The sequence below is a fragment of the Lithobates pipiens genome, unplaced genomic scaffold (assembly GCF_037356315.1).
Source record: "Lithobates pipiens isolate NorthernLeopardFrog02 unplaced genomic scaffold, aLitPip1_a1.2 Scaffold_3, whole genome shotgun sequence".
Classification (NCBI taxonomy): Eukaryota; Metazoa; Chordata; class Amphibia; order Anura; family Ranidae; genus Lithobates; species Lithobates pipiens.
The window spans coordinates 178,620,824-179,197,539 of NW_027507790.1; the positions used below are offsets into that span (position 1 = coordinate 178,620,824).

Here is a 576,716-nt window from a genome sequence, read left to right on the forward strand (position 1 = left end):
AGACCCGCTTCATGGAATTTGAGCTGGGCACATATATCTGCAGTGTTTTGTTATCTCTCTGCAAAGCCCTATGTCCTGTAGCTGTCTTGGTTCTTCTGTTATCAGCCTGATAACTTCTGACAAGTTCTCCGTCACATATGGTAAATCAACTCTCTTGGCTGTATGCCCAGGCTTTACTGCAGTATTGAACAGGAAGAGAAAATCTCCTAACACGATCTGAACTTTCTAAACAGTATATTAAGCTGGATACAGCAGATATACATGTAAAACTTATGTAGGGACATTTGTTTCATCCCTATGTATCATCTGAGGCTGTTCACTTCACTGGGTATACAGTATGTGAGGGTTTACATCCACTTTAAGCTTGGAATCAATGTGCCCAATCCAATGTTCTGATCATATGTATCCAACTATTGTGAAGGAAATAGCATATTCCATTCCATAAATTGTTTCTGGGTTCCATTTTTCTTTAGAGTTTCAGTAATAACAGATTAATGTAGACTTCGAGACTCTGGTTCAGTCCACAAAGGGAAGGTCATGTGTTAAATGAACAATTACAATTATACCGTATATAACTAATAAGCAACAATTAACATTGGCTTGTGTACTACAATGCAATGAAGGAGATCAAGCTAAGAAAAACCAATGTCCTCTCTAGTTCCCAACCTATGGTAGGTGTGGGAAAAGGGGGGTTGGGATGTGAGTCAATATAATCGCTCAAATACATCAGAGGAAAAGGCTAGGTGTCACAGATCATCTGCGGAGCGGTGTCTTACCTTTACTGCTGTGGGTCAGCTGCTGACACCTGTTGTTCTTCTAGCTTGTGTTCAGCTCTGCTGCACTCTGCAGCTATGGGTGTCGCCGGCTCCACCTGTTGCTTAATTATATCATTCCCTCCTGCTACTTCCTGCCCAGCCCCCATGTGCTTTTCTATTTAAATTCCTTCCAGATCAGCTTCTGGTTGCTTGAGCAACGCTTGTTTCTGAGCCCCCTTCTTGTAACCTGCTTTAACTTGACCTTACGTGAACTGATCTCTTGTGTACTGACTCAGCTTGTCCTGATTACGTTGTCTGCAGCCCGCCCTGACCTTGTCTCGCTATCCAACTCTCCTTTGCTCCATCCACCCTTGTCTGACTGTGTCTTCTGGTACTTCCCTAGCGAGCAGGGTGAACCCGGGGGTCAGCACGCAGCTAAGCCCAAACCCTCGTGAGGGGGTCCCTGGCAGAATACAGGCTGGCCCTTAGACTCCACACCCTGGGGGATCCCGTGTCACCTGCTCACCTGTGGGCTCACTGTAGTAGTACCGAGACATTAAGGAGCAGACATTAGGGAGCAGAATTCGCAGCAGTTGAGGGATTATTAAAACACATTGCCCAGAATCCATTTTTACTCTTTATCGAACGAGTATTTAACCTATCAATTTAAAATAAGACGCTAATGTAATCACAGCATGAAGTACAAAATTGGTCCTACATACCACTGCTATTCCAAACCTTCAATCAGATACTTTGTGCCTTATGCCATGTGACGGAACTGTACAGCACCCAGCTTGAGTGCTTCCGTCAGCATACCTTCATTCAGTCTGGACATAGATATTATAGCTGAATATTGCATAGCATACAAGACTTGCTGAAAATAGCTTGTGTGAGAACTGGAGCTGTTTATTGAAAATACACACAATTTATATACTACACATTCAGGTGAGGCTGATCACATTATCCTATGCAAAAGAAATGGTATACAGGAATATAATCATAACTAAGAGACAGCCAAAATAAACAGTAAAGCTACTTAACCACTTGCCGCCCGCCCTATAGGCAATTGACGGTGGCAAAGTGGTTGCATAATCCTGATCGGACGTCATATGACATGATCAGGAGTATGAGCCGCTGCGCGCCCCCGGGGCGATCGTTGTTGCGGGGTGTCAGTCTGACACCCTGCAACTACGATCTCGGTAAAGAGTCTCCGATGGAGACTCTTTACCACGTGATCAGCCGTGTCCAATCACGGCTGATCACAGTGTAAATAGGAAGAGCCGGTGATCGGCTTTTCCTCACTCGCGTCTGTCAGATCGGCTCGGCTGCTCCTCTGACAGGAGGGGGTCTGTGCTGATCGATTATCAGCACAGCCCCCCCGAGGATGCCGACACTGGACCACCAGGGACGCCACCAGACCACCAGGGATGCCCAGCAAAAGGTAATCCTCCCTAGACCACCAGGGATGCCAGTCAGTGCCACAATGGATGCCAATCAGTGCCCATAATGGATGCCAATCAGTGCCCACAATGGGCATCACTGATTGGTATGCATTATTGTTTGGCACTGATTGGCATCCATTAGTACAGTATAACAATACAATGCCGCCTATCAGTGCCCACCTGTGCCGCCTATCAGTGCCCATCCGTGCCACCTATCAGTGCCCACACATGCCCATCTGTGCCGCCTATCCATGCCCATCTGTGCCGCCTATCAATGCCCATCTGTGCCACCCATCCATGCCCATCTGTGCCGCCCATCCATGCCAATACGTGTCAATTTGTGCCACCTATCAGTGCCCATCAGTGTCGCCTATCAGTGCCACATATCAGTGTCCATCAATGCCACCTCATCAGTGCCACTTCATTGGTGCCACATCATTGGTGCCTATCAGTGCCGCCTTATCAGTGCCCATCAGTGTAGCCCCATCAGTGCCCATCAGTGAAGGAGAAAACGTACTTATTTACAAAGTTTTGAAACTGAAACAAAAAAACATATATATTTTTTTAAATTTCGGTATTTTTTTATTTGTAGCGCAAAAAATAAAAACCGTGATCAAATACCACCAAAAGAAAGCTCTATGTGTGGGAAACAAATGATAAAAATTTCATTTGGGTACCATGTAGCATGACTGCGCAATTGTCATTCAAAATGCGACAGCGCTGAAAGCTCAAAATTGGTCTGGGCAGGAAGGTGTTTAAGTGCCCTGTATTGAAGTGTATTGAAGTGGTTAAACAACTAGCCACCTAGATGACTCAGTGATCACTCAGACTATTCGGCACCAAACCCACCATCCTAAATACAAAGTACTATACACAGTATTATTGTAAGGGCTTGACAGGAATAGCCAAAGGATAATCAAGGTAAAGCCGCAGTCAGGGATTCCAAAAGTCAGAATAACGATAAACAAAGCCAGGGTCTGAAGCCGGGGTCAGTCTTGGAACACCGGAATCCTGCAACAGAAGACAGGAACCCAAGAACACTTGGCAAACATGACAAAATGAACCACCAAAGCCCTCAGAGTGAGACAGGGTTTTTATGCTAAACTAGACATGGCTGGAAAGCAGGCTGAATAGAACTGAGGTGTGGCTCAGAGGTAAAGAAACAGGAGCAACAACTGACAGTCATCAGTTCAATACCACCCAGAGTCATTTGGGGCACGACCACGCCTGGCCGTCTAAAAGGCATGATAGCGACCATGACAATTATAAGCATAAACATCCCACAATGGTTCGATAACAAGGTACAGTGGTCACAATATCAATCACCTCTACAAGAGATGATCAGACAGACAGAAACAATAGGTAATTTAATTAGCACAATTAATAATGGATGAAAGACACTTAGGTGGCACACTATAGGAGAGACCTACTTACAATAAACCCATTATAGCAGGAGACCCCAGACAGGTGGCTTGAGCTGATGATATTAACATCTGCTTTGGGTCTCACACTGTGAAGTAGTCATTGTTGGTAATGGGGCATCTAGGCCCTAAACATGGATCCCAGACCTAGATTTCCAGAGTCTGTGTGTTTTGGGGAGACATGAACTTGAATCAGAAACAAGACCATAAAGAAAAAAGTGGGCAAGTGGGACTTTAAATTAAGCATGTCAATTGAAAATAAAAATAATGAATACATGTGAGTAGATAAAATTATTTAGATTTAATTTATAGTCACTATCCTCTAGGGGTAGTCCATGATCTGAATGCAAACAATAATAATACAGTAATATAAATACAGATATAAAATTAATATATTTTCATAATAATGAGAGAATCTGGAGTACATACAAATCAATGGAGATACATGAATGCAATTCATATCAGGAATACACAAATTACCAATCAAAATCATAAAATCATATGAATGAATACAAACTCTATAGGATAAAGTTGATATTATCAAGGATTAAAATAAGCTTAATTGGGCATCCTTAGTTTGAGAACCCCGATGCGTTTCTTGGCTTCTTGCCAGTCATCAGGGGTGGGATGTATATTTTTACTAAAAAGGCAAATGAATATGACAAGTATTAATATATGTGGAACCTCAGTTAAATAGAGAGAGTATCAAATTGATCCACTTGATTGAAAAAAAAATGACTTACAATATAGCCCAAAAATTGGGCAGAACTTCCAGCAATGGGATAATATCAACTTTGCCCTATAGAGTTTGTACTCATTCATGTAATTTTATTTGATTTTGATTGGTAATTTATGTATTCCTGATATGAATTGCATTCATGTATATCCATTGATTGGTCTGTACTTCAGATTCTCTGATTATTATTATGAAAATATATTAATTTTATATCTGTATTTATACTACTGTATTATTATTGTATGCATTCAGATCATGGACTACCCCTAGGGGTTATTGACTATAAATTAAATCTAAATCATTTTATCTACTCACATGTATTCATTATTTATATTTTCAATTGACAGGTTTAATTTAAAGTCCCACTTGCCCATTTTTTTCATTATACAAATTTCCCTGGGATGGGATGGAAGAATGCCATTGCTACTTGATACTGCAGCAGGTCATTCCTCTCAAATCACAGAAACAAGACCACTCAAAGTGTCCCACAGGCATATACCTCCCAAAGAATAGTGTTCCCTTAAAAGCCATGGCCCATAGTAAGTGTGTAGGAGGCCACTCTGCAGTCCCCTCCAAAGCCCCTGTCCTGGCTGGGTCTATCACATGCCACATTATATTACTAGTTCCTGGCTGATTTCTCTGTAACATTTGTTAATCCTAATTTTGTATGTGTGACATGTACACTGAAAAAACAACAACATTGTACATATATCTGATTTGTTCTGCTGAAATTTGACTTTGCTGTAGAAATAGGAAAGAAATCAAGAAATACCCATATGACTCATAACTTGGTATTGTACCAGTGGCGGGCAGCGATGATAAATTACTCCTGTCATAATGAATAAAATCACAAGCCTCTGAAATATGACTCACGGTCATTGATTGTTTCTAGGAAAGAGTACTATCCGTTCTGGAGAATGCATATAAGCACTATTAATATTATCATATACTGTGATGTATGGCAAGGAAGGATGACTCAGCATTATCACTTCATTCATAAGCAGAGCTAAAGAAGGAGATCTCTAAATATTAGCAAATTCTATCCAGCATTGAGCCAGCGAATGATAAAATGAGTTAACCACCTGTTTACTGTTCACCTAAACCTCCTCCTGCCCAGACCAATTTTAAGCTTTTAGTGCTGTCACTCTTTAAACAACAATTGCATGGTCATACAACACTATACCCAAATGAATTTTTTACCACAAATAGAGCTTTCTTTTGGTGGTATTTGATTACCTCTGTTTTTCTTATGTTGTGTTAAAAAAATCAAAGACCGAAATAAAAAAAAAATACAAAACCGTTTTATATTTTGTTAATACATTTTGCAAACAGGTCATTTTGTCTCCTTCATTGATGTACACTGATGAGGCTGCATTGATGGGTACTGATAGGCTGCACTGATGGGCACTGATAAGGCAGCTTTGATGAGCACTAATAGGCGTCACTAATATGCACTGATGTGCACTAATAGGCATCACTAATGGGCGCTGATGAGGTGGCACTGATGGGTGACACTGCTGGATGGTGGTCTCAGGTCTGAGGGATGGCCTGTAATTCACAGTGCCCTGGATGTCGACATGCCGGTGGTCTCTGGTCAGAGGAGGCCTGTGATGCTGCACAGTGCTGGATAGTGATCTCAGGTCTGAGGGATGGCCTTTAATACACAGTGACCTGGATACCAGTGCCAGTGGACAGAGGAGGCCTGTAATGCTGCACAGTGTTGGATGGTGGTCTGAGGGATGGCCTGTAATCCACAGTGCCCTGAATGCCACTGCCAGTGGTCAAAGGAGGCCTGCAATGCACAGGTGCATACACTGTACTTGGTATGGTTGGACGATGGTCTGACGGGAGGCCTCAGGCCCGCTGTGCTGTAATTTAATCCATACCTCCCAACATTTTGAGATGGGAATGAGGGAAACCTACAGCATAGGATGACACATATGTTGGAGTCTGATGTAGCTGCACACCCCGATACAAAATGTATGAAAAAAAGTGGAGAATTCCCCGTGGGGTTTTTTAGCAGCAAAAAATTATGGATCCAAGAAATTTGTAAAAATTATTGTAGTGGATGACATTTGCGATCAAATGTCACACTCATTGTAAATTTAGTATTTGCTTCAGGACACTAAGGTTCTGAGGGTTAATTGTGTAGGTAGACCTCAACACCAGTCTGGCTAGGCTATGCTTGGAAGTTCTGCCTTGTCATGTGAACGGTGAGGTGCACATGACAGGCTAGAACCAAGTCTGCTTGGATGTTTGGGTATGGCCCTCTCAGAGCCAATCAGCGGGAGTGCCAGGGCCCGCTGAGGAGTCTGGGAGGGGTACTTAAACAGGTGTGGGTCACGTGTTTGGGGTTCCGGAGCTGTTTGAGAGACCCATGTGGTCTGTTCTGGTTCCAAAACTGGGGTAGCCCCGCGGGGGTCCCGGTCACGGGGTGTTCGACATCACGCAGCATGTTCCTGTCAGTGGCCCCTGATAGACCTGTCTGGTCTGGGGTAGGGATTCATCAGTCTCGGAACTGGCTGATCTGAGGTGCAGTAACTGAGGGAGGATTGAAAGTGTCTGGGTGTGCTCTCGGCTTGGAGGGACACCGCAGCTCGTGGAGGTGACTGGGGGAGGATTTTTCGGAAGAGGGCCGGCTGGTGGCATCCTGAGAAGTGCCTGGTTACTGAGTTGAGAAGAACATTGACGAATTCACACTTTTCCAGTACCATAGAGGAATCGGGAAACGTTCCAGGTACGGTGGAAAAAGCTTCCTGTTCACCTTCAGTTGATTGTTCATGTTTGAGTCAACGTGCTGACTGCCATGATCTCTGGCTAGAGATCTGTTCAGCCTTGAAGTACCCAGCTGCGAGTGGCTACTCTCTGGGTGGACATAGAGACGTTGTTAGACCTGCAGTTTGAGGTACCTGAGTTCTTCACCCATGTCCTCTGTTCCCTAAGAGACTGTGTTTGTGAAAGTTCTACTGCAAAATAAAACCTTTTGAAAGGACTTTATCTGTGTCAGTGTACAAGTCGTTGGGTATCAACCCTGGGAACCCCTAGACGCGGAAGAGCAGGCCAAGAGAAGGTAACCAGTAAGCCCATAAAGTCAAGGCCGCACAGCAAAGGTTGTGGCCATTATTATAGGTTTTATTTATTACAAGACAATTTGACATTGCTAGTACAAAGGTTAAAATATGAGCTCTGGTTTAAACAATGCGAGACACTAGGACTGAGAGGATAAATAAACAGTAAATAATACCGTGTGATTTCATTGATGGACGATATACAACAGACGGTACTACCTCACAGTTTTGCTTGGGGATAATTATACTATCCGAGGTTGGGAAATACTCCAATGCATTTTGACCTTGAGGGTTATGTTCTTCTTCAGGGTATTCTTACATTTCTAAAATACATCAAAAAGAACAAACATCAGCATTATAGAGAATCCATAGTCACATTCTTTTTATATTATCACATATTCAGATTAATAATTAAGCTGTATTTACCCCTTCCACCAAGATAGCTCGCTTATCCAGAGGCTTTATGACAAGGGGATAGAGAGTTCCCCCCAACAAGATGAACCCCACTTGGAAGCTCCGCTCACCTCCCAAGGGGGCAACCCCGAGCCATGGGGCTTACAAGTGATCACGGATTCTCAGCTCCCCACAGGGCAAGGTCATAGACCAGAACACCTGAACATTATTATAATTAAATTAATTAGTTTTGTATATATTCAATATATTACTAGTATGCCATAGGTGAGAGAGATTCTTTAACAGAAATAAAAAAAATATAAAGAAATTAAAAATATATATAAATAAAATAAAAAAAAGTTTTAATTATTCTAAGCTAAAATTGATATAAAAATATATTTAAAATAAAATCCGTCCGGATATTACTAGAGGCACATAATTGCTCCTATTAGGGATGAGCCGAAACCCCCCCCCCCCCCCCCGATCGGTTCACAGCAGAACATGCGAACAGGCAAAAAATTTGTTGGAACACGCGAACACCATTAAAGTCTCTTTGACACGAACATGAATAATCAAATGTGCTAATTTTAAAGGCTTATATGCATGGTATTGTCATAAGAAGTGTTTGGGGACCTGGGTCCTGCCCCAGGGGACATGTATCAATGCAAAAAAAAGTTTTTACATACACGGGTGCCTCTGCCCCCTCTGACAACATGGGGAAAGCCATAGGGAAGTCCCAGTGCGTCAGAGGAGAGGGCGAGGCCACCGGGTGGCCCTGCCCTCCGTTATTTAAGAAGTGTTAGAAGGATCGAAGCGTCACACAGCTGAAGATTCCCACAGAGGCGAATCATGCGGACGGCATGGAGAAGAAGCCAAAGCAAGATGCGAAACGAGAAGAGCGGAGGAAGAAGAAGATGAAGAAGATAATAATTCCCTCCCTCATATCTTGGATTCCCATGGTTAGGTTCTTTCTCTGCTTCTTTCCTTTTTATTCCTTTATTGGCTTTTAAAAGTTACAAATGCAGAAATTTAGAAATTGGATGAAAGGTTTAGCACTGGGAAACATTTTTTGAAAGATAAAACGTGCATTTTATATGCAACTATATAGATTGTCTTGTGAGTTGGGACTTGGTAGGCCTCAGCCTGCCTGGCCTGTAATGCACAGTACTGCTCTCGCACTCTCAGGTCTCTGGCAATCATCCTGTCACGGTGCGCTAGCTTGCTGGAAGCGGATTGTGAAAGCAGGCAGAGCTTCGTGAAAAACATGGACGTTAGTATACAAGGGTAAGTGTACCTGACTCAAATTTTCGTCCCATTTTCATTCGTAAACTAAAATGGATTTGATTTTTGTCATAGTTTTCGTCACTGGACAAAAATGTGCTGTACTTTTCATTAAATTTTCACTGTAACAATGCCGCTGACTAAATCTTTGACTAAAACGTTTTGGTTCTTAGCTGCGCAAGGGCTTGGGGGAGGAGACGCAGCAGCAAACTGAGCTTACCAGTCCCATAAAATGCAGCCTAACCTGTACCAAAGAAATTCATACTTACCAGTCCCATAAATGCAGCCTTACCAGTCCTATAAATGCAGCTGTCAGATTACCTTTCCGAAGGCCGAGATGCTGAGAGCAGCTCCCCTTGTGGCTGAGCGCAGTATTCTCCTGAAGTTGGCACAGAGGGTATAATGCTCAAAGAAGCACAGGTTGCCAGCAGGATGTGCAGGACTTGAGCAGATTACCACTTACAGGCAACTTGAAGAGGTGCTGGAAGCAGGATACAGGGCATAGGGTATCCAGGGAAGTCAGCAAAGGCCTGGCCGAGGATCCAACACCGGTGATCATACATGGGTAGGTAGACTGGTATAGGAAATAGTAAAGTCTCTAAGGCCGCGTACACACGCGGGGACTGTTCGCCCAACTTTGTCCGTCAAACAGTTTCAGCAAACAGTCCGCTCAAAATTAGCATGGACGGACATGGCCACACACGACGAACGAACAGTTTGCTGAAACCGTGCGCGATGACGTGAACGACACGTACGACGGGACGAAAAATACGACGTCCTATACACTGCATTATAACTTTCGGCGTGTAAATCCTTTCTGAGCATGCGCGGAACTTAGTTTGACGAACAAGCCTACACACGAGGGGACTGTTCGCTGAAACAAAGTTTCAGCGGACAATTTTTCGGAAATTCCGAAAAACCTTGTTCAGCGGACTGTTCGCTGAAACTGTCCGCTGAAAGCCCACACACGAGCGGACTGTCCGCCGAAACACTGTTCAGCGGACAAAGTTGGGCGAACAGTCCCCGCGTGTGTACGCGGCCTAAGGCAGGCCGGGGTCATACACAAATAGCAGAGGTATTTAGATAGAAACAAGTCCTTTAAACAGGCCAAGGTCATACACAGGCAAGCAGACAGGTTAAGCAGAAGAGTAGTCCTTAGGATAAGCCAGGGTTATACACAGGCAAGCAGGCTGATTAGGCAGAAGAGTATTCCTTAGGGTTAGCCGGGTCAGAGCCAGGAGACGATCAGGGTGAGCTAAGGAACAATTCAGGTCACAGCGAGACCACAAGAAACAGGTGCAGATTCAGGAACTCGGGGAGAGCTGAGGACAATCCAGCAACTTGGGTCAGACAGAGGCAGCCTTATATAGGCGAGCAGGGGGAACCATCTGTCACATGATGCGCCTATGGCACCCATTTCTTCTACTGGCAATATTGCCAGTACTTCCACGGCCTATTCCCTGACAGCAGCCTTATCAGTCTCATAAATGCAGCCTGAACTGACATCATCACATCTGCCTGACAGAAGACAGAGCAGCCTGAGTGGCCGCCGTGGCGTACTCGGTTCGGGGGCTTGGGATGTCTGTCCTCCACTCTTCTGCCTCTCTTCTGCCGTTACTAACATGGCAGCAGCTGTGTGCCTGGTCAGTATCCACTCCATAAGACGCAGAGACATTTCCCCCCATATTTTTTGGGGAAAAGAACACGTGTTATGGAGCGAAAAATACGGTAGCTTTCAACCTCAGCTTGTTCAGTTAGGCTTTGGCAATAAAACCTGGAAGCTGATTGGTTTCTATGCAGAAGTGAACCTGATTTTGCATTATTCAGCTTTAGTTAATGAACCCCAATGTCCCCTGAGAGGTACATCTTAGCATAAGCAATTGGTAAAGGTCTCAGCTGTCTTTACAACTGACAGTCTTTAGTGCTAACTCTTTAGCCGGCTAGCATTGGAGCCCAGTTGTACCATTGGTACAACTGAGAATAGTTAGCAGTCAAGCCTTCATGCAACAATAAGGCTACTAAATGACTGTTTGGTCAGACTCTCTAACAGCAGATAGTAAATCCCTACAGCAGCAGCTCACCAGTTTCAGTGATGTTGATGTTGCAGGTCATCTTCAGTCACGCACAGCAATTAGTCCACCTTCTGCTCTGCAAGCAGGTGACTCGAGTTTTCGACATCCCTGAACTCCGCACTTCTGAGGTTTGTTATATAGGGGAGCTCACACCACGGTTAATTTTTTTTTGTTCAAAAACAGGGGAGGTGGCAAATTATATTTTATTTATTGTTTGGATTACGTTGCTATGGTTTGGGTATTCTGAATATACAAGCTGCTGTCCCAGTAAGTTTCTAGGCTTAAAAGGGGTGTGTTGTCTATTAAAGATCCTTCTAAGTTTATCATACACTCCTGCCACGTACAGAAGGATTATATTACTTTGATTATATTACTTTGTGTGCTCTGCCTTTTGCCTTTTTGGACAAGGCACATAACAATACCCAGGCTGCTCACCAAACTAACAATACTCATCTATTGAAAAACTGTCAGCCATCTCCTCAGACACTCATGCAAAGTTTTTGAAAATCTGGTCGCCATAGATCTCATATTCTAAACTGAAGTAAAGAGCTCTGAACCTTTACCACTAGCATATTTTTGCAACCCATAGGGGGAGGGGACTATGATTGGATTGAAAGCATAGAGATATGAATGGATGGTTGAATTTGCTTTGAATATTAAAACAGAATTCATCTCAAAAGTAAAGCTTTCTTTCTTCTTTTTTCACCTCTTGTTCCAGCCAGTAAGTCTGTTGTTTTTCTAAAGTCTTGCAGTTACAGGGCTGAGACAGACCATCTAACACTGAAAAATAGGCCCAGTCCTTAAGTGGTTAACCACTTCCCGACCAGCCGCCGCACTTATACTGTGGCGAGTTGGCTTCCCTGGGCAGGCTGTCGTAGCTGTACTGCCAGGGGTGCTTAAAATGATCAGCTTTAATTTATTTATGTAAAACCATTATTCCAAAAGCATGTTTCTCCTGCATTAAAAATCCTGCCTGGTTTTCCATTTTTAATTTATGCCATAATGTTCTTCTTTAACCACTTAAGCCCCGGACCAATTTGCAGCCAAAGGACCAAGCCCCTTTTTGCGAGTCGGCACTGCGTCGCTTTAACTGACAATTGCGCGGTCGTGTGACGTGGCTCCCAAACAAAATTGGCATCCTTTTTTTCCCACAAATAGAGCTTTCTTTTGGTGGTATTTGATCACCTCTTCGGTTTTTATTTTTTGCGCTATAAACAAAAATATAGCGACAATTTTGAAAAAATTCAATATTTTTTACTTTTTGCTATAATAAATATCCCCAAAAAATATATAATTTTTTTTTTTTATCCATCAGTTTAGGCCGATACGTATTCTTCTACATATTTTTGGTTAAAAAAAAATTGCAATTAGCGATTATTGATTGGTTTGCGCAAAAGTTATAGCTTTTACAAAATAGGGGATCGTTTTATAGCATTTTTATTAATATTTTTTTTCACTAGTAATGGCGGCGATCAGCAATTTTTATTGTGACTCAACATTATGACATTTTTGACAAATTTTTGGGACCATTGTCATTTATACAGCAATCAGTGCTATTTAAATGCACTGATTCCTGTGTAAATGACACTGGCAGTGAAGGAGTTAACCACTAGGGGGAAGTGTAGGTGTTATGTATGACGTTATGTGTTTTTTTATTGTAGGGGGGCATGGCCTGGCATGTGATGTCACTGATCGTCTTTCCCTATAAAAGGGAAGAGACGATCAGTGAAAGGCTCAGTAGAAAGCATGGGAAGAGGTTTGTTTACACAGACCTCACCTCCTACCTCAGCTCTGTGACCCGATCGCGGGACACCATCGGCGATCGGGTCCGCTGGTCCCGTGGCCACAGTCACGGAACTCAGGACCGGGTCGGGAGCACGCCACCGCCGGCGCGCTCCCGACCCACGGCTGGGCACTTAAAAAGCAACATACAGGTATGTGCTTGTGCCCAACCGTGCCATTCTGCCGACGTATATGTGCAGGAGGCGGTCCTTAAGTGGTTAACCTCTTCAGTCCAGAAGGATTTGCCCCCTTCCTGACCAGGCCATTTTTTGGGATATGGCACTGCATCGATTTAACTGACAATTGTGCTGTCATGCGATGTTGTACCCAAACAAAATGTATGTCCTTTTTTCCCCAAAAATAGAGCTTTATTTTGGTGGTATTTGATCACCTTTACGGGTTTACTTTTTTGCGCTATAAACAAAAACAGAGTGACAATTTTGAAAAAAAACACAATATTTTGTACTTTTTTCTATAATAAATATCCCTCCCAAAAAAAAGTCTTCATTAGTTTAGGCCGATATGTATTCTTCGCAATCGCAATAAGTGTATATATATATATAAGCATATACTGTATATATTTTGGTTTGCATGGAAGTTATAGCGTCTCCAAAATAGGGGATAGATTTATGACATTTTTATTACTATTTTTTTTTTTTACTAGTAATGGCGGTGATCTACGATCTTTATCGGGACTGCAATATTTTGATGGACACACTGGACACTTTTGACACTTTTCTGGGACCATTGACATTTATACAGCGATCAGAGCTAAAAAATAGCCACTGATTACTATATAAATGTCACTGGTAGGGAAGGGGTTAACACTAGGGGACGATCAAGGGGTTAACTGTGTTCCCTATGTGTGTTTCCAACTGTGGGGGGAATGTGGCTAACTTGAGGAGGAGAGAGATCGTGTGTTCCTACTTAGTAGGAACACACGATCTCTCTCCTCTCCCCTGACAGAACTGGGATTTGTGTGTTTACACAAACAGATCCCAGTTCTCACTCTGTCACGAGCGATCGTGGGTGCACGGCAGTCATCGCGCCTGCCGGTCATCGCGCCTGCCGGGCATGCGCATTGGCTCCAGGGACACGCTGTGGGTGTGCGTGCATGACTGCTACAGCTTCTTAAAGAGTCGACGTACAGCTACGACGGCTCACCCAGGGGATGCCGGTATTTACAATTTAAAATCTTTTTTTTTTTTTGCTAGATTGCTAAATTAGATTGATAAATTACTTAGAAACCCCAAACATTATAAAAAAAATTCAAACACCCTAGAAAAGAAGATGGTGACCGTTGCAATACTTTATGTCACATCCTTTTTGCACAGTGGTCTTACACGCAGACACTTTTTTGGAAAACATAATGTTACACCGAGTAAATTGATACCCAACATGTCACGCTTCAAAATTGCACCCCCTCATGGAATGACAATTTTTTCCCTTAAAAATCTCCATAGGCAACTTTAAAAATTTCTACAGGTTATCAGTTTTGAGTTACAGAGGAGGTCTAGAGCTAGAATTATTACTCTCACTCTAACAATCAAGGCGATACCTCACATGTGTAGTTTGGACAGCGTTTTCATATGCGGACATGACCTACGTATGCATTCGCTTCTGCGTGTGACGGGACGGTGGGCTTAAATTAATTTTTTCTTGTTTATTTTACTTTTTGTTTTTTTATTTTGACACTGTCCTTTTAAAAAATACATTTTGGGTCACTTTTATTCCTATTACAAGGAAGGTAAACATCCCTTGTAATAGAAAAAAAAGTATGGCAGGACCTATTAAATATGAGATCTAAGGTCAAAAAGACCTCAGATCTCATATTTATACTAAAATGCAATAATAATAAAAAAATATGAAATGTCATTTGAAAAAAAAAAAAAAAAAATCAAATTTCCCTTTTACAGCATTGGATGGAAGGGACCAAGCCGGGCCCATCTTTCCCTCACTCGGCAACCAGGCAGTGAGGGGAGAGGAACCGATTGGTTTCCACTGCAACCGATGGCTCCGGTAAGCGGCGGAGACGACCGACGCATGGCTGGAGGGGGGCCTTCTCCCGCCACCGATAAAACTGATCTTGCTGCGAATCCATCGCTGAGACCACTTTTATCAGAAACAGGACAGTCCGCCATTTTTTTTTAATTACTGGGGTTATGGTAGCTAGCTGCTGCCATAAAACAGTATTTAACTCTAATGTAGCGACGTATAACAACGACGGCTGGTCCTTAAGTTTATAAATGTAATTTTGGAACTGTTTTAGAGTTTTGAATGATAAATCTCTGCTACTAATGAGTAAAGCTGGTCATACAAGTTTTGCATTTCTCTTGTTCAGCCCTGTGCCCAAGCTGGACCAATAATATCCATACTTGGAGTTCTTCTTTAACTATGGAAGGACCCTGTGTATAGATTAGATGTCACCCAATGGCTAAGAACACGAGGATGCAAACTCCAACAGTCATGTAGAAAAGGTATACTTAGATAAATGACTTTGAAAAATCAAAAACAGTAAGTATTTTTCAGAGGGTGCTTTTCCAGACACTGCAATGGACAGGGCTGGACTGGGACAGAAATTTGGCCCTGGACTTCATCCAGACCGGCCCACTTACATTTTGAGTGTCCCATCAGCACTCCCTTACATCAGAATGTCCCATCACCAGCCCCCTTACAACAGAGTGTCCCATCACCAGTCCCCTTACAACAGAGTGTCCCATTACCAGCCCCTTACATCAGAGTGTCCTGTCAGCACCCCCTTACATCAGAGTGTCCCGTCAGCACCCCCTTACATCAGAGTGTCCCATCAGCACCCCCTTACATCAGAGTGTCCCATCAGCACCCCCTTACATCAGAGTGTCCCATCAGCACCCCCTTACATCAGAGTGTCCCATCAACACCCCTTTACATCAGAGTGTCCCATCTGCAGCCCCCTTACATCAGAGTGTCCCATCTGCAGCCCCCTTACATCAGAGTGTCCTATCAGCAGCCCCCTTACATCAGAGTGTCCCATAACCAGCCCCCTTACATCAGAGTGGCCCACTGAGCCATCGGCCCACCGGGAAACTCCCGGTAGTCCCGATGGCCAGTACATGCCTGGCAATGGAGCTAATGTGGCCATTTTAGATGCAGATAGGGATAATATGGTCATTTTAGATGCAAATTGGCTTTGGATGGTTTTTGAATTGTGTCCCAAATGACAGACTAATTTATTAGCCCCTATTTTAGAACTTGGCTTCTTTACTTTCACTATTGTTGCTAATTTAAAAATAAAGCCATGTATAGTATAGTTTGTGTTGTAATACGCCAATAGAAAATAATTACCGTTTGAATCCTGGAGATTTTCAGTAACTGGCTCCTAATTATATTGGAGCATAGACAGCTAGTTGGTTACTTACTTCCAAAGATAGAATGGCTGAACTATTTCTTTTGAAAACATACTTTGTGCAGCCAACAGGGAATTTCTTTAGCTTACAATGATTGCTTTGTTGCACTATAAGTATGGTCTACTAAAAAAAAACTTTTTGTTCTAAAAGGACCAACTGTTGTAATCACTAAATACACTCTATTAACATCTGAGATTACTTTCTTTCTAACAGAAAATAGCAAATTTTTAGCCCAGAATGTTATACTCTAAAAAATATTGTGTCTCTGCTTGTTCTTTACACATAGCTTAGCACTGAAAAATCATTATGCCATCAAAGTTAAATTTTTGTAATCTGCTGCTACATTCCTATGTTTTTGGCAGTTAAACTATATCTAAATCCAACAACAAAAATGTAATATGTCTCAGGTTATCAGTCCTTAGATTTGGTGGATGCTTTTGTTTTGTTTTCTTTTTTTCAGGCCAAATATGTTTTCTGCAAGTACAGGAAAATACCTGTAGATCCAGATAAAAATCCAATATCCTTGCAACTAAACACCCCTTCATCCTTATGTAATGGAGAAAATGACAGCGGGAGGTGTTTGAAGTCCAAATCAGTAAAAGCGGGAAGGAGGTGTGTGGCCAGGGTGGACATGTGAGAGGCAGCTTCTTCTACATCTCCCACGGGTGAGCCTTCACTGATCCTTCCCCAGTTGGCTACCAACCTTGTGCACACCATGGAGCCACCGCCGGCTCTCTGCACCAGGGGTATGACCTGCACCAAGATGAATGAAGGTCTGGGCTCAGACTTTCAAGATGGCACTGCTGTGGCCCTGCAGAAATAAACACCTTGAGGCACAGACAAGCTCAAAGACACAGGCCCCAAACAACCCAAAATGCTGCAGATGCTGGAGACATTCTCTACTATGCTCAGAAACTGACAGTGGCCCTGCAAAAATAAACACCTTGAGGCACAGACAAGCTCAAAGACACCGGTCCCAAACAACCCAAAATGCTGCGGATGCTAGAGACATTCTCTACTATGCTCAGAAACTGACAGTGGCCCTGCAGAAATAAACACCTTGAGGCACAGACAAGCTCAAAGACACAGGCCCCAAACAACCCAAAATGCTGCGGATGCTAGAGACATTCTCTACTATGCTCAGAAACTGACAGTGGAGAGGTCTCAACCTGATGAGACAAGGGAGCTAGAACAGGCTGTTCTGCCACCAGACAACAATGGGTTAGAGCCTGCAGATATGCATAACCAGCTGCTGCAGGACATGGAGCTAGCGGATCAGGATCAGCCCACACTTGCTGACATCCTCAGAGCAGTGCATACCTGCACTGCCTCCGTAAATACACTAAAAGACCAATTTGGGGGTCTGAGGGACAATGTGTCCCTACTGCACCAAGATTTACAGAAAATCAGTGTGAGAACTACTGCATGGCCAGTGACATTGAGGACCAGCTGCCACCACTAGACCGGCATACTAAAGTGGCTCTCTGGCTGGCAAAAGATGCTAATGATAGGGCAGAGGACATGGAGAATTGTCTCCAAAGAAACAATGTGCGTATTGTGGGCCTACCTGAGCGTGCCGAGGGTAAAAAAAGAAAGAAGAAAGATTGGCTCCTGGAACTACTTGTGAAGGAGGCCTTTTTGCTTTTCTTTGCAGTGGAAAGGGCCCATAGAGTCCCACCCCATCCACCCCAACTGGGAGGACCCCCCAGGTCCATATTGGCAAAACTTCTCTATTACCAGGACCAGGAGGCAGTATTGTGGCAAGTGCTGGATCACGCTAACATTGTCTATAATGGTACCAGGGTGTCTTTCAATCCAGACTTCTTGGCAGAAGTGCAAAGGCGAAGAGCTAAAATCACAGGTGTTGAGAAGATTGAGGCTCCTACAATTGCCTTATGCCATGCTCTATCCAGTGAAACTTAGAGTTACAGCAAAAGGCCAAGCTCATGGATTGGACTAGGAGGATACTGGAAGTGACGTCTGTAGTACGAACGTGCTGTTCGTTCGTCTGATGCTGCTGCCTTGTGTATAGTTTGCCTATAGGATTCATGTTAAATGTGAGTACCCAGGACTATGTCCTTTTTAGAATAAAGCTTGACTTTTATTACATACTTCACTATTGGAGTTTTCTTTCTCCTATGGATGTGTATACTGTTTTGGGGCTGAGGACCTAGAGGGGGCCACCCATGCTGCTTATACCAACTGCTTGACCAAAGGAATATTTGCTGTTTACCTTACAGCAGTAAGGTAAGGTAGCCATTGCACCCAGTGTGTGGACACCTTTTCACGTGATCACCGGTGGAATTACTGCTTATTCACTGAGCCATCATATGTCTATGACACAGAGTGGATATATTAAGTGCATGCTTTGATACGGACTGTGAATTTTTTCTTTCAAATTTTTTTCCCTTTTTTTCTTTGTGTACAGAATTAGACACTTTCACTTTTACTTTGATGCACTTTATTGGACATTAAATTATTCATTGTTTTGATCACGCTTCAGACTCTGGATACCACTTAAATCTGTGTTTTACACTATATGCACTACGGATTGATTTATATCTTATACTATATGAAATATTTATTTGGCACTTAATGCACTTTACTGTTTATTGTCACTAGATGCACTTTTGTGATAGATGGATGTTATGATATTTTATATGCGTTTAGATTTAAGTTTTTGAAGGAGCATCCACTTACTGTTGAAAATTATTTGCACATTGTATACTGACACTTATATTCATATTTATTTATTCCATTTATTTATATTAATAGTGGAGCACAACACCACTCAACACATATATTCATATTTATTTATTCCATTTATTTATATTAATAGTGGAGCGCAACACCACTCAACACATACATAAAAGGCCAAGCTCAATTCTTTGAATCTCCCAGGGAGGCATTGGCCTCGATTGATCGGAATGAACAGGCCCTTCCACACCATGGAGAGGAGGCAGAAAGGCAGAAACGTTTGCTTTTGGTATGGTGCCCGGAAATTTAATGTACCCCACCTTTGCTGTTTTCTGCATCTACTTTTTCTGTTTTTTCATGGTCTATAGTTCTCTGGCTGGGCGACACGTTACTACAGATGAAGATGTGAGCTACACAAAAATATTACTTGCTTGAGATAACCTTAAAAGATGATCGCTCCCTTGCCATTGGATGCAATTCTGAACTCTTATACTGCCCTGTTTGCAGTGGTTATTCAGAAAAGATATTTTTTGTTTTCTGCTTTTGCTGAGCATTTTTTCTCAAGCTGGTGTAATGTCAGCAGCAACATCTTTGAAGATAGCACCAATTTGCCTTACTGCTCTCCGTTATTGTTACCAGTTAATCGCACCCACAAGAGACAGTCTATACCAAATAAAGACAAGTTACGAAGACAGTTGACCATCACAGTGTGTGCTTGACGTGTGTTACTGCCAGAATCAGCAGGTAAAAAAAAGGAAAAAAAAAAAAGGAAAAAGAAAACTAAGCTAAATCATTAAATGTATTTCATACATTATGTTTTTGCTTTTGGGTTTAGATACCTTGAGAAAACGTAAAAGAAAACGAAAAACTTTTTTCCATAAAAGAAGTTAAACATTTTCCAAAAGTAAGCAGGTAATTTTTTTTTTCTTAAAACAGTTTTATTGAATTTTAAAAGAAAACAGACAATACGCCAAATGACCCAGCCCACACAGGGGCTTGCCACTCGGTAAACAATTAGTTAGGCAGTACCAACAACTGAAAGCATGCGTAACAGAATTGTGTACCTGTTGCTCATGATGCATGAAAAAGATAAAGTAAGAAGATACTGCCCATATTAAGCTGAAACTCCAAAAGGACTATGCATTATGAAAAAGTAGAAGAGTTATGATTTTCCAGGTGTCAGATCCTAAGTACTAATTAAAGTCAGGCATCACTTCTGTGGAGGCATTATCCAACCACTTTGCTCAAACACTAACATTTTTTGGACAGCCTCTGTTAGCATAGGTGTCTTTATACAATGGAAAATTAGAATTCATTAATTGTTTCAAAAATTGGATAGTAATAGTTGAAGACTTCCTCTAGCTCATGATTATTGCTTTCCTGCTGTAAACAATAGGAGCCCAAGCAGTGTCCCTTCAGCCGTAGTGGGAAGTCCTCAACAAGGTCCAACAGGACGATTTTTGGGGGGAGAGAATTTATGACATCCAAGCAAAAGTGAATAATGATGAGGCAAGTCCAAAATACATAGAAAAGATCTCCTGTTAGGTGATCACACCTCCATCAAGCCGGGAAAAGCATGGAGCTGAGCCTGTGGAGCCTGTGAGGGATAAAGCAGACCCTGTGGATTATTTTAAACTGTCTCTAATGCCACGTACACACGATCAGACTATCCAGCGGACTTAGTCCAGCGGACAACTCGCCAGACTTTGCAGCAGAGGTTAGCCGGACTTTCCGAAAGAGCGGTCCTGCTCACACACGACCGGACTTTTCCAGCGGACAATCCGCTGGAATATTGCGGGAGTCCGCCGGACTTTTGAATTAAACGGACTTGACCCCAAACAGGGAGTAAAGTCCGTTCATTTTGAACGTGGCTCCAGGTAGCCGGGACTAGCGAAGGAACTGAATGTTGCCGCCTCCATCAGCGTGATTGACACCTCGCTAGCCCTGTCATCTGGTATGGATTTAAAGGGGAAGCCCTATGCCGAAAAAACGGAGTGGGGGTCCCCCCAAAGTCCATAGCAGACCCTTATCCGAGCATGCAGCCCGGATGGTCAGGAAAGGGGGTGGGGATGAGCGAGCACCCCCTCCTGAGCCGTACCAGGCCGCGTGCCCTCAACATGGAGGGGTGCTTTGGGGAAAGGAGGGGCCCTGTGGCCCCCCACCCCAAAGCACCTTGTTCCCATGGTCCCCATGTTGATGCGGACAAGTGCCTCTTCCCGACAACCCTGGCCGTTGGTTGTTGGAATCCGGGAGCCCCCTTTAATAAAGGGGGCACCCAGATACCGGACCCTCACCCTATGTGAATAAGTATGGGGTACGATGTACCCCTACCCATTCACCTGGTGAAAAAAGTGTAAATAAAAAAAACACAACACAAGTTTTGAGCCAGGGTACGCTTGTGGGAGGATTCTAGTTTCACTAATTTTGCAAACAGTGCCGTGAGTTTGGTCCTTGTCTCTTTTTTGAGTGAGGCAGTTAGGGACGAGTTAGACATACCAGGCCACATGCCCTCAACATGGAGGGGTGCTTTGGGGAAAGGAGGGGCCCTGTGGCCCCCACCCCAAAGCACCTTGTCCCCATGGTCCCCATGTTGATGAGGACAAGGGCCTCTTCCCGACAACCCTGGCCGTTGGTAGTTGGAATCCGGGAGCCCCCTTTAATAAGGGGGCTCCCAGATACCGGACCCTCACCTTATGTGAATAAGTATGGGGTACAATGTACCCCTACCCATTCACCTGGTGAAAAAAGTGTAAATAAAAACACAACACAAGTTTTTAAAATAATTTATTAGACAGCTCCGGGGGTCTTCTTCCATCTTGTTCCGTCTTGGGGGGTCTTCTCATCGGACAGATTCTGATAAGCCCCCCGTGCGCAGATCCCGACAACCAATGGCCAGGGTTGTTGGGAAGAGGCCCTTGTCTTCATCAACATGGGGACAAGGTGCTTTGGGGTGGGGGGGAAAAGAGAGGAAAAGGTGGTAGGCTATTTTCTATAACATATGAGATAGTTTTGATCTTAAATTTGGCCCAAACATTAAGGTCTGGGTTAGAAAAAAAATGAGGCAGTGTTGGGTTGTTCCATAGTGAAATATTGGGGGAGAGGGTGGTCTGTGTCATAGGCGCATAGCAGAGCCCTACTTTACGGCAGTATGCAGCCCTGCTGCCAGCAGCTAGTCAAAATCTATGTGAGGCTAAAATACACAGTGGCTGGATACTGTACTGAACAGGACTTTAGCGTTTAGGACCATATGTTTTCAGGGATGTATAAACCACATGCAAAATTCCTGTGTTCGGGGCATACATCCCTAAATTGCATACTGCCCTCAACATGAGTACAGCTTAGCATAGCTTTCAGCTGCATTTAGCCACCATATACTTCAGCCTGTCAAAAAATGTTAACAGGCTGTTGGAAACAGGGCTGGTCACCCGGAAAGGGTGAAACAGAATGATGACAACTGTTGAAAGGGTTTTTGCCCTGTCTTTGAAAAATTTCCTCTCACTTCCTGCTGTATCTCTATCACAGAACATAAAGGTATGTTTCAGAGAGGAGTGTAGCGTGTAGCGCTACCCCCATATGGGCCACTGTTTACAATGGGTCAATGTCAGGGAAATGGCCGTAGGAGAACGGGCTATAGTGTCAGTTGTCAGGGAGCCATCAGCAGGAGAAGGGCTCTAGGACCCAGAATCTCTGGCAGGAGAAGGACTTTAGGACCCAGTATCTCTACCAGCAGGTCACATGGGCCTATTTAAGGAAGTCTGCTGGTGTCTGCAGTTGCTGGTTTGTCAGTCTTCCTGTGTTCCTGAACCTCTGTGAAAGTTCTATTTGGATTCCTGTTGTGACCCGGCTTGTTCCTGACCTGTCTGATCTGCTCTTCTGGTTTTGACCCCCTGGCTTGCTTTACCGACTTGCTGTCTTCGCCTATACCTGATCCCGGCTAGTATCACGGACTTCGCTACAGTTATCTGTTCCTGCCTGCTTCCTGATACCAGACCTTTGATTCGTCCCCGTTTCTGCAACCTGCCTCATCCTCCTGCTGGATCTACTGTGTTTGACCCCTGGCCTGGCTTCCACTACTGCTCCTTACGCACACCTTGCCAAGTATTACCGAGGATTCTCATAGACTTTAACTCTGCTGTGCTTCCTGCATTACCTGGTGTCTTCCTGGTGCCCACCAGCTCTTATTTCCGGAATCCATCTGGCAACCTGTGCTTCTCTGGGCACTACACCCTCTGTACCCAACTTCAGGGGTGTACTGCACTCAGCCGCAAGGGGAGCCCTCTCGGCATTTCGGCCTCCAACCAGGTACGTGACAGTACAAACCAGCCATGACCGAGGCCGACGGAGGTGCTTCCCCGCTCAAAATGATGTGTCAGCAAGTCACCACCCTTACACAAGCTGTACAGAAGCTCCAGGACGGCTACTTCCAGTTGAAGGATCGGCTGCAGCATTTGCCTGTTGCTCCAGCCTTGGTGGACTCTAGTTCTTCCTCCTCTAATACGGTTCCAGTTTCCTTGCCTCCTCCTGAACCACGGATACCTACACCCGAACGATTCTCCGGTGACCGGAAAAAGTTCAGGGCCTTCAAGAATGCCTGCCTACTGTACCTGGCCCTCCAACCTAGAACTTTTGCTTCGGAGTTTGTGAAAGTAGAATTTGTCATTTCTTTATTATCTGAGGGACCCCAAGCCTGGGCTCATAACCTGCTGGAACAAAAAAATTCTGCTTTGAATACTATGGACACTTTCTTTGAGGCCATGACTCTGTTGTACGATGACCCCCAGCGTGCGGCCTCCGCTGAATCTGCCTTAGTTGCTCTACGGCAAGGAAAACGCCCAGTGGAAGATTATACTGTGGATTTCTGCAGATGGTCCACTGACACTAACTGGAATGAGGCAGCACTCAGGTTCCAGTACCGCCAAGGACTGTCTGAGATCCTTAAGGATGAACTGGCTCGAGTTGCTATTCCTGACTCTCTTGATGGACTTATTCGCCTAGCCATTCAGCTTGACAGGCGCCTGCGGGAGCGGCGGTCTGAACGTGCTCAATCCTTTCAGCCTACACAGATGCTACCCAAGTTTTCTCCTGCTGTAGCACCCACAGCTGTTTGCCCTGCAACTTCTGTAAGGGAACCAAAGCAAGTTGGCCTGGCCCGTTCCTCCCTTACACTTGGGGAGAGACAACACCGCCAGCAGGCCAATCTCTGCCTGTACTGCGGAGGGGCCGGACATTTTTTGCGCAGCTGCCCCATAAGACCCAGTAAGGTCTACCCACCAACTTCCACATATCTCCAAGTCTCTGGATCCTGCCATTCTTACCTTGTTCTTCCCATCTCCTTACAAGTGGCAGAAAGGGAGATTCGGCTACAAGCAATCATTGATTCTGGGGCATGTAGCTGTTTTATGGACCTATCTCTGGCTAAGAAACTTGGTGTGCCTCTCTATGAAAAAAAAGCAAAGACTTGAGGTTCTGTTGGCTGATGGTTCCCTGCCCAGTTCTGGAGTTGTCACCCAGGAAACCATGCCCATCTTCACTACCACAGATACCGGCCATCAAGAATTTGTCCGATTTGATGTCCTATGTTCCCCCATGTTTCCTATCATCTTGGGAATTCCATGGCTGCAGGCACATAACCCACAGATCAATTGGACCAAGAAGGAAATTTCTCTTTCTTCAGGATATTGCCTGCAGCATTGCTTTACTCCCAGCTCAAGTAAGCCTGTTAGCTGTCTGGCGGTGCAACCTGCTCTCAGTAATCTCCAGTATGTTCCTCCAGCTTATCATGAGTTTATAGACATTTTCGACAAGAAAAAGGCCGATGTCCTCCCACCTCACCGGCCTTATGACTGTCCAATTGAACTCCTCCCGGGGGCTGAGATCCCATTTGGACGAATCTTCCCCCTATCTGAAAACGAGCTGGAGACCCTACGAGTATATATTCACGAGAACCTAGAAAAGGGGTTTATCCGACCCTCTTCTTCTCCCGCTGGGGCAGGTATATTCTTCGTGGAGAAGAAGGATGGTACATTGCGGCCGTGTGTAGATTACAGAGAAATCAATAAAATCACTGTAAAGAACAGATACCCACTCCCTCTCATTCCTGAACTCTTTCAAAGGTTCCGAACCGCCCGGATTTTCACTAAATTGGATTTGAGGGGTGCTTATAACCTTGTCCGCATACGCCAGGGTGATGAGTGGAAAACAGCATTTCGGACACGGTTCGGCCACTTTGAATATCTTGTGATGCCGTTCGGGTTATGCAACGCCCCAGCCACGTTCCAGCATCTAGTGAACGACATTTTTCGGGAATTCCTGGATTACTTTGTAATCGTATACCTCGATGATATCCTAATTTTTTCTGCCTCTTTGGAGCTTCATCTAATCCACGTAAAAAAGGTGCTCTCAACCTTGAGAAAACATGGACTATATGTTAAGGCAGACAAATGTGATTTTGAAAAAACATCTATTCAATTCCTGGGTCTCATTATCTCCACAGAAGGAATTTCAATGGACCCAAAGAAAGTGAAAGCAATACTAGACTGGCCAGCTCCTTCAGACAAGAAAGGTGTTCAGCGCTTCGTGGGGTTCTCTAACTTCTACAGGAGGTTTGTGAAGGATTTCTCCACCACCATAGCACCCATCACTCAGCTGACCCACCAGAAGGTCCGGTTCCAGTGGTCTCCAGAAGCCCAGACAGCCTTTGACAAATTAAAGAATCTGTTCACTTCCGCCCCAATCCTACGGCACCCAGATCCGACCCTGCCTTACGTATTGGAAGTGGACGCCTCTGAAGTAGCTACAGGGGCAATCCTGTCCCAACGGCAGGGACCTAAGGCTCTTCTTCACCCCGTAGCCTTTTTCTCTCGAAAGATGAGTCCACCAGAGAGAAATTATGACGTGGGAGATAGAGAACTTCTGGCCATTAAATCTGCCCTAGAAGAATGGAGGTACTTATTGGAGGGCGCCGCTCATCCCATTATGATTTTTACAGACCATAAGAACCTGGAGTACCTCAGGACAGCCAAGCGTTTAAGACCTCGGCAAGCCCGCTGGGCTCTGTTCTTCTCCAGGTTCAATTTCCATATTACATATAGGCCAGGTTCCAAGAATGGGAAGGCAGATGCACTCTCCCGAATGTTCCCGGACACCCCTGAAATGACAGAGCCAAGTACGATCCTATCTACCCAGAATTTTTTGCTTATCCAACCTGACTTAAAGACCTTAATCAAGCAAGCATCAACCCAGTGCTCTGGATCAGAAGTGTCCTCACTGAGAAATGAAGATGGATTTTTGTGGCACCAGAATAAAATTTTTGTTCCCCAGCCAGTCAGACTCCAGGTTCTAAAGATGTCACATGACCATAAACTTGCTGGGCATTTTGGGATACGAAGAACCACTGAACTTGTTCAACGCTCATTTTGGTGGGCCAGCCTAAGACAGGACTGCAGAAAGTATGTGAACTCTTGCACCATATGCCAGCGCAGCAAGGGTTGCAATGCCAAGCCATGGGGACTTTTGAGGCCATTACCCATTCCTGAACAACCTTGGAAAGAAATATCCATGGACTTTATAGTAGACCTGCCCCCCTATGGGGGATGCACCACCATCATGGTGGTGGTAGACCGCCTTTCCAAAATGGCACACTTCCTTCCGATGAGTGGCACACCCTCCGCCTCAGACACAGCAAACATGTTCATTAAAGAGATTGTCAGATTACATGGATTACCCGATAGTATTGTCTCCGATAGAGGGGTACAGTTCACCTCCAGGTTCTGGAGGGATCTCTGCAAATCTCTATCAATAGAAGTGTGTCTTTCCTCAGCTTACCACCCTCAGAGCAATGGTCAAACAGAGAGGACTAACCAGACCTTAGAACAGTACCTTCGGTGTTTCTGTACTTGCTCGCAGGATGACTGGATCTCCCTTCTTCCCTGTGCTGAGTTTGCATACAATAATTCTTTGCATGCAGCAATCAATCAGTCCCCTTTCTGGGCTAACTATGGATTCCATCCCTCCTTCCTTCCAAATACTATACCTGAAACTTCTGCTCCTGCTGTCCAGGATCGATTAAGGTTCATTCAATCCAACTATAAGTTGCTACAGGAGGCCATGCGAAAAGCCCAAGAGGACTATAAAAAGTTCCATGATAAAAGAAGAAGAAGGAATCCTGTCTTTAAGATTGGGGACAAGGTATGGCTTTCTTCAGTAAACCTCAAGCTCTCATGTCCCTCCCGGAAGCTCGGACCCAAATTCATCGGTCCCTTTGAAATCAAAAGAGAGATAAACCCGGTGGCTTTTGAGCTGGCACTACCCAATACTTACAAGATCCATCCAGTGTTCCACATATCCCTGCTTAAACCAGCTGTACCCAGTCCCTTCCCTGGAAGAGAAGAGCCACCTCCACCTCCAGTCTTGGTAGAAGGGGAAACAGAATTTGAGGTCGAAGCCATTATGGATTGCCGGAGGAGGGGTAGGCAGGTTCAGTACCTAATCAAATGGAAGGGGTACCCTCCCGAAGACAATTCCTGGGAGCCTGAAAACAATGTGCATGCTCCTAGACTTGTGCGAGACTTTCACAGAAGACATCCCGAAGCATTGGCCCGTTGGGGCATCCGGAGGCTGCCCCTTGGGGGGGGGCACTGTCAGGGAAATGGCCGTAGGAGAACGGGCTATAGTGTCAGTTGTCAGGGAGCCATCAGCAGGAGAAGGGCTCTAGGACCCAGAATCTCTGGCAGGAGAAGGACTTTAGGACCCAGTATCTCTACCAGCAGGTCACATGGGCCTATTTAAGGAAGTCTGCTGGTGTCTGCAGTTGCTGGTTTGTCAGTCTTCCTGTGTTCCTGAACCTCTGTGAAAGTTCTATTTGGATTCCTGTTGTGACCCGGCTTGTTCCTGACCTGTCTGATCTGCTCTTCTGGTTTTGACCCCCTGGCTTGCTTTACCGACTTGCTGTCTTCGCCTATACCTGATCCCGGCTAGTATCACGGACTTCGCTACAGTTATCTGTTCCTGCCTGCTTCCTGATACCAGACCTTTGATTCGTCCCCGTTTCTGCAACCTGCCTCATCCTCCTGCTGGATCTACTGTGTTTGACCCCTGGCCTGGCTTCCACTACTGCTCCTTACGCACACCTTGCCAAGTATTACCGAGGATTCTCATAGACTTTAACTCTGCTGTGCTTCCTGCATTACCTGGTGTCCTCCTGGTGCCCACCAGCTCTTATTTCCGGAATCCATCTGGCAACCTGTGCTTCTCTGGGCACTACACCCTCTGTACCCAACTTCAGGGGTGTACTGCACTCAGCCGCAAGGGGAGCCCTCTCGGCATTTCGGCCTCCAACCAGGTACGTGACAGTCAATGTTCCATGCTTTGACCTCCTCAAGAGCTTCAGCCCTTCTGACACACTAGGTTGAATACACAAAACATGCAATATCAATCGAAAGTCACTGAAGGCAATACCTGATACCCAGTAGTGGTACTATATCGATAAACAGTCACTAAACAAGTAAGTAAAGGTAAGGCTTAATGTATTATCACGCTATATGGTGTACAGGACGCCAAGGTTGGGTCCTGGATGGGTGCTATGTAGCACCTATATCGGGTTGTGGTCCCTTTAAAGGAATCCTGGTAGGCTTCAGGGGGTCACCCAAAAATGGGTGAGAAATTCCGGGGATAGTCTTTAGGAGAGGACAGACTCGCGGTCCTCTCTATATTAAAAGACTGTGGAGCCAGGTACAGATGAGGCTGCCAGGACCCGGAATTTGGGGGGCTCTGAAGTGACATTTGGGTGGGAAAAAGCCTCCCTCCCTGACCACAGGAATTCTGCACACAGGGGATTAAAGGCCTCCAAGAAGACAGCTCTTAACACAGGAAGTAGTAGAGAGGTGGTGGTGTGGAGGAGTAGGAGATTAACACCTGTCTGAGGAGCTGTCTTGCTGTCTTGCTGTCTTGCTATCTTGGAGGCTGCAAAAGATTGCTATAAGGACTCTGAAAAATTTGGGGCGAAGACCCGACTACAGAACTGTAGGTGCTTTCTTTTCTTGTTTTTTTTGTGCTGAAGATAAGCAGACTTTAATTTACGTTTTGATTTGTGTGCTGAAGAAAAGCCTTATTTTGATTTAATTATAAATAAAAGTCTTTTTGGTTTCACCTTTGAACGGTTTATGCACTTGGTCCCACGGAGCTAATATCCCCAAACTTTCCAACTGGTGGAGAATGCGGGCAAAAGTGCATTTGCAGCCGCAAAAAAACGTTTAAAAACCAAAAACTGTCATTTATAAGAGACTGTGTACAAATGGCATGTCTTGGGTGAAGTCAGCTCAGACGTTGCAAGCAGCAGGTAAAGACATGGAGGAGGTCATCAGGGCTTTGGCACAAGCCACCGTGACCCAGCAGTAAGCTTCAGCAGACGCAAACTGTCGCCATGAGGTAGGGATGGCTCAGCAGCAGCAGGCCCTGGCACAGGCCATAGCTGCACAGCAGGAAAGCACACGGTTGCTAGCCGCCCAGTTTACTGCTCAACAGGAGTCCACTGAAGCACAGGTGGCTGCCTTGCAGGAGGCAATACAGCGGCTGGCTCAGGGACGAGAACAAGCGGCTGAGAGAGGGGTGGCCCTGTGACCGATGGGCCAGCATTATCTCCCCTTTCCTCACTAGTGACCCGCAAAAGGCCTATTTTGACCTCCCAATGGAACACATCAGCGAGTATGAGCATCTGAAAGCAGAGATCCTGGCCCGCCTAGGAGTGACCACAGCCGTCCCGGGCTCAGAGGGTGCATTGCTGGCGGTACAAACCTGACCGACCATCCAGGTCCCAAATGCATGAACTGTTACACCTGGTTAAAAAATGGCTGCAGCCAGAAAAACTGTCAGGCCCACAGATGGTGGAACGAGTAGTGATGGACTGGTACCTGCAGTCCCTGCCAGATGACCTACAGCTCTGGGTAAGCCATGGAGACCCTGCAACCGCTGACCAGCTGGTTGAGTTGGTTAAAAGGTACACCATGGTGGAGGACCTGCTTGGGTCTGCCAAGCGTCGGGAACCCACACCAAGGGCAACCAGACCAGCCATAGCACCTAGGAGAGAAGCCATGCCAGACGTTGGGACCTGCAAAACTGCATCTTCTGCTGCAGAACCTCGAAGGGTGGTTCCTGTCCAAAGAATGGGAGACCTACAGTGTTGGCGATGTCGGCCCTGGGGACATACCCGGGCGCAATGCCCACTTCAGGAGGAGCCTATGGACTGCGGGAGTGGTCGGAGAAGCTTCTTCTATGTGCAAAGAGTCTGCACCACTCATCTGGATCCAATTGCAGGATGGTTCGAGTGTGAAGTGTGGGTGAACCACCTTCCTGCCGGGGTGCTACTGGACTCCGGTAGCATGGTAACACTTGTACATGCCAGGGTGATTGGGAGACTTGGCCTGGTAAGGAAAACCCTACGCGTAGTGTGCATCCATGGGGACACCAAGGAGTACCCCTTGGTTTCGGTGACTGTGTCCTATGGCCATACCTCAGTGACACAAGAGGTCGGGGTAGTGAGAAGCTTAATACATGACAATATAGTGGGGCGGGACTGTCCCCTATTTTTCGAACTGTGGAGCCAGGTACAGATGAGGCTGCCAGGACAGCCAGGAGAACTGGGGACACTGGGCCTGGAAGAGACAGAGTCTGAGGGACCTGAGCCTGAAACCCCCACAACACACCCTACTGAAACAGAGATACCGGTTACTGAAAATGATAGTGCAGAGAATGTTAAGTTAAATGATGATTCTGGTTTAGGTTTCAAAACTGAGTTAACCTCGGGGGGGGGGGGGAGGGGGGGGTTCGTTACAGGTTATGCTGGGGGAGGATGACAAGGAGCTCTCCCCGTTGCAGTTCCCGGTTGAGGAGGGTGAAGGGGAAACATCCTCAAGGCCAGTGCACGCAGACCTGAATGTACCCAGGGATGCGTTTGGCACTGCCCAGTTGCGGGATCCTACCTTGGTCAATGCCCGAGAGAAGGTTTCTGTTGTGGATGGGGTCTCACAAATGCCAGGGGCAGATCAGAGGTTTCCTCATTTTGCGTTGAAGGAGGACTTGATTTATTGAGTGGCTGAAAGCCATGGGGAAACTATAGAGCAGTTGCTGGTTCCCCAACCATATAGGCGGGTGCTACTTGATCTAGCCAACAATGACGCACTGGGAGGATACTTGGGAGCAGAGAAAACAGAGGCCAGGATAACCGATCGGTTTTACTGGCCAGGGGTGAAGGCTGAGGTTAAAAGATATTGTGTATCTTGTCCCGTTTGCCAGTTAACTGCCCCAGTGCCTCACTATAGAAGCCCTCTGGTACCCTTGCCAATTATTGAGGTTCCATTCGAGCGGATCGCTATGGATCTCGTGGGACCCCTGGTAAAGTCAACAAGGGGGCACCAATATATATTAGTCATCCTAGACTACGCAACCAGATATCCAGAAGCAGTTCCTTTGAGGAAAACTTCCTCTAAAGCCATTGCCCGGGAATTATTTCAAATGTTTTCACAAAATGGATTTCCCAAAGAGATACTAACGGACCAGGGCACCCCTTTTATGTCAAAGGTGATGGCGGACTTGTGCAAACAGTTTTAGATTAAACAGTTGCGGACGTCCGTCTATCACCCGCAGACCGATGGCCTATTTGAGAGGTTTGATAAAACTACATGCTAAAAAGAGTGGTCCAAAAGACGGGAAGGATTGGGATATGTTACTCCCTGCCCTCTTGTTTGCCATCCGGGAGGTTCCACAAGCGTCCACGGGCTTCTCGCCATTTTAGCTAGTGTATGGGCAAAGGCCCCGGGGGTTGTTTGATCTGGTAAAGGAAACGTGGAAAAGTGAGTTCTCATCACACAAAACCATGGTAGAACATATCTATGCAAGAGAGGGTGGCAAAGGTGATGCCGCTGGTGAGGGAGCATGTGCAGAAGGCTCAGGATGCCCAAAGAAGGGTGTATAAATGATCTGCGAAAGTCAGACAGTTTCAAGTAGGAGACCAGGTGGCTGTCCTAATACCCACAGTGGAGAGAAAGTTCTTGGTCAAGTGGTTTGAGGTAGTAGAAAAAGTGGGGGAGGTAAACTACAAGGTACACTAGCCAGGGAAAAGAAAATCATACCAGATCTATCACGTAAATTTGTTGAAACCCTGGAGAGACAGAGAAAAGGTATCCGCGGTAGTAGCGGTACAGGCAGGAGACCATGCAGGGATCGACCTGGTGCAGGTGGCTGCTATCTTAACTAGGCCCCAAACCCAGCAAGCAAAAGAGTTCCTTCAAAGAAATAGGGACATGTTTTCAGGGTTGCCGGGACTCACCAATGTCATCAAGCATGACATTGTAACTGAACCCAATGTAAAAATTCCATTAAAGCCTTACCGTATCCCAAAAGCTCATAGAGTGTCTGAAGAGGTCAAAAGAATGCTCGAGCTTGATGTCATTGAGGAGTCGCAGAGCGAGTGGTCGAGTCCAGTCGTGTTGGTACCCAAATCCAACAGCACTCTTCGCTTCTGCAATGACTTTAGAAAACTTAATGAAATCTCCAAGTTTGATGCTTATCCGATGCCACGGGTAGGTGAGTTAATTGAGAGGTTGGGTCCTGCCAGGTATATTACCACGCTGGACCTCACGAAAGGGTACTGGCAGATTCCCCTTACCAAGGAAGCTAGGGAGAAAACGGCCTTCTCTACCCCGGAAGGCCACTTCCAATACAAAAGAATGCCATTTGGTTTACACTCTGCCCCCGCTACGTTCCAAAGGGCCATGGACAAAACTTTTCGTCCACATCATCGGTATGCTTCTGTTTATTTGGATGACATAGTCATCTTCAGGCCTGATTGGGAGTCCCATCTTCCCTGAGTTCAGGCAGTCGTAGACTCCTTGAGAAGAGCAGGATTCACCATCAATCCAGAAAAATGTGCAATTGGGCTGGAGGAAGCCAAGTACCTAGGGTACATTGTGGGTAGAGGGCTGGTGAAGCCCCAAATGAGTAAAGTAAAAGCCATACAGGACTGGCCCGTCTCCTAACCAAGAAGCAGGTCAGAGCATTTTTGGGCATAGTTGGCTACTATCGGAGGTTAATCCCCAACTTTGCCACCATTGCTGCACCATTGACTGACCTGACCAAAGGCAGAAAGTCTGTGATGGTAAAGTGGAATGATGATGCCGAAAAAGATTTTCAGAAGCTTAAGACGGCATTGTGCCAGGATCCGGTGCTCGTAGCTCTGGATTTTACTAAGGATTTTGTAGTACAGACAGATGCTTCAAATGAAGGGTTAGGAGCAGTCCTGTCTCAAGTGATCAATGGGGAAGAGCACACCGTAGTTTTTCTAATTAGGAAGCTGAAGGCAGCGGAGAAAAACTATGCGGTGGTGGAGCGGGAGTGTCTTGCCATTAAGTGGGCTTTGGACTCTTTACGTTATTACCTTCTAGGCAGAAGGTTTCGCCTGGTATCCGACCACGCCCCACTGACCTGGATGAGGCAAAATAAGCACACTAATGATGCCAGGGTAACAAGGTGGTTCCTTTCTCTCCAGGAGTTCAATTTCGTGGTAGAGCACAGATCCGGGAAACAACATCAGAACGCCGATGCCCTCTCCACCCGGGTCCATTGTATGATGTCAAGTGGTGCCTCCAATACCTCCGCGTTGAGGCAGAGGGGGGGATATGTACAGGACGCCAAGGTTGGGTCCTGGACAGGTGCTATGTAGCACCTGTATTCGGGTTGTAGTCCCTTTAAGGGAATCCCGGTAGACTTCAGGGGGGTCACCCAAAAATAGGTGAGAAATTCCGGGGATAGTCTTTAGGAGAGGACTGACTCGCTGTCCTCTCTATATTAAAAGATAGTTGAGACCCGGAATTTGGGGGGCTCTGAAGTGACATTTGGGTGGGAAAGAGCCTCCCTCCCTGACCACAGGGATTCTGCACACAGGGGGTTAAAGGCCTCCAAGAAGACAGCTCATAAGACAGGAAGTAGTAGAGAGGTGGTGGTGAGTAGGAGATTAACACCTGTCTGAGGAGCTGTGTTGCTGTCTTGCTGTGTTGCTGTCTTGCTATCTTAGAGGCTGCAAAAGATTGCTATAAGGACTCTGAAAACTTTGGGGCGAAGACCCGACTACAGAACTGTAGGTGCTTTCTTTTCTTTTTTTTTTTGTGCTGAAGATAAGCAGACTTTAATTTATGTTTTGATTTGTGTGCTGAAGAAAAGCCTTATTTTGATTTAATTATAAATAAAAGTCTTTTTGATTTCACCTTTGACCGGTTTATGCACTTGGTCCCGCGGAGCTAATATCCCCAAACTTTACAATGGATATTGACAAAAGAAAGCATAAAAATCGATTAGCAATAGTAATGACACAATTTGACAAAAAATTAAATAAGTAGCAAGCACTAGGTGTAAGCCCTTGTACACACGGTCGGACATTGCGACAACAAAATCAGACAAATTTTTTCAGATGGATTTTGTCCGAAACTGGTGTTGCATACACACAGTCGGACAAAGTTGTCTGAAAATCTGAACGTTTGGAACGTGATGACGTTTGTACGTTACGACGGGACTACGTTCAGGCTAGTAGCCAATAGCTTTGGTCTCATAATTTGATCTGAGCATGCGTGGCACTTTGTCCAATCAGAATTCTCTACACATGATCGGATCATGTTGTCGGAAAATTTCATATCCAGCTCTCAAACTTTGTTGGTCGGACATTCCGACAGAAAAAGCCAGATGGAGCCCACACATGGTTGGATTATCCAACAACACGGTCCAATCGGACATTTTCCGTTGGAATTTCTGACCGTGTGTACAAGGGCTAAGATGACACTTTACACCAGATCAGCATAAACAGTAACAAGGTCATCGAAGAACAGTGTTGGACAGTAATGTAGCTTAGTTACCTGCATTCAGGAGACTATACTGCCAAGGCGCCTTACTGGTGGCTATGCTAAGCCTAGGGTAACTGGACGGAGGTACCCGTTAATGGAATAATGAGAAGGGGCTAGTAGAATGGTTAGAGAAGGGACAATCCTTTATGACATTCTTTGGCTGGCCTATAGTTGGGGCCCTTTGAGAAGCATTTGTGCACTTAACAACAGTCTTAATAAATCAGCATGCAATATAGGTGCAGTCTAGGTGTGGAATCAATGCAGTTGTCAGGGCTGGGCTCAGCCCTTCCTTCTCTGAGATGGCTGCTCAGCTGTCAGCTAATTGCCAGCTCCTATATCTTCACAGTGACTCACTTGTTGATGATATCCTGCTCGTCAGTCCTGCCTACTTAAGCCGTCCAGCCCAGATGATCTCTGGCTTCATCTTGGTCACATCTCTAGAGGTGCTCTCCTGGGTTCCTGTTAAAGACTTGCTTGACTGACATTTCTTCTGGTGCCAGATCCTGCTTGCTGTTCTACTACGCTCATCTCTAGCTCCCTGACATTTTGGCTTGTCTGACAATCCATTACGGTTCCTGAACTCTGGCTATGTTTTGACTACGTTTACTCTGTTTACCATTTTTTATTATTATTAAACAAGTGAGAAACTGTACTTCTGTCTCAGTCTGATTCATAGTTTCTGACAGTAGGTGAAGGCCATGAATTCACAAGATGCAGTCAATCAACTTGTTGGTAATATTTTTTCCAGATTGGATGAGCAGGATCACAGCACGGATCAGTTTGCCATGGCGTTATAAACGCTCCTTAGTCGCACGACTCACCTGGATACTCCCACTGTGGCTGCTCCAGTGCAACCTGTGTTGCAGGCCGTTCCTGCTGCTGCTCCAGTCTCTGTGCAGGCACTCGCCTTGAGTATTACCTCTATAAGAGGTATGTCTGGTTCCAATTTGGGGACGATCCAGTCCAATGCAGAGGGTTTCTCAAAAAGTTTGAGATACTGCATACTTTGACATGCTGCCCCAGGCGTTTCCCACAGACAGAATCAAAGTAGGTTTTGTGATATCTTTGCTTTCTGAGAGGGCCTTGGCCTGGGAAAACCCTCTATGGGAGATGCAAAAATCTGTTGTCTTGAGTTACCCTGAGTTTGTGGTTTCCTTTAAAAGGGTATTTAATGTTTCCGCACACTCCGCTTCTGCTGCCAAGTGCCTCATGTCCATCAAACAGAGTACCAGAACTGTTGCCGATTACACCATTGAATTCCTTACTCTGGTCTCTCAGATACCATCAAGGATGAGATAGCAGCCCGAGATATACCTACTGAGCTGCAGAAGTTGATTACGTTTGCAATCCACATTGACCCCAGACTAAGAGAAAGACTCTCTTTTAAGGAACGATTGCAGAAGCCTCCTGTAAATTTGTCTCCGAGCTTTGCAGTCCCAACCTTGCCTCCCTCATCTCCCATGCCTCCTGGTACCAAGTCGTCAGTGAAGATGAACCCATGCACTTGGGCTTCACACGTCTCTTTGTGGATGAGAGAACCCTTAGGAGGAGGGAGAGATTGTGCCTTTATTGTGGCCAGGCAGGTCACTTTTTGAAGTCTTGTCCTACCCGTCCCATCCAAATCCCACTGGTAAGATGTGGCAAGCTCATAGAGGCTTATCCAAAGTGACTTGGAGCTATGATAGCCGCAAAAGGTGGGTCTACAAAGTATTGACTTTAGGGGATGAATAGTTATGCACATAGACTTTTTCTGTTATTTTGTCCTGTTTGTTGTTTGCTTCACAATAAAAAAAAACATCTTCAAAGTTGTGGGCATGTTCTGTAAATTAAAAAATTAAATGATGCAATCCTCAAACAATCCATGTTAATTCCAGGTTGTGAGGCAACAAAACACGAGAAATGCCAAGGGGGTGGATACTTTTGCAAGGCACTGTATACTTTGAGATGCTGCCCCAGGCTTTTCCCACAGACAAAAGCAAAGAAGGTTTCATGATATCTTTGCTCTCTGAGAGAGCCTTGGCCTGGGAAAACCCTCTATGGGAGATGCAAAAACCTGTTGTCTTGAGTTACCCTGAGTTTGTGGTTTCCTTTAAAAGGTATTTGACGTTCCCACACCCTCCGCTTCCTCTTCCAAGTGCCTCATGTCCATCAAACAGAGTATGAGAACTGTTTCTGATTACACCATTGAATTACATACTCTGGCAGCAGAGGTTGCTTGGAACAATGAGGTCTTTGGGGCTGCTTTTTCTCCTGGTCTCTCAGATATGAGAGAGATAGCAGCCCGAGATATACCCACTGAGCTGGAGAAGTTGATCACGTTTGCCATCCTCATTGACTCCAGATTCAGAGAAAGACTCTCTTTTAAGGAGCGCTTGCGGAAGCCTCCTGTAAATTTGTCTCCGAGCTTTGCAGTCCCACCTTTGCCTCCCTCACCTCCCATGCCTCCTGGTACAGAGTCGGTCAGTGAAGATGAACCCATGCACTTAGGCTTCACGTGTCTCTCTCCGGATGAGAAAACCCTTAGGAGGAGGGAGAGATTGTGCCTTTATTGTGGCCAGACTGGTCACTTTTTGAAGTCTTGTCCTACCTGTCCAGGGAACGCCCAAACCTTGAGGTCCTGTCATGGACAGACCTTAGGTGGCGTTGTTTCGTCTCCAGTTATCCAGAAGGATAAGCTCCTGGTTTTGGTTACCCTTTCTTAGGCTGAGTCGTCCGTCGAGATACAAGCTCTAATCGACTCTGGGGCTACAAGCCTGTTCATTGATGCTGTCTTTATATCAAAGCACTCAATTCTGCTGCAGCTGCGTGACACTCCACTTGCCATTGAGGCTCTTGATGGGAGACCTCCACAGCCTGCCCATGTGACTCATGAGACTGTTCCGTTGTCCATGGCCGTAGGGGCTCTCCACCATGAGATAATCCAATTCCAAGTTATTTCCTCAGCTAAGTTTCTGCTGGTTATTGGTGATCTTTGGTTACAGAGGCACAACCCCTCTTTTGATTGGCTCCGTGCTGAGGTTCTCTCCTGGTCGCCACAATGCAGTGAGACATGCTTCCAGAAGGTAGCCAAGGTCCTGTGCACTTCTTCTCTCTCCTCCCTGCTGAAGGAGTACTGCAATTTTAGTGATGTCTTTAACAAAGGTCAAGCCGGTTATTTGCCTCCACACTGGTCGTATGTGCAATTGACCTTCAACCTGGTGCCATACCCCCTCGTGGCCGGGTTTACCCTTTGGAGGATAAGGCCATGGAGGAGTATGTTGCAGACGCACTTTCTAGAGGTTTCATCATGGAGCGGCAGCGATCGCCACACTGCGCGCCCCTGTGAGCCCACGGTGGTGGTTGTTCTGGGAAGCCGACACGTGATGCCCACCCAGAATGAGAGCTGCACTGCCCAGCCGTCATTTGACGATGAACAAGTGGTTAAAGTGTCACCTATGGATAATGTAATGTACTGTACGTAGTTTATTGCCATTCCATGGGCGTGTGCAATTTTAAATCTTGACATGTTACATATCTACAGTATTTATTCGGCACAACATCATCTTTTATAATTTACAGAAAAATAGGTAATATATGTTTTTTGTGTGCACAACAATTCATTAAAGTGTATTTATTCCTGAAAATTTGCCTTAAATAAATCGCTGCACAAATAACATGTGCAATGTATCAAATAATGCCACACAACTTAAATCTAAATTAGAACCTCATATGCATCAATTTGTAAAAAAAAATACAATAAAATAAAAAAAATATCATTAAACAATAATATGAGGCTTCGTCTATTAATGGCTTCTCAGTATGATAGATGCCACCAATACCAATGAATACAGTGATCATATTGAACAAAAAAATCCATAAAGTCCTTCATATATACTAATATGTGTTATATGTACAAACAATAGTAACTAAAAAATATATACTCTTTTGTAGCGCAATACAAAATATATAATTGCTCTTCACATAAACATCCAGTATACAAAGCCACCATCCGTGATATTAAAATGTTCATAAATACCCTGAGGTTAGAGTCAATGTTGACCTCAATGACACATTTGCGGATTTGTATCTTAGCTCATATGTGCTGAGCCACACATTTCTTTTTGATTACCCCGCTGCAAGGGCCACTGACTCCAGAGACATGTCTACATTTCCCCTGGTGCGCCATCACGGAGAGGTTTGTGATGTACCCTCTGGCCCCAACATCAGTGGTTTTACTATTTATTATTAGATATAACATGTTTCTCACTGCTACTACTCCGTGCACCTCCAAGCGTGTTGTGTTTTTGTACTTTGCTGATTGTTCTAGGCTGCTCGTAGCGCCTCAACCACCCCCAGATTGGGTGGACCTTTGGCGGAGCTTCTTTTTTTGGGCTCTTCCAAGGTCCTTGTTTTACCGTATTGTAGATTGACCACTCCCACTTTTCCTTCATCGCTGTCTCCCCCCCTTTCTGTGTTCCTTTCTCTTCTTCCCCGCCCCCACCTCTTCACCCAGGGAATAACCGAGGGGGATTTTAAATCACACTTTGGTGCGACTGCATATTGACTTAGTGGCCATTAAGGGTCTCCTCAAGATTACCTCCCTCAATGTAAAAGGCCTAAGTGCCCCTGAGAAGCGCTCCCAGCTGCTGGCTGATTTGAGAAAGTGTAAAACTCAATCTGTTGGTTGTCTGGGAGGCACATAAACCAGTTATTTGGGGTACATTGATTCAAATAGGGGCTCGCCTCTAACGAGAGAGGTCCCGATGTACAGATAAATTGTTATGGATGCTGTGTAACCTGGAACGTTACCAAAAGGCTAGCCTTGCATGCTCCACGTATCAGGAGCTCCTTACAGTGCGTGAGGAGTTACGCTCTCTCCTATACCACAAAACGTGGCAAAAGCTGGCTTGGTTTCATCATGTACGACTTTTCAAATAAACCAGGTACGTTAATGGCGTGGGCACTGTGGGGTCCACGTACCAAAACCTACATCTCTCACATCATTGGCTCTTCTGGACAGAAGTTGACCACCTCTACCACAGTGGCTGATTAGATTCTTCTAAGAGGGTCTTTACCATCTTGACCCCCATCTTCTTTAGACTGTTCTTTGGCTGCGAGCTCAACCTTACAGTTGTATCTGGCTGCCTCTGGTGTGCCTTCACATCCTGATGCAGTTAAGGAGGAGCTGGAGGAACCCATCGCAATAGAGTAGCTAGAGGTGGCGCTAGCCAATTCTAAACCCAAAAAGACCCCTGGTCCAGATGGCTTCACCCCGGCCTACTACAAAGCATTCCTTGAGACGTTTTCTGCTCCTCTGGTTTCCGCACTTAACTCCATCCCAAATACGGACTTGAAAATGTTTGGCAAAGTTTTGGCAAACAGGCTACTCCCTCACATCCCATGTCTCATTCACAAAGATCAGGCAGCATTTGTACCCCTTCGTGAACTGCGGGAAAACACTATTAGAGTGTTGAATCTGATCCACGCAGCCAGGACGTTGAATCGGCCCCTTCTTTTGCGGTCTACGGACATGGAAAATCGCTTGGACTGGGTGGACTGGGCCTTCATGCGGGCCACCCTTGAGCATATCAGGCTTCAGTCATCCATGATGGGCTGGATTCTATCCCTTTACTCCACAATGGGGTACCCTTAGTATATTTGTCTTCCAAGGTAGCTGGGGTGCGTTTGGGTGGTTTATAGATGGGCACACAAGATTTCTCCCTGCATGTCCTCTGTGGTTTTGGAGAAGGTGGGTCCTGAGGATCGAACCGTAGAAGGGATTTCAGCCAGTCAGGCAGATGGACCACAGGTCTATCGAATTGTAACAGTGGTTGAAGCTGGTCAGGAGAGGGTAGATAGAAAGAGGAACCTTGCTTCTGGACAATAAGGTGAAAAAAATGACCCCACCACTGGGTGGCCCCCATGTCCCGGATGACTTCCACTAATGGGCGAAGCATGCCTCGCATCATACGGGTCTGTCTAGAGACATCCAGGTATACTTGCACAACAGCACCATCAAAGTCAAAGGCCCTTGAATCCAATTTTGAGCTGAATGTCAATGAGGTAATGACGGTAAGTAGAGTAAGAGTGTCAACTGTGGATGTGGAGGATTCCAAGGTGGCTATCCATTCCTCTACTGTCTCCATCTGCTGTGTCCCTGAAGCCCGGGAAATGATAGAGTCCATGGGGGAGTCTGCATGTGGCAGCTCCATGTGACAAAATGAGAGATGTTTGGCGGGAGGCAAGGGAGGAGAGCTCACCTGTCACAGTCACTTGTGGCTTCTTCGAGCCAGCAGAAGTGGTGGGCTGTCCGACCCATGGTGGCACCATCTTGGGCGTAGCGGCAGGTGCCAGATCCGGGTGTTGGTGGAGAAAGTCTTGGCTAATCTCTGTGATCCAAGGCTCCCCAGTGGTTAGGGCAGGTCTCCGGTCCCCAGGCATGGGTGGCGGCTGTCTGTGGTGGCTAGACTGGTTGTTACAGTACCCAGTTCGTGCATAGCTCCTTTCACGAGCATGTTCATGCTGCCATGTCTGGACCACACCCCCTCTAAGGATCTGTACTTGATGCAGGCGCTGCCTATTCATCTACCTTTGTGGTTCTTTCAATGGTTGAGTTCTATGATTAGAGAGTTTGTATATTCCCATTGAAGGCCTCGCCTCAAGCTCCAACTTCTCCACCTTATGAAATCTCAGGGTGGAGTTGGACTCCCAGATGTGCGGGCCTACTACAGAACAGTGTACCTTACCAGAATAGTGGATTGGCACTGCCATGGTAGAGCAAAGCAGTGAGGGGCCATGGAACTGGAAGACTCCATTGACACAGTGAAGAGCTGGCCATGGATCTCTTCTTCCTTACCAAAGGTTCTCAGTTATCATCCTACCCTTGGCAGTACATTGTCGGTCACCAGGGACGCATTCAGGCACTTGTCCCTTTCACCAACACCTTTCCCCTTGGTGCTTATACTGGGAAAATATAACTTATATTGATTATTCCCAGTATGGGTCCACCTGACCACCGGGAAGCTTGCTTCTCGGTAAAATATACTATTTCGTTAAATATGGTTGCACAGTTTTAAGCTTACAAATTTTCATACTTGGTCTCTTACAACGTTATTTTCTGTGTTGCTCATGTGTGAAAAATTGTAGACCACCCTCATACAGGATTTGTTCTACTTGACCATCTATACTGTGTTTTGCTAGGTCAGACGGCTTGCAGCTTTAATTGATAGATTTTCTTTCTTAATGCTATATGTTGATTATGCTCTGTATGCTCATTTCTCTGCTTGACTGTAAAATGCAACAATTGGAAAAATAAAGGAATTACAAAAAAATGTTCATAAATGATCCTATATCTTCATACTTATGAAATTTTCAGTGCGATATTCTGCCTTCTAATACATTATTGTGCAAATATTCAAATTCTCCGCCACTGTGCAAAAGTGTTCACCACTTCCCATAAGACAGCGCACTCACCAGAGGTTTTTGCCTCTCCTTTTACTGTGAGTGAGTTTAACCACCAATATCATGCTGCACTTATGTTGTACAACAAAATCAACATGACTGAGGTTATAATTTAGTTTTAAAGTGGTTCTGCACCTAAAAAAAAAAATATTAAAAGCCTGCAGCTACTAATATTGCAGCTGCTGATTTTATTAAGTGTGACTTAATAAAATCACACTTACCTGTCCCAGGGTCCAGCGATGTCGGCGGCAGATGACGAGCAATCGCTCGTCTCGCTGCTGCCACCACCGCCATCCTCTGTCAGGGAATCGGGAAGTGAAACATTGCGGCTTCAGTGCCTGGTTCCCTACTGCGCATGCGCGAGTCGCGCTGCGCGTCTCTTCTGGTCCCGCGCTGTGTCCTGGGAACTGTGTGTTTCCCAGAACACAATGGGGGGGGGGGGGGCGTCTGCGGCGGTCTGCCCGGAAGTGGGTGCAGATACCTGGATTATCCAGGTAACTGCACCCCCTCCCCCCTGAAAGGTGCCGATTGTGGCACCGGAGGGGGGGGAGGGATCAAATTAGCGGAACTTCCCCTTTAGGGTGAAGAACCGCTTTAAGAAGGTTCTTTACTCTGGAAAGCAAAATTAAAAGTCAGCAGCTAAAAATCTTGTAGCTGCTGACTTTTAATAACAGGACACTTATCTGTCCAGGGATTCAGTGCCATCCTAACCCGGGCTAGTTCTTCACTAGCCTTCGAGTTTTCTGACACCAGCATCTTAACCGTGGGCAGCCATCTGTGCTGCTTGCATCTGCACAGCTGGTTACCCACTGCACATACGCAAGCCATGCTGCATATTGTGAAAGGTACTGCAGTGTTTTGGGACCTGTGACATGTCTCAGAAGACTGTGGGGGGGAGGGGAAGAGGAGAACTTCTGCTTAGATTGCCTAGGCAATCCAAGTGGAAGTGGGCGTCAAAACTCGGTACCCAATGCCAAATGTGGTAGAGGGAGGAGGACTTAAAGTGGAACTTGCCCTTTTGGGTGAAGCTCCACTTTAAGATGTGTGGCACTATTTGATACATTGCATATTGGTGGATGTGGGAAACACATTACAGTGTGAGCAGAAACACTAGCTACTTCAGTAAATAGGATTGCACCATTGATTTATTTATTTTAAGATCTAATTGGGTTGCGGAAATAATATTTTGTTTAAATATCATGTGACGCAAAAAGAACTGCAATTACCCCCACTTTATTCCCCATGGCCTATCTAATATAAATTAATTTGGGTTTAGTGTTGCATGACAGAGTAATTGTCAGGTAAACTATCACATCGTGGAAAACTGTAAAATATCACATCGAGGAAAACTCAAAAAAGTTGCAGTAATGAAGCAGTATTATAGGTGGGTTATAGGCAGGTTAAAGAAAAACATGAATGCAGCTACCACATCTAAGGAATGATTAGCTACAATATATTACATTTTTGTTCTTGAATTTAGATACATTTTAAGGAATACAGCTGCATCCATCCCTACCTGAAAGTGTTAAAAAGGTGAACTTTGTGTGGCCAATGATGACCAGAGAGATCATCATGATGTATATATAACACTTTGATGGTGAGGTTCGGTTTTACAAGTTATTACACATCATGGACTAGTATCTTTATTCTATAGAAACAAATGTTTCTATATTGTGCACAGGCTGTTTTGCATGAACATGGCTCTTCAGGAGCACAATGGGGTGCAGTGTTTTCAATTTGAATAACAGTAGCTGTAATAAGTGCTTGACTTTTTGAAAAGTAATAATTTGTGCAGTAAGTGGAGTCTGACAAAGCAACAATGATATGTTGCTTGATTGCACCAAAATTGCTTTTATATCATAGGGATCAAACTGTGCATGATTAGGGGCTATTTTATTTCTAATAACACAGGCACATTTTTGCACTACTAAAATTACAATACAAGCTCTATCATTTTCCTGTTGAATAAATGACCATAATTAGAGTTAACATAGAGCATCTAAGGTCCAGGTTTTAAAAATGTAATATTTAAAAAAAATGAGCACTGGGGCTTTAGACTGCATTGCTTTCAGGGGCTAAATTTACTATGTCTATTTTAATGCTGCACGAGTGCACATACATTACAGTGTTTGTTCCAAGATACACATGAGCTTATGCAATAACATAACAAAAGAAGCAACGATGTGTATGGGTCAAATGTACTTTACCATTTTTGCTTTGGGCTTCCAAGTGTTAGTGTCTTATATGTCAGGAACTCTAGCGAGACATTTATACTGAGACTCCCAGTTTTTACATGATTTCTAAAAATACCCAAAATAACATACATGGATTTATAAATGTTTTCACACAAGATTCATACCATTTTCACCCAGGATTCACACTATTTTCAGTTGAATCTGATTAGAACACAGAAAATGGTGGGTGAAAGAATTTTATGAACAGAATGGTAAAATCTTTGCACCTGAGAATAGTGGTATCCCTTTTGCAGTACATAGTTCCATAGCAACTATTCAAAATTTAGTTTTCAGAATCCTAAATTAGGTATTTGATAAATAAACAGAATGTGAGGGCCTCAAATATCCAGAATTTATTTGACTACAAAGGGCAGTTTAAAAGTTCAATGCTAATATGAAGACCATAATATAATGACAAGACATGGCACGTGTAGGGGGTTGCTGTTGAAGTAAACCTAAACTCAAAAGTGACGATTTTCTATATTATAGGAAATGTTCATTTTGCCTGAGTAGTACCCTGAAAAATAGGATTTTTAAAACAGCTTACCTGTAAAATCCTTTTCTTTGATGTACATCAGGGGACACAGCACCATAGTAATAACTATGTGGGTTATATTGGACTATCAGGTGCTGGACACTGGCACACCCCTTAAGGCATGAACTTCCCCCATATAACCCCTCCCATTACTGGGAGTCCTCAGTTTTGTAGCAAAGCAATCAAAGTGTAGAAGAAGGGAGGGACCTCTGTGTCCCCTGATGTACATCAAAGAAAAGTATTTTACAGGTAAGCTGTTTTAAAAATCCTATTTTATTTTCTTACATCAGGGGACACAGCACCATAGTAATAACTATGTGGGATGTCCCATAGCAATGGCAACTGAAGGGAGGGAGGGACAGAATCAAGGAAACAGGAGGCCAGAGGACTCATACTGCAGCCTGCAGAATATGCTGTGCCCAAAGGCAATCTCCGCATGACCTTTAATATCGATTTGAAAAAAATCAGATAAATGTCTGAACCAAAGACCAATGTTGCGGTCTTACAGATCTGAGCCATAGAGCCCTGATGATGCATCACCCAAGAGGCACTAATCGCCCTGGATGAGTGTGCTCTTAATATGAGAAGGAATAATTTTCTTCTTTAAGATGAAGCTTGATCAATCACTTGACAAACCCATCTGGAAAATAGTGGATCTTGACGCTGCTTGTCCATATCTTGGACCCTCTGGCAGTACAAACAAAACCCGTGTTTTGCAAACCTGAGCGGTCGCCCTTAAATGGATTCTGATCGCTCTTACTACATCAAAAGACTGTAGTGCTTTCTCTTCCCCAGATTAAGGCTTCTGGGGAGAAAGAAGGAAGAATAATATCTTGGTTTAAATGAAAACCTGTTACCACTTTTGGTAAGAGTACAGGATGAGGACATCAAATCACCTCGTCCTTATACGTGATGAAATATGGCTCTTACAAGACAGAGCCAATACTCTTCCTTATTAATGAATGTGGATGTGAATATGTCCATGTCCAGTGTACCCCATCTGACATATTGCTAAGAAGATGTCAGGGTGAAGAGATCATTCTCCCGGAAATAATTGTTGGCGTCTCAAGTAGTACGCCTGAAATATTAAAATTGCCGATAGGCAAGGAGTGTTGTGTTCTGCCAAACAAAGTTGATAAGCAAGGTCCTCTAACCTGGACCATCTCCCCTGTACAGAATCTTCTTCCAGGGCTGCTCCCCAGCCTAGAAGGCTGGCATCTGTTCTTAACACCTTGCAGAATAAAGATTTTCCCTCCTGCTGGACAACAACCACCAATTTAGGCTCCGACCTATGTCGGGAGCCAAGCGTATTGGAAGCAAACAAGGCCTGAATCCTCTTTATTCCAGACCAACTGGATGGTGTCTTGAAGCAGTCTTTGAATAAAACTGCGTGTAAGGGACGGCCTTGAAGGAGGCCACCATTTCCCCTAAAAATCTTCTGCAGCCAAAATGAAGGAATTTTGTTTTCCTGATAAGTTGAATTAGTCCTAAAAATGGAACTGATTCAGGACTGGGGTAAGAATACCTTCTTCTGTATGGTATCTATAACCAGCCCCCAAGTAACCTCCTTGATGGTTTTAAGGATAATCTTCCTAGGCTGAGAATCCAACCTTGAGATTTCCGCTATCTATAGCTGAGATCAGACTCTATTCAAAGTAGATCTTCGAATAGGCTAGGACTGCTATGCCTTGAGCCTTTATCCTGGCTAAAGGAGGTGTCAGAATCTTTCAGAACACTTGTAGTGCTGTGGCTAAGCTTAATGGCAGTGCCACTATTGATAAAAATAATTTTATATTTCAAACCGCAGAGATTTCTGGTAAGCAGGATAAAACCAGAGATCCAACCTGCTGGCCCAATAAAATATGACGAGAGAGGCTCACAAGGTGGTTAAAAACAAGAGAGAGAAGCAAACCAATGCCAGGAAAAAAGGACCTTTTCGGTGGAGTTTACAAAAAGGATCATACAAAAAAGAGAGCCACATCTCAAGTCACAAACTCAGATTACATTGAGAAGGATTGTCACCTCCTGAGAGTGCAGTTTCCAAAATGGGTCAAAGGAAAGTTAGGGTCACAGGATACGCTCTCATTTTAAAATAGCAATAAAACAATATTAACTATTTTTGACAATCCAATATAAGATTACTTGAAAAATCAGCTTTCGTGTTTCTTTTCTGATATATTCAGTCTATAGTTCACCTCCATATACCACACACAGCAAAGCAAAGTTAATCAGGTTGAAAAAAGACTAGTCCATCTAGTTCAAAAATATTTAAAAAAACACACACACAAACAGAAAACCTCCATATACTATCCTATACCCACAGTTGATACAGACAAAAATGCAAAACCTCCCAGTAAAGCATGATCCAATATGCTCCAGTGGGGGAAAACAATTCCTTCCTGGAGGCAATTAGATATTACCTGGATCAACTACCCCCGGCATTTTTACCTCTAAAAATTAGCATCCACTTATATTTTGTGCATTTAGAAATGCATTCAGCTCTTTTTTTAAATCAATCTACTGAGCTATCTAGTTAAGATATTTTTGTAATTTATCAATTGCATATCTGTTTCCACAATGTGATCTCATAATCCAATCGTATTCATAACTAAAGTATATCAGCGCTGCCAATCAGTGCAAAACTATAAATTGTTTTCCACATCAGCCAATCAAATTAGTTTGATTGAATCCAATCTACTGTAAATTGATCAGAAGGGAGGTTCTAGCTATTCGACTATTTGCAGATTCGATCATTTTGATCAAACTGCATATCGATTGGATAATGACATTTAAAGCGGAGTTCCACCCTAAAGTGGAACTTCTGCTCTTTGGAACCATCCCCCCCCCCCGGTGTCACAGTTGGCACCTTTCAGGGGGGAGGGGGGTGCAGATACCTGTCAAAGACAGGTATTTGCACCCACTTCCGGGCATAGACTCCCATGGGAGTCTATGCCTCTTCCTGTCCCACCGTGCTGTCTGCTGGGACACACATGGGTCCCAGAGACAGCGCGGACCATTCCCATTGCACTGCACGACTCGTGCATGCGCATTAGGGAACCGGGAAGTGAAGACGCAATGCTTCACTTCCTTATTTCCTCACCGAGAATGGTGGCGGCAGCAGCCGAGAGCCGAGCAATCGATTGGTCTCGGCTGCCGACATCGCTGGACCTTGGGACAGGTGAGTGTCCATTTATTAGAAGTCAGCAGCTGTAGTATTTATAGCTTCTGGCTTTTAATAATTTTTTTACAGTGGACTCCCTCTTTAAGCATGTGTGGCCACCATTACAAAAGAGCTGACAAAGTGGGTTAAAGAGGAAGTAAACCTCCCTGTATTATTTGTACCTACTTTGGCACACGAAGATATGCAACTCCCCTCCTTGCAGGATGAACACAGCCTTTCGAATTATGAAAGGATCGGATATTTAGGATTCAGATCTCCGAGATCTAGAGTGGGTCTTACCTCTCTGCCTAGAGTGGGTCTTACCTCTCTACCTCTCTAACAGCTGATCCAGAGATCAGAAAGAGACGCTTCTCCTTTCTCTTTCTTTTTCCTCTTTTTTTTTTCTTTTTTCTCTGGAACCTTAGGAGCATTCTTTGAGGAGACGGACACTCTTGCATAAGACTGCTGCATCAGCATCTCCAAGGACCCCACAGGCAGCACCCAAACAGGACCCGGACCCTCAGATCGAAAGCTGACTGGGCCATCCGTGCTCTTGAAACTCTAGATGTAACCTAGAGAAAAAAATAGCAGAAATCACTCTGCTCTTAACATTGTTCCTGCCAGACTTTGAGAATCGCAGGACCTTTCCCCTTACTCAAACAAGTGGGGGTGCTCCTTCATGAGAAGGCCTTAGCATTCTGCTTCATGGGCTTTCTGCCCCCAAGATCCTGGTGCTGCCCCTGGGAACTTTCTCCTGAACCTAACGATTGAGACCGTTGAGACTGCATAAAGGCAGATACCCCAGGCATAGGAGAGGCTGCATGATTAAAGGAGAACTGTTTGAACCTCCTTTTACTGCCTTTTGGATGTACTTATCCACTCTAAATAGTCGTACCCCAGGAAGGGACACAGACTGGCTAAGGGTTTTCACCTGGTGCTTCAGCTGACCAATATCTCAGCCACGGACCTCTGCAAAAATGCACTAGTCCAAGTATAAGCCATAGGGCTTATATAACGGAGTCCTTCATAGCATCTGTGAGACACAGTGCGTCAAATACACCAGCCCCTTGCCGGGTCTGCTGATCTGGCAGAACTCTCAGGTATCTCACACCTGTTCCTTAACCCCTTGGAGTTCACATTCCAATGCATTGGCATGACTCAAAATGTGCTTCACCACAATAGTGGAGCAGACGTTAAGGGGTTAATGGACTGAGCCACTCCAATTGCAGCCAGAACTGCAAAAGACATCTTGTCTTTAAAAGGAAAATCCAACCTTAACTTGCTGGATCCTTTAACATCCGTGCATTATCTACTGGACATGTGAGACTCTGCTCACTGAGGTGTTTGCAGCATTAATAGCTGGAACCCCCCCTCCCCTCCACTTCTTTCATAAAAATGTTCCCATTCAGAATACATAGTTATACATTTTTAGCGCTTTTTGCATCTTGCAGATTTGCACTACAGAACCCGTTCAATAGAACACCATGTTAAATGGACTCCCAGGTGGGGGAGGTTCAAATGAACTCTATTAGAGGTAGGTACCTCAAGAGCCTGTGGCAGGCAACAAAAGGGTTAAGTAAGGGAGTAGACTAACACCTGACGTGCGGCTACTCCCTCCCTGTTAGGATCCTCTGAAGAGGAAAATAAGTATCTTCCAATATTTGGAAAAATCTACCTGATCCTCAGCCTCCAGCACCTCAACAAAAGGGCCCAGAGGACTAGATGGGAATCTGCTATGTTTAGTCCTACTATGGAGAGACATCATAGCAATAATCTTTTAATGGTAGGAGAAAAACCTGTTTGTATGAAATACAGGGACAGAAGTGTTCTACCCTTGATGGCTTCATCTGACTGGCTGTATTTTTCTTTTTACCTCTCAGGGGAGGAAACATTCTTTTGGAAGGGTTTTTAGTTTGTTGTATACTATTAACCCCTTAGAACCCTTAGAAGGGTTCCTGGTCCCTTTGTCACTCATAGCTTACAGTACAAAGCAGAGGCAGTACATGCGTGGAATGTACTCCGCTCTCTTACTAGCCTGGCTAAAGGGGAAGGAGGGGGACCAAGCTGCTGACGTAATTTGCCGTGGCCAGGTCTCCCGGAAGTGGGGGCAGGGTACCTGTAAAAACAGGTATCCGCTTCCCCTCCCCCCAAAAGGTGGCAACTGTGGCACTGGGGGGGAATCAGATAAGCGGAGGTTCCACTTTTGGCTTTAATATCACATGTTGAATTTAGGAGGGACACGCTGAGTCATTGCCCTCTCCACCTGTCCAGCTCATCTCTGCCACCTTGCTCCCAGTAATGGAATGGGGCCACGCTGTGCACCTAGTGAGGACTCAATGCATGCACTTCATTAACTTGTCCTCTTCATTACTTGTGCACAGGCAGAGGACCTCTGTGGCACTGATTTGCTCCTGTTGCTATGTGAGATGGACTGCTAGGGGAGATAATGCTGACATTGATTTGCTCGCTACAAGAAGTTGACCCACCTATCCCGGGTACTCGCTTCATGGTAGGCTACTTGCTAAAACTTTGATACCATTGATTGATTTAGTGCCCCATTGTGTTTCAACTGACCCAAGCTGTAGACTATGTGTGCCAGTTTTCTGCATTAGACAAATATAAAAAAAGGGTAGTTATGGCGCTCTCCTGTTTTTATATCTACTAGGTGTCTGCAATAGCCTCGCCTTATTGTTAAATTATCCCCTAGTAGCTGACATGTGAAAAAAATGAAAATAAAATAGAATGAAAATAAAAATCCTTATGTGCAGTTTACAACCAACAGTATAGACCGTGCTTGAAAATATGTAACAAAAATGCTATTTGGATTAAATTACTATATACTGATGCACAATTGCAATATACATCCTATAGAAGTGCTTTTGTGCATTTTTTTCCCAATGTGCGTTTTTACCAATCACTTGATAAGTAAAGTGCTAAGTGCCTAAAATAGTGCCACAGATTCAATAGGTGCAATGAAGTGCTACGTGCTATTATAAATACATAAGTACATATTTTTTCATTTTATTTAATTCATTTTTTTCATTTTTCTTTTTTTAATTTTTCTCTTTTTTTCACTTTTCATTATTATTATTTTTATTTTCATTTTTATTTTTATTTCATTTTATTTTATCATTCTCATTTTTATTTAATTTATTATTCTTTTCACAATTTTCTTTTAATTTTAACTTTTATTTATATTTTTTAATTGTCTACTGCACAGTTAGACTGCATTGTTGATCCCACCACTGCCGCATATGTAAAATGTAAAGCCGCTTGTTTTAAGAATGACACATACGCAGGTTGTATCTGAGTACATTTTTTTAAAGACAGCAGAGTATGTGGACTTGCGCAAGTTCCACTGGCTCTCTGGTCCTTTCATTACTCACGAAGCACACTGCGGATCTGCGCAAATGCCAGATCATTAATAGGTGTGTTTAATATCCTATGCCAGTAACAAAATGGCGTTCATGCGCTCGCGCATGCGCCGTACAAGAAGTACACCCTATATTAAGAGAGTGGAGCACCAAGATGGCCGCTCCAGATGACGTCTAATGACGAAACGCGTAGTGCGTGGCCTAAGGTATACACTCTCTCATTACGGCGGCGGTGGCGGTGAATTCAAAAGCTGTGAGCAGGAAATATACTGAAGCATTGTTTTTACCCTTCCGTTTGTGAGTAAATCTCTTTACATCTAATAAAATGTTGTTTTAAACGGGATCACACTATATTTGCATCATTTTGTTTTTAATGAGGGACATCACTGGATGGCAATTGAAGCTTACACTGTGGAGGCGCATTAACCCCTCAAGGGGCAGGGGAGCTGGTGAGTGCGGATTATTGCCTTTATGCATGGGAATCGCACCGGTTGCAATCCAGGAAGTCACCAAGCACTGAAGCACACTGTCACTTTTTGTCCTAGATGGGACTTTTTGATATCATTTTTCTGCTGCTGGACATTTGTATCAACTTGTATCTGCAATTTTGTAATTTTTTCCTATAGCGATTTTTCATTTTATTTTTTGTAATTTTTTCTGGTAGCGACTTTTTATTTATCGGATACAAAGCACTGTACTTATGTATTTATAATAGCACGTAGCACTTCATTGCACCTATTGAATCTGTGGCACTATTTTAGGCACTTAGCACTTTACTTATCAAGTGATTGGTAAAAACGTATATTGCAATTGTGCATCAGTATATAGTAATTTAATCCAAATAGCATTTTTGTTACATATTTTCAAGCACGGTCTATACTGTTGGTTGTAAACTGCACATAAGAATTTTTATTTTCATTCTATTTTATTTTCATTTTTTTCACATGTCAGCTACTAGGGGATAATTTAACAATAAGGTGAGGCTATTGCAGACACCTAGTAGAATATATATATATATATATATATATATATATATATATATATATATATATATATATATATATATATATATATAGTATAAAAACAGGAGAGCGCCATAACTACCCTTTTTTTATATTTGTCTATGTTTTTCAACCTCTGGGTTGGATATTTTAGGTAGTGGCAGCCCCTCATTCCCACGTCAATTGTTTTTTGTTTTAAGGCCTCACATATTGGGCTTAATCACATTTTACGTCCATAGCGCACCTTGACCCCCCCCCCCCCCCCTTTTCTATAGTTTTCTGCATTACACCTCTTTAATAACTTCAGGCCAGGCAAGGACAAAGTTTGACACTTTTACATAAGTGACCTAAGCATTACAGATGACAGTAACACAGTTTTTCTTAACCTAAGCCCTAACTCGAGCTTTGTAGCTGCCCCAGCATACCTGTACAGGATGAAAGTCCATTCATGGCAGAGTCCATAGTGGCAGATGTCCAGCAATGTGTGTCCCAGCAATCCCCCTACATAGTGGAGGTGACAGTAGACAAGCTTGCTCTCTGAGGTGTAACTGCTCCCCCTTCTCTTTTTTGTAAGCAGCTGAAGATTACACGCTGTGGCTTGTCTGTGTCTTCTTTCCCATGCAGCAGACTGTCTGACTGCGTAGAGCCTTACCCTCTATTATTATGAGCACAGGGAAAGAGGCCGAGCTCAGAACAATGTACGGGAAACCAGATTAACTGTTTCCCTTCCAGCTGGGGCAGCAGCTTTCTCACTAACCAGTGTAATGGAAATTTGTAAGTTCTGTATATAATTGTATTCTATTTTGTATGTATTGCACACTGTCCTCACTGTGCACACGGCACTAATAATGTTTTCAGTACATGTTTGCATTCTTTTGAGTCCTGATTAGAATTAGCCCGCCCATGAAACGCCCCTTGTTACCATAAACGTACAATTGTAATATTAATGTGATACCTACATAATCATGTGTATAAAAACCTTCAATTGCATCATAATAAAGCAGAACAGTTGTTTGTAAAGATGCTGAGCATATCTTACCTGTCTCAAAAATTATATAAAATTTACTTGGGTACAATGTTATATGGCTAAGTAATCGTCATTCAAAGTATGACAACCCTGAAGACTAAAAAATGGCCTGGGCAGGTAAGGAGTGAGACATGAAGTCTTAAAGCCACTGTGGCTTGTGTTAAAGTGTTACAGTGTCAGCCCCTGCACCAGATTACTAAAATCTGCAATTGTGACTTGCATCTGAAAACACATAGGATAGTAATTCATACTTTGACTGTATCTGACTTTGTAAAACATTTTATATGCCAAAATCATTTTACTGCAAATACTGGATTTTGGGGGTTTTAGGAAACAGGTCTCTCACAGATCTCTATTCTTTTAAATTTCTGTGTATTCAAATTGGATTTGAAAGATTTAGAACAGTTTAATACACCAATTACCCACCTCAGGTGAACATCGAGCCCCATGGGGAGATTTTCATTTATCATCGCTACCACTTGTAGTGCATATTTGAATTTTCTGAGACACATAAAGAATATTAAGTCAGCTAAAGTGCTGTAATAGACAAAATCAAAAAAAGAAAAACATAAAAAAAGTTTTTTTGCTTCTCTAATGTAAATTGCTCAATTTGCAACTGACAATAATGACGGCTGTGAAAAAATACAACTTATAACTAAATGCAGGCTATTTCTTAGCTGAAAAAAATACTTTGGACATTGAAAACACAGTGCTATGAAGTGAAAAATTCCTACATGAGCTCATCATATTATGAACATACACAGATCAGACATAACTTTATGACCATTGACCAGGTTAAGTGAATAACATTGATTATCTTGTTACAATGGCATCTGAAAGTGAGATATATTAGGCAACAATTAAATGTGTTATCCTTGAAGTTGATGTATTGAAAGCAAAAAAGACAGCATTGCAGTGTTCTGTGTATAGGGCTATAATGCTGACCCGCATCCACAGCCAAAAGCAACTACAATGGGCATGTGAGCATCAGACCTGGGCCATGGAGTACTGTAAAAAGGTGGCCTGGTCTGATAAATCAGTTTTTTATTTACATCATTTGGATGGCTTGGGGAAGACATGGCACCAGGATGCAGGATGGGAACAAGGCAAGCGGGCAGAGGCAGTGTGATGCTTTTGCCAATGTTCCTCAGTGAAACCTTGGGTTCTGCCACTCTTGTGGAAGTTTCTTGACATGCACCACCAAACTAAACATTGTTGCTGACCAAGTACACCCCTTCATGGAATTTACCTTGATGGCAGAGGCCTCTTTTAAGATATCTTTTAAGATATTGCGCGTGGCCACACTGCAAACATAGTTCAAGAATGGTTTGAGGAAAACAACACTGAGTTTGAGGTGTTGATTTGGTCTCTAAATTTACCAGATCTCAATCCAATTAACATGTGCATGATGTACTGGAAGAACAAGTTTGATTCATGAAGGCCCCACCTCACAACTTACAGGACTTAAAGGATCTTGTACTGATGGCTTGGTTTCAGATACCACAACATATCTTTAAAGGTCTAGTGGCTCCCATGCCTCAACAGGTCAGGGCTGTTTTATAGGCAAAAGGAGGACCTACTCAATATTAAGTGGATGGTCATAAAGTTATGGCTGATCAATGTATATCTTCATAGCGATATGCCCAAAAAAAAGTAGGAGGGGTTGGTTGATATGAGATTCATTATAGAAAGGGAACCTTGTGATTAGTGTGCAGAGAATCCACTGGATATGGATATTTGGATATAGATATCTAACATGTATGGTGATAGGTAACACCCCCTGCGATGATTAAAAAAACATTGAAAATCCTTCCTAGGCTCCATCAAGTCCATCGTCCACATATTATTGGTCCATGCCTGGCCCACTCACTTCGGTTGTGGGACATGGTAAAATATAATCGGCGGGCCTGATTTCTCCCCATCTCCCCCTACTCCACCTTTTTCAGTGCCCCTTATTTCCAACAGGATGTGATAGTCCACTCCAGTTTAAGTGATGGACAGAGAACGGCTTTGTGGATGTCCACTCCATGTTTACTCCCACTAAGATCATTTAATTTGCGGCCTTACGGTCCTCTCATGATATCCCCCTTAGGGAACATTACAGGTATATGCAAATCCAACATTTCCTCCAATCTCTTATAAAAGCTTGACCAACCCCTTACACTCTGACTCCCTTAGAAAGCCTTTGTAGATCATGGCCCCAGTCCTCGGGATTGATTTCTTTAATATATGCAGCCATAATAGGCTCCAAAAAAACACTCATGAGGCCATATCATCTCCAGTGGGAGGCAGAACTGGGTAAACGATTAGACCCGGAGGACTAGCAGGTCATGACTATTGCACTGTCCAAGTGCTCCAAGAACATTCTCTTCTTGGAAAATGCTTATAAAGTACTTTATAGATGGTATTACACCCTGGCCAGATTAACAAGTTTCATTCCAACATACTCTCCCTTATGTTTCCATGGGTGCTCTCGGGAGGGCCCAATGGCTCACATCTGGTGGAAGTGTCCCAGGGTATGTAGATTGTGGGTCAGAGTCTATGCACTCCTATGTAACCTCTTCAACAATAATATAAGGAGGGACCCTTGTGAGGCCATCCTGGGGAAACCGATTGTAGAATTATTACGAACCGAACGGCAATTGGCATATTGGCAAATATTTTTACTGCAACTAAATTGACCATAGCAAAGGCCTGGAAATCTCCAGCTCTCAGTTTTAAAGCAGTTAAAAATCATGTAAATGATATGGTTAACAAGAAACTGACACCTGTGTTGTCTGACACACATGACAAATTCCTCCAGACTTGGCAACCTTGGGTACGATATACCCACCCATCCCGATTTGACCCAGCATTACTCTCTCTCTAGCATAGCTCCGCCCCCCCACCCCATGGACTCCCCTCTTAGTTCTTATTCCCCCTTCCTTTTTTTCCTCTGCTTCTTCCCTTCTTCTTCTATCCTACACACTATATTCCATTCCTCTTCTGGTCTTGCCCCTTCTCATGCTTCCTTCCTACTTTCTCTTTTCTATGTCTTTCTGGCCCACAGGCTAGATCCTGCTGGGATTGGACACATGGTGAGAAATCATTTACGGGTATATACCGCCTTTCTCTAAGTACGCTCAATAATTTATTTACCTTTATATTCTTTGTCTTTTTTTTTTTTTCTTTTCTCTTTCCTCTCTATCCGTTCTTCTTTTTTATATGCTATTTTTTACATTATCTCTCGACATCTGTGCCATATTTGGCACTGCAAAATCACTTATACACAAGTGAAATTTAAAGTGTAACCACACCACCAGAATTTGTGGACCTCATATGATCGCCCTTGAGCTTTCAGGTATTGGCACAAACTCTTATGGCCCAGAGTAATATTTTTGACACCTGGAGTTTATGTGAATATGTATACAAGATGTGTCCAACACTGTTTCTTCTGTTTTCCTTTTTTGTCGTATTACCTTTTTTGTATTATTCTGTTGATCTTTATATTCAATAAAACCCTTTGTGAGCCGCGGACGAGTGCGGACGTGTAGAGACAGAGCTCCGGGACGGTGACTGCTATCCGCCGCCATCCGGAGCTCGAACGACGGGAACGAGCGCCCATCCTACACGGGGCTGCTGTACAGACCATCAGGCGACTCCCCGCGGGGCTGTTTGGAGACCGGGAAGGCTTTAGAACTGCGGAAGCCGCGAGGCATAGGGACGGCCGGGCGCCATCTTGCGGCCTACGTGCAGGCCGCATCGCGCCACACGCCACCACCGAATACCGGAGCCTCCGCATTGCATCCCCGCGGATCCGTGACCCACCAACTGAAGGGGATTCTGCACAAGTGTAAACCGCAGCCGACAGCCCCCTCTCTACACCCGGGGAGACGGAGTAGGCCGCAGCAGACTCCCACAGGCGCCATCTTGGGGCCTATGAAACGGCCGTTCCGACCGGACCTCCACCGCTGGACACCTTGAGCTGCAGGCATCCCACACCAGCAGACCCTGAACACTCGGTGACCGCTGTTGAGGAGCCCCAGGACACAACCAGGACCCGTTGAAAAGCCAGCCACGACTTGGGCCTTCAGCCTGGGCACACAGTAAGTGATACAGAGCCCATCTCCCCCCCTCACCCTTACAGACAAAGTTGCCCAGCACCCGGTTCCCCCTGTCATCCCTCCCTACAAGCCCTGGGTCATTTGGGAAACAAGAGCCACCAGTGGGACAACAAGAACCAGCAGGCCTATTGAAAGAACACCAGCAGCCATATTGCTACACCCTGCTTACTCACCACACTCCTAAACCCACCTGCAATAGACTGACCTGGCTCACCGGGATACAAAAGTACACCTGTAAGGACTGTACATAAGATACACCCCCCTCCATTGCTATCCTGCCACATATTTTCAGATCTGGCAACAGGGGCAGAGGCCTGGTGTATAGCCTATATGCTATTGATGTAAAACAACCCTGGTGACCTGGGGACCTGAGAAGTGAAAACGGATCATCTTGACTATGTCAACACACTCACGGAGAAGTACACATACCCATACCCTGCGCTCTCTGGGGACCCCACAGGGCAAACTATCATCCGCAAAACCTGAGCAAATTTAAATACTCGGGTAGCGGTAAACATTCCAAACAGACGCCCCCGCAGGACAACGGTATCATAGAAGACATGGAGGACGATGAGGTCTCTCTACCTGCCTCTGAAGACTCTACTGTTGGGGCCAATAAGACTGACCACCTGCTCACCTATGCGGCCATGACTGACATTGCGGCCGACATTAAAAGCTCCTTCACTGCTGCCATAACGGACATTAAAACCGAAATTCTACGCCTAACTGAACAACTGGCGATAAATGACCGGGCAGGGAAGAGAAGAGACAGAGCCCTGATAAGATTGGATGACATCGCAGCCACACATTCCCAACACCTGATTGACATGAATCGACAAATTGAAGATTTAGACAATCGAGGACGTAGAAATAACATCAGAATCAGAGGAGTACCTGAGACTGTCTCCCAAGAACAAATTAAGCCGACTCTCACAGCCATATTCAATACCCTCATGGAAAGGCCGGAACAATCCCCTATTGATTTTGACAGGGCGCATAGGGCCCTCAGACCTAGGGCACAAGATGGAAACCCCCCGAGGGACATCATTTGCTGTCTACCCAACTACTGCCTGAAGGAAGACATTCTTCAAAAGGCCAGGACCAGAGAGCGGATTGTACATGAAGACGCGGTGATTCAACTCTTCCAAGATCTGTCGCCAATTACACTCAAAAACAGGAGAGCCCTGAAGCCACTCCTGGAAGTACTACGGCACAAAGGAATTAGTTATAGATGGAAGTTCCCGTTCGCGCTTCAAGCAAACTTCCTGGGGAAACAACACTTACTCAAAGTGCCAGGGGATCTCAACAAATTTTGTGATGAGCTTCAGATCGACACCGTAGAGCTCCCAGAGTGGTATGCCGAGTTCCGCCCACCTCCAGAAGTGAACAATCCGCAATTCTCGCCGGGACCGTCACATACGCAGTCGCCCTACCAACCTGGTAGACTCTGCAGGAACCCGGACAGAAACAGTTTCGAACCTCCATACCCCTCCAGAAATGACAGAAGCCCAAGAGGGAGAGACGCAAGGGACTATTGACCTGATGGGGCTGCCCATAAGTTCGGTCCCTACAACCCGTGTTCTGTTGCCACCCATTGAACGTTGTGACCACCCGATTGCCTACGAACGATGTGCACAATCTTAATGTGAACACTGCACTCATGTGTAAATTACACGCAGTATACCACTAGTCAGAGTGACCTAAGACCGCACCTGGTCTTCTGCTTCCAATTGAACTGTAAGTACCAAATGCCACGCCAGATGCTGTCTCCCCGGTGCAGCCTGGCAGGGTGTGTACCTGACACGGTCAACCGGATTCCTCTTACAGCTTCCTGTTCTTTAAACAGGCCACTCTGACCCTGCCTTAGTGGAGACTTAAGATGTATACTCGAGACTGCAGCTGCACCGTATTGAGTGTATATCTCGGGCCTACACTCCTGGTCAATTGGTTCAATGGGTTAGTTGGTTTGTTGAAGGGTTAAACTACTTACTGTTTATTGTTACATTCCGGGTTGCAGACTGTTATGATACCATTCTAGGCTGATAGATGTGCATGTCTCAACCACCTTTGACCTGAATTACTCCTGCCTGAGCTTGTTATAATAATTTTTCTCTTAGGTCCATTACCTTAGGCGATTTTATACGTTCTTCATGGTGATAAAGGTTTTTTCTTTACATTAACGGCTAATTTGGGCAATGTCCATGTGCAATGTCACTACCCCAAGCGATGCCACCTGCAGATAATACTTTTTACCAAATTAGCCTTACGTCTGATCCCAGACACCCTAATCTCACTGGGGGAAACCCCCCCCCCCCAGCCTGAACTCTTTGGTCCTCAGGTCCCATCGGACCTTTCTATAGGGTTAACTACCTCTAAGATCACACTGCGCTGCTACACAGCGCAACTTATACCACTACCTGCTAATACACCTCCCGCTACCCCGACAGGGGAAGTACCACCGTACTTTGGAGCGAGCCAGACGCTGGTCTGACCCGTTCCATAAAGTGGGCAGATAAATCTGCCCCATCAAACCACCCTACCTGTTCTATTCCCCTCCCCTACCTACCCTTACCCCCTATTTACATTCTCACCCCCTTACTTCTACAATACCCCTACCCGTTTACACCTCACGATAACAGTGGGTCCAGATTATATTGGCTGACTACTGTGTCCCCTCAAAACATATCACGCTAGCAGTCACACCTTCACCATGGCGTACGCTTTCCTGGGAAAAGCTCCTACCATTATCTCCCATAATGTGAACGGTCTAAATGTACCCGAAAAGAGGTCTAAACTATTGAGGGAACTTAAAAAAGCCCGGCCTTCAGTTGTCTTCCTACAAGAAACCCATTTTAAAAGCAGTAATATTCCTAGGCTCACTGATAACACATTTACCACAGTATATCACGCCACCAACTCCCTGGCCAAAACTAAAGGAGTATCCACCCTCTTCCACAAAGACGCTCCCTTTGTGCTGAAGCAACAATTGGCCGATCCCGAGGGGCGTTTCCTATTCCTCAAAGGCTCATGGGAAGGGTCCCCTATAACCTTCGCTAATGTTTACTTCCCTAACACCTCCCACATATCTTTCTGCGATAAAATTGTAGGGGATCTCAAATGGTTTGCTGAAGGATGTATCCTCCTTGGAGGAGATTTTAATGTCCCTCTTGCACCCCTGAAAGACACCTCCACAGGACACACGCAAGTGCCATATAGAACACTCAAAAGAATAAAAGCCCTCCTGCAATCACTAACACTAGTAGATTCTTGGAGATCCATGCACCCCACAGGCAGGGATTATTCCTTTTTCTCCGCACCACACAAAAAATATTCGAGAATAGATATGATATTCATCTCGCAAAGAGACCTTGGTAACCTACTCTCAGCGGAAATAGGCATTATGGCCCTCTCCGACCATGCACCTACAGCAGTCACACTGCAGCTAAAAGCGCCATGCAAGTCTGTATTTAACTGGAGACTGAACTCCAACCTACTCACTGATCCAATTATAAAAGAAGACATACTACACGCCATCAACACCTATTTTGTTCACAACATTGACACTGACACAACCCCTCTGAATAATTGGGAAGCACACAAATCTGTAATTAGAGGCGAACTTATTAAATGGGTTGCCAGGAAAAAGAGGGAAAGGGAAAATGAAATTAACAAACTCTCCCAGCAAATAGCAAATCTTGAATTGCAACACAAACAATCCCAATCACTCAAAGTGGAAAATCAATTAACTCAACACAGGACCGCCCTAAGACTCCTGTTAGACATGAAACTTAAACGCTCCCTGTTTTTTAAGAAAAGTATTTTTTACGAACACGGAGACAAGAGTGGCAAACAACTAGCCAAAGCTCTAAAAGACGCCACGCTGGCGAACCATATCCACGCGTTAAAAGATAGGAAAGGCATTTTGAAACACAACCCGGAAGAAATAGCACGTATATTCCATAACTATTATTCTGAACTGTATAATCTCCCAGCCCAACACAGACCGCCTCACCTTACACATACGAAACGGGACAATATACATGATTTTCTACGGAATAGCGGACTCCCATCACTGACAGTGGAGGATACAAACGCACTTGAGGACCCCATAACTGCCACTGAAATCTCAAACGCGATTGCAGACCTGAAAACAGGGAAGAGCCCCGGTCCTGACGGCTTCACATCACAATATTATAAAACCTACACTGCTGCCCTAATAAAGCCCCTCCGTTCAGCCTTTAATTTCTTGGCAAAAAACAAACATGACTCCCAATCCTTCCTCATGGCACACATAGCTGTGATTCCTAAGCCAAACAAAGAACACACGGACTGCGCAAACTTTCGACCCATCTCACTCCTCAACATAGACCTAAAACTCCTTGCCAAAATACTGGCCAATAGACTAAAACCCCTTTTAGCAAACATGATCGGCCCTGAACAAGTGGGGTTCATGCCGGGGAGGGAGGCCCGTGACAACACCATTAAGGCCCTGAACTTGATACATTTTGCAGGCAAATCTGGAACCAAGGGCATGCTGCTCTCTACCGATGCCGAGAAGGCCTTTGATAGGGTCTCCTGGGAATACATGTTGGCTACATGCTCGCACATTGGCCTTGGAGGAAACATGTTGTCATGGATCTCAGCTCTTTATCGGAACCCCCAGGCCAAAATCAAAATTAACAATATTTTCTCTGAACCCATATCCATTCATAACGGTACACGCCAAGGCTGCCCCCTGTCACCACTCCTCTTTATTCTGACCCTGGAACCCTTAATTAGAACTATTAACCTAAACAAGGACATACAGGGATTTACACTAAAAGATAGAGAATATAAAATTGCTGCTTATGCCGATGATCTCCTATTCTTTCTCACCAACCCTCACATCTCGATACCCAACCTACACAAAGTATTTCAAACCTTTGGTTACATATCCAACTTTAAAATAAACCAGTCTAAATCGGAAGCCCTAAACCTCACCCTACCACAGAACCTCCTTGAAAATTTACAAAGCAATCACCCCTATAAATGGGAACGGGGCGCCCTTAAATATCTGGGTATAAATTTATCCAGTGACATTGAAAAATTATATGATGCAAACTATAAACCCCTACTTGCCACGATCAAAAGAGACCTCCTTAAGTGGAATGCAAAAATGTTTTCCTGGTTTGGGAGGGCCGCCATTTTAAAGATGACGGTACTCCCTAAACTTTTGTATGTATTTAACGCCCTGCCAATTAAAATACCGGAACTCTTCTTTAAAACATTACACCAAATTCAGAGGCGATTTTTGTGGGCCGATAAGAAACCTAGAATCCAATTCAGACATTTAACACTGGCTAAGGGAGATGGGGGTATAGGTTTGCCCGACTTCAAAAAGTACCACCAGGCCACCCATGTCACAAGAGTTATAGACTGGCATTGCCATGGCCTGAATAAGGATTGGGTCCAAATAGAAAACAACTTGGCGGGTCGCGGCATCCTCTACCTCCCATGGTCGTTTCATGTTCAGACAGCCCAAACTTATAGATCACCCACTAATTGAAACAACAATTAAGATCTGGCAAACACTGGTAAAGTCACAAAAGATCGCAACATATCCAGGTCCCCTGACGCCACTCGCGAATAACCCCGACTTCATTCCAGGCCTGCACCATAATCTACCACAAAACTTCCTAGTGCATACATGTATATCAGGTACACAAGTTAAGTCATTCGAAACTTTGACCGAGGAGGTGGGGGAGCTGTTTCCTGGAAGTTGGTTCTACATCCAATTGCAGGATTTCCTGGTAAATAACAAATACAAAAAGCAATTCCGCCTTCCATTGACTCAGATCGAGAATATATGTTTACAGAGATCACCGATAATGAACACCACATCTCTTGCATACTCATTGCTAATTCAAGCATCACAAGCTGACAAAAACAAATTCAAAACAAAGTGGGAACGTGATCTCCAGACTAGCATATCTGAGGAGCAATGGAATAAGGCATGCGTGTTGGCACACAAGTGCTCCTTAAGCTCCAAATACCAGGAAATATCCTACAAAATTTTAACTCAATGGTATATTACGCCACAGCGAACCAGGAGATGGTCTCCCTCCACCTCAGACTTGTGCTGGAGATGTAAGACTCACAAAGGTACCTTTCTGCACATATGGTGGGAATGCCCGCTAATACAAGCCTACTGGGATGCGATCAAATCCTGGATAAAACACATAACAGAAACTCGCCTAGAATTGAACGCGGCTATGTGCCTGATCAATCTGGTCCCCACCAATCTAAGCCGCTACAAAAAATCATTGTCCAGACACTTACTCACGGCCGCTAAAACACTGATACCAATACATTGGAAAACAACCAAAACACCGAGCATTGCTGACTGGTTAGACAGAGTGCAATACATCTACAAGATGGAGGAGATTGTGGCTACCAAACATGAAAACAGCACGAACTTTATTAAAACATGGCAGCCATGGCTGATCTTCACACTCTCCCCTGAATTCCACACGCTTAGAGATTAAACTTTTTAGCATATGTTGATCCTTATCACGGTGGGTGCAAAGCTTAAACAGTCATAGAACCTGTCTAATTAATGGAGCTATGAATGATAGTGATGAGATGATCACACCCCACACCCTCCTCTCCTTCCCCCTACCTCCCCCCCTCCCCACACCCTTCATATCGTTCTCAACTGTCCCCAAACTTCATACACTACTTTACGTCTCCAATTGTGTCCTTACCCCAACCTAGCCGCTAACAGAATCTGAACACAGTGGAGATGTACTTATATGTTATGTTTTGTTGTTTACAGTTTGATTGCAATGATATATGTATTCAGACATTGACTGTAAACCTGATCTTATTTTCAATAAAATCTTTGATTGAGAAAAAAAAAAAAAAAACCCTTTGTACAAGAAAAAAACATTGAAAATGATTCAAGTGATCAGGAGGCTTTGTTGAAGATCCCAATAAATACAGGGATTGTAATGCTGCACTGATTTCTTGTGAGAGGGTGTTTGGCCCCAAACAGAATGCACTCTTCACCCCCATAGGCATTAGATGATCCTGGTTTCAGCTAGGTGCGAAATATCTAAAAGGGATGCTTGTCGGTGGTAGAAGTAATTGTATGTGTTTGAAAACCACGGGTTTTTACCATTGTTACCACCCGATAAGCCAATGTGTGAGGTGTCTCCAGGTTACCTCCCTTTATAGTCTTAACACAAGATGAAACCATTAGTAAAGCTTCCTCAAGGTTCAGAGCCTCTAAGCAGTTCTCATCTGCTAAATCAGCACCTCCAAATGAATTTAAGAGTACTTATCAGATATTAGGTCAATGTCAAAATTATAGACGTGTATGGGATATAGCTTTACCTAGACCTGAGTGATAAAGAGACAGAAAGGCTGGAAGTGAACTGTGGTCAAACAGAGTACTGTTCCACTGATGGAAATGCACAGAAATGCACAGAAAGTGCAGGGGCAGCAATAAGGAAGACTTGGCAGTCTAAAGCCTTTCACAATAATGCATTACTCTTAGCAGTCCAATGTGCTTGACAGCTCTGTCACTTTAGCCCATGCATAAATGCAGTCCTGATTGCAAATAAGTAAAGAATAGAAAAACGGTCTTCACATTTGGATTAATAAAGAAAGTAAATTGTAGAGAACTTTAAAATTGGAAGATTTGAATTGAAAATGATGGAGTGTGAAAATGGAGATTTATTGTATAGTCAAGGATTGGCAAAACTAATATGAATATAGCTTTGGGCAATTTAGAGCTATGTGATTTTTTAATTGTGGGTGCAATATAAAAGTCATGCTACAGTGCCAAGGACATAGGAAGACATAACCAGGAGGAAGTATCAGATGGAATACAGTAGGCCAGAATGTGATTATTAGGATTCTTCAAGATAATAGTAAATTTAAATCAGTTTAAAATGAACTTGAACTAAAAAAAATGAACATTTGCTATGTTAAAGGAAACATCTAGAAATTATAAACGTGCCTAAGCAATTAGACAATACTTGCCAGTGCAAACAACATATACAAATATGTGCTAAATTTAAAATAATGTATGATCCAAACAAAACTGTTCATAATAAACCCAATATATGTGTTCTGATCACCATAAAGTATATACAGTGCTCAGCATAGATGAGTACATTCCTTTTCAAAAGTAAGATTTTTATCAATATCTCAATGAACACAAAAACAATTTCCAAAATTTTGACAAAACTGAGTTTTTTTAGAACATTACATGAAAATAAGTTTAATAATATACCTTAGATTACAAAATCTTCAATTTTACTAAAATTAGTTGATGCAAAAATGACTACACCCCACAACAAAAAGTAGTACTTCTAGTATTTTGTTTGACCTCGATAATTTGTAAGGACAGCATCAAGTCTTCTAGGCATGGAATGAACATATTGCAACACCTATCTTTTTTATTCTTCAAGAACAACCTCTTTTATAGCCTGGATGCTGGATGGAGAGTGATACTCAACTTTTCTCTTCAGAATTCCCCATAGGTGTTCAATTGGGTTCAGATCAAGAAACATCCTTGGCCATTGAATCATTTTTACCCTGTTCTTTAGAAATGCAACAGTGACCTTAGGTGTGTGTTTTGGATCATTGTCATGTTGGAAAAGTGCACGACGACCACAGAGTGATGGTAGCATCTTCTCTTTCAATATAGAGCAGTACATCTGTGAATTCATGATACCATCAATGAAATGCAGCTCACTGACACCAGCCGCCCTCATGCAGCCCCACAGAAAGACACTGCCACCACCATGTTTCACTGTAGACACCATGCATTTTTCTTTGTACTCCGCATCTTTGCAGCAGAATACAATTTTGAAGCCATCAGTTCCAAAAACATTGATCTTCATGTCAGACTACAGTCACAGTAGTCTTCTTCTTTTTCAGCATTAGCCCAGGCAAATTCTAGGTGGGCTTTTTTGTTCGTAGACTTTAGGAGGCTTCCTGCATGGACAACACTCATGCATGCCGTTCCTCTGTAGTGTACGCCGTATTGTGTCTCGGGAAACAATCACCCCAGTTTGGCTTTCAACTTCTTTAGCTAACTGCAGTGAACTTGCATGGCAATTTTCTGCAATCCTTCTCATCAGAAGATGCTCCTGTCAAAGTGTTAACTTCCATGGATGGCCTGGACATCTCTATGAGATGGTTGTAGTTCTATCTGAGTCACATTTTTGTATCACTTTTGCTACAATATTCTGACTAAGTAAGCATTGCTGATCTTCTTGTAGCCTTCACTTTCAATATAGAGCAGTACATCTGTGAATTCATGATACCATCAATGAAATGCAGCTCACTGACACCAGCCGCCCTCATGCAGCCCCACAGAAAGACACTGCCACCACCATGTTTCACTGTAGACACCATGCATTTTTCTTTGTACTCCGCATCTTTAACACAATCAGCCTACAAGTGATCCCTCGCTGAGCTAGTGGAGTCCGCTGTTTTCTTTGTTAAGGATAGCCATTTTATAACCAACTTTCTGCTGGACACCTGTTTAATGAATAATTAGACTCACCTGTAGTTGAATTTTTGTTAATTATAATTTTGATGTCTAAATGTAGCTTTGCTCCTTAGACTTTCATTAGGGTGTGTTCATTTTTGCAACATGGTCTTGAATGAATTTGGGAAAAATACTTTTTTGTATGTCCAAATTAAAAAATCTTGGTTGCAATTAAATGGCCCACATTTGTGAAAGTATTTAGTAGAATAGTGTCCCATAGAAAATGTTGATTCTGAAAGGAAAGTAATGGTTTTCTGACAAATTTGTTGGGGTGTACTCACTGTATGTATATATTTATTATCTTACTGTTGCTTTGAATTGGCATCCATTACTGACAGGAACTGTTGTATATTACACCCACTTCCTGCTCAACAGACATTTTATCTAATGCCTTCTGCAGTTAAGAACTTACGCACATACATACAGACATACACACACACACACACATACAGACATACATGCACACACATACAGACATGCATGCACACACACACATACATGCACACACATACAGACAGACATACACGCACATACATACAGACACGCATGCACACACACACACACACACACAAACAGACATACATGCACACACACACATACAGACATACATGCACACACATACATACAGACATGCACACACATACATACATAAATGCGCACACACACACACAGACATGCACACACATACAGGCACACATGCACACACATACATACAGACACACATGCACACACATACAGACACACATGCACACAGACACATACAGACACACATGCACACACATACATACAGACAGACATGCACCCTGTGATCGGTTACAAAGCCTCCAGCAGCACTGAATGTGCATTCCAAAAGAACGCTGGATGCAGGGCAGGCCAGTAGCTCAATTGCATACTGTGCAAGCTCTGGCCAGTGATCCATCCTCAAGACCCAGTAACCCAGAGGATTTTCGTTGGGAAAGGTGTCCAAGTCTGATCTTGCCCCTAGGTATTTCTGCACCATGTAAATCAGACGCAGGCAATGGTTGCTGGAACTGATCATACCTTGGGGCTGCGGACTAAAAAATTGTTTGAATGCATCGGTCAGATAGCCACTATCTTCACCACTCCTTCTGTGACTGACCGAAGCCTCAGCAACACGTTGTCTAGGACCAGGAATTTGTAACCTCCCAGTCTCTGGGAACGCGTTGCACAGACCTTTCTGCAAGGCCTCCCAGAGATGTCTCATCCTCTGCTCCCTCTGCGATGGCAAGATAAGCTCCGCAACCTTACCCTTGTACCGTGGATCAAGGAGAGTTGACAGTTAGTAATGATCCCTCTCCTTGATCCGTGGAATACGAGGATCCTTTGCAGGATCAGGGAGGCCATGCAGCGTAGGTTAGCTGAGGCATTTGGTCTGGAGTCCTCTGGGTCACTAAGGATGACATGATCAACAGCCACCTCCTTCCAGCCACGTACAAGTCCACAGGTTTCTTTGGACTGTAAATGGTCCCTAAAAGACTGCTGTTGATGCTGAGTGCCAGGCTCCACCTCCATGCTGACACAATCCTCCTCCTCCTCCTCTTCCTGTGTGATGGGTGGGCCAGCAGGAACACTGTCTGGATAAAGGGGGCCTTGAGAGGCAAGGAAGTCCTCCTCTTTATGCTTCTGTTCTGCCTCAAGTGCCCTGTCCATTATTCCACGCAGCGTGTGCTCCAACAGGTGGACAAGAGGGACAGTGTCACTGATGCATGCACTGTCACTGCTCATCATCCTCATGGCTTCCCCAAATAGTGACAGGACAGTGCATGCATCCCTGATCATGGCCCACTAGCGTGGGGGGAAAAAATAGCTCCCCTGACCCTGTCCTGGTGCCGTAGTCGCACAGGTACTCATTGATGGCCATCTGCTGTGTATGCTGTGTGTGCATCCGCTGCAGCATGGCCAGCGTTGAGTTCCACCTGGTGGGCATGTCACAGATTAGGCGGTTCTTGGGCAGGTTCAATTCCTATTGGAGATCAGCCAGCCGAGCACTGGCATTCTATGACCGGCGGAAGTGCACACAGACTTTCCTGGCCTGCCTCAGGACATCCTGTTAACCCGGGTACCTGGCCAAGAACCTCTGCACCACCAAGTTAAGGACCTGAGCCAGACAGGGCACATGGATCAATTGTCCCTGTCGGAGGGCGGAGAGGAGGTTGGTGCCATTGTCGCAAACCACGATTCCTGGCTTAAGCTGGCGTGGCGTCAACCACCTCTCAGCCTGCCCCTGCAGAGATGACAGAATCTCTGCCCCAGTGTGGCTCCTGTCCCCCAAGCACACCAGCGCAAGCACCGCATGGCATCTTTATGCCTGCGTACTTGCATAGCCCCTTGAACGCCTGCGGAGCACCGCTGGTTCCGAGGACAAAGCACAGGAAGAGACCATGGAGGAAGAAGAAGAGGACAGGTGGAGTAGAGAGGTGTGTTACAATCACCAGTAGTAGCATTTTGTAGGCGTGGTGGTGGAACAGCCTCCAACACTACTGCACCTTGTCCTGCATCCTTCCCAGCTGCCTGAAGAGTCACCCAATGCGCCGTGAAAGATAAGTAATGTCCCTGTCCATGCCTGCTGGACCATGAGTCAGCTGTAATATGCACCTTACCTCCGACCGCCCTGTCCAGCGAGGCATGGACATTGCCTTCCACATGCCGGTAGAGAGCCAGAATCACCTTCCGTGAGAAAAAGTGGCGTTTGGGAACCTGCCACTGAGGAACCGCACATTGCACAAACTCACAAAAGGGGGCCGAGTCTACCAACTGAAAAGGCAGCACTTGAAGTGCTAGCAATTTAGCCAAGCTAGCATTCAACCGCTGGGCATGTGGATGGCTGGGAGTGAACTTCTTTTGACGGTCCAGCAGCTGAGACAGGGAAATTTGCCTGGTATAATCGGACGTCGGGGTACCGCTAGCAGATTGCCCGCAAGTACTTGGCTGTGACACACCTAATTCTACACCTTCATTCCTCTCAGTGCAGGTTTCAGAGAGGACTGAAGGTATAGTGGGGTTGGCGATCCCAGCTGATGAGGAGCAATGAGAGGTCCGCTTTGTTCTTTGGTGTGGGTCGTTTAGGTACGCTTGCCAACGAACTGCATGGCAGGTCGACGTATGTATGGTCAAGCATGTGGTGCCCAAGCATCTGATGTTTTGGCCATGCGAGACATATGTTGCAAATAGCAGCGGTGTGATCTGATACACTCGTCTCAAAAAAGGCCCACACCAAATAACTGTGATTCAGTCGGTGTGCTGCCCTTAAGCTGGTCCCTGGAGGGCATCCTGCCTCATTGGAGATGTGCCTCCTCCTCCTCTCTGGCACTCACATGGAGACAGTCACCTCATCATCCCCTCCCTCCTCATCACTGGAGCAAACCTGGCAGTATGCTGCAGCTGGGGGAACATGACTGCCAGATTGCTGTCCTTGTTGGGCATCCACTATCTCTGGGCTCACGTTACTGCTTTCCTCTAGCTGGGTATCATCATCAGAGCCTTCAAAATGCTGGGCATCCTCATGGAACATGGACTCCTCAGCAGGAGGACATGATGGGGCTAGGGAAGGAGTGACTGATGCCATTGAGATGAGGGAAGAGGCCACATTGGCAGCTGCTTTGCCAGTATCCTGAGCCCAGGTGAGAGAGGATGAGGAGGGCTTGGTCATCCACTATACAAAGTCTTCGGCATGTTGCGGCTCATCACGTCCAGCTGCCGAAAATAAGGACAAGCGTGTCCCATGGCCACGAGCTGATGAGGATGCACTGTGTCCACGACCAGCACTGTTGCCTCTAAACACAGAGCCTGCTTGCCCTCTTATTGCCTCGTGACTGTCTGCCTCTCCTTGTTGGCATTCCAGACATACTAATGGCCTGCAGGGAGATATAGCTGCACAAGCTGGGATGTATATATGGATTATACTGCAGTTAGCAGAATCAACTGCTTGCCTGTAGTATTATTACCATGAGAACACCAGAAATTGGGGTAGGTTTAGGCGTACACTGTGCAGAGGGCAAATAAACCAACTGTAATTGCTGCAGCAGCCTGCTTGCGGTATAGGATCAGCATTACACCAACTGGGGTAGCTTTAGGTGCACACTGTGCAGATGGCACAATACACCGACTGTAATTACTGCAGCTGCCTGCCTGTGGTATAGAATCAGAAGAACACCATCAATTGGGGTAGCTTTAGGTGCACACTGTGCTGGTGACACAATACACCGACTGTAATTACTGCAGTTGCCTGCCTGTGGTATAGGATCATAAAAACACCAGCTATTGGGGTAGCTTTAAGTGCACACTGTGCAGATGACACAGTACACCGACTGTAATTACTGCAGCTGCCTGCCTGTGGTATAGGATCTGAAGAACAGCAGCAATTGGGGTAGTTTTAGTGCACACTGTGCAGATGACACAGTACACTGACTGTAATTGCTGAAGCTGCTTGCCTGTGGTATAGGATCTGAAGAACACCAGCAGTTGGGGTAGCTTTAGGTGCACACTGTGCAGATGACACAGTACACCGACTGTAATTAGTGCAGCTGCCTGCCTGTGGTATAGGATCTGAAGAACAGCAGCAATTGGGGTAGTTTTAGGTGCATACTGTGCAGATGACACAATACATTAACTGTAATTACTGGAGCTGCCTGCGCTATAGGATCAGCAGAACACCATCAATTTGGGTAGCTTTAGGTGCAAACTGTGCAGATGACACAGTACACCGACTTTAATTGCTACAGCTGCCTGTGGTATAGGACCAGCAGAACGCCAGCAATTGGGATAGCTTTAGCTGTACACTGTGCAGGTAGCACAATACACCCACTGTAATTGCAACAGCTTCAAAAGGAAATTCAGACACTATCTCTCTGTCTATCTCTCTCTCTCTTAGCTGACGCAAAACACTACGCAAGGCCGCCACGCAGGCGGCCTTATATAGTGTGAGGTGTTTACTAAACCCCCTGAGCCATAATTGGCCACAGGGCTCTCTTTGCTGACGGCGCTGTGATTGGCAGAGCATGCGGGCCATAGTGCATGCTTGTCCAATCATCAGCCAGCAATGCACTGTGATGCCGCAGTGAATTATGGGCCGCGAGCGCCACTCGAATTTGGCGCGAACAGCCCATAATGTTCGGATTTTTTTGAACGGGCAAACAAACGATGTTAGAGTCGAACATGGGTTTGACTCAAACATGCAGCTCATCCCTACTCTCTAGCTCCCTTGTCCAGGGCCGGTGCTACCACTAGGCAAACTAGACAGCCGCCTAGGGCACCCTGGTGCCAAGGGCGCCCGGCTATTGGTGTTCCTACTCTCTTCTTTCTGCAGCAAGCAACTAAGTCTCAGCATCAGCAGGCAGCTGCAGCTCCATTCACACATAGTATCAAAGGCGCAGCTGCGGCGGAGGACTGTGTCTGTGCCCTGACTCCCAAATAAATAAAGCAAGCAAACATTAATTGATGGGCACTGGCAGGCTGCATTGATGGGCACTGGTGAGGCTGCATTTGATGGGCGCTGGTGAGGCTGAATTGATGGGCGCTGGTAGGCTGCATTGATGAGTGCTGGAGAGGCTGCATTTGATGGGTGCTGGTGAGTCTGCATTTGATGGGTGCTGGAGAGGCTGCATTTGATGGGCGCTGATGAGTCTGCATTTAATGGGTGCTGATGAGGCTGCATTGATGGGCTCGGGTGGGGCTGAATTTGATGAGCGCTGGTGAGGCTGCATTTGATGAGCGCTGGTGAGGCTGAATTTGATGGGTGCTGATGAGCGTGTATTAATGGGCACTGGTGAGGCTGAATTGATGGGCGCTGGTGAGGCTGCATTTGATAGGCACTGGAGAGCCTGCATTTGATGGGCGCTGATGAGCTACATTTGATGGGCACTGGTGAGGCTGCATTTGATGAGCGCTGGTGAGGCTGCATTTGATGGGCTCTGATGAGGCTGCATTTGATGGGCTTTGATGAGGCTGCATTTGATGGGCCCTGGAGAGGCTGCATTTGATGGGCGCTGGTGAGTCTGCATTTGATGGGTGCTGGTGAGGCTGCATTGAAAGGCACTGGTGAGGCTGCATTGAAAGGCACTGGTGAGGCTGCATTTGATGGGTGCTGATGGGCTGAATTTGGGAAAAAATTGGGCACCTTAAAAAGGTGGGGTATACATGGGCAGGGCAAAGGGGGTGGAGTCAGGGGTGGAGCTGGGGAGGGGGCAAATTATGTTCCGCCTAGGGTGTCAAAAATCCTTGCACCAGCTCTGCCCTTGTCACCTCCTTAGATACTCGCCTCCAGGATTTCTCCAGAGCTTCTCCCATCCTTTGGAACTCCCTAACCCAATCTGTCTGACTGTCCCCTAATCTATCCATCTTTAGGAGATCCCTGAAAACCCTTCTCTTCAAAGAAGCCTATCCTGTATCTAACTAACACTGTTTTTCTTCCTCCATCAGCTCCTTCCCCCACAGCTATTACCTTTTGTATCAATTGACCCTTCCTTTTTACATTGTAAGGTCTAACAAGCAGGGCCCTCTGATTCCTCTTGTATCAAATTGTAATGTAACTGTAATGTCTGCCTTAATGTAAAGAGCTGCGCAAACTGTTGGCGCTATATAAAACCTGTATAATAATACCGTAATAATTGCTTAAAACAGGCACTGGAAGCATAATGCCCCATACACATGGTCAGAATTTCTGTCATAAAAAGTCCGAAAGGAGCTTTTCATTGTATATTCTGACCGAGTGTGTGCCCCATCGGACTTTTTACATTGAAAATTCTGAACTAGAAAGAGAACATGTCTTATATTTTTCCGACGGAACAAATTATCAGGAAAACCGCTTGTCTGTATGCTGTTCCGACGTACCAAAAACTATGCATGCTCTGTAGCAAGTACAAGATGGAAGCACTCGGTGTGGTAGAACTAGCGTTTGTAATGGAGACACTGCAAATTCTGTGATCTTTTAATGCAGGGGGGGCTTCTGAGGACATCGCTTGCTTCCCTATCCCCGCCATCGTCCCCTTCCTGGGCCTTTTGGTTGTAAGGCAGAGGGGAGGCACCTGTGATTGGGTGAGGCCACTGGGCCACCCACCTCCTGGCTGACACTTTTCAGACCCTTCTCCTGGCTGACACTTTCCAGGCCCTCCTCCTGGCTGAGCTCATCCTGTGTAGAAAAAAGGGACATAGTTTTAGTTTTATCAATCACACACAATTTTCAGCTCATGACTTGCAAATTGAATGTTAATAAATAGAAAAGACTATCATTCTGACCCCAAGATTTTTCATTCTTGTCCCAAACATTTTTGGCCCCTACTGTCTATTCATATGTATACATCACTTTTTTTAAAATCATTAATTTGTTATCAATTATAAGATCTAGTTAACATCATTAATATTATATAAATATGTCTAAAAATAATATACCTGACTCCAGCTGGGCACATCCACTTCTTTCAGGATGGAAGGCCCAGGTTATTCCTTTGCTGAAGTTGAGGGAAGGTTGGAGGAAAGGCTGCAGGGAAGGGTAGAAAGTGACTCCCTGCCTTCAGTCTGGTCGTCCAGAAACTGCAGTTTGTTGAAGTACCACTGATGCTCCTGATCTGAGTGATTTCTGGATCTTATTATGCTCCTTCTTATACATGTTCCTCAAGATCCCAATTTTCTTTTCCAAGAACACGATGGTTGCATAGGGGACCCCGAGTCTTCACAAATTCCAGAAGTTTCTCTAGCATTGACCTCCTAGCTTGTTTATTATAATATAAGCTGTGTTTCACCTCCCGCAAATTCCTCATCTCCCTGTACCTGTCTATGAAACTGGCCATAAATTCTGGGTCCTTAAAATGATTCATATTTGCTGTGTCACCCTCCCCTGACGTTCTTTCTAATCTATTCCCTGCCCCTTCTCTTCGGCGCACAGTAGGAGCGACATGGCGGAGACACAGTAGGTTTGTGTTAATTCCAGTAAGGAGGAGAAAAGCCCGGAGGCAGAAATGTCCCGATCTCAGAGGCGAAGATTTAAGGTCTCAAATATGTCCTTTGGTGAGATGGTGGAGATGCTGGACATCTTGAGGACGACTGACTATGATGGGAAGCATGGACCGTACACCACCCTGAATGTGAGAAAGGTCAAAATCATGACAAAAGTTGTGAAGAGCCTGCACAGAAATGTTGGGGTATGAATATCCAAGGTGCAATTGAATCCAGGAGACAGCCAAAAAGAAACACAAGCAATAAAGAAAATTCCAGATTTTCTCAGATAATTATTATTATTTTTTTAGACATTGTCTGGCATAGCAATGGCCCCCCTACCTGTAAAATAATTTTTGTATTTCTGGTGAACGCTTTGGGGGCCAAGCCTGTATGGCCAGTATCCAGGCCCGTCAGGGGATTATCAGTAATAAGTTCAGCCTCAGGCCCAACTGAGGCCAGATAATTTTGGGCATTTGTCCATAAAAAATACTCAATATGCAGCAGCTTAAGATGATGTGGTTGATTTTGTAGTCCGCCATATGGATTGCTGTCAGAAACAGGCAGAACTGGCTGGCCATTATCCCGAAGGTATTGTTAACGACTCTTCTTGCTCTGGCCAGCCGATAGTTAAAAACCCTCCTCTCTGGGGTGAGGGTCCTCTGGGGGAATGGCCTCATCAGGTGCTCGCCCGGACTGAATGCTTCATCAGCAAGAAAGACGAGCGGGAGTTCTTCCACGTTGTCCTCATCAGGTGGTAATGCCAGGCCACCAGTCTGGAGACGCTGGTAAAACTCCGTCTGGGTGAAGACTCCATCCAACATCTGGCCATTCTTCCCCACATCCACATAAAGGAACTCATATTGTGCCGACACCACCGCCATTAACACTATTCTATTAAACCCCTTATAGTCATAATAGTAAGACCCTGAATGATGTGGTGGCGCGATGTGGATGTGCTTCTCATCTATAGCCCCTCCACAGTTGGGAAAGTCCCAACGATCGTCAAAATGGGAGGCCATAGTCTGCCATTCCTGTGGCATTGAAGGAAACTGTGGAGTCAAACCAGGAAAAAAATATTAGTACTGTGCACATAAAATTGCAAGCAGATTACACAAAAAAATTCTTGCCCAAAATCAGTACAACATTTATTTTAAGCCGTAGTTAAAGACAAAAATCTAAGGTACACTTAGCAGATTCCTTACCCCCTCTGATGGTCCATTGTAAAAAAATTTAGGGGGGGAGGGTTCAAACTGAGTTTGGGACTAAAAAAAAAAGAAGCCTCTGGCACTCTGCCTGAATTTAAGCACACACATAACATTTGTACACATTTTAGGAGGTGTTTAGGGTAAAGCACTACAATAGGGCTGACAAAATACATTGTTAAGTGACTAGGCTAGGTGTATATGGGCCCAGGCTAGCATGCTGGGGAGGTTAGTGAAGGCAAACATGCATGTAGGCCAAAAAAGGAGCATTAAAGCATACAGCATACATGAGGATAAAGGAGACATTCACAGAATATTACAATCATGGTAATTAGGGAATGATGAAATAAATACAATACATTACCAAACATTAAATACATAGAATGTGATGTTAAAGGAGAAAACTTACCTTAATATAGTCCTTCTGCAGGACCTGAATGATGGCAGAACAGGTCTCTGGAATAATGATCCCCAGAGGCTGAGGGGAGATGCCTGTAGAGAACTTGAGGTCCTGCAGACTTCTCCCAGTCGCCAAGTACTGCAATGTGGCGACTAGCCTTTGTTCCGGAGTGATGGCTTGCCACATGCAGGTGTCCTGCCTGCTAATATAAGGGGCCAGCAAAGCCAATAGATGGTGAAAAACGGGGTCCGTCATCCGTAGAAAGTTCCTGAAATCATCAGGGTTATTCTCCTGGATCTTACGCAGCAAAGGCATATGGGAGAGTTGGTCACGCTGGAGTAACCAATTCTTGGTCCATTAACTCCCCCTCCCCCTGTTTATGGACTGGGCTTGGGTCAAAGTAAGAACCCCAACACCATGCCCCCACACAGCATGAACTCTACGCTGAGTACGTACATGTAACATGGCTTCAAAACGGTCGGCTGGTCAGAACGAACTAACAAAACGCACTGAAGAACAGCAAGGCCTTTAAAGAGCGAGCAGAAAATCAGAAACAAGTGGACAAGAACGCACTGAAAAACAGATACGAATTGACTGCACACACTGAAAACCAGATACAAACCAAGTACAAACTGAACAGCAGTTAAAATGATTTGAAAAGCACGAGTCTGAAAAGCGCAAATAGTCTCTAACCAAACTTCTACTAACACGAGATAAACAAAAGATTAACAGAAGGAGCCCAAAGGGTGACGCACTGGGTATTGAACATTCTTTTTCTAGTCCCGTCTTACGTGTTGTACGTCACTGCATTCTTGATGGTCGGAATTTGGTGTGATCATGTGTATGCAAGACAGCTTCAGTGGAATTCCAGCAGAAAAACCTTCAGAGTTTATTCCAACGGAAAAAACGATCATGTGTACAGGGCATTAGTCTGTAAGTAGGCTGCAAGATGAAATCAGTGGGCACCTGATTCATCTGACAGTCGGTGATCTCATTGAGACTTGCCAGTTTATTAAGGCCTCCGGAAGAAGTATGGCCAAAGGAAAAACCCGGCGCCACTACAGTCAATGAGGTGATAAATAAACTGGTCAAGACTGAAAGTGAAGAGGCAGTGACACATTTTTTCTAAGCAACTAGGAGATTCAGTGAGCTAGAGAAGAAGAGGGACAATGCTGAAGCACCAAACATCAGTGAGAAAGACCCCCAACCAAAACAGCCAATTAGCCAATTTGAAACGACAATACCACACTATGCAGGAGAAGTTCCAGAACTTTGGACTTTAAAGATTACTAAAATCAAGGACTCGAGTGACAGTGATCCAAAACAAGAACCTATTCCAGTGACTCGGAGACTTCCCAATGGTAACTTGCCAGAGGTGACAATCAGGAAGGACTTTAAAGATTTCTGGTCAGATAGGTGAAAAGGAACAGAAAAACAAGCTGTTCTATACAAACCTTATGCACCAGATCGACATGGGACTGGAAAAAGAGTATCCCGAGTCCGAGATTGTGGAAGCTGTGGTAAAAGCCATTAGCCCCGGCCTAAGTCTCAGAGGTATGCTGGAAATTAAGAATGGACTGACCCTAGTGCAGAGAATTGTAAAAAGCCATTACAAGGAGGAAAATGTTTCCAAACTATACCAACAACTGATAAACATCTCACAGATGTTTGAGTCGAACATGAGTTTGACCTGAACATAAAGCTCATCCCTGTTCTCTACCAACATCAGTGCCCGATCTCACAAATGCTCTTCTGGAAGAATGATCAAACATGTACAGTACCTGTATTAAATAAATAAATAAAATTAAAGCCAAATATTTTAGTAAATGCTGGTTTTATTATTTTATCTTTTAATGGGCTATTCATTTTAACCTTGATATATTGGGCTGGAGTTGTATTTCATGTACATATACTATAACAATATAAATGTGGCTAAAAAAATGATGCAATTCCTCCATTACCTTTCCCTATTTTTCTTTTTAGAAGAGACTTGTATTTTGCTGTCACTTTCTTTTTTGTCTCTGAATCTATGCCATGGGCCTACAGAGCATAATTTTTAAGGGTTCCTAGTAACACTGACACTCTACATTTAATTGTTTTTAAATTATTTTATTTAAACCACTAAACAGCTCATTAACTAAATGATCTTCTTTTGCCTGCAGCCCTGCTATACCTAACAATGAATCCACTGTGATAGCTGTTTCCACCAGGGCATACATCTCTTGTGTTTTCATGGGTAACTGTATGCCTTACTTTGGAGATTTAAAGGACAAATACACCTTAAGATAAAACACATTTATCCTATATGAAAATTAAATGTAGTTTTCCCTATGGTAGCAGGCCTGGTGAGCTGTTCACTTAAAGTCATAGGCATGTGTATGAGGACTAGGGAAGAGCTGGGTGTTCTAGTCGAACACCGGCTGTTCACTCGTTTGGCGAAGCCAGAACTATGCGCCATATTCATGTGGTGCTCACGGACCACAATGCACTGCGCCATTGCACTGTGACCCGCATGCTTGGCCAATCAGGGCGCCGGCAGTGAGGAGAGCCATAATGGATGCCTGTGGCCAATTATAGCTCAGGGGGTTTAGTACATGCCCCACACTATATAAGGCCGCCTACGCAGCGGCCTTGTGTAGTGTGTTGCGGCGTTCAGAGAGAGAGAAAAGGATATGCAGGGACAGTGTCTTCTTTTCTTCTGATTGAACCTAGCGTAGTTAGAGTTGGTGTATTGTGTCTCCTGCACAGTATACATCTGAAGCTACCCCCAATTGCTGCTGTTGTTCTGTTCCTATACCACAGGCAGCTGCAGCAGTTACAGTCTGTGTATTGTGCCACCTGCACAGTATACATCTGAAGCTACTCCCAATTGCTGGTGTTGTTCTGTTTCTATACCACAGGCAGCTGCAGCAGTTACAGTTGGTGTATTGTGTAACCTGCACAATATACACCTGAAGCTACCCCAATTGCTAGTTTTCTTCAGATCTTATAACACAGGCAGGCAGCTGCAGTAATTACAGTCGGTGTACTGCATCATCTGCTCAGTGTGCACCTAAAGCTACCCCAATTGCTGGTGTTGTCATCTCCCTGCAGGCCATTAGTATATCTGGAAGGCCAACAAGGAGAGGCAGACAGTCACTAGCCAATAAAAGAGGGCAAGCATGCTCTTTGTCTAGAGGCAACAGTGCTGGACGTGTTGAGCCGCCGTGGATGACCAAGTCCTCCTCATCCTCCTCATCCTCTCTCACCCAGGCTCAGGGTACTGGAAAAGCAGCTGCCAACGCGTCCTCTTCCCTTGTCTCAATGTCATCAGTCACTCCTTCCCTAGCCCCACCATGTCCTCCCGAGGAGCCCCCCAAACTGTTTGAGCACAGTGTTTGGTACATGTTCCATGAGGATGCCCAGAATTTTGAAGGCTCTGATGATGATACCCAGCTAGAGGAAAGCAGTAGCGTGAGCCCAGAGAGAGGGGATGCTCAAGAAGGACAGCAATCTAGCAGTCATGTTCCACCAGCTGTAGCATAGTACCAGGTTTGCTCCAGTGATGAAGAGGGAGGGGATGATGAGGTCACTGACTCCACATGGGTGCCTGATAGGAGAGAGGAGGAGGAGGCACATCTCCAACGAGGCAGGAGTTGGCAAGCGTACCTTAAAGACTCACACCAAAGAACAAAGCGGACCTCTCCTTGCTTCTCATCAGCTGGAATCTCCAACCCCACTATACCTTCAGTCCTCTCTGAAACCTGCACTGAGAGGAATGAAGGTGTAGAATTAGGTGTGTCACAGCCAAGTACTTTCGGGCAATCTGCTAGCGGTACACCAACGTCCGATTGTAGCAGGCAAAATTTCCCTGCCCCAGCTGCTGGACCATCAAAAGAAGTTCACTCCCAGCCATCCACATGCCCAGCGGTTGAATGCTAGCTTGGCTAAATTGCTAGCACTTCGAGTGCTGCCTTTTCAGTTAGTAGACTCGGCTCCCTTCCGTGAGTTTGTGCAATGTGTGGTTCCTGAGTGGCAGGTTCCCAAACGCCACTTTTTCCTCAGGGAAGGTGATTCCGGCTCTCTACTGGCATGTGGAAGGCAATGTCCATGCCTCGCTGGACAGGGTGGTCAGCGGTAATATTACCGCTGACTCATGGTCCAGCAGGCATGGACAGGGACGTTACCTATCTTTCACGGCACATTGGGTCACTCTTCTGGCAGCTGGGAAGGATGCAGGACAAGGTGCAGTAGTGTTGGAGGTTGTTCCACCGCCACACCTCCAAAATGCTACTACTGGTTGTGACACACCTCTCTCCTCCACCCCTCCTCTTCTTCTTCCTCCATGGCCTCTTCCTGTGCTTTGTCCTCGGAACCAGCGGTGCATTCAAGGCATTCAAGGGGCTACGCAAGTACGCATGCAAAAAGATGCCATGCCGTGCTTGCGCTGGTGTGCTTGGGGGACAGGAACTACACTGGGGCAGATATTTTGTCAGCTCTGCAGGGACAGGACGAGAGGTGGTTGACGCCATGCCAGCTTAAGCCAGGAATGGTGGTTTGCGACAATGGCACCAACCTCCTTTCCGCCCTCCGACAGGGACAACTGGCCCATGTGCCCTGTGTGGCTCACGTCCTTAACTTGGTGGTGCAGCGGTTCTTGGGCAGGTACCAGGGCTTACAGAATGTCCTGAGGCAGTCCAGGAAAGTCTGTGTGCATTTCCACCGATCATATAATGCCAGTGATCGGCTGGCTGAGCTCCAAAAGGAGTTGAACCTGCCCAAGAACCCGCCTTATCTGTGACATGCCCATGTGGGCATGTCACCATGTCGCCTTATCTGTGACATGCCCACATGCAGCAGAGGGCCATCAATTAGTACCTGGGCACCAGGACAGGGTCAGGGGAGCTTGTTTTTTTCCCCACGCCAGTGGGGAATGATCAGGGATGCATGCACTGTACTGTGACCATTTGAGGTGGCAATGAGGATGGTGAGCAATGACAGTGCATGCATCAGTGACACTGTACCTCTTGTCCACCTGTTGAAGCATACGCTGCATGGAATAATGGACAGGGCACTTGAGGCAGAACAGAGGCAGGAAGAGGAGAACTTCCTTGCCTCTCAAGGCCCCCTTTATCCAGACAATGGTCCTGCTGTCCCGCCAATCACACAGGAAGAGGAGGAGGAGGATTGTGTCAGCATGGAGGTGGAGCCTGTCACTCAGCATCAGCAGCAGTCTTTTATGGATGATTTACAGTCCCAAGAAACCCATGGACTTGTAAATGGCTGGGAGGAGGTGGCTGCGGATCATGTCGTCCTTAGTGACCCAGTGGACTCCGGACAGAATGCCTCAGCTAACCTATGCTGCACGGCCTCCCTGATCCTGCAAAGCCTGCAGAAGGATCTTCATATTCTTCGGATCAAGGAGAGGGATCATTACTGGCTGGCAACTCTCCTTGATCCATGGTACATGGGTAAGGTTGCAGACCTTATCTTACCATCTCAGAGGGAGCAGAGGATGAGACATCTCTGGGAGGCCTTTCAGAAAGGTCTGTGCAACGCGTTTCCAGAGACTGGGAGGTTACAAACTCATGGTCGTAGACAATGTGTTGCTGTGGCTTCGGTTAGTCACAGAAGTAGCAGTGGAGAAGGTGGCTGTCTGACCGATGCGTTCAGACAATTTTTTAGTCTGCAGCCCCAAGGTATGATCGGTTCCAGCAACCATCGCCAGTGCCTGATTTACATGTTGCAGGTATACCTAGGGGCAAGGTCAGACTTGGACACCTTTCCCACCAAAAATCCTCTGGGTTACTGGGTCTTGAGAATGGATCACTGGCCAGAGCTTGCACAGTATGCAATTGAGCTACTGGCCTGTCCTGCATCCAGCGTTCTTTTGGAGTGCTACTGGAAGCTTTGTAACCGATCACAGGCTGCGCCTGTCCACCGACTCGGTTGATTGACTGACCTTCATAAAGATTAATCAGTCTTGGATCACCACCAGCTACCAAGCACCTGAAGCTGATGTAACCGAATCTTTTTTTTTTAAATGTCACATCCCTTCAAGACTGCCTATGCTGATGCTGAGTGACTATCCTGTTATGTTGACTGACTATCTTCTTCCTCCTCAATGATCCTGCTGATAGCTTGGAAGAACATTTTTGGTTCTGGGTGCTGCCACCAGTGGCTAAGGCCCAATTTTTCAGCCCCTGTTTAACAGGGGCATGTAATTAAAATTTTTGATGCAATGCTTTGCAGCAGGGCTCATTCCTGCACTCCAACTAGAGTATCTGGGAGAGGTTGCAGTGTCATGGCACCAGCACCAGTGCCTAAGGCCCAATTTTTCTGCCCCTGTTTAACAGGGACATGTAATTACAATTTTTGATGCAATACTTTGCAGCAGGGCTCATTCCTGCTCTCCAACTAGAGTTTCTGTGAGGTGTTGCAGTGTTGTGGCACCAGTGCCTAAAGCCCAAATTTTTCAGCCCCTGTTTAACAGGTGCATGTAATTACAATTCTTGATATAATATTTCACAGCAGGGCCCGTTCCAGTGCCCACCGAGAGTAACTGTGAGGACTTACAGTGTTGTGGCACCAGCACCACCACCACCACAACCACCAAAGGCCCAATTTTTCTACCACTGTTCAACAATGGCATGTAATTACAATTCTTGATATAATAGTTCACAGCAGGGTGCTCCAGCGCTCACCAAGAGTCACTTTGAGGGCTTACAGTGTTAACTTGTGGTAACACCAACACCTTAGGGCCAAATTTCTGCAGAGCATATAGGGCAGGCCCCTACTTTCAAACATCCAACTTACAAACGTCTCCTACTTGCAAACGGAAGGAGACAACAGGGAGTGAGATGAAAAAAGACGGACCGCCAAAAAAATTATACAGTGGTGATAACCTTACCCTACGTTTTTCACAAAAACTTAAAAAATAGATTTTTTGACTGGAGCTACACTTAAAAAATGTACCACTTCAAAATTACAAACAGATTCTACTTAACGCAACAAACCTACACAGTCCCTGTCTTGTTTGCACTGCCTGTATACTGCTGTTCTGAGTATATAGGGCCTGGGGGCCCCACGCCTTTCCTTTTTTTAATTTGGTTACGGGGGTTCCCCTTAATATCTGTACAAAACCCAAGGGAGCTGGTAATGGGCAGGGGGGGCTACCCATGCCATTTTTCTCACTGATTTTCATCCATATTGTCGGAACCAGACATTACATTAAAAGCAGTTTTCTATGACTTTTTTCCGTTAAATGTCATTTTGTGCAGGGACTGTTCTAAACACGGGAAACACGTGCCACTTCACAGGCATACTATAGACACCCCCCAGGCCCGATATTTAAAGGAATATTTCACTTTTTTTTTCACTTTAAGCGTAATTAAAATCAGTGCTCCCGAAAAAAACGGCCGTTTAAAAAAAAAAATAATTGCATTGATCTATGTCCCCTGGGGCAGGAGCTGGGTCCCCAAACCCTTTTTAGGACAATAACGCTGACACCGATCACCGGCTTATGTTAAAGGGACATCGGTCCCGAAGAGGAAGGAGGCAAAGATGCCTCCTCTGTGCCATTCAGTACCCCCTGCCAGTGCCATCTGTCATTGTCACCTGCCAATGCCCACAGTGCCCACCAGTGCCACCTATTAATGCCCATGAGTGCCACCTATCAATACCCACCAGTGGTGCCAATCAGTGCCACCTAGAAGTGCTGCCTATCAGTGTAAGCAATCAGTGCCCATCACTCCCACCCATTGGTGCCCATCACTGTCACCTCATCAGCGTACATCAATGAAGGAGAAAAAATTACCCGTTTACAAAATTTTATAGCAAAATATTTAAAAAAATAAAAAATTTTTTTTTTTAAATGTGGTCTTTAAATTTTTTTAACAAAAAATAAAAAACGCAGAGGTGATCAAATACCACCAAAGCAAAAGCTCTATTTGGGGAGTAAAAATTATAAAAATATAACTTGGGTACAGTGTTGTATGACCGCGCAATTGTCATTCAAAGTGTGACAGCGCTGAAAGCTGAAAATTGGTCTAGACAAGAGGGGAGTTTAAGTGCCCAGTAAGCAAATGGTTAAAATAATTTTAAAAACTGCTGATCTACTGGGATTTGTATGCACAACCATCTTTAGGGTTTACAGAGAATGAAAAATATCCAGTGAGGGGCAGTTTTATTAAGGAAAATGCCTTGTTGATGTCAGAGGTCATAGGAGAATGGGCAGGCTGATGTTAGATGATAGAAAGGCATTAAAGTGGTTGTAAACCCTTACAAACCACTTTGACCTACAGGTAAGCCTAGATTAAGGCTTACCTGTAGGTCCAAGAAATATCTCCCAAACTTATACGGTTTAGGAGATATTTGCCCGAAGACGGGCACCGCTGTCTACGGCGCATGCGCCGTAGACAGCGTCGCGCAAGCGCACTGAGCGTGGCATCCTCGATGACGAAGATGCCGCGCAATGCCGTGCGTCTCGGCTCCCGTGCGCATGCGCGGGATTGAAGTCATCGCGGCTTCGCCGAATGACAGTGGCGGAGCTGCGAGACCCCACCGAGAAGATGGATGCGCCAAACTACAGGGGACTGCGGTGACTTCGCTGGCTCCTGTGTCAGGTAAGTGACACATAATGGGCTACTATGCGATGCATAGTAGTCCATTATGCTTTGCCTTTGCAGGGAATGAAAGAGGAAGTAAACTCATCAGGGTTTACTTCCTCTTAAATAAGACCCCTTTCACACTGAGGCACTTTACAGATGCTATAGCACTAAAAATAGCGCCTGCAAAGTACCTCTCCTTTCACTTTCACTCCAATGTGAAACCTCGAGGGCTTTCACACTGGAGCAGTGCACTGGCAGGAAACTCAAAAAAGTCCTGCAAGCAGCATCCTTGAGGCGCTGTAGGAGGGGTGTATACATCGCTCCTACAGCACCCCTGCCTGTTGAAATTGATGAGCAGCACTGCCAAGGCGACGGCAAATCACCGTAGCAGCAGTGCTTTGGGGGCCCTTTTAACCCTTTTTTGGCCATTAGAGGGGGTTAAAAGTGCCCTGCTAGTGGCTGAAAAGTGCCGTAAAAACTACAGTAAAGAGCCACTAAAAATAGCTTTACCGCCGACACCCGGTGCTGCTCAATGTAAAAGTGCCTCATTACAACCAAGGTATGTAGAATACCATCTCTGAATGCACAACACATCAAACCTTGAAGCAGATGGGCTACAGCAGCAGTAGACAACACCAGGTTCCACTCTTGTCAGTTATGAACAGGAAACTGAGGATACAATTTGCACAGGCTTGCCAAAATTGGACAATAGAAGACTGGAAAATGTTGCCTGGTATGATGATTCTCGATTTCAGCTGCATCATTCAGATTATGATCAAGTCAGAATTTGGCATAAACAACATGAAAGCATGGATCCATCCTGACTTGTAGTAGCGGTTCAGGCTAGTAGTGGTGGTGGTTGGGCCCCTTAGTACCAATTGAGCATAGTTTAAATGCCACAGCCTACCTGAGTATTGTTGCTGACCATGTCCATCCCTTTATGACTACAGTGTACCCATCTTCTGATGGTGACTTCCAGCAGGACAATGCACCATGTCACAAAGATCAAATCATCTCACCACTGGTTTCTTGAACATGACAATGAGGTCACTGTACTCCAATGGCCTCCACAGTCACCAGATCACCATAGAGCACCTTTGGGATATGGTGAAACGAGACATTCACATCATGGATGTCCACTACGGACCAAAAACTCTGAGGAATGTTTCCAACACCTTGTTGAATCTATGCCACAAAAAATTATGGTCCAAAGGGGGTCCAACCAAGGGGTACCTAATAAAGTGGCTGGTGAGTTTATATGCTTTGTTGTTATTGAGGAATATATTGGAATATATTTAACCACTTAACAACTGGCCCATAGCTGAATGACGGCTAAAGAGCGGTTGCTTAACTCTGGGAGGACGTACTATGACGTCCTCCCAGAATTCCGCTCTCGTGCACCCCCTGGGGCGCGTACTCGAGAGCATCCGTGACCACTGGGTTCACAGGAGCCGGCGCATCACGGATCACAGTAAACGGCCGCTCATCGTCAAATGACAGAGCAATCTCTTGTAAACAAACCGGCGTCATGTTATGACGCCGGTTCCTCCCTCCCCTCTCTGTACCGATCGGTACTGCAGAGGGGTAGAGATCGGTGTCAGCAGCGCTGTGGGCTGAATCTGCAGTGCCCACAGCGCTGCTCACCGACAATTAACCCCGCAATTCCATGCCAATACTCTGTAATATCCGGCAATGCCCTGCCAATACTCTGCAATGCCCTGCCAATACACTGCAATACCCAGCAATGCCCTGCCGATACTCTGCCAATACCCAGCAATGCCCTGCCAATACCCAGCAATGCCCTTCCAATACTCTGCAATACCCAGCAATGCCCTGCCAATACTCTGCAATACCCAGCAATGCCCTTCCAATACTCTGCAATACCCAGCAATGCCCTGCCAATGCTCTGCAATACCCAGCAATGCCCTGCCAATACTCTGCAATACCCAGCAACCCAGCAATGCCCTGTCAATATTCTGCAATACCCTGCCAATACTCTGCGACGCCCTGCCAATACTCTGCGATACCCAGCAATGCCCTGCCAATACTCTGAGATGCCCTGCCAATATTGTGGACTCTATAACTTTCACAAAGACCAAATACTATCCACCAATTTGTACTTATTTTTACCAAAGATATGTAGTAGTATAAATTTTGGCCAAAATGTATGAAGAAAAATTACTAATCTGCTAAATTTTATAACAGAAACTAAGAAAAATTCATTTTTTTACAGAATTTTCTGTCTTTTTTCTTTTATAACACAAAAAATAAAAAACCCAGCTGTGATTAAATACCACCAAAAGAAAGCTCTATTTGTGTGAAAAAAGGACAAAAATTTCATATGGGTACAGTGTTGCATGACTGAGTAATTGTCATTCAAAATGTGAGAGCACCGAAAGCTGAAAATGGGTCTGGTTATTAAGGGTGTTTAAGCGCTCAGTGGTCAAGTGGTTAAATGCCCAGAGTTTAGCTTTAAGGTTTCCCCAGTTATTTTCCAATTATTTTAGCCCTTATCAAGCTTTTGACTATTTGATCTGTTGAACTGTAGCTCCTTGCCTATTGGCTATGAGAATTTGTTATGAGAATTGAAATTAACAGTATTTTTTCAGAATGGGATATCCTCATTTTAATGAAAATACTACATTTTATGGAAATTGCTACAGCATTTTTATGATGTATTTTTCTATCTATCATAATCTGCAAGCCTTATAATCTAGTGCATAAAGCAAAAATCCTCAGAACAATAGCATGGGAAAAACACATATATGGAGAGGTAGTGGTGCTGCACACCCCGAGTAATATAATATGGGAAAGTTCCCCCAGAGGGGTTTTTAAGCAGCACGGTAAATAAATAGTAAATAGATTTAGAAAAATGTGTTCTTTATTAACATATATCACAATATTTCCATAATAGTTAGTTAGTCTGATTGGGAGGTCCCTTCCACGTGCATTGGTAACTATGTGAGATGGCTACACTGTGTATTCAATTGTTTATGCATTTTTTAAGTGTTCTTGCATAGCAAGGCCACTTACTGTCATCTCACATATATATTATAATAGCCAAATTTACCACCCTAACTCCTCCCACAGCTTTTACACTACATAGACAGTAATATAGCAAAAACGTGCCGATTGTTCCCAATTGGTTTGCTATTACTTTGTGGAACGTTTCAGTTTTGGTTCACGAAATATCACTGTTTTTGCGGCGAAATTTGTCCCATAGGAATGAATGTGAAATGTTCAAAACTAAAGTGGGAGGTGACAAAAGCTGACAACCCCATGATCAGCCAAAACATTATGTCCACCCCATGATCAGCCAAAACATTATGACCATCCCATCATCAGCCAAAACATTATGTCCACCCCATGATCAGCCAAATAATTTATGACCCCCCCCCATGAACTGCCAAAACATTATCACCCCCCCATGATCTGCCAAAACATTATGACACCACATGATCTGCCAAAACATTATGACCCCCCCCCATGATCTACCAAAACATTATGACCCCCCCATAATCAACCAAAACATTATGACCACCCCATGATCAGCCAAAACATTATGACCAGCCAAAACATTTTGATCAGCCAAATAATTTATGACCACCCCATTATCAGCCAAAACAGTATGACCACCCCATGGAAAAAATCATTTTTGAAAAAACAAAATTAGAAAAAAAAACATTTTTTTTTTTTAAAAATCATGTTAACGTGTTTGAAAAAAAATCATGTTTGAAAAAAAAAATTGAAAAAAAAAATCATTTTTGAAACAAAAAATTTTTTTTGAAAAAAAAATCGTTTAAAAAAAAAGATTTTGAAAAAAAAATTTTTTTTTACATTTTTAAAAAAAAAATAATAATTTTGAAATAAAAAAAATTTTTGAAACAAAAAAAAATTTTTGAAACAAAAAAAAATTTTTGAAACAAAAAATAATTTTTGAAACAAAAAATAATTTTTGAAACAAAAAATAATTTTTGAAACAAAAAATAATTTTTGAAACAAAAAATAATTTTTGAAACAAAAAATAATTTTTGAAAAAAATGTTCAGTTCTTTCAGCTAATGATGTGAATTCAACGTTTTTACTACTATTTATACTTTTTAAAATATTAAGCTTTTTAAACACTTTTCAGAGTTACTCCAGCCACTCCAACTACGCAACAGTTACTCAAGCCACTCCACCCAATTACTCTGCCCACTCCAGTAGGTGGAGGCAAGAACACTTCACACAATTTCCCCAGAAATTGTAGACTATTCTTATTCTTATTATAGCCAAATTTACCATCCTAACTCCTCCCACAGCTTTTACACTACATAGACAGTAATATAGTGAAACGTGGGGGATTTTTCCCGATTGGTGTGCTATTACTTTGTGGAACGTTTCACCGAATGGTTCACAAAATATTGTAATTTTTGCGGTGAAATTTGTCCCATAGGAATGAATGGCGAAAAGTTGGGAGGTGGCAAAAGCTGACAACCCCATGATCAGCCAAAACATTATGACCCCCCATGATCAGACAAAACATTATGACCCCCCATGATCAGCCAAAACATTATGTCCACCCCATGATCAGCCAAAACATTATATCCACCTCATAATCAGCCAAAACATTATGTACACGCCATAATCAGCCAAAACATTATGACCACCCCATGATCAGCCAGAACATTATGACCCCCCCATGATCAGCCAAAACATTATGACCACAACATGATCAGCCAAAATATTATGACCACCCCATGATCAGCCAAAATATTATGACCACCCCATGATCAGCCAAAACATTATGACCACCCCATGAAAAAATAATAATTAAAAAAATCATTTTTGAAAAAAAAAAACATTTTTGAAAAGAAAAATAATTTTTGAAAAACAATAATAATTAAAAAAAATAAAAAAATAAATAAAAATCATTTAAAAAAAATGTTCATCTCTTTCAGCTAATGATGGGACTTCTTCAACTTGTTTACTACTATTTTTACCCATTACAATGAGTTTGTGTTTCTGGAGAAGGGTGTGGTCTGCATTTACAGGATAGAGCTAACCAAATTCCTGTGAAGGACATAGAGGCCCACATTCAATAGCATGGATGTGGCAGTGTTAAAAGAACATTGAACATAGAGCACAATAAAGAAAAAGGAGGAAGAAAGGATGTAAGGGGAGGGGGCGCTGGGAGAAAGTCAATTCACAATATTTTAAAACTTAGTACAGTAACATGTCCAGTAAGTAATGATTTCTTTGGTAAAATGACTAGAAGGAAACTAAAATAAACCCAGATTGCTGTGTAGCAGTGGAAATGTGGATGATGTCCAGAAATGTCACACCATATATTAAATGTTTAATCAGCTAATGGAAGCAATATCCTCACACAATTATTAAAGTGAATCTGCTTACGTATGCTGGCCATTCAGTACACAGTGTTCTAAAGATTACCAGAATGACAATGTGACATCTGTACTCCTTAATGTCCTTATAATTTATCAGCCTTTAGTATGACATTGTACAATGTAAAAATACTATTTTTTTCAATTGTGGGCATAACATCAAGCTGTTACTGCACACTATCAACCTTTATACGAAAATCAGAAATGGTGCTATACTGACAAGCACATTTCCCTTCAACAGTCACAGGAGGAGAGCGGGCAATCCAGCACCACCAGACTCTAACTTGGCATCAATTTTCGTGGGGCCGCATTGGTAGCCATTGAAATTTGGATGTGAGTTGTATTAGATTTCCACCAGACATATCGTTTGGTGTTGTTCCCAAACAGTTACATTTAAGTCTCAACCAAATTCGACCACCTTAACCATTTGCCGACTGCCGCACGTGGATGTACGTCCCTACTTTGGGGACAGATATCGTTGCAGCTAGCTTTAACACATTATCCCTGTGTTCAGCCGGCTACAAGATAAAAAAAGTGGTCTCTGTGGCGGATTAGCCGCAAGATCAATTTTATCGGTGGCGGGAGAGGGGCCCCCCTCTCCCACCACAATCCGGTGCCCGGGCGGAGGCAATCGCACCCTCTCACTTGCTGTGCATGGAGATGAGTCAGGGTAAGATGGTCCCCACCCATCTCCATGACACTGCAAGGCGGAAATGATGTCAAAACATCACTTCTGCCCATACGTCTTAAAGGCACATTTTTTTCAATGTCATTTTTTCAGTTGACAATTATTTTTTTGCTTTTTTTATTGCATTTATGTCCAAATTAAGAGGACCTGTCTTTCTTTTTTCTATTACAAGGGAAGTTTACATTCCTTGTAATAGGAATAAAAGTGACTCAATTTTTTTCTTTTAAAAGACAGTGTAAAAATAAATAAAATCAAGTAAAATAAATAAGAATTATATATTTTTTTAAAACGCCCCTTCCCGACGAGCTCCCACGCAGAAGTAGCACTCATAGCACTCGCATATCAAAAACGGTGGTCAAACCACATGTGAGGTATCACCGCAATCGTTAGAGTGAGAGCAATAATTCTAACCCTAGACCTCCTCTGTAACTCAAAACATTCAACGTGTAAGATTTTTTAAATGTCACCAATGGATATTTTTGAGGGTAAAAGTTTGACGCCATTCCATGAGCGGGCGCAATTTTGAAGCGTGACATTTTGGGTATCAACTTACTTGGCGTAACATTATCTTTCACAATATAAAAAAAATTGCCTAACTTTACTGTTCTCTTATTTTTTTATTCAAAAAAGGGAATTTTTTCCACAAATGTGAAAAAAAGCATTGCAATGACTGCTATTTTATTCTCTAGGGTGTTAGAAAAAAAAACAATATATAATGTTTGGGGGTTCTAAGTTATTTTCTAGCAAAAAAACTGTTTTAAAGATGTAAACACCAAAATCTCAAAACAAGGCTGGTCCTTAAGTGGTTAACCACTTAAGCACCATACACACTATCAGATTTTCTGCTGTTTTTTTTTCTTCCGATTTACCAAAACCATGTAGTAGAAGGGCCTGCCTGATTGCATACAAATTGAAACTCCTAGTGTTTGACCTCATATTATATGGTTTTGGTAAATCTAAAGGAAAAAATCAGCAGAAAATCTGATAGTGTGTATGGGGCTTTAAGGACAGAGTCTCGTTTTGAGATTTGGTGCTTACAGGTTAAAATAATTATTATTTTTTTTTCTCGAAAATTACTTTTTTTCTAACATACTAGAGAATAAAATGGCGGTCGTTGCAATACTTTCTGTCACACCGTATTTGTGCAACGGTCTTGCAAGCGCACTTTTTTTGGATAAAATACACTTTTTTTTAACTAAAAAAAATAAGACTACGGTAAAGTTAGCCTAATTTGTTTTACATTGTGAAAGATGATGTTATGCCGAGTAAATTGATACCCAATATGTCAGGCTTCAAAATGGCACCCGCTCATGGAATAGCGACTTTTATGACTTTTACCCTTAAAAATCTCCATAGGAGATGTTTAAAAAATTCTACAGGTTGCATGTTTTGCGTTACAGAGGAGGATATAATTATCACGTTTGCTCTAACGATCGTGGCAATATCTCACATGTGTGGTTTGAGCACCGTTTATATATGCGGGTGCTACTCACGTATGCGTTTGCTTCGCAAGCTCGTCGGGATGGGGCATGTTTTTTTCTTATTTATTTTACTTTTTATTTTTTACACAAAATTGTGTCACTTTTATTCCTATTAATTCCTATTACAAGGATGACAGGACCTTTTAAATATGAGATCTGGGGTCCAGTGGCGGTGCATCCATATGGGCGCACGGGCGTCACCCCCTCTCACTGGCCACCCCCTCTACCACCAATAGATAGATTCATTGCAGGCACCCGGCCCCTTTTCGGGCGCCGGGCACCTGAATTACAGCAGCGGGGGGTGTTTTTTAAGCACCTGTTTAGAGCCATAGGCTCTAATAGGTGTAAAAAAAGGCAACCTGTGAGTGCCATGCTGGGTGCTCGCAGGTCACTCAGCTGTGTTAGGAAAGCAAATTAATATTTGCTTTTCTAACACTAAACCGCCTCTCCAGGTGCTCGGGTCTGTTACCTATCACCTGATTGGCTGAAACAACAGGTGCCACTATTGGACACCTATTAGGAGGAGAGGATGTGAGATGAGGACAGCAGGAAATGCACAAAGGACCTCGCTCGTCGCCTTCCCGCACTGCCCAACCAAGACAGGGTAAGTGCTGGGCAGACGGCAAGTGGGCGGGGGTCACACTGGGGCATTTAATGGACAACTGGCAGCATATGATGGGTACACTAGCAGCGGTTGATGGACACACTGGCAGCGTTTAATGGGCATACTGGCAGTGTTTAATGGGCACACCGGCAGCGTTTGATGGGCACAGTGGCAGCGTTTGATGGCACAGTGGTAGCTTTGATGGGCACAGTGGCAGTATTTGATGGGCACAGTGGAAGCGTTTGAGGGCACAGTGGCTGCAATTGATGATTTTTTTCAAAAAAAATTTGCGCCCCCCCCCCCAAAAAATTTTTGAGCACCATCCGCCACTGCTGGGGTCAAAAAGACATAAGATCTCATATTTACACTAAAATGCAATTCAAAATAAATAAATAAAATGTTGTTTGAATTTTTTTTGTCTAAATGTCCATTTAAGAGCTATGGGTGGAAGTGACGTTTTGATGTTGCTTCCGCCCTGCAATGGTATGGAGCCGGGTGGGGGTCATCTTCCCCTCACTCAGCTCCATACCACAGAGGGGACAGGATCAGATTGACTCCACTGCTGCTGGCTGCTCCGGTGAGCGGCGGAGGGCACCGGAGCACAGCAGGACGGGTCCATTTCTGAGACCACTTTTATCTGAAAGCGGAGCGCCCGCTACAGAAGTGGATTCCGGGGTTGCAGCTAGCTGCTGCCATAACAACAATATTCCACTTCAAACAGCCGACGTATAACAACAGCAGGCAGTTGGCAAGTGGTTAAACACTTTGGTTAAATTCTGAGGCCACAGGGAAAAAGGTGTTGTGGTCAGATGAGACTAAAATAGAACTATTGGGCCTCAACACCAAACGATATGTCTGGTTGAAATCCAATACAACTCACCATCCAAAGAACACCATTTTTACAGTAAAGCATGGAGGTGGTAATATCCAATTATGGGGTGTTTGTCTGCAGTAGGGACTGGAGAACTTGGCAGGATTGAAGACAAATAGATGGGGCAAAATACCATAAAATTCTTGAGAAAAATCTGCTGCCCTCTGCCAGAAAGTTGTCAATGGGAAGAGGGTTTACCTTCCAACATGACAATGACTCAAAGCACACAGCAAAAATGACCACAAAGTGGTTGAAGAAGAAAAAGTATGTCCTTGCATGGCTTAGACTGGGTTCACATATATGGGAATATATCTACATTCAAAAAGGGTCCTGTGTGTGCTTGGGTCCGATTCAGATGCAAATTCAGGCAAAAATTCTGACCTGATTTGCACCTTAACTGGTGAACAGACAGGCATCGGACCCCAGGCATCAACCTGTGAATGCGAACCCAGCCTCAGTCAGAGCCCAGACTTAAACCCCAATGAAAATCTGTGGAATGACTTGAAGATTGCAGTCCAGAAACGGTCACCATCAAATTTAACTGACCTTGAGCCAGGACTCAAGTCCTGCCGGAACGCATGGGAACGGAGTTCCTGTACTTTTTCCAGAACAGGAACTCAGTTTCCATTAGCAGCCATGTCCTGCAAGACTTTGAAGTATGTGAACTGTGTGGCATGTGCTACACCAGCAGCTGCCGACACAGGACACAGCTCGCAATAGTAAGTGCTGCACACCTGACCATTTAGGCATTGCCAGTAGGGGGCCCCATGACTGCTTCGGTCTACCTGTCAATCACAGCTATCTGACGGGTAGATCAGGTCCCTGCTGCTAAGAGATTGTATTTAGTCAGACCTCTGGTGATTCGCTCCTCCCCGCCGGCCCCTCCTGATTTTCTGTCTCCTCATCTCTCCCCCCCCCCCAGTCTCCTGCATACTTGCTCTGTGTGTCCCACTGAATCCCCCCCTCCTCTATCTTCAGTGCCATATGATGAGAGAACCCAGAGGAGGAGCACAGCTATTCTTCTCACATGACATGCAGGGAGAGAGGTGAGCTGAGGGAGGAACATCAGTTTGGGGTGGTAAGCTGAGCACAATACCTGGCAAAGTTTAATGCCAGGAGGGAAGTTTATGTGGAAATATGTGAAGGGTTGGAATAGCAGCGAATGTGTGTTGGAGCCCTGCAGAGTTTGCAGCCCCCCGAGTTAACATACATCTCCTAAGCAGGAACACATCACTATCTCCCAAGCATTTTGTCCAGATACGGTGCAGTTGATTATGACCTTTTTTATTTAACCCTGTGCTATCCAAACTCTTTTCAATGAAAAGTGTAAACTCACCACATAAACACTCTATATACAAAATAAATTTCCCCAATAAAGATCAGAACACGATATTCACATTTGCATGGAAGCACAATTGAATGAATGCTGATTATTCAGAGAATTACCGTATTTATGTTTATTGGGAATTGTTTTTTTAATGTACTAACAGTTAAGCTTCATACACACAATATACGAAAATTGAATGAAAAATACCACTTTTGAAGCGTTCATGCATATGAGCGTATCATTTTTTTTTTTTGGTTGGCGAGTGGATCTTGGGTGGGAGCTCCCACACTTTTTTCCCCAAGACTTGACCCCTGCCTTGAGCAGTACTGCAAAGAAGAGTGGACAAATATTGCAAAGGCTAGATGTGCAAAGTTAGTAGAGACATATCCCAATAGACTAAAGGCTGTAATTAATGCGAGTGGTTCCAAAAAAATATTAACATAAAGGTAGGTGATCCTTTTTCCAACTCAGTGATTCTTTTTTTGATACTTTTGATTTTTTTTAGACACGTTGGTATTATATCTTTCACTTGGATGTTATATGTTGCACTAGTAAACACAGTTTGATAAAACAAAAATGGTGCCCGCAAAGCAACAAATTGTCATTATTTTAAAGGGGGTGATTCTTTTATATATCTACTGTACTGTATATAATGAGCTGAGGATAGGTAGCAGGTACAAAAGGGTGGGGTGAGCACAATTTCACATACAGATGCCAGTCTAGTGGAGTAGTGGCAAGTAGTAGTGTATTTATTTGTGCTATTTACACGTCTATTTACAAGTGCTGTACTATGAAGTAAACAGAAAAAGTTCAAAAACGTACAAATACTAAATTCTAGTCGTGTCCTGGCAGTAAGTACACAATCAAAAATCCTGACTCTGATGCCACATTCACACGACTGGACTTTTTCGGCAGAAAAGGTTTGAAGGTCTTCCCGACGGACTTTCGGCGGAGTTCCGACGGAATTTGCGAACAAACGGACTTGGCCACACACGAACGGAATAAGTATGTTAGTTTTGAACATGATCACATAAGACGGGACTAAAAAAGGAAGTTCAATAGCCAGTAGCCAATAGCTTCCCATGCGTCCTATTTGGTCCGTCGGACCAGCATACAGACGAATTATTTTCTCGATAGGAATTGAGTCCATCGGACAGATTTGAAACATGTTCTATTTCTAGGTCCGTTGGATTTTTTTTATGAAAAATGATCGGATTAGCCCACACACGATCAGATTGTCCGACGGACTGATTCCGTTGGACCTAGTCTACCGGAAAATCCAGTCGTGTGTACGTGGCATCAGGCTTTCCAAGCCTAAGCCCTTGTACACACGGTCGGAGATTCCGACAACCAAATCCGTCGGATTTTGTCTGATGGATTTTGTCCGAAACTGTTGCATACACATGGTCGGACAAAGTTGTCGGAAAATCAGACGTGATTACATTACGACGGGACTACGTTCAGGCTAGTAGCCAATAGCTTTGGTGTAGGAATTTGATCTGAGCATGCGTGGCACTTTGTCCGATCGGAATTCTCTACACATGATCGGAGTATGTCCGATCTGAGCATTTTGTTGGAAAATTTTACCAACAAGTTGGAAAACTTGGTCCGTTGGAAACAGTCCGATGTAGACCACACACAGTCGGAATATCTGACAAAACGGTCCAATCGGAACACATTCCGTTGGAATCTCCGACCATGTGTACAAGGGCTAATGCTTGTCAGCCTCCACATACAAAGCTTGTTTGCATTTCACCAACCTTGCAGCTCTCACAGACACATCCTATCTGTTCCCCCCGGCTATCGAGAACTCAGATGACCCTAAATTGCCATAAGAGGTGCAAAGCCCCAACTGGATAAGGAATCAGAGCACTCTGAAAGTGTATGAGAGGAGCCTGGGATATGTATAAACCCCAAAATCCCCCCCCCCCCCCCGTTTCAACCCCAGGTTTGTAGCCCAACAGGAATAAACCCTGGGAAAGGGCATCTAAATTTCCCATCTTAACAGCGTCCTGTGTTTTACCATGGAGGAATAATCTTGTAGGTCCAAAAACCACTGGTTCACCCATCTATTTGTCTCCTTCTTTGGAGCCATCCATTTGAGGGGAGCATGATCGGTTATCGGGTCAAAATGGCGTCCTAACAAATACCACACTGTGATATTTACATTACCTCAAGAGCAGTGGATTCTGATGAGCATTTTTTCACTGGTTTTATGTGAGTTGCTACATTAGGGCAATACATCTGTTTTTAATTCTTTACTATACTTAGATGGCGCTAGTCTTTCTTGTTTGTTTATGTTTTCAGACAAAAAAAGTTCAAAAACTTCCAAAAACTAAATTCTAGCCATGTCCTAACTAAAAAACTAGAATTAATATATACAAAAAACAAAAAAAAACCTCAATCTTCTATAGCAATCTTCTAAATAATAATAAATAAATAAATACATAGCAGCAGTGCAAAATAGCAACAGTGCAAAAAGACCTGTAAACCTGCAATATACAATAGATGTGTAATAATCCTAATACTGATCCTTCTGTTTGAACCTTAACCACTTCAGCCCGGAAAAATTTACCGGTACTCCCTTCCTGACCAGAGCACTTTTTGCGATTCGGCACTGCGTCGCTTTAACTGACAATTGCGCAGTCATGTGACGTGGCTCCCAAACAAAAATTTTTTTCCCCACAAATAGAGCTTTCTTTTGGTGGCATTTGATCACCCCTGCGGTTTTTATTTTTTGTGCTATAAATAAAAAAAAGAGCAACAATTCTGAAAAAAAAAACACATTATTTTTTACTTTTTGCTATAATAAATATCCAGCAAAAATATATAAAAACATTTTTTTTCTTAGTTTAGGCCGATACGTATTCTACATATTTTTGGTAAAAAAAAAAAAAAAATCGCAATAAGCGATTATTGCTTGCTTTGCATGAAAGTTATAGCGTTTACAAAATAGGGGATAGTTTTATGACATTTTAAATAATAATTTTTTTTTAAATGGCGGCGATCAGCGATTTTTATCGTGACTGTGACATTATGGCGGACACATTGCACATTTTTGACACATTTTTGGGACCAGTGTAATTTATACAGCAATCAGTGCTATACAAATGCACTGATTCCTGTGTAAATGACACTGGCAGTGAAGGGGTTAACCAGGAGTAGGGATGAGCTTCGCGTTCGAGTCGAACATACGTTCGACTCGAACATCGGCTGTTCGTCTGTTCGGCGAAGTCCGAGCATTTTGGTCCGTTCGCGCCAAATTCGTGTGGCGCTCACGGCCCCCAATGCACTGCGATGGCGCAGTGCATTGCTGGCTCATGATTGGCCAAGCATGCACTGTGACCCCGCATGCTTGGCCAATCGCAGCGCCAGCAGCGAGCAGAGCCATGATTGGCCACAGGCAGGATGCCTGTGGCCAATCATAGCTCAGGCTGTGTAGTGCACGCCCCACACTATATAAGGCCGCCAGCGCGGTGGCCTTGTGTAGTGTGTTGGCGTTTGAAGCAGTGGGTGTTCTGTGTACCTTCAACACAGTACACACCGATCGTTTTCGGCCGATTTTCGATCTTGCTGTTGTGTAGTGGTTGTTGTCTGCGTGCCCTGACCGCAGTATACACCGCTATATTCACCTCACCTATATAGCTAGTGATCTATCTTTTATAATAGAGCTTGCAGTCAGTAGTGTTAGGAGCTTGTGCGTGCTGTCTGTGTGCTCGTTACCCTGTACATACCGCTATATCCACCTACATAGCTGTTCTCTATTTAAGCCCACTTGCCATCTGCAGGAGTTATTGGAAGTTGTGTGTGCCTCCAGCACAGCACAGTATACATCTGTATATACCCCTTTATCTCTGGTGTTCTATAATAAAGGCATCTGCAGGAGTTAGTGGGTGTTGTGTGCCTCTAGCACAATATACACTACCCAACTGCTTTTTTACCCAACTCCCTTCAGGCCATTACCATGTCTGGAAGGCCAGCAAGGAGAGGCAGACAGGTGCGAGCCGATAAAAGAGGGCAAGCAGGCTCTGTGTCTAGAGACAACAGTGCTGGTCGTGGACGCGGTGCATTGTCATCAGCATGTGGCCATGGGACACACTTGTCCTTCTTTTCGGCAGCTGGACATGTTGAGCCGCAACATGCCAACAACTTGGTAGAGTGGATGACCAAGCCCTCTTCATCCTCCTCATCCTCTCTCACCCAGTCTCAGGGTACTAGCAAAGCAGCTGCCAACGCATCGTCTTCCCTCCTCTCAATGTCATCATCAGTGACTCCTTCCCTAGACCCACCACGTCCTCCAGAGGAGTCTCCTGAACTCTTTGAGCACAGTGTTGGGTACATGCTCCAGGAGGATGCCCAGTGTTTTGTGGGCTCTGATGATGACACTCAGCTAGAGGAAGGCAGTAGCGTGAGCGCAGAGAGAGGGGATGCTCAAGAAGGACAGCAATCTGGCAGTCATGTTCCACAAGCTGCAGCATACTGCCAGGTTTGCTACAGCGATGAAGAGGGAGGGGATGTTGAGGGCACTGACTCCACGTGGGTGCCTGGAAGGAGAGAGGAGGAGGAGGAGGTGGAGGAGGAGTCGGAGGCTAATGTCCAACGAGGCAGGATGCCCTCCGGGGGCCAGCTTAGGGGCAGCACACCGACTGAATCACACCGCAGAGCTCCGCCTGTGCAGGGCGCTGCCTCTGCGCGTTATTCTAAAAGTTCTTTGGTGTGGGCCTTTTTTGAGACGAGTGCATCAGATTGCACCACTGCTATTTGCAACATATGTCTCAAGCGTATCTCGCGTGGCCAAAACATCAGCCGCTTGGGCACCACATGCTTGACCAGACATATGTTGACCTGCCATGCAGCTCGTTGGCAAGCGTACCTCAAAGACCCACACCAAAGAACAAAGCGGACCTCTCCTTGCTCCTCATCAGCTGGCATCTCCAACCCCACTAAACCTTCAGTCCTCTCTGAAACCTGCTCTGAGAGGAATGAAGGTGTAGAATTAGGTGTGCTTCCGGGAACTCTGCTAGCGGTACACTCACGTCCGATTATAGCAGGCAAATGTCCCTGCCCCAGCTGCTGGACCGGCGAAAGAAGTTCACTCCTAGCCATCCACATGCCCAGCGGTTGAATGCTAGCTTGGCTAAATTGCTAGCACTTCAACTGCTGCCTTTTCAGTTGGTAGACTCGGCCCCCTTCCGTGAGTTTGTACAATGTGCGGTTCCTCAGTGGCAGGTCCCCAAACGCCACTTTTTCTCACGGAAGGCGATTCTGGCTCTCTACCGGCATGTGGAAGGCAATGTCCTTGCCTCGCTGGACAGGGCGGTCAGCGGTAAGGTGCATATTACCGCTGGTCCAGCAGGCATGGACAGGGATGTTACCTGTCTTTCACGGCCCATTGGGTCACTCTCCTGGCAGCTGGGAAGGATGCAGGACAAGGTGCAGTAGTGTTGGAGGTTGTTCCGCCACCACGCCTCCAAAATGCTACTATTGGTTGTGACACACCTCTCTCCTCCACCCCCTCCTCTTCTTCTTCCTCCATGGCCTCTTCCAGTGCTCTGTCCTCAGAACCAGCGGTGCTTCGTAGGCGTTCCAGGGGCTACGCAAGTACGCAGGCAAAACGATGCCATGCCGTGCTTGCGCTGGTTTGTTTGGGGGACAGGAGCCACACTGGGGCGGATGTTTTGTCAGCTCTGCAGGGGCAGGCCGAGAGGTGGTTGACGCCACGCCAGCTTAAGCCAGGAATGGTGGTTTGTGACAATGGCACCAACCTCCTCTCCGCCCTCCGACAGGGACAACTGACCCATGTGCCCTGTGTAGCTCACGTCCTTAACCTGGGGGTGCAGCGGTTCTTGGGCAGGTACCCCGGCTTACAGGATGTCCTGAAGCAGGCCAGGAAAGTCTGTGTGCATTTCCGCCGATCATTTAATGCCTGTGCTCGGCTGGCTGAGCTCCAAAAGGAGTTGAACCTGCCCAAGAACCGCCTTATATGTGACATGCCCACCAGGTGGAATTCAACGTTGGCCATGCTGCAGCGGCTGCACACGCAGCAGAGGGCCATCAATGAGTACCTGTGCGACTACGGCACCAGGACAGGGTCAGGGGAGCTCGGTTTTTTCTCACCACGCCAGTGGGGCATGATCAGGGATGCATGCACTGTCCTGTCACCGTTTGAGGAGGCCACAAGGATGGTGAGCAGTGACAGTGCATGCATCAGTGACACTGTACCTCTTGTCCACCTCTTGGAGCATACGCTGCGTGGAATAATGGACAGGGCACTTGAGGCAGAACAGAGGCAGGAAGAGGAGGATCTCCTTGCCTCTCAAGGCCCCCTTTATCCAGACAGTGTTCCTGCTGTGCCACCCATCACACAGGAAGAGGATGAGGAGGAGGAAGAGGAGGAGGAGGATGATTGTGTCAGCATGGAGGTGGAGGCTGGCGCTCAGCATCAGCAGCAGCAGCAGCAGTCTTGTAGGGATGATTTACAGTCCCAAGAAACCCGTGGACTTGTACGTGGCTGGGAGGAGGTAGCTGCGGATCATGTTGTCCTTAGTGACCCAGAGGACTCCGGACCGAATGCCTCAGCTAACCTACGCTGCATGGCCTCCCTGATCCTGCAAAGCCTGCGGAAGGATCCTCGTATTCTTCGGATCAAGGAGAAGGACCATTACTGGCTGGCCACTCTCCTTGATCCACGGTACAAGGGTAAGGTTGCCGACCTTATCTTGCCATCGCAGAGGGAGCAGAGGATGAGACATCTCCGGGAGGCCTTGCAGAAAGGTCTGTGCAACGCGTTCCCAGAGACTGGGAGGTTACAAACTCCTGGTCCTGGACAACGTGTTGCTGAGGCATCGGTCAGAAGGAGCGGTGGAGAAGGTGGCCGTCTGACTGATGCTTTCAGACAATTTTTTAGTCCGCAGCCCCAAGGTATGATCGGTTCCAGCACCCATCGCCAGCGTCTGATTTACATGGTGCAGGAATACCTAGGGGCAAGGTCAGACTTGGACCCCCTTTCCCACCGAAAATCCTCTGGCTTACTGGGTCTTGAGGATGGATCACTGGCCAGAGCTTGCACAGTATGCAATTGAGCTACTGGCCTGTCCTGCATCCAGCGTTCTTTCGGAACGCACCTTCAGTGCTGCTGGTGGCTTTGTTACCGATCACAGGGTGCGCCTGTCCACCGAATCAGTTGATCGACTGACCTTCATCAAGATGAATCAGTCTTGGATCACCCACAGCTACCAAGCACCTGAAGCTGATGTAACAGAATATTTTTTTTTGAAATATCACATCCCTTCAAGACTGCCTATGCTGATGCTGAGTGACTGTCCTGTTATGTTGATTGTCTATCCTCTTCCTCCTCCGCTGATATGTTGGAAGAACATTTCTGGTTCTGGTTGATGCCATCAGCCCAATTTTTCTGCCCCTGTTTAACAGGGGCGTTTAAGTACAATTTTTGATGCAATGCTTTGCAGCAGGGCTAATTCCTGCAATCAAACAAGAGTATATGGGAGAGGTTGCAGTGTGGTGGCACCAGCACCAGTGCCTAAGGCCCAATTTTTCTGCCCCTGTTTAACAGGGGCGTTTAAGTACAATTTTTGATGCAATGCTTTGCAGCAGGGCTAATTCCTGCAATAAAACTAGAGTATATGGAAGAGGTTGCAGTGTGGTGGCACCAGCACCAGTGCCTAAGGCCCAATTTTTATGCCCCTGTTTAACAGGGGCGTTTAAGTACAATTTTTTATGCAATGCTTTGCAGCAGGGCTAATTCCTGCAATAAAAGTAGAGTATATGGGAGAGGTTGCAGTGTGGTGGCACCAGCACCAGTGCCTAAGGCCCAATTTTTCTGCCCCTGTTTAACAGGGGTGTTTAATTACAATTTTTGATGCAATGCTTTGCAGCAGGGCTAATTCCTGCAATAAAACTAGAGTATATGGCAGAGGTTGCAGTGTGGTGGCACCAGCACCAGTGCCTAATGCCCAATTTTTCTGCCCCTGTTTAACAGGGGCGTTTAAGTAAAATTTTTTATGCAATGCTTTGCAGCAGGGCTAATTCCTGCAATAAAACTAGAGTATATGGGAGAGGTTGCAGTGTGGTGGCACCAGCAGCAGTGCCTAAGGCCACATTTTTCTGCCCCTGTTTAACAGGGACATGTAATTACAATTCTTGATATAATATTTCACAGGAGGGCCCCTTCCTGTGCCCACCCAGAGTAACGGTGAGGACTTATAGTGTTGTGGCACCAGCACCACAACCACCAAAGGTCAATTTTTCTACCACTGTTCAACAATGGCATGTAATTACAATTCTTGATATAATCGTTCACAGCAGGGCGCTCCAGCGCCCACCAAGAGTCACTTTGAGGGCTTACAATGTTGTGGCAAAACCAACACCTTGTTCCGCCATTTCTGCAGAGCATATAGGGCAGGCCCCTACTTTCAAACATCCAATTTACAAACATCTCCTACTTGCAAACGGAAGGAGACAACAGCAAGTGATATGAAAAAAGATGGACGACAAAACAAATTATACAGGGGTGATAACCCTTCCCTATGTTTTCCAAAAAGCTTAAAAATCGTTTTTTTGACTGGAGCTACACTTTAAAAATGTACCAGTTGAAAATTACAAACAGATTCAACTTAACACAACAAACCTACACAGTCCCTGTCTTGTTTGCACCGCCTGTATACTGCTGTTCTGAATATATAGGGCCTGGGGGCCACACGCATTTCCTTTTTTTAATATGGGTACAGGGTTCCCCTTAATATGCGTACAAGACCCAAATAGGCTGGTAATGGGCAGGGAGGGCTACCCATGCCATTTTTCTCAATGATTTTCAACCATATTGCAGGAACCAGATATAACATTAAAACCGCAAGCAGTTTTAAATGGTGTTATAATGCCGTTTAATGTCATTTTGTGCAGGGACTGTTCTAAACACGGGAAACACGTGGCACTTCACAGGCATACTACAGACACCCCCCAGGCACCATATTTAAAGGAATATTTCACTTTTTTTTTCACTTTAATCGTCATTAAAATCAGTGCTCCCGCCAAAACGGCCATTTTTAAAAACATTTTAGGCATTGACCCACGTCCCCTGGGGCAGGAGCCAGGTCCCCAAACCCTTTTTAGGACAGTATCTTGCATATTAGCCGTTAAAATTAGCACTTTTAATTTCGAACGTTCGAGTCCCATAGACTTCAATGGGGTTCTAAAGTTCGTTCGAATTTGGGGTCCGTTCGAAAGTTCTGGTGCGAACCGAACCGGGGGGTGTTCGGCTCATCCCTAACCAGGAGGTGGCAGTGTAGGGTTTAAGTGTGTCCTAGGGGCGTGTTGCTAACAGTGGGGGGCGTGGCTGTGTTGTGCACATCATTGATCTCTGCCCCAATCACAGGGAACAGAGATCAGTGTCACCTGTTGCTAGGCAGAATGGGGAGATGCTTGTTTACTAAAGCATCTCCCCATTCTTCCTCTCCGTGAGGCGATTGTGGGTATCCCTGTGGCGATCGAGTCTGCGGGACCCGCGACTGGACTCACGGAGATTCCTGCGGGCACGCTAGCACGCCCCCGCCGCTTCTTAAAGGACAACGTACAGGTACATGATTTTGCCTGTACGCGCCCTTCTGCCGACGTATATCGGCATGAGGCGGTCGGGAAGTGGTTAAAGTGCATAAATATTCAATAACATTTTCAGTGAATAAATATTCGATAAGTAAAGTGCAAACACAATATTAAAGTGCAGAAGTCATAAGATGTTGTGCAAATATTCAAATTTGTGTATCCAACTCATAAATGTGCTGAATTTTCTTAACCACTTGCCGCCCGCCCTATAACAGATACACGGCAGCATAGGGGTTTCAAAATCCTGACCAGACGTCATATGACGTGATCAGGATTTTGAGTCGCTGCGCGCCCCCGGGGTCGCGCATCGCGGCGATCGTTGTTGCGGGGTGTCAGTCTGACACCCTGCAACTACGATCTCAGTAAAGGGTCTCTGACGGAGACTCTTTACCACGTGATCAGCCGTGTCTAATCACGGCTGATCGCAGTGTAAATAGGAAGAGCCGGTGATCGGCTCTTCCTCACTCGCGTGTGTCAGACGCGAGTAGAGGAGAGCCGATCGGCTGCTCCTCTGACGGGGGGGGTCTGTGCTGATCGATTATCAGTGCCGCCCCCCCCAGGATGCCCACACTGGACCGCCAGGGACGCCACCAGATCACCAGGGATTCTTATTATTTTTCAAATACTGGAAAAAGCCCACATACAACTTCTTCATAAAAGTTCATCTAGAGGTTTCTTTAAAGTGTCAAAACTCTGTGCAGTAGATGTCCAAACCGTGCCAATTTATGCATCCACTGTGATTCGTGTAGTCCGGGGTGTGCACCACTGTTTCCCCCAGCCTCTCACCTCAATAAGCGGCCCCTACAGGCCTAGTTGTGCTGTATAGTACTGGCCGATGCTCCCAATCGACCAATTGATCTCCTAAGCCCCAGTACACACGGTCGGAGATTTCGACAACCAAATCCATCGGATTTTGTCCGTCGGATCTTGTCCGAAACTGTTGCATACACACGGTCGGACTAAGTTGTCGAAAAATCCGATCATTCAGAACGTGATGACGTAATTTCGTTACGATGGGACTACGTTCAGGCTAGTAGCCAATAGCTTTGATGTAGGAATTTGATCTGAGCATGCGTGGCACTTGGTCCGATCAAAATTCTCTACACATGATCGGAGTATGTCTGATCGAACCAGTTGGTCGGGAAATATTTCCAACAAGTTGGAAAATTGGGTCCGACGGATATTCTGACGGAATCAGTCCGATGCATACCACACACAGTCGGATTATCCGACAACACGGTCCGATAGGACACATTCCGACGGATTGGACAGGGGATCTGTCTATCACAGTTCCCCGGACAAGGGGGAGGGGCTGTATGCGATGGCGTGCGACGGGGGAACACACAGCTATTGAAATTAAAGCTGTGATGTTCCCGGCGCTCTATTGAACCAGGCGACGGAGGCGGCTCTCTTCTCTCTTTGCTGCATCACTGGCTGCACGAGGGGACACAACACTGGCTGCACGAGGGGACACAACACTGGCTGCACGAGGGGACACAACACTGGCTGCACAGGGGACAACACACTGGCTGCACAAAGGACAACACACTTATCTCTTTTATCATGTCGCCAGTCTCTGACCACCTCCTGTAGCATGTCGCCAGTCTCTGACCACCTCCTGTAGCATGTCGCCAGTCTCTGACCACCTCCTGTACCATGTCGCCAGTCTCTGACCACCTCCTGTACCATGTCTCCAGTCTCTGACCACCTCCCTGTACCATGTCTCCAGTCTCTGACCACCTCCCTGTACCATGTCCCCAGTCTCTGGCCACCTCCTGTACCATGTCCCCAGTCTCTGGCCCCCTCCTGTACCATGTCCCCAGTCTCTGGCCACCTCCTGTACCATGTCCCCAGTCTCTGGCCACCTCCTGTACCATGTCCCCAGTCTCTGACCACCTCCTGTACCATGTCCCCAGTCTCTGACCACCTCCTGTACCATGTCGCCAGTCTCTGACCACCTCCTGTACCATGTCGCCAGTCTCTGACCACCTCCTGTACCATGTCGCCAGTCTCTGACCACCTCCTGTACCATGTCGCCAGTCTCTGACCACCTCCTGTACCATGCTGCCAGTCTCTGACCACCTCTGTACCATGTCGCCAGTCTCTGACCACCTCCTTTACCATGTCCCCAGTCTCTGACCACCTCCCTGTACCATGTCTCCAGTCTCTGACCACCTCCCTGTACCATGTCCCCAGTCTCTGGCCACCTCCCTGTACCATGTCCCCAGTCTCTGGCCACCTCCTGTACCATGTCCCCAGTCTCTGGCCACCTCCTGTACCATGTCCCCAGTCTCTGACCACCTCCTGTACCATGTCCCCAGTCTCTGGCCACCTCCTGTACCATGTCCCCAGTCTCTGACCACCTCCTGTACCATGTCCCCAGTCTCTGACCACCTCCTGTATAAAAATATTTTTTAAAAACAGTCATTTTCGGTATCAATGGTGTTTCAGTATCGGTTTCGGTTTGGTGGTGGCAGCATCATGCTGTGGGGATGCTTTTCTTCAGCAGGGACAGGAAAACTGGTCAGGGTTTATGGGAAGATGGATGAAGCCAAATACAGGGCCATCTTAGAAGAAAACCTGTCAGAGTCTGCAAAAGACTTACTGGGGAGAAGGTTCACCTTCCAGCAGGACAATGACCCTAAACATACAGTCAGAGCAACAATGGAATGGTTTCGATCAAAGCATATTCATGTGTTAGAATGGACTAGTCAAAGTCCAGACAGACCTAAATCCAATTGAGAATCTGTGGAAAGACTTGAAAATTACTCTTCACAGATGCTCCCCATCTGACAGAGATTGAACTATTTTGCAAAGAAGAATGGGCAAAAATCTCACTCTGTAGATGTGCAAAGCTGGTAGAGACAAACCCAAAAAGACTTACAGCTGTAATTGCAGCGAAAGGTGGTTCTACAGTATTGATTCAGGAAGGCTGAATACAAATGTACGCTGCACTTTTCAAATATTTATTTGTAAACAATTTTGAAACCATTTGCCATTTTTCTTTCCACTTCACAATTATGTGCCACTTTGTGTTGGCCTATCACATACAATGACAATAAAATGCATTTACCATTTTGGTTGAAACATGGCAAAATGTGGAAAATTTCAAGGGGTATTAATACTTTTTCAAAGCACTGTGCATACTGCATATACAGTGCTTAGCATAAAATGAGTACACCCCTTTTGAAAATTAAGATTTTAACAACTTCCTGCCTAGTCTATAGCAGACTGACAGGCAGGAAGTGGTTCTATTATCCTGACTGGGCGTCATATAATGTCCAGCAGGATAACATGCAGGCGCGGGCCCACGGGGTGCGCAGTGCGGCAATCGCTGGTGCTGTGTCTCAGTCTGACACACTGCATCTTTGATCGTGATATGGAGCCCCTGACGGAGGCTCCTTACCACATGATCAGCTGTGACCAATCAAAGCTGATCCTCGCGTGAACCAGGAAGTGCCGGTAAGCGGCTTTCCTTGGTTCACACTGACAGGGAGAGCAGATTGGCAGCTCTCCCTGTCAGAGGGGGGTCTGTGCTGATAATCTGCACATTGATTATCAGCGCAGCCTCAATCAGATGTGTCCATCAGCTGCCAATCAGTGCCCATCAGCTGCCAGTGTGTGCTCCATCAAGAACATCAGTCAGTGCCCATAACAATGCCAATCAGTGCCCATAATATTGCCAATCAGTGCTTCATCAGTAATGCCTGTCAGTGCCCTTCAGATGCCAACCAGTAATGCCTGTCAGCTCCTTATCAGTGCTGCCTATCCAGTGGGATCTATCAGTGCCCATCAGTGCCACTTATCAGTGCTCATCAGTGTCACCTATCAGTGCCCATCAGTTTCTATCAGTGCCACCTATTAATTCCCATTAGTGCCACCTATCAGTGCCCATAAGTACCGCCTATCGGTGCAGCCTATCGGTGCCCATCAGTGCCTCCTCATCAGTGCCAATCAGTGCAGCATATCTATCATTATATATTAGCCCAATTATATACATTTCCAGTGTATATATATATATATGTATGTGTATGTAAATGTATATGATTGGGCTAATATATAATGATATGCCAGGTGCTGCTTCCTCACAATAGTGTATGGTCTTTTACCATTTTTAGATTAATGATATTCTTAATGATACGAATATCTTGAAATAATCCCATATATCCACCCTTACATCTAAAAATTCTACATGTGGCTTTGCGGTCTATCTATCTTAGTATGTAAAGTATCTATATGATACAGTAATGCTTTCCTGTAAGCTTCTGTGCATGGTTTGCGTTAGAGCAGATTTTATCTATTCATTTACTATTGCAGTGTGTTGCGGCTGAGTTTTGAAATGCCGTAGGGGCATTGATTGCTTTGGTGTGTTAAGTGCACTTTCTAAACCATGAGTATCCTTGCTAGCTCAGTTATTTAGTTTATTACTACTATACATTTTTTCAATTTGTCTTTTGACCAGATATCAGATTTATGCCTTCTGTATGTGGGGCTCCCATGCCCGCCGGGATAGACCTCCCCTATGGGTCGTGCACATGGTTGCGTCCCAAAATATATCTTTGTTTCATATTCAGTCAAGACTTTTATGACCTTATGATGTTCTGACTAATGTTTTTTCTCCTTTGATTTTTAGTTTGATATTGGTAACCACTCTATAACATCATAGGGGTTATTTATGAAAGGCAACTCCACTTTTCACTACAAGTGCACTTGGAAGTGCACTCGCTGTAGATCTGAGGGGAAGATTTGAAATGAGGAGAAGCTCTGCTGATTTTATCATCCAATCTTGTGCAAGCTAAAATGCTGTTTTTTATTTTCCTTGCATGTCCCCCTCAGATCTACAGCGACTGCACATTCAGTGCACTTGTAGTGCAAAGTGGATTTGCCTTTCGTAAATAACCCCTGAAGGAGGAGAAAGAGTTAACATGACTAAAACTTTAAAATAGCTGACGGAGGAATATCCTTATTTTAGGGTCTTGTTTTTCACGATGACCACAGTATAGATAAGGTCTGGTAAAAACTGATTCTGAAATTATGTCTCCAGACAAAGTAAAAATGTCAGCATTAAATAGTTAAAATTATGTCTGAGATGCTACATATGTTTTTATAGGAATTATGTGTCATGTGATGAACTCTGTCCTCCCTCCCTCCTTTCTCTTTGAGTTGTGTAATATTCTTTTGCCATAATTTGTATAAGTAAGAGTCTTACCATTAAAAACAAGCATTCATTCAATGACTCTCTTGTCTGCATTGAATTCTTCTGGAGTGCCAAACAAATTCTACTGATTGTCCAGATCTAAGCAGATTTAATCCCTTCGGTGGTGGCAGCATGTGGAATGCGATGTTCATCTAAAGGTATGTAGACTGTGTCTGTTGTTGACGCTGTTCTCCTTGCCTTGGCTCTGACAATATCACATCCCTGTATGGTGCAAAATTGCAAACTGCCGTGCTTTTGGCAAGCACATTAGGCAAAAGTCTTTGGTAGACTGATGCCAAATTGTAGAGAGGTTAATTGTAAACTGCGGCTTTTGGAAAGCACATGTGCTTTTGGCAAGCACATTAAAGATAGTGTTTGAGAGACTAGTAAAATAGAGGCTCTTAACTCTTCCGGACCGCCGCACACCGATGTACGTCCCTACTTTGGGGACGGATATCAATGTTATGGCAGCAGCTAGCTGCCATAACCCCGGTTACCCTGTGGTCGGTCCGTTACAAGATAAAAGTGGTCTCTGTGGCAGATTTGCCGCAAGATCACTTTTATCTATGACGGGAGAGGGCCCCCCTGCTGCAATCTGGTGCCCTCCGCCGCCTACCGGAGCAGTCAGCAGCAGCGGAGGCGATCGTGTCTGTCCCCTGGGCTGACATGGAGACGAGTGAGGGGAAGATGGCCTCCACCCATCTCCATGACACTGCAGGGCGGAAGCGACGTCATAACATCACTTCCGCCCATAGCTCTTAAAGGGGCATTTTATTTATGCTATTTATTGTCATGCTTTTTTTCTATTACAAGGGATGTTTACACATCTTTTGTCTGCATTGAATGCTTCCGGAGCTCTAAAATAATTCTACTGATTATCCAGATCTAAGCAGATTTAACCCCTTCAACCCCCTATGTACCTTGTATATTTACAAAAAAGCTCCTGAAGAAGCGGTAACTCCTTCCACGAAACATGGCGAGCAAACATTATACAGCTGCTATAATCCTTTCAATGTCACCATACCTGTGACCGTATAGAGCCATTGTTTTGTCTTATTCTTTTTAAATGTATGTATTTTAAACTGTTATTGGAATAAAATTTAAACTTTTTATACCTATTCTGTGTATCTCAAGCTTTTGTATGGTACCATAAAAGTCCATTTCAGCCTCCCAAAAAACCCATTCTCTATTTTTTGGGATGAAGGTACCCCCTTTTCTATATCTCATTACTAATGCTGGCATATTCCTCTAAGCATATAGCAACATCTATCTTTTTCCATTCTTCAAGAATGACCTCTTTTAGAGCTTGGATGCTGGATGGAGAGTGATCTCTCTTCAGAATTCAGGTTGGGTTCAGATCAGGAGACATACTTGGCCACTGAATCACTTTGACCCTGTTGTTCTTCAGAAATGCAACTGTGGCCTTACACGTGTGTTTTGGATCATTGTCAAGTTTGAAAAATGCACGGCGACCAAGGACACGGAGTGATGGTAGCATCTTCTCTTTCAATATAGAGCAGTACATCTGTGAATTCATGATACCATCATTGAAATGCAGCTCTCTGACACCAGCGACCCTCATGCAGCCCCACAGAAGGACGCTGCCAGCACCATGTTTCACTATAGGCACAATGCATTTTTCCTTGTACTCCTCACTTTTGCGAATCCATACAGTTTTGAAGCCATCAGTTCCAAAAACATTTATTTTGCTATCATTGCTATCATCACTCCAGAGTACAGAGTCCCAGTAATCTGGATGGACCCTGGCAAATTCCTAAATCAGCTTTTTTGTGCATTGCCTTTAGGAGAGACTTCCTTTGTGGATGAAACCCATGCATGCCATATTGTGTCACAGGAAATAATCACCCCATTTTGGCTTTCTACTTCTTTAGCTAATTGCAGTGAACTTGCATGGTGATTTTCTTCAACCCTTCTCATCAGAAGAAGCTCCTGACAAGGTATTATCTACCGTTGACAGCCTGGATGTCTCTGTGAGATGGTTGCATTTCCATGTTTGTTAAATTTGTGTCTTACTTTTGCTACAGTATAGTGACTGATAAGTAAAGCTTTGCTGATCTTCTTGTAGCCTTACCATTTTTGTGTAAAGAAATTGTTTTCTTTCTCGGGCCTTCTGACATTTCTCTTCCATGTGGTACCATTGCCAACAGCATTAAATGCAAAGGAAATTTCTTTGTTAAGTAATTTTAAGTAAAAACATTTTTTATAATCAACTTTCTACTGGACACCTGTTTAATGAATAATTAGACTCACCTGTAGTTGTATTCTTGTTAAGTAGGATTTTGTTGTCTAAAATTTAGCTTTGCTCCTAAGGCCGCGTACACACGGGCGGACTGTCCGTCCAACTAAGTCCGTCAGACAATCCGACAGACAGTCCGTCCTACTTTTGAATGAACGGACTTGACCACACACGATGAACAGACAGTCCGCTGAAAGCTTGCGCGATGACGTGTACAGCACGTACGACGGGACTAGAAATACGACGTCCAATACTCAGCAATGCAACCTTCCGCCGTGTAAATCCTTTCTGAGCATGCGCCATACTTAGTCCGTCCAACTTGCCTACTCACGAGCGGACTGTCCGCTGAAACCAAAGTTGGACGGACAATATTACGGAAATTCCGAAAGACTTAGTCCGCCAGACTGTCCGCTGAAAAAGTCCGCTGAAGCCCACACACGAGCGGACTGTCCGCTGAAACACGTTTCAGCGGACCAAGTCCGTCAGACGGTCCGCCCGTGTGTACGCGGCCTAAGACTTTCATTGGGGTGTATTCATTTTTGCAACATGGTCTTCAATGAATTTGTTAGGAAAATACTTTTTTGTGTGTGCAAATTAATAAATCTTGGTTGCAATCAATGGCCTGCATTTGTGGTACATTTTTGTAGTATAGTGCCCCATAGAAAATGTTGATTCTGAAGGGAAAGTAAACGTTTTCTGACAAATCTGTTGGTGTGTACTCATTTATGCTGACCACTGTATATACAGTGAGAGGGAAAAAAGTATTTGATCACCTGATGATTTAATTAATTTATAACTTTTTTTGAAATGCGTTTTTCTGGATATTTTCATTGCTATTCTGTCTCTCACTGTTAAAATAAACCTATAATTAAAATGATGGACTGATCATTTCTTTGTCAGTGGGAAAGCGTACAAAATCAGCAGGGGATCAAATACTTTTTTCCTTCACTGTATATGTATATACCCATATATACAAATGTTTCCTTTGCATTTCTTTTTTAAATTGAATGGGTTGTTGTACAATAACATGTTGCTCTAAGGTAAGGGTTCACATATACTGTACTTTAAGATATAATTGACATCAAAACCGTAGGACAGTCTCTGCACCGGGATATTAAAAGGTTTGATTAAAAGACTTCACATAAATCTACTAAAGTTGATAAGGCCACACATATAATGTGTTCTAATTTAAAGCTGCAATATTCTTATTACCTTGTACCTTTACAGACATATGAGATAAGATTCCTAGTGAACCTCTTTAGTCATGCACTAAGAACATAGTATTGCAGATCTATAACATTTGTTTATTGCCTCTGCAGTACTGCTGTAGTACGCTAATGAGCCTCCATTCATAAAGACATTCACAGTAAGACCAAATTATTGAATTCCGGATGTTGGACCATGTTGGTATTATTATCTAGGTTGATTTTGCAACTCCATTTTAAATTCTAATGAATCACATTCTAAACATAGCTGCTCTAAACTCATTTTATAATATTGTTTAGGAGTCTAATTACATTATGAAAATCCTTAACGAACAAAAGTAGTTCTAATTTTGTTAGCTGGGATCGTTTGTTCCGCCATTCAGTCCCCATTTCATTTTTGTCATGCCGTCCTAATTAAGCCTTTCTGGAGTTTTTTTATTTTTTTCTCCTCTCATTGTGATGGAATATTGATCACTACTTCCCAGTGTAGTGATCCTGTGCCAGCACTGCAATCTACTTTATTATGCTTGAACTATTTAAGGAATTCCATATTTTCTGCTTAATGCAAAGAAATGTAATTAACCTTGACTTGACCTTTCTTCCGCTGTCTTAAGTGCACCAGAGCTGTGCTAATTTTTGCAGCAGAGAGAGTGGATTCGGTTCCTAGTACACATGAATTTTCCAGATTTGTGTTCCAAATATATCCATTGTAGACGTAATATAATTGAGTGTGCCGAGAAGTGCCAGATTCCAAGCTTTCATTGTTACTAGCCCATGCAGCCAAGTCTGGTTATAACGCTCCAAGAGAAAATCTAAAATACCGTAATTGAATGCAGAGCACAAATACCTTGGCACATCTTGTAAAAGAATGATGTCCTTGGGTAGTATGGGAATTTACAGACACCTATTTAAAAACGTGCAACGCTCTTGTCCCAGACCTCAAAAGCTGTACCAATTCAATCTGTTGATGATTAACAGGACTTACCTTAAGTTAGTATCTAACTCTCAGCTTTTTTTTCACATTGATTGCAATAAAATAAACATGCTCCAGTAAACTATTCGTTAGATTGGGGGGGGGGGGTGGAATCAGGGGGTGCTTTGCTATTCTAAGCTATGGGGCTAGGTGTTTCTAATGATGCACACAGTTGAGAGAGACCCAGCTGAAGTCCCAGCATGCAAAAGGTGGCTCCATGGGATGCTGCAAGAGAAAGGGACCACCCTAAAAGAGGAGACCAGGGACAGCTTTCATGGTAGCAGCCTAAAAAGGAAAAAAGGCAACGATTAAAAGATACAAATTTGTAGCGTTTGCCTCTAGAGGAGCTGCTTGGTATGATGGGTCCTCTGTTCTTTGCCACGACTTCTGTCCCTCTGACACACACACTGGTTAAGTAGGAAGATGCTGCAAACACCTATAAACTCATTTATTAGTAAGCTACCCACAATTGTATCCGAATATAGAAAGTAAACACCAGGTTATGTAGTAGTAAATAAAATAAGTATATTATCTCCAAGAAAAATAAATGGCAATACTCATAAATCCAATGAAGTAAAGGAGTCAGTTTAAAGGCATTGAACTAGCTAATGAGAAGACAAGGCTGTAATCTGGCAGTTTATCTACCTGTAGATCACTGTGGTACTAAGCAAACTAACCAAGTATTTGCAGCACAGACAAAGGGCAGCATAACCATTGAACCATTAACAATTAGCAACATAAACAGTATGGTAAGGAAAAGTCTCATAGTCCCCTCTGCAACAAAGTATTGAAGAAATATCCCAGAAGGCCCCCGAGAGGTAGTTATCTAGTGTCCGGCACCTAGTTTGCAGAATTCAACCAGCTAACGGTAGGGCCCAATCTGTATGGTGATACATTCGGTTAACGTCCCTGTAAATCAGCATGCAATTGTTGGCTTTGGGATTATTAAGACAATGGCAGTCTCCTATTGTACCAAACTGCTAACAGTGTTGTAGTAAACACAGCGGAAACTGTTCATCAGTTCTGACACCCGGTGAACCTTCTGCTGTCTCAGTTCTCTGGAACCTGATCTTTGGTGACTCAGTCTTTGCAATCTGGTCCTTGAAATTCAGTCTCAGCATTCTGGCCTCTGCACAGGCTCAGCAACAGGTCCATACTGTTCTGGTCCCCAGCAGCAAGAGAGCCTATTCCTCTCAAATAACCTGGGAAAACTCTCCTCCTTTCTCTCCATTTGTGGGGTGTATTGTGTCCCTTGGGCCTCTTGCACACAGAAGTAAAAAACGCAGCACTTTGAAATGAGATGCATTATTGCACACAGCTGAGTAACGATCAGTATTACAGCGTTGAGTAAAGAGCACTAAAACAAAACTAGAATGTGTTACATTTGCATGCAGTCATTTACTCACATATGCATGTTTACTATAAGCATGTTTACGCAAGTATCAATGAGTATATTACAACACTGTCGATTAATGAAAAATGTTACTTGTTTATACACTTACTTACCTATTACTCACCTATATTCCACATTATTCAGGTCTTTATACACAGTTCTTTACTCACAGACTTTCTGTCAACAAGTTCTTGAGTAAACATCAGTCAATTATTACACCGTGTGCAACTCCATTTACCTTTGCAGCCAATGCTTCCACAAAAACGACAGGTCCCAGTGTTCCGAGCGGCTGCGTTATCTTCCCTTTGCTGCTGACTGGCTCACCACCACTACAGCCAGGAGGGAGTGGGTAATGGGTGGGTTTCACAGCACAGCCAGGAACACAGTGGTGGGGAAGGTGAGAACAGAGTAGGTGGAACATCACACAGCCGGTCTGTCATCAGCCCACACAAGCTCTCATCTGTCTTTTGCTGGCCGAATTTCCGATCGTGTGTACACGTCATTAGATGTACTAGCAGATTTGGATACACTAACAAATTGAAGCTGAACCCTAGTTCACACTGCAGTTACGGAAACAGTTTTTTTTTACTTACCAGTGTTTTCTCCTGTTACATCTCACTATAACCAGCTTTCTGTATGTGATAGATATGGAGCACTGACAAACATACGTACAATGTAATAGCTTGTGCCCCTCTTTGACACTCATCACTGTTGTGCTATGTATGTATGTGCTCTTCTGCTATTGTGCCACCTGCCCAGTATGTCTTTGGCAAAATGTCACGGGGCACCTACTGTGCAGTGCATGCAATCACAGCTGCCTTTTTTTGCACAGCTACAGTAAGGCTGGCCATACAATATACCATACCATTTTCTTATTCAATTTCCTTTGGATTTATCTTCGATTATGTAGTGCAAGCAGGGCTGGATTAACATAGGGGCTATTGGAGCTGCAGCTCCAGGCCCCTTTCTCAAGATAGGCCCATTTGCCCAAAAAAAAATTAAGAAAAAAAAAAAGATCGACTTTGAGGATTGTAGCTTGGCGATCAGGAGTCACAGAGACCCCACATTGTAGCTAAAGGCCTACTCCAGCACTGGTTAAAATATGGGGCTGCTATCATCTATGGTTCCGGAGATACGGGGCTCCTTGCGCAGCCTGTCAGAAGCTACATACAGAGCGATAGTATAAATACAAGCTGGAACACTCTGCAGCAGACGGAGAGGATGAACTCACAGTGCTTATAATAATAATTTGTATATTACTTATGATAATTAACCCCTTGCCACCCAGGCCCATTCTGAGACTTCTCTCCTACATGTAAAAATCATCATTTTTTTTATGCTAGAAAATGACTCAGAACCCTCAAGCATTATATATTGTTTTAGCAGACACCCTATGGAATAAAATGGTGGTCTTTGCAACTTTTTATGTTACACGATATTTGCGCAGCAATTTTTAAAAAAATATTTTTGGGAAAGAAACTGTTTCATTCATAAAAAAAACACTAAATTTAGCACGATTTTTTGTTGTGTACTAAGCAATGCTTTACATTTTTTTTACAGGTTACGTGTTTAGAGTTACAGAGGAGGTCTAGTGCTAGAATTATTGCTCTCGCTCTAACAATCGTGGCGTATGTAACCTGTGTGTATCTGGCTCTGACACTAACCAGTGCCTACCCAGGGACTGACTAATATCTCTCCCCAGCCTGTCCCCACACACCCTCTCATCTGCTGCCCTGTGAATGGGGCAATCACTCCCGCAGTGTTATTGTGTTCTGCCAGTGAATACAATGATTAGTGTTGCTAACTATAGCTGGCAGCACTGATTGTTTTGGGGAAAACCTGACAGGCTGGTTATACTCAATTTGGTTAATAGGTTGACTTGTGTAAAAACCAGCTAGCCCATACATAGATCGACTATGGCTGATTAATTGGTGTAATTTCAATCCATGTCTGGCCCGCTTAACCGCTACGCAGTCCCTAAACATCCTTCCACAAACCTTTACATTTTTCCTTCCCAGATTACTTCATCCTCCTCTCCTATACATAGTGCCCACTGTCATACTCTCCACACTTCTCTCCTGTACATACTGCTCACTGTCATACTCTCCACACTTCTCTCCTATACATAACGCCCGCTGTCATATCCTACACACTTCTCTCCTGTACATAGTGCCTGCTGTCATACACTTCTCTCCTGTACATAGTGCCCACCGTTATACCCTCCACACTCTTCTCCTGTACATACTACTTACTGTCATACCCTCCACACTCCTCTCCTGTACATACTACTCACTGTCTTATCCTACACACTTCTCTCCTGTACATAACGCCCGCTGTCATATCCTACATACTCCTCTCCTGTACATAGTGCCCGCTGTCGTACCCATCACACTCCTCTCCTATAAATAGTTCCCACTGTCATACTGTCCACACTTCTCTCCTGTACATACTGCTCACTGTCATATCCTCCACACTTCTCTCCTATACATAACGCCCGCTGTCATATCCTACACACTCCTCTCCTGTACATAGTGCCCGCTTTCGTACCCTCTACACTCCTCTCCTATACATAGTGTTCACTGTCAAACTTTCCACACTTCTCTCCTGTACATACTGCTCACTGTCATACTCTCCACACTTCTCTCCTATACATAACGCCCGCTGTCATATCCTACACACTTCTCTCCTGTACATAGTGCCTGCTGTCATACACTTCTCTCCTGTACATAGTGCCCACCGTCATACCCTCCACACTCCTCTCCTGTACATACTACTTACTGTCATACCCTCCACACTCCTCTCCTGTACATACTGCTCACTGTCATACTCTCCACACTTCTCTCCTGTACATACTGCTCACTGTCATACCCTCCACACTTCTCTCCTATACATAACGCCCACTGTCATATCCTACACACTCCTCTCTTCTACATAGTGCCCGCTGTCATACACTTCTCTCCTGTACATAGTGCCCACCGTCATACCCTCCACACTCCTCTCCTGTACATACTACTTACTGTCATACCCTCCACACTCCTCTCCTATACATACTGCTCACTGTCATACTCTCCACACTCCTCTCCTGTACATACTGCTCACTGTCATACTCTCCACACTCCTCTCCTGTACATACTGCTCACTGTCATACTCTCCACACTTCTCTCCTGTACATACTGCTCACTGTCATACCCTCCACACTTCTCTCCTATACATAACGCCCACTGTCATATCCTACACACTCCTCTCTTCTACATAGTGCCCGCTGTCATACACTTCTCTCCTGTACATAGTGCCCACTGTCGTACCCTTCACACTCCTCTCCTATACATAGTGCCCACTGCCATACCCTCCACACTCCTCTTCTGTACATGCTACTCACTGTCATACCCTCCACACTCCTCTCCTATACATAGTGCCCACTGTCGTACCTCCAACACTTCTCTCCTATACATAGTGCCCACTGACATACCCTCCACACTCCTCTCTGGTACATACTACTCACTGTCATACCCTCCACACTCCTCTTCTGTACATGCTACTCACTGTCATACCCTCCACACTTCTCTCCTATACATAGTGCCCACTGTCATACCTGCCACACTTCTCTCCTATACATAGTGCCCACTGTCATACCCTTCACACTCCTCTCCTGTACATACTACTCACTGTCATACCCTCCATACCCCTCTCCTATACATAATGCCCACCGTCATACCCTCCCTCCACACTCCTCTCCTGTAATTACTGCTTACTGTCCTACTCTCCACACTTCTCTCCTATACATATTGCTCACTGTCATACCCTCCACACTCTTCTCTTATACATAGTGCCCAATGTCATACCCTCTACACTCCTCTGCTGTGCATACTGCCCACTGTCATGCCCTCCCCACTCCTCTCATGTACATAGTGCCCACTGTTAGACCCTCCACATTCCTCTCCCTCACCTGCACATACTTCCCACTTTTATACCATCCATACTCCTCCCCTATGCCTCTTAACCAAAAAAACTGTTCTTTAAAATTATACTAAATATCCTCAATGTTACCAGCTCTAGAATGGGCACACTTTTGTCAGTCCTTCTAAAGGAAATCTCACAGTCCTCATATTTGTTCTGCCCCATTATTAGTACTTATTTAATTTTTGTAATTTGTACTATTGTGATGTATAGAGGAACACGGGGGATGTCAGCTACTCTAAATATAGCACTGGTAAAAAAAAAGCGTCTCTGAAAATATTTTTGAAATCTTGACAACTATGCACTTAGGCACTGCCCAAGGGCCACAGGGTCAGTAGGGGGCCCCCATGAGAGGCTCCTGTGATATTAAAGCGGTAGTAAACTTTTCTAACATTACTACTTTTTAGAGGCCCTGGGGTAGGTTATGCCATAATGTACAAGTATGCCCAGCATATTAGAACTGGAGGGCACACTTAAATTGTCAGACTGAGCCCTCCAGTGCTGTGCTGTGATCAGTCCAGCGGGGCCCGGGCACTTCCATCTTCACCCGGTCTTCCTTCTGGGTTCTGTGCCTTCGGACACTTGCCAGGCTGCGTTGATGTCATTCCCACACATGCTCAAGTGCATCCTCTCTCTCTCTCAAATCCCCCTCCCCTTTCTCTCTCATCCCCCCTCCCTTACCCCTCACACCTCTTTCATCCCCTTTCTCTCTCTCTCTCTCTCTCTCTCTCTCTCTCTCTCTCATCCTCCCTCTCTCTTTAATTTAATTTGTTATAACAAAAAATAGTTTGCATTTTTATTTATTTATTGTTTATAAAAGGCCCCACCAAAATCCTAAGCACCAGGCCCATGATGTTCTTAAAGCGGTAGTAAACCCGCAAATTTTTTTTTCTTTTTTTTAAACCTGCAAAGCAAAAGGCATAATGAGCTAGTATGCACCGCATACTAGCTCATTATGAAATACTTACCTTAGAACGAGGCCCCGACATCTGGCCCGATCCACGCCGAGGGAGCTGACATGCTCCCTCGGCGTTTCTTCCGGGTATCGCGGCTCCGACGCTGTGAGTGGCCGGAGCCGCGATATCGTCACTCCCGCGCGTGCGCGCGGGAGATTTCAGTCCGGCCGGTCGGCCGCTGCCGGATTTTCACGGCGAGAACCCCCTTGTGCGCATGCGCCGCTGCAGTCAGCGGCGCATACCGAAGGGAATATCTCCTAAACCGTACAGGTTTAGGAGATATTTTTTTTACCTACAGGTAAGCCTTATTATAGGCTTTCCTGTAGGTAAAAGTTAAAAAAGTGAGCATACAACCACTTTAATATGACCCTGAGTGCAAGGGCCTGCCTGATTGCATACAAATTGAAAGGGTTTAGTTTTGACCTTATATTATATGGTTTTGGTAAATCTAAATGAAAGTTAAAGCGGAGGTCCACCCTAAAATGGACCTCCGCTCATCGGAATCCCCCCCCCCTCCGGCGCCACAATCGGCACCTTTCAGGGGGGAGGGGGGTGCAGTTACCTGGATAATCCAGGTAACTGCACCCACTTCCGGGCTAGCTCTCTGCGGAACGAGCGTAGGTTACGCCCCCGTTCCGCAAGAGCCCGCCCCCTTCAGCAAGTGCCCCGCTGCCTGCTGGGAAACACACAGCTCCCAGAGGCAGCGGGGACCGTCCGGATTGCGCCGCGCGGCTCGCGCATGCGCAGTAGGGAACCGGGAAATGAAGCCGAAAGGCTCCATTTCCTGATTCCCATACCCAAGATGGCGGCGGGACCCGGCAGCCGAGCGAGCGATCGGCTTCGGGTGCCGACATCGCGGGCGCGCTGGACAGGTAAGTGTCACTATTTAAAAGTCAGCAGCTGCAGTATTTGTAGCTGCTGGCTTTTAAAAAAAAAAAAAAAAAACGCGGAGTCCCGGTGGACTCCTGCTTTAAAAAGAAAATTGTATAGTGTATGGCCAGCCTACGTGCCATCATTTATTGCTTTTCTTGTTTCCAGCTGCATCTCTTTTTTGCAATATTATTTGTAATCAGAGCCCTCCTCAACACCTGAGAGCAAACCTAAGACCTGCATTGTGCCTTTGCCTGTTGGTCGGTATACCTGAAAAGAGGGCAAAAGACACATGAGTAGGTGAATAAATAGCATGTTTTATAGTGCTGAACAAACCGAGATTAATTTAACAAAGAGGCAAACGCCCTGCTGACTTCTTCCTGCGGATCGGGGATGTACCTGCTAAAACAGGAGGAATTCCAGCGCTCCATGTGCTTAATGATGTAAGGGGGCACCCCATGTTTGGACGCGGCAGATGCTGCCTCGATTCTGAATGAATGGCCAGTGTATGATTTGGGGTCCAACCCTAACTTGGCAATTAATATCCTAACATGTGACATGAACTGTTTGGATGACAGTGGATCAGAGGAAAATGGTAACAAAGGGCTGTCTGGGGGAGATGCAGCAAATAACACGCCAAGAGAATCAAATACCTGGAGTGGACACCACCTGCTATTGGTACCATAAAACTTAACCACATATCCCTGACCCACCTGCCTGGTCTTGTTGTTGTTGACCTGCAGGGCGAAGTGATCCGAGAACCTGCTGAGACTACCCTTGAACGGAAAGGTGCATGATTGGTGACCCGTGACACCCCTGGTCTGAGGAACCCAAAGAAACGTAAGTATACCGCCGCTTTGAGCACCAGACTGGGACCTACACCAAAAGGGGATGCTGACAGTAAATCAGAAATATCCCGAACCATCCGACCGAAAATGGGCAGCCTGGAAGCCCGGGCTTGACCCTGAGATTTCTGAATACCCCTCAGCAAAGCTTTGAGAGGGTGAGGGGCAAAAATGGATGGACTAGAAGGGTCTTGGATGGACCTGAAATGCTGTAAGCCTGTGAGATAAGACTTGATGGTACCCGCGGACAAAGCCAACTCACTGTGGCAATAGGCTGCAAATGCCATGACAGATTTGATATCCCACGGTCCGCTGGTAGGATGCTGCCTCAAAAACCTAAGAAAACTCCTCCACCCCATAGAGTAGGCTTTGAACTTATTGCTGGATAAGGATGTGTTGGCCAATCAGATCGCCTGTGTCCAGAATCTTGTCAGTCCATGGTGAGTAGGTAAAAAGGAGGGACCGGCTTGCCCACCCGTTCTGCTTCAGGGTGCTGCAAGAAAATTGATCTTTAAATGTGACAATGCATTGGCAGCCCTGTTGAAATACCCACTGATGAATTTCCCCTGAAAATGGAACCTGTGAGTCAAACCCAACCAAGTCAATCTGCACATGAAGGCCATGATGACCAGGGACCCTGACCTGCCTTTGTTGATGATATTGGCAGTGGCCAGATTGTCCGTGAAAAAGATGACTGAACTTCCCGCCCAGACCAGCCCCCAAGTGACCGCTGCTGCAACAATTGGGTAGATTTCAAACAATGCTGAAGTCTGCGCAAATTTGGGCAACTGGAACACCTCCCGGGGCCAACGACCAGCCAGCCATTCAACCCCACACATGGCCGCAAACCCCCCTGATGCTGCTGCATCAGAGGACACCCTGGGTGAAGAGCTGGAAGGCTGAGGCACGAGCAACGAAATGCCATTCCAGTCCCACAGAAACCGATCCCACATGACCAAGTCGGCTCGTGCGTCAGCTTGCAAGTTGACGCAAGCGTCCACATCCTGAACAAGGGGCAAGAGGGCCAATAATCTGGAAAAAAAAGCCCTGCCTTGCGGAATGATTCTCATCGCATGATTGAGCATGCCCAAGAGTGACTGCAACTCCCTTTTTGAACGGACATGAGATCGTACGAATGCATAGACGGTCAGATGAATTCTGTCCAGCTTCTCTTTGGGCAAACTCGCAATCATGCGAATGGAATCCAGCGTGATGCCTAAAAAAAATGTATGATATTGGCGGGACCTTCCACTTTGTGGACAGCCAATGGCATGTTTAATTCCGTGAACAAACTCATGAGACACTGTAGATCCCTAGGTGCCCGACAGGGATCTTCCACGAGCATAAAATCATCAAGGCAAACTGGAAGTACATAACCGGAAATTATGTCGTGACCCGGAAATAGTCACAGACGCTGCCCCTGACAGGGAGGGAGGCCTAAATAGTGCCGGGCTCCTCACACAAATACCAAAAAAAAAAAAAAGGAGGTAACTTGTCTCATAGCAAAGTCAATTTAAAGTAACCAATCACAAACCTGAGCGATTCAAAATTTAGAAAATACTATAAAAAAATAAATAAATAAATACATAAGTGGAGTGAAAATAACAACTATAATAGATATAAAAGAGAAGTGCGCAGCTCAAAAAATCATATATTCCAATGTAAGATATTCAACCAATTATTAAGTCCATACAAAAAAACATCATCATAACAAAAGGTCCATTTAAGGTGCTCCTATGTGAATGAAAAGTGATTCACAAAAACAACAGTGCATCATATGGTGCTCTCTCCCACACAAAAAGCTGTATGCCTCTTACCAAAAAGGCAGTATCCCAAATTATAAGGATGTAAGTCGCTTGTGTCACTGGGCAGCACAATTAACTTCCTCCCCTCTGCCTCCCTTCACATCACCACCCCACCACTATAATGTCTTTTACCCCCCCCAAATACAGTGTCCTCTGCCTCCTTCACATCACTCCCACCCCAAACTTGCTCATCCTGGTCTTTGAGGACACTGCAATGGGGGGGGTGGAAGAACTTGACTGGTCTGCACAGAGTCCTGACCTCAACCCCATAGAACACCTTTAGATGAATTAGAGTGGAGACTGCGAGCCAGGCCTTCTCCTCCACATCAGGGCCTGACCTCACAAATGCACTTCTGGTAGAATGGTCAAACATTCTTATACCTTGTCAACAGCCTTTCCAGAAGAGTTGAAGCGGTTATAGCTGCAAAGGCTGGGCCAACTCAATATTGAATCCTTTGACTAAGACTGGGATGCCATTAAAGTTTATGTGTGTGTAAAGGCAGCTATCTCAATACTTTTGGTAATATAGTGAGATATATATATATATATATATATATATATATATATATATATATATATATCTATATAGTTATAGTAGAGGTGCACCGAGAATTCGGCTGCTGAAAATTATTGTCCGAAAACTGAAAAAAAACAGGCAATACCGAAAGGGGGCATGGTCCGCCCTGGGTGCCGTCCCTTGTGGGAGTGTCATCCTGGCACGACCAGTCCTCCACTCGCTCCTCTTCCCCTTGCCGCGGTCTCCATGTGTCACGGAGCTGAATTGCCCCGCCGTAGTAAGTGTCCCGTCTCCTCTGATAGAAGGCACACTGATCCAATGGTGGTACATTGAATCAGCGTAATGTGATTACAGGAGGCGGGACATTGTTACTGTGGCCCGGGCAATTCAAATCCAGCTCTGTGACACACAGAAATTGCAGCTGAGGCAGGCAGGCTGCATATGATGGGCACTGTTAAAGCTGCTGGGCACTGGCAAGCTACTTATGATGGGCACTGGTGGGCTGCATATGACGGGCAGTGGTAAAGCTGCTGGGCACTACCAGGTTGCATATGACGGGCACTGATGGGGCTACTGGGCACTGGCAGGCTGCATATGACAGGCACTGGCGAGGCTGCATGATGGGCACTGGCGAGGCTGCATGATGGGCACAGGCACTAGTGAGGCTGCTGGGTACTGGTGAGGCTGCATGTGACGGCCACTGGTGAGGCTGCATATGATGGGTACTGGCGAGGCTGCATTGATCTCTTGTATCATGTCTGATAGAGGTGCACTGAATGGAAATTTTGCTAATGCTATTAGCAGTGTGTTTAATTTCAAGTAAGAGATTGCAGACATGATACAAGAGATGGTCAGAGACTGCAGACTGTGAACGAAGCCGAGAGGAGCTGAGCCTAGCCAAGTACACTCGGCTATGTGTATCTTGGCGTGCTCGCTCCGAATCAGCGGGGGATCGGTGTATAACATGCACCCATGATTTTCCCCTCATTTTATACACTGATAAATACGTGTGTGTGTGTGTGTGTGTGTGTGTGTGTGTGTGTGTGTGTGTGTGTGTGTGTGTTTTATATATATATATATATATCACACAAACACACAGTTAGGTCCATATATATTAGGACACTGGCACAATTTTCATACGTTTGACTCTGTATGCCACCAGAATACAATTAAAACAAAACAATTCAAATGGATTTGAAGTGCAGACTTTCAGCTATAATTAAAATGATGTGGAGTATAAATATCAAGTAAAAATTTTAGGAACTGCCGCCATTTTTATACACAGTCCCCCCATTTTCAGGGGCTCAAATGTAATTGGACAAATTAATATAATCATAAATAAAATGTAAATTTTTAATATTTTGCTGAGAATACTTTACTGGCAATGACTGCCTGTAGTCTGGAAGCCATGGACATTACCAAAGATGGGGTTTCCTCCTTTTTGATGCTTTGCCAAGCTCTAACTGCAGCTGTCTTCAGTTGTTCTTTGTTTGTGGGTTTTTCTGCCTCTAGTTTTGCATGCCCAATTGGGTTGAGATCAGGCGATTGACTCAGCCATTTCAGAATATTCCACACAGGGGTTTAACTTCATTCAGCACTCATAAATGAAAACATACCAAGCCACCTGGCTCTCAATTGTCAGCAGTTCCTCTGCTTGCTCCCAACAGACTTATCGATTCTTTCCATCCCCCTGGACTCGCTGGCTTCTGTAGTCTTCCCGACTCTCAAGGCTGGCCAGCCTTTCCCAGTCCCTGAGCAAAGAATCCCCCTTACACGGGCTACAGTCTCCCACAGGGCAGACCACTCTCCAAACACATGTTTGTCTTCAAACAGCAGCAGCAAGCTGCTCACACTCCACCATCCTCCACACTCTACTCTCACCAGCCCCTCGTTATATTGGCTGTGTGCAGCTGGGCACACACCCTGCTTGCAATCCTCAAGACCCGGACACAGGGTTGGAGATCCCGTCCCACCCATGACTCTCAGGGATCTGCAAACTACAGAATCCAATGCAGAACTAGCAAAACCTGGAGAAAACTGACAGAGCAGTTTTCTCCATTTAAACTCTACACTCTGTAGTCTTGCAGTCCGCAGATATGCAAACTCTGTGTCTCTTTTACCTCCAATTTCATAGGGACAGAGCCTCGCTCTGCCACAATATATATATATATATATATATATATATATATATATATATATATATATAATCTATATCTATGGGACCCAAATGAGTACTTAGTCATTTGGGTCCCATAGATATAGATTCATTTTATATTGCTTTTTACTCTCGCTTACACAGCTTACACCAACTGTTCTTGTATATGTGTGTCCTTCAAAAGGTTGTGCCTTTGGCAGCTAAATATACCCCTTTATATAGAGCTTTTGATTAGCCCCTCCTGGAGGGGATGGCGCCAATTAGGAAGACTCTCCCATACATGGAGAGTTCAATGGCACCACCTGTGTGATCCCAGTTGTCCCATACCAACTGTGAATGTGCACATCACCGATGACGTCACTTCTGGTTCCTCATATACTCAGTTGTATTAACCAAGAAAGTAATAGAATTACTTTAAACATCCCTGCTGTATTCTGGCCCCCTACATAGAGTCTGACAAAATTATCAGCAAGAAGGATAGCCTCCACATTGGCACCCTAGTGCCCCATCTGATTTCCACTATATCCACTTGATAGTTCACCCTGTCTGTTTGGATACCTAACATATATTGTAAAGCACTGCACATATTGTAAAGCGCTGCACAATACTATTGGTGCTATATAAATCCTGAATAATAATAATATGCAGCAAAGACAAGACTCAATTCTTAATATGCATAAATTACTTTACTCTGCGACTTTTTATGATTTTTACAGTTGCAAAAGCAGAATGATGTTTAAGTGCTAGTGTACTAGTCCAGACTTGTGATTGCCCCATCTGTGTCCTCCATTCACCAGAACTCAGTAGACATCTGATGCATGAGCACTAGCAAATGAATGCATTTCTATTATGTTTGCGTTTAGAAATGCTTACTGTGGGTCATAGGAAGCATTCACAACACTGAGATATGAATGACTCCACTGACATTGCAGTATGTGAATGAATCAGAAACATTTTAGACATAACTGATAAAAATCACGGTCACCATTTTATCTAAAACTCAATATTCATTTTCATTATAAATTACATTTAAAATATGTCACTGTTCTATTTTAATAGTGCACACTACTTGTCTTAGCCTGAAGATGTCATTGTTGCAATTGCTGGGCATAGAAAAAAATGCTATGAGTTTAAGAGAACTGATACACAGAAATATTGCGATCTAGTACCTATAGTGCCATACCCATGAGCCAACTTTCTCTGTTTTAAAGAGTCATGCTGAAATTAATAACAGCATCCACTGCGTGGCATGGGTGACAGACAGGCATCCATGTTGGCTACAGGCTCAAAACTTTGTGACGCTTTTCCTTCCTACTATACAGTACATTTACTGTAGGTACAAACATCAGGCTTAGTAGTTAACCACATAGCTCCCAACTGTCCCTGATTTGAAGAGACTGTCCCTGATTTGGAACAAAGTCCCTCTGTCACTCTTTCCTCCTCATGTGTCCCTCATTTTGGTCTGAGCTATGTAGTTGTATATAAAATACACTATTTATCTTTTAAAAATCATTTCAGAGTGCTTTCATCCAATTCCTAAATTGTTGCATTTGGATGGATGGAAAAAGACCTGTGCTTCCTAGTAGATGATAGGCTCAGCAATGGCATGCAATGCCAAGCTGCTGCTAACAAAGCAAACTCAATATTGGCATGTATTAAAAAGGGGATCAACTCCAGAGATAAAATGATAATTGTCCCGCTCTACAAGACTCTGGTATGGCCGCACCTGGAGTATGTTGTCCAGTTCTGAGCTCCAGTCCTCAGGAAGGATGTACTGGAAATGGAGCAAGTACAAAGAAGGGCAACAAAGCTAATAAACGGTCTGGAGGATATTAGTTATGAGGAAAGGTTGTGAGTACTGAACTTATTCTCTCTGGAGAAGAGATGCTTGAGAGGAGATGTGATTTCAATATACAAATGCCATACTGGTGACCCCACAATAGGGATAAAACTTTTTTGCAGAAGGGAGTTTAACAAGACTCGTGGCCACTCATTAAAAATAGAAGAAAAGTCCCAGGTGCTCGCGGCCACCGCCATCTTGCGGCCTAGCGAACAATCCATGGCCATCCTCCTTTTGCTGACGCCCGGGGGGCTCCATGCTCTCCCTAACAGCCACCGGATACCACCTGCATCAATCTCAGCGGATAATGTGGAGTTCGGCCGGCCGATCAAGCCTCCGTGGGACCATAGCCAGCTACACACTTCTGAGATCTGCCACCATCTTGCGGCATACCTTGCCTCCACCATCCCCAGGTTCAGTTGCCGTAATCCACGGGAGGAGAGGCAGTGAATCCCCACACATCTGGCGGCAGTCCTTGGGAGAGGGCAGGACTGTGCGGGGGCCTATGGAATTTCTGGGGGAACCATAGAGGCTGACTGTATGCGCCATCTTGCGGCATACTTTTACAGGACCATCCTCCCCAACAAGGTACTGTGCTGTAGCTTCACTGTATTCCCCTACCTGTGCCTCAGCCATGCCCCAGAAACACCACACTCTCCTCCCTGTGACACCATCCGTGCCCCAGCAAACCTGCTTTGCTCTCCCTTTGTCTCCATCCTTGCAGAGGCTGTGCTCTGCTGGGGGCCCTGATCCTGTGAAAGAGGCTTATTGCTGATACACCCCTCATCCTGCCACCAGAATCCCGGAGCCTGCCTCCTGACCCCCCAACAACAGGAATTAGTTACTGTGCCAGTGAGTCCAGACTGACATGAATTTGCCCTGTTGCTGGGACACAGGCTCTCAGCCTCCTTCAGGACTCTCCTGCACCTCTGGGTAAACCTCGGATGGGCCACCCTAAGACCCGTTACTCTAAATCCACTCCAAAAACTCCTCGTGCCCCCCCGCCGGCGGCTGCCTTATCTGCAGGATGGTCCATGGCTAAGATGGTTGCCAATGCGCGGGAGGTGGCAGCTCCCACAGGAGCAGAGATCCTAGCCGCTATAACATCCTGCAAAGAAACCCTAACAGCAAAGATCTACCTCCTTACGGTGGATGTCGGTCTCATACACCAGGATATGGATAAATTCCAGTCACGTGTCACCAAAGTGGAGGATAGGGTCTCCACGGTGGAGGACATGGTCCGATCAGACTCCAGGGAGGTAAAGGCCTTGCAGCTTCAGGCGAAAGCGCTTCAGGACGGGGCAATAGATACTAAAAACCTCCTCAGGTGGAACAATATCCGCATACTTGGACTGCCTGAGAGGGCTGAGGGCTTCAGACCTGCTTAGTTTACTGAGCAGTTGCTGTCCACCCTGTTCAACCTGGGGGAGATGGCTCCCACCTTTGCAGTGGAAAGGGCCCACAGGGTCCCACCGCTCCCCCGGGGCACCTCCGCGCCCTTTCCTGTTGCGGCTGCTAAATTACCATGATCGGGACTGCATCCTGGCGGCGGCTCGCGCCATGCCTGAAATTAAATATGAGAACACCAGGCTGCTCTTTTTCCCGGATTTCTCTCAGGAAGTACAGCAAAAACGTAAATCCTTTACTGATGTGAGACACCGACTCCGAGAAAGAGGAATTTATTTCGGCCTTTTGTATGCCAGCAGGCTACGAATCACTGATGGAGATAGCACTCATTTCTTTGACACTCCAGAGGCTGCAGTGGCGTGGCTAGATACCCGCTAATCATATGCGGCCAAAGGTGAAAATAAAAATGTCCGACCACTACCAGCAGGGAGTAGCCAAGTATCCCTCTTCCTTTCAAAGGGACTATCTCCTGCTGACTCCCGGCACTGTTTGCTCCCTGTCCCCAGTCCCTTCCTCCCCATTACATCCCATTTTTACCCATACTGCTAGCCTTTTGTCTTCTGGTGCTGGCTAGATTGCCGTCCACTCCTGCCTAAGAAGCTCCAATGACAGTCACTGAATTACCTCACCTTTGCTCAGAAGCATCCCCTCTTTACCCCCTGTTCCCCCTTCCACACTTGGGATTTTCCTCCTGGAATCGAGACGGTCTCTATCGGGAAGGACTGTGTCCAACTTCGGCCCTGTGGCCCAAGTCCAGGGATCCCAGTGACCTAAGGATTTTATGTTTTTTCTAGTTATGGGACAAAACCCTACATCGGTTTGTATGGCTCTCTGGTCTGTTTTTTGGTCAGTGAGCTTGGTTCTCATGATGTTTGGGTAGGGCGTTTTGTATTCTGGGGGGAGGGGTTTCTCTGCTTTAATCACCTCAATACAGTGCACTTACATCCCCTTCCTGTCCAGACCAATTTTCAGCTTTCAGCACTCTCACAGGTAATATATATGTATATCCGTAACTTTAACTGTGCCCAAACCTTTACCTGTGCATATAGTACGGTCAAACCTTAGCAATACCACCTGCTTATTATTATATTGATCAGTGCTTCAACAAGTGCAGAAAACTCATGCACATAAAAATGCATGCATATGTAAACACACTATCATGAACTAGAAGTGACCAGAACTGTGTGACTGCAACAGAGTGAACCAGACATAAATAGGTGAAAGTAAGTTTATAAAAGTAAATGCATATAAAATGTGAATACACCACCAATACAAACTGAGTGAACAAACCAAACAATCCAACAGTGAAGATAAACAAACCAGCATATAAAGCAAAAAGGGAGTACCAGAATCATAGTCAAGCCAGGCCAGGGTCATAAATAGGAGGTCAGCAGATGGGGGGACAAGGAGAAAGGGATCAGGTTGCAGGATAAAGTTCCAGCGATGCAGGAATAGATAGGATCAGGTACAACAGGATCGGGATCAGGTATCAGGTCAGGGCACCAGGACAATACCAAGGCAAGGTGTGTGTGCACTTGCCGGGTATTTATACAATGGCTGCTATCAGTCATGTGACGCCTGACTGCAGAAGGTAATACCTGCTCCACACTGCCAGGATCCCTCCACTGGTGGACGCCAGTACTGCGGATCAAAGATTACATAATTCCAGCAGGGAAAAGCTCTTCTGACAGCTCCAAACTGCCAGGAGACGTCTGCTGGTGGAACTCAGTACTGCAAGCCAAATGATCGATATTACCAGCGGAGGGAACCTTTCCTCACAATACCCCCCCTCAAAGGAGCGACCTCCGGACGCTCCAACTAGCGGTTGCTGGGGAAAGTCCATTGCGTCAAGCTGGGCCATGAGCAAAGTCACATCAGGCTGGGTAATAAGTACGTCAAGCTGGATAGCAGGCACAGGAACCTCAAGCTGAGTAGCAGGCACATCGAACTGGGCAACAGGCACATTAAGCTGGGCAGCAGACAGGAACACCTCAGGCTGGACAGCAGACAGAAGCACATCGGACCGGGAAGCTGGCACATCGGACTGGAAGTCAGGCACATCGGACTGGAAGGCAGGCAGCGGCACGTCAGGCTGGAAGGCAGGCAGCGGCACGTCAGGCTAGAAGGCAGGCAGCGGCACGTCAGGCTGGAAGGCATGCAGCGGCACGTCAGGCACATCAGACTGGAAGGCCGGGACATCAGACTGGAAGGCATCAGACTGGAAGGCCGGGACATCAGACAGGAAGGCATCAGACTGGAAGGCCGGGACTACAGACAGGAAGGCATCAGACTGGAAGGCCCGGACTACAGACAGGAAGGCATCAGACTGGAAGGCCGGGACTACAGACAGAAAGGCAACAGACTGGAAGGCCGGGACTACAGACAGGAAGGCATCAGACTGGAAGGCCGGGACTACAGACAGGAAGGCATCAGACTGGAAGGCCGGGACTACAGACAGGAAGGCATCAGACTGGAAGGCCGGGACTACAGACAGGAAGGCATCAGACTGGAAGGCCGGGACTACAGACTGGAAGGCATCAGACTGGAAGGCCGGGACTACAGACTGGAAGGCATCAGACTGGAAGGCCGGGACATCGGACTGGAAGGCATCAGACTGGAAGGCCGGTACATCGGACTGGAAGGCATCAGACTGGAAGGCCGGGACATCAGACTGGAAGGCATCAGACTGGAAGGCCGGGACATCAGACTGGAAGGCATCAGACTGGAAGGCCGGGACATCAGACTGGAAGGCATCAGACTGGAAGGCCAGGACATCAGACTGGAAGGCATCAGACTGGAAGGCCGGGACATCAGACTGGAAGGCATCAGACTGGAAGGCCGGGACATCAGACTGGAAGGTCGGCAGTGGGACATCAGACTGGAAGGCCGGCGCATCAGACTGGAAGGCCGGAACATCAGACTGGAAGGTCGGCAGCGGGACATCAGACTTGAAGGCTGGCAGAGGCACATCGGGCAGGGGCTCTGGCACTCCGGGCTGGAACTCTGGCTCTGGCACTCCGGCCTGGAACTCTGGCTCTGGCTCTCCGGCCTGGAACTCTGGCTCTGGCTCTCCGGCCTGGAACTCTGGCTCTGGCTCTCCGGCCTGGAACTCTGGCTCTGGCTCTCCGGCCTGGAACTCTGGCTCTGGCTCTCCGGCCTGGAACTCTGGCTCTGGCTCTCCAAGCTGGGACAGATTGGTGGGTGTGGAGGCAGGTTGGGTTAATGGTAGGATCATTTTGGTTGGGAAAAAAACTTTCCTTTTTTCTTTGGCTTAGCCACTAAAGCTCTGTAGATGACTGCAGGACTGTAGGTAAGGGGTGCAGCAGACTGGAAAGGAGGATTGTGATATGGCAGAGAAGAGGTAACAGTAACTGGGGGAAGATCTTGTGGGTTTGTAGGCAGCGGAGAGGAAGCAGGTGGGTTGAATGCAGGATAAGTACAGGGAGCAGAGACTGGATATGAGTATTTGGTTGGGAGCAGTGTGTACTGGGCTGCAACTGAGGTTGACATGGCTGATGGGGAAACATACTTTTGGGTAGGCCCATATCTGATGGCAAAGGTGGATTGCTTGACTGGGGCTGATTGCACCATGTCAGTGTTACCGGCCTCAAAATGTGAATTAAGAGAGCCGATGATTGTAGATGCGATGAGATAAGGTGATCAGCTTGGCCTGGACTGCAAAGAATCACACAAACAGCATGAGATATGACCACTGACTTTATGGCTGCAAGTAGTTTCATTTTTACATAACAATACATCTTTTACATTTTTATAGTCACATGTTTATAACCATTAACAATATATAATACCGATTTTAACCAAAGTATTTTAAAACGTAGTTACAACAATGAACATTACTATATTTTAATTATATATATATATATATATATATATATATATATATATATATATATATATATATATATATATATATATATATATATATATATCCCTGTTATTCAGTGTTATAGATAATTATCTTTATCTCTTTGGTACACTTTATGTGTGCAATAATCATACTGGCAATGCATTGCTTTAATACAAATATTATCTCGGTAGTACTCTTTTTTAACCACTAGATGGTGCACATTGCATGTCTGTATGACGCAATGCATAAGCTTTACATACAATAGGTTTTTTTCTCCATTTTAATAGCAGAAAACATGTGCTTTATAATCTATGCAATTTTCCATAAATCAGGTTTAAATATACCTATTTAGAACGGTTTAGTGCTTATAATAGACATTTGTTCTGACTAATGCAGTATTTTCATGTTTTTATGCCCTTTTCACTTGTTTCTCACACATGCTGTTCTAAACTTCTAATTATAGCAAAACTATAGCATAAAATCTGCTGAGACTTTTTCTGCATCTGCTCAAGATGTTTAGGAATCTTTCTATCACAGGTTAATACAGATTAGGAACAATTTAGAGTACATACCTGCAAAGAATCACACAAACAGCATGAGATATGACCACTGACTTTATGGCTGGAAGTAGTTTAATTTCCAGTCACATGGTGTATGGCCTTATATAGACTCTGTTTGTGTACCTTCTCTGCCATCTACTGGTTATTAATAGAATAGAAGGAAGATATTTAGAAATAAAAAAAAAATGAATATGTACTTTGCTTTGGGGTGTCTGTTTTGTGACTATATAAACCCCAGTCCGTCACATCAGACCATGCTGAAAGTATAGGTTGAATAAACTGTAGTTTTAAGTCTCCCTGTCCAACAAAAGACTGAGCAGACACAATGCACTTAGCAATCACCTGTGGGGAACAGGCTGAGTAGTGTTCACAAAAATCACCAGGATCATCTTCAAAAAGCCATACTAAAGATACGACCTGATTCATATTAAAAGGAGGAGTGAAATCATCATGGCCATTTGGGATACAGGGCAGGGCCAGCTCAGCACAGATCTTGATCAAAGGCTGCACCTCCCCAAACAATATATAATCCTAATCGACCAGGGAGTGAGCCAAACGGATAGCTGCAAACAACTGGCCACTAGACCATCCTTTCAAAGCCTGGCAGCAATAATCACTACTTTCAGGTGCCAGCAGAGAAAAATAAATAACCTCATCAGCATTCATGTTTGCAACCAAACTGAAGCAAAATGGTTCCCCTGTGCAGCCACTTCTGGTCAGGAGTGGCCTTGGTATTCTGTCATAAACTAGAAGTGACCAGAACTGTGTGACTACAACAGAGTGAACCAGACATAAATAGGTGAAAGTAAGTTTATTAAAGTATTAAAGTAAATGCATATAAATGTGAATACACCACCAATACAAACTAAGTGAACAAACCAAACAACCCAACAGTGAAGATAAACAAACAAACCAGCATATAAAGCAAAAGGGAGTACCAGAATCGTAGTCAAGCCAGGCCAGGGTCATAAATAGGAGGTCAGCAGATGGGGGGACAAGGAGAAAGGGATCAGGTTGCAGGATAAGGTTCCAGGGATGCAGGAATAGATAGGATCGGGATCAGGTCAGGGCACAAGGACAATACCAAGGCAAGGTGTGTGCACTTGCCGGGTATTTATACAATGGCTGCTATCAGTCATGTGATGCCTGACTGCAGAAGGTAATACCTGCTCCACACTGCCAGGATCCCTCCGCTGGTGGACGCCAGTACTGCGGACCAAAGATTACATAATTCCAGCAGGGAAAAGCTCTTCTGACAGCTCCAAACTGCCAGGAGACACCTGCTGGTGGAACTCAGTACTGCACGCCAAATGATCGATATTACCAGCGGAGGGAACCTTTCCTGACACACACAAAAGAAACACAAAAAAACACAAAAAACGCAAAAGCAAACACCCAAAATCAGCAAAAAAACTTAATAACCAATTGCACTCACATGTTCCTGTATCATCTAGCCAATACTAAGCTTATCCAGCCATTTATGAAAAGTGCGTTTTGGGCCAATCAATGTTGTTCCACAGGCAACCTTCCTCTCTCTATCCTGGGTTCACCTGTTACCGGCACCTGCACTGCAAACTAATACCACAGCCTTTACGTGTTTCGCAGTTCCCTCTGTGTCATCATGAAGCCTTGCTGATGACGCAGAGGGAACTGCGAAACGCATAGAGGCTGTGGGATTCGTTTGCATTGCAGGTGCCGGTAACAGGAGAACCCAGGAAAGATTGAGGAAGGTTACCTGTGGAACAACATTGATTGGCCCAAAACGCACTTTTCATACATGGCTGGATAAGCTTAGTATCGGCTAGATGATACAGGAACATGTGAGTGCAATTGGTTTTTACGTTTTTTTACAATAAAAGTTGGAACGTTTTACACTATGTTGGTTCCATATATTTTTTTATGAGTTTGCATAACCGGTGGATTGCTGACTGGAGAACAAGCAAGTATAAGGGGTGGCTATCCATTGAATGAAGCAAAGGCAAATTTCCATTTAAATTTGGTGAGTGGCCATTTTGTAAGGTGGTGGTGGCACAAAGGGTGTTCTGTGGTGAGGAGCTGCACACGTGAATACTGGAGGACTGTAGATTGAATAAGGAACTTTTATTAATATTTGTACTGGGGAAATGCATCCCACTCCCATACACACACACTTTTGATATTGAGAGTGTATATGGACTTGAAACAGGGGGGTGTTTCTGGTGATTTTTGGTATTTGCTTTTGCGTTTTTTTTGTGTTTCTTTTGTGTGTTTACATATGCATGCAATTTATGTGTATGAATTTTCTGCACTTGTTGAAGCACTGATCAATATAATAATAAGCAGGTGGTATTGCTAAGGTTTGACTGTACTATGTGCACAGATAAAGGGTTGGGCACAGTTAAAGTTAGGGGTATACATATATATATATATTGATATATTTTTCTGTTATTTCACTAAAAGGTGGACAGGGGGCGCAATCCACAATTTGATACATATTTGCTCTCACAGTTTGAATGACAATTACTCAGTCATGCAACACTGTACCCATATGAAACATTTGTCCTTTTTCCACACAAATAGAACTTTCTTTTAGTGGTATTTAATCACTAGTGGGTTTTTGATTTTTTGTGCTATAAATAAAATAAAATACATTTGTAAAACAAAAGGCCTTTTTCTTTGTTTCGGTCATAAAATTTTGCTAATCAGTAATTTTTCTTCATAAATTTTGGCCAAAATACTGCTACATATCTTTGGTAAAAAATAACCCACATTAGTGTATATTATTTGGTCTTTGTGAAAGTTATAGAGTCTGCAAACTATGGTGCCAATCACTGAAAATTGATCACATCTGATCAGGCCTTCGGTACATCAGGTGTATCTAATTTCTTGAGATACTAACAAGTCAGGAAAGTACAAATACTCCCCAAATTACCCCTTTTTAGAAAGTAAACATTCCAAGGTATTAAGTAAGTAGCATGGTGAGTTGTTTTAAGTTGTCATTTTTTCCCACAATTCTTTGTAAAATTAAGATTTTTATTTTTTTTATTTTTTTTTTTACAAAATTGTCATATTATCAAGTTATTTCTCACACACAACATATGCATACAACAAATTACACCCCAAAATACATTCTGCTACTCTTCCCGAATATGGGGATACCACATGTGTGAGACTTTTACACAGCCTGGCCACATACAGAGGCCCAACATTGAAGTAGCACCTTCAGGCGTTCTACAAGCAAAAATGACACATATCATTTCACAACCACCTATTTCACTTTTGAATGCCCTGGAGCACCAGGACAATAGAATTCCCACAAAATTACCCCATTTTGGAAAGAAAACACTCCAACGTATAATTTATGAGGCAGAATGAGTCTTTTGAACGGTTCTTTTTTTCCAGAAGTTTTTGGAAAATGTGGGGAAAAAATGAAAACGCATTTTTTTGTACACAAAGTTGTCCATTTATAAGATATTTATAACACATAGCATGTATATAGCAAAAATTACACCCCAAAACACATTCTGCTACTCTTCCCGAGTATGACGATACCACATGTGTGAGACTTTTACACAGTCTGGCCATATACAGAGGTCCAACATGGAAGTGGTACCTTCAGGAGTTCTAGGAGCATAAATGACACATCCCATTTAATTCCTACCTATCACACTTTTGAAGGTCCAGGAGCATCAGGACAGTGGAACTACCCACAAAATTACCCCATTTTGGAAAGCAAACACCCCAACTTATATTCTATGAGGCATGGGCTGCAAATAGGTTCTCGGGTACTCTGATGGGCTGGTGACAGGTACTCGGGTACTCTGATGGGCTGGTGATAGATACTCGGGTACTCTGATGGATTGTGACAGATACTCAGGTACTCAGATGGACTGACAGGTACTCAGGTACTCAGATGAACTGTGACAGGTACTCAGTTACTCAGATGAACTGTGACAGGTACTCAGGTACTCTGATGGACTGTGACGGGTACTTCAGTACTCTGATGGACTGTGACAGGTACTCGGATACTTGGATGAACTGTGACAGGTACTCAGGTACTCATATGGATTGTTACAGGTACTCAGGTACTCAGATGAACTGACAGGTACTCGGGTACTCTGATGGACTGTGACAGGTACTCAGGTACTCATATGGAGTGTGACAGGTACTCAGATGGACTGTGACAAGTACTCGGGTACTCTGATGGACTGTGACAGGTACTCGGGTACTCAGATGGAGTGTGACAGGTACTCAGATGGACTGACAGGTTTTCAGGTATTCTGATGCACTGTGAGTGACAGGTACTATGATGGGTGGGGACAGGTCCTCTTTATTGGGGGGCAATCAGTGTGATTGGTGTGTACAGTAAGCGGTAACGAGAGGTTACCGCAATCTCCTCATCACACATCGTGTGTGAGGAGGAGAACCTCGGTAACATCTCGTTACAGTGGTTTGTTTACATTTAGTGATCGGCTGTGAAAGGATCACAGCCGATCACGTGGGTAAACAGGCGGCCAATGGCTGTTTACCAGCATCGGTGACGGGCAGTGTTACCGGGAACACGCCACCACCGACATGCATGCGCAGCGTGCTCGCTATTTGGCCTCAGCAACGGTCCCTAACTTCGAGCACTTTTCATCGCTCAGGCAAGAATTGCATCTCCATGTTTCAGACACCACCAGGCTTGGTATACAAAATAGCAGACAGAAATATTTTGAGCATGGCGACAAGAATAGTAAACTACTTGCGATACTAGCACAGCAGGATAGGCCCTTAGTGGTTATATCGGAGATACACGCAGCAGGAGTATTGGTCACCTCTCAGGAGGATAGTCTGTTGGCTTTCACCAGGTTTTATACCTCTCTATATGTTTCCTCACTCTCTGATGGATTTGATCCCACGCCTATGCCCTCCATGTTGGACACACTGGCACTGGGGTGGCTCTCTGACGCAAAGAGACAACTCCTTGTCTCGGAGATCACACCAGAAGAGGTCGCGATGGCCATTGGGTCTTTCTCGACAGGGGGGACCCCGGAGTCAGATGGACTTCCCATAGATTATTATAGAGCCCACGTGGAACTGCTTGCCCCCAGGTTAGCTCAGATGTATCGAGCCTGTCTCCAACAGGGCTCCTTACCGCCCTCTATGAGGGAGGCCCATATTGTTCTCATCCTAACAAGGATCCTAGCCTAACAAGCCTAACAAGGATCCTAAGCTGTGCGCCTCCTATAGGGCAATAGCGCTCCTAAATTGTGATTTAAAAATACTAACCATGATACTGTCCACTAGACTCAATAAAGTAATAAAATCTTTGATCGACCCTGATCAAACGTGCTTTATGCCAGGTAGTTCCACAGACATCAACATACGTAGACTGTTCTCTAATATTCATGCCCCCCATATTAATCAGGGCACTAGGACCATTGCCACCCTTGATATGAAGAAGGCATTTGTACGGTAGAGTGGGTGTATCTGTGGAAGGTGCTTAGAAGAATGTGTTTCCTACTGCAATTTTTTGCCTGGTTGCGCACACTGTACACTGGTCCCCTAGCATGCATTAAACTTAATGGCTCCTTGTCTCCTTCGTTCCCCCTGCGGAGGGGCACCAGACAGGGATGCCCTCTCTCCCTGGCTTTGTTTGCCCTGGCCATGGAGCCTATTGCTGAGGCCCTTCGAAGCTCGACCAAGGTTCCGGGTCTTAGGGTGGGCTGGCTGGAAAAAAGAGTGGCTCTCTACGCGGATGATCTACTGATTTTTTTAAATAATACTGGTGACTCTCTGCGGGGCGCACTCAGAATCATGGACACCTTCTCCGCCTTCAGGGGGTTGAAGGTGAATTGGCATAAGTCTCAGCAATTTCCGGTGGATTTGGGGGCCAGGTCCTCCCCACCCTCCTCTACTTCAATGGGTTGATAAGTTTACTTAGGTATCATCATCTCAAGAGGGGATGGGGACTTTGTCCGGCTCAATCTCGAACCTGTCCTGGTAGGGATCAAGTCCAAACTGAGGGCGTGGGGCAATCTTCCCCTCTCCCTCATTGGGCGCATCAACCTTCTTAAAATGAAAGTCCTCCCCAAGCTTACGTATATATATTTAGGAATTCCCCACAATGGCTTACTAAAACCTTCTTTAATTCTCTTAGACAACTCTTCCTCTCCTTTATTTGGGGGTCTAAATCATCTAGATTCAAATACACCACTCTGACCAGGCCTGTGGGTAGCGGGGGTTTGACTCTCCCTGATTGCCACAAATATTTTTTGGCCACTCAGCTTGTAACCGCTCATTGGTGGTTGCAGCCAGACCTAACCAATTCTGCAACGGTGTTGGAGGCGGCTATAGTGGGGTCTCTGGAGGCCCTTAAGGGGTTGATCTTCAGGGGGCCAAAAACTTCTCATTGCCTCACCCCTTCTATGCGCACCACTATGAGGGCGTGGAAGGTGGGGGATGCTTTGAGGGCTCCCCAGCCGAACTCCCGGTCTCCTCACACCCCCCTGTGGCTGAATCCTAACTTACCACAATTCAGTACCATCCCGGATCCACAGGCCTGGGCCAAACACAAAATACTGACTCTTGAGCATATTATCACTAACGGAGAGCTCACTCCCTTTCATGTATGGCGTACCAAATTTAACCCCTTCCCGCCGAGCGTATGCAGATGTGCATACTCGGGTTCCGGGGGGTATACCGGGATGATGCCCGCACCTGCAGGCATCATCCCGGTACTGTTTTTTCCAGCGGGCGATTGGCTATCCAGCCATAACAACCGAAGCAGCTAAAAGCCGCTCGGCTGTTATGCCGCTGTTACCGGTGCTCCCGCTCAATCAGGAGCACCGATTCACAATGCGATGCCTCCGGCTGCTGGGGAGGAACTGGAATGAAGCCGTAATTGGCTTCATTCCAGTATCCTAATAGTAAACACGGAAGCGAAGTCATGACGTCACTTCCCGTTTACTCAGCTGCCAATGGCACCGGTTTTAAATGTCTACGGTATTCAGAATTGCTGTTTTCGGTGATCTGAATACATTGAAGTGTAAAGGAGGGATCGGGGGTCTTTTAGACCCCCGTTCCCTCCATAAAGTAGAGTATACCTGTCACCACCTATTACTGTCACAAGGGATGTTTACATTCCTTGTGACAGCAATAAAAGTGATCACATTTTTTTATTTTTTTTAAAACAATTTATTCATTTTCAAATGAATAAAATAAATTAAAACATTTTTTTTAAAGCGCCCACTGTCCCCGCGAGCTTGCGAAGCAAAGAAAACGCATACGGAAGTCGCGCCTGCATATGTAACAGGTGTTCAAATCCCACATGTGAGGTATCGACACGATCGTCAGAGCGAGAGCAATAATTCTAGCACTAGACCTCCTCTGCAACGCTAACCTGGTAACCTGCTAACCGTAAAAAAAAATTTAAGCGTCGCCTATTGAGATTTTTAGGTACCGTACATTGTCGTCAATCCACGAGTGTGTGCAATTATAATGTGTGACATGTTTGGTATCTATTTAATCGGTGTAACAATATCTTTCACATTATGCAAAAAAATTGGGCTAATTTTACTGTTTAGTTTTTTTTTTAATTCATGAAAGTGTCCCCTTTCCCAAAAAGTTGCGTTTAAAACACCACTGCGCAAATACTGTGTGACATAAAATATTGCAACAATCTCCGTTTTATTCGCTAGAGTCTCTGCTAAAGATATATATATAATGTTTGGGGGTTCCAAGTAATTTGCTAGCAAAAAATATGGATTTTAACTTGTAAACACCATATGCCAAAAATAGGCTTAGTCATGAAAGGGTTAATATACCTGAACAGGTCCATTTTAGGTATCTCCAGCTAGCACATGCTTATAGATGTCAGTTCTTAGGTCAACCAACTATACTGGAATATTCGGAGCTTGAATCCACCCTTCGGGTGAAAGATTTGGAGAAACCCATGTCTCAGATTTACGGGTCCCTGCTAGTTGCTGCTATCCCCGAGTTGTCCTCCCTCGCAGGAAATGGGTGGGGGACATACCAGGGCTGAATGAAGATGATTGGAGGGAGATTTGGGATTTTCCATTCTCCCCTCAAGTCTCAGCCAGGGACAAACTGGTCCAATACAAAATTGTACCACTGGGACTAGTGTCCCTTATGACCCTAAATATTGTCTGCTAAGGCTAGTGGAACAAATGTCAATCCTTAGAGCTAGGAAAATACTCATATCCCTATTGCTGTATTATGCACACAAGGCCATCACGATGAACTGGAAACAATCATCTCCCCTCTCTGTCAGGTTCTGGAAAAATCTGGTGAACGCCAGTTTGCCCCTTTATAGAGCCACCTACTCGGGCAGGGGTTGCCCATGAAAATTTGAAAAGGTGTGGACCTGTTGGTTAGACAATAATACTACGGCAAGTGATGCGGTAACCAACCCTTAGATTAACATTATGGTTATAGTATGATGGTATGCTGACCCAAGTACTCTTGTGTCACAATATCCTGCCAATATAATACTGAGCACAGTTTCTCCTGAACTAAACCTCTCCCCACATTGGTGTATAGATAAGTAAGGTTGTGTTTGTTGTTGATCTGCCCTGTTGCAGTCTGTTGCTGCTTCAGAGGCAGTATGTTCTAGTTATATGATGTGCCTGGTTGCGGTCTGTTGCCCCTGCGTGGGTAATGTTTGGCCCCTGTGTGGGCAACTTCTGTATGTCAACTAAAAACTCAATAAAAAAAGATTTTGAAAAAATAAAAAATAAAATTAGAAGAAAAGAGGTTTAACCTTAAACTACGTAGAGGGTTCTTTACTGTAAGAGCGTCAAGGATGTGGAATTCTCTTCCATAGGCAGTGGTTTCAGCGGGGGGGGCATTGATAGTTTCAAGAAACTATTATGCCGCGTACACACGACCGGACTTTTCGACAGCAACACCTCCATGACACATTCTCACCCAGTACAGGTTGAGAACCATGAGGAATATCAAGTACAATCCATCATTGACTCCCATAGGTTATGTGGGCGCATACAGTACCTGGTTCATTGGAAAGGGTACGGTCCGGAAGAGTGCTCTTGGGTCTCATCCTCTGACGTACATGCCAGTGTCCACCTCCGTGCATTCCATAGACATTTTTCCCTCAAACCTGGTGACCTTCTGAGGGGGAGGGGTCGTTGAGGAAGGGGTACTGTCAGGGCTGGGCTCAGCCCTCCCTTTTCAGAGCTCAGGCTGCTCGGCTGTCGGTTAATTACCAGCACTTCATTCCATAGTGACTCACCTGATGATCTTATCCTGCTCGTCAATCAGCCTGCTGGCTATTTAAGCTGCTTGGATCAGATCTCCTGTGCTTTTGCCTTGATCAAACATATCTATAGACTCTCTGCTGGTTTTCTGTTGAAGACTTGCCTGGCTGACATCCCTTCTGGTTCCTGATCCTGTCTTCTGCTCTGACTATGCTGATCTCTGGCTCCCTGATTTCCTGGCTTGTTCTGAACTACGCTGATTTCTGGCTCCCTGATTTCCTGACTTGTTCTGACTACCCAATTTGGTTACCCTGACTATGTTTTGACTACATTTACTATTTGCACAATTTTTACCACAATATTAAATGGTGTGATTTATACAGCATTTTCTGTCTCTGTCTGATTCATGGTTCCTGACAACTGCATGCACACTGCACTCTATACCACACACATCTACCTTGCACCTGTGCCGAGACTATAGCATACCTACAGTGCCTTGAAAAAGTAATAATTCCCCTTGAAATGTTCAACATTTTGTCATGTTGCAATCAAAAACATAAATGTATTTTAAGGGGCAAAGTGGCACATAATTGTGGAGTGTAAGGAAAATGATAAACGGTTTTAATTATTTCTTTTTACAAATATCTGAAAAATGTGGCATGCATTTGTATTCAGTCCCTTTTACTCTGATACCTCTAACTAAAATCTAGTGGAACCTATTGCCTTCAGAAATCACCTAAATAGTAAATAGAGTCAACCTGTGTATAATTAATTCACTGTATAAATACAGCTGTTCTATGAAGCTCTCAGAGGTTTGTTAGAGAACCTTAGTGAACAAACGGCATCACGAAGGCCAAGGAACACACCAGACAGGTCAGGGATACAGATCTGGAGAAGATAAAATTAAATTTTTTGACCTGAAAGCAAAACGCTATGAGTGGCCGAAAACTAACACTGCACATCACCCTGAACACACCATCCCCACCGTGAAACATGGTGGTGGCAGCATCATGTTGTGGAGATGCTTTTCTTCAGCAGGGACAGGAAAGCTGGTCAGAGTTGATGGGAAGATGGATGGAGCCAAACACAGGGCAATCTTAGAAGAAAACCTGTTAGAGTCTGCAAAAGACTTGAGACTGGGGCAGAGGTTCACCTTAAAGCAGGACAACAACCCAAACATTAAGCCAGAGCTGCAATGGAATGGTTTAGTTCAAAGCATATCCATGTGTTAGAATGGCCCAGTCAAAGTCCAGACCTAAATCCAATTGAAAATCTGAGGCAAGACTTAAAGATTGCTGTTCACAGATGCTCTCCATCCAATCTAACAGAGCTTGAGCTATTTTGCAGGAAGAATGGGCAAAAATGTCACTCTCAAAATGTGCAGCTGTAATTGCAGCAAAAGGTGGTTCTACAAAGTATTGACTCAGGAGGGCTGAATACAAATGCATGCCATACTTTTCACATATTGATTTATAAAAAATTTGAAAACTATCATTTTCCTTCCACTTCACAAATATGTGCCACTTTGTGTTGGTCTATCACATAAAATTCCAATAAAATACATTTACGTTTTTGGTTGTGACATGACAAGATGTGGAAAATTTCAAGGGTATGAATACTTTTTCAAAGCACTGTATACTGCACCTATACTGCATGCAGGTTAACTGGTACTGTTGTTAAGGGCAATAACATTCTTAAAGCGCAGTTCCACCCAAAAGTGGAACTTCTGCTCATTGTACTCCTTCCCCCCTCTGGGGCTACATTTGGCATCTTTGGGGGGGGGGGGGGTTTAGGATACCTGTCTTTCACAGGTATCCTCTCCCCACTTCCAGGAGCCTCAGCTGCGGTTATTTGCGTCACCGCTGAAGCTCCTCCCTCCTCCTTCCACGGCCGCCGGGCCAGTAGGAGAGAGGAGTGGAGCTTCACGCATGTGCAGTAAGGTTTCCGACGTGAAGCCGTAAGGCTATACTGCTGGGTTCCCTTACTTGCAGTGGAGGTGGCAGCACCCGACAGCTGATGTCAGCTGGGGGGCCGACATCGTTGGACTCCAGGGCAGGTAAGTGTCCTTTTATTAAAAGTCAGCAGCTGCAGTATGCAGCATTGCATTTTTTGAAGACTCCATTTAAATAGCTTTAAATGGCAAACTGTAAGTCAGTGCTACCAATACACATGTTGGAGTGCAACACTACAAAAATAATGGATTTTCTCCTGTTCTTGCATTCTTGTCTGCACTGGAAGTTTTAGTAAAAAAAGTCATAAATACCAAACTGGCATGTTTATGCAGGCTTAATAGCGTCTAATATGCTCTGTATGATTTGAATCTTTATTGTGGGGACCTAATATCCAGGCAGGTCATATATGGCTGTCTGCCCTAGAGCCAGAAAAACTCACACTGCAGACCGGCCAGGTCTTGATACTGTGATACAAGGGTACAATGTACTTTGGAGAAAGTCAAAACTGAAGCCAGAGAAAAGATGAATGAATCAAGTCGATTATGCTAATGAATATGTTTATGCTTAAATACAAAACTCGCTTTGTGATAATGATTATATCAATTCTGAAGATGGTGACTCCAACTCAAATTAAAATGTGTCCTGTTATTCAAAGAGGGGTTGGATATCAACTCAAGGAGAAAATATTACAAGGCTACTAAAGCAAAAGATACATGCATAATTATTGTATATTTTAATCTGTCTAATGACTCATAACTAACAAATATTCTAAAGCCAACATTTATTTACAAACAAAACTTTTACCAAATTCATTTCTTAGCCTAACCTTTAGCTGGCCACACACTTTGCTGATAGGTCAGTGATGGTGAACCTTGGCACCCCAGATGTTTTGGAACTACATTTCCTATGATGCTCCACTACATGGCAGAGTGCATGAGCATCAAGGGAAATATAGTTCTTAATGGTAGTATTATTTTAACAGTGACAGACAGAATTACAACAAAAATATCCAGTGGGAGTGGGACAAAATCCCTCCTGAGATGTGTGCAAACCTGGTGGCCAACTACAATAAACATCTGACCTCTGTGATTGCCAACAAGGGTTTTCCCACCAAGTACTAAGTCATGTTTTGCAAAGGGGTCAAATACTTATTTCACATGTAGCACTCATCCCTCAAGGAACTGCTGGTTTTTATTGGGCTTACCGTTACCTCACCTGCTCGCCTCTCCGTCTTAGGGGTCCCGTTGGAAAGTAGCCCAAAGAATGTTAGATCCGACACTTGGTCCTTTTTTTAAGATTTATTTGGGATAAACACAAAGTCTTTCAATAGAGGGTTAAGGGGAGTTCAGGTACCTGGTAATTGCGGGTTACAGGTATTGTTCTGATCCAGAGGACAAACAGCTCCACAGACTGTATCCAGCAATCACCAGATAGGCCTCTCTCACTGACCTAGCAGCCGGTGGGATGCTTAAAGTCTCTGCCACAGACTTGTCAGTTGAACTGAAACTTCTTGAGAAATATAAAGGACCGTCATACAGCACCAGTTTCCCGGCAATACTGTATGGTTATGGACCCAGGTTGCGTCCTCCAACTGGGTTTCCAGGCTCCTCCAGAGATACCAACCTTGTGCTCAGTCCTCTCCTAAAAAAGTCCTCCCCTGGATCCTCCTGGTTTCTTGGCTTCTCCCCGCAGGCAAGACAGCACAGGACCACCCCTAGATCAGTAGGCCCCAAGACTTTTGGGCCTACTCTGTCAGTTGCAAAGCCTCGGGCAAGCCGGCCCGAGGCGTAGGATCATGCGACACTCACCCCAGGCCAGGAGGGCCATGAGGTCGGGATAGCGAACCCCGGAAAAGAAACCCCACAAAATGGCATCAGTACCTTAAATATCCCCACCCAGAATGCACAGCGGGGAAACCACTCCCACTGGGCTATTTCTGAGCAAAAGGTGGTATTCAATGCATCCAGCTTGTTGCATTTCTACACTTACCGGCGGTGACAGCGACACCTATGGTCAAGAGGAAATTAGCGCAACCCAGCTGAACTGGTACAGAAACCAGAACTTTTGGAATAATTAGCCTGAGCCAAACTGCAGCTTCAGACAACTTAAATTTGAAAAACAATAGCGAATGTTCATTAGGAGCAGGTCGCTACACACGTATTAAAATGCAAATCAATTTATACCTTTTATTTAAATGCATTTTTCTGGATTTTTTTCCCCGTTATTCTATCTCTCACTGTGTAAAATTATAGAATTATTAAATGATTATTTCTTTGTCCAGGGGCAAACATACAAAATCAGCAGGGGGTCAAATACCTTTTCCCCTCACTGTAAGTCATGTACTGATTTTATGTTGTTTTGATATGAATGCTACCACAATAAGTGTCTGATGTGGATTTTGTTAAACATGGTTCCTATTCATGTGTTTTGAAGTTATTTTGTGATTTGCACATTTTTTTAGTGGGTAGCACTGCACTATTGGGTTATTGTCCTGCTGTTGTCAGTAACACTCCTGTGAGTAGGGAACAGGGGCATGGCTTATTGGTGCTGTGCATGTCAATGGACACGCACAGCTCAGCTCAGGTGCATGCCTGCACCGGTGTCCCCTTAGCAACCAGCTTGCTGAAGGGGCACCAGGAAAAAAGAGGAATGAACAGTGCCATTGGAGGACTAAAAAAAGAGGAGATAAGGGACTGATCTGTGCATTAGTGTTGCATGGAATAGGTGTGTGTAATACCTTTAAACCTTTACTATCACGTTTTTTAAACATTGTATTAATGTTTTTAAATATCACAGCATGCATGATTATGAACACAGTTTGTAATTTTTCCTGATCTTACTATATAAATCCTTTTCCCTAGATTTTTTTCACATATACACAAAAATCCAAAGAACATAAAATTATCCTAAGCTTTCTCTTTTTTAATCACATTATTACTTTTATTTAAAGTGTGACTAATAGCAAAACTTTTTTTTTAGTTTTGGAGTGGAGAAGGGTTAAAACACCTATCAGTTTGTATTTCCATCTGTGTCCCTGTTAGGGAAATTCGATCTCTCTATTTGTCCTGTTTACTGTTATCATCAAAAGTGAAAATAAAATAAAATCTAAAATTTTGGATTGACATCAGAACACTAATAAAGGGCAAATTTTCCAATGGGGGCATTCGTCCTGGTGAAGTTGGTGACACACCAGGATTCCTTTACTTTTGAGGGATTTCCTCTCACTTTCTGTTTTAGCCATGGCAAAAAAAAAAAACTGTCAGGGGTTATAACCCCCCCCCCCCCCTTACTTTATCCAAAATGAAAATAAAAATGCCTTTAGTTGCAGTTTACCCTAAGGAATGCAATTTGTGTTAGTGCAAAAAGTACACAATCTATTCATAGTAATCTGATGTAAAGTGAGAAAAAAATGTACACATTTGATTGAGAACTATGTAGCACTATCCCTGTAGGAGCCACAGGAAAGGATGGGTCCTCTGTTCTTTGTTCTCTGATCTTTGCTTCGACCTTATCAAGAACCTCAGACCCTCTAACATTAGGTTGAATGTACAAATATACAATATCGCAGGAAATCACTGAAAGTAATACTTATTACCAAATATAGTGCTATAGCAAAGAAAACAGACACCAAACCAGTTAGTAAAGGCAGACTTAGTATATTGTCATCCAGTATGGTTGGTAACTAGACAAACATAAAATAGATTAAAAATGGTTTTAGCACAATTTAGCATGCAACGTGACAGTAGGGACTAGACATAAGATGACATTTGTCTTCCAAATCAGTATAAACAGTAGCAAGACCATTTCAAGTGCAGCAGTGAGCAGTAGTAAAGTTTAATCTACTGAGTGCTGGCCATTTATGGCAGTGATGCTAGTCCAAGACCGACTGGGTATTATTCACTGTCTAAGCCCCCATACACATGGTCAGACATTCCGACAACAAAATCCGTCTGATTTTTTCCGACAGATTTTGTCCAAAACTGGTGTTTCATACACATGGTCGGACAAAGTTGTCGGAAAATTCGATCATTCGTAACGGGTTGACGTTATTTCATTACGACGGGACTATGTTCAGGCTAGTACCCAATAGCTTTGGTCTAGAAATTTGATCTGAGCATGCGTGGCACTTTGTCTGATCGGAATTCTCTACAAACGATCGGACTTTGTCTCATCATGTTGTCCGAAAATTTTATATCCAGCGCTCAAACTTTGTTGGTCGGACATTCCGACGGAAAAAGTCAGATGAAGCCCACACACGGTTGGATTATCTGATAACACGGTCCGATCGTACATTTTCCGTCGGAATGTCCAACCGTGTGTACAAGGGCTTAAAGAAAAGAAGAATTGTAGTGGAGGGTGCAGGGGAACAAAGAGGGCTTGCAGAATAATTATTTATAGGAGGGGCAGTCCTTTGCAATGTTCTTCTGCTGGCTGTTGTTGGGGCCCTTTCAGAGCATATTTTTCTCTAATAACAGTCCCAGTTAATCTGAATACAGTATAGCTACAGTATAGGCTCAACATAGGTGCAAGGTACAGTGGTGTGAAAAAGTGTTTGCCCCCCTTCCTCATTTCCTGTTCCTTTGCATGTTTGTCACACTTAAGTGTTTCGGAACATCAAACCAATTTAAACAATAGTCAAGGACAACACAAGTAAACAAAAAATGCAATTTGTAAATGAAGGTGTTTATTATTAAAGGTGAAAAAAAATCCAAACCATCATGGCCCTGTGTGAAAAAGTGATTGCCCCCCCTTGTTAAAACATACTATAACTGTGGTTGTCCACACCTGAGTTCAATTTCTCTAGCCACACCCAGGCCTGATTATTGCCACACCTGTTCACAATCAAGGCATCACTTAAATAGGAGCTGCTTGACACAGTAAGGTCCACCAGAAGATCCTTAAAAGCTACACATCATGCCGAGACCCAAAGAAATTCAGGAACAATTGAGAAAGAAAGTAATTGAGATCTATCAGTCTGGAAAGGGTTATAAAGCCATTTCCAAAGCTTTGGGAATCCAGCAAACCACAGTGAGAGCCATTATCCACAAATGGCGAAGACATGGAACAGTGGTGAACCTTCCCAGGAGTGGCCGGCCGCCCAAAATTACCCCAAGAGCGCAGCGACGACTCATCCAAGAGGTCACAAAAGACCCCACAACAACGTCCAAGGAACTGCAGGCCTCACTTGCCTCAGTTAGGGTCAGCGTTCATGCCTCCACCATCAGGAAAAGACTGGGCAAAAATGGCCTGCATGGCAGAGTTCCAAGGAGAAAACCACTGCTGAGCAAAAAGAACATCAAAGCTCGTCTCAATTTCTCCACAACACATCTTGATGATCCCCAAGACTTTTGGGACAACATTCTGTGGACCGATGAGACAAAAGTGGAACTCTTTGGAAGGTGTGTGTCCAAGTATATCTGGCGTAGAAGGAACACTGCATTTCATAAAAAGAACATTATACCAACAGTAAAATATGGTGGTGGTAGTGTGATGGTCTGGGGCTGTTTTGCTGCTTCAGGACCTGGAAGACTTGCCGTGATAAAAGGAACTATGAATTCTGCTGTCTACCAAGAGATCCTGAAGGAGAATGTCCGACCATCTGTTCGTGTACTCAAGCTGAAACGAACTTGGGTTTTGCAGCAGGACAATGATCCTAAACACACCAGCAAGTCCACCACCGAAAGGCTGAAGAAAAACAAAATGAAGACTTTGGAGTGGCCTAGCCAAAGTCCTGACCTGAATCCTATTGAGATGTTGTGGTATGACCTTAAAAAGGCCGTTCATGCTCGAAAACTCTCTAATGTAACTGAATTAGGACAATTCTGCAAAGATGAGTGGGCCAAAATTCCTCTAGGACGCTGTAAAAGCCTCATTGCACGTTATCGCAAACGCTTGGTTGCAGTTGTTGCTGCTAAGGGTGGCCCAACCATTTATTAGGTTTAGGGGGCAATCACTTTTTCACACAGGGCCATGATGGTTTGGATTTTTTTTCACCTTTAATAATAAACACCTTCATTTACAAATTGCATTTTGTGTTTACTTGTGTTGTCCTTGACTATTGTTTAAATTGGTTTGATGTTCCGAAACACTTAAGTGTGACAAACATGCAAAGGAACAGGAAATGAGGAAGGGGGCAAACACTTTTTCACACCACTGTAGATGTGGTTCAGATGCAGTAAAGATTTGATAAATATTCAATATATTGCGGTATAGGGTTGGTATAGGTGCATTCTAGGTTTGTAATAGGTACAGTATGGGTGAGGTATGGTCTGGGTACACTTGGTGTCCTGCTCTCAGTGGCTCAGTCCCTGCTAGCAATATCCGCAGTGGATGAATAGCCCTCTTACTAGTCCCCGGGATGCAGAGTCAAACCACAGGGCAGCAGTGTGAAACTGGCCTAAGGTGACTAAAAAGTGCTAGCAATGCTGTAGGCAAAGACATTGATAGATACTTTAAGTGGCAAAAAAACTTTAAACCACGAATCAAGTGTTAGCACCAGAAATAAAGGTGTTAGATAAATGTTTGAACTTTAAAGTAGATTTTTTTATTAAGTTTAGAAGGCTATGGTCCAAAGCTATTAGATGGTTAAACTTTGCGGTGCCATAAAAATTTAGAATATAAGGTAAACCTTATTTGGCCACCCCTTTATATGAATGAGCAAACCAATTCACCAAAGTTGAAATCTGAATCTGAAAGTTGTCTTGGCAATGGGAATGATGTCTGTACCTGTCCACTTTGTATTCACTTTGTGAAGTTTTTTGTTAATTATTCCTGTGATTTTGTGAAAATGATCAATACAGTTCCCTTTGTAAACTAGACACCTCAATCTTGGTAACAACCACTGTGTGAACTCTTTTCTTTGTAAACTGGAGTCCTGACTTGCTGCTCTCTCTTAGTTTAAAGAGGTTGTAAACCCTGGATAAAAAAAAAAAAAATGTAAGACAAAGGCATAATGAGCTAGTGTGCATTGCATATTAGTTCATTATGAAATACTTACCTTAGAACGAAGCCCTCCAGTGGCACCCGCACACCGCTGAGATGGCTGACATCTTCCCAGATTTTTCTTCCGGGTTTGCAGGCTCCCGCACTGTGAGCGGCCTAAGCCACAATGGCATCACTCCACATGAGTGCAGGAGCCGCCAGTCACTGCACAGGCTCTGAAGAAAAAACGACCACCATTCCTTCAGAGCGTATGTGTCGATGATGTAATTGGCAGCATATACAGTAAATATCACCTGAAAAGTGCAAGTTTACAGTACAGTACAGCCTTATTATAGGCTTCCTTATAGGTACAAATAATACAGGGAGGTTTACTTCCTCTTTAATCCACTTTGTCAGCTCTTTTGTAATGGTGGCCACACATGCTTAAAGAGGGAGTCCACTGGAAAAAAATATTAAAAGCCAGCAACTATAAATACTACAACTGCAGACTTCTAATAAATGGATACTCACCTGTCCCAGGGTCCAGCGATGTCGGCAGCCGAGACCGATCAATCGCTCGGCTCACGGCTGCTGGCGCCGCCATTCTCGGTGAGGAAATCAGTAAGTGAAGCATTGCGTCTTAACTTCCCGGTTCCCTACTGCGCATGCGCGAATCACGCAGTGCAATGGGAATGGTCCGCGCTGTCTCTGGGACCCGTGTGTGTCCCAGCAGACAGCGCTGTGGGACAGGAAGAGGCATAGACTCCCGTGGGAGTCTATGCCCAGAAGTGGGTGCAAATACCTGTCTTAGACAGGTATCTGCACCCCCCTCGCCCCTGAAAGGTGCCAACTGTGACATCGGAGGGGGGGAGGGTTCCGATGAGTGGAAGTTCCACTTTAGGGTGGAACTCCGCTTTAAATGTCATTATCCAACCGATGTGCAGTTTGATCAAAATGATCAAATCTGCAAATAGTTGAATAGCTAGAACCTCCCTTCTGATCAGTTTACAGTAGATTGGATTCAATCAAACTAATTTGATTGGCTGATGTAGAAAACAATTTATAGTTTTGCACTGATTGGCAGCACTGATATACTTTAGTTATGAATACGATTGGATTATGAGATCACATTGTGGAAACAGATATGCAATTGATAAATTACAAAAATATCTTAACTAGATAGCTCAGTAGATTGATTTAAAAAAAGAGCTGAATGCATTCCTAAATGCACAAAATATAAGTGGATGCTAATTTTTAGAGGTAAGAATGCCAGGGGTACTTGATCCAGGTAATATCTAATTGCCTCCAGGAAGGAATTGTTTTCCCCCACTGGAGCATATTGGATCAATATTTTTGAACTAGATGGACTAGTCTTTTTTTCAACCTGATTAACTATGAAATTATGTAACCAGCAATTGAAATCTACTTCGCTGTGTGTGGTATACGGAGGTGAACTATAGACTGAATATTCCTATCAGAAAGGAAACACGAAGGCTGATTTTTCAAGTAAGCTTATATTGGATTGTCAAAAATAGTTAATATTGTTTTATTGCTATTTTAAAATGAGAGCGTATCCTGTGACCCTAACTTTCTTTTGACCCATTTTGGAAACTGCACTCTCAGGAGGTGACAATCCTTCTCAATGTAATCTGAGTTTGTGACTTGAGGTGTGGCTCTCTTTTTTGTATGATCCATTTGGTAAACTCCTCCGAAAAGGTCCTTTTATTTGTAATCTGGAGTCCTGGAGTGAGTTGATGCTATCACTTGTTATATTTATGAGCTCTAAGTAAAATGTATTCAAGTCCTGGCATTGGTTTGCTTTTCTCTCTTGTTTTTAACAACCTTGTAAACCTCTCTCATCATATTTTATTGGGCCAGCAGGTTGGATCTCTGGTTTTAACTTGCCAAGTTTGCCACAGCCTTAGCCAGTGCCAGTTAACTCACAAAGCCCAACTTCTTTCTATTTTCTGCCAAAACACTCCTCTCTTGAATGCACAAGTAATGATTTTCTTTTTCTGCCTCTTATGCCGGTCAAAGACAGATCAAAATTCAGCTAATTCAGCTGGAACTGGTTGCATTTTGATCTATCAATTGACTTCAGTACAACCAGCCTGTCATTCTTTTTCATGCCATCACTGCTGGCAGCTATAGCCAAAAGCAGTGATCATTGTATTCTAACAGTGGGCAAATCTCCTGCTGTTAGAAAACAATATCACAGTTGGAGGGATTCCCTATTAACACCGACTGTGTTGATGGGGGAATCAAGCAATTTTCTTTCTTTCAACCCAGGGCTGAAGGAAAGAAAATTGCATAATGTATAGCTTGCCTAAACACCCCTTCCTCTAAACTGTAAATGTCTATGTGTGCATGGACACATACGCTAACATGGAGAGACATTTACAGGCTGAAAAACGTGAACCATTACATTTCCACTCTCTCACCAAAGCAGGAAAATCTTTCAGCAGCATAATGCTGCGTACACACACGATCGCACATTCCATCAACAACATCCATGGGATTTTTGCCAACGGATGTTGGCTCAAACATTTCTTGCATACACACGGTTGCACAAAGTTGTCAGAATTTCTGAACGTCAAGAACGCTGTGACGTACAACACGTACGACAAGCCGAGAAAAATGAAGTTCAATAGCCAGTGCGGCTCTCCTGCTTGATTCCGATCATGCGTGGAACTTTGTGTGTCGGAATGGTGTACACACGATCGGAATTTATGCGAATGGAGTTTGATGTCAGAAAATTTGAGAGCCAGATCTCAAATTTTGTGTGACAGGAATTCTGATGGAAACTGTCCGATTAAGCCTACACACGTTCAGAATATATGACAACAAGCTCCTGTAAGGATTAAGGTATATGTTGAAACAAAATGGTTGACCTTATGTCTTACTAAATGCATGTATTCTTCTATCCTTCTTTGTAAAATAAGGATTCGTCATCTATTGTCACGTACTCATCAAGAAGAGGCCGCATCAGCCCTAAAAAGCAGTCTACGCCCAGAAGATTGTCTTATCAGCTGATAACACCCGGAGAATTGTCTTTTCTTTGAAAATGTTGTTTTTTTTACATTTGCTGATGTTTGCCCTTTTCTGTCTATAAAAGATGTAATAAAGAAGCCTCAGAGCCACAGTCAGTCAGAGACAGTCAGAGTTAACGACGGACTTCTGAGCAGAAATACTGAATAATATCTCCGTGTCTCTTTGCTTGGATAAGAACTCTAACTAACAATTGGGAAACGGTAACATAACCTGACAAATAGGTGACTTGTTGAGGTCACACCTAACATTTCTGGCGCCGCGAATAGGGATCCGCAGAAAGAAACTACAAGAGGCGAACGAACATAAGGACGGAACAAAAAGGCCGGGCACATCAAGAACCACAGACAAATCCTGCGCAGGTAAGAAAAGCTTTATTTTCTTATAAACTCTGTGCTTCTTAGATTTGTGCCCACCTGATCTGTCTGAATTGTTCTTCAGGTAAACACCAACCTCTGTAGTAAGCGGGTCTTGAACTTAATATTTTGGCTTATGTTACCGTTGTTTCTTGTCTGTCTACTTGTCATCTGTCTGTTGTGAATGAGATAAGCCCTGTTTGTATGGTGTGAATTGAAACATATATCATCCCAATGGGTAACGGAATGCGCCCTTAACTCGTAAGAGTACTTTGGGGGTCCGACACTTAAGTTTGATATACGCTTTTTGATTCATGAGCCTAAAAACGGGTTGAAAGTATAAGTCCTGATTGCCTCGATAAAGCAGGAATAAGAAACGAATGCTGAGAGATTCCATGGTAATGGGACGGAAATAAGGTCTCCACAAAGTCCCGGAGATCTAGTCATATGTGTTTGGCCACCAAAAGGGAATGCTTGTATATGTTGTAGCCGTCAGTCTGGTCATAATATTTGTCAGTTGGCTAGCATATAAGGTAATTCGATTTCAGAAATCTCATCTAGGAGAGGTTTTTAGTATTTTGGCACCCTAGGAGGAGAAGGCAACGAGACACTTAGTAAGTGATCCAAACGCCACCTAGGCAGGACTGTCAAAATGGGCCAGACACATGGTAAACCCCAGGAGGAATCTCAGAAATGTTATGCTGTTAAAGACATAATTACAATGTTGTATGGGAAGGATAAGGCACAGGGCACAAATAGGATTCTCAAGAAATTGGGGATGGATGGAGAAAATGGATTAAGTGTAGAAGGTTGGGAAGAAATAAAGAGAGACAGACAGGGAGAGATATTGCAGAACAGATGGGTATCACAAATACAATGTTTAATTAAGGTTTCCAACAGGGCTGAAGAGGATGGGATATGAAGGTCCGACACAAAAGTCTTCCTTCTGCTCCCGGCGATAGGGTAAATACGGGAGATACTCCACCTCCTTATAACACTACCACACCAGGTAATGAAAGACCAAAACTTTATCCTTCCTTAAGAGGAAGAGGATGGGTATGCCGAGTATGCGGTATTCAGAACCCAGACTGGGCACAGGAATGTGTACATTGCGGAGCTCAAAGACCAGAGCCCGTAGCTCCAGTCCATAGTCGGACTAGGGTAATACAAGTAAATAATCCAAATGCGGGTCAAGCAGGACAGCCACCTACAGTGACCCGACAAGTCGTTCTGAGGACATGGACACCTTGGTCGGCTGACACTCTTATGGCATTAATACAGAATGCTCCTGATCCCGTAGCAAAACCTGCCGCATTCTGTAGATTCGTGACACAATTACTAGACACACATGAAGCAACTTGGCAAGATGGGGAAGATATATGTAGACATAAAATGACACTGACGATGTTTAATCAATTTATGAATGAAATTGCTCCACATAGACCACAAGGGGATCCAGCGGCAGATCCACCAGGAATACATCCCCGTCATATAGACTCTAGACCCCTGTTTATTGCTCAGTTACGAGAATTTTGCCAAGGGAAACAGCAGGAAAGGGGTTCGACAGCGCCCATAAAACAGGCCCCAGGTCAGACTGTTACAGAATTTTACCTCAACATGGAAAGCATGATGGCTGACGAAGGTCTAGATTTAGCCTTACCCGTCACCATTAGGGCTTTCAATCGACAGTTTATGGAAGGACTAGTACCCCAAATAGGTGACAAACTGAAGGCATGTACTCCCGAATGGAGAGCCATACGGGACAGAGGAACATTGTTGCAGAAAGCACAAGGCATAGAGGCTGATTTAGCAGAAACTAAACCCAGAAGGACACCGGGAGTTAACACTGTTGCCCGGGTCAATGAAGGAGGGAATTCCTCCCGTAAACCTCTTACCTGTTATTACTGCAACAAGGTGGGACATATAAAAAGAGACTGTAGGAAAAGGATAAAAGACGAACAGGAAGGAAACACGGACAGAGACACGAGGGACTACAGACAGAGGCGTACCAATGATAGGGACGATCCGACCGCATGACTTGCCCCAGTCCTAGCTGAATCAGAGAACAAAATGCTCCACATGTTGATGAAGGTGGAAGGTAAACATATTCCTTGTTTGGTTGACACAGGAGCGTCACGCAGTCTGTTGTCTGATTCAGTAGTCCCTCCACACATGACGTCCCGTGACACCATACCCATAAGTGGTTACGACGGTCTTTTGTCCGATGCCCCACTGACTAAACCTTAAAAAGTAAAAATAGGGGGAATGGCAACCGCCTGACACTTGTGTATTGTTGCAATATGTAGATGACCTATTGTTATGTTGTCCGGATAACGATACTTGTTTAAAAGCCACTCTCTCATTGTTACAATTCCTGGCTGAAAAAGGGTGCAAGGTGAATAGAACTAAGTTACAGGTATGTCAGAAAAAGGTTGTCTTTTTGGGCCACTGTATATCCCAGGGTACTCGACACCTCACTGAAGACCGAGTCCAGGCCATAAGACAAATGAATATCCCACGCAACTTTAAGCAACTTCGTATGTTTCTGGGAATGGTATCATATTGTAGACAATGGATACCACATGCCAGTTCTCTGATGCAGCCATTATATGATTGCTTGAAAATAGTACCCTATGTACTCACAGAAGCAGGTCATGAATCTTTTAGCACCTTAAAAAGGTTACTAATTTCGGCACCTGCGATCGGGATCCCTGATTATACCAAAACATTTCATTTGTACATTGCTGAAATCACGGGACACGCAACAGGGGTGTTGACACAACAACACATCAAACAAAGGCCGGTAGCATACTTCTCGGCGGCTCTCGATCCTGTCTCTAGAGGATCACCGTCCTGTGTACGAGCAGTTGCAGCAGTGTCAATTATCATTGACAAATCCTCAGAAATTGTCTTAGACAATCCTGTAGTGGTACATACCACACATGACATACACGCCATCTTGTCACAGGTCCAACCAAAACACATATCAATGGCAAGGCAGCTGCGTCTACAATGCACTTTGCTCCTACCCCCCAATGTTACCTTTCAGTGATGCACTTCTTTTAACTTAGCACAGCTTTTACCATTACAGACAGATTTGACAGGGGGGAGTAATGATGATAATGGTGTAGATACAGCACAAGATACTCAGGATTCTGACACACTTTCATTTCATGACATAACATCTGATGAACACGATTGTTTTCAACTTATGGAACAAGAAACCACGGGGTTCCCACATGTCACAGACATACCCATTGCAAATGCAGAACACACACTGTACATAGATGGTAGTAGATTTGCCGATGACAAAGGTAAATATCACACAGGTTATGCTGTGGTAACGGACACACAGGTAATTGAGGCAAAGTCACTACCAGCACACATGTCGGCACAAGAAGCGGAACTAACCGCTCTAGAGAAAGCCCTAGAACACTTGGAGGGACAAGAAGGGAACATTTACACTGATTCCGCATACGCCTACGGTGTGGCACATGATTATGGCCACATATGGAAAGCTAGAGGTTACCTTACAGCAGCAGGCACACCTGTTAAACATGGTGAAGGAATCAAAAGAGTCCTGAACAATCTTCAAAAGGTTAAAAGAGTAGCCATCATGAAGATAGCGGCACACACGAGCGCAAAAACAACTGAGGCAAAAGGAAACGCATTTGCAGATTTAACTGCAAAGAAGGCAGCTCTAGGGGAAGTAAGCCCTGAGACCTTAGCCACGGTACAGGTGAGTATGCCCGAAACCACATGGCAGCAGCTAATGGAACTACAGGAACAAGCAGGGGCTATTGAGAAGGACCGTTGGGTTAAGGAGGGAGCTGCACCAGGCCTTGACAATGTATGGAGAGAAGGAGATAAAATATGTCTACCCGCTTCTCTATACCCCGCAATGGCAGCGGCTGTCCACTTACCCACTCATGTCAGCTCCAATTCTATGTATAGGATTGTAAGCCAAGGATGGCTAGCCCCTGGATTCAGTAGTACTGCAAGGAACTACTGTGCTGCATGCCAAATCTGTCTGATTAATAACCCAGGACAGAGAGTGAAAACCCCACGTAAACATCAGGTTCGGGCCCAATATCCCTTTCAGAGACTGCAGATTGACTACATACAAATGCCTAAGAGCGGCCCCTTTGAATTTGTTCTCGTGTGCATCTGCCTATTTTCAGGCTGGCCGAAAGTTATCCTGTGAAATCAGCTACGGCAAAAGCCACCGCCAAGAAACTGATTACTGAGCTGATACCTAGGTTTGGTCTCCCAGAAACAATAGAATCAGATAGGGGGACACATTTCACGGGAGAAATAATGCAAAATGTGATGGCAATGTTAGGGGTTCAACAAAGTTTTCATACTCCTTACCACCCACAGAGTTCAGGATCAGTAGAAAGAGTAAATGGTACAATCAAGCTGAAAATACAAAAAGCTATGCAAGAGTTAAATAAACCATGGCCTGAGTGCCTAGCTTTAGCTTTGTTCTCTATTAGGTACACCCCAACAGGAAAAACAGGGTTATCCCCATATGAAATACTGTTTGGAAGTGCACCTAGATTAGGTTTATATTTTCCTCAAAGTATGCAATTACAATGTGATAGTTTAACTACGTATGTAATACAGTTGCAACAGCGTCTGACTAAAATCCACAAGAGTGTGTATTCTTCTCTTCCAGACCCTAATTCTGTCACAGGTACACACGATCTACAACCAGGAGACTATGTGTATGTAAAGAAACATACCAGAAAGACACTGGAACCAAGGTTTGAAGGTCCTTTCCAGGTGCTATTGATTACAGCAACCTCAGTGAAATTGGAAGGGAAACCTACCTGGATCCACGCTTCTCATTGTAAAAAGGAGCCAGTTGGCAAATGACAACATGTATCTTTTTATTGTTTCAGTAATCCTGGCTAATAGTTTGGTTACCTCACAGAATAAAATACACAAGGATGAAGGATTTTCTAAAAAAATGTTATTACTGAAGTTTAAATATGCTTATGCCCAGAAGTCAGGATATGAGAAATGTTGGATTTGTAGCAAATTACACCCCAGCACAGCAAGTATACCACTGATGGCAGTTCCTATAAACTATACTGATCTTGCTAACAGTAGCATTAACATAATTAGAACAAATACCAGCAAGACAGTAATGTTTAAGTCAAATGGTCTCGCCTTTTCCCCTGATTGGTGTTTCAACTTAGGGAACACAACGGGAGGAAATGGAGAATGCCAAGACAGCAAGTTTAATTTGTCCATTGTCGTATTAAATGGAAGCTTCTATCCCAGTAATTCCAGCACACACCAGACATTATCTGACTTCCTCACTAACATTGTGGATAATAATGTTAGGTGGTTAGTATCCAACTTATCCCTCTATGGATACACCTCTCGTTATAGAAATGATATCAGTTCAAGATCAGTAGCTCTAGGAAACAATATATACATCTGTTGTGAGGATAAATGTTATACTTGGATACCTAGAAGAGCTCAGGGATGGTGCTACCTCGCAAGTTTAGTACCAGTAATGGGAGTAGTAGGTGATGAACGAGGTGATCACCTATTAGAAGCTAGCATGCACCCTAGATATCCCCTCAGGTATCGTAGTAAAAGAGAAATATTCCTGAAGAAGGACATGGCATGGGTTTGGTTCCCGTCCTGGACAGGATGGGGTATAGACTTAATGAAAAGACTAAATAACTATACAGGAATTATTAATGATGTTTTGGAGAAAAACTCTGATGATATTACTAAGTTAAATCTGGAGACCAGAGCCATCAGACAACAATTAGAATTACATGAATTAGCAATTGAAAGTATGAGTGCAGCATTGACAGGACTCTGTGAAACTACTGAGGACTATGAGTGCTGTACTTGGATACATAACACCAGCATTGAGGTACCTGATTATTATGACATCATTGCACAACACCGTACGGAAGTAAAGAATTTACAAGAGAAGGCCCGAAATATTGGTCGCGACTGGGATCCGTTTGGTGGAACTTTTAGTTTCTCAGGGTTATTCTCTTGGGTTAAGAAGGCAGCAATGACGATTATAGTGGTGCTCTTATTCGTATTTTTCTTTTATGCATGCTTTAAGTTGTTTATGTGCTTTTGCAAGAAAGCCAAGGTAAATGATGCGGAAAAGATGGAACTTTTGTGAAGATAGGTAGATTTAGTTTCTTGACATCACCCATCTGTCAGAAAAGCCACTCTTCCTGAATTTTAGATGTTGGTACTGTCCAGGGGGATGGGTGTATACCCCTCTGACAACTCGCGGTCAGGGAGAGTACTCTGGATATAGGCCGACTAGAACTTGTTCAGGTGGACCCAGGGCAAGAGGGAGGGGTGATGTCAAAGGGGGAAATGTAAGGATTAAGGTATATGTTGAAACAAAATGGTTGACCTTATGTCTTACTAAATGCATGTATTCTTCTATCCTTCTTTGTAAAATAAGGATTCGTCATCTATTGTCACGTACTCATCAAGAAGAGGCCGCATCAGCCCTAAAAAGCAGTCTACGCCCAGAAGATTGTCTTATCAGCTGATAACACCCGGAGAATTGTCTTTTCTTTGAAAATGTTGTTTTTTTTTACATTTGCTGATGTTTGCCCTTTTCTGTCTATAAAAGATGTAATAAAGAAGCCTCAGAGCCACAGTCAGTCAGAGACAGTCAGAGTTAACGACGGACTTCTGAGCAGAAATACTGAATAATATCTCCGTGTCTCTTTGCTTGGATAAGAACTCTAACTAACAATTGGGAAACGGTAACATAACCTGACAAATAGGTGACTTGTTGAGGTCACACCTAACACTCCGATCGCACATTTGCTGTTCGGAAAGTTCGACCGTGTGTACGGGGCATAACAGTGACGATATCTTGGACATTTTTATACATGGGCTCAGGTGTTCTTTTAGTGCTTTGCACAGATAAATAGGCACACAGATTTTTTTGGAAATGGGTACATATTCCTTGCATTTATAGTATGATGCTCAATTAATTCTGTGGGGGTTTTTTCACCGTTATGTAGCTTCTGTTTTATCTTCCGTTGCATTAGAACACACAGTACAGGTTATTTTTTTTTTTCTGTATTCCTGCTTTAGAGATTGCTGGGTCAGCTGTACAGTATCAGAGAAGAGAATGATTCTCCAGCCAGTGCCATTCTTACAAGACATGAAAAATTAATTTCACCCTTCATTACCCTGACTACTTGTGTAGCCCTCAATCTAATTTGTAAAATGCTAGCACACAAATTACAATGTTCTGCTAAATGAAAACCTTGCATCTGTAAGTGTGTCTGCAGCCACTTCCTGACATTGTTTGCTATGGGTTAAACACACATTGCTACCCAGTGTTCTAAGGGTAATTCATTTCATGATTATTAGTCACTACTGGTGTAAGCTAGTGATTATTTCATTATCCCACATCAACATATAATATTAGAAAACTGTATTTGATATAAAGTATAGAAACTAGTACACATATACAAATACCATACATAAGCTTGTTTTATTATTTAAAAAAAAATGCTTTAAAGTGTATCTAAAACTTATTTCAAACATTTAATATTTTGCAACTTATTAGTCATTGGATGTAGTGGTTGTATTTGTTTGTTTGTTTGTTTTTTTAAAGAAGAAGTAAACCCTGATGGGTTTACTTCCTCTTTGATTCCCTGCAAAGGTAAAGCATAATGGACTACTATGCATCGCATAGTAGTCCATTATGTGTGACTTACTTGACACAGGAGCCAGCGAAGTCACCGCTGTCCTCTGTAGTCCGGAGTGTCCATCTTCTCGGTGGGTCTCCTGCTCCGCCGCTGTCATTCGGTGAAGCCGCGATGATGTCACTCCCTGTGCCTGTCTTTCGGCAAATATCTCCTAAACCATGTAGGTTTAGGAGATATTTCTTGGACCTACAGGTAAGCCTTAATCTAAGGGTTGTAAGGGTTTATAACCACTTTAAGTTTTTTTTATTTTTTTTTGCTTTAATCATTTTTTTATTTTACTTATTTGCACCTGGTGAACCTTTTAGTAACACACTTCCTGTCCTGGGTGACAATAGCCACTCGTTGTACTGTATCTATGGAGAAGCAGCATTGTCACACTATCGCAGTAAGTGAGTTGCTACTACAGAACACCCCCCTCTCCCCCAGTGGCATAGCGTGGATTTTCAGCACCCAGGGTGCTCTCCATTGCATACACCACTGTCTCATACAGGGGATAACATGACCAGATTGGAGCAGCCTGAATATAGGTATATTCATCTTTTCTACACAGGTTATTCATTAGAAGGGGCATTAGAAGGGAGTGTGGGAGAATTTTTAAGGATAGTTAGGTTTAAACTGGAAATTCTACTTTAATCCTTCCCCATTGGTGGGTATGGGTGAAGTTAATTAAACCCTGGTGCCACAAATGTAGCACAATTAACACTGGTGCCACAAATGCAGAACAAGTGGGGGGGTGGAGAGACAAGGGGTGAGAAGGGCGGTTGAGATAGAGAGGGGGCTAAGAGGAGGGGGGCTGAGAAAGAGAGGGGGCCCGAGAGAGGGGGGGCTGAGAGCAGGGGTCAAGTCCTGGGGAAAAAAGTGCGGGAACTCCCACCCAAGATCCACTCCCCCACCAAAAAAATAAAAAAATGATACGCTCATATGCACGAACGCTTCAAAAGTGGTATTTTTCATCCAATTTTCATATTGTGTGTATGAAGCTTAACTGCTAGTACATAAAAAAAAACAATCCTCAATAAACATAAATCCGGTAATTCTCTGAATAATCCGCATTCATTCAATTGTGCTTCCATGCAAATGTGAACATCATGTTCTGATCTTTATTGGGGAATTTTATTTTGTATATAGAGTGTTTATGTGGTGAGTTTACACTTTTCATTGAACAGAGTTTGGATAACACAGGGTTAAACGGAAAGGTCATAAATGAACTGCACATTATCTGGACAGAATGCTTGGGGAGATAGTGATGTGTTCCTGCTTAGGAGATGTATGTTAGCTTGGGGGGGCTGCAAACTCTGCAGGGGCTCCAACACACACTCGCTGCTATTCCAACCCTTCACATATTTCCACATAAACTTCCCTCCTGGCAGTAACCTTTGCTAGGTATTGTGCTCAGCTTACCACCCCAAACTGATGTCCCTCCCTCAGCTCACCTCTCTCCCTGCATGTCCTGTGAGCAGAATAGCTGTGCTCCTCCTCTGGGTTCTCTCATCATATGGCACTGAAGATAGAGGAGGGGGGATTCAGCGGGACACACAGAGCAAGTATGCAGGAGACTGGGGGTGGGGGGAGATGAGGAGACAGAAAATCAGGAGGGGCCGGCGGGGAGGAGCGCATCACGAGAGGTCTGACTAAATACAATCTCTTAGCAGCAGAGACCTGATCTACTCATCAGCTAGCTGTGATTGACAGGTAGATCGAAGCGGAAGCTGTCATGGGGCCCCCTACTGGCAATGCCTGACTGGTCAGGTGTGCGGCACTTACTATTGCAAGCTGTGTCGGCGGCTGCTGGTGTAGCATCTGCCATACAGCTCGCATACTTCAAAGTCTTGCAGCACACGGCTGCTAACGGGAACTAAGTTCCTGTTGTGAAAAAAGTACAGGAACTCCGTTCCCATGCGTTCCCGCAGGACTTGAGCCCTGGCTGAGAGACAGAAGTAGGGGCATGAGAGAGAGAGGGGCTGATAGAGAGGGGGCTGAGAGACAGAAAGAGGGGGGTGAGTGAGAGAGAGAGGGGCTGAGAGATGGGGGGTGAAAGAGAGAGAGAGATAGAGAGAGGGGGTGAGAAAGACAGTTGGAAAGAGAGAGGGGGTTAGATAGAGAGAGGGGTAAGAGGGGGGCTGAGAGAGTGAGGGGTGAAAGAGAGGGAAGGGGGCTGAGAGAGAGGGAAGGGGGCTGAAAGAGAGGGGGTGAGAAAGAGGGGGGTTGAGAAGGAGAGGGGAGTGAGGTGGGGGATGAGAGAGAAACCCCTTGCCCTGTCCCTATCTGCAGTCCCTGCTCTGCCTCCCATGTTCCAGTCTCTGTCTGCATTTAGGTCTGTATATGATGCCTGGTACCTTCCATGCCAGTCTCCTTCTTGATCCAGGGGTGCTCTGCTCCTTCCAGCGGCTCCCTGGGAGCCTGTGCCTCCCACTCATCCTCATCTTCCGAGCCCCCAGTCAGCTTGTTTTCCAGGCCTCACCATTGATCTTGGAGCGGAGAGGAGGTTGGAGGAGTCCAGGCTCTGAAAGGCGTCAGGGATACTGCACCCACTGCTGCTTACCTCTTCAGGGGTCAAGGAAGCGGTGAAGCTCTTCTCCCTCCCGGACTCTCAGGCCTATCCGTTCACCTTCCCAGGCCTCCTTCTGATGGTCTGCCCAATCACTCACTATGTGGAGATAGATGCCCACACACCGATGAAAAAAAAGGTCCCCTCCCATCATCTGACAGTTTTTAAACAAAGGGTGGGGCTACATGATAGTGTCACTGGGTGACCCCGCCTCCTCCATCATCAACCCAGCATGCCCCTGTCAATGGCATTACAAGAGGGCCGGGTCACCCCGTGACATTATAGGGCGGACCGCTCTTTAGTTACTTAAGAACTGTCAGACGGCAGGAGCCTTCGGCAACAGCAGCCCTTTTTTTTGTGTGGGGGGGGGGGGGGGAGTTGGTGGTGGCAGCGGGCATCATGATTGATGATGGACCTACAGCGTGGAACTTTTTTTTTTTTTTTTTTTAAATAAAGGATTTGTCAAAAACTGGCTACTGTCATTTTTTACACTACACTTTTTTACTGGTGAATGAGTAGGAAGGAGTACTATGTACCCCATACTCATTCACATGGAGGGGGGGGATCTGGGGCCCCCAACATGGGGACAAGGTGCTTTGGGTCGGGGGACAGAGCTCCCTGGCCAACTCCTTGACAACCATCTATTCTTAACACAGAATTCAGAATTCGGTCAATTAATTTTTGACCAATTTAAATGAGAATTGTTCTGAAAAATTGGAATTAGCTAGAAAATTAAAGCGGAGGTCCACCCTAAAATGGACCTCCGCTCATCGGAATCCCCCCCCCCCTCCGGCGCCACAATCGGCACCTTTCAGGGGGGAGGGGGGTGCAGTTACCTGGATAATCCAGGTAACTGCACCCACTTCCGGGCTAGCTCTCTGCGGAAAGGGGCGTACATTACGCCCCTTTCCGCAAGCGCCCGCCCCCTTCAGCAAGTGCCCCGCTGCCTGCTGGGAAACACACAACTCCCAGAGGCAGTGGGGACCGTCCGGATTGCGCCGCGCGGCTCGCGCATGCGCAGTAGGGAACCGGGAAATGAAGCCGAAAGGCTCCATTTCCTGATTCCCATACCCAAGATGGCGGCGGCACGAGCGAGCGATCGGCTTCGGGTGCCGACATCGCGGGCGCGCTGGACAGGTAAGTGTCACTATTTAAAAGTCAGCAGCTGCAGTATTTGTAGCTGCTGGCTTTTAAAAAAAAAAAAAAAACGCGGAGTCCCGGTGGACTCCCGCTTTAAGAAACAAAACTAAACTAAACAAATTTTTCCATTTTGCACATGTATAGCAACTTTGTAGAGCATAAACAAACCGATCACATTGGTCAAAGCCAAAGTCGTAACAAAGTTGCACTCAAGTTCACATCAAGTCACATGGTAAAGTCACAATAGAAATCACACAGTTTTGAAAGTCGCACTAGTGTGAATGGACACTTAGGCAGATTCTCTCTCTATTTGTCTTGTTTACCTTTATTATTGAAAGTGAAAGTAAAAGAAAATCCCATATTTTGGGTTGTCCCCAGAAAAAAAAAATAGATGGGAAACGTTTCAATGGGGGGTAGTAGTTCTGGTGACCTGGGGGCCCAAAGGGATTCACTTATATTTCAGGGATTTTCTCTCACTTCCTGTTTTGGGTATGGGACAGGAAGTGAATGCAATTCTTCCAATGGGACACAAATGACAAAAAAATTACAGTAGTCACACATAGCTCTCTAAAAGGGTACCTCTATATAATACGGCATCAAATTATCCTCCAACAAAAATAAGAGCATGTTATACAATGTTATTTCTCTTCTCTCATTGTTTTAATGGAAAAAAAATACAAACCTTGTTTAATGTAATAAATATATGTTTATTTAAAGTCATGCACAGTTAATCTGATTTAACAAATATGCAATGACATCATTAGCATAAGCAAAATAGCGAATGGCAGTAATGACCAATTCTAAGCCTTGATACAGTGTCATCTGACATCTAATTAAAACATAGCCATGGAGAGTAGGAGTTGCTGTAATGTTCAGCTTGCTAAAGAAACAAAGATAATTACATACAAGAAATCACACAAACACAAGTTCACACAGTTTTCGCTAGTTCTACACCAGGTCACTCTCCAGCTCCAGCCTTGTTCTGAACATGATTTTATTTTGATCCCTGAAGTTTTTGAAATTTTTTATCAAGGGTTGAATGTTCATACACTATATTACCAAAAGTACTGACTTTACACGCACATGAACTTTAATGTATGGCATCCCAGTCTTAGTTCGTAGGGTTCAATATTGAGTTGGCCCAGCCTTTGCAGCTATAACGGCTTCAACTCTTCTGGAAGGCTGTCCACAAGGTTTAGGAGTGTCTATGGGAATGTTTGACCATTCTTCCAGAAGTGTATTTGTGAGGTCAGGCCCTGATGTGGCCAAGAAGGCCTGGCTCACAGTCTCCACGCGAATTCACCCCAAAGGTGTTCTATCAAGTCATGACTCTGTGAAGGCCAGTCAAGTTGCTGCACCCCAAACTCGCTCATCCATGTCTTTATGGACCTTGCTTTGTGCACTGGTGTGCAGCCATGTTGGAACAGGAAGGGGCCATCCCCAAACTTTTCCCACAAAGTTGGGAGCATGAAATTGTCCAAAATGTCTTGGTATGCTGATGCCTTAAAAGTTCCCTTCACTTCCCAATCCCCCCCCCCCCCCCCCCCACCAAATGATTTGGACCAATTTACAAAGCAAGGTCCATAAAGACATGGATGAGCAAGTCTGGGGTGGAGGAACTTAACTGGCCTGCACAGAGTCCTTACCTCAATCCTATAGAACACCTTTGGGATTAATTAGAGTGGAGACTGTGAGTCAGTCCTTCTCGTCCAACATCAGTGCCTGACCTCACAAATGTGCTTCTGGAAGAATGGTCAAACATTCCTATAGACGCACTCCTAAAACTTGTGGACAGCCTTCCCAGAACAGTTGATGTTATAGCTGCAAAGGGTGGGCCAACACAATACCCTGTGGACTAAGATTGGGATGCCAATAAAGTTCATGTGCATGTAAAGGCAGGCGTCCCAATACTTTTGGCAATACAGTGTATGTATACGTCGAAATTACATTGCAGAGAGTTGACTCAGGCAGCTTACCTATCATACCAGGCTGACACTCATTTAGTGTATACTAGTTAAAGTGTATCCAAACAAAATCTTTTTGTTAGTAGAGAAGGAATAGAACCGCTGTTATGTTAGTAATGCTGTGTGAGTCCACTGATGGGAAGTTTCAACCTTTCCTAACTGAGAATGAAAGAAATCCAAAATGTGAGTTCTCACCAGAACAGGAATAGAGGGGACATTCTTCAATAGGGACACTGCTCCAAGGGCAATGGTGTAAGAGGAGATTTCACTTGCTTTGAAGAAAAAAGTTTTCACTTTCTATTGTGTCTGTGAAACAGAAAGTGACAGTAATTCTCCCAATCTGGACACAACCAGCACAAAAAAATCTACTTTAAAGTGGTTGTAAACCCATGGGGGGGGGGGGGGGGGGCAACCTGCAAGGCAAAGGCATAATGAGCTAGTATGCATAGCATACTAGCTCATTCTGAATAACTTACCTGAGAACGAAGCCCCCGAAGCCGTCCTCCTTCTTCATGTCTGCCGCTGCCATGGATCCCGGAGTGACTTCCGGGTCTCGCTGCTACGGCGCTGTGATTCGCTGGAGCCGCGATGACGTCACTCCCGTGTATGCGTACGGGAGCCGACACTCGTGGCATATCGCCGCGATCTGTGGCCTGCCCAGTGCGTCTGCGCGCCACTGTCTACGGTGCATGCGCCGTAGACAGTGGTGGCTGTCTTTTTGGAAATATCTCCTAAACCGTATTGGTTTAGGAGATATTTCTTGGACCTACAGGTAAGCCTAAATCTAGGCTTACCTGTAGGTCAAAGTGGTTTGTAAGGGTTTACAACCACTTTAAGGCTGCTTTCATACTGAGAGCACCGTCCATTAAAGATAATGGTAAAGCGTTGCTCATTTTAGCGTCACTTTACCGCTGTTTAAGCAGTGTTTTAGCGCCGCATTTCGGCCACTAGCGGCGCACTTTTAACCCTGTCAGGGAAAATTTAAGCTTCTCCCTATAAGCATATAATTTCTTTGCACTTAAAAGCACAAAAAGCCCTCTTATATAATGTGCCTTTCTTTCTCTCCAAGTAACATAAACAGATGCTGGTATTACCTCGAGCTCAGTATCTCCTGCCCAGATAGCCAATCTGCTTTTATTTATACTAAACACATCGATAACAAGAGGCTGCTGACTTCAGAATCAGCCAATCAGACACTTGTATTTGTTCAAAAGAACCAATGACAAACATGCATATATTCAAATAGGAATGCAGTAGTGACATGTGCAGACAGTGGTGTGAAAAACCATGCGGCAAGCACATGGTTTTGAAGACAACCATGTGCACATTCCCACTGCTACCAATGATGCGAGCCATACTACATTATGGCCCAGTGGGCCATAATTTTGTATGGTCATACTATAGTTCCCAAGTACACAGACCTGCTTACTTAGGAGTTTAACTGCGGTCCCCATGGAGTGGCCAGTTCCCTGGTGAGGCATAAACAAACATCCTTAAAAGAGCAAACAGATCCGTCGTGTCCACGGGAAGGTTTCCGCATTCAATGGTCTTCCACCAGTGTCTGTATGTGCGAATACCCTCACATGAGTGTATTACAGCAAAACTGACACTGGGGGACATCTGACAACATAGATTAATACAAATTTCCACAACAACCCCAAAAAAGGGGATAAAAACCCCCATGCTGCTGCGCTTTCAGTAACGCTTTTCAAGAGCTTTGGAAGCACTGCCCATTTGTTGCAATGGGCAGGGGTGTTTTGGGAGGGCTGTATACAGCGCTCCCAAACCTCCCCAAAGATGCTGCTTGCAGGACTTTTCCAAACGTCCCACGAGCACCGCCCGGGTGTGGAAGCACCCATTGTAATGAATGGGAGGCAGTTTTCAAGCGCTTTACAGATGCTATTTCTAGAGCTAAAACGCCTGTAAACTGCCTCAATGTGAAAGGGGTCTTATGCCCCGTACACGTGATCGGATTTTCTGACAACAAATGTTGGATGTGAGCTTGTTGGCTGAAAGTCCAACCATGTGTATACTCCATTGAACATTTATTGGCGGACTTTCTGCCAACAAATGTTGGCTAGCAGGTTCTCAAATTTTCTGCCAACTTTTCGGACTTTTTCAGCCAACTTTCACCAAATCACATGGTTTTTCTGCTCTTTAACACCACCTTTGGTCAACTTCTGTATTGTTGTCTGATCTTTTGCATTGGTTCTGAGCATGCACATTTGTAAAGTCCGATGGTTTTCTGTACACACAATCGGACTTTGCTCCATCAGACTTTTGTTGTCGAAAAGTTTGTCTGTTCGCACAGCCAACATTTGTCTGATGAAAACCGTCTGTCTGATGCATTGTCAAAAAGTCCTATCGTGTGTACGGGCCTTTAGGCCTGACATTTTTTTTTTTCAAGTTCAATTGTCATATACTGTAGATAAAGAGCATTCATTGTGATGCCATTCAATTTTTCATGAAGATAGGATTTTTGAAGATTACCTGTTGTCTTTTTCATGGTGAAAAGATTGCTGAAGAAACACACAGATTTTTCACATGTGTGTTTATCTCTATCGTGTTCATGGTCCAAACGTTCTAAATGGTATAACATATAAAACTTTTAATGTCCATTCTTACTGAAGAACATGTTTTGGCAGCCAAGGAATAGGTGTTTATTGTATGTGGTACACATTATAGTCCTGAAAGACATTTTAACATATGCTGAAATAGGCAGAGACATATTTATTAAGCTAAAGCAAAGTCAGGCAAATTTATTTGGACAAACTTTGCGGAAATGTTTTTGGTTTCATTTATCAAGTATTGAAGTCAACGCTATTAAGATTCATTTTCCACTATGTAAGGAAACATAACTAAGTGAAAAATAACTTTGACATGCTGGCAGATTTGCCTATGTTCCAGCCTCTTAAATTGTTACTAAACCCTGGAGCCTGCATCCACTATATCTGGTCTCCCACAGTACACAGAACATCGAAATGTAATCATTTTAGTAAATATAAACTGCTAAATACCTTTTCTCATCAACAGTATATAGCAGTCTTGTGACTTTTGTCAGTGTCTGGTTAAAGCTTGTAGGTGGAGTTTTTATTCTCCTCTGGATGTCCTATGAGGCTACAGGACCCCTGACCCTCTGTCTGGACAGCGCTGATTGGCCCTGTATTGATCGCATGCACCCTCCCAAGAAAAAAAAAACTGTCTAGCAATACACACCAAACGGAACATGTGTAGAGTGCCTCCAAGGCTCTGTACTATCAGCAGATGGATTGGGGACCGTGGTAGAAGGGGAGGACCAGAGAAGACAGGATCAAACAGCCTTTTTACACAATGCAGTGTGTTATCCCTTTAGGTTCCACAGTAAGTATAGCAAGTATGCTTTACTTCATATACAGACTGATTTTCCTGTTGTGGGTTTAGTAAAACTTTAAGTTAAATAGAGTTTTTTTTTAAATAGCTTATCTTTTTAGTCTTTATGAAAATTGTACATTGAATTAGTAAAGGGTCTTTTGAACCACTTATAAGTTTGTCATATGCCCCCTTTCAAAAGTTGTACGTCTTGTCTCTTTACCTGCTTGTAGCTGTAGCACCCTCTAGTTAATGAGTGTTAGAAGTGAGGAGTTTTTTGACAGGGTAGGAAAATTTGGGCAGACCTTACTTGTGGCTAAGCCTGTTTGTTTCATTCTGGGCTGGGAGGGGTTCAGGGAGAGTTGGGTGACTGACAGATGGCATCACCATCACCTCCCCCTTCCTTCCAGAAGGTCTTGGACCAACTTGGATTGGCAGGGGGCAGGCCTCCTTAAATACCTGTGGTCAGTCCAGCTGGTGAGGAGTTGTCAAGTGGGGGAGCTGGAGTGAGAGGGTGTGGAGGCTGTTGGGCCCATGGGGGGGTGATCCCGGGCTGGGGCTCGGGTGCATCCGGGAGGAGTGAAGAGATTCTGGAATCAGAGGCACTCTAATGTCACAGAATTTCCGACAATAAATGTTCGATGTGAGCTTGTTGTCGGAAAGTCCGCCTGTGTGTAGGCTCCATCAGACATTTTCTGTCAGAATTTCTGACAGAAAAAATTTGAGAGCTGGATCCCAAATTTTCCGACAACAAAATCCGTTGGAAAGGGAATGTGGTTAACTAAGCCTCCAGACTTTCACAGGTGCTCCCGCCCTACTATGATCTCTCAGGTGCTGGCTTTGCTCAAGTCTGTAGAAACAAGAAAGGTCCTGGACTGCCGCACTCTGTAGAAAGGCATCTTTATTATGAAAAGTAAAAATCCAACCTAACAGTCACATCAAGTAAGGACAAAACAGGGATCAATAGATGACGCGTTTCACGTCGTTAGATGCTATGAGTAAGCATCTAGCGATGTGAAACACGTCAGTATTTGATCCATGTTTTGTCCTTACTTGATGTGACTGTTAGGTTGGATTTTTACTTTTCATAATAAAGATGCCTTTCTACAGAGTGCGGCAGTCCAGGACCTTTCTTGTTTCTACAAACAAAATCCGTTGTCGGAAATTCCGATCGTGTGTACACAATACTGACGCACAAAATTCCACGCATGCTCGGAATCAAGCAGAAGAGCCGCACTGGCTATTTAACTTCCTTTTTCTAGTCCCGTCGTACATGTTGTACGTCAGCACGTTCTTGTCAATTAGAATTTCTGAAAACATTTGTGCGTCCGTGTGTATGCAAGACAAGTTTCAGCCAACATCCGTCAGAAATAAATCCACAGGTTGGTTGTCGGAAATTGCAATTGTCTGTATGCAGCATTAGAGTCTCCAGGAGGCCTACTGGTCACAGCCAGGAGGGCTGGTGAGTGAGCACATTCGGGAGGACTGGTTAGGGAAATCCTGAGAGAACTGGGAGATTGCCATTTGAGAGATGGGTGCAGAACCAGTGAACAAGCTGCCTATAGAGTCCTGTGCATTATAATGCTCTTAAGTAGTGGTCTCCAAACCTGGATGCAGTCCTTTGCTTGCCTTTATCTGTTCCTTGAGGCATAATTCCTTCCACTGACAAAAAAATGGGGCACTATTCCGCCTACTGACACCAGCTATTTCTCCCCCTAATACCAAAGATTAGGCATTGTTTACTCCCACTGAGCACAGTCTGGCCCCCCTAAAGTCTGAGTGACAGTAAACTGGGCCTTTCTTTATAAAGTTTGAAGACCCCTGCTCTAAAGAAATTAGAAAAGTAATTCATATTTTTTAAATAAGTTTTAGGCTAGCAGTGTAAATGAGAACTTATAACAAACATACTGTATAGTGTGGTTTTCCCAAAGTTGGCTGCAAAGGTAGAAATATACCTTGATGAGACAGGGTCTCTTTTAACATGTTTAAACACGTTGAACTTGATGGATTTTTTTTTTCAGCCAGACTAACTATGTAATGTTTCATGAGACACCATTTGTAACAATAATTGTTCTTTTCGAGGATGGGGTCTAGTAGTGTGAAGCTGATCAATTTTGATTAGTTATTTGATTTTTAACGTTTCATTTTTTTGTGGATTCTTTACTAGCTGGCCGATGCAGGACCATATGAAATATGACAGTGATTTCCATCATCACCCCTAATATAGCTAAATTTCTGTGAATGCTTTTTAATCTCACAACATCTTTCCCATGTAACCAATTCACGCCATTAAAACACATGGTGAGGATTTGGTTCAGTTTCTGCTGCCTGTCCTTCATTGGTAGTTTTATCCCCATCACAAACAGTTTACTGGTTAGAAAATCCCTTCTTTTGGTAAAATGAAGATACCTAAAGCACATTAAATATACAGTTGAAAAAAAAAGTATGTGAACCCTTTTGGAATGATATGGATAAAATGTGATCTGATCTTCATCTAAGTCACAACAATAGACAATCACAGTCTGCTTAAACTAATAACACACAAAGAATTAAATGTTACCATGTTTTTATTGAACACACCATGTAAACATTCACAGTTCAGGTGGAAAAAGTATGTGGACCCCTAGACTAATGAGATCTCCAAGAGCTAATTAGAGTGAGTTGTCAGCCAACTGGAGTCCAATCAATGAGATGAGATTGGAGGAGTTGGTTACAGCTTCCCTGCCCTATAAAAAACACACACCAGATCTGGGTTTGCTTTTCACAAGCATCATTGCCTGATGTGAATGATGCCTCAAACAAAAGAGCTCTCAGAAGACCTACGATTAAGAATTGTTGACTTGCATAAAGCTGGAAAGGGTTATAAAGTATCTCCAAAAGCCTTGCTGTTTATCAGTCCATGGTAAGATAAATTGTCTATAAATGGAGGAAGTTCCGCACTGCTGCTACTCTGCCTAGGAGTGGGTGTCCTGTAAAGATGGCTGCAAGAGCACAGCACAGACTGCTAAATGAGGTGAAAAAGAATCCTAGAGTCTCAGCTAAAGACTTACAAAAGTCTCTGGCATATGCTAACATCCGCGTTAGCGAATCTATGATAGGTAAAACACTAAACAAGAATGGATTTCATGGGAGGATACCACAGAGGAAGCCACTGCTGTCCAAAAAAAACATTGCTGCACATTTACAGTTTGCGCAAGAGCACCTGGATGTTCCACAGCAGTACTGGCAAAATATTCTATGGACAGATGAAACCAAAGTTGAGTTGTTTGGAAGAAACACACACACACTATTTGTGGAGAAAAGGAGGCACAGCACAACATCAAAACCTCATCCCAACTGTGAAGTATGTTGGTGGGGGCATCATGGTTTGGGGCTGCTTTGCGCCGTCAGGGCCTGGACGGATTGCTATCATCGAAGGAAAAATGAATTCCCAAGTTTATCAAGATATTTTGCAGGAGAACTTAAAGGGATTGTAAAGTGAATTTTTTTTTTTTTTTAAATAACAAACATGTTGTACTTACCTCCACTGTGCAGCTCGTTTTGCACAGAGTGGCCCTGAACCTGCTCTTCTGGGGTCCCTCGGCGGCTGTCTCGGCTTCCTCCCGCAGGTACTTCTCACGTTCTTGCGAGCTCCCTCGCATGGTGAGAAGCACCTGCGGGCACGCTCCCGTGATACAGCCGGCAGCTATAGCTGCTCGCTGTATCACGCGGCCCTGCCCACCGGCGCTCCGCGTCAGTGGATGTGATTGACAGCAGTGGGAGCCAATGGCTGCGCTGCTTTCCATCCATCCACTCCAGCCAATAAGCGGCCAGGCTGAATGGTGGAAAGGACGGCGGGGGCGAGCGTGGGATTTTCGAAGGGTGAGGTAAGTAAAACGGGGGGAGGGGGTCTGGGGGCCCAGGCACTGTCAGATGTTTTTTCACCTTAATGCATAGAATGCATTAAGGTGAAAAAACATTTACCTTTACAACCCCTTTAAGGCCATCTGTCCACCAGCTGAAGCTCAACAGAAGATGGGTGTTGCAACAGGACAACAACCCAAAGCATAGAAGTAAATCAACAACAGAATGGCTTAAACAGAAGAAAATACGCCTTCTGGAGTGGCCTAGTCAGAGTCCTGACCTCAACCCGATTGAGATGCTGTGGCATGACCTCAGGAAAGTGATTCGTACCAGACATCCCAAGAATATTGTTGAACTGAAACAGTTCTGTAAAGAGGAATGGTCAAGAATTACTCCTGACCATTGTGCATGTCTCATCTGCAAATACAGGAAACGTTTGGTTGACTTTATTGCTGCCAAAGGAGGTTCAACCAGTTATTAAATCCAAGGGTTCACATATTTTTTCCACCTGCACTGTGAATGTTTACATGGTATGTACAATAAAAACATGGTAACATTTAATTGTTTGTGTGTTATTAGTTTAAGCAGACTGTGATTGTCTATTGTTGTGACTTAGATGAAGATCAGATCACATTTTATGACCAATTTGTGCAGAAATCCATATCATTCCAAAAGGGTTCACATACTTTTTTTGTAACTGTAGATTACAAGATCTGCAGAGAGGTGAAAATGGTGGGGGTCCATAGCATCTTGGCTTCTGTTTTCTGGAGTCAGATCAGATAGGAAGCAATTTTTGGAAGCTATCATTTTGCACATGATTGCTGCGCTGCCTTTAAATAACACACGCTAACCCCCCACTGGCTGTATTCTTCAGTAGAATAGAAACACTCCTCTGTTCAGCTTCCAGGGGCAATGTGCTTCTGAGCCTGGGTCAGAGCACAGACCATTGGAAATCCAGGGGCTGTAGCATATTTTTGAGTCAGCGATGTGAGTAATACTCACTGGACCCATCTAAGTTGTGGATAGGGAAGTGAAGTGTGGACAGGACGTTACGGGAACATTGGTAGACCAGTTTCACACGTATAACTCGTGCTTGGTTGTGAACAAGCATGAGTTATCTGTGTAAAACCGGTCTACCAATGTTCCTTTAACGTCCTTTTACGTCCTTTGACAATAAAGTAACTATTCTACACAGGGATCAAGTCCTGGGGAAAAAAGTGTGGGAACTCCCACCCAAGATCCAGTCCCTCACCAAAAAAAAAATGATGCGCTCATATGCACGAACACTTCAAAAGTGGTATTTTTCATCCAGTTTTCGTATTGTTGCATGAAGCTTAACTGTTAGTACATAAAAAAGAAAAAACAATCCTCAATAAACATAAATATGGTAATTCTCTGAATAATCAGCATTCATTCAATTGTGCTTCCATGCAAATGTGAACATCCTGTTCTGATCTTTATTGGGGAATGTTATTTTGTATACAGAGTGTTTATGTGGTGAGTTTACACTTCTCATTGAACAGAGTTTGGATAACACAGGGTTAAACGGAAATGTCATAAATTAACTGCACATTATCTTGACAGAATGCTTAGGGAGATAGTGATGTGTTCCTGCTCAGGAGATGTATGTTAGCTTGGGGGGCTGCAAACTCTGCAGGGCTCCAACACACACTCGCTGCTATTCCAACCCTTCACATATTTTCACATAAACTTCCCTCCTGGCATTAAACTTTGCCAGGTATTGTGCTCAGCTTACCACCCAAAACTGATGTTCCTCCCTCAGCTCACCTCTCTCCCTGCATGTCCTGTGAGCAGAATAGCTGTGCTCCTCCTCTGGGTTCTCTCATCATATGGCACTGAAGATAGAGGAGGGGGGGGGGGGGGATTCAGCAGGACACACAGAGCAAGTATGCAGGAGACTGGGGGGGGGGGGATGAGGAGACAGAAAATCAGGAGGGGCCGGCGGGGAGGAGGGCATCACGAGAGGTCTGACTAAATACAATCTTTAACAGCAGGGACCTGATCTACCCGTCAGCTAGCTGTGATTGACAGGTAGATTGAAGAGGAAGCTGTCATGGGGCCCCCTACTGGCAATGCCTGAATGGTCAGTCCACCCCTGGTGTGCGGCAATTACTATTGCGAGCTGTGTCGGCGGCTGCTGGTGTAGCACCTACCTACCAAACAGTTTGCATACTTCAAAGTCTTGCAGGAAGCGGCTGCTAGCTCGAAAAAGTACAGGAACTCCGTTCCCATGCGTTCCCCCAGGACTTGAGCCCTGATTCTACAGTAGTTCTTCCTTTCATGGTGTGTAATCAATTTTCCTTTTTCTTCCATATCTCCTAGACGCCTTTCCTCCTGGCAGCAGCTTTTTTTTTTGGCTTGACGCTTGTAAACTTGTTTAGATGTGTTTAGGCACTTGGGCATTATCTAATTTCATTGGCCAGAATGCTCCTGGCCCCTCCCTCCTGTCGAGTGCCCCCACAGCAAGCAGCTTGCTATGGGATCACCTGAGCCGAGTAGCAGCTCCCTGTGTCCATTCAGACACGGAGCTGCATTTTGGCCATGCCCCTCTCTCTTCTGATTGGCTAGCTGACTTTGATTGCCAGAAATAGGAGCCAATGGCACCATTGCTGTGTCTCAGCCAATCAGGAGGGATAGTCCTGGGCATCCGAGGGACTCGTGGACATCGCTGGGAAGGGATGGGCTTAGGTAAGTATTAGGGGGGTCTGAGGGGGGCAGCTGCACAGTGCACACAGAAGGCTTTTTACCTTAATGCATAGAATGCATTAAGGGGTTGTAAAGGTTCGTGTTTTTTCACCTTAATTCATCCAATGCATTAAGGTGAAAAAACACCTTGCAGTGACCGGCACCCCAGCCCCCCTGTTTTACTTACCTGAACCCTCAAACTTGTCCCACGGGGATGCGCTCTCTCTCTGCCTGGGTTCTCAGCTCTTGATTGGATAGATTGATAGCAGCGCAGCCATTGGCTCCTGCTGCTGTCAATCAAACCCAATGACCGGGGGAGCAGGGCCGAGTCCTGCATTCGGCATCTATGGACACCGAATTCAGGACTTGGGAGCGTGCCCGCAAGGTAACCCCCTGGGAGAGTGCTTCTCCTAGGGGGTTGTCTGATGTGGGGAGGAGCCACAAGAGTCGCTGAGGGACCCCAGACGAGCAGGTTCAGGACCACTCTGCAAAACAAGTTGCACAGTGGAGGTAAGTATGATATGTTTGTTTTTTTGTTTTAAACAAACCTTTAGTGGTGCTTTAAGATCAAAAGCCTTCTGCCTTTACAAACAGCTTTGACAAAAAAAAAAAAAAAAATGGAAGCTGATTGATTTCTATGCACAGCTGCACCAGATTTTGCACTCTCCAGTTTTATTTTGTAATGTGTGAACATTATAACATAAGTTGCACAGTGCTATACAGTATGCCATCAATGACGTGTTTTTAGTGAGGAGGGTCTATATCTCACAATGACTGTGGCTTTCATAGTAAAACTTTACAACCCTAATCAGTTGTGCAGCTCTGTCTGTAGGAGAAGCACTATGTTAGGAGGAGCTAAAGACACATGAAACCCCTCACTGGCTGTGATCTCTTCTACTGCAGCCTTTTCTCTGTTACCTTAAATGCATTTTCTTCCAGAACACTTTATTGCCCCACACACTAAGCACAGGAGATCTGATCTGCCCCTAAATGTCCATACACATAGGGGAATCCTGCACTTCCTAACTTTTGTCTGACCCCCCTTCCACAAAATCTTCCCACCACACACTTCCAACATGCTGGCTGCTACATTGTTATTCAAGCAAAACCTGTCACCCCCCTATAATGCTGCCATTCTCTCTCCACCCCCACAGCTGCTTCCCTGCACGAGCTGGGATTGCCCACTCCACTCCCAGCCTTTCAATTATTGATTGCCCACAAATCTTCCCTGCCTGCTCATTTCATCTGTACGCCTTGTGCCTCCCGTGTTCTCCACTACAAAAAGCTATGTGTGTGTGTGACTGAGAGACTTTGTTCCTTCTTTGCTCTTATTCAGCACTGCAGCAGAATAGAACTGCAGCGTAAGATCCACCCAATGTGCTTAGTCCTCCCTGTGTGCCGCCGCCGCCGCTGCTGCTGCTGTTGGCCCTTTCAGCACTGAGCCGCGGACAGCTCCCTGCGCTGCTGACAGTTACACCGCCGCTGCTGCTGCCTGCTACTGCCGAGCGGAGTACAAGCTGGACAGAGGTAAGTAGGGCTACACTCAGGGCAGCAACATTCTATTACCGGGCCAGCCACACTCTCACAGCTACTGCTGTCCCTTGCTTCTCCAGGCGATGAGAACACAGCGCTGTCATGATAGGGGACAACTTAGTAACTTTTTTTTTTGCAGCTGTCATTTGCAACCGATTCCTGATTGTGAACTAGCAGTAATGAGAAAAAGCATTCTTCTTTATTTTTTTTGTATTGTATAAGACAGATAATATTTTTTTATTGCTCGCCTTTATGCACTGTCATTTTCATTTGCAAATTGCAATACAACTTACTTTGTAGTTTTGCACAATCTTTTTTGTTGTGTGTGTATATATCTATATCTATAGAGAGAGAGATAGATATATCCATAGATATCTCTCTCTCTCTCTCTCTCTCTCTCTCTCTCTCTCTCTCTCTCTCTCTCTCTCTCTCTATATATATATATATATATATATTTATTTATATATATTTATATATTTATTTATATATATTTATATATCTATAGATATCTATCTATCTATCTATCTATCTATCTATCTATCTATCTATATATATATAGAGAGAGAGAGATGTAGATATATATATAGATATATATATATATATAGATGTAGATATATATATATTTGTGCAATCAGCTTTGGACTGTAAGTGTCAATCACAGATGTGTCTTTTTTTTATTTATTTTTAAAGGACCTAGCTTCTTGGGAAAATTGCTGTCATACTATAGAGTTGGCACTAATTCTGATTATTATTAAGTAACGTGATCTGTAAATTTAGAAATAGGCGGAATAGTGAGCGCTGATTGGTTTCTTTGGGTAACCTCACTTTGTTGCTTTTTTTTTTTTTTGGTTGTTGCCTTACCAGGAGATGACAACTTATTGCAGTAGTTGGCTCAAAGTGTAGCAAGCTTGCTGCAGAACTAGCATGTCCCCAAGCACTCTTCGCTGCCTCCTTTGCCTGCAGTGCTTTCTGTTCAAGGTCCCTCTGGCAGAGAAGGGGTTAAAAATGAGACCTTCTGGTTCTGCGGAGTCTGAGTCATCCCCAAGAGCTGTCATTTGTCAAACAACTGCACAGTGAGCCAAATGCAGAGTGTCAGGGCAAACAAAATCTCATTACCAGAATCAGTGTGCGTCAAAGGGTGCGCTGTGATTGATAGTAGTAGCTGTTCCCCGCAAAGGTAATACTAGGCAGACTGGCTGGATCCAAACATTAAAATCACCCCCCCCTCCCCCTCCACCCCCTTAGTAGACAAGAACAGGGTAAGCTGCAGTCAACTGCAGTGCAGAGAGTTGAAAATAACCAAGCGCAAGAATACTATTGGGGTGCATGTGGGGTTCCTACATTGTGCAATGGCACCAAGTACTGTAATACTTAACAAACTTGACTGCAAGCGTTGTCTTCAGTAACTGATGTACAGTCATTCTGAATGATAGAAAAGTTACATCTGTCATTTAGTCCCAGGGTTGTGGATTTTCAGCTTATATCATTGTTTCGCTCATAGTCTCTGGTCCACTGGACATCCAGCGATTAGCAAACCCACGGTTGCCATTTTGCGGAAATATAGCCGGGAATGGTAAAAGCTCATTTTGAAATTACAAGTTGTTGGATCTTTTTTATTTTTGAAGAATGTCAACATTTACCCGCAAATAGAATTACGTAATATAATTGCAGGTGACAGAAAAATGTTGCGTCAGCGAACCCTTGGGAAGAAAAGAGGCGGGGACCCTCTAAATTGGAAGGACGTAAATTTTATGCCATACGAACACCGATAGGTTAACAGAAAAAAAAAAATTCCCCCCACCCCCCATTTTTATCCCCTATTGATCTGTGTGGAACTGATTTGGCAGTATGGCAAAAAATTGACATAACTGGAAAAGTGTTTGATGGAGGACAAAAAAGTTATATTAAATCTAGAAAAGATATACTACTGTCCTTATATTTCTATGCTCCTTTGCAATTAGTACATTAAGATACCCTTTTTTTTTCTACGCCACTCCAGTTATACATTAAAATTAAAATAATTTCACAGAGAATAAGAAACATTACAATGGAGAAAATGAACACCTTGTTTATGATATGGAAAAAATACCAGCTGTCTATGTTAGCTACGTGTATTGTGAACCATGTATCGCCAGTTTTCCTAGACTGGGTGTGCACTGGTTCCATTACATCTTATTATTACCAATTAGACTATTCACTCACTGCTGTGTAATCTGCTCCTACTAAATGACTAGTTGACCGAACTCACTGCAGTATATTACACATGCATTTTACTACTGAGAAAATAACAGCATTCACAGTACATTAAAGAAAAAAAAAATCTTTCAGACTGAGCAGCATGGTACAAATATGCACTGTTCATTTTACATTGTGGAACATTATTTTTAAATGATATAGTATGTACACCTGTTGTTTGTATAACACCACACTACATGGATTTCCTGAGATTGCTCAAGTGTGTTTATTAGAGAGATTGTTCACATGCTAATTAGGATTTATATTTAATATTTTATATTAAATATTACCTATTTTATATTACATATTATTATGTTACATATAGTAACATTTCAGTGGAGTCATGTAGAATATCTTATAATATTGGTAGTATGTATAGCAATATTTATAGTACTGGGAATTGGGAATTATACAGAAGTATGTAACTTTTATTCATTTTGAATCCCTGTTAGTGAAAAAAGAAAATTCTCCTTATAGGGCAAATGAAAACTGAATTTTACTACTATTCTGAAGGCATGACAATGCGGATACATTCATAGTTGCAAGCCCTGCCCTGTGGTAATGGTGTGCATTACGTCATTGATAGGAACATCAGACTACACAAAACCCTATTCAGATCTGTTTGCAAATACAGAAAAACCTGTAACCACAGCGTTTATAACTTCATTTAGTTCATTTTCAGGCAATTTTGGTTTGCACATTGGAAGTAAAGCTCAGGATAAAGTGGATTTGCATATGGCTCTGCAGGCCAAACAAATAAACATGTCTGCTATACAGTATATGCTTTTGTTATAATATATAAATGCGTATGTTGGAAGATTATTTGTTTGGGTTGATAATGATGGTCAAAGACTTATCTATCCATCCCGTTTTCCATTTGATATTTGAACGATACAGATGTTTACTGCCCATACTGTATTTGTTTGTACATGCACATGCCTGTACCATATGTATGTGACATATAATTGTATATATGAGTGTGTGTCAAATTTGGCTGCTTTAAATTATTTTTTAACTAAAGTAGCAGGGAATTTTTTGCTAGAATTTTTTCTGCATTACTTTATCAGGACGTAAACTTCAGTTTGTTATACCAAAATCAGAACCAATGATGGATGATTACAGCAGAGGTAAAATAGAACATACCATGTGTACAGCAAAACTTTTTTTTGTGGTTACGACCTTTACTTTTTTTAAATTACCTTTAGTTTTTTTGTTTTTTTATTCTTTATTTCAGGCACAATGATAGAAGAAGAATTCAGGCATTACCTTTAGCAATTTTAGTATTTTTGATTGCGATGATGTGCCTTAGGTATCTTAGATTGTAATCTTACATAAGGAACATTTAGTTTTTTTTTTCCTGTACTGCACTCTTACCTCCTATTTATGAAAATGGAAAGCTTTACTTTTTTATTTGAATTTCCAAGTAAATGTGTTATTTGAAATAATGTGGTGCTTACTGATCCTATTTACAAATTCTGCTGATACAAGTCAATGACAGTAATTAGAAGTGTTCTCAGGGGAATTGATATTTATTTAAAATAGCCATCTTGGTGCACAATGGTTCCACCCCTGTGACTTTCATTCTAACAAATGCATCCCTGTGTGATAGTAATACAACAATACATTATTAGGTGTATTGTGTTATTTATGGTGCATTGGTCGTTGTGGGTTTTCCACATCTTCTCATTTTAGTGAGTGCTCAGCTCTAGGTTCCCTAGCAGAATATGGATAATTAAAGTGTACATTGGTTTCTTTTTTTTCTTTTTCTTCTGGGAGGGGGGGGGGGGGTGGTAATCTTCATCTTTGAACTCATTTTTTTTTTCTCAGCATTCTCATGTGTTGTTGTTTTTTTGTTTTTTTTTATATAAAATCATAAATCCTTAAATCCAACTGCCAATTGAGCTGTAATTTTAAAGCTTGGAACACAGGCCAAAATGTTTACACAGTAGAAATGGTTTTGGTGAAGTTGTCTGATAATCTTCCCACGTATGTAGCATTAATGAGTGTATTAGCAGATTGTAGGTAAAAGGCATTGGGTTTCACCCCAAAAGTGGTGGGATGTATTTGTCTAATATTCTGTGTATTGCTGCTAATAAGGCAAGGATAAGAAAATGCACCTTGTAGATTCTGATTAATTCCTAATAGGCTGTAATAGGGACATTGACTATCATGAAAAAAGGTGATTCCACAGAATTCAATTCCTCCAGATGGGGCCAGCTCTAGATTTACATTACAAAAGATTAAAGTGGAACATAAGTCAGAAAATTAAGTTTTGCTAGATCACTTCAGGCTGACCCCTTTTGCAGTTATATCTATGTAAAACATTAAAAATAAGTGCCTATACTGTTTAAAGTCCAGTTCCTTTCCATTTTTAGACATTTTTAGGCACTGCCGAGTTTGTAGACGCCGAACTGTTGACAGACTTAAAGCAGAATTAAACCCTCCTATCCTTTACAACCAAGGAAGCTGCTTCTGTTTGATCTGCAATTGCCATGGTGCTGCACATGTGATCAGTTATGACACCAACTATTTGATGGTTTGACAGTTTGGTTGAGGATACAAACAAATGTGACAGTTAGCATTCCTGATGTTCCAGGAATTTAACTGCTTTTTGAAACCATCAAATCAATAGGTTTAGTTCCGCTTTATGATTTACTGCTGGAGCTGTGGGCTTCAGCAAAATAGCAGCCTATAGCAAGAAGAAACAAGAGCAATTCTGGAGGAGACTTACAGCACACATATTTCTGCTTGTGATATGAGGAGGGAATATACAAATGTATGAGTGGCTGAATGAATGTTGAATTCCCCAGGGCCTTGTAATGGTTTATTCCTTTATTGTTGACTCCCAGCATGCAATACGAAATATTCACTTAACCAGATAAATTTTTTGCAGTCAAATTGTACAACATTCCCAAGGGATATTCCACTAAAATGGAAGAGTTGTGACACACCTGGTTATTTACAAAACCTCCACAATTCTTCCAGCAGTAAATAATAACCTCTTTGGGGAGAGGTGTTCACCCTGGACTGTATGCATAAATGGTGTAAGGCCTAAAACTAGCAGTTAGTACCTATAGTGCATGCAGTGATCAGAATACACATCTTGGTATGTATGTATGTGTAGCACCCCCCTCCGAAAGGTCTGCTGATAACTGGTTCCTGCACAGCCAGGCAACAAACATTTTTCACTCACATCCTGACATGCAAAATTAGTCTCTGAGCTTAGTTTTGTTGTTTTATTAAGGTAATAACTTAAATGGGGAAAACGGGTTTTATCGAATGCTCAACTTGACAAAAACAATGAAGGGAACAACTTCCTTCCTTTGTACAAAATCCTTGACTGTCCTTCCTGGACACCGTCAGTCTTTAGTGATCAAAAGCAAACGTCCCTTGAAGACTAGGAGCTCTCTGTCCCCTTGAGAAAATAGCACAGTATGTTGTAAACTGCATACTGGAGTATCTCTTCTCCTCTGTAGAACTGCTCCCAGGTCTATTGCCTACAGGAACTACCAGCACTCCTGGTTGTTTGTTCACCAGATCACCAGGCTGCTCCGAAGAGCTCCCAGGGCAAGGGATACTAATGGTTAAGCACAGTGCTGTCCTTCTGAAAGCTTGCTACATGTGGCAGTCTCTCCTCTTGTGAATCTCTGGGTATGCTGATGTACTCACTCTGTCCTCTTTGCTCCCTGGTGCTCCTACTAGGCCCCTACAGCCTCCTCAGCACTCCATCTTCCACCCGACTCCCTGCTGGCATGGTTCCCCCATATTTAAGAGCTGACCTAGCTACCCTGCCAGGACATTCTGCTTGCGGATTGGCCAAGTTCACTCAAGTATGCAGATCAGTACCTTCTTACTTCCGCCCACTAACTTCTAGAAGCCTCTCCAAACTTCTAGATCCAGGGGAAAGTACCATAGACCTGCCTCTTTGGAGCCATTCAGCCTGACCTGCATTAACCCTGACCCAATTTCTGACTCACAAACTTATGAGTCATAACTTTAATTTGCCTGTACTGACACTAGTAGCACAATAGAGGGTGCTACATATTATAAAAAAGCAATGAATGTCAAGTTGCTTGATTGGTTGATCGATTGATTTTTTTGTACTCCTGTCTGTAGACACCTGTGATGTCATGACAGGATTTCCTGGTTTCTGGACAGATAATCATGAAGTAACACATATTAAAGAGTTTGTAAACGTCTGTTAATTGATATATGATATCTTCTCAATAAAGACTAACCTTGTTGTAAAAAAACAAAACAAAGAGGTTGTAAACCTAAATTTTCAAGTTGTACCTATAGGTAAGCCTATAATAAGGCTTACCTATAGGTACAGTAGCTATCTCCTAAACGTGTGCCATATGTACTGTGCCAATGATGCCATCGAGGCATGCGCTGTGAAGAATACCTTCTTTTCCATATCTACAAGCTATGTGCTCTCATTAAATCTAATATTTAGTCCAAACGTTTTGTTTTGAACAAAGCAGAGAACGTTTAGACTCTCTGGGGTTGATTTACTAAATGAAAATAGACTGTGCACTCTGCAAGTGCAGTTGCTCCAGAGCTTAGTAAATGAGCAGAAGCTCTGCTAACTTCCATCATCCAATCATGTGCAAGCAAAAGTATTTTTTTTTAATTTTGCTTGCATGTGATTGGGTACTCTTTTCAAAGTGAAGGTTTACCTAATTTACTAAACTTTGGAGAAGCTACACTTGCAGAGTGTAAATGCACTTTGCAAAGTGCACAGTTTAAATCAACCCATACTGCTGAGCTATCACATCACCTCCTTTCGAAAAGAAAGAAGGATTGGAACCTCCATTGGGTTTTTGAACAAACCACTATTCCTCAGCAATGTTTACTTTTCTAAGGACTATAAATGTATAATTTGAATTTAATTGTATTACACTTGAGCACTTTTAGGGTTGAAAAGGACAAATTAAAGTTGTATGAAACTTTATGATTACAGACCTAAAAACTGAACTACTTTCACAAACTGATGATATCACCGTAATTCCAGCATAATAGCCACAATAGCTGGTTTCAGGAGATTGCCTATACACTCAAGGAGCGCAACGCGACTCGCGCATGCGCTGTGCGTCCCTGGTCGTGAAGCCGAAAGCTGTCACAGCCGGGTGCCCAGAGTGGTAATGGAGGCGTCGACGGAGAGGAGGGGGAGAGGAGCGACACCCCGTTCGGCTGCACCACTGGACCATGGAACAGGTAAGTGTCTGTTTATTAAAAGTCAGCAACTACACTTTTTGTAGCTGCTGACTTTTAATAAGCCTGGAAATCCACTTTAAAGTATAACTAAAGGCAAACCATTTTTTTAGCTTTGGACAAAGTGGAGATGGATTGGAACACCTGTTAGTTTTTTATCGCTTCCGTCACCCCCTCTCTATTTTTCTTGTTTACCGTTATCATCAAAAGTGAAAGTAAAAAAAAAATCCTATTTTGGGTTGTCTCCAAAACAGTAATGGGGGGGTCCTCCACAGGGGCACTATTTCTGGTGACTTGCGGAGGGAGGGGCGCAATGGTTTCCCTTAATTGGGGTGAAGGTAAATATCCTCATTGGGGCTCAGTTGGCAAAAAAATATTGATAGGAGTTGTAACTCCCTTACTTTATCCAAAAAAAAAAAAAAAAAAGTTTTATCTCTACTGTGGTTCTACTTTAATTGTAGAAAATCTCTACTAGTAAGCCTTATTAGGTAAAACACATGCAGGGGCTGTTTTTTGGTGGGGAATGCTATTGCAGCCATTTGTGCAAAAAAGTGACATCATCAGTGTGTGGCGGCCCTTCTTTCTGTTCATTGATGGCCGACATAACTTAATCTATGCATCATGGCCATGTTATTTTAGTTACATTTCTGCTGTTGTCCTATTTTTGATGTGGAAATGCCTTTTCATAAGACTACTCACTGTTTTGTGTAGGTAAGGCCATTTTGCTATTACTAAATCAGCAAAGCATATTGTTACCATGACATGTAATTAAAGCGTAGTTCCACCCAACTTTAGAACTTGTTCTTAAAGGAAAGACCACCCCTCCACCCCTCATTTTTGGATAGTTTTTTTTTTCACTTACCTTAGTACTTTAGCAGTGAACTTTCAGTCCAGCCCCACCGTGGTGAGGTACATCATGTCCTCTTTTGGCTCTGCCCCTCTTCCTTCCACCTGTTGCCTTCTGGGACCTATGTGTGTCCCAGAAGATGACGGGCTCATTCAGAAGGCGCCATGCGACTCGCACATCCGCAGTAGGAAACCGGCTGTGAAAGGCTCCACTGCTGATTTCCCTTAGCTACTATGGCTGCGCCTGCACCCAATCCAATGGACGGATCGGCCTTGGGGTGCCGACATTGCGGGCTTCCTGGACAGGTACGTGTCCTTATTAAAAGTCAGCCGCTACAGTGTTTATAGTTGCTGACTTTAAAAAAATACCTTTTTCATGGCGGAACTCCACTTTAAAATGAAATTGCAAACTCGTTCTTTCTTGAATTCCTGCCCTCAGCAACATCAGGCATCTGCTATAAAGAGAAGTTTCTGGTTTGCCATCCTTAGGGTCATTCATTGCATATAACTACTAGGGAGTAGGGACCAAATGATGCTATAATGCTCTTAAAAGTGGTTGCCTAGTGACTAACCCATAATTATTTAAAATACGTGATCTAAAATAGGGGAAGTTCAGAGACCTGCCTATCACAGCAGGATCAGGGATGAGAAGAGCACAGCAGTAAAGACCTGGCACGGATTTATATGCTGCCTTACTCCACACAAGGCAGCATATATTCACATATTTGTAGAGCAGGATATCCTTCTCAGCACCAGATATTTTGAACTGTTTGCCCATATTTTTCTAAACAGAATTGCAGTGTTTGCTTGATGCTGCACTCAGCATTCACTTCAACATCTTTTCTGGGGTTCCTTCTCTCTACCATAATGGCACTTGTAGACCAGTCTATCAGGTGTAACAGAAGCTGCACCAAGCCTCAAAATGTACTGATTTTGAAAATGTTTTTCTTATTTTGCTTCCCTCTTCCGGCCACTAGCAGTGAAGCCCAGGTTCAGTGATACCATAGGTTAGCTGCAAATTCTCCATGATTTACAACATTTGCAAATCACAAATGTTTGCTTAGAAACTTTGGAGGTTGCCAACCAGAAACAAGAAACAGCTTATAATGCAATGTATAGCTTTTTGTCCCTTGAATAGCTGAGTCACAAGAATCAAAAATGTGATGGAATTGATAACCAATAAACCCTTTCTAAAAAAAAATAACCGCACAGCAGCCCTTTTGTGAGTGTAAGCTGGACCTGTTAGGGAGAGTTGACTATTCTATACAGGGATGGATATTGTTTTTATTTATTTTGTAATTGATACATGACCCTTCGTGGCAGTGGCTGGCTTCCTATGCCTTTTGTTTGACAACAGCATGCATAGATAAACAAATCTTCTTTGGTTTGGCTCAAAAACTGTTTCAAAATCATGCTTGATGCTACACCTCTGGGAACCCAGAGGTATAGAGGGGAAGAAAATAAGGGAAGGGTGGATAGGGGGAGATGGGGGGGGGGGCAGTAGGGAGGGAGAGGGGATAGCAATATTAATTAATTAGAGGTGTGGTGGTCAGAATTGTGTCCGTGCCCCCCCCCCCCCCATCACCAAGCCAGTCCGCACTTCAGTGTGGGTTTCTCAAATCGACCTTAAGGGACATATTGACGATATCTATGAGTGGTTTTGAAATGAGTCCAGCAAGCCCATATGAATGAAAATGTATGCATTCTATCTTGCGAAATATGGATCGATTCTTCCATATCTTTTATTTTAGAGATTCTTGCAAACCATTCCCTGATCATTGGAGTACAGGTTGAGCATCAATGTTTGGGGATGCAAAGTCTGGCTGCATTTACCATATGCATAGCTAAGGATTTGTAATACTTGTTCTTGGATAGGGATGTGGGGTGTAGGAGGAACTGGGCAGGGGTGTAGTCGAGAGTGAATAGAAAGATATGTGCGATGAGATCGTGGACCTCCTTCCAAAAGGGTTGGAGGTTCTCACAATCCCACCACACATGGAGCATTATGCCCACTCCCTGCCCGCATCTCCAACAGATATCGGGAATGCTGGGCAAGAATTTGTGAAGGCGTGAGGGGGTCCTGTTCCACCTAGTGACGACCTTGTATCCATTTTCTTGGATGGCTAAGGAGCCCTTATGTGTGTAGTCATAGACCATGATCTATTCCTCATTTGTTAGGGGAGTTTGTAAGTCTCTATTCCATGAGACTTGTGAGGGAGCTGGGGTCGGATTCAGGGTTTCCGAGAGAAGGGTGTATAGGAGAGATAAGATGTCTTTGTGGTGTTTTGCGATGGCAAAGGCACTCAAAGGGTGTCAGCTGTCTCGTCCAATTCGATTGGCAGGTATGGATTGCAAGGAAATGACGGACTTGCCTATAGGTCCTGAAGGAAAAGGAGGCTGTTATAGTAATCGTTCTAAGTCTATCCAAAGGAATGGGTTTCCCGTCAACGTAAAACTGAAGGGCTAGTACATCCTCATGGGGCCAGTCCTGTAGTAGAAAATTGTTTGAGTCGCTGTGGGAAAGTCAGGATTCCCTCTTAGTGTGGTTAGGGGGCCCAGAATAGGGGCAAAAGCCCCACTAGCTGGCACTTTTCTGAACGCCAAGAGAAACGGGTGAATGAAAGGGTGTGTCAAGCATTTGTGGCCAGTGTTTTGAGGGTAGCCAGGGAAGAAGGTGCAAGAACCCAGATGAAAAGGCATTTTCAAGGAATATCTATGTCTTTTTAGGGGCATGGATATTCCAGTCTGCGATCCTTGTGAGGTGGAAAGCAATGTAGTATTTCTGTAAGTCTGGTAGTCCAATGCTGCCTCTAGACTTGGGTAATGTGAGACGGGAGTATTTAAAACGTGGGGGAGAGTCTCTCCATAGAAAGACAGAACATGCTTTCTGGTAGATTGAGAAGAAGCTCGTTGGCAAGGCTATCGGAATTGCTTGTATTAGGTACAGCAAACGTGGTAGAATAATCATCTTAATCAGGGCTGACCAACCAAATCATGATACGTTAAGGCCCATCCAGTCTTTAAGGTGTTTTTAGGCTCTAAGCAGGGCTGTGTGGAGGTTTGTTGAGTAGAGGTCTGAAAGGCGAGCTGGAAGTTGAATACCCAGGTAGGCGATTGCATTCTTTGCCCAGTGAAATGGGAAGGCATCTTGGCAATGGGTTACTTCCTGGGGGGGGGGGAGAGAGAGTGATGTTTAAAGCTTGTGATTTTGTATGATTAATTTTGAGATTGGATATTTTATCAAAGAAAGCTTTAAGCTTTAATGTCTTTAAGGAGGTTCAGTAGGGAAGTGCAGAGGGATTTTAAAAAGAACAAAATATCATCAGCAAAGGCTGCAACCTTGAACTTCCGTCCCTTGACGGTCACTCCTTGGATGTCTGGGTAGTGTCTTAGTCTGTTAAGGAAAGGTTCTGGAGTCAGTATATAAATTAGTGGAGAAAGTGGACATCCCGTGTGCTGTTGCTAATAGGGAAGGCGCTCAACAGGTGGCCATTAACCCTCACTGCAGCGGAGGGGCCAGAATATAGGGCCATTATGGAAGAAAGCCTGCGGCCCCCGAGACCAATAGCCTGAAGAGTCTCATGCATGTAATCCCAGGCCAACCTGTCGAACCTCTTCTCCACGTCAAGTGAAAGAAGGAATCCTTGTGTTTTGGAAGACGTGAGCCAATGTGCGGATGGTGTTGTCTTTGGCCTCCCTTCCAGGGACAAAACCCACTTGGTCTAGAGACATGAGCCTGGATATTAAGGGGAGCAGTCTATTCGCTATGATCTTTGCGTATAATTTAATGTCTACATTTAGCAAGGATATTGGTCCATAGTTGACGACTAATGAGGGGTCCTTACCGCCTTTGGGTATCATGGCAATATGGGCTGTTAATATTCTGTCCGGTCTAATTTGGGGATCTGTCAAGGCATTAAAGGTAGCTAGAAGCTGGGGGGAAAGGACGTCAGTGAAAATTTTGTAGTACTGAAAGGTGAAGCCGTCCGGCCCCGGGCTTTTGCCCATTTTCGTTTGTTTTATGGCCGCCTCTAATTCTGTTGCTGTTAAAGGGGTATCAAGATTAAGTGCTTGTTGGGGGATATTGGTTTGGGACTGTACTGGGAGAGGAAATCTTTGATGAGTTTGGTACAGGATTTGGGGGTAGTCTGAGTCGTGTGTGTGGACTGCAGATTGTATAGTTGTGAGTAAAAACTCACAAATTCTTTAGCGATATCCTCGTTTTTGACCAGAAGAGCTCCCTCAGGGTTGCGTATATGATGAATGGTTGAGGACATTTTGGAGGACTGAACTGCGCGTACCAGGAGGCGGCTGCATTGTTGCCATGTTCATAAAAGATTCTCTGGCCAAGAATGTATCGCCATTTAATGCTTTTGTCCATCTCTTCCAGGAGGAGAGAGCGGGTGCATATCAGGTCCTGAAAAGGGGAGTAAGACTGCGCTACAGATAGTGGGAGTTAGAGATATATTTGTGCTATGGGATTGGAAGCTGCCTCTACCATTTGTTTCTACCCATTTGGGTGAAATAAAATGTTTAAAGAAAAAGGAAGGGTAGAAATGGCGCTATCCTCTAATGCCTCCAAATGAGGAATGTGCTGTCCAAATTCCTCTACCAAAATGTACTTTCCTCAAAATATAGGACAAAATTGTTAGAAATTAAATAAAAAAAGGTAAATTAAAAAATTTTTTGTTGATAGTGTTAAACCCCCTGGTGGGTTTTACATATCCCCAAAAAGTTTGGAAAAGAAAGGGAACCCTTTTTTCTTAAAAGGTCCCTTCCAAACAGACCCCAAGTGTTTGGTGTAAGATAAAACCTGTGCAATGATAATAAGTGACCTAGATTTGTTGCAACCAAAGAAAATTAACAACTAAATAAATAAAGAAATAAGTAAATGTAGGCCGTTCTTCTGTGTTTGCATGTGAAGTCCTAAATCCAGGTAGTAAAGTGGTGAATACGTGAGAAATAAAAATGATATGAAATCCAGGCTGCAAAATCCAAGTGTGGCGTTTGACCCTCTGTATAGTGTTAGGAATTTGTGGCTGCAACCAATATAAATATGGTTGTTACAAATACCTGATAGTGATGCCTTATCAATATGTTGATATTATCAGGTCCTGTAAGGTGGATTGTGCTTGCATCTGTTTGTGGGTTGTTTCAAGAGATTTGATCGAATTAAGAAGGGCATTCATGGTTTATTGGTGAGTTCTCTTGGCCTTCGCGGCTAAGGCTATCAATTCTCCTCGAATCACGCATTTATGCGCTTCCCAGAGAGAGATTGGGGATATCTCTGGACTCGCGTTTTTGTTAAAGTATTGTTGAATACGGGTGCGTATGTGGTCGAGTGATGCTGGGTCTTTAAGTAGGGAGGGGTTTAGGCGCCAGATCTTCATTCTGGAATAGGTATCAGGAAAAGATAAAGTGACCATTATAGGATGGGGGTCAGATAAGAACATCGGTTCTATGGTGGACTGTTGTAGGAAGGGTAGATCGGTCTGGGAAAAGAAAAAGTAATCAATCTTAGAGTATTTTAGATGTGGGGCCGAATAGAAGGTATAGTCCTTAACTGAGGGAAACAAGGTGCACCACGAGTCATGTAGGGTCAAGTTTTGGAGTAGAATTTGTGTGTTAAGGTAGAATGCCCTGTGGAGGAGTTCAATAAGGGGTTCTGGGGACATTGAAGTCGCCGCCCAGGAGCACTAGTCCTTTCTGAAAGGAGGCTAAAAGATCGCACATTTTCTTATACAACGCTACTTGATGGTCATTGGGGCAATATATGTTGGCTAGTGTTATTGGCTTAGAGGCATAGGAACCCTTGATAAAGATGAATCTACCCTCTAGATAGATAAGAGATTATGACAAATGAAAATTTGCGTGTTTGGAGATTAATATAGAGACACCCTTAGTCTTGGCCTCAGGGTTGGCGGCATGGTAAGCCGGACGGTATATGTGGTTAGAAAGTTTGGGTATGGCATCTGAGTGGAAGTGGGTCTCCTGTAAGCCCTTGTACTCACAATCGGACATTCCGACAACAAAATCCGTCTGATTTTTTCTGACGGATTTTGTCCAAAACTGGTGTTGCATACACACGGTAGGACAAAGTTGTCGGAACATCCGATCATTCAGAATGTGATGACGTTTGTTCATTACGACGGGACTACGTTCAGGCTAGTAGCCAATAGCTTTGGTCTCGTAATTTGATCTGAGCATGCATGGCACTTTGTCCAATCGGAATTCTCTACACATGATCGGACAAAGTCTGATCGGATCATGTTGTCGGAAAATTTTATATCCAGCTCTCAAACTTTGTTGGTTGGACATTCCGATGGAAAAGTCCAATGGAGCCCACACACAGTCGGATTATCCAACAACACGGTCCGATCGGACATTTTCCGTCGGAATTTCCTACCGTGTGTACAAGGGCTTAGAAGATAAAGTGAGCTCTGTGTTTGGGGAGGGATGACATAACTTGGGACCTCTTTTCTGATAGGTTGAGGCCTTTCACATTGAAGGATATGCACTTCAGCGTCAGGGATGAGTTAATAGTTTGGTCTGCATGATAAAGTAAGAGTATTATATTGTGGCTGATGCTTTTGAAGCGTACCGTGTAGATCAGGGCTAGTCAATGCAAGTGATGGCCGGGGGGGAGAGCGCGGACCCAAGCAAGAGAAGAGTGTCCCGTTACTGAGATGCGATGGGGGGGGCGAGGGGGAAAAGGGGTTAGGGGAGATGAGTTAAAGAGAGAGAGAGAGGGGGATGAGTGAAGAGGGTATGGGGAATATATCCTAAGTGGACTAAAGGGGAGGAGGAATATACAGGGGAGAAGAGGGGTAAAGGGACACAGGAAAGCGAAGATAAGGAAGAGAAGAAAGGAGCGGTCAAACCAGAGGTGGAGGTAGTTAGACTATACCACCTAGAAAAGGAATGTCTGAGGTGTCAGCTAGTGTCCCCAATGGGACTGCCGTGTGGGGGTGAAATAAAGGACGGGAGCCTCAGGGTGGTTGCGAACCGGGGGTCGAGAGTGAAATTGGGGTAGAAATACACATATAGTGTACCGTACCGTAGTTGCATGGGGAGCATACTAATAATAGAGAACATACTATCATATTAACCAAAACAATAAAGATGTAAATAAATAACAGTGTTATCACTTGCAGCAAATATACCATGAACCGCTTCAATCTAATCTCAGAACTGAAGCGTCATATAAACGAGTTGATAAAACTAAAGCAACAAAATCAACAGTTGTGTTAGACTTAGCCACGTATGGGGGGCAGAGGGAGCAGCCAATAATGGGGGGTAGGAAGGCTGGAAATGGGGGGGAGGATAAGGAAGGGAGGTGGGGAAGGGAAGTGAGGAGGGAAGGAAAAAAAGGGGGGGAAGGGGAGAGGAGGGGGGTGTTTTTTTTTATTTATTTATTTTTATATGAGAGGTAGGTAAAGGGAAGTAATGGAGGGGAGGAGGAAGGAGGGTAGAGGGAAAATCATATCTAGTAAGGTTGAGAAGGAGACTTAGGGCGATGTATTATCCAAATCCTTATTAAATATCCCGAAGTTTAGCCGTGGGGAAATCGTAAATTAAACACACGGTAGGACAAAGTTGTCGGAACATCCGATCATTCAGAATGTGATGACGTTTGTTCATTACGACGGGACTACGTTCAGGCTAGTAGCCAATAGCTTTGGTCTCGTAATTTGATCTGAGCATGCATGGCACTTTGTCCGATCGGAATTCTCTACACATGATCGGACAAAGTCTGATCGGATCATGTTGTCGGAAAATTTTATATCCAGCTCTCAAACTTTGTTGGTTGGACATTCCGATGGAAAAAGTCCAATGGAGCCCACACACAGTCGGATTATCCAACAACACGGTCCGATCGGACATTTTCCGTCGGAATTTCCTACCGTGTGTACAAGGGCTTAGAAGATAAAGTGAGCTCTGTGTTTGGGGAGGGATGACATAACTTGGGACCTCTTTTCTGATAGGTTGAGGCCTTTCACATTGAAGGATATGCACTTCAGCGTCAGGGATGAGTTAATAGTTTGGTCTGCATGATAAAGTAAGAGTATTATATTGTGGCTGATGCTTTTGAAGCGTACCGTGTAGATCAGGGCTAGTCAATGCAAGTGATGGCCGGGGGGGAGAGCGCGGACCCAAGCAAGAGAAGAGTGTCCCGTTACTGAGATGCGATGGGGGGGGCGAGGGGGAAAAGGGGTTAGGGGAGATGAGTTAAAGAGAGAGAGAGAGGGGGATGAGTGAAGAGGGTATGGGGAATATATCCTAAGTGGACTAAAGGGGAGGAGGAATATACAGGGGAGAAGAGGGGTAAAGGGACACAGGAAAGCGAAGATAAGGAAGAGAAGAAAGGAGCGGTCAAACCAGAGGTGGAGGTAGTTAGACTATACCACCTAGAAAAGGAATGTCTGAGGTGTCAGCTAGTGTCCCCAATGGGACTGCCGTGTGGGGGTGAAATAAAGGACGGGAGCCTCAGGGTGGTTGCGAACCGGGGGTCGAGAGTGAAATTGGGGTAGAATTACACATATAGTGTACCGTACCGTAGTTGCATGGGGAGCATACTAATAATAGAGAACATACTATCATATTAACCAAAACAATAAAGATGTAAATAAATAACAGTGTTATCACTTGCAGCAAATATACCATGAACCGCTTCAATCTAATCTCAGAACTGAAGCGTCATATAAACGAGTTGATAAAACTAAAGCAACAAAATCAACAGTTGTGTTAGACTTAGCCACGTATGGGGGGCAGAGGGAGCAGCCAATAATGGGGGGTAGGAAGGCTGGAAATGGGGGGGAGGATAAGGAAGGGAGGTGGGGAAGGGAAGTGAGGAGGGAAGGAAAAAAAGGGGGGGAAGGGGAGAGGAGGGGGGTGTTTTTTTTTATTTATTTATTTTTATATGAGAGGTAGGTAAAGGGAAGTAATGGAGGGGAGGAGGAAGGAGGGTAGAGGGAAAATCATATCTAGTAAGGTTGAGAAGGAGACTTAGGGCGATGTATTATCCAAATCCTTATTAAATATCCTGAAGTTTAGCCGTGGGGAAATCGTAAATTAAACACACGGTAGGACAAAGTTGTCGGAACATCCGATCATTCAGAATGTGATGACGTTTGTTCATTACGACGGGACTACGTTCAGGCTAGTAGCCAATAGCTTTGGTCTCGTAATTTGATCTGAGCATGCATGGCACTTTGTCCGATCGGAATTCTCTACACATGATCGGACAAAGTCTGATCGGATCATGTTGTCGGAAAATTTTATATCCAGCTCTCAAACTTTGTTGGTTGGACATTCCGATGGAAAAAGTCCAATGGAGCCCACACACAGTCGGATTATCCAACAACACGGTCCGATCGGACATTTTCCGTCGGAATTTCCTACCGTGTGTACAAGGGCTTAGAAGATAAAGTGAGCTCTGTGTTTGGGGAGGGATGACATAACTTGGGACCTCTTTTCTGATAGGTTGAGGCCTTTCACATTGAAGGATATGCACTTCAGCGTCAGGGATGAGTTAATAGTTTGGTCTGCATGATAAAGTAAGAGTATTATATTGTGGCTGATGCTTTTGAAGCGTACCGTGTAGATCAGGGCTAGTCAATGCAAGTGATGGCCGGGGGGGAGAGCGCGGACCCAAGCAAGAGAAGAGTGTGCCGTTACTGAGATGCGATGGGGGGGGGCGAGGGGGAAAAGGGGTTAGGGGAGATGAGTTAAAGAGAGAGAGAGAGGGGGATGAGTGAAGAGGGTATGGGGAATATATCCTAAGTGGACTAAAGGGGAGGAGGAATATACAGGGGAGAAGAGGGGTAAAGGGACACAGGAAAGCGAAGATAAGGAAGAGAAGAAAGGAGCGGTCAAACCAGAGGTGGAGGTAGTTAGACTATACCACCTAGAAAAGGAATGTCTGAGGTGTCAGCTAGTGTCCCCAATGGGACTGCCGTGTGGGGGTGAAATAAAGGACGGGAGCCTCAGGGTGGTTGCGAACCGGGGGTCGAGAGTGAAATTGGGGTAGAAATACACATATAGTGTACCATACCGTAGTTGCATGGGGAGCATACTAATAATAGAGAACATACTATCATATTAACCAAAACAATAAAGATGTAAATAAATAACAGTGTTATCACTTGCAGCAAATATACCATGAACCGCTTCAATCTAATCTCAGAACTGAAGCGTCATATAAACGAGTTGATAAAACTAAAGCAACAAAATCAACAGTTGTGTTAGACTTAGCCGCGTATGGGGGGCAGAGGGAGCAGCCAATAATGGGGGGTAGGAAGGCTGGAAATGGGGGGGAGGATAAGGAAGGGAGGTGGGGAAGGGAAGTGAGGAGGGAAGGAAAAAAAGGGGGGGAAGGGGAGAGGAGGGGGGTGTTTTTTTTAAATTTATTTATTTTTATATGAGAGGTAGGTAAAGGGAAGTAATGGAGGGGAGGAGGAAGGAGGGTAGAGGGAAAATCATATCTAGTAAGGTTGAGAAGGAGACTTAGGGCGATGTATTATCCAAATCCTTATTAAATATCCCGAAGTTTAGCCGTGGGGAAATCGTAAATTAAACATAAGTAATATTATGTGCATGTATTTATAGAAGAGCATTTGGAGACCAGTGATGTCAGAGTAAATTGAGAAAAGCATATTGCAAGCCTTTGATGCTATAGATGGGTGAGGCTTAGATTTATTCTGCTGAGCTGGCAGCTCTAGGGGGTACTTTGAGTATCTGGAGGTTGTTCTAATGATACATCCCTGGTGTTCAAGACTGCATATATGTAGCTGTCTTATTCAGGCAACTAGGCTTTCACAAACTTTAAAACATCAGTAAATGTCGGTACACCTGTGGTCCCAAGATGCTGGTACAGGGGAGGCCAATCAAGATTGACAGGGCTATTAATGTGTGGTCAAGAGTCTTCTTTGTTGTGGGTGTCTATGGGATAGAGTTACTTCATGCACGGCAGGTCTTCCAGATTCAAGATCAATTGCCTGCGATGTTAGGAAATCTGCGAATGTCATCTTGGAAGAAGGTTGTCTAAGTTGGGTGCGTCCCGGTGATGTGTGTAATCCAGAAGACAAATCCCCCAGTCACCGTCCGATCAATGGATCAGTATTCCTGCTGCTTGGGGGTGAAGGGTGAAGCGGAAGGGGATAAGGGGTTAGTGGAAAAGGCAGTGGGAAAAAGCAATGTTGTAAATGGCGGGAGTGACAAAGAAGGAGGGGGAGATACTTACGAGTACTGGTTCATGGCTAGAGCGGGATCCATCAGGCTTCCTCACGCTCCCGTCTCGCAGAAGGTGAAGGTGGAGATCCCGGGCTGCATTGGTAGAGGTCGCGGTGTGACGAGCGGGTGTTCTGGGATGCTGTGTCCACTCTGTGTCTGCGAGATCTCTGGCGTGAAGCCTTTGGCGACGTGTTGAGGAAGACTGGGAGTAATGGTTCTGAGGGGAAGTAGAGAGCATACCAATCCGGAAGTTCAATGCGTGGGAGATCAAGTTGATCACAGAAGCTTTGCAGATCTTTCTGCGTGCGCAGTAAAGCAGAGCGACCTCTGGCGGATGCAGACAATCCAAAGGGAAATTTCCAATGATATTGGATATTTCTGGCACAAAGAGCATCCAATAGGGGGTGCAAAGCTCTTCTGTTTTGGAGTGTTATTTGGGATAAGTCCTGAAATAGATTCCCTTCAGTACCATTGTAAAGAATCCTACCTCTTTCCCTCGCTTTTTTCCACATCAAGCAGGCTCGGTGGCGGTGCTTGTCCGAGGATAAGGAATGATCTTCCTGTCATAAGCATGCTCGGCATTGCACTAGGCGAGTTAGGGGTCTGGGCCTGCGATGCCGCGTGTGCGGACTATTGCTGTGACTGGAACAGCTCCGGGATGTTTCTGCTTAGTTGTGTACCTGGGTCCATGGTGGTGCGCGATGCTGAGGACCTATGGGGAGATCTGCTCATGTAGGTGTTGGGGTATAGGCTCCCTTTGAGGAAAGATTCGGTCCCTGGGTCGCTCGCACTATCAGCTTATGCTGCCACCTCGTTCTCCGTCCTGCCAATTTTTTAGAGCTGTTGTTAAATTCAGATAGCAAGGGTATCTTAATTTTAAATGTATTATCACATTCAGCTTGTAAGTGTAGCACCCTCTACCAATAGGTAGGTGCTAGTAAGGTTTATTTTACTAGGTTAGCCAGCACAGGCAAATTTAGGCAGGCCTATGCTCAATGCAAGGACTGTCTGTTTTGATCTGGGGGCTGGGAGTGGTCAGAGCAGCAGTAGGTGTGACCACCTGCACTTCAGTTCTGAGGCGCCTCCCCTGTTCCCGAGGAGAATGTTCTAGAAAAGGGGCTGGGCCTGGAACTGGAGTGGCAGGCAGCTTGCATGTGAACCCTGAACAATCCCCAATCGGCAGGGGGCGGGCCTCATGTATAAGCTGAGGTATTTTCCACTGGGGATTAGAGTTGTCTGGGTGAAGTGAGGAATGGCATGTTAAACAGTCGCAGGAGGCCATCCCCAGGAGATGCCCAGGGAGAGCTGTGAGGGAACATTGCCTCTACGTGGTCATTGGCAATGTCTCTGCCACCACACGGTCGGATGGCAGGAAACTCCTGGAGCAGAGGGGCAGGTGAAACTGTTGGTACACATGGCCCAGTCAAAGTTCCTCATCAAGCAATCAGGGCTGTTGGAAGGTCAGTGAGTGTTACAGTGGGGCTGGAAGTGCCCAGGAGTCTGTGAGGGAACTCTGCTAGTACATGGTCACTAGTGGAGACTTCATCAATACACAAGGTGGATGTACTAAGTCCTTAAATATGATGGCAATAACTTATCCTATGGGCATCCCATATTTATAATACCTATCCAAGTTGTACCCCCCAATAAAGACAACAAAAACAAAGCTTGCAAAAGACTGTTCATTGTCTCTGGAAGTGATGTATGAAGTCTGGCAGTGGGGTGATTTGGCAGATTGTTTGTTATTAGCTGCTGTTATTAACACCATGGCTACATAAGAGTACCTGCATTTGACTTGGTATCAGCCTCTAGTATAACAGCAGTTAGACTGAGAGAGAAAGAGGCAGCATTTTCATTTTTTAGGCCTCATGCATACAGGACTTTTAAAAAAAAATGCAAGAGCTGCTGCCGGGAAAAATCAATTAGCCACGTTTTTGAATAGCTTTTATTTTTTTTTCTGCTTTTTTATGGCATTAGTGTTTTTGGGCATTTGTTCAGTAGAAACACTCCCTTTAATGTGAAGTGTCAAACATTGCTAAATACTTGGTAAAGGGTTTAGCAGCGTTTTTTGCCATTTTTCGTTTTTACAGCTCAACAGTTTCTGGTCCTCAATGCACAGGCGGTTGTTTCTATTGCCCCTAAATACTTATGCCTCCAAATGCCTCTGAAAGTTTATGTGTGCATGGACGCATAGGCTAACATGGAAGGGCGTTTGGAGGCAGTTAAAAAAACGTCAGATGCCTCTAACAACAGCTGTAAAAACGTCATGTGTGCATGAGCCCATAGAAGAATCAAAAGAGCACCGAATAGGCAAGTATCCTTTACAAGACTGTCCCTGCACTGTTTATGAAAGGGGCTTGTGTACAATATGCAAAAAATGTGTTGACAGTACAAAGGAGAAAATAAAAAAAATCTTGTGTGATGTAAAACACCAGTCATTTTAGGATTGTGTTACCTAATGTTTTGGAACACTACAGTGTAAGTCCCATTCTGTCCACTCATTCAAGCTCAAGCCAATCATAAAGTATATTCAGCAGGTTAATGAACTCTGCCTTTTGCATATTGATATAGGGTCTACACTCACATGGTTATAACTCAATGATGTGAGATTGCTTGTCCCCAGAGAGTAGAGACCTATCTGTCCTCTGCCCTAAGTGCATGGAAAAAAGAACTAGGGATGAGCGAAAGTGGGAGTTTTCTCTTTAGTTGAGGACAATATGCTGACATTTTACAGTTTTGGTGAAATGTATTGAAGCCAATGGGGAATGAAGAATTAGGGTGGCTGTTACGGTGCAATGGACTTTGAATTGCTAGCCCCAACCCTAACACTATCCTTAACCTCCCTGGCGGTATGATTATTTCAGATTTTAGGTGCTGAAAGCGGTACAATTATTTTGCATGAAAATTTGGCGTTTTATATTGTAGTCCTGTAATTCTTAGGAATAACTCACTTAAATCTGTCCAAACCAGAGTCTAACAGACATCCCGAGTATGATAAAGTTTGAAAAATGAAATTGTAAATTATAATATAATAAATAACTATAAATAATTATACCAAATAATAATATAACAATAATAAAAATTATTCAATACTGTAATCAAATCAAAAACACTGAAATTTGCTCAGTTGCAGAATTGTCACTGTCATTACTTTTCAATATTTGATGACGGATCTCCTCACAAATAGCTATCGCTCAATTCTGTGAGTGATTCCAATTTATTATCGCTGTTTTCTAGCTGGTCTAAAATCATTTTTGATGTAAAGGGACAGTTTTGGTTGCCATGGACAATCTCCAGTTTCCAGGTATAAAGAACAGTTTTTATAATATAAAACTGCATGCAGGACACAGGACAGACCACTAGGGACAAAGGGGATGTGAAATTATTACATACAGCAATGTTATCTGTAATATTACATTATACTGTATGAAACACACAGCATACCCTGTTTCCCTGAAATAAGACCTAGCGTGATTGTCGGTGATGGCTGCAATATAAGCCCTACCCCCCAAATAAGCCCTAGTTAAAGTCCTTGTAGGTCTTATTTTTGGGGTAGGGCTTATTTTTGGGGAAACAGGGTAGGGCTTATTTAGGTGGTAGGGCTTATATTGTAGCCGTCACCGACAATCACGCTAGGTCTTATTTTCGGGGAAACAGGGTATGCTGTGTGTTTCACTTTTTGAATTTAGCGCCGATCTCCGTCCCGTGCATCGCAACGCTCGCAGGGAACGGAGATCGGCTCTGTAATGAATCGAGCGGAGGACAAGCCACTCATACAGCGGGGGGACATCGCTGGATCCAAGGGAGAAGGTAAGTAAACCTCCTCCTGCATACAGCGATGTGGTCCCGAGTCTGGCTCTGGGTTACCGCTTTTGGTATAAAACTTCCACCCCGGGCCAGACTCGGGAATACCGCTAGGGGGGTTAACCCTAGAGCTAACCCAAGCACAAATTCAAGCTCTAACCCTATGCTTAGGGATAACTCTAATCGGACGATTTGCATGCTAGTTGCATATCGAAAATGGAGAGGTTTCTAAAGTTACGAAAATTCTCGTACGACAGAATAAAAAAATTGGAAGTGAAGTCATGTGTTGTAGTGTATTTCTATTGTATTTTTGTACAACTTTACTGATGAATAGAAAACGTACAATCTGGTATCATAGGAGAAAATTTTAGTGTTTGTCCGATCGGATAATATCGGATGAACTATTACGTTCGACTCTCTAAAGCTCTGTACTAACATTTCAATTATCGTACGATTGATTCAAAGGAGTATTTTCCATCTTTTTTTTTCAGATCGTGTGTACGGGCCATAAGAGCCGGTTCACACAGCGGGCGATGCGAGGCGACACGACTCGCCTCGCCTCGCTCTCGCAAGTCGCCCCCGTTCTGTACAATGGAACCGTTCTGAGAGGAGCGACTCGAGTCGCTCCGACTCAGAAAAAAGGTTCCTGTACTACTTTTGGGCGACCTCGGGGCGACTTGCATTGACTTCTATACAGAAGTCATCTGCAAGTTGCCGCTGAGGTCGCGGCAGGTCGCGGAGAGGCAAGTCGGAGTCGCCTCGCCTCGCCTGCAGTGTGAACCGGCCCTAAGGCTAACCCTTACCTTTGTTGTTAAACAAAGGCATGTGATAATCATCTCAGCACTGTCATACTAATTGTGTGATTTTGTTTATCAACAAAATCACGTGTACACCATGTTTATAAACAAAACTGTGTGATCCTCAAGACAATAATAGGTCATTAGCAAGAAAGCCATGTAATTACACTGATATTGATGTGATCACATGACTTTAATGATAAACAAAGCCATGTCAGACAGGAACAGGGCCCACTGCTTTGTGCTCCCAGCTTTAAAGAGAAATTGTATATTTATGGTAAAAGTTTGGGACAAAATCAAGTTCGGCAAAATCGCCCACCCAACACTAGAAGCAACCCGTATAATATGCTATTCCACCCAAAACAGATATTTAATTTTGGCTGATTGGGACATATTAAATCCACCACAGGCTGTAACTCATTAATGACATTTCTGCACACCTGCCATCATACCGGCTACATCCTGGCACAGCCAAAATGTAAATGACATGATTCCTAAACTTGTCCAACAAAAAAAGCTAAAATCATCTAATCCCTTTATGCCTGAAATAATAGGAGACCACAATACAATAGTTAAAGTCATCCAAAATATACAATTTAATTTAGAGTCATGAAAATGCTATGGAATTAGATAACAGCAATAAAAAATAAGATATTTCCAACATAATGATGATAATTAGATACATTAACAACTATTGTTCACGCTCCTATAGATTCTCCTATAGAGTAGGAGCATTTTATTCCATCTCCAGGATGAAACTGGATTCTCGGTATAGACTTCCTGATGCGTACTGCAATTAGGAGCCTCTGTATTTAGATAAAGCACATTTAATTAATAAAGTGCAGGTGTACTGCAATACATAATAATAATTAAATGCAATAGCATAAATAATGTGATTAACTATTACATATACTGTATTTACATCATTGTGACCAGAGAATTATGTAAGTAAATAAGAAAGAACCAAATGCATTAAATTTGAGACACTTTACTACTTTAAAAATACAGCTGGAGTAAAGAGTGAGAAAGTAATGATGTATAGAAATGACACATGCAGCTGCATAGAGGGGAAGATCACTGTTCTATGAGGGCTCAATGCATAGTGTGATAGTTGCACACCTCCTCCAGAGCAAAGTGAGGAATTGGTTCCTGGGTTGCATGTTTAGACTACCCCTATGATATACACATAACAGAGTATTTCAATGAAATGAATAATAATAAATTAATTCAATATTATTATAAAATATGTACACATTATGCAGTCTATGGAATGCTCCCAAAATGCAGTCAAGCCTAGAAGCTGCTTCTTACCTTAGATGGATTCACACTGGTGAGCAGACCCTAGAGCACCTGCTGAGTTCCTACAATATATTATTGCATCCTACAAGGTCACCCACTGAGCGCTGACTTTGGGTATCAGTAGGAGGGAAGTTTGATACTGCTGCTGGAGTTTTTATTAACTGTTTGTAATAACTCTGGATATGAACTGCCATTCCTTTTTTTGTGTTAGCGAGAAGAAAAGTTCATGGTTTTTCCCTCATGTATACAGTACAGTCATGGCATAGCAAAGATGTCGGTTTTGGCATAATGGGATAGGGGTGGTATATGATTACAGGACTTGATTGAAATGTAGTTTGAGAATGGGGGTTATTTACTAAAGGAAAATCCACTTTGCACTGCAAGTGCACTTAACCTCCCTGACGGTGATCCCGAGTCTGGCTCGGGCTGGGATTTAAGTACCACGAGCGGTAACCCCGAGCCAGACTCGGGATCGCATCACTGGATACAGGGAGAGGTTTCTTACATTGTCCCCTGGATCCAGCGATGTCCTCCGCGCTGTGTGTTTGAGCTGTCCTCTGCTCGATTCACACAGTGCCCGAGTGCCGCCGAGCTCCGTTCCCTGCGACGTTACGACGCACAGGAGCAGAGATCGGCGCCAAATTCAAAAAAGTAAAAACACACAAAACACACACAGTGCTGTAATCTTACAGATAACAGTACTGTATAAAAAAATTACACACCCCTTTGTCCCTAGTGGTCTGTCCAGTGCCCTGCATGCACTTTTATATTATAAATACTGTTTTTTCTGCCTGGAATTTGGAGATTGCCCATAGCAACCAAAAACTGTCCCTTTATGTCAAAAGTAATTTTAGACCAACTAGAAAACAGTGATAATAAATTATAATCACTTGCAGAATTGAGCAATAGCGATTTGTGGGGAAATTCGTCATCAAACACTAAATCTAATGACAGCGACAATTCTGCAAATGAGCAAATTTCAGTGTTTTTGGATTTGATTACATTATTGAATAATTTTTATTATTATTTATTATCATTATTTATTATATTATAAACTTTATCATACCCAGGATGTCTGCTAGACTCTGGTTTGAACAGATTTAAGAGAGTTATTCCTAAGAATTCCAGGCCTACAATATAAAACACCAAATTTCCATGCAAAATAATTGTACCGCTTTCAGCACCTAAAACCAGAACTAATCATACCGCCAGGGAGGTTAAAAGAAAGTAAAGTCCCTGTAGATCCGAGGGGGACATGCAAGGAAAATAAAAAACAGCATTTTAGCTTGCACATGATTGGATGATAAAATCAGCAGAGATTCCACTCATTTCAGATCTACCTCTTAGATTTACAGTGACTGCACTTCCAAGTGCACTTGCAGTGCAAAGTGGATTTGCCTTTCATACATAACCCCCTTTGGATTGATACTAAAGGCAAATAGGCTGTTTACTTTGCAAGGATCATTTTTACTAAGCTTAGTCAATGGGGGTTATTACTAAAGGCAAATCCACTTTGCAATACAAGTGCATGTGGAAGTGTAGTCACTGTAGATCCGAGGGGGACATGATTGGATGATAAAATCAGCAGAGCTTCCCCTCGTTTCAGATCTACTCCTCAGATCTACAGTGACTGCACTTTCAAGTGCACTTGCAGTACGCTTGTAGCGCACAGTGGATTTGCCTTTAGTAAATCAACCCCAATGCAATGAAAATTTACTTTGCATAGAATACCAAATGACGCGCAAAGTAAAAAAATAAAAATAAAAATAGTGAAAGTCAGGAGAGCTTTACCTCATTCATTAAGCTGTACGAAAGTGAACAGCCTATTTGCTTTTAGTAAATAAACCCTACTCACTTCAAAGGTTTGCTGCAGTGGAGCTGTGGTTTTGACATGATTAATGTGTTGGAGGACATTTTATTTTTTATTTTTTATTAGTGAAACTGGAATACTGGTCATGATGGTGCATTTCAGCATACCATGAAGTCTCTTTGTTGCCATCTAACTTTAAATGTACGCTAAAACTCATATTTTAGGAAACATCCTGAAAGGTAAACAGTGCCTAAGCAGTACTCAAAAATGTACTCTTTGTCTTGAATTTGTACTAAAAAGTATCAATGTGCCTTGAGCCTTATATTTGTATATCTGCAAAGCAAGACCTAGGGCAGTATGCCTCTGATCTATATTTTCATGGGATTTAGAGTGAGATTTGGTTTGAGATTTGATGATGCCCTTACTGGAGAGGAAACTATACCTGAGGACATTCAGATGTCCCCGCGTCTGCTTAATTTATTCTATGGATCTGTTCAAATCACCTTTCCTACTGATACTTGATTTATACTCCACCAGTCATCAAGGGGGTAGCTCTGCTATGAGGAACAGATTTTTTTCTTCTACCAACTTGGTCATTATACAGAGATACAGAGTGGAGCAAGGCACAATAAATCAGTAAAAGGGGAAAAGATCAGCTGCAGGTTATCTGTAGTCAATACTGGTGACTAGTCCTTTGTCCCCTACTTACATTTTTTTTTTGCCGTAGCTTCCACAGTTCTTGTCCTCTTTAGTTATTTTATTTGTTAGTGCTAAATAAAAAGCAATTACCGTATATACTCGAGTATAAGCCGAGATTTTCAGCCTCTTTTTTGAGGCTGAAAGTGCCCCCCTCGGCTTATACTCGAGTCATCGCTGTCTGCCCGCTCGATCAGCGTGTCGAGCAGACAGACAGCGGCCATTCTATAATTCAAAAGCCGCGCCTCCGGCTCCGCCTTCGCCTGTGATAGGCGGAACACTGAATTTCCCAGCAGCCTGTGTTCCGCCTATCACGGACATCGTATCATCCTCGTACTACGGACGAGGATGATACGATGTACGTGATAGGCGGAACACAGGCTGCTGGGAAATTCAGTGTTCCGCCTATCACAGGCGAAGGCGGCGGCGCAGCTTTTGAATTTTACAATGGCCGCCGAGGCGCCGACGAAGAGGGCACGGGACGGAGGCAAGGCAAGGCACGGCACGGGACGGGACGGGACGGGACGGGACGGAGGCAAGACACGGCGGCAAGGCACGGAGGCAAGGAGGCAAGGCACGGGACGGAGGCTCGGGACAAAGGCTCGGGACACAGGTAGGCTGGACACACACACACACACACACACACACACACACACACACACACACACACACAGGGATGGATGGATGGATGGAGACACACACACACAGGGATGGATGGATGGATGGATGGAGACACACACACACAGGGATGGATGGATGGATGGACACACACACACACAGGGATGGATGGACGGACACACAGGGATGGACGGACACACAGGGATGGACGGACACACAGGGATGGACGGACACACACACAGGGATGGACAGGCATGTCTCACCCTCGGCTTATACACGAGTCAATAAGTTTGCCAGTTTTTTTGGGGGTAAATTGGGGGCCTCGGCTTATATTCGGGTCGGCCTATACTCGAGTATATACGGTACATTTTGACCCTGGTTAATTTTTTTCCCTGCAACTTTCTCGTTGATTTCTTCTTTCCTAATGGTGTATTGCAGTTTTTATATTAGGGACTGTGTATGTTCTTCTTTCTAGGCTTTACCTATTTGCAAAATGGTGTTGTATATTCATTATATACAGTTGTGCTCATAAGTTTACATATGAATGATAACACAAAACATTTCTTTCACTCATGGTTAGTGTTTGGCTGAAGCCATTTATTATCAATCAACTGTGTTTACACTTTTTAAATCATAATGAAAACAGAAACTACCCAAATGACCCTGATCAAAAGTCTACATACCCTGGTGATTTTGGCCTGATAAAATGCACACAAGTTGACCCATAGGGTTTTGAATGGGTATTAACCTCCCTGGCGGTATGATTCAGTCTGGATTTTGGTGCTGAAAGCATTACAATTATTTTGCATGGAAATTTGGCGTTTTATATTGTAGTCCTGTAATTCTAAGGCCGCGTACACACGGGCGGATTGTCTGCCCAACTTAGTCCGCTGAACCGTGTTTCAGCGGACAATCCGCTCGTGTGTGGGCTTCAGCGGACTTTTTCAGCGGACAATCTGACGGACTTAGTCTTTCGGAATTTCCGTAATTTTGTCCGTCCAAACTTGGTTTTGTCCGTCCAAACTTGGTTTCAGCGGACAGTCCGCTCGTGTGTAGGCAAGTTGGACGGACTAAGTATGGCGCATGCTCAGAAAGGATTTACACGGCCGAAGGTTGCATTGCAGTGTATTGGACGTCGTTTTTCTAGTCCCGTCGTACGTGCTGTACACGTCATCGCGCAAGTTTTCAGCGGACTGTCTGTTCATCGTGTGTAGTCAAGTCCGTTCATTCAAAAGTTGAACGGACTGTCTGTCGGATTGTCTGACGAACTTAGTTGGGCAGACAATCCGCCCGTGTGTACGCGGCCTTAGGAATAACTCTCTTAGATCTGTTCAAACCAGAGTCTAGCAGACATCCCGGGTATGATAAAGTTTATAATATAATAAAGAATAATAAAAATTATTCAATAATGTAATCAAATCCTAAAACACTGAAAAAGGGACACTTTTTGGTTGCTATGGACAATCTCCAAATTTCAGGCAGAAAAAACTGTATTTATAATATAAAAGTGCATGCAGGGCACTGTACAGACCACTAGGGACAAAGGGGGTGTGTATTTTTTAATACAGTACTGTAATCTGTAAGATTACAGTGCTGTGTGTGTTTTGTGTGTTTTTTTAATTTGCCGCAGTTCTCTCCGCTCCCGTGCCCCGTAACGCCACAGGGAACGGAGCTCGGCGGCATTTGACACTGTGAATCGAGCTGAGGACAGCTCGATCACACAGCGCGGAGGACATCGCTGGATCCAGGGGACAAGGTAAGTAACTCTCCCTGTGTCCTCCCCTGCAACCAGTGATGCGATCCCGAGTCTGGCTCGGGGTTACCGCTCCTGTCAGTAAAATCCCAACCCGGCTTGGGATTACCGCTAGGGGGGTTAAAGGTAACCATCCTTACCTGTGATCTGTTTGCTTGTAATTAGTGTGTGTGTATAAAAGGTCAATGAGTTTATAGACTCCTGACACACCCTTGCATCTTTCATCCAGTGCTGCACTGATGTTTCTGGATTCTGATGGGGAAAGAAAAAGGATCAAAGGATTGGCCGGAAAAGGTAGTTGAATTGTATAAAAAAGGAAAGGAATATAAAAAGTGTAGCACTGACCCCCGAAGCAGCGGCTGGTTTGATTTGGGCTTACCATTTACCTCCTCCACCTTGTAGCTCATCGTTCTTATCTAGGGGTTCCTGAGGTTGATGGCCCAATAACTGCAGAGACTGACACTTGAATTCCTTTAGGGATTTTTATTTGCTTAAAACGTTGAACAGAAACACAGTCTCTCAGTTGGGAATAGAGGGTATAGGTATGGAAGCTCAGGCACTTTGAAACTGCTGACACTTAACAAATGTCTCTCTCTAGGTAATCCAGGGAGTAGCCACTCGTAGCTGAACATTTCCACTGTCGGATAAGTCCTGGTTTAGGGACTTAGCAGCCGACACATGAATCAAACTTAGCAAAGGCACAGACTTGGTTTCAAATCTCTCACAGGAACTTAGTTGTAACAGAAGGATAGGAATAGGAACCTTCTTGTGGTACCAGTATCTTGCAGCCGTTCCGGCGATACCGTAAGAAATGTGGATTCAATTAGTGTCCATACAGCTCAACATACAGGCTCTTACCGAGCAGCCAGCCTCATGCGTGGCCCTCTTCCGAAGAGTCCTCTCCTGGTTGCATGACGAGTTGCTGGGCCTCTCCAAAACCAGAGACGGCACCAGACCACTTTTTAGAATCCTCCTTCCAGTTACTGTGCCTCGGACTAGCCAGTTCCAAGACTTGGAAACTGATGGATTCGCACTCCAGGCCATGAGGGCCTCTGGGGGCTGGTCAGGAGGACCAGGACCATGGAGTCAGAACATAACTTCTGGACCGGAACCCAGAACCATGTGACTTCAGCACCTTAAGTACCCTCTCCCGGAATACTCAGCGAGACAGCACACCCACTGATTGGCTCTGAGAGAGAGATTGGTACCCAATGCATCCAACCAGACTGCGTTCTAATGCCTGTCAAAGGTGTTAACTGCACCTATGACCAGGCAGAACATTAGTACAGCCCAGCCAAACTGATGCAAAAACCACAATTTAGAACAATTAACCCCAAGACTCAACTATACTTTTGGGAAAAATTAAATTTACAGACATAGCACGTACTCTTCAGGACTACCGGCGCTATACAAGGAATTTCGAATAGCAATCAGCAGTGTTCAAACTCTAATCAAGAAGTGGAAATCGAGGGGGTCTGTTGAAACCAAACCATAGTCAGGTAGACCAACTAAAATTTCAGCCATAACTGACAGGAAAATTGTTTGGGATGCAAAGAAAAGGGGAGGAGACTTAGTTCAGCAGTACTGGTGTGTAGGAGATGACTCTCTGAGCCGGGACATCACACTTCATTCTGCCTGAGTAACAAATATACATTCTTACAACTTTTTGTGGAAATCCACTGGGTGACTACATCCCACTGGTGGAAGGAAATGTCCATTGATGCGCAGTGATCGTCTACTGACAAAAGCGCCTTTGAAACAACTTTCCACAGACGTTGGCCGGTTACCTGTGAGGACATCGGTGGTATCCTAACAGCAACCCTGCTGTTCTACTAAGCCTTATGTGACCCCCCTGAATAAGGGTGGTCGCTGGCTTTTTAGTAAGCCTCCATTGCTTATTCTTAAGTGACGGGCTGCACTAGTGGTGGAAACTTATCACTTGGATTTTGTTTGTGAACACTTCTTTGTTGAATTGTTCCACCTATGAACTCTTTTTGCGTGTAGATACACGTGTTTGCTGCTCATGGATTGATCATATTAACACATATGGACTATTATGATGTTTTTTCTGATTATTTGATCACTTAAAATATATCATTTGTATAAGCACGGTTTTTATTTACATTCACTTGTATTATTAGTATATTACCCAGCACTGCACTCTTTTTCTGTCTAAAGAAAAACCCCAAAATAACTTCAGGTGAAATACAGGACTCTCTGAAAACATGTGGTGTGGTTGTTTCAAGATGCACAATAAGGAGACACTTGAAGAAAGCTGGGCTGCATGGTTGAGTCGCCAGAGGAAAGCCATTACTATGCAAATGCCACAAAGTATCCTGCTTACAATACACCAAACAGCACAGAGACAAGCCTCAAATCTTCTAGGACAAAGTCATTTGGAGAGATGAGACCAAATTTGAGCTTTCTGGCCACAACCATAAACGCTATATTTGGAGAGGATTCAACAAGGCCTATGATGAAAGTTACACCATTCCTACTGTGAAACACGGAGGTGGATCGCTGATGTTTTGGGGATATGTGAGCTACAAAGGCACAGGAAATTTGGTCAAAATTGATGGCAAGATGAATGCAGTATGTTATCAAAAAAATACTGGAGGAATATTTGCATCATCAGCCAGGAAGCTGCGCATGGGACGTACTTGGACATTCCAACATGACAATGATACAAAACACAAGGTCAAGTTGATCTGTCATAGGCTACAGAAGAATAAAGTGAATGTTCTGGAGTGGCCATCTCAGTCTCCTGATCTCAATATAATTAAGCCACTCTGGGGAGATCTCAAACATGCAGTTCATGCAAGACAGCCCAAGAATGTACAGGAACTGGAGGCTTTTTGCCAAGAGAAATAGGCAGCTTTACCATCTGAGAAGATAAAGAGCCTCACCCACAAATACCACAAAAGACTTCAAGCTGTCATTGATGTTAAAGGGGGCAATACACGGTATTAAGAGCTGGGTTATGTAAACCTTTAATGACGTTCATTTGGGTAGTTTCTGTTGTGATTATGATTTCAAAAGAGTAAACACAGTTGATTGATAATAAATTGCTTCAGCCAAACACTAACCACGAGTGAAAGAAAAGTTTTTGTGTTATCATTCATATTTTCTGAAAAATGGCCAAGAAATCATACATTTTGCCAGAGTATGTAAACTTATGAGCACAACTGTAAATAATCAGTTTGGGGCACAAACATTACAAAGTAGAGACCTGCAAATTAATAACTTAAGGGGTAAAACTGGAACTGAGCTTGCTTTTACTAAAGGGGGCTTCTAAGTTTGTTTGTAAATGCTGCTTAATTATTTAATTACATTAGATCCCTATGCAAAGATGTCAACTTGAACAAATCTCTTTTTTATGGTATTTCAATGTAGGAATTTAGGTTCTATTTGCATTTAACCAAAACAAGACTGCTTTAATTAGCAGTGCACACATTACTCTTTAACTCAACACCATTCAATATTGTATTGCAAAAATTCTGACAAAGCAGGCTTTTATGCATTCTAAGGAGAATGTAATAAACTAATCAACAATCACAGAATATCAATGTCTATAGGTGACATCATGTGACATGGCTTTTCATTCCCACCTTACAACTCAAATGTCACTTTTTTCCTTCTTCTTATAACTTTTTATAACTGGTTCAGTAAAAAATAATTCAGTTGTGAACATACAGCCTTCTGTGACCCATTCAACTCATTCTTTAAATTGGAGAAGAGGATACAGGATCTCCTGAGAGCTATATTTAATATTCAATGTAAGGTAGTACATAAATAATGTATGCATGCGATCCTTGTAATTTTAATTCTTATATGTTATTAAACTTTATTAGCTTACAGGCAGTAAAAAACTATCATTACTGTTTTAGGTGGATGCTGTAAGTTTCTTTGTTATCTTTATAAGCATTTGTCATTTGTGAAAGATGCATCTAATTTTTTCACCATAACCCCTCATGAAGTCTAGGAGGAAGATCTCCCATTAGCGGTGAAAGCTACATGGCCTTTTTTATATACAGTACCTAATCTTTACCCTGGTAAAGGTTGCCAAATTTTCTCTGCTGGAAAGAATCAGAAACTGTCAGGAACAGATTTCTTTGGCCAAATGCACCATGATGCAATCATAGCTGTAGGTTAAAGTGTATGTATATCCAAATTTGTTTAATCTTTTCCATAGAGATTAAAATGTCTAGCGCCCCTGTTGCTTATAGCCATCTGTGTTCCTGCTAGGAGAATTCACCCTTTATATCAGTGATTCTCAACCAGGGTTCTGTGGAACCCTAGGGTTCCTCTAGAGGTTGCCAGGGGTTCCTTCAGCATTGAGACATTTCTGCCTCTCAAATAAGTTCCCACTGACACCATTGATCATTTAACTATCTTTAAGGAGGTAATTCTTCCCAATGACCACAAGTGTAAGGACCATTCTTCCCACTGACCAGCACACTAATGTATCATGAGTTGTAGATTTCTGATTTTTAGCAGGGGTTCCCTGAGACCGGAGAACTATTTCAAGGGTTCCTCTGTGTTGAAAAGGTTGAGAAAGGCTGCTCTATATAGTTGATTTACTAAAGGCAAATAGACTGTACACTTTGCAAGGTGCAGTTGCTCTAGGATTTAGTAAATGAGGAAAGCTTCACTTTGAAAAGAATACACAGCCACGTCCAATAAAAATAAAAAAAACAGGGTTTACTTCCTCTTTAAATCCCTATTCAGTTTCTTTTTAGGTTGGAAATTCCCACCAGACAGTTGCCACCAGAACAGGTATTTCCATTGGAAAATGTACAATCACATCTTGTTTGGTGCAAATGTAATTTTTTTGGATTTTCCATCACTTTGGTGTTGATTTACTTAAGGCAAATAGACCCTGCAAGTGCAATTGCTCCAAAGCTTAGTAAATTAGGTAAAGTTTTACTTTGCAAAGAATACCCAATCACATGTAAGGAAAAAAAAAATGCATTTTTGCTTGCATATGCTTGGATGATGGTAGTCGGCATCCACACCTATGTGTCCGGTTGGCCATTGGCAGGTGGACATAAAGGGGTTTATTTACTAAAGGCAAATAGACTGTGAAAGTGCAGTTGCACTCTGCAAAAGTAGTTGCTCCAGAGCTTAGTAAATGAGCAGAAACTCTGCTGACTTCCATCATCCAATCATGTGCAAGCAAAAATGCTGGTGGGTTTTACTTTATTTCCCTGCAAAGGTAAAGCATAATGGGCTACTATGTATCACATAGTAGCCCATTATGTGTCACTTACCTGATACCGAAGCCCACAATGTCTCCATTGTCCCCATGAGCAGGCAGCGTCCATTTTCGCCTTTCTTCCTTCTGGGGCCACAAACTCTGGCTCTGTGACTGGCCGGAGTCACGTGACATCACTCCCATGCATGCGCAGGAGCCGCCAATCACTGTATGACCCCTATTGAAACGGCACAATTTTCTCTTTCTAAAGGGCGCATGTGCCAATGACAAGCACCTACAGATAAGCCTTAATATAGGTTTACCTGTAGTAAAAGTGGTTGTACAGGATGTACAACCACTTTAACCCTGCCATACTCAATCTTAAACAAAAAGAAAAAGTTTTGGATATATAGTACATACACTTTACCTAAAACAAATGCAGTCCACCTTAGGAACCATAAGAATGTCCTACAAGGGAAGGATTCTCCTGCTATCAAAGTAGATGACTATCTCAGGCCAAATAAAATTGTGGTAGCAGGTAGATATCGTGCTATCAGTCAATTGATGTGATAATTAAGCAAATCAAGAAGAGAGTACAGACTTTGTTATATTAGGGGGAAATGAAGGGGTAAGGAGGAATGAGAATAAGGGTATTCATACAGGAACATCTGTGCCATCTCTGGTACATCCTTCTTATTGGTGAATGACCTGGTCTTCAGATCACTGTTTTTATTTTCCACCACTACATTAAGTTTAACTGTGAGACTGGATTCATACCATGTGCACTGCATTTAATGGTTTATTATGCACTTTACACACACACTTGAGTTCTTGTGCATTGACGTGTTTTTTTATTTTTTTACTGCAGTGTATTCATATAGTATTTTGGCTTCTGTTTTGTAAATAAATGCATGTTTTCCTCTAAATATTTTTTAATACATGCTGCTGCAAATTATGATGCATTGCAGTTAGCATGTTGCATTTTCACCCAGTGCACATCAGCACAGTAAGTGAGTGTAAACTGAACCCATTGGAAACAATGCATTTCAGCTTGTCATTGCATTGATCCTGCAATGAGCATTGCAGCCCAATGGATGTGGTGTGAACGGGCCCTTTTTATTCTGTATGATATCTAACTACACTGTGAATTCATCTATTAGTATACTTATATACCGTATATACTCGAGTATAAGCCGAGATTTTCAGCCTCTTTTTTGAGGCTGAAAGTGCCCCCCTCGGCTTATACTCGAGTCATCGCTGTCTGCCCGCTCGATCAGCGTGTCGAGCAGACAGACCGCGGCCATTCTAGGATTCAAAGGCCGCGCCTCCGGCTCCGCCTTCGCCTGTGATAGGCGGAACACTGAATTTCCCAGCAGCCTGTGTTCCGCCTATCACGGACATCGTATCATCCTCGTACTACGGACGAGGATGATACGATGTCCGTGATAGGCGGAACACAGGCTGCTGGGAAATTCAGTGTTCCGCCTATCACAGGCGAAGGCGGAGGCGCGGCTTTTGAATTTTACAATGGCCGCCGAGGCGCCGACGAAGAGGGCACGGGACGGAGGCAAGGCAAGGCACGGCACGGCACGGGACGGGACGGGACGGGACGGAGGCAAGGCAAGGCACGACACGGGACGGAGGCAAGGCACGGGACGGAGGCAAGGAGGCAAGGCACGGGACGGAGGCACGGGACGGAGGCTCGGGACAAAGGCTCGGGACACAGGTAGGCTGGACACACACACACACACACACACACACACACACACACACACACACACACACACACACATGGATGGAGACACACACACACAGGGATGGATGGATGGATGGAGACACACACACACAGGGATGGATGGATGGAGACACACACACACAGGGATGGATGGATGGATGGATGGAGACACACACACACAGGGATGGATGGATGGATGGACACACACACACACAGGGATGGATGGACGGACACACAGGGATGGACGGACACACAGGGATGGACGGACACACAGGGATGGACGGACACACATACAGGGATGGACAGGCATGTCTCACCCTCGGCTTATACACGAGTCAATAAGTTTGCCAGTTTTTTTGGGGGTAAATTGGGGGCCTCGGCTTATATTCGGGTCGGCCTATACTCGAGTATATACGGTACGTATCAATTGCTACAATCAGGAATATATAAAAATAAAAACTTTACCCTCCCAGTAACTTTGTAAAAATTATTTTTATCACATTAAATTATCAATATTTATTTACTAATGTCTTCTCTTACACAGAACTGTTACCCATTTTAAACCCCACAGAATACAACATAAACTGTAACAAGGCTTATAACTAGTATGCTGGAGTTTTAAGAAATCACAGAAATACAAAAAGAACATGTCAAGCTGACCACAGACAGTTCAATCTCATCCCAGATTCAGTGCAGGATGCTTGGGTGAGGATCAAACAAATACATTATTCATGATAGAAATGACAAGTTCTATCAAATGGAATTGCAGGCATAATATATACCTGGTCAGAGTAAGCCTTAAATGGGTTCTTTAGTAAAAGTACATCTTTAAAACTGAATTTTGGGCAAACAAATGTATGTAAACGAAAAAACATAAGCCGCGCTTAAACAAAGAAAAATGTGATCAGCTACTTGTACAGTAGTATTAAGATATACACTATATAGGGTACAGTAGTATTAGGATATACACTATATAGGGTACAACAACCCTTTAAAAATGTGTGCGTAATATAGAACACATATGTATTAATGTTCCAGATTCAAAACCTCACTGCTGTGATTCACTATATATAATAAGAATACATGACATAACTTATAAATACGAAAAATATATAAAACATCAACACCCAGTGTATAAACAATAAGTCCGTGTATAGAACGCCAAAATGATTGACGTAAGGCTGTAAATATAAAACCTCTAAAAATAAAACATAATGTTCATGTAATCCAAACTGAGAAAAGTCGTGTTCAATCCACCACCAACATGTGTTGAGATTTGCTGCTTACCAGACGAATATGACCCCCCACTACAGAGGGTCACACAGAGCTCTATGAAATTGTGCACCACTTCCAGCCACGGGGGAGGGGATTCCACGATGTCCTCCTGACCTTGCTGCTTCAAAAGCTCTTGGGAAGAAAAGCTCGCTCCCGTATACTTGGCTCAAGGTCCAAAAGAAGGACTCAAAGGCAGGGGCATCAAAATCATAAAGGGAGATAAAACTCAAAATAGTGTAAAACCCTTTTATTTTGGGATAAAAAATATAAAAATACACTTACAGATGTGTAAAAGAAAATACGCCTTAAGTCCGTGGCGCCGGCCGGACGCACACGGACAGACCCGTTTTTCTGGAACCCGTCACAAACACGAGGTGATAAGTAGCGTACCGCTCAGCCCTACGCGTTTCGCAACAAAATTGCGTCATCCAGTGCCCCTGGATGACGCAATTTTGTTGCGAAACGCGTAGGGCTGAGCGGTACGCTACTTATCACCTCGTGTTTGTGACGGGTTCCAGGAGAACGGGTCTGTCCGTGTGCGTCCGGCCGGCGCCTTGGACTTAAAGCGGGAGTCCACCGGGACTCCGCGTTTTTTTTTTTTTTTTTTAAAAGCCAGCAGCTACAAATACTGCAGCTGCTGACTTTTAAATAGTGACACTTACCTGTCCAGCGCGCCCGCGATGTCGGCACCCGAAGCCGATCGCTCGCTCGGCTGCCGGGTCCCGCCGCCATCTTGGGTATGGGAATCAGGAAATGGAGCCTTTCGGCTTCATTTCCCGGTTCCCTACTGCGCATGCGCGAGCCGCGCGGCGCAATCCGGACGGTCCCCGCTGCCTCTGGGAGCTGTGTGTTTCCCAGCAGGCAGCGGGGCACTTGCTGAAGGGGGCGGGGCATTGCGGAACGGGGGCGTAACCTACGCTCGTTCCGCAGACAGCTAGCCCGGAAGTGGGTGCAGTTACCTGGATTATCCAGGTAACTGCACCCCCCTCCCCCCTGAAAGGTGCCGATTGTGGCGCCGGAGGGGGGGAGGGATCAGATGAGCGGAGGTCCATTTTAGGGTGGACCTCCGCTTTAAGGCGTATTTTCTTTTACACATCTGTAAGTGTATTTTTATATTTTTTATCCCAAAATAAAAGGGTTTTACACTATTTTGAGTTTTATCTCCCTTTATGATTTTGATGCCCCTGCCTTTGAGTCCTTCTTTTGGACCTTGAGCCAAGTATACGGGAGCGAGCTTTTCTTACCAAGAGCTTTTGAAGCAGCAAGGTCAGGAGGACATCGTGGAATCCCCTCCCCCGTGGCTGGAAGTGGTGCACAATTTCATAGAGCTCTGTGTGACCCTCTGTAGTGGGGGGTCATATTCGTCTGGTAAGCAGCAAATCTCAACACATGTTGGTGGTGGATTGAACACGACTTTTCTCAGTTTGGATTACATGAACATTATGTTTTATTTTTAGAGGTTTTATATTTACAGCCTTACGTCAATCATTTTGGCGTTCTATACACGGACTTATTGTTTATACACTGGGTGTTGATGTTTTATATATTTTTCGTATTTATAAGTTATGTCATGTATTCTTATTATATATAGTGAATCACAGCAGTGAGGTTTTGAATCTGGAACATTAATACATATGTGTTCTATATTACGCACACATTTTTAAAGGGTTGTTGTACCCTATATAGTGTATATCCTAATACTACTGTACCCTATATAGTGTATATCTTAATACTACTGTACAAGTAGCTGATCACATTTTTCTTTGTTTAAGCGCGGCTTATGTTTTTTCGTTTACCTATTTTGCTTGTATGTGATACAGTGAAGCCGCAGCTGAACACCTTTGATACTTTTCATTATTTAAGAAATTCACAATTATTTCACACACTTCACAATCTTTCACCTTAGCGCAGTTTGTTTCCCCCCTTTTTTTTAAATGTATGTAAATATGTTCCCTGATACATGGTTGTTATGGTAAACCTCTTGCTTTGATGCTTTCTTCGTCACCAATCCCAAACAAGACTACAGATTAAGAGTTCTGACTTTACACCGACTCCTACTAACTACTGAATGCTTGCTCTGGAATTAGCAATTAGTATTTTCAGAAGAAGGTAAATTAGGAAGCAAGATGGATATAACATGGACAACCTGATAATGAAATGTATTATCCTATTATTTTGCATTTTTTGTAATTTTTGGAAATTATACAAGAACAAATTAACTAAGGTAGTTAATGGATAATGATATATAAGGTAGTCCGGATTTTCCATCCTCGAAATTGTAACCAAGACATGGCTCAATGCTTAAAATGTATAAACAATCCTGAATTTTTTTTCTAATCATCACACTGCTATTATCCTGCCTTGTGATCTGATGCTTCTTTCTATATTAATTAGTAAATCAAATATATAGATGATTGAAGCTCAACTCTGGTTTATGTTCTTTAATTCAAAGCTCAATTTCATAAATGGCAGCCTTCATACTTAGGTAAATACTATGCTTTACTGCTTAAATGAAAAAAAGCCTCATGTTTACAGAGCTCAATAACTCAAGCAGAAATTTATACATACAACCAAACGTCATCCACTGCTTTGATATATTTAGATATATTTTTAAAATTAACCCTGTCAATTGCTGCTAAATTTTAGAGCACAAGATCTTAGCAAAAGAACAGGATATTCATCTTCCCAGTGGTGACTACAGACTTTGTTCTCTTCATGAACTAGAGCCACCAATTATATCTGACACTTATGGGCTTGCTGTGTTCTGCACCGGCATAAGGATGGAACTACCATGTTTAGCAGGGGGAATGTTATCAGGCACACCCTGGAGTGTTGGATAACAGCAGCTTTAGCCCACCAGAAATGATATGGTTAATCATTCACACCACAAGAAACGCACTCCATATCTGTTACGGATGCATTTCTGCGTGTGCGTTTTAACGCATTTTTAGCATGTTGCAGTGCATTTTTCATGCGTTTCTGGATGCATTTTTCATGCGTTTTTTTCACTTCGCTGGGGTCAGGTGCGTTTTTGATGCATTTTACTGCGTTCCAGTACAGTCCAGGGCAGGAAAAATGCAGCATGTTCTACTTTTTTTTTCTTTTATGGAACTGGAAAGCCCTGGACTAACTGCACCAGTGTGAACTATGCCATTGGAAACCATATAACCTACTTTCCATGCGTTTTTGATGCAAAAAGAAATGCACTGGACTGCATGTTGTGTGAACTGGCCCTAAGTGCAGAGGTATATATCATAGCAGCCAGAATTCAGTTGATTGTAGTCAGAGCAGTGACAGGCGAGTGTAGCTTGATTGTTATAGAACATGTTACTTTATGAATTGCTTTGTGTTTTATTAAATAAGCCATATTAAGTAGATTTAGGCAATGTCCTGAAAAGGCATTTAGTTGTCTGAAAGTAGCAAACAGATGTCCCTAACTTGCCCTTAATATAATTTATCACAGTGCATTTGTTGGATGCATTTGAATGTCTGCAGGAGACTGTGACTTTGTGTGTGTGCATCTTAAATATTTCAGCTGTATACAACAAACTATTCCCTTTTTCCCCAATGTTCAGTAACACAAATAAAATTCAGAACTCCTTTTGACAGCCTATATGTATATTAAATGGGAAAGTTTAAGTGCATTTGCTAACTGGATAAAGTGTCCGGTGAGCTTTTCTTCCTGGTTGGGTGTGATAAGTGCACTACAGATTTTCTTTATGAACTGACAGGGCAGTAAAGGTAAAATACAGTACAATGCAGACAAAAGTAAATAGGTGCACAGGAGATAAAGCTCTTGTGGAGAAGGTAATTTATTTTATGCCATTTCCTTTAAGTCCCATTTCCCATTACAGCTTTAGTCTTCCGAACATCCACAGCAATATAGTAGCCTACAAACAAAGGAAAAAGCCCTTGGGCTTTAAACCAGCATTCATGAGAACTAGATTTAGTGTGATAATATGCAGAATTCTTGTTAAAAAAATGATTTAAAAAACTCCATATGTATGTTTTTTTTCAGAATAAACCAATCAAATTGCTTGTAGAACCATTGTATTAAAATGAGCATATATTAATATTGTAATCCAAATGCTAAATGTAACCTGTGCTAGAAAAATATATCCAACCAGGGCTGTAGATAAAAAAAATTCCTTGGGGGGGTTCAGGTCTTTCAAACTCAAAGGCATCATTTAGGTCATGAGAATTTGCAATGCAACTGAATGCGGTTGTGGTGCAGTAGTGCAGGGTTTAAGGGATTAAAATATGTGATGAGGAAGCAATACTGCACCTCTCCGCTGCCTGTCAAATGCTCTTTGAAGAACAATCTAAACACGGATTTAGAGTGCAAAACTAGCCTTAAGTGTTTATGTAACTGACATCTTAAGGTTTTTAAATATACACCAGCTATGTCCTCCCTGAGCTAAATTTTTAACTTGCATCCATACTGATTTTGTTCCTTTAACACTTTATTGATATAGTATTTTAAAAAAGAATTGGTACTTAATGTATATTTTCATTGTGTAACAATATGCAGCATGTACCTGGTAAATATTTTAAATAAAAGAAACTGAGCCAACTTCAGAAAGACCTGCTCAGGTTGCGCAGTAAGATTGCCTATTATGCAGTCTTAAGCCCCCAAAATCCATTGGTACAGTAGAAACTGACTGACATTTGGCCCGTGTGTATAGGTACTTGTCCGACAGAAACTGATTTCACTGCCAGCTCTTGTCAGATGAGCATGCTTGAAAACCAATAGCCAACCAGCATCCGATCAGTACTCTTAGCCAATTGCTGAAAGCACTGACAGATATGTTCTGGCAGAGGAGAGTGGTCCTTCTGTTAGAACACAGTAGCTCAGTGGGGTGATCACTGTAATAACATCACATCACTAGTACAGATAGCTTTTCCTGAGCTCCCCAGTTTTTTTTTTCATTTAGCCAGTTGGATTAAACTAAAAAAAAAAGTACTGTCTGTACCAGCCTTTAGAGCTTATTTTATCATATATTCTAAATGGCAAATATACCATGAATGCCTACAGCCAGGATCCAAGGTGTTCCAATTTTTGTTTGTACACCAGAGTGATGGGCTGAAAAGAGCCAAGGCTGTCCACTGATGTTAACATGTACAGTATCTGCACATCAAGTGGTTACCTGCTGTTAGGGACCAGTTTCCGACCCTGGATGCAGAGAGATTTTGTCCAAGGGCAAAAATGTATCCCTACCTGCAGGTAACCACTGGATGTGCGGATACATGTGGATACATGTTTAAAGCAGGAGACAACCTTGGCTGTTTTCAGTGTACAGGCTGAGCAGAGATTGGAACATTTGAGATTCCGGGTGCAGGTATTTGCAGTATACTTGCCGCACCATGGCCATGTAGGATTTATGAATGAGACCCAAGACTGGATTTTAGCTAACCTTACTGTGCAACTTGAGCAGGTCCTAAAAAATGTTATGAAATGTTTTAAGAGATTAAAAAAATAAATAAATGCACTGCTTACCTCGGGTGCACCTGGTCAATAAGGTTGGCTTGTATTCAGTCTTAAACTGTAGTAAACCCAGCTTTTGAAATTGTACCTACAGGTACGCTTATAATAAGACTTACCTGTAGGTACAGTGAATATCTCCTAAACATGTGATGTTTAGGCGATATTAACATGGGAAGAAGCAGGCATGTGCTCTGAAGGGACGGCATAACATTTTGTTCATTTGACAGTCTGTTCTGCACTTATGTGATCTGTTTTTAGCTGACAGCTGGATAAAGGCTGCTACATCACTCAGCAGGTCCAGGCTGGGGAAAGACCCCAACATTTAAGCCGGGATTCACCCAGATCCCTGGACTGGCAGTTAGCTCAGCCTATCAGTGAGCTGCTAAGATCCTGAGCCAGTTGCCCCTTCCACAGCCCAGCACTCCAGTGGTCTCCCTCCTAAGAACCCCCCTCCCTTCTCCTCAAGCAAAGTTTCCCACTGCAAAATATCTCCCTCCCTCAAATATTCCCCCCCAAAAATTAAACTCCCTGTCTCTAAACTGACCCCCAAAGCACAAATGTCTCCCTTAGTCAACACCCCCCCCCCCCAGCAAAGATACCTAGTTATGAAGAAATTCTCCCTTTGTTCAATCAAACTCCCTCCCAGAAGAAAATCCCTGCCATTAACCATTCCTGTAAACCTCTCTACAAAAAATCCCCCCTTCTCCAAAAGCAAACCCACCTATCTTTCCTTAACCCCCCCCCTCCAAAAGAAACTCCCCCGGGCAGGAATTCTCACCCCCTCCTTCCCCCAAACAGAAAGTTTATGCCTCTCCATTTGCCAGACCTCAGATTCAGTGCTGCACAGAAGCAGGAAAACTTCTGCAGCCCCAGTCTCCCTTCTGCTGTGTCATATGTACATTGAGGAGTCTAGGAGTTTCCTCGACCGTGCACTGTCAGTTGCAGGTATCCAAGACCTGTTTGGTGGTATTGCAACCCCTGCTTTTAACATACAGTTAGACAGGTTAATTTGGTGGGTCAGCAGACTGGTTGGTGAGTTGAGCTATGGAATTGTTTTTGTCTTACATGGTGGTATTGCAAGCATCGGGACCTCACAGGAATTTCATACCTTTTGGCGGGACCCCTTATTAAACAAATAAACGTATTAAATAGTGCCCACAAAGTTCAAATATATGCTCTCAATTTACCAGAAACCGATAAAGTCCAGTAAAAAGTCCACCATGAGTGAAAAGACTCTTCATACATTCAAATGTGCACCAACCATTGTGTAATCATAAAGCAGCTTCCCAATGCTAAAAATAATTTAGCAGATACTTTCAAACAAAAAAATATAAAGCATTTTGTACAGCCCGTCAGCTCTCAGAGTGTTGGTGTGATGACTTCACCGCTAAACTCCACCCAGCAGAAGCGTCATCATGCCTGCTTGGAGAGTAGATCCATCTAGTTGGTATCTGTTATCATAGAGGCGCTGTTAGACCTCATGTGATGTGAGGTCCGAGCGTTGGGTAAGCTGTTTTATAACTACACGGTGGCTGGTGCACATTTGAATGTGTGAAGAGTCTTTTCACTCATGATGGACTTTCATGGGTTTGATTTTTACTGGACTTTATCATTTTATGGTAAATTGAGATCATATATTTCAACTGCATGGGCACTATTTATGAACATATGGTTTATGTGACAGCAAAGCACTATTTTGGAGGGAATCATATAATAATATTAGCAAGCACCCCATGTTAAATATGGTATTAATGAGGGCCTGTGTTGACAGGCTTTTATTTGCTTTAGGTGGGGTTTGCAATGCCATGCAAGCAGTCTATAGCAATGAAAAACCCGCCTGAAGAAGGTTAAAGGAAGGTCAAAAGAAGGTCAACTGCAGGTCAAATGTATCTGTCAATTCATTTTGAATGATTTCAGAAGCATTTTAAATTGATACCTTTGACACAAATCCTATTGACAAATACACCTAAAGCGTTCCACCCACAAGTGGAAGCTCAGCTTATCTGCCTCCTGTCTCCCTCCAGTTCAACATTTGGCACCTTTTGGGGGAGGGGGAGCAGATACCTGTCAAAACCAGGTACTTAATCCCACACTTTGTAAGGGCATTGTAGTGACCTACGTCATTTATGGCCCCTCCTCCTCCCCCTGCTGCCTTCTGGGAGACACACAAGGGTCCCAGAAGACAGAAGGACCATTGAGAAAGCAAACCGTTAGTAAGGATGCTGGCGCCTGCACCCAAAGCTGAAGTATGTGTCGGCTTAGGGTGCTGACATCACAGGCTTTCTGGACAGGTAAATGTCCTTATATTAAAAGTCAGCAGCTACCGTATTTGTAGCTGCTGTCTTTTAATTTATTTTCAATACAAGCTGGAACTCCACTTTAAAGAGGATCCTACAAAGCGATAATAAAAGTCCTGGGTGGCTTAACTCCAATGTAAAAATGCATATAAAAGCAAATACAAGGCTGGGGGATCATCATCAGCATTCCAACTTTACAAAGAATGCAACAAGAAATGTAAGGGTGCAATAAGGACAGCTAAGATGGAACATGAAAGGCACACAGCAGAGGAGAGTAAGAAATTCCCAAGAAATGTTTTTAATACATTAATAGTAAGAAACTGAGGTCATATCATATTGGTCCCATAAAGAATGATGAAGGGAATCTGGTTACTAAGGATGGATAGCATTGAATTTATTCTTCTCCTCAGTCTTCACAAGAGAATCGGGGGGGTTTCAGTAACCAAAACTGCAATGTTTATCCTCATGACACGTCACAGAATGCAACCTCAGGGCTAACAGAAGACAGAATTAGAAATAGAATTGAAAAACATAACATTAATAAGTCACTGGGACCAGATGGCTTGCACCCAAGGGTCCTTAAGGAACTCAGTCAAATAATAGCCAGATCATTGTTCCTAATTCTTATGAACAATCTACTGACTGGAATGGTAAGAGCTGATTGTAGAAAAGCCAATGTAGCACCAATATTTAAAAAAGGGCCAAGATACATCCCTAGGAATTACAGACCAGTTAGCCTAACATCAATTGTATGCAAGCTCTTGGATAGGATGATAAGGGACTATTTACCAGATTTTAGCAATGGCAACTGTATCATTAGCAGTAATCAGCATGCATTCATGAAGAATCGTTCTTGCTAAACCAATCTATTAACCTTCTATGAGGAGGTGAGCTGCCATCTAGATAAAGGAAGGCCTGTAGATGTGGTGTATCTAGATTTTGCAAAAGCATTTGATACAGTTCCCAATAAACATTTACTGTACAAAGTAAGGTCAGTTGTCATGGACCATAAGGTGAGTACATGGATTGAAAACTGGCTACATGGGCAAGTTCAGAGGGTAGTGATAAATGAGGAGTACTCGGAATCGGCAGGGGTGGAATGTGGGGTCTCCCAGGGTTCTATCCTGGGATCAATCCTATTTAATGTATTCATAAATGACCTGGAGGATGGGATAAACAGTTCAATCTCTGTATTTGTGGACGATACTAAGCTAAGCAGGGCAATAACTTCTCTGCAGGATCTGGAAACCTTGCAAGAAGATCTGAGCAAATTAATGGGGTGGGCAACTACATGGCAAATGAGGTTTAATGTGGAAAAATGTAAAATAATGCATTTGGGTGGCAAAAATATGAATGCAATCTACTCACTGGGGGGAGAAGCTCTGGAGGAATCTATGATGGAAAAAGGACCTGGGGATCCTAGTAGATGACAGGCTCAGCAATGGCATGCAATGCCAAACTGCTGCAAGCAAAGCAAACAGGATATTGGCATGCATTAAAAAGGGGATTAACTCCAGAAATAAAATGATAATTCTCCCACTACAATACTCTGGTCCGGCCACACCTGGAATATGTTGTCCAGTTCTGGGCACCAGTCCTCAGAAAGGATGTGCTAGAGCTGGAGAGAGTCCAAATAAGGGCTACAAAACTAATAAAGGGTCTGGAGGACATTAAGTATGAGGAAAGGTTACAAGCACTGAACTTGTTCTCTCTAGAGAAAATATTCTTGAGAGGGGATGTGATTTCAATGTACAAATACCGCACTGGTGACCCTACAATAGCGATAACATTTTTCAGAAAAAGGGAATTTAATAAGACACTAAAATTAGAAGAATAGCTGTTTAACCTTAAACTACGTAGAGGGATCTTTACTGAATTCCCTTCCACAAGCAATGGTTTCAGCGGGGAGCATCGATAATTTCAAAAACTATTAGCTAAGCACCTGACAGACCACAACATACAGGAATATACAATGTAATACTGACATAAAATCACACATATAGGTTGGACTTGATGGACTTTTTTCAACCTCAACTACTCTGTAAATACATATGGAAACTGGAGAGCAAATTAATAGTTACCTCTCTCTACAGCTTTCCCTTTACTCACCTACTGTACCTTATTTTAGTTTTTTTCCCCTTTTTTATCTGTTACCATATTTATATGTTATATTTCACATCAGACTCTATATTTAATGTTTATATACTAAGAGAGAGGGGTGGAGGTGAAAAATTAACAATGAACGAAATATAAAGGAATTTAGTGGTCAGAGTTGGTTTGGTGATGGGTAATAGAGATAAGGAATTAGGAAAAGATCAGGATAATAGATATTATTAAATATTACACTCCCTTTTCACATGCATGCACAGTAACACACAGACACACACACGCCTGCACAGTATACAGTATACACACACACACACTCTATATATATACTGTATATATATATATATATATATATATATATATATATATATATATATATATATATACATATACACACGTCCACAGTATATATATGCATAGAGTATACACACACATATATATATATATATATATATATATATATATACACACACACAATAGTGCACAGTGTATATATATATATATATATATATATATATATATACACACACACACACACACAGTATACACACACAGACACATGCCTGCACGGTATACACACACACACTAGTCCACAGTATACACACACACACATGCATGCACAGTATATACACGTGCATAGATTATACACACACACACAGTATATACACGTGCACATAATATACACACACACACTATATACACTAGTGATATACATATATATCTATATATATATAGATATATATAGATATATATATACACACACACACAGTATACACACACACACACATGCATGCACAGTATACACACACACACAGTATATACACATGCACAGAGTATACAAACACACACACACACAGTAGTGCACAGCATACACACAGACGCATGCATGCACAGTACAAATACAGTATGCATATACACAGTACACACACCAGCACTTTTTACCCAAAAATCAGTCTGAGGAAACACACTGCTGCCTCCATCTCCTGGCATGCTGGGACTTGTAGTACCCCAGCAGCTCACAGACACAGAAAGTAGTAACGCATGGGAAGGGACTGTGCCTGTGTATTGGTGGGCAGGTAATGAGTAGGGAGGTGTAGCAGAGATTGGGGGGGGGGAGACATTCAGGACATGTACTTCCTCCAGAAGCAGTTCACTTCTCCTCAGACAGTTAACGATCTAACTGCTTCAGAGACAGGAAGAGCCCTGCTTGAGCAAACACAGCCTCCCCCTCCCCCTTGCTGACAAGGGTAAACCACTCATAATAATACATTCAGCTCAGTTGCTTACCTTCTATCAGGCTGCAGGCTGTCCCCTCCTCCTTCTTCTCTCCTCCAACTGTGGGCATCTCCTGCTCATATCTCAAATAAGCCACGCTGGAGAAGGGGGCGGGTACACTGTTTTCCCATTGGCTGAGGAGGCAGTGGAGAGGCGGGGCAACTACAATCTCTGGATTTTTACAATAAAAGTATGTCGGTAAGGGACATTACAGGGACAGAAGTAAAAACACACAGATTTTTTTACATACAGTCCCTGGTTTTTATTAAGGCTGACAACCCTGATGGGGCCCCCTAGTGGCCGGGCCCTCGGTCCGTGGCCGAGTGACCGAATGGTCAGTCCGCCCCTGAGGTGGTCCCTGCTAAACCAGTAAAATTTTGACTGTTACTTTTCAAAAGGAATTTAAGACAAAGGGTAGATTTTTCAGGGTACTGATTAGGCACAATTAACATTCTAGATGTACCCTATAACATAGCAAATCTTTATTTTTGATTTCACTTTAAGAGCTTCCTGTCATGGCCTACAGGAGTTATCACAAGGTGGATAATGGATGTAGGTACTTTTTTTCAAACTTAAAATAATATTTTAACGTTCAGTCTGCTCATTACCTATATGTTGTATGGGTGGATTTTGAGTAGAAGTCAGTATGTTGGATTTCCCAGTAACTTCTTGTATCTCCCAGAGAGGAAAATACACCTTGGAGAATTCCCCCTCTGAGTGTGATACTTAGTGGAAAGAACTGATATGAAAGTCTTGCTTCAGAAGTCACCAGGAGATAGTGGAAGAAGTGGCAGGTAATTCAGGTTACAAGTATTTGCCCAACGCTGAAATGTATACACTTTGATTAAGAATAGATTTCCAGGCTATAATTGCATTCATGGTGTTTGTAGCTCAACAGCTGCAGAACCACCAGCTTTCCATAGGAACCTTCGGTGTGTGAATGAAACTCAAGGGGTTAATCATTTCCTGCATATCCGAAGAGCTGTTTTTTACTGACTGGAGAAGCAATAGATGAGAACCTGGCATTGCCCAGAAAAGTAATGTGCAATAATATTTTAAATGTGTTAATGCTGTCCCGAGCTATCACAAACTGCATAGATCTCTGTTCGCATCCCCATAAAATGCAGTTTGGTATTACAGGTTGTATTGTCATGGGAGATATTGCTGTGAACACAACAGTAACTGAAAGTAGATTATCTGAATACATTAAGTGATTGGTTTCCCAACACGGCTGCAAATATTGGCCTTTAACTAGGTATAAGTATCCCCAGGACAATGTATATTTGTCCTACAATAAAAGGTTACCACCTCGAATGCCCCTGCCGTCTTAATAATTTGCAATCTGTATGGCAGGTCTAATAGGGAGCATGTAGATTAGACTGTGAGAATGAGTCAGAAGCATACAGTAGTTATCAGGCAAAATCTAAATATTCTCTCTGTACTTATTCACGGCCTGCATTGGATAAGGACCACTTTCCCCCTTCTTCTCAATACTTCTTCTTCCCTTTTTTCTTTGATTGAGCTCTACTGTGTGGCTGTACCAATCACTATCTACAGACAAATAGTAGAACCACCCTGCCTTATGCCCCATACACACGGTCGGACATTCCGACCACAAAATCAGTCTGAATATTTTCTGACGGATTTTGGCTGAAACTTGTGTTGCATACACATGGTCACACAAAGTTGTCAGAAAATCTGATTGGGGCTATAAATAGGCCAGTAGCCAATAGCTTTCGTCTCTTAGTTTATTCTGAGCATGCGTGGCACTTTGTCCATCGGAATTGTCTACACACGATCGGAATTTATGCAATCAGATTTTGTTGTGGGGAAATTTTAGATCCTGCTCTCAAAACTTTGTGTGTCGGAAAATCAGACGGAAAAAGTCAGATGGAGCCCATACATGATCGGATTTTCCAACAACATAATCCGATCTCACATTTTCCGTCGGAAAATCTGAACGTGTGTATGGGGCATTAGTGTCACAAATATTCTACAGACTGCTAGAGATCTTTCTGATGAGTAGAATCGGAAAGAATATGTAGCAGGGTTATAAATATAAACTTCATGTAGATATGAGTGTATATATGAGCAGAATATACAACACAATATTATGACTATTATGACTGCTGACATGTTTTTGTTTTTTTAACCTGTTAGTAAGATCGATAATTACAACCTTTCTGAAGAAAACACTAGGAACCATGATTTCATTTTTGGGCACCTCTGCTGACCAAACATTGGTTCCATTTTTGTGCACCCTCCTCTTTAACAGAATAAGAGGAAGGGAGAATAATACTCAGGACAATAGAGCAGAGGATTTTCAAATGAGTGGAACTTTGGAATAGACTGATTCTTTTACCCCAGGCTTATCTTTTTCATATCATTTAAACCAGTTAAAAAGGCTGGTCTGACCGAGGACAGAGGACTAGTCACCAGTATTGTCTGTGGTCTCTCTGCAACAGATTTTTCTCCACTATTGGCCATTCCTTGTAATACTGTGTCTTTGCATGGCCATCTTGGTAGAAGCAGAGCTTTGCTTCCTAATGGCAGAGCTTCCAGCAAGGAAAAGAGTGAGCAGTGGGTAGAGACATCCCCAAATCTCACTCCAGATTTTTTAACACAATCAGTCAGAGGCTGCATTGCCTTAGATCTTACGCTGTGCATGAAAAACTGTTAGGCTCTAGCATAGGAGTGTCTAGGAACCCTCACATATCAGGACGTGTCCAACCGCCATATTGTATGTGATTGGATACTACTTAGATGGCACTTATTCACTTTTTGGAACTGCTAGTTTAATCAGTCACATGCAGCTATTTCATAATTATTTGTGTATTATATATTAAGATATACATTTATATCTATAAATTTATTATTTTTTGTGTGGAGCGCAACACCATTCAACACACATACAGCATATCTATTTAGGGGAGGGTTTGAGCCCCTGTCGGTGTTTTGCTGCAACCATAACTTTTTTTCTTTTTTTTTTTTTGTTTAAACATTGTGACGCGAGGATAATTTATAGCTATTACTTCTAGGACGTGTACTTAACTTACGTTAACTTAACATGAATCTAGAGAAAATCCTTTTTATAGTTGTAAGTACAGTAGGGAAGAGCTAGAATCATTTTTTTTTACTGCTATCTATGTTCCTACATTGGAGCAGAACAGGTGGATGACATATCCATGTCCATTCAGTATCTGCTGAGTGGACATGAACAGAGCCTGCTCTTCTCTATGGGCAGCTGGGAGTAAATGGATTGCACTGTCAGTTTACACCCGGCTACCTCCACTCTGCTCCGCCTAAACAGAAGAAGATGGACTCCTCTCCCATTTTTTTTAGCGAACCCGGATATAGGTGGGTGTATATGGACATAAGTCTATTTACACCCACCTGTTCTTAGAGATAATTGGGCCTTCTGATCAGGTCTGCCTGAAAAACTGACAAGCCGACCTGATTGAAATGCCCATCTTGAAGGGGACAAATGGGAAAGTCAATATTTTACAGTTGTCACTGAAACTGGAGGTGAGCGTAGATTTCTACGGACAGTCATCTAAGAGGGGATTTTGCATTTCACTTTCCGTTGTATCTCTAGTATAGGAAGTGCACATGCCACAAACAGGACACAGCACAAAAAGGACAGATGCAATGGTTTTGCACAGAGTGGCCCTGAACCTACTCTTCTGGAGTCCCACGACAGTGTTCTCAGCTCCTCCTCCCTTCTAAATTCAATCCTGAGCCAGGCCTTGTGTGTCCATTGACACATATAATGTGGCTCATTCCCACACCTGATCCCCCCTCACAGGGTTTGTTTTACAGCTTCCATATCCTGTGAGGAGAGAGAGCAGTGCAGCTGCTCATGGTCAAGATCCGACTCAGGTAAGTATTTCGAGTGGGCCGGGGGGGGGGGGGAGCTGAACATGAAAGGTTTTTATACCTTACTGCAATAAATGCATTAAGGTAAGAAATCTTTAGCTTTTATAACCACTTTAAACTTTAGATATACTTTTTTTTTTTCTCAAAAAGGATTTAATCGGTACAAAAAATCAAGGTAACATACATGTTCATACAAGAACCAAAACTTACTGTTAGATATACTTTAATTGTAAAACAATAACATGCATTGGATGTTAGGATATATAATATGGCATAATATTATAATATATTATGATAAATCCTAAAGCAGCGGGAGCAAGACCTTTTTTTTTTTCTTAGCAGCACCACACATCTCTTGGTGGAGGTAATTTACATGCCATCCTCACATCCAGTGCCACAAACAAAAACTGCATACATTAAGATGAACGCAGAGCGAGATTCTTTACATTGAAATATTGGGCGTACTGAGGAAATATAGTGAAAATAACAAACCTTTATAAAGATTTTGCCAAAGCACTAATATTTATTTTATATTTTAATATTTATTTTTTTATTTTTTTAAAGTTAAGTAAAAGGGTACATTCATATCACATTATAAATGAAATATTATCAAAGGCAGAGATCAAGGAAATATAACAGCACCAGGACATATATTTAAAATACAGCTGATCGTAAAATGTCTGGTTTGTTTTATTATGGAGTGACTGCATAATACAATGTACAATCAAAGCTTCTGAGATCTAATGTACCGTATAAAGATGTATAATTTAATACGTTAAATTATTAATGCTGCATTCCACTGGAAACTATGTACAATAACTGCAGCTACAGTGATTTATTTATACTCTGCTATTCTTAACTCTTTTCATATAGCTCAAGTGCTACATAAACTCCAGAGTACGAGGATTAAATGTGTGTCACACTATGGGAAGAGGTTTAGAGGATACATATTTCAAAGAGGAATTCATTATACATTTCAGTGTTCTTTTGATTGGCTATCATAGTTTCAATCTTGAGTTATTAGTTACCTGTGAAGTCCCCATTGGGATCAATTTACCCCTTATGTTTTGGTGCTTAGAAACGTGTGTACACTGGCTAGCCATTGTTTTAAATGGTGCCATGTCACACCTGATCACATGCCTGATGAAGGGTTCCTGCAACATTGCCTGTTTATCTAATTGTCCAATAAAGGAAGTTTTGCACTTCATGATAAGCCTATGGGTGTGCAGACACCATATATTATCCATGTTATGTATGAGACTAGTCGGTTGTTACAGCAGGGACATGCGGTGAGGTCTAGCACCGGCTAGTATCAGAGCCAGATGCACACAGGTTACATACGCCACAATTGTTAGAGTGAGAACAATAATTCTAGCACTTAACCTCCTCTGTAAAAATTTTAAAGCGTTGCCTTTGGAGATTTTCAAGTACTGAGATTTGGTGTCATTCCACAAGTGTACTCAATTTTAACCACATGCCGACCGGGGCCATAGCCAAAAGACGGGAGGGCGTCCATGGACTATTGATGGCCAATTGATGATATGGTAGCACTGAATGTAGTTTTTCCCTTCTGAGCCCAGAGGAGGTTCTAATGCGTGTTAAAACTGCTTAATCGCTAAGTCGCATGCTCTAAGGTGAGCATTCACTACCTAGGGAATCACTGAAGGGAGGACACATTGGCACATTTGAACAACTACCAGGCTGTTTTTGTGATTGCATGTGCTACTCAGCGTATTGATTAGAAGCACAGCAGGACACTTTGTCTGCACACAAGCACTTTAATACTTGTTATATATTTTTTCACATACATAATATGGACTTTATGAACTTTTTGAATCTTATGAATTTATATGTTTTTTCACATGAGCGCTATATACTATATATTACTGTGCATTTGAGTTTCTACTCCCTTATTTTATTTTTTATTTACTGGCACTTCACCATTGCTCAATATTTGTGTGTTTTTATGTTATGTATGCATTTGGTATCCAATATTGGGTGTTTAGTGCATAATACCTAGCACAGCACTTTTCAATTTAATTATTTAATAATCTATTTTGATTTTAGCTGCTGTATTTTATATTGATCCAATACCTTTTATATTTTATTTTTGGTGAGATCATATTTATAGCTCAGCATAGTATTTACTCATATATTCATCTATATTATTTAATATGTGCTAGCTTATTAATTGTTTTTGCAACCTTTTACTCCACTTGAGCCACCGTTTCACCATTTTTCACCTGTCTGTCCCCTACCTTGTGGCTCCTCTTTTTGGCTACAGTTCAGTTCAGATCTTGGGACAAGCCTATAATCTGTCAAAGTGCAATATATCTTATGTTCCTGTGAATGCTTTTTTTTCCCATTATCTGAAATGGCACACCCTGTCACTGGTGATAAATGAGTAGATTTCCGTGAACTTGGACTCACATATAACATGGTAGATTCAGAGAAAACTGAATATTTAAAAAATGATCAATTTACCAAGTAAATTGATTTTCTTCCCCTTAAACTGTGCTTTAAAGGCTTGCCTGATCCTCTAGCACAGGGTTTCTCAGCCAAGGTTCCATGGAAGCCTAGGGTTCCTCCAGAGGTTGCTGGGGCAATACATTCCCGCTCACACCATTGATCTTTTTAGCTATCTATAAGGGACAGTTCTTCCCAACGATCACAAGAGTAAGGAGCATTCTTCTCACCGACTCATACACTAAAATATCATGAATTATAGATATAGTAATTTTAAGCAGGGATTCCACCAGACCAGAAAGGTATTTTAAGGGTTCCTCTGTGTTGAAAAGGTTAAAGTGGTTGTAAAGGCAGAAGTTGTTTTACCTTCACGCATTCTATGCATGAAGATAAAAAACCTTCTGCGTGCAGCAGCCCCCCTCGGTCCCCCTAATACTTACCTGAGCCCCCTCTCTATCCAGCAATGTACATGAGGGCCGTCCGAGACTCTCCCTCCTGATTGGCTCCCACTGCTGTCAATCAAAGTCAGTTTGCAAATCAGGAGAGAGAGGGGGTGGGGCCGAACCGCAGCTCTGATTCTGAATGGGCACAGAGCTGCAGCTTGGCTCGGGTGCCCCATAGCAAACTGCTTGCTCTGGGGGCACCCAACAGGAGGCAGGGTCCAGGAGCACCAAAGAGGGATTTGAGAAGTAGAGGATCGGGGCTGCTCTGTGCAAAACCATTTCACAGAGCAGGTAAGTATAGCATGTGTGCTTTTTTATAGAAAAAAAAAAAACGAGACTTTAGCATCACTTTAACCACTTGCCGACCGCCGCACGACGATATACGTCGACAGAATGGCACGGGCAGGCATATGGGCGTATATATACGTCCCTGCCTTCCCGCGGGTGGGGGGCCCGATCGGGCCCCCCCCCGGTGCCAGCGGCGGTCGGTATCCGTGCAGGAGCGATCCGGGATGAGGGGGCGGCCATTCATTCATGGCCACCCCCTCGCAATCGCTCCTGACGAATGGAAGTGAAGCATTGCATCACTTCCTCTCCTGTAATGTAAACACAGGCAGAGGAAGTGATGTAATCTCTCCTCCGTGTCGGTATTTTTCGTTCCGGCACCGAGGAGAGAGGATCGGTGAGTTGCACCAACACGACACTACACAGTAGAACATGCCAGGCACACTCACACCCCCCAATCACCCCCCCAATTACCCCTGCCCCCCCAGTCACAGTGACACCAATTGCATTTTTTTTTTTTGCATTGGTGTCATTTGTGACTGTAATAACTGTTAGGGCAGTTAGGGTTAGCCCCCTTTAGTTCTAATGTACCCCCCTAACCCCCCCAATAAAGGTTTAACCCCGTGATCACCCCCCGTCGCCAGTGTCACTAAGGCTGGGTTCACATTGCAGCGGTTTATGAGAACGGATGTGATTCGCACCGCACTGCAGTGCAAATCACATCCGATCTCTGTGCGATTCGAGTTCAGCCATACAGATAGTATGGCTGAATTCGCGGCGCACCCGCCGCAAGTTCGCACGGGACCCTTTTTTTGGTCCGCAGCAGAATCAGATCGCATGGGTGTTCACACCATGCGATCCGAGTTTGCAGATCGCACTGCGATATGCGAACTGATCTGGGGGTGTCATTAACATTTCACGGACACTCCCAGCAGTTCGCATAGGGCAGTGTGAACTGCCGCCGGGAGGCATGCGATGCGGGAACCCGCCGCGGATTCGTGGCGTTCCCGCATCGCTCCAGTGTGAACCCAGCCTAATAAGCGATCGTTTTTCTGATCGCTGTATTAGTGTCACAGGTGACGCTAGTTAGGCAGGTAGGTATTTAGGTTCGCCGCAGCTTTTTATAGCGCCAGGGACCCCCATATACTACCGCATAAAGCCCCCTGATTGCCCCCTAGTTAACCCTTTCACCAGTGATCACCATATAACTGTTACAGGTGACGCTGGTTGGTTAGTTATTTTTTTATAGTTTCAGGGCACCCGCCATTTATTACCTAGTCTCACTAGTGTACCCCTAAATTTAGGGGTGTCTACTTTCCAAAATGGGGTCATTTGGGGGGGGGTTTGTGCCATCTTGGCATTTTATGGCCTTCAAAACTGTAACGCCCTTAGAAAGCCTGAAGGCGGTGCTTGGTTTTCGGGGCCCCGTACGCGGCTAGGCTCCCAAAAAGTCCCACATATGTGGTATCCCCGTACTCAGGAGAAGCAGCAGAATTTATTTTGGGGTGTCATTTCACATATGCCCATGGCATGCGTGAGCAATATATCATTTAGTGACAACTTTGTGAAAAAAAAAAAAAAGTTTGTAATATTCCCGCAACTTGTGGCAAAATATAAAATATTCCATGGACTCAACATGCCTCTCAGCAAATAGCTTGGGGTGTCTACTTTCTAAAATGGGGTCATTTGTGGGGGTTTTGTGCCATCTTGGCATTTTATGGCCTTCAAAACTGTAATAGGTAGTGAGGAGTGAAGTCAAAAATGTACGCCCTTAGAAAGCCTGAAGGCGGTGCTTGGTTGTCGGGGCCCCGTACGCGGCTAGGCTCCCAAAAAGTCCCACATATGTGGTATCCTTGTACTCAGGAGAAGCAGCAGAACTTATTTTGGGGTGTCATTTCACATATGCCCATAGCATGTGTGAGCAATATATCATTTAGTGACAACTTTGTGAAAAAAATAAATAAATAAATAAAAGTTTGTAATTTTCCCGCAACTTGTGCCAAATATAAAATATTCCATGGACTCAACATGCCTCTCAGCAAATAGCTTGAGGTGTCTACTTTCTAAAATGGGGTCATTTGTGGGGGTTTTGTGCCATATTGGCCTTTTTTTGGCCTTCAAAACTGTGATAGGTAGTGAGGAGTGAAATTACAAATGTATGCCCTTAGAAATCCTGAAGGTGGTGCTTGGCTTTCGGGGCCCCGTACGCGGCTAAGCTTCCAAAAAGTCGACCACATGTGGTATCCCCGTACTCAGGAGAAGCAGCAGAATGTATTTTGGGGTACAATTCCACATATAACCATGGCATGTGTGAGCAATATATCATTTAGTGACAACTTTGTCTAAAAAAAAAAAAAAAAATTTTTTTGTCATTATTCAATCGCTTAAGGCAAAAAAATAAAATATTCAATGGGCTCAACATGCCTCTTATCAATTTCCTTAGGGTATCTACTTTCCAAAATGGGGTCATTTGGGGGGGGGTTTGTACTGCCCTGCCATTTTAGCACCTCAAGAAATGAGATAGGCAGTCATAAACTAAAAGCTGCGTAAATTCCAGAAAACGTACCTTAGTTTGTAGATGTGACAACTTTTGCGCAAACCAATAAATATACAGTTATTGACTTTTTTTTTACCAAAGACATGTGGCTGAATACATTTTGGCCTAAATGTATGACTAAAATTGAGTTTATTGGATTTTTCTAATAACAAAAAGTAGAAAATATCATTTTTTTTCAAAATTTGCGGTCTTTTTACGTTTATATCGCAAAAAATTAAAATCGCAGAGTCAGTCAAATACCTTTAAAAGAAATCTCTATTTGTGGGAAAAAAAGGACGCAAATTTTGTTTGGGTACAACATTGCATGACCGCGCAATTACCAGTTAAAGCAGCGCAGTGCCAAATTGTAAAAAGACCTCTGGTCATTGACCAGCAAAATGGTCCGGTCTGAAAGTGGTTAAGAAAGGCTGCTCTAATAGGCACCATACCCTCTAGCTTGCTAAACCAAGGGAAATTCCCTATTTATTAGATTCATGTCAATATGTTGATGGGGCCTGTGGGAGGTGCTAATATGTACCTTGACATGTTTCATTGGTTACCTACCTTGGTTTTTGCTTTCTTTTATTTCTTAATTAGGGACTGGCACACAAAATCAAAAAATACCTTTCACTGAGCATTATCTGTCTAGGTGAATTTTGCATGAAAAAAGTATATATATATATATATATATATATATATATATATATATACACACACACACATATACACTGTATCCTATTTTTTCCCTGTAGAGGGTCTGCTTTTTATTCTGGATATATTTAAAGTAGTTTTATATAACACTCTGCAAATCAGTGCTTAGGATATATTTTACAACATACTGTAGACGAGTGACAGCAGAAAAAAGACCAAGTGATCTATCGACTCTGCCCCATTATTTTTTTGTTTATAGATCTAGGTTTGTCTCAAGCATGTTTAAATCCACTTACTGTTGATTGACTCTACCTCTGCTGGAAGTCTATTCCAAGTATCAACTACTCTTTTGGTAAAATAATACTTTTAAAGATTTGTTTTGAACTGCTAGTTTAAGGTCATGTCACTGTGTTCTTTATCTTTGTCTCATATTGAAAATACTGCACTCCTGCATTCTCCTTCACACCCTAAGATGTAGTTAAAGGTTTCAATCATGTCTCCCTTTTCCCTTCTTTCTTCCAGACTGTACATATTATTATTATGTTTCTATAGCGTTAAGGATTTTTACCTTAATGTACTGCAGGATCCCCCCCCCCCCCCTTGTACTTACCTGAGCCTAATCTAGATCCAGCGATGTGCATAAGAGCAGCAGCTCTCACCGCTGTCTATCTCCTCATTGGGCAGATTGATAGCACCAGGATCCATCGGCTTCTGCTGCTGTCAATCAAATGCTGTGAGGAGGGGCAGTGACACAAACCGCTTGGAGCTAGCCCCTATGAGTGCCCCCATAGAAAGTCAAAGAGGAGGAGCCTGGAGTGCCAGTGGGGGGACCCTAGAAGAAGAGGATCAGGCCTGCTCTGTGCAAAACCATTGCATAGCGCAGCAAAGTATAACAAGCTTATTATTTTAAAGAAAAACCGAAGCTTTAAGCCCCTTCCACACAGGGCGGAATCTGCCAAGAGTCTGCTTTCTCAGCAGGGAAGGCAAGTGGATGGCTGGTCTGTTTACCCTCTGCTTATGCAGAGCAGGCATAGACAAAGCCCCTTGTCCTCCATGGGTTGTTAGATGCAAATGAACCACCTGTCCGTTTCCACCCGACTCAGATCCGATCTTATCCTCCAGACAGATGGGAATCGGATCCCCGTCCATCTGTTTTTATCAGCTCGGATTGGATGTAGGCATGTGCTCAAGGACCCACCCGTCGCTCCATAGAGGAGAATGGAGAGTCCTATCGGGTCTGCGGAAGAAACTGACAGGTGACCTGATCGCTCCACCCATGTGAAAGGGGCCTTAATGTTACTTTAAGCTCCTGGAGTCATTCCGGATATGTTTTATCAATCAGACCTTTCACCATTCTTGTTGCTTTTTAATCTGGGTATATCTAGTAGTTTTGAATATTAAATTTAGTATTCTTTGTGTTTTCTCTCTTTTAATTTACTTGATTTTTATTTGTTTATTATTACTTAAAATTCTTCTTTTTTCCTGTCTATTTTTCCTTTCTGTAAAGAAAGCCTTAAATAGAGGATCTAAGAAGAGTAAATTTTTTGGCATAAAAACATGTTCCGGATAGCTTTAAAAATTCTTCCATAACACCCATGAGCCATTTAAAGCCCAAATACACCCCCCAAAAATACATTAAAGTGACTCTGTTAAGAAAAACATTTGGGAGCTGCCATTGCTGAAAAACCCAGGTGCCTGGCTTTGTCTATTTTCATTACTTTGGAGTAGGGATGAGCCGAACACCCCCCGGTTCGGTTCGCACCAGAACTTGCGAACGACCCCCGCGTTCGGTACGAACGTTAGAACCCCATTGAAGTCTATGGGACTCGAACGTTCGAAATGGAAAGTGCTAATTTTAACGGCTAATATGCAAGATAGTGTCCTAAAAAGGGTTTGGGGACCTGCCCCCTGCCTCAGGGGACATGGGTCACTGCAAAAAAAAGTTTTAAAAACTGCCGTTTTGGCGGGAGCACTGATTTTAATGATGATTAAAGTGAAAAAAAAAAGGTGAAATATTCCTTTAAATATGGTGCCTGGTGGGTGTCTGTAGTATGCCTGTGAAGTGCCACGTGTTTCCCGTGTTTAGAACAGTCCCTGCACAAAATGACATTAAACGGAAATAACACCATTTAAAACTGCTTGCGGTTTTAATGTTATATCTGGTTCCTGCAATATGGTTGAAAATCATTGAGAAACATGGCATGGGTAGCCCTCCCTGCCCATTACCAGCCTATTTGGGTCTTGTACGCATATTAAGGGGAACCCTGTACCCATATTAAAAAAAAGGAAATGCGTGTGGCCCCCAGGCCCTATATACTCAGAACAGCAGTATACAGGCGGTGCAAACAAGACAGGGACTGTGTAGGTTTGTTGTGTTAAGTTGAATCTGTTTGTCATTTTCAACCGGTACATTTTTAAAGTGTAGCTCCAGTCAAAAAAACGATTTTTAAGCTTTTTGGAAAACATAGGGAAGGGTTATCACCCCTGTATAATTTGTTTTGTCGTCCATCTTTTTTCATCTCACTTGCTGCTGTCTCCTTGCGTTTGCAAGTAGGAGATGTTTGTAAGTTGGATGTTTGAAAGTAGGGGCCTGCCCTATATTATAGCGGTATGTACTGGGTACAGAGCACGCAGACAGCACGCACTATCTCCTAACACTACTGACTGCAAGCTCTATTATTAACCACTTGACCACTGGGCGCTTAAACACCCTTAATAACCAGACCAATTTTCAGCTTTCGGTGCCCTCACATTTTGAATGACAATTACTCAGTCATGCAACACTGGACCTATAGGAAATGTTTGTCCTTTTTTCACACAAATAGAGCTTTCTTTTGGTGGTATTTAATCACCTCTCAGTTTTTTATTTTTTGTGCTATAAAAGAAAAAAGACCGAAAATTCTGCGAAAAAATGAATTTTTCTTCGTTTCTGTTATAAAATTTAGCAGATTAGTCATTTTTTCTTCATAAATTTTGGCCAAAATTCATACTACTACATATCTTTGGTAAAAATAAGTACAAATTGGTGGATATTATTTGGTCTTTGTGAAAGTTATAGAGTCCACAAGCTATGGTGCCAATATCTGAAAATTGATCACACCTGAAGTACTGACGGCCTATTTCCTTTTTTTTTTTTTTTCACAAAATTGTGATATTATCAGGTTATTTCACACACACAGCATATGCATACCACAAATTACACCCCAAAACACATTCTGCTATTACTCCCGAGTACGGCGATACCACATGTGTGAGACTTTTACACAGCGTGGCCACATACAGAGGCCCAACATGCAGGGAGGGCCATCAGGCGTTCTGGAGCACCCAGGCCAATTCTGACATTTCTCTCCTACATGTAAAAATCATCATTTATTTGCTAGAAAATTACAGAGAACCCCAAAACATTATATATATATTTTTTTTTAGCAAAGACCCTGGAGAATACAATGGTGGTCGTTGCAAATTTTTATCTCACACGGTATTTGCACAGCAATTTTTCAAACGCGTTTTTTGGGGGGAAAAAACAGTTTTGTGCTTAAAAAACAAACAAAAAAAAAAAGTAAAGTTAGCCCAATGTTTGCATAAAGTGAAAGATGAAGTTATGCTGAGTAAATAGATATCAAACATGTCACTCTTCAAAATTGCACATGCCCGTGGAATGGCGCCAAACGTCGCTACTTAAAAAATCCCCATAGGCGACGCTTTAATTTTTTTTTTACTGGTTACATGTTTTGAGTTGCAGAGGAGGTCTAGGACTAGAATTATTGCTCTCGCTCTAACATTCTCGGCGATACCTCACATGTGTGGCACATGCGAGCACATGGGGACATGGGCGCTTTAATTTTTATTTTATTTTTTTATTGTTCATTTTACTTTATTTATTTTAGTTTGACATTTTTTTCCCCAAAAATATATTTTTGATCACTTTTATTCCTATTACAAGAAATGTAAACATCCCTTGTAATAGGAATATGGGGTGACAGGTCCTCTTTACAGTGAAATCTGGGGGGTCAATATGACCCCACATCTCACCTCTAGGCTGGGAAGCTTGAAATAAAAAATAAAAAAAAGATTCTGGCTTTGATCGTACTGGCGAGTTGGTAGAAGCACCGGAGGGCGGTGAGGGGTGGGGGGCGTCTATGGCTGGGTATTTCAGGGTATCACCGAGTATGGCTGGGTATCTCCGAGTATGGCTGGGTATGGCAATTTATGGCAGGGTATTACAGAGTATTGGCGGGGTATTGGCGGGGTACTACAGAGTAATAGCAGGGTACTGCAGAGTATTGGGGGGTACTACAGAGTAATGGCAGGATACTGCAGAGTATTGGGGGTACTGCAGAGTAATAGCGGGTACTGCAGAGTAATGGCGGGTACTGCAGAGTATTGGGGGGTACTGCAGAGTAATGGGGGTTACTGCAGAGTAATGGGGGTTACTGCAGAGTAATGGCAGGGTACTGCAGAGTAATGGGGGGTACTGCAGAGTAATGGCAGGGTACTGCAGAGTAATGGCAGGGTACTGCACTGCAGAGTAATGGCGGGGTACTGCAGAGTAATGGCGGGGTACTGCAGAGTAATGGCAGGGTACTGCAGAGTATGCACTGGTATTGCAGAGTATTGGCAGGGAATTGAGGGGTTAAATTCGGTGAGCAGCGATGTGGGCACTGCAGATGCAGCCCACATCGCTGCTGACACCGATCTCTTTCCCCTCCGCTGTACCGATCGGTACAGAGAGGGGAGGGAGGAACCGGCGTCATAACATGACGCCGGTTTGTTTACAAGTGATCACTCCGTCATTTGACGGAGCGATCACGTGGTAAACGGCCGCTATGAGCGGGCGTTTACCGTGATCCCGTGATCCACAGGACCCGGCGGTCACGGATGCTCTCGAGTGCGCGCCCCAGGGGGCGCGCGAGAGCAGAATTCTGGGAGGCCGTTAATTAACGCCCTCTCAGAGTTAAACAACCGCCCTGAAGCCGTTAATCGGCAATGGGCAGTTGTTAAGTGGTTAAAGCTAGATCACTAGCTATATAGGTGAGGTGAATATAGTGGTGTATACGGCAGTCAGGGCACAGACAACAACCACTACACAGCAGCAAGATAGGAAATCAGCCAAAAACGATTGGTGTGTAACTGTGTTGAAGGTACACAGAACACCCACTGCTTCAGATGCTAACTAACACACTACACGAGGCCGCCTCAAAGGCGGCCTTATATAGTGTGGGGCGTGCACTACACAGCCTGAGCTATGATTGGCCACAGGCAGGATGCCTGTGGCCAATCATGGCTCTCCTCGCTGCCGGCGCTGCGATTGGCCAAGCATGCGGGGTCACAGTGCATGCTTGACCAATCATGGGGCAGCAATGCACTGCGCCACCGCAGTGCATTGTGGTCCGCGCGCGCGTCACTCGAATTTTGACGCGAACGGCCCAAACGTTCGGAATTCGCCGAACGGCTGAACAGCCAATGTTCGAGTCGAACGTACGTTCGACTCGAACACGAAGCTCATCCCTACTTTGGAGTCACAGACCTGGATCGAGCATGTTGTAAAAGAATGTCAGAAATGTGTAGGGCTTCCTTATCGCTATATTTCCTCCAGGTCAGACACTTATAATAGAAAGCATTCAAGCCCAAGTGTAATTATGACAGCCAGGGAACTTGTATTCTCAAACAAGAAATCATTAATGGCCCTTATGCTTTTCTCATGACAGAGTGACTTTAAATTTGCCTTCTAAATTGACTCCAGTGCATTGTGATAAATACACAGATTTTCACATAAAATTAAAGCTCAAGTTTACTCTTACATGTACAGGGGAACCTTGGTTTACGAGTAACGTGGTTAACGAGCGTTTTGAAAGACAAGCAATTTTTTTTTTTTATATTCTGACTTGTTTGCGAGTGTTGTCTTGCAAAACGAGCATAATTCAAGCTAATGGGCGGAGCAGTACCGCAATGACTCGCAAATATACGGAAACCCTCAGAAATACCCTGTTTCCGAGGCTTTCCGAGGTGTCCCCGAGTATTTGCGAGGCTCTCCGGCATCCTCCACCTCTGGCCATATGCGGTATTGCATATAATCAAAGTCAAGTCAATGCGGAACAAATTATCTTAGTTTCCGTTGACTTCTATGGGGAAACTCGCTTTGATATGCAAGTGCTTTGGATTACTAGCATTCTCCTGGAACGGATTATGCTCGTAATAAGGTTCCAGTGTATCTGATACAACCAAGGTGGCTATAGATTGGCCAGTGCTACACAGCAAAATAACAGCTATTGGAAAGCAATAAATGATGGATTATAACTATGTCAGGTACACAGATATAGTATGAAAATACAACTGCATTTAAATGATGAACACTAAATAGATTTGTAACCACTGTATGAATTGCAGAATAAAGATTTTTTTTTAATAATGTTTGCCTGTAGCAATCACATAATCCGATTGGTTAATATGGTAAACTGCACTGTGCTTAATATTAATAATAATTTATAATAATAATAATATTAATGGTTTCCTCTTATTTTCTAAGTTTGCATGTGTAAATACTGTATAAGTTTGAACTGTACAGATTAATTAATATTCTAAAAGTGAAAATTTATATTGGCACATGATATAAATGCTAGGTAGCCAAAAAAAATAAAAAATTGATTGCAAAATTAATTTTGGAAAAGATTGATGACAAATGTGACACAATGCAGTCACATATGTTATCACGGCTCACAGAACAGAGCTGCATTACTAGGAAAGGCAAATCACCATATCAATGGAGATACTCCACAGTGATCAGTTTCATGGTGCCCCAGGGACTAATCCTACATAATAACCTCTCCAGTCAATGGTCAGCCTACTTCAAAGTGGTTCAATGTGCTCTGAGATCACAGTAAGTAACAGTCACATATGGCATTCAAACACTGGCACATCCATTAGAGTAATATGCTCCTGATTGGAACCCTTAATTTTGTATTGATTTTACTCAATCCTTTAAAACCTCTTCTCACTGAGCACCTAATTCACAGGAATCCTCAATAATAATAGTAACCCAATATTAAATAGGTTCAAATATGTGTTTATGAATATTCTTAAATGTAACTAGGAAACAATAGATTTACTTTATAAACAAATATTTATTTTTTATTTAATTATAGTGTAACAATAACATATATACTGAACTGAATTCTAATTAAAGTGTATCTAAACCAAAAGGTTTTTCAGCTGCCCTTGTCCAAAGGGGCAGCTGAAAAAAACCCAGATCTCCCTCACCTATCCAGAGGCTACCAGCACAGGTACCAATTTCAGAGCAAGGGTCAGTCTAGGGGTGTGTTTTCAAAGATCTATTGCAGTATTTGAACAAGGATGGATAGAGGGATGAGGGTGCAGGATACTTCAAAACATACGCAGGTTTTAGAGGACAGATTTTCAAGCAAAGTTCTTCAATAGCATTTCTGGAAGTAGAGTGGATAGTCAGCTAGTTGGAGACTCTGTAAGAGCAGTCACAGTCCTTGTAGCAAACTCTGGGATCTAGCCCTCAAAGTCCTCGCACACGTGGATACAATGTCCAGAGAAAGCTCCCAAACCAGGTTCCATGCCACACTCTTGTTTGAAAGGGCTCCCTGCCCAGACCAGATTCCACTGGTAGTGTCTTTCACCAAGTTTCTCTAAGTCCAGCTTTCTCCAAGGTCCTCAGCCAAGCACATGCTGAGGCCAAACAACCACAGTTCTTCTGTAACACACAGGCTGCCTCTCAGGAAAAGACCCCAGGAGAGAAAGCTCTGATCAGACCTCTGCCAAACATTATCTTCTCCCCAGCCACACTTTCTGGACTTACTGCCCATGGATTGGCTTAGGTCAGACAAATATTCATAACTCAGTGGTTGATCCTCCTCCTCCTCCTCTATTTCTGGAAGCTTCTTCCAGAATCAGGCAGGAGCAGTCAACCCTATTGGTTGTTAAGGATGCTGTCTGGTGCCAGCTCATTAACAACCAGCTCCAGCTGAAAGTTCATACATTCCTTAAATTTGGCAAGCATAGACCATTACTCATTTAACTCATCCATGTATTCATTTATTTTCCTTAGTGAATTGACTTTCAACATTGTATTTATCAAGCGTTTTTGCAATTTGAGGTAAATACTGCATAAAGGGATAGTGATGGGACATTTTCTGTAATGCATGCAATATTTGGGAAAAATGTGTCATGTGACCCAAATACTGCATGTAATCTGCTGTGTTTTTATATACAATGGTAAATCTTTTAGTTTTAAATCTAATATGGACAAATGACCTCCTTGGCACTGCCCAGCTTGCAATGCCTTTTGTTTGACTATTACTTGCTTATTAGCCCTGCAAAGTGTATGAACCTCAAAATTTGAGCAAGATTTGCCAAATGGAATTTACTCATTTTTACAGCCCTTTCACACCAAGCCGCGCGGGGGGGGGGGGGGGGGGGGGCGTCGCCGCTTCACCATCGCTTTAGCAGCGCTATTTGGCCACTAGCGGGGCGGTTTTAACCCCCCACTAGTGTCTAAAAAGGTGTTAGATCCGCCCGCAAACCGCCACCAGTATAGCAGTGCTGCCCCATTGATTTCAATGGGGAGCAGTGGTGGAGCAGCGGTGGAGGAGCGGTGAGTTCACCACTCCAAAGAAGCTGCTGGCGGGATTTTTTGTGACACCCTGTCAGCGCACCACTCCAGTGTGAAAGCCCTCGACTCATTGGTTTCTATGCAGAAGTGAGCCTGATTTTGCACTTTCCAGCTTTAGTAAATAAAGCTCATTGTGTACTTAAAAGTGGGGTATGCCTGTACTGCCTTTTTAAAAAGACCTAAAATAACTTTTGAAACAAAATTAATATATCAAGTGTATATTATTGGTTCCTTTTTCAAATAAAATAATAAGCATGTCATACTTATCTTCTCTGTGCAATTGTTTTGCACAGAGTAGCCCCGATTATGGCCCTCCTAGCTCCTCCTCTTCAGTGAGTGCCCCTATAGGAAGCCACTTCCAATGAGAGCACTCGTGCGGATTCGCTCCCCAGCCACCCTGTCTGCATCTATTGGCTGCTGCTCTTGTCAATCTGCCGAGAGAGGAGGGACAGAGGTGGGAGGGCCTTGAGTCTTATGCACAGTGATGGATTGTGAATGGGCTCAAGTAAGTATAAAGGGGGCAGAGGGAATTCTGTTACACAGAATGTATTTTATCTTACTGCACAGAATGCATTAAAGTGTTTTTAGCCCTGAAAAAAAATGGATCCTGTCCCTTTAAAGCATGTTATACAGCACTGTCCTTGTATCACCTGAAATACCTTGCTGATCCTGCCTGGTTCTGCCCTTCCCTCTGTAAACTGACCACAGTTTATCATGGCTGCTGAGCCCTGACACTGTGGTCAGTTTACATGCTTTCGTCATCCGCAGCTCTCTTCTGTCCTCTCCTCCCTCCCCTCCCTGCCTGTGAGCTCCGTCAACTCCCCAGCCCTGCCCTCCTGCTGCTAAAATAACTGTGTTTTCTTTCTATAGTTCTCTCTGTTAGATAACATGATGTTACCCAGTGTATGTGATTTATAAAAATATGCTGTCTAATATCTTTTTTCAGAACGACACTCGATGCTCACGTGACTGCCCACCAGTCTCTCCTCTCCTCCTCCCGGCTGACAACTCAGCACCTCCCTCTGCAGCTGTCAGATCAGTAGAGAAGACCAGCGGGCAGTCACGTGAGTGCCGAGTGGCACTCAGAAATAATGTATTAGGCAGCACATTTTTGTAAATCACATACACTGGGGAACATCATGTTATCTAACAGGGGGAATTATAGAAAGAAAAAAAGTGGCTTTACAACCACTTTAGGGTAAAAAAAAACCTTTAGGCTTTAGAACCACTTTAATGACAGGTTTGCATATTAGTTCTCAGGCATCACTAAATTACAGATGGCTCATTTCACTAATTATAACAAATTTGCAATGTTGGGTGTTATTTTTCACAATGAGAGCTATTAAGCATTACAAATAACAGTTAGATACCTAAAAACAAGGATAGTAATGTCAAATAGGATGTGCCTTGTACCTTAGTAAAATTGAGCCTATAGCTTGGAGATGTAATCTCATTGTACTGCCGGAGCATGCTGCAAGAGCTCCATTTTATGTGCACGCTGCTAATCTATGCTCCTCGTAAAGCCTTCAGTGAGAGTCGTTTTCAGCCCACAGTTCCTTGTCCTATAGCTAACCAGAATTTACTACTCCAATGCCCTGCAGTGTCTGCGGTGAGCTGTTACAGAGAAAGACAAAATGATAATAATGGATAAAAACCAAACACACAAACCGCTCCAGGCAGATCTTACTTCTCATGCCCATCCCCTTTCACTGGGTGCTGAACTGGTTCATTTTGCTGGAAGATAAATAACAAGTATATGAAGGATTCCCTGTACAACCAGACTGTAGAAAACGCTGCTTTGTTTAGTACATAGCATTAGAAGCCTGAAAAAGCGTCAGAACCATATTCTGTAATGTTTAATACACGAATGCTATTTATTCCTGCCGAACCGGCAAAAATTCATGGTTAGCCCTATTGATACCACCCAGCTCAACAAAAGTTGATTTAAAAATCATCTAAGCTGGGCGCAAAATTATCAGCTTAACAGTGGCTGCATCCTATCAGATGAAGTCACTTTATGGGTATTCAGACAGTCGCAAGTGCTGTGGCAGGCAGCCGAGATTCTTCTTTCTTTGCTAGTGTGGATGGAGGAATTTGCTGAAAATGAGACATGTATGGCTGGCCTAATAAAGACGTTTTCCACAGTCCAATTGCACAGTGAACTTGGCATATTCTTTCATGTAGCAGCTGCCTCCATTTGTTTCTTTTATCCTTCTCTTCCAATTTATTCTCTGAAACTATAGGGAACTTAGGTTTCCTTATTATTATTATTCTATTGATTTGACCGAGACAGTGCTGACAGTATTTCTGCAGCATTCACAGCTAGTGTCCCTCCCAGAGTGCTTTGTACACACTGTAGGGCCATTTCTTAGGAAACCAATTAACTAAGCAATATATTTAGAATTATGGGAGGAAAAAAGGAGAACCTTGATGAAACTCATGCAAACACAGGGAGGAAGAGCATGCAAAGTCCATGCAAATGTTCTCTCTATGCTGGTTCTGTGTTAGGGGCATAGAAAATATTCAAGGCGAAACAGGGACATGACAGCCAGGCAAGTAACATTGGTCAGCATTGGTGAGCTATGATAGCCTAGGTATTTCCCTCAAGAAAAAATTATTTTAGGCCCCTTTCACACGGACGGCTGTTCTGCCGCAGTTTAGCATGTTTATTTTTTTCTGTGAAATTCAAGACTCCAGGCACAACGATCGGCTGCATTTGTACAGTGCAATTACCTGCGTTTCTGTGCGTTTCTGTGCAGTTGAGTTCAGCTGCAGTTATCTAATATAGTCGTTCCCATAGCAACCCTTTTTTTTTTATTTTTTTTTTTGGTCCCTTGAATCCCTTCTCATGCTGCTATCTGCAGTTCACACAAAAGACTGCGATTACCTGCGGTTATGTGCATATAGCTGCGCTACATCGCACCTGGACGCATTCAATTCTATTTTTTCTGTTCACACCGAACCGCATGTAACGAAATCGCAGCTAAAGCTGTGTGTGAATGGGGCCATAGGAAAGCATTGTGTGCTTTTAGCTGCGGTATCCGCAGCTAAAAGCACCATTCTATTCGTCCGTGTGAAAGGGGCCTTAAGCTTCATTAGCTACAATCAGAGCTAAATGCTTTTTTTCGTTTGTGTAGCTGGGTTAGGCAGGGGCACCCTGAGGGATTGTACTGCAGCTAGGAAAAATAAGGAGTACAGAGCTTGGATATAAGGAGGTGCAGTGGCGTTGCTAGGGGGTGGCTTTTTGGGGCTAAAGCGCATAGCCTCAAGTCTCTGCAGGGGTCCCCAAGGGAAGGGGAGGCTCTCTGGGGACCCTAATGTAAGTGGGGTGCTCTTTGGGGACCCTGATTTAAGTGGGGGCTCTCTGGGGATATATACACACACGTATATTACATGTGTATGCCCACCCAAGTGTATGACTTTCTTTACTACGCTGCTATGGGCTCTATCCCCAGATCTTTTGTAGACCTAGCAACGCCCCTGAGGAGGTGTATGTTTACTGTTGCTGGAATAGGTTGGGATAGGCAGGGGAACCCATAGGTATTGCAGATAAGAAAAAAATGAGAGGTAGAAGTCGTGTATCCAAGGAGAAGAATAATTTAAAAATATCTAAACCCTAAAAAAAAAAAAATGTATATATTGCAGCCTACAAGTCCTTAGTGTGATAGCTGTATTTGTTTATTTCTTTATCTTCTTTTGCTTTGTTTTCACCTGGAAATTTTGCAAATATCACACTTCTTGTCTCCATGCATTTATGTACAGCGGGGAATCTTTCGGGTCAGAAGGCACTGATCAGGGCTGCACCCACTGATTGAATGAAAATTTACTGACATCCCTGCTGAACCAGATGAATTCTGATCCATTTTTGGCTAACTTTTTAATATTAAACCAAAAGACAAAAATGTAATATATTGCCAATCATTAGATGTGGTGACAGCATTTTTTTTCTCTTTTTTACCCCTCTGTTTTCACCTTGTGATCTGGCCAAACACTCCTTCTGTATTATGCCCTGTACACGCGGTCGGACATTCCGACGACAAAATCCGTCGGATTTTTTCTGATGGATTTTGGCCCAAACTTGTCTTGGATACACACGGTCGCACAAAGTTGTCTGAAAATCTGATCGTTCAGAACACAGTGACGTAAAACACGTAAGACAGGACTATAAAGAGGACAGTAGCCAATAGATTTTGTCTCGTAATTTATTCTGAGCATGCAGGGTACAGGGGTACCTTCAGACAGCAGCATTGTCAGTCTGGGGGATGGGGAGTGTTAGATGTACTAACAGATTTAAATCCACTAGCAAATTAAAGCCAAACTCTAGCTAAATCTTTACAGTCAATTTCAGCAGTTTTTTTGTTTCCTTTTGGGATAAAGGTTTTACATAAATATATAAAAAGATGATCATTGTAAGTACCTCTATCATTGTTAAATGATTGGCCCATCCCTGTAGCTGCAGGAGAGCTTGTTTTTTTTAAATACAGACTTACTGGCCAGATCACAAGCTGAAAATAAAGCTAAGAAAGCCTAAAAAAACAAAAATACTGCATCCATCACATCTAAGAATTGGTAGACTGCAATATTATTAAAGTTTGCTTTTGGGTTTAATACCGCTTTAAGACAGCCAGTAGAGTGGAACCTCAGATTGCGAACAACGCGGTTAACGAGCGTTTTGAAATACAAGCAAAACGAGCAGGATTTAAGCCTCTGCGGTGTGCAGTACTGCATTTGGCCAGATGTGCGGGGGTGCCGGAGACACTTGAAGCCGCTCGAAAATACTCAGAAACACTCGGATACTCCTTTCTCGAGTGTTTCTGAGTCTTCCCGAGGGTTTACGAGTGTATCCTCGCAGTCTCCCAGTATTTCCGGTGTCCCACCCCCCCCCCCACCTCTGGCCACATGCCTTATTGCATTCAATAGAAGTCAATGTAGAACAAATTATCTTCGTTTCCATTGACTTCTATGGGGGAAACTCGCATTGATATGCAAGTGCTTTGGATTACAAGCATTCTCCTGGAACGAATTATGCTCGTAATCCAAGGTTCCATTGTATATCTAAGAACTATACACTGCAATATATTGCATTTTAGTTTCTGGTTCTAGGTACCCTTCAAGGTAAGGGACAAGTGTGTGGACCAATAGGAGCAGAAGGCGTGAGCATGGGTATCCCTTTTAATAATGTAATAGGCAGAATAAAAAAAAAATTACAAATAAGAATAGAATATGGACTGTCACTTAAATAATGTAACATGATGTATACCACATTTAATTAGCATTGTAATTTTAACAAGTTATTTATTCTTTAACCCTGAATTCCAGGCACCTCCAATTTTACCTCTTTTGACCCCATTTAAATATGTGTGTGTATATATATATATATATATATATATATATATATATATATATATATATTACACACACACACAGTATATATATGCCAGTATTTTATTTAGTTCTGCAGCCCTCTGAGATTGCTGACCCAAATTACAAATCTGCAGCATAGACTGCACTTCCGGTTCCAAGCCCCATCGAGGCGATATATGCGATAGACAGTGTTGTGCCTCCCCCTGTCCCTTTGCTATGCCAGTTACAAAGCACAGCCTGTGATAATGCTGTGCCTGGGCTAGAATATATATATATATATATATATATATATATATATATATATTGAATATTGAAGGTTCCTGGAGTTTTAAATTAAGCAATTGTTACAATAAAAAAAATATTAGCCATAACAGTAAAATTAAATATAAAACCCTTTATTCCTCAATATAATCAGTGACCTGTACAGAGCTCGGGTTTGTGCTGTCTGGCCATTAATCTTGTTGGCTTCACTATCATTTAAAGTCACCATTATTTCCCATTTGCTGGTGTCTTCCTGGAAGGTTGCAATTTTACTGAGTGAAGTCATCTTGTTATAAAGTCATTTCATTAGAGTAGATACTGTGTGTGTTTAGAAACATTGGGTCAGACAGTGCAATAAATCAATGTGACTTCCCCAGGAGAAGTCTGGTATCTTGTTAGTTAATCAGCTGAGGATATGCATCCCACACTTGTCTTAATAAAATAGTTTGAAGCTAGTTTGTATGCAGATATACTACAGGCTGAGCCACATGAGGGTTATAATTCTTGCCACTTCCACAAGATAAGATAGTTAGTGCCTGGACTGAAATAAAGCTAAACTACAGATAAAGCAACTTAAAATACAACTCTACTTGTCTTTATTATATTTAAATCCCCCATTCCATGTTATTTTTTTTTCCAATTTTTAGTTGCCCTATCCAGTTCTGTCCTTGGATTTCGCCTTAGGCCAGCACTGACAATCCTCTTCTGGCAAAATGACACTTATGTAATTCTACCAATTGTTTTGAGCCTAGGTTGTTGTTTATGCCCCACCCCATGGGGCACATCATCATTCAGGCTAGACTGAAAGTTTTGCAGGACTGAGCAGCGCTCACAGTTTATTACATGAATGCCACTCAGTCTTGGAAGAATGCCCACCCTAAGAAGAGCTCTGCAAGAAAAAGGTATTTAAGGGTTTTTGTTTTTTTTTATTAAAAAGACCAGGGGGTGCTTCAGGGGATCTGCAGAGGTCGATGGGAGGAGGGTGCAAAGGCTGGATTTTTGCTTTAATAAACAATTTAAATACTTATACTGGGATTATTTTGCCTGCTAAAAGGTTCTGCTCAGTGAATTTTGTAATGCAGATATTCATGAAAAAAACCCCATGTCCTCAATTTCCACTGCAGCAGCACTGCGGTGGCATAGTGATAGTTGTGTAATGGGCACAATCCTGAAATGGGCCATCTCTATTGTTAAGATCTGAATAATAGTGAAGTTTATTTCTGCACTGTAAAGGGTCCAGGGGGCAATAGCTCCAGCTCAGAGATATAGCTATGCCACTAGACTCTATACCAGAATTTCTTAACCAGAGTTTTGTAGACTAAGGCCGCGTACACACGCGGGGACTGTTCGCCCAACTTTGTCTGCTGAACAGTGTTTCGGCGGACAGTCCGCTCGTGTGTGGGCTTCAGCGGACAGTTTCAGCGGACAGTCTGACGAACAAAGTTTTTCGGAAATTCCGTAAAACTGTCCGCTGAAACTTGGTTTGAGCGGACAGTCCGCCCGTGTGTAGGCTTGTTCGTCAAACTAAGTTCCGCGCATGCTCAGAAAGGATTTACACGGCGAAGGTTGCATTGCGGTGTATAGGACGTCGTATTTCTAGTCCCGTCGTACGTGCCGTTCACGTCATCGCGCAAGTTTCAGCGGACTGTTCGTTCGTCGTGTGTGGCCAAGTCCGTCCATGCTAATTTTGAGCGGACTGTCCGCTCAAACTGTTTGACGAACAAAGTTGGGCGAACAGTCCCCGCGTGTGTACGCGGCCTTAGGGTTGCTAGAGGTTCCTTGACAAGTTCAACCTCTTAGTAAAGTAACTAACAATACATTATAAGATTTTAAAAAAATATATCAAATAAATGTTTTAAATCATTACCCAAATATGTATTTGCACTTAATTCTTTATTATTTTCATTCAGATATCTATCTAGGGGAGGTTCCACCAATCACAGCCTGTTTAACGCCTCTCCATAATGTGTCTATGGTGTGTATGTGCTGAGCATCACAGGGAGGTGAAGCATCCATCATTCAACATGTAATATCCCAACCCCATTGTGTTTAACTGTTTAGTAGGCATGGAAAAGGAGGACAGGAGTCGGCTGTCATTTATCCAGAGAGTACACGCCCACATGTGTGACTCTGTAGTCACATGAAAATAGTACCACTGGAATGCCCCACCAAACCTGTGTCAGTCGAATCAGCATCTGAAAAGACTGGTGCAAGACAGACAGAATTTACTTGTCAGGCTCCAGTAGACTCCAACAAAATGGAGGCCGTCTGCCCACAGACACCGACTCCCTGTTACGTAAATGTAAAAAGATGGGTAAAAGCTCCTGTTCTCCAACTGTAGAGAACTCCTCAGAACCATTTAGACCTTTTTGATAAAGCCCTGAAAAGGGCATAATGCACCTGAGGAGTTCTCTTCAGGTGCAGAACAGCAGTTCAGTAGGTCAACAGTCATAGTACTTGAAGCTACTGAGTTTAATTTTTAATAGCCGGGTAAAGTTCCTCTTTAACATATCTACTGCAAAGATTTTTAATTATATTAGGTTTTACCAAGTACATGTTCTCATTTTTAATTGTATTCTCTATGGAGTAATGTTTGGTGCTAATGTCTCATATATTAACTGTTTAATTCGTGATAATCTAAGTAAATTAAATGAATTAAGAGAGGAGCGGGCCACATTTTAATTACAGAAATAAAATGGTGTACATCACTATTGCTTACGAGATTTGGCTTTAAATAGCTACTTGATTTAGTAATTTCCCAAAGTATTTATATCTGTAAAACCTCTTCTGCATAAACCACGTGCATGTTAAGTGTAGCAATCACAGGGTTTTCTACTAGTTGGAAATGTTTGTGATCATGTATTATGTAAAACCTAATTACAATGTTACTGGTATACACCCATAGAGGAGCTTTAAAGTGGAACTAGTCAAAGTCAAAACTTTTTCTTTCATTTTGGGTAGAGTAAGTGAGGGTTTTGTTTGTGACCTGTGTTCCTTTGGGGAGATTTCCCTGAACTTCCTGTCCCATAGCCAAAACAGGAAGTGAGAGGAAATCCCTCCAGAATTAGTGCCCCCTGTTGAAGAGTTCTCCTCTAATAGTTTTCTGGGGTCAACCCAAAATGTGGGATTTTCTTTTACTTTTGCTTATGATGATAATGGTAAACATGACAAATTGAGAGGGTGAATCTCCCTAAGGGGGGGTCCCCACTTAAAAAAATGTGTTGACTATAAACTACTTTTTTTTTACCTTACTTTTTTAATTAGTTCTGCAGTTCCAGACTAATCAACAGTTAATAAAAATCAGACATTTTTGTTCCTTCTTTTTAAATCTTTATCTTTATCAGCAAAATTCTGCATGGAATCAGGAGATATAGACATTGCTGTTAATGATTCAAAATTATTGCACACATTTGACCTTTGTATTAAATTGTAACATTAATCTTGGCATTGAAAGATGAGTAAAAGCCCTTGTACACAAGGTCGGACATTCCGACTGAAAATGCGATAATGGATAATCCGACTGTGTGTGGGCTCCATCGGACTGTTTCCATCGGAATATCCGACCGACAAAGTTTTAGAGCTGGGCTATAAAATTTTCCGACAACATGATCCAATCAGACTTTGTCTGATCATTTGTAGAGAATTCCGATCGGACAAAGTGCCATGCATGCTCAGATCAAATTCCTAGACCAAAGCTATTGGCTACTAGGCTGAATGTAGTCCCGTCGTAACGAAATAACGTCATCACGTTACGTTACGTGTGTATGCAACACCAGTTTCGGACAAAATCCCACAGATTTTGTTGTCGGAATGTCCGACCGTGTGTACAAGGTCTAAGACATTGTAAAGCAACTATTAAAAATGCAGGACAATTGCCCCGGATAACAGCTGAAATAATACACAATTGAAGTAATATTCATATAAATAGTTCACCATGCTTCTCTTCTCTCGTCCTTTCCCATACTCAGAGAAATGGCTCTCTAATGTTTGGTCACACAGAAGTTTTTGAGCAGTTTCAACCAGCTTCAGCCAGCCTTTAAAGTGTTACTGAACCCTCAACAGTAAAATCAGTAAAGCATGCTTGTTATACTCACTGTAGAACCTAAGGGGTTAATCATCTGCATTTTGTATAAAGGCTGTTTGATCCTGTCTTCTCTGATCCTCCCCTTCCTCCACTGTCCCCAATCATCTCCTGATAGAACCAAGCCTTGGGGGCATGCTGCACATGCTCAGTGTGGTGTGTATTGCTAGAGAGTTATTTTTTCTAGGGAGGGTGCATGTGATCAGCACAGGGCCAATCAGGACTGTATAGATGGAGGCTAAGTGGTCCTGCAGCCTCATAGGACAATCAGGGGAGCATAAAAACTCCTCCTACAAGCTTTAACCAGACATTGATAGAAGTCACAAAACTGCTGTAACTGCTGATGAGAAAAAGGTATTTAACAGTTTGTATTTACTAAAACGGTTGGATTTCCATGTTCTGTGTACTGCTGAACTGGGAGACAAGATATAGTGAATGCAGGGGTCCTGAGTTTAGTAACACTTTAAGTCTAAAAAACTGTTCAACGCAAACTTCCCAGGGACATTATACATTCTATCATGATGTTAACAACAGAAACTGTTTGGGGTAGTTTCAGCCTTTTAAGTCTTTTGTAATTAACCCTTTTATTTTCAATGTGAAAATGTGAACAGCAGAGACAGCAAAGATTTACAGGTCTACATTAAAAAAAATGCATATATGCAGCATACTGTATGCATTGATAGTGCTACAAAAAAGTAGGATCAGTTATTGCAGCAGCTTAAAAGGAAAGTTCAGGAATTAAAAAGAAGAAAAAAAAACAACAACAACATATGCTCACCCAAGTGGAATGCTGCATCTGTCCCCAGCCACCTCTAAGAAAGAGAACTGAACGATGAAAAAACACTGATCGCTCAATTCTCTTCGGTGAGCAGAGAGCTGGTGACTGTTAGTCACTGGCTATCTTTGTTCTGCCCCTCCAGTGCTCACTGAAGTACCAGGGTGAGCAGTGAGTAGGAGCAGCTGGCTCAGCCTCTCAGGGGTGCCCTAAAAGGCTAAGCCAGCTGCCAGTCCAAGCATCTGGATGGACCTTGACATTAAAGTCAGGATCTCTCCGGAGCCTGGACTGCCTCAGTGACATCAGTGAACAGTGGGCTTTAGCACAGCTGTCAGCTGAATATGGGTCACAGGAGTGTAGAACGAAATGCACTCCAGTGACCCACAAGAGAACTAGGGCCAAAAAAGCTTTAGTGCTATTTCTTTAAATAAGCTGCCTCCCAATGGCTGGTGGGGTAATGATCAAAAAACATCTGGAGGTGTGGAGAAAGCACAGATCCACAGAATGGATGAAGCAGGAAGATCCTTGTACTGCAGGAGTCCCCAGGTACAGCTTTCTCTTCAGCAAGGTCAACAGTTAACAGCACAGTAGTGGCATCACCAAATCTCACTCCATATCTGGTGAGACTAGCAGTCGATAGTGATTTGTGGGGAAATTCATCATCAAACATTAACCACTTGCCGCCCGCCCTATAGGGAATTGACGGCGGCAAAGTGGTTTCATAATCCTAACCGGACGTCATATGACGTGATTAGGATTATGAGCCGCTGCGCGCCCCCGGGGGCGCGCATCGCGGCGATCGTTGTTGCGGGGTGTCAGTCTGACACCCGGCAACTACGATCTCGGTAAAGAGTCTCCGACGGAGACTCTTTACCATGTGATCAGCCGTGTCCAATCACGGCTGATCACAGTGTAAATGGGAAGAGCCGGTGATCGGCTTTCCCTCACTCGTGTCTGTCAGACGCAAGTAGAGGAGAGCCGATCGGCTACTCCTCTGACAGGGGGGGTCTGTGCTGATCGATTATCAGCACAGCCCCCCCGAGGATGCCCACACTGGACCACCAGGGACACCACTAGACCACCAGGGAAAAGGTAATAAAATCCATAATCCTCCCTAGACCACCAGGGATGCCAGTCAGCACAATGGATGCCAATCAGTGCCCATAATGGATGCCAATCAGTGCCCACAATGGGCATCACTGATTGGCATGCATTATTGTTTGGCACTGATTGGCATCCATTACTATAACACCGATGCCGCCTATGAGTGCCCACCTGTGCCGCCTATGAGTGCCCACCTGTGCCGCCTGAGTGCCCACCTGTGCCGCCTATGAGTGCCCACCTGTGCCGCCTATGAGTGCCCACCTGTGCCGCCTATGAGTGCCCACCTGTGCCGCCTATCCATGCCCACCTGTGCCGCCTATCTATGCCCACCTGTGCCGCCTATCCATGCCCACCTGTGCCGCCTATCCATGCCCATCCGTGCCGCCCATCCGTGCCAGCTATCAGTGCCAATTTCTGCCACCTATCAGTGTCCGTCCGTGTTGCCCATCCGTGTCGCCCATCCGTGTCGCCCATCCGTGTCGCCCATCAGTGCCGCCTATCAGTGCCACTTCATTGGTGCCACATTGGTGCCCATCAGTGCCACCTTATCAGTGCCCATCAGTGTAGCCCCATCAGTGCCCATCAGTGAAGGAGAAAACGTACTTATTTACAAAGTTTTGAAACTTAAACAAAAAAAAACATTATTTTTTTCAAAATTTTCGGTATTTTTTTATTTGTAGCGCAAAAAATAAAAACCGTAGAGGTGATCAAATACCACCAAAAGAAAGCTCTATTTGTGTGAAAAAAATGATAAAAATTTCATTTGGGTACAGTGTAGCATGACCGCGCAATTGTCATTCAAAGTGCGACAGCGCTGAAAGCTCAAAATTGGTCTGGGCAGGAAGGTGTTTAAGTGCCCTGTATTGAAGTGGTTAAAAGTAATGACAGCGACAATTCTGCAACTCAGCATATTTCAGTGTTTTTGATTTGATTACATTATTGAATCATTTTTATTATTATTATGTTATTATTAGTTATAATTATTTATAGTATATATATATATATATATATATATATATAATATTATATTATAATTTATGATTTCATATTTCACATTTTATCATACTCGGGATGTCTATTAGACTCTTGTTTGGACAGATTTAAGTGAATTATTTCTAAGAATTACAGGCCTACAATATAAAACGCCAAATTTGCATTAAAAATAATTGTACCGCTTTCAGCACCTAAAATCTGAAATAATCATACCGCCAGGGAGGTTAAACATCTGCAGAGGTAAATATAATGACCTGCATATTTAGCTACAGAGAGTCTTGGGAATTCTCTGAGCAGTCTGTGTATCCCCCTTACCTCCAAGTTTTGCTCCTAAACTGACCTGCAAGTGTTTGAAGAATGCCAGACATGCAAAAAAAATTTAACAAGTAATTAAATTGATACTGAACACACCCCGGGTTGATTTACTAAAAGAAATTAGACTGTGCACTTTGCAAAGTGCAATTGCTCCAAAGCTAAGTAAATGAGCAGAAGCTCTGCTGACTTCCATCATCTAATCATATGCAAGAAAAAATGCTGTTTTTTATTTTCCTTGCACGTGATTGGTTATTCTTTACAAAGTGAAACTTTACTTAATTTACTAAGCTGTGGAGTAACTGTTGCAAAGTGCACAGTCTATTTGCCTTTAGTAAATAAACCCTGTGGTTTAATTTACATTGTCCCTTCTATTTCTGTATATGGATGATGGAGGCATTGTTCCTTATCAATATAAAGCTGTCACATGACCCATCTCTCTCCCAGCCTGTCTGCAGGGAAACATAAGCAGGAGGAGTTTCTAATTCTCTGCTAAAAATAAATAATTAATACCAATAACCTGTTTTAAATTGTCATATAAATATATATTTGAAATCAAATCTTTATTATTTCTTGGAAATAACAGGGTGTCTGTGGACTTCTGCCAGTCACAGGCTGTGTCACTCCCCTGCAGCTTGTGTCTTAGATTACGAGGGAGGTGAAGCCTCCATCATTCTACATGTAATATCTCACCCCCATTATGCTTAGCTGGTTAGTGGGCATGAGGGAGGAGGGAGGGAGTGGGCTGTCATTTACCACTGTGTATAGGGAAAATTAATCCCATAGTGACTGAATGAGTATGAACAGTATGTAATACACCATTTATTGATAGTTTTTTATGATGTGGATTTAGGGACACTTTCATTATTCTAAATGCTGTGCTTTGATGCTGCCCCTTTTACCCTCTTGCCCTAGACAAGTGCACTGACTCAGCATCTACAGCAGCAGAGCAAAAGAGGGTAGCTGCAAAAATAATAAAGACTGAGCCACAATGAAACGTGTGTTTACTATCCTTTTCATTTCACAGGCTTGAGCAGAAAAAAAATATACTACATAAATTATTTATAAAACATGTGTTCATAATGCTATCATCAGGCAGTTCTGCAGGACTCTTTAATTCACAAGCAGCTGTTCTGAGACTTACTATTAAAACCATTTTGTCCTGTTTATATTGCAGATGCATACTTCAAGTACCCTGTAATACATCATCTCTGTAACAACAGAGGCACCTAATCCATCAAACCAGACTTGTGCTGTCAAACGCAGAAAACTTAGTTCTTGTACACAATGGAAGATACCTACAGAGACAGGACTTCTCTGGTGAGAGGTGCTAAGGACATAGCTAAAGAAGCCAAGAGACAGACCACCAAAAGCCCAAACCGAGGAAGGGAGGTAGAACACGATGGATATGCCCATAGGACCCAGGATCAGTTCCCAGATGAAGAGGAATATTACACACATGGCAACTACAATGAAGAACTTGAGGATGAGGGATCAAGCGAAGCTACAGAAGGACACGATGAAGATGATGAGATATATGATGGGGAATATCAGGGAATACCCGGTCAAAGAAAAGATGGCATGGTTGCTCTAGGTCAACCCATTCCTGATGAGTGTAAAGCCCGCAAGGAGCTGGAAAGTGAAAGGAAAGCTGATGAGGAAGAGCTAGCACAGCAGTATGAACTCATTATCCAAGAATGTGGACACGGACGGTTTCAGTGGACCCTTTTCTTTGTCCTTGGCATGGCTCTGATGGCTGATGGAGTTGAAGTGTTTGTAGTTGGATTTGTGCTGCCCAGTGCAGAGACTGATATGTGTATACCAGATTCAGGGTCTGGGTGGCTTGGTGAGTACAGTTTCAGTTATATATATATTGTAAAAAAAAGTGTGAAAGTTTAATGGTTTTAATCAAATTGACTGTTTTTAAGTTTAGAGTTTTATATATTTTTTTTTTTTTTTGCATAAAAGTTTTATTGAAGAGTATTGAGAGTACAAACATAAGTACAGATGAACAGGTAAATCGCACACAGGTGTTTAGTAACAAGCAAAATAATATTGTTTACACAAATACGCTATAATGATTGTTCATAGCCCTTCAAACTGGCCTTACCAAAGCTGGTAGGTCAGGTCAGGCAGTTTGGGCTTGTGTGGGTTATGACTGCCTCCGACCTTCGAGCATGGGTCTGTACTCAATGAGAGATAGAGAGTTCAGAATTGAGAGGATAGAAAAGAAAGAAAGTAAGAACATTTAGAGGAAGAGTGAGGCCGCGTACACACGCGGGGACTGTTCGCCCAACTTTGTCCGTCAAAGGCCGCGTACACACGCGGGGACTGTTCGCCCAACTTTGTCCGCTGAACAGTGTTTCGGCAAACAGTCCGCTCGTGTGTGGGCTTTCAGCGGACAGTTTCAGCGAACAGTCCGCTGAACAAGGTTTTTCGGAAATTCCGAAAAACTGTCCGCTGAAACTTTGTTTCAGCGAACAGTCCCCTCGTGTGTAGGCTTGTTCGTCAAACTAAGTTCCGCGCATGCTCAGAAAGGATTTACACGCCGAAAGTTATAATGCAGTGTATAGGACGTCGTATTTTGCGTCCCGTCGTACGTGCCGTTCACGTCATCGCGCACGGTTTCAGCAAACTGTTCATTCGTCGTGTGTGGCCATGTCCGTCCATGCTAATTTTGAGCAGACTGTTTGCCGAAACTGTTTGACGGACAAAGTTGGGCGAACAGTCCCCGCGTGTGTACGCGGCCAAACAGTTTCGGCAAACAGTCCGCTCAAAATTAGCATGGACGGACATGGCCACACACGACGAACGAACAGTTTGCTGAAACCGTGCGCGATGACGTGAACGGCACGTACGACGGGACGAAAAATACGACGTCCTATACACTGCATTATAACTTTCGGCGTGTAAATCCTTTCTGAGCATGCGCGGAACTTAGTTTGACGAACAAGCCTACACACGAGGGGACTGTTCGCTGAAACAAAGTTTCAGCGGACAGTTTTTCGGAATTTCCGAAAAACCTTGTTCAGCGGACTGTTCGCTGAAACTGTCCGCTGAAAGCCCACACACGAGCGGACTGTTTGCCGAAACACTGTTCAGCGGACAAAGTTGGGCGAACAGTCCCCGCGTGTGTACGCGGCCTCAAGGTTAGTTTAGAGGTTTATAACTGATCCTTTTATTCAATTTTTTTTTTTATTATTATCTATGGATAATCTTTATTTTAAAACAGTGAAAACAACCATGATGTCACTAGCTTGAAAGAGGCCTCTGGGTTACCTAAATAGAGAGTGCGGCAGTAGTTCTTTTTTCTATTTGTCTCAGTTTCTCTTTCATTAAAGCGGAGTGCCACCCAAAAATGGAACTTCTGCTTTAAGGGAGGTGACCCCCTGACATGTCATTTTTTTTGGGGGGGGGGAGCGGATATCCTCTTTTAGAGGGTTCCAGCTCCCACTTCCTCCCGGCACACCGCGGCACCAGAAGGGAGATCACCTCTCCCCCCCTCTGCAATCATCTGGGACACGTGACAAGTCCCAGATGATTGCCCGGCCAGTCATGGCGTGTGCATGCGCAGTGGGTGCCCAGCTGTGAGGCCACAGCCGGGCACCCACAGTTACAATGCTGGCGCCGCAGAGTGGAGGGGAAGACGAGCGGGGCTTAGTTTCCCCACATCGCTGGACCCTGGGACAGGTAAGTGTCCAATTAATAAAAGTGAGCAGCTGCAGTATTTGTAGCTGCTGACTTAATTTTTTTTTTTTAAGGAAAACTCCGCTTTAAGTTTCTCTAGGGCTCTATATGATCAGGCAGAAAGATGGGGCATGAGTCACTCCTCGAAATTATTCAGTTAAATTTAACCTTTGACCTACAGGTATAAATAACAGTTTGTTTGTTTTTTTGTAAATCAGTAAAGATTAGAATGATAAATATATGAAAAGGAGTGTAACTAAAATAATAATACAAAAATTAAATATTATTATTTAAGTTTTTGTACACGATTATTTTGTGTTTTTTTATTCTGTTTACATTTAGTCCCTACAAATACTGTTATTCCAGATATCCACATTGCATCTATTTCCTTTATGCCCATAGTGTTATAAATATTAAAGCGGGAGTCCACCGGGACTCCGCGTTTTTTTTTTTTTTAAAAGCCAGCAGCTACAAATACTGCAGCTGCTGACTTTTAAAATAGTGACACTTACCTGTCCAGCGCGCCCGCGATGTCGGCACCCGAAGCCGATCTCTAGGTCGCCTGTCGGGTCCTGCCGCCGCCATCTTGGGTATGGGAATCAGGAAATGGAGCCTTTCGGCTTCATTTCCCGGTTCCCTACTGCGCATGCGCGAATCGCGCTGCGCAATAAGGACGCTCCCCGCTGCCTCTGGGATCTGTGTGTTTCCCAGCAGGCAGCGGGGCACTTGCGGGAAGGGGCGGGCACTTGCGGAAAGGGGCGTACGTTACGCCCCTTTCCGCAGAGAGCTATCCCGGAAGTGGGTGCAGTTACCTGGATTATCCAGGTAACTGCACCCCCCTCCCCCCTGAAAGGTGCCGATTGTGGCACCGGAGGGGGGGAGGGTTTCCGATGAGCGGAAGGTCCACTTTAGGGTGGACCTCCGCTTTAAAGAAAAGCCACACTTATGTGGTGCAAAGTTGGTTGCAGCCCCCCAACCAAGAAATCCCCAAAAGGGGTTTTCACAAATAGTTAGTAATGTATTATAATGGGGTATTTGGCGCTACCTGGTACTATAAAATGGACCCCAATATTTCTAAAGGTCCATCCCATCAATTTATGGGATACCTGGACCTTTAGAAATATTGGGGTCCATTTTATAGTACCAGGTAGCGCCAAATACTCCATTCTAATCCTTTATGCCCATGTCTACAAATCATTCTGCTCTCTCAATATCGCCCTTTGAAGTCACACATTCAGATGCACTAAGGCTGGATTCACACCTATGCACTTTTAGTGCTTTTTGCATTTTGCAGATTTGCACTACAGAACGTGTTCCATAGGAAACCATGTTAAATGGGCTGTAGTGCAGATCTGCAAAATGCAAAAAGCACTAAAAATGCATAGATGTGAATGCAGCCTAAGGCCCCTTTCACACGGGACAGATCAGTAATGATCCGCGGCGCGTGATAATCTGCTTGCTCAGCTGGGATCGCTCCGTTGTCCCCGCTGAGCCGGCAGATAACAGGGCGGTCCCTGCACACTGTCAGCTCTCTGATCTCCTCTGTGGGGGATCGGATGAGCACGGACCATCTGTCCGTGTTCATCCAATCCGCTCTGCAGACGGATAGAAAAATAGGATTTTCCTCCGTCTGCAGAATTGGACAATTGCGGAGGCGGATGATATCGGGTATTCATCCGCAGACACCCGCTATCCCATAGGAATGCATGTATGTCCGTATTTCATCCGCAAACGGATGGATGAAATACGGACATATTGTCCGCATGTGTGAAAGGGGCCTAAGAGTGGAGAGCGTAAGTAATAAGACATCCCTGGCAACCCTTTAAATGTACATGTTCCTCCCAGCGAGCCACTGGATGCTGCAGTCTTTAGCTGTGCTGATCAGTTACTTCAGTCATTTTCCAGAAGCAGGTCAAAGCAGAAAATATTGAACTAATGGATGGGCAGACTGTATAACTAAAGTCTACACCATGCCATGGCCAGCTTCCTGCCTACATAACAATCCAAAGGGCACCCAGGGTTGTGTTTTGTTTTTTTTGTAATATGCAGGAAGGTAATTTATCACTTTGCCTGCTGGTTAATATGAAGACCAAAAGAGGATATGCACATACACTATTATCAAAAGTATTGGGACACCTGCCTTTACACGCACATTAACTTTATTGGCATCCCAGTCTTCGTCTGTAGGGTTCAATATTGAGTTGGCCAGAAGCCAATTTTCCAGAAGAGCATTTGTGAGGTCAGGCACTGATGTGGACATGAAGGCCTGCCTTGTAGTCTCCACTCTAATTCATCCCAAAGGTGTTCTGTCGGGTTGAGGTCAGGACTCTGTGCAGGCCAGTCAAGTTTCTCCACCCCAAACTCGCTCATCCATGTCTTTATGGACTGTTGCACAGTCATGTTGGAACAGGAAGGGGCCATTCCAAACTGTTCCCACAAATTTGGGAGCATGAAATTGTCCAAAATGTCTTGGTATGCTGACACCTTAAGAGTTCTCTTTACTGAAACAAAAGGGCCAAGCCCAACTCCTGAAAATTAACCCTACACTATAATCCCCCCTCCACCAAATGATTTGGACCAATGCAAAGCAAGGTCCATAAAGACCTGGATGAGCAAGTTTGGGGTAGAGGAACTTCACTGGCTTGCACAGATTTCTGAATTCAATTTGATAGAACACCTTTGAGATGAATTAGAACGGAGACTGCCAGCCAGGCCTTCTCATCCACATAAGTGCCTGACCTCACAAATGTGCTTCTGAAAGAATGGTCAAACATTCCCATAGACCAGTGGTTCTCAACTCCTGTCCTCAGGACCCACTAACAGGCCAGGTTTGCAAGACAACTGAAATACATCACAGGTGATATAATTTGCTGCTCAGTGATTGCAGTATTCTAGTCTGCATCTTCCCAAGGTAATACTTAAAACCTGTATGTGAAATAAATAGTGTAGCACTAAGATTGTGTAAACAATTATTATACATAATCAACAAATGAATAAAAAATATAAACAATAAATGCTGAAGGAATAAATAGTCCCACAGTTATTGTGCAATACAGTGCAAATAAGGCTGCATATCATAAATGCGGGAAAGAAACTTATATCAGGGGCATGCGTATGCCTCTGTCTAAGACCGATTGTGTCAAAACGCGTCCGGCATCATTACTTGTACCCCACATTGCTTTTATATGCTTTATTTTGTGATCACTTTTTAATATTTGTACATCGTATATTCTTCAATAAACCTACCGTTTTTTTTTTTTTTTTTGATCTGCACCATCCGGAGCCCCTTTTTGCTTTTTCTTTTTCCATATGTCATTCATACAAGTTTTTACCTGAAATCTGAGTTTGGATATGCCTGGCTCCTGAAATACAATTTTTTCCTGGAATTTGGAGACTACCGGACAGTGGTTGTCGGGAATACTTACCCTTATTTGTTAAATGAGGACTACACATCCATCCTATTGAAGGCCAGAGTGCAACCTTCTGTGATTACAAGCCTTTCAGACCCACTGTCGTATGACAGGTGGGTCCAACATCATTGGTAAGAGTACCCACCTTATATCCATAGAAGGTTTTCATATAAACATCACTTCAGTCAAATAGATTGTTGCTGTTGGTTCCTTCCTCTCCTCTTGCTACATCTTGGATGAGAAGATTGGGCTTTTCTCCTATTCAGCACGATAGCAGGACATTTTCACAGATAGACAAACTGATATAAGTTTCTTTCCAGCATTTATGATATGCAGCCTTATTTGCACTGTATTGCACAATAACTGTGGTACTATTTATTCCTTCAGCATTTATTGTTTATATTTTTTATTCATTTGTTGATTACGTATAATAATTGTTTACACAATCTTAGCGGCACACTATTTATTTCACATTCTGTTTTGACATTGTTAGAGTGGTAGCTGCTGATTTCATTGCAGTAGCGCAGTGTTTTCCCCTTCACTCTCAATACTTAAAACCTGGCCTGTTAGGGAGTCCTGAGAACTGGAGTTGAGAACCACTGCCATAGACACACTCCTACACCTTGTGGACAGCCTTCCCAGAAGAGTTGAAGCTGTTATAGCTGCAAAGGGTGAGCCAACTCAATTTCATGTGCATGTAAAGGCAGGCGTCACAATACTTTTGGTAATATAGTGTATTTTCAAAGTACTGTAAATAAATACAGTGTTTTTAGTCAGTGATTAATGCTCTCTGTAATGCTGCTTTAATACTCATTTACGCATTTAATATAAAATACTCAAAATAATATACACTGTTATATATATTTACCTGACTAATTAAAAATAAAAATATATATTTTTTAGATAGCTGATAGCTGCATATCTATAGTGTAAATTGTTTAAAATATTGTGTTTATGACTGCTAGTCTCACAAAATGTGAAGTAAGATTTTGATGTCAGAGATGTCACTATTGTGTTTTTTTTTTTTCATTTTGTTTTTTATTTGGGAATTGGATATTCAACAGGGACAAAAATTAAATTTTAAGAGTGAACAGCCTCAGTTAATGTAGTAAACAACCCCCACTGCCCACCATGACAAGGTTTTTATTTTAAATTGTGTGTGCAGCTTTACATTGGATTACCTACCTGATGGAAAACGTGGTTCACTGGGGTCTAACACTAATTCATTTTTTTCCCAAAAATCTTTATTTGATATATGCAAATGCATCGGTTTAAGTAAATAACAATTATATCAGTGTTTCGTAGTCCAGTACAAATTAAGAGATACATTGGTTACAATTTCCTTATCGTATCTAACAATAACAAAGTCATACGCGAGTAAACAAAGGACACGTCACTAAGGGTATTGTGGTGACGCTAATCGTGACAAGTTCGACTTTGTCACACTAAACATTCCAATTGAAACTTGCTATGTGATTGTGCTAGCTGAACAAAAATACCAATCAGTGAAAAGTAAGGCAGTCAACTGGTATTCATCCATAATCGGAGTGTATGGAATTGGATTTTAAATGTCGAATATAGTTTTAAGAGATTATAGGATGAAGATATGTGTGACTGTGTCTTTAGCAGGAGTTGTGTGTATAGAACAGTGGTGTGTACCCATTAGATTTCACGGGGAGTATGTCGGGATGAGGTAACTGTGGGGGTATAAGGACTGAGAAGGGGCTTGAAGGGTAGATGATTGGGAGGGTAAAAAGACATGGGGGAGAGGGGCTCAGGGAGGAGGTAGGGTTCAAGATGTCCACTGTGTGGGAAAGAGGAGAGCTTGGGGTGTGTGGGGGCAAGGGGTACCTGCCTGCTCACTTGCCTTCTGGCTAGGAGTGTACTTCTGTGATATTCGTTTTGGTGTTTGGCATAGTATTCTGTCCTTTTAAAGTGTTGCAAGCACAACCAAATTTTCTTGAACTTAGAAGGGGTATCTCTTGCTTGGTGTATGAGTTCTTCCTTGTGATCAATTTTTTTGTATTCGTTTGAACCATTCAGTAATGCTTGGAGGATTCTGAGAGTGCCAATGGGATGGTATGCATAGTTTAGCTGGATTGATAAGATGCATGGCCTTGGAGTGAAAGTAGTCAGATTTTAGGATAGATGAGTGATGTAATACTAATTGGGCTGAGGAGTAATCCAGTGGGAGGGTGTAGATTTTGCATGCGAGTCTGTGGACTTACTCCCAAAATGGTTGGATTAAAGGGCATGCCCACCATATATGTAGAAGTGAGCCCAATTGTTCGTTGCATCGCCAGCAGTTGGGGGAGATTGGGGGAGTGAATTTGTGTATCCTGAGTTGGGTCCTGTACCATCTGGAAACAATTTTGTAACCGTTTTCTTGTGTTGAGACATTAATTGTGGATGTAAGTGAAGATTTTCTCCCAGTCATGGTCTGATAGGTCTATCGCCAACTGTTGTTGACATTTGCTACTGACACAGTTTGATTTTGGGTCATGGTCGATGAACAATAAGGAATAGATGTCAGAGATTAAATGCCTTTGAGGCTCTGATTTTAAGCAAATCGTTTCAAATGGTGTGTGTTGACATGTCCATTCAGGAAGGAGTTGGGGTCTATATAGGAAATGCCAAATTTGTGCGTAAGTCCAGAGAGGGAAATAATGGTTTATGGTTAAAGATGAAAGAGCGGGCAAGAGCAGAAGATGTCCTTTGCCGAAGAAATGCTCTGCACAGACTGTTGGGTGAGGCCAGTTTTCTGTAGGGAATGAATTTGTGATGCCGGGAAGGAATTCTGGGTTTTGCTGAATTAGGGTTAGAGGACCCAAAGAAGATGATGAGAGCAACCTAACACTTATTTTTGACCTCAGGGTTTCACCATACAGGAAAGCAAGTTTCTTATGCTTGATGTTTCTGTTTTTTTGTGTGGAGCTCTGCTTTAAGCTTTGAAAATAAAAGCTAGAAGCTCATTGCCATGCACAGATGCTCCATATCCTAGCTACTCCAGTTTTGTTACCCCCCCCCCCCCCTTTCCTCTGTGTCATCATTCCGTGCACATTTTGAGGTATTCTGTGAACATTATCAATAATTATTAATTATTTTTTATGCGGCTTTCGTATTTTACTAACTTGCTGGTCTAGATTTTTGTGAATGTATTTACCATATAAATCTGTACATTCTTTCACTAATGTCCCCCTGTAGCCTTAGCAATTTTAATCCAGATCCATTCTGGAAAAAAGCTGAAATAACAAAAGAATCCACCTAGATACAGGATTTTGTTTTTGTTTTTGATAGACTGAAGAGAAGGTTTCTCGTTGGGTGAAAGGTATAGAAGGTCACAATCATTGTGCAGCATCTCACAAATGCATAGCCTGTACAATACTGTATACCTACTAAGTGGCTATTAGTGCTCCCATGGTCATGATTGAAAGAAAAAAAAAATATATATATATATATATATATATATATATATATATATATATATATATATATATATATATATATATATATATATATATAAAAAAATATATATATATATATATATATATATATATATATATATATATATATCACTCTCTCTCTATATACACACACACACATATATATATATATATATATATATATATATATATATATATACACTGTGTATATATATATATATATATATATATATATACAGAACAAAGACAAGAATAAATAAATAAAAGGAATTTGGAGATTTAGAGGGTGCAGAGAGCAATAGTAGGGACTTCTTAAATTAAGTATACATACTTGATTCGATTTTTTTAAACCAGAATTTAGTGTAACTTTAAATGCTAGGGTGAGGATATGCAGTCACCAGGACAATAGTGAGACTGAAAGCAGAGTTCTAGTCTCCTAGGCAACATTACAATAATAACATCATTGAGATAATTTTAATTCACCAGAACCACAATAGATATTGCTACCCATGTCCACATTCAAATAACTTACAAACTAAGTAGTTCTCTTTTCTCTCCCTTGATTCCGGTGGCGGCCACAGAGGATGCGGGCAGATGAAGCCAGCCTGCCTTCCTTTCCGGGATTTCGTGCAGCTGGCTACCCAGCATGCACCTTCCCATCTCGCACCTGACCAGAAATGACACTAAGAAGTGTGCTTTGTTTTTATAAAGAAATCTCTCAATAATACTCACCTTAGCAACCCAAAGACTCCTGGGATTTAAGCCCAGTAGTCAAAGTGCCCAACTTATGACGTAGGACTAGGCGGCCGGGACCAGAAGTCAAGGGGAGCCTATTAAAAAAAAGTACTTTCTTTTGTAATCACACAATATAATTATCCAAACATTACAGCACTATGGGTGGACATTACAAAGAGGCTACTGGGACAGCTATAAAAACTTGATAGAGGCTATAGTTACCCTAACTTACATATTTAAAGTGGTTGTTAACCCACTATACTACGATCATGCAGTCCCCTCTGTTATATAAGGCTACATATAACAAATACCCACACTACATGAAATATAATGAAATAAAAATCCACAACACTGTAGCTGCTGTCCACAAAGTGCTAAACCACTTCAAAATAAAATAAAATAATAAAACAGGACTTACAGTCTAAATTGCATAACAGTGACTAGTAATAATGCATATAACATATGATTCAAAATATTACATAAAGTGCTCTGTGCTCCAAAATAATGATGAAGAGCTTCAAGTAAAATGCAATTTCAGTCCGAATTACATAACAGTGACAAATAGAGATACATCAACACATAACATATAGTCCAAATCTTGTATAAAGTGCTCGGTGCTCCAAAGTCTTCAAAACAAGTGCTGAAGTGCTTTAAGTAAACAGGCCGTGCAAAGTGCCACACTCCCCTCTCGTATCCCCACTCACCAGATAAAATGGACCCTCAGCTTTTCAGTCTGAGGGTCAGACAAGCTTAATATCTGGTGTTAGGAAATCCTAGGTGCTAGAGGCTTCTTAACATATATCCAGAATGCTGCTGTTGTAAGCAGCCGAAAATACTCACCAGGCTCTGTTATATAATGCTATGTGTCCCTGTGCCTGTGTTATATAAAAAAAAATCCAATTATACCTTATATCAAAGTGGCTCCCAGCGCCCAAGTGACTCCTGGGCTCTCTCCTCTGCCTGGCTGACAACTATAGTGAAGGAGGAGGGGAAGAGAGGAGAGAGAGCTGAGGAGTCACGTGAGTGCCGGAGGCTGCTCTGATATAAGGTATAATCAGCATTTATTTTATATAACACAGGCACAGGGACACATAGCATTATATAACAGAGGGGAAGGCATGATCATAGTATAGATATGATTGCACCAGGAGGGGAGGATCGTGGGGTGGACAGAGTTGACAGGCAGGGAGGGGGGGTGGGAGGAGGACACAGACACAGGAGAGCAGGGCTGCTGATGATGGAGGCATGTAAACTGACCACAGTGTCAGGGCTCAGCAACCATGATAAACCGTGGTCAGTTTACAGAGGGGAGGGTATAGCCAGGCAGGATCAGCCAGGTATTTCAGGTGTTCCAGGGGGCCAAATTACATCTGATCAAATGCATAAATGGACAACTGTTATTTTTATATCTTCCTGTAGTTCTACTTTAAGTGCTAAACAGCCCTTATTCCCTTTGAAAAATGTAAGCTATAAACAAAATAGTGATAAGAGATATATAAAACTGTTATGGGCATATTAAACTTAGTATTATATATTATACTTATATTAAAATTAGTTCAAAAAACAATATCAATATGTAACACAACATAATGATTTCAGAATTTTTTCTATGAAAGTGCATAGAAATGAAAACAGCAAAACACAAAAACAGCATAAGTATACGTTGCAATCCTTTTACAGCAGCACTTAGACTAGAAGAGGGGGTGCAGCACAAGGAGCCAATCATCTACTTTACAGGGCTAACAAGGTAAAAAGAGGTGAGCCCATCAGTATGCTGTTTCTCTTTTCATTGTACAGGACTGGCTGTACAGCGCCAATAGAAATATCAGGCCTTCTGCCCTGTCTGTGTGATAAGGCTGCGTACAACTCAGGACTGGATATACAGAATTACAAACCCTATGGAAGGGAATTGTGTTTGTATATTTCACTGCTTGCCTGGAGTTTTACTGTAAACGTCATTGGTTGTGGTCACTTTAGGCCCTTTTCAGACGGGGCAGACTCCATCAGATGGATCTGCCTGCTCAGCAAGGATCTCTCCGCTGATCTCAACTGAGCAGATGGATGACAGGTCCATGTCCACTCCGCTATGCAGAGCAGACACAGACACCGCCCACTGTTCTCTATGGGGTGGTCGGATGGAAATGGACCGCCTGTCCGTTTCTATCTGACTGTCTTTTAACCACGTGACAACTGGGCACTTAAACCCCCCTCCTGCCCAGACCAATTTTCAGCTTTCTGTGCTCTCACACTTTGAATGACAATTACTCAGTCATGCAACACTGTACCCAAATGAATTTTTTTCATACAAATAGAGCTTTCTTTTGGTGGTTTTTGATCACCTCTGGATTTGTTTGTTTTTTGCGCTATAAATGAAAAAAGACCGAAAATTTATAAAAAAAAACAAATTTTGGCCACAATTTATACTGCTACATATCTTTGGTAAAAATAACCCAAATTAGTCTCTGTGCAAAGTTAGAGAGTCTACAATCTGTGGTGCAAATCATACAAAATTGATCACACCTGATTTTCCTTGCGGCCTATCTCATTTCTTGCAACCCGAACAAGCCAGGAAAGTACATATACCCCCCAAATGACCCCTTTTTGGAAAGTAGGCATTCCAAAGTATTTAGCAAGAGGCATGGTGAGGTTTTTGATGTTGTAATTTTTTCCCACAATTCTTTGAAAAATTACGATTTTTTTTTCCACAAAATTCTCTTTGTAATAGGTTATTTCTCTCACATGGCATGTGTATACCACAAATGACACCCCAAAATAAATTCTGCTACTCCTCCTGAGTATTACGATACCACGCATGTGGGACTTTTTCACAGCCTGGCCATTCAGAGAGGTCCAACATGCAGGGAGCGCCATCACGTGTTCTAGGAGCACATCTAACTTCTTGACTACCTATTACACTTTTGAAGACCCTGGAGCACCAGGACAATGACACGTGACACTGATGTGGCACTGATGACAGATGGGACTGATATGTGGCACTGATGACACGTGACACTGATGTGGCACTGATGACACGTGACACTGATGACAGATGGCACTAATATGTGGCACTGGTGACACGTGGCACTGATGACACATGGTACTAATACCGCTGTGTTTGGCCATTTACAGCGATCTGTGACTGGCTGTGTCCAAGGGACATGGCCAGCACAGAATTTCCCCGATGCACGTTCGCGGGATTGTGCATCACGGAAGTAAACAGGAGGACATCCAGGGACGTCCTTCTGGGAATTGGCGTCCAGGCTGCAGCCGTCTTTCGGCTATAGCATGGACGCCTAGTGGTTAATCCAATCCATCAGGGGATGGGGAACAGATGCTCATTCCTCTGTTTTTAGTGGACAGGATCAGATTGGATGCCAGCGGGTGTCAGCCGACATCTGCCGCTCCATAGAGATCTATAGATGGTCCGATCGGGTCCGCCTGAAAAAACTGACTAGCAGACCCATTCAGTGCATCAATGTGGAAGGGGCCTAAAGTTGAAGAGTCACACTCACTCAGGGATAATGATTAAGAAAGAAATATAGTTGCAAACATTTCAAAACATTTTCCAGGGACACCTTTTTTGCTGTGCACCAACAAAACCATTTTAGGCGTGTACTATAATTAGGGGCAGGACATTTATTTAAAACCTACTGTGCAATAAAAATCTTTAATATACTGTATATACGGGAAGATTTATTATAATAGGGACAGAAACAGCCAGGAATGTATTGTTCATTCGTAAATGTATTTATGTATTTGTTTGAACTGTAGATTGTATTTTAGACTGCAAAGTCTTTATTTAAAGTGCAGCAAACCAACAGCTCCTGCAAAGAATAAACTGATAAACACACTTTATACCGCAAGCAAATTTGACAAAATATTTAGAGAACAAATAATTTGCCAAAAACAGCACACAATACTTCCAAATGGCCCCCCAAAATACATAGCAGACCTTTGGAGAGATATGTGAGTTTTTTTTTTTTTTTTTTTTTTAATAAAAGCACAGAAGCTGTCAAAGTCATTTGCCAACGATTTTAAAACTTTTTTCTTTTGTAAATGTCAATGCTGCTGCAGAATTAACCTCCCTGGCGGTATGATTATTTCTGATTTTTGATGCTCAAAGCGGTACAATCGTTTTGCATGGAAATTTGGCATTTTATATTGTAAGCCTGTAATTCTTTTGTCGCGTACACACGATCTGAGTTTTAGTCGGAAAAATCTTGGATGGTTTTTCCGACAGAATTCCGCTCAAGCTTGGCTTGCATACACAAGGTCACACACAAGTTCTCTGAACTTTCAACTGTCAAGAACGCAGTGATGTACAACACTGCGATGAGCTAAGAAAATGAAGTTCAATGCATCCGAGCTTGCGTCAAATTGTTTCCAAGCATGCGTAGGAATTTTGCGCTTTGGAATTGCTACAGACGATCGGAATTTCCGATCAGAACTTTTTCCGTCTGAAAAATAGAGAACCTGCTCTCAATCTATTGCTGATGGAAAATCCCCCAGCAAAAGTCTGATGGAGCATACATATGGTTGAAATATCTGACCAAAAGCTCTCATCTGACTTTTGCTGGTGGGATTTCCGATTGTGTGTACAGGGCTTTAGGAATAACACACTTAAATCTGTCCAAACAAGAGTCTAGTAGACATCCCGAGTATGATAAAGTTTGAAAGACGAAATCATAAATTATAATATAATAAATAACTATAAATATAATATATAATAATAATAAAAATGATTCAACAATGTAATCAAATCAAAAACACAGAAATTTGCTCAGTTGCAGAATTGTTGCAGTCATTACTTTCAGTGTTTGATGACGGATTTCATCACAAATCACTATCGCTCAATTCTGCAAGTGATTCTAATTTATTATCGCTGTTTTCTAGCTGGCCTAAAACCGTTTTTATTGTAAAGGGACAGTTTTGGTTGCTATGGACAATCTCCAGTTTCCAGGCAGAAAAAACAGTATTTATAATATAAAACTGCATGCAGGGCACTGGAAAAACCACTAGGGACTAAAGGGAGGTAAAATTATTTGATTAAATAAGATTACATTATGCTGTATGTAATGTGTGTGTTTCACTTTTTGAATTTGGTGCCGTTCTCCGTCCCCGTGCGTCCATAGCAGGAGCCCGGTGCTGTGATAGATCAAGCGGAGGACGGCTCGCACACAGAGCGGGTAGACATCGCAGGATCCTAGGGACAAGGTAAGTAACTGGACCTGGATCCTGAGTGTGGCTCGAAGTTACTATTTTTGGTACTGAAAATCTACCCCGAGCCACACTCGGGATTACCAGCCACGGAGGTTAATAGACAGGATCAGACCCCCCCCCCCCACCATCTTATTTAATGAAATTAGATATTTAAACGTATCATTTTAAAATGTTAGCTCACCTTTAGGCCCCTTCACATGGCTTTCAGCTCAGGTCCGCCTGTCAGATTTTCAGGTGAACCTGAACTGATGCTCCATTCACCCCTATGAGGCAGCGATTTCAGTGCTTGAAATCCAGACGGATTATGACACTAATTTTCAACCGTATTGCGGATGGGATGGGATGGGATGAAAACAGACAGGCAGACCATTTTCATTCAATCTCCCCAAAGAGGAGGGGGCTCTGACAGGTCTGTCTCAGCACAGTGAACGGAGATGGACCTGTCATAGGCCTGCTCAGCAGGAAACAGCAGGTCAATCCCCCGCTGAGCAAGCGGAGTCCATCAAACGGACAAGCCCATGTGTAAGGGCCCTTACAGAGAAACTGTGAAAGCGAACTAACATTGTACAACCTGCCCACCCCATGGTGCACGCTGTACTGTCCCCTGGAGATGCTGAGCTGTCTTCCCCAAAGGCAAGTACAACAGGGGCTGGGAGGGGGAGGGGATGGCAGGGACTGTCTAGAGTTAGTTCGACCTTTAAATTTTTTTCTGTAAAGGTTAAAAAATAAAAAATCACCGCTCCTGGCCAATTGGATTTTTATTTTTTATTATTTGCATTAGTACATGTTTGTTCACCCTCCATGCTATTTTTGACACCCCTTGCCTATTGGCCCAGAAAATAGGCATTTTTTTTATTTGACAGATTAGCACTATTGCCCAGGTGATGCTTCCTCCTGGCCAGGGCTTTTTTTCTCGGAGGATAGGTGCAGGAACTCCCCCCCCCCCCCATCTGAGTCACCCCTTGTATCTGCCCCTACATATCTCTGACCACTGTCCTTTAATTCCACCCCTACCCACCTACCAGTACTGCCCCTTTTGAAGAATACAGAACCAAGTATCATTCTGTGGTGTTAAATCATTTGTATGGAACATGTTAATGATTAAAAAAAGCAGAAAAATAGATCCCCTGCAGCCAGAAACAATAGAATCCCAGCAATAGATCCCCATACAACAATAGACTCCCCCAGCAACAATGGACTCCACCCCAACAACAACAGATTCCTTGCAGCAACAGTGAACCACCCACAACAAAATATCACAGCCAGTACCAAAATATCCACCCAAGCAACATTAGACCCCCCCCCCCCCCAGCAGCAACAACAGATCTCCCAGCAGCCAGCATCAATAGATCCTCCAGCAGCCAATAAAAATAGACCTCTCCCTCAACAGTAGATTACTTCCAGCAACATAAGACCCCCCCCCCCCCCCAGCAACAATAGATTCCTCTTCAGCAACAATAGACCCTCACACAAAACCAGATCCCCACCAGTGACAATAGATCCCCCCGTAGCCAACATAAATAGACCCTCCAGCACACCCCACACCCCATGCTATTACATGCATTCAGTGCTGGAGGTGCCAGAACTGCGTTCCCCCGCGTTCCCGCTGAAAAAAAGCCCTGCTTCTGGCTAACTTTGAAAGATTGTCTAGGAATAGGGAGCTTCTCAAGGACAAAACAAAACATAGGTTATGTTTGCTGTTGACACTGAGTGAACCAGGTCACAAGAAATAAATGTGTAGGTGAGTCATGGTATTAAAACTGTTTTAGTGCTTTTTGATGACAGCTGACCCCTGAAAAAATCTGGTAGTCTGTTAGCCATAAAATGAAGTAAAGCCAATCATAAGATGACATCAACTAGATTTTATAGCATGTACTAAAATAACACCCTGGGGGTGATTTACTAAAACTGGACAGTGCAAAAAGCAATCAGCTTACAGGTTTTATTGCCAAAGCTTAATTGAACAGACTGAAGTTAGAAGCTGATTGGCTACCATACACAGCTGCACCAGATTTTGCACTCTCCAGTTTTAGTAGATCAACCCCACTGTTTAAAGCGGAACTAAAGGCTAAACGTTTTATTTTTATTATTATTTTGGATAGCATAAGGGAGGGTTAGTTTTTTTGTTACCTGCTGTGCCTCAGTTTTTGTTGCCAGCTGTGGCTCACTGAGAAGATTTTCTTTCACTTCCTGTTCCACAGGTAAAACAGGAAGTGAGAGGAAATCCCTCCAATGTGAGTGAAATCCCTGGTTGTCACTAGAGTGACCATAACTAGTATCTATATGTGAAGATTTTCCCTCTATTACTATTCTGGTGACAATTCAAAATGTGAGATTTTTTTTTTCACTTCCAACAGTAAAAGGACAAATAGGATGAATCTCACTAATAGGAGTGCAGCCATAGCTATTCAACCCTCTTCCTCCGTGTCCAGACTGCTATGCACTTACCCTCTGGGGCAGGGGCGGACTGACCATTCGCCAACTCGGGCACTGCCCAAGGGCCCCGGGCCACTAGGGGGCCCCACCAGGGTTGCCAGCCTTAGTAAAACCAGGGACAGTATGTAAAAATCTTTTTTTTTTTTTTACATCTGTCTATGAAATGTCCCTTACCAACATCCTTTTGGTCTAAAAATCCAGAGATTATAGCTGACCCACTTCTCCAGTACCTTCTTAGCCAAAAGAAACATGTCTGTGTATACTGTGTGATTGTATACTGTGTGGCCCCATAATTTCTGATTGCCTGGGGGACCACATAATCTCCTATTGCCCGGGGGCCCCATGAGTTGTCAGTCCGCCCCTGCTCTGGGGGGATATCATTACTGTAGCCTGAGTCCAGAGTACTACCGCATTGAATGACTTTTCTATGTCATCACGCATGTAAGGACTGTCCACCACTGCCATAGGAGTAGAGGGCCCATGAGGTCACCAGACCAATCAGAAGACTATTAGTTATCAGTCATGTATACATTTCTATTCTTTTAAACAGGTACCTGGGAGTGGCGTCCTCATAATGAAGGAGGGTTGTTATAGAGAATAAGCTCAGCTTTAAACAATTTCTTTTTTGCTAACTATTACTACGTTTTTTATAATTCTTGTAAATTGGACTATGAAGCCAGTGTCTCTATAACTCTTTTAATTGTTTATGCTGAAAATACAATTAAACTAAGTGCTGTTTCAATTTCTGCAGGTTTCGCATATTTAAGTGCAATTTTTGACAGCCCCCTGTACTTTCCAGGGTGACTTTCCTCTTGTTTAAGAAGTATATGTAATTGTTTTCTATCTGCGTCCACATCTTCTGTTGATGCTTTGGCAATGGAGTTATAAGTCTACTAAAATAAATCTTTGGGGTCCTCCCAGGTTAGAAGTGTGATCTCTGTAGATAAACTGAAAGTACGGTAATTACTTTTCTAGATATCTTCCATAATGACAGATTGGATCCTCTGAGCTAATTTAATGTAACTTTTACCTTAAACCTTAACAAACACTAAAGAGATACTGTGTGGCAGAGTTTCTTATACACTTGTCTTTCTGTCTTATTAGGAATGTGGGATCATCTTTCAGGGTGTCATTGAACATTGCTGAAAGAGGAATTAATGATGAGTCGAGTTTGATAATTCGAAGTCAAGTAGCTTAGTGAGTTTCGAACCTCAAACATGCTTAATTCAAATGTACATAAAATAATTGATAGGTAGCAGGTGGAATTTTCTGTAATGAAGGGATTTACTGCATCCATTTACTGTCACTCACTGTCTGCTATCAGAGAGGCGTGTGTTTAATGCATGTTGACAGCCTACCAAATACATATTAATAAAGTAAGATGTATTAGCATAATAATTGTTTACCAAGACAGTTTAGGGGGTATATGTAATACTGCTCAATATTATCAAACATAAGCTAACTTCTATCATCCCATAAAACTAAAAATAAATCTGTCATCTATGTTAAATGTTGTTAGCTCTTCTGGGCCAGTCATTTTAAATTCATCTTAAAATTTGAATTTGCAGCATAAAGTGACTATCACTTGTTAAGAATTTCTAGCAATGTTATAAATCATGACACACTACTATATGAAAATTTTGATATACTGAGTTGGAATATCTTCTTCCCATCTGAACCCAGACCTTTCTGGAGGCATAGGTTAGGCCATAGCAAATAAATACCCTGGGGTGTGGCCACATGCATCTGGGAACCCTACACTTTGAGAAGTGTTGAACTCTGCGCTGGGGGCTGTCGACACAAGTATAACCGTTGGAGGAAAACAGACTGAGTACCCAGCACAGTGAGAGAACTTACCATGATGTGCTTTCATGCCTAGTGTGGTCAGTTTTTTTTTTACATTAGGAAAGCAGAGGGTTTGGCAGGAACAGAAGGGCTTTCACATAAAGTAAGCAATACAAATAGAACAGGATATTGTTTTATACAAGTACATGGCACAGCGGGCACATATCTGGAATATGAAATGTTAGGGTAGCATATTCTTTAATGCTTAGTACATGGCCCGCATACTTTTTAAACAAAAGGCCAGTTTACTGTTTGTGAGACGTTTCAGTAAAAATGCCCTGGTTTTCAGTGGGAGTAAGAAATGCCCTGATGCTCAGTGAACAAACTGGTGCCCCATGGTTGGTGTTCATGTATGGAATGTAGCATCATCAGTGTCAGTGGAAGGAATAGTTTTCCTTGACAGTGGTATTAGAAAAGCCTCCTCAACATTGGTGTTCAGTGGCACTTACCTTTCAATGCACTCCCTCTCTGCTTCTCTACTGGCCAGATGATATTATGGCTGAAACTTTATAGGCACCATTGGGCAGTACCCAAAGATGCTTTAGGGGCTGTGGGCAGCATGATGATATCCTCAATATTTGGTGGTAATTTCTACGATTGATTACTTTTTGATCTAGGGTCTTTGGATTACTGCAAACCCTTTTTCACTTAATAATCTCTAGGGATGCCAGTTGGCACTATTTCATTGCCCAATTCCACACCTTTTTTTCATCCCGGTGAAAAACGGCCAGATATTTGTTCCTGGTTGAAAAGCAAGTAATTGCAAAGGCTTCCATTCCCTTCCAAGCAGTAAAAGACCACAATGATGATCAATGAGAAAATGTCTAGCATCCTCTATGACTCCCAAACTACATTTCTCAAAACCTAGGAACCATGGCCTAAATATAATTTAATTATAATATGTTATATTATATTATAATAATTGTAATTTATCATCCTCCCTTAGTCCCGAGTCTATGGTGAATATGCCCAAGCTGCAGCCAGCTTAGCTATATTGATAGTTCAGCTTTCTTATGTTTCTCCAAGGTTCTAGTTACTGTTATTATCTGTCTGCTGCTAGTAGGTGTCAATGATGCCTTTGTTAATAATATGAGAGCTGCACTAAGCAGGGGTAGGAATATTTATCTCTATATAGCCAACCACTAAGAGGTTTTATGACAATGGTGCAGGCTGGTAGAGGGTATAAATATTTAGGGAGTGACCTTGGGGAGTGCAGTTCTTCCCTGGGTCTACCTACGGGAGGGCTGTTGGATACTCTTAGGCCTTGGATACTCTGTCAGAGAAATTGACCATGTGACTGGTCAAAGGCCTTAGTTTGATAACTACATTGTGTTACCTGCCAAATGAGGAGCCATGGAGAACTCCAGATGTCCTGAAGAAGGTGCTGAAGAAGCTTGGATCCACTGTGTGAGTGATGAGTGCTGGATCAGCTTAAAGGTTCCCCATCTTTGAAGAGTATAAATACTTTTGTTCCCCTTTTTTTGAGTCTGTTAGTCCATGGGTGCCCTGTGCTCTTACCCTCTTTCCATGGCGTGAGCATCAATCAACCTTATTTGTTTTGCATTTAATAGTGACAGGAACCCATCTGTACACATATCTCGACTATCACTGAGGACTACACCCTGAGGTAAAATGCTAGCATATCCTGTTCCTGGGGGTCCTACCAACTTCTGGGGGTCAGTGAGTTGCAACAAGTGCATATCTGCATATATATTTTTTTGTCTTTAACTGGGCTTTATTTGGCTGAGAATGCCCCAACTTCTGCATGAAACTACAATTCAGATCAGATTACTCAATACTGTAGATAAAGAATCATGTACAATATAGTTCTGGCATGGTAAGTGAGGTAATGTAGCTGAAGAAAGAATAGAGCAACAACACTAATTTATGTATAATCTATACATAATTTCTTTGTAATTATATTGTACAGTGACGGTACCAATTATCTTGCAGTACAGATAAATGGAATCAGCATTAATTAAGACACTGCGTTATAAGCATGGAGCACTTTCTAAAAATTAGCACATATTAAGACTAATATTATCCACAGTGAATGATTTTGTAGGTTTCAGTTGCTATTATTTAATGAAGATCTACAGTCAAATACAACCCTCAACTATCCTGATAATCTTCCTTTATTAAAATTATAAATTGTAACCGAGTGACTGAAATACTTATTTTTCTTCTGGAAACTTTCTTCCAGTCTTCCTGCGGTGGCTCAGTCATGTGACCAGTGCTAAATCAGTGGTGGACCATTAATGTGACCAGTACTTAGTCACCGGTCACATGGTCTTTGCCAAAGGGAAATGGCTGGGTGATGTTCTGGTAGATGTCAGCAGTTTGCACACACCCTGCCCTTTCATCTGAGACTATATGGTCTATGACTTGCCACAGGTCACGTGATTTGATAACCACAGAGAGTCTGAGGCATAGTTTTCATTTGTAAATACCAGTCTTTCTCAAACTTTTTAACCATTTAATAGCAAATATAACCATTAAAGTGATTGTAAAGCTTTTTTTTTTTTAAATAACAAACAAATCATATTAACTTCCACTGTGCAGCTCGTTTTGCATAGAGTGGCCCCGATCCTCGACTTCTGGGGACCCCCAGCGGCTCTCGCGGCTCCTCCCCACCTCCCCACATCAGATAACCCCCTAGGAGAAGCACTCTCCCGGGGGGTTACATTCCAGGCACGCTCCCGACTCCAGCATTTGTGTCTATAGACCCCCCCCCCCAGGCCAGGGTCATTGGATTTGATTGAAAGCAGCGGGAGCCAATGGCTGCGCTGCTATCAAGCTATCCAATCAAGAGCCGGGACACAACACACAACACACAAGGTGAAAAAACACAAGGGTTTACAACCCCTTTAAGGTTATAGTGAGAATGAACTAAAAGATGGACAAAAAATGATAGATCTCATTCCATCAGATCTCCCAAAAATTAGAGGTTTATTTCTCATTTGAGAACAATGGGTGGAGCCATGCAAGTCATTCCTTTATGCCTCAGTAGTCAAATACAAATCCAGAACCTCTGATTTTTATGGCAATTATAGCCTAATGTCATAGAACCATTTATTCCAAACTGCATGCGGCTGTTAGAGGCTTTTTGGCTACTATCAGTACAGTGTATGGAAACCATGGCTTCTACTGAGTGGGCTTGAAACCCAACAAGAAAGTATAACCATTAAGGTTATGGTTGGAAGGGAATAAAGGAATCAAAAAACCCTGTAGAGCCTTCTCAGAATAGAAGGTATTCACATGCTTCCTTATATCACATCTCCCAAAAAAGGTGGATTATTCCTCAGTGGACAGAGCCATGCAAATCATTTTTTTATGCCCTAATAGCCAAATGTACATTGAGAATCACTGCAATTACAGTGAAAATAAACCCAAAATCAACAATTTACTATATTGCAGCTTATCAATTCTTATGCCGCGTACACACCATCGGACTTTCCGGCGGACTTGGTCCAGTGGACCAGAGTCCATCGGACAATTCGATCATGTGTGGGCTCCAGCTGACTTTTTCTTCCCACCGTCAAGTCCTGGGGCTCGTTGGGACTGTGCCGTCATAAGGGGTGGGGCCACCGTGTGACATCACCCGTGACCACGCCCCATGCCTATATAAGTGATCGCGCAGCGCTCACATGGCATTACAGCAGGAGAGAGCGTCGTGTCAACATTGGAAGAAGAGAAGAGGGAAGGAGGAAGCAGAAGACCAGGCCACCGCTAGCAAAAGAGCTGGAAGAAGATAGCGGAGGAGCCGGCAGAAGAACCGGAGAGCTGGAGAAGACGCCGGAGAGCGGTAGAAGAGGCAGGAGAGTGCGAAGGAGTCTGAAGAAGACCCCCGAAGTTGGAAGAAGACCCTCGGAGCTGCCTAATAAATTACTTTGAAAACCTGTGTTGTGTGTTTTTTTATTGACACTTCTTTCCCCAGGTGAATGGGTAGGGGTACAATGTACCCCATACTCATTCACATAGGGTGGGGGCCCCCATAGTAAAGGGGGCTCCCTTATTCCGATAAGCCCCCCGCCTGCAGACCCCAACAACCAATGGCCAGGGATGTCGGGAAGAGGCCCTTGTCCTCATCAACATGAGGACAAGGTGCTTTGGGGTGGGGGGGCCACGGGACGCCCCACTTCCCCAAAGCACCCACCCCCCATGTTGAGGGCATGCGGCCTGGTACGGTTAAGGAGGGAGGGGCGCTCGGTCGTCCCCACCCCCTTTCCTGACCGGCCGGGCTGCGTGCTCGGATAGGGGTCTGGTATGGATTTTGGGGGGACCCCCATGCCGTTTTTTCGGCATAGGGGGTTCCCCTTAAAATCCATACCAGACCTAAGGGCCTGGTATGCCCCTAGAGGGGAAGCCATGCCGCCCCTATTAGAGAGACGACATTGTCGCTTCCCTCTCACGCTCGCTGCAATAGGAAAATGTGACATTTTCCTATTGCAGCCATCGCAAGATGTACAGTGCGTTGCCACCGAGAATCAGCGCGACGAGACCGCGCTGGAAACACAATCTCACGGTCAAGTACTGTAATGTGTCTATTTTTTTGTGTTTTACCCTTGTAGATTGTAAGCTCTTTTGAGCAGGGCCCTTCTAACTATATTGACAAATCATTCCCATGCTTTTTTTTTTTGCCCAAGTACATTAATGTACCAAATGTTTATACTAACGTTGAAATAACAAGTTGATTCTTTTTTGCTTTATGTTTGACTTTTGCAGACTATAAATACATATTTTAGAAGTGAAAACTATTCATATGTATTAAATCTAGTTGCATACAAAAGTATTTGGTTGTGCACACATGCAAGTCCTTGAGTAGAAAGTGTAATGGGGGGAGGGGGAAGAAAAAAAAATCCCTGCTCCAATGCTGAATTTCATTTCATTTCATTTTAATCCTTTTGTGGACTAGGTAAACCATAAAATATGTAAACTAAATGTGAATTTTCTCTTAGCACCAAATAAACCCCCCTCAAAACTTTTTGGGGAAAATGGCCGTGGGGTCCCCCCAAATCCATACCAAGCCCTTTGGATCTGGCAAAGATTTTAAGGGGATCGCCACGATAACATTTTTTAAACAAATGGCATGGGGTCCCCCCCAAAATCCATACCAGACCCTTATGCCACGTACACACGACCGGACTTTTCGACAGCAAAGGTCCAACGGAACTAATCCATCGGACAATTCGATCGTGTGTGGGCTCCATTGGACCTTTGCTGTCCAAAAATCTGACGGACTTTAGAAATAGAACATGTTTCAAATTTTTTCGCTGGAACGCCGCCGGACCTAGTTTGTCTGTGGGTGCTTTGGGGCAAGGTGGGGCCATGCGGTGATGTAACCTAGCGACCTCACCCCCTTCTGACATCCTGTGCCATCATGTGATGTCAGAAGGGGGCAGGGTCACCTAGTTATGTCACCTGGTAGCCCCACCCTTGCCTATATAACAGCTGTCAAATCGAAGAGACAGGAGTCGACGGGAGACCTCCCATTGAGGTGGAGCACTGTTCGTTTTTTCTACTTTTCTGGTGGGGTGAATTGTCAAAAACTGTCTCTTGTGGTTTTTACATTTTGACACTTTTTTGATGAATTAATAGGGGTACGATGTACCCAATACCCATTCACATAGGGGGTTTCCACATTCTGATAAGCCACTCGCCCACAGACCCAGACATCCTGGGGACAAGGTGCTTTGGGGTGGGGGGGCACAGAGCCCCCCTGCCCCAAAGCACCCCCCAAGTTGAAGGCATGTGGCCTGGTGCTCCCTCACCCCCCCATTCATGAATGGCCAGGCTGCATGCTCTGATAAGGGTCTGGTATGGATTTGGGGGGCCCCATGCCAGTTTTTTTTTTTAATTTTGGCATCGAGTTTCCCTTAAAACCCATACCAGACCCTATTTTTTTTTTTTGTTTTTGTTTTTTCATTTTTTGATTCATCTATATTGCCAGGAGTCGGCAATACATTACAGCCATGAGAATGTTTAAATTACATTTTTTGCTTTAGAAATGTAATTATTGCTGCGGCATGTTCTATACGTCGCACAAATGCACCACTTTACAGGCAGACTAAGGGGTCCCCCAGGCACGATATTTAAAACAATATTTAATTTTTATTGTTTCACTTCACTTTAAAATCATTGCTCCTTTAAAAAAAAAAATATTTGCATTGATATATATCCCTTAGTACCCAGGTCCCCATACACCTTTTTTGGGAATAACTTGCATATAAGCCTTTAAAATGAGGGATTTGGATTTTTCATGTTCATGTCCTATAGACTTTTATAGCGTTCGCATCTTCACTAGCATTGTTCAGCATAAGCATCAGCATGAGCATGGTTGTTTCCATAATATTAATGCCTCAAATGCAAAACATTATTGTATAAAATTAAAAGACTCAAACACTAGTGAATGTACTTTCTAAGGATGGTTGTTTTCACCTCAGTAGCCTAGTGGTTTGAACTTTTGCCTTGAAAGACTCATGGGTTCAAATCCCACAGATGGTATCACCTTCTGAAAGCTTACATTGTACTCAGCAGCATATGCTGAAAATAGGTGAATGCCTAATAGCCAATGCCACAACAGTTTAGTTGATTCCATAATATTAACTCTTCAAATGTGTGCAATGGTAAGTATTCAATAATATTTTCCTGTGGAATTCCAAAAATCACACACTAGTTAAGGTGCAGGGTGTTGGTTTACATTTTTGGTTTTGCTTGTGCACTGGAAATATCAACAGAGCTACCTTAGGTGGGTGGCAGGTTGGCTGGGATTTGAACTCATAACCTGAGTGCTTTGTAGACATCAGTGCACACCACCAAGCCATTGTACAATGTACACTGAGGCTTGCATAATAGTGTAGTATTATTAAAAAATAAACAGAAATAATTACTGCTTTATAGTCTCATCAAAAACAAAAGTAACATGAAAAAAACATAAATGTGCAATACATGTAACTTTACAGAATAGCAGACATTACTCTGTAATACTCATAACTGCATTTGTTAGCAAAATAAGAAAACTAACTTGGAATATACATAAATAGATGCACACGAGGTAGAGCACATCTCACATAAAAATGTTTTATTCACATTCATGTGATCATGACTGCAGTGCAGTTCCATATAATAAACTTGGTAGCAATTGGCACTTGCAAATTCGTAGATATGCCAATTTGACATTTACAAAGACATGTTTGCCGGTATTAGCATGCTTTTCCATTCACATGTTCATCTAGTTGAAGTCTTAATTGGCTTAATTAGGCATAACTAAATGCAGAGCGACCATTACTTCCTGTTTTTTTTGTAAATGAACCCCTGTATGTCACGTACCTGGTAGGAGACTGAATTGACAAGGTTGGCCTCTCTATTATCTCCAGCCCAGGCCCCACTGAAGGTGGAACAGATGGTGCAGAGGGACAGAAGGAACACAAGGGGCCGACAGGTGTTGGTAGCAGAATTTGAAGCAGGAGGTGCAGGCTTGAGAAATCAGGCAGGGCATCAGGCCAGGAGCAGATGTGAAGCATTCTGAACCAGCCGAGGTTAAAGGGGCACTCCATGTGTACTGCAGGCTCTAGAAGCATGGCTTATTTAAGCTCTCAGCAAGCTTTAGGCAGGAACACACTGCGATGACTGGAGGGCCGCATGCGTATATCTATGTGCTGCGCGCTGTACTGAAACTGTGTATTTACTATGCTGGTTCATGGGTTTATCATCAAAAATTCAATCACCGAGCACTGTGGTCTCACAGCATGCTGGCAGCTTTAAGCATTGTTTAAGCAAATCAAATATTCCTTTTCAGTGCCAGTAAAATTTAGCCAGTTTTGTCCAAATTCCAGTAAAGGCAAAAAAAATGTGATATCAAGTTTGGGTAAATTTATGAAATCTCATGCAATAAAACATCTCCAATGTAAAAACCCTTGTGATGTACAGTATGATATGCGGATGATACTAAGCTAGACAATATCTTCTCCGCAGGATGTGGAAACCTTGCAAAAAGATCTGAACAAATTAATGGGGTGGGCAACTACAAAATGTAAACTGTAAAATAATGCATTTGAGTGGCAAAAATATGAATGCAATCTATACACTGGGGGGAGAATCTCTGGGGGAATCTAAGATGGAAAAGTACCTGGGGGTCCTAGTAGATGATAGGATCAGCAGTGGCATGCAGTGCCAAGCTGCTGCTAACAAAGCAAACAGAATATTGGCATGCATTAAAAAGGGGATCAACTCCAGAGTTAAAATGATAATTCCCCTGCTCTACAAGACTGCACCTGAAGTATGGGCACCGGTCCTCAGGAAGGATGTACTGGAAATGGAGCGAGTACAAAGAAGGGCAACAAAGCTAATAAAGGGTCTGGAGGAAATTAGTTATGAGGAAAGGTTGGCCGAGAAGAGACGCTTGAGAGGGGATATGATTTCAATATACAAATACTATACTGATGATCCCACAATAGGGATAAAACTTTTTCACAGAAGGGAGTTTAAGACTCGTGGACACTCATTAAAATTAGAAGAAAAGAGGTTTAACCTTAAACTACATAGAGGGTTCTTTACTGTACGAGTGGCAAGGATGTGGAATTCCCTTCCACAGGAGGTGGTCTCAGCGGGGAGAATCTGAACGACCGCAACATATAGGGATATACAATGTAATACTGTAATACTGACATATAATCACACACATGGGTTGGACTTGATGGACTTGTGTCTTTTTACAACCTCACTTACTATGTGACTATGCAACTATATGTACAATGAATTTTAACTATCAGAGTGCTGGAGTATGCCCTCTACAAGTGCATCCCATAAGATTTGACACAAGATCTTTACAATAACATGTCTACAAAAATCTGTACTTTTATTAATGTTTTGTAAGTGTGACACTTAATTAAAGTCTGTCAAATAGTAGGACAGCCTTGACATATTGATCAATTATTTTTACTTTTACAAATATTTTTTTTGTTTTCATGTGCAGTGGCAAATTGTACATCCATGCTGTTAAATGTCTGACTCTTTGCATTAGACAATCTGTATTCCCCAGACATCTGTCCAATTTTTCATTGATGCACTTCAGCAGAAATAGGCACTAGAGAGAAGATTACAGCAGCACTTCACTTCATCACTGGCAAGCAGGTGTCCCTTGTCAGATCAGCTTCCTCTCTTTCGCTGCAGGTCAGATGTGTCAGCTTAGCCGGCATGCCACGAGCCAGGCAGAGACAGACAGGTATATGTTTCAGCTGAGACTTTTTATAACCCCTTCTGGGACTGTACTGTGAATGTGCACACATGCTGATCCAGCAGCTGTGACTGCTTTTGGATTTTTGTATTACATTAAATAAATGTGTGGCATGAGTAAGTGCAGGACATAAAAAGGTATTTGATCCTCTGTTGATTTTTTACGTTTGCTCACTGACAAAGAAATGATCAGTCTATAATTTTAATGGTAGGTTTATTTTAACAGTGAGAGACAAAATAACAACGAAAAATTCAGAAAAACACATTTCAAAAAAGTTACAAATTGATTTGCATTTTAATGAGCGAAATACGCGTTTGACCCCTGCACAAAACACGTCTTCGTACTTGGTGGCAAAACCCTTGTTGGCAATCACAGAGGTCAAACGTTTCTTGTAGTTGGCCACCATGTTTGCACACTTCTCAGGAGGGATTTTGTATCACTCCTTTTTGCAGATCCTCTCCAAGTCATCAAGGTTTTGAGGCTGACGTTTGGAAACTCAAACCTTCAGCTGCCTCCACATATTTTCTATGGGATTAAGGTCTGGAGACTGGAGAGGCCACTCCCACCCAAAATTTGATGGTACATGGCCCCTCCCATCATTTTTTTGATGCAGTGAAGTTGTCCTCTCCCCTTAGCACAGTGGTTCTCAACTCCTGTCCTCAGGACCCACTAAAAGACCAGATAAATATTACCTTGGGGAGATAGAGACTAGCCACTTCCGGACTGCTCACTGCCGTTATACATCGGTAATTTGAAGAGGAATATTGTTGTTATGGCAGCAGCTAGCTGCCATAACCCCAGTATCCTCTTCTTCAGTGGGTGGCCCGCTTCAAGATAAAAGTGGTCTCTGCAAGATGACTTTTATCGGCAGAGGGATCGGGTCCCCCCCTCCCGTCGCACTCTGGTGCCCTCCGCAGCTTACCGAAGCTGTCGGCAGCGGGTGGAGGCGAACAGATCCTTTCCCTAGCCTGACATGGAGACGAGCGAGGGGAAGATGGCCCCCACCCGTCTCCATATCATTAAAACAACAGTGTAAAAATTTAAAAAAAGTAAAATAATATTTTTTTTAAACACGCCCATCCCAACAAGCTTGCGTGCAGAAGCGAACGCATACGCGAGTAGCGCCCGCATACGCGAGTAGCGCCCGCATATGAAAACTGTGTTCAGACCACACATTTGAGGTATCGCCATGATCGGTAGATTAAGAGCAATAATTCTAGCCCTAGATCCCCTCTGTAGCTCAAAACATGCAACCTGTAGAATTTTTTTAAACGTTGCCTATGGAGATTTTTAAGGGTAAAGTTTGTCTCCATCCCACAAGCAGATGCAATTTTGAAGCGTGACATGTTGAGTATCAATTTACTCTCAATCAATTTACTCTGCGTAATTTTATCTTTCACAGTATTCAAAAAATTGTTGTACTGTTGTCTTATTTTTAATTAAAAAAGTGTATTTTTTCAAAAAACATTGTGCAAGTACGGTGTGACAGAAAGTATTGCAACAACTGCCATTTTATTCTCTAGGGTATTAGAATTTTTTTTTTTTTTTAGAATGTTTGGGGCTTCTAAGTAATTTTCTAGCAAAGAAACCTGTTTTTAACTTGTAAACAACAAATCTCAGAAGGAGGCTTGGTCCTTAAGTGGCTAGAATACTGCAATCACTGAGCAGCAAATTATATCAAATGTGATATATTTCAGTTTTTTTGCAAACCTCAGTCTGGGGGGAGGGTAGTGTTGGACTTGACTCACAAATTGAAGATGAACTCCAGCTAACATTTTATAAGAAGTTGCAGTAAACAGTTTTTTTCCTTTTGAGATAAAGGTTTTTCATAAATGCATAAACACTGACCATTGTAAGCACCCCATCAATGTTAAATGGTTTCAAGGTCTCAGCCCTCTAACTGCTACTTTTTCTGGACAGTTGGGTCTTTTAAAGGAAGTTCAAAAAATAACAGATTTACTGGCAGGATCACCTGGTGAAAATAAAATAAATATATAAAGCCTAAAAAAGAAAAGTAATGCAGCTACATCATCTAAGAATTGGCATGCTACCATTTATTATATTTTTGTTATGGGGGTTTAATAATGTTTTAAAGTGTAGTTCCACTCTGTTTTGTTTTTATTAAAAGTCAGTAGCTACAAATAGTGTAGCTGCTGACTTATAATAAACACACACTTACCTGTCCAATGTTCCAGCGATGCGACTGCCTGAACCCTTGGTTCTCTTCGGTGCCAGCATTACAAGTGTGGGCACCTGGCTGTGACAGCTTGCGGCTTCACAGCCGGGTGTGCACTGCACATGCGCAAGTCGCGCTGTGCCTTCTCGATGGCCGTGCAATCTATTGGTACCTGTGTTGTGTCCCAGAAGATTACAGGGAGAGAGGGGGAGAGGAGAACTTCCGCTCGAGTTGCCTAGGTGGCCGAAACGGAAGTGGGAGCTGGGTACCTGTCAAAACTAGGTACCCACTCCCTCCAAAAAATAAAAAATCACATGCCAAATGGGGCACATAAGGGTGTGAGGACTCGGAGTCCTTAAAGTAGAAATTCCACTTTTGGGGTGCCCACTAGGTGAACCACGTACCTTGACTAGCGATTCAACAATTTTCACTGTGTGGTCCTGCTCAGAGCCACACGGCTCTCCTCCTGAGAACTGGGGCAGTTGGGACTGTGCATTCACGCTGCGGTCCTATTAATGCTTATAGGAAAGCCATTCTCATGATGGCCTCAAGAAACCAAAAATATCCAATACTTCTTCACTATACTAAAAATGTATGTTTGTTTTTTGTTCACATTAGAGAGATTTTGAATAACTTCCAGACAAGTGGTGATAGGAAATATTTCCAGAAGGAATGCAGCAATAAAAAGCTGGCAGTGTCTCTAAGCTGTCTCCACTCTATCCATAAAAAAATAATGTTTAGCTGGATTTTGGATGTAGATGTTGGTTTTGTTTGCTCTTTTTTGGTATGACACACTTTGTGAACTCCACTGGAAAGTTATAAATTCATTTTTGGTGCACTGGAGTCCTGATTTCACATACTGATGGCTAGGTATGACCCACTTTGTAAACTTCACTGAAAAGGGATATGTTCCTTATTTTTGCAGTACTGAAGTCATGACATTAAAGTGGATTTAGGGGGTGTGGCCGTGCTTGGCATGTGAGTAGTCTAGCCTCACAGGAGCTCCCAAGATTAATCCTGCCAACGATCCTCTTCCCGGCCAGCTAGAGCTTTTCTCTTCAGCTAATTGTCAAGATTCCAACGGTACCTCCTGTGTCACGATCTGACGCTGCCATGAACTGCAAAAACAAGGAAGAAGCAGCCGCCCATGACACTCCACATGGTGCAGCTGCAGTTGCAGCCGCAGTCTCAGAGAACACAAGGAGCTGATAAGCCTAAAGATCCTCGAGCTAAAAGTAAGTTAACCTGGGCTGCAGGGAAGGACAGTCCTGGGGACTTTCAGTATTACACAAGAAAGCTTTCAGAGCTGCAGTGCCAGGGCACAGCTGAGGAGGACACAGATCCTACAGAGGCAGAGCAGGAGACTGGGTCTGAGCATGGAGCTGAGGCAGATGCCATGTCTCTGCCAGACTTGGACCCAGCACCCGGCACTTAAGAAACATCTGTGAATGAGCCTACACCGAGTCAGCTTCTACAGGCTGTGCATAAATGTATAGCTTCAGTTAATACAGTCAAGGAGCGTCTGAGGGGTCTGACAGAGGAGATCAAAAGATTAGTGAACAAACCACTGCAGCAGAAAGTTACATAAGTGACCTGGAAAAAAAACAAGCTCCCACCCCTGTTTTCTGAGTTCCATTTAAATGCCCATTTAGCACATGAGAGCAATTACAGATGATATAGAAAACAGGTTGCGTCGTAACAATGTTTGCATAATGGGGCTCCCGGAGAAGGTTGAAAGCAGGGATCCTACTGAATTTATTGGACACTGGCTAATAAATACCTTTGGTAAAGAAGCTTTTACGTCCTCATTTGCGGTGGAGAGGGCACACTGAGTCCCTACCAGAGCATTACCGGGCAATGCCCACAGGCCAGTTCTCGCCTTCTCCACTATCGTGATAGAGAAAAAATACTATGACTGGTGAGGGAAAGGCCCAACATTCAGTATCATGGAGTGAAGGTTTTGTTTTTTTGTTTTTTTTCAGCTGAGGTACAGCATCAGCGTGCCAATTACATGGATATCAAGCAAAGATTGCGATGCCTGGGGCTGACAAATGCCATGCTATACCTGGCTCATTTGCCCATAACAGCCAATGGACGGGCACACTTCTTTAGTACTGCCCCAGAAGCAGTAGACTGGATGTCACCGAACCCACTCTGTGATCCCGTAAAGATGCTGACTCATGACGGCCAACTCTTTCTTCATATGGTTACCACGACACTGTTTACTAAGTGGAGCACCTGTCACTGTGAGTCTACCCTAGCGGGGGAAATGTTATTGTTGACTAAGACCCCCTTCACACTACAGCGCTGCTAAAACAAGGTGCTTTAGAGGTGTTTTAGTGACGCTAGTGGGAGCAAATTTTTTAAGGTTTCGTGACAATGGGATCTTAAAAAACAGGATAAAAGTCCAGTTTTGCGGCACTTTCAAATTTTAGCTCTATTTCTAGCGCTCCCCAACTGCTCCAAAGATGCTGTTTGCAGGACTTTTTCTTAAGGTCCGCAAGCACAACGCCCGAGTGTGAAAGCACTCATTGCAATGAATAGGAGGACATTTTCAAGTGCTTTTTAGAGGCTAGCACTAAAATGCCTAAAAACCCCCCAGTGTGAAAGTGGTATTCTGGATTTCAAAATGCTCCCAAAAACAGTATTTTTTTGTTCATGAGACCAAATATACATTTTTTACTGAGACCACAACACTCTGCAGCTGGCAGAGAGTGCAACCTACAGGGTTCTGAAGGGTGCATCATCTGCTAGCCACCTGCATTGGTGTTAACCAAGATTGTCTGGTTAATCAACAGCTTGAAAGTTTTCAGGCACCGTTGTGCCGTACCAGTTTAAATAATGCTTTTCTGTTTATTACTCTGGCGATGTCACGCATTTACAGTTCACAGTTTAAGAGAAAAGCTATACAACAACAATACTGCGCAAAGGTCAATTGAAAAAAAGGAAAATTGAAAAAAAGGTAAGCTGTAAGCTGCTGACACGCTAAAATTAGGGACTTTTTAGCTAGGAGAATGTCAAGAATGAAGTGTAAGCGCTCAACTTATATATATGAGATTCTTAAAGTGATGCAAAATTATGCGTGCTCCTGTGTATCAAAATATGTATAAAATAACCCCAAACAAAGGGAAAAAGGGGATAATCATGTATTGAAACTGAAAATAGGAAAAAAAAATATATATAGGGATCTGTGAGTATATGTGTAAATCAAAATAGGAACTGTGTGGATATTTATCTCAGTGAAAAGGAAAACCAAACAGTAATCATAAACATATACGAATATAACTAATGACAGTGATAAAGTCCATAAACAAACATATAGTCCATATGAAAACGTGCAAGATGTCAATCCAAACGTGTTGTGATAACAGCCAGGATTCTGTGGTGTTATGACCAAAGAAGATAATATTTCACCCTGTGACGGTCCCACCACCTTATAGGGTACAGGCTTACCGGATCTGTATGACCCTAGCAGACATACGCCTCAGGGGTCAATCATAGCTTATAATCTTAGCCAAAGTAGTCCCAAAGATTGGATGTGACAATCGTGCCATATACGATCCACACAAACGACTAGATGTAATCACTGTTCTTCATATGCATGTACAAATCCGACAACGACTCAGGCATGGAAGATGAAGAAACAAGGCCAACATGGCATAATAACGTTTTTTAAAAAAAAAACTTTAATAAAAAAATTGCTCAAACTCACATTTTCAAGATGAATAATGAAGCATGTCAGAGGAAAAATGGCAGTAGTGGAGTCCTCCCGACGCGTTTCGACCTACGGGTCATCATCTGGGGTGGGCTCACACTACTGACATACTGCCTTATATAGGTACTTACACAATGAAGTGATGCCATTCTCCCATGTGTCACAATCATGCCCACTTCCGGTATATCCAAGATGGCGGACAGGCGTGCGTTCCACGCCTCCGTTATTATGCGTTCCACCCATATATCTAATCTACTTGGACCTGGGAGGCATGATTGGGGATAAGAACAACCACACTTCCGTTTAGGGTAAAACGGCAGCCTGGCGTGCGTTCCACGCCTCAACAACAATGCGTTCCACCCATTCCAGTTGATGTGGAGAGGAAAAGACCTACTTAATATGGTAATATAACAAATAGCAAAAAAGGGGGCCATCCCCCTGTATAAGCCTTCGTTTAATATAACTCACAAATGAGTATGTAGGCATGCCCATCCCTCTATCGAATCAAAACCCGGAACCGGAAGTGCGCATCAGTGATCACACCGGAACCAGAAGTGAATGAACGTCACCTCCGGTACGGAACAGAAATGAACACGAGGCCTAGGTATGGAAAAAACATTGTTTCCTCTCTAATATTACTGAAAAAGGTGCCACAATGACACCTAGTGGCCACAAATAAAATGAATCTTAACAATAAAAAACAATACATAAAATGTATCATATTATACATAATATATATCACATAGTATAAAATTATGACCATGTAATCTGGATAAACTGTCTTATCACATAAAATAAAAATAAGAATAAGTATCATAATGATCATTAAAAATTGTAAATAAATTAAAATGAAATCTATTTAGTGAATGGACCTACGAATAAACCTGTGTGATGCCAGACTACGTACTGCAGATATTACAAAAAACTTCTATGAGTCATCTATGAAGGCGTTAATGTCCCACTCCACATTCATGCCGAATGGGGAGTGGGACTGAAGCTCATAGATCCAAAAAGTCTCCAACCTGGAGACCCCACGTGTGAGGGGCCCCCCTCTCCAGGGTGGAGTATATCTATCTATCGCAACGAATTGTGTTCCCCGTAAATCGTTGTTGTGGCATTCCCTATAGTGCCTAGGCACCGTATGTTTAGACAATTTACTTTTGATCAAGGAAATGTGTTCGTCGACCCTCGTGGAGAACGGCCTAGTGGTGCGGCCGACATACTGCTTCCCGCAGGGGCAGGTTATTAGATAGACCACGTATTTAGTTTTACAGGTGCAGAAACATTTGATTGGATACCTTCTCCCTGTTACTGTGGATGTAAATTCCAAAATTTTTCGTTGTGTCAATGTATTATGCTGACATACACTGCATTTTTTGCACGGGAAATAACCTACCAGGTTGTGAAAAAAAGTAGGCTGAATTGGGGGATTAATAATGTTGGGAGCTATTTTACTTTGCAGAGTTGGAGCACCTCTAAACAAAACGTTCGCTTTTTCAGGAAGATTTGGACCTAGCACAGGGTCTTTTTTCAGAACCCCCCAATATTTACTGAAGATCTTTTTTACTTGCCTATATTGCATGTTAAAGGTGGTTATAAAAGACCATTTAAATTTGTCATTATCGTTCCGGGGGATTTTGGCCTGTAAAAGAGTGTCCCTGTTTATATGTGAGACCTCTTGTAGTTGTTTTTCCAGAGTAGGCGCATGGTATCCCTTATCCAAGAACTGTTGTTTTAAGTGGTTCCCCTGATCTAGAAAAATGCGGTCATCAGTGCAATTACGACGTAATCTAATGAATTGACTACGGGGGACAGAGGTAAGCCAGCTTTTATGATTGCAGCTATCGATGGCAATATAGCTATTGCGGTCGGTGGACTTGAAGTGGGTTTTAAAACTGAAACCCCCTGATGTAATTCCAATTTCTAAATCTAGAAATTGTATTTTGTCAGTACTGGTCTGGTAGGTTAATGAAATTCCCCTATCATTGTTGTTCAGACCACTAAAAAATTCACAAAGCGCATCAGGGGTGCCTCCCCATAGGAGGAGGATGTCGTCTATATATCGGACCCACAAAATCAATGATGGACTCCGCTGGGCATAGACGACATCCTCCTCCCATTTGGCCATGAAAAGATTGGCCAAACTGGGCGCAAATTTGGCCCCCATGGCCACACCCCTTTGTTGTGAATAATACTGTCCATCAAACCAAAAGTAGCTATGGCTAGTAGCAAATTCCAATACTTCTATGATATAATCACGTTGGCAAGGGACTAACGTCTGTTCTCTGTCTAAAAAGCAACGTACCGCTTGGATTCCCTTGTCCTGTGGAATACAGGTGTATAGGGATGCAACATCTGCGGTAGCTATGATGCATTGTCCTTGGAATTGTATACCTTCCAATTTTCTGATGGTATCACCTGTATCCTGTATATATGAAGGCATTTTTCTAACGAGTGGTTGGAGATAGAAATCTATATACCTGCCTATACGTGCTGTGACAGAATTAATGCCACTCACAATTGGTCTACCGGGGGGGGCCGTCAGACTCTTATGGATTTTGGGCAGATAGTAGATGGTAGGTATTCTGGGGGATACCGGAACCAAAAAGGCTCTTTCTTTTTTGTTCAAAATTTTTTGTTCAAAACCTCTATCAATGAGAGTTTTTAGTTGTTTTTTGTAAACATTGGTGGGGTTGTTGGGTAACTTGCAATACGTGTCTGGCTCACTCAAAATATTCGCCATTACCTCCTCATACTGGATCTTATCAAGTATGACTATACCCCCTCCCTTGTCGGCAGGGCGTATAATAACTTGTTTCTGGTCGCAAAGGGACCTCAATGCGGCTTTAGGCAAGAAAGAAGGGTAGTGCTTTTTAACTGGTAATTTAGCTAAATCGCTGAGTACCAAATCTCTAAAAAATTTTACTGCAGGAGCAGTAGGTACTGGAGGAGAAAAGAGAGAGGGGTTAGATAACCCTGAATGGACAGTGCCTGACGTACTGGCATGATAGTCTGTACGATACGGATTGGATGTAAGATATCTCTGAATGTTCATCTTCCGTGTAAATTTATGTATATCTATGAATGTGGAAAATTTGTTGAGTTTATTAGGAGGTGCAAACTTTAGGCCTTTGTCCAAAATTGACATCTCATCAGACGTAAAAGACTTGGTGCTCAAGTTGAAGACACCCTGGCCTATCAGAGCCTTCTTCTTTTTCCGTCTTTGTAATCTCCTTCCCCCTCTACAACCTCTCTTCGTTCTTGACCCCTTTTTTTGGTATGCGGGTCCTCGTGAAAACCCTGTTGTTCGTAATTGGTATTGGGAGGATTGTGTGGATAGGGGGAAGGAGAGTGCCTGGTATACATATTGTCGGAATTTCTCATGTCACGCAAAGGTGCAAACCTGTTCTGTGAAGGAGGTATGTCCTCATAATGTTGGATTCCTCGATTGTAGTAGTTAGGGGAATTTGCCTCTCGAGGGGGGGGGTAATTTTGATGGTTGGAGGGATATGCTGTTCGTGGGGAAGAATAATATGAAGAATTATTGTGATCACCAGGAACAGAAGTGTTCCTATGATGGGAGTGACCCCTTTGGTACCCGCGTCCTCCTCTTTTGCCTCTTGGGCCGCCCCTACCCCTTTTTTGGTTGTTCGACATATATGGGCTATAATGTTGGATATTTTGTGTTCCCTTGTCGGACCACTTCTGAACAACCTCACTATATGATCTAGGAAATGATGTGTCCTGGGAGGAAGAAGTTCCCGGATTGGGGCTACTTTCTATATTCACAGAAGGAATGATTTGATTGGGGGGCGGTGCTAAAAATAATTTTTGCCACCCAAATACATTATTTGTTTTGTAGTCATTCGTATCTCGAGAATATTTTTTCTGTTTTTTATTTTTTTGTTCGCGGTCCTCTTTTTCCAAATGGTTAAGTAAATTGGATGAAAGAGAGGTGTATTCCGGCGAACCTTTATATATATTCAATTTATCCTTAATTTCTTTAATTTCTTTGTCTATGTTTGTTAAACGAGCCTTTTTCTTTAAGATGAGAAAAGAAAGAAGATTGGTTCCTGCCTCGTTGAAATATTTGAACCAAGAGTCTGGATCAGATTCTCCCTGCTGTGGGCAAATATCCCATCTGAGGCTGCGGGGAACCATTTGTTCCGTGATGTATTGTTGTAAAAACACCAAGTCCCACTGTAGATGTAATTCAGTGGACATGATGTTTTTCAGCCTTATGAAGAGGCCCCCAATCTCCGTATTACTACTATCGGGGACAAATACACCATCGGTGTTTACTTTGTGTGAGGCTCTATAGTCAAATACATCCATTATGACTATGGACGATTCTTGACAAATGCCGCAATATTAATCCACTAAGACCAAGAGAAAAGCTATACAACAACAATACTGCGCAAAGGTCAATTGAAAAAAAGGAAAATTGAAAAAAAGGTAAGCTGTAAGCTGCTGACACGCTAAAATTAGGGACTTTTTAGCTAGGAGAATGTCAAGAATGAAGTGTAAGCGCTCAACTTATATATATGAGATTCTTAAAGTGATGCAAAATTATGCGTGCTCCTATGTATCAAAATATGTATAAAATAACCCCAAACAAAGGGATTTATGGACTTTATCACTGTCATTAGTTATATTCGTATATGTTTATGATTACTGTTTGGTTTTCCTTTTCACTGAGATAAATATCCACACAGTTCCTATTTTGATTTACACATATACTCACAGATCCCTATATATATATTTTTTTCCTATTTTCAGTTTCAATACATGATTATCCCCTTTTTCCCTTTGTTTGGGGTTATTTTATACATATTTTGATACACAGGAGCACGCATAATTTTGCATCACTTTAAGAATCTCATATATATAAGTTGAGCGCTTACACTTCATTCTTGACAGTTCACAGTTTGCCTTGCTAGAGAATGTACATCATGTGAGGGTCTACCTGCCTTATTTTTTTTCTCTTTCAAGGGACTATGCATCATCTATAGTTTATTTACATCCTTTTTATAATCGGTGATGTACCAATACTAACATGGAATGTGAGGGCTCCGGGGACACCTTTAAAATGAGCAATGGTGCAATCCATTCTATGCAAATACCATCCTGCCATTATAGGGTTACAAGAAACGCATCTTACAGGGGACTCGTTGTGCTTTTTGAGATACTCGTGGGTAGGCAATGTTTACCACTCAACTCATACATCCTATTCCAGGGGGGTGAGTGGGCTGGTACACAGGTCCCTGGATTTCCAGGAATTTCAGTCAGCAGTGGATGAGGGAAGTTTTGTGTTTATATATTATAAGTTCTTTTACTTTTGATTGTATAAGTGCAATGCTAAATATTCCTCTTTTGTTCCTTGATGATACTGCATGAGCTGGTGGCCTTTATCCTTTCCAAACCTAATGTACCACTGCATATAATGGGGGACTTCATTGGCATCCTAAATTATAGGCTGGATAGGCATCCCTTGTCTACTCAAGGCCCTTTAGGCAGGGGCACTGTACTATCCCATTTTCTCTAAGACTTGGGGTTGGTGGACACTTGGAATCTGAAATATCATGATGCCATCTAATTTTCATGTTTCTCTAAAATGCACACCTCCCTGTCTCGAACAGATTTATGTGTAGGAAATGCCTCTGCCCTTCCTTTAGTGACCAACATACAGTATGCCACAAGGGGGGTTTCTGATCAATCCCCGCTTGTGCTGTGGATATCCACTAGAGCCTGAAGTAATCTTTTGAGAGCCCCACGGCACATGTGTTTTGGCTGAAACTACTCCCAACAGACAATCCAATTTCAAGACACAAAATGCATTTTTTGGTGATAATGATCGGTATGAGGATGAACTCATCTGATGGGATGCATTCAAATGCTATCTTAGAGGTATTTTTATCTCATCCATTAATTCCATTAAAACCATGAATTGCAGCTTACCCAGCTTGTTTGTAGGTTTGATGAGGATTATCTAGCCAATTCTTCAGAACAATCAAAGGTGTCTTGGTTGTTAGCTCAGGATGCTCTAAGGAAAATACTGAATTCAAAGACAGAGAAGAAACATTTATTTTCTAAGGTCACTTTCTATCAGGAGGGGGAGCAGACCAGCTGCCAAAATTGTAAATGTTAGACCCTCAGCTCCTGCTATTGGGGCTTTGAAATTACCGACTGGCCGACTGGTCAACACACCTGAAGCTGTTATGCCTGAATTGGTTCGATTTTATACGGACCTTAATGCCTCCAAGGCATCCTACAAGCAGGAGGAACTTACCAGTTATTTACAATCTGTTACACTACCACGTTTGTCAGATTTTAAGCGCATACATCTAGAGGCCCCTTTTACACTAGAGGAGCTAGTCAGCTCAGTCTAGACAAAAATTGCCTTTATCAATGTGAAGGGCCAGCATTATCCTATTATTGAAACCAGATAAGATTGTCACAGAACCCACCTCCTATAGGCCTATATCTCTCCTTCCATCGAACATTAAAATATTGGCTAAGGTTCTAGCCAAGAGGCTAAACACTTTAATTGCCAACATAATTCATGCCCAACAAATCTAAGGCTATTAATCTTAGAAGATTGTTTGTCAACATGCAAACCCCAGCAGATAACGTGGATGGAAGGGCTTTGTTGGTGTTAGACGTCAACAAAGCATTTGATAGTGTTGAATGGGGGTACCTGTGGGCCGTGTTAGAACATTTTGGGTTTGGTCCCATTTTTATATTCTGAGCCCGAATTTTGTACTATTGCCCACAGGCCAGTATAAGGGAAAGAAGCAAACTATCCACCCCATTTGAGTTAAGGAGGGGTACTAGGTAGGGCTGCCCCTTTTCACTACTGTTGTTTGCCTTGGCAATAAAGCTGCTAGCGGCACAAATTAGGACTAATGAACATATAAAGAGGTTCCAGTATGGTACATTACATGAGAAAGTCCTACTTTATGCATTTGTTACACAGAGAATTTGCTGAGGCATATTGTGCCCACTATTTTAGACTTCGGAAAGTTTTCAGGGCTAACAATCACTTGGTCTAAGTCAGCTTTATTACTCTTGGATAAGGGGGTCATCCCTGTAACAGCGCCACTTACTGTCCAGTACCAGTGTTGATTTCATTTAAATACTTGGGGATAGTAATCTCTGCACAGCTCATAGACTACTTAAATATCTTCCCCTTGCTAACAAAATTTAGGGACAAGGTTAAACTCTGGACCAAGCTATGGCTCTCTGTGGCAGGGAGGGCCAATCTGGTCAAAATTAATTTGATGCCTCAACTTCTCTACCATCTGCATAACTCCCTGGTGGGTATCCCGCTAAAAAATTTCTGTGTGGTCAACACTTTTTCCAGTACCTGTTGTGGAGAGGATAATGCTAGAATTAAACTAGAACAACTGCAGAAGCCAAAGGATGGGGGCGGGGGGGGGGGGTGTCTGTCTTTCCCCCGAACCCCTGGCTCGATTACATTGTGTCTCAACTTCAACACTTGGTGGGAGGCCTGGCGAGGATGACAGCCTCTGAGGATGGAACTCATGACTCCATGGTGTCTGTGATATTGCAGTTTAGTGGGACCAATACCTTAACTGGAGGTCTAGAGGTGCAGATTTTTTCCAAACCAAATAAACAGTATCCGACTAACAGGCTTATACACAAAATATGGGAGAAAGCAGAACAACTAAAAAACGATATTTGGGATAACCAAACCTACCCCGAATTAGCCAATTCACAGCATGTGGCTAGGTGGCAAGGGTATGGGGTGACACATATCAAACATATCATGACTGATTGTCATTTAATCTCCTTTGCACAATTGCAGTCTAAATATGGCATTCCCTCTAATATGTCCTTTTATTATTTGCAATTGAAACATGCCGTGAATGCTTAGCGGTCTCTGGGGGCCTCTGAGATGTCACCAACCCTGATCTTTGGAATTATGCAGCAGTCCCGTTTTACCAAGGGCTTTATCTCCAACTGCTATGCTCCTGGGGGTATATCTGGATAAATTCCCTAGCTCTGCATGTAAAAGTTTGGAGAGGGACATAGACAATATACCCCGGGAAACCACTTTAACTTACTGCTTTATCCTGGTATGATCCACTTTGAAACTGCCCTGAAAAGGATTCAATTCTGTATCTAGATAGCATGGTCATAACCTAATCTCAAATGATCCATGCATAACTGATGGCAGCTCTGCAGACTAGACCAGTGGCCAGAATAGCATTAACATTTCTTAAAATACTTATTTCTTAAAAGTAGCATTCTTGTGAATTTTTCTTGACTGTCTGTGAGGAAAATTGAGAATTATAACTTTGATGAAATTTGTGTGAAAATACAAAGATTTTGGTCATCATTGTGGAACATATCAAAGGACAAGGCAAAATATGGGTGTTTCATAGTGGCTTTTAAGGGTGTAGCTGTTTTAAATGGCTTCTAATGTTTAGCAAAGCACCTTTAAACTGTGTCCTAGACATGCTGTTGAAAGTGGCACCTCTTATTAGCATCTTTACTTTAAAGCCCAACTCTGGGAGACATGAAAATTATTCCTTGCAGTGAAAAGTTAATTGCTTATTTAGGAATAGAGTACTTGTTAAAGTAGATTTAGTTACATGATCCTCCACTCCTCTGTGCTGCTATACTGGCCCCCACATAATCTTCCCCGCTAAGTTCTAGTGGTCCCCTAATTTTCTCTCCTAAGGTCCTGATGTCATAAAGACCAATGTAGTGCCCACAGAAATGCATTGTTTGAGATAATGCCGAGGGACAATCCACCTCCAGAGCATAGAGGAGCACTCTGTGATAGGGTAGTGGAGGACCAGGAAAGTAAAAATGCTTTTATTCTCCACCTAGACTAAATGAGCAATTAACCTGTGCAGTGCAGGGGCAGTCTCACTGCAAGGGACCATTTTTACGTTTCCCCGAAGTTGGGCTTTAAGTTTTTTATTTTTCACAGAAAGACAAAAACAGACAGCCTAAAAAAAAAAACTCAAATAATGATCAAATACACAAAAAAAATATATACAAAATATACAAAAGAAAATACAAAAAGAATACTAATGATATAAATTATGTTAAATTATAGCTCTACCCCTCCCCTCCCAAAAAGCCTACAGCCTAAAGAAATAAAGAGTAGATTTTTTCTGTAGAAATACAAATATCATTTTTGTCTTGAACATGTGTTGAAGTCTTTTAAATTCAACACAAAAAAAGGAAAAGGAATTGAACAAATCAAAGTAGTCACTTAGATTTTCTTGACTTCAGCCTCCTGACAGATTTCAAGTGGTCTTGTATTAAGAAAAGAAGAAAACAACATAAAATCCACCTGACAGTAATTTATGGAAATAAAAAATTGTCATCGTTCAGCCCAATGCTGTTCTACCTCTGTGAGGATGTAGGTGAAGCAAAACAATATTTTCATATTTATGCCTCTTGTTTGATAGGTAGATACATTTGCGTGGTTTGAATTTCATTAAGCCTTGATGGACTCACTCACACAGTGTTGTTGGGTAGATAAAGGGAAATATATTGTCTCAGCTATCTTAGGCTTCACTGCAGTAAGATTTCATTGAAATTGTACATAGAAGCCAATTCTCTTTGGTGAAATAGATTCATCAACCTGTCCTAATCATTATCTCAGCAGGAAACCATTTCATTCTGCAGAGAAAGTCATATCAGTGAGGACAGTCGCAGCAGGAGAATGTCCTTATTGACCAAACGGTATTATGAAGCAAACTTTATACTTGATAGGAGAATAGAGCCGCTAAGCACTTTCAGCACTGGCTTATAATATTATTTAAGAGGCTTTAGTGAGATGCCTTTACTGTGACTAGGAGCTGTCTATACTGTAGTACTGAACCTGTGTGGCATTAAAGGACATACATAAGGAAAATTTTAATATTTTGATTGACTGTATGCAGTTGCTATGTAGAGTTTAGGGACCCCCATCTCCTGAAGTGCCCTGGTAAATGAAAAAAAAAGGAGATCCATTCAGCATGTTTATATAGAGTTCAACTATGAATTACAGTTTTTTATACAGAAATATGTCATTTACAGTCGTACAATATCAGCTTTTTCTAGTAGTTTGAAAAATAAATGAAATTTTTACAAAAGGCGAATGAATAGTTTTAGAGTCAGTGAGGATGTTGTAGTGCACTTTCATAATATTCTCAGTATTTTTATTTTTTTAAATGCTTAGTGTGCATGCTCTTTGCCAATAAGGACTACTTTCATCCCTTGGGGTGCACTTCCTGCAGCCCTCTCCTCTCCATACACTTTCTGGGACCTTCTGGGATTTCACGCACTTCTCTGGGTGGGGTTTTTGGGACCCAATAACCCTCTCCTCTGGGTGCTGCTTCTTGAACTTTTTGCAGGGAATGCATAAAGGTAAAAAAAAAAATTGCTTGATTTTAGAACCACTTTTCCTCCAGAAGATTTACCCCTTTCATGACGAGGCCATTTTTTGCAATACGGCACTGTGTTATTTTAACTTACAATTGCGCGGTCATGCTACACTGTACCCAAATAAAATTTGTGTCCTTTTTTTTTCCCCACAAATAGAGCGTTATTATGGTGGTATATGATCATCTTTGCATTTTTTCTTTTTTTGCAATATCAACAATTTTTTTTTTTTTTGCTTTACTATTCAATAGAAAAAAATCAAATTTTTCATCAATTTAGGCCAATATGTATTCTGTTACATATTTTTGATTAAAAAAAATCTCAATAAGTGTATATTGATTAGTTTTTGTACAAAAATGATAACGTCTACAAACAATGGAATATTTTTATTTATTTTTATCTTTTATTTGTACTAGTAATGGTGGTGATCAGCGACTTAAAGCGGGACTACGATATTGCATCGGACATTCAATTTTTGAGGACCAGTGACACTAATACAGTGATCAGTGCTACAAAAATATACACTGTCACTGTACTAATGACACTGGTTAGGAAGGGGTTAACATCAGGATCGCTCAAAGGGTTAACTGTGTGCCTAGTCAGTGTTTTACTATACTGTGGGAGGTGCTTTTACTAGGGGAATTTATTCCCTGCTGTTTAACAATGCAGCCGATGATTGGCTTCCACTGTGTGTAGTCACAGTGGAAGAAAGCCACAATGGCGTGCATGTGTGGCCCCTACCCAGAAGAAATCAGATGACCTATACAGTATATACGTGATCCGATGCACATGTTTCTTCCCTGTAGCAGTAAAACTGCTATAGGATGGATCTTAAGTGAGTAAAGGGTGCATTTTTTCATCACTAATTTCTAGACCATTTGTGTTTATTGTAGTTTATTTTGTTCTGTATCTAGCTCCAAGGAGCTGGCACTAGCAACTGTACAGGTGCACTGAATCTTCATGGGAAAGTGACCTGGGGAACATCCAATAAAATGGAACCACTGTTTAGAAAAATTGCCCAGTGGGTGAGATTTGCACTTTGCTCTGAAATTTGCATCTAGTTGCCATAAGCCTTCCATTTAGTGGCCAGTTGAGAGTCGAAAACACATTTCATGAAAATACAAAGAACCAAAATGTAAGGATGAAAAGAGAAGACACAATTGATAGTGGAGAAGAAAAGAAGGTAAGGTAAAGTAACTTCATACTGTATAGTACAATCTATTGATTCAGATAGTCAGTACAATTAAAAAAACCTATGTAACACTTAGTAATTAAGTAATAAGATGTATGAACGAGAAACATGTCCATTTCATGCTAATATTTCATGCGACCGTTGAGTAATAAGGGTGGAGCTTCGCATCAGAAGGATGTGAGACAAAATCTGGACAACATAGGTTTAGGATCCAATGGGATTGATTTGTAAACTAGCAGGTGCTTGCAGGCATAACAAGGTATTTCAGTCAATAACAAGTACTGTTTGGGTCAGGTCACATTAACTTAGCGCTACCTATAGGCTTTAAGACTCCATGCACACTGGTTAAAAAAACTTTGATTCTATAGGAGTTTTGTGTTCTGCCTGTAGAAGCAGCTCAATTTTATCCTATGTGTCAATGCACATGGTGCAGATATAATCCTACTTCCTTCAAGGGACTCTGTTTACATAGACTGTTCTATTAAAGTCTAAGCCCTTGTACACACGGTCGGACATTCTGACGGAAAATGTCAGATCGGACCGTGTTGTCGGATAATCCGACTGTGTGTGGGCTCCATCGGACTGTTTCCGTCGGAATATGCAACGACAAAGTTTTAGAGCTAGGCTATAAAACTTTCCGACAACATGATCCAATCGGACTTTGTCCGATTGTGTGTAGAGAATTCCGATTGGACAAAGTGCCATGCATGCTCAGATCTAATTCCTAGACCAAAGCTATTGGCTACTAGCCTGAACGTAGTCCTGTCCTAACTAAATAACGTCATCACGTTACGTACGATTGGATTTTCCGACAACTTTGTCCGACTGCGTGTATGCAACACAAGTTTCGGACAAAATCCGTTTGACAAAATCCGACGGATTTTGTTGTCGGAATGTCCGACCGTGTGTACAAGGGCTAAGATCTGGGATCAAAGTGGTTAGTAGGAAGCTTATCAAAGTAGAAATAAAAGTGATCAGTACAGGCGTGGTTTATTATTCCTCTTCATAATAAATTGCTGACATGCTCAGATGGCCCCCTACAGTTATGAAGTTATCACTCAATCAAAACTACTGAAAACAGCTAAATTGGTTAAATGTCATTTCATGGATGTCTATAGGTACCTTTAGTCCTATGTGCGGCATTGCTCAATTCTACAGCAGATGAGAAGTGGATGTTTTTTTTTTCACTGTGTTTTTGGTTTGCTACATATATATATAAGTGATATCTGCCCGTCAGCATCTCTTTCACTCCCTACCAGACCAACTCTGAGACATGTGCTTCTTCCATTTCCTCTTGACACTATCTGGACTGAGTTCAGCGGGTGTTCATTGTCTAACTTACTGTTCACCTATGTGTATCTAAACATGATAAACCAATGTTCTTGGGCCGTTATTGAATTGGCAGTAAATTATTCTTACACAGGAGACCTTTGGTGATTTTGTCCTCTTCTGCCTATGAGATTATAAAAATAGGGGGCAATACACAGGTTTCCTGAAGAAAGTGGTCATCTTTTGGTTAAGGTGAAACACCCTTTAGGACAGTTGTAAGACTAACAAAGAGTGGGAAAAAAAGTATGGCCGCTAAATGATTTCGCATTGCAGAAGTATCATACAAAACATAACTTAGACATAAAATGCCGGCAGTAATGTATGTTACTTTAGGAAAAACAGTCATTAAAACAGAATAATTTCTTTCTAAACCTTTACATTAACAAAACAACCTGCTCAGATGACAACATGGGTCCAATTTCATTTTAAAAGGGTGCATTTAGACATTATGAACCAAATGAGAACATTTAATTAGAATCTGCTTCAATTAGAAGAGAATATTGGTCCCTTTTGGCAAGAAGGAAAATAAAGTAATAGTTCAATTAACTTGTAAAATGCACCACCTGCAATTCTAAAAAATACAACTTGCTGCCAAAGGAGGTGTTTGCTGCTTTCCATCCATGGAATTCATTTTAATTCTTGTTAGGGGCTGAGTCACCAGCTGGAACCTTTTATCTCTGGGGAGCTTAAGCAAGATTTCCTGTCTATAGTGACTGCCCAGGTTGGATTCCTACTGTTTGTAATACAAATCTGATGTGACGCTAATAGATTTTCAACTATGCCCACTATATAATATAAGATAAATAAAAAAATCAGGGCGAATATATTCTAATTTTAATGGAGGCAGCAAGTGTGCAGACCTTGTACTTTCAGTGAAGAGATCTCTCCACTGGGACCTGTGGAATTTCTAAAGATTCTATTGCAGTTTTCAGTAGAGGAGCACTGAAATTTCAGCCGCCAAAACATATCGGCCGAAAATAGTGATTTTTTTTCATTCAGCCAAAAGAAAATAACGCGTCGATAATGGCACAGAAAAATGGGGGTTTCATCCTGGCACACCCCAGTCCTCCCCTCACTCCTCCTCTTCTTGTCATGCATAGCGGCTATCTACCTGTGTCACGGGCCGCTGTAACAAAATCCCACCTCCTGTGATAGGCGGCACACTGATCCAGTGCCGGGTATTTGAATCAGTTTGACGTCTATCATAGCAGGCGGAACTTTGTTACTGCGGCCGCCCGGCCCAGACAATTCAAATTCAGCTCCGTAACACAGGAGATCGCCGCTCTGTGTGATCCGGGCAATGATAGGCTTTATCTGATGGCACTGGTAAGGCTGCATCTAATGGGCACTGATAGTCTGCATCTGATGGGCACTGGCAAGGCTGCATCAGATGGGCATTGGAAAGGCTGCATCTGAAGGGCACTGGTAGGTTGTATCTGATGGCCACTGGCAAGGCTGCATCCGATGGGCACTGGCAAGGCTGCATCAAATGGGCCCTGGCAAGGCTGAATCTGATGGGCACTGGCAAGGTTGCATCTTGTGGGCACTGGTAGGCTGCATCTGGTGGGCACTGGTAGGCTGCATCTGATGGGCACTGGCAAGGCTGCATCTGATGGGCACTGGTAGCCTGCATCTAAAAGGCACTGGCAAGGCTGCATCTGATGGGCTCTGATAGGCGGCATCTGATGGCCATTGGCAAGGCTGCATCTGATGGGCACTGGTAGGCTGCATTTGATGGGCACTGGTGAGACTGCATTTGATGGGTACTGGTGAGGCTGCATCTGATGGGCACTGGTGAGGCTGCATTTGATGGACACTGGTAGGCTGCATTTGATGGGCACTCAAAAGGCTGCATTGATCTCTTGTATCATGTGTGCAGTCTATGACCATCTCCTGTATCATGTTTGCTAGAGGTGCACCAAATGGAAATTCTGCTAATACTATTGTAATGTGTTTAAGTATAACCTGTTGCCGACCAGCCACCGTCGTTATACGGTGGCAGGTTGGCACGGCTGCACAAACCGCCGTAGGTGTACTTTGGCCGCTTCAAGAGCTGTGGGAGACAGCAGAGCCAATGCTTGTGGCCAGTGGCCGCAATGACCACTGGCCACCCGTGATCACTCCACAGAGAGTCAGAACGGGGATCTGTCAATGTAAACAGACAGATCCCCATTCTGACCTGTGATAGGCGGCACACTGATCCAATGCCGGGTAATAACATTTTTATTGTTTTATGCCAGGTTTTTGGGAACATAGAGATGGGAAAATGACCCAGCACAAACACTGTGCTGTCTATCATGCTTTAAAGGATCAGGATATTTTTTCCCCCAGAAGATGACATGACTTTATTTGGATAAATAGATTATTGTACATACCGTGACTATATAAGACATCCCTTAAAAATAAGCCCTACTGTGTTTTTTGTAGCCAAAATTATTTTAAGACCCAGTCTTATTTTTGGGGAAACACTGTATTTCTCGAGTTAAGGGTGTAAGACTTAAAGGAAACTTTACAAATGACTGCTGCTTTAGTTAAAACAGCAGGAAGTTTGTATTCTGCAAAAATTCCCCAAAACTTTCTTATTTTAAAAGAACTTCTGAAAAGGAATTTGACAGCGATTGTGGGCTGTTTAATTACCGTACTTGCCAAGAAGCTCTATTCCCTTTGCGATAGTTATTGTCACGGTGCAGCCTACACCTTGTCATGTCTTTCTTTCTACATAATACACCATTGAATTAAGTGCTTTGGCAAATTCTTACTGAAGAAAAGGCTTATTTGTTCTGTAAATTATTATTAAAATTAAAAACCTGACACAAATAATCAACTTGTGCATAAAATAATGATAGATCTAAATATGGGAATATAGAAATCTAGATTACTATCAGGGGGCTCCCAGATTTTTATATATTGCATTCTAAAAAGATGCAAACTGAAACATGGAATGTCAAACATACCCTGTTTCCCCTGAAAATAAGACCTAGCGTGATTGTCGGTGATGGCTTCAATATAAGCCCTACCCCCCAAATAAGCCCTACCCTGTTTCCCCGAAAATAAGCCCTACCCTAAAAATAAGACCTACAAGGACTTTAACTAGGGCTTATTCGGGGGTTAGGGCTTATATTGCAGCCATCACTGACAATCACACTAGGTCTTATTTTTGGGAAAACAGGGTAGGTACTTTAGTTTTATAAGGATCAGAAGTTTAGCCATTTGGACACAATATCTAGAATGTGTTTATTACTTATCACTTAAAGCTGAACACAAGCCAGATAGCTAACTACACAGATCAAATACACATATGGAAGTCTAATGCCGCGTACACATGGTCAGAGAATCCGTCGGAATGCGTCTTATCGGACCGTGTCATCAGATAATCCGACTGTGTGTGGTATGCATCGGACTGATTCCGTCCGAATCTCCGTCGGACCCAATTTTCCAACATGTTGGAAATATTTCCCGACCAACTGGGCCGGTTGGACCTAATCCGATCATGTGTAGCGAATTTTGATCGGACCAAGTGCCACGCATGCTAAGATCAAATTCCTACATCAAAGCTATTGGCTACTAGCCTGAATGTAGTCCCATCGTAACAAAATTACGCCACTGCGTTCTTGGCAACCACTAAATCAGACAACTTGGCCCGACCGTGTGTATGCAACAGTTTCAGACACAATCCGTCGGACTAAATCTGACAGACAAAATCCGATGGATTTGGTTGGCAAAATCTCAGACCGTGTGTACGTGGGCTAATAGATTACTGGAAGATTTGTATCCTTCTTCATTCAGCCTGGAGATTTACACAGCTCTGCCACATAGCACAGCCCTGTCTGGTAGGCCAGGAGATCTGATGTTTCCCTGTTGTAGCTTAGTAACACTTTTGCCGCATCCTCACGACTGGACTTTCCGGCAGAAAAAGTCTGACGGTCTTCCCGATGGACTTTTGACGGAGTTACGACGGACTTCCGAACAAACGGACTTGCCCACACACAAATGGAATAAAGTCCGTTCAAAAGTCTGTTAGTTTTGAACGTGATGACGTACGACGGGACTAGAAAAGGAAGTTCAATAGCCAGTAGCCAATAGCTGCCCTTGCCTCGTATTTGTTTCGTCGGACCAGCATACAGACGAACGGTTTTCCCAATAGGAGTTGAGTCCGTAAGACAGATTTGAAACATGTCCTATTTCTAGGTCCGTCTGAATTTTTTAAAGAAAAACGATCGGACTATCCCACACACACAATCGGACTATCCGACGGAATGATACCATCGGACCTATTCTGCCAGAAAGTTTGGTCGTGTGTACGCGGCATTAGGCCCCTTTCACATGGCTATTCTGTCAGTCCTTCAGGCAGATATGATCAGAAGGTCCATACATCCTGTTTTGCACTCTACCAGATTTAAATTTACTGACACAACACCCACAATTTACTGGCACGGTCAGATTTTAACTGACAGTTACAAAAGTTACAAAATAAAAAAGCGGTTGTATACCCTATTTTTACATTTTTATCTACAGGTAAGCCTAATAAGGGGTGCGGGATTGCCGTCATCACAGCTACGGCCCCTCACAGTGCCAGAGCCATGAACCCTATAGCAGCCGCTTGTGATAATTGCAAGTGAATCTGGCAGGCTGGTTGCACCCAAGTTAATTGATCGATTAACTTGGTACAATCAGCCTGCCTACAAATGGTTTGAATATCGCCTAGTTCCTGCTGAAGCGGCTGAGATTCAAACCATCCATGGCTGGCCTAAGAACTAGGAAAACAGAAAAGCTGTAAATTGATTGGTTGCTACTGTCAGCTCTGGGAGCTTGTCTCCAAAGCAAGAAATATCAATAAAAATGGGAAAATGTTTTACTATTATTTATAATTTATTGTTCTGTACTAAACAATTAATTACCAAATACACCACTTTCTAGATTTACTTACATTTGACCTCTACATCATATGCATTACCCACTCCAATCTCTGCATTGTGTGCTTTTCTTATTCCTGGCACTCTCTGTGTTACTTACTCCTGACCCCTGCACACTTTGCAGTAACTTTTTCCTGACCCTGACACCTTTTGCATTGCTTACTCCTGACCCCTGCACTCTGAGCTTTACTTACTCCTGACCCCTGCACTCTGAGCTTTATTTACTCCTGACCCCTGCACTCTGAGCTTTATTTACTCCTGACCCCTGCAATCTGTGTGTTACGTTCTCCTGAGCCCTGCTCTCTCTGTGTATTACGCATGCATGGGCCATGCACCCTTTGTCCCAGAGAAGAGTAGGCTCAGGTTTTAATTAAGCATACCCTTATAAGCCCCCCCCCCCCCCACTCTTACTGCAATTTGGCCACATCCACAATTTTCTGCACCTTTCATTTCCCTGCTCATGGGGCACAACCTGTTTTGTCTTTATACCTTTATTGTCTGCCTCTTTTTCCAAAAGTCTGACCAATGCTTTCAGTGTGTTAAAAAAGGGCATGTTTGTGTGAACACAAATGGAGAGTGTTTTGTGGGTGTGGGTAACCACCTCAATACAGGACACTTTCATCCCCCTCCAGTCTGAGCCATTTTAGATAACCCAAATCAGTATATATTATTTAGTCTGTGTGAAAGTTATAGTCTACAAACTATGATTGATTGATATATATAGTTACATAGCTAGTAAGGTTGAATAAAGACAACAGTCCATCCAGTTCAACCTGAGTGAGTGTCTACAATTGTCCCTATCCCCGTACATTGCACACTCACATCAGTCCCTACCCTCAAGGAGCCCCCAATCCAAGGTCCCCATTCATATACTAGGGCCAATTTTGGACAGAAGCCAATTAACCTACCAGCATGTCTTTGGAGTGTGGGAGGAAACCGGAGTACCCGGAGGAAACCCACACAGGCACAGGGAGAGCATACAAACTCCAGGCAGGTAGTGTTGTGGTTGGGATTCAAACCAGCGACCTTTTTTACTGCTAGGCAAGAGTGCTAACCACTACACCACTGTGCCATTAATATATATATCTACATATAAAGTCGGTGATATATCAACGTTTACGCACAGGCGTAAAACAAGTACATTCATTTTAAGAGGGACGTTTCAGGAAAAAAACGTACATTTTAAATAAGGAACTTTGAAGCAAAATAAGGATCAGTGCCCATCTGCAGCCTCTCCATTGCCATCAATGCAGCCTGACCTATGCCCATCTGCAGCCTCACAAGTGCCATCAATGCAGCCTCATCAGTTCACAGCAATGCAGCCTCACCATTGTCATCAATGCAGCAGCCTCACCATTGCCTTCAATGCAGCAGCCTCACCATTGCCTCAGTGCAACCATACATAATGTCACTGGAGGTAACGAGCATTACTAATGACTATTCATGAATGAGAATGCACAGCATTTGGATGCATATTCAGGAGTGATACCTATTTATATTAAGGAACTATTCCTAATATGTAAAGTTTATTGCAGCATTATCAGTGCAGCTGTTGCATCCCCCATATATAGTGCCACTCTACAGACTAATTTTAGTTTTGCCTCCGTGTTCATTACACATTTACATATGTTGAGCTCCCTGCCTTTCCTGTTTTCAGCTGGCTCGAGCCCCCAGGGAAATTGATGTCAGCCCTGCCGGTAGCTTCAGTCAACACTGGTGTATTACAGAAGTGCATGGGCTGGACTGGCACCAATTTTTTTGGCGTCCGGACGTTGTTTTATGTTTTGTGTATGCATGTTGTTGTATGTCTCCCCTTGTCTGTGCCTGTTCCGACTGTCTCGACCATCCTGACCAGTTGGTAACATTTTACATTTGTGTGATTTAGACAGTGGTTTCTTGATCCCGCCCACATGCGTGCGTGTTACTGTGATATTTTGTATCTTTACACTTATATTATATTTTTTAATAAATAGTAATTGATTAGAGATTTCTGGTGATTTGCTTCTCAGTGAGCCTCAACTTTCTTGTCCTTTTCTTTTCCTTCTATTTGGGACTTTCTTTTTTGTATATGGTCATATAGAGGTTAGAGAGCAGTCACTTCTCATTTTGATACACACCACACACATGCTAAGTGGACCTATTCTCTTTTAATAATCTGTTGTGATAGGCGGTCTATTGATGCTGGCTGCTGGGGGTCTATTGTCACTGGTGGGGATATATTTTTGCATGGGGGTTTATTGTTGCTGGGAGAGATCTACTGTTGAGGGAGAGGTCTATTGTTGCTGGCTGTTGGGGGATCTTTTGTTGCTGTAGGATGGCTATTTTCTGTGGGGTCTACAGTTGTTGGGTAAGTTTATGGTTGCTAGGGGGGTCAACTGTTGCTTAGAGGGATCTACTGGTGAGGGAGAGGTCTACAGTTGCTGGCTGCTTCAGGGTCTATTGTTGCTGGCTGTTGAGAGATCTGACATTGCTGCTGGGGGTCTATTGTTGTGGGAGGGGGTCCATTGTTCCTAAGGGGATCTATTTTTGTCTAGGGGATCAATTTTTGCTGGGCGGTCTATTGCTGCTGGGGGGGGGGGATCTAATGTCACTGGGATGGAGTCTATTTTTGCTCACTGCAGGGGATCTATTTTACTATCTTTCTTGTTATCATTAACAAATTCCATACAAAAACTTAGGCTGGCCATACATGTTCATTTTTTTTGTACACTTTTCCTTTAGATGTACGTTAAACTATGTAGTGCAAGGTCCTGCCTAATTGGATACAATAAAAAAATGTTTAGGTTTGACCTCATATTATATGGTTTTGTACAAGAAAATTAAACATGTATGGCCAGCCTAAGTAGAAGAAAATGATACTTGGTCCTGTATTATCTAAAAGGGGCGATACTGGGAGGTGAGTAGGGGGTGAAGCCAAGGGACGGTGCTCAGAGGTGGGTAGGTGGCAAAGAAGAAGGGTGACTCAGAAGGGTGGTGTTCCTGCACCTACAGTATTCTGGCCCTGGCCTCCGGTATGCCTCCTTGGTAAAAATAAAATATTAATCTGCAATATTATATATATATATATATATATATATATATATATATATATATATATATATATATATATATATATATATATATATATATATATACAGTATATAACCAACTAGAAAGAAATAAACAGTGTTTGAAAAAGATACATATTTTAGTGACCATTATAATCAAGAAAGCACTTTCTATTTAGAAACAAATGTATATTTAAAAAATGGTATATTAAAAAAAAAAGCAAATAAAAGATAACTAAATAAAATTAAATTACACTTTCATTTATTTATTTTTTTGCAATGAAAAATAGAAAAAGAAAATGAAGGCTTTTGATACACTAAGTAAAGTTGTTTTTGCAATCTGGGTGTGCTGTAACAAGTACTTCTAACATTTATATGAACTCATTAGAGTAAAATCTACCTGACCTGTACCTTGCTTATTTATTGATCTCAAACTTATACAAAATTAGACTGCCTCCGGCATGCCTTCTATTAAATGCAAATTGGTAAAAATAAAATATTAATCTGCAATATTATATATATTTAACCAACTAGAAAGAAATAAACAGTGTTTGAAAAAGATAAATATTTTAGTGACCATAATCAATAAAAAAAAGCACTTCCTATTTAGAAATTAATGTCTGCAGGCATACCCCACTTTTAAGTATGCAATGGGGTTTATTTACTAAAGCTGAAAAGTGCAAAATCAGGCTCACTTCTGCATAGAAACCTGTATTTAAAAAATGGGACATTATAAAAAGGCAAATGAAAGCTAACTAAATAAAACTAAGTTACACTTTAATTTATTTATTTTTTGCAATGAAAAATAGAAAAATAAAATTGAGTCTTTAGATATACTAAATAAATCTGTTTTGACAATCTGGACATGCTGTAACAAGTACTTCTAATGCCGCGTACACACGATCAAACAATCGGGTGGAAAAGTCCGGCAAACTCAAGTCCGCCGTGTGTAGCCTCCGGCGGACTTTTTTGACCCGAAAGTACGGCAGACTTAGAAAGTAGTTTTGCACTCCAATCTTCCCGCCGGACTCGCATTTCGGCGGACAATCTGGCCGTGCGTGTGCCAGTCCACTGTTTTTTTTAAATGAACAGACTTTTCCCGTCCGGAGAAAAGTCCGCTCATTTTGAGCGCGTCTCCAGGTAGGCGGGGCCCGCGAAGGAGACGTCGCTGGCCCCGCCACCTGGTATGGACTTAAAGGGGAACCCCAACGCCGAAAAAAATTGGCGTGGGGTTCCCCCCCAGGTCCACATCAGACCCTTGTCCGAGCACGCTACCCGGCCGGCCAGGAAAGGGGGGGACGAGCGAGCGCCCCCCCCCTCCTGAGCCGTACCAACCCTGGCCGTTGGTTGTCTGGAGACGCGCTCAAAATGAGCGGACTTTCCTCCGCGTGTTTGGGCGAGTCCGTTAATTTCAAAAGTACGGCGGATAGTGCGGCGGACTTAGTGCGCCGTATTAGTCTGCTGAAAAAGTGCCATGTGAGGGCAAGTAGCCCGTTCGGAAAGTCCGGCTGACAGTCTGGCGGGAAGTCCGCCGGATAGTCCGCTACGTGTGTACGCGGCATTACATTTATATGAACTCATTATCCCCCCTTTATAGATCTCAAACTTATACAAAATTAGACTCTGCATAGCTACTCATCAAGCCCTTATGTAGGGGATGCTTTATTCCTTACATACAGGTAGAGTATCACTTCCACTCAAATGTAAATGATTATTATGAAAGACATACCTACTATCCAGTTTTCCACTCATATTCGTGTCACTTGTTTATTACCTATGCAAACATTATGTGTTTCTGTTTGACAACTGATAAGGATAAAATAACTGCACCACCACCTGTATTTTTATACCATTTTTATGCTTATCAAAGAGGTCTGATAGCAAATAGCGGATCCTGTATTAACAAAGGTAAATGTTTTCTTACATGATCTGCTGGCTATGCATTTAGCAACATAAAAATGGCAAACGATGTCCTCACAAATAATAGATTGTACTGTCATAAGGGGACCTTCCTCGGAGCAGCTGCTTGCTCTGATAAGCACAACTTGTATGAACAAACCATGAACCAGAGAATGCACAAAATTGGCTTTACTTTTCAACAACACCTTCCAGATCACTGATATTATTGGTGTGAAAAACTGTTCTGCTTGCGGAAAAGACAATTATTCAATTTTTTTTTCTTTTTATATTTTTTTGCTTCTTACGTTTGAAGAACAGCCGTTTTAATTATCACATAAAATGTATTATACTGACATATAATCACATACATAGGTTGAACTTGATGGACTTTTTTCGACCTCACCTACTATGTAACTATGTACCTTAAAGCAAAACACCAGGAAATAAAATTATTAGAATCATAGCCCTATTGCATTAGGGTGTGAACCCCAAAGCTCAAACACATATGTGTGTGTGCATGTGTATATATACTGACGGTGTCAGTAGAGCAGTGGACAGTGTCATTGGGGCAGAGATTGGTGTCAGTAGGGCAGTTGACAGCGTCAGTAGTTTTTATTTTTGTTTTTATTATTTTATTTTTGACAATTACATTTTTTTAACCACTTCTGGGCCGACGCACGCCAATATACGTCCTTACTTTGAAGGGGGGGTATCGTTGTTTTGGCAGAAGCTAGCTGCCAGCTGCCATAAAACCAGTATCCTCTTGTTCAGCCGGCGGTCTGGTTTTCGAAAATAGTGGTCTCTGTGACGGATTCGCAGTGAGCAAATCCATCACAGAGACCACTATTATTGGAAACCGGACCTCCAGCTGAACAAGAGGATATTGGGGTTATGGCAGCTAGCTTGAGATTTTACAACGTATTCATCTCAATTGAAAAAAAAACTTGCTGCTGTGTGTGGTGAAAACTGCTGTGTGTGTGGTGAAGAGTCTAAGGATGAGCTTGGGCGTGTTATTTGGATATATATCTTTTGTGGCCCCAACAAATCCATGAGCGCCACTCAGGACTAAGGATGAGCTTGGGCTTGTTCGCAACTCCGTGTGTCCAAGCCTGCCGGGAAGCTGACACCGCACAGTGCTAATCACAGGCACTGAGACATTTCCCGGTCCTCAGCTGCAGGGATCGGGAAATGTCTCAGTGCCTGTGACCGGCACTGCACACAGTCAGCTTCCTGGCAGGCTCGGGCATGTGGAGTTGTGAACACGCCTGACCTCATCCTTAGTCCTGAGCGGCGCTTAGGGATTGTTGGGGCCACAAAAGATATATATGCAAATAACACGCCCAAGCTCATCCTCATGCCCTGTACACACGATTGTAAATTCTGTAAAAGACAGATGAGAACTTTTGGTCGGAAAATGCGATTGTGTGTATGCTCCATCGGACTTTTGCTGGCGGTCCTCTACTGACCCATTCTTCCCCATAATGCAACATTATAATATTAAAGTGGTTGTAAACCCACGTAAAAAAAAAAAAACTGCAAGACAAAGGCATAATGAGCTAGTATGCTATGCATACTAGGTCATAATGAAATACTTACCTTAGATCGAAGCCCCTGCAGCGGTCCCAGCACACTGCTGTGGCCAGTTAATTCCAGGTATTGCGGGCTCCAGCATAGTGATTGGCCAGAGCCACGATGACGTCACTCGGCGCTCATGCACGCAGGAGCCGCCGGTAATGGCACAGCAGCTAAAGAAATGGCACGAGCGAGTCGTTTCTTCAGTGTGCTTGTGCCAATGACATCGGCACCTGCTGATACAGTGAATATCTCCTAAACGGTGGTGTCAATCTCGCCGATGGAGGCGGCGACATTGACTTTCTTTACTAGTCCCGTCTACCTGGAGCCACATTCAAAATTAATGGACTTTTCTCCATGTGTGGGCAAGTCCGTCCATTTTCAAAAGTCCAGCGGACTAGCACACAGATGGGCGGATTGTCCGCCGGACTCGGGTCAAAACTTCTTTCTAAGTTCCGCTGGACTTTTGGGAACAAAAAGTCTGCCGGAGCCCACACACGGGCGGATTGTCCGGCGGACTCTGGTCCACTGCATAGTCTGATCGTGTGTACATGGCATAAGGGTTTACAACCACTTTAACCTTTTATGTTATGTTGATAAAATACAATAATCTTTCTTCAGTTGGCAGGAGCTGTAATTTCAAAACTTACTAGTACCACACTCTGCAGGTGAAGTCTAGTATCTTGGCCTATTAATCAGCTATTAAATATAGTAAGAATGACTACAGAGCACCATTTTGTATGTTGGTGTAATGGGTGTATCTGTGTATGTTGCTACAAAGAGGGAACAGATGATGATAACTGTATGTAAAAATATTAAGTCTGCTATTTTCATTTTCACATGTACAGTACTTTGTAATAATGAATATGTCTTTTTCCCCTAGGCAGTATAGTCTATCTGGGCATGATGATTGGAGCTTTCTTTTGGGGAGGCCTAGCAGACAAAGTTGGGAGGAAACAGTCTCTACTAATATGCATGTCTGTCAATGGATTCTTTGCTTTCCTGTCCTCCTTTGTTCAAGGATATGGATTATTTCTAGTCTGTCGATTGCTTTCTGGATTTGGGTAAGTTGGCATTTTTTCTGTTATACTGTATGCATTTAGTCAGTAAAAGAAGTCACAGAACTAAACAAGTACATCTCCAAGTATGTTGTAAAATTGCATCAAGTAGTTTTATATATGTATATTAAAGCACTTGCCAGCAGGAATGTGTATGTGTCACCTAGGTTTCTCACACCTAAAGTGTCACCTAGGTTTCTTACATAAATAGGGTGAGAGGCTTTAGGGTTTATGGCTTAGAGTGTGGAGAAAATAAACTTTTTGTTTTCACAGAATCTTAGTATGTTCTCATCTAAGTTCAGAGCCCAAAGACTTTGTAGAGCTTTGGGTAGAGCCATCATTCCTATATTCACATCTTAAACTGTAGCCAAACCTCATTATTAGTCCCTTCTGTCTACAAATCTCTATATATAAGCTATCTGGTGCTCAGGTCATCCTCTCTTACTCTCTCAGCTGTGTGTAGCAAACTGGCTGACTGTTGACAGAACACTAAAAAGTTACAAGAGCCATCTGTTTTTGGGAACCCGTTAGAGGGCATCCTGTTACTAAGGAACTGACCTGAGTTAGATGTTTTGTCTTATGATGCATTGAAACTGTGTTTGTTTAGTTGCCTTGTGCCGGTAAACCGTTCAGGTGCAGGTCAAACCTGCTTGGACTGTTCCTGGGTGACCCTGTCTCATGCATGGTTTACCTCTGCCAGTACCAGTTGTGGCTGTGACATAAAGAGGCAGACACCTATTGTTGAACAATATGGAGGACCTTGTGAATCAGCTCATACTGGCAATTGCTAACAAGCAAGAAGTCAAATAGCTTAACTTCCCGGCAGATCCAACAAAGTACAATAGCCCAGCAGGCCTCCTTGAAAGGATAGCAGCAACTGAAGCTGTCTCTACAGTGGTAGATACAGGCACTATTAGAGAGGATGATGGTGGTGAAGGAGCAAACTTCTACACCTTAACAATTGTTACAAAGCAGATTATGGAAAGTGTCACTGGAGAATGATGTTGAAGCCAACCTTTGCATTTATGAGACAAGAAGCACTGGGCTTATGTGCTAGTACCCTTATTAACTCAGAAGCCCCAAAAGCCCCTACTTTCACTTGCAAGCCCATGATGTCAAGGACCAGGGCTTTTTTTATCCGGGAATAGGTGCTGGAACTCACTCTTCCCGGCCAACTCCCTGCCCTAACCACACCCACCACCACCACGCCCCAAGCCACGCCTTCTTCAGAGGTGAAAATTACATGGTTGCCAAATGGTGGGTGTGATCGGGGCTCAGAACTGTATAGTGCAGAAGGCACAAGGTTCAGAAAAGTGAAGCACACAGAGTACAGGACACGGGAATATGTATTGTGCAGTGTTGCACATACATAATCTAAGGTGCTTTATACACACTCCTAACCACTACCCCTGTATACTATGCTATACATTATATAATTGTAACCTCTGCTCTCCTGCTCTCTTTATACTAGGATGTATTTTACATTCTTCTGACCACTGCACTCTGTCAGTTGTGCTGTCCTTACATATTCCTGACTGCCAAACTCTGTATACTGTGATATATTTTGCATGCTCCTGACTGCTCTAATCCCCACATACAGAGTGGTTGGATTATGCAACATATAGCCCTGTGTACAGAGTGTAGTGGTCAGGAATATGTAAAATAGAGCCCATCACACAGAGAGCAGTGTAATGTGCAGTACAGCATACAGAGTACAGGGCTCAGGAGTACGTAACGTAGAACCCATTGTACAGAGTGCATAATTCAGGAGTACTGTATAGTCCAAGGGCAATTAGTGTAACATATGACAAGATTATATAGTATATATCATCCATTAACCTCTTATCATACATATACCATATTGACAGCGCTAAATATCAAAAACAAAATAATATACTTAAAAGGGTGACAGTTCCGTAATTATCAAAAAAGAAACCTTATAAATTTTCATGAAAGTCCCAAACATATAAGCATGAGTTTTCAGCTAAAATATTCACACGCTGGAAGAACAGAAAAGAAAGTCCATCTCCAAGATAGAACCACCAGTGCGTAGAAACTTGACATCCGGTGCCACCCCTTATGGTAATGAACTCACCAGAACACTGAGGGTTAACAGGCCCATCGTCACCAATAGTAATAATTATTTCACTGGTTTCTCTATGGAGAATCTTCTTATCACACCCACAATCAAGAGGTTCTCAACAGCGGTAATAAAGGTTCCTTGATATCCTAACAGCAACACCTTTCCTGGTTTTTGGTGCTTCACTCACAGCAGATTCACATGTGGAAAACGACAAAAGACATGTTCCATAGTGCAAACCGCTTTATTATATTAAAAATTCTCATGTGCAAATAAAACATACATACACAATCATAAGTTGATAAACTCGTTCACAATGATATACCTAGCAGTGCGATCGGATTTGTCTCACCGCAGTCCTGAGCGTCTCAGATCTTATACAAACTCAGCGTCCACGGCGGGTCCCGGGCGAACATTCAAACCGACTGCTCTGTGGGCGTGACCAAGCAGCTATACGTCACTACAGAGCAGTCGGTTTGAATGTTCGCCCGGGACCCGCCGTGGACGCTGAGTTTGTATAAGATCTGAGACGCTCGTGTGTAGCCTCCGGCAGACTTTTTTGACCCGAAAGTATGGCGGACTTAGAAAGTAGTTTTGCACTCCAATCTTCCCGCTGGACTTGCATTTCGGCGGACAATCCGGCTGTGTGTGTGCCAGTCCGCCGTACTTTTGAAATGAATGGACTTTTCCCGCCCGGAGAAAAGTCCGCTCATTTCGAGCGGGTCTCCAAGTAGGCGGGGCCCGCGAAGCAGACGTCGCTGGCCCCGCCACTTGGTATGGACTTAAAGGGGAACCCCAACGCCGAAAAAAATCGGTGTGGTGGTCCCCCCAGGTCCACATCAGACCCTTGTCCGAGCACGCTACCCGGCCGGCCAGGAAAGGGGGGGACGAGCGAGCATCCCCCCCCTCCTGAGCCATACCAGGCCCCTCACCCCAAAGCACCTTGTCCCCATGTTGATGAGGACAAGGGCCTCTTCCCGACAACCCTGGCCGTTGGTTGTCGGGGTCTGCGGGTGGGGGGCTTATCGGAATTCGGGAGCCCCCTTTAATAAGGGGGCCCCCGGATACCGGCCCCCCACCCTATGTGAATGAGTATGGGGTACAATGTACCCCTACCCATTCACCTGTGAAAAAAGTACAAAAAAACAAAACACAGGGTAAAAATTGTTTATTGCACAGCTCCGAGGGTCTTCCGTCTTTGGGGGTCTTCTCGCCGGACTCCTCCGCTATCTTCTTCTAGCTCTTTTGCTAGCGGAGGAGCCCGGCTTTCTTCCTCGCCGCCGCCCTTCTTCCGACTGCTGTATGCTGTACATACGAAATTATTACCATTGTAGGAATACAATACAGGACTGGTAGATATACATACAACAAACAAATTTATACCTACTTCCTAGCAAATAAGCATAAACTATGGTCTGTAAGCAGTAGAAATATGCTTAGAAGTTACTTAACTAAGGTTACAGTGGGTTCACAATCTCTGTAGTAGGGATGGTCTCGCGGTTCGCGACAAATTTTGCATGTTCGCAATTCACCAGATCGGCGGACTATTGCCGCTGTTCGCCTGGCGGACATATGTGTTTACAGTGTGAAAGAACTTTGACCCATGATGACACATCCATTATGGGGTACAGGACAGCCAATTGAGACATTTCAGCACATGGACAATTGGACATTCCCCCTACCTTATAAATAGACCTGATCTGGCGGCCATTTTACATTCTGTCTTATGTCAGTGTAGGGAGAGGTTGCTGTGTGGAGCAGAGACAGACTGTAGTGACACAAATTGCTAGCTATTAGGTCCACAAAAGTCATTTTAAGGACTGGTATAGGTGAAGTACAGTATATAGGGTTCAGTGCACTGCTGTGCTGGTGATTGCAGCTGTCTTTTGTCAGTGCAGGGACAGGACGCTGTGTGGAGCAGGGACAGTCAGTTTAATCACTAGCTAGCTATTACTATTAGGTCCACAAGGGTCCTTTTAAGGACTGGTATAGGTGTACAATATATAGGGTGCTGGTGCATTGCTGTGCTGCAGATTACTGCTCGTTTCTGCAGCTGTCTTTTATCAGTGTAGGGACTGAGGGACAGTCTGCAAATCACTAGCTACTAGGTCCACAAAGGTCCTTTTAAGGACTGGTATAGGTGTACAATATATAGGGTTGTGGTGCACTGCTGCTGACTGCTGCCCTATTCTGCAGCAGTCTTTTATCAGTGTAGGGACTGAGGGACAGTCTGCAAATCACTAGCTACTAGGTCCACAAAGGTCCTGTTAAGGACTGGTATAGGTGTACAATATATAGGGTTGTGGTGCACTGCTGCTGACTGCTGCCCTATTCTCCAGCAGTCTTTTATCAGTGTAGGGACTGAGGGACAGTCTGCAAATCATTAGCTACTAGGTCCACAAAGGTCCTTTTAAGGACTGGTATAGGTGTACAATATATAGGGGTGTGGACGGTGCACTGCTGCTGACTGCTGCCCTATTCTGCAGCAGTCTTTTATCAGTGTAGGGACTGAGGGACAGTCTGCAAATCACTAGCTACTAGGTCCACAAAGGTCCTTTTAAGGACTGATATAGGTGTACAATATATAGGGTTGTGGTGCACTGCTGCTGACTGCTGCCCTATCCTGCAGCAGTCTTTTATTAGTGTAGGGACTGAGGGACAGTCTGAAAATCACTAGCTACTAGGTCCACAAAGGTCCTTTTAAGGACTGGTATAGGTGTAATATTTGGTGTGCAGTATATAGGTGTGTAATACACATATAAAATACTTGCACATATAGAAAGCATAGTATAGTGCATTTCCACTGTGCAGCATTGTGACTGCTGAGCGGTTCTGCAGCGATACTACATAGAGTGACAAGCACAATCAAAAAAAAAGTATTATAACTGGTGTGATAGACCCCAAAAACGACAGATTGAAGCGGGGTGTTATATACCTCCTTCCACATACATACTGCACTTCTCTAGAGACTTTTGTCACAGGGTCATTTAAAAAATGACAGGTAGAGGAAGAGGCAGGCCCTTCCTCAGGGGTGGTAGGGGTAGGGCAGGAGCAACAGGCTTGAGCCAAAGTAGCAAATTGCAGAAGGTGCGTGCGATTACGTCAAAGGATGCACCAGACTTGGTTGAGTGGCTCACTCAGCCTTACTCTTCTGCACCCACCTCATCCTCTTGATCTGCACCCTCTTCTTCACTCTCTGCTGTGTGCACCCCCAAAGACACTACCACCAACACCACCACCATATACCTTCCGCTGGAGTCACAGGAATTATTTTCTGATCCATATCAAGACATTTCCGATGCGCAGCCACTCTTGGCATTGGATCAGGAAGAGGAGGTAGCAACAACCGCCACTCAGCAGTCTGACGACAGTACCCAGATAGGTTGGTCCCCGCTGTTGCTGCCTACTCTGAGATCTCTAATTATAGCGGTGGGGAAGGTGACATTGATGATGACGTATAAAAAAAAGGGTAAACTGCGCTATGTGAAAACCCTCCCTCTAAGCAGCAACTCAGATCATAATACTCCGATAATATAAACAATATAAAAGGAAAGCTGCGCTCAAAAACAAAAAAAAAGTGTTCTAAATACAAACTTCATGCAATTAACACCATAAGTGATCAATAAAAAAATTAAATTTAAGTGAGCGTGAGTATCAAATGATATATAATTTGAATTAAATGAAAATATATGAATCATGTAATGGATAGATCGTACAAGAGTGATCACCTATGACGTAAAAATATCGTCTGATCAGACCTAACAAGAATCTGCAAATGCAGAAAAGTGAATAACACAAAATTAATATGTATGCCCTCATATAATCACATTTCTGAATTCATAGTCCCCAAAAACACAAACACAAGTAAATACAATATAAAGTGAAAAGACAGGAGAAATTAGTCCATTAAAGTCCCAGCGGTTGATATTAATCAGCAAGTGATGTTAATTTGTTTAAAGTGAAAAAATGGGAAAATGACACCCACATCTCTTCGTGAAAAAAGCAATCCAAAAAGAAGCACCTCCAAAGATAAGAAGAAAAGGGGAGGGCGCTTACCGGAACTAGAGATCTCAGTATTACCTGAGATCAAAAGGGCACATACATCAGAGATCTGGCTGAACCATCACAGGAACCACACCGGAATGTCCTCAATGTAGATACCAGGCGGTGAAGCGAAAGTGCCACAATTCATATAAACAAAGCAGAGAGAGCTCGCATAGCGTAAAAAACCCTTATTTATGTTAAATGATAAAAGTTAAAACCGATACACTCACATGAATACCGCCCGCACTTCCGGGTCTTGCGTAAACGTCGTAACGTCAGCACGCCGTACCTCCCTCGGGTCTTGCGTAAACGCGGTGACGTCAGCACGCCGTACCTCCGGCCGGCTAGTTTTTTGAAAAACGTTTATATTTTCTTCATTCATGTGAGTGTATCGGTTTTAACTTTTATCATTTAAAATAAATAAGGGTTTTTTACGCTATGCGAGCTCTCTCTGCTTTGTTTATATGAATTGTGGCACTTTCACTTCACCGCCTGGTATCTACATTGAGGACATTCCGGTGTGGTTCCTGTGATGGTTCAGCCAGATCTCTGATGTATGTGCTCTTTTGATCTCAGGTAATACTGAGATCTCTAGTTCCGGTAAGCGCCCCCCCCCCTTTCTTCTTATCGGTGGAGGTGCTTCTTTTTGGATTGCTTTTTTCACGAAGAGATGTGGGTGTCATTTTCCCATTTTTTCACTTTAAACGAATTAACATCACTTGCTGATTAATATCAACCGCTGGGACTTTAATGGACTAATTTCTCCTGTCTTTTCACTTTATATTGTATTTACTTGTGTTTGTGTTTTTGGGGACTATGAATTCAGAAATGTGATTATATGAGGGCATACATATTAATTTTGTGTTATTCACTTTTCTGCATTTTCAGATTCTTGTTAGGTCTGATCAGACAATATTTTTACGTCATAGGTGATCACTCTTGTACGATCTATCCATTACATGATTCATATATTTTCATTTAATACAAATTATATATAATTTGATACTCACACTCACTTAAATTTAATTTTTTTATTGATCACTTATGTTGTTAATTGCATGAAGTTTGTATTTAGAACACTTTTTTTTTGTTTTTGAGCGCAGCTTTCCTTTTATATTATTGATGATGATGTGCCTAGTGATGTCACGTGGGTGCCCACAAGAGAGGAAGAGGAGGGGAGTTCAGAGGGACATATGGACCAGCAGATAGGGAGGAGAAGCAGGAAGAACTTAGATTGCACAGGAGGGACAAAAGGAGACTGCTAATGTATCAGGAGCAAGGCATCAACCATGTACGGTCACATCTGGCACTCCCAGGACGCCAGCACATGGCTCCGCAGTGTGGACTTTTTTTAACGTGTCCGCTGCTGACAATAGTGTGGTCATCTGCAATCTTTGCAGTCAACACATAAGCCACGGTAAGTCCAACACTCACCTAGGGACGACCACCTTAAGAAGGCACATGAGCTGCCATCAACGAGCCCAGTGGGAGCAACGGAACACACAAAGCCACACGCCAGGCTCTCACCGTACAGCCTCGTCTTCTACTTCTCCTTCTCTTCTTTCCTCACAATTGTCCTGCACTCCACCTTCCATCACACCATCCTCACGTTTTTCTGGAAAAAGGCAGGCTTCCGTGGGCCAAATGTTTGAGCGCAAAAAAATGATGACGCCAGATAACCCTCTTGCCCAATGGTTGACGGCTGGCTTGTCGGAACTGATAGCCCGCCAACTACTGCCATATAAACTGGTGGACTCGGAGGCCTTTTGAAAATTTGTGGCCATTGGAACACCACAATGGAAGGTCCCAGGAAGGAAGTATTTCTCACAGAAGGGCATCCCAGAGCTATATGGCCATGTTCAGCGGCAAGTGAAAGTATCTCTGGCACACACAGTGTTGGTGCCAAGATACATCTGACCACAGACACGTGGTCTAGCAAACACGGGCAGGAAAGGTATATCACTTTTACTGCCCCCTGGGTGAACCTTCTGACGGCTGCCAAGCATGTAACCCGTGGCACCCGTGTAGATTTGGTTTTACCGCCACAGATTGCATGCAGGCCTGTCTCTTCTTCTCCTCCTCCTACTCCATCCTCCTCCCTCTCCGCCTTGCCTGACTCCTCCTTTTCTGCTGCTAGCGTCTCTTCCGCTGCACCACCCAAGCTCCCCAGAACCTATTTGAAATGCTAGGTGAGAGGCTGCAATGCTGTGCTGCGTCTGTTGTGCCTGGAAGCCAAGAGCCACACTGGCCCTGCACTCCTTTCAGCTTTGCGTTCACAGGCAGATCAGTGGCTAACACCGCTCAATTTGACAGTTGGTAAAGTGGTGTGTGACAACGGTGCCAATCTCCTTAGCGCATTGAAACAGGTCAAAATTACGCAACTGCTATGCATGGCACACGTCTTAAACTTGGTCGTGCAGCGATTCGTTGTCAAATACCCTGGGGTCCAGGACATCTTGCGGCAGGCAAGGAAAATCACGACCCATTTCAGAAGATCTTACACGGCCATGGCTGGCCTTGCTGACATTCAGCGGCGACACAATCTGCCGGTCAGACGTCTTATTTGCGACTGCCCAATGCGATGGAACTCAACCTTCTATATGCTTGATAGGCTGCTCCAGCAGAAACATGCAGTTAACGTCTACCTGTACGAACCCTGCGGCAGAACAGGTTCTGGGAGCTTGTTTTTTTTTCACTGCACCAGTGGCTGCTCATGCGCAACGCATACAGACTTCTGCGGCCATTTGATGAGATCACCAAACTGGTCAGTCGCAGCCATGGCGCCATCAGTGACATGGTACCTTATGCCTTCTTTATGGAGCGTGCATTGCGTTGTGTCATTGATCAAGCCATGGAGGAGCAGGAGCAGGAAGATGAGGAAGTCGCAATGCTGGATGAATTCCCGGGGGGGGGGGGGGGGCTATTCTATCTGAGACAAGTAAACAACAGGAGTCTAAAGAGGAGTCAGAGGAGGATGGTGGCGGGACGGATGAGGAGAAGCAAGAAGGGCATGCTTTAAACCTTTCTGGGATCCCTGTTGTGCGTAGATGGGGAGAGGAGAATGAAGAGGACGACATTATCCTGGATGATGAGCAGGAGCCAGGCCACCACACCGCTTCCAGTTTAGTACAAATGGGGGCCTTCATGCTTCAGTGTTTTAACAGGGGCCCCTGTATAAAAAGCATAAGGGTCAAGGACCAGTACTGGGTGTCAACGTACTTAGACCCCCGATACAAACACAAAATGGTGTAAATGTTACCACCATCACAGAGGGCTGTCCGAATGGAGCACTTCCAGGCCTTGCTTAGAGAAATTCTGCATTCTGCTTTTGCGTGCGCTGGCAGGGGAGGAATTCCCACTCCCAGAGAAACAGTTGCGGGTACCAATCCAACAGCGCCTACAAGAAGAGGGCGGTTTGAAGATGTGTTGGTGACTTCTGATATGAGGTTCATTCTTTCAGCCGACCCATCGACAGGTCTCATCTGGATCCAGCATCAGGGAACACCTAGACCGACAGGTGTCCGACTACATCAGGTTAACGGCCGATGTGGATGCTCTGAGGAGTGATGAACCCCTGGACTACTGGGTGGGCAGGCTTGACCTCTGGCCAGAGCTTGCCCAATTTGCAATCAAACTGTTGGCTTGCCCCTCGTCCAGTGTCCTGTCCGAAAGGGCGTTCAGCGCAGCAGGGGGGATCGTGACCGATAAGCGCACTCGCCTAGCTCACGACAGTGTTGACTACCTCACATTTCTAAAAATGAATGAGGCATGGATCTCGGAGGAATTCAACACATGTGACCAGTAGACCATGTATATCTCTATAAACAATTTATTTAATCGAGCACACAGACCTTTTTTCTACCTTTGGCTCACTTCCTTGTACAAAAAAAGCACACAGCGTACTATATGCTTGTACCCTCCTGTTTGAAGAGGTTGAGCGGTGTCATATTTTTGGGGCCCAGCAGCGAGTTGCTGGTATCAGTGCTGCTGTCAGTGCTCTCTATCTCGGTGCTGGTTTCAGTGTTCTATATCACTGTGCTGGTGTCAGTGCTCTCTCTCTATCTCGGTGCTGGTGCTGGTGTCAGTGCTCTCTATCACAGTGCTGGTGTCAGTGCTCTCTATCACAGTGCTGGTGTCAGTGCTCTCTATCACAGTGCTGGTGTCAGTGCTCTCTCTCTATCTCGGTGCTGGTGCTGGTGTCAGTGCTCTCTATCACGGTGCTGGTGTCAGTGCTCTCACAGTGCTGGTGTCAGTGCTCTCTATCTCTGTGCTAGTGTCAGTGCTCTCTATCTCGGTGCTGGTGTCAGTGCTCTCTATCACGGTGCTGGTGTCAGTGCTCTCTATCTCGATGCTGGTGTCAGTGCTCTCTATCACAGTGCTGGTGTCAGTGCTCTCTATCTCTGTGCTGGTGTCAGTGCTCTATATCACGGTTCTGGTGTCAGTGCTCTATATCACGGTGCTGGTGTCAGTGCACTCTATAACGGTGCTGGTGTCAGTGCTCTCTATCTCGGTGCTGATGTCAGTGCTCTCTATCATGGTGCTGGTGTCAGTGCTCTATATCACGGTGCTGGTGTCAGTGCTCTCTCTCTATCTCGGTGCTGGTGCTGGTGTCAGTGTTCTCTATCTCGGTGCTGGTGTCAGTGCTCTCTATCATGGTGCTGGTGTCAGTGCTCTCTATCACGGTGCTGGTGATCATCTCCTGCACCCTCTTCATAGCCTACCCTGACCTTTCCTCTCCTCTATTGCCTTCATGCGCTCCTGAGTCCTGAATTGTCAAAATTTCACAGATAAAAAAAGAATGCTTGTCGTTGTCGATCCCAGATTCACTTCATACTTTTTTTATGTCAGTGGCCATGTGGTGGGACTATGTGTGCACAGCTAGTAAGTATTTTGTGACTGAAAATATGACCTGTAGGTTTTTAAAGTGGCCTGCCATTGAAGTCAATGGGACCCGCCGCAAACTTTGCGGTTCGCGAACTTTTGGCCACGTTCGTGGTACGCATTCGCGAAACGTCCCGTCAGAAGTTCGTCCATCTCTACTCTGTAGGCAACAAGGAGCCCAGGCTCAATCTATAAGCAGTTGCTGGAGATCAGGCAAAAGCATCTTCAGGTATAGTTTATTCTGGCTGTACAGACCTTCCTTGATGTTAAGTAATTATAGAGTCCCCCTGTCAGCTTATGCCGTTGCCCTGTTATTTGGAATGTTTACCATCCTCACAAGGGTGCGGCCCCTTTCCCAAAACTTCCTTTACTTCAATCTACTATGGGAGAAATATTCTCCAATTCTACTTCAAGCTGTCACTTTTGATTTTATACATGCCATAGGTAATATATTTCAGAAGCTCAAGCTAGTGTTACCCATTGATTAACTTGACTTGTTGATTTCAGTTACATAATTAAATATAGAACAATAAAATAACCCAACATACAACAATGGTATCTAATTGTTTGAGGACAGCCTGTGTAATTGTTACCAAGGCATTTGTTTGAGAAGTATCCCCTCAAACTTTATATCTGTTTCTAAATACTTTTTTTTATATTCAATAACATGCAATTTTTCAGGACATTTTCTTCTATATACAGTAAAGCCTCATACACACTACCATTTTTTTCCATTCAACCCAGCAGGGCTAAACGAAAAAAAACCCTGACAGCTCAGGTTGGAGCCGCTGTACTAATTACTAACATTAATACAGTGCTCTCCCCTGCTGTTCTATTGTGTTCTGACACAACACAGTGTTCAGTGACTAGGAGCGCTGTTCAGGAGCCAATCAGCAGACCTTTATCGGTCATGCCCCTTCACAAGAAGCTCGGGGCGAACAGTCAGCTTCTGTCGGATAGACTCCAGTACACATGCGCCGGTTTCTTTTGAACCGGTCAATTGCCCGACATTCGGCTCGTGTGTACTAGGCTTTTGTCTGAGAACAAAATCAGAAAAACACACACACATATACAGTATATATGTCCAAATTGGGCCCAAGATATAATAAAATATTTACAAAAATTTGAGGGGTGTACTCACTTTTGTGAGACTCTGCATGTGTATATATATATATATATATATATATATATATATATATATATTTAAATAAAACGCAACACAAGTACCAATTTATGCATGTCATATAAATTAAGTATTCTGAAATTTGCAACAATCAATTTCATTTCCCAAAACCGACTGCAATGACTAAATGTGTATGAATACAAAAATTAATAAAAAATAAATAAAAATAGGAGCATGATAGAATATAAGATAAGTTTAATAAAATGGTACATCTCAGCTAGGAAAAGATGAGATTGCACAAACATGAAATGCTGGCAAGTTAGATCAATGCACTTTCATTGGATGTAGGCTGTTCACTTTAATCAACATAATGATAACTGGCTTTCTTAGGAAGCATATTGATCATTTGTGGCTTTAATTAAATGGAGTTATTGATTGCCATCCATTTTAATAGCTTAGTTCACAGAGCAAAAATCGCAATCATTCTGAAAAAGTGTGTAATGTTTTTACTGCGCATTTTTTTGTATCAACATGTATTTTTAGAACTTTAATGTCAATAAATTGATATCACATCCTTGGAAAACAAAATATTTCATGCACATCTTCAAGTGTCTAAATGAAGTGCATTGAGGTTTATCGGATTTCCTTAAAGTATTGCTGTGACATAATGATGTCCAAGTACAACGTTGTAAGATTTAATTTCAGTAGTGCTGTTATCCATTCATGGTTGTATCTATTGTTATTCACTATTGTTATTTTTTATTGCATTAATCTGCCCCTAATCCACCCTTAAGATATGTGGAAGTACGTGATTGTTTAGGTTAATTAAGCTTACCCAAATAACAAGTGCTCTTAACTATTTAACCCTTTCATGACTAAGCCTATTTTTGACATTTGGTGTTTACAAATTAAAATCCATATTTTTTGCTAGTTATGTTTTGAACCCCAAAACATTATATATATATATTTTTTAGCAGAGACTAATATATTATGCTATCGCGCGTGATATGCACCCGCACCTGCGATGCCGATCACATGCGATGTCTATGAGATGTGAGTTCAACCATACAGTTGTATGGCTGAACTCGCATTAGATTCGCACAGAAAATAGTGCATGGACTTGTTTTTCCTCGCACTAGAATCGGATCACATTGGTTTTCTCACCTATGCAATCCGATTCCTGTGCGAGGTCACAATTCGCACTGTGATCTGTGAACCAATCTGGGGGTGTTATTAACAATGTAATGACACCTGCAGCCATTCACAGAGGGCAGAGTGAACTACCTGCGGCAGAGGAGCGATGCGGGAACTAGCACTTTAATCTTGTTGGTTCCTGCACGCATCAGTGTGAACCTAGGCTTAAAGTAGAAGTCCATGCAAAATTTAAAATCCCTGCATCTATAGACAACATGGATCTAACACTAACCTCTCTATCCCTGTAAAGAAAAGATGAGTACACATACCTTTTTGGAAGCTGATCTGACCCGCTCTGACCCAATCTCCAGCAGTGGAAGCTCTGCAGAGGATACGGACGACAATGGCTGTGAAATTAATGGGAAGTGATGTCACCCATAAAGTTACTATGCGGCTTCCGTTGTCCTCAGTCTCCACTGCACCCTCCTACACTGTGAACCCGCGGCTGACAGCTCAGCGTGGGATCGGGTTGGAGCGGGTCAGAATGGCTTCCAAAAAGGTATGTATACTTGTTTTTTTTCTTTACAGGGATAGAGAGATTAATGTTAGATCCCTGGTGTCTATAGATGCAGGGATTTTCAATTTAGTATGGACTTCCACTTTAAGAAGTATCTCACCAAAGCTATTTCTATTGCAGGTGATGCCTAAAATCCAGAGACGTGCGGTGAGATCAGTGGCTGGTGAGGCACTGGCTAGTATCAGAGCTAGATACACAGTTATGTAGTGAATAAACCCCACATCATTATTTACTGAATAAACCTCCACAGCGTAGCCGAGCACTGTGAGATTAAAAATGTCATCTTCATCTTCAGCCAATTGGCTTTTGCTTAAAACCCCACACGTCATGGCGCAGGCAGTTAATCAGATTCCCCCAGACAAATAAGTGTCTGGTGAAAGGAATCTATTGGACAGCAGATTTGCACTGCGGTAGAATGGCATGGCTGGGAGAAACTACGTTATGTAACGTTGCTTCGCCCCGTGTGACCACTAGGGGCGCGTGCGAGTGCCCGGCAGTCGCGATCATCGCCGGGCTCCTGCGATCGCTCGGGGAACATGGAGAACTGGGATCTGTGTGTGTGTAAATTCACAGTTTCCGATTCAAAGCGGGGAGAGGTGACAGATCGTCTGTTCATACAGAGTATGAACAGCAATTATTATTATTATACAGGATTTATACAGCGCCGACAGTTCACACAGTGCTTTAGCAATCTATCGCTTCCCCTACACAGTCCACTCCCCCCTTAGTTAGAGCACACACTAGGGAACACATTAACCCCTTGATCGCCCCCTAGTGTTAACCCTTCCCTGCCAGTGACATTTTTACAGTAATCAATGCATTTTTATACCACTGATCCCTGTAAAAATTCCAATGGTCTCAAAAAAATGTCAAAATTGTCTGATGTGTCCGCCATAATGTTGCAGTCCAGATCGCTGCCATTACTGGTAAAAAAAAAAATGATAATAAAAAATGCCATAAATCTATCCCCTATTTTGTAGACACTGTAACTTTTGCGCAAACCAATAATACGCTTATTGTGATTTTATTTTTTTTACCAAAAATATGTAGAAGAATACATATCGGCCTAAACTGAGGAAAACATTTTTTTTATTATTTTTGGGGATATTTATAAAAAAAAAAATTTTGAAAAAAAAGTAAATAATATCGAGTTTTTTTCAAAATTGTCGCTCTTTTTTTGTTTATGGGGTAAAAAATAAAAACCGCAGAGATGATCAAATACCACCAAAAGAAAGCTCTATTTGTGGTAAAAAAAAGACGTAAATTTTGTTTGGGGTGCAACGTCGCATGACCGTGCAATTGTCAGTTAAAACGACACAGTGCCGAATCGCAAAAAGTGCTCTGGTCAGGAAGGGGGTAAAATCTTCTGGGGCTGAAGCAGTTAAAACAAGTCCTTATGTTGGTTAAATTAGTAAACTTTGAGAATTAATGAAAGTACCACATATAAACTATATAATAAAGGAATAGAACCTGAACCATTCTCTGATTATATAGATTATATATAGCACCTTCATTAGTTCTCATAGCTTACTAATTTAACCACAGACTTGTTTTAGCATATGTAAACAACATTCAAACCACACATGTGATGCAATAATTCTAGCACTAGACCTCCTCTGTAACTCTAAACATGTAACCTGTAAAAAATGTTTAAAGCGTCCCCTATGGAGATTTTGAAGTACTGAAGTTTGGCGCCATTCCACAAGTGTGCGTGATTTTAAAGTGTGAAATGTTAGGTATCTATTTACTCAGCATCATCTTTCACATTATGTTAAAAAAAAATCAAGCTAATTTTAGTGTTTTTTTTTATTATTCATGAAACATTGTTGCGTAAATACCATGTGACATAAAAAGTTGCAACGACCACCATTTTATTCCATAGGGTGTCTGCTAAATAATATATTAAGGAAAATTGTTATCCATACTTACCGTAAATTTCCTTTCCTGGATCCTCCCCATGTCAGCCTACTATGGGTCAGCTCCGCCCCCTCTGACCCCTCCAGGACCACCTTTTTCTTAGCCCATAAAGGGCGGCTGCCTGCCCACACCAGTGTTCAAAAAATACCCACCTTGCGACGGATGAACTGGGTGGGAATCCTCCGACTGGCATGGGGAATCCTCCGACTGGCATCCAGGAAAGGAAAATTAAGGGTAAGTATGGATAATAATTTTCCTTATTCCTGGACCTCCCCATGTCAGCCTACTATGGGATGTACCAAGCAATATTAAAAAGGGAGGGAAGACAAAAAATAAGCCAAACCCTCAGTGCAATGCTATTTACATTTTTAATGGGCAACAGCCGCCGTAATAACCATAGAGCCAAATGTTTCCTCAGGTGGACAAGCCAAATTAAGCCTGTAATGCCTAATAAAAGGTGTTGGGCATGCTCCAGCTTGCTGCTCTGCAAAACTACCTCAGGGGCGACCTTTGCGTATGCTGCCCAGGATGCTGCAATACCCCTCGTCGAATGTACTTTGATCTCTGAAGGAGGCCCAGCATTTTGTATGCAATATGTATGGTCTTTGACAAATCAGAAAGACACAACTCTGGATGTTGCCTGCATACCCTTTTAGGCCCCATTGGGAAAAACTACAGCTGATCTAGTTTTCAAAAGCTTTTAGTCCATTTCAGGTAGGTGGAAACCGCAGAGCCCAGGTCTAACCTACTCCACTTATCATCAGCTGTATCCGCCGGAAAGGCTGGGAGAATGACCTCCCAGTTCATATGAAATTATATGGCAACCTCAGGTAGTAAGCTTGGTAACGGCCTAAGTACTATCTTGTCTGGGAGCACCAAACAATATGGTTCGTTAGATGAGAAGGCGCACAATTCAGAGACTCTTCTGGCCGAGGCAACGGCTAGTAAAAAACAAAAACAAAAAACTGTTAAAAGAAATAATGAACAAGAGAAAGCTTGTACACGACATAGCCGACAAAGCAGGGATTTGACCCTTCAGGGAATTATAAGCTAACCCTTAGAGACCACTCTGCAGAAACTCCAAAATGTTAGATACTGAAGGAGATCCAAGGTCCCAACCCCTTTCTGTAGTATTCCAGATCTGGCAATAGGTTACATTCGTGGACCTCTTATGAGCCTGTAATAATGTCTCCACTACACCACCCGAGAGACCCAGTTAAAGCCTCCCTCTCACTTCCAAGTTATTAACATCTGCCTGGGCTGGCGATGAAGATTGAAGACCTATTCGAAGAAGAGGATCTTCTTCTGTGTCTGCGCCCATATTTGCACTTTCTAGAGGCTTTCTGATGTCTTGACCTCTCTTGGCTCGGGTCCGAGTGACAAAAGTGACAAAAGTGAGGTAAGGCGAGGGAGATCTGGAATGCTGTGACAACAGGCGTCTATCCAGCTGCATGTGACTCTGCGATTTGTCATGTCTAGTCCCCTTTTTACTCCTTTGAGGCTGGAATACTGATTAGGAACCTCTTTGCGGGCATTTAGCTCACACTGGGCCCTTCTCTCTGTAAAACACAGAGGATGTGCTCTCTTTAAAAAAAAAAATACATAAAAAAAAAACGTTTCTTTTTTTTTTAAACAAAAAATAAATAAAATAAATTTCTCCATCCGAATCTTCAGTGCTAAGGCAGATAGGCAGGCAGGCGAAACTCCCCAGATCTATAAAGGTAATGAGAATCTTGGAAATCAGGCTTAGGCTCCTTTCACACCGGGGCGGTTTTCAGGCGCTACAGTGCTAAAAATAGCGCCTGTGTAGCGCCTGAAAAAACCGGCCTCTTTCACTCCAGTGTGAAAGCCGGAGGGCTTTCACACTGGAGCGGTGCGCTAGCAGGACGGTGAAAAAAGTCCTGCTAGCCGCATCTTTGGAGCGGTGAAAGGAGCGGTGTATTCACCGCTCCTAAACCGCTCCTACCCATTGAAATCAATGGGGCAGCGCGGCTCTACTGTCGGCAAATCGCCGCTGCAGCGGCGCTTTGCGAGCGTTTTTAACCCTTTTTCGGCTGCTAGCGGGGGTTAAAACTGTCCCGCTAGCGGCCGCAGACCGCCGCTAAAACGACAGTAAAACGCTGCTAAAAATAGCGGCGTTTTACCCCCGACACCCTCGCCGCCCCAGTGTGAAAGGGGCCTTACCAGAGCAGAGCAGAGTAGCAGATTGATCAGCTGGAGGCTGAGATTAGCCTAGATGACAGAGCCTGCTGCAAATCAGCAGTGAGCATTCTGGTGTTTGCTAGGCAACCCAAAGAGGAAGCTACCTCTGACCTCACCTGCTCAACTCTAAGCTTCCTGAAAGGAATACATGTGGAGGTGGTGAACTACAAGTCCCAGCAAGCCAAACCACTGCCTGAACACACAAAAACATAGACGGAGAGAGTGCCAGCACTTAGATAGATTGCTATTCATACTCTGTATGAACAGGTATATACAGTAATTTATACTGCCAGTGACCTTTTCCAGTAATACACAGTCATTTATACTGTACCATACAATCCCAGCACCATGGGAACCCACCTCCTCAGGAGATTTACAGCCTATATGGGGGGGTCTTTTCATCCGGGAGAGGCTGAACCCGAACAGGATGGATAGTGGATGGAGAAAAAAATAAAAAATAAATAAATAAATAAACTTTAAAAGGCATCCGGAGCGAGGATGAAAAAATAACAGACAGCTGCCCTTTATGTCCTAAGAAAAAGGTGGTCCTGGAGGGGTCAGACGGGGCGGAGCTGACCCATAGTAGGCTGACATGGGGAGGTCCAGGAAATAATGTTTGGGGGTTCTGGGTAATTTTCTAGCAAAGAAATTATGATGTTTATATATAGGAAAGACGTGTCAGAATTGGCCTGGGTGACAAGTGGTGAATTACATAAGTAAGTAATATACAAATAATTATATATGAGTGAATAAATGCGGCGCTACCTATAAAGTGAAAAAAGTGTAATACTAAAAAAATATATGAATAGCAAAAATGAAATCTAACTCATAAATGAGAACAAAGTATAATAAATAAAAGTGCTTCAAGTGGTTTAGAGGTGCATGAATAATGCAAATGAATATAAATCCAAATACGTGTGTATATACAAATGCATAAAAATCCAAATTCGTGTATAAGTGCATAAACAATAATAATACATTGCATATAATCAATAACCACTCAAGCGCAAGAGTGCATACTGACAAAAAATAAATGTCCACTAAGACCATGCATAAATATTATCAAAGTCCATGCAAAAATATAAAAGTGATATTCTATTGGTGATAGTCCACTGCAAACTTCTGTGCAAACTTCAGTGCCCAGTGCGTGCACCACCTATTTTCCCCAGCCTCTCACCTCCAATAAATGGCAAAAGAGCGTTTATGATAAATTCAGGTATACGTTGAATCCTTAACGATCCAGCCCCAATGGAGTACCGCTGTTTGTACCGCTATATACCGCTATGTATATACATTCAATTCTCTCCCCCTTTCTCCAAACACATCCGGTTGGCATTGGTAATATGCATAGAAGAAAACAAAGGGACTGGCTGGCTGCTGGCTGCTTCCTTTTATATATATTTTTTTCACTGATTTGAGATAGTAGGCAGGTGTAGCGCATTAGTACTTTTTCTTTATATTTGAAATAATTATATATATTTTTTTAAGTAATTTGCTATTTTTTCAAAAACTGTACTCAAGCAGGTGGGTTAACAAACAAATTACTGAAGTTATAACATCAAATCAGTAATTTCACAGTGAATAGATAAATAATAAATGATTATGTTATAACATGTAGCATAATAATCTAATCTAATAAATTATTTAGCTTGATTAAAAAGTACCTTTTCAGCAGCAGCAGGATCTCACTCTTAGCTAGACGTGCATTTGTTTTCGTCCGAATGCATTTTTGTCCAGATTTCGGGTATTTTCATTATCGTTCTAACAAAACGGTGCAGAATCCAAAAACCAAAAGATCTGACATAAACAAATGCTTTATTTTCGTTTTCATTTAGGAGATATGACATGACGCTGACAATAGCGATCTGTGTCCATCAAAACTGTGGTCAAATGTGCCTAACCTTAGCTCTATTAGTTCAAGATTATTCTACATAGAGAGTAAAGATTTGACATAGAGAGAAAAGATTCTACATAGAGAGAAAAGATTTGACATTATAGAGACAATAGCAAAAAAGGTCGAATGTGCCTAACCAAACTCTATTGGTCCAAGATTATTTGACATAGAGAGAAAAGATTTGACATGAAGGTTCGACAAAGCAGTCGCCGTGAGCGGACATTTATGGTCAAATGCTCTGCCCATAGGCTATAGAAGAATTCTAATGTTGGTTGACTAGTAATAATAATTAATAAATATAATTATTACTAGTGTCATACAACATTAGAATTCTACTATAGCTTGTAGGCGGAACATTCGACTGGAAATGTACGATTGCGGCGTCATACAGTTTAGCTCCGTCGAATCTTCTTAGAACATTCGACAGATACCATAAGCCTTCAATGACAGATTCGACCTTAACTATTTTGGATTTTCGGGTGAATGCATTTTTTAACTAAACTAAATAAATAAAAACTAATTTTGGGAGTAACTAAATAAATTTATTTTTCAGACTAAAACAAAATTCGGAAACAAAATACTTTGGTGTGCACATGTCTACTCTTAACTGTGTGAGAAAAACATGGAATTATGGGTAAACCTTATACCCTTAGACCCATGTTTTTTTCCTTTTAGTAAAGAGGGCTGGGCTGGAAGGGAGCATGTGTCTTTTAGACACATGCCCCCTTTTATGACACTGCAGTGAGAGGAGAGCCTCCACTGCAGAATTTTTATTGGACAGTTTGGACCAATGGTGCTTTACCATTGGTCCAAGGCTCCAAGTTGTCCATTGAGCTCAGTGCCTCTGACAAGAAGTCAGTGGTACTGTGAGCTCATCCTCTAAGTCTGTTGCAAACAGAGTGTGCCAGCTTGTATTTAAACTGGCCACGCTGTATTAGCTTCTGACGGGCTGCGCAATGAGCCCTTTATCTCCAGAACCATAGGTGCTAGCAGCCCCAAATTTTGACCAGTGGTGGGGGTAGGACTTTGGCTACCTAAAACCCATGTCCCTGCTAAAATCTGCCTTGTATCTTGGTGCAGACTTCATTTAAAATCAGTGAGACAACCTCACAAGCAGGAAATTACATTTTTGGAGGTATTTTGTCAACTGTGTACAGAATGCATCCAGGTTGCAATATTGCATTGAAGTTTACAGCAAATTCAACAGGACTTGTGTAGCAATTGTATATGCTGTATTTTTTATTTTATTGTTGCTATATTTATTTCCACAAAAGTGCATTTGAGCTTTAACTATTTAATGTAAATGGAACTCTGTTTGAGTGCTGCCAGCCCACATAGTATAGATGAGGAGTTGGTCACTGGCGTGAGCGATGTGTTTAATAGTGTTGATCAGTATATTTGGTGATTTAACAGATCCCCAATTTAAAAAAATGAAATTTTTTTTTAATTAGAATGAAGCAGGGCTTTAATAAGTCTTTTGCAAAGAATACATAGGCTTTAATTTCCAGAAAATAACCCGCAGGTGAATTTACCAGTTATAATAATTTTTATGAAATGGGATTCCTCTCTGGCCAATTACTTGTTATGCATTAATTCAAATTAGCATGGTTGTAGAACTGTCAAAATGTGTAGACTAATTTTTTTCCCGTATAGTCACGGTTAAAGTTTAGCTCCGGGCAAACCTTTTTATTATACTTTTGGATGGAGTGGAGACTCCCTGTCAAGCTTTTTACAGCTGTCTATGTCTTCATTGGAGAAACTCACCATTCTATTTAAACTGGAGTCTACTGTCACTGAGGCAAAAAGTCAAGATAAGGAGAAATCTTTAAATGGGGACACCTTTTCCAGGGACAAGTAATGGAAAATTTTCCAGATGGTGCACAGACAGCAAAAACTAGCTGTGGCTTTAACCCTTCTCTAAACTATCCTAAATTTAAAAAAAAGGATATACACGTAAGCCCCATACACACATCAGATTTTCTGCAGATTTTTTCCTTCACATTTGCTAAAACCATGTAGTGCAAGGGCCTGTCTGATTGCATACAAATTTAAACTCCTAAGGTTTGACCTCATATTATATGGTTTTGGTAAATCTGAAGGAAAAAATCATCAGTGTGTGTGGGGCTTTACTTTAAAGTGATATATATATATATATATATATATATATATATATATATATATATATATATATATATATATATATATATATATATATATATATATATATATCCTATATAAAAAATGATATAAGATCTAGGAATTTCTGTGCTGAGTCCGGGAGCACCAAGGCTTTATAGACTTGGGTGGAGTAAAGCCTCCTTTTCTAGGTCCTCATCTTACCTACTATATTAGCCGGAACCTTATTATTAATATTATTATTATTTATTTTAGCTGTCCACATGCTCCCCTTTGATTAGAGAGCTCTGGCTCTGGGAGTCACTTTACTGTAGGTTCCTGGTTTCAATTACCTAATAAGTGAAGCGATCAAAAGGAGATCCTTGGAACTTGCAACATTAAAAAACAAGACAGCATTTGTAGCTCCCATATTTTATTTCCGGCATGATTCCCTTTAAGAAGTTTTAACATGTTACTATGCCACACCCCCCTCCCCACAATCCCCCCTTCCCGTGACAGTGGGCTTGGGTTATTCACCCTGCACCCGCTGTCACTTTTCAAAATCGGTGCTGCTGTTCAGGGCTCTGCGTCATTCATACAAGTTCCAACAGCTTATAGCTCTCAAAGGATTGCAAGGGCACTGATGAGTGCCCCCATAGTCCACTGATATGTCCTCCAGTTGTAACAGAAATCCTGTACACAGGTACAGATAGAAAGCTGGAGGACATGTCTGCAGGAGCCTGACAATGCACCCATGATTTACTAATGCAATGCTCTACACCACATGTGCGAAACACAAGGTGCTCTGGACTTGAGGGCAACCATAATGCTGATGCAGCCTACAATTAAGTTGAGTTTGACGCCCCTGCTCTACATGCTCCTGTTGGCTCTCTGCAAAAAAATGTGCATTTATTATTTTTTCAGGAAAAATTAACTTAGCCTTTAATCAATTTTGTGATTTTGTAGTTCTTCACAAAACACTGCGGATATTACTTCACTGAAAAAAATCTTCACAAAATAATTAATTATAATAACAGTTGTCATGTATTATTGGATCTGGATCAGTGATTTATGGAGTGAAAATCTTCCCCAGTCTGTATGTCAGCTTCATCAATACCCATTTTTCATGTTTTAGATAATGGGAATTTAGACAGGTCATAAATAACACTGAATCCTAAGTCAATAGTAATCTTCCATCACAAGTATACTTAAACACAGTTCAAATTGTGCAGATCATGGACCATGTGAATATTTAATAATATTTGTTTCATGTGAGTGTGAAATCTAATAGACCATGCTGTATCATATGAAACATTAATTTAATGTTATCTACTTCGCTGTAATGCAGCGCTTACTTACAGATCATGGGGCTCCAAAATTTTGATAGACAGCCTTTCCCAACAATCTTCCTCTGTGGCAATTGGCAGTGTCAAAATGTCAATACTGTCACTGATCTTAACATAAAGAATGCCTAAACCAAGGACAGGTAGCAGGAGAGCTAAATAGTCAGCTAGACAAGTCCGTTTCGGCAGAACTCCGTCGGAACTCTGTCGAATAGTCCTTCGGACTTCAGTCCTACGAAAAGTCCAGCTGTGTGTACACGGCATAACAATCTACAATACATTTTAATAAAATCATTGAAATATGAACATTATTTACTAGAAGGCATTTATTTTCTCAATATAAAAGACCAATAAACTCAACCAATTCATTACAAATCATGTAAACTCCATTACACTAACCAGCCATACAGTCAAAACAGTCCTGACCTGTTGCAGCATGGGACCACTAGACCTCTGAAGGAATGCCAATGTATTTGGCTCCAAAACAGTAGAAGATCTTTTAACCACTTCAGCCCCGGAAGATTTGGCTGCTCAATGACCAGAGCACTTTTTACAATTTGTCACTGCATGGATTTAACTGGTAATTGCGCGGTCACGCAGTGCTGTACCCAAATGAAATTTGCATCATTCTTTCCCCCAAATAGAGCTTTCTTTTGATGGTATTTGATTGCCTCTGCGATTTTTATTTTTTGTGATATAAACGGAGAAAGACCGAAAATGTTGGAAAAAAAAGTGATATTTTCTACTTTTTGTTATAAAAAAAATCCAATAAACTAAATTTTAGTCTAATTTAGTCAAATTTACTCCAAAATGTATTCAGCCAAGTGTCTTTGGTAAAATAAAATGTCAATGAGCGTATATTTATTGGTTTGCACAAACGTTATAGCGTCTACAAACTAGGGTAGATTTTTTTTTCTTAAGGTGCTAAAATGGCAGGGCAGTACAACCCCACCCCCCCCCCCCACACACACACACAAATGACCTCACTTTGAAAAGTAGACACCCCAAGGAAATTGCTGAGAGGCATTTTGAGCCCTTTGAATATTTTATTTTTTTGTCACAAGTGATTGAAAAATGACAAAAAATAAATAAAAATTACACAAATCACAAAAAATACATGAAAATTAAATAAAGTTGTCACTATATGATATATTGCTCACACATGTCAGGGACATATGTGAAATTACACCCCAAAATACATTCTTCTACTTCTCCTGAGTATGGGGATACCACATGTGTGAGACTTTTTTGGAGCTTAGCTGCGTACGGGGCCCCAGAATCCAATCCCCACCTTCAGGCTTTCTAAGGGTGTAAAATTGATTTCACTTCCTTACTACCTATTACAGTTTCGGAGGCCATGAAATGTCAAGATAGCACAAAACCCCCCAAATTACCCCATTTTGGAAAGAAGACACTTCAAGCTATTTGCTGATAGCCATGAGTCCATGGAATATTTTATATTTTACCACGAGTTTCAGAAAAATAATATATTTTTTTTTTTACACAAAGTTGTCGCTAAATGATATATTGTTCAAACAGGGCGTGGTTATATGTGGAATGACATCCCAAAATGCATTCTGCTTCTTCTTCTGAGTATGGGGATACCACATGTGTGGGACTTTTTGGCAGTCTAACCACGTACTCAGATGAAGTAGCAGAATGTATTTTGGGGTGTAATTCCACATATGCCCATGGCATGTTTGAGCAATAAATCATTTAGTGACAACTTTGTGCAAGAAAAAAAAAAGTTTGTAATTTTCCCAAAACTTATGGCAACATATTCCATGGACTCAACAGGCCTATCAGCAAATAGCTTGGGGTGTCTATTTTCCAAAAAGGGGTCATTTGGGGGGGTTTGGAACTGTCCTGGCATTTTATACACAACATTAGAAGCTTATGTCACAAATCACCCACTCTTCTAACCACTTGAAGACAAAGCCCTTTCTGACACTTTTTGTTTACATAAAAAAAAATTTTTTTTGCTAGAAAATTACTTTGAACCCCCAAACATTATATATGCTTTTAAAGCAAAGGCCCTACAGCTTAAAATGGTGAGTGTTGCAATTTTTTTCACACGGTATTTGTGCAACAATTTGTCGAACGCACTTTTTTGGGGAAAAAAACATTTAATTTTAATTCAGTAAAACACACCATATTGCCCAAATGTTTGATGAAATAAAAAAGATGATCTTATGCCGAGTACATGGATACTAAACACAACATGCTTTAAAATTTGCAGCAGCGACAAACTACATGCATTTTTAAAAGCCTTTAAAATCCCTTACAGGTTACCACTTTAGAGTTACAGAGGAGGTCTACTGCTAAAATTAGTGCCCTCGATCTGACCTTCATGGTGATACCTCACATGCATGGTGCATTTGCTGTTTACATATGACACCAGCCCGATGTTTGCATTCGCCTTGCTCGTGAGCACGGGGGACAAGGGTGCTTTTTTTTTCATTACTTATTTTGCTTTTTTTTTCATCATTCATTTTTTTTTAAACATTCTCAGGGAATGTATATATCCCTTATGATAGCAATAGGCAGTGACAAACAATTGGGGTCTATTTGACCCTAGATCTCTCCTCTGCCCTCAAAGCATCTGACCAGACCAAGATCGGTGTAATAAAATGCTCTCCCAATGGTGCTGTTTATATCCGGTGAAACCTAAGTTATGAAGTCCTTGTCGCTTCCGGTTTCTTAGGCCATAGAGATGATTGGAGCCATTCTGGTCTCACATGCATGGTGCATTTGCTGTTTACATATGACACCAGCCCGACGCTTGCATTCACCTTGCTCGTGAGCACGGGGGACAAGGGTGCTTTTTTTTCATTACTTATTTTGCTTTTTTTTTTCCATCATTCTTTTTTTTAAACATTCTCAGGGAATGTATATATCCCTTATGATAGCAATAGGCAGTGACAAACAATTGGGGTCTATTTGACCCTAGATCTCTCCTCTGCCCTCAAAGCATCTGACCACACCAAGATCGGTGTAATAAAATGCTCTCCCAATGGTGCTGTTTATATCCGGTGAAACCTAAGTTATGAAGTCCTTGTCGCTTCCGGTTTCTTAGGCCATAGAGATGATTGGAGCCATTCTGGTCTCCGACCAGCTCTATGATCAGCTGGCAGAACCACCGGCTGCATTCTTGGGTTGGTTGTTTGGACAGGAGAGCCTGAGAAAACCATGGAAGATGGTGGGGGGGTGGGGGGGGTGGTCCATCCCACTATTTGTAAAAACATCTCTTTTACATGTAAGCCGACCGCTGGCTGAAAAGAATGATACCAAGATGATACCTAAACTTGCAGGCATCATTCTGGTATAACCACTCAAAGTCCTGCAAAATACCAGTACGTTGCTGGTCCTTGTTGGGCATATATTGTAATGTTCTTTTTTTCATGCAGCCTGTGGGCTGAATGAAAGGCTATTGAGCAAATGAGTGCTGCCCTATATATTGGTCATTTATTATGATTTGTGATCACATGCAGGAGATGCATAGTGAAGCATCCAAGTGGCAATCATCAACAATTTCTCTGTGCAGCCGTGCTATGGGGGTCTTCTTATGCCTTTGAGCGTCCTCCTAAAGTATACCCTTGTTTGGAATGCTTTGTTGTGAATGCTAGGAGGGAAAGTGAGAAATATGTTTTTTTTTACTTTTATTTAATGTAAACACATTGCTATTAGCACTAGCTATATGTTTATAGTTTAAATATTGATATTTGCACTGTTTAGCACTAAAGGCAGTAATTTTAGGTACTTTTTTGCAATGCCAGTAAAGAATGTGGATCCGTCAGTAAATTTAATGATTTTTTGCCAGTTAAAAAATTGGTGCTGTTTGTAAATTTTGGTGTTCTGCCAGTAAATTTCACTTTGGGGGGTTGGCAAAGCTGGCTGGAGCTGACTGTGGCTCAGACCATGATCTTCTTATTGCAAATTTCAGGCTTAATTGAAAAAAGTGGGAAACATCGCTACACATTTCAGATATGATCTAAACCAGATCTCTTGTGAATACTCCGTGGAGGTGATGAACAGATTTAAAGGATTAGATCTGATAGACAGTGCCTGAGGAACTATGGAAGGAAGTGTGTAACATTGTACAAGAGGCAGCAATTAAAACTTTTCCAAAGAAGAAGGCATGCAAGAAATAAAAGTGGCTATCTGCTGAGGCCATACAAATAGCTGAACAAAGAAGGAACACAAAAGGCAATGGAGAAAAGGGGAAATATACCCAACTAAATGCAAATTTACAGAGGAGAGCAAGGGGAGACAAAAAGACCTTAAACAAGCAATGCAAAGAATTAGAGGGAAATAATAGAATGGAGAAGACTAGAGAGCTTTTCAAGAAAATTGGAGCTATCAAGAGAAAGTTTTATGTAAAGATGGGCACAATAATAGACAAAAATGACAAGGATCTGAAAGAAGCAGAAGAGAAAAAGAAGAGATGGCCAGAATACATGGAAGAACTGTATAAGAATGATCTGAATGTCCCAAATAACCACGATGATGCAATCACTGACCTTGAACCGTATATCTTGGAGAGTGAAGTCAAGTGGGCCTTAGAAAGCATTGCTAATAACAAAGCTAGCAGAAGTGATGGTATCCCAACTGAGTTATTTAAAATCCTAAAATATGATGCTTTTAATGTGCTGCACTCAATATGCCAACATATTTGGAAAACTCAACAATGGCCACAGGACTGGAAGAGGTCCGTTTACATTCCGATACCAAAGAAAGGCAGCACCAAACTACCGTACAATCGCACTCATCTTACACGCTAGCAAGGTTAAGCTAGGCTTCAAGCAGCATGTGAACCAAGAGCTACCACAAGTAAAAGCTGGATTTTCAAGAGGCAGAGGAACAAGAGATCAAATTGCCAACATTCGCTCAATCGTGGAGAAAGCAAGGGAGTTCCAGAAGAATGTTTGCTTCTTCTTTATTGACTACAGTAAAGCCTTCAATTGTGTTTAGGCACAACAAGATGTGGCAAATACTGAAAGAAATGGGAATGCCAGACCACCTCACCTGTCTTCTGAAAAACCTGTATGCAAGTCAAGATGCAACAGTTAGAACAGGTCATGGAACAACTGACTGGTCAAAATTGTGAAAGAAGTGTGGCAAGGATGTATATTGTCACCCTATTTATTTAACTTATATGCAGAGTACATCATGCACACCAAATATTCATTTGCTTTGATAACACACCTGGTGCACTGCAAGCAAAATGGTTTGCTCTCGCAGTGCACCTTTTTTGAAGCCTATTAGATCCTATGGCTCTAATTAGGTGCTTCAAAAACACCCTCCCCCCGCCGCTGTAATTCAGGCACCTGACGCCTGAAAAGTGGCTGGATGCCTGAATAGGAGGTGGCTACAGTAGCCATGGATAGATTCATGCAATGCATGAATTTATCCATAGTACACAGAGTGGGTGGCTGGAGAGAGGGGGCGGCGCCCGTGCACCCTTAATGGTCTCAACGCCACTGACAGGCACCCAGCCTTCTACACGATATAAAAGAAAACATGCTTAATTGGGCCAGGCCACCTTCTTTCTTTCCTCCGTGGTCCAGTTCTGATGCTCATGTGCCCATTGTAGGTATTTTTTGGCTGTGGACACAGGCGCAACATGGACACTATGATTGGTCTGCGGCTACGCAGCCCCATACACAGAAAGCTGCGATTAACATTTTTTCTGCTTTCAATACATCAATTTTGTGGAAAACATGTTTACTTCCTGCCTAATATATCCCTCCAACTTTCAGATTCCATTGCAATGATATAATTAAAGTTACAGTTGCTTTTTTTAAATAACAAACATGCCATACTTACCTCCACTGTGCAGCTCGTTTTGCACAGTGCGGCCCTGAACATCCTCTTCTGGGGTCCCTCTGTGGCTCTTGCGGCTCCTCTCCACATTAGACAACACCTTGGGAGAATCGTTCTCCCAGGGGGTTACCTTGCGGGCGCGCTCCTGGGTCATTCATTCGGCATCCACAGAAGCCAAATGTATGACTCGGCTCCGCCCCCGGGACATTGGATTTGATTGACAGCAACGGGAGCCAATGGCTGCGCTGCTATCAATCCATTCAATCAGGACCTGAGACACCAGCTTTTGCTGATGTGCTCGTCCTCAGGACGAGGTAGAGGGGGTACAGGTAAGTAAAACAGGGGCTCGGGGGGGGGTGTCCTGCAGCATTACAGGAGGTTTGTCACCTCAATGCATAGAATGCATTGAGGTGAAAAACCTCGAAGGTTTACAACTCCTTTAAGATTTTTCACTTTACCTGTCAGTGACCTTAAATAATGTTATGGCTAATCAATGTATACTCATCATTTTAAAATATATTTGCTTATTTTTAATAAATGTATTAGTCTTGTGCAATTCGTTTCGTAACGAATCGAAATTCGGCCGAATTTTGCATCTTTCGGACATTCGGATGCATCCGAATGTCCGAATAAAAAAATAACAAATTACAACGAATACGAAAGAAATATAATGAATGAATTTGAATGAATTTGACATGATTCGAAATTATTTCAACCGCATTCGAAATTATTTCAACTGCATTCGACATTATTTCAACCACATTCGAAAATATTTTGTGACCCGACTTTAGGGCCATGTATCTTGGGGTCACTTGGTGCTAGACACTTCAACATGATTCGACATTATTTCAACCACATTCGAAAATATTTTGTGACCCGACTTTAGGGCCATGTATCTCGGGGTCACTTGGTGCTAGAAACTCCAAATTTGGATATGTTGTAGTGCTAGTATTATTGTGTTTGCATACCAAATTCGAAAAATCAGCCACATTTGAAAATATATCAACCAAATTCGAAAATATTTCTACCGAATTCGAAATGATTTCAACTTGATTCGACATTATTTCAACCACATTCGAAAATATTTTGTGACCCGACTTTAGGGCCATGTATCTCGGGGTCACTTGGTGCTAGAAACTCCAAATTTGGATATGTTGTAGTGCTAGTACTATTGTGTTTGTATACTAAATTTGGGGTTTCTAGCTATAAGTGACCCCGAGATATGTGGCCCCAAAATTGGGTCGCAAAATGTTATTAGTTAGAGCAGAGAATGACATTTTGCGACCCGATTTTGGGGCCACATATCTCGGGGTCACTTATAGCTAGAAACCCCGAATTTGGTATACAAACACAATAGTACTAGCACTACAACATATCCAAATTTGGAGTTTCTAGCACCAAGTGACCCCGAGATATGTCACTTATGTGGCTGATTTTTCGAATTCGGTAGAAAACTAAACGAAATCCGAAAACGAATTTAAGGAAGTTAACGAATATAACTAAACGAAATTAATGAATTAACTAATTAAAACTAAACGAAACTAAACATTTTTTTTCCTTTTGCACATGTCTAAAATGTATAGCAGCATTAATTGGTGGATTTTCAATCTCTGGAATCCTTCTTTAACAGTAGTGAGGATGTAGACACAACATGGCTTCCAATAATACTAAAACAAATTATAAAAAAGTTGCTATAGATGTCTAATTTAAGGTCAGTTATACTATAAACTGTGCAGTTGACATTTATCCAACTTCTATCTTACAATTTTTCTAGGATTGGAGGAGCTCTACCAACTGCATTTTCCTATTTTTCGGAAGTTCTTGCAAGAGAGAAGCGAGGAGAGCACCTGAGCTGGTTGTGTATGTTTTGGATGATTGGTGGAATATATGCATCAGCCATGGCTTGGGCCATAATTCCACACTATGGTAAGCAGAATCTTCTCTTTCCAGTTTGTCAGCCACAAGGAAAGAAGAATTACCTTTCTGGTGTCAGTTTATTTAAATCAGACTAATTGGCTCTTTTCACAAAGCTTTAAAGTACCGTATTTTTCGGACTATAAGGCGCACCGGATTATAAGGCGCACTAGCAACGACCGGCTGATAAAATGGATATTTCCATATATAAGGCGCATCGGACTATAAGGCGCACCGGATTATAAGGCGCACTAGCAACGACCGGCTGATAAAATGGATATTTCCATATATATAAAGCGCATCGGACTATAAGGCGCACGGTCGATTTTGGGAGAAAATTTAGGCTTTTACGTGCGCCTTATAGTCCGAAGGTTTACGTCAAGATGACAGATACTGTTAACAAAGAACTCCAGCGATGTCAACAGGTCATATATAAGGCGCACCGGACTATAAGGCGCACGGTCGTTTTTGGGAGAAAATTTAGGCTTTTACGTGCGCCTTATAGTCCGAAAAATACGGTATATGTAAAAAACCTTACCTTGTAAAACAGGAGGGCAAACAAGGCTTGCTTTAAGTGATATCTTCATGCAAAAGTTATTATTTTTTTTTATGAAAGCCATTGTCAAAAATACTTAACAAAACAAAAAAAATATATATAGATAGAAAGCAAGACGGGGGAAAATGTGGACCTTGTTTGACTGGTGCACATGGTGAAGCCTGTGGTCTGGGTGGAAGCAGAACATAATTTTGGGATATGCTGGCACACAGTAACCCCCCATCTCTGTCACAGTTATGAACTGTGTGGTTTTCCCTCATAGTTTTGGTCTATATCTATATGTTTGGGACTAATTCTGACAGAGACAGAACCAGGAGAGTACTTTACTTTACAGCAATACAGCATGTAATACTGAGCGCAGTTATCTGAAGACAGAGTGGGTGCAATTGCTTAAAGTCTGCAGGTGGTAAGGCACAGCAGAGTAGCCCAACAATCATTCACTGACACTCAAGCCTGGTCTATTCCTTGGATGAAATTGTCAACAGCTTGTTATCAGGTGCAATTAACTAGCTTGCCACTAGATGACTGTTCCCAATATAGTCTGGTATAAGAAAAGCGTTTTTTAGGTTACATAGTAGGTGAGGTTCGAAAAAAGACACAAATCCATCAAGTCCAACCTATGTGTGTGATTATATGTCAGTGAAGGTGTTAGGCCCCTTTTAGAGAAAACCTTTCCCTGTGATGTAATGGATGGAATTAGTGCCCAAATAAATACCGGGCAAGAAGCAGCCTTGTAAGTTGAGACGTGGGAGCCAAACACCCCAGTTGCACAGTTTGGCTCCAACACACAGCCAATTGTAGGCCCCCTTACAAGCTAGATTCGGGATAGGAGCAGTGATGATTGATTACATGGGTCTATCATAGCAATTTCTGTGTAGGATCCACAGTGCACCAGCCAAAACACCTGTTGCACCATCCCCAGTTGTGGATGTGACCATTTGTTAATTTCATTTTGCCCACCATAGCAAATGAGTCCTCCACACTAAGGTGTGAACTGCTCCTATATGGCAAAGAGAACAAGTGTAAAAGTAAAAGTGACAGTACTAGAAACTGGTGGGACGTGGTGGTGCTTTGGTGCACTGTCTGCATAAATGCTTACCATAGGTCCCTATAGGTCTAGGAACAGTCTGGACACTAGTGGATCCTCCTAACATGCTTTTTAAACTTTGATCTGTATTAGTTTAAAAAACGTAGTGTTACAATAGATAAAAAAGTATACAATTTATTCTACCCTTGGTTGTGTCATGTTACTTTGCACATCTGACCCGAGGAAAAGTTTAAAGATGCCTTCCTCTGTATTGTATTTAAAGTCTGAAATGGGGATCAAATTAGCAACTGCAGTGCAATTGGCAATACAGAGACGGAAAAAAAAAGTTTGGCTGTCGCAGCTTCGGACCTGGGGTACCCTGTTAGAAATGAGGTACACACACTGGGATATCACTATCCACTCTCCATTATTTATTTTCTGGCATAAGTGAACATCATCCTGAGCTGCACTTTTTTGGAATTGCAGAAATATTCTACATCTCTTTGTTGTTCACGTCGATGGAGATGCCAGTTACACATATTCTATGGGACTTCAACCTTGCCCCAGTGTGCTTGGGGTCTTGCGTGTGTAGCCATGGTGTTAGCACTACCGATAAACGATCTGCCAAATCACCCCACTGCCAGACTTCATACATCCTGTCTAGAGACAATGAACAGTCTTTTGCCAGCTTTGTTTTTGTTGTTTTATTGGGGGATACAACTTGGATAGGGATTGGGATATGGGATGCCCATGGAATTAATCATTGTCCTTATATCTAAAGAATTCAATATACTTTTAACAAAGTTAGAGCCTGAAGATTGAATGTGCATGTTTGACTAAGTATGAATCTTCTCCTGCAGCTCCCTGCAGACCGTTACTCCCTCTGCATCTCCATGCAGAATACAGTTCCTATGGCCGCGTACACACGGGCGGATTGTCTGTCCAACTTAGTCCGCTGAACCGTGTTTCAGCGGACAATCCGCTCGTGTGTGGGCTTCAGCTGACTTTTTCAGCGGACTGTCTGACGAACAAAGTCTTACGGAATTTCCGAAATTTTGTCCGTTCAAACTTGGTTTTGTCCGTCCAAACTTGGTTTCAGCGGACAGTCCGCTCGTGTGTAGGCAAGTTGGACGAACTAAGTATGGCGCATGCTCAGAAAGGATTTACACGGCCAAAGGTTGCATTGCAGTGTATAGGACGTCGTTTTTCTAGTCCCGTCGTACGTGCTGTACACGTCATCGCGCACGCTTTCAGCGGACTGTCTGCTCATCGTGTGTGGTCAAGTCCGTTCATGCAAATTTTGAACGGACTGTCTGTCGGATTGTCTGACGAACTTAGTTTGGCAGACAATCCGCCCGTGTGTACGCGGCCTAAGAGTTCTCCATCCTTCACCGTGTGAGGGACAGAAACATCACTTTTGACCATGTAAAAGCAATGGTCTTAGATCTCTTCACCTCCTGCCTCAACTTGCTTCCTCTTGTACAAACTTGATTCCTCCTGCACAATCTTGTAGTTGCTAATTGAAGTATGACACATCCTCTTCTATTGGGTAGCATGAACTCACTCTGAATAAGCCCCTCTACTGGCTCTGGTGACTCGCTGCTACTAGGCCTGAGGCCTGCAGAACCTCTTCCCATAGGCCTAGAAGGTTAAAGTCTATCTTCTAGGAAATGGACTACTGCTCCCAGCCAGCCCAACTTGCAAACAATGTGCCACACTGATTTGACACAGATCCCCACAGTCTCTTCTCTGATCCAGGACTCCTCACCATCCACTGTGTGCATGATAAAGACTCTGCTAGTGACCGTGTAGAAACAGAGTTCCCTCACAGATTCCCTGGCACCTCCAGCCATCCACTGTGGTAACACTCACCGATCTTCCAGCCCTGAGTCCTTGATGAGGAACTTGTCCGGACAATGTGTCCCGCCAGCTTCTCCTGCCCCTCTGCTCCAGGAGTTCCCTGTCACCGTCCGTGTGATGAGAGAGACCTTGCCAATGACTGTGTAGAGACAATGTTCCCTCACAGTTCTCCCTGGGCCTCCTCCTGCAATCGATACACCCCCCCCCCCAGATGGGGGTGTTCTCCTGCTGCTGTCTAGCACTCCATTCCTCATGTCACCTAGTCGACTTATCCCCCCCAGCAGCATGTGACCTCAGCTCATATAGGAGGCCCGCCCCCTGCCAACACCAGTTAGGGATTGGTCAGGGTTCCCACATGTGCTGCCTGCCACTCCAGCTCTAGGCCCAGCCTCTCTTCCAGAACATTCTCCCTGAAAGCAGGAGAGGCGTTCAGAACTGAAGTACAGGTGATCACACCCACTGCTAATCTGACCATTTCCAGCCCCCAGATCAAAACAGACAGGCCTAGCTTGCAGCATAGGTCTGCCTAAATTTTCCTGTGATGAACAACCTAGTAAAATAACCCTTACTAGCACCTACCTTCTGGTAGAGGGTGCTACATTTGTTATTTGGTAAAACATGCCAACTTCAGTTCAACATTTGGGCCATTCAGAAGCTTTAGCAGGATACATTTTACTTATCCAGCTATCAAGCTATAGTAGATCCGATATATAAACTTAATTTGGATTAGTTTGTCCTTGGCAGATAAAACAGATTTAGGGAAATTTAACTAAAAAAATAATGCAACCTCCAGATCCGATGAGTTTTGCTTGTATAACTTTATGTTCACTTTAATTCACCCAGCTAAAAAACTCCTGCACTTAGCCTACAGGAAACAAAATGAATGGAAATGCACCAACTGTTTCTCAGAAAATAAAACAGCTAATAGGAATGTTAAAACATGCAGAATGTTCAGCCCCGAGTGAAATGAAAAATGTTTGGGCAGATGTTTTATTAAATAAACTAACGTTAAGGAAAATGTATTCAAGAGATGCTTATCAATAAATGTGAAGGAAATGTGGACAGCATGAAAATAACACTGTGCGTATGTATACTCTACTGAATAAAAACATTTTGCTTCTTTCAAGGCCCTGTTTTTATATGGATCAGAACATGGTATTAAGTGCACACTTCTGTTGTCTGTCAAGGGGTTCTTGACACCTGGGACCCACAGAGTGTTAAGGCCCGTACAACCGATATGATAATCGGAAGTTATATTTCATCTGACGAACAATTTCCCCAATTTCGGATCATTAATACGGTGCTTTCAACAGCCGATTCTGTTTTTTCGCCAGACAAAATGTGATGTGCAGACTATCAAATTTTTGTCGTACGTGAAATCAACGTACGATTTTCGCTCAATTAGTACGGTTTTCATCTGAAAAAAAACATAAGAGCAAGACTACACATGCTCAGACACAAACGAATACATACAAAACTATTCAACACATTGGGGGTTATTTACTAAAGGAGAATCCACTTTGCACTGAATGTGCACTTAAATGTAAAGTCACTGTAGATCCGAGGGGGATATGCAAGGAAAATAAAAAACAGCATTTTAGCTTGCACATGATTGGATGATAAAATCAGCAGAGCTTCCACTCATTTCAGCTCTACCCCTTTGATTTAGAAAAACTGCACTTCCAAGTGCACTTGCAGTGCAAAGTGGATTTACTTAAATAACCTCCATTACGTCACTACTAAAGTTGAATTATGTTGTACGAGATTTTTCGTATGGTGAGTAACCTCTTCACTTTCAACATGCGACTAGCATGCAACAAAAAACGTACGAACGGTCGTCCAAAAATTCTGATTGTGTGTATGAGGCTTAACTTTCTGCATTGCTTAAAGTGATCTTGTTGTGTGTATGAGAAAATACAGATAAAGGGACCTTACAGATCTCTAGGTGCCAGTTGATGCAACTAACCGACACTTCTGGATGGGTCAGATACCTGGTCCCCTGTTTGGTATTGTGGTTCCTCCCAGAGCTGAGATAAGGGTGGTGGGGGGGCATGCTGGGGGATTGCCCTGATTCTACTGTGCCTCATTGATATATGGTTGCTATTGGATACTGACTGCTAGGGAGGGAGCCAGAATATTGACCTGCTCACTCCAGGAGGACCTGTCACCATACCTGGTATCATGCCCCATCTACTGGTTCCTTGGGATCTTGAACTTGTGCTTGGTTACTCTTGGCACCTACACTCCTTCTACTTGTCTTGCTGAGTTAACCCATTTGTATTCATGTAGCATCATACCCCTTTGTGTTGTACACCCTGGTTCTTTAGATATACCAGAACCCAACATGCACCCTTTGGATAACTTTAGACCAGGCTCCGAACAGTTAATGTAACTTTACTAGTGAAACTTCAACATTACAGTGCAGTATGAGCAAGTCCAATTCCTAGCCCTAACTACAGTTGTGTGGCTGCCCAGGCATATCTCCTTGAGGTAATAGTCCATGCTGGTATTCTCAATGACTTTGATGGCCTCTGAAAAACCATGGTGCCTTTAGTGGACTGCAGGGTGCAGCAGTCCTAGTACCACAAGTTGAGAGTGGGAACAGAAACAACCAAGAGTGCTGGACCTCAGCCTCCCCCTTTTTTATACCACAGATGGGCTGGCTGGGACCAAAAAGCCCAGGAATTGAGCACACATAACTTAACCCTTTGCCTCAGCCAGGGCCAGCCACTAACTCATTGAATCAGCATTGACACAACCTGCTTACAAGAAGCCTTCTGTGGGGGAGAAAGCGGGTGCTGAGATTGAGAATACACCTCAAGCTCAGCATGGCACCACTGGGGAATGAAGGCAGATTGCCCTTCTTTCTGTCTTACCTTGTTATGTGACATATCCCTTGGCTTGAGATGGGAAGAAGGACAAGCTACTTTCATTCATGGTGGGCACTGTGCTGAGACTGATGTATGAACTGTGAGTACACAGTGGTTGGGGGTAACTCCTTAGATCTCCCCTCTCCTTCTCTTAGCTACTTCCCTACTATAAGCTAGCCATAGACTAGAGGTGCCCAACCAGTGGCCTACAGAGCCCTCTGATGTGGCCCATGACCTCCTGCTCTGGGATAGTGGGTCGGCACACCCAGATCCCGACCTGCCATCCCAGAGCATCAGTGGATGGAGCCGGTGGTAGAGGAAGCAATCGCCTGTGGAGGGATCAGAGCTGCATAAGCCGATGCTTCCTCTGTAGCTCCTGTCCCAGGCTGCGTTTCAGTTTACACCTGCCTATCACCAGTCTGATGCGATCTGCTATCCACCTTCAGGAGATACACCTACTGACAGGTGTATCCCTTAAAGATGTGCGTGCCTGGGAAATGCATTCAGTGGGGCCTTACATACTGATGTCATGCACACCTGAGATGGGTGGGCAGGAAGTGGTTAAGGGTCTATTCTTATGCCTTTATGTGAATGTCACTTTACTATTCATAACTATTCCATTTTATCATCACTATTTCAATTTACTCTTTCCACTTTCACCAACAGCTCTGAGTTAACAATCAATAATGGCAAATATAAAACACTCAATGGGATTGATGTACTAAAGACAACTAGGCTTTTCACTTTGCAAATTAAGTTGCATTTTGCAGGGGAAGTTTTCCCAGAGCTCATTGAATGATGTACACTCAATCACGTGCAGGAAAAAAAAAAACATTTTTGCTTTGAACATGATTGAATGGTGGAAGTCAGCAGAGCTTCACCTCATTCACTAAGCTCTGGGGAAAATAAATGCAAAGTCTATTTGCCTTTACTATATCAACCCAAACGTCTTCACCCCCTGAATCCACTACAACAAATCTTTGAGTTTCAATGGACTACTGGCAAATTGCATTATTTTGGCGGATTTATGACCGAACTGACTTTCCTAATGCTGCTAGGCAGAAGTGTTAACAACTTAGGTACTGTGCTGCCTTAAATGCCACAAACTGCCCAGTCATGTTCAATATTCAATAGCTAAACCCCAAAATAGAATTGTAATATAATGCAGCTTACTATTCTTTAGATGTGGCGTCTGCATTCATTTTTTTTTTACCTTTTTTCTTTATTTTCACCTTGTGATTTAGCCAGTAGCACACTTCCTGACTTAGGGTGTCTCTATATAGAAAAAGCAGACAACGCCCAGGTAAATTCCCCAAGGAGATATACAAACGGTGCTCTAGCTCATAGTGTCTTCCTAACACCGAGATGTAGCGTGAGAAGGTAAAATCGTCAGCTCGTTCTTTCAAATGTATTACTTTATTGTAGCAGGCAGAGTGTACAAAATACATCACCATACGCGTTTCGGCTTTAAGTCTTAATCATAGCCATTGCTATTGCCAAACCGCGTAAGCTCCTGTGTTTTGTACACTCTACCTGCTACTAAAAAGTAATTTATTCGGAAGAACGAGCAGCCGACTCTCCAACACTTTATAAGCAATTACAGCAACAGTTTTTTTCCTTTTGGGATAAAGGTTTACATCAATAAATAAAAGCTGATAAGCAATCCTGCCAGTGTTCAATTGTGTGTCTCATCCCGGTAAACTGATACATTTGGAAAAGCGCTTGATCATTTGAAAAAAAAAAACAGAATTACTGGCTGGATCAACCGATGAAAATAAAGGAAAGAAAGCTTAAAAAAAAGAAAATGAATGCAGCTGCCACATCTAAGAATTGGTAAGCTGCAATATTGCTTTTGGATTTAATGCTGCTTTGAAAGGCGACTGAACATATTTCTAAATACTACCTAGCAGCGCAAATTAGCAAATTGACTAAATATTGTGACACTTTTGAAACCCCCTTTGGGGGTAATAAGTAGCTTCTTATGGCATCTCCCAAAGGATAGACCGCAAGTATACAATCCTAATATTGCCATCTGTTTGGGCTAACATTACATATGCTGCTGATTATATATCACTGCATCCTTCCCTTGTATCTCACCTTCGAGAACTGGATCCACACTTCCCCCTTCCCAAACCCCCTCCTCATCTACCCCATAGCTAGATTGAGCACAACAAGGTCTCTATCATATACAATTTTTTGCCACATAGTTTTGCTGTTTTTATGTGCTGGGAAGTCTTTTTTTGTTTGTGCTGTTTTTATATACCTGTGCTTGCACCCTATGATAATGATCTATTGAATTATTTGTTGTGTACTACTCAGTTTGCATTGACTGATAATTTTTGCACTTAATCTTGTAAAAGGAATATTGGTATTGGTATAGTGTAAAACCCAATAAAAATCTATTGACATAAAAAAACCTGATAGAGGGACTAACCATACCCTACAAGGTTTAAAAAGAAAACAAGCATTGCGTTAGAAAGGGCTGTTTCTAGCTCGGGTCATGCCGGTAAAGGCGGCTCCCATGCGCATGCACGGGAGTAACGTCACGTGACTCCGGCCAGTGACAGAGCCGGAGTTCGCAGCCCCTGAAAGAAGAGGGGTGAAGAATGGACGCTCGCTACTAGCGAGGAAGACCTGGACATTGCAGGCTTCTTCTGCAGGTAAGTGTCACATAATGGGCTACTATGCGATGCATAGTAGCCCATTATGATTTACCTTTGCAGGGAAACAAAGAGGAAGTAATACCCATCAGGGTTTATTTCCTCTTGAATATACAAGTGCACTCAGTGAAGAATTATCTTTGTTCTGTATTGTAAGGTGCTAATATAAATTGGGGCTGCCAGGTCCACTAAGGGGTTGATTTACTAAAGGCAAATCCACTTTGCACTACAATTGCACTTGAAAGAGCAGTCACTGTAGATCACTGTAGATCTGAGAGGAAGCTCTGAAATGAGTGGAGGCTCTGCTGATTTTATCATCCAATCATGTGCAAGCTAAAATGCTGTTTTTTATTTTCCTTGCATGTCCCCCTTAGATCTATAGCGACTGCACTTACAAGTGCACTTGTTGTACAAAGTGGAGTTGCCTTTAGTAAATAACCCACACAGTCTAGATTCACACCTATGTGGGTTTTAGTGCGTTTTGGGGTTTGCAGAAACGCACTAAAGTCCATTTAATATGGTTTCCTATGGGACATGCTCACATATATGCATTTTCAGCTGCTACATTTTTGGAAAGGGTCAGGCACTTTTTTGCCCACAACAGATTGCATTTCGCATGTAGTAGACTTCAATGGACCCGTACACAAAAATGCAAGTGTTGTGTTTTTTGATGCGTTTATACATGCCTTTTGTGTTTTTTTTTTTTTTTTTTTTTTTTTTTACAATATTTTTATTCAATTTTCGACAAGAGAAGTTACAATTTCAGTATCTGACAATGTCGATACATAAAAGCACAAGAAAACAATATGAAACAATTCAACTAGAGAAAAAAAAAGGAGGAAAAAAATGGTTGTACATGTGTGAAGCTGCGAGGGTATTTCAAAGGGTTACAGGCCCACCCCCTCCAGGTAGTTATCCTGCATCTTGCTTTTGTTAGGGGTCCAGAGACAAACATCTGAGCCCTTATTATCCATTCCTCCCTTTTTGACTTCAGTGCCATAGTAAATCCCAAATATATGATAATAAAAAAGGTGCTGGCACATGTGTTTTCAGGTGCACTCAATTAAAGAAGGAAATGAAGGAAAGTAACTATAGTAAGAAAGGGTAAAGAAGTAAGAAATAAAAAGTAAAGAAAGAGAGAAAGAAGAAGAAGAAGAAGAAGAGGGATGCACTCCAGTTCCCGGGGACCACCCCCCAGCCCAACACCAGAAAGACCCCCTTTACTCAGTTACAAGATCTCTAATCCAAGGTTCCCACACTCTGTTAAACCAAGCCATTCTGTCAGCAAGTATTGCCGATAAACGTTCATTCACCATTATCCAGGACAATTTTGTTTTAAGTAAGTAAAACGGGACAATTGGTGATCTCCACGATTTAGCTATGGAGATCCTCGCTGCCACAAAGATAAAAGCTATAAGCTTGCTCATTGGCTTTGAAGCCCCTTCTACGGGGCGTCCCAGCAGCGCATGCAGGGGCGACTTGCGGAGGTTCACGCGGGTCAAAGAGTATATAAAATTGTATGTGCGTATCCAAAACCGTCGCACCTTCGGGCACGACCACCATATATGATACATTGTACCATCCGCATTACAGCCCCTAAAACACCGCGGGGACGCCCCAGGGGCGAAGGTGGCCAGTCGGGCTGGGACCATATACCACCTCATCAACACCTTATAGTTTGCTTCAATCAAAGATTTTGATGCACCTTGTATTATTTTGTTCCACTCCTCCATCTTCAAGGTGGCATGCATATCCCCCTCCCATTTCTCCATATATGGCAATTTCTGAGAAGGTGGGAATAAAATATTGTATAGCCGAGATATGTGGCCCGTGAGGTTGTCGTGTGTCCTACAAATAGTTTCCATCGGGGGTGCATGTGGTGAGTGCAGAAATGCGACTCAGTGATGCCAAAAAGTGCGCTATTTGAGTATAGCGATAGAATTCTGACCTCGGAAGCTGGTACTTTTCTTGTAGGGACGTTCGCGACAGAGCCCCCTTATGGTCACATAAGTCAGCTATCCGAAGTAAACCTTTGTTGGTCCACCATGAAAACTCTTGGGGGCGGAGACCCGGGGCGAACATAGGATTGTTAAGCAAAGGGGCTAGCGGGGCATGTCCGGATCTGAAGTTATGGGTAGTAGCTAGCCTATCCCACAAATTTAAAGAGAAGGACAAAGTCGGGCACATCACCGTAGGCCTGTCCTTAGCCCTCATCCACATTAAGTGACTAATTTCTTTTTCTGGAAATTGAGAGGATTCCAACAGCATCCAGAGCGGCCTGTCTCGATTAGTATGGAACCGAATTAATTGTGAAATTAGTGCCGCCTGGTGGTATTTAAACAAATCCGGCATGCCCAGACCCCCCCCCACCTTCGGTGTATACATCACCCTGGGCCTTCCGTGCTCCCATATATAGTCCAGCAGTTTACTCTGGAACCTCTGAAGTTCTCGCCTATCAATAGAGATCGGTAGGGTCCGGAATAGGTAGAGTACTTTAGGTAAAACTGTCATCTTAATGGAGCACAACCTGCCAAACCATGACGGAGAGTTATTCGTCCATCGTTTAAGATCTGCAGAAATTCTTTTGAACAGTGGGGGAAAATTATGTTTATACAATGACGTAAGAGTAGGGGTCAGTGAGATACCTAAGTATGGTAAGGTCTTATCTTGCCATTGGAAGGGAAAAGAGCTCCGTAGTGCTCGGACTATGTGTGGTTGTAGGGATACATTAAGTGCCTGAGATTTGGAGTGGTTTACCTTCAACCCTGTGAATGTTGTAAAATGTTGCAATACCTTGTGCAGATTAGGTAAAGAGGTGACTGGGGAGGAGAGGAGCAATAAGATATCGTCTGCGAACAAAGCGCATTTATGTTCCCGTCCGCCGCTTGTGACACCCAGTATGTCTGGATGTTCACGGATTTTAATAGCCAATGGCTCCAAAGCTAATATAAACAATAGGGGAGACAGGGGGCACCCTTGGCGGGTCCCCCTGCGTATATGAATGTTCGGTGACTGGTACCCTTTGATCATTAGATTCGCCGTGGGGTTGTCATAAATCATTTTAAGCGTGGTCAAGAAACCTGGTCCGAATCCATATTTACCCAAAATAAAGAACAAATAATTCCAGGACAAAGAATCAAATGCTTTATACAGGTCAAGAGAGACCAGTAGTGCTCCTCTCTGTCCCCCTCCATCCCAACCCGAGTTCAATGCAGAGATAAGATCAATGACTCGTCTGGTCTGATCTGGGGCTTGTCTAGCAGGGACAAACCCAGACTGGTCCGGGTGAATATAGTGTGCTAGGAACCCATTCAAACGTGTAGCCATTATCTTGGTCATTAGTTTAAGGTCCACGTTGATAAGAGAAATGGGCCGATAGTTTGTACAATCACCGTGGTCCTTGTTTGGCTTGGGAATTACATGTATGTAAGTCCTATTCTCGTGTGGAGGCAAAGGGCAACCCCTGCGTAGCTCATTGTAGTAAGAGCAGAGGTGAGGAATCAGAATCTCGCTATATTTACGGTAATAGTGGCCCGAGAGACCGTCAGGGCCCGGTGATTTGGACGGGCGCAGGGATTTGAAGGCCGCCGCTATTTCCCTCTCTGTAAACTCTGACTCCATTATCTCCACATGATCCTTAGATAATGTGGGGAGCGGTAGTGTTTTTTTTTTTTTTTAACAAATTGTTAATAGTCATTTGTTAAGGAGCAGGTGTCTCTACGTCCTTAACAACTAATGAGTTAACAGCTCTCAGTGGGGACAGCTGAGTGTAAAAGAAAAATTACCTGGCAAAGAAAAAATAAGAAAAATAATAGCATGGGGTCCCCCTGCATCCATACAAGGCCCTTCGGGTCTGGTTTGAATTTTTAGGGGAGCCCCACAGCAATTTATTTTTAATTGCTGTGGGGTCCCCCCAAAATGCATACCAGGCCCTTATCTGAACATGCAGGACAGGAAAGGTGGGGCGAGGGAGCGCCCCCCCCCTCCTGAACCATACCAGGCTACGTGACCTTAATATGGGGGTACTTTATCATAAAAAACTATTAATAAATGGTGTATTACATGGTATTCACACACACACACTCAGTCACTTTGAGATTCATTTTGTGTGTTCTGAAAAAAACCTGGTTGATCCTGCTGTTCTCTATCCCCACCTTCTGTCTATGTCCCCAATTCAGCTACTGTGCAGCTATGGTGGCAACTCTGCACATGCTTAAATTTCAGTGAGTTTCTATGCTGAGCTTTTCCTCCCTATCACATCTGAGCAGCCTATGTCACACATATGGGTGTATACACAGTGATAAATGACAGTCCAGGATATAAACAAAAAGTCAGTGCTACTACCCATACATCACATAGATAGCGGAGCTCCCAGGTGCTCGATCCACAGTCGTTTGCTGAGTAGGGAAATGAGGAAAAGATGATCCGCACTCCGGTGATTGCTCTTAAAAAATGTAGTATATATTAACAAGCCACAGTGACCAAACGCAAATAAGAAATGTTGACGCGTTTCAGCCTATAAGTCCTTAGTCATAACAGTCCCCTCCATGCTCACTAATCAGCTAAACACAATAGAAAAGATACAAATGCTACAGGTGGAAAAAGCACAACTAAAGTGGAAACAAATAGGTATATATGAGACAAGTCCAGGGGTAGGAATTAAAAAAAATATCCAGGTAGATTTGAGATGATTATTACTTAAAAGTGGATGTTATGACATCTCAGGGATAAGACACAATAGGGCTGGGATATTACATCTTGATTCTCCACCCTTTTATTCTAACACACAGGCTGGAGGGGCGGGACACTGCCAGTGACTGTCAGAAATCCCCCCACACCATGTTATTTCTACAAAATGATAAACATTTCATTCCAAATATATATTTGTATGACAGTTTAAAACAGTTTATTGACATTATTTATTTATTTGAACTCTATATTCCAAAGGCTTTTTTTTTTGAACATGTGACCAGCAGCAGAATACTAGAAGCTCCTCCTGCTTATGTTTCCCTGCAGACAGGCTGGGAGAGAGCTGGGTCATGTGACAGCTGTATATCAATTGTAAATTAAACAGTGTGTGTTTAGTATCACTTTAAAAGACATAGAAAGTCTGTATTGAAAGACATGCCCCTGCAAGGATAGCCATTTTGCAATAACTCAGTGAATCAGTGAATCATTTCTGAATCCTGAATTGACTTTGAGAATATGCTCATTCTCATATGCTCATATTTCAATTTTGGCTAAGAGCTAGGTGAAATCAATAATGGTAAGGCTTTTACATAAACTTGTAAGTCATAAATTGCAATTGGTTCAACTCACAGGGAAACCAGTCATGGAGTTGGATCTACACTGTGTCCTATAGGGACATTGGAGTCAGTGGGAGGAACCACTGAGCTCTGCAGGGAAGGTTAATATATACTTCTTCTTTACAGGTACAGCTTTTCTAGGGACCTTTAATTTGCCAAAAGTATCTTTTTATTATACCTATTGATTGGATAGTGGCATGAATTCCTTCCTCTTTTTCACACAGCTCTACTTTTTACCAGAGATAGAAGCTTGTGTGTAAACATACACTCACTGGCCACTTTATTAGGTACACCTTGCTAATACCGGGTTGGACCCCCTCTTGCCTTCAGTACTGCCTTAATTCTTTGTGGAATAGATTCAACAAGGTGTTGGAAGCATTCCTCAGATATTTTGGTCCATATTGACATGAAAGCATCACACCGTTTCTGCACATTGATGCATATGTCCCGTTCCATCACATCCCAAAGGTGCTCTATTGGATTGAGATCTGGTGGCTGTGGAGGCCATTGGAGTCCAGGGACCTCATTGTCATGTTCAAGAAATCAGTATTGAGATTATTTGAGCTTTGGGACATGGTGCATTATCCTGCTGGAAGGAGCTGTCAGAAGATGGATACACTGTAGTCATAAAGGGATGGACATGGTCAGCAACATTACTCAGGTAGGCCGTAGCATTTAAATGATGCTCAATTGGTACTAAGGGGCCCAAAGTGTGCCAAGAAAATATCCCAACATCATTACACCACCACCACAACCAGCCTGAATCATTGATACAAGGCAGGATGGATCCATGCTTTCATGTTGTTTACACCAAATTATAACCCTACCATCTGAATGTCGCAGCTGAATCGAGACTCCTCAGACCAAGCAACGTTTTTCCAATCTTCTATTTTGGTGAGCCTGTGCGAATTGTAGCCTCAGTTTTCTGTTCTTAGCTAACAGGAGTGGCATCTGGTGTAATCTTCTGCTGCTGTAGCCCATCCGCTTCAAGGTTCGATATGGTGGGGGATCAGAGATGGTATTCTGCATACCTTGGTTGTAATGAGTGGTTATCTGAGTTACTGTTGTCTTTCTATCATCTCAAAACAGGCTGCCCATTCCTCTCTGACCTCTGACATCAACATGGCATTTTCCACCACACAACTACCGCTCACTGGATATTTTCTCTTTTTCAGACCATTCTCTACAAACCCTAGAGATAGTTGTGTGTCAAAATCCCAGTAGAGCAGCAATTTTTGAAATATTCAGACCAGCCCATCTGGCACCAACAACCATTCCACGTTCAAAGTCACTTAAATTCCCTTTCTCCCCCAGTCTGAAACTCAGTTTGAACTTCAGCAAGTCATCTTCGCCACGTCTAGATGCCTAAATGCACTTAGTTGCTGCCATATGATTGGCTGATTAGCAATGTGTTTTACCAAGCAATGGACAGGTGTACCTAATAAAGTGCCGCATACACACGACCGGACTTTCCGGCAGACTATGTCCGACGGGATCAGTCCGTCGGACAATCCGAACTTGTGTGGGTTAGTCCGATCGTTTTTCCGAAAAAAAAATCAAACGGACCTAGAAATAGAACATGTTTCAAATCTATCCAATGGACTCAATTCCGACGGACTAAAAATCGGGAAAACCGTTCATCTGTGTGCTGGTCCGACGGACCAAATACAATGCAAGGGCAGCTATTGGCTACTAGCTATTGAACTTCCTTGTTTAGTCCCATTTACGTCATCACATTTAACACTAATGGACTTTCCAACTGACTTAGTCCGTACGTGTGTGGCCAAGTCCATTCGTTCAGAAAGTCCACCAGAACTCTGCAAAAGTCCGTCAGGAAGACCGTCGGATCTAGTCTGCCGGAAAGTCCGGTCGTGTGGACGCGGCATAATAGGGCAGGGGAGTGCATACCTTGCTGGCAAATTCACAGTGTCTCTTTAATAATGAACACAGGTACTCCTATACACCACAAAGTCCACGCCACACAAGGTCTAGCACAGCAGCACTGTTGGCACCATAGCGTAGACACTTGTAACATAGCTGTGCCCAGGGGCGGACTGACCATTTGGCCACTCGGGCACTGCCCGAGGGCCCCCGGGCCACTAGGGGGCCACATCAGGGTTGCTAGCGTCAGTGAAACCAGAGACAGTATGTAAAAATCTGTGTTTTTTTTTTCCATCTGTCTCTGAAATGTCCCTTACCGACATCCTTTTGGTCTAAAAGTCCTGAGATTATAGCTGCCCCACCTCTCCAGTACCTTCTCAGCCAATAGAAACATGTCTGTGTATACTGTGTATACATGTATGTGTATACTGTGTGTGTGTATACTGTGTGGCCCCATAATCTCCGATTGCCTGGGGGCCCCATAATCTCCTATTGCCCAGGGGCCCCATGAGTTGTCAGTCTGCCCCTGGCTGTGCCAGATTTTGAGGGACTGTCCCTGATTTTGAGGGACTGTCCCTGATTTGGAACAAAGTCCCTCTTTCCCACTTACCTCCTCCTCTGTCATTGATTTTGGTCTCATCTATATAGTTGTATATAAAATGCACTACTTATCTATCAAAAAGTTTTTCCCAGTGCTAAATCTCTCATCTAGTTTCTAAATTGCTGCATTTGTAAATTCCAACAGCCAGTATAAAGGAATAGTAGTGGTAAAAAAGTGTGTTTAAGGCAGGCCATACATGGGTTGAATTTTGAAAGAATTTTCTTTAGAAAATCTTATCTAAGAATTTTCATTCATATTTCGCACCATTAGTGGGCTGCAGCAACAGCAGATTTTCGTGCGGCCCTAAAATTTGAGTAATTGGACATGTTGGAAATTTTTTGAAAATTAACGATTTTCTAATCAATGATGGGAGAATCATGCGAGAAATGTAATCGAAAAAGAAATGCACATGTGCTAGAAAAGAAAATTCCCGGAAAGAAAAGAAGATTCCCAGCCATGAATATTCTTTTCTGTGGCAAAATGAGGTGAAATTGAAGGCTTGGTTGGCTGAATTTCAAAATCAATGGTGGAGCCATTGGATCAGAAAATGCATGAATTTTCTGATTTTCAAAAGAAAATTCTTTCGAAATTCGACCATGTATGGCCAGCCTTAGACCAGGTCAGGTTAGCTTTAAAAAGAGATACAGAAGTATATTCAGGCACTGCATTGTGGCATCCTTCAGCTATTCCTTGGCTTTTGATTGGCCATTGTAGTACAAATATGAAGTGGGAGCGGAGACAGAATCCTCAGCAGGATGGGTAAAACAATACTCAAAACCCTTACTATTTTCTTTTAGGATCTGTTTCATTTAGGAATCCTATTTTGTCTCTTTAACAAGTATAGCTGGTGTTGGATTATCTAACAGTATACAGTGAATTGCTACTATCTGCTGAGTTTTATTACCAAAGTGACTACTCTGTGTGAAATCATTCAGGCATGTTACAGTTCATTACCCAAAGCTCAGGACTCAGTTTTCCTATCTCTGCAGCTGCCTGAGTGCACCGCCAAGGGTTTGTGGAACACAATGCAGAGCTGTCATTAGCAGGAATGCTTTCTTCAAGGCACAGAGGTTTATTTGACACAAGGGACTTTGATGTGAAATCAGTAAAAAGAATACTTATATGGAAAATAGCCATAATGTTTTAGTATTTTCTTCTCTTTTGTTTTTTAATTTGGTCCCACTTGTACTTTTTTTTTTATAAGAACATACAATCATAGTACACAGTTAAGCTATTAAAAATGTTAATTTGATGATTGATCAAGCGATGTATCTTTGAGCCAGCAGTGCTCAAACCAAAGTCTGTAGACTTCTTGTATATAGTTGATAGGGCCTGAAATGTGGCATGTCACTACATTTCTTCTGACTCTGACTGCTTTTTAGAAGCTGGCAGACAGATGCAGGAGGGATGAAGATGACAGGGGTGGGGTGGTGGGAAGCTGACAGATGGGTGCAGGGGGATGAAGATGGCAGGGGTGGGGTGGTGGGAAGCTGGCAGATGGGTGCAGGGGGATGAAGATGACAGGGTTGGGGTGTTGGGAAGCTGGCAGATGGGTGCAGGGGGATGAAGATGACAGGTGTGGGGTGGTGGGACGCTGGCAGATGGGTGCAAGGGAGGTGAAGATGACAGGGGTGGGGTGGTGGGAAGCTGGCAGATAGGTGCAGGGGGGGTGAAGATGACAGGGGTGGAGTGGTGAAAAGCTGGCAGATGGTAGCAGGGGGGATGAAGATGACAGGGGTGGGGTGGTGAGAAGCTAGCAGATGGGTGCAGGGGGGGGTGAAGATGACAGGTATGGGGTGGTGGGAAGCTGACAGATGGGTGCAGGGGGGTGAAGATGGCAGGGGTGGGGTGGTGGGAAGCTGGCAGATGGGTGCAGGGGGGATGAAGATGACAGGGGTGGGGTGGTGGGAAGCTGGCAGATGGGTGCAGGGGGGATAAAGATGACAGGGGTGGGGTGTTGGGAAGCTGGCAGATGGGTGCAGGGGGATGAAGATGACAGGTGTGGGGTGGTGGGACACTGGCAGATGGGTGCAGGGGAGGTGAAGATGACAGGGGTGGGGTGGTGGAAAGCTGGAAGATGGGTGCAGGGGGGATGAAGATGACAGGGGTGGAGTGGTGAAAAGCTGGCAGATGGTAGCAGGGGGGATGAAGATGACAGGGGTGGGGTGGTGGGAAGCTAGCAGATGGGTGCAGGGGGGGTGAAGATGACAGGTATGGGGTGGTGGGAAGCTGGCAGACAGATGCAGGTGGGATGAAGATCGCAGGGGTGGGGTGGTGGGAAGCTGGCAGACAGGTGCAGGGGGTGAAGATCACAGGGGTGGGGTGGTGGGAAGCTGGCAGAGGGGATGAAGATCACAGGGTTGGGGTGGTGGGAAGTTGGCAGATGGGTGCAGGGGGATGAAGATGACAGGGGTGGGGTGGTGGGAAGCTGGCAGATGGGTGCAGGGGGGATGAAGATCACAGGGGTGGGGTGGTGGGAAGCTGGCAGATGGGTGCAGGGGGGATGAAGATGACAGGGGTGGGGTGGTGGGAAGCTGGCAGATGGGTGCAAGGGGATGAAGATGACAGGTGTGGGGTGATGGGACGCTGGCAGATGGGTGCAGGAGAGGTGAAGATGACAGGGGTGGGGTGGTGGGAAGCTGGCAGATGGGTGCAGGGGGGATGAAGATGACAGGGGTGGGGTGGTGAAAAGCTGGCAGATGGTAGCAGGGGGGATGAAGATGACAGGGGTGGGGTGTGGGAAGCTAGCAGATGGATGCACGAGGGGTGAAGATGACAGGTATGGGGTGGTGGGAAGCTGGCAGACAGATGCAGGTGGGATGAAGATCGCAGGGGTGGGGTGGTGGGAAGCTGTCAGACAGGTGCAGGGGGGTGAAGATCACAGGGGTGGGATGGTGGGAAGCTGGCAGAGGGGATGAAGATCACAGGGTTGGGGTGGTGGGAAGCTGGCAGATGGGTGCAGGGGGATGAAGATGACAGGTATGGGGTGGTGGAAAGCTGGCAGATGGGTGCAGGGAGGATGAAGATGACAGGGGTGGGGTGGTTGGAAGATGGCAGGGGGGATGAAGATCACAGCGATGGGGTGGTGAGAAACTGGCAGATGGGTGCAGGGGGGTGAAGATGACAGGTATGGGGTGGTGGGAAGCTGGCAGATGGGTGGGGGGGATGAAGATCACAGGGGCAGGGTGGTGGGAAGCTGGCAGACGGGTGCAGGTGGATGAAGATCACAGAGGTGGGGTGGTGGGAAGTGGGCAGATGGGTTCAGGGGGATGAAGATCACAGAAGTGGGGTGGTGGGAAGCTGGCAGATGGGTGCAGGGGGGATGAAGATGACAGGGTGTGGGGGTGGTGAGATACCAGGCACAGGGAGATGATTAGGAGGATAATGGTGATGACAGGGGGTCAGTAGGTGGCATCATATGCCATATGGCATACATATCATCTGGGTATGTGTGGGCTGGCTTGTAGCAGTGATTATCGGGACGCCCTTGGTCAGGTGGTGATGTCACGGGGTGTGTCAGGCAGGTCCGCCATTCCTCACCTTGAAGCTCTGGCAGGCAGGATCCCCAATAATCACCAGGCGCTTGCTGCAATGGCAGGTCCTCCATTACAGACCATCCAACCTGGAAAGTGGATCAGAGTGAGAGTTGCTCGGCTGCTGCTGGCATTATACGGGCTCTGCACATGGCAAGAGATCCCCAGAGCTCGGCAGAAGGGGAGTAGTCGGGGGAGTACATGGAGCCACCCACTGATCCTGGGACCTCGGACCGAGAGATGACCCTGGGGACACCAACTCGGGGCATTTCCTCCCACACACACATTAGGCAAATTAAGCGGCTGCAAGCCCCTGGGAGTGTGAGGCCTTAGTCGACCGCCTAATTTGCCTAATTAGAGAGCTACCTATGCTACCAGACAGTACATCTGTAGCTCTGCCATGTAATATTACAGTCTTGTGCCTCCTTTGCTCCTCTATACCACTTTCTTTGTAGTGAACAGTGGCGGCCCGCCCATAGGGGGCGCCCGGGCGCCGCCCCCCCTCTCCCTAGGTGTAAAAAAAAAAAAAAGTAAAAAAAAAAAAAAAAAAAGTAAAAAAAAAAGTAAAAAAAAAAAAAACGGGCCCTTTAAGACATAAAAAAAAAAAAAAAAAAAAAATGTCATTTAACAATTTAACATAGTGTACTGTGGCGCCGGTCACAGTGCACTATGAGAAGCGCCACGTCGATGCAATCACAAGATTGCATCCATGGCGCTTCATTTGCGGGTTAAAAACCCGCCTTGCGGCGCACTGCAGAACGCCGACTAGCTTCCGCCCGTAAAATCACTGTGATTCTACGGGCGGGAGCATTGTCAATCTTAGACAGGCAGTCACTTCCGGCTTTCGGCTGCTTCACGAAACCCGGAAGTGACGTAGGCAGCTCCGTTCCTTAGCCCGAGCGGAGCTGCCAGACAGTGAGAGGTGAGTCACCGCATAAAGGCTTTCTAGCCTCGACTTTGTGGAGAATGTTCGTGCATTTAGCTGAATGAATGCAAAAAGCTTTCACAGCCAGAAAGGTTTCCCCAGGCCAGGCGACTTTTGCCGTGGCCAATCAGAGAATGAGCTCTGAAGGGGGAACTCCACGCCAAATTTCTGAAAAAAAATTTGACGTGGGTTCCCCCTCCGAGAGCATACCAGGCCCTTAGGTCTGGTATGGATTCCAAGGGGAACCCCCTATGCCGAAAAAACGGCGTGGGGGTCCCCCCCAGATCCACACCAGACCCTTATCCGAGCACGCTACCCGGCCGGCCAGGAAAGGGGGTGGGGACGAGCGGGCGGCCCCCCCCTCCTGAGCCGTACCAGGCCGCGTGCCCTCAACATGGGGGGGTACCTTGGGGGAGGGGGGGGCGTGCGGCCCCCCCACCCCAAAGCACCTTGTCCCCATGTTGATGAGGACAAGGGCCTCTTCCCGACAACCCTGGCCGTTGGTTGTCGGGGTCTGCGGGCGGGGGGCTTATCGGAATCCGGGAGCCCCCTTTAATAAGGGGGCCCCGGATACCGGCCCCCCACCCTATGTGAATGAGTATGGGGTACAATGTACCCCTACCCATTCACCTGTGAAAAAAAGTACAAAAAAAAAACACAACACAGGGTTAAAATATTTTATTGCACAGCTCCGGGGGTCTTCCGTCTTCGGGGGTCTTCTCGCCGGACTCCTCCGCTATCTTCTTGTAGCCCTTTTGCTAGCGGAGGAGTCCGGCTTTCTTCCTCGCCGCCGGACTCTTCTCCCGACTTCGGGGGTCTTGTCCCCCTCTTCGGTTCTTCTGCCGGGCCACCGCGCCTTCTTATAGCTCTTTTAGAGGCTGTGGCCCGGTCTTCTTCTGCTGCCGCCGCCGCCCGTTCTTCTTCTTCTTCTTCTTCTTCTCCTTCTTCTTCTCCAGGAGATGTTGCCTCGACGATCTCCCTGGCCGGAATGCCAGGGACGCGCTGCGCTGCTACTTATATAGGGACAATGGGGCGGTGTCACATGGGTTGATGTCACAAGGGTTGGTCACATGGGTTGATGTCACAGTCGCCATGTGACATCAACCCATGTGACCAACCCATGTGACATCAACCCATGTGACACCGCCCCATTGTCCCTATATAAGTAGCAGCGCAGCGCGTCCCTGGCATTCCGGCCAGGGAGATCGTCGAGGCAACATCTCCTGGAGAAGAAGAAGGAGAAGAAGAAGAAGAAGAAGAAGAACGGGCGGCGGCGGCAGCAGAAGACCGGGCCACCGCCTCTAAAAGAGCTATAAGAAGGCGCGGTGGCCCGGCAGAAGAACCGAAGAGGGGGACAAGACCCCCGAAGTCGGGAGAAGAGGCCGGCGGCGAGGAAGAAAGCCGGACTCCTCCGCTAGCAAAAGAGCTACAAGAAGATAGCGGAGGAGTCCGGCGAGAAGACCCCCGAAGACGGAAGACCCCCGGAGCTGTGCAATAAAATATTTTAACCCTGTGTTGTGTTTTTTTTTTGTACTTTTTTTCACAGGTGAATGGGTAGGGGTACATTGTACCCCATACTCATTCACATAGGGTGGGGGGCCGGTATCCGGGGCCCCCTTATTAAAGGGGGCTCCCGGATTCCGATAAGCCCCCCGCCCGCAGACCCCGACAACCAACGGCCAGGGTTGTCGGGAAGAGGCCCTTGTCCTCATCAACATGGGGACAAGGTGCTTTGGGGTGGGGGGGCCGCACGCCCCCCCCTCCCCCAAGGCACCCCCCCATGTTGAGGGCACGCGGCCTGGTACGGCTCAGGAGGGGGGGGCCGCCCGCTCGTCCCCACCCCCTTTCCTGGCCGGCCGGGTAGCGTGCTCGGATAAGGGTCTGGTGTGGATCTGGGGGGGACCCCCACGCCGTTTTTTCGGCGTAGGGGGTTCCCCTTGGAATCCATACCAGACCTAAGGGCCTGATATGCTCTGGGAGGGGGAACCCACGTCAATTTTTTTTTCCGATTACATAAGGGGCGTGTTTTATGAGAAGTGGGAGGGGCCAACATGGTGGGCGGGGTCATGATGGGCGGGGTCTGGCGCCCCCCCATCCAAAAACTTCACCAGCCGCCACTGGGTACAATGTACCCCTACCCATTCACCTGTGAAAAAAAGTACAAAAAAAAAACACAACACAGGGTTAAAATATTTTATTGCACAGCTCCGGGGGTCTTCCGTCTTCGGGGGTCTTCTCGCCGGACTCCTCCGCTATCTTCTTGTAGCTCTTTTGCTAGCGGAGGAGTCCGGCTTTCTTCCTCGCCGCCGGCCTCTTCTCCCGACTTCAGGGGTCTTGTCCCCCTCTTCGGTTCTTCTGCCGGGCCACCGCGCCTTCTTATAGCTCTTTTAGAGGCGGTGGCCCGGTCTTCTTCTGCTGCCGCCGCCGCCCGTTCTTCTTCTTCTTCTTCTTCTTCTCCTTCTTCTTCTCCAGGAGATGTTGCCTCGACGATCTCCCTGGCCGGAATGCCAGGGACGCGCTGCGCTGCTACTTATATAGGGACAATGGGGCAGTGTCACATGGGTTGATGTCACATGGGTTGGTCACATGGGTTGATGTCACAGTCGCCATGTGACATCAACCCATGTGACCAACCCATGTGACATCAACCCAAGGCACCCCCCCATGTTGAGGGCACGCGGCCTGGTACGGCTCAGGAGGGGGGGCCGCCCGCTCGTCCCCACCCCCTTTCCTGGCCGGCCGGGTAGCGTGCTCGGATAAGGGTCTGGTGTGGATCTGGGGGGGACCCCCACGCCGTTTTTTCGGCGTAGGGGGTTCCCCTTGGAATCCATACCAGACCTAAGGGCCTGGTATGCTCTGGGAGGGGGAACCCACGTCAATTTTTGTTTTCCGATTACATAAGGGGCGTGTTTTATGAGCAGTGGGAGGGGCCAAAATTATGGGCGGGGTCATGATGGGCGGGGTCTGGCGCCCCCCCATCCAAAAACTTCACCAGCCGCCACTGGTAGTGAAAAGAAATACTAAGCCCAGACTCACCCATCAGCTATTCAGGGGACAGTGACTGGAGTAGTAATTGCTGACTTGTGTTGTCACCAGCTTCTATTCTAGTTTTACTCCCCTGAGGAGCTGACGGGCAGGTCAGGGCTCAGTTGTCTTAGGAAGACTAGTGTAGTAGTTGGCTTGTGTTGTTGTAGGCTTATGTGTTTGTGAATCACAATACTCTTCTCCAGCACACTGTTATTCACAACAACACAAGTTGCCAGCTACTACTATAGTATGTCTCCCATGAATAGCTGGCAGCTGGGTCTGGGCTCAATGTATTCTTTCAGTTCTTTTACAAAGAAATCCTTTCTGCAGAATTTGCAGAAGGAAGTTGGCATATGAGAGCAGAGGAGGCACAGGGCTGCAATAATAAAGGGCTGCAGAATAAAGATGGGAAGGTAGCCTCAGTGCTGACTGTAACTCCCCCATAGGAACACCCATAAATGGTCCAGCACTGACCGAAGATAACTATTTTTTTTCAAAACCATGTGTATATATACAGTATCTCACAGAAGTGAGTACACCCCTCACATTTTTGTAAATATTTTATTATATCTTTTCATGAGACAACACTGAAGAAATTATACTTTGCTACAATGTAAAGTAGTGAGTGTACAGCTTGTATAACAGTGTAAATTTGCTGTCCCCTCAAAATAACTCAAAACACAGCCATTAATGTCTAAACCGCTGGCAACAAAAGTGAGCACACCCCTATGTGAAAATGTCCAAATTGGCCCTAAGTGTCAATATTTTGTGTGGCCACCATTATTTTCCAGCACTGCCTTGACCCTCTTAGGCATTGAGTTCACCAGAGCTTCACAATTTGCCACTGGAGTCATTTTCCACTCCTTCATGATGACATCATGGAGCTGGTGGATGTTAGAGACCTTGCGCTCCTCCACCTTCCATTTGAGGATGCCCCACAGATGCTCAATAGAGTTTAAGTCAGGAGACATGCTTGGCCAGTTCATCACCTTTACCCTCAGCTTCTTTAGCAAGGCAGTGGTCATCTTGGAGTTATGTTGGGGGTTGTTATCATGTTGGAATACTGCCCTTAGGTCCCATCTCCAATGGGAGGGAATCATTCTTTGCTTCAGTATGTCCCAGTACGTGTTGGCATTCATGGTTCCCTCAATGAAATGTAGCTCCCCTGTGCTGACAGCACTCATGCAGCCCCAGACCATGGCACTTCCACCACCATGCTTGACTTTGGGCTAGACACATTTGTCTTTGTACTCCTCACCTGGTAGCCGCCATACATGCTTTACACCATCTGAACCAAATAAGTTTATCTTGGTCTCATCAGACCAGAGGAAATTACACTTTGCTACAATGTAAAGTAGAGAGTGTACATCTTGACAGGGTTCCAGTAATCTATGTCCTTAGTCTGCTTGTCTTCAGCAAACTGCTTGCAGGATTTCTTGGGTATAGGGTATAGTCTGAGGACTGACAGGCTGACCTCCACCCCTTTAACCTCGGTAACCAGGTGAGGAGTACAAAGATAAGTGTGTCTTGCCTACAGTCAAGCATGGTGGTGGGAGTGTCATGGTCTGGGGCAGCATGAGTGCTGCCGGCACTGCGGAGCTACAGTTCATTGAGGGAACCATGAATGCCAACATGTACTGTGACATACTGAAGCGAAGCATGATCCCCTCCCTTCAAAGACTGGGCCGCAGGGCAGTATTCCAACATGATAACGACCCCAAACACACCTCCAAGATGACCACTGCCTTGCTAAAGAAGCTGAGGGTAAAGGAGATGGACAGATCAAGCATGTCTCCAGACCTAAACCCTATTGAGCATCTGTGGGGCAACCTCAAACAGAAGGTGGAGGAGCAGAAGGTCTCTAACATCCACCAGCTCAGTGATGTCGTCATGGAGGAGTGGAAGAGGACTCCAGTGACAACCTGTGAATCTCTGATGAACTCCATGCCTAAGAGGGTTAAAGCAGTGCTGGAAAATAAAGGTGGCCACACAAAATAATGACACTTTGGGCCCAATTTGGACATTTTCACTTAGGGGTGTGCTCACTTTTGTTGCCAGTGGTTTAGACATTAATGGCTGTGTGTTGTGTTATTTTGAGGGGACAGCAAATTTACACTGTTATGCAAACTGTACACTCACTACTTTACATTGTAGAAATGGGAAGGAATACCGCGCTAGCTTGTACACCCTAACAGCAGCAGCTCAACAATGTGAGATATATACAAAAAAACTAAACAAAATAAAGAATAGCTGTGCAATTAAAACTAAAATTAAATGATAATCTAATGCCAAAACATAAAAATATATAATAATGTGTGACCAAAAACGAAGTAAAAATTAAACAAACAAATAAGAGAAAAATCCAATAAATCCAAGTGAAGAATGAGTAAAAATCCTTGATAAAGAAACACCACTTGATGTGATCCACCACCACATGAATAATGCACTTACCAGAGGACAAGCTTGGATAAGCCTATATGATGGATTGACATCCAGACACCAAACCAGCAGCTTTCTGTAGTCAGCACCAAAGGTAAACCAGGAATCTCAGCAAGTACATGGCGCACATACCAATCAAGGGCTCATAGGAATGGAAGAAAGCCAACCATAGTGTGAATCCATATAGATAAATTTATTTAAGTATAAAAAATGTACTTACAAAAAATACGTGGAAAAAGGGCATCGATTGAAAGCAGTTTGCTGGCTGGCTTGCATACACCCGTTCATATACGGGTCGCCATGACGTCAGCGTGTCAACCTCCCATCTGTGTCTGTTTATCAAGGATTTTTACTCACTCTTCACTTGCATTTATTGGATTTTTCTCTTATTTGAACTGTTTAATTTTTTTTAGTTCAATAGTTTTTATTGAAGAAATTTTCATAGTTTAATAACAACATAGGGTTACAGATTGATTGTTACATGTTACATAGAGAAAAAGATAAAAAAACAAAAGAACGAACTGTTTAATTTTTACTTTACATTTCTTCAGTGTTTTTACATGAAAAGATAGAATAAATTATTTACAAAAATGTGAGCGGTGTACTCACTTTAGTGAGATACTGTGTATGTATATGTATATATACAGTATATATATATATATATATATATATATATATATATATATATACACACATATAAACACAGAATGGGAAAAGACATTTAACATTAGTTAAAAAAACATTTAACTTTAAAAAGAAAAAGTAGTATAAATTTGGTCCAAACGAATTCAGGGGTCCAAGCAGAACCAGCAGAGTAGAAGCACATCATTTTTATTGCAAATAACATACCCTAGAATGAAGATTTTCAGAAAGTACCCAGTCCGTTTTAGTTGGACGGGGATGTAGACAGAGAAGGGCCAGTCTTCTTCAGGGTTTTCAGTTTATATTATATGCTTAAAACAATCATTCCTGTCCATGTATGTACTCTGAAGGACAACACATAGGAGACATTAGAATAACACATAATATATTTTTTTCTATTACTCAAACCTTTTCTTTACAAACTCAGAACTAACTTCACATTCATCTCATGCCTTCACTACTGTCTGCCTCCACTTAAAGTACTCCCATTTAATGCTGTTGCATAAGAGTTTTGTGTGAAAAGCTATGAAAGACACTGTGTGGGCTGAGAAGTGATTATCACCTGCTTTGAATATATCAGGCAGTTTGTAGCTTCTTGAAAATAGTAATTGATCACCTCAGAGCCAGCTCATCGTTTTCTGTCTTAAAGTAGAAAGAAAATGCTAAACTATAAACCAACTTTTTGCAGTGCTTCCCATTGCTCTGAATACATTTTCTAATTAAAGCGATAGTAAACCACGGAATTTAAAAATAAAAATAAAATTCCCTGCAAGATAATGTCATAATGTGCTAGTATGCATCGCATACTAGCATATTATGAAATATTTAACTTAGAATTAAAAATAAACTGCGCTCAGGTATGAACAAACCAAAAAAACTAAAAGACTAGATAAAGGCAGCAGCTCAAAGGGGGATACACACACTTAATAAACTACGAAAAAGGGGCTCAAGAGCTGCGCCACAGACACTATTAGCTGACCAAATACATAATGTATATAAATAAATAATTTATATGTAAATAAATTAATTAATTGATATATAAATCACATTAATCCCGCATAAATTAATAACACATTGACAACATCATCTGTGACGAAACGCGTCTGGGAAGGCACGCAGTGACGCCACCACGCTGTACGAGGGGAGGACAGGCTCCCAAACGAATGGCGGCCAGCTTTTCGATTGTTTTTCTTTATGCGGTTTTAGAAGAAAGTTCAATGTATGTGAAGTGCAATTGTCTATGTGTTTTAATAAAATGTCCAAATAGTTTTACACTATGAGGGCTTCCTCCTTTTTTTGAGCTGCTAATACTGCTACTATCAATCTGAGATTGCTGATCGTGGGAGTTTTCATGTGACGCTGCTACACACGGGGAAAGCTGATCCATGAGCTTTTGGTTTTTTGAAAAAGACACAGATGGTTCAATAATAAGGCTCTATTTGTGTTGCTATCTGGTAAACGCATCCACTTCTTGGTGACGGGCACCCGTTTGCTGTTTTGTGTGGATTCGCCGTGGTGTCCTGAAAAGAACCCTTACAGAGGGCCTTATTCTATAAGCCCTGTTTCCCTCTTCTGGGTTGATGAACTGTGGCCTTGAAGACTTCTTATTAATTTATGCGGGATTAATGTGATTTATATATCAATTAATTAATTTATTTACATATAAATTATTCATTTATTTAACTTAGAATGAAGCCCTCCAGCAGGGCGCTGTCACCGCTGACAGGGCTTCCATTTTCACCTAGTGTTCCTTCCAGGTTCGTGGGCTCCGGCAGCTTGAATGGCTGAGCCGCAGTGACGTCAGTCCCGTGCATGACGTCAGTCCCGCGCATGACGTCACTGGCTGCCAAAAGAGCGTATATATCTCCTAAGCAGTGCCCTAAGCTGACCTGTAGGTAAAAATCACAAAGCAGACTTTACTACCTCTTTAATTGCAATATCGTTTTCTAATTAATTACAATATAAATACTCTTTTTTTAAATATTTTCTATAAAGTCACGTGATCACAAAGCTTTGGCTCTAACTCTCTCTGAGCAGCTGGTACGTTTGAAGTCTCTTCCCGCTAACAGCGCCTTAGAGCAAGGAGGAGGACAGCACTGTTCTATGAAATGGCCCTGTGCATTACACAGATGCAACATTAAAATGATGGCATACAATTTATAAGAAAATGTACATTAAGCTTGTAATGCATTGCTCATGTGCTAACAAGAAACATGCTATTAGGTGTAAAATGAAGGTCTCTTGACCCCATAGGGCAAGGGAGCCCTGACTGATGGGGGCATGGCCAGGAACTGGGCACGGTTACATGCAATAAGTAAAGTAGAGCAAAACGATTAGCTACTTAGATATGGGGTGAGGGGGCAGAGTCTGAACACTAAATATATAAATAAAACTCCTCACTGAGGTAACCATATGAGCCTTGAGGAACCGCAGCCGTGAAGAGTTGCCTGCACTCTCTATGGTGTCTGTCACAGCTTTCTCAGCAGTTCTTTTTACCTTGTCAACGTTCAAAGTTGCCTTAAAGTGATACTAAAGTACTTACCTGCTCTGTGCAGTGGTTTTTCACAGAGCAGCCCAGATCCTCCTCTTCTCGGGTCCCTCACCAACGCTCCTGGCCCTTCCCTCCTGGCCCTTTCCTCCTGCCCCCACAGAAAGCAGATTTCCATTGGGGCACTGAACCAAGCCTCATTAAGAAAAAAGCCAAGCTGCATTAAGATAAAAAAACTATGCCCTTGATTGGAAGTTGGGTCAGTTTAAAGTCTGTCCAGCACTCATGGTAAAGACAAGCCCTTTAGACTTGGTCAGGTTAATGTTCAGGTGTGCTCACAGTATAAAGTATCTCACAAAAGTGAGTACACCCCTCACATTTTTGTAAATATTTTATTACCGTATTTATCGGCGTATAACATGCACCCCAAGTTTAGGAGGGAATTTTAAGGGAAAAAACTTTTATGCTTATGATCTACCAAAACCCCCAGATCCTTCTCCACTATGGATTCCCCCAGTTGTACTCCCCCTAGAATGAATGATGCATGCATATTCTTAGCCCCCAAGTGCATAACTTTGGTCCCAAAAATGTGTCAAAAATGTCCGATGTGTCCATAATGTCGCAGTCACGATAAAAATCACTGATCACCGCCATTACTAGTAAAAAAAAATTATTAATAAAAATGCCATAAAACTATCCCCTATTTTGTAAACACTATAACTTTTGCACAAACCAATTAATAAACGCTTATTGCAATTTTTTTTTTACCAAAAATATGTGGAAGAATACGTATCAGTCTAAACTGAGGAAAAAAAATGTTTTTTTTCATATATTTTTGGGGGATATTTATTATAGCAAAATGTAAAAAAAAAAAACGCAGAGGTGATCAAATCCCACCAAAAGAAAGCTCTATTTGTGGGGAAAAAAGGACGTCAATTTTGTTTGGGAGTCACGTCGCGCAACCGTGCAATTGTCAGTTAAAGCGACACAGTGGCGAAAACACAAAAAGTGCTTTGGTCTTTGGCCAGCAAAATGGTCCGGGGCTTAAGTGGTTAAAGTGGATGTAAACCCTTTCCTATACTTAATGAAGTGAACAGCCTCAGATGATACATAGGGATGAAACAAATCTCCCTACATAAGTTATACATGCATATTTGCTGTCTTCAGCTTTCTATACTCTTTAGAATTCTAAAATCGTGTTAGAATTTTTACTTCCTCCTTCAGCAGTAGAAGTGGATTCCTGGCATACACGGTGTGACAGCTGATTGGAGGAAAGGCGCCCCCCCCCTTCCACACTGGCAGAAAAACCAAGATACTTGCAGTGCTGTGAATAGACATACTGTGCTGTGAATAGACCAGCTCTCTGCTAATCTTTTTATAGCACCCACCCCAACACAAATTTCAAGCTGCTTTTATGTCCTGTGTCAGAGAACTTGTCAGAAGTTATCATGCTGATAACGGAGGAACGGAGCAGCAGAGAGATATGGGACTCGGTACTTTGGAGAGAGATAAGTAAATACTACAGATATATGTGCCCAGGTCAGATTTTATGAATTGGGTTTACATCCACTTTAAGACAGTTTTTACTTTCTTTTGCATTCATTTATCCATATTATTAAATGTTGATTGAAGGCATGGGAGGCTTATAAGGATTGACAAAGGTTACATATCGCTCAGTTTACTTGAAAATGTTATCCTCAAGAACTGAGCATGACTGTTTGGTATCTCTACGCGTTTCGTGGCTAAACCGCCACTCATCAGGAGCAAGCGTTTACGATAACTAAAATGAGACGGGTATAATTATAATAAAATAATGGTTGCAGACATGAAACAAAGGTGGGGTAATAAAGGACCCCACACAGGGTACATGCTTACACATTGGGGCTCCGAATGGCTGGTGGAGCCCGACGGTCAGCCACCATCAAGCGAGCCCCAATGTGTAAGCATGTACCCTGTGTGGGATCCTTTATTACCCCACCTTTGTTTCATGTCTGCAACCATTATTTTATTATAATTATATCCTTCTCATTTTAGTTATCGTACACGCTTGCTCCTGATGAGTGGCGGTTTAGCCACGAAATGCGCAGAGCTACCAAAGTTGTGTTTTTTATAATTATACTCAAGTTCCTACAGCTGCTATACACAATCAACTCTACAGAATATTGAGGCTACCCGTCATGCAGGCTCTATTCTATGTTTTATGGTTTTACATAAACTTCAATATGGTGAACTGTGGAATTTTATAATGTTCATATTATTGTGTGTATATATATATATATATATATATGTTAATATCATGAATTGTTAGTATCTTTCATCAATTGTAACCGATTTAACTATGTGTATGCTATATTTTTTATGAACTCAATACATTTTCCCAATTGTTCACCAATTTATTCTATTGCAATTTCACACTTAATTTAAAGTCCCGCCCCCATTGCTCTCCCCCTTTGATTAGTATAGGGATGGAAATACATGACCTTACCAGGCCAAGTTTTCATATAAAGTCCCAAGGGATGGAAATAGATGGCCTTACCAGGCCATATTTTCATTTAAAGTCATTTTAAATCTTCTTCTTATTTACACTTAACTTTAAGAGTGCAAATTTTCCAAGGATGAGGGCTGCTCTCCAAGTCTTAGACTGGGAGGGAATATTGTCATCAATGAATATGAAACAGAAATGGGAATTCTGCAAAAAGACTGTATGTTGAACACATTGCAAAATACATTTCCATGGCCAATAAGTTAAAAAAACAAGAAAAGAGATTTAAAAAAATATTAAAATGAAGGAATGCTATCATTGTTTAAATATTTACAAAGAATATAACATAGCATAGTACCACTGGATTGGGACAATGTGGTGCCTATATTTAAAAAGGGATCAAAGTCTTTACCAAGTAACCATAGACCTGTTAGTTTACCTCTATAATAGGGACGATACTGAGAGTTTAATAAAAGACCACATAGATGAGTTCTTGCTAGAAAAAATATTTTAAGTAACAGACAGCTCGGATTCATGAAAGACAGAAGTTGTCAGACAAGCCTGATTTCTTTTTATGAGGAGGTGAGCAAAAATTTGGACAGAGGGGTGGCTAAATGGTTATAAAACTGGCTAACAGACTGAATTGAGAGAGTAATGGTTAACAATTCTTACTCTGAATGCTCTTAGGTTATTAGTAGTGTACCCCAAGGTTCAGTGTTGGGACCCTTACCTTTTAATATACTGTATTTATAAATGATATTGGGTCTGGGATTAAAGTACTATTTCAGTGTTTGCAGATCACACCAAGCTATGCAGTAGAATAACGAGGAGATTACTTACCTTCTCTCCTGGATCCAGTGATGTCCCCCCGCTGTACGAGCGTCTCGTCCTCCGCCGGATCTATCACGGAGCCAATCTCCGTTCCCTGCGAGCGTTGCGACGCACAGGGACGGAGATTGGTGCCAAATTCAAAAAGTAAAACACACAGTATACATACAGTATAATGTAATCTTATAGATTACATTGCTGTATGTAATAATTTCACATCCCCTTTGTCCCTAGTGTTCTGTCCAGTGTCCTGCATGCAGTTTTATATTATAAAAACTGTTCTTTATGCCTGGAAACTGGAGATTGTTCATAGCAACCAAAACTGTCACTTTACATCAAAAATTATTTTAGACCAGCTAGAAAACAGTGATAATAAATTGGAATCACTGGCAGAATTGAGCGATAGCTATTTGTGGGGAGATCCGTCATCAAATATTGAAAAGTAATGACAGTGACAATTCTGCAACTGAGCAAATTTCAGTGTTTTCTGATTTGATTACATTATTGAATAATTTTTATTATTGTTATATTATTATTTGGTATAATTATTTACAGTTATTTATTATATTATTATTTACGATTTCATTTTTCAAACTTTATCATACCCGGGATGTCTGCTAGACTCTGGTTTGAACAGATTTAAGAGAGTTATTCCTAAGAATTGCAGGATTACAATATAAAACGCCAAATTTTCATGCAAAATAATTGTACCGCTTTTAGCACCTAAAATCCTAAATAATCATACCGCCAGGGAGGTTAATGGTGGAGAAGGATCTGGGTGTTCTGGTAAATCATAAGCTTAATAGTAGCATGAAATGCCAAGCGGCAGTTTCCAAAGCGAGCAAACATCTTTTTGGTATTAAGAGAGTCATGGACTGCAGAGAGAATGCGAGAGACATCATGTTGCCCCTGCACAAATCATCAGTAAGACCTCATCTGGAATATGCCGTTCAGTTTTGGGATCCAGTTCACAAAAAGGATATCGGGGGAACTGGGGAAAGTGCGAAGAAGGCAACCAAACTGATAAGAGGCATGGAGGAGCTCAGCTATGGGGAACGATTAGCTGAACTGAATGTATTCTCTCTCGAGAAGAGGAGATTAAGGGGGGATATAATCACCATGTATACAGTGCATGCATAAGTGGTCTGAATAGGGAACTTGGTGTTGAGTTATTCACTTTAAGGTCACCACAGAGGACAAGGGGGCACTCTTTACTTCTGGAGGAAAAGAGAATTAATCTCCAAATACAAAAAGTCTTGTTCACAGTATGGGCTGTGAAAATGTAGAATAGACTCCCTCAAGAGGTGGTTCTGGTCAGCTCAATAGATAGTTTTAAGAAAGTCCTGGATTCTTTCCTATATACATATAATATAACTGGATACTAACAGTTAAAGGTAAAGTTGATCCAGGGAACATCGGATTGCTTATTGGGGTATCAGGAAGGATTTGTTTGCCCTGCTGGAGCTGTGAGCTAAATGAGTTCTCTTACTGTATATACAGTGGATATTCTGTTTTGAGTTTAAGTGGTTGCAAAAGTAAAAGTTTTTTATAAATGAATGCATTCTCTGCATTAAGGTAAAAAACCCTTTAATAGTAGTTTCCCCCCAAACCCGCCTAAATATTCACTTGAGCCTGATCTCGGTCCAGCGCTGTACACATCTGCAGCAGCTCTTCTCCCTTCTCTTAGCTCTCACATGCCTTGCTGAGAGCAGCGGGAGCCACTGGCTTCCACTGCTGTCAGTCAACCCTGTGAGCAGAGAGCGGCAGATTAGGTTGACTCAGGCAGTATGCCTGAATATACGCAAACAGCGTAGCATGCACAAATGACCCATAGGAAACAGCTTCCTTTGGGGGCACTTGACAGGGAGGAGAAGCCAGGAGCGCCAGTACGGTACACTAGAGGAGGAGGATTGGGGCTGCTCTGTGCAACACCATTTCACAGAGCAGATAAGTATTATTTTATTGAAAAAAAATTCAAAGCTTTACAATCACTTTAACCACTTTCAGACCAGACCATTTTGCTGGCTTAAGACCAGACCACTTTTTGCAATTTGGCACTGAGTCGCTTTAACTGACAATTGCGCGGTGGCTCCGAAACAAAATTGATGTCCTTTTTTTCCCACAAATAGACCTTTCTTTTGGCGGTATTTGATCACCTCTGCGGTTTTTATTTTTTGCGCTATAAACAAAAATAGAGCGACAATTTTTAAAAAAAACACATTATTTTTTACTTTTAGTTATAATAAATATCCCCCAAAAATATATAAAAAAAATGTTTTTTTCTTAGTTTAGGCCGATACGTATTCTTCTACATATCTTTGGTAAAAAAAATCGCAATAAGCGATTATTGATTGGTTTGCGCAAAAGTTATAGCATTTACAAAATAGGGATAGTTTTATGACATTTTTATTAATATTTTTTTTTTTACTAGTAATGGCGGCGATCAGCGATTTTTATTGTGACTGCGACATTATGGCGGACACATCAGACATATTTGACACATTTTTGGGACCATTGTCATTTATACAGCTATACAAATGCACTGATTCCTGTGTCTATGGCACTGGCAGTGAAGGGGTTAACCAGTGGGTGGCAGTGTAGGGGTTAAGTGTTCCTAGGGACGTGTTACTAACTGTGGAAGGGTGGGCTTTGTGTTAGTGAACACTGATCTCTGTTCCAATCACATGGAGCAGAGATCAGTGTCACTTGTTGCTAGGCAGAACGGGGAGATGCTGTTTACAACGGCATCTCCTCACTCAGCCTCCCCGTGAGACGATCGCGGGTATCCCCGTGAGACGATCGCGGGTATCCCCGCGGCGATCAAGTCCACAGGACTCGTGACCGGACTCATGGGGGTCCCAACCGGCACGCGAGCACGCCGCCAGCGACGCGCACGCGATGGCAGGGCGGCATATAGTAATGGACGTACTTGTACGCCAATATGCCTGCCCGTGCCATTCTGCAGATGTACATCAGCATGCACCGGTCAGGAAGTGGTTAACTAAATACAATGGAAGCACTGATATGTCAGTAGGTACCCTGCTTGAGGGAATTTTTTTCTTTCTGTTGTCTAAATAGGGACTATTAGTCTAGTACAGCCTTTCTCATACAGGATTCTGTGGAACCCTAGGGTTCCTCCAGAGGTTGCTAGGGGTTCCTTGGGCCCCTCAGATAAGCAATCACTGACACCAATATTGTTATTTAGCTATCTGTAAGGGGGATGTAAAGCGCATTCTTTCTCTTCTGCTTATGCAATCCAAGCACTGAAAGTGTGCTCTCTATAACTGATCCAGTTGTGGTGAAATAGCTTAACTTATAGTCTCAGTGGTTTGGCGGACAGTGGCTTGATCCAAATGACATCTTGCAGATCGTGGAAAGCTTTAATGAAAAATGTGTGCAGCTCACGTGGCAGACAGTGGCTAGATCCAAATGACATCTTGCAGATCGTAGAAAGCGTTAATGAAAAACGTGTGCAGCTCACGTGGCAGACAGTGGCTTGATCCAAATGACATCTTGCAGATCGTAGGAAGCTTTAATGAAAAACGTGTGCAGCTCACAACAGATGAACATCATAGTGTGTCTAGCTCCAGTAGAATGCAGCATGTGTTGAATGGGGACTAACGCATGAGGAAAAAGCGTGGGGACTAACTATACTGATCCTATATCCTCTAGCTATGGAGTGAGGTAAGGACAAAATTATTAAAGGCAAACAAACAGACAATGCATGTGTAATATGGTACTTCCCGTGAGCTGTAGATATAGTAATTTTTAGCAGGGGTTCTCTGAGACCAGAAAATTATTTCAAGGGTTCCTCTGTGTTGAGAAAGGCTGGTCTATTATATACTTGAATATGTATTTTATATGCTGATTTGGCACTTGCATTTGCTAAATTCCCCCTGTACTAGTAACATTGTATTTATCTATATAATGCTTTTATATCCTTTTTACTTTTTATACCATTTTCGTCATATGTTCAAAAAAGCTGTTGTCCTTTAATCTTGAGACTTTTGTCCTTTAATCTTGAGATTTTTATTCTAACATTATACTTTTTGCTGGTGTGTAAATCTGACATACAGTAGGTTAAATTATGATTTATTTTCCTCTGCTGTATACTAGCACAATATTGTACTTCTAGCCTACCTCCAACCCTCCAGAGGGACAGAGTTTAAAATTATTTATAACATAATGAGATCTTTGTAAAGAAACAAAGTGTAATGTGAAATGCATGTAGTGTACGTACCTAGTGAAATGTGACACTACATTCAGGCATACATTTGGATACATTAACTGTTTTTGTGCTCACCTTAAGGAATAAATTATTTTTTATTTATTTTTACAAATAAGTTGTAGTTCTGTTTTAGAAATGGAAAATAAAGTGCAGCACTAAATGATTGTGCAAATTGTGCAAATGTGTAAAAGTGCAAACAATAAAGTGACAGTACAATATTATAATGAGAGCCAGTGTTTGGCACCTGCAAAAACTAGACATGTGCATTTTGTTTCGTTCCAAATCGAAATTCGGACGAATTTTCATTATTCGGACATTCGGATGCATCCGAATTACCGAATTGCAATGCTAACGAATTCAAACGAAATTCGAATCAAATTCGAAAAATTACATTTTGCCACCCGACTTTGGGACCATGTATCTCGGGGCCACTTATAGCTAGGAATCCCAAATTTGCAGTAGAACTAGCACTACAACATCTCCAAATTTGGGGTTTCTGGCACCCGAGTTACGGGGCCCCAAAGTTGGGTCGCAAAATGTCATTCTCTGCTGCTTGACATTTTGCGACCCGACTTTGGGGCCCCATAACTCGGGGTCACTTGGAGCTAGAAACCCCATTTTGGATATGTTGTATTGCTAGTTTTACTGTGTTTGCATACCAAATTTGGAGTTCCTAGCTATAAGTGGCCCCGAGATACGTGGCCCCAAAGTCGGGTCGCAAAATGTCATTCTCTTCTGCAGAAAAGTAATATAAATGAAATAAGATGTGTGTGTGTTTTTTTGCACTGGTACACTGCAAGTATGAGAAGTTGATGTGACAGATGTATATAAGTAAGTAACTAACCATCTTCCAAAATTTCTAATTCAAATAGAAAAGATTAGAAAAAAATATAATTTAATAGAATAAAATAGAAAGAATATACAACCATCGTCTGAAATTCAAATTTCAAATAGAATAAATTTTGAAATTTGAATTTCGAATAGTATGAATTCAAAATTTTTAATTAATTAATTTTAAATTTGGATAGAAAAGATTATAATAAAATAAAAAATAGACTAGAAAAATTATAGAACAGAACAGAATAGAATATATTATATTTTATTCTGTTCTGTTCTATTGTTTTTCTAGTCTATTCTTTTATATTCTATTAAAATATTTTCTATTAAAATCGAAATCATTATATACTAAATTCGAATTTCGGAAGATGGTGGTTTTATAATATATATATATATATATATATATATATATATATATATATATATATATATATATTTCTTTCCGACATTCGAATTTCGTATAGAATGAATTTGAATTTGAATAGAAAAGATTAGAATGGAAATAGAGAATAGACTAGAAAAACAATAGAACAGAATAGAATATAGATACTATCTATTTCATTTTTAATTTCTTTTGCAGTTTACTGTTTGTTTCCATAAGATCTCCTGCAGACTATTTGCATCTATTTAAATTTTTTGCAGATCTCCTGCAGACTATTAGTATCTATTTTGTTTTCTAACCAGATCTCCTGCAGACTATTAGCATCTATTTTGTTTCAGCAGATCTCCTGTAGATTTCCTGCAGTATAATAACATATATTTCATTGTTTGCAGATCTCCTGCAGACTATTAGCATCTATATCTAAAGGAAATGGCTGTTCTAATGCAAAAAAAATAAAAATTAAATAGATGCTAATAGTCTGCAGGAGAGCTGCAAAAAAATTAAATAGATGTTAATATACTGCAGGAGATCTGATGGAAATAAATAGTAAAAAAGAAAAATGAAATTGATTCTAACAGTCTGCAGGAGATCTGCAAAAAAAGAAGTTAAATGGCTGTTAATAGTCTACATGAGATCTGCTAAAAAAAAGAAATAGATGCTAATATTCTGCAGGAGATCTGGTGAAAAAAACAAAATAGATACTAATAGTCTGCAGGAGACCTGCAAAAAATGAAATAGATGCTAATAGTCTGCAGGAGATCTTATTAAAACGAATGGTAATCTTCAAAATAATTAAAAATGAAATAGATAGTATCTATATTCTATTCTGTTCTAGTGTTCTGGTCTATTCTCTATTTCTATTCTAATCTTTTCTATTCAAATTCAAATTCATTCTATATGAAATTCAAATGTCGGAAATATATATATATATATATATATATATATAGATAGCCATCTTCCGAAATTTGAATTTAGTATATAATGATTTTGATTTTAATAGAAAAGATTTTAATAGAATATAAAAGAATAGACTAGAAAAACAATAGAACAGTATAAAGTATAATATATTCTATTCTGTTCTGTTCTATCGTTTTTCTAGTCTATTTTCTATTTTATTATAATCTTTTCTATCCAAATTTAAAATTAATTCATGTAAAAATTTTAATTCATACTATTCGAAATTCAGATTTATTCTATTGAAATTTGAATTTCAGAAGATGGTTGTATATTCTTTCTATTTTATTCTATTAAATTATAATTTTTTCTATTCTGTTCTAATATTTTCTATTTGAATTAGAAATTTTGGAAGATGGTTAGTTACTTATACTTACTTATATATATCTATCACATCAACTTTTCATACTTGCAGTGTACCAGTGCAAAAAAAACACACACATGTCAAGCACTTTTGTGCAGCAGAGAATTAAATTTTGCGACCCGAATTTGGGGCCACATATCTCGGGGACACTTATAGCTAGAAACACCAAATTTGGTATGCAAACACAATATAACTAGCACTACAACATATCAAAATTTGGGGTTTTCTAGCACCAAGTGACCCAGAGATACATGGCCCTAAATTCGAGTCGCAAAATATTTTCGAATCCGGTTGAAATAGTTTCGAATGCGGTTGAAATAATTTCGAATCATGTTGAAATCATTTCGAATTCGGTAGAAATATTTTCGAATTTGGTTGAAATTTTTTCGAATGTGACCGATTTTTCGAATTCGGCAGAAAACTAGACGAAAACTAGACAAAATACGAAAACGAATTTAACGAATATATCTAAACGAAATTAATTAATTAACGAATTAAAACGAAATGAAACGAAACAAATTTTTTCCTTTTGCACATGTCTAGCGAAAACAAAAATAATGTACAAAACAGTGAAGACACATAGGGGGTTATTTACGAAAGGCAAATCCACATTGCACTGCAAGTGCAGTCACTCTAAATCTAAGGGGTAGATCTGAAATGAGGGGAAGCTCTGCTGATTTTGTCATCCAATCATGTGCAAGCTAAAATGCTGTTTGTCATTTTCCTTGCATGTCCCCCTCGGATCTACAGCGACTTTACTTCCAAGTACACTTTCAAGTGCACTTGCAGTGCAAACTGGATTTTCCTTTAGTAAATAACTCCCATAGTATCCATCGAATTGAATCGAGGGAAAAGGTGAGTAAGTCCAAACGAGTGTGAATAAACTTTGGGTAAAAAATTGTTCATATAGGATGAAAGATGAATGTTCAGCCTTTAAAAAGGAAATCACCCATGTAGATAAGTAATAAGCTCCTCGGAAAGAACACTATTAGGGTACTCTTACTGAATGGTTCGAGGTCTACCTGCCACCAGCAAGGAGCCAAACAAGCAGAACTGGAGAGACTTGGACATCCCAGGGACTAGCATATTAAATGCACCCTAGCACAGGTCTAACATCCAGACGTCACAGGAACCAACATGCAGGATGCACAGTAACACGGGACTCGGCATCCAGGGACTCTTAGGTTGGATTCACACCTATGCAGTTTTAGTGCTTTTTGCATTTTGCAGATTTGCACATTTCCATTTAATGTGGTTTCCTTTGGAACACGTTCTGCAGTGCAAATCTGCAAAATGCAAAAAGCACTAAAAATGCATAGGTGTGAATTCAGCCTTAAGCTCCACAAAATCAGCAAAAGGGGTAAAAAAAAATCACCACATGGCACAAAATCCTTGACTAAAAATGTATTAAATAAGGTATTGCACTTACATCAATGCAGTCTAATACAGGCACTGGATATGGTGTAATCACAAAAAATGAAGTAGAACGCAGTATATGGAGCCAGCACAGTACGTCTCCACAGTACTTTTTTGTGATCTCCTTAACCACTAGCCGGCGCAGTTATACTGCGGCAGGTTGGCATGGCTGCGCAAATCTCCTTAGCTGTACATCGCTCCTTTAAGACGTGACAGCAGGCGTGTGCGTGTCAACGGAGCATGCACATGCCCGACATATGTCCCGGAGCTGATGCGAGGGCGCGATGATCGCCGGGCACCCACGATCGCTTGTGACAGAGTGAGAATCGCGTTCTGTATGTGTAAACACACAAATGCCGGTTCTCTCAGGAGAGAGGAGACAGATGGTGTATACATACTAAGTATGAACACCAATTTCTCTCCTCCCATAGTCAGCCCCATCCCCCTTACAGTTAGAACACACCTAGGGAACACAGTTAACCCCTTGATCACTTCCTAATGTTAACTCCTTCCCTGCCAACGATATTTATACAGTAATTAATGGCTATTTTTAGCTATGATCACTGTATAAATATCAATTGTCCCAAAATAGTATCAAAAGTGTCCGATCTGTCTACCGCAATATCGCAGTCCTGATAAAAATCACAGATCGCTGCCGTTACTAGTAAAAAAAAAAAAAAATTTAAATAAAAATTTAAAAATAAAAATTAAAAAATAATAAAAATGACATAAATGTATCCCCTATTTTGTAGACACTATAACTTTTGCACAAACCAATCAATATACGCTTATTGCAATTTTTCTTTACCAAAAATATGTTGAAGATTTATTATAGCTAAAAGTAAAAAATAATGCGTTTTTTTTTTTTTTCAAAATTGTCACTATTTTTTTTTATAGTGCAAAAAATAAAAACCGCAGAGGTGATCAAATACCACCAAAAGAAAGCTCTACTGGTGGGAAAAAAAGGACGTCAATTTTGTTTGGGTACAACATCGCATGTCAGTTAAAGCGACGCAGTGCCGAATCACAAAAAGTGCTCTGGTCAGGAAGGGGGTAAATCCTTCCAGGACTGAAGTGGTTAAGGAATAAATCATTTTTATTTATTTTTACAAATAATTTGTAGTTCTGTTTTAGAACTACTGAAAAGGTTATTTTTTGTTTTTGGAATATTAATTGTGATTATCATTATAGATTATATTATTTTGATCATTTAGCGCGACTCTATATTTATACATTATTGCTGAACTGTGATTATGTCATACAGGAGAATTGCTGCTTGTTTTTTCACTTATTTTTGAATTTATGGCCAGTAGGGTTGTCAACACTGATGGAGGGTTTCACTCTTCACCTACAAGTACTGATAACGATTTGGGTGCTTATTTACTAGGTTAACCACTTTCAGACCGGACCATTTTGCTGGTAAATGACCAGAGGTCTTTTTACACTTTGGCACTGCGCTGCTTTAACTGGTAATTGCGCGGTCATGCAATGTTGTACCCAAACAAAATTTGCGTCCTTTTCTTCCCACAAATAGAGCTTTCTTTTGATGGTATTTGATTGCCTCTGCGATTTTTATTTTTTGCGATATAAACGTAAAAAGACCGCAAATTTTGAAAAAAAATGATATTTTCTACTTTTTGTTATTAGAAAAATCCAATAAACTCAATTTTAGTCATACATTTAGGCCAAAATGTATTCAGCCACATGTCTTTGGTAAAAAAAAAGTCAATAATTGTATATTTATTGGTTTGCGCAAAAGTTGTCACATCTACAAACTAAGGTACGTTTTCTGGAATTTACGCAGCTTTTAGTTTACGACTGCCTATCTCATTTCTTGAGGTGCTAAAATGGCAGGGCAGTACAAAACCCCCCCAAATGACCCCATTTTGGAAAGTAGACCCCCTAAGGAAATTGATAAGAGGCATGTTGAGCCCATTGAATATTTTATTTTTTTGCCTCAAGCGATTGAATAATGACAAAAAAAAAAATTTTTTTTTTTTTTACACAAAGTTGTCACTAAATGATATATTGCTCACACATGCTATGGGCGTATGTGAAATGACACCCCAAAATAAATTCTGCTGCTTCTCCTGAGTACGGGGATACCACATATGTGGGACTTTTCACAGTGTCGGAAATTCATACACAATGAGACATCGCTTTTTTGGAGACATTTAATAAAAATGCAATAGTCTCGAGGAGCCTAAGATGGGAAGTCAGTCCCCAGGAGGGCGAATCTAAATTGGAGGGGTGGTATAAGTATTTTAATGAGGTGGGAGTTTGTTTTTTAAGATTCTTGATTCAAAAGAAAAGTGATAAATTATCACGTTTATATGCGGAAATTAAAAACATTAAAGAAAAATTATTGCCCCTAATACATAGTGAGGAACTTAAAGAGCGTTCAAAAAACTTACAAAAGCAGCTGGAAAAAGAAGGACAGGACCAAAAAAAAAGAAGTTCAAAAAAGACACAGATGACTATAAAATGGCAAATGTTTTTGACTGGCAAAGGAAACTTGCACGTGAACCCTTTGGGAAAAGTAATGAGATGGATGTAATCGCTCATGGTTTATGGATCGGGGACGATATATCCAGGTTGAGGCTGTTACCAATCACCTGTGAGATGATCCCCTCAAACTAACCCTAAGACAATAGAGTTGTGTTATCTGAGTTTCAACACTACAATCTTTCCAATGCTTTGTTTAACCCCCCCCCCCCCCTCAAGGTTTTTCATAATGTTGCCCTGAGGGCCTTAGATCAGATGATGGTTAAGAATGTTAAAATGCAGAGAGATTTAGAAATGGGATTGGATTCCTTTTAAGTCGATTTTATTATGGAGTTATTGGAATTTGCAGGCAACGCATTAACTACTTCTGGCCATTAAGCCCCGAGTTTGGCTAATTTATTCGTGACCAAGTGGGAGTAATTCTGAACTCTGAATTTATGGGGCTGCTCGATATTAATAATAGGGGAATTTCTCTAAATTTTGAGGCCAGTATGGAGCAGATCAACTTTTTAAATATAAAGATTTCGGTTAAGGAGGACAGATTTGCTACAACCACCTTTTTCAAACCCACTGATGGAAACTCATATTTCCCCTCAGACAGTTGTCACTATGAGTCGTGGTTAAAATCAGTGCCTAAAAGCCAGTTAATGCGACTCAGGTGCAACTGTAATGAGGTGGATGAGTTTAACACACAGGCAACTGTTTTGCTTAATAGGTTTGTGGAAAAGGGATACAACCCTGAATCCCTCCAAACTAGTTAAGATCTGTACTTGAATTTGTTAAGGGAGAGACCTAAGGATAAGGATCTCACTACATTTTCCCTTCCATTTATTACTACATTTTCTGTTCAGCATCAGAATGTAAAGAGATTAATACAAAAACCCTGACATATATTGGGCAATGACCGTGTGCTGAGCACCGTCTTTCCCAAGCAGTCTCAGGTAATTTACAGGGGATAGGGCTAGGGGTAGCTCCAAGTGTCCAAGACCCACCTAGGGAGAATAGATGCTTTTACCAAAATCTCACCGATTATTACTCTGTAAAAAATGCCAGATATGCACTCTTAATAGTTGCAGATGCGGGAGGATGAATGGATTTGTCTTCTTGTTCAGTTGAGATAGAGCCATTCATCACATGTTCCACCACTGGGGTGGTGTATTTGATCCAATGCCCATGTGGGCTTCAATAGGTGGGCAGGACTAAGCGGGCCCTACAGGTAAGATTTAACGAACACATAAGTAATATTAGAAAGGGCTTTAAAAATCAATTTGTATCTAAGCATTATGCTGTGATGCAGAACAACGATCCCTCAAATACCCTTTTTTTGGGAATTGACAAATATAGACCTCACTGGAGAGGGAGCTCCTTGGTGACAGAGATTTCCAAGCAGGAGATGGCCTGGGCATTTAGGTTAAATTCGTATGTCCCGTATGGCCTTAATGTCTATATGAATGTTAATGCATTTATTAATAATTCTTAACTCTTAAAGGGCACACACAGCAGCCATCAATACACCACACGGGAACTGGTATACATAGCACTGCAATCAATCTGCGCTAGTCTGCATCTAACACAGAATACTAACATACCTCTGCATAACACAATACATTGGTCTATTAAGACCTAAATTCATAATATATCCAAAGTACCATAAAAAATGTATATAAATAAAACAGCATATTTCCTTACATCATAATAGTGCATTAAGCTGATTAAATTCATAATGTATTTATCATACTATTATGTCTCCCTATTCGTAGTGCATTATTTAAAACACAATTAGTACAAAGTTAAAAGTCAAATTTATATAATTTGTGCTAACATTTAAATATAAAATATGACTAATATTTTTTTTAATATTAAAATAAAAAATGTATATATATATATAAAAATATTCAATAAAAAAATTGTATTAAAAATGTATATGCACTGAATGTGCAGGCTTCAAAAGACGCTAATGAAACAATTTATGCCTAATTCAACATTTAACCCTTTTGGGGTGAGTGTGTCAATAAAATAAATCCAGTGAGTTTCACACTTAAAGAGTTCCCTGACCATATTTGCACCTCTCCACATGGGCTTTATACGATCGACACCCCAAAATTTCAGGCCAAAGGGGTCCTGATTATGGTGTAATTTAAAATGTAGTGACACATTGTGGTCTTTATATTCTGTATGTGCTCCGCAATACGGACCTTCAAGAGTCTTTTGGTGTGGCCTACATACATCAGCCCACACGGGCACTTCAAGACATACGTTACATGAGTTATATTGCAAGTGATGAATTCTTTCATAACTTATTCTTTATTGTTGGAAGTTGATATAAATCTATCTGGACCCCGCATAGGCTTAGAGACCTCTCTGCATGCCCTGCATTTGCGGCATGCAAAAAAAAATCTCTGTCCCAGAAAGAGGCTGGCCTAGTAAGAGGTTCCAACTCCTTTTTTACCACGTGTCACCAAAACTAGGTGCCTTATGGTAGATAAATTTAGATGTCGGGGGTAATACATTTTTGAAGGATTTGTTGAGACATAAAATATGCCATTGGGCCTTAAAAATTGACTCAATTTCCCTATACTGGGAATGGAACGAATAGATGAAACCCCCTTCGTGACTAGTATTAGTCCTCGCTGGTGCCACATCTTTCAAACAGTCCTCTCCCGGGATGGCCGTTATCTCCTCGACAATCACATCTAACTGTTGCGGACTATAGCCCTCTAACTCTAACTTCTGTATCTAACTGTTGCGGAAGTAAGCGGTGAAGGCCGGCTTCTCAGTATTGGTGTCTCTCATGTTAAATCCTGTGCTGTGAGTGACGTTGCAGTGTATAGCATTGGTTACTGCTGGATTTTACTAAAGTGTGTCAGTGGAAATCGTAATAAAGGATTTAAAATGGAATTAAGTTATTTGGAGCTTATTTTCCTTTATCCGAGTACACGGTGGAGACAATTTTCAGCGCTGACACTATCCAGGAAGGAGGATGACGGTCATTTACAAACATTCCAGCGCTTGATGTTTTTAATGCCTTGTGCACATGGTTGTACATTCCGACCACAAAATCTTAGATCTCAGATTTTTTCTGACAGATTTTGGCCCAAACTTGTCTTGCATACACACGGTTGCACAAAGTTGTCGGAAAATCCGATCGATCTGAATGAGGTGACGTCAAACACATACGTCTGCACTATAAACGGGCCAGCAGCCAATAGCTTTCATCTCTTAGTATATTCTGAGCATGCGTGACACTTTGTCCATTGGAATTGTCTACACACGATCGGAATTTATGCGATCGGATTTTGTTGTCAGAAAATTTTAGATCCTCCTCTCAAACTTTGTGCATCGGAAAGTCAGACGAAAAAAGTCAGATGGAGCCCACACTCGATCGGATTTTCCGACAACAAGATCCAATTGCACATTTTCCGTCTGAAAGTCCGACCGTGTGTACAGGGAATAACTCTCTGGTGAGTGTGAACCCACCACCGGGTGGCCCTGCCCTCTGTTATATAACAAGTGTCAGAAGAACAGAAGCGTCACACTGAGGCAGATCGTGTGGACGGAGCAGAGAAGAAACCGGAGCAAGATGCGGGACGAGAAGAGTGGAGGAAGAAGAAGAGGAAGAAGAAGAGGAAGAAGAAGAGGAAGAAGAAGACGGAGAAGAAGATGGAGAAGAAGAAGAACACTGAAGAAAGAGGATGGAAGAAGAAGCGGAAAGAAGAAGAAATTAATAAAGGACTTGTCAAAAACCATCTCTTGTGTTTTTTAACCCTTTTGACACTTTTTGTGTGAAATGGTAGGGGTACATTTGTACCCCATTACCAATTCACAAGGAGGGGGCCAGTATCTGGGGGTCCCCTTGTTAAAGGGGGCTTCCAGATTCCGATAACCCCCCTGCCCGCAGACCCCTACAACCACCAGGCAAGGGTTGTGGGGATGAGGCCCTTCTCCCCATCAACATGGGGACAAGGTGGTGGGCCACTACCCCAAGGCACCCTCCCAATATTGAGGGCATTTGGCCTGGTATGGTTCAGGAGGGGGGACGCTTTCTTGTCCCCCCCTCTTTTCCTGCAGCCTGCCAGGTTGCGTGCTCAGATAAGGGTCTGGTATGGATTTTTTTATGCCATTTTTTTTTACATTTTGGCACGGGGTTCCCCTTAAAATCCATACCAGACCTGAAGGGTTTTGAGGGGGACCCCCACGCCATTTAAAAAAAAAATTTGGTGTGGGGTTCCCCTTAATATCCATTCCAGACCTGAAGGGCCTGGTATGGAAATCCCATGCCATTTTTATCAATGAACTGTTCTGTGTATTGTCGGACCAACAATTCATTATAGCTGCGAGTAGTTTTAAATTATTTTTTTTCCTTTAGAAATGTAATTTTGCTGTCAGACTGTTCTAAACACGGGAAACATGAGCCCCTTTACAGGCAGACTATAGACACCCCTCAGGTACGAAATTTAAAGGAATATTACACTTTTATTTTTTCACTTTAAGCATTATTAAAATCACTGCTGCCGAAAAAACAGCAGTTTTTAAAACTTTTTTTTGCATTGATACATGTCCCCTGGGGCAGAGAGCCTTTTATAGAGAACCTTTTAGAGAACCTTTTATAAATTAATTTAAAAGTATATTGTATGTCCTGAAAGGCCTTAGCAGAATAGCACTAGCATTAACTGTCCTGACAGGTTGCTCTGACAGCTTTGTCACTGATTCATTGTGAATTTTATGTCTTAGCTTTTCTCTCACAGTGAATAGCAGCATTGAAGTAAACTGAATCCACAGAGCTATGGGTATATAAATCTCTGTGCCTGCTGGCTTAGTCAACCATACAGCAGCTCAATGCACCACATGACTACATCCCTGTAATGAGATTTTCACTAGTGTAAGCTTATTAGTATCTCCTTCTGGGGGCTTCCCAGTAAACCGTCATCATAAAGCACAATTTTCTTGGTTTGTTTCTGTGTAGTAATTGTATAAACTAACATTGGTAAAAACAAGCCTTACATGTTTCCAACATGCAGTAAAGGATATCATTAATACAAAAAAAATAGGGAAAAACGAACACCCTTATTCCATCACCAGTAATTCTTTATATATATATATATATATATATATATATATATATATATATATATACAGTGCCTTGAAAAAGAATTCATATCCCTTGAAATTTTCCACTTTTTGTCATGTTACAACCAAAAACATAAATGTATTTTATTGGGATTTTATGTGATAAACCAACACACAGTGACACATAATTATGAGGTGGAAGGAAAACGATAAATGGTTTTCAAAAGTTTTTACAAATAAATGTCTGAAAAGTGTGGCATGCATTTGTATTCAATCCCCTTTACTCTGATACCCCTAACTAAAATCTAGTGGAACCAATTGCCTTCAGAAGTCACCTAATTAGTAAATAGTGTCCACCTGTGTGTAATGTAATCTCAGTATAAATACAGCTGTTCTATGAGGTTTGTTAGAGAACCTTAGTGAGCAAACAGCATCATGAAGGCCAAGGAATACACCAGATAGGTCAGGGATAAAGTTGTGGAGAAGTTTAAAGCAGGGTTAGGTTATAAAAAAAATATCCAAAGCTTTGAACATCTCACGGCACACTGTTCAATCCATCATCTGAAAATGGAAAGAGTATGGCACAACTGCAAACCTACCAAGACATGACCGGCCCACCTAAACTGATAGGCCGGGAAAGCAGAGCCTTAATCAGAGAAGCAGCCAAGAGGCCCATGGTAACACTGGAGGAGCTGCAGAGATGCACAGCTCAGGTGGGAGGATCTGTCCACAGGACAACTATTAGTCATGCACTCAACAAATCTGGCCTTTTATGGAAGAGTGGCAAGAAGAAAACCTTTGTTGAAGGAAAACAGTAAGAAGTCATGTTTGCAGTTTGCAAGAAGCCATGTGAGGGACACAGCAAACATGTGGAAGAAGGTGCTCTGGTCAGATGAGACCGAAAATGTATCCTTTTGGCCTAAAAGAAAAACGCTATGTGTGTCAGAAAACTAACACTGCTCATCACCCTGGACACACCATCCCCACCGTGAAACATGATGGTGGGTGGCTGCATCATGTTGTGGGGATGTTTTTCTTCAGCAGGGATAGGGAAGCTGATCAGAGTTTATGTGAAGATGCATGGAGTCTGTAAAAGATATGAGACAGGGGCCGAGGTTCACCTTCCAGCAGGACGACCCTAATCATACGATTAGTGCACTCTCCATCCAATCTGACAGCTTGAGCTATTTTGCAAAGAAGAATGGTCAAAAATGTCACTCAAAAATGTGCAAAGCTGGTAGAACATCCCCAAAAATACTTGCAGCTATTGACTCGGGGGGGGGGGGGCTAAATACAAATGCATGTCACACTTTTCACATATTTATTTGTAAAAAAATTTGAAAACCATTTATGGTTTTCCTTCCGCTTTACGATTATGTGTCACTTTGTGTTGGTCTATCACATAAAATCCCAATAAAATACATTTACGTTTTTGGTTGTAACATGACTAAAAGTGGAAAATTTCAAGAGGTATGAATACTTTTTCAAGGCACTGTATTTATTGTTGTGAAAAATTTATTGTCCCACCCCTTGCTAAATTATGAATGAACTGTGATTAATCATATTTTTTGGAAAGCTGAGTTAAATTTTACTTGCCACACCCAGGTCTGAGTACTGCCAGACCTGTTGAATCAAGAAATCACTGAAATAGAAATGGTCTGACAAAGTGAAGCACGCTAAAAGATCTAAAAAAAACAACATATCGTGCCACGATCTAAAGAAATTCAAGAACAGATGGAAAACAAAGTAATTGACATATCTCAATCTGGAAAGGGTTACAAAGCCATTTACATTGTTACATAGCTGGTGAGGTTGAAAAAATACACAAGTCCATCCAGTTTAACGTGTGTGTGTGTGTGTATGTGTATTTGTGTGTGTGTGTGTGTGTGTGTGTGTGAGAGTGTGTGTTTATGTTGTGGACGTTAAGGTGCTCATCTGATAGCTTTTTCGAAAATATCGAAGCTCCCTGCTGATACCACTGCTTGTGGAAAATAATTCTCCATCCTTACCGCTCTGACAGTAAAGAACCCTCTACACAGGTTAAACTGCTTCTCTTCTAATTTTAGTAAATCGCAGCGTGTCTTTTTAAATTCCCTGAAAAGTTTTTTACCTATGCTAGAGTCACCAGTACAGTATTTGTACATCAATAACACATCCCCTCCCAAGCGTCTTCTCTCCAAAGAGAATACGTTTAATGCTTGTAGTCATTTACCATGGCTTAGGTCCTCCAGTCCCTTAATTCGTTTTGTTGCTCTTCTCTGGACTCTCTCCAGCTCCAGCACATCCCTCCCAAGAACTGGAGGCATACTCAAGATGCAGCTGGACCAGAGTCTTGTAGAGTGGGAGAATTATTGTTCTATCGCTGGAGTGAATCCACTTTTTAATAAATGCCAATATTCTGTTGGCTTTGCTTGCAGCCGCTTGGCATTGCATGCAGCCTGTCATCTACTAGGACCTCCATGTCCTTTCCCATCCTAGATTCCCCCAGAGGTTCTCCCCCTAGTGAGTAACATGCATTTGTATTTTTGGCACCCAAATGCATTACCTTGCATTTTTCAGCATTAAACCTCATTTGCCATGTAGTTTTCCACCCCAGTATTTTGTTTAGGTATGCTTGCAAGGTTTCCACATCCTGCATATAAGTTATTGCCCTGCTTAGCTTTGTATCATCCTCAAATACTGAGATTGAGCTGTTTATCCCATCCTCCAGATCGTTTATGAAGAAATTAAACAGGATTGGTCCCAGGACAGATCCTTGGGGGACACCACTTTTCACACCAGACCATTCCAAGTACTCACCATTTATCACTACCCTCTGAACTCACCCTGTAGCCAGTTTTCAATCCAGGTACTCACCCCATGGTCCATGCCTACATACCTTAGTTTGTACAGTACACGTTTGTGGGGAACTGTATTGAATGCCTTTGCAAAATCCAGATGCACCACATCTACAGGCCTTCCTTTAACTAGATGGCAGCTCACTTCCTCATAGAAGGTTAATAGATTGGTCTGGCAAGAACGATTTTTCATGAATCCATGCTGATTACTGCTAATGATGCAATTTTTATTAGTAAAATCTTGTATATAGTCCCCTATCATCCCCTCTAATAGCTTACAGACTATTTATGTTAGGCTGACTGGCCTGTAGTTCCCAGGGATATATCTTGGCCCTTTTTTTAAATTAGTGCCACGCTGGCTTTTCTCCAATCAGCTGGTATAATTTCAGTCAGTAAACTGTCCACAAAAATTAGAACAATGGTTTAGCTGTAACCTGACTGAGTTCCTTTAGGACCCTCGGGTGTAAGCCCCCAGGACTTACTTAAGTTACGTTTTTCAAGTCTATTTCTGATTTTGTGTTCTGATAGCCATGAGGGTACGTTCTGTGATGTCTTATTACAATTAACATTACAGTCTTGGTTAATGTATCCCCCTGTTTCATTTGTGAAGACTGAGGAGAAGAATATATTCAAAACCTTTGCCATCTATCTGTCTTTTGTAACCAAATTCCATTCATCATCCTTTATGCGGCCAATATTTTCTGGCCTCCCTTTCTTCCTATTTATATATTTAAAAAATGTTTGTTTTTTTACTCCCCTCTGCTATGTGCCTTTAATGTTCTATCTTAGCCACCCTGATTGCATTCTTACATTTCTTATTGCATTCTTTGTAATGATGAAATGCTGACAATGACCCCTCAGCCTTTTCTTTTTCTATTATATGCATCTTTACATTTGATTTTAGCCACCCAGGATTTGTTTTAGCTCTTTTAAACTTATTTGCTGTTGGAATGCACTTGAAAAGCACTCCCAATTTTCATCCATCTTATTTGTTTCTAGGATATTATCCCATTTAAGATCATCTAGTAAAGTGCACAGTTTAGGGAAGCTAGCTCTTTTGAAATTCAGTGTCTTTGTATTACCCTTGTGTTTCCTAATTCTTTAATTTATACTGAAACTAATTGACCTGGGGTCGCTGTTTACTAAGTTGCTCTGTATTTCTACATCTGCGATCAGGTCTGTATTGTTAGTAATCAGTAGGTCTATAATGCATTTTCTTTTGTTGGTGTATTCACCATCTGACCCATGAAATTGTCATGCAAGATATTTAGGAATTGACGAGCCTTAGAGCATTTTTATAGCACTGATCGTTGTATAATTGTCAATCAACCCAAAAATGTGTCAGAATTGTCCGATGTGTCTGCCATAATGTCACAGTCTCGATAAAAATCGCAGATCGCCACCATTACTAGTAAAAAAAAAGAAATAATAATTTTTAGAGCAAAAAATAAAAACCGAAGAGATTATCAAATACCACCAAAAGAAAGCTCTATTTGTGGGAAAAAAAGGATGTCAATATTATTTGGGTACAGCGTCGCACGACCGCGCAATTGTCAGTTAAAGCAACGCAGTGTTGTATCGCAAAAAATGGCCTGGTCATTGAGCAGCCAATTCTACCGGGGCTGAAGTGGTTAAAGATGTGTGTGATTATTATAATAATCCATTAGTTCATGAGGTTTTCTAGTTATTCATTTAGCTGCTTTTGCTTTTCTGTTTCAGCTTTATAATCAATCACTCTGAGTGATTAGCAAGTCTTGGTGATTTATTTAGTCATTCTATGCAGGCAGCAGACTGAGAAGGTGATATTGAGTAGGTTTCTGCACCAAGCTACTTATACTGTGGTTATAAATCTGAGAATTTGTGTTCTCTTCTAGCTGAGGGTTAGGTGACATTGAGAGGTGTAATATTATATTGAGTGTGTATTATCAGGGCAATGGGATTACTCATAGTGCATCTTCTCAAATCATGGTCCTTGCTTTAGCCCTTGTACACACGGTCGGTTATTCCGACAACAAAATCCGTCTGATTTTTTCTGACGGATTTTGTCCGAAACTGGTGTTGCATACACACGGTCAGACACAGTTGTCGGAAAATCCGATCGCTTGGAATGTGATGATCTTCGTTTGTTACGACGGGACTACGTTGCGGCTAGTAGCCAATAGCTTTGGTCTCGTAATTTGATCTCAGCATGCGTGGCACTTTGTCCGATCGGAATTCTCTACAAATGATTGGATAAATTCCGATCGGATCATGTTATCGCAAAATTTTATTTCCTGAAAGGCTCCATGGCAGCATACGTGTGGGTAGCCCCGCCTCCACGATTACCCAATAGGACCCAACTCCCATAAATCTTTGCTCCCGGCTACTATCAGTGTTCCTTTTTTGTCCTCCCCAGTAGGACCAGATGGTTTCTTTCCTGGAAACAAAACTTCACGACGATCGATTGGCTGATTGACTGAGAATTTTTCCTCCGATAGGCCCTGACTGTTAAGCAGGGTATGGAGTGTATTTGCAGAGTAGCGCTGAAGAGAGGATTTCCTACCTGAGTGCGCACGGTCTGTGTCCCGTTGCTATGGGTGACCATTATCTGCTTGGAGGTGCGGCGTGTGTGTCCCAGTCCGTTCGGCCAGGTGATCGTTGGTGGAGTGGTGAGCCTTTTGTCTATCCATGGCAGCATTGTATTTGTGTGTATTTTCTCCTTTTGTTTGTCTAGCGGTCTCCTCTATGCTGTTTGCGGTCGCTTCCGCGTTCCAACAAACCTCTCTCTCCTATTTCCGGGTTATGCAGGCGTTCTGCGCATGTGCGAACCCGGTGTGAGACCGAGGCTTGGTTCCCGCGCATGCGCGCGAGCGCCTCGCGTCTGACGTCGGCAATGACGTCACGGGCGCCAAATTTAAAAGCCTTTGGAAGCTGTCAGAACCCTGGGAATGTTTGCAGTGGTCGCAGTGACTTCCCGGGGCTGTCAGTGCGGCGGTTTAAGGTAAGAGCATGTCCCTTAGGCTAGGGAAATGCTTACTTTGTTTGCAGTATTTCTTAAACTGTTGGTTTATTTGGAATATGGACGCCTTACTGCCTCCTAGTGGCCAGCCCGCTCATGTTAGGTAGGTTGCTTGTATTCATTTTTATTTTTTTTATATAATGGAGAGAGTTTTTGGTATAGGTAGGATTGACTGTGTATCTTTTTCTCTCTCTGTCTGTTTTATCTTTACAGCCCTTCTGGGTCTGATCCACAGCTTAATACCTCTAGACGCAGTGGATCATCAAGATCACACCGCCATAAATCCTCCTCAAGGTCTAGCCAGCATAGGTCAAGGTCTGAACAGCGTGACAAGAATTATTCTCACCCCCCTGCTGCTCACTCCAGCAGGCATACGGAAAAATCATGCTGGGGGTGCAGGATGCCTGTTCCGTCAGACAAATCCTTATGCGATCACTGCTTCTCCAAAGCTGCAGATGAAAGGGATGGCGCAGACCAGCGTTTGGAGTCATTAGTAAGACGGGTTGTGAAGGAGTCCTTGCAGGAGAGGGACGCTCTACAGTTGTGTGAATCCCCGTCAGAATTATTGGCTCCTCCAACCGGAGAGAACCTATTGCAGGAGACATGGGAATCCTCTCAACAAAGTCGCCTAGCTGCTCCTATCTCAAACAGTGAATCTGACTGTGAGGATCCTGGTTTAAGATTTGACTATGGACTGGTGCCTTCATTGGTCAAAGCAGTGAGAGAGGCTCTGAAGTGGGAAGACCCTATTACTTCCCCACCAAAGCAGAGAAAATTCTTTAAACAGCTCAATAAGGAGCGACAATATTTTCCTTTCCTTTCAGAGTTGGGTGACATTATCACAGAGGAATGGAGCAAGATGGATAAAAAGGGTTCCATGCAGTCAAAAATCCTGAAGTTATACCCTTTTAAAGAAGAGGATGTGAAGCACCTGGAGTCAGCTCCACTGGTGGATGCAGCGCTCATGCGTTTGGTGAGATATGTAACCCTACCTTTAGAGGATACGGTATCTTTTAAAGATCCTTTGGAAAGGTGGATCGATTCAGACCTTAAAAGGATATACCTGACTTCTGGAATGGCTTGCAAACCAGTGCTTGCAATGGCAGCGGTATCTAAGGCCATAGAATCCTGGGCTGATTCCGTAGAAGAATTCCTGAGGGGTATTTCTATTGAAACAGCCAAAGACTCCCCTATTCAAGAAATCAGGATGGCGTCTGCCTTTTTGGGGGAGGCATCTATTGATGTTATTCGCCTGATATCTCGGGATATGTTAACGCATGCCGTGCGTTATGGCTCCGTCCATGGCTGGCGGATCCAGCATCCAAACAGGCCTGGTGCCGTATTCCTTTTGAGGGGTCATCTTTGTTTGGTAACAAGCTGGATACTGCCATATCCCGGGCTACAGGTGGGAAATCTGGGTTTCTTCCCCAGGACAGACGTCTTCAAAATCAAAAGCGTCCATTTCCTAGAAGACAAGGCCCTGATCGTGCCAGGGAGGCGCGGAGCTATAGACCTGGTCGAGAATTCTCAAGGTCATGGAGATCCAGGCAGTCTTCTTTCAAAAATACCTCAAAAGGGGGTTCGTCTGGCAAGCAGGATTCCGCTAAATCCTTTTGAAATTGGGCCCGCTCAAACTTGTCAGGTGGGGGCTCGTCTTCTCCACTTCAGGCATGTTTGGGCGGCCTCGATTCGGGATTTTTGGACAGTAATAACAGTTTCCTCAGGTCACAAGTGGGGTTTTATCAGCACCCCAAGGCTAAGATTTATTCCCACAAATCTTCCAGAATCAAAAGAGAAGAAACAAGTCCTATTGACCTACGTGAACTCTTTACTGGATCAAGGCGCAGCCGTTCCCGTTCCAGAAGAAGAACGTGGAGAGGGCATGTATTCCCCTCTGTTTCTGGTTCAAAAGAAAAATGGCACATGGAGGCCGGTAATAGATTTGACCCATCTCAATTCCTTCATTCGCAAAGAGAAGTTCAAGATGGAATCTCTGCTTACCATCCAGCAGTCAGTGCATCTGGGGGACTGGATGATATCAGTCGACTTGAAGGACGCTTACTTCCATGTCCCCGTGGCAAAGGAGTTTCAACAGTACCTCCGCTTTGCGGTAGGCAATCAACATCTTCAATTTACATGTCTTCCCTTTGGGTTAACAACGTCCCCACGGGTCTTCTCCAAAGTTCTTTTGGCAGTTGTGGCCTTTCTCAGAGTCAAAGGTGTTCGTCTCCACCACTATCTCGACGACCTTCTTCTGCTATCCCAGAACAGAGAGCAGCTCTTGGAGCACAAAGACCTAGTCATCTCCACTCTACAGGAGTTCGGGTGGCTTTTGAACTTAGAGAAGAGTCACCTAGATCCAACTCAGTCTCTTGTTTTTCTAGGGGCGCAGTTCAACACAGTGGAAGGTACTATCGCCCTTCCAGAAGAGAAGGTTGGAGTCATACGAGACAGGATTCATGCAGCCCTTGCGTCATCCCATCTCTCGGCTCTCCAATGTCTGAAGGTGATTGGCACAATGTCAGCCACCATTCCCATGGTAAAGTGGGCCCAGTGGCACACTCGTCCCTTTCAGAAGGGGTTTCTACAACAGTGGGACTTATCCAGCCAGACACAGCGCATATTCCTCACTCCAGCCATGAGGACGTCTCTTCTTTGGTGGCTGCAGGGGAAGAACCTGCGCAACCACCATTCGATCACTCCCATCTCATGGGTCACGGTAACTTCAGATGCCAGCAACCGAGGATGGGGTGCTCACTGCCTTTCGGATGTCGCTCAGGGCAGGTGGACATTTCCATCACAAAGAGTCGTCTCCAATGTTCTGGAGCTAAGAGCGGCCTTCCAGGCGCTTCGGTCATTCCACCATCTGACAGCGAATGCCTCGGTCATGCTAAGGTTGGACAACACAACCGCGGTGGCTTACGTAAAGAAGCAAGGGGGAACTCGCAGCTGGTCTCTGTTACAGGAGATGGAGCCGATAATAAATTGGGCTCAGAAGAATTTGTCCAACCTTTCTGCGGTCTACATCCCAGGGGTGCAGAATGTTCAGGCGGACTTCCTATCGCGTGTCGAGTTGGACAACAACGAATGGTCCCTACACGGGGAAGTATTCGATTGGCTCCTGACCTTAGGATTGTCCCTGGAAGTCGACTTGTTCGCTTCCCCGTGCAATCGGAAGCTTCCTAAAAAATTACTCAAGGTTCAGGGATCCTCAGGCATATGGGATAGATGCCCTCACAGAACATTGGAAGTTTCAGAGAGCTTATGCCTTCCCTCCAGTTCCGGTGATCCTGCAGTTCCTTCGGAGGCTCAGGACAGAGAAGGTGGAGATTCTCGCAGTGATTCCATTCTGGCCCAACAGGCCTTGGTTCCCTCTACTGCTGCTCCTCAGTTATCGAGAGCCAGTTCCCCTGCCTCTCAGGCCGGATTTGCTATCTCAAGGCACAAGGTTACATCCATGGCCATCATGTCTGCACCTCAAGGTATGGTTTTTGAAAGGGAAAGGCTAGAAGATCTTGGTTGTCCGGAAGAAGTCATTCCAACCCTTCTCAATTCCAGACGCGGGAGTACTAATAGGGTATATGAGCGCATATGGTCCAAGTTTTCAGCCCATATGTCCTCCAGAGAAAATTCTTGCAGTTCTCCAACAGTACAAGACATACTAAGCTTTCTCCAAACAGGCCTTGATTTACCGTTAGCTATCACTTCATTGAGAGTCCAAGTGTCAGCTATTTCAGCCTTTACGGGTATTTCCTGGGCAAACCATGCACTGGTACGACAATTCTTCAAGGGAGCTATCAGGCTCAGACCCCAAAGAAAACCAAGGTTTCCTAAATGGGACCTCCCTTTAGTGCTGGATTTTCTTTCAAACCTTGGAAAGGATTCTACAGAGCCTCTGTCCATAAGGGATCTCACTCTCAAGACTATCTTCTTGGTAGCTATAACCTCAGCCAAGAGAGTTTCTGAGATTAGGAATCTAGGTTCGGAGGAACCTTTTCTGACTTTCTTTCCAGACAGGGCAGTATTGATTCCCATGTTGGGATCGAATCCCAAAGTAACCTCTGTCTTCCATGAGAATCAGGAAATTGTGCTTCCCACTTTCAAAAACTCAGAGAGTCAGGATGTTCATCCTCTGGACGTAGGACACGCGCTAAAGCAATATTTGGAAGTCACAGCTCCTTTTAGACAAACAAAATTTCTTTTTGTTCTCCCTCATGGCAAGAATAAAGGATTGCGAGCTTCGGCTAGATCTATCTCTACCTGGATCGTTCAGATCATTCAGAGGGCATACAGAGCAAAGGGCTTGGCTCCTCCTGAGGCATTAACGGCTCATTCAACACGGAGTATTTCAACGTCGTGGGCAGCTTCTCATCATGTGGCGCCTGAAGTTATTTGCAGAGCGGCCTCTTGGTCTTCCATTAATACCTTTGTTTCTCATTACTGTGTAGAGCCAGCGGCACTGTCTTCTGTTAATTTTGGTTTGCAAGTTTTGTCGGTTGACAATGCTAAATAAACTTTTGTTCTTTGCTCGACATTTTGCCCACCCGGATGTGTTTGGCGAGTTATTTCCCACACGTATGCTGCCATGGAGCCTTTCAGGAAAACAGAAAATTTATATCAAATACTTACCGTAATTTTCCTTTCCTGATAGGCTCCATGGCAGCAGGAGTTCCCTCCCAAATGTCTGGAGTTGGCTAGTTACGGAACACTGATAGTAGCCGGGAGCAAAGATTTATGGGAGTTGGGTCCTATTGGGTAATCGTGGAGGCGGGGCTACCACACGTATGCTGCCATGGAGCCTATCAGGAAAGGAAAATTACAGTAAGTATTTGATATAAATTTTCCGTTATCCAGCTCTCAAACTTTGTTGGTCGGACATTACGACGGAAAAAGTACGATGTAGCCCACACACTGTCGGATTATCCGACAACATGTCCGATCGGACCTTTTCCTTCGGAATTTCCGACCGGGTGTACAGGGGCTTAGAGTAACCAGCTAACCCTGAATTAACAATCGCATGTTAATGGTTTGATGCTAGAAATTATTTCTCCCAGCCAAATATTTTCTTTTTTTATGTATTTATATAGAAAATGATTGGCTGTGATGAGTGGTGTCATTCTCTATGCCTGTATTAGGCTCAGTTCACAATAGCCTGACTCCAAAGTCGCGCAACTTTCAGTCTAATTTAGGATTACGACTTTGATGTGACTTTTTGCACTCTGTGGCATTGAAGTCATATCAAAGTCGGACCAAAGTATGACAGGAACTTTTTCTAAAGTCGGACAGACTTATGTAGCATCAGTTAAAGCAGGAGTCCGCCGGGAGTCCGCGTTTTTTTTTTTTTTTAAAGCCAGCAGCTACAAATACTGCAGCTGCTGACTTTTAAAATAGTGACACTTACCTGTCCAGCGCGCCCGCGATGTCGGCACCCGAAGCCGATCTCTCGATCGTCTCTCGGGTGCTGCCGCCGCCATCTTGGGTATGAGAATCAGGAAGTGGAGCCTTTCGGCTTCATTTCCCGGTTCCCTACTGCGCATGCGCGAGTCGCGCTGCGCAATAAGGATGGACCCGCTGCCTCTGGGATCTGTGTGTTTCCCAGCAGGCAGTGGGGGACTTTCGGAAAGGGGCATAATCTACGCCCCTTTCCGCAGAGAGCTATCCCGGAAGTGGGTACAGATACCTGTACTGTACAGGTACCTGCACCCCCCTCCCCCCTGAAAGGTGCCAATTGTGGCGCCGGAGGGGGGGAGGATTCAAATGAGCGGAAGGTCCACTTTAGGGTGGACCTCCGCTTTAAGACTGCTCTCATAGGGAAACATTGAATTTCAAATGTCATCTGACTTGAGGTCTCACAAGTTAGCTCCTATGTCACATTAGAGCATTAGATTATATATATATAATATTTGGGGGTTCTAAGTCATTTTCTAGCAACAAAAAAATATTTTAAGTTGAAACCAACAAATGTCAGAAAAAGGTTTAGCGTTTAAGTGGTCAAACTTTTTTCATTTACACACAAAGGGGGTTATTTACTAAAGGAAAATCCACTTTGCACTGCAAGTGCACTTGGAAGTAAAGTCGCTGTAGATCTGAGGGGGACATGCAAGGAAAATAAAAAACAGCATTTTAGCTTTCACATTATTGGATGATAAAATCAGCAGAGCTTCCCCTCATTTCAGCTCTACCCCTCAGATCTACAGCGACTGCACTTTCAAGTGCAGTTGCAGTGCAAAGTGGATTTGCCTTTCGTAAATAACCCCCATTGCTACAATGTTTATACTTAAGTTCAACTGATAAAGAATGTTTTGATTCTTGGCAGACTGCCCAGTTTTTCTCTTCCTTTCTTTTGATGGCTGTGGCTTCAGAAGAGCAGAGAGAATTCTTTGCATAGAAAGAATTGTGAAACACTTTAGTCAAGATCGCAATAACTATTCTTGATGATTAATCGTGCAGCTCTATGTCGCATCAGTGTGAACCGAGCCTTAAGCCTCGTACACACGATCCGATTGTTGGCCAACAGAGTGTAAAGGTAGGTCCTTGCTCTGTTAGGTGCTCGATTTCCCTCTTCCTATCTCGCCTAGGCCGTGGTCTGGATAAACTTGGGAGTCCCATTCACCGGTGAGATAATCAAGGCACATACATGAGATGTACGTGAATAATGATTACGATTTAATGTTTTGAATACAACAGGTTATATGCTGAAACAGTTGGGGTGGCGCCCTGTGGAGTAGCCAATCAGGGATCCGCTCGTAGCTATACACCAAACTTTTCCTAGTAACAGGTTTATTGACAGAACAAGCAAAATAAGCAGAAATTGTCTTCACGGCAAAGCACGTCATTAACCTTCACACGAGATAAGAATAAGACTACGATATTCAACAATATTGTGCTAATAGTCTGTGGTCCAGACGTTCTAGGTCATAGACGCAGTTAAGAGAATATAAGATAGTTGCATATCTTGGCTTTCTCTGTACAAACTCTCGCGGCCAAGGGCATTCTAAGAAAACGGCATATTCTCCAAATAGCAAGCATCTATGTCTTAGTAGTTAGAATTCTAGCTTGGTCATACAAAGTTTTGTCCAAAGGGCGTGTGCCAGGAATTTGTCTTGCATACTAACGGCACTCAATAGTCAGCCAACAAACACGAGCGTAGTAACGTACTACATGGAATTTCATCTCTTGAGCACCACCCTTTGGGCACCTTCTGCTAATGTCGTGTTTGGTGAGTATTGATTCCAATCATGCGTGTTTGTAGTTTGGACTTTTGTGTGACAGACTTGTGTACACACGATACTAAATCTCACAACAGACCATTGTCCGCTGAAAATTTACTAGCCTGGCATCCAATGTTTGTTGGCAGAAAGTTGGACACCAATTGTTTGAAGGAGTGTACTAATGCTCGGATTTTAGCAAACAGTCTGTCATCACACAATTCCCTGCTGAAAATGCGATCGTGTGTACGAGGCTTTAAGTGAAATTGTGGGTTGTGCCTCGGGCTTCAAGGTAAGAGAGGGAATATTGCAAGCTCAATACTTGGCACTTGTGGGTAAATCTAATAGCAACTGAAAGTGAGGGAGATTTTTTTTACAAAAAATAGACACAAGTCTTAAAGTACAACTAAGGGCAAAACCTTTTTTTAGTTTTGGATAAAGTGGAGAGGGATTAGAACACTTGCTGTCTGTGATCCTGTTAAGGAGATTCACCCTCTTTATTTGTCCAGTTTACCATTATCATTAAAAGTAAAATTGAAATCCCAAATTTTGGGTTGCCCCCAGAAAAGTAATAGAGGGGAGATCTTCCAATGGGGTCACTAGTCCTAGTGACCTGGGGGTACCCAAGGATTTCTCTTAATTTGCAGGGAATTTTCATCACTTCCTGTTTGGCTGTGGGATAGGAAGTGAAGGTAAATCTTCGCAATAGGACACAGCAAAAAAAATTAAAATCTGACAGGCTTTATAACCAACCCTTGCTTGCTCTATCCTAAATGAAAAAAAAAGTTTTGCCTATAGTTCTACTTTAAAGAGATTCTGTCACCTTACCCTTGGGCCCTCCTGACCCACTGATTCTCTCAGTGCCAGTGTTCCTTTGCTGTTTTTTCCTCAGATACCTGTGGATGTTGTGGATTTTAGTGCTGTGACATAAGTCTGTGGGAGCAGTGACCTCATTCCCTTTGTCATGTCTAGCAATTAGCTCCAAAACCTCAGCACTGTCAAATGGGAGAAAATGACCTGCTTCCTCATACTTGGAAGCACCGGGTGTTGTTACCAGCTGTGATGGAGGAAAGAACAGGGGGAGGCACTGGTAAGGTGCTCCAAAGGCAGATATTAAAGACACAACTTTGTATTCATTAAAACATCCTCAAATGTGTTTTTAAATGCAACCAGTGTAGAATCTAGCTTGGTACCAACCTCCTTGAAGTCAGTCAATTTCCATCATCTAACCACACTTTGAACATATATATGTTGGGGACACCTTTATCCTCTACTAAGAACTTGGAGTTTGAATGGACTGAGCACATTTTTGCATTTTATGTTCATATTATTCATAATTCACACATTTATATGTACTTTATGTATTGATGGTTATTTATTTATTGTATTATATACAAGTTGTATGTAAAACAGAGGCACTTTATTTCTGCTTCATTATAATTAGCACTATTTAGGAGGCAGCGCAGCATCTTTCTTATTCTTTAATATTTCTTCGATACTTTTTTATGTTCAGTTGTTTTCTGTCATTTATATAAAAATCTATTTTTTCTGTAGCCTTATTCAGTGTCAATGATTTATTTTATTAATCCATATCTTAAAGTGATTGAATATAACATCAATTAAGACCAATTCGTTTTCTTTCAACTGATGCTTTGATTTGATTTGAAACGAAACCAGAAATTATGTATTTCATTTTTGTTGCTTGGAAAGGCTTTAATAGAAACCAATTACTTTAAAAGCACAGCAAAGGCCAGTGTGTTCTCTTGGTCTCTACTTTTTTTTTTTAAACAAAAACCAATACATTATTGTACAAGTTTTACTCAAGGTAAAACCTTACAAAAAAACAATCTGTTCCACATCAGTGGATCATATTTTACTGGATTGCGAGGTATTAGGTTAACCACATAAGGACGGGAAGGATTTGCCCCTTTAATGACCAGGCCATTTTTTGCAATATAGCACTGTGTCGTTTTAACTGACAATTGCGTGGTCATGCGACATTGTACACAAACAAAATGTATGTCCTTTTTTCCCCACAAGTAGAGCTTTCTTTTGATGGTATTTGATCACCTCTGCAGTTTCTATTTTTTGTGCTATAAACAAAAAAAGAGCGACAATTTTGAAAAAAAAAAAAAATATTTTTTACTTTTTTGCTATAATAAATATACCAAAAAATAAAGGCCAATATATATTCTTCTACATATTTTGTGATAAATAAAATCGCAATAAGCGTATATTGATTGGTTTGCGCAAAAGTTATAGCGACTACAAAATTGGGAATAGATTTATGGCATTTTTATTATTTTTATTTTTTTTACTAGTAATAGTGGTAATCTGCGATTTTTAGCGGGATTGCGACATTGACAGATTGGACACTTTTGACACTTTTTGGGACCATTGACATTTATTCAATGATCAGAGCTAAAAATAGCCACTGATTACTCTATAAATGTCACTGGCGAGGAAGAGGTTAACACTAGGGGGCAATCAAGAGGTTAAGTGTTCCCTAGGGAGGTGTTTCTAACTGTAAGAGGAGTGTAGTGACTGGAGGAGGAGAGAGATCACTGTTCCTGATCACTAGCAATAGCAGATCTCTCTCCACTCCCCAGTCAGAACAGGGATCTGTCTGTTTACAGTTTGACAGATCCCCATTCTGGCTCTCTGAGGAGCGATCGCAGGTCACCAGGGGACATCGCAGTTTAGGCCGATATATATTCTTCTACATATTTTTGGTAAAAAAATCGCAATAAGCGCATGTTATTTTCACATAGGTTGGACTTGATATGTCCTTTTTTCAACCCCAGCTACTATGCAACTTTGTATATTGATTGGTTTGAGCAAAAGTTATAGCGTCTACAAAATAGGGAATAGATTTATGGCATTTTTTTTTTTTACTAGTAATGGTGGTGATCTTAAATTTTTAGCAGGACTGCGTCATTGCGGCAGTCAGATCGGACAATTTTGACACATTTTTGGGACCATTGACATTTATACAGCGATTAGTGCTATAAAAATGCACTGATTACTGTGTAAATGTCACTGGTAGGGAAGGTAATAACACTATCAAGGGGGCGATCAAGGGGTTAAATGTATTCCCTCATGTGTGTTTATAACTGTATGAGAATGGGACTGACAAGAGGAGAAGACATGTCACTGTTTCTGATTAGTAGGAAACGATTTATCGCTCCTCTCTTGACAGAATGGGGATGTGTGTATGTGTTTACACACACACATCCCTGTTCTAGCTCTCATGCCTGCTTTTGCGCCTGGCTGGAGGACTTTGCGGCTGCCAGCCACACACATTGGGTCCCCCAGCTGCGTGTACACGGCTGCTAGAGCTGCTTAAAGGGCCGGCATACAGCTATGGCGATTTGCGGGATTATGCCAAACTGCCACAGTATAATGATGACGGCTGGTTGACAAATGGTTAAGCTGTTACTGTTGATGAACAGCAATTCCACATTCTAAAAGGACATTTTAAGATTTCTAATTTCTCAGCTGTTACCCAACCAGACTGGAAAGCAGCCTTACTTACAGTATCTGGCACTGTGCATGTGAGATAGTATTAGGGCAGAGCTACATTGTCACGAGAATTCAGCAATCCACCCAAGAAGCTATGGGCAGCTGCAGTTAAACTATTAGCCCTTGTACACACGGTCGGACATTCCGACAACAAAATTCGTCTGATTTTTTCCAACGGATTTTGTCTGAAACTGGTGTTGCATACACACGGTCGGACAAAGTTGTCAGAAAATCCGATCGTTCAGAACGTGATGACGTTCGTTCGTTGCGACGGGACTACGTTGCGGCTAGTAGCCAATAGCTTTGGTCTCGTAATTTGATCTGAGCATGCGTGGCACTTTGTCCGATCGGAATTCTCTACAAACGATCGGACAAAGTCCGATCGGATCATGTTATCAGAAAATTTTATATCCAGCTCTCAAACTTTGTTGGTCGGACATTCCGACGGAAAAAGTCCGATGTAGCCCACACACGGTCGAATTATCCAACAACACGGTCCGATTGGACCTTTTCCGTCGGAATTTACGACCATTTATACAGGGGCTTAGAAAATAGAAATACATAACCAGCTCTTCTGACCTGGTATAAGTAGCATTGGCAGGACATGTGGCTGAGACCTTCTCTCTCTCTACTTTCTCCTTCCAGGATCTTTTCCCAACAACCCCAAAATCAGACATAATGACATACATAAATTTACATGACAGTGTGATACTAGCAACTGACAGTAGAGGGCAATGTATCCCTACACAAAGCTCGTTAAAGCCCTCTGATAACTTTCTCAGCAAAAGTGGAGATAGTCTTTAAATCTGAAATCCATACTATATAAATGTTTTATAAATACAAGATTCTTGTATAATCTTACTTGAATCTGAGTCTCCTTTGTGTATTTCTGTCTGTATAATAAACCAGCATTAAACAACTTTGCGTAGAAGTTTCCTGTAGTAACGCCCGGTTACTGCTGCTCTCTTTCCTTGTGCAGGGTGACTGGTCTTTTATCCGCCCACCTCCCCATGTAGTTATGTGCAGGTAGCAGGGGCGGACTAACAACTCATGGGGTACCCGGGCAATAAGAGATTATGGGGCCACACAGCATACACAAACACACATACACAGTATACAATCACACAGTACACACAGACATGTTTCTATTGGCTGAGAAGGTACTGGAGAGGCGGGGCAGCTATAATCTCTGGATTTTTAGACCAAAAGGATGTCGGTAAGGGACATTTCAAAAACAGATGTAAAAAAAAATGGTTTTACTGAGGCTGGCAACCCTGATCGGGCCCCCTAGTGGCATGGGGTCCTCAGGCAGTGCCCGAGAAGCCCAATGGTCAGTCCACCCCTGGCAGGTAGCCTGTAGTGGGGGAACCTTCTGGATCCCACTCACAGCTTTGCTGCCGGTACAGGCTATGTGCAACACAGTGTTATTACTGCTACTGTACATTTACAAAGTGATATCAAAGTTGGTGCCACAAAGTGGATGTGTCACGCCCCCTGTGTGTTTTTTGTATTCTAGCAAAATTGTTTGTGTGGTGCATCTCATGCAGAATATAATTAGCAGCTCCAACCAGATAAGGCCCAGAAGTCTATAACATACTGTTAATTGGTCAGTGCGCTGGCTTAATAAAGGCTGTTATTGTATTCACTTAAAGCCCTTCCAATTAAAAAATGACATTTACACAGAAATAATTTTTCCCTTCAGAGAGGGATATATACACCAAATGATCTTTACAAAACTTTATAATATTAGTGTTAACTATTTATATTTCAATGGCTTATTTTAAAGCCACTGAAACCAAACCGTTGCAGCTATGGCAGGAAACGGTTAGCAGAACCTAAGGTACGCAGAGGAAAGTAATTAAACGGTTTCATCCATGACTGTAGAAGATAAGATAAGCACGTATTACAAAGGGTCGAAATACGTTCACTGCAGCTGGATATATAGAAGAAAATGACTCAGCCGCAGATCATTAATCATTTTATCAAGGCCACTTTCTGCATTATGCTGTGATTGTAGCCAAGTAGGAATCTACATTCATTGCACTTTTTGTATGCTAAAGGGTGACAGGAATAAACCTGGAGTGCAGAGTCAGTGATAGATGGTGTATCGTCTGGATGGAGAATAGATAGATGGGCCACAAGAACAGCCAGGCTCAGCAGGTAACACTGACCTGCCATCAAAGGACAAAGAATAATAAAAGAATAGACTACACATGAAAATAGAAACACAAAAAAGATGGAAAGTGGCATTGAGGTTGGCATGCAAATAATGTAGAAGATGGCACCTTCAAAATAGTGTTCTTTTTCATCAGAAAATAACCACTGAAAACTGCTTTGTCTGCTGATATACTATTGACCATATAGGCAGATCACCCACCAAGAACATCTGGTAGTAGGTGACCCACACAGCAGTTCTAACCGATTTATACAACTGTTGGATATGGCAGACAAGCAGTGAAATATGACAATGGCATGACAATGCCCACCTCTAACATTTAGCAGTGTTCCATATTTCTCAGCAGCTAATCCCTACATGGCTTCCAAATGCTACTTGAATTACTAGCTTCACCCAAAAAAATAACAGTATTTGTAAAGCATCCTTACCAAAATCCACATAGTTATAATATAAACATCTATCATCTTGATCATTTTTATATTGTTTATTCTGAAGAGGGTTACAGGCCAAGTCAGAAGTCCTGGCAATAGGCTACACTCCTATGGGACTAAAGGGCATTTCTAAGCTAATTAAGGAATCATTTTCAACTTTTTTGGGACTACACTGGGGTCTTCCAGGTCAGGTCCAGTGGAATTTTCCAGAAAGATGTCCCAAAAAGACCCGCAAACAACTTCAATAGAAAACGACTGTCAATTAAGCAAAATATCCGCATACATTCTTGTTTTTACACATAAGCGCCAAAACTGGAAGAGTAAGTAAAACCGGATGACAGGTACTAAATATGGATGTGGTTAGATGGACTATTGGGAAATGGGAGAAAGTACAGAGAAGGGCAACCAAACTGATAATAGGTAAGAAGGACCTCAGCTATGAGGAAATATTAGCAAAACTGAATTTATCACTCTTGAGAACAGGCGATTAAAGCAGAGTTCCGCCTTTTTTTTTTTTTTTAAGTCAGCAGCTACAAATACTGCAGCTGCTGGCTTTTAAAATATGGATACTTACCTGACCAGGGTGCCCGCGATGTCCTCACCCGAAGCTGATCTGTCCCTTGGCTCTCGGGTGGAAGCGCCGCCATCTTTGGTAAGGGAATCAGGAAGTAAAGCCTTGCAGATTCGCAGCCTGGTTCCCTACTGCGCTTGCACGAGTTGCACTGTGCGATCCCACTTGTACCTGCTGTCTTCTGGGACCTGTGTGTCTCCCAGAAGACATCAGGGGAGACGGAGAAGGCGCTGGACATGGCATAGATATCTGCGGATACTGTGGCTATCTATGCGAGTGAATACCTGAAAGGTGCCAAATGTGACACCGGAGGGGCGGAGGAATCTGTTCAGCGGAAGTTCAATTTATGGGTGAAACTTCACTTTAAGGGGGATAAGCTCACCATGTATAAATAGATAATGGTCCACATAGTGAACTTGGTGCACCATTTTTCACTTTAAGGTCAAGGGAGAACTTCTTTTGCCTGGAGGAAAAGAGATTTAATCTCCGCATATGGAAAGGTTTTTGCAGAGTAGGGCCACACACTTACGTGGCGTTTTTTTTTTTCATGCTTTTTTTTGCACGTTTGTCACGTGACAGCATAGGGCCACCCATTCACTTGAATAGGCTGCCCTACACATGGCAGATGTAGCTCCTACAACTTTTTTTTTGCCAGTGAGCCTTGCACATTTTTTTAAAGTAGGCTTTCACACATTTTCGTGACAAAACGTGTGGCTACTAGCACCATTGCTGTTCCATGTGGCTACTAGCACCATTTTCACAGCTCATAGGCTCCACTCACACCTTTGTGTTCCACAAAGGCGTGAGTGGAGCCTATGAGCTGTGAAAATGTAGAATAGACTCCCTTTAAGAACTAGTTCTGGCCAGCTCAATAGATTTAGAGCGGATCGAAATCGCACAAAATATAACTTGATATTAACATTTATAAGTGATAATACCTTGGATTGTTGATCAAGGAGGTATCTGATTGCCTTTGGGTAATGCGGAAGGAATATGTTTCCTCCTTGCTGAACCATAAAATTGAACCATGCTTTATTGTTTTGTTGTTTGTTTTTTTTTGCTTTTTTTTCTTTCTCTGGATCATTTGTGGGTATAAGGTTCTGTATATGGAGGTTGTCTGTTTATTGCAGGTTTATTTATTTATTTTCTATTGTTATAACTATACGCTACTGTATGTGGCCTAATGGCAGTGACTCAAGCTAACTACATTTGTATTAAAATGTTGGCAGTATATAAATTATATAACAGATGAATGTTTTGTTTTTTCACCAGGATGGAGTTTCAGCATGGGATCAGCCTATCAGTTCCACAGCTGGAGGGTGTTTGTCATTGTGTGCGCCCTGCCTTGTGCATCTGCTGTAGTGGCCCTCACTTTTATGCCTGAAAGTCCACGCTTCCTATTGGAGGTGAGGATAGATATTGCATGTTGGTATTTTTCTAAATATTCTATTCAAAAATAAAAATGTATATGGTATATGAGGTGAATGCTTAGCATCATTAAATGGTATTGGGCTTTCAGCACATTATGCTTGTATCAAATCACAGTAATTTACCCTGAAAAAAGCAGTGCCTACATCATTATTAATGGCACTATCACAATAAATACATGTGAAATGTGATGTAGTAAAATCCTAGGGCTTGCAGATTTTTTTTGCCATTATGTGCTGGGACAAGTATTTTGCCAGAATGCAATAATCTTAGTGAAATCCTCATTTCAGTATTGTTGTAAACCAATGGTCTCCAAGCTGTGGCTCGCAGGATGGATATGGTCCTTTGCTTGGCTTTAACTGGCCCTTAGGGTACTGTTCCTTCCACTGATACTAACAATAGAGCACTATTCCTCCATAGAGGGGGCTCTATTCTTCCCAACCAACACCAAAGATGTGGCACTATTCCTTCCACGACACTATAGATGAGACACTATTCCTTCCACCGACACCATAGGTGGGGCACTTTTCCTTTCACCGACACCATAGGTGGGGCACTATTTCTCCCACTGACATCATAGATGGGGCACTATTTCTCCCACTGACATCATAGATGGGGTACTATTCCTTCCACTGACACTAACAATAGAGCACTATTCCTCCATAGAGGGGGCTCTATTCTTCCCAACCAACACCATAGATGTGGCACTATTCCTCCCACCGACACCATAGATGGGACACTATTCCTTCCACCGACACCATAGATGGGGCACTATTTCTCCCACTGACATCATAAATGGGGTACTATTCCTTCCACTGACATCATAGGTGGGGCACTATTCCTCCCACTGACATCATAGATGGGGCACTAAAATAAAGAGATATTCCCGCACTACCAAAGAAAAGAAAAGAGAGCAGGATGAGACACTAGTTGCTGCAAGCACCGAAATGGTCAATCCATAAACCACAGTGATTACTGTAGACGGTGCACTATTTCTCCCACTGACATCATAGATGGGGCACTATTTCTCCCACTGACATCATAGATGGGGCACTATTTCTCCCACTGACATCATAGATGGGGTACTATTCCTTCCACTGACACTAACAATAGAGCACTATTCCTCCATAGATGTGGCACTATTCCTCCCACCGACACCATAGATGGGACACTATTCCTTTCACCGACACCATAGATGGGACACTATTCCTTTCACTGACACCATAGATGGGACACTATTCCTTCCACCGACACCATAGATGAGGCTCTATTCCTCCCACCGACACCATAAATGGGGTACTATTCCTTCCACTGACATCATAGATGGGGCACTATTCCTCCGACTGACATCATAGATGGGGCACTAAAATAAAGAGATATTCCCGAACTACTAAAGAAAAGAAAAGAGAGCAGGATGAGACACTAGTTGCTGCAAGCACCGAAATGGTCAATCCATAAACCACAGTAAATAATGTATTGAAATCAATAGATGGTGCTGCGCTATAAGTGATAACACTATCAATGTGCAAAATTAAAGTGATGGGTGCTACAATAAAAAAATACTAACAATAAATATGTAACGTGCCACATGCTTAACCATTTCCCACCTGGCCTATGGCAGAATGGTGGCCGGGCGGTGGTTCCTTTATCCTGACTGGGTGTCTTCTGTGCAAGTGTAGCAAACTAAATGGTGGATAATCTTCAGTGCAAATATAGCAATGTAAACGGTGACTTTTCTTCAGTGTAATAACACCTCAATGAGAGATGGCCCCTTACCTTACCGCTGAAAGGTAACAGCTTGCAAATAAAGCAAATGCAGATCCCAGATCCCACAGCGGTTCCCTCTTCGGGCTTCCTATCAATGGTGTAACGTGGGGCCCATCTAAAGTCTTGTGTCCTGGTCAGTGGTTTAGGATGATGTATATATGTCTCTCAAGGGGTGGGAATATATGACGTGGACATTTCTCCCAGATAGGTACATATATATGGAGAAAGAAAAGGGGGTCCCAGATAGTGTAGTATGTAAAATAAAAGCTTTTTTATTTACTAGATCCAACTGCAGTACTTACATGTAAAAACAAGATAAAATGCAAAACACCACGAGCAGCGAGCTTGCAGACTGACATCACTTCCTGTGTCTGTCTGTTCCGACGCGTAGCGTCATGATCATATAACTCCTTGTAGTTTAATGTTAAATGGATGGAGATGGCCATTTTCCTGTGGATATTACTTATAACCAAATTGTGCAGCCGAACTTATGAAGTCTACCATTCCTAGCATATTAGTGAACATGAGATAAATGATCTAAGGCAAAAGTTAGCTAAGGGTAAATAATCTTAAGGCTAAATGCATAAAAAAAAAAAAAATATATATATATATATATATATATATATATATATATATATATAAACACAGAACGCTAGAGGTATGAAACACATAATTAAAAGAAGTGTATATAGATCGCTCAAGATAATATTAAATACCCTGCAAAGGAATACACGGGCCACCAGAAGTAATGGCAGTGACATATTGAAGGAATAAAAAACAAATAGAAATAAAAATGCTAGGGCTGTTACTGATTAAAATTTTTGAGTTTAATCGATTTTTTTTTTAAATCGATTAATCGACTAATTTCGATTAATTATAGCGCATATACAGATCCAACTACTTTTAGCTGATCTCCTTGCATTGTAACTCTGCATTAGTCAGTGTTAAATGTGGTATACACTATATACAATCACCCGTTTCACAATCCATGACTTAACTTCACAGTTCACACAAATACGTTTTCAATTCAAACTGTAGCACTGACGTAAGTCTTTTTTTTTCCACAGTAGAGTGACAATCCCTCCACCTCCGGTCTAACTAATCACTCTCACCTTATGGCATGGACCCCTGTGCAAACAGGTGGTCATGCAAGCGGGTATCAAAAGAGTTAACACGGGCCATAAACTTCTCTCAAGTCTCCTTAGATCTCAGCAAGGACGCCAGGTCATGGGTAGAAAGAAAAGTGCTCACCACTTAAGTTTAAGATTTAATTTTTGTGTTTAAACACAAACAACTCACAAAGATGATATAAACACAGCTTGTAATGCCGACAATCGTGTTAGTTCCATAGGGCAGCAGCGGGTGACGTCATGCATAGCCCCTCCCCCGTACGCGTTACATTCAATCAGAACTTCAATGTCACCGGACTCATCCCCCTTCCTTTCGTTAGCAGACAGAGGCACTTGGGGAAGGGGGGAGGAGTCCAGTGACGTCGATGTCCGTGATGTCACCGGATCTCTGACGGAACTCCCTGAAGACCCGGAAGCCGACGGAGAGGTAAGTACCGATCAAAAGAATTTTGATTGATCAAAAAAATTAATTGATTAACCGAGGAATTCATCTTTAATTTCCACAGCCCTAAAAAATACCAAGAAAATGGCATATCAGAGTAGGTAAATAAACCCAACAAGTAAAACTATATGTGTCAGATCGTAAAGAATAGATGAGAGACGAGTTCCGTCAATGTAAATAGGTTAAAAAGCATGGGAAGAAAAGTCACTGTTTACGTTGCTATTTGCACAGAATATCAGAGGAATTTCAACACTCGTGTATTCGCTGTTTTTTGTTATCAAATAAGGACATTTTATCTTCTGGGACTATTATTCAATATTTTTTAACACTGTTCTTTTGGTATTTCCTTTTTAACATCATAGATGGAGCACTATTCCTCCCACTGATATCAATAATGGGGATTATTCCTCCCAATAATACCATTGATGGGGATTATTCCTCCCACTAATACTCTTCCTTCCACTGACACCAACGATGGAGGAAATTATTCTTTCTAATAACAACAATACCTCCTAATGCTCATAGGCATTATTTAACTATTTTAGCTTCGTTGACCACCAAATCTGAGGCATTTTCTACTCCTGCTGCCCACAATCTAGCCCTCTTAAAGTCTGAAGGATAGTAAATTATTCCTTTGCTTAGAAAGTTTGGAGACCCCGTTCTAAACTAAGAGTTGATGGATTTTCTAACATAGAAAAAAGGAAAGATAAATAAAGTTGTTGGTGACATATTGATGATCATTTCTTGTAAAGTTATTATAGCTGACATGTTTTTGGTTCTGTTGGCGTTGATAGGTTGGAAGACATGATGAAGCTTGGATGATCCTGAAACAGATTCATGACACAAATATGAGAGCCCGCGGACAGCCAGAGAAAGTCTTTACTGTAAGTTCGTTAGCTGTCTATACGCACAGTTTATGCAAGCTTTACTTAATAAAGAATCTTCAGCAAAGGAGTAAACTCTTGCATACCTAAATATCATGATTATAAAATATAGCTCTGCAGAACCTTTCTGGTAAATCTCTGATTCTGCTATCCACTAAAAATCATGCATTTAATAAATCCTGGAAAAAGAAAACTGTGGATTTTATTGGCCCAGTCCATCATATTTGGTGATTCGTAGATCACTTTGCGTATAATAAGATGTATGTCATCTTTTTGAGCAAAAAGAAGACATCCAACAAAATATATCAGACACAGTCCAGCATGGTTTGTCTCCAAGAGAACTCTGCTAATTACAAAATTAACTTACATTCTAATACCAGACAGATAGTTAAGTGGACTGTGAAAAAAATGCAATACTTTACACTGTTAGGCCCATTAAAGTGCTAGAAGGAAGTGTGAGGTCATAAAGTGCAGTAACCTTTTTCAAACTAATTGTCAAGCTGAACAGTCATTCTCTGACAATCTAAGCAGTGCTACATATGGGGATAAATAAGTAAATAAGTAAACTTTTGATAAGTAACCCTGTACAGTTTTAACCATTTGACAGACTAGTAAGAGTCTTGGATAGGTCATATATAGGCCATATATTTCTGATTCTCCGGTTAAAAAAACTTGTAAAGTATTATCTCAAAGTTTTAGTGTAAATATACCTTTCTGGTACAATATTTTTATTAAGATATGAGAAAGAAAACAGCTGTAACAATCCCATGCAGGGGATATGAATGGAAGGCATAACATAGTACAACTCTAGGATACTCATATAGAACACATTTTAGGGTATAAACTGTTGGACAACAGTTACCCTCTGACCATAGCCGGGGGTCAACACAGGGTGCCTGAGTCAAAGGGCTTAGGGGCTAGGCTGTGGAGAAATCCACAAAAATTGGGAGAAATGAAACATAAACCAAGTGTCAGGTCACCTGAGGCCAGGTGACAGATGCACCCCGTTGAGGTAGTGGTCCCTACGGCTGACTGCTGCGGATGGAGCTCTGGTTGGTTCAGGAAATTAGGGACTCTGGGGCACCAACACGGATCACACTGGGAGTTAGAGCATGTTATTTCCCAGGGCATGGAATCTAAGAGCAAGCGAATGTTCACCAGGGCCCCTGATGGCGGGGATGGACTTTGCTTCAGTCTGGCTCCCGGCTCTCCCAGCTCACGCTCATGGTAGACTACTGGAGAATAAAAAGGAAGGAGCAGACTGGACCAACAAGGATAGTCAGGAGATAAGCCAAAATGTCAAGCAGATAAGCATAGTCAAAGAACACGCCAAAGGTCAGGATATGAAGCAGACGAGGACAGTCAAGAACAAGCCAAGGTCGGAAAACAGGATCAGAAGTAGGAGACACAGCAATGAGCACACGAAAGCACACGGAAGCACAAAGAAAGCCACACACACAATATTGATCAGCGAGGCTGGCTTGCAATGCACAGGTTAATATAGTGTTCCTAATTAGGGGCTGGGGTGAAGCCATGCTTGAGGGAAGATTACTAAAGCAACCAGGTGAGAGGCAGCCAGTCTTTTAACCTGAGAGCAGGTTAGAGAGAGGTAAGCAGACAGGGACATTACCGCAGATCCATGACACCAAGCATGCAAGAATGAAAAAGGATCAGGAAGAGAGAAAAAAATGGGGGCGGTAGAAGGGGAAAGGGTCAGGTAGAGGTGGGAGGAGTCACATAAGAAAAAGAAGGGGGGAGAAGAGTGAGTAAATACACCTTTCAAGCTGAACCCTATGAATTCAGGTACTTTGTAAAATGTGCTGGCATACTATAAGTTAAGTCCAATGAGGTGCATGCCACCTGTGGATTTATCTCTGTTATTTACATCAGACAGTTTTATGGAGCTTTGGAGGTACAGAAGTACAGCTTTACATCATTACACTCCCAGTGCAATGGCAGGAGAGATGCTGCTCTCTCATACAGCAGCTTTTGTGCCTGCCCATTTTGTCTGCCCCTTCCCTCTGCTGTCCATTTACATAAGCCTTTGTATTTTCAAATAATACAAAGGGCTCTGTGATTGGGCAAAAGGAAGGGAGGGGAAGGCACAGCAGCTATATGCAACTCCACAGCTGAAGTAGCAAGCCCAGCATTGGAGCGCCATAAGTATAGCAAAAGCTATGTTTCCACCACTCAGTAACAATACAAATCTCAAATTAAAGTGATAATTCCAGAAGGTGGTATGCACCTCACTGGACTTAACCTCTAGTAATCTAGCACATTGTATAAAGTGGCTGAATTCCTGGAGATGAGCTTTAATTACAATGAATTAAACCTAGAAATATCCATTGTAACCTAAAATTGTAATGCCACGTACACCCGACCGGACTTTCCAGCAGACTAGGTCCGACGGTCTTCCTGACTGACTTTCGTCGGAGTTCCGATGGACATTCCGAATGAACGGACTTGCCCACACAGGAACGGACTGAGTCTGTTCAAAAGTCCATCTGATTGGAACGTGATGACCTAAACGGGACTAAACAAGGAAGTTCAATAGCCAGTAGCCAATAGCTTCCCATGCGTTGTATATGGTCCGTCGGACCAGCACACAGACGAATGGTTTTCCCGATTTTAGTCCATCGGAATTAAGTCAGTCGGATAGATTTGAAACATGTTCTATTTCTAGGTCCGTTTTTTTTTCTCGATGAAAACGATCGGACTACCCACACACGATCAGATTGTCTGACGGACTGATCCCTTTGTACCTAGTATGTCGGAAAGTCCGGTCGTGTGTACGCGGCATAGCATGTAGGAATTTCACATGCATTGAAGAGCACATCAGATAAATAAAGGAGAAGGAATTTGCATGTCACCTCTCTAGAATAGTTGCATTAATAGCTGGATAAAATAATGACAATTTCTCATTTGATACGATTTTGTCATGTAGCTAATAAGCATTCCTCCCATTACACTCAGAGAAGAAATAGCTCTGGAAAAATAATTCCTTGCTGACTGTCTGCATAAGAAATGTGATGGCCACCCATTTATTACTAGGTCAAGCAAGGCCACATACAGTATTGATCTGTTTATTAACACAGTCCTTTTCACGTATGTGTATAGCAGACCCTGAAGTACAAAGCTACTGTAAGTAATGCAGTATGTAAGATGAGTCAAGACAAATGGTAAAATGCCAGCTGTTGACAACAAAGACTAATGTAGCACAGCAGACACAAATCTCTTACAGTGCAGAACATTGGACGTGGGCATAGGAAAATATGAACTGCTTTTTAAAACCAATTGCGGAGGTTGAAAACCCTTACCTAGCTTTAGGTGATACATAGAAATAAAACAAATCTTCCTACATACGTTGTACTTGTTTATCTGCAGCCATATTTCCACTACGTCCATTCACATTCCACATTTTACACAGGATCTCTCACCTTTAAAAAGTAGGGGGCAGGGATCTGAACCCTTACACTGCAGATCTCACCGAAGACAGCTCTGAACCCTCATAGGAGGGAAGGAAAACACCACCCTTCACACGGTAGACAGAGAACATGCTCTGCTGTGACTGTCAGTCACAGGCTGTGTGCTGGAGCTCTTCTCACCTGCCACCATTTTTATCTCTTGGTGTCAGGAAAAGCTATCAGAAGTGATTCATACAGATAAAAAAGTTAAGAGGCAGCAGAAAGATATCACACTCAGTGCTTTGGATAGAGACAAGTACAGAGTATAGAAGGATGTGCTTTGTTCATATTTTATGTCTGAGGTTTACAACCACTTTAAGCGTATCTAAACCTAAAAGCCCATATTTCAACTTACCAATCTCTAAATGTGGTGGCTGCATTTGTTTAATAATTTTTTTCCATTATTGTCACCTACTGATCCACCCAGTAAGGCTGTAATTTTTTAACTTTTTTAAACAGAATAAGCTCTCCTGCAAAAGTGGCAGTTAGGAGGTTGAAGCAAATTATTCACCACTGACAGGGATGTTTGACCCCTGGAAACGTGTGAGGGACCCCCAGTGCCAGAAGGGCTGTCATTTCACCCCAGAACTGAGTCCATGGCAAAAAAATGGGGGGCTGAGAAAAAACTGAGGGATAGGAGTTCAGATATCCCCAGCAACACTTAGAGACTTCTAAAGCTGCTTCCAGCCTTTAAGCCGACACAGTCAATAGCACCCCTAACTGGTTAGCATACACTCTTGTACTTGGTTGTGAAGACACAAGGTTTTTTTTACCTTCATGCATTCTATGCAACTACCTGAACTCAATATCGTTTAGGCACTGTGCATGGGGGCCTCGGCTCTTCCTGCTCTCTCTCACCTCATTGGCTGAGACACACTAGCGAGAGCACACTGCTGTCAATCATAATCAGTGAAGAGAGAGCGGGAGCAGGGCCAAACTGTGCTGCGTGTGTCTTATAGACACACAGAAGCGGCTCAGAAGCTAGCACATATGAGTGCCCCCAGAGCAAACAGCTTGTTCTGGGGACACTTAGTAGGGGGAAGTGGCCAGGAGCGCCACAGGGGGGATCCAAGAAGCGAAGGATCGGTACTGCTCTGTGCAAAACAACTGCACAGAGCAGGTAAGTATAACGTTTGTTGTTTTAAAAGAAAAACTCTGAACCTTTAAAAGCACTTTAATACAGTAACCTTGTGCATCATCCTAGCCTTCCAGGCATCCTCCTAAGAGAGTCAAGAGGTCCTCATGAGAAAACCAATCTTTCTCCTGGCTCTTTCCTCCAGCAGGGTCCTCCTCCTGGGTGTCACTCTTGACACAGCTTCCTCCTGAAAAGCAGAACAGCTTCAAGGACCAGTTAAGGCTTGTCTTCCAGTACAGGCTGATTAATCCAGCACCACCTCCCCAGACCATAACCCAGGGGGAGAGAGAGCTCACAAGGTCAAACCCAAATATTTATACTCTTCACTAGCATGCACCAGTGGTAATACACATCCTACTGACTGGCTAGAGGAAACATACATGTTCATAACTCCAGATCACTGTGGCATCTCCTAATATTTCCAAAGGTACCAGTGATGCTTATTTAAGACAGGGTGGATACACAATGATATAAAACTTTTATCCCAAAACCAAAAATAATAAATGGTTGCTGAACTGCTGAAAAAGGGTTAGTTGAAGTTGAACTTTAGTTTGTTAGTGAAGTCCATCTAAATGTGTTGCATCTAACACTGCCCTCTGCACAGGTTGACAATGCTGGTGTCCAGCAGTGGCTCTGTTGCTCTCCATAGAGTGGCCAAATCACCAGGTAAAATAAATCACTGGGTGACCCCACCCCCGTTTGTTTACTTTAGTGACGGGGAAAATCAGCAATGTTATTTGGCGCTGGCAAGCAACAGGAGCAGTTGGGGTTTGGCTTGCCAGAGTTGTGGGGAAGGCCCTTGTCTCCATCAACATGGAGACAAGGTGTTTTGCCAGGGGCCAGGGGGATTTGCAAAGTACCCCCTCCCCATGTTGGGGGCATGTGGTCTGGAATGGTTTGGGGGGATGCACGCTCGTCTCCCCCATTCCCAGACTGCATGCTGGGATAAGTGTCTGGCATGGATTTTTGAGGGGGGACCTCACAATATTTCTTTTATTTTTTGTGTGAAGTTTCCCTTCCCCTCCCAAAATTCATACCATACTGGTATTGGGCATGGGACCTCACATGTGTTGTTTACATTCTGCTACCAGTGGGGAATCCCCTGCTGACAGCAGGGATAAGTGATTGGGTGATAGGATGCCGATGGGTGCCGGGCTGCCGGCTCCTAACAACCAATGCAAAAAAAGGATGCAAAAGTGGACAGTTGTCCATTTACTTCTGTTTTGGTCTGCTTCCATTTTTTAAACAGAACAGCAATAGAGACTTGGCTGGTGGCAAGATCCTGTGTTTTTATCTTGTCCAAAAAATTTATATATATGTAACATTTACATGTATTTTTTATTTTATTTCAGGTACTGATATAGCGCCATCAATTTAGGGAGCGCTTTACATGTATATTGTGCATTCACACCAGTCCCTACCCTCAAGGAGCTTACAATCTAAGGTCCCTATCTCACATTCATACATATACTAGGGCCAATATGCATACACCATTATTGCAGGCCTATTGTTCGTTAGGATGCAGGTGGCCATTTATTGCTGGGCCATAATTGGTTTTTGCAGCTTACCGTTCTTTGTTGCTAGGGTACAGATGACTAGTGTTGCATAGAATTCTTCATTGCTAGGAAGCAGGCAGCTGTTATATTCCATCAGATTATATTTGCAATCATTAGCACAAATGTACGTGTGTACAGTGTAAAATATTGTCCATATGCAGGGCCGTGGATGCAGATTTTTCTACTTTGGTTTCAAATTTACTAATCTTTATGCATCTGTATGCATGGGGCCATAGCAAATCATACCCTGTGTTCAGATCTATAAAAAAAAAATTAAAATGTGCATGAGCTCCAAACCTTTGTAAAGCCTCATATCATACATGATCGCACTTTGTACAAACTTTCCCGTGGACTTTTGTACAAAGGGCGTAATCCACAAGTTTGTATTGCATACACACGATCCGACTTTTTAGGCAACAAACACGAACGTAGTGATGTTTCAGGGTACTGATGACACTTCAAAAGAGGACATTCAATTACTCCAGCGCCAACTTTGGTCAACTTCTGTATTGTTGTCTGATCTTTTGCATTGGTTCTGAGCATGCGTGTTTGTACCTTGTACAAAAGTCTAATGGTTTTGCGTACACACGATCGGACTTTGCTCCATCGGACTTATGTTGTCAAAAAGTTTGTCCGTTCGCACAGCCAACAAAAGAAAACGGAAAAAGTTTGTCCGATGGAGGGTACACACGGACGGATGTTGCTCCAAAACAGCTAATTTGGATGTTTGTTGTCAAAAAGTCCCATCGTGTGTACGGGCCTTAAGTTAAGCCTAGTGTGTAATTTAAGTCAAGACACATATACAGTATATATATATTTATACAATAATGTGACATCATATTTTTATTTAGGTTCATAGAATCAAGACTCCCAAGCAAATAGATGAATTAATTGAAATTGAGACAGACACAGGAACTTGGTACAGGAGATGCTTTGTCAGGATTCGCACAGAGCTGTATGGTGTAAGTGATTTTTCGTATTTGTTTACATTCAATAAATCTGAAAATGTACATACCATCTGAATAGATATTTGTACATAAACAATATCTATATTATTTCTGTATGATACAACTGAAGAGAAAAGATTGTTGGAACTATCTAGTTAAAATCTTAAAGTATTTATTCACAGTGTACTTGTCATAAATCTTTCAATAATGATACACAATTAATAATCCCAATCTTGTAAGTGTAGTGCATGTCACCAGTGATTCATTTATAGAACAAAGGCTCAAAATATAATGTTGTAATTATCTTTTTTTATTCTTTGTTTCTAAAGTCACACGATCGTGTTTCTTCTTCATCATGTATGGGGGCTGGGCCAAACCTCAGCTCATCACATGGCCTGGTGACCCCACATCAGCTTTTTCAGGCACTCCCCTAGGCCATGCAGTGCGGAGTGGAGCTGTCGGTCAAGCATCTGATCCAGCCCTCAGGTTCTGCTCCTGGCTTAGACCATACTGATGTAGAAGTAGACAGGGCTTACTGAATAGAAAAAGCAGAGCATGCATAGCATGGTGGCAATGCTGCAGAGGCTTGGGTTGTAGCAAATGACAGAACAGCTAGGGCTGTAGGTGGTCCGTCGCCACCCTGTGACAGTATAAGTGCAGTGGGCATTCTGCAAGTGATTAAGGGGGATTAAAAAGTTTGATAAGCCCCTCATCCACAGACCCCCACAACCACCGGGCCACAGTTGTGGGGATATTGTATCCCCCTGGCAAAGTACCCCTTATGTTTAGAGCATGTGGCCTGATATGGTTTAGGGTCTCCCCATTTCTAGGCCTGCCAGGCTGCATGCTTGGATAAGAGTCTAGCATGAATTTTGGGGAGGGACCTCATGCCATTTTAAAAATATATATATTTTAACATTGGGTCCCCCTTAAAATTCATACCAGACCCCCCAAGGTCCTGTTATGAATTGTGGGGAAGCCTCCACTTTTTGAACATCCTTGTTCCTTTGTTCACAATAACCTGTCATCTGGAATCCCTGGCTGACAGCTGATTTAGCAGGACAGAGATGAGTCACTGGTTGTTAGGATGCTGGCAGGTGCCAGCTCCTCAACAACCAGCATCCCTGAGAGCTAAAACTCACATTAGCAGTGGTAGGAATACCACTGCTAAGTGGATTGAGCAGTCTCCTTCCCCTCCAAAAAAAACACAGCAGCATGGAAAATGCATCAAAAACGATGTTGAACTTTGAAATCACAGTGAAAATAGAATCAAATCACAGCTACACTAGTATGAACCTATTATAAAGCACAAAAAATAGCTATGCTTTTTTCATATAAATTTTGTAAATCTATGGTCAAAAGTGCTCACCCAGAACCATGGGCGTCCGCAGAACTTTTTCCAAGGGGGGGCATCATTTTAAGGCCACTCATGCTCCGCCCCTTTTCGACAATCTCATGAAAATCTTTCCACTGGTAATACATATGTGTTATATAACAGATAATTCATCTTAACTTTGTATTGGAAGTTACTCTGGAGGCTGTGTTCCATGCCCATATAGCCTAGAGAATGTACATCTTTTTACATTGCAATACATCTGTTGTGGCCATATTTTGATCTCACACTGTATAGGCTGTTTTCATCAAGATAAAAATATGGCAAAAACAGATGTATTGCAATGTGGTTACTAATATAAGGAGGAAACCCTTTATAGCAGTGCCCCTTACATTATCGTATTCACTCCCCCCTTACATCATAAACCCCCCCCCGACTGGCCTGGCGGTGCTTTCACTGACCTCCTCTCAGGTGCACTGTGCAGGGCTCAGTCAGTCGGCTCCAGCTTGGTGGGTCTGGTTTTATCCTATGGTCTCCTGTCCACAGTCCACACAAGTCTGACTTTTGCCATGACCCCCATCCCAGCGGTGCTCCCAATCTTGACTCCTCTCCAGACTCCCTCAGAGAGTGCAGACATGCTACAGGAGAGGTACAGAGACTGCAGACTTGATGCAAGAGCTCAATGCAGCCTCACCAGTGCCCATCAAATGCAGCCTCACTGTGCCCACTAAAAGCAGCCTCACTGCACCCACCAAATGCAGCCTCACTGTGTCCATCAAATGCAGCCTCACTGTGTGGAGAGCACTGGGTGGGAGTTGGAGAGTACAGGGGTGGGGAGTGGAGAGTGCTGGGGGGAGCCAAAAGGAACAGAGGTGGAAAGCACTGGATGGGGGGGGGGGGGGGCTGGAGAGCACCAGGGGGGCAGAAAGAACAGGGGTGGGGAGAATGGGGGGCTGGAGAGCACTGGGTTGGGGGCTGGAGAGTAATGGGGAGAGCTGAAGAGCACTGGGGGGGGGGAGCACTGGGGGGAGTGGAAAGAAGAGGGGGAAGAAAGAACAGGGGGGAGAGCACTGGAGGGAGTGGAGAGCACTGGGGGGGGGGGAGAGAACAGGGGGGGAGAGCATGGGGGAGAACAGGCAGGAGAGGACTGGGGGGAGCAGAGAGTGCTGTGGGGGTAGGACGGGGGAGCGGAGAGCACTGGGCAGGGGGGAACAGGGGGGAGAGCACTGGGGGGGACAGGGGGGGAGCACTGGGATGGTGGATAGAGAAGGATGGGGAGAGCTGGAGAGTTGGGGGGGCAGCAAGAACAGGGGAGGAGAAAACTGTGAGGGGGGCAGGAGAGTGTGGTGGAGGAGGAGAGCACTGGGGGGGGGGGCAGGAGAGTGTGGTAGTGGTGGAGAGCACTAGGGGGGGGGCAGGAGAGTGTGGTGGTGGAGGAGAGCATGGGGGGCAGGAGAGTGTGGTGGTGGAGGAGAGCACTGGGGGGGAGGAGAGTGTGGTGGTGGGGAGCACTGGGGGGGCAGGAGAGTGTGGTGGTGGAGGAGAGCACTGGGGGGGGCAGGAGAGTGTGGTGGTGGAGGAGAGCACTGGGGGGGCAGGAGAGTGTGGTGGTGGAGAGAGGGGGGAGGCAGGAGAGTGTGGTGGTGGAGGAGAGCACTGGGGGGGCAGGAGAGTGTGGTAGTGGAGGAGAGCACTGGGGGGGGCAGGAGAGTGTGGTGGTGGAGGAGAGCATGGGGGGGGCAGGAGAGTGTGGTGGTGGAGGAGAGCACTGGGGGGGGACAGGAGAGTGTGTTGGTGGAGGAGAGCACTGGGGGGGGCAGGAGAGTGTGGTGGTGGAGGAGAGCACTGGGGGGGGGCAGGAGAGTGTGGTGGTGGAGGAGAGCACTGGAGGGGGCAGGAGAGTGTGGTGGTGGGGAGCACTGGGGGGGGCAGGAGAGTGTGGTGGTGGAGGAGAGCACGGGGGGGCAGGAGAGTGTGGCGGTGGAGGTGAGCACTGGGGGGGCAGGAGAGTGTGGCGGTGGATGTGAGCACTGGGGGGGCAGGAGAGTGTGGTGGTGGAGGAGAGCACTGGGGGGGGGCAGGAGAGTGTGGTGGTGGAGGAGAGCACTGGGGGGGGGGGCAGGAGAGTGTGGTGATGGAGGAGAGCACTGGGGGGGGCAGGAGAGTGTGGTGGTGGAGGAGAGCACTGGGGGGACAAGAGAGTGTGGTGGTGGAGGAGAGCACTGGGGGGGCAGGAGAGTGTGGTGGTGGAGGAGAGTACTGGGGGGGGCAGGAGAGTGTGGTGGTGGAGGAGAGCACTGGGGGGGGGCAGGGAGCACAAGGTGAACTGGGGACGGTAAAATAAGTTGGATACCCCCCCCCCCGATCCTCCTATCCAGGCACTGTGGCACATAGGGCGGGCTGTACCTGCCGCATCTCCTTCTCTTGATCATAGTGCTGGATGGCTCTGTGTACTGCGGCCGCTCTGTAACATGGCCCCGCCCCCCAGACCGCCTCATGTGATAGGCGGAACATTGATTCTCTTTACTATCACACGAGCCGGTCTGAGGGGGCGGGGCCATGTTACAGAGCCGCCGCAGTAAACAGAGCCATCCAGCGCTCTGATCCATAGGAGACGGAGAGGGCTGAGGATGCAGCCGCCAGCGGACAAAAAAAATGCGAAAAAAAATGCAACATGCCGGCGGCTACGGCAGACACCTTGGGGATTCCAGGGGGGGGCACTTGACCCCCCTTGCCCCCTGCTGCGGACGCCCATGCCCAGAACAAGTATAGGAATTAACTTAAAATCACTGGCTATATACAGTGCCTTGAAAAAGTATTCATAACCCTGGAGATTTTCCACATTTTGTCATAATACAACCAAAAAACGTAAATCTATTTTATTGGGATTTTATGTGATAGATCAACGCAAAGTGGCACATAAATGTGATGGAAGGAAAATGAAAATATTTTTCAAAATGTTTTACAATTAAATATGTGAAATGTGTTCATGCATTTGTATTCAGCCCCCCTAAGTCAATACTTTGTAGAACCACCTTTTGCTGCAATTATACCTGCAAGACTTTTTGGGGATGTCTCTACCAGCTTTGCACATCTAGAGAGTGACATTTTTACCCATTCTTAGCAAAAAAGCTCAAGCTCTGTCAGATTGGATGGAGAGCGTCTGTGAACAGCAATTTTCAAGTCAAGCCACAGATTCTCAATTGGATTTAGGTCTGGACTTTCACTGGGCCATTCTAACACATGAATATGCTTTGCTCTGAACCATTCCATTGTAGCTCTGGGTGTATGTTAAGGGTCATTGCCCTGCTGGAAGGTGAACTTCCGCCTCTGGCTCAAGTCTTTTGCAGACTCTAACAGGTTTTCTTCTAAGATTGCCCATTTGGCTCCATTCATATTCCAATCAACTCTGACCAGCTTCTCTGTCCCTGCTGAAGAAAAGCAACCCTACAACATGATGCTGCCGCCACCATGTTTCACGGTGGGGATGGTGTGTTCAGGGTGATGTGCAGTGTTAGTTTTGTGGCACACATAGCGTTTTACTTTACATTTTGGTCTCATCTGACCAGTGCACCTTCTTCCACATGTTTCCTGTATCCCCCACATGGCTTCTCGCAAACTGCAAGCGGAACTTTTATATGGCTTCTTTCAACAATGGCTTTCTTCTTGCCACTCCTCCATAAAGGCCAGATTTGTGGAGTGCATGACTAATAGCTGTGGATCTCTGCAGCTCCTCCAGGATTCCCATGGGCCTCTTGGCTGCTTTTCTGATGAATGCTCTCCTTGTCAGTTTAGGTGGACGGACATTTCTTTTTAGGTTTGCAGTTGTCCCATACGCTTTCCCTTTTCAGATGATGGATTGAACAGAGCTCCATGTGATGTTCAAAGCTTGGGATATTTTTTTTATAACCTAACCCTGCTTTAAACGTATCTGCAACTTTATCCCTAACCTGTCTGGTGTGTTTCTTGGCCTTGATGCTGTTTGTTCATTAAAGTTCTCTAACAAACCTCTAAGGGCTTCACATAACAGCTGTGATTAAATTACACACAGTTGGACTATTTACTAATTAGCCGACTTCTGAAGACAATTGGTTCCACTAAATTTTAGTTAGGGGTAGAGTAAAGGGGGCTAAATACAAATGCATGCCACACTTTTCACATATTTATTTGTAAAAAATTTGAAAAGCCATATGTTGTTTTCCTTCCACTTCGTAATTATGTGCCACTTTGTGTTGGTCTATTACATAAAATCCCAATAAAATACATTTATATTTTTGGCTGTAACATGACAAAACATGGAAAATTTCAAGGGCTATGAATACTTTTTCAAGGCATGTATGCAAGTAGCTTCATCCAATGTTTCCTTTCTTGTGACCTCCTCTGATGTTTATCATGGGGTTTGGAAGTTTATAGTTCTGCTGTGTCCTCCCACATTATTTGTGGGCCTTTCCACACGCCTGACTGTGTCTAACCTAACCTTATGTGAACTCCTCTGCCCCTGACTTTACTGAGATCCTCCCTCCTGACTTTGCTCCCCTTCTTAGTTTTGACTTTTGGTTCTTTTAACAATTTATTCTGACTATGTTTCTGCCTCAGCCCTTGGAATAATCAACTGTAAGTTTATGGGGACACCCTTTTTGAAAAATTAAATGCTACTAATAGCTTGGGTTGAGGCAATCTTGATTGTTCATCCTGAACTGCTGCTCTTCATAGCTACCATAGTTGTTTGGACAAGTAGTGTCTCTTTGAATAATAACTATATTATTGCACTAGTTAATTCTAATTTGACAGTTAAAAGGTTCTGTAAGGAGTTGGAGGTGTGTAGTGACAGTTTTACTCTGACCCTATCAGGCCTCCATCTCAATGTGGGCACGGTGTCCTTATTACCTCCTCTGATTCAGAGCACTGCCAGGAGCAGGCTACTGGTCTTGGCACTGGGTTGCTGAGTGATAACTACAAGGGGGAATGGTTAGAAAGGGCGAAGGGCAAGCGGTGCCAGTAAGGCTTAGGTTTTATAAAAGTATACTTGTCATTTAACCACTTCAGCCCCGGAGGACTTTACCCCCTTCCTTACCAGATCACTTTTTGCAATTTGGCACTGCATCGTTTAACTGACAATTGTGCGGTCATACGACACTGCACCCAAACAAAATTGACATTTTTTCCCACAAATAGAGCTTTATTTTGGTGGTATTTGATCAGCTCTGCGTTTTTTATTTTTTGCGCTATAAACAAAAAAAGAGCGACAATTTTGAAAAAAAAAACACAATATTTTTTACTTTTTGCTATAATAAATATCCAATTTTTTTTTAAAAAAATATTTTTTTCCTCAGTTTAGGCCAATACGTATTCTTGTACATATTTTTGGTAAAAAAAAATCGCAATAAGCATATATTGATTGGTTTGTGCAAAAGTTATAGCATCTACAATATAGGGGATAGACTTATGGCATTTTTTTTTTTACTAGTAATGGCGGCAATCTGCGATTTTTTTGTGACTGCGACATTATGGCGGACACATCGGACACTTTTGACACATTTTTGGGACCATTCACATTTACGCAGTGCTCGGTGCTATAAAATTGCACTGATTGTTGTGTAAATGTGACTGGCAGGAAAGGGGTTAACACCAGGGGGCGCTGCAGGGGTTAATATGTTCCCTATGGGAGTGATTCTAACTGTGGGGGGAGGGGACTCACAAGGGGAGGAGACCAATTGGTGTTCCTCTGTACTGGGAACACACCATCGGTCTCCTCTCCACTGAAAGGACGTGGAGCTGTGTGTTTACATACACAGATCCACGGTCCTGCTGTGTTCCCGAGCAATCGCGGGTGCCCGGCGGCCATCGCGGCCACTGGGCACGTGCATCGGGTCCCAAGCGATGCCACGGGTGCACGCGCACCCCCTAGACAGCCAGGAATGAGAGGACGTCATATGATGCCCGCCCAGGATGGGAGATCCCATCTGCAGGCGTCATATGACTATATGCCGGGGCTGAAGTGGTTAAAAAGGTATTGTGTAAAATAAGTTCACTCTTTCCAGTGACCTCCTACTGGCCTACAGAGGGGTCAGCAGCTCATATCACAAAAGTGCAAAATAAGTGTAAAAAATTATAAAAGCTGCACCAATTTCAGTGAACCTTCACTTGTACAATACAACAAACTATATAAATTATTAGTGCGCTAATATCAATAATCAATATGATAATCTTGTGCCATAAAGATCAATAAATAAGGTGATGAAAAACTGTGCAAATCAATGTGTAGATAAATAAGAATTAAAAGTAAATAAAAAATTGATTAATACTCCATAATTAATACACCAGGTATATAAATAAATTAATAAGAAATTAAAAAGAAAAATAATTGATACAATCCATGCATATACAAGACAGCTCTTCTCTCTAAATGCAATCCAAACACTCTCATGTAATGATATCCAAGGATTCAGGATAAAAACCACAAAAGGACTTATCATATAGTCTCATATAATTTGTCCACATACACCATGCCCACCACGCTTTTACCACTGTTCCACAGATATACTGCTTATTTCTTGCTCTTTAGCTTTTAATTTTGATTTAGCCATGAAAGAAAAAAAAAAGACAGGGGATAGTGTACTACTGCAATACACGGATAGACTTCCTATATGCACGTCGATCCACTCTCAAAAATCTTTCCAGTCAAAGCATGTAATCACAGCAAACATCAGATTGTACTCCTCCTCACAGCCTCTCTGTGCCTCTGAACACTGTGGGCTTGACGTCACTGGCTCCTCCTCCCGACGCGTTGCGTCGCAGGTCACGTGACATTCTCAAGGGAAATGAGCCTGGTGACGCTCTTGGGGAAATTTTTAAAGCTGCTTTTTGTTGTGCGGTTGCCATAGGGACTATGCAGGAATCATTGTATAATCATGCCTATTGTATAATCATCTTCCTCAAAGCTCCAAACACAAGCTTTAGCATAAGAGAAAGAAAGATACAATCCATGCCACAATGTATACACAAAAAGGATACAATTATTTTAGATATCAAGATATTCATTACATTTTGCCGTTCTACATACGATCATACAACTTGTTAATAATAATTAATCATAAAAATAAAAACTTTCACATTAAAAACGTATTAAATATTTCCTTTCTTACCCCATAATTCCACTATACATAAAAATAATAATAAAATGAAAATAAAAATAAATAAAAATACAAATACAAATAAAAATGAAAAAAATATAAAGAAAAATAAATTATGAAAAGAAGAAGAAAAAAAGAAATGAAACCCAATCAACTTGACACCTTAGCGGAATGGTTACTAGTTGTAATTAATTAAATCATATGTTTATGGGGGGCGTGTCGGGGCGTGGATGACGGCGGACGTCTTTCTGGAGAGCTCCGAGTGCACCGGTGCTTATCCGCCGCCATCGGGCTCCTACACGGCGGCTGGCTTCCCAAAAAACAGCCTGCTTGATAGTCCAGGCTCCCCTGTAGTGCCCGGAGTGATTATTGTCCGGGGATACGGCGGATGACATCGGGGAGAGACCGCGCCGGTACTCCCGCGGCCGCCGCCATCTTGCTACTCCCAGGCCTCCCGGGGACAACGCCACCCATCTGGAGGTAGGAGACCTTTCCTTCACCGCTACCCTGTTGGGGGACTGTCTAGGCAGCCTAGGAGGGCCTCTCCGGGTCCCGGGGACGCCGCGGCCTAGTGGAGCCTGCGGATCCCCGCTGTTTCCTGGGGCTGGATCCCCGCCGGGGGCTGCCGCGGCCGGTCCAGCCTACTTCGGCAGTGCGGCTGCCTATCCGGGCCTACCCCATTATCTCTCCGGACCCTGGCCCTGTCCTGGGGTGTCACCACAGCCCCTGGACTGGACCCTTCTGGCTGCAGGCGCTGCAGTTTGTGACTCTGTGCCCACCGCATCGGGGCGATCCCAGCCCTGGGGCCTTGCTGCCTGGCCGTCTCCTCTGGCCTATCAGTGTGCCTGAGGCCGCTTAGTGCCCTACCTGACTGTCACTCAACAACAGCCCGGGACCGCGTGTGGCAGAGAGGGGTCGCTCCCAGAGGAATTTCTGTGGACCATAGCAGGGCAGCTCCCCTCCCCGGGGACTGTGACTTGAAGATGGCTGGGTGAAGACTGGGGGGACCCCACGCCTGACCCGGATCATATGGGCCACAACGCAACTTCATCAGATGTGACCTCGGCATGACCACCCCCAAAAGTTACAGGACAAGATCAGCAACCCGCGGTACCCCCAATCGACCTTCACAGCCCGGTATTCAACGTTTCTTCAGGGTAAACCCATGCACTTCACCTGGTGACACCGCCGCTACGCCTCGGGTACCCCAATTGGAAACAGCCCCCACTGGGACACAGAACCTCCCAGGTACGCCCGCATCAGACTATCTTTCAGGGACTCCGGCGGTGCTCAGGTCTGAGATGGCAGGCTCTTCCTCCAACCAGGGAAACCTTGATGACGACCTCCGCAGTATGCTACGTGCTCTGCCTACAAGGGAGGACATTGAGGCCCTCCCTACGAGGGCAGACATCGAAACCCTAATCCTACGGATAGAGGAGGCACATAGCAGGGATATACAAGAGGTGAGGACTGAGCTACATGCCGTCGAAGACCGAGTCTCCTCGGGGGAAACCCAGCTCACTTCATTGGCGACTAGGGTGCAAGCACTGGAACACGCACAGGATACCCAGGCGGTGGTGACGCAGGAGATGCAGCTCCACCTGGAGGAAATGGAGGACCGCAGTCGCCGCAATAACTTGCGACTGCGGGGTATCCCGGAGGCTACGGGTCCTGAAGATCTGGCAGAGACTGTCACGGCTATCTTTCACAGGCTCCTGGGTGACCCGCCTCCCTCCCTGGAAATTGACCGAGTTCACCGGGCACTGGGCCCCAGATCTACCGATCCAACACGACCTTGTGATGTTCTATGCCGTTTACACAGATACGTACAGAAGGAAGCGCTTCTAAAGAGGGCGTGGGACCACGGGGCCATTGACTTTGACGGTGCTCGGGTTCAGATACTCCCGGATCTCTCCAGGGCTACGCTACAACGCCGCGCCATGCTGAAACCGGCTCTGGAAGCTGCAAGACGCCAGGGTTGCACGTACAGATGGGGCTACCCCCTAACAGTCATCTTCCGCACGGATGGCGGAACCTTTACATTACGCACACCGGCGGACCTCCCCGCCCTCTTTGCTTTCCTGGGCACAGATCCAGTCCAGGTGCCAAACTGGCTGGTGAGGATCCCGCGCCCGGCAGGCCGTTTGGGCCCAACGCCGGGAGGCGCCGCCCCACCGGCTCGCTCCCAGAGGTCCAAAGGTCGATCCCGCACTACGTCCGCTTCAGTGACGAGGTCACGTGAGTCATAACAGCTCCCCTCAGCACCTACTATGTTGTTCTGCACTGGCTGAATTTTTTCACCCCTCACCCACAATATTTTCCTGTGCTCTACATCCCCCCCAATCAGGATTATCCCCGGCCATGTGGCCGTCCGGGCCTGGGCGGCCTCCACCCTCAGGGCCTTCCACGACCCATCCACATGGACCCCAAGACTATTGTGTTCCTGCGGAGGCTTGGAGTGGGGTGACGTAACAAGACATTTGGGGATCCGGGTGGGTTGCTGTGATGGGCCCTGTACAGCGGTTGGGGGAGGCTGGGTGCTGGCTCTGGACTTTGTGGGGTGGGGGCTGTTGGGGTGGGGCCTGTTCTCCTCCCTCCTCCGTCCCCTCCATCCCTGCCTTCCTCTCTTCCCGCCCCTCCTCTATCTATCTCCCTCTATCTGGGACCTGTGGATGCCCCCCCGGGTGGCGTGGGGGGGGGGGTTGTGTCGCAATGTTATATATGGGGGGATGTTTGTTTGTAGCTGTTATATGGGTTTTTTTTTTTTGCTTTAGTTAGCGTAATGTGTTTCCAGCCAGTGTAGTTACCTTGTCGATGCCTGTGCAACTTTATAATTTGTTTAGTTGTGTGACATGTTTTGTGCTCATGAATCCTGGACGACCCCTATACTTCTGCTCATATTGTCCTGCCTATACAGACGTCAATTTATTGCCCACATCTACACATACACATAGGGCCCGAGGCTCCGGGGTGGCTCCGGGAGCTCCCCGTCGGCCCGCACTGCTCGTTCCCCCACTTAGGTTGACGCTTTTCATCCAGGCACCCCTGGTGGGCGTTGAAGCGGCAATTGGCTGCACTTTAGTGTTCCAGCTTCGCTGGACAGTATCGGCTGGGAGTCTTTCCCTCTCCGTCGCTTCCCATTTTCTGGAAAGTCTATCCCCCACTTCTTTAACCTTTTATTTTCACACCCCGATACTGCACTCTTCCTCCCTTCAGCTTTTCCCCTCCCTCTCTTCCCCCTTCCCATACCATCCATCCCGACACGAACATGGACGTGCTTAAAATTGTTACCCTTAATGCAAAGGGACTTAATGTCCCAGAGAAGAGACGCATGCTACTAAACGATATGAAACGACAAAACGCTGATATTGTCTTGATACAGGAGACGCACTTTAGGGAGAACAGGTTCCCTATCCTAACAAACAGATTTTACCCGATAGTCTATCATTCCACATACTCTGAGGCCAAATCTAGAGGGGTCTCCATTCAAATATCTGCCAAGGTCCCATGGACTCTGATAGCTTTAATGACAGACCCTGAGGGACGGTTTTTATTTCTCAAAGGCCTGGTAGGTAGTGTGAAGGTTACCATCGCTAATCTCTATGCCCCTAATAGCAGACAGGACCGGTTTGTGAAAAAACTGTTAAACTTGCTTCAAGGCTTTAAGGAAGGACAACTGATCGTAGGCGGGGACCTAAATATCCCATTAATACCCGCAGAGGACACCTCTACTGGACTGTCCTCCATCCCCGGTAGCACACGGAAAGCTGTACAGACTGCCCTACATGCCTCACAACTAGTGGATGTTTGGCGCCTCTTACATTCCGGCGAACGAGACTACACTTTTTTCTCTAGGCCGCACCTCTGTTATTCACGTCTCGATTATTTTTTGATGCCACATAACCAGCTTCAGGCGGTCAAGGGCTCCACTATCGGGTCAATCACGTGGTCGGATCATGCCCCTGTAACATTACACTATGCTTTAACCGAACTTTATAGGGGGCAAAAGAAGCCATGGAGGCTTAATGAGGGCCTCCTCCAGGACGTAGAGGTGCTAAATGACGTGACGACAGAATTATCACATTACTTCCACTCTAACAACACAGGGGACTGCGACGCGGGCCTCATTTGGGAGGCGCATAAGGCGTGATTCGAGGGGTATTGATAAAACACGGCGCACGGATCAAGAGACAAAGAACCGCTCAATTATCCGAGCTATTCCGTAAACTTCAAATCCTAGAAGCGACACACAAACAGACACCGACTACTCCCTTAGGTAGTGAGCTGGACACGATACGAACTCAAATAACCGATCTTCTCCACTTTAAAGCTAAGGCAGCACTCCAGATTTCCCGTAAAAAAATCTACGAATCGGGCAATAAATGCGGCAGTCTGTTGGCGCAATCTCTGAAAGCCCAACGGACAGCTTCTTATATACCTCACGTCTTCTCTTCCTCTGGGAATCGAGAAACGTTGCCCCACCGAATTACCAACACTTTCAAGTCCTTTTACGAGACTCTATACAACCTAAACGTGACCCAGCCTACCCAAGAACATATAGCCGACTACATAACCTCTTCCAACATGCCCACCCTGACGACAGAAATACGGGACACTCTGGAGGCTCCTATAACATTGTCCGAACTCCAAATGGCAATAAGTAATACCAAGCGAGGGAAGGCCCCGGGACCTGATGGCTTAACGATACAATATTACAAGACTTTACTCCCATCCCTCGGGCATCATCTACTTCATCTTTTTAATCACCTTCCGAAGGGAAGTAAACTCCATGAGGCCACGTTGCAGGCCCATATAGCAGTGATCCCCAAAGAGGGTAAAGACCCGTCCCAGTGTGGGAGCTATCGTCCAATTTCCCTACTGAATACAGATCTTAAGCTGTTTACCAAAATTGTGGCTTTAAGGCTGCAGCCATATCTCCCCGACCTTATACACCTAGATCAGGTAGGATTTGTCCCAACCAGGGAGGCTAGGGATAATACCACCAAAGTCCTGAACCTGCTGCATGCTGCCATCTTGGGAGACAAGCCAAGTGTCTTTCTCAGCACAGATGCTGAGAAAGCCTTTGACAGGGTGAACTGGGCTTTCATGTCGGCCACACTACGCCATATAGGACTGGGTAATAACATGCTGCAATGGATTTCCGCAATATATACGTCACCGTCGGCCAGGGTTAGGGCTAATGGGGTAATTTCCGAACCCTTTCAGATTACCAACGGTACGCGACAGGGATGCCCACTTTCACCCCTCCTTTTCGCGCTGTCACTCGAGCCCTTCCTATGCCGTATCAGATCAAATCAGAACATAACGGGTATACCGATTCAGCAAACTCAATACAAAGTGTCAGCCTACGCTGACGACTTGCTTTTTTCACTCTCAAACCCGGTGGTATCCCTTCCCAATTTGATGCATGAGTTTACAACCTATGGGGCACTCTCCAACTTAAAGATTAATTTTGCGAAGTCTGAGGCAATGGGGGTGGGGATACCGGCGGCGCAGCTCACGCACCTTCAAACCAGCTTCCACTTGAAGTGGACAAATAAGGCCCTGAGGTATCTAGGAACATACATTCCCCATACACTCTCGAAATTGTATGAACTTAATTTCCCACCACTACTGTTGGAAATAAAAACCCTTTTGACCCAATGGCAATCAGGCATGCACTCCTGGATAGGCCGCTGCAACATCTTAAAGATGTCTATTCTCCCAAAAATTCTCTACCTGATGCAGGCACTACCTATACACATCCCGACCGCCTTCTTTAAAAGGGTGCAATCTGTATTTACAGACTTTGTCTGGGCTAAAAAAAGGCCGAGACTCGCGTATAAACTTCTTGTTCTCCCCAAGTCTCATGGTGGGCTAGCTTTACCTAACATCCAAGCTTACTATAGAGCTGTGCATTTGGGGAGACTCATAGATTGGTGCCGACATCAGGGAATTAAGCTGTGGGCCAAGCTGGAACAGTCCCAAAGTCCAATCCCGCTACAGGGGGGCGCCATGGTGTTACCCAGCACTTCCGACAGAGATAAAGCGCCATCCACTGATAGGTGACACGGCGAGAGTTTGCGCCCGGATAATATCGCAAACGTCCCTCTCCTCCCCGAATTCGCCCCTTTACCCTATAATAGGCAACCCCCTATTTACGCCGGGTCTCTACGACGGCTGTCTCCGGAGTCTGGGCGAGGCGGGCCTACACCAAGCCTCACACTACAGCTCAGGTGGCAGATGGCAGACCTCATGGACCCTACGGGCCCATTTGGCCTGGATTTTCTGAGGACTCTCCAATTGACACATTTTCTTTCCACAATCCCACCTCCCAATGCGGACGCCCAGACGCCTACGGCCCTGGAGGTGCTATGCACTGACACGGGTACCATACCTCACACACTTTCGTTGACATATAACCTTTTAAATGCCCCCTCAGTAGACTTTACACCCCCGGGATTACTTAATTGGGAAAAAGAACTAGTTTGCCAATTCAGTGCCTCCATGAGGCACCGTATTCTCAGATTTACGCACAAATCCTCAATATGTGCCAAGATCCAGGAAACCAATTATAAAATTCTTTCACGTTGGTATAGGACTCCCTCGTTACTCCACCAGTACTACCCAAATACACCGGACCTGTGTTGGCGTTGCCACACAGATAAAGGGACAATGTTGCATATCTTTTGGTCATGCCCAAAACTAGCGCACTTCTGGAAAGTGGTGCGTGAGACCATACAACAATTCATAGACCAGCCCATCACAGACGACCCAGCATTTTTTCTCTTACACGCCTCCAACATCCCTGAGAGTAAATATCAGAAATCAGTGATTCGCCACCTGCTTGACGCAGCTAAGGCCTGCATACCACTCCAATGGAAATCGGCTCTCCCGCCGACCATTGACCTCTGGCTTCGCAAGGTGGATGATATCAGAAAAATGGAGGACCTTATCCTCACAGCACAACATAGAGAAGAGGCCTTCACTAAAACCTGGCAGGGCTGGACTATGTTTATATACTCAACTGCGGGCCAGGCCCTGAGAGGGTCTGACACATAATACTGCAGAACAAACTATAGTTGGCTGAGCTAAGGGGTCGTAGATCCCGTATGTGCCCATCTGATCAGACTTCTGCACGCTCCATGATCGTGTGTCCCACTGCTCCCCACCTTTTTTCCTTCCCTTCACCCCCCACCCCTCTCCCGCTACCTCCCACATACTTCCTCCTCTCCCGCTCCTCTCCCTTCCACCTGCCCCCCCGATTACCTCCTTTTTTCTTTCTCTTTCTCTCTCCTTCTCGCTCTATCCCCCCCCCCCCCCATTCCTGGGGGTTATATCCGAGTAGTTGCTCCTTTAAAAAGACCTTGGGAGGTGTGCCCACGAGATAGTGATGATCCGCTGAATTCCACGAAATTGGTATTAACAGTTTTTGATATTGATATTAATGTTAGCAGAGACTTGTTGTTGTATCACCTGTTTTGCCTGCTACTCTGTTAAACATGTGGAATGTTTGTATTTTGTTGGTCTATGTGGACCCATCTCCTGTTATAAATAAACAATTTAAAAAATAAATCATATGTTTATACTACATTTATTTTGGATTCATATGTAACTATGCCCCACCCCTATTTTGGAGAGGGCTCCCCACTAATACTTATCTCAAATGCCTTAAACTTAAAGTATGTTACTTAATAAAAATAGAAATGTATATATTTCTTCAAAAATGGCTAGAAATCAGATATAAAACAATTTGAGTCAAAATCAATGTTGAGGCCTAGAGGCGCAAAACTATTGATTTCAAAAATCCATCGGGATTCCATTTTGCTTAACTCCCTAATTTTGTGACTTCCCCTCCAATGGGGTTTATACTTTTCTATAGCCCAAAACTTTAAATCAGCAGGATTTTTATTATGCACTTTTGCAAAATGGCGAGAGACACTGTGTTTCAGAAAACCAGCTTCTATATTTTGTATGTGTTCATGTAGTCTTTTCCAAAGAGGACGTTTAGTTCTTCCTATATATTGTAAGGAGCAGAAACATTCCAACATGTAAACTACCCCCTCTGTGCGGCACAAGATAAAATCCTTTATAACATATTCCTTTTTTGTAGTGCTTGATATAAATTTATTGCACTTTTGTCCCTTCTGCTGCATGTTACAGCATGCAAAAAATTTTTTACATGGGTAAAAACTCTTTCCTTGGAAGAAGACCGCATTCTGCTTCTTTGGTGTATCCGGTAAGTTTTCACAATCAAATCTCTTAGTGTAGGGGCCCTTCTATAGATAAACCTTGGTTTTTCTGTTAACATTTTACTTAATTCCATGTCAGCTCTCAAAAGTGGCCAGTGCTTTTTTATTATCTGTTCAATTTTCTTATGTTGTGCATTGTAATTAAATATCAATAGAGGACCTTGATTTCTTTCTGATACCTTTTTCTCTTTATCCACAATGAGAGTTTCTCTTGGTGTTTCCAATACCTCTTTGATTTAACTTTTATGAAACCTTCATTGTACCCTTTTTCAACAAACTTGTTTCCAATTTGTTCAGCCTGTTCAGCGAATACCTGTATACTACTACAATTTCTTCTGATCCTAATCATTTGTCCTTTCGGGATATTGATGAGCCATGGATCATAATGGCAGCTGTCTGTTGGAATATAGCTGTTTCTTTCGACTGGTTTGAAGTATGTTTTTGTAGAGAACCCATTTTTTTCCAACATTACTTCCAAATCCAAAAATGTTACACTAGTGCTACTAATCTCATACGAAAGTTTTATGTTTTTTTGATTATTATTCAGGTTTTCAAAAAACTGTATTAGACTCTCTTGATCTCCTTTCCAGATGAAGTCATCTATAAATCTCCTGAATAAAACCAATTGCTCGGGGGGGTTTGAATATAACGTTTCTTCTTCCCACTTCCCCATGAAAATATTAGAAACACTAGGGGCATATTTAGCCCCCATCCCTATTCCATTCATTTGGCGATAGGACTCCATATTTTGCCAAAAATAGTTGTACTGCAAACCATATGCTAGGCACCTTAATATGAATCTTTTTGCTTAGATACCAAATTTCCATATGTATCCATGGCCCATTTAGTAGCTTCTATGGCATCCATATGTGCAATACTTATATACGATGTTGCATCTGCTGTTGCAATCAAATAACTTTCATCTGGCTGGATTTCCACTTTCTCCAGGATTTGCAATAAATGTTTTGTGTCCCTCAAATATGATTTTATATATGGGACTAATGGTTGGATAAAGTTATCCATATATTCTCCCAATCTGGAGTTGATAGATTGTATTCTATTTATTATAGGCCTACCTGGGGGTGAGGTTTGGTTTTTATGAATCTTAGGCACCGTGTATATAACAGGTACTCTGCAGGTTTCTGGTATCAGGTACTTCTCCTCCTTCTTGGTTAAAATGCCTTTCATCTTTCCTTTTTGTATTAATTAATTAATTTCAACCTTATATTCCTTGGTGGGGTTATATTTTAACTTTATGTATGTCCTTGTGTTACTTAACTGACCTAATAGCTCAGCATGATAATATTCCTTGGATAATACGACAATAGCTCCCCCTTTGTCTGCTGGTCGTATTACCACTTTCTTATTTTGCTCCTTTATACCTCTCTTGATTGCCTGGGGGGTTTGTATGCTTTTAATTCTTAAACTTTCAATATCCTGGCTCACCATTTTATTGAACACTTTAATATGTTCATTGTTTGACACTTGTGGATTGAATACCGATTTATTTCTTAATCCCGTATGTTTTATTCTTCCATCCCCATCCACAATTCTTCTCGTTTCCGCATCCCTTCTCTCTGTTGCCATTGTTTTGTTCAACATGTATTTTTGAATGTTCAATCTCCTTGTATATTTCTGCAGATCCACATATGTTTCGAATTTATTAAGACTTTTCTTGGGGGCATATTTTAAGCCTTTATACAATGTTATTAACTGATCTTGTGAGCTCAAGACCACTCAGATTGTAGATGCCCTCCCCAATTACTCTCTTTTTCTTTTTGGCCTTGAGTCGTCCTCGGCATCCCCTTTTCTGCTTGAACTTCTTATATTGCCCATTGCTTCGTTCCGTGGTGGAGTTCTCTCTCTGTATGGAGGGGTCCTGTCTCGCCTGCGCTGATCTAAAAAAGACAAGCATGGTGCATCTTCTCTGTAGTCTCTCAGTACTTCAGATCTATTTTTTTGTATGTATTGGGCTTCTCCTATTGTCATACTGGTACTGGTCATAATGGTTCTGTCTGTCCCCTTGTTTGTATGCATACTGGTATTGATATTGATTGTGCTCTCTATAATCTCTCCTTTCCTGCTGATTATATCCATAATTCTCCTCATTGTAATCACCACTGTTACCTTCATTTCCATATTGGTTAGATTGATTATATTCTGGGTTTCATGGTGGTTGATTTCTATTTCCACCATTTTTTCATTGCCCTTTTTGAATGTATTATTGTTATTTTTCCACCATGGCTTTGGTATTCTTGGCCCATTTCTTTCCCCTCTATAGGATTTGTTATCACTATATTGTCTTGTGGTTCTGGAGTTTCACATCTTTGTTGTTTCCTTGGAGATGCGATTCGTACCTCTCTATCTGGTGATGAGGCTATTGGTTATCACAAACCCCATTTTATAGCTGAAGGCTTTGTATTGTCCATACCCAGCTCTGAAACTACCAGTGCTAAGGAAGTGAGGTTTGTGAAGTACTGCTATTAGTCCCTATTCTGTTCTTAACAGGATATTGTCAAGAACATGTTGTTGACATCATTATTATATCTTAGGTATTTTACTTCTGATGAAGTATGGGAACTTTTATGAGATCTTTGAAACATGTTGCATTTCAAGTTTTTTACTTTTTAAAAGGAATATTTGTGTTTAATATTATAAAACATACAAGGATAATCTTAGTATGAGGAGACACTTTCAATGGCAGCATTTTTCTGACTAGTTCTTAGTTCCCTGTAACTCTCAGTGTTTAGTTGCGTACAGTAGTTAAAAATCAATGATGCTCAAAAATAAATCTCCTTGAAAGATGAAAAGGTAAGCCACGGCATTAGGTAGTATAAGCCTTAAAAAAAAAAACTAGCAAATAATACAAACCCATTTAACCTTTGAAACACAAAACAGATGATAATCTTAGCAGCAGAACATGAGACGTGTGTAGATTATAAGAATAAGCTTGCATTTCAGCAAGATCACTTGTTTGATAGCAAAATATGGCTTCTGAGCTGTTAATAGTGAAACATTTAGGCTATGTTCACACCATGTGTGGAGCTGCTCGCAGCAGGGGGCCCGGAGCATCTCCATTCACCGTTTCAGTTCTGAATTTTTGCCTGAATTCGGACCTGAAACAGGGCCAAAGATGCACGGGACCCTTCTTCTGTGTGCTCCGCAGCTGCCCTGGAGATGAGTGAACCGGCTCCATTGAGAGCTGGTCACATTCTCCTGTAATGCGAATTGGATGTGGTGAAAATCCACATCTAATTTGCATAAGTGTGAACCCAGCCTTAAGTATACTATAGCATTTAGTTAGTCTGTAAAGACCACATTTAGTTTTGAAGGGAATGTTGGCAAGAAGGACAGTAGGCAATATACGTTCTATCTTTCTTTCTTTTTTGTCATGAAGTTTATTATATTTTTGCAATGAAACCATGCATGTTGTACTAGTGTAGCACCCTCTACATTTAGGTAGGTGCGAGAGTAGTGGATTTTTGTGTATACTGCCACTGCAGGTAAATTTAGGCAGGCCTAGTTGTGAGCTAGGCCTGTTTGTTTTTGATCTGAGGGCAGGGGAGTTGTTTAATGCAGCAGCAGGTGACTGACATGTACTTCAGCTCATGGGCAGGGCAGAGAGCTGGAGTGATATGAGGTGCATGTGGGAGCACTGACCAATCCCCAACTGGGATTGGCAGGGGGCAGACCTCCTATATATACCCATGGTCAGCCTGCTGTGGGAGCAGTTGTCGGGTGGATGAACTGAATGATGGAGTGTTAGACTGTCATGGTCTGAAGGAATCCCCTTTGTGGGGGTTTACCTGAGGCCGGGAGATGGGAGAGAGCCTCTCTCTACACAGTCATTGAGAGGTGTTCTGGAACAGGATCTGGAAGAGGACAGTTGGAAGCACTGCCAAAGAAAGCAATTCAGGAGGGATCCATGCTGGGTCAGTGAGTGAAAAGCACATTAGAAAGCTCTGGAAGAGACATGCCAAGAGTTGGATGTGGAGCCAGAGGGAGAGACTGTGGGGTTGTTGTGTAGTCAAGTCCAGCCAGGAGGGCTGGCAGGATTTGCATCGGATGTGCTGGGATCAGTAGTCCACCAAGTGTCAGCACATTCATTCTTCTCATCTAAAATGGTTGCTACCACAAAGGGGACTATAAACCCCTACTTGTAACAGGCTTAGGACTTATTCAGAATGAGGCCTAGCCATGTGCTATTGGTGACCTGAATCTAGATTTGGGCAGTGAAGTGAAGCAAGTGATCTCAAGTAGTGTGCTGGAGGAGATGTGCAGAGGAAGAGACTGTCAGATTTGGATTCAAACTACATTTATTTCCATTGCTTAAGATTCATTATCTGGGCATCCCATGTCCCTTTTCCCCATCCAAGTTTAATCCCCTAATAAATGGTATAAAAAATTGTGGTGAATACCGCGCTGTCAGCAAACATAAAACTGTAGCCAGCACAACAAATGAAAATTGCAAATAAGAAGATATATATAAAAAGTGCAGCGCTAAATGAGAATATATTAATGACTAATGTTAAACACTCGGAACATAATTAAATATACACAAAGTGAAAAGTGCAAAATTAATAAAATTTGAATTTAAAGTCCACACTGTGAAAAGTAAATAAAAAAGAAACAGTCCAAAAATTATATAAAAGAAGCAAAAGCTCAGTAGGCTCGTGTCGACGCATCTAGGGTCTCTCATCTGAGACCCTAGATGATGTCTTCTAACATGAAACGCGTCAGTAAGCCTACTGATGCCATTGCATTAATATTCCAGTCGCACAATCGCTTGTTGTATCTACTCAAATGTGAGTGTTTCCTATCACTTTTTAAATATATTTTCCTGTTAAATGGATTCACACTATGTGGAATTTTTATTTCATTTATGGTTAACCTGTGAACCCATGCAACGGACCCCATCTCTGAATTTTCTCTGTGATATGTGTCCCCTGGAGGAAAGTGTGAATACCATTTTCCAGTGTTAAAATGCATTGTCCCCACAAAGCTCTGACAAATTATTTGAGTCCATATGCTCCGGTAAGCCTCAGTTTTATCGGTGGTGGTTCCTCCCACTATTCTATTTTCACGCAGCATTTTTTATATTTGGAGGTTGATATCTACTCACCTGGATCAACTCTTCAACACTTTTGCTTCTTTTATATCATTTTTGAGCTGTTTCTTGTTATTCATTTTTCACAGTGTGGACTTTAAATTCATATTTTATTAATTTTGCACTTTTCATTTTGTGCATATTTAATTATGTTTGCACATGTTCAGCGTGTTTAATTTAAGTCATTAATATATGGTCCAATACTAGGACCATTCTCATTTAGCACCGCACTTTTTATTTATAATCCCCTAATAAAAACAACAAAAGCAAGCAAGAGACTATTCATTGTCTGGAAAAAGTGTGCCAAAATGGATGTCTGATCAACAGGGTGAAATGTGTGAATGCTAGAACGCGTAGTGACCCTATGAGGGCACCACTACATTAATTATTTTATTCCTTCTGCAAATATAAATTATACCTATTTTTATGCAGTTTAATGGCTAATTCACCTGAAATTTGCAGAATATTATTTATTAAACAATATTAGTGGACATTTAGGGTCCTTTCACACGGGGCGGATCAGTTCTGATCCGCCCCGTGGATGTCCGTTTGCTCAGCGGGGATCACTCCGCCGATCCCCGCTGAGCAGGGAGATGACAGGTCTGTCTCCGCACACTGTGCAGGGACGGACCTGTCACAGCGCCGCTCTCCCCTATGGGAGATCGGATGACGACGGACCGCAGTGCCCGTCGTCATCCGATCCGATCCGCAGACGGATGGAAAAATAGCTTTTTCCTCCGTCACACTTTTTCGGATCGGAGCGGGTCGGATGTCAGCGGACATGTCACCGCTGACATCCGACGCTCCATAGAGCTCTATGGAGCACCCGTTCAGGTCCGCCTGAAAAACTGACAGGCGGGCCTGAACGGGACGTTAGTGTGAAAGGGGCCTTAGTCAACATTCCCCCAGGAAAAATAACATTTGGCAACACCTTTTCGTCAAGAGGAAGGTCTTCACCGTGACATTTACCTTATTTCTAAAAGGGTGAATGTTACCTTTTTGGCACATTCACCTGACATTCATGGACCATGTTTGAGCAGTCAAATCATTGCATGGGGATTTTTTTTGTTTTGGTTTTCTTACACAAGTCCAGCACTTTATTCGTTAACTGTTATTTTTTTTAAAAAACACCTTTTTGCCCTACCTCCTAAAGCTTACAATTCCAAAACATCAGCATCAGGGAGTGTACTTTGTACTAACTAATCATTTTTTGTTTAATTCTCCTTTAGGGGGTGGTGGGGTCAATGGCATGGGGTGTGTGTCCTATGCCTATATACTTTTTCTAGTAGGTGTCCTGCATTCTCATCTCAAAAATTTGGGAGGTATTTGTAAAATTTGTAACAGGCACTAGGCTCTTTAGGAGAACATGCAGGCATGGATTGCTCTAATTTGATCACCTGCTTACCTGTTTCAACCTTTCTGCAGCTATCTCCTTGAATTTGATTGATTGATTGATTGATTTTACTATCTGATCTATATAGGTAATGTTTAGATAAAGAGCCTTTTTAATATTTTTATTATTCATTATGATTATATTTATAAAGCAGTGAATGAGACATTCATAAAAAATATACTGCAGATAAATTAGTAACTGCAATTTAAAATACGTGCCTGGAAGGTATACCTGCACTGAATGTTTGGTGAATATCACATTCACTGCTTTATATAGAACTATCATGATTTTTATCTAAAATAATTTTAACATATGGGGGAATGTTGGTAAAATATAACACAGAACTTAATATGAAAGGCAGAGTCATGCAAATCATTCCCTTGTGCTACCTTTTGCTAAATATATATACATTTATAAAGTCATTTATTCTAACTTAAAGGGGTTGTAAACCCTCAAAGGTTTTTCACCTTAATGCATTCTATGTATTAAGGTAAAAAACCTCCTGTGATGCAGAGCCCCCCTTTTACTTACCTGAACCCGGTCTTTCCAGCAACAGGGACAAGCACACCAGCTCCAGCAATTGTCTCAGGTCCTGATTGGATAGATTGATAGCAGCACAGCCATTGGCTCCCGCTGCTGTCAATCAAATCCTATGATGGGTGAGCGGGGGGGCGGGGCCAAGTCATGCTGTCTGTGTCAGTGGACGCAGCAGCCTGACATGGGAGCGTGCCCGCACAAGTACACTGAGGGAGAGCGGCTCTCCAACAGGGCACTCGAGAAGAGGAGGAGCCAGGAGCACTGCTGATGGATCCCAGAAGAGGAGGATCGGGGCCACTCTGTGCAAAACCCTTGCACAGATGAGGTAAGTATGACATGTTTGTTTTTTGTATTTGTATTTACATATCCTTTAAGTACTACAATCTTTGCCTATTATTTTCAGCTGGTGTACTGTTTTATAGTGCTTTAGATTAATGGTTGACAAACTCTGACAATTGCACATGATCAGTGACAGAGGACAGTATAAAGTACTGTGAAGGCAGATAGGGGTTTTGGAACATCAATGGTAAAAAAAAACAAAAAACAGCTAGAATTTTTCTTTATTTAAAACACCTTATTACTAAACAAATAATTCCAGATTTTAAATAGTTGTGGATGCGTTAATGAAACTACATCATCATCATCCAGAAAAGGACAAAAGGTCCCTCCTACACTGCATCTATTTTAGCTTCATTGTAAAATTAATGAAAGTGAAAGCATGTAATTATGTAGTCCCCTAATTACTCTTATCTTTATATCATAAGAAGTGTTGCATTGTGATACGGGCTATCCTTTTATTCATATGATTGTTATTATTATATGTTATTTTGCAGATCTGGTTAACGTTCATGAGGTGCTTTGACTATCCTGTCAAAGAGAACACAATCAAGCTAACTGTAGTTTGGCTCACTCTGTCATTCGGGTAAGGGTTGCTCATTAAAATAAAGACTAATCATGTCTATTCAGTTTGCAATTATTGATGCTTACCAAGATTTTCTTTTACAATAATAATATTAAAAATGGATCCTAAATATGCAGTATTGGTGACCATATGTTGAAATTAAGAATGGTTAGAAGTCAGTGAGGTACTAGGTAGCCTCACTTGTTAGCAATGCAGGATATAAAAACTGCATTGAATTAGACCTTGGTAAGGTGCAAACATATAACCAATAGGAAAACACCATACAGCTTAAATTTAGCATTCCTTTGCCAACTAAATTATGAGTTATAAACAACTCACCATTGTACAATGAGTGAACAAAACCTCTACTGTAGAGACCCAGTTATTCCCATGTTGGATATCACTGTCTTGTTTTTAGAGAAGGTGAAGCCAGGCTGTCAATCATATGCTGAACATCAAAGACCCGCTGACCTATCGTGTGACAGTCATGTGCTCTATACAAGGCAGTAGGCATACATTTATAGCCCGAAGGAGTGATTTGAATTGTAGATCAGAGCTTAGCCTCTGACTTTTGACAAAAAGTCTAAATTTTAATATCAGTAACAGCGCTGTTTTGTCTGCCTAGCGTGCATGTTTGGGGGAAAATAGGATTGTCTTTGAAGCAGCCAATGAAGCAGATTAAGAAGGTAGTGCTATGTTTGCTTATTAGGGAATTGAAAGATTCAGTATCCTTTTCTATACACATTCAGATTCCGTAAAGAGATGGAGCCAACAGGTGTTGTGTGCTTGATGGTTGAAACTCTTAAGGGGCTCATTTAAAAAGTAGCAGTATAAAGTGCAGCTACACATCATGGCCCAATTTTATGAATGGGATGAGATGCAGGGTATAACAGAGAACGGGTAGCAATTAGTTGTCCATGAGTGAGGAAAACCTACTTAGGCACAAAGTAGAATGAGAGCTTAAGTGGGAGATGCTGAATCCACATAGGTACTATATTGCACTCTAGACATGTGCAATTTGTTTTGGTACAAATTTTTTATTATTCAGAGATCCGTATATATCCGAATGTATCCGAATATATCATGACTGTTCCCATCCAGAGGCAAAGCCAAATGACAGGTAAACATAGGGGCAGGTATTACCCGGTGACATAAACGGGCGACTCTGCCCCCATGTCTGCCATTAATTGAGTGTCATTATGGGGCGGGATCACCCAGTGACATCACCAGGTAAACCTGCCCCCATGTTTATCTGTCATTTAGGAGTGAAACTCGTCCAATGACAGGAGGACATGGGGGGCAGCATCACCTGATTACGTCACCGTGTAACCCTCGCCCCTATGTTTACCTGTCATTCAGCTGTGTCCCTGAAAGGTGTTCGGCCAGCTCCTTTTTTTTTCTAGTTCAGCTCGGCATCCCCCTTTTGCTGGCCTACAGAGCTGCATGCTTGGATAAGGATCTGGTGTGCATTTTGGGGGGGACCCCATGCCATTTAAAAAAAAACAGTGGGAGGTTCCGCCTAAAATCCATACCAAATCCGAAGGACCCCTGAATGAGTATGTGGTATATAATATTTACTGTCTATTACGCTGTACTGTGCTCTTTAAATGTCTACTGGGCCCTCATTTGTTAGGAATGTATGTGCCAGGTAACCCATTATGGGGCAAACATTCTTGTGTATGACAGTGCAAAAGAATGACATAGTACATATTAGTATAATATTTATTGACATGTTTCTTATTGAACCCCTCAACGTGCAGCTTCTGTATCATGTGGCTGCTGTGGTTGGCTGATGAGAGCGCTCTTGTTGACATTTCAGTTAATGTGCTCAGAGCATGTAGCTAGCGCACTCTCAGAACACAACCTCAGACTGTTGGGGGCGCTTACAGCTTGCCACGGTTGGGCTTTGAATCTATAAACAAGGGGAACACCGCACTCCCAGCACAATTGTAGTGTACGTATGGATATTAAGTGCCTCAGCCAGCACTGCTCTGCAAAACCATGCCTCCTGGTGCGTTTTACCCCGCCCGCCAGGGCTTAGTCATATGAGTCTATGACTAATTCCTGGTGGGCAAAGTGAAATAGGCATGGTTTTGCAGTGCAGTGCTGGCTGAGATTGCTTAACATCCATACTTACACTGCGGTCAGGTTGGAAGTGTAGCATTTCCCATGTCTATTGACTCTGCCTCTGTTGGATAAGTAAGCCTGAACTCCGGGACCACTACTAGTGGGGAACGGGGGATTGAACATTTCTGCTTCATCTCAGGTTGGGCATTAAAGCTCACTTTTTTTGCTCGCACATGTATGCATTACTGGGTTGGCAAGAGGTAAGTGTTTATAGCCTATAAATTAATTTACGGCTTAATGTAGATTAGAATCTGAAGCTATGGCAGCAAGCCTCAATCCAGCCAATTCTTTTTTTTTGGGGGGGGGGGGGGTAGGGGGCCTGTCATAGGAAAGATTTGTTCTCTTCCTGATGAAGTGCATTCCCATCAGGTTTTTTCCTGGCAGGTAGTAATTAGAGATCTCCTCAGTACAGACACAGATGCCAATTAAAACACTACATAGGTTTTGGTTATAATAAGGCTTTATTAGTTGTTTCTCTTTCCTTTATTTTCTCTTCTGCATCTTTTAACATCATTTCTTTTTCATTTCTACAGCTACTATGGACTGTCTGTCTGGTTCTCAGATGTTATTAGGCACCTCCAAGCTGATGAATATGCTTTAAGAGTGAAATATTTCCATGGGGAAAATATCTCCAACTACAATTTTAACTTCACTTTGGAAAATCAGATCCATAGAAATGGAGATTTCATCAATGACAAGTATTAGTTTTTTTTGTTTCTGTCTATAAAAATGAAATATGACTGCAAGCAGGCCATGGTGATCCTATAAAGGTGATATTGATAGCTAAATCATGGGCCTATAACTGTACTATAAGGCCTCACTCACATGGGCATACCTATTTGTACAGCCATACGAAGAACCATCTTTGCCTGCACACGATGCACTGGTGTTCTGTGCACATGCATGCAGCCAACTGATTCATGTCTATTGGGATGCAGCAAAGACACGCACCTACACCGGCATAGCTGACAAATTGGGACCAGCAGCTGTGTCTGTGCAGCCACTGTGTAGCATCCTGTGTGGGCAAAGACAGCCCTTTGCATGAGTGTATTGATAGGTACCCCCACGTAAAAGAAGCCTAATAATAAAATATCCAATATATACACCAAAGCATGTGGACAACTGACCATTACACTTATAGTATGGTACAAAGTATGTGGACACTCATCCAAAATAGCGAATTATAGTATTTACAGTAAAGGGTCCTGTTAAGGCTACTGCATAAAAAAGACAGTTTAGACTATTGTATGCTTCCAAACTTGTGGTAATAGTTTGGGAAAGACCCCTTTATGTTTGAGCATTACTGTATTCCTGTGCGCAAAGCCAGGTACATGAATATGTCGTCACATACCTAATAGAGGCCATGTTAATGAAAGGGCTTGCCTTACACCTCATGTCCAGTACCCCCTGGTGTTGGTAACAGAATGTAGTAGGATGAGAAGTGGCATGGTTACCTGAGGTGGGTCGAGACAGCAGATGATCTATGGGCAGGCTGGATATTGCTGGGTTGCTGTGGATTCACAGAATGCATTTGGTGCAGAATGCAGATACACAGGAACCCACAGATGCAAGAAGCAAGCCTAGTCAAGATGAGCTGGAATCAACAACAGCCGGGTAGCAGTACCAATTCAGGAAAATGGAGCAGGTTCAGAAGCCAGGCTGGGGTCAATATCAGACATAGAGTCAGCAGTGAAGATTAGGATACAATGAAATCAGCAGGCAAGGCAAGGCAAGGCAAGAAAAGAGCAGCAGGCCCGGTCATGGAAATTAATGACCACTCGGCAACTCCTCCTCAGTGTTTTGTACTTAATTAGAGAGATTGGCACCAATGCCAGTGTCAGACATGCATACTCATTCACGCTAACGTGCATTAGTGCGAGTTGGTGCATACTGTATACATGCAAACAAGTGCACAAAGCCGAAACCCTGTGTAGTGAACCACAGTTTGTAATATGTCTATGTGCAGGTCTTCGGGCATGGCCATACGCTCAATCATCCTCCTGACAGGTGTGGGGGAAATTGAGTATCCTTCAGAGCCATGACTTCATGAACTGTAAGAATGATTGCAAGCCAGGTCATCCTGTCCAACAGCAGTACCTGACCTCATAAATGCTGTTTTGGCCAATTGGGCACAAATTCCCACAGATACACTCTAAACTTTTGTGAAAAGACTTCCCAAGTAAAAAGAGAAAGGGCTACTTTATATTAATGCTCTTAGCTTTGGAATGGGATGTCTAATATACTTTTCTAGGTGTGATAAACAGGTGTAAACAAATATTTGGCCCTATTGTGTATATTGGATGCAATATGCAGTTTCTTCACCTTAGTTGTACCTACCTTCAGCTCTTATCTCTTCATTACAATTGATTTGTACATCCTAACAGCAAGACATTTTACAAGTTATTATTTGCATGTGATTATTTACAATTACTTGCACTTCCTTGCATCAGTTAAATGATACCTTTGTGTGACAGGTTCATCTCGATGAAGTTTAAGGCGGTGGTGTTCCAAGATTCTCTGTTTGAGAGATGTTACTTTGAAGATGTCACATCACTGAACACATACTTTAGGAATTGCACCTTCAGAGACTCACATTTTGTGAACACAGGTAGGGCTTCATGATTTAAAGGAAGTTGCTAAAATGACTCATCTTACCTGTGATTTCTTTTTTTCTGCACAGCTGGTAGTTGAGATTATTTCAGTAAATACTGTAATTTATCACTATAGCACACTGTTATGGGGCTTCTCTGCTGGAGTGGACAGCACAGCTTCCGTTTATGAATGTTACAAATTCCACCCATTATAAGGGTGGAACATGTAGCATGTTCCAGCATCTGCACCTTCCCCCGCCCCCCCCCCCCCATTGTGACAGCGGGTGCGGGCATCATCCCGGTATACCCCCCGGAAGCCGAGTACGCAGATCTGCGTACGCTCGGCAGGAAGGGGTTAAATATGTATGTTTCCTTTATAAGGATTATTTGCAGTGGAGATCCTCTCAAATAAACGCATCAGCAGATGGAGAAAAAAGAAGAACGGGGGAAACCAATAGTGAAGTATATAAAACGAGTATTTATTCTTTTACAGCAAAAATAAGGTACTCACATAAAGCAGTTTAAAACAGCGTAAAACATGAACGTTCAGAGCAGCTAGCTTGTGGCCTGACGTCATCTCTGGTGCCCGTCTATTCCGGCGCACATTGTCATGATCACGTGACCTCATCAGATTTCCCACATGAGGTCACATGAAAAGATAAATGGGAGGTGTGTACTCACTTTTGTGAGATTATATGTATATATATATATATATATATATATATATATATATATATATTGTACAGGACGCCAAGGTTGGGTCCTGGTTGGGTGCTATGTAGCATCTGTATTTGGATTGTGGTCCCTTTAAGGGAAGTGTGTGAGTATTCAGGGGGTCATTTGAGATGGGTGAGGAATTCATGTTAACAAGAGGACTGACTCGCAGACCTCTCTGTGTTAGTAGAGAGGCAGGCCTGTACTGGCCATCGGGACTACCGGGAGATTCCCGGTGGGCCGCTTGGCTCAGTGGGCCGCTGGGCCGGTTGTCAGTTTGAGTTTATATTGTGCTTTTTATAGTTAACGCCGGCAGCGGCCGCGGCTGCTGCTCCGCTACAGTAACTGGGCCGGCACACAAGTACCTCCCTGGGGACGCTGCCACTCCCTCCCCTAACATTACTGGCAGCCTCCTTGTCCCAGCGCCGTGACGTCACACGCGGCCGGAGGGCGGAGGCGGCCCGGGGATATGGGAGGAGCCCGAGCTTAGCCGCCTGGCCTGGGAGTGAAGAGAAAGCGCCGCCGAGGAGGAACGAGGAACCAGAACGAGAACATTGCTCCACAGCTCCAGGACTCCACTCCAGACAGCAGCACAGACAGGGTCAGGGTCCAGGGACAAAGAAATCCATCACCTCACCAGTGTCATCAAGTAAGCACTAAATAATATAATCAACTGCAGGCTGCATGGCATGTGATATCTGTAATATGCAGCAGGGTGGGGGGAGGGGGTAGGGGTAAATGTACTGCCACTGTCCATGGTAATTGATTAACCACTTACAGACCGGACCATTTTGCTGGCCAAAGACCAGACCCCTTTTTGCGATTCGGCACTGCGTCGCTTTAACTGACAATTGCGCGGTCGTGCGACGTGGCTCCCAAACAAAATTGACGTCCTTTTTTTCCCACAAATAGAGCTTTCTTTTGGTGGTATTTGATCACCTCTGCGGTTTTTATTTTTTGCGCTATAAACAAAAATAGAGCGACAATTTAGAAAAAAACGCATTATTTTTTACTTTTTGTTATAATAAATATCCCCCAAAAATATATAAAAAAACATTTTTTTCCCTCAGTTTAGGCCGATACGTATTCTTCTACATATTTTTGGTAAAAAAAATCGCAATAAGCGATTATTGATTGGTTTGTGCAAAAGTTAGAGCGTTTACAAAATAGGGATAGTTTTATAGCATTTTTATTAATAATTTTTTATTATTTTTGTTTTACTAGTAATGGCGGTGATCAGCGATTTTTTTATTGTGACTGCGACATTGTGGCGGACACATCGGACATTTTTGACACATTTTTGGGACCATTGTCATTTATACAGTAATCGCTGCTATATAAATGCAGTGATTCCTGTGTAAATGACACTGGCAGTGAAGGGGTTAACCAGTGGGTGGCAGTGTAGGGGTTAAGTGTTCCTAGGGGCGTGTTGCTAACTGTGGGGGGGTTGGGCTTTCATTTAGTGAACACTGATCTCTGCTCCAATCACATGGAGCAGAGATCAGCGTCACTAGTTGCTAGGCAGAATGGAGAAATGCTGTTTACACGGCATTTCCTCCATTCAGCCGTCCCGTGAGACGATAGCGGGTATGCCCGCGGCGATCCAGTCCGCGGGACCCGCGACCGGACTCACGGTGGTCCTGACCGGCACTGGTCGGGAACCGGTTAATAATTTATTTTTTTGCACAATTGCGTATAGTTTATATACTGTTTTTGTGTGTGTTTGCAAAATTAAAGTGGGCCGGTCTGGATGAAGTCCAGGGCCAAATTTTTGTCCCAGTCCAGCCCTGTAGAGAGGTATTTGGGACCCAAAATTTTGGAGACCCGGAAGTGATATTTGGGTAAGAAAAGGGCCTCCTCTCCTAACTACAGGGACTCCAGTCCCCACAAGGTTAAAAGCCACAGGAAGCAGCACTTAAAACAGGAAGCAGTATTAGGTATGATGGTGTGTGACAGTGAGTAGGAGTGGAGAGAGACACCTGTTTGGAGTGCTGCACACTGGCTAGAAGCTGCCAGATAGCCAGACTGGGACGGTGCTAAGCCTGGGGTAAAGTCTCATCAATGAACTGTGTATTTTCTTATACTTTGGTTATGCTGTTTTGTGCTGAAGACAAGCAGACTTTTGTGTTGCATCTTGTTTTGCTGCTGCAAGCATTTATTTATTTTAAAGAGACAGTTTATCTATTGCATGTACTGGGTGAAATCAGTTCAGGCACTGCAAGCAGCAGGAAAAAACATGGAGGAGGTCAAAGAAAATTTATATTAATTCCACCGTATGTGAGCACAGTGAAATTCACTATATTGGTAATATCCCTACACCTCTGATGGTGAATATCAGTCCAAAGTGTATAAAACCAAAAAAAGTCCCAACTATAGGAGTGTGATACAAAAAACTGAGCAGAAAAATTCAACCACAGGTGTAACTCTTAAAATGAGAAGAATAGCCTGAAGCACCACCACCATAGACAGGAAGAGCCTTACCAGATGATGTTGACTTGAAAATTCTTATACCTCACAAGTCATAAACAGCTTGTTATTCAATATGCCCAATGGATACAGCTGGTCCTAGATTCAAGGCGGTTGGGCAACATCAACAATCAAAACATCAATAGAAGGCATAGGGGGTAAACCGTTACTTCATATGGAAAACAGAGGCTTGGTACGACATGCGTAATATAATAGAAAAAACTTGCATAGCGTGATACCATTTAAAAGTAGTATTTAAGAAATGTTAAAAGTGAACACACACATATAGATGATCAAAGATAGGCTTATCATAGATAAGTACAGGTACATGACCTACCTACTAGCATAGCTCATGTACCTGTACTTATCTATGATAAGCCTATCTTTGGGGAGGGCATCATCAAACGGAGGGTGGAGGAGTGCAAGTTCTTACAGCTATGTGGTGTCGTCATGGAGGAGTGGAAGACTCCAGTGGCAACTTGTGAAGCTCTGGTGAACTCCATGCTCAAGAGGGTTAAGGCAGTGCTGGAAAATTATGGTGGCCACACAAAATATTGACACTTTGGGCCCAATTTGGACATTTTCACTAAAGGGTGTACTCATTTTTGTTGCCCGGTTTAGACATTAATGGCTGTGTGTTGAGTTATTTTGAGGGGATAGCAAATTTACACTATTATACAAGCTGTACACTCACTACTTGTAGCAAAGTATAGTTTCTTCAGTGTTCTCACATGAAAAGATATAATAAAATATTTACAAAAATGTGAGGGATGTGCTCACTTTTGTGAGATACTGTATATTATATATATATATTGGAGACATGTCCTTGCCCACATGACTGGGAGAGTTGGGGCAGCTAACCAAGTCAGTAGAAGACAGATAGCTAAGGGACTGAAGAAGGATTTGCAAGTCTCTGGAAAAGTGAAAGAGCCCAGAGAGCTAGGAGAAAACTATCTAGAGGCCAGGAGTGGGCCCATGTAGCAAGGTGCTGCAACTAAAGGAGTGAAAAAAGAGAGCCAGGGAACTGGGTTTGAAGCAACCTGACAAGACTAGTGGTGCTGCTAAAGCATAGCCAGGTGGCTCGCCATTTTTTGGTTGATGGTTTTCTTTGTGAAGCTGAAACCCTTGTTTGGGCAACCTTAGTTGAATTTTTATTTGTATTTTTCAATAAACGTGGTCCAGAAAGCCTTACATACAATTCGGACTGGCACAGCTCATTGAAAACGCATCTACTACACTGAACTTAATAACACCAGTATCACACTATATAGTATGTATACCGTATATACAGTATATACTTCATTTATTTATATAAATATCATAATTCCTTGTGGTGCCTTACTGCACAAAGTATTATAGTGCATAATAAAATGACTAGACCAAATGACATAAACTAGTAAATACAATCATTTAGCATAATGTGGCAATATTGAGAAACCCTAGGAGAGTCCTGTCTGTATGAACTTATATAACATATATATATTTTTTTTTTTTATGCATCAGCACACATTTTTCTGTACATCATTGTTTTTTTTTTTTTTTTTTTTTTACCATGCTAGTAAATAGCTGCCTATATGGATTTGTCGCTTTGACTGGGAAATCAAATACCTCCCAAGACACTGTGTATACAGCACATTTGTAGCAGAATTAAATTCTCTTCTATAATCACCTACAGCTGTGGACTACAATCTCATAGAAATATATATATTTTCAAATACCGTAGCCAGATTTTTTTTTATATAAACATAGATAAAAGGACTTCAGAAAAATAGTGTAGACACAGCAAACAGTTTATGTTTTTATTACTGCAGCAACTGTCTTTCCACCCAAACCTGCCTGGAATACATGAACATAGTGCCACCTACTGTACATCAGAAGAGTAAAATGGATTTGACTTTGATACAGAGCTAGGTACATTTAACAATCAGTTACTTGGGTTTAATTAAATAGCCATTTTTAGCATATAGCTTATGTACATAAATTCTAGTTAATACCAAAAAGGGTGTGACCATGCACACTTGTCCCTTTGCTTTATGCTATTTGAAAGGAAAAGGCATCTTCTGTTGCATCATGAGTTGAGCATGTTTGTGGTCCAGACCTGCACAACTAAGAGAACTACAGAGCTACAGAGGGGTACCACAGTCTGGATGAAATTTTTTATTATTAAATTATTTAATCCACGTGGCTAAGAAAGTCATGGGGACTTATTTTACAGAAGTTGTTATTTTTCTAAAGTAATAAAGTTTTAATCTTTGTGGTCTGGTTAGATGCCAGTAGTCCCCAAAGATGAACTCTCAAGGTCATGAACAAATAGAGAATCATAGCATAGAATGAAGAATAAAGAATAAATAATACTGCCATCAATAATTGGTTTTAAGCAAGAGTCTAGAAGAGATAAAATAAACCTGCTTGCAGATGCTGCATTGCTTTTCTTGGGAGATTGCCAGCATACCTTATTTTTCTTAATGCAACTAATAGCACTCTTTGGGGAGTTCTCAGACTTCAGCATAAATTGGGATACATCTGTTCTACTCCCATTAGATCTTTTAACAGTAAAGGCCCATACACACGATCAGACTTTTTGACAACAAACATGCAAATTAGCTGTTTTGGAGCAACATCCGACCGTGTGTACGCTCCATCGGACAAACTTTTTTGGTTTTCATCGGACATTTGTTGGCTGTGCGAACGGACAAACTTTCTGGCAACAAAAGTCCGATGGAGCAAAGTCTGATCGTGTGTACAGAAAACCATAGGACTTTTGTACAAAGTACAAACAGGCATGCTCAGAACCAATGCAAAAGATCAGACAACAATACAGAAGTTGACCAAAGGTGGCGGTAAAGAGCAGAAAAACCACATGATTTGGTGAAAGTTGGCTGAAAAAGTCCTGCTGTGTGTATGCAATACAAGTTCAGGGCCGACGCCCTTTGTACAAAAATCCAAGGGAAAGTTTGTACAAAGTCCTATCGTGTGTATGAGGCTTTAGACACATTTAAACCTAAGTGCAATTATGAGAAGGTCTAATCTCTTTAAAATTATATGGGCACCTCAGTTGCTAAACATACTACATACAGTACTTTACTTGTGAGGATTACTAGAAAATTGACTGCCTCTGTAGAGAGAGACTTAATTTGGAGAAGAAAGCACACTCGTATTAAGCTTTCTACCCCACACTTGTCTAAGGATGCAGTGGATCTGGCTGTTCCACCCACCAAAATATATTTTATAGCATTGCAAAGCATTGCAAATTCAGCAAATGTCAGGTTGGGAAAAAGAGGATTTGACCAATACTATACAGGGTCTATTATTGTCTTGCTTTACTGAAACCCCCTTGAAGTGTTACTAAACCCATGACCCTGAATTCCCTATATCTGGTCTCCCTCAGTACACAGAACATAGAAATGCAATTATTTTAGTAAATATAAACTGTTAAATACATTTTCTCATCAGCGGTATATAACAGTCTTATGACTTCTGTCAGTGTTTGGTTAAAGCTTGGAGGAGGAGTTTTCATTCTACTCTGATTGTCCTGAGAGGCTGCAGGACCCAGACCTTCTGTCTGACCATGCTGATTTGCCCTGTGCTGATCACCCTCCCAAGAAGAAAAAAACTCTCTAACAATACACACAAAACTGAGCATGTGCAGAGTGCCCCCAGGGCTATGTACTGTCAGGAGATGGATTGGGGACAGTAAAAAATAGGGGAGGATCAGAGAAGAAAGGATCAAACAGCCTTTTTACACTTACACAATGCACAGGATTAATCCCAGTGAGTATAACAAGTATGCTTTACTGCAGTGTTTCTCAACTCCAATCCTCAAGTATCCCCAACTGGTTCTGTTTTGAGGATTTCCCTCAGATGAAACGGATGTGGTAATTACTAAGGCAGTGAAACTGATCAAATCACCTGTGCAAAATAATGGAGAGCCTAAAAACATAACCTGTTGGGGGTACTCGAGGACTGTAGTTGAGAAACACTGCTTTATTGCATATACAGACTGATTTCACTATGGTGGGTTTAGTAACACTTTAATTTCCCAACTGGAAACTGAAACCTTTGCTCTGCAGCGTGGGTATCCGACACTCCTTTTGCTTAATAAAATATGGGAAGTGGAAGATACATTGTGCATTATGGGATTCACACAATACATTTCCTTCTGGTCCAAATTGGTTAATGAGGAAATTCATACATTGAGGGGATTTAAATTGTGGTACGAGAAGGATATTAATTATATGCATCAAATGTATGTTGGCACTGTTGTTAAAATATACTTAGAATGTTAACATGAGTACAGTTCTTTCAATACTTACAACTTAGGCAGGCTTTGGTAGTCCAGTCTCACACCAGTCTCACCAGTCTCACACCCACAAATGATTTCTGCAGCAGAATCTAATGCTGCTATTGCTAGCACACACAAGCACCAAGAAGGGACTTATCTCTTAATTATATGGGATTCTCTATAACAAAATATGAATGCAAAATTCTGTCTTAAAAAAGTTGGGAGGAGAACTTAGGAACCCTACTGGAAGAACTATTTAAACAGGCATTTGCTATACTTATATTAGTGCCACTATCTCCTACACAAAGACTTACACAACTGTGTATTTTGCACAAGACCTATCACACCCCTACTAAATTCTTTCAGTGGCTGTGTAGGAACACTTCTAACTTCCCTAGATGTGATAGGGAACAAGCAGGTTTCATACATATGTTTTGAAGGTGCCCTAAATTGCACCGATACCCGAGGGATGTAGTGTCCTTTATCTACACAGTATATAACGTAACTATACCACTTGACCCTAAAGTGTGTTTACTGATTACCTTTAATGAAGATTCTATACTCAGTGAAACCCAAACCTCTGTCATCAGGTTGTTATACATATCTCACAAAATAATAGTTCAAAAATGGATATCTCCTCACCCCCAATGATTGGTAAATAGAAACATCAGGTCAACAATACAATTTCATGGGAAAAACTGCTGTTCCAGCACAAAAACTGCCCCAAAAGATTGAAAATCTATGGAATCCCTGGTTAGCGATGTCAGGACTCCCCTAATTTGCATAGATAGCGCAAATAATTTTTTCATCTCTGCCTTAACTGTGTCTTATTCATGCTGTGATTTAAAGCAGAACTCCAACTTTTCTTTCCCAAAACAACAGATACATTGTGCATGTAAATAAATCACAACTCCAGTGTCATTTTATCTGTATCTTACCTCCTTTAGCTGTAAAAGGCAGGTTTCTGTGTCTGTGATGTCACTCCGTTTCCTGGCTTCCTGTTCTCTGACTTCCTGTTTCCTTCCTTTACCAATCCTGATACTACATGTGCCACCATGCCTTCAGCCTCTGTAGTTTCAGGGAGGGTTCAGGCTCTGGGAGGGTGTGATTTGTGAGGCAAGACTTGGGAGGTTTGGACTCTTCCTGTAGGTGTGACTGGGTGGGATTAAATGCTAATTAGGAAGTGTTCAATCCCTTCCTCCATCAGAGCTGTGAAGGAAGTTACATCATTTGTACATTCTGAAAGACTACTGAGACGTGTGTTCTAGGCTAGAGATGCTGCAGGATGTGGCTGGACTGTACATTCAGACTATACAGACTGTCACATGGTACAAAGTCACAACTAAATGCAGAATATCAGGAGATCTGCAGACAACAGAGCAACATGATACAGAGGTATGATCTATGCTGGGACGGATCATTCCATTCAGTTGTAGTGAATAGAAAGTTAGAGTTCAGCTTTAAGCTGGTGTATAGCATCAAGTTGAACGTTAAAAGGTAATAAACTATTTCAGGTAAAGAGTAAGTAAGAGATGATAGAATCTTTGCTAATAATGTTTTCTTTTTTATTGATTTCTTGAGCATGTACAGGAGCAAATGTAGCTGTATGGTTCACACTTTTACATGCGCAGGCTGTATCCATTGATTGATGATATTATGTGCTGTGAACAAATGTGCTATGTCATTGAAATTCAAAAATTCCCTAGTTCACTGTCGTTTATCTGTAATAACATCACAGAACCTTGTTGTTTGTTTGTTTGTTTGTTTGTAAGTAAAAAAATAACACACAATTGTGCATCTAACAAAGCAATAATAATGATCTGGTTTAAAACAAAATGAATACTGGTTAATAAATGCATATTTAGATATCCTGCTTTGGCTTTGCATGAGCTGTCAATGAATTTCAGAAGTGTCCATGTTTATTGAATGCCTTCCTGCTTCTCTGCCCCTCCCCATATAGCAGCTCCATTTCTGGGAGGTACACTAACACAACCCACGCCTCCCCCTCCCCCCGTTTACTGAGCAGGGCTATGAGGAGCGCTCTAAGTTCTCCTATTCCCCCTCAAGCGGGTTTAGCTGGATCAACAGATATTGGGCATGTTGTCATTATGTATCTTTGTCACCTGGGGGACATGGGCAAGAAGTAAAATGTTTAGTGACACTTCTTTAATAGTGCTTCCCTAAAATTGTATGTTCAGCCAAAATGATTTTTCATTTTTGGATAGAGTAGGGAAAGGGTAGCATATCTGTCTTTCTTTTTTTTCTGTGCCCCTGCTGGTTAGATTTGCCCCATCTATCTTTTCTGGTTATTTTTGTGACGACTCAAGGACTAAAAATGATGGAAAATGTCAAAATCTGAGTAGACCAGAACAGGAAGTAAGTAGAAATATTCCAGTGAGGACACTTGTTCCGGTAATAACTATCTTAAGTGAGGATTTCTCTTAATACCTATTTTTTCTATGGGATAGACGATGAATGGAAATTTTCTTCTCTGCTCTATCCAAAACCAAAAATTGCCTTTAGATACACTTTAACTATTGATTGTTTATTTGCTTAGAATTACAAAATGTTTTTTTTTCCCCATCAAATCAGTGTACATTTATATACTGTAGACACACTGTACATTCTGAGTTTTGATACAGATTGTATTTACTTTTGTTTCCTCAGATCTTGAAAAATACAAGTTTACTGACAGCGAACTTATAAACTGCACCTTTGGTAATATGAAGGTCGGATGTCAGATCACCTTTGACGATGATTACAGTGCCTATTGGATCTACTTTGTGAATTTCCTGGGCACCTTAGCTGTTCTTCCAGGCAATATTGTATCAGCTCTTCTAATGGACAAGATTGGCAGGTTAACAATGCTTGGTATGTTGACAACAACGACTTTGCTACTACTAGGGAGACACTTTTACATACCCCACACTTCAAGGATTGCAGCTTTTGGATCTTGCTTTGTCCCAGTATATACAACAACCCACGAAACCATTTCATTCTCTTGTTTGTCTTGCTTGCTGTATATCCTTACGATTAGGCAATTTGTGCACAGCGCGTCAAAGTTTCTTCTTTGATGTCTGTTCACCTGTGCATGTCTGTGCATCCCAACAATAAAATATATAGTCAGCAAGACAAGACAGGTTACTGGAAATTTGTTGCAAAGTCTGAGTATGTTGTATCTGTAATGAAATCACTTTATTATCCACAGTTGAAGAGGTTCTTCTTGCTTCAATTGTGCAGCCGGCAGTAGTTTAGGGTGACTACAGCTGCCGGACACTAGCAACCAGGGGCTGATGTAAATGGAAACAATCGCCAACTCCAATTTTACTATTTTTGATTTTCAGATTTTTTTTAAATTGTCCAGTATTTGTATTTACTGACACATTCTATACATTTAATATCGTATAGGATATGCGTAATGATACGTGCGTAGGTGCGTTGCAGTGCGTTTTTTATTCAAATTGTACTTGTGCCACAATGCACACAAAATGATGCATGGTGTCTTGTACTTTGAAAAAATGTATGCTTTGAGGTGCATCTCAGCCAACTTATTTTGAATGGGTTGTTTAATGCAGCATGGCTCAAATGCATTCTGATGTGAATGGGCTCCAGGCCATATGCTGTGCCTACTGCAATACGCTCATTAAAGTAAAACTTTCAGAAGAGTGAAGAATCAACTCAATCCCATGCTAGAGGACTTATAATGGCTGAAAACTCTCACTGTCGCCCTCTACAGTCTCTCTAACAGCCCCACCCTTACCCAAGTGCCATATCGGCCATCAAATTGGGGCAAAATCAGGCTGTTTGTGGGTATTCTATCAAAACATTTTTTTTACAGAAGTCATACTAATAATTTAGAATTTTCTATCAGATCAGACTTGACATATGTCCATAATAATGTACTAGACATTATTACACTGTTAATTATCTGCTTGCTGATTGTGACTTTGACTGGAAAAATTGCACACCTAACAAAAGACAAACGAGAGTTACTGACAGGTACATTTGACCTGCTTATAGTGGGTTTTGCATAGACTTGTTTGGCAATAAAAAAAAAAAACTGTGAGGAGAACTAAATCCTGTTAACAGGCCATTTCTGTCTATTTGTTCTGCCTAGAGAAACTAAGGGAAAAGGAGCTTACACAGGCTAGGGACTCTCTCACTGCCCCATATGACAGCACTTGGATGCCTAATCAACCAACCACTAAGCACCAGCATTTTCACACAGGAAGAAAGGTGGTGGGTTACATTCTCTCCATACATGAAAATACCAGGCGTATACATTTGTTTCCCTAGCAAATAGGATAGCAGAGGAGTAAAAAAATAAAAATAAGCTACTTAAATACAGCTGAATAAGCTACTTGGATGAGCGGTGAAACATCTTCAACGTTATATGTGAATAATTGTAACTAACTGCTACTAGGTATACTGTGACCTGGGTAAATGAGATCTATTATAGACATATCTACCTATAGTTTTTGCTGTATATCTCTTTCTAGCCTGCTGCCCATGTCCATCTTCATATACAACTGAAATGTCCCCAGTGAAATAACCAGACATGTCTGGAATCTGGGGGTGGTTCCTGCTTCTAAGGGATGTCCTTAGTTGATTATAACCATAGGCTATTTTCCTTAGTTGATTATAACCATAGGCTATTTTTTACAGTGTATGTATAGCCTAAACTGTTTTTTGTTTCAGTTTTGGATAGAGTAATAAAGTGTTGCAACCCCTATCAAATTATTTTTTGCAGACCCTGTCCATATCCATATGAGGAGCTTTCCTTTCACTTCCTGTCTTGGAGACACTACAGGCAATGAGATGCAATCTCCCCAAAGTGAAGCAAAGTCCCACCTCATGCAGTTGTCCCCTTCTGCTCTCATGACAACTCTAAAATTATTTTTTTTTATATCTGAAAAGTATGGTGTGCATTTGTATTCAGGCCCCTTTACTCTGATACCCCTAACTAAAAGCTAGTGGAACCATTTGCCTTCATAACTCACCTAATTAGTAAATAAAGTCCACCTGAGTGTAATTTAATCTCAGACTAAATACAGCTATTCTGTGAAGCCCTCAGGGGTTTGATAGAGAACATTGGTGAACAAACAGCATCATAAAGGCCAAGGAACACACCAGACAGGTCAAGGATAACCTTGTCAAGAAGTTTAAAGCAGGGTTAAGTTATAAAAACATATTTCAAGCTTTAAAAATCTCACATAACACTATTCAATCCATCATCTGAAAATTGAAAGAGTATGGCACAACTGCAAACCTACCAAGACATGGCTGCCCACCTAAACTGACAGGCCGGGCAAGGAGAGTATTGATCAGAAAAGCAGCCAAGAGGACCATGGTAACTCTGAAGGAGCTGCAGAGATCCACAGCTCAGGTGGGAGAATCTGTCCACAGGACAACTATTATGCACCCCAATCTGGCCTTTATGGAAGAGTGGCAAGAAGAATGCCATTGTTGAAAGAAAGCCATAAGAAGTCCCGTTTGCAGTTTGCGAGAAGCCATGTTGGGAACACAGCAAACATGCAGAAGAAGATGCTCAGGTCAGATGAGACCAAAATGTAACTTTTTGGCCTAAAAGCAAAATGCTATGTGTGGCGGAATACTAACACCGTGCATCATCCTCGACACCCCATCCCCACTGTGAGACATGGTGGTGGCAGCATCATGTTGTGGGGATGCTTCTCTTCAGCAGGGATAGGGAAGCTGGTCAGAGTTGATGGGAAAATGGATGGAGCCAAATACAGGGCAATCTTAGAAGAAAACCTGTTAAGAGTCTGCAAAAGACTTGAGACTGGAGTAGAGGTTCACCTTCCAGCAGGACAATGACCCTACACATACAGCCAGAGCTACAATGGAATGGTTTAGAGCAAAGCATATTCATGTGTTTGGCCCAGCCAAAGTCCAGACCTAAATGTAATTGGGAATCTGTGACAAGAATTGAAAATTGTTGTTCACAGATGCTCTCCATCCAATCTAACAGAGCTTGAGCTATTTTGCAAAGAAGAATGGGCAAAAATCTCACTCTCTAGATGTGCAATGCTGATAGAGACATCCCCAAAAAGACTTGCAGCTGTAATTGCAGCAAAAGGTGGTTCTACAAAGTATTGACTCAGGAGGGCTGAATACAAATGCACACCACACTTTTCACATATTTATTTGCAAAAAATGTTGAAAACCATTTATCATTCTACCACTTCGCATTTATGTGCCACTTTGTGTTGATCTATCAAATAAAATCCCAATAAAATACATTTACATTTTTGGTTGTAACGTGATAAAATGTGGAAAATGTCAAGGGGTGTGAATACTTTTTCAAGGCACTGTATATATTAGTGAATCGAGTCTGTTGACCTTAAGGGCCCTTTCACACTGGGGAGTTTTTCAAGCGCTTTGCGTTAAAAAAAAGCACCTGAAAGGCTCAAGAAAAATGCTACCCTTTAAACTCAATAAATGTTTTCACACTGGGGCGATACACTTTCATTGCGGTGAAAAAAATTCTGCTTGCAGCATCTTTGGAGCATGTTTGGGGCGCTAACAAAACTGCGCCAAAAATGCTCCACCCCATTGAAATGAATGGGAACGGTATCAAAAACGCCATGGAAACTCCCTCAAAACGCTCCTGCTAAGCGTTTTTTGGTGCAGTTTTTGAGTCACGTGTCCTTTGTGAGTTGTAAGCCAGAGGTAGGAATTGAGTATTCTCAACACATCTGAGAACTGAAAATTAAAAAGTATGAGACGTGCCAAAAAAGCTTTGTTAATGCAATGTGTTTATTACTGTGTATTGTGCAGGCGGTTCTATGGTACTTTCTGGTATCAGCTGTTTCCTCCTATGGTTTGGTACCAGTGAGTCTATGATGGTGGGAATGCTGTGTGTATATAACGGTCTTACTATTTCGGCTTGGAACTCCCTAGATGTAGTCACTGTGGAACTATATCCAACAGATAAACGGTAAGTATCACACAGAACAATGCTATATGGGCACTGAAGGAAAAGCTTTACTATTTATTGATCTGAATCTAGTTCAGGAGAAATTACACAAATCAATATTGATAAAGGTTTGACTTCACTAAGGCTGTTTTTCCATCTCCTTAGACTCCTTCATTCAATTTTAGAAACAGCTGGTGTTTTGTTATGAGTGATTGGTTCTACAACCCTGATAGATTTTTTAATTATCGGGAAGCATAATTGGCATCAGGCTTTCAAAACGGGCCAGAAAAAAATTAACTGTCACAATCTATCAAACTAGCTCCAAACGTCCATCGTCTGGCACAGCTGCAGAGCTACAGAATAAAAAAGCTTTATATTACGGGTATAGGGTAGAAAATAGAAAAATGAACATTTTTAATAAAAAGTGTATTTGTTAAAGTGACACTAAACTCTGGTTTAAAAAAAAATGATATTCAAATATGTATTCCCGACTCAAAAAGTACCCTCTATTGCTCTTAGCCTCCTCCAAATCTCCTTTTGTTATTGCTGCTGTGATCCGACTTCCTGTTAGTAGGTGGCTACATTCCTTTCACCGTGGTCCCACTTTATTTAGGAACGTAGCCACCCTCTCTTGTTTTCTGTCGAGATGGTCTAGGAACTGTGGACCATGGTCTATGGGATTTGTAGTGTGCATAGAGCATTGAACATGAGTACAACTTAAGCCTCGTACACACGATCGGATTGTTGGCCAACAAAACCGTGTACTTTTGTCCCAAACTTTTTGTATACACACGGCCACACAATTGTTGGCCAACAAACACGAACGTAGTGACGTACTACGTTGTTTTTCAGCTCTTTAGCGTCACCCTTTTGGCTCCTCCTGCTAATTTCGTGTTAGTAGAAGTTTGGTGAGTGTTGATTTGCGCTTTTCCTTTCACGCTTTTTATTTCGCACTTTCCATTTCGCACTTTTCTGTTCACGCTTTTCAATTCACGCTTTTCAGTTTGTGCTTTTCGGTTTGTGCTTTTCGGTTGATTTCTGAATGGCCATTCGTCAACCAGACATGTTTTGCAGAATCGGAGGAGATAAATGTGTTATTTATTATTGGCCTTGGAGTTATTGCTTTGACATTATTTTTTTGGTTGAATAATGATTTGATTTCGTAAATATTTTTGTATATTTTCTATATTTTTGGATGCATAGAATGCACTTTTTGGTTAAGTTATATTGGCAGAGAGCATGTCTAATTTTATTTGTTTTCTTTTTTTAATGCACAATAAAAATTGTGTAGAATAATACTTGGCTATGTGTTTTACTTTAAATGACAGTTTGGGAGTAGGCAGTTTCATAAAAAAAAAAAAAGGGAAACCAACATAGTTGTATGTTTGATCTTAAAAACTGCAGGATAATGGTGTTGTGGAAACTTGCCCAAATAAAAAACAATAAAACTCCATCAGTATCACCAGCAAATCATTTTCGTTATTATCCCATTAAAGAAGAAGAGAATTGTACGCTGCATTTCCAGATTTCATAATTTGTAACGAGCTCGTCCTTGCTTTCCGAGCATGCGTGTTTGTACTTTGGACTTTTGTCCAACAGACTTGTGTACACACGCTCGGAAAATCCGACAACAGACATTTGTCCACAGAAAGTTTTAAAGCCTGCTAGCCAACATTTGCTTGTGGAAAATCCGACGGATTTACCGCCAACAGCCTGTCATCGAACATTTCCCGTTGGAAAGTCCGATTGTGTGTACGAGGCTTAAGGTGCACTGCTGACTCTGTGCAAATGAGGGAGAAGAGGAGAGGCTCAGGAGCTTACAGAGAGCATTAGAGGAGGCAGAAAAACACAATAAGAAACAATTTTACGAAAAGTAGATTACAGGGCCATTTAGCAGTCGGTGTGCATGAATTATTTTTGGAGAATTAGGATTTAGTGTCACTTTAAAATTTACAAGAATAATGGGAGAGAGATTTGTGAGACTGCAGCTCCTATTATCTGTACTTTGTTGTCTTGTATTCTAAATATTGGTGCTACACTCCCTCTGCCGGATTCTCTATAGAAATACAGTGTGTGAAGAACGCCTTAACGTGTTTTTTTCCCCTTTTGCAGCCACATTTGAGAGAAGCCCACTATATTTTTTTTTATTTGTTCCCATTCGCATAGCATACTTAAAAAATAAATAAAAATATTTCCTACCTCGTGGCTGTCTGCAAGCATTTCTGAAGGATTCCAGAGTCAGTCTACCCCAATAGAAAGGCTAGAAAGGCTAAGGACAGGGAGCGTCTCCTTTCATTAATTTGCAATGCAAGAGGCCCGGCTTCTAAAGCATTAACCCCATTAGGACAGACAATGTTCAAAACTAGTTTACATCTGATAATGTGTTGTTTTGCCAGAACAGCACAGACAAGATTAAAGTGTTAATAAACCCCGGACCCTGCATTCCCTATATCTGGTCTCCCACGGTACACAGAACATGGAAATGCAATTATTTTAGTAAATATAAACTGCTAAATACATTTTCTCATCAACAGTTACAGCTCTGCAGCTCTCATTGTCCCTCTTATAACTCAGCCCCCCCCCCCACACCTTCCTGGCAAACTCTCGCAAGAGTGAGAGAGAGAGCTGTGCATGATGTCCTAATCTTAGGCTTTTTACCAGACAAGAAACAGGAAGTGGGCTTTATAAGGTATTTACTGTCAGAAACTAATGTTTCACTTTAAGGCTTGCAGGAGGGGTTTTCATTCTCCCCTGTCCTATGAGGCTGCATGACCCTGGACAGTGCTGATTGACCCTGTGCTGATCACATGGACACTCTAAAAAAAAACTTTCTAGCAACACACACCAAACCGAACATGTGTAGAGTGTCTCCATGGCTCTGTACTATCACTAGATGGGTTGGAGACAGTAAAAGAAGGGGAGGATCAGAAAACACAGGATCAAACAGCCTTTTAACACAATGTAGAAGATTAACCCCTTTGGCCCCTCAGTGAGTATAACAAGCATGCTTTACTGCATATACTGACTGATTTTACTGTTGTGGGTTTAGTTACACTTTAATTATATTAAACGGCTCCCAGCCTTTATGCTATTTAAATGGGAACATGTAACAAATATAAGGTACATTTTATCCCAATTTGGCTGCAAAAGTGGAAATACACTTTAAGGTTAAGTGATACCATTCCTTAGCATAAAAGGATGCTGTCAGAGGAGAAAATTTCTGGAACATTTTCAAAATGCTGGCAGATATCAAACCCACTCTAGTCCATCCAAGTCCACTCAATTTCATTTGACTTAATTCCCAAATGCGGGCTATTAAAAAAATGTCCCTTGCATTGGAGCTGCCCCTCCCTAATGTTCCATTCATTAGCCAGAGCCCTTGAAATAAAATGGAGCATGAGACCTTCTCTCTGCTCTCACCTTGTAGACCACTGCTAAGCGCCATTACATGAGGGGGGGCATTGGAGGTCATTAACCATGTATAAGCTCAAAAACAGGCCAGCACACAATGTATACATGGCTTTTAATTCAGGGCTAAAGTAAGCAGGGCAGTGGGGGAGAATATAGAAGGTGAGTGGGGAAGGGGCTGTCCAGAGAACCTTTTACTGCAGAGGGAAATCAGAAAATCCTTTAGGTCTTTGCGTCCAGCAAAGGGGTGTATAGTATCATACTTTAGTCATCTTATTGGCTGAGAGCTGACATATGCCATACCTCCCAAAATTTTGAGATGGGAATGAGGGACACCTACTAGCAAATGTATGTAGGCATAGGATACGCCCCCCCGCCACACCCCCTAAAAAAGGTTAATTAAATCCACAAGTGCTTTTTTTACCACTACTATTCCTTTATATTGGCTTTTAAAATGTACAAATGCAGCAATTTAGAAATTGGATGAAAGGTTTAGCAATAGGAAACACTTTTTGAAAGATAAAAAGTGCATTTTATATACAACTATATAGATTTAAAAAAATAAGGAACAAATGAGGTGGAATGAGGGACAGAGGGACATTGCTCCAAATTAGGGACAGTCCCTCGAAATCAGGAACAGTTGGGAGGTATGATACACTATATTACCAAATGTATTGGGACACATGCCTTTACAGGCACATGAATTTTAATGGGATCCAAGTCTTAGCCCATGAGGTTGAATATTGAGTTGGCCCACCCTTTGCAGCTATAACAACTTCAACTCTTTTGGGAAGGCTGTCCAAAAGGTTTAGGAGTGTGTCTATGGGAATGTTTCACCATACTTCCTGAAGCATATTTATGAGGTCAGGCACTGATGTAGACGAGAAGGCCTCGCCTCTGCTCTAATTCATCTCAAAGGTTTTCTATATTGGGTTGAGGTCAGAACTCTGTGCAGGCCAGTTAAGTTCTTCCACCCTAAACTCGCTCATCCATGTCTTTATGGAAAAGGAAAGGGCAATATGAATTGTGTCAAGAAACATATACAAAGCAATAATGTAACCTTACACTTGCCCTGTATGTTTCCTCCTTACAGATCCACAGGATTTGGCTTTTTGAATGCACTGTGCAAAGCAGCAGCTGTACTAGGAAACCTAATATTTGGCTCACTTGTTGGAATCACCAAAGCCATACCGATTCTCCTTGCCTCAACCGTGCTGGTCTGCGGTGGTCTGGTGGGACTTCGACTGCCGGACACAAGAAACCAGGTGTTGATGTAAACGGAAACAAAAGCCATATCCAATATTACTTTTTCTGATTTTTCTTCATAACAATCAACCTAAGAGATCCAAAATACTCAAAAAAATCATTCAGAAGCCCAGACACATTCTGTTCCCAAGATGTAGATGTTTTTTGCTGTGCTATGTATGTAGAACAAACGCTGTCTGACATACCCTGTTGTTACTTATCATTTTCACAAGCTTTAAATTGTGTGTTTCTTTTTATTATTTCATCATGTACATTCTTGAATGACCTTTTAAAAATGATACAGTATGTATATCTTGACAGAATACAGGCACAGTAAACAAGTTATAAATGGGGATAATTACAGAACAAATGAGCATGGAGAATTTAGCAAGCCCCCCACTCCCATCCAGTTGCCAAGAACTCTGCATGCTTCAGTAATAAATAGATCAGCTTTGAGCAGTATTGACACTACTAGCTATACTGCAGTGGCTACATGTCTAGGATCACAGAGGTAGATGGCACAGATGAACCTGCAGTAGGGGATCTAGATCTTCATGTGTATGAGTAGACTTCCAATGATCCATGCAGTGGGCAGAGATCCTGACAAACCTCTTCCAGCACAAGAAAAATACATTGAATCCCTTGAAGAATCAGTGTCAAGAATGTCTTACACTCAAGAATTCCAAAAAAAAGATGTCTTTAGCTCCAGGAGTGTCTTTCGCACCATAGAACTTTGACAGATCTGAGCTTTGCCCTTGCGTGGCAAAGCACAAGTTGGCTTTATTGTCCCCTTCCGCTGTATTACATGCTCACCCCTCTTTTGCTCCCACACAGATCTGTTCAGCTTCCAAGAGTGAGGAAATTCAGTTGATTTGCTCAAGTTGGAGCTTACATGGTGCTGAGGCCTTTCTCCCCACCCCATGTAATGGTGCTGAGCAAAGAGTCATAAAGAAGAAGGGAAAGGTTCACCTTCAGAGAAGGTATGCTGGGTAGAGGGCATTAAAATAAACTTGTTCCTTTGCAAAGCCCAGATCTGTTTTAAAGAATACTTTTGGGGTGAGCCCATAAATCATACCTCAAAACTTTGTTCATAGCGCTCCTTCCATCATTTTTGAAGGTAGTTCTGCACCTGCAAGATTTGAAATTTGGCCTAATATCCCTATTACAAGTGTTCCTCAATGAGATTTTTTTTTGCTTTGGCAAATACTTGAAAATAGATTCATGCTTGCAACTTAGAAAGCTGAACGTTCATTTTAATAAAGTTTAGGTTCTTTTCTTAAAACCAGTGTAATATTCATACCATAAATACTCATTCATTATTTGTATAATGTTTTTGTCTGTTGAGGGTTCAGAGGTACCAGGCAAGCAAGTAGAGGATCGCAAAGGCAAGTGTAGTGATGGAACCTATATGCCATCGGTGGCAATGAATGTCTCATGCCACAGTTCAGTTTTAAGGTGTCCTCCACATATCTAGATAAATAATATTATAAAGTCACAACTGTAGAACACCACATGCCCTGCACTGTTTTTTTGTGTTTTTTTAAGTGACAGTGAAACTTGAAAGCCACGGGGAGTCCAGGGACATCCAGTCATTGGGTAATTGTAATGTGTATGTACTATTTTGCACTAACACCCCTTCTACACATCAGGAAATAAACATATTTTCTTTTATACTATGACATTAGTTAAATGCTAAAAATCAAAGACATGAAACCAGGATCAGCTATATTTCATATATTTATAGTGTTTATATGCTACCACTAGTTAAAGAGAGGGAACCCTGCTTCTCTTTTTTTAAAAAGTTGCTTGAGCCCTGAAATGTCCAAGACAACATTTAACCGCTTCAGGCCCAGAAGATTTTACCCCCTTCCTGACCAGAGCACTTTTTGCGATTCGGCACTGCATCGCTTTAACTGACAAGTGCGACGTTGCACCCAAACAAAATTGATGTCCTTTTTTTTCCAAAAATCAAGCTTTCTTTTGGTGGTATTTGATCACCTCTGCGATTTTTATTTTAAAGAGCGGAAATTTTGAAATAAAAACAATCTTTTTTACTTCTATAATAATTATCCCCTGAAAATATATAAAAAAAATATTTTTTTCCTCAGTTTAGGCTGATATGTGTTCTTCTACATATTTTTGGTAAAAAAAAAAAAAAGAAATCACAATAAGTGGATATTTATTGGTTTGCGAAAAAGTTATAGCATCTACAAAATAGGGGATAGTTTTGTGGCATTTTTTATTATTCTTTTTTTTTATTATTAATGGCGGTGATTTGCGTTTTTTATCCCGACTGCGACATTATGGCGGACACATCGGACACTTTTGACACTGTTTTGGGACCATTGTCATTTATACAGCGATCAGTTCTATAAAAATGCACTGATTACTGTGTAAATGACACTGGCAGGGAAGGGGTTAAACACTAGGGGGCAATGAAGGGGTTAAGTGTGTCCTAGGGAGTGATTCTAACTGTGGGGTGGATGGGCTTCCACTCACATGACAGCGATCACTGCTCCCAATGACAGGGAGCAGTGATCTCTGTCATGTCACAATGGAGACGGGGAAATGCCTTATTTACATAGGCACTGCCACGTTCTGCAACTCTGTGACACGATCACTGAGTCCGCGGGTCCCGCAGGCACAGTCACGCTGTATGCGGTGGGTGCACACATGGCAATTAAAAGGGACATACAGGTACGCCCTTTTGCCCACCGCTGCCATTGTGCCGACCTATATCAGCGTGCAGCAGTTGCCAGGTGGTTAATGTGTAAACCTAAAACAATCATTGGCTGAAGTGGTTGCATTTTAATTTTTTATCTTTTTTTCGCCCGCTATCCTCACGTGGTAATCCTATGAATATCACACTTCCTGTCCCTCGGGGGCTGCACCGAACTGTATCTATGGATGGAGCCATGTTTTAACCCTGATTGGGCAACTAATGTGTCTGCCTTTGCTTATCTCTATTGTATTGTGGCGGATGGGATTATTATAAAGTTAAGACAGATAGATAAAAATGTTAGTCTGCACTTGCTGAAAATGTTTTAGACTAAAAAACAAAAAAAACAAATGAAGTCACTACAGCTAAGGACTGTTAAACTGCAATATATTACATTTTTGTGCTTGGGTTTAGCTATGTTTTAAAGTTTAATCTGTGCTGAAGATAACTGTGTCATTATAATGCATACATGAGATTTGTACTGACCAAATTTAATTTAAAGTTTTTAATATATGATTAAAGTGGTTGTAAAGGCTGAAAGTTTTGTTTTTTTTTAACCATCATGTATGAAGGTACAAAAACCTTCGGTGTACAGCATCCCCCCCCCCCCCCCCGGCTCCCCTTTCACTTACCAAAGCCCTATTTCGATCCAGCGATGTGCATGAAAGCAGCTGCTCTCCCACATCTCTTCCTCCTCATTGGCTGAGACACAGCAACAGGTGCCATTGGTTCCCACTGCTGTCAATCACAGCCAATGAGGAGGCACCGGAGCCACGCTCTCAATGTCTTGTAAACACACAGAGGTGGCTTAGGGGTGAGCATGCACAAGTGCCCCCTTAGGAATCAGCTTTCTATGGGGGCATTTGGCAAGGGGGGGGACCAGGAGCGCCTGCAGGGAACCTGAGAAGAGGAAGATATGGGCAAAACCATTGCAAAGAGCAGGTAAGTATAACATGTTTGTTATTTAAAAAAAAAAAAATTAATAAAAGAGTCTTCAATATCACTTTAAGTGCTTATGCCCTGTACCCACGGTCAAACTTTCCGACAGAAATTGTGCGATCTTGTTGTCGGAAAATCCGATCGTGTGTAAGCTCCATCTGACTTTTTCCGTCGGAATTTGCGACGCAGCAGGATCTAAAATTTCCCGACAACAAATTCCGATTGTTTAAATTCTGATCGTGTGTAGACAATTCCGACGGACAAAGTGCCACACATGAAAACAAGTATTACAAAGGGGATATCGATAAGCACTAAGTGGTCATAGCGGATACCCCAGCATAACTAAAAAATAAAGAAAAGTGCCAACGTCTGGAATCACTGAAATAAGGAAAAATTGTGGAAGGGGCTTTATGAACTTTATAGGCACTAGGGAAAAGGACAAATATTAAATTGAAAAAAGTTTTTTATTATTATAAATAAAGCAATACAAAATTACATTAAAAACACACATAGAAGAATATACTTCAATAGGGCCATACTCAGCATAACACATCGGTACACAATATTAAATGATACATTTACAGTGTTCATATATGACTATCCTCACGGTGCTTGTCTCAAGTCACCCCCCTCTCCTTTGTTGGCACCCAAACTGAGTGTTATGTCTAGATATATTACATGTAACCTCTGTTTTATATATTTATATGTATGTCTTTTTTGTCTTTTTTGATCTTAAGAATTTTATGTATTAAGCCCCTGAAGAAGCGTTAACGCGAAACATGTTGGGCATGGGACCTACATCAGCACTTCTTCGATTCGGACGCACATCATGCTCTAATCCGTAACACAATTATGGCTAATTTGTCAAGTATCTGTATCATTTAATATTGTGTACCGATGTGTTATGCTGAGTATGGCCCTATTGAAGTATATTCTTCTATGTGTGTTTTTAATGTAATTTTGTATTGCTTTATTTATAATAATAAAAAACTTTTTTCAATTTAATATTTGTCCTTTTCCCTAGTGCCTATAAAGTCCATAAAGCCCCTTCCACAATTTTTCCTTATCAAAGTGCCACACATGTTCAGAATAAATTACGAGAGGAAAGCTATTGGCTACTGCCCTCTTTATGGTCCCGTCGTACATGTTCTATGTCACCACGTTCTGAATGATCAGATTTTCCGACAACTTTGTGCGACCGTGTATATGCCAGACAAATATGGGCAAAAATCCGTCAGAAAAAATCCAACGGATTTTGTCGTCGGAATGTCCGACCGTGTGTAGAGGGCATTACTCATAAAAAATGTCATAAAAAATATCAGGTGCTATTTGGCTATCCTGCTCCACTCTTCAACCTTTCAGGGTAGAAGCATAGAGCTTGCCGTTGCTGACCACCTTCTAAAAAGCCGCTACTGCTTAACCAGTTGCCGACCGCCGCACGCCGATGTACGTCGGTACAATGGCACGGGCAGGCATAAGGACATACATGTACGTCCCTTGCCTCCCGCGGGTCGGGGGCCCGATCGGGCCCCCGCCCGGTGCCTGCGGCGGTCGGTATTCGTACGGGAGCGATCCCGGACGAGGGGACGGCCATTCATTCATGGCCACCCCCTCGCGATCGCTCCCGACGAATAGAAATCCCCGGTGACATCACTTCCTCTCCTGTAATGTAAACACAGGAGAGGAAGTGATGTATTCTCTCCTCCGTGTCGGTATTTTTCGTTCCGACACGGAGGAGAGCGGATCAGTAAGTTGCACCAACACTCACACACACAGTAGAACATGCCAGGCACACTCACACCCCCCCTTTACCCCCCGATCACCCCCCCAATTACCCCTGCCCCCCAGTCACAGTGACACCAATGTCATTTTATTTTTTTATTTTTATTTTTTTGCATTGGTGTCATTTGTGACTGTAATAACTGTTAGGGCAGTTAGAGTTAGCCCCCTTTAGTTCTAATGTACCCCCCTAACCCCCCCAATAAAGGTTTAACCCCGTGATCACCCCCCGTCGCCAGTGTCACTAAGGCTGGGTTCACATTGCAGCGGTTTATGAGAACGAATGTGATTCGCACCGCACTGCAGTGCAAATCACATCCGATCTCTGTGCGATTCGAGTTCAGCCATTCGCCGCACCCGCCGCACCCGCCACACCCGCCGCACCCGCCGCAAATTCGCACGGGACCCTTTTTTTGGCCCGCAGCAGAATCGGATCGCATGGGTGTTCACACCATGCGATCCGAGTTTGCAGATCGCACTGCGATATGCGAACTGATCTGGGGGTGTCAGTAACATTTCACTGACACTCCCAGCAGTTCGCATAGGGCAGTGTGAACTGCCGCCGGGAGGCATGCGATGCGGGAACCCGCCGCGGATTCGCGGCGTTTCCGCATCGCTCCAGTGTGAACCCAGCCTAATAAGCGATCATTTTTCTGATCGCCGTATTAGTGTCACAGGTGACGCTAGTTAGGCAGGTAGGTATTTAGGTTCGCCGCAGCTTTTTATAGCGCCAGGGACCCCCATATACTACCGCATAAAGCCCCCTGATTGCCCCCTAGTTAACCCTTTCACCAGTGATCACCATATAACTGTTACAGGTGACGCTGGTTGGTTAGTTATTTTTTTATAGTTTCAGGGCACCCGCCATTTATTACCTAATAAAGGTTTAACCCCCTGATCACCCGGCGGGTGTCATTTGTGACTAATAACTGTTAGGGCAGTTAGGGTTAGCCCCCTTTAGTTCTAAGGTACCCCCCTAACCCCCCCAATAAAGGTTTAACCCCGTGATCACCCCCCGTCGCCAGTGTCACTAAGGCTGGGTTCACATTGCAGCGGTTTATGAGAACGGATGTGATTCGCACCGCACTGCAGTGCAAATCACATCCGATCTCTGTGCGATTCGAGTTCAGCCATTCGCCGCACCCGCCGCACCCGCCGCACCCGCCGCAAATTCGCACGGGACCCTTTTTTTGGCCCGCAGCAGAATCGGATCGCATGGGTGTTCACACCATGCGATCCGAGTTTGCAGATCGCACTGCGATATGTGAACTGATCTGGGGGTGTCAGTAACATTTCACTGACACTCCCAGCAGTTCGCATAGGGCAGTGTGAACTGCCGCCGGGAGGCATGCGATGCGGGAACCCGCCGCGCATTCGTGGCGTTCCCGCATCGCTCCAGTGTGAACCCAGCCTAATAAGCGATCGTTTTTCTGATCGCCGTATTAGTGTCACAGGTGACGCTAGTTAGGCAGGTAGGTATTTAGGTTCGCTGCAGCTTTTTATAGCGCCAGGGACCCCCATATACTACCACATAAAGCCCCCTAATTGCCCCCTAGTTAACCCATTCACCAGTAATCACCATATAACTGTTACAGGTGACGCTGGTTGGTTAGTTATTTTTTTATAGTTTCAGGGCACCCGCCATTTATTACCTAGTCTCACTAGTGTACCCCTAAATTTAGGGGTGTCTACTTTCCAAAATGGGGTCATTTGGGGGGGGTTTGTGCCATCTTGGCATTTTATGGCCTTCAAAACTGTAACGCCCTTAGAAAGCCTGAAGGCGGTGCTTGGTTTTCGGGGCCCCGTACGCGGCTAGGCTCCCAAAAAGTCCCACATATGTGGTATCCCCATACTCAGGAGAAGCAGCAGAATTTATTTTGGGGTGTCATTTCACATATGCCCATGGCATGCGTGAGCAATATATCATTTAGTGACAACTTTGTGAAAAAAAAAAAAAAAAAAAAAAAGTTTGTAATTTTCCCGCAACTTGTGGCAAAATATAAAATATTCCATGGACTCAACATGCCTCTCAGCAAATAGCTTGGGGTGTCTACTTTCTAAAATGGGGTCATTTGTGGGGGTTTTGTGCCATCTTGGCATTTTATGGCCTTCAAAACTGTAATAGGTAGTGAGGAGTGAAATCAAAAAATTACGCCCTTAGAAAGCCTGAAGGCGGTGCTTGGTTTTCGGGGCCCCGTACGCGGCTAGGCTCCCAAAAAGTCCCACATATGTGGTATCCCCGTACTCAGGAGAAGCAGCAGAATTTATTTTGGGGTGTCATTTCACATATGCCCATGGCATGCATGAGCAATATATCATTTAGTGACAACTTTGTTAAAAAAAAAAAAAAAAAAAAAAAAGTTTGTAATTTTCCCGCAACTTGTGGCAAAATATAAAATATTCCATGAACTCAACATGCCTCTCAGCAAATAGCTTGGGGTGTCTACTTTCTAAAATGGGGTCATTTGTGGGGGTTTTGTGCCATCTTGGCATTTTATGGCCTTCAAAACTGTAATAGGTAGTGAGAAGTGAACTCAAAAATTTACGCCCTTAGAAAGCCTGAAGGCGGTGCTTGGTTTTCGGGGCCCCGTACACGGCTAGGCTCCCAAAAAGTCCCACATATGTGGTATCCCCATACTCAGGAGAAGCAGCAGAATTTATTTTGGGGTGTCATTTCACATACGCCCATAGCATGTGTGAGCAATATATCATTTAGTGACAACTTTGTGTAAAAAAAAAAAAAAATTTTTTTTTTGTCATTATTCAATCGCTTGAGGCAAAAAAATAAAATATTCAATGGGCTCAACATGCCTCTTATCAATTTCCTTAGGGGGTCTACTTTCCAAAATGGGGTCATTTGGGGGGGTTTTGTACTGCCCTGCCATTTTAGCACCTCAAGAAATGAGATAGGCAGTCGTAAACTAAAAGCTGCGTAAATTCCAGAAAACGTACCTTAGTTTGTAGATGTGACAACTTTTGCGCAAACCAATAAATATACAATTATTGACTTTTTTTTTACCAAAGACATGTGGCTGAATACATTTTGGCCTAAATGTATGACTAAAATTGAGTTTATTGGATTTTTCTAATAACAAAAAGTAGAAAATATCATTTTTTTTCAAAATTTGCGGTCTTTTTACGTTTATATCGCAAAAAATAAAAATCGCAGAGGCAATCAAATACCATCAAAAGAAAGCTCTATTTGTGGGAAGAAAAGGACGCAAATTTTGTTTGGGTACAACATTGCATGACCGCGCAATTACCAGTTAAAGCAGCGCAGTGCCAAAGTGTAAAAAGACCTCTGGTCATTTACCAGCAAAATGGTCCGGTCTGAAAGTGGTTAAAATGACATTGTACTAATAGAAGCAATACGTAGTCTGCTGACTTTTAACAATGCTGACAGCAAGACGTTTTCATGATGACTTTCTTGAGAAATTAGGATCCATATGTGTAATCCCCAAAGGTGACCTTATGAAGGGTATTCTCTATTATATAGCTTTTATTTAAGGGCACAGGAATGTCTTTTTAGTAAAGCTGCCTAGTATGTCTAGTGCTGCTTATACAATGTCAAACTGAAAAACACTGCAAATCCCTCTTGTGGTTGATATCTGTATGTACAAGGCAATCTGAGCAATGAAGTCAGCTTCATTCATAGCAACATTGGAGACTGATATACAAAAACTAGATATAAAGATATAAAGAGGAGGTGCTGCCTGTGCCAATCCAAATGTAATTTTCCTTTTCTAAATTGCACTATAAAAGTTACATGGGTTGCTATGGGAAGTATTTCTGTATTTCCCTTTCCAAGGGGATGCGTTCACAGCAATAATCCCAGCAATAATCCCATGTGATAGCAGCATTTTACATTGCTGAATTTTAATACTGTTTACACATCAATGACAAAGCTCAGAAATCAGTGACTTGTCATACTGTCTAAAGGATTTAAACATTATTATCATAGTGTGGGTGGGTATATTATATTTCAGTGATAAAATATAATATAATATTATGCATTATATAAACAATATGTATAATAATTTAAATATATATAAATAAAATAAAACAAATCATTTTACATTTAATTGGAAGATAAAATATTTTTTTTTCTGATAAGGCTATACCTTCTTTGCACATGTTTACACATGGCCTCTCAGTGACACTGAAGCCTTTTAGCTTCTAAAAATATTCTAAGGGAGATTAATTATTGATGTAATCCATGTGCTTATTTCAAATACCTAATCAGTTTTAAGGGCATGTTAAGAGTTTTTTTATATATTCTTTTTTTTATATTTTTTTTATTTTAATTTTTTTTAGGTCCAATAATTATTTATTTATTTATTTGAGATACTATTATATATACACTGCTTAAAAACATTTACAAGAACACGTTTTAATCAGAGTATAGCATTAAGTCATTTAAACTCCTGGGATATTGATCTGGTTATTAAAGTAGCAGAAGGGGTTGTTAATCAGTTTCAGCTGCTTTGGTGTTAATTAAATTAACAACAGGTGCACTAGATGGGCAACAATGAGACGACCTCCAAAACAGGAATTGTTTTACAGGTAGAGGCTACTGACATTTTTTTCCCTACTCATCTTTTCTGACTGTTTTTCACTAGTTTTGCATTTGGCTAAGGTCAGTGTGACCACCGGCAGCATAAGGTTGTACTTGGACCCTGTAGAGGTGGCACATGCAGTCCAACTCCTCCAGGATGGCACATCAATACGTGCCATTGCCAGAAGCTTTTCTGTGTCTCCGGGCACAGTCTCAAGAGCATGGAAGAGATTGCAGGAGACAGGCAGTTACTCTAGGAGAGCGGCACAGGGTCATAGAAGGTCCTTAACCCATTAACAGGACTGGTATCTGCGCCTTTGTGCAAGGAGGAACAGGATTAGCACTGCCAGAGCCCCACAAAATGACCTCCAGAGGGCCACTGGTGTGAATGGCTCTGACCAAACAATCAGAAACAGACTTCCCAAGGGTGGCCTAAGCAGGGCTGGTGCAAGGATTTTTGGCACCCTAGGCGAAATCTCATTTTGCTGCCCCTCCTTTGCCCTGCCCATGTATACCCCATCTTTTTAATGAAACCCATTAAATGCAGCCCACCGGCTTCCGTCAAATTCAGCCTCACCATCAATAAATGTTTACTTGCTTTCATTCATTCAGGAGTCAGGACACAGACACAGTCCTGCACCTCTGACACTGTGCGAATGGAGCGGTGGCTGCCCGCTGATGCTGAGACTTATTTGCTTAGTTGCTTGATGCAGAGAGAAGAGAGTAGGAACACCAGTGGCCAGGTGCCCTAGTCGTCTGCCTAGTTTGCCTAGTAGTAGCACCGGCCCTGGGCCTAAGGGCCTGATGTCCGCTAGTGGGCCCTGTGCTCACTGCCCAGGACATTGGGGAGCTCAAGTGGCATTTGCCATTGAACACCAGAATTGGCAGGTCTGCAAATGGCGCCCTGTGCTTTTCACAGATGAGAGCAGGTCCACCCTGAGCACATGTGAAAGGGTCTGGAAAAGCCATGGAGAATGTTTTGCTGCCTGTAACATCATTCAGCATGGTCGGTTTGGTGGTGGATTAGTGATGGTCTGGGTAGGCATATCAATGGAGGGACGCACAGACCTCTACAGGCTACACAATGGCACCCTGACTGCCATTAGGTATCGGGCTGAAACCCTTGGACCCATTGTCAGAGCCTATGCTGGTGCAGTGGGTCCTGTGTTCCTCCTGGTGCACGACAATGCCTGGCCTCGTGGAGAGAATATGCAGCCAGTTCCTGAAAGATGATGGAATTGATACCATTGAATGGCCCCCCTACGCTCGCCTGACCTAAATCCAATAGAACACCTCTGGGACATTAGTTTCGGTCCATCCAACGCTGCCAGGTTGCACCTCAGTCTGTTCAGGAGCTCAATGATGCCCTGGTCCAGATCTGGGAGAAAATACCTCAGGATACCATCCATTGTCTCATTAGGAGCATGCCCCGACGTTGTCAGGCATGCATACAAGCACGTGGGGGAATACAAATTATTGAGTACTATTTTGAGTTTCAGTAAAATGGACAAGCTTGTTGCATCATTTTTTCACTTTGATTTTTGGGATGTCTGAATTCAGCCCTCCGTAGATAATTTTAATTTCCATCAAACAATGTGGCATCCTTTTGTTCCTAACACAATACGCAGTCCATATTAGAATAGATATCCAGCATGATATTTTTTTTCCATTGAGATCTGATGTGTTATCAAAGTGTTCCTTTAATTTGTTTGAGCAGTATATATACTGTATAAAATTTAAGATATATCTTGTATATAAACTATATTCAAATTGATCAAAAAATCTCGATTGGCTATTTGAAGTGAGCACATTATAAGGAATATGATAAACTTACAATAAAAAAAAAATATTACACAGAAGATTTTGAGTCCCTTAGTAGCAAAAGATCCATTTTAAGCAGATAAATATAAATGTGTTACAGAGGGAATATTAGCCAGCTGCTAAGTAAAAAATATTTTGTGGAGCTCAGCCATTTATTACTCGAGTTGTACTATTATTCGGTGAGTTGTACTCATTACTCAAAAAGCGTAATATTGAAAAATTTTGAAATCCACTACATTTGAGAACATAACAATGTTTTACGATTTCATGTTATATATTATGAAATATATTTACAGTATATACAGTATTTGTTTGTTTTAGCCTAGGAGTAGACAATCTGCTTATAACTATGCCAATATTACATGGTATAGTAAATGCATGTATGACTCTATTAAGATCGATTAGAAAATTGGGCTGTGGGGAAATTGTATGAAACATTTGCTTATATGAACAAACAGAAATACAAAAGATTAATAATGATGTGAAAGATTTGCCAACCCTCAAAGAGTCAGAGGGGTGGCTAAATGGAAATTCATCCTGTTGTATGGTGCTTGTGCCAAGGTCTTTTGCCGGTATGAGATCCACTCTGGAGAATAGTGGTAAAGAGAAATAATGTTAGGTTTTGAGTTACATGAAAACACCAGCAGATACATGATATGGCTTCTCTGTTTATTATTCAAGCACTGGTGTATGGAAAAAAAAATGGAAATGTGTGTTTTAAAAATGATTTATATTTAAGGTATTATATTATATTTTTTTTATTTTGTATGTTTCAAAAATGTAAGCAGTTGTGTGATTGGTGGGTGTGATAAGGATCAGATTTCCTCAGTTACCAAAAGAGAAAGAAAATACTAACGTGAAATATTACAGTATGTAGCTAGTAATTGTTATTAACATTCAACTGGAGTTGTTCTGTAATGTTAAACATATCTCTATATGATGGAGATGTATAAGTAGTTCAGAAAACGATCTACATATGTTTTGAAGTTTTCCAATTATTCAAAGGTTCTGGACTGGAATCCTGCAATTTATTTCCACAATGACTACTGTTCTGATCACTTTAGACATGCGCATACTGGGCCTAGTGGAATCTATAGCTCCTACTAGTGCAGGAGTGTCCAACATGAAAATCAGACATAGCTCCAACTTTGGAATTCTTGAAGTCCCTAGTTAATTCAGTGCTCCCACTTTATTAGGCCATATGTGAACCTAGAGGTTGCCCCAAGAAATTCATTGTATGGGAAGTATGGCTTACTTCAGAACTCACAAATGCTGCCTGCACAGTGACTACACCTTTGAAGACAACTAGGTAACCCCATTCTGAATGGCTGTAACACATTTTCTAAGAGGGGGAAAGATAGATCTTTTATATGTTACAGTGAGAGAGTAGTGAGGGGGATGCTTTGGTGTGATCATCTATGAAAATTGTGAACCAATATAAATTTGATTTTGCAATCCATTCATGTTTGTGGATCTGAGTGTGAACAGCCTTGTTATGTTTTGTCACATTGTTGTTTATTTGTTTTATGTGTTCTATTATATTTTACCTTAAGCCAGGGAAATGCCCCAAGTGCTATGTTTTGTACTACCCACAATGTTAAAATTCAATAAAAATAATTAAAATCAAAATTAAAAAGACCTTTCTCTATGAAGGTAGATGTTGCTCATCCAAGAACATGATGGAAGGTGTGAAAATTGGCAAATCCAACCTGCTTTTATTAAGTAATCACACCTCAGTCACGTTCTTGGACAATCAACATCTGCCTTGACATGTTCCATTGTGATTGGATACAGGTGACTTACCCACGTGGCTATACATTCTTACTATGTTCCTAACACTCATTAGACTCAAGGAAGCTATTTAATGAGCAGCAAATCATCTTCAGTATTACAGAACATGTCCATTTGAATATGCCTAAGTACTATTAGCTACTGTACTGTATATCATCATCTGGTTAATTGAGAACCTGCACAGATATTACTACATGTCATGAATGGAGTATTCCAAAATTGGCTTAAAGCAAATGTTTACAAGAATTAAAGAATGCAGTTGTTTTACCAAAGTTTAAAGCAAAATCCATCTCTCTCTCTCTCTCTCTCTCTCTCTCTCTCTCTCTCTCTCTCTCTCTCTCTCTCTCTCTCTCTCTCTCTCTCTCTCTCTCTCTCTCTCTCTCTCTCTCTCTCTATATATATATATATATATATATATATATATTTTTTTTTTTTTTCTTTAGTGCACATACTGCTGAGCAAATTGCTATGCTGCAGATATTATTTTGTTTTATTTTGTTGCAGAAATGATTTATAGCCCCTTGTCTATGAAGTTACATGTTTTTATGCCAAACCAGTTCATAAATTGGCAGTAGTTATATAATGCTGAATCAACAGGAGATTACAACTTCCTGTAATGTTTACACAATGTTTTGTTCTTATGTGTTGAAAAATAATGATTTTATGGTTATGTTGTACAAATTGTTAAATATTTTTATTGTATATAAACCATCATCATTGCAAAGATGCTGCATTATACATTTGTGAATTTTAGGACTATAATATAATGATGCAAAGTAATCATTCGATATGTCCTTTTATCAGATTACAATAGACAGAACTTTGTATATTGCTCTTTCCTATTTTAAAAACAAGCCTGGTAACGTCCAGTATGGGAGCCCTCTTGGTTACTTCTAAACTTGTATCCTAGCTTAAGAGGTAATGTTAGGTTCAACTATTCTATTTTGTCTGGGGATATACTGTATACTAGTGACATCATGATGATTTTCCTATGTAGACAGAAGTTGTTCATTTATGTCTGAAATTGTAAATTCTCAAGATAACAATAATGCTGCTTAAAGTTACCCTTTTCACATAATTTACTCGGAGCTAGTGTCAATACAGGTTCCTTGTGAATTAATACGGCATAGTTCCTAGTGAACTGATACATTGATTATGGATGAATTGTGGTGGGCAGAATCTTCCCAAGATCCCTAAAGTCGACCCAAAATTGATGTCACTTTTGGTTAAGAAGATTTTCTATAAAGAAAGTCTATTTTAGCAGATTTTTTATAGACAAGTGTAAGGCATGAATTAAACTCTCCTTTGTGGTATTCTGCAGGAACTCTAAAGCAGCAAGCACTATGGTACCTTGCTGCACCCCAATCCCAGTGTCTGGACTGTTCAGCATTTTCAATGAAGTAGTAAGCCCTATACACCTCCACACAATTCCAGCCAGAAAAAGACAGATGAGAGTTTTTATTCGGAAAATGCAACCGTCTGTATGCTCCATTGGAATTTAGCTGTCCGAATTCCAGCCAGCTAAAAATTGATAGCATGTTCTCAATTTTCCCAATAGAAAAACTTTCTATCGGAAATTCCGATCGTGTGTATGCAATTCCGACATGCCAAAAAATCACGCATGCTCAGATTCAACTACGAGACAGAAGCTATTGGCTACTGGCTATTGAACTTCCTTTTCCTAGTCCCATTGTACGTGTTGTACGTCACTGCATTATAAACGATCGGAATTTGGTGTGACCATGTGTAGGCAATACAGCTTGAGCGGAGTTCCATTGGAATTCCGTCGGGAAAATCATCAGGGCTTTTTCCGACGAGAATTCTGATCGTGTGTACGCGGCATTAGGGGGTTTTCCGACTACCCAACACACAGCAAGGGCTGGAGGTGTACCAGTACTGGTAGCACATCTGAAAAGACAAGTTTCTTTGCAGCATCTGATCTCCTGCCCAATTTCCGAGAGCAATTTTCACCTTCTTAAACTTGTGTCCCAAAATGCTAAAATACATTTTCTGGAGTTCCTTTTGCCCATGTTAGGAACTGTTGTGTTCCCAGTTCTGTTTGTCACCCCCACAATAAAGCGTTACTTCTTTTTTGGGTTAACTGGCCAAAAACAGCCTGTTGTACATGGTCATAGTTGGTTTCCTGTATTTTAGTCATGTTTTTCACACAATATTCACAGACATATTTCTGTTACTATTTCTGGTCGTTGAAAAGTATTTTTGTAAGTTTTCCTTAATAAAATGCTGAGCCATAAATTTACTAACCTAACAGAGAAGAGGGGGGCAGAAAATATTCAACATATTTAGAATATTAGTGGGTGTGCCTTTCCTCAAAACAAATCAGTTTATCATGAATTGCACTGCTTTTTATTCTAAAGCCAGGCTCTGCATTCTAACATGTTATAATTGTGTAAATCAAGCTTTACTGAGAGTGTATTTTCATTTTCCCTTGATGATTGTGCTAGCATGATGTGTTCAATTAAAAAAAATCTGTTTCAAAGTGAATTTTATTTTCTGCTTGTTAATCAAAGTAAACGGGTATGGTTGACTGAGCTGTCCCAGCTTGGGTTCTTTTAATGATCCCTTCCAAGGTGGAAGCCAGCTTAATGTGAGTGTTTTTATGGACTGACTGCAGATAATCTTAGTTCTCCCTGAAGCCAATGTCAATCCACTTGTCAGGCTTTGCATTCTAGTCCAGGATTTAACTCTGTTATTACTCTGTTGTAATTAACTTTTGAAATTTAAATTGTACAACAACATGTACTGTGTAGCTGAAAAGTTATTATAAAGCCTTTTAAATGTGAAGGCTACTCTTCTCCTGTTGTTTAGATCATTAAAAAGTCAGTGTCTCTGCAAAGGACCTCCCTATCCCCCTTATCGTTCCTCCATCAGTGAGTGATTCTACTTGATGCTTCAGGGAGTGAGTGGCTAGGCCCACATGAATAAAGGAGAGACATCACCGCTCCTCTGGGTCATCAACACCGCTGATTTGAGCAAGGAGTAATAAGAGAGCGTGGGCAAGGTAAGATGAGGGGATCAGAGGAGGACCCTTTGCAAAGACACTGTGACTTTGCCCTGCATGGACAAGACATGGTGCCTCTTTAAAGGAAACCTATATTGAAGAAGCATAGAGACTGCCACTGTAGACTTTCACTGTTGACTTCTCCTTCTGAATATCCTAGTTTTCTGGGTAAAGATAAGAAAAAATTTGAACAAATATCAGCCTCTCTCCAAACGTTGCTGCTCTTGCTGTATTTATTTATTTCAGCAAAGCGACTCCTGAAAGCCATTCTTCCTTGATGCGTTTCACCACTTACTGCCTTGCTCACAAGGATAGGGGAGGTCTGCATCCTTCCGCTATCAATCAGTAAATACACCATGAGGAGCTAAGTTTGGAGTATGATCAGAGGAGTGTGTCTTGAGCAGAGCTATGAATTTGAGTGTTCTTGGTACTAGTTTCTTGGTTGTTATACTGATCCAATTGCTTCACTATTTTTTTTAGCATTGATTCAGAATAAGTATACAGAATAAGAGCTCTGACTCCACTTTCCTGATCTGCACACTTGTTCTAGGTCATTATATTGAAGTAAAGAAGCCAGAGAAAGACAGACAGCCTAAATTTTTGTCTGGTATGCAATGGTAGTTTATGTATTTCCATCTTTTGAGATTGAGTAATCCCCCCCTCCACACACACACACACACACACACACACACACTTCTTGTGGTCAGGGCAGCTTGTTAATATTATATCTGTTATCTGTTACCATTGTGCCCTTATTGTCCTGTATGCTACTGTGTCCAATTGCCATATTTAATCCCAAACTTTTTCAGACAGTCCCATGAGCCAATGCTGTATGTAGAATTGTGAAAGGGCATGGTCTTTGTGACAATAAAATATCACATGTGTACACGTTTATCTTACAACTGGCCATTCTACTTGTAATTAAATACAAAAGTTCTTTATTGACAAGCAAACTAAGAAAAAAGAGTATTTTTTTCCTCCTGCTGTATACTAATAAAGATTGATTCTCTATAATAATTTCTGCGACACAGTCTTCCATACATTATTATACCATTTGGTATCCTACTGAAAAGGCCAACAGTATGATATTAGCGTTGTGAACTGAGTAAAACTATTTTCATACTCTTGATAAAGTATTTATAATTAGAATAGCTGATTGTTTTCTTGTAGGGTTACGTGAATCTGCCTGGGCATGCTTCCCCCTAGGTTTGGAAATTCCTGTCTGAAATTCCACAACCTTAACTTAACACAATATAGAGGTGAATCCCCTTGAAGCCAAAGGAAGAAGAATTCAGTTTGAATATTCTGGCCACTGTTATAGTTATAAATATTATAACTATATTCCAAAGAGGTGGCTGCAGGCCTCTATCCACCAATAACCAGACCGTGGTGAGGGAAAGGATCAGCAGCAACACCATGTGTGTGACTGCCCAACCTGTATAACCGCCACTGACATACTCCCCCCTCCAAAAAGTCTTTGGTCCCACAAAGAGTTAACATGCATACAGGTAAATGTTAGAGTACATGAGTTTGATATAAAATGATACCCTTTTTTTCCCCAATAAGAGGCCGCATACATTAAAGGGTGAGTACTGATGCCGTTGAGATATCTTCATACCATCTGGCCCTCTTTAAAATTTCTTTGGGTATCCCCTGTGGTTGTAAGTATCCGGATACAGTAGCAGATTTGAGTTGATCAATTGTTTTCTGGACTGAAGAAATGTGTGTGTGTGTGGGGGGGGGGGGGGGGGGGCTTTTCAAGCTCCTTATATTAGCTTTCCTGGCAGAAAAAAGCATACGACCTGTCAACGTTCTTTCAGTTGTAGTAAGAACCACATCTTCAATGAGTCCCAACAGGCAAATTTTAGAAGAGGCCAAACTGAACAACCGCATTCATTGAAGTAAGGGTATCTTGCCAATATAGACTTATAGCAGTCCAAGTCAAAGCATTATGAAAAACATCTTTGGAGTGGCCAGAATGCCAACAGGCCGAAGAAAGCGTTTGATTCATTTTTTTGAAGCTGTGGAGAGGAAAACTGACTACTGAAGGCATGTGCAATCTGCAGATATCTGTACTGAAAATAAGAGGGACCTAGCATGAAGGGCATGAAAACAATTGTAAATAAAAGTGCACCAAGGACAGATTATTCCATAAAGGAGTGCATGTTCTCCATGCCTTAAAAGCAGTTCTCATAGAGAGAGTGAGAGGGTACGGAGGCTTCAAGCCTCAATACAAAATCAATTGAAGAGCCAGAAAGTGTAAAATAGTGGCTAACATGCAGTATAGGAGGAGTTATTGATAATTGATGGAACTAACAGCAAGCTGTCGCCAGTTGGGTGGCAAAAAAAATATTTTCAGAGGTCTGGCATAGCCAGTCTACCCTGTGGGGCTGGTCTAATCAAAGCAGCAAATATGTAACGCTGCGCTTGGGGGCTCAAAAGAAAAAAAGGTAAACAGCTGAGTGGGTTGGTTAAAAAATCATGCAATGGTTTAACAACACCTACATACCAGAGTAAGAGTGGCAAGGTGAATCAATTAAATTCATTTATAAATCTACTTTTTGTCAAAAGCATAATGCTAAACATGTCCTGCCTGTGAGTGTAGTGCTACCCCTTCCCGCAGGGTCACTGAACAGTCTACAGGTTGTCTTTTTGTAATTTATTGCTGAAGAACCTTGTAACAGGAGAGGGGCATGGCATACTCCAAAGCACAACTTGCAGAGGAAACTTCTCTATCAGGGCAGTAGCACAAGGCAGAGGCAGCCCGTCCATTAGGGGCGCCCGAGCGCCGCCCACTCTCTCCTTGCCACCTCCTATATGTTAATGGATAGATTCATACTTAGCATGAATCTATCCATGGCCGCCGCAGCCGCCACCTATTCATGTGTCCGGCCCCTTTCAGGTCACCGGGTGCATGAATTCCAGTGGCTATTTTTTTATTTTTTTTCTTGATTAGAGCCATAGGCTTTAATAGGCTTCAAAATAGGGTAGGCTCTGGACGCTGAGGATGCGTCCAGAGCCCACCCTGATGTGTTGAAATAGGGAAATTAATATTCCCTGTTACAACACTGATCCTCCTCCCAAAGAAAAGGTCAGGTGATCCTATTGGACGCCTAGGAGGAGGGGATGAGACACATAGCGGAAGCAAGGAAGAGAAGAAATGCCCGGTCCCCACCGCTGCTGCAAGGATGCCCGCCACCTAGATGGGCTAAGTGCCAGTGGGCTGACTGGTAGACAGTGGGGGGGGATTTGAGTTGCCGCAGGGGGATCGGTTGTTTGCCACCAGACCAAACAAAAAAAAAAACACCAGCCACCGCTGGCACAATGATAGTTTGACTAGGACGGTCTGGAGGTGCACAACAGAAGACCATGCAGGAACATATAACATGAGTAGTTGTAGACTAGGACAGGCTATGTGTGCACAGCTGAATACCATGCAGGAACATATTGCACGTGTAGTTGTAGACTAGGACAGTCTATGGGTGTATATCTGAAGACCATGTAGGAACATATAGCACAAAGTTGTAGACTATCACAGTTTGCTGCACAAATAGGCAGGCTGGAACAGTTCAAGCATCCACAGCAGGAGACCATGAATAAACTGCAACACAGGAATTTAGACTCTACTCGCAGATTCAGGTGTTAGGGAACAAGTCTATGGGCTCTGTCCATAGCAGAGTAATCCAGTAGCTAGTCCAGAGTTGCTCCTGGGGCAGACAACCCTCTGAAGCTTTCAGATCAGTTCCTTCTCAGCTCACAGATCCATCCCCATGGGTGGGGGGAGACAATATTCTCAGGGTTCCAGACTATTTAATAGCAGCCCAGTCATCATCTGGGCACACCTCCCAAGGGATTGGCCAGGCCCTGATAAATACTTTCCATCCCTGAGCTCTAGAAATGTCATGTGTGAAACACAAGGCCCAGAAGCTAAATTCAACCCACCAGGCCATTTCATGTGACCCTTGCACCTCACCTGCAGCTGCAGAAATACACCCCCCCCCCCCCCCACACACACACACACACACACACACCTTGTCTCAGCATTCAACAGCAAAGAGGAGGATCGAACGTCTTCTATAGATCCAGCACTTCACTGTGCAGTGCACAGCACCCCCTCATATATGCCTCCTCTGGTCTCAGCATTCAGCAGACTCCGGCAGCTGGCTCCAGCCCCCCTCTGATCCTCCTCAAGACCCTGCACTTTCTGCTTCCCAGCTCCACCTCCAGCTTCTTCCCAGCAGCAGTCTAAGGTAAGAGGGGTGCACTGTAATGTAAGGGAGGGTGAGATTGACTTCTGATGGTGGGGGCTCTTGACATTTGATGTAAGGGGGAGTGGGGTGCTCCAGACATCTGCTTATAATTATGAGAATAATACAATTTTGCCAGTTGAAAGGGAGGGTCGCATACCACTGGTATCATCCACAAGAAACTTTATTTGAGACTCCTCATACAAAACACCATGGTAGAACCTTGTTCTGTCTGAGTATTCTTCAATAAAGTTCTTGTGGATAATACCAGCGGGGTGCGACACTCCTTTTCACACTTGCATCATCTGCTGTAGGAGTGTGAGTAGGCACCTGCACCCAGTGTTGGTCATCTTACTTAAAAAAAGTAATTAGTTAAGTTATAAATTACTTCTCCCAAAAAGTAATTGTGTCAGTAACTCAATTACTGCATTGGAAAAGTAAATAGTTACTCAGCAAAGTAACTGTGACTTTTTTTTTATATTCTATAATGCAATTACGTTCTATAACATCTTAAATAACTGATTGAAGAATAAAAACACTATATACAGTATTTTAGAACATTTGGTATTTATTTGAACCCAAATGTTGAGGGGGGTGGCAGAGGTGGTACTTGAGGGGTGGCAGCAGTGGTACTTGAGGGGGTGGCAGCGGTGGTACTTGGGGTGGCAGTGGTGGTGCTTGGGGGGGGCTGACAGTGGTGATGGTGGTGTACTTGGGCGGGTGGCAGCGGTGGTGGTGTACTGGGGGGGGGGGGTGTTAGACAGCGTAGTACTTGGGGGGTGGCAGCGGTGGTGGTGCCATCCTCTCCCACCACCACCACCTCTGCCTCTTACTGATCCCATCCCCCACCACCAATGATCTCATCCCTACTCTATCCCCCATCACCTCTGTTGTAGAAGTGATGGTGGGTGGGTAGGGATGGGAGCAGTAAGAAGCAGAGATGGTGGAGGACTTGGGATGGATCGATTGCACTGCAATTCGAATCATCAGTCACTTGAATGCCTCCAGGGATGCCTTTCCCCATGTCTGCCCTGCCAACCTACATTCTCTCTCTGGATAGGTGGGGCGGGATGGGGCAGTCCAGACAGTCTCTTTGAGTCTCAGCTTCTTCTCAGCTCAGCAGGCAAAAGCCCCCCTCCCCACGGCGGAATGAATGGCCAGGCAGCGCAGCCACGGCTGGCCTCCCGGGCGGTAGATGTAATTGAGGTAACGCCGCCCAAGTAATGGGAACTGAGTTACCATGAGGGGAAGAGTAATCAGTTAGATTACTCGTTACCCTCTAAAGCAGGGATATGCAATTAGCGGACCTCCAGCTGTTGCAAAACTACAAGTCCCATCATGCTTCTTTCTCTGGGTGTCATGCTTGTGGCTGTCAGAGTCCTGCTATGCCTCATGGGAATTGTAGTTCTACAACAGCTGGAGGTCCACTAATTGCATATCCCTGCTCTAAAGTAACTGTGTTATGTAATTCCATTTATTTTAACTCAGTTACTTACATCACTGCTGACAAGTGCACTGATAAGCTATACTGATGGGCACTGATGAGGCTGCACTGATGGTCCCCGATGAGGCTGCACTGATGGGCACAGATAAGCTGCACTGATGAGTCTACACTGATAATTTGCAGTGATGGGCACTAAGGTGATACTGATGAGGCAGCACTGATAAGATGCACTGAGGTGACACTGATGAGGTTGCACTTATGGGCACTGATAAGGTAGCACTGATAAACTGCACTGATAAAGCAGCACTGATAAGCTGTAGTGATGCTCACTGATAAACTACACTAAGGTGGTTCTGATAAGCTGCACTGATGGGGCTGCACTTATGGGCACTAATGAGCAGCACTAATGGGCATTGAGGCGGCACTGATGAGATTGCACTTATGGGCACTAGGTAAGCATGGAACTGAAAAAAAAATTCCTTTACTTCTCTTTTAAGAACTCTCTTCAGATCAAGGAGTCCTGGAAGTGATGATTTGACCCCCACAGAGCCCCGATCTCAGCATCTTGGAGTCTGTCTGAGATTACATGAAGAGACAGAAGGATCTAAAGCAGCCTACATCCACAGAACAGAAGATCTGTGCTTAATTCTACAAGCTGTTTGGAGCAACCTAACTGCCGAGTTCCTTCAAAAACTGTGTGCGAGTGTACCTAGAGGAATTGATGCTGGTTTGAAGGCTAAAGGGAGGTCACATCAAATAATGATCTAATTTGGATTTCTCTTCTGTCCATTTACTTTCCATTTTGTTAATTGAAAAAAATCCTACTAACACTTCTATTTCTGAAAGTGTTTTTAACCACTTCAGCAGGGGAAGAATTGCCCCCCTCCCTGACATTTTATGCGATACGGCACTGCGTCGATTTAACTGACAATTGCACAGTTGTGCAACGTTGTCCCCAAACAAAATTGATGTCCATTTTTTCCCACAAATAGAGCTTTCTTTTGGCGGTATTTGGTCACATAGAGCGGGAACACCACGTGGAAAGACCGCTAATTGCTTGTATGTGACACTCCTTCCACCAGTAGGAATAAACTCTTACCAGCTCTGATGGACCTCTGAATTTTCAGATGGTCAAATGCGCGTGTTCACACTCTCGGTGTGCAGGAGTCTTTATTTCCACATGCAAATAGAGCAGTAGTCCGAATCCTTTGATCACATGCAGCCGACTCCAGAAAAAAACCCCAATGGATTCACTCCAGATGTAAGTAGGTAGGTATATGTGAACAGAAAAATCCAGGAACAACTCCAACGAAAGGGGAAAAAAAAAAAAAACGATCTAAGTGTAGCAATAAACAGATCGCTTTATTAAAATATTCATTTAAAAAATAAAGAGAATTAAAAAGTTTTTATATAGCACAAAAAAATAAAAAATCTTTCAGTTTCAAAGTCCACAGTTCTGTCAATGAATTACTGAATAGCAGTGAATTGCTGTCAATACTGCTTTACACCACAAGATGCCAGTAGTGGGCAATAAGCATATCGAGACAAAAGCTGAGTCATTTACAGCACAAGATACACTTAGAATGAAATCAATGTGTAAAGCAAAAACAAACAGCACAGGGTGGACGGTGGGTGACGTCTGCAATAAGCTCCTCCCCCGTACGTGCGTTACGTCCTATCAGGACTTCGTCAGCGGTGGGTGGGGAATACTTATTATACATGTGAGCGCTGATTGTTTTCTCTTGAGGTATTTGGTCACCTCTGAGTTTTTTTTTGTTACAAACAAAAAAAGAGCGACAATTTTGAAAAAAAAAACAATACTTTTTACTTTTTGCTATAATAAATATCCCAATTAAAAAAAAAACTATAATTTTTTTTCCTCGGTTTAGGCTATGTATTCTTCTACATATTTCTGGTAAAAAAAATTACAATAAGCGTATATTGATTGGTCTGTGCAAAAGTTATAGCGTCTACAAAATAGGTTATTGATTTATGGCGTTTTTTTTTTTACTAGTAATGGGGGCAATTTTAATCGGGACATGTGACATTGCGGTGGACAGATTGGACATTTTTGACACTTTTTTGAAACCATTGACATTTGTACAGTGATCAGTGCTATCAGTAGCCACTGATTACTGTATAAATGTAACTGGCAGGGAAGGGGTTAACACTAGGGGGTGATCAAGGAGTTAAATATGTTCCCTCACTGTGTGTTCTAACTGTGGGGGGAGGGGACTGACTGGGGAAGGAGACCAATCAGTGTTTACACACACAGATCCACGTTCCTGCTCTGTCAGGAGCGATCGCAGGTGCCCGGTGGACATCGAGGCCGCCGTGCATGCGCATCAGCTCCTCCATGATGTGACGGCATGTGCGCACCCCCTATACCGATGGGAAGCGGAGAAAGTAATATGACGCTCCACCCAGGATAGGAGATCCCATCTGCAGACGTCATTTGAAAATACGGCAGGAATGAAGTGGTTAAATTACAACATATTTTTACACCTGCCTAAAACTTTGGCACAGTACACTATATATATATATATATATATATATATATATATATATATATATATATATATATATATACTTTTCTCCTGTGTAAGTTAGACAAACGTAAAGAAGCATGACTATGGTATTAACTATGGCTTAACCTGTTACCAATAACCCCATCCCTCCCTCTAATGACCACACAACACATGGGCGGAGTGAATTGGCCACAGCAGCCATTTTATTAACCAATATATAAATTTCCATAATTAACATAAAATAACGTAATAACCTTTTTAAATATATATATATATATATATATATATATATATATATATATATATATATATTTCCAGTTTTATCACCACCATGGGGCACAAGGTCCAATAGGCATAACACATAACTGTACCTGCTAGCCACTTCTCAGGCCTCAAGTCGCTAAAGCCTTTGACTCAGAGACAACTAGCAGGTACCCATATACCAACTGGGAGCTGCCCTCAGACGGGTCCCTAAACCATGCCCTGTAGGTGCCCATATGACCTTAACAAGTACCTTGCACCCCGCCACCACCATTCAAACCTGACACCTTAGGTTTTAGAGGACCTCCACACCCTCAGGGCCCTCTGCACATCCTCCTCCAAACCCAGAGACCACATGTTGGTTCCAACATAGATCAAATGCACACCATCCCCTCGCAAATATCTCCTTCTCTAGCTCATGGTGCCGCACCGCTAAACCACCATTCCTACTCAAAAATCTGGCCACCTCCTGATTAATTTTGACCCTTGACCTGTTGATGCTCACCACAGACCTGGCCCACCTCCATTGCATGCGTGCTACCATGTCAGACCAGACTATGAGCAAGTCCGGGTAATCCATGCGCAGCCGCAAAAAAATCAAATTTTATGTCCCGGATGACCTCCCTCATGGACCTTAGCCCCAAATTATTTCCCCCAGCATGAACCCTCAAAACATCGGGGGGGCCTGTCCAGCCTAGCATAGTTCTCAAAATCCGGATCAATTTGGCTCCACAGAAGGCCAGGCCTCCTGATCCACCGAAGGCCAGGCCTCCTGATCCACCGAACAACAGCCTTCTCCCTGGGAAGGCCTAGTTGACGTCCGTCAGGCCAAACATCTGCTCTTCTCACTCCCCAGTGGACATACGAGTGTCCCATTATCCAAATCAGGCAGGAGCCCCTTTCTGAAAAGAAAAAAACAACACACCCCATTCCTCGTATTAAAGGTGCCCAAACCATCCTCCCCCTTAACCATAACCGAGAGGACAAACAGGACAGCATACATACCCTGACTACCCACATAAATAATTCACTCAAAGTAACTGAGGACGAACATACAGGTGAAAACGTTGTGATTCCCACCTGCCAATGCACCGTAATACCCTCTCGCTTAACCCCCATCTAGCAGCCCCAATAGGAAAGGAGTGAGATGCAAAGTCTGACGGGCAAAACCCCAATACCCCCAGACATTTTCTGAACACTGCCGTAAATTGATACCTAGACAAGGCAAAGCCATCCGCATGCAATAGAAGGGGTCCCGGCCTAGCTGGGCGAGACTCCAGGAAACGAGAAATCACCTGCACCGGGCAAACCGGAGACCCGTCCACACCAAACGACTCCACCCTCACCCCCCACACAACCTGATCAGTCTTGGATCTTCTGATCCAAAAAAACACCAAAACACTGCTGCATTGCACGTCGGTCGACTGCAACCCATCCAACCCCTTTTTTGACAAAAAAAACAATTCCCCCATACGAAGCGCCCCAAAAAATGCCAAGGAAAAAGCTGTCTTAAACAAAAGGGCCTCATAGTCCGATGAACACACTCCTGGCAGAACCCAAAACAACGATCCCAATAACTTAAAGGACACTGGGCGGCGACAATCCGCCGCCCAACGGCCCCGGCGGTATCCCTTAACCGCTTGCCGCACCAAAAAGTCTTTAGTGCAATCCTTGCGACCCATCAACTTAATCAAAAATGCCAACCCTGCTAACTTACTGTTCAATGACGACACAGAAACTCCCATTTCCACATTCCTTCCTATAAAATATATAAAAACACCAGGAATACTTCTTTCCCGACATCTCCTCTCCCCAAATTTCGAACCATACCAAACCACTCTTCCCAGGCTTTGGAATATGCGGACCAGGTCGCCTCACTCACCGACCATCGAATCAGCACCGCAGTCACTCCAAGGCAATCCGCCACAGCCATGCCGGACAAGGAACTCCTGATTGCGCAGCTCCCGGCGCCAACAAACAAAACTTGTCCAACTGAAAACGAGAAAGAGTATCGGCCAATGAATTAGTGCACCCCGGGACATGAACAGCATAAATAAAAGCTTTGCATCGCAAACATGCCAACACAAGATGCCTCAACAAACGCACCACCGGTGGCGAGGATGCTGGCACACTATTAATCGCCTGCACAACCGCCATGTTATCACAATTAAAGCGTATCATTTTGTTACAGAACTCCGACCCCAAAAGCTCCACCGCCAGCACAATCGGAAATAGTTCCAGGAGGGCCAAATTTTGAGTAAATGCTGCCTCCCGTCATTCCAATGGCCACGGGCCCACACTCCACTGGCCCTCAAAATATGCCCCGTAACCTGCCGATCCTCTGCATCCGTGAACAGCTCTAAGTCAAAATTGGACATGGCTTCCGACATCCACATAGACCTGCCGTTATAAGAATCCAAAAAGGATTCCCAAACCCCCAGATCAGCTTTATGTTCCCGTGTCAAGCGAATGTGATGCCCCGGCGCCGTAACCCCCGCTGTAGCTGCGGGTTAAAAACCCTGCCCATCAGCATGATTCGACAAGCAAAGTTGAGCTTCCCCAGAAGCCACTGAAGCCGGCGCAGTGTCAACTTGCCAGCACCCCGCACCGCAACAACCGCCGCCCGCAAGTCAGTCAACTTGTCTTCCGGGAGGCGGCATTCCATGGCCACAGTATCAATCAAAATCTAGAGGAAACACAAGGCCGTAACCGGGCCTTCCATTTTTCTGCTGCTAGTGGAATGCCAAATGTGCTGAACAATAGCCAACAAAATCCTACACTGATTATACTCGGCCGGCCCAATACACAAAAATCATCTAAGTAGTGGATGACTGACGGAAGCCCAGCCACCTCCTGGACCACCCACTCAAAGAATGAACTAAAAGTTTCAAACAAGTAACATGAAATGGAGTACCCCATGGGCATACACTGATCGACAAAGTATGACTATTGCCACTTGCAACCCAACAAATGAAAACTGTCCAGATGCACGGCAACAACCTAAAAGTGGATTCAATATCCATTTTTGCCAATAAAGCCCCCTGCCCATAGGCTCGAACCCAACGCACCGCCGCTTCGAAGGGAGTGTATGAAACTGAACATAGATCTGCACCTATGAACTCGTTAACCGAACCCCCTTTGGGATAAGACAGATGATGAATCAACCTAAACTTGTTGGGTTCCTTCTTGGGAACCACCCCCAAAGGAGAAACCACTAAATTATCCAGGTGCGGGGAGGAAAACGGACCAGCCATGCGGCCCAACTCTACCTCCTTTGCTAATTTTCCAGACACCACCTCTGGATGGGCCAACGCCGACTTCAAATTATCCCCAGGCGGTGGGGGTTGTGCCAGTCTACATGGAATCTGAAAGCCCTCGGCGAATCCTGAAGCCAGTAGCTCTGCCGCCTCCTGTCACGGATAGCTACCTAGAAACGGGTGCATCCTTGTAATGCTCACCTGCGTCCTCCCTTTTTCCCGCAAGCTTCCCCTTTCCACCCTTGCCTCGTTGTGTACATCTATTAAAGGAATGGGAGCCACCGCAGCCGGAGCACTCGTGTTTAAACTTGCACGTTGTGCCGAACTTGCAAGTCCCTTCGTTGAAAGCCCAACAACACCCCTTACGTTTGTTGGCCGACTGTCCTGAAGAAGAAGATCCACCGGCCCCCGCCTGAAAAAACTAATTTCCAGCCCGCACCAAAGTCATGAGTCGCATCCAAAGACGTCTTTGTGATCCCAGCGCAATGACGGATGTACCGCCTTTCGCTGCCGGAACTGCTCGTTGTACCGGAGCCAAGCCAGACCCCTGTAAACTCGGTGAGCTTCCCCTATCGCATCGAGATAAAAAAAAATCACGGAGCAGTTTTCCGGCGCTCTTTTGCCCACCACACTAGCTAGAATGGCAAACGCTTGAAGCCAATTCGCAAACGACCGGGGGATGAGCCTGTATCTCCTCTTCTCCTCCTCTTCCTTCTTGCTGTCATCCAACTTCCCTCTGTCCAGATTAAATTTCTCCAGCGGAAGAAGAGAAAATATCTCAACTTACTCACCCCACCATATTTTTTCTCAAACCTCCTGCTTCAGGTGTGCTCCGAGCGGCCCTTCAAAAAAAAAAAAGTACACCTCGCATTTGGCTGAATCCGACAAAACACACTCGTTCCACTTCCTTCTCCTTCGACTTACCTTGATCGCTGTCCGCCTCACTTGCGACTCCAGCTCCCGCTCCCTGTGCCCCCCCGTTCCCAGGTCAGGAGGCGCCCCTACAGCCGCTGAGGTCGGAACAGGCAGTAACTGCACCAGATCCTGTGCACCGGACCCTGGCCCTCCCGCATCCAACCTTCCCCCCATCCCTGATGCAGACAAACCATGCTTCCCACCCCCAGCACTCGTTTCCCCAACCACAGGCACACACGTAGAAGACAAAAAAGGGGTGGCCATATGGCCACTTACCGGGCTGCCGCAGAATCGGACCTTCACGATCATCACGTTCTTCATTGCTGCCAGGACCGCAACGGACTCGTCTTCGCTCCCGTCTTCCAGCTCCCCCTCGGACAAGGGGGCGTCCTTCCGATCTCCAGCACTGCCCTGGCCCATAACTTCCGAAGTCTGCTGGACGCCGCTGCGGCCGTCCGTTCTGTCGCTCCTTGCCAGACTCCAGTCTTGCCACACCTCTTGCAGGTTGACCCTGGCCACCCCCAGCTGCACCGCTGCCAACATCCATCCATTCTCTTGCCCCCTCCTGGATGGGAGGGGTACCAGCCATTTCAGGCATCAGGCTGGTCCCCGAAGCCAGAGCGCTCCCCCGCTGAGCCACGCGGGTAGCCCCAGAGGCTGACCCGGGTGCCGCACTGCGCCTCTGATCCCCCGCGGAGGAATGGGCTGCGGGCGACCCCCCGCCCAATCCCGTGAGTCCCGTCTGGGTAGTGGATTCCTCCTGGGCCTAACTGCCCCGCCCGAGATCAGCGTTTGCGTGCAGGTGCCGGAGGGTCCCTAGAGGCGTGTTCTGTGGGGCTCCTATTGCGACGCTGGACTCTGGGTGAGATCACCGAGCTGAGGCGCTCCGGAGGCCTAGACCTCCTAGCCTGTGATACAGCAGGGGGTGCAGGGACAGCTCCCCCCTCTCCAGCACCTGTTAATAGCCCCCCCACTTGGGCATGCGGCCAATTGGGGTCGTGCACCGCCGCCGCAGCCCGCAGCTGCTGTAACAGCTGCTCAACGTCCCCCATGTCTGACTGGAAGGATAGGCTGCAATTCGTCTGGGCAGGCAGTAAGAGGCTTCCCCACCTGCTCGACTCCTCCCGGCGATCTGGAAAGTGGGGGTGGCAGAATCCTATGCCGCAGGGAAGGAAGAAGCTCCTTACCCTCATGGCTCCTCATGCAGTCTGGCCCCTCCCCTTCCTGCCTACCTACGAGTGTGGCGCCCGCCCCGTCCTCTAAGCCGGCCAGCCCCACACAATCTCTCCCTCCACTCCATGGCTCCAGTCCCGTTAACCACTGTCATGACGGCCCTCCATCGAATACCTTCGGCATTGCTCCGGGCCTTTCTTTAAAACTGCACACTACTGGACCCTGGAGAGCAAAGCTGTCAGAAATGCTAGGTGTAAATAGGAAGGTCATTATTGGGTTTCAGCAGGCTAGGGAATGTTTTTTTGCAATATATTCTTGTATCTTAAAGAGGATGTCTGCTGACTTTTAATATATGGACACTAACCAGTCCAGGGAGCCTGCGATTTCCACACCGCAGCCAATCTTCAGATCGGCTGTCGGTTGCAGCCGCTGCCATTGCCAGTAAGGAAACCCTGCAATGAAGCTTTTTGGCCTCACAGCCAGGTCCCTACTGCACATGCACGAAGTGTATTTCCAATTGGTCCAGCGATGGAGGGGGCCAAAACTTCCTAGAGACGGGGCTGCAGGCTCATCTCCCGGAAGTTGAGACAGGTACCTGTCAAAAACAGGTACCTGTTCCCCCCTCCCCCGAAAGGTGCCCAATGTGGCACCAGAGGGGGGAGAAGACAGATAAGCAGATGTTCCACTTTTGAGTTGAACTCCGCTTAACCACTTGCTTACTGGGCACTTAAACCCCCCTCCTGCCCAGATCAATTTTCAGCTTTCAGCTTTGTCACACTTTGAATGACAATTGCGCGGTCATACACCACTGTACACAAATTACATTTTTATCATTTTTTTCCCATAAATAAATCTTTCTTTTGGTGGTATTTAATCACAGCTGGGATTTTTATTTTTTGCTAAACAAACAAAAAAACATGGAACATTTTGAAAAATAAATCATGTTTAAACGTTTGTTATAAAATTTAGCAAACAGGTAATTTTTCTCCTTCATTGATATGTGCGGATGAGGCGGCACTGGTGGGCAGTGATAGGTACAGTGAAGGCGGCACTGATAGGCACAGATAAGGTGGAACTGATGGGCACAGATAAGGCGGCACTGATGGGCACAGATAAGATGGCAATGATGGGGCCTGATGGGTGGCACTGATGGGCACTGATAGATACCACTGATAGATGGCACTGATGGGCGGCACTGATGTGCACTGGTAGGTGACACTGATGAGCACTGATAGGTGGCACTGATGTGCAGCACTGTTGTTGAGGCACTGATAGGTGGCTCTGTGGGCACTGATGGGTGGCGCTGGTGGGCACTGGTATTCAGCATTGTTGCCTATTGTTAGGTGGAGCTGGCAGGGGGCACTGGTGATCTAGTGGCAGCTCTCCATGATCGGGACCCCTCTCACAGCTACCGGTGATGGGTTTTTTTTCTCCTCATGCTGTCAGCGCGAGGGAAGAAATTGCCGATTACCAGCTATGTTGAAATCACATGATCAGCTGTCATTGGCTGACAGCTGATCATGTGGTAAGGGGTCAGGATCTCATAGACTCGCTGATCACAAAGCGCACCGCATGCTCCCTGCAGGAGGCGCACAGGCCGCTTGGGCACGGGACGACGTCAATAGACGTCGTCCCAGCAAAGCAGATCATTGGTTGTCATTCGGCTATAGAGCGGATCTGTAGTGGTTAAAGTAAGTTGCATACAGTGAAATATTTGACAATTGTCTACATCAGTCATCTCTCCTCATATCAGTCCTGCTCTGGATGTGAGGAGAGCATGGGGCAGTCCCTTACCGGATCTAGGGGGAGCAGAGGATCAGGTAAGTAACCAGTGGCAAGAGAAGCAAAATGATATCCTAGCTCCACTGCCAATATGATGATCTATGAATTGTGGACCGATACTCTGGCCAGGACGTTCAGGCCCCAAAATGCAGTGCTTGAATCAGAAAAGGGCTGGGGACTCAGATGCTCTTGAATAAAAGTGCTTTATTTGGTTACATGGATACATGGGTACAGGCTACACTGACGTGTTTCGGCTACGAAGCCTTCATCAAAGCATACATGTTTGATTTAAAAACTAATATTTATAACAGAGTAAGCACTCCAAATGGGGCAGGTGCATCCTAATCAGAATAATCAAAACAATTAAAAACACGTGGAGAAATGAAAGAGGGGAGCACAGCAGGCATATGAGGGACATATCATGAACAAATAAAGCACATTCAAAATGGTGCAATAAATGTATCAACAATACGACTATGTTAAAAAATGCGATTATGTTAAAAAAAGATGTATGTCCTTCCTATCATTCAAACCATATTGTTTTCTAGTATTGATGGTATGGATCCACCACACTTCATGTTTAAGCAAAATACGATGAGTGTCCCGTCCTCTTGGTTTTTTTTTTAACCTGTTCAGCACCAAAAAAGGAAAAAGTGTCAAGATTACCATGATGGAATTCCCGGAAATGTTTTGTCACATTTGAGATATTGTTAGCATTAATATTTGTAGTGTCATTCACATGTTCCGAGATTCTAAATCTCATCGGGCGTATAGTGCACCCAACGTATCGTATACTGCAGGCACTACACTGAATAACATATACCACCAATTTAGAGTTGCAGTTTATGTACTGTTTGATGGTATATGTTTTCTTGGTAGAAAAAGAAAAAACTGAGGTGCTTTTTTTTATGTCTATGACACTGCCTACAGGTGTTGTGGCCACACATGTAGGAACCTACAATGGAAAACGCAGGTCTGCAATATGTATGACTTCTGAGAACAAAACAAGCTGGGTGACAACATACTTTCCAGACTGGGGGCCCTTCTACTGGAAAATTGGCAACCCCCTGGATAACAGAGTACAGATCCTTGTCAGCATACAAAATGGGGAGACGTGCTTTAAGAATTGCAAACATTTAGTTGTATTCTAAAAGAAATGTAGTGACAAAATGAACTTTATTTCTATTGTAATCACTACACTGTTTGTGTTTATTTATGCCAGTATTCTGAATCATCTCCACCCAATCTCTATGAAATGCTATATTTTTACTTCTAGCTATTGATTGTGTATTATAGCCCCTTTCTTTGAGTCGCTTTTGAATTGCTGTGCATTCTTGTAAGAAATCCTTGTCTGTAGAGCAGTTTCTCCTGGCCCTGATGAATTCACCAATGGGCAAAGACTTGATGGTGTGACTGGGGTGACAGCTATTGGCCAATAAAAGGGAATTCCCTACACAGGGCTTTCTAAAAGTTCTGGAAGTCACTGTGTTGCCATCTAGATGCCCGATCAAGGTCAAATCCAAATAGTCTATTTGGGTCGGGTGGTGCACACAGGTAAACTCCAGGTTTAGGGAGTTGGTATTAATATATTTCAAAAAGTCACCTCTGTCACCACTCGATCCATGCCATACTACAATTAGGTCATCAATGAAATTACCACACCAGGCGATGTTGGTTTTAGAGGGGGGGCGGGGTCACCCCATTTACGTAAAAGAGGGGGGCGTAAATGGGTGACCCGCTCCCCTCTGGCAACATGGGGATATCCATAGGGAAGTCCCTGTGTGTCCGAATGTTGCCGGGGCAACCAGGTGGCCTGCCCTCCGTTATATAAGAAATGTCAGAAGAAAAGAAGCGTCACGCGGCGGAAGACTCCCACTGAGGCGGATTGTGTGGACGTATATGAGAAGAAGCCGGAGCAAGATGCGGCACGAGAAGAGCAGAGGAAGAAGAAGATGAAGATGGAGAAGAAGAAGATGGAGGAAAAAGGAGAACACCGAAGGAAGACCAGAAGAAAGAAGAGGGAAGAAGAAGCGGAAAGAAGAAATTAATAAAGGACTTGTCAAAAACCGTCTCTTGTGTTTTTTAACCCTTTTGACACTTTTTTTGTGAAATGGTAGAGATACATTTGTACCCCATTACCAATTCACACGGGGGGGCGGGATCTGGGGGTCCCCTTGTTAACGGGGGCTTCCAGATTCCGATAAGCCCCCCTCCCGCAGACCCCCACAACCACCGGGCAAAGGGTTGTGGGAATGAGGCCCTTCTCCCCATCAACATGGGGACATGGTGCTTTGGGGGGCCGCTACCCCAAAGCTCCCTCCCAATGTTGAGGGCATTAGGCCTGGTACAGTTCAGGAGGGAGGGGGGCCGCTCTCTCATCCTCCCCTCTTTTCCTGCGGCCTGCCAGGTTGCGTGCTCGAAAAAGGGTATGGTATGGATTTTTGGGGGACACCACAGCATTTTTTTTATTTTGGCATGGGGTTCCCCTTAAAATCAATACCAGACCCTTTTTTGAGGGGACCCCACGTCATTTTTTTGGCACAGGCTTCCCCTTAATATCCATACCAGACCTGAAGGGCCTGGTATGGAATTTAGGGGGACCCCCACGCATTTTTTTTTTTTTGGTTCGAGGTTCCCCTGTGGGGAAATTCTATGCTGTTTTTATCAAAGAACTTTTATGTGTATTGTCGGACCGACAATTCATTATAGCCGCAAGTAGTTTTAAATTACTTTTTTTCCTTTAGAAATGTAATTTTGCTGTCAGACTGTTCTAAACACGGAAAACATGCACCCCTTTACAGGCATACTATAGACACCCCCAGGTACGAAATTTAAAGAAATATTACACTTTTATTTTTTCACTTTAAGCATTATTAAAATCACTGCTCCTGGAAAAACTGAAGTTTTTAAAACGTTTTTTTTGCATTGATACATGTCCCCTAGGGCAGGACCTGGGTCCCCAAACACTTTTTATGACAATACCATGCGCATAAGGCTCAGTTCACACAGGGGGCGATGCGAGGCGACACGACTTGCCGCGCCGCGACCTGCCGCGACCTCAGCGGCGACTTGCAAATGACTTCTGTATAGAAGTCAATGCAAGTCCTCCCCGAGGTCGCCCAAAAGTAGTACAGGAACCTTTTTTCTAAGTCGGAGCGACTCGAGTCGCTCCTCTTAGAACGGTTCCGTAGTACAGAACGGGGGCGACTTGTCAGGTCGCGGCACGGCAAGTCGTGTCGCCTCGTGTCGCCCCCTGTGTGAACAGAGCCTAAGCCTTTAAAATTAGCACTTTTGATTTCTCCCATAGACTTTTAAAGGGTGTTCCGCGGCTTTTGAATTTGCCGCAAACACCCAAAATTGTTCACTGTTTGGCAAACTGGTAAACAACCAATGTTCGAGTCGAAGCCCATCCCTACATGGATCTATTTATAGTGATTAGAGTGGTGCAGGAGAGAGGGGGCGACGCTCCTGTGACCTTTATGGACGCATTGACACTGTAAGTAACATTGGGGTTGATTTAGTAAGACTGGAGAGTGCAAAAACTGGTGCAGCTGTGCATGGTAGCCAATCAGCTTCTAACTTCAGCTTTTTAAATTAAGCTTTGACAAAAAAATGGAAGCTGATTGGATTCTATGCAGAGCTGCACCAGATTTTGCACTCTCCAGTTTTAGTAAATATCACCCAGTGTTTCACCTCTCCCCTTGACAAACTAGCACAGCCCCACTGCAAGGGGTACATGTTTTATTTGCCCGTGCTTTAGCTTTATTCTAGTGCCTTTTCTAGGCTGAGATAATGTTCACAGTCTGCTGCAGGCAGGGTAAAACATTTCCTCAGTCTCCTCTCCCCTATAGTTACATAGTCAAGTTGAAGAAAGACATTAGTCTACCTAGTTTAACCAATAGAAAAAATAATAATTGCACAAACAACCTCCATATACAGAAACCTATACCCACAGTTGGAGGAAGGCCAAAAAAACTCCTATAAAACATGGTCCAATTTCCTCTGGGGGGTTTAGTTCCTTCCTGATTCCCTAAATGCAATCTGATTCTCCCTGGATCAGCAATATCTGGTGGTATAACCTATAAATGCTCAAAATATTCCTAGAAATTAATAATCAGACTTTACTTGCGTGAAGAGGAATGCACGTAATAGTATATAAAAACATATAATGTTTTATTAAAAAAGAGTAAAGTACAAACAGCCTCAATAAAAACAACACCGTGATTTGTTTGCCTTGTAGTAGACTGTATTGGAGAAATATGTTCTCATAATTCAACGCGTTTCCCATTTCTGCTTCTTCAGGAAGCATGAGAAAATTAACAGTGATAACTGAATACACAAAGAAAAAGAAAAACAATAAATGTATTGTACATATATCAAAGGTACATAAACATTTGCATTTTATAGCTGACCGTGGTTCATGTGACAAACACCTTACATGTGTGTGTGTGTAATAAGTATGAAGGAAACTCCTGGGTGGGCAGGAAAACAGAAATAAGATCCTGTTTACCACAACAGTAAAATAGTACCAGGAGTGAAGCCAAAATCAATTACCCAATAAAACAACATTCTGATGTATCTACCTGTACATACTGGTGCCCATTTAGGAGATATTCATTTTACCTACAGGTAAGCTTTATCATACACTTACCTGTAGATAAAAATGACAAATGAGTGTTTACTACGGCTTTAATAAGGCAAAAAAAAACCTTCTGTGCATAGGATCCTTCAACCCCCCCTAAATACTTACCTGAGGACAATCCAGTGCAATGCCTTAGAACAGCGGCTTTCTCCACACTCTCTCCTCACTAAACAGAAGTGGGGGCCAATAAGCACCTGATGTCAATCACAGCCTGTGAGGAGAGAGCAGGAGGCGGGGCTGAGCCATGCTGTCTGAGTCTAGGGACACACACAGTGCAGCTTGGGTTTAAGCCTACACTAGTGGCAAAGGTCTTGCTATGGGCGTATTTGACAAGTAGGAGGAGTCAGGCACATCGGCAGGGGGCCCCAAATTAGGAGAATCAAGCTGCTCAGATGAGGATAAAAAAATTAGGAGAAAAAAAATGTAAAATCACCTCCATCCACCTGCGCATACACAATAATGAAATAGAATAAAATATGTCTGTCCTGAAATCTAACTAGATTTACACAAATATACTGTATGTATAACCCATCTGGGTTATACATACTGTATACATGTGTACCCCAAAATACCAAAAAATTGGAATCAACTCTCCACACAATGCTATACACTGTTTAAACATTTCTAGCAAACTTTGCACAAAGACGGGGATTTTTGGTTCACATGCATTGTAATGCATGCTTAAGCTGGCCAACTGCGTCAAAGTAATTCCTTTCTGGCCAGACCTAAACTACACTATACTATTCTATACTACACTACTCTACACAACACTAACTAAGCTATCCTACTCTACACTACACTGTACTTACCTGCAATGCACGCTACACTACACTACACCCTACACTCTACGCTATGCCGTACTTATCCGCAATACACTCTACACTACGCTGTACTTACCTGCACTGCACTCTACTCCAATACTCAGCTCTAATCTACACCACACTACATTACTCTACACAGCACTACTCTTCACTACATTACTCTACTGTATTCTTTGGGCTGATTTACTATAGGGAAAATAAACTGTGCACTCTGCAAGCAAAGTTGCTCCAGAGCTTAGTAAATGAGGCGACGTCTCACTTTACAAAGAATACCCAATCACATGCAAGGAAATTTTTAACAAAATTAATTTTTGCTTAGACATGATTGGATGATGGAAGTCAGCAGAGCTTCCCCTTGTTTATTAAGCTCTGGAATAACTGCAAAGTGCACAGTCTATTTGTTTTTAGTAAATCAACACCCATGTGTTTGAGATATATCTGTGCAAATATCATGTGGCATAAAAAATTGCAACAACCACCATGGTATTCTCCAGGGCTTCTGCTTTCATAAAATATGTAATGTTTGGGGGGTTCAAACTAACTGTCTAGCTAAAAATGCTGATTTTGTACATGTGTGTGAACATTTTTAAAAATTGCTCTGAACAGCAAGTGATTAAAAATATGTCTGAAAAAATGTCCCTCCTTGTAACTCCATTGTCAGTCACATCATCCAGCGAAGCAGATGGACATGGCAATGCAGGGGTGATGAAAATTGGGGAATCTCTAGACATTGTTGTCTAATCTATTCCTGCAATAACAATTAATAAATTAATAGAAACTGAGAAACACAGAAAATATAGAATATTTTTTTTGGCTTTTTATTTTGAGAGAGAGAGAGAGAGAGAGAGAGAGAGAGAGAGAGAGAAGGAGAGGGAGAGAGAGAGAGAGAGAGAGAGAGGGGAAAACGTGTCATCCAGGGATGCAGACGATCAGGGCAGCTATAGATCTTGTTGTCCAATCTGCACCTGCAATAAAATTGATACATTAATATTGTCTGAACAGGTAATGCTGAAAACATGATATGAAATTTTTTTCTAAGCATAGGTTTTCTCATCATTATTAAATGTTGGTGTTGATCTTGGGACAATAGTCCTCAGCAGCACAGAATGTCCAACAATTATGTTCTCTATATTATGAAATACATTCTGCTTCCTATGTAATTGGTGTCATCTGGGTAGTACCACCCTTGTTCTATGGGTCCCCTATTTTGTACATGTGTAGACCCTGGGTGAGGGTTTAGGCTGCCATTGCTCTTGTAGGACTGGTATCTATGGGAACAGATGGACGCTGTTTTGTGCATGCTCATGACATCACAATCAGTGCAGTCCGGAGCATAATGACATCACACACTGGCAGAGGGAAGCCAGTGCAGACACCACTGATGGGGGCACATTTAGGGTGGGGGGCACATGGTGGGGGGGGTACACATTGCAACCTACTGAGTGGATGCCCTGCATGGTGGAACATTGTTTTACAGACACTGGCTCACTAACCGATTGTGTACTACCCAACAAACATTGTGTTTGTATACTGTATATGGGGGGGGACTTTTTCTTACCATGGAGCTCAGCTCAGCTGTTGACACAGTACAAGGTGGACAGGCTCCTTTTTTTAGTAGATTTCGTGACACATAGGGGGATTTGTTTGTAATTATATGCCCGATTTTGGAAGATTGAAACCGAATCTCCTGGGATGGGTTTAGGGAAGACTTTTGAAGGTTCAAAATCCACCCCAGAGCCTCCAAATGGCTGCGTGCTCTGCCTAAATTGATCTGCAATTCTTCACTTGATGGGGCGAAAAATAGCAGATCGTCTAAATAAGGAATAACTGCCATCACCTTGGTAAAAATTTGGGGTGACGATGACAGACCAAAAGGTAAGGCTCTGAACTGAAGATTATGAACCATGCCCCCCATCCTCACTGCCAGCCTGAGGAACCTCTGAGACTGGGGTGAGATTAGGATATGCAGGTATGCATCCTTCAAATCTACTGACGCCATGAAGCAACCTGGCATCAGAAGATTCCTGACCGAGAAAATCGAGTCCATCTTGAACCTTCTGTACTTGATGGATTCGTTTAAAGGCTTTAGATTGAGAATCAATCGAAAATTTCCTGTCGGCTTTTTTACCAGGAAGACATGCAAATAAAACCACTCCTGCCGTTCCTCTAGTGGTACTTGGACTACTACACCCTGCTGCTTCAGTTCCTCGAGAGAGGACTTCATGGCCAGGGCCCTTACCAAGCCCTGTGGGGTGTTTGTAATTAAAAACCTTTTTGGGGGGCTTTTGGTAAACTCGAGTGTGTAGCCCTGTGAGAGAGTGGTCAGAATAAACTGGTTTGAAGTTATCCTTGACCACTGCGGAAGAAATTATTGCAGTCTTCCGCCCACCCGCAGGGACGAGTCATTGAGATTTCTCGGCCTGTGTAGGAGGACGGAAGAAAATTCAGCCTTTACCCTTCAGTTTCAGAGCAGACCAATTTTTCCTTCTCCCCTGAAACTTGCTGTCTTGATCCTGAGTTTTTTGAGGTTGAAAAAGACGTTTTGGAACTTGCTTTTTCTTCTTGACCGGGAAGGATCTCTTTTTATCAGCCGTCCTGTCAAGAATATTATCGAGGTCAGGGCCGAAAAGAAGGTCACCCGAAAAGGGAATCCCACACAGCTTGCTCTTTGCTGCAGAATCATCTGGCCAGCTTTTAAGCCATAAAGCTCTTCTTGCAGCATTATTTAAAGCTGCTGACCTAGCCGACATCTTAATTGCCTCAGCTGAGGCGTCTGCAATATAAGCAACTGCAGCAATCAGGGTAGGAAAGGAATCTAAGATTTCTTGTTTAGGGTAATCTGCCGCTATATGCGATTTCAGCTGGTTAACCCAGTATTCCAAATTCCTGGCTACACATGTTGTGGTCATTGCCGGCTTTAAATTGCTCATAACTGATTGACATGATCTCTTGAGCAAAAGATCCATGCGTTTGTCCATTGGATCTTTTAAAACCCCCATGTCTTCAAAAGACAGGTCTGTGGACCTTGAAACCTGGGAGAAGACAGCATCCAGCCTGGGCACCTTGTTCCACACCTCAGGAGGGTCCTCCTCGAAAGGAAAACGCCTCTTGTGGGCTTTGGAAAAAAAGGGCTTTCTCTCTGGATCTTGCCATTCTTTTTTAATGGCCTCAGAGATGACCGAATAAACTGGGAATGTTCGCCCCTTAGCCCTTGTACACACGGTCAGACATTCTGACAACAAAATCCGTCGGATTTTGTCTGACGGATTTTGTCCGAAACTGGTGTTGCATACACACGGTCGGACAAAGTTGACGGAAAATCCGATCGTTCGTAACGTGATGATGTTATTTCGTTATGATGGGACTACGTTCAGGCTAGTAGCCAATAGCTTTGGTCTAGGAATTAGATCTGAGCATGCATGGCACTTTGTCCGATCAGAATTCTCTACAAACGATCAGACAAAGTCCGATCGGATCATGTTGTTGGAAAATTGTATAGCCCGGCTCTAAAACTTGGTCCGTCGGATGCTCCGACGGAAACAGTCCGATGGAGCCCACACACATACAACAACACGGTCTGATCGGACATTTTCCATCGGAATATCCGACCGTGTGTACAAGGGCTTAGGCTCATCTAACCCAGCATATGTGCGGTCATGGAGTGACAATTCCTTTCTTTCCTCACTTAAGCCAAGCGTAGCATGAATAGCCTTAAGGAGCCCATCTACCTCTTCAAGGGACAGTTTGAATTTCGAGGGGACTGCCTCAGTCTCCTCAATCTCCTCTTCTGAATCTTTAACGAAAGGAGCAGGGAACTGCTTTTCCCGATCTGAAGGGTTTTCAGGCAGAGATTCCAACACTGGGATAAAGACCCCTGGGAGGACTCTGAAGTGGATGGCTGACTAGCAGCTGGGTTCACTAGTGAGTCACAAAAAGTCTGAATCGTGGCGTATAGCTCTTTTACAGAGGCAACCAGATCCTCACATACAGAGGCTGATTCCTCTGTAACTAAAGAAATGACGCAGGCACGTCATAGGGTTTTTTCCAACTTTCTCCCAATTTGGCCCTGCAAAAAGAGCATCTCTTCTTTGGGTCAGAGCTTTTAGCCTATGAAAAAAAGACAAAAAGGGAAAAAAAAACAGGGGACCCTTAGTGAGACCCAGTCTCTGCTTTGATAAGGATCACCACACAGGTGCACTAAGAAGAAACCAGTCAGCCTCTAGTGTCCAGACAGGCCTCTTGCCACTAAGGGGGAAGAAAAAAGAAAGAGACCAAAAGCCAGATATAGGAGAACAAGGCAGACTTTAACCGCTGCCTCCTACCTGGACTTTGCTGGTGCCTGTGCCTGTCCCCACTGCTGCAGACGCTGACTCCTCCATACTAGGTGTGCAGAAATCCACCTGTGGCTTCACATGCCGCCTCCGGACTCCCATAGTGCCTATGCACTGGACCGGAAGCGGAAATAGGCACCAGCTCCTATCCTCCCTCCTCCCCCCTGTGTCCACGCTGGAAACAATGTTTTCACCGACCCAGTGACCCGCTTTGTCACTTCTGGTGCAACTGCCGATAAACATGGCGGCACTGCCCCTAAGACCGTGCGGGCCACCAAATCTTCAGCACTAGGAGGGGAAGAGGAGCACAATTGCTACCACTGCTGAGGCCTGGGTAGGTCCGAAGTACAGCGGGTCCCTAGAGGAGGAAAAAAAGGGAAGGAAGCCTTGTCCCTCAGGAGCACCCGAGACCTTGACTCCCTCCCAAAAGATGTTCCCTCTGGGCCAGTAGAATCAGAAATTTTTAGATCAGCTGAAGTTTAAATTATAAGAACATTTTGAGTAGATTCGTATGTATGGGATTGACGTTAGTTGTGTATGGCTGGTTGTGGTGGACACTAGTGTCTCATTAAGACTTTCTTTATCTTAATTTAAACTATTTGTTTTGGAGGAGGGTGTTTATTTATAAATATATTTTTTCTAAATATGAACTTAAAGGTGGATAATTAAATAAAAAATTTTTTTGCTCCCTAGCATCATGTAAGGTTTTTCTGTGCTACCGGTAGTAAAATTGTAGAGAGTGAGATGGGAACAGATAATATTTGTGTGCATGGCAGTTTTCATTAAAAACTTATCATTAATTGCAGTTACTGGATAAGGTGAAGCTTTAAGCTTATGCTAAGTATGGCCATTTCAAGAGTCCTACTTGGCACGCAAGGTTTGTAGGTGGGGTATGTTGTTTTCAAATTGCTAATGCTTCTAAACGTATAATCCTATAACGCTGCTAAAACGCTACTATAAAAAGCTATTACCAGCATATTTTATCCAGATTTTCCAGCTTTTTTTAGTTAAAAAAAAACTCTAGTGTGCATGGAACCTCAATAAGGTTGCCCTAGAAGCAAAAGTTGCAGTTTCGCATAGAAATGTGCCTTTACAAAAAACAAATCTGCAACTAGAAGGGATTGGAAATCTGCTGTATATTTTCCGCTTGACTTATGTAGAACTAAGCAATGGACGCTGAGTATCCACAGTCCAAAAAAATGTCAAGAATAAAATAAAGACTATTTTAATAAAGATTTGTTGCGCATACCTCTAGACTCTCACAAGCTATACATTTTCTTTTTAATCTGGCAGCCAGCATACAGCAAGGCTTTCAGCTACCGTATATACTCGAGTATAGGTCGATCCGAATATAAGCCGAGGCCCCTAATTTACCACCAAAAAAATGGGAAAACGTATTGACTCGTGTATAAGCCGAGGGTGAGACATGCCTGTCCATCCCTGTGTCCATCCCTGTGTGTCCATCCCTGTGTGTCCAGCCCTGTGTGTCCAGCCCTGTGTGTCCATCCCTGTGTGTCCATCCCTGTGTGTCCAGCCCTGTGTGTGCAGCCCTGTGTGTCCAGCCCTGTGTGTCCAGCCCTGTGTGTCCAGCCCTGTGTGTCCAGCCTACCTGTGTCCTGAGCCTGTGTCCTGAGCCTGTGTCCTTCTGCACATACGGCGGCCATGCCAGGATCGCCACACCTCTTCTCGTCTGTGACAGACGGCGGCCATTCCACTGTTCAAAAGCCGCGCCTCCGTCTGTGATAGGCGGAACACTCAATTTCCTAGCAGTCTGTGTTCCGCCTATCACGGACATCCTGTCATCCTCGTCCGTAGTATGAGGATGAGCGGATGTCCGTGATAGGCGGACCACTGACTGCTGGGAAATTGAGTGTTCCGCCTATCACAGACAGGGAGGCACGGCTTTTGAATAGTGGAATGGCCGCCGTCTGTCTGCTCGACACGCTGATCGGGTAGACAGACGGCGGGTTTTTGAGTATATCCCGAGGGGGGCACTTTCAGCCTAAAAAAAGAGGCTGAAAATCTCGGCTTATACTCGAGTATATACGGTAAGTACTGGAAAACATAGGCCAGTGTCAGATTTTATAACTGATTGTTCTGTTTGGAGTCTGTTCAGTGTGGGCCATGTACTAAGTGTTTCACAGCTGACTTGAATTTTCACACATCAAATTGGATTCTAGAGGATTTTACACACCTTTCACCATGTAATATGTATTGAAAAGTTGTGTTGTTTAGCTTAGGTTCACATTGTAGTGATTTGGCATGCAATTTGACATGTTAAATCAGTGGCTATTGCCGGCAATGGCACCGTCCAAATTGGTGCGAAGCCGACTTTGCGGTGTTGCACCAATTCCCAAAAGTAATTTCTGTACTATTTTTGGTGCGATTTGTATAGTCATCTGTGCTGTAGCCTGTACAGATGTCTCTAAAATTGCCCCTGAATTTGGGACTCACAAGCTGGTATGAAATCGTGTGAGTTCAGCTGAACTTGCACAATTTCAATCCTGCTGTCAGTGTGAACCTGGGCTTAAAGAGACATTGTCATAGTTACATCAGTCCATCCAGAGTGAGTGTCTACTATTATCCCTATCCCTGTACATTGCATACTCACATTGGTCCCTAACCTCAAGGAGCCCACAATCCAAGGTCCTCATTCATATACTAGGATCAATTTTGGACAGAAGCCAATTGTCTTTGGAGTGTGGGAGGAAGCACATGCAGTCACAGGGAGAACATGCAAACACCAAGCAGGTGGTGTTGTGGTTGGGATTTTAGCCAGTGATCCTTCTTACTGCTAGGTGAGGGTGCTGACTGCTGCACCACTGTGCTGCCCCAACTTTGTCTAGTTGCAGTAAAGTGACAGATTTCCTTTAAAGCTCCTCCCCACACCTATGCTACGACTTGGCAAAGTGACAGTCTCTTTAATTTGTTCTAGTGAGCTTGATACTTAAAAGTAATGCAGCAAATTAAAGCATGGCTTCCAACAACCTATAGGGTGATATACAAAATAGCATGGTGCAATTAATTCTTCTTCAAAGATGATGCACTGACACAAAAACAAACAGATTGTATGGAAACATGGAAACAAAAAATGGGCAGAGTAGACCTTAAACATAATTTCTCAAAAAGCACAAGAAAATCTTTTTTGTTAAAAAAAAATCATCCCCTATGCCTCTCATTTCCACCATATTTTTGCCATTTAAAACAAACCTGAAAAAACATGGTTGCTCCCATCACTAAGCTCTCCTGAAAATGTTAGTTATCTGATATCTCCGACTTTCCCCTAGCTTTACTGATCAGCAAACATCTTTTGGGTCACTCAGAAGTATTTAGTAGGTCTGTAAATTAGTGTAGATTACCAACTGCAGCATCTTATTTCTTTCATGGTAGGTTTTCCTTAACCACTTAAGCCCCGGACCAATTTGCAGCCGAAGGACCAAGCCCCTTTTTGCGATTTGGCACTATGTCGTTTTAACTGACAATTGCGCGGTCGTGCGACGTGGCTCTCAAACAAAATTGGTGTCCTTTTTTCCCACAAATAGAGCTTTCTTTTGGTGGTATTTGATCACCTCTGCGGTTTTTATTTTTTGCGCTATAAACAAAAATAGAGCAACAATTTTGAAAAAAATACATTTTTTACTTTTTGCTATAATAAATATCCCCCAAAAATATCTAAAAAAACATTTTCCTGACAGACTCCATGGCAGCAACATGTGGGTTAAGTCCCGCCTCCACTACCCCATAGGACACTACTCCCATAAATCTTTGCTCCCTGCCCCTGGCCGTGTTCTTTTTTTGTCCTCCTCCGAAGGACCCAGAGGTGGTCTTTCTACCTGAAGATTTATCATCCCCACGATCAAGGTCGGCCGGTCTGCGACTCTGGGTCTGGAAAGTCGCATTACTCCGCTAAGCCCTAGCTATTAGCAGGGTATGGAGTGGGCAGTGGAAGAGGCGCTGTGAAGAAGCCCATGTCCTGGCCACTGGCAGGCAGGCTGCGCATTGCTCGGATAGCCAGCTATTAGCAGGTGACCTGTTTTGCCCCCTGGAAAGTCCGGTGTCATCTTACCTTATCTTCGGCAGAGTGATCGATCGTGGTGGGAGTGGTGAGAGGTTCTATAAGTTCATTATGGCAGCAGTTTTTGTATTTTTTATCTGCCTTCGTTTTTTCTGTTTGTTTGTATGTGCAGGCATGGCGGCTGGTTCTTCCGCGTTCCAGCCGCTGTTCTACTTCCGGGTTTGCGTTCTCGGCCGTACTGCGCATGCGCGAACGTGGTTGAGATCGAGGCTTGGTTTCGCGCATGCGCGATAGCGGCAAATTGCAGCTATTTCGCGCATGCGCACAGGCACGGCGGTGACATCACAGGGGCGGGCTATTTAAACGGGGAATTAGTCTGCAAGCTTTGGGAATGCTTGCGGGCTGTTGCGGTGACTTCCCCCTGCCTCTGTGTTGCATCTACTGGTAAGTGGCATTCTGGGACAGGGTAGCTATCCCTTCCCTGTCCCTTGCACTGATCCCTTGTCATCTTTTCAGCGCGTATGGATATCGCTGAGGACATGGATTCTTTACCGCCTGTTTGTGGCCAGCCCTCTCATAAAAGGTATTTCTAATGTTCACCTGAAGGTCTGGTGGGGGAGGGGTATTTATCTGTTAGCTCTGTCCTGATGTCTTGTCTCTTGTGGTTTCTTGTCTTGTTCCTGTTTCAGCCCTTCCAGGTCAGAACAGCATCGCAGCTCTCATAGAGGGAGCGACTCCTCCAAGTCACATCACCGGCACTCCTCTTCCAAATCAAAACATTATGGTTCCTCCTCAAGATCGGGACACCGTAGTGAGGAACGATCGCACTCCTCGAGGACTCATTCTAGTCACTCAGCTAGTGCCTGTTGAGGGTGCAGAGCTCTTGTACCGGCAGGAAAATCTTTATGCGATCCTTGCTACGCCAAGGCTTCCAATGAAAGGGGATCAACAACTTAAAACCCTGGTGGAAAAAGTTGTTAAGGAGTCCCTCAGAAATATTGAGGGCCAGTACTATGTTCCCCCGGCAGAGCCGCCACTTTCTCCAGGAAGGGAGACTCAGCTGCAGGATACTTGGGAATCCTCTGCGCATAGCCACCCCTCAGCTGCCATATCTGACAGTGACTCTGATGAAAGTGATCCCTGTGTGGGCTTTGATTTCGCTCTACTGCCTCCTCTGGTCAGAGCTGTTAGAGAGACACTGAACTGGGAAGATTCTGTGGCTGCTCCTTCCAAACAAAGAAAATTCTTTAAGCAATTAAAGAAGGAACGGATTATTTTTCCTTTTATCTCTGAGCTAGGTGAGATTATCACAGATGAATGGGGCAAGGTGGAGAAGAAAAATTCCATGCTATCGAAGGTTTCGAAACTCTATCCTTTCAATGAAGAAGAGGTGAAGCATTTGGAGTCAGCGCCATTGGTAGACGCAGCAGTCATGAGGCTGGTGAAACATGTCACACTTCCCTTAGAGGATACTGTGTCTTTTAAGGATGTTCTGGACAGACGGATTGATGCTGATTTGAAGAGAGTGTATCTCACAGCAGGAATGGCCTGTAAGTCAGCGCTAGCTCTGGCCGCTATGTCCAAAACAATGGAGATATGGACAGATAGTGTAGATGAGACACTTAGAAATATCTCTGAAGATACGGCCAAGAGCTCGCCTATCCAAGAACTTAGGCTGGCCTCCGCCTTTCTTGGGGAGGCCTCTATCGACATCATACACCTGGTGGCTCGGGTGATGCTTTCTTCTGTTACGGCTAAAAGGGCTCTTTGGCTCCGCCCTTGGCTCGCAGACCCAGCCTCAAAACAAGTATGGTGCCGTATCCCCTTTGAAGGGTCCTCCCTTTTCGGCAATAAGTTGGATGAGGCTATTACCCGAGCCACTGGTGGGAAGTCGGGGTTCCTCCCCCAGGACCGGCGTTTGCAAGCCCAGAGAAGGTCTTTTCCAAAGAGACAGTACCAGGAACGAGCCAGGGAAGCTCGCAGTTACAGACCAGGCCATGAATTTTCCAGGTCCTGGAAATCAAGACAATCCTCTTTTAAAAAATCTACAAAAAGTGATTTAAAGGGAGAGAGGGAACCAACTAAATCCTTTTGAGGTTGGGCCCGCTCAGACAGGGCAGGTGGGGGCTCGTCTTTTCCACTTTCGCCATGTCTGGGCGGCCTCGATCCAAGACTTCTGGACCGTCAAGACTGTCTCCTCAGGTCATGTTTGGACCTTCAAGGAATCTCCCAGGCTCAGATGGGTCCCCACCTCTCTCCCGGCCTCAGACGAGAAAAGGCTAATTCTTCTAGCCTACGTGGAATCTTTGTTGGCTCAAGGCGCCGTTATCCATGTTCCAGTCATTCAGCGAGGCATGGGAATCTACTCTCCTTTGTTTATGGTCCAGAAAAAGAGCGGGGCCTGGAGGCCGGTCATAGATCTAACTCACTTGAACAGTTTTATCAAAAAAGAAAAATTCAAGATGGAGTCATTATCCACAATTCAACAATCTGTTCAAGCAGGGGACTGGATGGTCTCCATAGACCTCAAGGACGCCTATTTTCATGTCCCAGTTGCAGAAAATTACCAGCCGTATCTCCGCTTCTCCGTGGGCGAAAGCCATTTTCAATTTACATGCCTTCCCTTCGGGCTATCAACTTCTCCTCGTGTATTTTCAAAAGTACTGTTGGCAGTGGTAGCTCTTCTGAGAACCAAAGGGATTCATCTACATCACTACCAAGACGACCTTCTGTTGTTAGCTCAAGACAAGGATCAACTTCTGGTACACAGAAAGCAGGTCATCTCCACCCTACAGGAATTCGGGTGGATCTTGAACTTGGAGAAGAGCCAGCTGGTCCCATCTCAGCTGCTGGTGTTCTTAGGGGCCCTATTCAACACTGTCAGAGGCACCATCTCATTACCAGAAGAGAAGTTGTCAGTGGTCAGGGACAGAATCCGTCCAGCCCTCTCTGCCTCTCATCTCCAGGCTCTCCAGTGCCTGAAAATTATAGGCACTATGGTAGCGACAATTCCGATGGTGAGGTGGGCACAGTGGAGGATGAGGCCCTTTCAGAAGGGTTTCCTTCATCAATGGTCAGGCAGCAAAACCCAGCTGATTCGGATCACCTTATCCATGAGGAATTCCCTTCTGTGGTGGCTCCAACGGGAAAATCTCTGCAACTGCCATTCCATTCTCCCCATCTCATGGGTCACCATAACAACAGATGCCAGCAACAGGGGTTGGGGCGCCCACTGTCTGGCGGAAGTGGCTCAGGGCACCTGGATTCTCCCCTCCAGAGGGACGGTGTCGAACATCCTGGAGTTAAGGGCAGCCTTTCAAGCTCTACTAGCCTTTCGGCATCTGATTTCAGGAGCCTCGGTCTCACTCAGGCTAGACAATACCACAGCAGTAGCGTACATAAGAAGGCAAGGGGGTACCCGAAGTCTATCCCTTCTCCAGGAGGTGGAACTGATCATGACCTGGGCTCAGAGGAACCTGAAGGATCTGACAGCATCCTATGTCCCAGGGATTCAGAACGTTCAGGCAGACTTTCTTTCCCGGATACTTCTGGACAACAACGAGTGGTCTCTTCACGAGGAAGTGTTCAACTGGATCCTGACAATGGGGCTCTCCCCAGAAGTCGACCTGTTTGCCTCTCCCTGCAACAAAAAACTGGAGAAGTACTATTCAAGGTACAGGGATCCTCAAGCCTACGGGGTGGATGCCTTCACAGAGAAATGGTGGTTCCACAAGGCCTATGCCTTTCCTCCAACTCCTATTATTCATCAGTTCCTGAGGAGACTCAGGTCAGAAACAGCAGAAGTGATAGCCATAATCCCTTATTGGCCCAACAGACCCTGGTTTCCGCTTCTGATGCTCCTCAGTGTCAGGGATACAATTCCTTTACCATCCAGGCCAGACCTTCTGTCTCAAGGGTCGAGATTACATCCTTGCCCGGATCACCTGCGCCTAAAGGCTTGGTTTTTGAAAGGGGACGGTTGAAGGCTTTAGGCTGTCCTGAAGAAGTCATTCCCACTCTTCTTAGTGCTCGAAGAAGTAGTAATAACCGGGTATATGAAAGAATTTGGGCGAAGTTTGCAGATCACTTGTCTTCAAGGTCCAGTTCCTGTAATACCCTGACAGTCCGGACGTTTTAAGCTTCTTGCAATCAGGATTGGATATCTCCCTTTCGGTTAGTTCTCTCCGGGTCCAGGTTTCAGCAATTTCAGCTTTTTCTGGAGTCGCATGGGCCAATCATCCCTTGGTCCAACAATTCTTCAAAGGAGCAGTCAGGCTTAGGCCAGGCTTAGGCCACAAAGGAAGCCTAGATTCCCCAAATGGGACCTTCCATTGGTTCTAGATTTCTTCTCTCAACTTGACAAAACACTCTCAATCAGAGAATTAACCCTTAAAACCTCTTTTCTGGTAGCCATAACTTCGGCGAAGAGAATCTCCGAAATTCAGTCTCTAGGCGCAAAGGAACCTTTTCTCACCTTCTTTCCAGATAGGGTAGTCCTAATTCCGATGTTGGGGACAAATCCCAAGGTTATCTCTGTTTTCCATGAAAACCAGGAAATCACTCTTCCTACCTTCAATTCTGCTGGAAGTCAGAATCCACATCCACTCGATTTGGGAGTTACTCTAAAACAATATCTGGATGTTACAGCTTCTTTTTGTCAATCTGACTTCCTCTTCGTGCTATTTAACGGGAAAAGTAGAGGCGCCAAGGCCTCCGTTAGATCCATCGCTGCTTGGGTGGTCCAGGCAATTCAATGGGCTTATAGAGAGAAGGGCTTGGCTCCTCCTGAGGCGGTTACAGCTCACTCTACCAGAAGTCTCTCAACCTCATGGGCGGCTTTGCGTCACGTTGCGCCTGATGTAATCTGCAGAGCGGCCTCCTGGTCTTCAATTCATACTTTCATGTCTCACTATTGTGTTGAGCCAGCATCTTTATCCTCTGTTGATTTTGGTTTGAAAGTCCTGTCGGCCGACAGTGTTAAATAAATCTTTTGTTCAGCATTTTGCCCACCCGGGTGTGTTTGGCGAGTTATTTCCCACACGTTGCTGCCATGGAGTCTGTCAGGAAAATGGAAAATTCCTATCAAAATACTTACCGTAATTTTCCTTTCCTGATGGACTCCATGGCAGCAGGAGTTCCCTCCCAAATGGCTGGAGTAGGCTAGTTACCGAACACGGCCAGGGGCAGGGAGCAAAGATTTATGGGAGTAGTGTCCTTTGGGGTAGTGGAGGCGGGACTTAACCCACACGTTGCTGCCATGGAGTCCATCAGGAAAGGAAAATTACGGTAAGTATTTTGATAGGAATTTTCCATTTTTTTCCCTCAGTTTAGGCCGATACGTATTCTTCTACATATTTTTGGGGAAAAAAAATCGCAATTAGCGATTATTGATTGGTTTGCACAAAAGTTATATATTAGTATTACAACATAGGGGATAGTTTTATAGCACTTTTATTAATTTTTTGCGAGACTATGGCGGACACATCGGACATTTTTGACACATTTTTGGAACCATTGTCATTTATACAGCAATCAGTGCTGTTTAAAGCGGTTCTTCACCCTAAAGGGGAAGTTCCGCTAATCTGATACCTTCCAGGTATCTGCACCCACTTCCGGGCAGACCACCGCAGACCCCCGCAGACGCATCGCCCCCCGTTGTGTTCTGGGAAACACACAGTTCCCAGGACACAGCGGGGACCAGAAGAGACGCGCAGCGCGACTCGCTTATGCGCAGTAGGGAACCGGGCAGTGAAGCTGCAACGCTTCACTTCCCGATTCCCTGACAGAGGATGGTGGTGGGGGCAGCAGGGAGACGAGCGATCGCTCGTCATCTGCTGCCGACATCGCTGGACCCTGGGACAGGTAAGTGTGATTTTATTAAAAGTCAGCAGCTGCAATATTAGTAGCTGCTGACTTTTACTATTTTTTCTTTAGGTGCAGAACCACTTTAAATGCACTGATTCCTGTGTAAATGACACTGGCAGTGAAGGAGTTAACCACTAGGGGGCAGTGTAGTGTTATGTATGACGTTATGTTTTTTTTTTATTGTAGGGGGCGTGGCCTGGCATGTGACTTCACTAATCGGGAAGAGACGATCTGTGACAGCCACATGGGGAAGCACGGGTTGAGGTTTGTTTACACAGACCTCTCCTTGTTCTTCAGCTCTGTGACCCGATCGTGGGACACCAGCGGCGATCAGGTCCGCTGGTCCCGCGGCCATGGTCACAGAGCACAGGACCGGGTCGGCACTTAAAAAGCAACGTACCTGTACGTGCTTGTGCCCAGCCCTGCCATTCTGCCGACGTACATCGGATTGAGGCGGTCCTTAAAGCGGTAGTAAACCCGCAATTTTTATTTTATTTTTAACACCTGCAAAGCAAAAGGCATAATGAGCTAGTATGCACCGCATACTAGCTCATTATGAAATACTTACCTTAGAACGAGGCACCGACATCTGGCCCGATCCACGCCGAGGGAGCTGACATGCTCCCTCTGCGTTTCTTCCGGGTATCGTCACTCCCACGCATGCGCGTGGGAGATTTCATTCCAGCCGGCTGGCCACTGCCGGATTTTCAGGCCGAGAATCCCCTTGTGCGCATGCGCCGCTGCAGTCAGCGGCGCATACCGAGGGGAATATCTCCTAAACCGTACAGGTTTAGAAGATATTTTTTTACCTACAGGTAAGCCTTATTATAGGCTTTCCTGTAGGTAAAAGTTAAAAAATTGAGTATACAACCACTTTAAGTGGTTAAAGGGACCTGGTCACCACCACATGCATGTGAGGGATATGCTGTCATGTAACCCTACCCACAGTAGAATAGCTGTGGCTCCCTTTTTTTTGTAAATTTGTGCTGCTAATGTGCTTCAAACAGTCCCAACCCTCTGCAATTCCTCCAACATCTCACAGAAGATCAGTGGGATAGATTTACTAAAGCTGGAGCACTCAGAATCTGGTGCAGCTGTGCATGGTAGCCAAGCAGCTTCTAACCCCAACTGGTTCAGTTAGGGTCCGGCAAAAGAAAATTGGAAGTTGATTGGCTTCTATGCAGAAATTAGCCTGATTTTGCACTCTCCAGCTTTAGTGAATAAACCCCAATGTTTCAAATTCATGTCTCCAAGCCCGTTCCCTGGCCCTGGCATCGCCCATACTTCTGGCAGCAGTTGGAGCTTGCATGATCTGCAAAGGATGTTCAACTTATGTTGTCTAAATGGGGCTTGAACATTGTTCTCATGGCATGAAGAAGCTTTGGACTCATTATGATTCCTCACCATCACAGTACAGGAATTACTTTAGCATATCAAGTTTCTCAGCTTACAAGCCTAGTTATTTTGGTTATCATATTTTATACCATTATCGAAAAAAATCTTTAAGACCAGATTTTTTTTTAACCTTAAGTCTCTTTCAATTTATGTTTGGAATGGAGTACATTTTACCCTCTTGTTTCCCATTTCCATCTAAAATAAATAGGGGGGGGGGGGGGGAGGGGGGGCATTGACTTGCCTCTACTTAACCACCAGGCCTCTTTTTCAGATTTGGTGTTTACATGTTTAAAACATTTTTTTTGCTAGAAAATTACTTAGAACCCCCAAACATTTTATACTGTTTTTTTCTAACACCCTAGAAAATAAAATGGCGGTCATTGAAATACTTTTTTTCACACCGTATTTGCGCAGCGGTCTTACAAGCGCACTTTTTTGGGAAAAAATTCACTTTTTTGAATAAAAAAATAAGACAACAGTAAAATTAGCCCAATTTTTTTTATATTGTGAAAGATAATGGTACGCCGAGTAAATTGATACCCAACATGTCACGCTTCAAAATTGCGCCCGCTCGTGGAATGGCGTCAAACTTTTATCCTCAAAAATCTCAATAAGCGACATTTAAAAAATTCTACAGGTTGCATTTTTTGTGTTACAGAGGAGGTCCAGGGCTAGAATTATTGCTCTCACTCTACCGATCGCGGCGATACCTCACATGTGTGGTTTGACCACCGTTTTCATATGCGGGCGCTACTCACGTATGCGCTCGCTTCTGTGCGCAAGCTTGTCGTGACGGGGTGTTTTTAAAAACCTTTTTTTTTCTTATTTATTTTAATTGATTTTATTTATTTTTTACACTGTTTTTAAAAAAATAAAAAAATTGATCACTTTTATTCCTATTACAAGGAATGTAAACATCCCTTGTAATAGTTTGGGGGGCCATCTTAGCCTCACTTGTCTCCATACCCAGCTAGCGAAAGGACCCGATCGCCTCCCCTGCTACCGATGGCTCCGGTAAGCGGCGGAAGGTGCGGGAGGGCGGCGGGAGGGGGGGTGGCACCTCTCCCGCCGCCGATAGCGGTGATCTCGCTGCGAATCCGCCGCGGAGATCACCATTATCGTACAGCCGACCGGCGCCTGAAGAGATGGATATCTCGGTTGTGGCAGCAGCTGCTGCCGTTACCGAGATATCCCTCTTCAAAAATAGGACGTACATCGTCGTGCGCTGGTCGGTAAATGGTTAAATTATAAATATATTATATTTATAAATTATAAATATATACCATCTTGTCTATTCATATAATGGATTCTTCTGTTAGAGCTCTGTTAATATAATTGGTGATAGTCAAAATAATAATATGTATAATAGACCCAATGCTCACAGAAGCAAAGCTCTTATTAATTTATAAGAAAGTAAACCCTAACATAAAAATCCAAAAGAATATAAGGCTCTGTTTACATCCAGGTGTCACAGGTCATGGGTGCAATCGCTGTGGTTTTGCCCGTGGTCCCGAATCAGAGCTCTAGGCACACAGGGGCTGAATGCCACCTGATATTCGCCCCGTGTACAACCTTTTATTACCATACCCCACCACCAGGGGATATGCTAGAATTTTCATCCAAATGAAGAATCCTGATATGCACTCTTCTAGTATACGCCCTGCTGGATTAGCCTGCTCTACTGCCATTCTGATACTACCTCCCCCAGCAGTGTCCAGATGGCTTAGGTATAACCAGATTTCAACAGTCCAGAATTATCTGATATGAAAACATGGTATCTTCCAACATCATCCATTGCTGTAGTAGGAAACTTGCACTTGGTGAGGGCCATTTCCACCTGTCTGGACAAGACTCAAGATTTTAGGCTCTCTTTGTTTTCTGCAAACTTTACATCATCACTAAAGGTCATTGGATAGCTAGGCAGTTTCTCCAAAGAACAATTCTTGCTTGTTTGTGAAAACATCCAGTATGGCTGTGAGCAGAAAGGAATTACTTCCCCTAGCAAGACTGAGACCCATTCTACCAGAGGCAAAACTTTTTTCTGGTCTATCATGTCTACCAAGGTTCCAGTCAAGGTCATCGGTATTTCATTCACTGGCCTTCTCTCCATATGTTTGTTCAACAGTGGAAATTGAAACTAAGACAAGGCATCATCCGCATTAATTGTAGCAGTAGTATTCTTTCTATAGTGTTACCATACTAACTAAATCCTTTCTGCATCATGTATCCCTCCATGAATTGTATCCACAGGCGTAGCTTGAAGCTTGTGGGCCCTGATGCAAACGTTGACCTGGACTCCCCACCACTACTTCCAACGTGCGTGCCGATACATCCACCACACGCTAAGATACTCAAAGTGGCTTAAGAGTTTTGAGTTCCCAGAGTTCCTCTTTACATCAGAGGACAGGGATTACCGCTGGGGAATCAGAGGACAGGGACCCCTGATAGGTCACTTGGCAGAGCTCCTTTTCCATCCCAGCACTGTATACAGATCCCCCCCCCCCCCCCCCACACTACACAGGGCTGAAATCACATTCCTTTACACACAGTTTGTCAGTCTTCACAGGGTGTATCTGGTTTTTATGCTGCCCTTCTGACCTGTGAAATTCTCTGGTCGGAATGGCAGTGTAGTTGCAATAGGCAGATACACCCTGTGCAGATCATGGCTAACTGGCTATGTTGTAAAGGAATGTGATTTCAGCCCTTGCAGAGGAGGAACAGTATAGAGTGCTGTAATGTGAAAGGAGCTCAGCAGCCAGGCATAGCATGCCGGGGGAGGGGGTGGTCAGGGAGCGTTGGGAGGGCAACTTAGATCTGGGAGGGCAAAGCCATGTGACATAAAAATCTCGAGCCTGCAGCACTTCAGGTGCCCGCGAGGAGTTATTAAGGGATTTGTTTTAGCAATTTCTGAAGGTTTCTCTGTCAGTGTTGGCAGGTGTTTGGGGATGGTCACCTCTCAGAGGTGTGTGTCTTTTCCCCAGTTGTCAGGGAAGTGGGGTAAGTAGACATCCCCAGATGGGTGGGTACAGAGAATCCCAGCTGGTGACTAGGAGACACTGAGCAGTGTCATACCTCACCAGTGACATCAGTCCCATCGTGGCTACTGGACGGCACTCTCCGCCTCTTGCTTCGCTGAGCTCGGTTACCATCCCATGCTGCCAGCACACAGCACAGACATTTCCCCATCCAGGGCTGTTCTCACCTCGTGCTCCTCTACATTCAGAAAATGGCTCACAGCTTCTCCCCAGCCAACAGGAACAGAGGGGTGTGGACTGTGGAAGGCAAAGTAGAAGCCCAGTACTGGAGTGTGGCTGTGGGGCCCTAGGGCAGCTCGGAGCTGGATTTTGTGGAGGATATGATAATATGACAGGGAGCCTGGAGCTAGGGGCAGGGCTGCGATTGTGACCCCCTGCAACCCCTTATGCTATGCCATGATTGTATCTAAATCAAGGACAGAAATGTAACATATTGGAGTTTACCAGTCCTTAGATCAGTGATTCTCTAACTGTGTGCCGTGGCACACTAGTGTGTCATGTGAGCTTTGCAGGTGTGCCCTGGGAGTTTTGAAAAATATTTAAAATTGCTAGCATTTTGAAATCTTGAACATATTGAAAAATTTAATGGTAAATCAATGTTGCAAAAGTTGCAAAAAAATAGCATATATAAAAACACAATCTCTGTCAGTCTGTCATTCATTGGTTCCTTTCGTAACACGAGACTTTTGCGAGATCTCGGGAGAACTCGATCTCTCTAATTATATTATAATAATTGAGACCGTTTCATTCCAACTTTGATGCTTATAAATAAAGTTTGTTCATTATTTAGCAATGAAGAAATACTTAATCCAGTCTGGAATTCTGAAAGAGAAACTGTTAAATGAAAAGCAAGGAAGAAAGTGAAAGTACAAAGAAGATTACAATCACTTCAATCTGATTTTCTCTTGAAAGCAGGCACATCCTTCACATTAAATTTAAAATGAAAATATACATGTAAAGAAAAAAATATCTTCACCACAAAAATTGTTAAAACTTTTTATGTGTGCCGTTAAACTTTTTAGATCTTTTTGGTGTGCTGCAAGACAAAAAAATGTTTTAGATACACTGCCTTAGATGTTGTGGCTGCAAAAGTTTTCTTTTTTTATGTTTTTTTTTCCCTTTACTTTCACTGGGTGATCCTGTCAGTGACACACTCATTGTGGGCTTGATTTACTATTTACTTTCCAAGCGAAGTTGCACTATGCAAAAGGAATTTGCCCTAGAGCTTAATAAATGAGGAGAAGCTCTGCTGACTTACATCATCCAATCACGTTCAAGCAAAATGCTTTATTTGTATTTCCCTTGCTTGTGATTGGGTATTTATTTTGCAAAGTGAAACCTCAACACATTCACTAAACTTTGGGGCAAATTCTTTTGCACAGTGAAATGTAGTTACTTTTATAGAGAACATTATTCTCAGTGTAATTATTCTTACCAAAAGGTCAGTCAATCCAAAAGTGAAATTTTAATAAAAATGGGATAGCAATCAGTTGGCAAAAATTCAGGTTTTCTTTTGGTTATGTCAATATTTCATATACCCCCACCCACAGCCCTGATTTGATGTTTGCCTTAAACCCAGGTGTTATTATGATTCCATCATGTATTTTCTCTGTATGAACAAATAAGTATGGAATATTTTACAGAACTTGGCAGCTGATATTTCTGTAAAACAATCCATCACACTCCATTCACCACCAGCGAGAGTGATCGTCACAGAGGAATTCATTAGCAAGGGAGAAAAATGGCTCTGTGCCCAAGACCCTTTGTTGGAAGCCAAGAGCTGTCAATGCAAGTGAACTATGCCTAAAATCATTTTAAAGAGGCTCTCCAATTTAAATAATGATTTATTATCTGCTGCTGACCTCTGCATATTATAAAATCCAACAACAAAAGACCTTCCTCTATGCATGGTATACAATGAGGATAAGACGATTGCATTCCGTCCATTCAAATGCATACATACAATATATTGTTCTGTCCCACTTTCATATATTTTTTCTGCATTGTATTGCACTGCATCAGGTTATTGCTGATCAATATTATGCTGACATCTAGTGGAGGTTTTGGGCTACAATACAACTTGTTTACTACACAATTTTGGTTTCTCTTTTCCTGTTTAGTGCAAATTAGTTCAATCCTAGCTAGACACTCGCATTTTTTCCATGTTTCTTCAGACAGTGTTAGGCGGCGTACACACGCGGGGACTGTCTGCCGAAACTAAGTTCGTCAAACAGTCCGCTCAAACTTTTGAATGAACGAACACGCCCACACACGGCACTTTTTGAGCGGACAAATACGGCAAACTTTGTTCGTCGTACTAAGTCCGCGCAACTTTTGAAATGAGCGGACTCGCCCACACACGAGGCAACAGTCCGCTCATTTCGAGCGCGTGTGCAGGTAGGCGGGGCCCGCGACGGAGACGTCGCGGGCTCCGCCGCCTGGAATGGACTTAAAGGGGAACCCCAACGCCGAAAAAAATCGGCGTGGGGGTCCCCCCAAAGTCCACAACAGACCCTTGTCCGAGCACGCTACCCGGCCGGCCAGGAAAGGGGGGCGAGCGAGCGCGCCCCCCCTTCTGAGCCGTACCAGGCCGCGTGCCCTCAACATGGGGGGTGCCTTGGGGAAGGGGGGCCGCGCGGCCCCCCCACCCCAAAGCACCTTGTCCCCATGTTGATGAGGACAAGGGCCTCTTCCCGACAACCCTGGCCGTTGGTTGTCGGGGTCTGCGGGCGGGGGGCTTATCGGAATCCGGGATACCGGCCCCCCACCCTATGTGAATGAGTATGGGGTACAATGTACCCCTACCCATTCACCTGTAAAATAAAAGTACCCAAAAAAAACAACACACGAGATAAAATATTTTATTGCACAGCTCCGGGGGTCTTCCGTCTTCGGGGGTCTTCTCGCCGGACTCCTCCGCTATCTTCTTGTAGCTCTTTTGCTAGCGGAGGAGTCCGGCTTTCTTCCTCCCCGCCGCCGGCCTCTTCTCCCGACTTCGGGGGTCTTGTCCCCCTCTTCGGTTCTTCTGCCGGGCCACCGCGCCTTCTTATAGCTCTTTTGCAGGCGGTGGCCCGGTCTTCTGTCGCCGCCTTCCGTTCTTCTGTCGCCGCCTTCCGTTCTTCTGCCGGGCCACCGCGCCTTCTTATAGCTCTTTTGCAGGCGGTGGCCCGGTCTTCTGTCGCCGCTGTCGCCGCCGCCTTCCGTTCTTGTTCTTCTTCTTGTTCTTCTCCAGGAGATGTTGACACGTCGCTCTCTCCGGCCGGAATGCCAGAGCCGCGCTGAGCGGCCACTTATATAGTGACAATGGGGCGGTGTCACATGGTATATGTCACATGGGTTGGTCACATGGTGACCCCGCCCCCTTACGATGTCATAGTCCCCATGTGACATCAACCCATGTGACCAACCCATGTGACATATACCATGTGACACCGCCCCATTGTCACTATATAAGTGGCCGCTCAGCGCGGCTCTGGCATTCCGGCCGGAGAGAGCGACGTGTCAACATCTCCTGGAGAAGAACAAGAACAAGAAGAAGAACAAGAACGGAAGGCGGCGGCGACAGCGGCGACAGAAGACCGGGCCACCGCCTGCAAAAGAGCTATAAGAAGGCGCGGTGGCCCGGCAGAAGAACGGAAGGCGGCGACAGAAGAACGAAAGGCGGCGACAGAAGACCGGGCCACCGCCTGCAAAAGAGCTATAAGAAGGCGCGGTGGCCCGGCAGAAGAACCGAAGAGGGGGACAAGACCCCCGAAGTCGGGAGAAGAGGCCGGCGGCGGGGAGGAAGAAAGCCGGACTCCTCCGCTAGCAAAAGAGCTACAAGAAGATAGCGGAGGAGTCCGGCGAGAAGACCCCCGAAGACGGAAGACCCCCGGAGCTGTGCAATAAAATATTTTATCTCGTGTGTTGTTTTTTTTTGGGTACTTTTATTTTACAGGTGAATGGGTAGGGGTACATTGTACCCCATACTCATTCACATAGGGTGGGGGGCCGGTATCCGGGGGCCCCCTTATTAAAGGGGGCTCCCGGATTCCGATAAGCCCCCCGCCCGCAGACCCCGACAACCAACGGCCAGGGTTGTCGGGAAGAGGCCCTTGTCCTCATCAACATGGGGACAAGGTGCTTTGGGGTGGGGGGGCCGCGCGGCCCCCCCTTCCCCAAGGCACCCCCCATGTTGAGGGCACGCGGCCTGGTACGGCTCAGAAGGGGGGGCGCGCTCGCTCGCCCCCCTTTCCTGGCCGGCCGGGTAGCGTGCTCGGACAAGGGTCTGTTGTGGACTTTGGGGGGACCCCCACGCCGATTTTTTTCGGCGTTGGGGTTCCCCTTTAAGTCCATTCCAGGCGGCGGAGCCCGCGACGTCTCCGTCGCGGGCCCCGCCTACCTGCACACGCGCTCGAAATGAGCAGACTTCCCTCCGAGCGGGAACAGTTTGCTCATTTCGAAAGTAGCCTACACACGGGCGGACTGTTCGCTCAAACCAAGTTTCAGCGGACAGTTTTTCGGAATTTCCGAAAAACTTTGTTTGTCAAACTGTCCGCTGAAACTGTCCGCTGAAGCCCCACACACGAGCGGACTGTCCGCTGAAACACTGTTCAGCGGACAAAGTTGAGCCAACAGTCCGCCCGTGTGTACGCGGCCTTAGTTCTTTGAAAAGATGGGGCTTAGGGAAGTTAAAAACATCCTCTGTACTGCAATTAGCTGTAGTTAAATTGCATTGGATTCAGCTTGTGTGTCTTTTTGAAGAGCTGAGCTGCCTGTGGATGGTGCTGCCATGTCAGCAAGTGACCATACTGTCTGGACAGACTGGGTCTAAGCCCCTGTACACACGGTCGGAGAGTTCGACAACCAAATCCGTCGGATTTTGTCCGTCGGATCTTGTCCGAAACTGTTGCATACACACGGTCGGACAAAGTTGTCGAAAAATCCGAACTTTCAGAACGCGATGACATAATTTCGTTATGATGGGACTACATTCAGGCTAGTAACCTATAGCTTTGATTTACAGGAATTTGATCTGAGCATGCATGGCACTTGGTCCGATCAAAATTCTCTACACATGATCGGAGTATGGAAAATTGGGTCCGACGGATATTCCGACGGAATCAGTCCGATGCATACCACACACAGTCGGATTATCCGACAACACGGTCCGATAGGACACATTCCGACGGATTCTCCGACCGTGTGTACAAGGGCTAAGGAGGGATGTCAATAAAGCAGCATTTGAAACAAACCATACACACACATACACACATACATAGAGTATTTTTTAACTAATTACCCTTTTTTTCTTATTCTGTACAGACAGGCTTGTAATTTACTCACTTCTCCCACACTACAAAGCCAGTTAGAGATAGCACTACTATCAATGGCAGCTGGTGTGCTCCACCCCTCCCCGGTCAGTCCCACCCCCCTTAGCTCGCTAGCCCGTCTGCCATCCATCCCCGCACTTACCCCATCTAAATAGCTAGGTTATGGGCAGCTTCGGAATCTTCCTGCATCTCCTCCTCAGCGGCTTCATGGCGGCTTCCCCTGCATCTCCTCCTCCTCGGCGGCCTCCTCCTCGCTGGCCAATATGGTCGCCTCTCCTCTCAGTTAATTGGCTGTTAGGACCTTCTGCCTGATTGCCCGGGAGGAGAATCAGGAAGACAATAGCGAATATTCCTTTGCTATTGTCACACAACTGGGTGGGCTCAGGGCGCCCTGCTTGTTCACCAAAGTGTATTTTTTCCTAACAAATTGCATTTAAAAGACATATTGCAATGATCTCGCCATTTTATTCTCTAGATTCTCTGCTATATATATATATATATATATATATATATATATAATGTTTGGGGGTTCTAAGTAATTTTCTAGCAAAAAATACAGATTTTAACTTGCAATCAACAAATGTCAGAAATAGGCTTAGTCATGAAAGGGTTGAGGAGACGGCACCCCGTATGGATGGGCCGCCACTGACCTCTACCTTCTCTTTTAGTTTTGCAGCTTTTCTTGCCACCTGTATGTTCATTGGAACATCATCCCACTGATCACCTGTCAAACGAGCAGGCAGATGACACAGGAAACCAGGAATCATAAATAATAAATCATGGGGTCATCTTCCAGAATATGCATTGTGGCATTGTGTAAATCACAATACCAAATGCAGTTACAAGTTTTGACAAGTATAACATTTCACATTTATGTACTGTTAATATTAAATGTTTAATTTAGATTGTTTCCTAGAATTCATATCTGGTCTACATAAACACAGGAAGAGGCAATGAATGCATAGTCATAAACAGAAAGGTTCCGATTATCTGTGAAATGTTGCTTTTATAAGGTACACCTGTTCAATTGCTTGGTAACACAAATTGCTAATCGGCCAAACACATTGCAGCAAATCAATGCATTTAGGCATCTAGACGTGGTGAAGACAACTTGCTGAAGTTCAAACTGAGCATCAGAATGGGGAAGAAAGGGGATTTAAGTGACTTTGAATGTGGCATGGTTGTTGGTGTCAGGCCGGTTGGTCTGAGTATTTCAATAACTGCTGATCTACTGTGATTTTCACACACAACCATCTCTAGGGTTTACAGAGAATGGTCCGTAAAAGAGAAAATGCCTTGGCGGTGCATCCACAAGGGTGCATGGTCGCCGCCCCCTCTCTCCAGCCACCCTTCTAGCACCAATAGATGGATTCATGCATTGCATGAATCTATCTATGGCCGCCGCTGCCACCCCCTATTCAGGCACCTGGCCCCTTTTCGGGCGCTGTGTGCCTGAAATACATCGGCAGGTTTTTTTCTTTTTGAAGAACCTGATTAGAGCCATGTCATGTGCTGAACACGGAACTACGCTATAGCCACTGTGAGCGATATTGTGACTACTGCACAGAGAGTGTTTGGGATCGGGGGCCGGGGAGTGTGATGTCAGCTTGTAGCAGACGGGCCCAACTCTTTCACTGAGGATACGTTCGTGGCTGTTCGTGGTGATTGCTGCTGTTCACCATATCTTCAGGAACGACAAGCTTGTCAGTTACTGGAGGTGTCGGGAGGTTTAAAGGCCCTGACTGGGTATTAGCCACAAGCTCGGACAGCTTGTTCAGCTGGTAAGCCTTCATTTCATGTGGTGGTGGATTCACAGTGTCCTTTTGACTATAGAAGACTTCTCGCAGGGTGTCCTCAACTATCACTCCCCATGGGGAAATAATATGGAAGAGACTTTTTTCCTTTATAATCACTGTTTTTAGTTTTGGGACTTTTATTTCATTTTTTTATTTTCAGCTGTATGCGTTAGATTTTGTATATATTTTTTTCCTTTTCTTTTTTGTCACATTATTGGTTCACAAAATTTTTTGTATAATTCATTAGTGATGGACGAACGTTTCGCCCGGCGGTCGTTTCGCGGCGAATTTCCGACTTTCGCCGTCCGCGGGTTCGAACGCCTTTTTCCGTCGTTCGCCCCGGCGGACTTACGTGTTTAATGTATACAAGAACTTTAACCTTTCGTGACACGTTTATCATGTGTTACAGGACAACCAATTGAGACATGACAGCTCATGGACACTTGGACATTCCCCCTAACCTATAAATACACCCGATCCGGTGGCCATTTTACATTCTTTCTTCTGTCACTGTAGGGAAAGGATCCTGTGTGGAGTAGGGACAGAGAAAACGCTAGCTATTTGGTACACAAAAGTTCTTTTCAGGACTGGTATAGGTGTTAGGTCAGCAGCCTGAGTTTCTTTTGTCAGTTTAGATAAAGGGACAGAGCGCTGTATGCTGCTATTTTAGGGACAGCTCAGCCAGATTAGTCTTTCTTCATCATCATCATCATCATCATCATTAGCTGTTACTATCAGGTCCACAAAAGAGCTATTCCAGCTAATCGTTCCAGCCTACTCTTTTTTGCCAATTTGTATAGGGACAGGCAGGAAGCAGTGTGTCAGGCAGTGAGGATAATTTTAAAGACTTGCTGTTACTATTAGTTCCACAAAGGTTCTTTTCAGGACTGGTATCAGTGGTACGGTAATAGGCTTGTACACGTATAATATTCTTTCTTCCAAATATAGAAAGAATATTATACTTGACTGCTGCCCTTCTGCTGCAGTCTGCTAATCATTCACAACTCACTTGTTCCACAAAGCTCTTTATCAGGACTGGTAACTTGGTCTGTCTAGGGTGCTACGGTACATAGGCTTGGGTGCGGTACAGTCTGCTGTTCTGTAAGGACCGCTATCGGTCCACAATACATAGGGTTGCCGTGCACTACTGCTGACCGCTGCCCTATACTGCAGCAGTCCTTCAGCGGTATAGGGACTGACGCACAGTCTGCTAAACACTAATACACAACCTGCTTGGTCCACAAAAGTTCTTATAAGGACTGGTAACTTGGTATAGGGTGCTACGGTACATAGGCCTGAGTGCGTTACAGTCTGCTGTTCTGTAAGGACCGCTATCGGTCCACAATACATAGGGTTGACGTGCACTACTGCTGACCGCTGCCCTATACTGCAGCAGTCCTTCAGCGGTATAGGGACTGACGCACAGTCTGCTAAACACTAATACACAACCTGCTTGGTCCACAAAAGTTCTTATAAGGACTGGTAACTTGGTATAGGGTGCTACGGTACATAGGCCTGAGTGCGTTACAGTCTGCTGTTCTGTAAGGACCGCTATCGGTCCACAATACATAGGGTTGACGTGCACTACTGCTGACCGCTGCCCTATACTGCAGCAGTCCTTCAGCGGTATAGGGACTGACGCACAGTCTGCTAAACACTAACACACAACCTGCTTGGTCCACAAAAGTTCTTATAAGGACTGGTAACTTGGTATAGGGTGCTACGGTACATAGGCCTGAGTGCGTTACAGTCTGCTGTTCTGTAAGGACCGCTATCGGTCCACAATACATAGGGTTGACGTGCACTACTGCTGACCGCTGCCCTATACTGCAGCAGTCCTTCAGCGGTATAGGGACTGACGCACAGTCTGCTAAACACTAACACACAACCTGCTTGGTCCACAAAAGTTTTTATAAGGACTGGTAACTTGGTATAGGGTGCTACGGTACATAGGCCTGAGTGCAGTACAGTCTGCTGTTCTGTAAGGACTGCTATCGGTCCACAATACATAGGGTTGACGTGCACTACTGCTGACCGCTGCCCTATACTGCAGCAGTCCTTCAGCGGTATAGGGACTAAGAGTTTTGTCACAGGGTGATTTAAAAAATGACAGGCAGAGGAAGAGGCAGGCCCTTCCGCAGGGGTGGTAGGGGTAGGGCAGGAGCAACAGCCTTGAGCCAAAGTGGGAAGTTGCAGAAGGTGCGTTCAATTACTTTAAAGGACGCACCAGACTTGGTTGAGTGGCTCACTCAGCCTTATTCTTCTGCACCCTCCTCATCCTCTCGATCTGCACCCTCTTCTTCACTCTCTGCTATGTGCACCCCCAAAGACACTACCACCAACAACACCACCACCACCACATACCTTCCGCTTGAGTGCAAATGGGGGCCTTCATGCTCCAGTGTTTTAATAGGGACCCCCGTATAAAAAGCATGAGGGTCAAGGACCAGTACTGGGTGGCAACGTACTTAGATCCCCGGTACAAACACAAAATGGCGGAAATGTTACCGCCGTCGCAGAGGGCTGTCAGAATGCAGCACTTCCAGGCCTTGCTTCGAGAAATGCTGCATTCTGCTTTTGCGTGCGCTGGCAGAGGAGCAATTCCCACTCCCAGAGAAGGATTTGCGGGTACCAATCCAACAGCGCCTGCAAGAAGAGGCCGGTTTGAAGATGTGTTGGTGACTTCGGATATGAGGTCATTCTTTCAGCCGACCCATCGACAGGTGTCATCCGGATCCAGCATCAGGGAACGCCTAGACCGTCAGGTGTCCGACTACATTGGGTTAACGGCCGATGTGGACGCTCTGAGGAGTGATGAACCCCTAGACTACTGGGTGGGCAGGCTTGACCTCTGGCCAGAGCTTGCCCAATTTGCAATCGAACTGTTGGCTTGCCCCTCATCCAGTGTCCTGTCCGAAAGGACGTTCAGCGCAGCAGGGGGGATTGTGACCGATAAGCGTACTCGCCTAGCTCACGACAGTGTTAACTACCTCACATTTCTAAAAATGAATGAGGCATGGATCTCGGAGGAATTCAACACATGTGATCAGTAGACCATGTATATGTCTATAAACAATTTTTGGAATCAAGCACACAGACCTTCTTAATTCATTTGGCTCACTTCCCTGACCCAAAAAAGCACACCGTACTATATGCCCCTACCCTCCTCTTTGAAGAGGTTGAGCGGTGTCATATTTCTACTGGGGCTGCTTATTATGAGGGGTTCCCACCATCCCTGTGCTGTGCTGACTTCCTCCTGGGGGTTCTTATTATGAGGGGCTCCCACCATCCCTGTGCTGTGCTGACTTCCTCCTGGGGGTTCTTATTATGAGGGGATCACACCATCCCTGTGCTGTGCTGACTTCCTCCTGGGGCTGCTTACGGTGCTGCTGTCAGCGCTGTATGTCACGGAGCTGCTGTCAGCGCTGTATGTCACGGAGCTGCTGTCAGCGCTGTATGTCACGGAGCTGCTGTCAGCGCTGTATGTCACGGAGCTGCTGTCAGCGCTGTATGTCACGGAGCTGCTGTCAGCGCTGTATGTCACGGAGCTGCTGTCAGCGCTGTATGTCACGGAGCTGCTGTCAGCGCTGTATGTCACGGAGCTGCTGTCAGCGCTGTATGTCACGGTGCTGCTGTCAGCGCTGTATGTCACGGAGCTGCTGTCAGCGCTGTATGTCACGGAGCTGCTGTCAGTGCTGTATGTCACGGAGCTGCTGTCAGCGCTGTATGTCACGGAGCTGCTGTCAGCGCTGTATGTCACGGAGCTGCTGTCAGCGCTGTATGTCACGGAGCTGCTGTCAGTGCTGTATGTCACGGAGCTGCTGTCAGCGCTGTATGTCACGGAGCTGCTGTCAGCGCTGTATGTCACGGAGCTGCTGTCAGCGCTGTATGTCACGGTGCTGCTGTCAGCGCTGTATGTCACGGAGCTGCTGTCAGCGCTGTATGTCACGGAGCTGCTGTCAGCGCTGTATGTCACGGAGCTGCTGTCAGCGCTGTATGTCACGGAGCTGCTGTCAGCGCTGTATGTCACGGAGCTGCTGTCAGCGCTGTATGTCACGGTGCTGATGTCAGTGCTCTGTATTACGGTGCTGCTGTCAGTGCTCTGTATCTCCTGCACCCTCTTGTTTGCCTACCCTGGTCCCTGACCTTCCCTCTCCTCCATTGCCTTCATTAGCTCCATAGTCCTGAATTGTCAGAACAATTTCCCAAATAAAAAAAAAATGCTTGTAGTTATCGATCCCAAATTCACCTCATACATGTATTATGCTATTGTCCAGGTGGTGGGACTACGTGCTACCCCCTAATAATTACCCCGTGGCCGCAAATTCGACCTAAAGGTTTGCGAAATTCGCCTCCCATTGAAGTCAATGGAGCCCGCGGCGAACGGTCGTTTTCGCGAACGTTTGTGTCCGTTCGCGTTTCGCGTTCGCGAAACGTCCCGTCGGAAGTTCGTCCATCACTATAATTCATGTCATCTTTTTTTGCTGAATTGATAGTTTCTTATTTTCGCTCAGGTGGTCACTCATTGGATTAGATTACATTTTTGGTTTTCTTTATCACGTTTTTTTTTTTTTTTTTTGCAGGTTTTGTTCAATTCATGTGTTTATCCAATTAATACAATCATCTGTTTATTAGATTACATTTATTTGTATATCCCCCTCACCATTATCGCAGGTTCCTTTGTTCTTTTTCCTCTTTAAATCTCAACCAATGATATCAGCCTTTCCAGCCTGTGAACTACAAAATACTGGGCTCAATTTACTAAATTATATTTACTGCTTTATAATTTGCACTAAGATACCACATTGTGTTTTTCAGAATAAAGTTTGCAATACATCCAAAAACATTCCTAAAAAAAGCATGCATTATTTTATTGCAGGGCTGCAGCACAAAATTTAGCAGTACTATTCCTACCATATATATTTAATAAAGTGCCACACAGCACAAATGTGTATGTATGACCTTGTGTGTTATATTTCACAAAACCAGCTCCATATAATAAAACATTAATAAATCAAAGTAAATTATGTATTAATCAATAACAGAGAAAAAGTCACCGTCAATGATAATTTAAAAAAATCCCAAGTGTCCATATATTCTTGCAGACATGTTTATATTGTTTTACTGAAATCTTTCCATCAGTGTAAGATGTTTCCGCAGTTATAATCTTCCAAAATGTACTTTCACTATGTGCATTTATCCCTTATCTATATGCTCTCACCTTATATTTAGACCTCACAAGTAGGTCTTATGCGCTTGCCCCTTTAAGTGGGGTCTCCTATGCCACAGTTTTTCTCCAGCTTACTGGTGCCTCTCAGTCCATCTCTATCCACTGTGGTCTTATATTGGATGTTGATAAAAAGCTAAAATAAAGAAGAATATATAAATAAAATAAAATATATTTTTGATTTAAAACTTTTTGTACTCAACTTTTTCATGTGCACAAACAAGGTGCACTACTGTGTACCCTGATATACCCTGATGAAGTCACGTGATTTGATGACACAACATATTGGGAGGAGCCGGTGACATCACACCACAGAAAATGGAAGTGTACGGTCTGCCATTTTGTTGGTTGTTTATCTCAATACATGCCTATACACAGCAGTGCACCTTGCTTGAAAAGTTGAGTAGAAAAAGTTTTCCCCTACTATGTAACATTAAAGGAGGGGGGGTTGTAGAGTAATGTTTAACATAATAACCCTGTCTCTGCTGTGCTGGTAGATCTATTTTATCAGTTGTAAACTAGATGTTCACACTGTTTGTCCTAACAAAGGATTTAAGATCATAGGGATCGGGTTCTGCATTGTATGTTAATGGACTTAAAGCGGATTTCCACCCAACTTTAGAACTTGTTCTTAAAGGAAAGACCACCCCTCCACCGCTCATTTTTGAATAGTTTTTTTTCACTTACCTTAGTAGTTTAACGGTAAACTTCCATCTCAGCCTCGCCACGGCAAGGTACGTCATGTCCTCTTCTGGCTCTGCCCCTCCTCCTTACCCCTGCTGCCTTTTGGGACTTGTGTGTGTCCCAGAAGATGATGGGGCCATTCAGAAAGTGTTGTGCGACTCGCTCATGAGCAGTAGAAAACCGGTTGTAAAGCCTGAAGGCTTCACTGTCGGTTTCCCTTAACTACTATGGTGACCCTCGCACCTGATCCGATGGACGGAATAGCCTCGAGGGGCTGACATCGAGGGCACCCTGGACAGGTAAGTGTCCTTATTAAGAGTCAGCACCTAGGTGCACATGCGCGAGAGCCCCAAGATGGCCACTTAAGCCAGGAGCTCCGTGCCACACCGCTCCTCTAGCGCACACAGCAAGCCACCTGGCCCTGCTGTCGAGCCACAGAGACACAGACCGGGACCCTCGCCACCCAGTCACCGCTCCCGGTTGTTCCCTCCAACTCCGGAACTGACCACAAGCCCCAGCATGGATGAAGCAGCTCCCACGGGGTGTACCAAGATGGCCGCCATACTCTGCTAGAACACGAGGGGACACTCAGCAAGCTATCCGGCCCTGCTACCGAGACACAGTGACACAGACCGGGACCCTCGCCACCCAGTCACCGCTCCCGATCGTTCCCTCAGCCTCCTGAACCGACCACAAGCCCCAGCACAGACGAAGAAGCCCCCACGGGGGGTACCAAGATGGCCGCCGTACTCTCCTATAACACGCGGGAACACTCAGTCACATCCGGCAGCTAAGAGAGACCTCCACAAGAGGTACACGACTTTCTCTTCCATATCAAGAGCTCCCTGCATGTTCAATTCTGGAGTCCAGAGGAGCCTCCAAAGGGAATTCTCTCCCACCTCACAATCTGGGTGTCCCAAGATGGCCGCTGCGGCCACTGCAGCTTCTCAGCAAGCACACCTGAACACAAATCGTTCCTAGCCCCTGCTCTTTTACAATTTACTCCTGGACCCCAAAGCTTAGGGGCCCAAGCTCAGACCCCATCCCCAGCCTCCACAGAATCTCTTCTCAGCCATTCGTTTGGGGATCAGGCCTTATCTCCAGCTGCCCCACCAGGCATACTCTCGGCCAGCCCGCAGGGCCCCCTCACCCATTTCTCCCAGCTCCCATTGGATGAACTATTTCTTAAGTTCTCCACACTCCTTGACCAGGGCCTAGCTGCTAATGGGGCGACCATTACGGGAGAGATCAGAACGGACCTGCAAAATATTGGCCACAGAATGGACGCCATTGAGGATAAGTTGGAACAGACGTCTGCAGTTTCCCATCAGAATTCGGGCCTAATTAAAACAATGCAGGACCAGCTGGACACAGCCTTCTCAAGAATCGATGACCTGTGAAACAGGTCCAGGAGACTGAACTTTAGAATCAGAGGCCTGCCCAAATCAAATCTGGAAAGATGGGTCCCCCCGGGACATCATAGTCAAACCTCTCTACTACGCAGTAAAAGAGTCAGTGATGAAACAAGCACATACTTGCCAAGGTCATACGGTCCAAATATTCACAGACATCTCCCCTTCCACCATCCAACGGAGAAGAGCCTTAAAGCCACTCTTGACGGCATTGGCCCAAAAGGACGTTAAATATAAATGGGCCTTCCCATTCACAGTTAAATTCCTCCACAAAGATCAGCAACACTCTTTCTCCAAATTTGTATCCGGGGAAAAGCTGCTGCTGCAATTGAACATAATCACTCAAGAAATGGAAATGGAAGCCTCAGCAACTACCTCGCACTCCAATAAAATACCTCCCCCGACAAGCTCTCTGAATCCCTTGTGGAACAAGACCAAGTCTAGAAGATCATCCAACCACGGTCCCTCCTGAAAAGACTTTTCACTTAATACATAAAACTTGTCTTGGCTCTGGAGACCGGCCCTTTTCTGCTGGTTACCCAAAGCCGGAAGACCACCCTGTCCCTTCACAGTGAGGGGTTATCTGTCACGGTGGTTCACCTCTCCCAGGGATGGCACAGGACTTCCCCGGATTTCAATTAGACTTCTCTGGAGAAGATGGCTCTAAAACTGCCTCCCCCCCTTTTTTTTTGATGTTTTATTAATGCCTCATAGTTAATTTGGTTGATGCACATTAGGTCCTTGGGCGATGGGGCGTGGTGCGGTCCACATGCGCCTCCTCCTACCTCTTTGACTTTATTCACTCTCATTACACTAAATTCTTCATGGCAAACGCGGAGAACAAAACCAAAGGGGTGGCAATTGCTATAGCTAAGACATGCAACTTTCAGTGGATTTCTGACACTAAAGACCCCGGGGGCAGGTACTTATTGGTAAAAGGCACCTTAGATGGACAAATGTACTCCTTAGTCTCCTATTATTCCCCGAATAAAGGGCAAGCAGCCTTCTTCAGACGTCTCTTCCTAGCCCTGACCCCGCTTCTGGAGGGCACGGTCATGTTTGGTGGGGACTCCAATGCAGCCTTTGATCAAGGCTTAGACAAATCTAGACCTCTGAGCTCACAGCTCACCCACTCATCCAACGAAAGTCTTAAAATTGCCAAACTAATACATGCACAGGGCTTGGGGGACGTCTGAAGAGAGCTGAACCCCACCAAAAGAGACTATACCCACTTTTCCCATCCAAACAACACATACACCAGGATTGACCACCTGCTAATTGGCTCCCAAACAATCCCTCTCATACTGAAATCACACATTATTGAATCTACTCTTTCGGACCACTCCTTGGTGGTCATGAACATTCGCTCCCACTACAATATACCAGACCAGAGACAGTGGAGGCTGAACGAATCCATTCTCTCTGATCCTAGTCATGTTACAAAGCTGGAAGAGTCCATCAGAGAATACTTCCAATTCAACGATAAGGAGGAGATCTCTGCGGAAATGCTGTGTGCAGCTCATAAAGCCTTTATTAGAGGGTAATTCATTAGACTAGCTGCCAACACCAAGAGAGAAAGAGAAGCGGATATCAAGAGGCTAACAAACAAATACACCTCAATAAAGTCACAGCACAAACTGAACCTGACCCCTCCTTGATCCCCCAACTTGACAAGGTTGGACTGGAACTTAACTTGGTTCTAACAGCTAAAGCCAAAAAGCAAATAAGCTGGTCTCAAAACCGCTTTTACACACAAGGAGATAAAATGGACTCTATGCTGGCCTACAAATTGACACAAAGACTAAAATCGAATTCAATGCTGAAAATACGAATCCCTGGCCAAGGCTCCACCGCAAATCCACTCATTCTCTGAGTTCTATGGCAAACTTTACTTGCCGAGACCCTCCCCAACTGATTCCACTTTAAAATCCTTCCTAAATGACCTACCCATTCCTAAACTATCCATCGACCACAGGGACAGCTTAGAAGCCCCTTTCATGGAAGGGGAAGTTTTGGTGGCAATAAAAACCCTGAGGATGGGTTCAGCCTCGGGGCCGGGTGGGTTATCCAATCCCTACTATAAAAAGTTTGCTAACCTCTTAGCTCCATATCTATCGAAATTTTTTAACTACACAAGGAAGGGAAACCCACTTGATCCTCAGCTCAATGCAGCATTTTTAGCAGTCATTCCAAAACCGGACAAGAATCCGGAGGAAGTGGGAAATTACCACCCCATCTCCTTAATTAACTGTGAGGTTAAGATATTGACCAAAATTCTCACCAATTGCATGGCTCTGTTTATTAATGCATACATTCACAAGGACCAAGTGGGTTTCATCCTGGGCAGACAAGGCCCAGACCAGATACGGAGAACCATTGATGTAATGTCAATTCTTCAAACTAACTGCGGGGGGTCCTAAACAATCAGGCATGCTGCTCTCTCTAGACCTACAAAAAGCCTTTGATTCGGTCTCATGGACCTACATCCTTGCCATACTTAAAAAGTGGGGATTTGGTCACCGCCTTGTGGGCTTAATCCAAGCACTTTACTCCACTCCCACTGCAAGGGTCCGGATCCAAGGCTTTTACTCGAAACCCATAAAGATCAGACAAGGGACCAGACAAGGGTGCCCACTTTCACCACTCATTTTTGCAATAGCAATAGAGAAACTTGCCATAGCCATTTGACAAAATCCAGACATCACAGGTGTCTCCTGCGGCCTGTACACTCACAAGTGCGGTCTGTTTGCAGACGACATTATGCTCTTCATCACCTCCCCCGTCACCTCCCTACCCAATCTTTGCTCTCTCTTAAGTACTTTTTCTAAGATGTCAGGACTTCATATTAATTATTCCAAATCGCAGGCCCTCAATGTATCCCTAGATACCCCCACAGTAGATTTATTAAAACAGTCATTCCAGTTCCAATGGAGTGATTCCTCCATCAGATACTTAGGTATCAACCTTACGGCTAAGATAGAAAGCTTATACACCCACAACTACCCTCCCATGTTTCGAAAATTAGAATCTGACCTCCGAAACTGGGCACAACACACCATTTCTTGGCTAGGAAGGGTGAATGCTGTCAAGATGACACTACTCCCCAGATTATTGTATCTATTCCGGTCTCTACCCATTCCCATTAGGAACGACCATATAAAAGCCATCCAGAGCAAAATCGTGAAATTTATATGGAGAAAAGCAGGCTACATACTAGCTCAGGGAACCCTTTACGCTCACAGGAAAACTGGGGGCCTGGGACTCCCCCACTTAGATAAGTATTTTCAAGCGGCCAGGTTAGCCCAAATGTCGGTAGTCTACTCCAAACACAAAAAACCTGATTGTGTCCAAATAGAAAAACAGGCAGTTCCCAACTTTACCCTGGACTTTTTACTGTGGACCCCTGCTCTCCCCAGCACTATCCCACTCCTTCACTCTATGGGACTCTACGCTCTTCAACATCCCTAGTCTCAACATACAAACCCTTGACCCACTTGTTTAACAACCCTCAGTTTCCCCCGGGCAATAATGTCTTAGCTTTTAAGTGGTGGATTGATAAGGGCCTCTATCAGTTTGCTATTGTGCTAAGTCATTTAAGGGCCTTCTCAACAACACCCTGATGGAAGCAGGGCAAAAAGTTCTGACCAGATGGTATTATACACCTTCCAGAAAAGCCTACATGTTCCCGGCTGCCAGCCCCCTATGCTACCGAGGCTGTAACCTCATAGGGTCAAATGTGTAAAGGGAAAACTAGTGCGCTCCACCTAATATGTCATAGGAAGACTAAATACAAAAAATGATGTACATAGGAAGCAGCCAGCATCAAAACAGTGATCTCAGCACCAAAAATGAGTATATAAATTAATAAAAATGCGGCGCTACCTAAAAGTGCTATCCCAAAATAAATGTAAATCAGATAATATCCACTAAATGCAACATATATAATATATGAAATAAATCAATATAAATAATCCAAATAAAAATGAACGTGTAACCAATATGTGTACAAAATTGATAAATGAAAATCCGTGAAAAAATCAATCTAATGGTTAAATAGAAATAATCTGCATTAAGAATCCAAATATAAACAGACGTATAAAAAATATATACCGTATATACTCGAGTATAGGCCGACCCGAGTATAAGCCGAGGCCCCCAATTTACCCCCAAAAAACTGGGAAACCTATTGACTCGTGTATAAGCCGAGGGTGAGATATGCCTGTCCATCCCTGTGTGTGTGTCCATCCATCCATCCATCCCTGTGTGTGTGTCCATCCATCCATCCATCCCTGTGTGTGTGTGTGTCCATCCATCCATCCATCCCTGTGTGTGTGTGTGTGTCCATCCATCCATCCATCCCTGTGTGTGTGTCCGTCCATCCATCCATCCCTGTGTGTGTGTCCATCCATGTGTGTGTGTGTGTGTGTGTGTGTGTGTGTGTGTGTGTGTGTGTGTGTGTGTGTGTGTGTGTGTGTGTGTGTGTGTGTGTGTGAGGCCTTGTGTGTCCAGCCTACCTGTGTCCCCAGCCTCCGTCCGGTCCCGAGCCTCCGTCCGGTCCCGTCCGGTCCGGTCCCGTCCCGTCCCGAGACTCCGTCCGGTCCGGTCCCGTCCCGTCCCGAGACTCCGTCCGGTCCCGTCCCGTCCCGTCCCGAGCCGAGCCGAGCCGAGCCTCCGTCCGGTCCCGTCCCAGGATCACCGCTCTTCGTCGGCGCCCATTTTCCTGTTCAAATGCCGCGCCTCCCTGTCTGTGATAGGCGGAACACAATTTCCCAGCAGTCTGTGTTCCGCCTATCACGGCCATCCTTTCATCCTCGTCCGTAGTACGAGGATGAGCGGATGTCCGTGATAGGCGGAACACAGGCTGCTGGGAAATTCAGTGTTCCGCCTATCACAGGCGAAGGCGGAGCCGGAGGCGCGGCTTTTGAATCAGAATGGCCGCTGTCTGTCTGCTCGACACGCTGATCGAGCGGGCAGACAGCGATGACTCGAGTATAAGCCGAGGGGGGCACTTTCAGCCTCAAAAAAGAGGCTGAAAATCTCGGCTTATACTCGAGTATATACGGTAATATATATATAAAAATATGAGGTGAAAGTTCGTGAAAAAAGGCAAATAAAGTGATTATTTAAATAATCAATATAAACACGTGATTGTCCATTAAATAACGTGCACTGATGACTGGTAAACTTGCAAAAATAAAGTTCATGCAGAAAAGTGTGAAAATCAATTCCCAAAAGTGACAATCCACTGCAAACTTCAGTGCTTAATGGGTGCACCACCTATTTCCCCCAGCCTCTCACCTCCAATAACTGGTAAATAGGCACTGTGTATAAAGATAGCTGCTGGCTTCTTATTCATTCAGTCACACTGCTCCACCGCTGTTAGTGTTTCACTGTATGGCTATGTATTACATGCCCTCCCAATAGCTCCAGGATGTCCAAGCAGTATAGGATAGAAGAACACAGAGGGCTTTCATGTGTAGTATTTCGCTATTTTATTGTAATAAAAGATAAAATCCACACTTACATCAACATATACAGCAGAGTTTGCAGCAGACGCGGACTTCCGGTTTCGGCCGTAACCGGAAGTGATAGGTCCGACACCAAATTCCTTCCCTGACGCGTTGCGTTACAGCACGTAACTTTTTCAAAGGGTGGTTGTGGGGGTCTGCGGGCGGGGGGCTTATCAGAATCTGGAAGCCCCCTTTAACAAGGGGACACCCAGATCCCACCCCCCCCTGTTTGAAATGGTAAGGGGGTACAAAAGTACCCCTACCATTTCACAAATAAAGTGTAAAAAATAGTTAAATAAGACAAACACACTTTTGAAAAATTCCTTTATTAAAAATAAAAAAAAGATTCCAGCGGTGGTAATCCACTCTTGCTATCCAGCGACGGATCTCCGGGGTCCAGCAATGGATGATCTGATCCAGTGCAGCCAATCCATCCATCTTCTGTCTCCACGGAGGAGACACTGCGGGGATTCTGGAGGCCTGACGTTTGTTATATGTGGAGGGCGGGCCACCCATCACCTGACCCCACCCCCTCTGACGCAAGGGGAAACCCGGGGCTCCCCATGACGTATGGGTGACCCGCACCCCTCTGATGTAACACGGGCAGGTTTCCATTACATCAGAGGGGGCGGGGTCACCCACACGTTAGGGGGAAGCCCGGGTTTCCCCTTGCGTCAGAGGGGGCGGGGTCAGGTGATGGGTGGCCCCGCCCTCCGCATATAACAAACGTCAGGCCTCCAGAATCCCCGCAGTGTCTCCTCCGTGGAGACAGAAGATGGATGGATTCGCTATGCTGATTCAGATGAGCCATCGCTGGACCCCGGAGAGATGATTGTCCGTCGCTGGATAGCAAGAGTGGATTACCACCGCTGAAATCTTTTTTTAATTTTTTTAATTTTTAGTAAAGGAATTTTTCAAAAGTGTGTTTGTCTTATTTAACAATTTTTTACACTTTCTTTGTGAAATGGTAGGGGTACTTTTGTACCCCCTTACCATTTCAAACGGGGGGGCGGGATCTGGGGGTCCCCTTGTTAAAGGGGGCTTCCAGATTCTGATAAGCCCCCTGCCCGCAGACCCCCACAACCACCGGCCAGGGTTGTGGGGATGAGGCCCTTGTCCTCATCAACATGGAGACGAGGTGCTTTGAGGGGTCACAGACCCCCAAAGCATCCTCCCAATGTTGAGGGCATGTGGCCTGGTACGGTTCAGGAGGGAGGGGGGGCGCTCTCTCGTCCCCCCCTCTTTTCCTGCGGCCTGCCAGGTTGCATGCTCGGATAAAGGGTCTGGTATGGATATTTAGGGGGAACCGCACGTCAATTTTTTTTTTTAATTTGATGCAGGGTTCCCCTTAATATCCATACCAGACCTGAAGGGCCTGGCAATTGAATTTGGGGGACCCCCACGCTTTTTTATTTATCTATTTATTTTTTTATCAATGACTTTCAATGAGTGTTCTCTATTACGGAGCCAACAATTCATAATAGCTGCGAGTGATTTTAAAGGACTTTTTTTCCTGCATAAATGACACTTTGTGCAGGGACAGTTCTAAGCACCAGAAACATGCGCCCCTTCACAGGCATACTATAGACACCCCCCCCCCCCCTACGAAATTTAAAGGAATATTACACTTTTATTGTTTCACTTTAATCATTATTAAAATCACTGCTCCCGAAAAAACTGCCATTTTTAAAACTTTTTTTTGCATTGATACATGTCCCCTGAGGCAGGACCCGGGTCCCCAAACACTTTTTAGGACAGTAACTTGCAGAATCTTTTCTCTCTATCAAATCTTTTTTCTCTGTTGAATATTTTCTCTATATAATCTTGGACTAATAGAGGTAAGGTTAGGCACATTCGACCACAGGTTCTATAGACACAGATTGTTATTGTCAGAGTCACGTCGAATCTCCTATTCTATATCGAACTGTTGTAACAATGAAAACGAAAATAAAGCATTTATTTATGTCGGATCTTTCGTTTTTCGGATTCTGTGCTTTGGTTATCGTTTGTCAAAACGAAAATAGCTGAAATTCGGACAAAAATGCATTCGGACGAAAACGAATGCACATGTCTAGTGAGTACACCCCTAAGTGAAAATGTCCAAATTGGGCCCAAAGTGTCAATATTTTGTGTGGCCACCATTATTTTGCAGCACTGCCTTAATCCTTTTGGGCATGGAGTTCACCAGAGCTTCACTGGTTGCCACTGGAGTCCTCTTCCACTCCTCCATGACGACATCACGGAGCTGGTGGACGTTGGAGACCTTGCGCTCCTTCACCTTCCGTTTAAGGATGCCCCACAGATGCTCAATAGGGTTTAGGTCTGGAGACATGCTTGGCCAGTTCATCACCTTTACCCTCAGCCTCTTTAGCAAGGCAGTAGTTATCTTGGAGGCGTGTTTGGGGTCATTATCATGTTGGAATAATTCCCTGCGGCCCAGTCTCTGAAGGGAGGGGATCATGCTCTGCTTCAGTATGTCACAGTACATGTTGGCATTCATGTCTCCCTCAGTAAACTGTAGTTGCCAAGTGCCAGCAGAACTCTGCAGCCCCAGACCATGACACTCCCACCATGCTTGACTGTGGGCAAGACACACTTGTCTTTGTACTCCTCACCTGGTTTCCGCCACACATGACATCATCTGAACCAAATAAGTTTATCTTGGTCTCATCAAACCACAGGACATGGTTCCAGTAATCCATGTCCTTAGTCTGCTTGTCTTCAGCAAACTGTTTGCAGGCTTTCTTGTGCATCATCTTTAGAAGAGTCTTCCTTCTGGGACAACAGCCATGCAGACCAATTTGATGCAGTGTGCAGTGTATGGTCTGAGTACTGACAGGCTGACTCCCCACCCCAGCAATGCTAGCAGCACTCATTCATCTATTTCCCAAAGACAACCTCTGGCTATGACGCTGAGCACGTGCAGACAACTTCTTTGGTCGACAATGGCAAGACCTGTTCTGTGTGGAACTCGTCCTGTTAAACAGCTGTATGGTCTTGGCAATCTTCTTATAGCCTAAGGCCATCTTTATGTAGAACTATTTTTTTTTCACATCCTCAGAGAGTTTGTTGCCATGTGGTGCCATTTGAACTTCCAGTGACCAGTATGAGAGAGTGAGAGCGATAACACCAAATTTAACACACCTGCTCCCATTCACACCTGCGACCTTGTAACACTAACGAGTCACATGACACCGGGGAGGGAAAACGGCTAACTGGGCCCAATTTGGAAATTTTCACTTAGGGGTGTACTGATTTTGGTTGCCAGTGATTTAGAGATTAATGGCTGTATGCTGAGTTATTTTGAGGGGACAGCAAATTTACACTGCTATACAAGCTGTACACTCACTACATTGTAGCAAAGTGTAATTTCTTCAGTGTTGTCACATGAAAAGATATAATAAAGTATTTACAAAAATGTGAAGGGTGTACTCACTTTTGTGAGATAATGTATATTTATATATATACTGTATACACAGTGTGAATGGGAACACCGAACAAACATATTGTGGGAGGTTTTCAAATTTGGCAGCAAAAGTGGAAATACACTTTAAACTTGCTTCAGCAGGCCGCACAGTCTTGTTGTGGTCAGAATTATACAATCTTTCTTTTTCAGATAAGATCTCAATTAAGGTTTCTGTAAATGTTATGATGTAACATGGTAATTATTGTATTTTCAATAAGGGCAATTAAACAGTTTCTTCTCAGAATTTAACATTCTGATCAAGGAATTCACATCTTTCTCTATTTCTCTATCTTGAGATCTTTTTTACTCCTGGGATCAGCTTTTGGTTGCCAAGAGGATAACAATAAAGAAGTGCAATTTTAGTTTTAAAAGGAGAAGTCATTCTTTTTGTTGTACATGAAGACCTGCAGAAAGGGAAGCTTTGTTAGCAAACAAATTAAATCTGTGTAAATCTTTGAGATGAGAACTGTCCTCTAATGAGGCTGTGGGACAGAGCAGTACGCAGTCCTGAGAATTAATCCACAAGTATCTACAAAGAAACCATCTTTGTCTACTGAGCTAAAAAGAACAAAACGGGCTCCACACAGGCTGCTAACACACTAAATAAAACACACTCTGATTCTTGTACAGTCATTTTCCCACATCTCTGTCCTGGTTTTAGTGAGTGACTAGAAGTCTTAGTTAATTATTGCCACAACTACAGTTAAAGAATTCCAGGTTTAGATATTTTTAGATAGCCAAATTAGTCCAGCTTAGACTTAGCTCCTTCTAAAAGCTGTAAATCACCGTAGTACAGGGATATGCAATTAGTGGACCTCCAGCTGTTGCAGAACTACAAGTCCCATGAGGCATAGCAAGACTCTGACAGCCACAAGAGGCAGAGGCATGACTGCTGTAAGGCTTATACATTAGCTGCTAACCTAAACCCCTCCCCCCACTTACCAATCACCATAATTATTCTTACCTTCCCAATGAAACACGGCACACTGTCTGGATTAAAGAGGACGTAAATCCTGATGGGTTTACTTCTTCTTTGTCACCCTGCAAAGGTAAAGCATAATGGGCTACTATGCATCGCATAGTAGCCCATTATGTGTCACTTACCTGACACAGGAGCCAGCGATGTCACCGCTGTCCCCTGTAGTACGGAGCGTCCATCGTCTTCCGCTCACAGCGCGGGAGCAGCGATGACGACACTCCCGCGCATGCGCACGGGAGTCGCCACTAATGGCATATCGCCGTTAGCACGCCTGCGCACCGCTGTCTACGGCGCATGCGCCGTAGACAGTGGTGCCTGTCTTTTAGTAAATATATCCTAAACCGTGTAGGTTTAGGAAATATTTCTTGGACCTACAGGTAAGCCTTAATTTAGGCTTACCTGTAGGTCAGGGTGGTTTGTAAGGGTTTACAACCACTTTAAATGGCCACTAAAGGCCCCTTTATTCAATCCAAACAACAACATTATATAAAAAAATATATAAATAAAAAAAATACATATTTATAACCGAAAACATGTTACAGCTACATCAGAGATTCCTGAAAGGTACCACTATCTCATCGGCTGACCACCACCTTCACTACAGCATCCTGGCCACTAGCCGCAAAGGATACAGCTCAGTGACAAATGCTTACCACCTCCTTGCACCTTCAGCTCGATGACCGATAGTCCATCTTACCATATAGGGAAGGTATCCATACCAAGATAAGTCCTAACCCATACCACACCATATATTACATATATATATAGCCATATATATATTATATATATTATATATACCACCACCATTCCAACCTTCAGGTACCAGAGACCCCTGCCACAGATGCCCACCAGTGACACCTTACGCGTGGGTGAACCGCCACAGACGTGAGGCCCGTTGTAAACTGTCCTGGAGCCTCAGGAACCACATGTCTATTCCTACTGCGGATAGATATACCCCATTCCCCCTTAGATAAAGGTCCACGTCTTTTTCCAACTCACAATGGCTCACCACCAGCCCCCCATTGCAGACTATAAACTTCGCCACTGCTTTATTCACTTTTATCCTGGCTTTGTTTACACGTTCCACTGACCGTGCGCCCCCCCCCCCCCTCCCTGCTAAGCCGCCCTTCCAATAATGTCTGACCATACCAGTACCGTGTCCGGGAAGGACACCCAGAGATGGAGGAAGTCCCATTTTATATCTCTAATAAGCTCCTGGGAGGCCCTAAGGCATAGATCATTGCCCCAACATGCAGCAAAAGCACATCCGGAGGCCTATCCAGATGAGCATTACCCTGGAACACAGCATCCCTGGGATCCCTATCCACAAACCACTGCCTCTGCCTGGGGAAAACCTAGCTGCCTTCCATCCGGCCTGACCAATGCCCTTTTTGCCCCCCAGTGCACATAAGAATGGCCCAGGATCCACATTAGACACAACAGGCCTGTAGGAAAGAAACAAAGGAGACATATACCCAGGGAACAGTCAAAACACTCGCATAATGCATTTTCCCCCGGAAAGTCAGCCCACATAAAACAACATGAAAACACAACAACAAAGGCCATACTCCCCCCTCCCCCCTGCAGGAGGCGGGGAAAAACATAACCTAAAATGATTAGATTCCCAAGAGCCCATGTGCTGCAGGGATTTGATCGATCAAACTCCACCGTGATGCTTCCATCGCCGCCCTAATTCACAATGAATGGGGCGAATAATCTGACACTGAGAAAAATCTTTTGAACACTGATACGAATTGGTACCTGGACAGTGGCAACCCCGCCTCATGAATCAAAAAAGGACCCACCCTGGGAGGCCGTAGAACCAACACTCCCAGATGATTTTGACTGGACATAGCTCCAAACCCGGAACACTCCCCAGTACTACCCTGGTCCCTTTTCCAAAAGGATCCATGATCCATCTTTGACTTGCGAATGAGCAGCGTCACCAATTCAACCCCCATTGACACTTCCACTACACCTAACCCCCCAACCACGGACTTAGATGGGCTTACTAACTCGCCCACCCTTAATGCCCCAAAAAAGGCCACCACGAAAGCCGTCTTGAACAGCTGAACTTCAAAGGAAGAGAAACACACTTGTCGTAACACCGCCATCAAAACCTCTAACATCCCCAATAACACCAGGAGCCTTGAATCAGGCTTCGCCCGACCCTTCCTATACCCCCGCAATGCCTTCTGTACAATGAAATTCTTAGTCACGTCTTCTACATCACCCAATTTAAACCTAAAGGCCAATCCAGCCATCTTGTGATTCAAAGAAGCTACTGACACTCCATCCTCACAATTCTGCCCAAGAAAATAAAGCACCGCATTGGAGCCTATCCTCAGTGCCAGGGCAACCACCAATGCTACTCACCAACTCGTTCCATTACCGCCAAACTCGCTAGTACGACCTCCAAGTGGAATCTGCCACTGACCGCTGCACCAACTCCATCACGGTACCATCACAAGATCCCATAAATAACTGGGACACGGAACTCCAATCCGCTCTGCCTCCAGAGCCAACTGCCAGAATCTGTCCCACTGTAAACGAGAAAGAGCATCAGCCACTTCATTCTGGACTCCTGGGATATGAACAGCACAGATAACGATGTTCAAAATAAGACAACGTAACACCACATGACGCAACAAACGCACCCCCGGCACAGATGATGCCGTCAGTGAATTGATTGCTTGAACCACCCCAGGTTATCACAATGAAAACTGACCCTCCGGTCTCTGAACTCTGCCCCCCAAAGCTCCACCGCTAGCACAATAGGAATAAATTCCAACAACATCGAAATTCTTTATCAATGATGACCCCACCAATGCCTCTGGCCACCGCTCCGCACACCACCTCCCTTGAAAGGATGCTGCAAATCCCACAGACCCTGCAGCATCTGTGAACATCTCCAGTTCCTGTGCCAGTACCGCCGGCCCCAGCCAAAAAGACCTCCCATTATACTGCTTCAAAAAACTTTTCCAAACCTCCAAATCATCCCTGTAGTCCGGACCCAAACAAACAAAATTCTGCAGGGCCTTGACCCCAGCCATGGCAGACGCCAGCCACTGGCAGAACACCCAACCCATTGGCATAATGCGGCATGCAAAATTGAGTTTCCACAGTAGGGACTGTAAGTACCACAATTGTATGTTTGAGCGGCGAGCCACCACTGCCACTGACGCCTTAAAATCCTCCAGCTTATCTTCTGGAAGCCGGCACTCCAGAGTTCTGTAAAAATTTAGATATCTCGGTTCCTAATATACCCACTCGCCTGACAGCACCCCCTCGTCCTGCCAATCTGGGAACCAGCAAAGAAGGAGAGGATAAAAGTTGTGGATCTGATGAGGGTCAAGCAATCCTGCCAACCCTTTGTGGAAGTAAGGATGACGCCTGGAGTGGTCTGCAAGAGAGAGAGACTCTGAGCCCATCCACCCCGCGCAACTCATCCATCCCACAACGATTCCCAACTTGCTGGGTGTCTTGAAAAAATATGGAGAATTTTCTAATATTAAAATAAACCCCTGCAAGTCGTAAATACTAAATATTAATATAAATAAATTAGAGGAAAGAAGGCTTGTAAAAGAATTCCATTTTACATGGAAAAGAGACATTAAGTATTTGGGAATTAGATTAATGGACACTCTTAGGAAAACTTACCTCATAAATTATATTCCTTTATTGGACGAGATAAGAAGGGAAACAAAATAAATGTCAACTGGTCCCCTATCATGGTTTGGGCGAATAAACGCGATAAAAATTACGATAACCCTCAAAATCCTTTATAAATTTCAAATGCTCCCCCTATCGATACATCAAATGTTTTTTAGAACTCTAAACGGTATCATTTCTAGTTTTATATGGCATAACAGAAGACCTCGTATTTCAGCTGCAGTATTACATCAAGGGAAAAAACATGGAGGCCTAGCGATGCCTGATTTTAAAAAATATTATTATGCGGTTGTATTAACATGGGTAGTTGAATGGACAAAGGAGAATAGTGAGAAAAGATGGAGGAATATTGAATACACCATGAGTGACATACACTTGGGTCGCATGATATGGAACCCACCACAATATAGGAAATTGGGACAGGAGACAAATGATATCACTCGCACTACATTTAAAATATGGGATAGAGTATATGCACACAAAAATGGAAATATAATTCTCCGTTGATTTATTTAAAAGATAATAATTTTTTTGCACCGGGGAAGAGGGAGGTGGGTGGGAATTGGATAAAAAAAGATGTTCAAGTGAAAGATGTAATAGATAAAGGTAAAATATGCACTATGCAAGTATTGCAGTCAGACACAGAACGGGGAAAAATTGACATGTGGAGGTACAACCAGTTGAAAAATTTTGTGGAAAAATTACCAGACTCAATTCGAGATTATACAAAGATGGAAACCCTGGTGATGAAGGGAAATTCAAAAAATAGTATTGCCCGAGTATATAAAATCCTCTTGGAGGAAGAGGGATGGGAGGTCCCTCCATATATCAAGAAATGGGAAAGGGAAATAGGTACGAGTTGTACTAAGTGTAGATTAGTAAAAATATGGAGATTGACACATGAATCGGCATTGGACTAAATGAATTATAAATGTCTAGCGAGATGGTACCTGACTCCGGATAGAGTGAGTAGTTTTCAATCTGAGACCTCACCAGAGTGTTGCAGAGGGTGTAAAACGGGAGGCACGATGTTCCATATATGGTGGGAATGTCCCACCATAAAAAAATTTTGGACAGGGATTATAGAACTCATAAAGAAAATAACTAATGAATCTATCCCCTTTAATCCATGGGTCTGTTTGTTCCACGGGACAAGTAGACCGGTGAGAAAGTATAAAGCCTCGATAATCCCAACCTTACTCAATGTCGCAAAGGGAAAATAGAAAGTCCCATGATACAGGACTGGATATATGGAGTAAATTACATACAAAAACTAGAGTGGGAGCAAGATAGAGAGGAGGAACAGGAGATAGAGGCGGAGTGGAAAGACAAATGGAAAGAGTGGGATAGTTTTAAAAATTCTTGGAGGTATGTACGGGAGATAACTCAAGGAAATTAGAACTTGGTATGGAGTGATAGGAGAAGAGGAGGGGAGTCTGAGAAAATTAAAAAGAAAAAAGGAAGAGAGACATTTGATTGTTATATAGGGGTGAGATATAGTGCACATGGGGGGGGGGGGGGGTGGGGTAACGTGGGGTTCTTGATTAATGAATGAAATGTAATGAAAGATGCTGATTATTTATTTATTTATTTAAACTTAAACACTGGCACCGGACCTTCCGTTTTGTCCTGAGCCAACGGTACCCCAAAAACATGGAAAACATGCTGGATGGTGGCCAGCAACGTCAGACAGCAACGATCGTCTGGAGGGCCTATCACGAAGGAACTGAACACTTCAAAGTATGAACAGGATATGGCACAACCCATAGGGAGGCATCTATCCACAAAAAATTCCCCCTTCCAACAACAACCCAGTAATTGCACGCTATCCGGATGAACCTGCAACAGATGAAATGCCTACTCAATGTCAATCTTCGCCATAAGTGCCCCCTTACCAAACCGCTGTACCCATCGAACCGCCTCATCAAAGAAGGCATAGGACACTGAGCATTGCCGGGAATGCAGCCACCATTGCCGGGAATGCAGCCACCATTGCCAGCAATGCAGCCACCATTACCAGGGATTCACTCACCATTGCCGGGAATGCAGCCACCATTGCCAGGAATTTCACCCACCATTGCCAGGAATGCACCCACAATTGCCAGGGATTCACCCGCCAATGCCAGGAATTCACTCACCATTTCCGGGAATGCTGCCACCATTGCCGGGAATGCAGCCACCATTGCCAGGAATGCAGCCACCATTGCCAGGAATGCAGCCACCATTGCCAGGAATTTCACCCACCATTGCCAGGAACTCCACCCACCATTGCCAGGAATGCAGCCACCATTGCTAGGAATGCAGCGCCCACCATTGCCAGGGAATTCACCCACCATTGCCAGGGAATTCACCCACCATTGCCAGGGAATGCTGCCACCATTGCCAGGGAATGCAACCACCATTGCCAGGGAATTCACTCACCATTGCCAGGGAATTCACTCACCATTGCCAGGGAATTCACTCACCATTGCCGGGAATGCAGCCACCATTGCCGGGAATGCAGCCACCATTGCCAGGAATGCAGCCACCATTGCCAGGGATTCACCCACCATTGCCGGTAATGCAGCCACCATTGCTGGGAATGCAGCCACCATTGCCAGGAATGCAGCCACCATTGCCGGGAATGCAGCCACCATTGCCAGGGATTCACCCGCCATTGCCAGGAATTCACTCACCATTGCTGGGAATGCAGCCTCCATTGCCAGGAATGCACTCACCATTGCCGGGAATGCTGCCACCATTGCCAGGAATGCAGCCACCATTGCCAGGAATGCAGCCACCATTGCCAGGTATTTCACCCACCATTGCCAGGAATTTCACCCACCATTGCCAGGAATGCTGCCACCATTGCCGGGAATGCAGCCACCATTGCCGGGAATGCTGCCACCATTGCCGGGAATGCTGCCACCATTGCCAGGAATGCAGCCACCATTGCCAGGTATTTCACCCACCATTGCCGGGAATGCAGTCACCATTGCCGGGAATGCAGCCACCATTGCCAGGGATTCACCCGCCATTGCTAGGAATTCACTCACCATTGCTGGGAATGCAGCCACCATTGCCAGGAATGCAGGCACCATTGCCAGGAATGCACCCACCAATGCCAGAAATTCACTCACCATTGCCGGGAATGCTGCCACCATTGCCAGGAATGCAGCCACCATTGCCAGGAATTTCACCCACCATTGCCAGGAATTTCACCCACCATTGCCAGGAATGCAGCCACCATTGCTAGGAATGCAGCCACCATTGCTAGGAATTCACTCACCATTGCCAGGAATGCAGCTACCATTACCATCAGTGCAGCCATGGAGGGCAGGACGAGCGCCAAAGACATCTTACAGGAGAATCTCCTGTTTACACAACGGCCTCTTTAAGAGAAAGTCCCGCCTCCTTTGATGGACAGTAGAGTCATCCAATGGCAGAGACGGGACTTCCTATTACAGCTGCTGTGTAAACAGGAAATTCTCCTCCTGTGTGCACAGCACTCGTCCCGTCTCCTCCCTCCGAGGCAGCCGGACTATATATCTTTTGTGGCCCCGGCGCTGGGAGATCGCCGGGGGCCACAAAAGATATATGTGTTTAAACAACCAGGCGGGCCGTTCAAAACCAGACCGCGGGCCGCGATTGGCCCGCGGGCCGAACTTTGGTCATGCCTGCTGTATATGCATACAATGAGCACAGCTGTGCTGTGCTGGGAGCATGCTCACTCAGTGCCCCCATCACAGTGATTGCACTGTCACCAACAGATCTCGGTTACTGTTTATGAGACAGGCTCCCAATCACATGATCACTGTACCAGCTGATCACAGTAATCACATAAACAGGAAGCCTGCTTTTGCTTCCTGTCGTTAAGAAGGCCTTAAAGAGGTACAAGAGATCCCTAGACCCACCTGCTTAATGTGGGAAAAGGGTGCATCCCACAAAAATGGAAACACACTGACCCCCGTCGGTTGGTCAATGGATAGCTGTGGTAACGAGATCAATGATATGGAACGCCTAACAGCAGTCATGAAACGTAAGGAGGAAAAATTCCACAAAACATGGTATTATTGGCACAACTTTCAGTATTCACAAGATTATGCTTTGTACTTGTCCCCTTCATTTGTATGGGTTCAGGCCCAGTAGTGATTGATTGCTCCATATCCTTTTGCTTCTTGGGGCGAGCACCAGCCCCTGCACCAGTCCATTGCTTTTCCTCTTACCTTTATGCCGCGTACACATGACCGGACTTTTGGATAGCCAAGGTCCGACGGAACGAGTCCGTCGGACAATTCGATCGTGTGTTGGCTTCATCGGACCTTTGCTTGCCAAAAATCTTTAAAATCTTGACTTTAGAAATAGAACATGTTTTACATTTTTCCACCGGAACTCCGCCGGACCGAGAAATCCGTTTGTGTGTATGCTAGTCTGACGGACAAAAAACGACGCTAGGGCAGCTATTGGCTACTGGCTATGAACTTCCTTATTCTAGTCCAGCTGTACGTCATCACGTTCGAATCGGTCGGACTTTGGTGTGATTGTGTGTGGCCAAGTCCGTTCATTCGGAAAGTCCGTTGGAACTCCGCCGAAAGTCCGTCGGAAAGGCCGGCGGACCTAGTCCCTCTAAAAGTCTGGTCGTGTGTATGCGGCATTACTGTTTTCTCACTCATTCCTCCCCGTCTATGTTTTAATTTAGGTTTTATATAAAAAAAAAAGAAACCACGCTCTTATGGCTTAAGCTTGCATGGGTCGGGCCCCTGTTTACACACTAGGAAAACATGTTCTTGCATTGCATGTTCTAGGGGCCTTGTTCAGAACTAATGTTTTCCATGTAATTGGATTCCTAATGGTAACAGAATTAAACAAGACGACACGGTTCCAAATGTGTATTGACATATTTGATTGTTTATTATTGTTAAATGCTTTAGTCATAGCGCCAACATGATAACTATGGGAAGACATCTGTGATTCCTTGCAGGTTCACAGCTGGCTTCAAAATGCACATTCACAAGCCGCACTGCACCCTGTGAATGGTCCCACAACCTCCTGGGACCTCTCTGACGTGTCCCAGAGGTTTGAGGGCAGGGAGTAAAAGCCAAACTTGGGAACTTGAGCCAAAGCGGAGTAGGTACCCCCCCCCCCCCTTAAAAAAAAATACAATTTCAAATATGATAGAAGAGTGAGGGAGGAGGTGGGTGAAGTTCCACTTTAGGCTCCACTCCTGCCCAACTCTTTGAGATGGGAATGAGTGAGGGAGACCTATTAGCAAACCTATGTTGGCATAGAACACACACCCTGCCACGCCCCCTTAAAGGAGAATTATACAAAAAAAAGATTAGTTAAAGAGGAAGTAAACCCTGATGGGTTTACTTCCTCTTTCATTCCCTGCAAAGGTAAAGCATAATGGACTACTAGACAGTAGACAGTGGTGCCTGTCTTTCGGCAAATATCTCCTAAGCCGTTTAGGTTTAGGAGATATTTCTTGGACCTACAGGTAAGCCTTAATCTAGGCTTACCTGTAGGTCAAAGTGTGTTGTAAGGGTTTACAACCACTTTAAACCCACAAGTGCATTTTTTACCTTTACTATTCCTTTATATTGGCTATTGACATTTACAAAGGCAGTAATTTAGAAATTAGATGAAAGGTTTAGCACTGGGACACATTTTTGGAAGGATAAATAGTTAATTTTATATACAACTATATATATCAGGCCAAAATGAGGGACAAATGAGGAGGACAGAGGGACTTTGTTCCAAATCAGGGACATTCCCTCGAAATCAGAGACAGTTGGGAGCTATGCCATTTGACTGTCCAATGAGAGTGATCTTACTGGCCATATAGAATGAAAGATTGGGCATTTTTTAGATCGTTTTAAATTTCTTTCATTTCAAATCAAAGAGTAAACAATTTGATACAGATGGATATAAACACAGGGCCTGGTCCTACTACCTAAAAACAGGATTTATGTTCACGTAACACATATTGCCAAGTACAAAAGTAGTACTAATTTTTAATGAAAGTTCAGTAAGGGCTTGTCGCCCAATGCAGTATGCACTTCCAATGCAAGGACGAGGCAATAGCCTTATATCCTATGGCTTTCAAACATCTTCACACTGCCCTGGAGTGGTCTAGCTACTTTTTCCAATGAAAGATTAGCTGCACTTTCCCATAGACTTGATGCATACCTCCCAACCGTTTGAGATGGGAATGAGGGACACCTATCAACAAAAGGATGCAGGCATAGGACACACCCCTTGCTACGCCCCCTTAAAGGGGAATTGTGCAAAAAACAAGATTGGTTAAACCCACAAGTGCTTTTTTTACCACTACTATTCCTTTATACTGGCTTTTGGAATTTACAAATGCAGCAATTTAGAAATCAGATGAAAGGTTTAACACTGGAAAACCTTTTTTGATAGATTAAAAGTGCATTTTAGATACATCTATATAGATCAGACCAAAATGAGGGACAAATGAGGAGGAATGACAGAAGAGGAAGATTGCGCCAAATCAGGGACAGTCCCTCAAAATTAAGGACAGTTGGGAGCTATGTTGATGTGTCTATGACTATGATGTCCTGTGGTTTTGGTGAGGTTTCAGAAAGCACACCAAAAATGCAGCACACAGGGGTTTTGATGGACTTTCTGAAACTGCACCAAAACCTTATAGAAGTCTATGGGAAAGTGCAACTAAGCCGCACGAAAAGCCACACGTTAACTGCGCTTTAGCAAAAGCACAGCAGGGCAGTGTGAAGTTGCTCTTAGTTCACACAAATGTTCTGCATTGGTACACGCTGAACAAGAACAGGACATGCATAATTTTTGCGCAATTTTCTTCAACGCACGGTAAAAGGATTTAGTTTAATAAAAGGGGGAAAACGGCATGAAAAATTCACTGCAAAACAGTTAAAACACATTGCAGAATTGCAAGACACAGCACATCGCAAGTTCTAAGCACATGCCAGCACCTAATGCACATGCTAATGTATGCATTTTAGTATAAATGAGTACTAATGCTTTAAAAAATAAGCTGCAGGAACAGCAGGTGGCAGTGGAGCACCTTGATTAGAGTACAGACTCTCACCAAATAACAGAACATTTTGCTTACTTCCTTCTAGTTCAGAGGAGCACAGCTCTGTATTTTTGTCAGTTTCAATTGTAATCATTACACTGCAGTGA

The 576,716-nt window shown here is 43.4% G+C and overlaps 1 protein-coding gene across 1 annotated transcript; it reads left to right on the plus strand.

Moving 5' to 3' along the window:
- The first annotated feature begins 181,028 nt into the window (after positions 1-181,028).
- Positions 181,029-486,440, plus strand: SV2C (synaptic vesicle glycoprotein 2C). The gene is made up of 13 exons (XM_077462561.1): positions 181,029-181,532; positions 264,169-264,837; positions 324,136-324,316; positions 355,218-355,369; positions 425,251-425,384; positions 429,540-429,629; positions 436,636-436,746; positions 461,320-461,408; positions 464,048-464,212; positions 465,989-466,122; positions 476,235-476,438; positions 480,369-480,528; positions 485,009-486,440. Exons 2-13 carry the CDS (start codon positions 264,279-264,281, stop codon positions 485,190-485,192), a joined length of 2,163 nt encoding a protein of 720 aa, XP_077318687.1. The 5' UTR covers positions 181,029-181,532; positions 264,169-264,278; the 3' UTR covers positions 485,193-486,440.
- The last annotated feature ends 90,276 nt before the right edge of the window (positions 486,441-576,716 follow it).

What these genes read in the sequence shown, in the direction of transcription:
- SV2C (XM_077462561.1), top strand. Translation starts at nt 264,279, where the DNA reads ATGGAAGATACCTACAGAGACAGGACTTCTCTGGTGAGAGGTGCTAAG. An exon ending in TTCAGGGTCTGGGTGGCTTG is followed by an intron (nt 264,838 to 324,135) that starts GTGAGTACAGTT and finishes TTTTTCCCCTAG; the next exon opens with GCAGTATAGTCTATCTGGGC. An exon ending in TGGCAGGTTAACAATGCTTG is followed by an intron (nt 476,439 to 480,368) that starts GTATGTTGACAA and finishes TGTATTGTGCAG; the next exon opens with GCGGTTCTATGGTACTTTCT.